Raw genomic sequence first — 566,476 nt, forward strand, 5'->3', positions numbered from 1 at the left:
TGGCTCAATAAACAAAGATGCATTAAGGTTCATTGTGCAAAAGTTAAACAAAAACAACCACTCAGTAGAGGCTGTCTGCATAAACAGACCCGGGTATATTGACAAGTGTGAGAAATACAACCAAGCGTAGAACAGGCCGGGTCGCATGCTTTCCTCTTCTACAGGCAATGAGGAAAATAAGAACACTGTCTTGTTTGTCTTTGCCTGTTTTTGCTCACAAACCCAGGGTGACCGTTTGTCCTGTCTCAGTTGGTGCCTGCCTTTCTGGCACAACTTGATCACACCTTTCACTCTTAGCAAGGTCCTGGTTTGAAGGATGAATTACATGGGCCACCCTACTCAAAACCCACTTCACCTCCATCCCTAGCACACAGCTAGCCTGCATTTTCCCATCTGCCCTGCAGGGGTCTGGCCATGGGCACCAGCTCTAGGCAACGGCGTCTCAGTGGAAGTTACACCATGGCTCTCGGACCTGGACCGGAGAGCTCTGCCCTGTGAGATCCTTCCTCCTCCAGCTGTCTGGGCGCCAAGGCCCAGGGCAGCCTCGGAAGCCCTGAGCTGAAGCTGGCAGAGCCCCTGGCAGCCGGGTCCCGGAATGACTGTGGGAGCCCGGCCTCCCGTCCTCCCTGCCTGCCTCTGCTGACCTGCACTGGCTAGGATTTTTGGGGTGGGTAGAAATCAACTTCAATTGTTTTTGAGCCATCAGGCATTGGGGGGTCTATTTGTTACAGCAGTCACCCTAACTAATACAACTAATTTTATTTTATTTTATATTTATTTTATTTATTTATTTTATATTCTTACTAAAACACAAAATAAAGGTACAAACTTTTCAATATACTAATTTGTAGGATTTATGTATTAATTTGTAGGGTATATTTTACAGGAGCTGGCCAGGACCAGGCTCAAGGCCACAGTGGGAGCACCGTCCAGGCTCCTCAGGGACCAGGATAGCTGCCTTTCATCAGGCTTAGGGTCCCTGGGTTTTCCCTCTTCACCCAGGAGACCATGGGGCTGGAACGCTCTGCAGAGGGGGATTGGGAGACTAAGAGGGAGATGCCCACGTCTCACAAGAAGAAACTGAGTTTTGCTAGCCAACGGACAGAAAAGCTGCAGGGAGCTGTGGTCTCATATATACACGTATGTGCACATACACACACATGCCCCTGGTGCACATGTGGACCTGATGCATCTGCATGTGAGCTTTCACCTACACACGCACCTGTGCGCTCATACACAAACCCCTGCACCCACACACACCTGTATACCCCCACAGGCACCTATATACCCACACACACACCTATACACCCCCACACACCGTGCACACATACTCCTGCGCACCCACACACACCCTTGAAGTCACACACTCTTTTGCACCCACACATGCCTCTGCACACACACATTTGTGCACCCCCACACACCCCTGCACCCACATGCACTCCTGTTCCCACATGCACACCTGTGCACCCACACACACACACCCTGTGCACCTACACACACTCCTCTACACACACATACCTGTGCTACCACACATGTGTCCATGCACCCACACACACACACCTGTGCACCCAAACACAACCATGCACACACACACCCCTGCACGCACACATTCCCAGGAACTCACACACACACAGCTGTGCACTCACACATACCTGTGCACCTGCACACACACTTGCACCCACACGCGCACCCACACGTCCCCCTGCCCCGTGACTACGGAGGTGACTTGGGCCATCCCTAGAGCCCCAGGTGGGAAGCGCCGATTGGATCAGCCTGACGAGTCCGGGTTTAGCAGTTGTTTCCCCGCTAATTTGAGCTGCTTGCAAACAGGAGCTAGTTATCTCTTCTGGGGTTGGTGAGGAGTGCAGATGGGGGGTGTGCAGAAGGAGCCCAGCCCATCTTCACAGGCCCTTCTGGGAGCTGCAAGGACCCAGGTGCCGGGTTTCCTTGGCACAGACCCATCAGGGTTGGGCTGGGTGGGAGAGAACCTGCCAGGTCTTCCTCCGGCAGGAAGTGCCCTTCCCCTTCGCCCCCCAGCATCTCCGCCCACCTAGAGGAGACCTGGGCCTTGGGAGGAAGAAGGATGAACTCTGACAACTAACTGCCCCACTCCCGCCCTTCTCATTTTCTTTAAAACTCTCAACAGGCCCCACTCCCCCACTCCCCCACTAGGAAAGTAATAGATGTTTTTTGAAGGGAATTGGGAAACATTAAGGTTCGAGGAAGAGCATGAAGATATCCACATCCCATCCCCAGAAGCAACCAGGGCACTTCCCAGGGAGGCCAAGCACTGAGGGGCAGGCCATCGCAATGCCAGAGTTCTTTTTTTTTTTTGAAAGAGTCTCGCTTTGTCGCCCAGGCTGGAGTGCAGTGGTGTGATCTCGTCTCACTGCAGCCTCTGCCTCCTGGGCTCAAAGGATTCTCTTGCCTCAGCCTCCTGAGTAGCTGGGATTACAGGCTCGCACCACCACGCCTGGCTAATTTTTGTATTTTTAGTAGAAAGGGGGTTTCACCGTGTTGGCCAGTCTGGTCTCAAACTCCTGACCTCAAGTGATCCTCGGGCCTCGGCCTGCCGAAGTGCTCGGATTACAGGTGTGAGCCATTGCGCCCGGCCTGTTGCTGAGGTTCTTTATGGGGGTTTGTGTTTTGTTTTTGTTTCTGTGATGAGAGATACAGAGCACAGAATGTATCACCGTAACTACTTCTTCAGCTGTGCGGAGCCGTGGCCTTGAAGTCCACGCAGGCTGTTGTGCTACCGTCACCAGCAGCATTCCGGACAGAGCCCTTTCATCTCACCCAGCTGAAACCCCGGGCCCGTCAAACACCAAAGCCCCACGCCTCCCCCAGCCCCGGGCAGCCTCCACTCTACATCTGTCTCTGGGACTCCGACTACTCCAGTGGAGTCACACACTATTTGTCCTTCACGCCTGGCTTTTCTCCCTCAGCACAACGTCCTCCAGGTCCGTTCACGTGGTAGCGCGCGTCAGAATCTCCTTCCCGTGTAAGGCTGAATACTATTGCGTTATATGTATCACTGCATTTTGCTTGTTCTTCCATCAAAGCTGGGTTTTTTGGCTGGGCGCGGTGGCTCACGCCTGCAATCCCAGCACTTTGGGAGGCCAAGGTGGGTGGATCATGAGGTCAGGAGTTCAAGACCAGGCCTGGCCAACATGGCGAAACCCTGTCTCGACTAAAAATACAAAAATTAGTCTGGCATGGTGGCACATGCCCGTAATCCCAGCTACTTGGGAAGCTGAGGCAGGAGAATCTTTTGAACCCGGGAGGCGGAGGTTGCAGTGAACACAGATCACGCCACTGCACTCCAGCCTGGGCGACAGAGCGAGACCTTGTCTAAAACCAACAACAACAACAACAAAGCTGGGCTTTTTAAATGTGTTTCTGTGGACTTTCCTCCCCTCTGACACGTCCCAGTGCCTGACCACTGTTTTCCTCTTACCTCACAATAAAGTCTTGAAGAAGGTGCAAGACCAAGAAATAGAATAATGTGAATATGTGTTTGCGGGGCCAGGTGAGACAAAGGGGAGAAGGGAGGGTGGAAATCAGCAGGGGGGAGGAGGTGGGAGCCGGAGTCAGTCATCAGGTGAGCAGCATGGAGGTGGGTGGGGGACCTGGCAGGGCCACGGGTGGATTCTCCAGTGACCTGGGCCTGCAGACTACCCACTGCCCGACAGTCTTGGACACCTGGAGGGGGCTGGGGTAAAGGCAAGACCTTGCCCCTAATTGAGGGTACCAGAACCAACAAACCGGGGAATTTCTTGGGAGTCTCCCTAAGAAGAAAGGACATGTGGCCACTATTAGACGCTCACATATCTGTGGTCAAAACCTCTGGCCAACAGCAGGTGGGTTCACTGGAAAAGACAGTTAAAGTGGGCATCGTAAAATAAAACCTCTGATAGTGTAAAGCTTTTAACTGGAAACACACTTAGTGCCTACACGTGGAGGTAGGTTTGAGGCCCAGGAATGCTGGGAAGGAGCCACTCCGCGGGACTCCACATCAGCATTTTTGCATAAATCATTTCCGTAATGTCTATTCACGACTTCCAGCTTGCTTCTCTTTAAGGCGGAACCAGAATTTAAAGACTCGTGTGACGCGAGCAACCTGAGGCTCCCCTGGGACTGGGCTTCCCCGGACTTGCACAGCTGTCTTGCCGCCATCTGATCTGACAATGATTTTTGTAAAATGACTCAGCTTGAGAAAGGTTTCCAAGGCATTCACTTATATGTCTTAGAAACACCAATTCATTCTTATTACCCTCATATCTCATTGGTTTACACTAAATTTAATTAGATGACATCACTATTATAGCAAGTGCAACGGGCAAGAGCAAGCTTAGGAGTAAACCCACGGACCGTCGGGGGTGGCTCGGCGTGCTCTGCAGGTGAGCTGGTGAAGAAGTGTTTGTCACGGCCTGTGCACAGCTGTACAGGTTACCAAACGAGGATTGCTCTCAATAACAACTTTCGATAAATTTAAATCTTACCATTGTTCTTTGTTTGTTTGTTTTTCTTTTTTGAGACGGAGTCTCACTCTGTCTCCCAGGCTGGAGTGCAGTGGCGTGATCTCAGCTCACTGCAACCTCCGCCTCTTGGGTTCAAACGATTCTCCTGCCTCAGCCTCCCGAGTAGCTGGGACTACAGGTGCCCGCCACCACGCCCGGCTAAGTTTTTGTATTTTTAATAGATACAGGGTTTCACCATGTTAGCCAGGATAGTCTCGATCTCCTGACCTCGTGATCCATCCGCCTCAGCTTCCCAAAGTGCTGGGATTACAGGCGTGAGCCACCGCGCCCAGCCTGGTTTTTGTTTTGTTTTTGTTTGTTTGTTTGTCTTTTAAAGCAAACCACATAAAAGGATTTACACCAAAAAGTCAGTCTCTCCCATCCATGGCCCAGTTCCTTTCCCAAAGGCACTCAACCGCAGCCACGGGTTCCATGCAGACCGTGTAGAGAATCATAGATGTCAACACCACCTTAGCATGGTGTCGTAAGTATTTTTTCTGAAGCCATTCCTTGCTTGGAGGAGAAGGGAGCATTTTATTTTCTGCTTCTCCACGGGGTTCCCCCAGCATCCTGAGATCACCTCCAATGCTGTGCTGGCATCTGATACAGTTCTGGGTTTCCCATGAGACCAGGAGTCCTGGGGGCAGCAGCTTGGTCTTATCCATCTTTGTTCCCCAGCTCCAAGCACAAGGAAGGTGCTCAGGAGGGGGCAGCACTGGAGGGAGCCAGGCATGTGGGTAACCGGGGTGAAATGAGGGGTGCTAGCCCCCCAGGTCCCCAGAGGCGTGGGGACTCCTTAGCATCAGCACCAAGTATGGCCCAGAGCCTGGTGCAGCAAGGGCTCAGGCACGGGGACTCCCCAGCGCCAAGTGTGGCCCAGTGCCTGGCGCTGCGAGGGCTCAGGCTGAGGCCCCCAGGCCTTATGACCCTGCTCTCCACCAGCCAGGGAGAGAGGAAGGCCCTGAGGTGACCCAGACTGGAAAATGCAGCATTGATCCAGCCCCGAGTGCGAGGCTCTCTCCCCAACGATCCCATTCATTTTTCCCAACTATAAAGCATAGCTCTTTCCATTTCACAGCTGGGGAAACTGAGGCTCAGAGAAAAGCGCTTGTTCAAGACTCCCCACATACGACCAGGTCTGCCGAGAGTGCACGCTCCTCCCCACCCCGCAAAATGCCACTGGACGTGAAATGAACAAAGTCAAGTTCACAGTTGGCAGGCATCCGCACCCGCCTGGGACCAGGCCTCTGGGACCGGGCCGTTCTGCTGCTTGGAACTATTCCTCCCATTGTTCAGCCTCGTCCCCACTGCTGGAACCCACTGAGCCTCACTCAGTCCTCTGACCCTCACCCAGAAAATGGGGACGCAGTTGTTGAGATGAGATGAAGCAATACTGTGAAAGCGCTTAGAGTAGTGCCTGATTCCGACCAAGCCCTCTCTAAGGTGAGCTGTTGATTCGGCATCAGCTTCACACCTTCTGAGCATCTCTCCCAGGCTGAGCTCCAGAGTCTGTGGCAGTTCGAAGCTGCGGAAGTGGCCCTGAGAGCACAGCTGGGGAACCGGGACATGCATGTACCCAAAACTAACATGGCAACGACTGAGTAACGCGGGGCACGCAACTTCCTGTGTGATACCTGGGTGTGCGAAACACTTGTTTTTCAAATAAACATTTCTAAACTTTAAAAAATCTGTCTTGGACTGAGCAAATAGTACCAGAACGCATTTCCTCAGTGTAAGCCCAGCGCCACACAAGTATAGGGAGTGGGTCTCCCCGCACTGCCCCTTCTCCGCCCTCCTAGAAGCGGTGCTGTTCACAGCTGTCTGCTTTTCCATCCACACACCCCTCCCCAGCTGTGAGCCAGTTCAGCCTCAGTCATGTCCATGGTCACACGGGAACTGGGGGCTGATTTTTTCTGTGCAGTTTGGGAAGGGTCTGCGTCTTTGTCCACTGCAGCTGCCACTCCAGGGCTGTGCCACAGGCGAAGGGATCCAGCATTTGGGTACATCGTGCACGCCCCCTCTTGGCCCGCAAACTGAGGCACCACGCTTGCACACTGAACAACACCCCTGAGCAATGCCCAGCCCCTTCCCCTGTCTCAAGTGTCTCAATTCCAGGGCCAGCCATTCCCCTACACCCCCCACAAAGCATGCATCCTGTTCTCTGTTCCAGTGATCCAACCCCCCACTCACCACCCCACCAAGAGACTGAACCACCAGGGCCAGTGGCTCCCCATGGACACCCGGAGGCGGCTTCCCCTTCCTGGGCTGGGGGTGGAAAACCCTCTAGAGAGATCACAGCTGCAAAAGAATAAAGCCACACACTCAAAACCAACAACAAGGAAACACCAAGTCATTTTTTCCATCGCCACTCACCTTTTCACACTCTGTCTCTGGAAGCCCCTGTGGATCCCTGTGCTCCTTAGCCGGGGCTGGGCCTGTGCCCAAGGCTGCCCCGGAGGTGTGGGTGGAGGGTGTTGTCTTGGGCTGCCCCAGGGACCTCGGTCAGGGGCTGGGCAGGGAAGGGGATGCTGGATGTCTTCCTGGGCAGTTCATATCAGCTGCCACAGGATAAGCTTTCTCAGAGTGTTAAAAGAACACTCTAACACACAAGCTACACACAGAAGTGTATAGTACAGAGGTTCCCAAAGGGCACAGCGGGCAGGACGTTGGAGATCAGAGCACCTGGAAAGCCCCCTTCTCACCCCCTGACTACTGGGGCTCCCTAGAGGGAGCAGCTCTTCAGGCCAGATATAAAACAGAAAAGCGCAGATCTGAGCTTGACAGGACGAAAATTGGAAGGACAGACAGTTGGATGCATGGAGAGTTGGAACTGGGAAGAGGGATTTGCATTAGTCAGAATGTTTTCTGTTACCAGTGACAGAAACCCAATTCAGACCAGCTTAGGTGGAAAAAAAGAGGGTTGGGGTATGTTGTGGAATCTCTCGGCGTGTGCACCTGAAATATCCCGGGGTCGGCTGGTTTCAGGTATGGCTGGATCCAGGACTCAAGCAATGATCTCAGTCTCTCTCTCTCTCTCTCTCTCTCTCTCTCACTCACATTCTCTCTTCACTTTCCTTATCTTGACTTAGCTCTCATTTGTGCGTTGACCTTTCATGTCTTCCTGCAGATGGGTCATGCTATCAAGGAAGAGACCACCAGTAGCCCAGGCTTACATCATCCCAGCTCGGTAATCCAAGCAGAAAGAGACATTTTTCTAATAGCCACATAAAGACCTGATTGGCTTGGATCACAGGCCTACCCCTTGAGGCAACCCCTGACACTAGGGTGACGAGAGCACTAGCTCCGGGCAAGCCAGGCTCATGTGCCAGTGACGTGGCCAGGAGAGAATGGGACCATGACCCACAGTCCCACCAGAACTATTGCTGGAGATGGAGGAGGGTGGTTTTGTGCAGACGAGAAAAAGTCAGTCTGCTACAGCAATCCAAGCTGATGGTATGGAGTAAACAAAAGCCCAGAGATGGGAACAGCCAGCCAGGGCAAAGCATTCTTGCTGGGAGAAGCAGGAAATGAGAGGGAAGGTGGGTCAGGCCACCCACAGAGGGTCCCGGACACCCCACAGACAGCTCATCCTCTCCATCCACCACTCTCTCACTTTCTGTCAAAATCACCTCTGGATACAACTCAACAACAACAACAAAATAAACATCCCAACTCAAAAGTGAGCAAAGGACTTGAATAGACATTTCTCCAAAGAAGATATACAAATGGCCAATAAGCACATGAAAAGATGCTTAAATCACTAATCATTAGGGAAATGCAAATTAAAACCATCTGAGATACCACTTTTCACTCAGTAGGATGGCTATTACGAGAACAAAAAAGGAAATAACCAGTGCTGGTGAGGATGTAGAGAAATTAGAACGCCTGTGCACTGCTGGTGGAAATGTGAAACGGTGTAGCCACTGTGGAAAACAGTACGGCATTTCCTCAATAAAATCAAAATAAAATTACTATGTGATCCTGGTCAGGCGTGGCTTATGTCTGTAATCCCAGGACTTTGGGAGGCCGAGGCGGGTGGATCACTTGAGGTCAGGAGTTCGAGACCAGCCTGGCCAACATGGTGAAACCTTGTCTCTACCAAAATATACAAAAATTAGCTGGGCATGTGCGCCCCTGTAGTCCCAGCTACTCGGGAGGCTGAGGTGGGAGAATTGCTTGAACCCAGAAGGCGGAGGTCGCAGTGAGATGAGATCTCACCACTGCACTCCAGCCTGGGTAACGAAGTAAGACCTTTTCTAAAAAAAAAAAAAAAGAAAAAAGGAAAAATTACCATGTGATCAAGCAATTTTCCTTCTGGATATATGCCCAAAAGAAATGAAAGCAGGATCTCACAATAGGCAAAAGGTGGAAGCAATATGCATATAATATAATATTATTCAGCCTTAAGAAGAAAAAGATTCTGACATAAGCTATCACATGGATGAACCTTGAGGACATTACGCTAAGCAAAATAAGCCAGGCACAAAAGGACAAATCCTATATGATTCCACTTGTGTGAGGTACCTGGAATAGTCAAATTTGTAGGGACAAAGTAGAATGGCGTTGTCAGGAGCTGGGAGCAGGGAGAACGGGGAGTTATTATTTAGTGGGTGTGGAGTTTCAATTTTGCTAAATGAAACAGTTCTCGGTGGTGATGGTGGCACAACAACGTGAACGCAGTTGTCTGAGTCAGCTTGGGCTGCTGTGACAAATAACATAGACCCAATGGCTTAAACAAAAGACACTTATCTTCTCACAGTTCTGGAGCCTGGAAGTCCGAGATCACAGTACCAGCATGGCTAGGGGCTGATGGCGGTTCTCTTCCTGACTTGCAGACAGCAGCCTTCCTGCCTTGTGCTCATGTGGACTTCCCTCAGTGCAAGCACGTGGAGAAATCTGATTTCCTCTTCCTATAAGGATCTAATCCCATCATGAGGGCTCCACTCCCAAGACGTCAACCAAACCTAATCACCTCCCAAAGATCCCACCTCCAAAACCCATCATATTCAGAGTCAGGGCTTGAACACGAATTTGGCGGCGAGACCGTCTGTAACAGAACTTAATGTCACTGAAGTACACACTTAAAAATGGTTATGATGGTACATTTCATGTTATGTATATTTTACCACAATTTAAAGAAAAACTATACAGGTAAAAAAAAAAACAATCACCTGCGGAGTGAGTTAAAGATTCAGGTCCTTGGGTTCCGTCATAGGGATCTGATGACTGGCTCTGAGCTGCAACTTGGGAGGGGCTGATCTTTTAGAGCTACAGGCAAATCCAAGACACAATACAGCTTGAGAAGTACACTTTAGGCACCAGGGAGCCATGGAAGGTTTTCAGCAGGGCGGTGGCTGGATGCAAGTTGAGGGTGATACGATGGTGTGCAGAAGAGGTTCTAAAACTGTCCTGTCCACACGGATAAGAGAGGAAAGGTGGGGAAAAGAAGGGAGCAAGTTATGGCGGGGCTGGGGTGAACAATCCCCAGAGCAGCACTGAACAGAAACCCGCTGACCTCAAGGTCATGGCCAGCCAGGCCAGCAGCCCCCTCTTAATGAAAGGGGAGCGAGCACCTTCCAGCTGGCTCTCCCAGAGCCACCCTGACAGAGGTGTCTTGCAGCAGGACCATCTGCAGACACAAAAAGAGCAGCTTCTTCCGCTGGAGGAAACCAGCAGGCATCACTGGGGCCCGGCCAGGGACAGAATCCAAGTTTCGGAGCAACCAGCAGGGACAAAGCCATCTGCAGTGTCTCAGCCAACACCTGCCAGGAGGGAAACAAGAAACCCTCACTGGGAACTGCACGGCTCTGCTCCCAGCCCTCTGGCCACTGAGGACCACTTATCATTCAAGGGGACAGACCCTACGGGGAGGAGCAGAGCTGGGGCCCTCCGGAGGCCAGCCTCTCAAGAGCCATTTCTGGTGCTACCGGAGGAGCGAGGCCCTGTTCTGATCCGGAGACACTGCAGCGTCTATAGAAGGAAGAGGCCTTTGCCAGGTGAGATAAAGAGGTCAGTTTCTCCTGGGGCCTCTCTCTGCTGTCTAAACACTTGCCAAGGCACCAAACCGGCTCTATCTAGAATGATAAGGAAGTGTGTGAACTCCAAGCCCCAAGGACAGGCACCCTCTTCCCCTCCAAGGTGAGTCCAGCCAGGTGGCAGTTGGATGCAACCAGAGAATGGTAGCAGAGGCAGGGGGCAGGGCAGGGCATCTTCTCTGCCACATAGAGAACATCAGATGGTGGCAGGGGCAGATGGGAGTTTATGTTGGCTCTTGGGTCCCACTGCCAACAAAGTGATCACTTGGAAGAATGATTTCAGAAGGCCGATGTCTGTGCACTTAGTGGCAGTCTTCAGCCTCAGAGGTGCCCCTGAGGGTCCCTGCCTCCAGAAGGCCACTCCCAGAATGGCACCTGTCCAGGCCTCCACTGTTTATCTCCAGATAATCTTAGGTTTCCTTTTCTGTCCCCATTATCGTGCTGTTTGTAAAAACCTTAAACAGTACTGTTATGGATTAAATTGTGTCCAATCCCCTCCCCAATTCATAAGTTGGAGTCCTAACCCCCAGTACCTCAGAATGTGACCTTATTTAGAAATACAGTCATTGCAGATGTAGTTAGTTAGGCTAAGATGAGGTCATGCTGGAATAGAGTGGGCCCTAATACAACATGACAATTGTCCTTATGAAACCACCTTTGCAAAATTATGACCGAGACAGTGAAAGATCTAACTCAATCAACTCCACTTGCTTCTAACCTCCAAGCTGTCCTTGTTCATTCTTGGGCATAGGCTGAGCTAACTTTGGGAGAAACTTAGTTTATAGTTTATAGTTTGAAACAAAGATGATGGTAGCCTTTCCCCAAAGCAGACCTCCTTCTTGCCTGGGGACTAGATTGCCTTTGTAGGACTAACATTAGTCAAAAGATTAGAAATTATGGTTTAGGAGTCATGCAGCTGGAGGCTACAAGATTCCCATCCTCCCTAAACTGCCCCTAAGATCAGTGCTTGAGATATTTTGCTGACCCTGCACTGGATGGATCAGCTGGCACCACCCAGATCGATAAACTGGCTCATCGGATCTTGTGGCTCCCACCCAGGAACTGACTCAGCGCAAGAAGACAGCTCGGACTCCATTTGATTTCATCCCTGATCAGTCGGCACTCCCGGCTCACTGGCTTCCCTCCACCCACCAAGTTATTCTTAAAACCTCTGCTCCCTGAATGCTCGGGGAGACCGATTTAATAATAAAACTCCAGGCTCTTGCACAGCTGGCTCTGCATGAATTACTCTTTCTCTATTGCAATTCCCCTGTCTTGATGAATTGGCTCCATCTAGGCAGTGGACAAGGTGAACCCACTGGGAGATTACACTTACACAAAGCGGAAATTTGGACACAGAGACATGAGTCAAAGGAAGACAATGTGAAGACACAGAAGATGGCCCTTTGCAAGCCAAGGAGAAAGGCCTGGAACAGACCTTGAAGACCCTGGCTTGCAGACCTTCCCTCACAGCCTCAGAAGGAGCCCACCCTGCTGACACCTTGATTTTGGACTTCCAGCCCCAGAACTATGAGACAGTGTATTTCTGTTGTTTAAGCCATAGGTACCCAGCCTTTGTACTGTTTTCAGCAGCTCTAAATCCCCTCTATTAAATGCCTTAGTGCTGAAAATGCCTGAAGTGGTCTTTTTTTTTTTTTTTTTTTGAGACGGAGTCTCACTCTGTCACCCAGGCTGGAGTGCAGTGGCAGGATCTCGGCTCACTGCAAGCTCCACCTCCCAGGTTCACGCCATTCTCCTGCCTCAGCCTCCAGAGTAGCTGGGACTACAGGCACCCACCACCAAGCCCAGCTAATTTTTTTAGTGGAGACAGGGTTTCACTATGTTAGGATGGTCTCGATCTCCTGACCTCGTGATCCACCTGCCTCGGCCTCCCAAAGTGCTGGGATTATAGGCGTGAGCCACCGTGCCCGGCCATGAAGTGGTTTTCATTTCCCTCCCTAGATCCTGAGTGATAGAAATAATTTGGTAAGTCTTATTTCAGACCTTTCTGCAGAGAACTTAAACACCATTTGTTAGTTCCCTATTTAAGACTATAAAATTGACACCTATTCATTGTGAAACATTTGGAGTTACTTAAGAGTATACAAAAGAAAATAATCACTTAGCATTTTTGAGGTTTTTCCATTCAGTCTTTTCTCTGTGGATCTCTGTAAATATATATATTCTCTTCTAAGCTGGGATCATAATGTGAATACAGTTTTATAACTTGCTTTTTATTCTTTTTACTATGTGAGCATTTTCCCATATTGTAGAATTGTCTTCAGGAAGACAAGTTTGAATGAATACAGAATATTGTACTATAGTTCAGTTTATGTTTTAACTCATTTCTTTTGTGAGGTAGCTCATAAATATAAAAGAGGCCATTAACATATGTACAGTTTAAACAATAATTATAACATGAACACCAGGTAAAGAAACAGAACAGGCCAGGAACAGTGGCTCATGCCTGTAATCCCAGCATTTTGGGAGGTTAAGACAGGAGGATTGCTTGAAGCCAAGAGTTTGATACCAGCGTGGGCAGCATAGTGAGACCCCATCTCTACAAAACAGTTTTAAAGTCTGGCCAGGTGTGGTGGCTCATGCCTGTAATCCCATCATTTTGGGAGGCCAGGCAGGTGGAACACCTGAGGTCAGGAGTCCTAGACCAGCCTGGCCAACATGGTGAAGCCCTGTCCCTACTAAAAATACAAAAATTAGCCAGGCGTGGTGGCAGGTGCCTGTAACCCCAACTACTCAGGAGGCTGAGGCAGGAGAATCTCTTGAAACTGGAAAGCAGAGGTTGTCTTTGACTATTTTTATCAGAGCTGTTTTAAAGTTCTTATCTGCTAATTTGACCTCCTGGTTCATCTCAAGGTTTACTTCTATTGCCTGATTTTTCTCTTGACTATATGTTACAGTTCCCTGTTTCTTCACATGCCTGCTGATAAAAAGTTAATAGTCTTGCATGGCAGCCAGACAACCAGCAGATCTTGGCAAGAAGTGCTAGAATTTACAGGGTTTGATGCAGAGTCCAGAGTGAGGACGGGAAGCTATGACTAAAACTCTGCCCAAGGCACTAAGAAAGGCTTGACTAAGAAGGAATTCTGAACATCATAGATGATCTGTTGTATAAGCTCTGGATTATGTTATCTTCCTCTGAAGAGTACCGATTTTTGTTAAATTCCTAACTAATCATCTTGATTTTTGTGGAGGCTTGGTTTTCACACTTTATTAGGGAAGGTCTGTTTTGTTTTTGCCATTGGTCTTAGATAAATATAAGACCTAGTCTTTGTTCCTAATATATAACCCTCTTGGGGTTTCAGTGGAAATCCAAAGGTGTTTATGAAGCCCCATATAACTTAGTGGGACTCTAACTCCAAACTCTGACTTTCTTGCTATGGGAAATCTCTGATTGGCTTTTTCCAGCCCCCCAGCAATTACTTTCTTCTGGGTTCCTTGAAGTCTCCCCCAGGCAAACATGGTTAGGAGTTAATTGAGACTGAGAAGGGGGTTAATATGCAGACTTGGGAGTCCCACCCTTTAGTCTCCCTTCTTTTTGGGATTTCCCTCCTCCACTTCCAGCTACTCTGGCAGCTCTAAACCCCATCCTACAAGATCTCAAGCCAATAATAATGGAACTTTTTGAGTTCTAACTCCTAAGTGCTGTGGCCTAGAAAGTGCCCTTCAGGAAGGGGCCGTATAAGTAACATGCATCTCACCCAATGCAGTTCCTTTTTATCAAGCATGAAATTCTCTCCAGTTTCTACCTGATCTTTGTTATTCTCCAGGGCCTTCAAATAGTTGTTTCTTTTTGTCCTGGTGGTTGCTACTTTGTCCATAGTTTATCATTGCTATCTGTGGGAGGAGTAGTCTGATATGAGCTACTCCACAATTCCTGAAACTAGAATCTTCTGAATACTGTGTATTTTGAAGAAAAACGATTTTACTGCATCTATATTGAATAGTGTGTTTATGGAATCTTAAAAAAGCCAAACTTTTAAAAGGCAGAGAAAAATTAAACAGGTAAACTATTTACGAGCTTTACAGTAAAACATCCTATTCACAGAGCTGCCATTTCTTGGTACCCTACCAGCAGTCTAAATTGAGGATCTTAAATCTCTCTGGCACTGCATTTCCCCTCTCCCGCCAACATGGATTTTGGAATAAGGCTGATCTGGTATGAATTTTGGATCTGCCATTTATTGGCTCCATGACCTTGGGCACGTCACCTGAGCTCCCTGACCTTCCAGTCCTCATCTGTAAACTGAGGTCAAGAATTCTGATCTCACAGAGACGGGGGAGCAGTAAATGAAGTAACTTATATGAAGTCCCTGGCACTTAGTAATGGTTCGTAAATATTAACTTTATGATTCAAGAGTGAAAGCATTCCGTGTCTGTGAAGTCAGGTTCTTGTTCTTACATTGAAAGCTATTTGATTGTTTTCACCTAAAAACTGAATGTCCCAGGCTGTCTTTATAGAAATATCTAATTTTAGCTGTTATTTTCCTTTGGCAAACCCAGCTGAGAGGCTAGAACAGAAGTGAAGGGGAACTAATCTTGGCTGCACACCATAACCTACCAGACCCCAGGGGGGGCCACAAAGCTGGGTGTGCATGGGCTTGGCCAGCCTGGTGGGGCAGCAGGCACCCAGTAGATCAAGACACAGTCCCCAGCTGGGAGTGAGATCCAATCATGGCAGGTGGAAAGGGGCCCGGGCTGAGGGTTGGGGGAGGCACGGCTAAAACCCTGCCTAACATGCCCAGAGAGAAGGTCACATTGCCCCCGAATCAGGAAGTGCGCCCAGGGCAGTGAGGGCCGGGCATTCCAGGCACAGGAAGCCCCGGGGGAAAAGCGTGGCTTCCAAGAAGTGATTGCCTGGCTTCCTCTTCAGGAGGAGGAGGGAGTGACTGGGGGGCTGTGGTGATGGGGCGGGGGCTGTGGAGAACAGATGAAGTCAGAAATACAGGCGATGCCGATCAAGAAGAGCCTCAGCCCAGTTAAGCCGGGAAGCCTGGGCCTGAACCGGTTCAGTCTAAGCAGGAGAGCCCAGATAAGATTTGTTTTTCTTTTTTATTTAAGGAAGAGGCTGGACTGGAGGAGCAGGAAATGGGCAGGGCATGCCCTGTAAATGCAGCTTTGTCAAGAGATGAGGGGGTGGGAGGAGCATCCTAGGACCTTATCTAGGAGGGTTTGTGGGACCTGGTGACTCACGGGATGTGGGTCTGGAAGGAGTTCTGAGCAGCTGATGCTACCAGGTGGGGAGATAGTGGGGAGGTGACACCAAACTGAAATGAAGTGACAGGAGGAGGGCCAGCTTCTGTCAATTCTCTCATCAGTCTTGGGAGTTACTGGTAACTATGCCCATCTTGCAGAGGAGGAAGCTGAGCTCTGGCACATGGAACTTGTCCAAGGTCACACAGCTGCAGGCACACTGGCACAGGGCCTGGCCAACCGTCTGTGGAGTTGATCCAAACCAATGCTGTGCTGGTAAGTCCAATTTAAAAGAAAAAAAAGCCTGCTTTGAAGCATGTGCCATTTCTTGTGGTGTAAATACTCCCACCTCAGCCAATTTCAGTGGCCAGCATGATGTCACTGAATGTGGGGCTGGGGATCCATTTTCATGAGTCCCTAGCTGGCTTCAGACCACCACTGACTCCAACTCAGGCCAGCCTGGTTCTGAGGCCCCTTCTCCTTCCACAGTGCCAAGCACACAGCTCACAACTAATCTGGGTCTTGGTATTTGTATTCACTGCCCTTTACCCTAGTCTCTCATGGGTTTTACATATAGGTTGGTGTGTACAGTGGGATACAGGAAAATATCAGACAGTATAACAGAATCACTCTCTCTCACTCTGCCCCCAAGCCCAGGCCTGCCCTGTCACTTCAGGATGTACAATTCAGTTAATTCTTCTGGAGCCATATTCAAGCATCAAGACTCCTGCAGAGGGACATTCTGCCGGGGGCTCACACGAATCACTGCAGCACGGTTGGATTTGGTTTTAGTGCTCACTGAGGTGGCTGCAGCTTGGCGAAACCCTGACATTAGCCATAGCAGCTACCTGCTCACCATTCAGAAGCCAAACACAGTGAGGTCTTGTCCCAAATAGGAATTGTGTTTCTGATGTCAAAATCTGCAAATGGATTCAATTTGCACAGCAGCTGTCCTCAAAGTTGGCAATTCGACGTCCTCTCAGACAATTCATTTTAAGACAATGTGCAGTGTTTTAGTCCCAAACCTACAAAAGTCCATATGCATCCCATTTTCTCCCAAATCCTGTGGCCTGTGGATATTTTCCTTCTAACTTGAAACTGACTGCTGTGGAGGCAGAAGAAAGGCAGATCCATGAGGCCAGGAAAGGCGGGCGAGCGGAGCCGCGTGCGGACAGGGCCCTTGTGTGGGTGAAAAGGGACAGGGCACCGGGGCAAAACGGAGCCATTCTGTGACAAACTCACCTCCCAAAGCCACTCAGGGTGGTTGGCTGCAACAGCAGCGACTCAGAGGGAAAGGCCACTGCACCAGCCCTCAGCTCAGGGGGAAGGCGGTGAGATGACACCACAGGGCATTAAGCCAGGGCCCCAGATCAGGTGTGACGTGGAAACCAAGCATGCTTCAGGGAAGGCCTGGCAGCAGAGACCCGACTTCTGGGCAGGCAGAGCAGTCAAGGCTGCCCAGCAGCTGCTGGTGGACCCTGGGAAACCAGCTGGGGCTGCACAGGGCCATCCTCTCCCGCTGAGCTGATGGAACACGTATGTCACCTCCTCCTGAGGATGCGGCCCAGATGGTGAGTGCGCTGACACCCGCCTTCGAGAAGCCGGGCTGCTGAGTTCCTGCTGGAAGGCACATCCTCTTGGTAGAAAGGCCCATCCCCAAATCTAATTTTAAAGAAGGCCCATGAATCATTATCCTAACTGCTCATTACCCAGGGGCTGTGTGGGGAGCTGCCTCAGACCTTTGGGCTGCTCTAGCCCTGGGGAAGCCAGGAAGGCATGTATTGTTAACAACTGCTCTCCTCCAGCCCACGACCCTCTCTCAGAAACCCCCAGCTCACTGCTGCTGCCCTTTCTGCCACGAGATGTGCCGCGTCTTCCCTTCATCACCTGATGCTCCTACAAAAGTGCTCATTCACAGCGTCCCCAGGCCCCTGGACTCCAGGCCACCCCACAGCCAAACATTATCTTCAGATCTAATAACATGCCGTGCCTTCCAAGTAGCACAGAAACCATATAATGATAAATCATAACCAATATATATTTTCTATATGACATTATATAAAATATAATATCAATCTTCAAAACTTGCCTAGAACATAGGTAAAGGTGGTTAGTAATTCCATCTATGCATATCCAAATGTATTCCCATCTGTTTGCAAATGTATACTTTTCCCACTAGGAAATCACTCCTGGCTGCCCAAACGGAGGCCCGGTGCCTCTGGTCATGTCCACATCTCGTCCAGCGCTTCTGCTGCCTCACCAAGTCTGGAAAGAGCTGCTCTTATCTCAGGCTACCCACTTCCACTCCGCGCCCCTGCCTGTCCCATCTCTTGGAATGAGCGCCAGCTTCCTGGGAGTGGAGTGTACCTCTTTCCCAAACAGGCCCTCTGTCTGGAACGCGCCTCTTCTCACTCCCTGAGTCATCAATAAATCTGTCTCACTTTGTCCTGACTCAAGCTTTGCAGTCATAGAGTTGGGTCTGCGGAGTTGCCATTTTCACAGGATGAGGGATCCAAGACACTGTGCAATATTCTCACAGGATGAGGGATCCAAGACACTGTGCAATATTCTCACAGTATTTCTTAAAGGTCATTTCACTTTTCGGGCTTATTTTTAAAAAGGTTTTATTGGAACTAGCTAGTAGGTTCAAAATGTCAACGTTGACCAAATAAAACAAAATGCCAGACGACTTAGTGTTATGTCAGAAATGGCCAAGTCCCAAAGTCCCTCAGCCCTGGAAGAGGATGATCCAAAGTACGAAAAGGGTGAAGTGGAAAGATGCTCCCTGCATCCTGTGACTCAGGATGGAACCACGGGACGCTGGAGATGGCCAGCAGGAGGGAGACGCCCAATTGTAGGAGAGAAGGCAGCCTTCCCGGGCAGTCTCACAGGACCAATGTGTTTTAAATGGATGGAAAAAAAGCAAGATGTCAAATTGTATGGTACGTGCACCCTACATCAAACGGTACCTACCACAGCCCCTGACGGGAACTCGGCAGAGTGGGAACAGGGTGGTACAGAGGAAGGGCCTGGTCTTTCCTTTCCCTTCTCTGCTTCCCTGTATGGGTATCCTCTGCTGCAGTTACATTGTTATTTACCACGGAAGAAATAGAATCCGTTCAAAAATCCAAACTGCAGGCCGGGTGCAGTGGCTCATGCCTGTAATCCCAGCACTTTCGGAGGTTGAGGCAGATCCATCACTTGAGGCCAGGAGTTCAAGACCAGCCCGGCCAACATAGTGAAACCCCATCTCTATCCCGTAGAGGGTTTCAACATAGTGAAACCTCATCTCATTTTCATAAAAATATGAAAAATTAACCTGGAGTGGTGGCACATGCCTGTGGTCCCAGCTACTTGGGAGGCTGAGGCACGAGAATCGCCTGATCCTGGGAGGTGGAGGTTGCAGTGAGCCGAGATTGCACCACTGCACTCCAGCCTGGGCAACAGAGGGAGACTCTCTCTAGAAAAAAACAAAAACAAAAACAAAACAAAAAACCCCCAACAATATCCAAAATGCTTCCTTCACAACACTAATGGGATCATTTGAAAGTGCACTTTTAGAAATGATTCGTTTCTAGCTTCAGACCTCGGGGTGTGCCCAGGGCTTCTGAGGCTATAAATGAGATTCCCCTTTCTGAGCTTTTGCCTAAAACTCAACCCAAACTTAATTCAGAATGAATGAATCTGAAGGTAGCCCTAAGGCTTGGCTAGAAGCATTTCTTTTCTCCAGTAGGGTCACACGTGGAGCAGCGAGCGAGGCATGCGGAGGGCTGTGGCGTGAACCAAGGGGATGAGTCGTGGCAAGCTGGCGAGGGGAAGGGGGCAGCGGCAGCCTGGGAGCATCGCCGACTTAATTGTGATGGAGAGAAATTCATTACAGATAAGCCAGCTTCATTTAAGCATTTTCCAGAGCTTGCCCAACCACTTTGCTATTAAGTGATTTGATCAATTTCTTATTATATTTTCTCATTAAAAAGCGGTCAGGCATAACCGACTACTCTTACAGTTTTAAAGGAAATGTAGCTAGAATGTTCTTTAAAGGACATTTCATTTTTGCCTGTATTAGTAAGAAATGAAGACCCTCATCACTGAAACATCATGAATGGTAAATTAAACATATGAAGAAATATCTGACAAAAGACATTAAGTGGTTTAACTGCACTGATGACAAGCCAGCCCCTAATCTGTTTGACGCGATCGTTTCCGGTGAAAATCTACACCCCCTCCCTCACCCCTACACCCCTGCAGAAAACCAAACCGAACTCTGAAGCATCTGCTTTCTACTGGAAGCCATTCGAAATGAGTTACTGTAATTTGATCCATTGCATTGTAACCTTTACATTATCGTTGCATTTATAACAAGTTAGACTAAGAAGATTTGGTGCAAGCATTTTCATTTCAAGCAGGACAGAAGGGGCCATCTTTCAAGGGTTTAGCAAGCACAGCGGGGCCCACCGCGGCAGGTAGCAGCCCTGTGCAGCCGCTTGAGCTGACAGACCACCCCGCCTCCAGCTGAAGCACATAAGCTCCTTTGCAGCAGAGATTACAGCAAGTTATACGGCAGTAATGCAGCCTAATTCCCCAGGGCGGGCGTCTGTGCAGGCACAGGGAGGGCTGGCCCTTGGCTTCCTCCGTGATGAGGGCACAAGAGGAAACCTTGCCACCTGGGGCCTGGCAGAGCAGGCGCCCCTCAGTGCAGTAGGCAGGTGTGTCACCTTCCTGGAGGATGGGTCTTGAGAAACGAGACCCTAACAGCAGGGAGAATGCCTCTGAAAGCCGCTGGTTCCCATAACCTAAGTGTTGTCCTTACGAGATGGAGTGTGGTGCTGGCAACTCACTAGTGTGTACATTTGACTCGGTGAACACACTGAGTAGTGAATGGAGGTGGCTGCAGGAACACCCAGACCTCTAGGTGATCCTTCAAGTGCATGGCAAGGAGGCAAATATGACAATCATTTTGCTCAGGTCAACTGCTATGTAGATGGCCAGTGAGCGCTCTGAGCCTGCTGGGCTGGGGGGAAAGAAACCCGTGTCCACTTCTGGGCTCAGTCAGGGCCTAGGCTTTGATGCCTTTGTGAAATAGCAGGGAGGGGCTCAGACACTTTGCCTATAGGAATCAATAACTCATCAGCAGGGCCATGAAGGCGTGTTGGGGCTGGGGCGGGAATAAGATGAGACATCCGAGGGTCAGAGTTCCTTCCATTATCTGAACTGTCAAAGGGCCCAAGCTGTGAGTTTACAAGCGCCCTCCTCCCTGGCCCTCACATCCCGGAGTGGAGGGAATGTTCCACCTTGGCTCCTGAGGCCTGCCTGCTTTTGCAGCAAAGAGGGACCGTCTCATGACCTTGTGACACGTGGCGTCTCCACAGAAGGCCTTGGGATGCTAGGTCCACATCCACGCTCCGGTCTCATCCCAGCCCAGAACAGCAGTGCAGGGAAGTTGACCCACCTTCTGGAAGCAAGCTGCAGGTTCCCCTAGTCTGCCAGTGCTGTCTGCCCCATAAGGCTCTCCTGGTTCCATTCCATGCAGGGTCCCTGGCATCCAACCACAAAGCCGGGATCCCACTGGCAACCTCTCCCCACACACTTCACTGGGTCATGAAGCCACATCCATCTTCTGCCCTGAGGCTCCCCGCCAGGGTCCTCATGCCCAAGAGAGAAGGAATTCCCTCATTTGTGTGCAAAGTTCAAAAATGTTGTCTATGCATCTATGCCTACAGCTCTGCCTTCCTGGCCAGGACAAACTTGGTGGCCGTTTGTGGGAAGTCCTGAGCTGGTGCTGGGAGGAAGGAGGGAGGTTCCCCTTCATGCTTTTGTGATTGTACCCTTCTCCTCTTCTTCAGCCATATTACACGGCACGATTTTAACATACTGTCCACAGGAGTCACAAAGCAGGAAGCCACAGTGGAAGGGTTAAGCAGGAAGCCTCCAGAGATTCAGGGGGAAGGGATCAGTTCCAGGCCCAGCAGGGGCTGCAGGTCTCAGCCTGTGCACTGGCAGGAGTACTCAGTGCGGAGGATGGGAGGGCACGCCTTTGGCAGGAGGCACATGTGGAGAGGGCGCTCGAGGGAGTAGGGCAGTGTGGTTCCCAACACGCCAGGGGACGGGCGGGAACAAGAGCCCCAGGCCTCCTTGAGGGGCTCTAGTGAGACAGATACTGCCACATGGTCACAGAAGGAGGCCCAGCTGTGTCACATCCCACAGAAGGGTCCAGGGTGGCAGCGGAGCGGACAGTGGGGTGTTTTAGCTGCGTCCTGGGAAACAGTCAGGTTGTCCAGAGGGAGGGAAAGTGTGTGGCAGGGCCGCAGACACGGATGCCCCCACGACTTGGGGCGCAGCGGCTGGAGGAGGTGCCCTGTGGAACGGGGGATGATAGACGCAGGGACAGCAGCCAGGCTGAGGAGGGCCCGGGTGCCTGTGGAACTGCCGAGTCCACCCTCTGGGCAAAAGAACAGCACCAGGTGACGGAGGAGAGTGGAACCTGGAGGCCAGCACGCGGAGTGCAGACACGCCACTGCCAGGGCGGGGAGCTAGAGGGGTCCGGCCGCGTTTCTGGAAACGGAGCCTGGAAGGGAGGCAGTACTTCCATGAACACCAACACTGCTATCAGGAAGAGGGACAGACCTGATCAGGAGTGGGAGCAGGGAAGGAAATGGCAGGTTTCACCAAGGGTCATTGAAATTCTGGACGCACACTCAAACGTGTCACTCACACCACGTCCCAAATCCCCCCAGTTTGTCACTATGGTAAATAGGAAAGCGTTTATAATACTTTGTCATGAAGATGCATATTATGCTCTTCCTTATCGAAGAATAAAAATGTCTCTGCTTTTTCTCCAAGAAAAAACTAAACACTCCCACAGAGTAAATGGCAATTAGGCTGAATTACGGCAATTCTTGCTGTGAGCGCAATGTCATTATGCTGGGACTTAACTGTCATTACACTGTAAATATACCTATCCCGGGGGCAATGCTTGCCCACACGAGCTTGCTACCTTGGCATCAAAGATCTCACTTCTTTTGACTCTTGGGTTATATTGCAACTGTGCTGATTTATCCTCTAACTAGATTGATCCTGGAACCCCAAGTTGTGCCACAGCCCCACGCCAGGCAGTTGTTAAAATGCAGGTTCTATGGGGCCTGGGAGGGGACATTTCTATCCAGGAGCCAGACGCGGCCCAGGCCCGGTTTGAAGACCTTTGTTTTGAAGAACGTGGGGTCAGCGAGTTGATGAGGAACAAGGACGAGCTCATCTGAGGAAAAAACGGAAGGAAGCACTTGAAACCGGGTTTCGTTTCACTCCCAAGCTGCGGTCCACAGAAGCATTTCCCTCAAATAACTTGAAAAACTTTATGAATCGTGTTTAAGTTTTTTACTCTCCAAATGTAATACAATTCTTCAGCTAAAACAGGAATAATGAGACAAAATGGTTCGAAAAGTACAATAGAAAAATATTGTTCACTGGTTTATTTTTCCAAATGAGCATCAGGCTATTTACAAATACGCAGCCCTCCAATGACGTGTATTAAAATGGCAAGTCTATCACTGTTTGAAATCTAAATGAAAACAAATTTATTAAGGCACATTTGATCTGAGAATTTAACTTTCTGGTATAATGACAGATTCATTTCACTTTTGTCCCCAAAACACATGAGCACCAAAATTGTCAAAGAACACTTAATATTTAGTAAAACAGTAAGGAATATAAAAATTAAGGAGGGGAAAAAGCGTTTCCAAAAGGAAATCTTTGGAGATCGGTTTACTGCAAATAAAACAGACTAAACACACTCCCGATACACATAAATAATACTAACTAACAGGTACTCAAGAAATGGCAGAGCTCTGAACAACAGATATTAAATAAATTAAAGGTATTTCAGATACAAAGGATAAAACAAAACAGTAATGAAAGAATGAAAACCATCTCCACCCACATAACACAGACAGGATGAAAGGAACAAAACCAAATACATTTTTCCCCAACGTTTTGATTAGGGTGTATGTGTGTATGTTTCAGTCTGTGTACATCAGATTTATTGTAATAATTCATCTTTGTCATTCTAAACATTAATATTTTACCCTTTAAAGAGAAGGGTCAAGAAGAGAAAATGCCAAATCCTTCTTGAAATTTAATGCCAGGTCTATTTAGGCCGAATGAACTACCACGAGAACAGCCACATACCTCACTGTGCCTTCTTCACGCCCCTTGCTTTAAAACCTACGTGGCCAGCTGGGCTTGCATGGTGAAACCCCGTCTCTACTAAAAATACAAAAAAACTAGCTGGGCGTGGTGGTGTGTGCCTGTAATCCCAGCTACTCGGGAGGCAAAGGCAGGGGAATTGCTTGAACCAGGGAAGTGGAGGTTAAAGTGAGCCAAGATTGCGCCACTGCATTCCAGCCTGGGTAACAGAGTGAGACTCCGTCTCAAAAAAAGAACAAAACAAAACAAACAAAAAACCTACGTGGCCATGCTGAGCAGAGTACCATGAGAGGAAATGATCAACTCTGGAAAGCTCTCCTGAAGACAATGATGAAACAGCTATTATCACATTTCCTTATCTTACAACTGGAACATGAAATGGCTTTAAAACAATTGTAAAAAAAAAAAACAAAACACAAAAGGTAGAATCTGTGGAATGTTAACAATCACAACAGAACATTTACCAGAGTTACAGTGTTTTGTTACAATAATACTTTGCAGGAATGTTCACGTTTTCTGCCATAGGACTGGAGCAAAGGGTCTCAAAAGAAAACATTTTTTTAAAAAAGTTTTGTTCATCAGGTACATTTCAAGTCAAAGTTAAGCAGGTCTGCTACATAATGTTCAGCAAGAAGATGTGTTCAAAGGCAAACACTGATCACCTTCTTGTTCAGAAAGCTCAATCTTAAAGGAGTCCTATGTAAGAAAACCACTTGTAAAATATATCCTTGTATACGGACTTCAAAAACTGATCATACAAAAAATTTTTGAAAAATAAATTAGATAATTAAAAACGTCTTTTCCAGCAAAGCTGGACATTAGGCTGTCCTCACTGAGCCATTATTATTGCTGCTTTTACTGTAACTTGGATCATTTTTTTCCAGCCACATCTCAGCCAGCTGCTGGGTGGACCCATAGGTCGATGCTTTGGACCCCAAGCACATTTTGTACTGTTTGGGGTCAAGATTGGGATCACAAAAGACAGGATGGTGGACGTGGACTACTCCTACTTCCTGGCTCCTAAACGTCTTCAAACCTGCCTGGACAACCTTGTTGAAAAGGTCCACATCCTCCAGCCCCCAGCCTTGGATGGAAACATCAAAGCCACCCACTCGGACAAGATCTCCCTTATAAATACACGTGATGCCAAACCCATAGTTTCTCCAGAAGCCAGTTTTCTGAGTAAAGGCAAAATGGTTGTCACTGGGAACTTTCCCACTATAAACAATCTTTGGGTCATACTGGCTGAAGATGATTGGAAAATATATTTGTTGGCCCAGAACTGTATTTGCTCGACATCGCTGAAGGAATTCTGTAGTAAACACGAGGTCGACGTCGCAGAAGAAGAGCAAAGATTCATTGTTAAACTGGGAGGATCCTACTTCCAGGGCCAGGGCTCTTGAAAACTCTCCAGACACAGGCAAAATCTGCATGTCGGCTTTAGGGTACTTAATGCGGTAATCTCTCATCAGTTCAACTTGTTTGGCCTTGTCAGGGTTGGAGTCAGAATTGAAAAGCAGAACCACGAGCTTGACGTTCTGATTGGGGATAAGACACGTCTTCTCAAAGTTTCCCATAAATCTCACAAACATGTCGAAACGCCCAGACAAAGGAATCAGTATGTTTATCTTTTTATCTTTGGGTTCTTTGTGCTCACTCTTCGACCCAGGGAGCTGAAAGGGGACGAGCTTCTTCAGGGAGTTTGAGAGAAAGGACAAGGATCCAGATTCCTGATTGATTCTCTTGGCCAACTCTTGTGCATCCAGCTCCTCATGCTCCACAAACTGGATTTTGCTGAAAGTCTGCTGTAAATACGCGTGCCTCCTCACAGGGACCGTCATTTTCTTCCCTTTGTGCTTTTTGTACAGAAGCAGCAGGTCCAGGATGTACTCAGCCCCATACATGGGGTTCACCCGGCGGTAGCCGTACTGGATCTCTTTGAAGTCAATGATGCGCCCTCTGGTCTTGGCGTTGGCATTGATCATCTCCATGACCTGCATGACAATGTCGTCCAAGGCTTCCCTCTGGGCGGAGTCCATTCCTCTTCGAGGGGGCTGGCCGTCAACTGCCGAATACAAGTATTTTCCAGTCAGAAACTCCCATTCCAGAATCTCCTCTCGCTGGCGGGGCTGAAACCTCATGAAGGAGGGAGGGATTCCCAGCTGGAGGTCCTCTTTATGAATTTCTGTGTTGCTGTATTTGCTCATCAGGACAATTTCGCGGTGCAGCTGTATTGTGCGATGGCGGAGCTCGGATATCTTGCGGCTCAGCATGTAGCTGTGGAGCCTGTACTGGTAGGGTGGGTTTTTGTTGGGGTGTAATGTGATAGCTTGGTGAATTTTACTGTTATGGAGATCTCTAATGTACCCCTTTTTGTTCTGCTCGTAATTCTCATAAAAAAGCTGCTGCATCTGTTACAGGAAAAAAAAGAGATCACAAATTTAGTATTGTATGATTGAGTGCCAGCACATGCTAAAGAAAATGCAAATATTAGAAATGTTTCTGAATGGACCACAGCACACAAAAGGCCCTAGATAAGGCCCGATCAACAGCAGTCCAATGTGGTTAGAAGAATTCACAGATAGAAACTGCTTAAGGAAGTAAGGGTTAATAACCAAAGTTGGCCAATATACTTTCACAGGCAAACAGAATTATGAAAAAGTTGTCCCATAATGAAAACATATAAAATTGAGATCACAGTGCACCACAGGAGCATGCCTGAAAGATAAAGCCACCCCCGTCCCACTACGCCTGTGAAAGGGACCCACAGAGTCATGCGTCCCTGGCTGAAGACCTGAATAGCAGATCCTGCGGCTTCTATCTGTGGGAATAAACTTCCTCCTGAGAGCCAGAAGAACTCCAGGCAAACAACCTGAGCGAAGGAGTACCCTGCTTCCAGGGAGCTAAGGGAAGGGAAAGCCTATCAGAGGCAGGAGGCGGCCTGGCCCTGCGAGGATGCTGCAGGGATGAATCAAGGCTCTGCTGAGGTCTCTGGAAGCAAAAGCACACGCTGAAAACCCTCTTCACGCTGCTGGCCTCCTGCGTACGAGGAAGGTACCCCTCTCCCAGGTCTTCTGTGGAGGCAGGAGCGGGCCTGCTTGCTCAGCACGGGGTCTCCGGCACCAGCACGGAGCTTGGTGCCTGGGGGATCAGAAAATGCTGGCAGATGGGAAACATGCAGGACGCACAGGGCTCACCATTCCACCAACCCTGCCTCCGCCCCGTGGCGCAGGTTTTGGGACAGCATAAGCTTACGGGCCATCAGCCAAAATGGGTTCCCTCAAGTTAGGAAGGGAATGTGCCTAATGCCTCAGTACATCTGGGCAAGGAGATGAACGTTTTTACAAAGCATGTTGGAATGCAGAGTAATAGTTTGCAAAAAATGTTCAGTGAAAGCATTTGAGGTTGGTATCTGGTAAATTAGTCCTGTTTCTTTCAAGTTCATGGTTGTTTTTTGTTCATATTGTTAAAGACTAACTCTTGGTAAGGGATGACACGCATTCTGGCTGACTGGTTTATTTGCCTCTGGACAATCATATGCTGACTCTTTCCTGAGCCACTGCAACTACCGTTTAATAGTAGAGAAATATAAATGGGCACTTTTATACCTTACTTCTTTTTCTCATAAGGTAAAAAGTAAACAGGGAGCTGGCATGCCTGCCAGGCCCCGCACAGAGCTGGGGTCTGATGAGGGCTAACCTCTACCTCCTGGGCACCCGTGAGTCCGGTCTTAGAGCAAGAATTAGAGCAGAATTACAGGTCCTCCAAAGTGCCGCCGCTGTTTCCAACTTTCCTTCCCACACCGCTTATGCTCCCCACATGGCAGGTGCACGCATGGACTTACCACTGAAATCACTCCCACACTGTGGCACACTTTTCTAATTAATTAGAAAAGGTGGTGAGGTTTTCTGTGGGGGTAGGAAGCAGGGCCTCCCTAGGCTAGGAGGAGAAACTCCGACTCTGACCCCCATGCAGCACACAGGGCACACTTTATATGGAATTTTACATGCCCCTTCTGCTACCTACTATCAACTTTACTATCAACTACAGGAAAGCAAATCTCAAATTCTTGTTTTAAATAAACTGAAGCAAAGAAGTAACCTGGGGCTTGCTGAGAGAAGGCAGTAGGCGACTGGCACCGGGACTCCTTCAAGCCCTGATGGGCGGGCCAGATACAAACAACATGAAGATAAAGGCCCTGCCACAAGGCTTGGATGAACCACGTTAACTTATCTCTCTTTTTACTTTGCTCCTTCTGTGGGTCGCAACAAAAGAAGCCTGATGCACTTCCTGCCCAAAGCATCCTTACTGTTCACTTTCTAGCTGGGCTGATTCTTGGGTACAAACGGCAGGGCTACAAGGTGGCAAATGTCATGTGGGGACTCAAAGAGAAGAAAGGTTGAGAAAGGTTATTTGCAGGCCATAAAACCTTGAAGCAAATATAGTCATTTTACAATCCTGTTGGGGCACTCGGAGGCACAGCAGTTACAAGGACCTGCTACGGTGCCTCAGAAGACGCTCCCAGGGTCTGGGAAGCCATGCTTCCTGTTCCACCAAGGCCAGCCTTTGTAACGTGACTTAAGTAACTGCGCAGGCCACCAGACCCCACCGCTGACTGCACCTGAGGATCTCATGGTAAGGAAGGCTCTTCCACGGCAGAGACCCACAAGCCCACAATGTGCCTAACTGAGAGCTAGCAGAGTCATGACTGTCTGCTGTGAGATAAAAAGCTAGATGACAATTCCGGCAGAGATTCTACATGTATTTGTTTCAAGTATAAATTGTTTCCATTTCATCTGCTCATAATTTCCAAATTCTTAACAATGAACACGAAGAACCATAATATCGTTTGTGGAAGGTCTCTCCATTTCCAAGAGTGTAAACACACATTAATTTGGCCTTACAAGCTGTCTTCTACAGTGAGGTGAGAACAGTCTGAAGCATGTGCTGTTCCTTCTTTGCCCTGCAGGAAGCTCGTGCTGCCAATTCCATCTCCCCATGTATCTCCGACCCTTCTCTCTCCAGCCCCACTGGGTCATGCCACAGGTTCCCCATGGGTCTGCTTGCAGAATTCTGTTCCTCCCTCAACAGTGCTTCAAGACAGTAGCACAGAGGTATTCTTAGAACACACATTGGAGACTTATGGCTGAACAGGAGTGGTGGAACTGACATGATTTTCTCCTCTCTTCCCAAATACAGTGGATCCTTGAACGACGTGGGGGTTAGGAGTGCCGACTCCTCATGCAGTCAAAAACCCATGTATGAGTTTTGACTCCTAAAAAACTTAACTACTAATAGCCTACTGTTGACTGGAAGTCTTATCAATAACAATCAATAACACATCTTTTGCATGTTGTGTGAATTATATACTGCATTCTTACAATAAAGGAAGCTAGAGAAAAGAAAATGTTATTAAGAAAATGGCATGGAAGGAAGAGTAAATACACTTACAGCACTGTATGTATTAATACTGTGAGTTTACATTGTCTGTTTACAAAATCAACCGTCTGTATCTGAAATGGATGGGCCATTGCAGCTGCAGACCTCAATCTACAGTACCTAGCAAGCAATTCATCTTTTTCTTGTAATATTATGACTTTTCTGTTTCTTGGGAACCATTCAGCATGGTTAGTGGTACTTCATATGGGTCCCACGGTGTTATTCGAGGTTCACAGTATTGCACTAAATCTGACGAAAAATATAAGAACTGCAAGAGATCGCTTTTGACTGCAATATGCAATTTTCTGGAGTGATGAACTGTTCAGGTGGGGATGATTAGTGTCACCCAGCATTTCAAGCCTACATTTGCACCAGCTGAGCTCACCACAGTGGCAACAGGAGGCAGCTATGAAGTCACTACAGGAGTAGAGTATGTATCACAGTTGTTTTATACAGTTATGAATGAATGCTGCATCTTAGTCCTCTGGGTTTACTTCCTTGATAAATACATAACTCTGAAGTTTAGTTTTTCCAGAAATTACACCCAAGCACAAGGTGGTGAGGTGCAAGTCTGATAATGGGGAAATGGAAATTGGGGGACTTGAGCAGGACCCTGCCCTCATATCCCACTTGTGTCCCAGAAAACTTATTCCACTCCCCACCCCAAGCAGGAAACCGGAAGAGTCTTTTGGATCAATTGAACAGTACCATAGATACCTAGAGTCTGCCAACAAAAACATCACCCAAAAAGCTGGATCATTACAGCAAAGACACTAGTTTTAAAAGCCTCTGCTACACAGCTCCTGGTCAGCTTCTCAATGCTTCACTCTTAATGAGAATCAACAGTCAAGGATCATCAGGGCAGCTGAAAAAGGGTTCTGAATGGGAATGATGAAAATAAAACAAAACAAAAGCAAAACCCTTGGTGGAACAGAAACAACGCAGTGAACAGAAGAAAAACACAACAACAAAAACAAAAATCTACAATATAGTCAAAGGGAAGACAGTGCAACCAAAACAGAATGTGATAAACACGAAAATCAGAGGAAAAAACCCTTGAAACCAAACACAAGACAGCAAAACAAAGGAGTAGAGTTTGAAGATAAAACTGAAGAAATCCCTAGAAGATCATAACGATAAAAAAAAACCAGACAACAGGAGAGAAAAGTATTCATTCTAGGAACAAAAAGCACACAGGAGGGAAAACAACAATATAAAAAAATGGATCCAGAATTAAGGGAGTCAGGTGCCTGGGTTAAACTCTAAGTATCCAGTATAAAAAGTACAGTATAAAAGTATCCAGTATAAAAACTACAGGAAAAAGCAATCTAAAAATTTCCACAGAGGAGGAAAAAGGGCATATACAAATAATCAGAAATGGAAATGGCACCGGACACAGATAACACCACTGGGAGCTGAAGAACAATGCCTTCAGAAGTGGGAGGAGTGGAAAATTATTCTCAGTGTAGAATTCTCTTCCCAAACTATCCATCCAGTGAGAACAGCAAAAGATGTCAGATACTCAGGACTCAATTTTACCTTGCACTCATTCCTTCCCAGGAAGCTACTGAAGGATATGTTCCTCTAAAGCAAGGAAAGAAAGCTGTAAAGAAGATGACAGGATCCAGGAAACAAGACGCATGGGCCAGAATGACCATGCAAGGAGGCACCACACGGACAGCCCTGCAGCAGCTGCGGGAACACGTGCAAACGGGGGAGGGTGTGGGTGCCCACTGCCTCCATCTCCAGAGTCCAGCTCAGTGCTTGACACATCGAGTTCATAACAAGTGAGGTCTTTAAACAGAGCAAGTATGGAGAAATTGTTGAATGACATCCATACAGAAGGAAACAGCTGATGATGACAGACACGATATGTTACACATGGTAAACGGCATACAAGGATAAGGCTGGGCTCCTCTGGCCAGGATGTGTTTTAAAACGCAAAAATCAGCAGCATATTTAAAGAGAAAATATATACTACTCTGGAGAGATGATATAGTGGTCACCTTTTTTTTACTCCCTAGACCAAATGTGACTGCACACTTTATTCCTGGCCGTCCATACCCCACACAGGGAGGGCGGGCCCCCACGGGAGGCCTCTACATGACTGACTACTTCTCACACACCCACTAGGACAACACATCCCCACACATTTTCAGGAATCCATTTCACAAAGTGTTTTAGAAGCTGCCTACGGTTGTTACTTTCACAGAGTGTGTGTGCTAAGGGGGTGAACATGGAGAAAAGTATTGACTAAACAGGCTGGTAGAAGCTGTAAAACAGACTGAGGGTTTTAAACTACAGTGAAAGTTGCTGTAAGTACCTTCCGGCTAAACTCTACAAGTTTGAAATAAATGTGTTACATATATATATAATTTTTTTTTTTTTTTGAGACAGGGTCTCCTTCTGTCATCCAGGCTGGAGTGCAGTGGTGTGATCTCAGCTCACTGCAACCTCCACCTCCCAGGGAGCTGGAACTATAAGCATACACCACCACATACAGCTAATTTTTGTATTTTTTTGTAGAGATGGGGTTTCACCAGGTTGCCCAGGCTGGTCTTGAACTCCTGGGATCAAGCAATCTGCTTGCCTCGGCCTCCCAAAGCCCTGGGATTACAGACGTGAGCCACCCAGCCCGGCCATTTTCTTTTTTTAATGAAAAAGAAATCTGTTGTAAGATAAAAAGGTGTGTGTGAGTGGTGCACATGCACATGCTTGGGGGAGGGAGCACCTGAGAGAAAGTGAACTTAAAATAAAGCCAAGTCTACGCCCAGACTGGCTGGTGGCCCCTGCTCTGTCCCAGAGGAGTTACTTTTATTAATTTATTATTTATTAATGTTGCTACGGTATATAAACAATTCAGACAGAGAAGTTCCTACCTGACAGACTGGGTGGAACACATACCTGTAATGATCTTTAAAAAAATCTAAACTCACGTCAAGGAAATAGCTCTCCCTTTCTAAAAGAGGGTGATGCGGGTTTAAGCAACAGGTGAGCAGACACTCTGTCGCAGGTAAGGACGAGTACCTCCACCTTAACCAAGACCTGCCCAAATGGGCTTCGGGTGGTGCCCTTCAGCCAATTTCTGTACAAAGCCTTGTCATAAATGGCTTTGGTGTAGAGGTAGGGAAACATTTTCTTGTTACCCTCAGCGTGTGGAATGGGAGATGGAGAGGCAGAAATCAAATATGCTGTCTTTAGAGCTCTTTAAGAACAGGAAATGTGAAATATAATGCAAAGCAAAAATGTCAATGAGATATTAAAGCCAGGTTAGGAAAGAAATTCATACATCATCTGTGATTTCTGAATGGAGCAGGAAGGAAAACCTAGGGAAGCCCTGACGGGCCCCACCAGGCTCCAGGGCCATGGGACCTCCAGGCCAGCCCTTGCTCTGAGTGTGAACAACCTCCATGGAGCACCCTCCATCCTCCTTCCCTGTGAACACTCTCCATGGAGCACCCTCCATCCTCCTTCCCTGTGAACGCCCTCCATGGAGCACCCTCCATCCCCCTTCCCTGTGAACGCCCTCCATGGAGCACCCTCCATCCCCCTTCCCCGCCTTCCCAGGTAGCCCTCCCATGTGACCACATCAAGAGATCTCAGTGCTTCTGGATGGAATCTTTGCCTCTGTGGCAAGGCGGCCATTTGTACTGAACTTTTGAATCCCCTGCAATGTTCTCCTCGAAATATCTTTTTTTTTTTTTTTTTTTTTTAACCTCACCAAGTTTCCAGTTTCTCTGCTGTGATTTGGGTTTTCCCTACTTCCTACCTTTCATTTTTCTTTGAGGATGCGTATTTAAGAGGCATGCTGTGGGTGAGATGAAACTGAATCATTTTGCTCTAGGCACATCAAGGAGAAATGCTGGTCATTAAGCGTTTAACGCCTACATCTCCAACCATCTCCCTGCTTTCCCTCATATTATGGGCTACGTCACTGCTCACCACCAGAATGCCATTAAGTAGGAAACACGCAGGTAGCATTTAATTACTGAGCTCCAGGCAATTTCCTGCATTCAACAGGAAATTGTTGAAGTCCCTGACCCTTAAGTAGTATAGTCAGGCCAGGCATGGTGGCTCATGCCTGCAACCCCAGGAGTTCCAGACCAGTCTGGGCAACATGGTGAAACCTTGTCTCTACCAAAAAAAAAAAAAAAAAAAAAAAATAGCCAGGGGTGGTGGCACATGCCTGAGGTCCCAGCTACTTCAGAGGCTGAGGTGGGAGAATCAATTGAGTCTGGGAGGCGGAGGTTGCAGTGAGCCGAGATCGTGCCACTGCACTCCAGCCTGGGTGACAAAGTGAGACCCTGTCTCAAATAAATAAATAAATAAATAAATAAATAAATAAAACGTATAGTCACATGACTAAATTGCAATTTTCTTGTAACAGAAATAAGGCTACTATTTCTCTGGAAGAAAGTTTAGAATATAACAATTTCAAGAATAAAGCTGTAAGACCTTGGACAAGCTACTTGAATTGATCAAGTCTCAAGTTTTCTCATTTATAAAATGACTGGGCTGGGCAAGGTGGCTCACACCTGTAACCTCAGCACTTTGTGGGGCTGAGGCGGGAGGACTGCTTGAGCCCAGGGATTCAAGATGAGCTTGGGCAACATGGTGAAATCCTATCTCTACAAATAATTAAAAAATTAGCCAGAGGTGGTGGCACATGCCTGTGGTCCCAGTTACTCAGGAGGCTGAGGGGGGAGGATCACGAGCCTGGGAGGTCGAGGCTGCAGTGAGCCATGATCGCACTACTGCACTCCAGCCTAGGTGACAGTGCAAGACCCTGTCAAACAAAAACAAAAACAAAAACAAAAACAAAAACAAAAACAGACAAAAAACACAAAAAAGTGACTGCATTGTACTAGACAGAGGATCCGTCAAGGTAAAGAATTCAAAGATCTTATGTGACCATGTCAGAACGAGTCACAAATCCTCTGAAGCCCAGCTCTGACATTCTTCTGCCCACCTACTCCTGCTATGGCTGAAGCTGCAGCAATATCTTCATTGACTGAAACTATATTTGAAGCATTAAAGGGCAATAACACGTCCCTATTAACTGTTTCTATCCTGTGAAACTTAATCTCCAACTCCTCTATAAAATTAGTTATAAATACGAGATTCTTAACAGTTCATTTTAGTAACTCCAGGAATAAAGTAATGACATTTTTGTTATAAAGAATATTTTGGGCCGGGCCAGTGGCTCACGCCTGTAATCCCAGCACTTTGGGAGGCCGAGGCAGGCAGATCACTTGAGGTCAGGAGTTCGAGACAAGCCTGGCCAATGTGGTGAAACACTGTTTCTATTAAAATTACAAAAATTAGCCAGGCATGGTGGCGTGTGCCTGTAGTCCCAGCTACTCGGGAGGGTGAGGTGGGAGAATCGCTTGAACCTGGGAAGCGGAGGGTGCAGTGAGCCCAGATGGCACTACTGCACTCCAGCCTGGGCAACAGAGCAGGACTCCATCTCAAAAAAGAAAACAAACAAACAAACAAACAAACAAAACTCCAGAATATTTTGATAGTACCAAATTCAAAGTTTAAGAGGATTTTATTATAAGGTATTTCAATAATCTATAATTTGGCACATCACCTAGAAGAATATTATAAAACAGAAAGTTAGAAGTACTGCAGAAGAAAACACAACTCAATCTAGACAGGTTAACTTAATACTCACAAGAGTATTCCTTGCTTAAAAAAAACTCAGCAAAGAAACCTTCTTAAGATGCTTATAGTGGCACTGATGACTTCATTTAATTTCCACTGTCCATGAAACAACCCTTAATCTTTGTTATAAAAAGTGCCTCCATATCCTTCAACTCCAGCAAAGCCATCTCCCTTCCTGTGAGATGTTTCAGGGCTCTGCGTCATTCTCCAGTGAATCTGAGAGGGGCTAATACCAAGGTCACGCTATTCCCAGGAACTTCTAGCCCAGCTGGGAATAACCATCAACTACCCATATCTAATCTTTGGTTAACAAATACCTTCCACAGTCTTCATTAGCAAATGTCCTTCTTGTCCGCTGCAAGGAGAGCCAACATTCTCATTAAGTCCTCGTTCTTCCTGTTAACTGTTTACATGACTGTCCTTCAGCACGTACACGGTTCAGCCTCAGCTACAGACCATCACTGCTACAGAGCGACAACTTCCCATTCGGACTTAGGCAGCGTTTCAGTTCATTACAGAGAAGTGGTTTTCTCACCCTTTTGTCCTGAAAAGTGGTTCAAAGAAAGTAAGCGTTGTCTAAATGTCAAGAGACCGTAACTGCTGGTAGCCAGTCACGAGTTTTAAACATTTAAATTACATTCTCATATGCTTCCAGGTAGGCTCCACGGGTAACTTACTGTCCCAAGCAGGACCTTGTGAGATGAAAGAGTGGGTCTGTTAATAATCAGGCCGAGACCACCAGCATAAACGGTGGCGGTCCAGACTCTCAGGACGCATGGTTATCCCACTGTCCCTGCTAGGTCTTTCCTAATTAGTTTTGTGTAGGCTTTGCCAATTTTCATCTAATTAAGTTCAAGGATTACGTTTTGTGTTTTAAAAACTGAAATTGTCATGGAAATTAAGCTGGGACTTTAGTGGTTAAAAAAAAAAAGAGAATTATTATGAATGAGTCCTGAATGGTTACTAATTCTGAAACCTAAACACCTTTTAGAGAAGCCTGACTCATTTCAAAATAATTTTGAGAATTAAGCTTAGCAAAGTAAAACAAAAGCTGTTGCTAGTAATTCAAGGCTTCTGCATAAGACTATAAGTAAAGCGATAAAACTGAAACAATATATTTTGCAACTGAACATTCCATGTCTACATCATCAGCAGAGACTGTGGTAGGAGACCCTTATCTGCAGTCCGAAAACTATCTAAACTCCCATGTCTTCCCTTCACAAACATCTGATCTGGGGCAATCAGTTGAATGCACCAGGCATCGCCTTAACAAAAAAAAAATGAAGTGGCAGACGTGGCAGCATGATGCAGGATGAATACATGCAGAACCATCTTTAAACAGATGAGGTCCTGTGCACACACGGCACTCAATATTTACTGAACGCTCCCGTGAAAGGCGCCGTACCAGGCAGTGAAAGCCCAAATGTCACGTACAGAGAAGAAACAAGCGCGAACACAAGATCGAGCCGGCGAGCGTGGCGGGCGAAAGAGTCCCAGCCCGGGCCTGCCACGAAGCGGCCACCAGGCTTCTCTCCCAAGGTGTTTCTAAACCCGGCCCACCCAGCACCAGGTATGGCCCTCTGGCCTCCACGCCCGTGCTCTCTCAGCACCCTCTCCACTCCAGTCAACACGGACCACACACCAGCGTCACACGTGACCCAACATGTCTCTACGAGAACGTGATATAAGCTCTAGTCTAGGGGACTGCCAAAGCACAAACTAAATCAAAAATAAAATTAAAAACAAACTTACAGGGACAAGGTGGATGTAAGCCAGAAGGGATGGAGCTCGGGGGGACCAGGACGTGCCACACAGGCCCAGTGCAGCCGGGTTTAAAGGGAAGCTAGAAATCCAGCTGTTCTGTGTCAAGTCTAACTGAAGTGCTGGCAACCAGTTCAAGTGAGAGAGAAAGGGAAAGGGACAGAGAAAAGGAAAAGAGAGAAAAAAGAAATACAAGCCAAAGTATATCTGTGGGTCAAATATGACCTACAGATTCACCTCCTTCTAGGATATTTTTCATCTACACCTGACTTTTTGTAGAATCTTATTCGACATAAAGACATTCAACGCCGTGTTAACGTATAGCATTTAATGAAGAAATGTCTTACTTAAAAAACCCAACCACCCCCACCACCGCCTAAAGACTCCAGCGGCGCTGGGACAGTGGAGGCCTGGTGAGTGGGGACAGCACAGTGGCGCTGTGGGCGGGGAGCAAGGGTTCCCGCAGCCCAGCTCCACCACTTGAGTCCTCGGAGGAAGAGCAACTGCTCTAGAAGCCCTGGGGTCCCAACCCAGCTTTGGGTCATGCGTTACACTCAGAACTGTCAGTGTTTCTGTCATTACACAGTGTTGAGTGCGGTGGGGTTAAATGCCACAGGTTTGGACCCTAGGTTTTGAGCACGACCCCTGTGAGGCTGAAGACTCCACGTCTGCCATCTCCAGTTCATATGAAGTCTGAGGGGGGACTCTCACTTCACAGCTACCTCACAAAGGCACCATTCTGAAAGTTTTCTTTCAAAAAAGAGGGTAAGAAAAACACTGGAGAGGGGACTGAGGGAAGAAGAGGGAGTGGGTTTGTTTTTCTGGGGAAGGGTGGGTGGGGAAGGGAAGCTAGTAAAGCTTTAAATTCCATAGTGTCAAATTCCCAGGGAAGCAATATGAACAGTTTTCAGAGCATAGGCAACCAACAAAAGCAATCCCACGGAGAAGTGACAGGCTTTTCAACCCTTGGGGCTGGAACAACTGGACATCCAAATGCAGGAAGATGAAACGAGACACAGACCTTACCCTTCACAGGATCACAGGCCTAAATGCAAAAGGCAAAACTGCAAAACTCCTAAAGAAAACAGAGGAGAAAATCTAGACAACCTTGGGTTTGGTGATGACTTTCTAGACACAACACCAAAGACACACTCCATGTAAGAATTGATAAACTGGACTTAATTAAAGTTAAAAACTTCTGCTCTGCAAAAGACACTGCCAAGAGAATAAGACAAGTCACAGACTGAAAGAAAATATTCACAGACTTATAAGACTTATCTAAAATATACAAAGAATTTCTAAACTCAAAAATAGGAAAACAACCCAATTAAAAAGTAGCCAAAGGCTTTAACAAGCACCTTGCCGAAGTTACACAGATGGTAGAAAAAAGCATGTGAAAGTCATCATATGTCATCAGGGAGATGCAAATTCAAACAACGAGATGCCACGACACACCTAGTAGAAGGGCCGAGAGGAGCGACGCGAAATGCTGGTGAGGACATGGAACAAGAGGGACTCTCGCTCACTGCCGGGGAGAATGCAAAATGCTACAGGCACTTAGGAAGACAGTTTGGCAGTTTCCTACAAAACTAAACATACTCTTATAGGATCCAACAAGTGAGCTCCTTGGTATTTACCCAAAAGAGCTGAAAAGTTAGTGTCCACACAAAAATCTGCATATGGGCGTTTCCAGCACTTTTGTTCATAATTGCCAAAACTCAGAAGCAACCAAGATATCCTTCAGTTGGTGAATGAATAAACTGTGGCACATTCAGATAATGGAATACTATTCAGCATTTTTAAAAAATGAACTATCAAATCATGAAAAGACACGGAAGAAAGTTAAATGCATGTTACTAAGTAAAAGAAGCCAAACTGAAAAGGCTACATACTGTACGATTCCAACTATATAACACTGTAAAACAAAACAAGGCAAAACTATGAAGACAGTAAAAAGATGAGTGGTTGCCAGGGGTTACAGGGGAAGGAAGGATGACCAGGCAGATCACAGAGGATTTTTAGGACAGTGAACTGTTCTGTATGATACATATATGAGGGTATCTGTCATAAACTTGTTTAAACCCACAGAATGTTCAACACCAAGAGTGACTCCTATTGTAAACTGTGGACTTCGGGTGATAATGATATGTCACTGTAGGTTCACCAATTGTAACAAAGGTACCACCACTCTGGTACAAGGTGTCCATATTGGGGGAGACTGTGCACGTGTAGGGGCAGGCGCCACTTGGGAAATCTCTGCACATTCCACTCAATTTCGCTGTGAACCTAAAGCTCCTCCAAAAAACTTAATTTTTTTTTAAAGCAACCTATTAGGGAAAAAACATCCTCAAATTATCTATGTTAAGTAGATTGTAGGGGAAACTGGTAGTACTTTTTCTCTGGCTTCTCATTTATAATAAATTCATTCATTTTCCTTCCTTCATCCATCTATCTACTCACTGCTCTAAGCAAAAAAAAAAAATTTACAGAAATATATAAAATACACTAAACTTCAGATCCTTTGTGGAAAGAGGTAGGTGGAAATAAAATGCAAGTAATTAATAATTAACAATGAGTAGGATTGTTTGTTCTTTAACACAGTATTCTAAACTAAAAAGCCCTATACAAAAAGAAGAGAGAAATATTTTTAAGCATCTGCTATGAGATACCATACTTCTCTCTCTCTCAACACACTCATTTAATCCTCACAATTTTAAACTCCTTGAGAGCAAAACTCATTTTGTTCTAGGTGCCAAGCACTGAGTAATTGCCCTCTAAGTACTTGCTGAATAAATGAATGAGTAGATACTGTATCTCGTTTACAGGTAAGGACAAAAAGATTAATCACAGACAACAATGTAAGTGGCTCCTGTCAATACGTAAACATTACAACAGAAGAGACGTGTCATGCCCAATAAACAAGAGCTAAGAGAACACACACTCTGCACAGGGCCTTTGCCTGCTCAGAAAAGACATCCCCATCCCTACCCCCACCTCCTACCCCTCAGATTCCCAGACAGCCAGGCAGGGGTCTGGGGCAGACCAGCCAAGGCAAGACAGCCAACCTTAACCCCAACTCCCCCCACTCCCAAACAATATGGCAACAAGAGCTAAGACAAGGGGACTTTCAAATACAGAAGATCAATATCTTCAGAAATACGAGAGGAAAAGCATCCTTCAAAGAGGATCAACTAGAATTCTCAGAATTCAGAGTTCTAAACGCCTCCCTCGTGGCTCCACAGAGGTGCCTTGAAGGCAGGTCTCACAGCACACAGCAGAGCCTGGCATTGATGTATTCCCTTAATAAACATTTATCCAAAGGTTAAGATGTCATAGCTGAAAGTAATCATCCTACATGTATTTCCAAAATAACCTACCTCCCTGCACAATCATTCAACTATCCTTTTAGCTAAACTCTAGGCAACATGTTTAAACTGTCAGCCAGCCCTTTCACCCTTCAGAGGCACCCAATTTTAAAAAATGCTTATTACCACTCCTCTCCCATTGAAGTGAAATAATTTATGTGATTTTATATAATAACATTAACAACTAACATCTCTCGGAAGCTATACCAAGGACCTACCCTGTATGCACTGGTGTAATCCGACGAGGTAGCTCTGTTACTGTGCACGTTTTACTTTCAGGGATACTCTAGTTTGTGCGTTCAGCAACTTGCTCACACCCCGCAGCCACTGCACACAGCAAAGCCGAGGTTGGCTCTCAGCTCTCTCTCGGGCTGGTTCTTGACAAGACAACTAGAAATGCCTGTCCGGCAAGCAGGCAACAAACAAGGAGTGTGTCAGACGGGGATGAGAGCTTTGGAGAACCACGAAGCTGGGGAGACAGCAGCGAGGGCAGGGCTGCAGCATCATATCCTTGGGTCAGGGAAGGCCTCTCCAGCAGGGAAAACCTGAGGGAGACCAGACAGCAGTGAGGGGGCCAGGGAAGCTTTCCAGAGGGAATCAACCTTGGAGCAGACTGAAGAATACGCTGTGCTCTTTCAGAACATTCATTTCTTCCCCTGGGCAAGGGGCCACACCCTGGAGCACGGAGCAAGCATAAACGGCTGGGCCACCAGCCTGACCAGCTGCCCGGGAGCAGGCGAACGCTCCTTCCTCTCCAGCCGCAGTCACGCTGTGTGCATGCACATGTGCGTATTTTAATGGCGTCATCAGCAAGAAAGGTTTAAATGCTGGAAATGACTATTCACAGTTTCTGACCAAGTATGTTTACTCCATGGACCCAAATTTGGGTCAGATAATGCATAAGAGTAAAGAGAAGAGTGGGAAAGTCCTCTATTTAATGTGCACACAATACCAACACTCCTGGCACCGAGGAAGACACGCTGGGGATAGCACCATGCTCCACACCAGGAGAGTGTGCATCTTCACGCTCCTTCCTTGCCTGACAAAACCTGCTCTCTTGGCCATGGAGACCACTCTGACATCACTTCTGCTTGGTGAGCAGGTGGGGCACTGAGTCCCAGCAACAGAGGGCACCAGCAAGGGTAGGGCCATCAGCGTGGATTTCCACACCTCCCTCTACCACCTTCTTCCTCCATGTGCTCAGGGGCGGTCAGATGCCCTGGCCTTGGCCAAGCACCAGGGCAAAGTGGGATCCAAAGGCCACCAGCATCTTTTAAAAGTGAAAGTGACTCGAAAGCTTCAAGTAATTTTCTCTGTGCCCTCTTCATGTAGCTACGGAGCGCCTTCGGCAGGAAAGCCATCACTAGTGACAGTAGAGTTAAGTAATCTAAGAATGGGTAACTTCTGTTTTATTATTAACATTAACACATAGACCACCCACGTGCTACAAACTGAAAGAAAAGAAAAATTTCATTGGAGGTAAACCTGTCTCAACTAATTAAATGTCTCTACTCCTCTGCTTCTTTCTTAGCCTGTTTGTGTGTCCATGTGTACGCACACATTTTACATGGGTACCTCAACTGAGAAACATTTCAGTAGGCTAGGCAGCATTTTAAAGTATTTCAAAATGATATTTCACAATTGCATTTTCAATTGTAATTTCTAAACTAATTTTAGATCAGAATTACGTAGCCACAACAGCTATCCAGCCATTAATTTTGCCCTTATGTTCCTTGTTCTCTACTTGGTATTTTGCACCATTAAATAAAGCTACATAATAATCAGGTGCTGAACGGAAGAGGATGCGACAGCTGCTTCTGAACAGTGCAGTGGTCTTCAATCACTCACAACCAGAGCTTCCTACTCCTCCTAGAACAGATCTGCTGCATGCTACATGATCTCCAAGTCTCCACACAATTCCATTTTCTAATCTTGCCTCTATTTCTAAATTAAATCACAAACCCTGACTTTTTGTATGCATGGGTTGGGTTGGGAGAAGGGAGACAGGGAGAGCTGTGAAGGGTGGGAGGATAAACAGTGGCATCTCAAAAAGTCAAAATTCTACTTTCAAGAGTACACTTCTGATGCCAAGAAGATAAGATCTCATGCACTTCCTCCCCAGGTTTTGAACAGATTCCACAACATATGTCTTATAACAGACTGACTACAATGAAATAGAGGGATTCATGAATGAAAAGTAGTCTTACAAACCGCATTTCATAAGCTCGCCCATAACCCACGCGACTCTTAAAATGCCGTCAAGTAGAAACATTTACATCACTTACGATGAACTATTTTTAAACCTTCTTTATTATTATAAAACAATATATACTTATTATAAAATTCTGGAAACGGGAGGAATCACTCATAATCCTACTCTGACATTTGAAAAATATTCCTTCTAATGCAACATATTCACATATAAGATTACAAAACTAATTATACTTTGCAAACTATACAGTACTTACATACTCATATATCACACCTGAGCAATAATCATATTTTGGATCATCTTATTTTCCTGAAATAGTTAACAACATTAACTGCTAAATAAAACCAAGCTATCCTACTATTTGTGTCAGGATTTCAACCAAAGAAAAAGAGACATGAAAATTATAAGCTATAAGAACAACAAAAATTTCACAGATGTGAGAAAGTTTAAAGGCTAATGGTAAAGGTATAAGTCATGTGTCAACCGAAAGCTACAAACTTTTTATTACATTTTTTATTTAAAAGCTGGCCGGGTGTGGTGGCCCATGCCTCTAATCCCAGCACCTTGGGAGGCTGAGACGGGCAGATCATGAGGTCAGGAGATCGAAACCATACTAGCTAACACGGTGAAACCCTGTTTCTACTAAAAATACAAAAACAAAATTAACCGGGCGTGGTGGCGGGTGCCTGTAGTCCTAGCTACTCAGGAGGCTGAGGCGAGAGAATGGTGTGAACCTGGGAGGCGGAGCTTGCAGTGAGCCGAGATAGTGCCACTGCACTCCAGCTTGGGTGACAGCAAGACTCCGTCTCAAAAAAAAAAAAAAAAAACCCTGTCTCCAGGGAGGAGGTAATTGCAGGAGAGACTATCAAATAGATTCAAATTCCAGATACATAGTGTCGACACCCCAGTTAGTTAATATAAATTATATATAAATATTAAAAATGGACATACAAGACCAGGAGCAGTGGCTCATGCCTGTAATCCCAACACTTTGGGAGGCTGAGGCAGGTGAATCACTTGAGGTCAGGAGTTCGAGATCAGCTTGGCTAACGTGGTGAAACCCTGTCTCTACTAAAAATACAAAAATTAGCCAGGTGTAGTGGAGGGCGCCTGTAATTCCAGCTGAGGCGGAAGAATGACTTGAACCTGGGAGACAGAGTGAGCCAAGATCACAGCACTGTACTCCAGCGTGGGTGACAGAGCGAGAAGCAGTCTCAAAAAAAAAAAAAAAAACATATATGTAAAATAAGCATACCCTAACTAAACAATGTAATTCTCATGAGATCCATAAGTATAAATTACACTAGAAGAAATGAAAACATTTTTCTTTGCTGGCTCTTATTCAGGCACTTTCTGGTGTCCCATGCTGATGTGAAGGCCAGGTGTCAGAAGTGGGAAGGTTTACGGCATAACCCATGTTTACTGGCAGAAACCAGGAAAACTCAGAGAGGTAAAAAGAAACATTAAACCTATTCTGTCTACCTAGTGATAACCACTGTTATTATCTTAGGGTATAACTCATGTCAAACTAACTTGAGAGAAGCCACAGCACTGTAATGCCACCAAGCGGGATTACACCCCGAGATCCATGACTAGACTATAAACTATATACACTAGGAACCATATACACTATGCGAACTATAGGACGATTAGCCAACACCAGCAATAAAGCCACAATTTAAATGTAAATGCCCTGGCTTCAAATGTATTTGTCAAACATTCGATATAGGCTGGGCATGGTGGCTCATGCCTATAATCCCAGCACTTTGGGAGGTCAAGGCAAGGGAACCGCTAGAGCTCAGGAGCTCGAGGACAGCCTAAGAAATATAGCAAGACCTCATTTGTATTTGAAAGAAAAAATAATTTTAAAAAAACCCTTCAATATACCACATTGGCTGTATGTGACCCCAGCAATTCAGTGAACTACTGGTACATTCCTAGAACAAAAAGGGGCAAAGCATGTTTAGTCTTAATTCTTTTATTCTTTGTTTACCTACTTCACAAGTATACATCTATACAGATACTCAAGAATCACAAATTTTGCTTGATTTCTTCCCAAAGAAAGTGGCATTATGCAATTTGAGATTTTCCGGCCAGGTGCGGTGGTACATGCCTGTAGTCCAAGCTACTCAGGAGGCTGAGGCAGGAGGATCACTTGAGCCCAGGAGTTCAAGGCCAGCCCCAACGGGTGGAAGGAGTGGGGAGAGGCAATGCCTGGCAATTTAAGATTCTTCCCTCAAATTATTGATATATTTGACTGGAAGCCCATTAATTATGTTCCTTATTTAAAGGTCACGTTAAGCTTTGGTAACTAATCACAAGACACTTCCATACCTGCCCAAATGTAAGTTTAATCACAAATGTATTCCCAAGCTCACCTGTTATGGCAGAGGAAGAACTAAAAGCCATATAACACAAATTTAAAGGAAGGAACCCTAAGGGAAACGTTTCCATCTGGACTGATCTGCTGGTTTATACTCTGAGAAGATTCCCAAGTCCTTGTATCTACGATTACAGCCAGAATGATTTTCTAGGAGAGACAAATTCAGGGCAAATATCTAAGGACACCCCAAATTACGGCATTTATATAATGTTAAATTATAAACAATTTATAATGTTAAATGATAAATTCCTTATATAATGTAAAGCTATAAATGTATATAATGTTAAATTACTATACAGCAAAACCAAAACTACAAATACAGGTGACCGATTCCTAAGAAGCCAGGATTCTTACGAATGGAAATACTTGTTAGAAGCCTATTTGAATCTCAAATTAGGAGCTTTTAAACCTAAAAGTCAATTAAACTACATTGTGCAATAGCATTTCTTAAACATCTGACCTTGGTATACGCTAAGAATTCCGCGAGTGGTATTTGGACGCCTTATATCTGAAACCTGAGAAACAAAAACCCAGTCCACCAAAGAGAGGAAAGCCTGCTGGGGACTCACTTTGGGATGTAAGGATTTGTTTCCGTCACGTCGCACAGACTGCGACCTCATCGCCAATGTATCTGTCCCCCTTCCCCTGTGGTGACAGACTGTGGTCTGACTCCGGCTATCGGGCCTTCTGTCCAGTTAGGTGTGAACCAAGACCCCCCCAAGCAGAGTGTGAGTGAGAGACCCGCTCCCCTTTTGGCTTGTGCTTAAGACCTGGCTCTGAGCTCTGTGTCTCCAGGCTCTTTCCTCTCCTGCAGCTGTCTGTCACCTAAGCACAGCAGCCACGCTACTGACCGGTGAAGGACAATGCCACAGGAGACGGCAGTAAAGCAAAATGGAAGACCCTGGACCCCTCAATGACAAGGAACACAGTCCCCCGAAATCCTGGAAAAGCCATCCCGTTACTGGACAGAGAAATTAACATCTGTCTCTGCTGCGTCCTCTCGGGTGTCTGTGACGGTGGTTTGGCCCTCTCGTAAGTCTTAAGTTGGCTACTACATTAAACACGGGAACCCATGAACGAACTATGATTTAAAAGCCAGTTTTCAGAGTCACCGCTCACAAAAAACACATCAGTAACTTCTACTTTCCGAGTGGCATTTTACAGATTATCTCATGTCATCGCATGCCAGGCACAGGTTTTACAGGTACTGCTCCCATCTCACTGCGGAGAAAGCGTACTTTCAAAAACTGGATAACTTGAGAGGAAACAGCAGTCGTAGTACCAGGCCCAAAACAGAAACACTTACATCTGTAACTCAGGGCAGGGGTCGGCACACTACGGCCCACTGGCCAAAATCCCCCATTAAAACTTCTACTGGGACACAGTTACACTCACTTTTGTTACTGTCTACAGCTGTTTTTGCATTACAGTGGCTAAGCTGAGCAGCTGGGAGCGAGATCCCACGGCCTGCAAAAACCCTAAAACATTTACCCGCCAACCCTTTACACAGCACAAAGAGTCTGCTGGCTGTGATCCAGAGCCTTCACCTTTATGCTGGAGCCCCACTTACTGGAGGTAAACCAGGCACGTGCAGACTTCGCCTAAAGAAACTCATTCCTAAGTGTGGCATCCTCCTAAGCAGTTTGCCTTCCCATCTACCACTGAGCTGCTCCCTGCTCCCACTGCTGCTGCCCAAACCACATGCCTGACCTGTGCCCTGCTGTGTTTTCCTGACACCAAGACACTCTGTTACATTTGTGGACACTGCGCCTCCAGCTTCCTACCTTTTCAATTCTAACAGAACTCCTTCAAAAAACATCACTGCGGCCGGGCGCAGTGGCTCATGCCTGTAATCCCTGCACTTTGGGAGGCCGAGGTGGGTGGATCATGAGGTCAGGAGATGGAGACCATCCTGGCTAACATGGTGAAACTCCGTCTCTACTAAAAATACAAAAAATTAGCCGGGCGTGGTAGCACGCGCCTGTAGTTCCAGCTACTCAGGAGACTGAGGCAGGAGAATCGCTTGAACCCAGGAGGCGGAAGTTGCAGTGAGCCGAGATTGTGCTACTGCACTCCAGCCTGGGCGGCAGGGTGAGACTCCGTCTCAAAAACAAACAAACGAACAAACAAAAAACACATCATTTCAGATGAAACAGTTCTGGAGACTGGTTGCGCAACTTACATACTTAAATGACTGAACTGTGTATTTAGATGTGACATGTATTTTACCAGTTAAAAACAGATTTTCTGAAAAGCAACTTCAAAAATAAAATTTTGTGGAAATTCTGTAAAAAATAAACATGTTTTATTCAAGTTAGATGAAAAACCTGGAAGTGGCAATGCTGGACAGGAAACACGACGCACCAGATTCTGTGTGGCTCTGCAGTTATAGATTCAGTCTACTTCGGTTTTGTGCATAAAAGGCAGTTTCAAGAAACTAAAAACAGACATAGCACTCCCCAAAATAGAACCCCCAAAACCACGAACAGCAGCGTATGTTCATTTGATCCCTGTGTCTAACAGCATTACAGCTGCATCAGCAACTGGAGACAAGTGAGTCACAAAAGCCCTCTGAAGCATCGTTCTGAATAAGATACAAGAAAAAGTGACTCACACAATTCGTTTCACGCAACCAATGTTTTGTGAATACTCACTATATGCCCGGTACTGTGGCAGTTATCCAATATTCTACAACATAAAATAAATACCTCATTCCAAATATCCCTTATCATCCGGGAACTAAGATGACATTCTAGGTTGAATAAGACGAAATGCTGTCACCATATGTTGTCATTTCATGAGCCAGTTTACTTCCAGAATAACTTTTTTGATTTTCATTTTAAAGAGTATCCACGTAAAAAATAAGAGACGCCTTTACGCAAAAATGCCATCTATCGACAAAATTATTCAGGTTTGCAGTCCTACTGCATTTCACATGACGGGTAAACACAACGCGAAGAAGACACGGGCTGGAGCCTGGCCTGCTTCTCACAGGCTGTGTCCTCGAGCAAGTCTCCTGACTAATTTGGTCCCAGTTTGTCTCCTGCCTGGTTTGGACCAGAAAAGTCACAAAAGTCTTTTCTGGGGTTACAATTCAGGGCAAACTAACAGTACAAACAAGGTTAGGAGAATTGTTCAAGAACTGTTCTTAAGTACCATGAAAGATGCACTGACTAAGAACACCTGCCAGCCCCTGCACCCCCAGATGGGTCAGGGACCAGACTCTTCCAGATGCAGCTCCCGAGTCTCTCCGATGTACCCACTCTTCTGCAGCCCGCAAGCAAGCCTCTCAGCTATGATTCTCTTCATTTCTTACCTGGCTGTTGCAGAAATCTCTTAGGTCTCCTCTGCCCCAGCCTCACCTTGCTCTGAACCTGTCGGGGTGGTCTTTCAATATGGAACCCTGGTCATGTTGCTTGCTGGGAATAATTCGACCCACCCCAACTGCTCTGCATACCCCTTAGGTCTCCTCACATTCCAGCCACCCCTCCTCCCTCTGCCAGGTCTCATGTTGCCAGGCCACAGTTCTGTGGATGAGGCAGGAGGTTCTCCCTCGCCATGTGTGCGAAGTCAGCCACCCTGGGTAAATCCTGTCCCCCTTCCCTGCCTGAGCCAGGGTCTGTGGGAGCCTGTACACCTTCTGAAACACAATATCCAATATCCCACTGCCCACTGCCCTCCCAGGGCAACCCAGAGTGTGTCTATAGGTGGGGGCGGTGCGGGGGGAGGTGGTCGGGGGTGGCGGGGCAAGCCAGAGAGAGAATGTGAAATCTCCTTTAATTCCTCTTAGAGAACAGTGATTCCCCACAAATGGGTATAGAGTAGAATCATCTGAGATTGTAATGCATGTCTGGCAAAAATCCACTACATAAAGAAAATAATGAATAATGAGGCTGGTGGTTAAAGAAGGAGTTGCCTATTACTCCCCCGACCCTCAGCCTTCCGTGAATATCAACGTTAAGGCATCCTGGCAGGAGGAACCACCAAACGTCCTATAGAACAAGGTGGGGACGAGTGAGCAGAAGAGAAAGGCTCACATGAGAAAGATGCCTAAGAACAAGGAGGAAGCCAATGAGCCCGCCCAGCCTAACTCCTTCCCATCCTTCTGGGGCTGGTCTGACCCATCTGATTGGTGGAGCGGCAGGGCTGCCTTTCCAGCAGGCGGTTGGGCAGTGGGGTGGGAGGAGAGGAGGCAGGAAGACTCCAAGAGGAGTTAAATCTTAGCTAGGGCTGCAGCTGTGAGTCACTGGATGGCAGGATGACAGAGGTTGCAAGTACCAGCAGCAGGGAAGAAACACAGACAGGCGTTCCCTGGCAGCTCTGGTGGCCCTGGGCTGGTAGGGGCTGCCCTTCTTTCATTCCAGCCAGTGTTTCTTAGAGAGATCAGCCTAACCAGATGGAAAGGAAGGCTGTTACCTTCCACCTTTCCTGAACTGTGTTCAAAGAGAACTGGAGGCTGCCTTCATGTTCTCCCAGTAGGTGTCCAGGAGGGGGTTAGAAGGAATCTCAGGCCAGCAGCAAGCCAGCCAGGGAAGGGCCCACTACAGCAGCTAAGGAGGACAACCCTCAGCCCTCAACACACTTCAGCTTTCAATCGGGGCTAAATTATGGGACAGACTGCATTCCATGAGCTTTAGCAATTTCAGAAGCTGCTGATGACAAGCTCTGGTCCTATCAAGCTTGCCAGGGTGGAAGCAGCAGGAGGGGCAGTGGGATGTCAGACACAGCAGAGGCTGCAGGGAAGGATGGAGGGCATTTCTGCAGGGGGGGCAGTGGGATCTCAGACACAGCAGAGGCTGCAGGGGAGGATGGAGGGCATTTCTGCAGGAGGGGCAGTGGGATCTCAGACACAGCAGAGGCTGCAGGGGAGGATGGAGGGCATTTCTGCAGGGGGGGCAGTGGGATCTCAGACACAGCAGAGGCTGCAGGGGAGGATGGAGGGCATTTCTGCAGGAGGGGCAGTGGGATCTCAGACACAGCAGAGGCTGCAGGGGAGGATGGAGGGCATTTCTGCAGGAGGGGCAGTGGGATCTCAGACACAGCAGAGGCTGCAGGGAAGGATGGAGCGCATTTCTGCAGGAGGGGCAGTGGGATCTCAGACACAGCAGAGGCTGCAGGGAAGGATGGAGGGCATTTCTGCAGGGGGGGCAGTGGGATCTCAGACACAGCAGAGGCTGCAGGGGAGGATGGAGGGCATTTCTGCAGGAGGGGCAGTGGGATCTCAGACACAGCAGAGGCTGCAGGGGAGGATGGAGGGCATTTCTGACCCCTTGCAGCACTCACTGGTAAACATGGAATAAGGTGACTCTCATTTAGGATTTTTTTTAACTTTAAAAGGCTAACATATAAATAGTAGTTTGCAAATTTAGGGATTTTGGGAGAGGTGGTTAAGACTAAAAGATTATAAAATGAGGACTAATAACTTAAAAGCCATTATGTAATGGTAATCAAACAAGAAAAAAAATATTTTACCATCATGAACCAGCTATAATTTGGGGAGTATAACATGGTCTTTGGGTTTTATGCTGGATGTAGACCTAAATTCCACATTTCTTAAAATCCAATCTGCACTGCTATAGAGAGGTTACTTGTTTCCAGAGAAAAACATTACTAGTGCTGGTTAGCATATAAAAATAAAAATGTGACAATGGGATTCAGTAACGGCTATTTTCAAGTAAACAAACAAGAAAACAACCACAAATCAATTTTATTAACAACTGATTGCACCTAAAGCCAAGCTTTAAAGTAGAAATGCACTGGGTTGCAGAAACCACAAACCCCTGAAATAGGGGGGGTGAGGGAGTATAAAGGCAGCGTGGGCGCCCACAGCACAGCCAGTAGACCCTGTCCACAGTCCTGACAGGCATGGACCTTCTCCCTTTAGGCAGCCCACTCCACAGGTCAAGGCCACACATCCAAGTGTGCAGGAGGATAGAGGAAAAGAGACACACTAATTTCAATACAAAGGCTTCCCACAACTACAGTCATTCAAACTACTTCTAAGAATGGAGAAACAGAATTCTTCTAAGAATTACCAAAAGCCCCCATATACGGCTGCTCAACAATATCATCATTTGACAAACATCATTAATTCAAGTAAAAATCATGTGGATGATTAACTCATCATTAACTCAAGTAAAAATTAGTGGATGATGCTTACAGGAGGAATAGGATATCTCATGGCCTCAAAATATTTCCCTATAAGGTATTTATTAAATAACAAAGGCAAAAGTAGTGATTTTTACAGAGGAGAATCGTGGCAAGAGATCAAAGTTAACACTGCCTGTATGGATCATACACCGAAATCATGTGCTCCTGATGTGAGGCACTGAGGACACATCACGTAGCCTGGGGAAACATCAGATAAACCCAGACTGAAGGACAAATAACTACAAAATAACTCATCTGTACTTTTCAACAACGTCAAGGTCATGAACAGCAAAGACAAGGTCAAGGTTAAAGGGCACTTAAAGAGACATACCATATAAATGCTGCATGTGACCCTAGACTACACTCTGGAACACCTCAAGTTCTTTATTTTGCTATGAAGGACATTACTGGGACAACTGACAGAATATGACTAAACTCTGTAGATTACATAACTGTGCTGTATCAACGTTAATTTCCCTGATTTTGATTACTGCGTTGTGTTTATGTCAATGAATGACCTTGTTCTTAGGAAATACATACTGATTTAAGGGCAAAAAGAGCATTATATCTGCAACTTCCAAATGGTTCAGAAAAAACTAATGTAGGCCGGGCACAGTGGCTCACACCTGTAAATCCCAGCATTTTAGGAGGCCGAGGTGGGTGGATCAGCTGAGGTCAGGAGTTCGAGACTAGCCTGGCCAATATGGCGAAACCCCATCTCTACTAAAAATACAAAAATTAGCTGGGCGTGGTGGCGTGCACCTGTAATCCCAGCTACTCGGGAGGGTGAGGCAGGAGAATCACTTGAACCCGGGAGATGGAGGGTGCAGTGAGTCGAGATCGTGCCATTGCACTCTAGACTGGGCAGTAAGAGCGAAACTCCATCTCAAATAATAATAATAATAATAATAATAATAATAATAATGTACACTTATAGAGAAAATGATAAAGCTGATGTGGTAAATATTAATAATCAGGGAATTTGGGTGAAAGACTTATAGGAGTTTTCTATTAAGTTAAATTTTTTCAAAATAAAAATTGCCCCCCAAAAAACAGTGGTTAAAAATGACCATCCAGCTGGGCATGGTGGCTCACACCTGTAATCCCAGCACTTTGGGAGGCCAAGGTAGGCAGATCACTTGAGGACAGGGGTTCAAGACCAGCCTGACTGACATAATGAAACCCCATTTCTACTAAAACTACAAAAAATTAGCTGGGGATGGTGGCACACACCTATAATCCCAGCTGTTCAGGAGGCTGAGGCACAAGAATTGCTTGAACCCAGGAGCCGAAAGTTGCAGTGAGCCAAGGTCACACCACAGCATTCCAGCCTGGGCACTAGAACGAGACTCCATCCCCCCGCCACACACACAAAAAAGACCATCTGGCAGAGTTAAGAATACTGTCACTTGGCGAAGATCATAGTAACTAATTTTTCGCAATACTACATACTCTATCCACCAGCAAATCATGAAAGTATGGCTAACAGATTTCTAAACAGCTCTTTAACTACTCAGAGAGATTTTCAGAAGCATAAAGCAAGAAGTTTTTCCTCTGTAATCTATTTTTATTAAGCTTAAAGTTCTAATATTTTATCTTTTTTTTTCTTTTTTTAAAGTAATCAACATGGCAATACCTCATATGCTTGAGGTTTCCTGGACAAAACCCTATTACTATTTCTGTCTCTAATTCATCCTTTTTGCCTGCTGTGCTGTGGGCATGACATCAATTTATTATAACCAATAATTTCCAGTGCCTCCCAGTCACTAAATTGCCACCACACACACATGATTCAGAGGAAAGAAACTAGAACCAGCATACTCTTCAGTTGTTTAAGAAAAAGCCTGGTCTTTATATTTCCCCATTTATATAAACAAGCTAGTAATCAATTGACATAGACTCCACAATGTTTCCTGATAACTAGAGAAAACACACAGGTCTACCAGATGTTTATAGCTACTTGTGAAAAGACACATACCCAAACCTGAAGAGTACTGTGATCACAAAACTGAGCTTGATTTTTCTACTAACGACTATTAGTATTAGCAGCCTGACATTTAAACACACAAACCCATACATGCTTATTCTGCTCTAAGTGAAGAATTTTAATTTTGAAGATTGTTGGCCGGGCGTGGTGGCTCACACCTGTAATCCCAGTACTTTGGGAGGCTGAGGTGGGTGGATCACGAGATCAGGAGATCGAGACCATCCTGGATAAAACGGTGAAACCCCGTCTCTACTAAAAATACAAAAAATTAGCTGGGCGTGGTGGTGGGCGCCCGTAGTCCCAGCTACTCAGGGGGGCTGAGGCAGGAGAATGGCGTGAACCCAGGAGGCGGAGCTTGCAGTGAGCCGAGATAGCGCCACTACACTCCAGCCTGGGCGAAAGAGAGAGACTCCGTCTCAAAAAAAAAAAAAGAAGATTGTTTATTAATTTGCTCTACCCCATGATCCTGGTATGGTAGTGTTTTCTATTTCAAGTTCCTATAGACAGTAATACGCTCCATCACTAAGGCAGCAGGATTCCAGGACATTTGATTTTTGATATATGCTTCATAACGTTTGCAATACTAAATGAGAAGTTTAATTTCAAACTCCAATCTCTGTCTGCTCTCCTTTCTCTCCCCGGGTGAGCCTCTGAGGCGAGAGGTTTGATTCAGGAGATAAGACTAGGGCTGCACAGGCATGGTGTGCCTCGTGCGCCACGGAGTGAAACTAGACAGACAAGGGAAAACCCACCAGGTCTCGAGTCGGCAGGAGAACCAACGACCAGGTATTTGTTTCTAAAGACTCATATGATCCACTGAAGAGAACCACTGAGTCAGAGGCAGGGGTGGAGGTCGCAGTGAGGGAGGACATGGCACACTACCCACAGGCAGGGGTAGCAGCTCCCACTGTGGGGTTAGTCATCAGCTGGGGCTCTGAAGGCGGTGACGTGCTAAGTGACAGATCACCACCAAGATCCGTTTCCCATGAAAACACTTTGGAAAGAAGCTTTTATGTGGGCTCACTTTATACAAATAACACTTCAGAAAATAAACGAACACTCATTAAATTATGCACCAAAAGAAAGTAAACTGTGGAAGCTAGAAGAGACAGCAGTGTTAGATATTAATTAATAGGCTACAGAGAAGAAGAAATACATTTATCATCTGTGAGAAAACATGTAGGTTTGTCATTTTATTTTCCCTACACAGAAGCAGCCATAATGGCAGAGAGAGTGAACAAATATTCCCAGGGTTTTGGGGCACAGCCTAAAATAGTCCTCCAAAAAATACCAAATTTCTTTTCTCATTTTTAATCATAAAAATTCACACTAATTTGCAATGATACTCTAGGACACCCATGTTTATCTCATAAAAAAAGTCTCTCTCCCAGACCTCAGGTAAAATTAATGTTCTAGGAACGTATGCCACGCATTTCCACTGGCTATCCAGTACCACTCTCGCGTGTCAGCACATTCCAAAATTAGTTTAATTTAAAAGAAACAAGACCAAACAAAACAAAGCCAAAAGGAAACAAACAAAACCTAAAAGGGGAAAAATCCTACTAAGATAACTGAAACAAATATTGTCTAATATATTTCTCAGAAAGGGTCTACTCTTGACAAATGTTTTTTATATTAACACAGCATTTGCAGTCAAAAGAAAAATAAGCCACTCACTATCCAAAATGGGAATAAAAGTCTTTTCTTCTATACCTCATTTTTGGAAATAAAAAGTCTTTGGCTGAAAGCAAAGGAAAGAGTTACGTCCACATAACCCTTCAGAATGGGAAGAATCAGCGTCACCAAGTCTTCACTTCGCCAACTAACAACAGTATTTTAAAAATTGTTCATTCTGATTTTTAGAACCAACTCATGATGCTGGCTATCTGTGAACAACAATACCTTCTAGTATGTTATATAATATTTCATTTCAATGTTAACAGGATATTTTTCTTAAATTTCCAGGTGCCTCTCTCATATGCTCTGTATCTGTTAATTCATCAAACACTCAAGTGCCTCATATGTTAACCTCTAAATGGAATACAGAAATAATTAAGACAAGACCCAATCTACTAGAAAAAAAAAGTTGAATATTTGGCACAAATAAACACTCAAAGAAAATAGATCTTCCAGAATATACTATCCAAGCAAATATTCAGTCTTGCTAAATTTACCAACAGGTTTTTAAAATCCTCTGAGAATGAGGGCTGCGTTGCCATGTGACACAGGTAGTACCTGGAATCTAGTAACTAAAATTGAAAAGCTTATTTCAAGATGGAGTTAGGCTTCTTGCCCCTGCCCCACCCGTTGTCCTGAAGTAAAAAGCCACTAGTGGGGTCAAGCAAGATAGGGTCCCCAGATGGGGTGAGGGTGGGCTGGTGCAGTGGCCCAGCCTTGGGGCGTCAGGTAGGCCGCCAACCCTTGAGTTGAGTCACATAGGGAAGGCACCGGGAAGGAGGCATTGCAACAGAGGATTGCTCACTTACAGCGGAAACTGATGCAGTAAGTAAATGTGGCTGAGGCCAATGAGCAGCTAGATTTCTCAACTGTCAAATAAAGCAATTACAAATACAGAAAGGGAGAGAAGAGGAAGAACCCTTTGGGGTTGAAATGGGATTTGGAGTATCAGGGGGAACCCAAGGACACACACACACATGCACATTTTCCCCTGGTCAGCCCACTGCTCAGGAGTGGGCCAGCCAACACCCACAGCAACGAGCACACCCACAGTCTAGATCTTGGCTTCTAAATGTTTTCCACTAAAAAGAACCAGAGACTCTTCGAGAGATGGCAGACTGCAAGGCTAGGGCAGGGAAAAAATAACAGCCTGAAACATCTTAGTATGCCAGAAAGAAATTGCTCAAACAGTTATAGGGGCATATCAAAAAGATACAGAAGGCCAGTCATGGTGCCTCATGCCTGGAATCCCAGCACTTTGGGAACCCAAGGCGGGTGGATCATTTGAGGTCAGGAGTTCGAGACCAGCCTGACCAACATGGTGAAACCCCGTCTCTACTAAAAATACAAAAATTAGCCAGGTATGGTGGCGGACGCCTGTAATACCAACTACTCGGGAGGTAGAGGCATGAGAATTGCTTGAACCCAGGAGGCGGAGGTTGCAGTGAACCGAGATCGTGCCACTGCACTCCAGCCTGGGTGACAGAGCAAGGCTCCATCTCAAAAAAAAAAAAAAAAGAGATACAGAAGCCTGCAACAAACAGCAGCCACTGGACACGTCTAAGGTGATGTAAACATGGAAATGTATAATAATGGTAAGAGATTATAACTCATTAAATAAAATAGGAATACAAGAGTGTATACTCATACAAGCACACACATAAGTAAATGGGAAAAGGAACAAGCTTTTCCTTACTTTCAACTAATAAAAGTAGAAAGAATAACTGGATTAGAAAATCACCATTTAGCAACCATCACACTATTCATTTATTCTGCCAAGAAACATCAATTAATGCTAAAACTATTGGGGGTGGGAGTTTGATGAGGAACAGGATATTTACAGTCTCTCCACAATGACACTCACTAAATATAAAAAGACAGAGAGTAACTTTACAGTGGAGAAACCTGGCCAGGTTTTCCTAATCACTCTACCTTAGTTAAATGACCAAAGTTAATACTACCAATAACAGAGCAAACCAAAATCACAAACTGTTAGGATACAAAGAGAACACAGCAACGCTTCTGTAGTATCTGCACACTTGAACCTAATCATGAGAAAATAAATGCAAACTGATAAACATTCCACTGGTCTGTAAGCTCCAGAAGTGTCAAGGTCATAAAAATCAAGAAAAGGATGGAGACCTGTTTCAGACTGAAAGTGACTAAGGACATAATGCCAGTGTTCGTAAAATGCCATCCGTTTTAATAAAACTTCAACTTATACATAGACTTACGTAAGAAGAATAAAGCGATATATACCTGTATGCCGTGAAGCTTTTTGTTTTAAGGAAAAAGGGTTAAGTAAAAACCTTTATCACTGAGCTTCAGAGACTGGAAATTGTGATATGAATTCAATATTCCATGGGAAAAAAAAACCTGCTAAACAAAAATAACAAATAGCAGGATCAGTTGCTATGCAACAATAAGAAATGTTTGCATGAAGTCAGCAGAGGAGGAGAAAGGGCAGTAAAAATGAATCTTTCTATATTTTCTATGTTTAATTCTCAGGGCAGGTTATAAATAGTGAATCAGAAACTGTTCCAACAGACAGGTATTTTCTTAGAAGATACATAGTGGCATTCTTCAGTTTCTTAGTGTGGAAGATGTGAGGACAACACTATAAGCTAAAAAGAAATCTACTGGCATGTGACTGATCTGTACTGAATGACAACTGAAATGGCAAGTTCAACACAGAAAGTATACAAAAAGTATACAAGTGCCTTAAATTTTGTAATGAAGACTCTTTGAGGTTACTACAAGTTAGTGTCGTTAAAATACTGAGTAAGTTTCTTAAAGCACTTGTCTTCAACTCTTAGTCCGTTATTTCTCTTCCTGCCTACTGATTAACCTTGGTAAAACTTTCTGAATGTTTCTAGGAAAAAGCATGGAAAAGAAAAAAACAAAGTTCAAAAACAAGATCTGTAACCTTGGAATATGATTTGATTATAATCACTCACTAAACAGATTAGCCAGTACCTTTTATTGTCAGATTTTAAAAATACTTGGCCACAGGGAGTTAGTAAGGCCTATTATAGCCACAATTCTGCATAATGTGCAAAGCAAAAGTGCTTAGCAGAAAAAGAGGCTGAAGGCACCATCACACCTTAAACATAAACCTCTTAAGACTTTATCTTCCTGTCATTGCAAAAACCCTACATTTAATAGAAAAACTAATCCCCATTTAAACAACGTCTAGAAGAGATACAGAGACACTAGATGGATACTGGAAAAGTAATGCTTTGAATCTCAAATCCTATTTTCTTGAGTTTTAAAATTACAAATAGTTTTTTTTAGTCAAAGAAAACTAGAATCTAAGTTGTGATTTTAAAGAAATCATAATCAAGAAGACTGCGAAATGGAGGAAAGTGGAGGGAGAAAAGGAGAACTGCATCTTAAGAGCAGGGGTGGGCCAGAAATAGACCAAGTCTTAGAAAAATGAAGCAGCTGATTCAAAACTCAGCTCAATATCTGATTGGATTAAGGTTACGTGGTCCAACCTTAACTGTCTGCCAGAAGCAAAATTATATCCTCACTGGAGGACAGTAATCATATCCAAAGACATTCCAGTTTTTTTTAAATACAATGTTTGTGATTCAGTCAAAAGCTACTAAACATGCCAGCTGTTTAAGACCAAGTGACTGAAAACCAAGAAAAACAGACAAGAGAAACCTATACTTGTCAGATATGGGCTTTGAAATAATGTGATTAATATGTCCAGGAAACAGATGATAAGATGTAGAAGTTTAGCAGACAATATTAAACTATTAAAAATATCAAATGAAATAACTAAAATTAAAATACACAGCTAAAAGTTAAAATGCAATAGGTTTAGGCTGGGCACAGTGGCTCAGGCCTGTAATCCCAGCACTTGGGGAGGCTGAGGAGGGTGGATCACCTGAGGTCAGGAGTTCATGACCAGCCTGGCCAACATGATAAAGCCCTGTCTCTACTAAAAATACAAAAATTAGCCGGGCGTGGTGGCAGGCACCTCTAATCCCAGCTACCTGGGAGGCTGAGGCAGAAAAATCACTTGAACCTGGGAGATGGAGGTTGCAGTGAGCTGAGATTGCACCACTGCACTCCAGCCTGTGCGAAAGAGCGAGACTTAGTCTCAAAAAACAAACAAAGCACAATAGGTGTGATGGCAGATTAGATACAACTGAAGAGATATTAGTATAATGAAAGGTGTGTCAGACGGAAAAAATCCAGAGATCTTAGAGTGAAAAAGAATACTGAAAATAACATAAAACACGTATAGGACTCAGTGAAAATGTGTAATATATATGTAACTAGAGACCCAGAAACAGATGCAAAAATGGGACAGAAGCAATATTTATAAAAATAATGGCTGAGAAATTTCTAATACTGACGAAAGATGTAAACCCACAGATTTAAGAAGTTCAGTGAATCACAGCTGAATAAATACAAAGACAGTATAACTGGGCACATCATAATAGGACTACTCAAAATCAAAGAGAAAAAAAATTTCTATTATTTGACTATCAAGGGAGAAATAATCCTAAATACAGAGAAAAGATAAAATACCTTCAAAGAAAAAACAATACGACTTGAGAGGTGATTTCATCAGAAAATAACTGAAATCAGAAGGCAATGGAATGATATCTTCCAAGCGCTCAAGAATAGTAAGACGAACAAACAAACAAAAAACCCCTGCCAATCTGGAATTCTATACCTAGAAAATATATCATCCAAAAAAAAAAAAAAAGTAGGTGGCTTAAAGACAGGAGAACAACTTCAAGACTTGGGGTAGGCAAAAGTCATGGACAAAAGGTGTGAACAGACACTGCACAAAAGACAGGCACATGATCAATAAGCACATGGAAAGGCACTCAGTATCACTAGTCATAGGGAAAACGCAAACTGAAATCACAATGAAGTAAATGCACTACACACCCATCAGAATGTCTAAAACCATAAAAGACTGAGAATGCCAAACAATGATGAGGACATGAAATAACCAGAACTCTCATACGGTGCTGTTGGGAGTTAATAAGATACGGCTACTTTGGGGAAAAAACACATGGCAGTTTCTTATGAAATTAAGTATATACCTATCCTCTGACCGAGCAATTCCACTTCTAGGTATTTATTCAAAAAAATATTAAAAAATGTCCACAAACAAAATCTTGTTCAAGAGTAGTCAAAGCAACTTTGTTCATAATAGTAAAAAAACTAGAAATACTCCAGGTGAAGTTTACTAAGCAATAAAAAGGAATGAGCAACTGATACACACGACTGTATGGATGAGCCTCAGAAACATGCTCAAGTGAGAGAAGCCTTATACAAGAGTCCACACGTATGATTCCATTTATATTAAGTTAGAGGACAGAATCAATCTTTGGCAGAAGAAAATCACAACAGTGGTTGCCTTGAGCTGGGAGATTCATTGGGAAGGACAGGAGGAACTTTCTGAGGTAAATGTAATATACATCTTACAAGGAGTCTGGGTTACTACATGTGTATGCACTTATCAAAACTAGGTGAATGCAAGCTTAAGATTTGTGCATTTTGTTGAATATAAACATGATCTAAAAGAATAGCAAACTGTAAGTCAATATGCAACTCTAGGTAATAATAAACATGTAGAAAACACTTGAAGGAAAGTGTACCAATTAACTCTGAAATGCATCAAAATATAAGATGGTTGGACAGATATGTAATAAAGCAAGTATAATAAAGTATTACTGGTAGAATCCAGGTGGTAAGTATATAAATACTGACTGAAAACACTTTCAATTTAAAATTTTTTCATAAATATTGAATAAAAAATAGGAAGGTGAAATTAATACTTGACAAAAATGAAGAAATTATCAATAGAAAATCTATATTAAAGGAAATCTGAAAGAGTTAATTCTTCCGAAAAGAGGAAGAAATCCAGATGGAAGAACGGAGGTGTAGTAAGGAAAACAGAGTAAGAGGAAGGGCAACCATGAATATAAATCTAAATAAAAATCAACTGTATGGAACAGTGACAATGATGTCTTGTAGGAAACACACACACTTGACAACTATATCCTAAAAGGAGGGAGGACTTCATTGTGCTACAGTGTTGTAAAATCCTTGCATTTTTTCTGGGAAGTGATACTAGTTTATAGTCTTTAAAAAGTCAAAACTGCGTGAGGTAATCTCTAGAGCTTACCATTAGACAAATGGTAGAGGAAGGAAAAAAACAAAAAGCATCGAAACTGGAAAAAAAAATTAGAAGAGGCTGACCAATGGAAAACAAATAATAAGTACGGTACAATTAAACCCAAGTGCCAGTTATTATACTAAAAGTAAACAGACTGAATATTCTAAGATTATTCTCAAATTTAAAATAAGGAAATGTGCTACCTGACAAAATACTGCTGAAATCAGATAAATCCTGTTTATCAAATGTATTCCACACAATAGCTGACATAGAGACCCAAATGAACAAGCAAGTAGGATGGCATAAATTACGCTGAAGTCACTCAAACTATTCCAAAACACTACAGCAGCACAGCAGCACAAAATATGTCTTTGTGATTAATCACACCTTGAAGCAAGATGAAACAGAAGATACAGGTACGAAGAAAAGCAAACTCCCACATTACATATTTACATAGTTCCTACTGTGTGTAATTTCCTAGACTCGGTGTTTAAGTCTTACTCAATCATACCTGAAAAATCACGAGGCTTTTACTTTTCCTAATGCGGTTAAAACAAAAATACAAGAATGTGGCAAACTAGCCACTGTCTCATTTTCCCTCCAATGAAAACTGGCTCCTTCAACCTTAAACAGATAGCCCAGGCATGGAAAATTGGTTAAACGTGGGCCAGTCCCAAGTGACCTGGATCCATCACCTGTGGGGCTGGTGGGGCAAAAGCCTGTGAAATGGCATCTGGCCTTGTGCAGAGTCCCCATTGCACAAACTGTTTCTGTGCTGTGTACAGACATCAGGGTGTGTATGTGTGTCTGCTGTCTGTGTGTGCAGAACTTACGGCCCCTATTTGACAAACCCAGCCGCATCTTGCATTTGGTAGACACAGCAGCTTCACATTACTGGGTGCAGCACATCTCGCCACCCACTGACCCTGTCCCTCACATACCCTGAACACCTACTTACCAGGGCCTGTGTAAGATGCAAGGATACCCATTTCACTACAGTTTATATCATAAAAGCACCTTACGTCCTTTTTTTAGGAAGACATGGACTAAAGTAAGATCTGCATCAACGTCACTGCACAAGTTGTGTCTGCATCTGCCATCTTAAAATAATAACTGAATTTTCACTTGTGTATATCCTCAATAACTGCAACAGATGCTTACATACTTTGGTATATGAATGCTGAGTGATACAGCTTGGATCTGTGTTTCCATAAAATCTCATGTCGGATTGCAGTCCCTATGTTGGAGGGGGACCTGGTGGGAGGTGGCTGGATCATGGAGGTGGATTTCTCATGCATAGGTGGGAGGTGGCTGGATCATGGAGGTGGATTTCTCATGCATAGGTGGGAGGTGGCTGGATCATGGAGGTGGATTTCTCATGCATAGGTGGGAGGTGGCTGGATCATGGAGGTGGATTTCTCATGCATAGGTGGGAGGTGGCTGGATCATGGAGGTGGATTTCTCATGCATAGGTGGGAGGTGGCTGGATCATGGAGGTGGATTTCTCATGCATAGGTGGGAGGTGGCTGGATCATGGAGGTGGATTTCTCATGCATAAGGTTTAGCACCTCCCCTTGGTGCTGTTCTCTTGACAGTGAGTTCTCGCAAGATCTCGTTTTTTAAAAGTGTGCGGCACCTCCTCCCTTCGCTTTCTCTTGCTTCTGCTCCCACTATGTGAGACACCTCGCCCCCACTTTGCCTTCCACCATGATTGTAAGTTTCCTGAGTCTTCACCAGAAGCCAAGCAGATGCCAGGATCACACTTCCTGTACTGCCTGCAGAACCATGAGCCAATTAAACCTTTTCTTTATAAACTGCCCTGTCTCGGGCATTTCTTTATAGCAATGTGAGAACCAACACAATGTGTAAAGATCTGAGAATAGTAGATAAAGACTGTAAGTTACAGAGCTTAAAATCTTAAAAGGTTTTCCAGGGTATACTATCAGTATGAGCCTACATCATCAGATACAGCAAACTTAAGTTTTCAAGGCCATAAAAAGATGAAGGGGTAGGATACAAAGTTTAACAGCTACTGAGTAAGACCTTCACAGAGTTGCTATGGTATAGAATCTTCTATAATTTTTAAATATAGGCCACGCGTGGTGGCTCACGCCTGTAATCCCAGCATCTGAGGAGGCCAATGTGGGTGGATCACCTGAGGTCAGCAGTTCAAGACCAGCCTGGCCAACATGGCAAAACCCCGTCTCTACTGAAAATACAAAAATTAGCCAGGCGTGGTAGTGCATGCCTGTAGTCCCGGCTACCCAGGAGGCCGAGGCAGGAGAATCGCTTGAACCTGGGAGGTGGAGGCTGCAGTGAGCTGAGACTGCACCGCTGCACTCCAGCCTGGGCAACAAATCGAGACTCTGTCTCAAATCATCAGATACGAATTCATCAACAAATGAATGAACAATTCATGTACATCTCTTCAAGATCTTTTTCAGCTTGTTAATATTCATCTAGGTAGGAAACATGGAATGTGATAATCTTCTGTAAGTTGTTCAGACTTGTCTTAAAAACTTGTGCCATTACCATTAAGGTTAAGTAATCCATATTATTAATATTCTAGATGCCTGAGGCACATGAACAATCATAAAAAGAACATTAAAAAAATCAAACCCAACCTCAGAGAAGATCACTTCAACAATTTTCCATATGCTCATTAGTCAGGCGTAAACATGCCTAACTTTAATATTATTAAAATACAAAAATGGAAAGAGCAACTTGCCCAAATTATAAACAGCTAGAAACACAGTACCAAATAAAAGCACCTCAGCCTGGACTAAGCCATCAAGAAGGCATTAAAAACCTCTTCCTAAAACAAAAATGAGACACCGCTATATAACTATTAGAATGGTTAAAATCCAAAACACTGATAACACCCAGTCCTGGAAAGGATGCAAAGCAGAAGGAGCTCTTGTTCATTGCAGCTGGGAATGCAAAATGCTACAGACACTCTGGAAGAAAGTTTGGCAGTTTCTTACAAAGCTAAACATAGTCTTATATACAATCCAGCAGTCATACTCCTAGATATTTACCCAACTGATTTAAAAATGTATGTCCCCACAAAAACATGCACACAAATGTTTATAGCAGCTTTATTCCTAATCGCCGAAAACCAAATGTCTTTCAGTGGGTGAACAGATATGGTACATCCGTACGATGGAATAATATTCAGTGATTAAAAGAGAAGTGAGCCATCAAGCCACACAGAGGCATGGATGAATCCTAGATGCAGACTCCTAGGTGAAAGAATCCAGTATGAAAGAGCTATGTATGGTATGATTCCAATTATATGACATCCTGGAAAAAGCAAAACTACGGAGACAGTAAAAAGATCAGTGGTGCCAAGGACCTAGCAGTTGGGAAGGAGGGAGAAGCACTGAATAGGTGAAACACAAGGATTTGTAGGGTAGTGAAACCATTCTGCATGATACTGTAATGGTGGACACATAACACTGCATTTGTCAAAACCCATGAACTTTACAAAGCACAAAGAGCTAACCTGGATGTATATAAATTTTTACGAAATCATTTAGGAGGTCAGGAGCGGGGGTCCCAGGATGGAATGCAGAGTGTGACAAAACAATCTAACTGCATTACAAATGTATGAGACAATCTCACTGAAGTGGGCAGAGCAGAAGGTGCTGACCTAAGTAACTGTGAGAATGAGTGAAGACTGTAAGACTAAAGGCAAAAGAAAATGTACATAAGCACTGTACTCTATTTGCTGAAGTTGTTTCCCAAAGAGATATATGTTAATTCTGAAACCATTATGCTTGTACACTGAAATTACAGAATTAAGTAAATGGATGGCGGGTGGTAAAAGCCAGGTTTCTCACTGTTTGGGAGGTTACAGTTTAGCAAAGAAGGAGGCTAGAACGATCCACATGGTAATAATCAGAGCTGGAGACATCACTATCAATTCATGCTATCAATTCATGCTTAGCTTAATATACATACAGATCGTCACATACAGAAATATTTATAATTATGTGTATACACATGGGTTAGTATACACATAGGTATTTCCATGTTCTGTCATCTGAGGGGGCCAAGCAAGTGACACCCCAATAGCAACAAGCATACCTAGCACCCAAGTCTTGCTTTCTAATACCATTCTCCAAGAGAAGAGCCTCGATTCCTTGAAGAAATGGCTGATTCTAGGCCTTGGGCAGGAAATACACGAGATGAGCCTGGAGCAACTTCTAGTGCCAGAAAGCAAAGAGGTGCAGGAGTGCAGAAGGAAGGGATGGAGGGAGGGAGGACCGAGCAACTGAAAGAGCACCCAGTGGACAAAGGTGGAACAAGTTTAGCAACAAAATAAAAGCGTATATAATCCAAAATATAAATACGCATGGGGCCATATTGACATAACTGAACAAATAAATGAGGAAGAACAGACAAATTTCCCTCCTGAACAGAAGAAATCACATAGATATTCCAACCTCAAGGAAGGAGAGTGTAACTCCCCACCCGTAAGTGTGAGCTGCATATTAGTGACCTTCTCCTGAAGAGCACAGTATGTAAAGGAGGGGAAAGGGTAACTCTGCAGTGAAGAAACCTGACAGACACTCCCTTCAGTCAAGTGATCAAGGTCAACATCAACAACGATAAACCATGCTGACGGTACGTACCCTTGATATGATGTGATGGAAATGGCATTTTATCTCTACAGTCTTCCCCTCAGAAATCCATAACGCCAATCTAATTGTGAGAAAAACATCAGACAAATCCGAATAGAGGAAAATTTTACAAAATACCTGACTAGCACTCCTCAAAACCGTCAAGATCATCAAAAACAAGGAATGCCTAAGACACTGGCACAGACAGGCGACAGGAGAAGCCTGGAGATATGACAATAGAAAAAAGACAGCAGGTCAAAGCTAAGGACATTTAAATAAAGTATAGATTTTTATCTTTATAATTTTTCTGTAAATCTAAAACTCTCCAGCTGGGCACAGTGGCTCATGCCTGTTAATCCCAGCCCTTTGGGAGGCTGAGGCAGGTGGATCTCCTGAGGTCAGGAGTTTGAGAACAGCCTGGTCAACATGGTGAAACCCCGTCTCTACTAAAAATACAAAAAATTAGCCTGCTGTGGTGGTGTGTGCCTGTATCCCAGCTACTAGGGAGGCTGAGGTGGGGAATCACTTGAATGCAGGAGAATCGCTTGAACCTGGGAGGCGGAGGTTGCAGTGAGCTGAGATCGCGCCACTGCACTCCAGCAGTGCATAAATAAAACTCTCCTAAAGTTAAACTTACGTTAAAACAGGCTGGGCGTGGTGGCTCATGCCAACAGAAGGCTGAGGTGGGAGATTGTTTGAGCCCAAGAGTTTGAGGCTGCACTGAGCTACAGCCATGCCAGCCAGGGTGACAGAGCAAGACCCTGCCTCAAAAACAAACCCCTCTATGAGGCCCAACAGCTGTCACTTGAATAGACTGTTAAACACATGAGTATACGAAAAGTATCCCACCAAATGAAGAAATGTAAGAACCAGGAAAATTTCCCCTTTGTCAAAAATTCTCAACATTTCAACTTTATTGGTTCTTTTCAAACAAATACTGGCGGTATTTACAATAAAAAGGTATAGTGCAGTATCATACAGAAAAAGAAAATGTGATCATTAGAGTTCAAACTGCAGGCTCCAGTCGGCCTGCCTGGATTAAAACTCTGAATCTATCTCTCTACAAGCAGTACAACCTCGAACAAGGTTAAATAATCCTGTTTTAGGGAAGAACGGAAGCAGAGGCTTAGAAGAATGCAGTTTAAATGGGGTTTCTCTCTATACCAAAAGAATAAGATAACTTTAAACCTCATCCACCCCCAAAAAAATCTATTTATTACAAAGGCTTAACTGAATCAATGTTCAATTATAACTGCCTCCTGAAATTAATAGTGATTTCTGCCAAGTTAAGTGTCAGTTAGAAATCTTAAGTATTATGAAAGGCTTAGATCACCAAGTGATCAACAGCATTCAGTCTCTAAAAGTTGATGGACTGCAGACGACAAAACAAAGGCTGAGGCCCTGGTAGATTTCTATGCAGTTGGTAAAGGTATAAAGCAGCTTCACGAGGATGCATCCAGTTCCACGTAGGGAGGGGTGGATTATCTTTTTAAAAATAAACAAATCATACATTTTTAAATCAACACAAGCAAACGTCAAATTTCATGGTAAATAAAACCTCTGTAACACAGGGCCCACACTCCACAGCTTACTTCTCCAAACAAACACCACTCAGCTCTGCCCAGGTGCTGACCACCAACCATCTGTGGTCCACTGGTTCTCAGGCTGCCACTGAGGTTGATTTTTTTCAAGTACTGTCTCGTACACCAGTCATCAGCAGAGAAAAAAGTTTCCCATTGTTATACCAGCACATACCCCATCCTTGTCCACCCATACCAGAGGATTCTTGTTTTTCTTGAGATGGAGTTTCGCTCGTTTTGCCCAGGCTGGAGTGCAATGGCGTGATCTTGGCTCACAGCAACCTCCACCTCCCAAGTTCAAGCAATTATCCTGCCTCAGCCTCCCAAGTAGCTGGGATTACAGGCATGTGCCACCACGCCCGGCTAATTTTGTGAGGGGGTTTCTCCATGTTGGCCAGGCTGGTCTTCAACTCCTGACCTCAGGGGATCCGCCTGCCTCGGCCTCCCAAAGTGCTGGGATTATAAGCATGAGCCACTGTGCCCAGCCTAGGATTCTCTTTTTAAACATAATATTCACTTTTGATAAGAATCTCCCAAATACCTGCCATCCAAGTCAACTATTAATGTAATAAGTACCCAAACAGTGAGTGTTCAAGCATTCCAAGTGCAAACTAAGCAAACGTAAATCAAAGTTTCCTCCTATTTCATTGGCCTCCCTGCTCAGTCTCCTCAGCTGGTGCCCCCTCACCTCTGACCTCTAACCCACTGGAGCCTCAAGGCTCAGCCCTCAGACCCTGCCTCTATCTCCCTAACTGCCCGTGTACTTAAATACCATCAATATGCTGCAGATGGTATTTGTATATCAAGCCTGAACTTCCCCAGTCTTCCCCTTTACCAGGAACCCTATCCCTGTGAGTTCCCTGGGAATTCAACTGCTCAGGCAACCTGTCTCTCTCCCCACATCCTATCAACTCTACCTGCAAAATTTATCCATTTATCCACCACTTCTCACCAGTCACCTGGTCCCAGTCACTTCCCCTCACCTCTTCGCAGATGTATCAGCATGCCTGCCAACCAACCTCCCTGCTGCAACTCTGCAGCTGCCTCTCCATGAGCAGAGCAGAGGGACCCTCTGGAAATGGAGGCTCGTCTGCCCCAACTCTCAGGGCCCTCTCAGCTCACTGACTGTAACCCTCAATGTTCTTATCACAGAAGGGGACAGGCCTCACAGGACGCTGCCCCTCTCACTCACGTGCTCTAACTCAGCTTCCGTGTTTTCTCAGTCATGGACGTAATCACTGCCTCAGGGCCTCCGCATGCCCATTCCCTCTGTTTGAACTGCTCAAAACGTCCTTTCCCAGATATGACCATGGTTTGCCTCTCACTCTCTCAGCTGGACGAGCAGCCCCGTCCCTCCATCAGTCGACCGCCTTATCATGCTTGTATTGCTTCAGACTCAGTGCCACCTGCGAGCAGCCCTGTCCCTCCATCAGTCGGCCGCCTTATCATGCCTGTATTGCTTCAGACTCAGTGCCACCTGCCATTATTTATTTATTTGTCTCCTTATTTTCGGACATCCCCATAGAGAAACAAATGCATTGAGAGAATAGGAGCTTTGCTGTGTTCACTGTGGCAGCCCCTATGCCTATAGCAGGGCCTGTCACACGCAGGTACGCAGACAAATTTTTAAAAATATATATTAACAGGCCGGGTGCGGTGGCTCACGCCTGTAATCCCAGCACTCTGGAAGGCCGAGGTGGGCGGATCACTTGAGATCAGAAGTTCAAGAACAGCCTGGCCAACGTGGCAAAATCCTCTCTACTAACAACAACAACAATTAGCCAGGTGTGCTGGGGTGTACCTGTAATTCCAGCTACTCAGGACGCTGGGGCACAAGAATCTCTTGAACCCGGGAGGAGCCAAGCTTGCCCCACTGCACACTAGTTTGGGTGACAGGTTGAGAGTGTCTCTCTCTCTCCCTCTCTCTATATATATAAACAAAGTTTTAAAAATTAAGTTTGTATTATCTGGGATATTCAATATCCATGCTCACTTTACCCTAATAAAGTAACCAGAATTCTAAATTATTACAGAATCAATATATAAGCACCTAAAAAGTAAACAAGCATTCCTCAGGTGGTAAAAATAAATGAAACCGTACTCAACTTTCTGCCTTAAATAAACCACATCATTTTAAATAAAAGTTGTGTCTTTAAAACCAGTGTACCTGTTCCAGGAGACGGCACAGACATGTTAACTATGTGAAAGAAAAACTAGCACCTATAGTATTTTTCTGTCACAGGGAGTTTTTTTGTTTGTTTCTTAAGAAAAGGCTGTGGAAGTAATTGCTAGACATCCAAGAAAATAGCTTTGTACTTTTTTTTTTTAAAATCCCTGCCAGAGTTCAATGAGAGAAAACACAGAAGCCAAGCACTACAGGGTTAACCAAGATGATGTCAGCAAGCCCGAGCGTTAAATTGCTGAGTGAACGCTGAAAGATCTTTTTAGCCAGGGAAACATTTTGCTGTAATGGTACCATTACAAATTTTTTACAGTAATAACACAGCACATTATAAGCTTGCTCAACTGATAAGCTCTTTGTAAGGGTTAGAAGTCTACAGCCCTCACACACAAAGACCTTTCTGTCTCAGAGTTCTTAGAAGTCAATAAGCTAAAAATCACATCCTGCACAATATCCACTTAGAGTCACAGAGGATCTAGTCTTCTATTGCTTTGCCTAGTTTCCCCTTGGCATGGAGAAGCCATCAGGATACAGAGGCAGAGACAGCGACATCATTTTTGTGTCCAATTATCTCTTGGTTCTAGCCACTTTGTACTTCAAGACAATTTTGGATTTAAAGAAGAATTGTAAAGATGGCAGAGACAGTTCCCACAGCTTCACCCCGCTTCTTCTGATGTTAACATCCCACTTGACTATGCTACACAGAGCAAAACTAAGAAACTGATACATGTATACACTATTACCTAGAGTGCAGACTTTATTCAGATTTCACCAGTTTTCCCACTAATGTCCTTTTTCTCTTCCAATCTAGGGCCCCACAGTACATTTAGTAATCCCACCTCCTTGGTCACCTCTAGCCTGACAGTTTCCCGGTCTTTCCTTGCTTTTCCTGACCTGACACTTTTGAAGAACACGGGTCAAGTATCTTGCGGAAAATCCCACCCCTTGGTTTTGTCTGAAGTTTTCTCCGATTAAACTGGGGTTGTGGATTTGGGGAAGACTATGCAGAGCTGATGTGTCTTTCTCATGCCATCATGGTGGGGGGGGTACCTGACACAAATGTGACCCACTCCTGTGATGTCAAGGTGGTGTCCACCAGATTCCTATTCTCCACTCCATTCAGGAGCCTCGAGTCACCCTGTCCCTCCACAGTCAAGAGGAGGGAAATTAAGCTCCACTTCCAGGAGGAAGATTATCAAAGACTTTAAAATGAGCATAAAAACCACCACAGTGACTAACAAATACTTTGTTAACTACTTTATTTGAGACAGAGTTTTGCTCTTTGCCCAGGCTGTAGTGCAGTGGCGCTGTCTGGGCTCACTTCAACCTCTGCCCCCCAGGTTCAAGTGATTTTCCTGCCTCAGCCTCCCGAGCAGCTGGGATTACAGGCACCCACCACCACGCCCGGCTAATTTTTTGTATTTTTAGTAGAGACAGGGTTTTGCCATGTTGGCCAGGCTGGTCCCGAACTCCTGATCTCAGGTGATCCACCCACCTTGGCCTCCCAAAGTGCTAGGATGACATGAGCCACCATGCCCGGCCAACTACTTTGTTTAAACTATAATTTGTTTGATAAATAAATCCGGAGTTACAGTTCATGGCAACTAACAAAAGCTGAGGCTTAAGAAGGCTTATAACCAGACCACATGAACATGTGTGAAATCATCAATTACAGAAACAAAAGATGCTTTAAAATATCTTATAGTTTTAGCTTTAAGATGTTTGTCAGTTTAACCCCCTGCCAAAAGTCCTTTGTTTTCATCATCTCATCTACTACAGAGTACTTCCACACTGGGACTCAGGCCTCGTCTACTACAGAGGACTTCCACACTGGGACTCAGGCCTCGTCTACTACAGAGGACTTCCACACTGGGACTCAGGCCTCGTCTACTACAGAGGACTTCCACACTGGGACTCAGGCCTCGTCTACTACAGAGGACTTCCACACTGGGACTCAGGCCTCGTCTACTACAGAGGACTTCCACACTGGGACTCAGGCCTCGTCTACTACAAAGGACTTCCACACTGGGACTCAGGCCTCGTCTACTACAGAGGACTTCCACACTGGGACTCAGGCCTCGTCTACTACAGAGGACTTCCACACTGGGACTCAGGATTTAGTGCTGATCATCTGCCCACTTTTACAGTCCTGGCCCCTGTAACGATGTCTCAGTCAACAACTGACCCCTTAGACTGTGGTCCCGTAAGATTGTAATACCTTATTTTCACTGTACCTTTCATATGTTGTGATATGTTTAGAAATACAAACACTTACCATTGTCTTACAGTTGCCTACAGTATTCAGCACAGTAACATGCTGTACAGGTTTGTAGCCTAGGAGCCGCAGGCTACACCATACAGCCTAGGTGTGTTGGAGGCTGTACCATCTAGGCTTGTGTAAGTGCTCTCTATGATGTTTATACAACAAAATCACCTGAGGATATACTTTTCAGAATGCATCCCTGTCATTAAGTAACACATTACTGCATCTGGTTATACAACTCATTGCCAGTAACATGGCTCAGAGGAGAGAAGAAAGGAAAAGAATACATATATATAAAACATTAACCTATCAAACATATGACTGGGGGCATTTGTGTGCCAAGTCTGGCCTCCCACTAACCTGACTTTATAAAAGTTACTTACTAGAAAGACCCAGGGCTAAATGGGATGATGTCAATTAACAAAAACATAACTTCAGTTCCCACACATCCATAACATCACTAAATCATAAGAAATGTTTTAAGAGTATAAATGGCAATGACGGTTCTTAAACACTAGCAAGTGTAAGATTCACCAGAGAAGCCTGTCAACAGCGCAGATCACTGGACTCCACCTGCCAAGTCTGGGGCCTAGAAATGTGCCCATCAGCAAGCACCTCAAGGGATTCTCTTGCAGACGGTCTGCCTCTGAGAAACTCCCACCTGGTCTAAGACCCACAGGCAATGCTAATACTTCACGTCCACACACACGCTTACACTTCTAAACCTTACACTTCACCTCCGACTTTCCTATCCCAGACAACACCGCCTGAGGTGAACAACACTGCCACCACCAGATGCAGCTGCACCTCTGTTCCCTCACCTGTTCCTTTTCAAACACCAGACTCTTATTAGTTCAATAAAGATGATTAAATGTTAGAACTAAAGACTCAAAAGCTTCGATGATGCCATCTTAAGACCTCTTAAAAATGTGAAAGGATGCCTTCGTGATTGGTTGGAACAGTCCAGAAACCCAGTCACCTTTACAGAAGGGCGTGGCCCAGGCAACGAGAGTGCCTCCCACCGCTCCCCAACTCATCCTGCCTGCTCTAATTGATCCAGGCACCCACCCTGTGCTTTCCCATACAGCTTACAGTATTCTGCCTTGGTGTGCAGTGGCACAGTCACAGCTCCCTGCAGCCTCAACCTTCCAGGCTCAAGCCATCTTCCCACCTCACCTCCAAAGTAGCTAGGACCACAGGCGTGCAACAAAATACCCAGCTGATTTTTTTTTTTTTGGCAGATACAGGGTCTTACTATGTTGCCCAGGCTGGTCTTGAACTCCTGGGCTCAAGTGATTCTCCCACCTTGGTGCTGCGATTACAGGCGTGAGCCACTGCTGAGCCTTGTTTTATTCTTATTTCAAAATGCTTTGAATATTGATATACGTTTTAAAAGGCAGATTACCGTTGATATAGTTTGGATACTTGTCCCCACCCATATCTCATGTTGAAATGTAATCTCCAGTGTTGGAGGTGGGTCCTGGTGGGAGGAACTGGATCATGGGGGTGGATCCCTCATGAATGGTTTATCTGTGGTGCTGTCCTCCTAACAGTGAGTTAGTTCAAGATCTGGTTGTTTAAACATGTGTACCACCCCCCTCCCCTTGCTCCCACTTGTGCCATGTGAGATGTCGACTCCCGCTTTGCCTTCCACCATGAGTAAAAGCTCCCTGAAGCCTCCCAGAAGCCAAGCACATGCCTGTGCTTACTGAACCACCAGCCAATTAAACCTCTTTTCTTTATAAATTACCCAGTCTCAGGTATTTCCTTATAGCCGTGTGAGAACGGACTAACACGCCAGTTCTATTATGGGAATTGAGGTGATAACAGCTGTGATCTCAATCTCTTCAAATGTATACAGGAAATGCCACTGTGCTATGTCTTAAGATAAAGAAAACGATATGTCGATCCCACCTCCTGAGAGTGTGCTAACAGGCTCTCACAATCACAGGACTCTGATATACCCAATGGTGGAACCATTTCAGAGATGTTCATGTACCTGGAGAAGGTTTGTTTTGCCAACAAAATAATCACAGATCCAAAGCAACTAACACATCCATTTTAGGTAAACTATGATTGGTTCTGTCAAAATAGTCTTCCCTAAATTGTAAAAACAAAAACATGAGATTCCAAGACTACAATGTTACTACAAAGCATATTCAAGTATTTGTTTACATAGATCAAAATCTATGTGGTGGTCTCAGGGAATGAGTTCTGAAGGGCTTTGCTTTTCAGATACTTGAGGATAGTTTCCGGTAGCCCTCACATTTCACAAGCAAGCACTCACCTGTCCCAAACATGAGCTATGGTAATAGGTAACATGCATCAACTCAATTTATCCTTGGAACCACCCTATAACGTAGACAATTTTTACCCTCACCCCATCTTTAAGGAAATTAAGGTTCAGGGGAGTCAGGTAACTCGCTGCCCAAGACCACACAGCTAGTGAAGAACAAAGCTGAATGAAGCACCATGATTCAAGTCAGGCCTATTTGTGCCCAAACCAATGTCCTCAGCATTCCCTGCCTCCCCTCAACTCTGATGCCATCTGGCCTTACCCTTCGCCCCACTCTGCCTCGTCACTCCACTCATGCTGGCCACTGTGCTATGTCCTAAACTTACCACACATACTCCTCTGCACTGTCTCTCACTGCACCCCACCTCGCTCCACCAGCATATGAGACCATGGTCTTGGCTTTCTGCACTGTTGTGTCCCCAGCTAGCACAGTGTCTTGCTACAGATGTCCAAAATTTATTTTTGAAATGAATGTATGTGAATATTGTAACTAATTGGTTGGAAGTCTTTCTAATTTTTAGAGCACAATACCCTGACTTCTTAAACAGAGTATAAGGCGACACTCAGCGTAATTCATCTAATTATAAAAAGCAAAATTTAAGCTGTGGAGCTAAGTCCCCATAACAGATGCTTTTAGGTGACATCAGTGAAAATGGCAGAGTGAAGACCTCCAAAAATCCTGTCTGCCCTGAAAGTAAAGCGAACACTGACAAAAATGGGCAGAGGCAGCCTTTCCAGGACTCTGGATATTAAAGATTTGCAGTAATCCAGACAGTATTTATGCAAGAAAAAGACAAAAATTTTGGTAACAGTAAGCTTGGTGGCATTTTAATTTGCCCTATTTCCAGTCTGTTTTCTACCCTAGCCTTGAAAAACAACAGTCTACAATCACAGCAAAAACCAGCAGCTTGGAAGCCATTAGAGGGGTCAAAGAGGGGCTGGAGCTCCTTCAAAGCCCCATTCCCAAAGAACTGTCATTATCTGACCTATCTGGTGGTTCCCTGGAAGACCTTGCAATGTTGTCTTTATTTGACCTGACTCAGAATTTTCCTATTGCAAACACCTTCTTGGAAGGGGATAGGGGGCTGGTCAAAAACAATCACAGGCAATTGTTGAATGCAGCACTGCCCAAGGGGATGGCTAACCATACACGCAGTGTGTGGGGGGAACAAACAAACAAAAAAACAGGCTAAATAAAAAGCTTAAAAAGAAAAGCAGGGAATAAGATGCAATATGGGGTTTTGAAAAAGCTTCAATATATTACTCCTGGGAATCTACAAGGCCACACGCATGTGTGGGAGTGTGTGCATGTTCAGCAAAGACCCAAGAAGGCCCTAAGCTCTCTGTACAAGCAAGTTAAGTAGTTAAGTGAAGTTTAAGGCAGGGTTGTCAAATGCCTGCTGAGTGTTCAGGGCAAGCACCAACAGGTATACAAGAGACCCTCAGCAAAGAGCCAATAACTTTTTAGTTCCAGGCATCTAAGGAAATCTCTGTCCAGTCATTAGCTAAGCACTAAGCAAATCATGTAGAGACTTCCGTGGCCACATACAAAAAAAATACACTGTACGGAACTGGTTCTGAAAAGACACTAAACAAACAACAAAACCCAGCAATAACATCCCTGAAGGGGTAGATTTCAAGAGTTGTCACATTTAAATAATAGTAAGTAAATGTCTAGTTTCCAAAAAAAAAAAATTATGAGGTATCAAAGAAACAAGAAAGTATGGCCCATACAAAGGCGGAAAAAGCAGCCAATACGGCGACAGAAATTATTTGTATTTTTAATGAGCCAAACAGAAATTATGGAGTTGAAAAGTACAATATCTGAAATGAAAATATCACAACAGAGTTGAACAGGCAGAGGAAAGAATCCATGAAACTGAAAGTAGGCCATTGCAATTATCTAGTGTGAGAAAGAGAAAGAAAACAGGAGTAAAAATGAGTAGAACACAGCATGACGGGCATTCCAAAGGAAAACAGAAACAGAGAGAAAGGGGCAGAAATACTCAAGAAATAATAAGTGAAAAATCTCCAAATTTGATGAAAAACAAGCCACATAACCAAGAGACACAACAAACTCCAAGTATGATAAACTCAAAGGGATCACCTAGACACATCCTAATCAAACTGTTAAAAGCCAAAGAGAATCTTAAGAGTAGCAAGAAAAGCAACTCATGACATACAAAGGATCCTCAATAAGATTAACAACTGATTTCTTATCAGAAACCATGAAGGCCAGAAAGCATCCATTCAAAGTGATAAAAGAAAAAAAGATTGGCAACTAAGAATTCTATATCCAAGAAAGATGTCCTTTAAAAGTGGAGGAGAAATTAGGAAAAAAGTGAAGGAGAAATTAGGACATTCCAAGAGAAACAAAAGGAATTCATCTCTAGCAAACTTGCTCTATGAAAAATATTAAAGGAAGTCTTTCAAGCTGAAATGAAAGAACATTATACAGTAACTCAAATAGGCATGAATAAGAAGCCCCATAAGGGTAACTACATAGGTAAAAAAGGGTATAAATGTATTTTTTATTTGTAATTCCTTTTTTCTCTGATCTGATTTAAAAGATAAGTACATAAAGCAATTATTATAAATCTCTGTTGACTGGCATACAACGTATAAAGATATAATTTATTTGACAACAACAGCACAAAGGGAGGAGACAACACAGCTACACATGAGCAAATCTTGTGTTTACTACTGTTATTAAGTTGGTATTCATCAGAACTAAATTATCAGGTAAGATGTTCATCCCCAAGGCGACTACTAAAAAATACAGTAAAAGAAATGACAAGGGAATTACAATGGTACACTAGGTAATAAAAAAGGTAGTACTGGAGTAACAGAAAAACAAAGATATGACATACAGAAAACAGCAAAATGGCAGAGATAAGTCCTCCTCTATCAGTAATTATATTAAATGCAAATTAATTAAATACTCCAATTATGAGGCAATATTGGCAGAATGCATTTTTTAAATGATCCAACTATATGCTGTCTTCATGAGAGACACACTTTACATTCAAAGACACAAACAAGTTGAAAGTAAAAGGATGAAAAAAGATATACCATGCAAATGGTAACCAAGAGAGCTGGAGTCATCATACTAATATCAGACAAAACAGACTTCAGACAAAAATTGTTACTAGAAACAAAGAAGGAATTTTATAATGATAAAAGTGTCTATCCATCAAACAGGTATAACAAATATAAACATATATACATCCCAAAACACAGCCCTGAAATAAAAGGAGAAAAACCTGACAGAACTGAAGGAAGAAATAGAGAATTCAACAATAACATTAGAGACTTCTGACTAGGTACAGTGGCTCACACTTGTGATCCCAGCATTTTGGGAGGCTGAAGCAGGCAGATCACTTGAGGCCAGGAGTTCAAGACCAGCCTGGTTAACATGGTGAAACCCCATCCCTAATAAAAATACAAAATTTAGCTGGGCATGGTGGCATACTCCTGTAATCCCAGGTACTCAGGAGACTGAGGCCTGAGAATCGCTTGAACCGAGGAGGCAGAGGTTGCAGTGAGCTGAGGTCATGCCACTGCACTCCAGCCTGGGTGACAGAGCGAGACTCTGCCTCAAAAATAATAATGATGATATTAGAGACTTCAATATCCCACTTTTTTTTTTTTTTGAGACGGAGTTTTGCTCTTTGCCCAGGCTGGAGTGAAGTGGCGTGATCTCGGCTCACTTCAACCTCTGCTCCCCAGGTTCAAGTGATTCTCCTGCCTCAGCCTCCAGAGTAACTAGGACTACAGGCGCCCGCCACCATGCCCGGCTAATTTTTGTATTTTTAGTAGAGACGAGGTTTCACCATGTTGGCCAGGCTGGTCTTGAACTCCTGACCTCAGGTGATCCACCCACCCTGGCCTCCCAAAGTGCTGAGCCGCCACGCCCGGCCCTAATACCCTACTTTTGATAATGGATAGAACATGCAGCATTAGTGCTCACTCTTTGGGACATCTAGCCACTGAGGGTCTGCCTGGTTCTCAGGCCTGCGAGTTTAACGGGCAGCCTAAATGAGTGAGGAAGGAACTACTGGAACACAAATCATCTCTGTGACAACCCAAAGTCAAGAAAAATTATTTCTTTGTGGAGAGAACATTCAAAAACCTCTCATGAGGTGATGGACATGTCAACCTTCCTGATTTGATCCTTATACAACATATACATGAATACATTAAACCATACTCCATAAATATGTACAATTATAATGTGTGAATTTTTTTTAAAAAAAGAAACATTATTTCTTCTATTATTAAAGTGAAAAATACCCCAGGCTTCTGGTATATGGATGTTCAACATTCCTTTATGAGACAGACTAACAAGGAAGATTTTATCTTTTTACACATTTTGCTGCAAACTCCAATTTCCCTTGATGATATATGCCTCCTCATAAAAAGAACATTATCCATTTCAGCCTTCCCTGTACTGTTTTATATTTAAAATCAGTATCACAGGTTTCATATTTTTAATTTCTTTTCAACTGGTTCATGAACATATGGTCTTTGTCTCCTCAACTACTCTGAAGTCCTTGAGGGAGAAAAAGGTGGCCATTCATGTTTCAATCTTTTGCAATTTCCCTACCAATTCAGAGGGCAGTTCTGGGCTCATTAATGAACCCTTAACAAGTACTTACTGGCTAACTCAGAGCTTCATAACTGGTGTATTTTGGTGTGCGGGTGTAACATGAACAAGTTCCATGTGTGCCCAGATAACAATCCTTCCAGGCCTAGAGTGGTATGGGGCTGTAGGGGTGGTGGAGGGGACAGGAGCTAGGGATTGGGGTAACAGCAGCCCTTGGAGGCAGGCTCCTCAGCGTGAGTGAATTGAGTCAATGTCAAGATGTGAAAAAGATTGGGGAGCCTTGGGCTAAATGACCGCCTAGAAACACTGCCGAAAGAACTGGAAATAGCCCGAACGTCCATCAAAAAGACGAAGTTCTTTTATTTACCAAATGGGAAATCTTCCAAGACATAGATGGTAGGTATTACGCTACCATTCATGTAAACGGGGAGAGAAGTAGAAACTTAATTGTTTGTATATGATATGATACGCAGGAAACCTGAGGCACCATGATGGCTAATTCACAGCGGAAGCCCAGGGGCCGGAGGCAGAGGAAGGAAGACGTATTCCTATAAGCCCTTTGCACTTCTGAATTTTGAGCCACGTGACAGTATTGGCTATTAAAAACAATTAATATTTTAAAGCTGTCAAATCCACCTTTGCCTATCTCCAAATTTCATCAATAATCATTACTGTCTACAGCTTCACCCCTAGTCAAATATGAGAAAATAATAGAAGAAAGATCTACTGGTTGCCTGCGTGCAGTCTGTGAAAATCCACTGGGCTTGACCCTTGCGACCTATGCACTTTTCCATACGTACAGTACACGTCGAAGCAAAAGTCAAAGACAAAATGAATAGGTTACTTAAGTCAATTTTCTTTTTGTTCCCTCTTAAGAGTAGTATAGCTTTTCATGTATTTGCCTTGATAAAATGAATTCCTATTTCAAAATTTTCAATAATAATTCTCAAAAACACCTCACCTGAGTTGAGTCAATATTGCTGACACCATGTGGCAAGGGGAGCCAGGAGCTGAGCTCCTCCCAGCTCTTCCCCAGCCTCCAGGCCTACACTCTCACTATCCTCTGACTTCTCTGTGAGTTTAACATTATTTCCAAACAAAGTTCTCAAGGCTATTTTTTAATAACCACCAATAATTATCAAAACAAGTTTAGAAATGAATCTAGACTTTGATTTTGACAGTTGTTCCTCACAAGTCATTTTAATTACCTAAGTGTCATCCCAAGGTACTATTTCTACTCGCCAAAAAAAACACTATACCTTCTGGCTAGGCTTATAATAGGGCAAAATAAGTACCTTCCAAGTCCCAAAGCTTAACGTAATTGTCTTTAACATAAGACTCCACCTCAATAATTTCCCATAATGTGAACCTTAATGGGGAAACTAGATTTACAGGAAGTTTAATAAAAGTTCCTCATCCACACGAAGGATTAATCTTACCTGAGTGGTGAACACAATGATAAACCTAATAACAACTTAGGTTAGAAGCACTTAAAGCTTTATAAAAAGAAAAATAAAAAAATAGAAATCAAAGGTCTAATAAGATGGCAAGTGTTCCAATAGATGAATTCTTAACATTATAATGAAGAACTACACGTGAAAGGGAACACTTCAAACATGTAAGAAAACATACAGGAGAAAACATATTCGTGACCTAAGGAAGGGAAGAATTTCTTAAACACAAAAGCACAAACCGTAATGGAAAAGAATGATGCATTAGATTGCACTTAGATTCACAATTTGCGTACAATAAAAATCCCACAATTAAGGTGAAAAGTTAAGTCACAGTCTGAGAAAAGATACTCTATCCAGAATAAAGCACTTCAACAAAACTGTAAGACAACATTTCAGCAGAAATACGGGCCAAGACTACGAACAGGCAAGGCAGCTCACAGAAGAGAAAAAGAGAGCTCTGGGCACTGCAGGTGGGAGGGCCCTGTGGCACAAGCCCAGGAGAAGCCTGCAGCAGTCAGTCAAAGCTCTGACACCACAGGGCATTTAAAGAAACGCAGAGCAGCAGCAGGCCCAATAACCACACTCCCAAGGAGAGCCTTGCTGCTGCTGTCCCTGACCCACCTCCCAAGGCAGGGAGACGGGACCACACGGGGAGGAGGCCTCCTCACCAACCAGGTCCCTTCAGCTGATGAGGCCACTGACAGGATGCACCAAGCCTCAGAGGGGGCTCCAAGTGTCCAGACAGGATCATTCCATGCACCCCTTCGCAGGCCATCAGAAACCTTTTGTGATTACCTCCCGTCAGAGGAAAATCATCTCCAAAATGGCCTCCCACCCTGCAGCCCCAGGATGACACTTTCTAACTACCTCTTGGCACTAACGCTAAACCCAAGTTCTTGATCAAACTCAAGAGACTGGCTCTGTTGGTGTCTGTCCAGCAGTATATAACAGCACGACCTAACTAAGACATACTTTTAAAAATTCTCTCCCGAAAGAAGGTCTGTCCTCTATGATTCCGGCAAGAAGGTTGGCTTCTCGGAGATGATGGTCAGGGGAAAGTGTTCCAAAATATACAATGTGTTACCTATTTTAACCATAATGAAATGTGTCAAGGTTATAACTACTTTCTTAGGATGGGGAAAAATGCAGAAATATTGCCAGCTGTATTCTGCTTAAAACAGCGTGAAACCCTCAAACAGCTTTCCTCGCTGCAAAAATCCGTGACGACAGAGAGATCCCGTAGGCCCAGTGAGCTGTCCCCTATGTGCTGGGGTTGGGGGGATAGTATAAGGCACACAGGGATTGAAGAGTTCACTCAAGATCACATTTAGGATTTAAAATGTATCTTTGTGACTTTGTAATTAAAAATTACATGGCCACTCCCTGTATGCTTGAAAATGTCCACTTCCCTAAAGTTCAAACAACAAAAAAAGTAAGAGTGATTAGCAGACATTTAAAAGCAAGTCTAGGGGTGGACAAGTACAGGCAAGAATACTGCTCTTTCACTCAAGTACGTGCTTTAGAACATTAGTTCAGAAAAAAGCTAACAGTTCATATTAGAAAGTGTATTCTTTTTCTTGGGCAAAAGATCTAGCAATTACCTCTGCTCCTCACAACTGCCAGGAGTTTATCAACCTAAAGACAATACAACCTCAATAATTTTTTTCACCATTAACTGGTATCAGATTGTGCAATCTGCAGGCAAAGGGTGCAGCAACAACACAGGAAAGTCCAAAGCCAGTCCATCTTCTCTACAACTGCTACAGAGAAAACATCTACAAGCGGACTTCCTTCGGCAAATTTCATTTATGTGTCACGGTAACTCAGAAGTTGCACGACAACTATTCTGAAAGCAACAACTATATTATAAACTCACAGATTAAAGTAACTATCTGAACAGTCAAGGTACACAACAAATGCGAAGTCAAATGCTATTGGCTTTTTTATACCATGATTCCTTTTATAAATTCAAAACACGTTAAGTTTCTAATCTGTGTAGGTCATTATGACCAGAAGAGAAGAGCCAGGCCTTTGCAAAAACAAATAGGGAGATATCCTACATTCTTGCAATTACATCTGTGGAATCAGCAGAAGTCAGACAAGATGATTTTCTGGATAATCAAGAAAATATCACCATGACCATCAGCAACCCATTATCTTTTCTTTAGGCCCCAAATGCCATTATTTATTAACTAAGTATTAGGACAAAAGTATGGAAGAGCCGGGCGCCGTGGCTCACGCCTGTAATCCCAGCATTTTGGGAGGCTGAGGCAGGCAGATCACAAGGTCAAGAGTTCGAGACCAGCCTGGCCAGCATGGTGAAACCTCGTCTCTACTAAGAATACAGAAATTAGCCTAGCGTGGTGGCGCCTGCCTATAATCCTAGCTACTCGGGAGGCTGAGGCAGGAGAATTGCTTGAACCCAGGAGGCGGAGGTTAAAGTGAGCCGAGATGGCGCCACTGCACTCCAGCCTGGGAGACAGAGCAAGACTCTCTCTGGGGGGAGAAAAAGTACAGAAGATATGCGCTCAAAGCCAAGAAAAGGTAATAAAGGGGAACTGAATTTTTTTTTTAATCTAAGGCTAAAAATGTAGAATAATACCAACTTCAACCCTCAAAGAGGATATCATCTCTAGTTTCCTATGATACGCTCAGAACTAATGACAAAATTGACAAAATTAAGTTTTTCCCATGGTAAAGAATTCTGTTCTTACCTCATAAGACCAGACACACTGCACCCCTGCAAACCTCCGGACACACCTTCCCACCTCCACGTCCTCATGGGTGGTGTACATCTCCCGGAGACACTTGCCAATGTGCGGCACCATTCTCCGAAGCACCTCCCGGCTCATGATCACGCCAGGCCCCCCCATGCAGAAGTTCTCACCAGGCTCCAGGGCCAGTTTTCCCATTTCTTCCGTGGTGCCCAGGCCTGTCTGCCCAAGAAAGAGGGGCTCGCTGCTGTTCAAACTCCTCAGGAAGTTCTCCAGACGGTCTCCTTTGATGTACACGTCATCATCTGCTCTCATAAACCATTCATACTTGTCCAAGTAGTGGTCGTGCATGTACTTGAGCATCATGAAGGACTTCTTCTGGGGCGGGTAGGAGTCGTCCACACCCCGTAGTGGCACTACTGGAATTGGTACAGATGTGTCAGAACCCTCACTTGAGAAGAACTGAACTTTCCCAGGAATTGTCTTGGACCATGTTCTGGAATTAAAATAAATATCAGTTAGAGAACAGTTTATTCCAAGCTGATTTTCAGGAATTCACGTTATCTGCTCATCTTGTATCGCCGTGTTCAATGGAATGATAAAAAGCTACTTGGCCTGCTTGGTTCCTCTTAACGAAAGCCCAGGTTACCGCGTATTGCAAAGTCTAAATTAACTTTCAAAAGAACCCCAACAAAAAATGAAGAAGTGTTAAAACTGTTCTGGGATAACTAAGTTTTAGTTATGGCTGAAAACCAAACTGCCAGGGGACCAAGGTCTGGGTATACAGATTAATTTTGTGATACTATCAACTCCCTACCTAAGAACTTCTCAACTCTATAAAACAAAAAACAAAATCAAATGGTTCACTCAAAAAATTTTCTTTGAACCAAGTGCCAAGTATGTGCTAAGCTAAAGGGATGTGGTGGTGAACAAAAACGTGATCCCCAACTCACAGAGAGGACATCAGGAGAGACAGACACTTACCAGAATAATGAGACTAATGTATATATTATTATGAACTAAGAGAAGTACTCCCAAAGGGCAGAGCACAGGACATGAGCTGAACCAACAGAACAGGGAGCCTTCCCCTGAAACAGGGTAAACATCAAGGAATGCAGGGCACGAGAGCGCTGTCATGAGGCGAGGAAGAAGGCTGATACGGTTTGGCTGTGTCCCCACCCAAATCTCATCTTGAATGATAGCTCCCACAGTTCCCACATGTTGCGGGAGGGACCCAGGGGAAGGTAAGTGGATCACGGGGGCAGCTTCCCCCACACTGTTCTCATGGTCAGGAGTGAGTCTCATGAGATCTCATAGTTTTACAAGGGGTTTCCCTTTTTGCTTGGCTCTCATTCTCTCTTGTCTGCCACCAAGTAAGACGTGCCTTTCACTTTCCACCATGATTGTGAGGCCTCCCCAGCTATGTGGAACTGTGAGTCCATTAAACCTCTGTTTCTGGGCCGGGCATGGTGGCTCAAGCCTGTAATCCCTGTACTTTGGGAGGCCGAGGCGGGCGGATCATGAGGTCAGGAGATTGAGACCATCCTGTCTAACACGGTGAAACCCCGTCTCTACTAAAAATACAAAAACAAAATTAGCCGTGCGTGCTGGCGGGCGCCTGTAGTCCCAGCTACTAGCGAGGCTAAGGCGGGAGAATGGCATGAACCCGGAAGGCGAAGCTTGCAGCGAGCCGAGATCGTGCCACTGCACTCCAGCCTGGGAGACAGAGCAAGACTCTGTCTCAAAAAAATAAATAAATAAAATAATTTTAAAAACCCCTCTGTTTCTTTATAAATTACCTATTTTGGTATGTCTTTATCAGCAGTGTGAGAACAGACTAATATAGAGGCAAATGTGGCCGGGGGCAGTGGCTCATGCCTGTAATCCCAGCACTTTAGGAGGCCGAGGCAGGCAGATCACAAGGTCAGGAGTTCAAGACCAGCCTGGCCAACATGGTGAAACCCCATCTCTACTAAAAAAAAAAATACAAAATTTAGCCAGGCATGGTGGCGTGTGCCTGTAATCCCAGCTACTCAGGAGGCTGAGGCAGAAGAATTGCTTGAACCCGGGAGGCAGAGGTTGCAATGAGCCGAGATCGCACCACTGCACTCCAGCCTGGACAAAAGAGCAAGACTCCATCTAAAAAAAAAAAAAAAAAAAAAAAAAACAGAGGCAAATGTGCAAGGCCTGGCAGAGTACACTAGAGATGCAGGCCTCTATGTTGCAAGAGCCACAGGAAGCCTCTAGAGGGAATGCGGCAGAAGACAAGATTAAGGCCCACACATTTTGAACTCCCTAGGAATGGAGAAGAAGGCCGAAGGAAGCCAGAGTGGACACAGGAAGACCACTGAGTAAACTACTGCAGCAGCCCAGACCCGGGTTTAAGAGACAACGGTTGCCCATCAACAGAGGGAAGATGAGTGGTCAATTGCGAGGAAACCACATAAAGGGTTTAAGAGACAACGGTTGCCCGTCGACAGAGGGAAGATGAGTGGTCAACTGCGAGGAAACCACGTAAAGGGTGTAAGAGACAACGGTTGCCCATCGACAGAGGGAAGATGAGTGGTCAACTGCGAGGAAACCACGTAAAGGCTGCTTCTGCTGAGCAGCTAATTGAAGGCTATCATATCGCACTTTCCCTCCTACTTTCTTCACGTTCTGTATTCAGATCTAAAGTTGTTTGGCTATAATAATTCATTCATACAGACTACTTCCAAGAAAAATGTATCGTGGAGAATAAATAAAATAGTAAATTTAATCTTAAAATAAAAAAAGCAGTTATCAAATGATGTTCTTTCAAATATTTTTTATTTTACCTGTTACAAGTGTATTTATTATAGTGAAAAATTACTTGAAGGATCAATGAAACCCCCACACATCTTTAAGGGAAAGTCTTAGGAGAGAAATATCTGAAAAGATACACACCAAATCTCTGCGGAAGAGGTACACAAGGAGGAAAATTGGGAGGAGCTGGAATGTGTGTGGACAAAGGTGACTTTCACTTTTTATTCTATGCATCTCTATATTGAAGGACAACTGCATAAGTATCATATTGTTTTTTTTAAAAAAAATTGTGATAAAATATACATAACATAAAACTTACCATCTTAACCATTTCTAAATGTAAAGTTCAGCAGCATTCAGTGTTGTGAAACCATCGGCACCATCCATTTCCAGAACTTTTTTCATCTTGCAAAACTGAGATTCTAAATATTTACTTTTGTAATTTTAAAAAGAACTTACAATGAAGCACTTGGAAAACAAATGACTGGCTTTTATTTCTCTTCCAAACCCAAATATGAGGAATACAAAACAACTTCGAATGTATCTCTTTCAAGTAGAGGCAAAATTCAATGGAATTCGACTTTCTGCCAACACGCCTCTCAAAAAGTGCAAGGATTAAATATATACATTTTTTCATCACATTTAGGATGTTAACTGGAAGATGCACCATTGTTTTATCTATCAACAAATTTAAAAAATACTGCCAATCATAATCCCATGACGCCGGTAACTATAAAATGCATCCTAATTTCTGAGATGTCAAAATCACAGAATGGATATAAGATGGTGTTGTTAATGTTTTCCCTTAGTGCCTATGGATTTAAAATGGACCTGTATTCTTACGCCACTTAAATAACTCATTAACAAAGAACAAGAATAACAACAAAAAACAAATTCAGCCCAGACATTCATTCCACGGTTATTAACAGATACTGTTCTAGGTACTGCACTTCATTTTCACAAAGGATATGCTCCTGAAGAAAAAGGATGTAGAATAAACGTAGAGATGTGGAAATTAATTTAAAGAAAAACCAATCCCACCTACAAAGGGACAAGTCCTTTTGCAAATGCGACAATGTGTGAATGTGTGACAAGCTATACAGAGTCTTCTGATGCGGTGACATATGGAGGGGAGATAACTTCTCAGAACTCCTCCAGCCTTGGGAAGTTAGTAAGGACAAAATTATAGTGCAATGACCCCCCATTCAAGTCGAGGAGCCCCTGATAATGCTCTCTTTATAGAGAAATGTTTTTCATTTGGCAGTCGCAACAATTCTTTGAAAATGTAAATAATTTCAGTGCTTGGCACATAATAGAGGTCACTAAATGTGTGCACTGAATACTGCCCACTCATGTACAATAAGTAACTTAATGGTGCCACACGTGTTTGCAAAAGGTCAGAAATCATTTCTATCTTGTACTTTGAGAAATTTTCAACCTAGGAAGCCATGAAAATACTAAAACACTGTAATGTTATTTGGGAGATGGGGTGGGCGAGACAATTCCTGCCTTCAAAGAACAACCAACTAAGGAGGCGAATCTACAGCATCACCGCAAGAGCTGGCTCTGGAATCAGGCCATGGGGGCGAGAACTCCAGCTCCACTTGGGACAAGTTACTCTGTGCCTCAGTTTCCTTATCTGTAAACGGGGGTTGTTGTGAGGGTTAAATGAGCTCTCTGTAAACAGCTTAGAAGCCTGCCTGGCACTATGTAAGTATGACTTATTATTAAGGAAGACAAGAGTTTGCAAATCAAATAAGGTAGTGAAAGAACAGGAAAGTGTGGGCTCCACGTGGACTAGTCAGTCTCAGGAGCACACGGAGCAAAGGTAATGTGGAAAATGCTTCTTAAAACCTGAGCCTCAAGCTATGTACTGAAATCCTCTTTTACTATCAACTTCAGACAATGTTACAGGAAAGAGGCCTAACTGCAAATTTCACGAGCATTTCGCGGTAGAGCACGAGAAACTTCCCTACTAGACTGAGGATGAAGCTTCATTATAGTTTGGCCCTGCTTCCCGTGTACCCCACCAGGAAGAACACAGTGAAAGAGGCCCCAGCAGTACAACCAGCACAGACGCAATTAATGTCTCAACTATGACTGAAATGGTGTAATTTGCCCAAGAAGAGAAACCAATTAATTTTAAAAACAGTCTAACCTCAACCCTACAGTTTTATGGTAACTCCACCCAATTATTATCTGTTCCTTTTTAGGTAACTCAGGGAAAAACCTCATGTTGTCCTTTTCTGTTCTAAATGACTGGTGGTTGGTTTGAGGGAAATCTCTCAATGTCAAGTCTTTGTAAACCCTCCAATCTTAAGAAATTATAATCTTTTCAATTAGGGTCCTTTAACTTGAAGAGCTCCACAAAGTGAACGAGTTCAGGAACATAAATCGTGATTCACCACCATCCTGAGGAGGAGGAGGGGATGCATTAATAATTTCAAATAATTGAAGGGAATGCTCCCAAAGAAGCAAGCTGTCCCCTCTTCTGCAATATCAACAAGTCCAGTTCCTTCATTTTCATAAGCAAACGTCAGCTTTGCCATCAACACATTTGTTACCGGGAGCAAAGAACTCTCACTTAATTGAAATGACAAAACGTTTGCAGAGGCCTTGCCAGAAAAAGCTCATTTTCAATGAACTGATGTCCAACCCTTGCTCAAGCCCAGATAAGACAGCTGAAACTTGAGAGTGCCAAGTGAATCCTCCATCACTCTAGGTTTCTAAACGCTATTCCTACACTGAGTCAAATCACAGTTAAGTAATTCAGCTGGACCAGTATTAGCTTAGCTAAGGAATGCCTTTGCTGGTTAGGACTTAACCCATTTATGTCAGAGGTTGCGATTTTTTTGTGTGGAAAAAAAATCAGACTTTGGTGATAACCTTGAGCGGGATATAAATAACTCCCACAAGCTTAGCGTTCCAATAATGGAACTCTAGGCATAAATGGGTTAATATCATAGTCTCCATTTCCATTCAGTGTTGTTTTAAGAAAAACTACATAAAATACACTTCTGTACAAAACTGCATCTATAGCATGACTCTTGTCCTAGGTAAATATTCATAATATACGGGTAAGCTTAAAAAGCAGGCAACAGTATATACTTGTGATGTGGCTTACCAAGGGAACAAAAGTACATATACAAAAATAAAATAACGTACAACTCCACCCCCAAAGTATTCACCGTGGTTATTTTTGGATGGGAAAACCAGAAAGGATTTAATAGTCTTTTTTTTTGTTTTCTGAGACGGAGTCTGGCCCTGTCGCCCAGGCTGGAGTGCAACAGCGTGATTTCACTGCAACCTCCGTCTCCCAGGTTCAAACGATTCTCCTGCCTCAGCCTCCCGAGTAGCTGGGATTACAGGCACCTGCCACCACGCCCAGCTAATTTTTGTACTTATAGTTGAGACAGGGTTTCACCATGTTGGTCAGGCTGGTCTCGAACTCCTGACCTTGTGATCCGCCCACCTCGGCCTCCCAAAGGGCTGGGATTACCGGCGGAAGCCATTGCGCCCGGCCAATAGTCTTCCTTGTGTTTTCTAAATTTTCTAAGTTTTCTGCAACAGGTATATTTAGAGCTGGAAAAAAAGTTTTAACTGGGCAAAAGCTTTGAGGCTAACAAGCAACCAAAGAAATCAAAACATGTAACAACAGAGAATTTTTACTTTTGTAATAAAATTTTTTTATCCAACAAGAAAAACTGAAAGAAAAATGGAGTAAGATTGAGTCGTTTCAATTGTGATTTTTAAGCTTTAATAGTTATTCTACTAGTTACCATTAAAAAGGTGGGGAGATTTTCTGTGAGTTCCCCAAAATCACTATTACATGTGCTGTCTGATGGCTACACGGCAGTCAGTTTAAAAGGACTCATGATAAAATCATCTTGGAAGTTAAAGAAGGGAGGATATGGGTTTTTCTCTCTGTAGAACTGATGGATAATAGGAATTAAGGGTATATACAGCTGTTCCTTATCATCCAAGAGGGAATGATCCCAGGACCCCAAAATCCACAGACGCTTTAGTCCCTGATATAAAATGGTGCAGTATTTGCTTAAACCTTCACATACCCTCCTGTATACTTTAAATAGTCTCTAGATTACTCATAATACCTAATACAATGTAAATGCTATGTAAATAGTCGTTATACTATATTGTATTTACTTGTATTGTTTTTATTATTGTTATTTTCTATTGTTTTTCCCCCCAAATATTTTCAATCCATGGATGGTGGAATCCACAGATGTAGCAGATAGCAGGGCCAGCTGTATTTACATTCTCCCCTGTTACAGAAGGGATTTAAGACAACTTAACCAAAATCATACAGGATGAGAAAAATCAGCAAGAAAATGAGACCAAAGAAAAGTAAGAGTAGGAAACCCTTACGCAAGGAACGAAAGGCAAATCCTGGTGGAGGCTGCCCTGCCCAGGGCAAACCCTGACTCAGTGAGAGCACTCTCAGGAGCCACCACTTCAACTGCAAAGTGCTCTTGTGCTGAGACCTACCTGCCATCACGTGACCTACGGATGTGCTAGTGGTGGGCCCAAATTCAGCTACAAACTTTTCAGCAGGCAGCCATGAGAAGTCACGAGACTGTGTCCTACTGTTCAGGGTTAAGTGTAAAAACATACTAAGGCCTGAGGGAAACTTCTCCCAAGGTCAATGATGGAGGTATCCTTACAGGAAGTACAGTGTGATGGAGCAGCAGTCCAAGTTCATCCTCCAAGAGAGTACACGGAGGGCACCACTCTATGCTGCCAGCCAGAGCCACAGCCTTCAGAAAAGGGAGGGGTCTTTCAAGGCCACCAAGTGATGCCACGGGCCTCTCCTCGGCCGGAAGGAATCCCCTCTGGCAGGATGTTGCAAACACTGTTCAATCCCTCATCTCCATCTTCTGCCTTGGTCCCAAAAGCTCTGCAGCAAATGCATTCAGCTGCAGTTTCCCACTTCTGTGCATGTGGTTTCCGGGTATGTGGTTTCCTCTTTCAAAACCTTTAACTGTCTCATCGTGCACGTCCTTATGACCTGTCCAATCTCAAACCCTTTTTGAAAGGAGGTGGGAAAATGTAACAGAGGCTGTGAATGGTGGGAAAATTATTTTAAAAGAAAAACCAAATTATACTCCTTACTGTCCATCCTAAAAAATAGACTTGAGGGGAAAGCAAGCAGTAAAGAGCCCTTTTTTTTCTTAATTAAGCTGTTGGCAGGGGGGATTACAGCCTCCCACTTCAACAATGGCCTGGGCACAAGCCCAGACGGCATTCCAAGGTATTAAGAGCTACGAGGAGCCCGCCCTTTGAGCCCAGGTTCACGGCAAACAATGGGAACAGAGACCACAAATAGGCCACTTTTGAAACATCACAATTAAAATTTGGAGTGTAAATGACAGAAGACGAATTCTGATCTCATGAGACATTTCCAAAGCTTGAAAGTGTTGGAGAGCTCCTTTCATAATTTGCATATCGCTGCTGTATCCTTAAAAGTATAAATATGCGACTAATACTTAATGATCCACATGAACCAAAAATCAGTATCGTTTAATGCAAACAATTAAACCACCCTGAACTTGTTCTGGCCGACCACTTTGCAAATCACCGTCTCCCTGAACTGAGGCACCGTCCTCTATAAAGCCCACCTAAACACAGTCACCAGCCACCCTGGCCCCACAGCCTCCACACTGGCTTTCCATCCCACACACGCGCCTCCCAGGTGGTCACCCACATCACTTTTCCAGGCTCACGGACACTGCTAAGGCTGAACAAACAGTCATCGTGGATAAGGAGACCAGCCTTACACACACTTCAACCACTTTCAGACCCACTCCCAGCATGCATGGCTTGGCGACTTGAAAACCTGGACAAAACCTGCCGGTCAAGGACAACTTTGCAGTGCTTGGGCTGGATTTAACTGAAGGCCAGACAACTTGATTCCAGTGTTAGCTTCTGAGGCCACATTCTGTGTCTGGATCCGTGTGCGCCTCTAAATTGTGCCCAATTACCTGCAGACACTGCCATCAGTTACCAAACACGCCGAGCAAAGTGTAACAGTCTTTGCGCCTATGGTCCACCTAGAAAACCACAATTTCAATGGCCTCAACACCTACAGTCAATAATCCTCAGGCTTTTGGTTTACAGGCATCAACTTGACACCACATCAGAGCAGACTGGACCTTATTTGTAATCATCCAGAAAATGTATTTGTCTACAGAAAAAATGCTGCAGCTATAAATGCTTCAGAGATGACACTGAATTCAGGTGAGAAGATGGACAGCTTTTATGCTTGTAAACTGTAGCTAGGTTTTCTTGTTCACCCAATGCCATCCGGAACCAGAAGCCAAAAAGGCCTCAACAACAGGTGGAAGCACTGAGTATTTACATTAAGATACAAAAGCTGAGGCCCCTGCACTGAAAATGCTGCCACCAGATCCTCCCCAATGTCACCTGGAAGCGTGAAGTTACAGTAACTGAGGAAAACGGTTGTGACACTAACCAAGTAAATGTGTGCTAAGCTAATTCTGTCACTTCAGGACAGAATTAATGGTAACTGACTGAAACGAGAACGGGCTGCAGCTCTGTGCCTAGCGGACCTCCACACCAGCAGCCTAACGTGCTCAAAATGGAATGCAGTTTCTCTTAGAGCTGACATCTTTTTGTGGTTTTACTGTAGCTTTATTACAAAATAACTGCTTACTGTAGAAAAACCAGAATATATAGAAAAGAGCTAAGAAGAATATAAAAGATCACTTGGCATCACAGTGAGTACATCCTTTGATGTTTCCTTTTCTATGCTACACAAACATACACTTTTGTTTTACTTTAAACACAGAAGGGCTTTGTACTGGCCATACTGTTTTACAGTTTACTTTCACTTAAGTATATTCTGAACCTCTCCTCATGTCAATAAAAGTATTTCAGCCACACCATTTTTACTTGTTAGAGATGCAGACCACAGTATGGATGAATCAGTTAAGTCAATTTTGGTCCTTATCTCCTAAAGCAGGACACCTAAAATACCTGAAATTTCCACTTCATATGTACACATTTAAGCACACCTTTAAAATTCCTTTGGAAAAAATTCTAGAGCAATTGCCAGACCTCAAGAGAGCTGCATTTTAGACTTCTTGATAAATGCTACCCAAGCGTCCCTCAACAGGTACCGGTCCTGTCCAGCTCTAGCTAGGTACCGGTACTTGACCAACTCTAGCCACCCTCTGCAGCAGCAACACCGCTGGGCTGATCTTCCAAAACACACATCCCATCAGGCTACTGTCCTGCCGAAATGTCACCAATAGCTCTGGACAGCAACCACACAAAGCCTGGCACGCAGACCTTCCCTCCATGTCCCTGCCCACCACTCTACCACCCACAGCCTACACCTAGCCCCAAAGAGCTGGCCTTTCCCATCGCTCCTTCACTAACTCCTGCCATTTCATGTTGTAGGAAACCTGTAGTTGTCTCTGCCTCAAAAACACCTCTTCATCTTCCAAGACTCAGCTAGTGGGTAAAAAAAGGGTGGGAGTGTGGGTGAGACATTTCTTGATCCATCACCCACTGGGTGTAAGCCTCTTTCTTCTGCTCCCCCACAGTGATTAGTTCACGCACCCTGACAGCCCTCATCAACCAATACCATCGCTCGTTTCCTTCTGAGACAATGAACTCTGCAGAGACTAGGGCCCTGTATTTGGAATCTACTGTTAATAAAGAGCAGCTTAGTTAACAGACAGGGGAACGTGAAGCTGCCGGTGCAATGGAAACAGTCACGCACAATCCGCTATTGACAGCCACATCTATCCCTGGAATCAATCCGCTATTGACAGCCACAGCCATCCCTGGAAATCCCTGGAATATTGTTTGAGCGCTTCAAGATCTTGAACCTGACATAAAAAACTACACTCATTTTCAGAGCCACATGGTTCCCTAGTCTCCTACAGGAAATTCACGATCTGAAATGACTTGGTGCTCCAAAAGTTCACTTACAGGTTGATTATTTGGATTTTACATGGAAAAGCCTTCTGTATAAATGTTTGCCAAGTTGAATTCTATCTAAGAAAGTGAGGACTGCTCTGAACTGTTTCAAGATAAACATGGTTTACTTAGCTCAAGAAATAAGGAAATGAATTCAGATTTATAAGATAGGAGGATCTCATTAAGGTTGGTAGAGGAACAGTCCGTCTTCATTTAAGGCATTAGGAAGAGATCATTCACTGATAATAGTATCCTGAAATCAGATTCCTATATCTCTAGGTAATGCTTCTCAAACTTTCTTCCCACAGTCCCCTACAGACTGATGCTAATCTGTAATGGTGCCCTTGTTCAATCTTGGCGCAAAGAAGGGAAACCATCCACCTCTTTCTTCTGACAACATAAAAAAAGAACAAAACTATTCCCCATCTTCAGCCCAGAGAGGGTAAGAACCAAAACAAACAAAAGGTGTTGGATTAGCTCAAGGTTCTGGGCATAAAAATGGACGAATAAGCAAAATACGTGTGGCTTTTTTTTTTTTTTAATCAAAACGTTGATTAAAAAAATCTAAATAGCACAGAAACTCTCTCAGCAAGAAAAGGTAAGTGTAGCCAAGAAATGTTTGAAGCAGATGAATAACAAAGGGGAACTTGTCCACCGGATATTAAAATATTATTCAACCTCCAATAATTTCAATGGGTGGTACTGGCACAAGAACAGACAGAAAGTTCAACGGAACAAAACATGAAGTCCAGAAACATACCCAAGAATTCTGAGCATGACGAAGATGGCATTTCAAACTGGTAGGGAAATGAGAACTTAGTCAACGGTACATGGTGCTGCGACCACATACTATTTGGGGAAAAAATAAAGTTGAGATGATTTCTACCCTTTCTAGAATTAGGAAGGAAACGTTACCTTTAAAAATCTCTCCAGGGCAGTAACTGTGAACCTGGGGTAGAGAAAACTAAAATCAGAAAGGGAAAGACATAGACTGAACTACATGAACATTTCCCTTCCATATATCACAGAACATAACTAAAAAGAAAATGTTTAAATATGGGAAAAATACGAATTGCAGCTAGTAATGCAAGACACAAGAAACCCAGAGGTTCTGACAAGCTGTCCTTAATTTGCATAATAAATGACTTCAGAGGAATCACAGTACCATTTTAAAGCGAAATTACCTAGAACACACACTTGCAGATGAGTCAAAATAAATTATTTTATGTGTTAACTTACAGAACCCCAGCTACCCACCTCCTTTTCCTGCATAAACCCTCCAGTGGCTTTCTAATTCACTCAGAATGAAACTTTACAAGACTGGACACTAGCGAGCCCCTTCTTGGGGCTCTTCTTTTACTGGCCTTCTTGGCTTTCTTTCTTTTACTGGCCTTCTTGGTGTTCCTTTCCAAGCCGGTCCCTGCCTTGGGACTTCCCGGTGCTTCCTTGGCCCTCATGCTCATCAATGATATTCACACAACTGGCTCTTCATGATCAAATCTCAGCCCAAATGGCACTCTCTCCAAACTCTTCCCTAATCACCTAACACAGAGAGGACACACTTGCCCTGCCCCAACCCTGTTCTATTTTCTCTACAGCATCCATCACTAGCAGAAACCCTCTTTTTAGTGTCGTCCCTCTGACTAAAGAACATGACAGCAAGCCGTGTACTGCAGTGTCCCCCAGGACTCAGGGTCGGGGGCCAGAGGGGCCATGCATGCATGTGCTTTACAAAGAAATGGATCCTAAGTAACGAATCAGGATCACTCCTATTAACTCCACAGCTACTGTGTCACTCAGGGCCTCCAAAGCTCAGCCCTGGCTGGTCTCTCACCTGCTACATTTTGAGTTTTGTCTCGCCTGCTTTGAAAAATCTGTTTCTTGTCTGCTATCAGCTGTCACTGCCCTGCTATATCTTGGTGGCCCCCATCCATCCCTCAAGCAGATGGCAGGTCTAGAAAGTAAAAATGTGTAATGATGGAGATGTTCTATCATCAAAGTGCTGTGCCTTTAGTGTGGACGGGCATATCTCCTTGGATTTTCAAAAGCTTTTTTAGCCCCTTTCTGGATCTCAGAGTTGTTGGAATGAAGAGGTTGCTAGCTACTAGTCCCTTCACCTAAATTCTGACATTTTCAGTATTCTACACCAAAGTATCATCTTACTGAAAGTGCTGGCATCTCCTTCATCTATAAGCCAAACAACAGTTGTTTTTTTGTTTTTTTTAAAAAACAAAACTACAGTTTTCGATAAGATGAAGAATGAATTTACCTTTCAGGAGAAATGTAAAGCTCAGCACATCGATTTCCAAACTAGAGTTCTACCTTGTGCTAGAAGAGTCAAGCTTACTTTTATACTGAACTGTGCATGGAATTTCCAATTTAAGAGCTCAGTGTGGACTTTTGGTCTGGGCTGCAAAGCACAGTAAAACTGGAATCATATGTTATACCCTATAACCTCCATCCCAATTGAGGCCCTCCCCAAAAGTTCCTTAACTTTTAGCCTTAAGGCTAAAATCGTCTTGTGCCAACTCCTGCAGTCAGTCTAAACACAGGGTTGGCAGGCAAGAGGCAAAGGACCCTAACTGGCAGGGCAGGTCCACCTCCAGGCTCCATGCACTCTGACTTCTTAAGATCTGAGAGATAAAAGGAAACTTCTGTGAGAGAGCTGGAGTGACATTAGCTGGACACTATCTCCTGGTAGGCGTTTTCCTTTCTCAGAAAGGCAGAGGTGTCAAAAGAAAGGGAGAACCCCGCCTGGGGGCAAACTGTGTTTCTGCTTTCCCCTAACCACCTGAAAAAAAAATAATAAATAAACAATGAGATTAAGTCTTACATCCAGAAAAAGATGAGGGAAGAGATGTGGAAAGGAGGCCAAAAGTAAGAGCGTTAAGCTCGAGTTTGGAAAACCATCTCCAAGTGTGAAACAGTAGTTCTAGTTTGCATTACATTTTCTTTTACTTATTTTCTTTTTTTTGAGACGGAGTCTTGCTCTGCCCCCCAGGATGGAGCGCAGTGACGCAATCTCGGGTCACAGCAACCTCTGCCTCCTGGGTTTACGCCATTCTCCTGCCTCAGCCTCCCGAGTAGCTGGGACTACAGGCACCTGCCACCAAGCCTGGCTAATTTTTTTTTTTTTTTTTTTTTTTGCATTTTCAGTAGAGATGGGGTTTCACCGTGTTAGCCAGGATGGTCTTGATCTCCTGACCTCATGATCCGCCCGCCTCGGCCTCCCAAAGTGCTGGGATGACAGGCGTGAGCCACCGCGCCCGGCCTGCATTACATTTTCTGAGTATTGCTGGTGCATTAGGCCCCCCACTGATTTGAATATATTGATACCGTAACCATGAAAATGTATTTGGTTCAGGGGGCATGGGGGAGATAAGGGAGTTACCTAATTTACTGTTTGTACTAACTGGTTTGTTAACTGTCCCCAAAACTGTGATTTCACATGGTCTATCACCACACTAGAGTCATGCGGATTTACTTTCAAAACCATGCTGTAAATAATCTATATGGCTCATCCTCGATTTCCGATACGGCTGTTTCTCTGGTCAAAAAAAAAAAAAAAATCCCATAAAACCTCAGGTAATGCAAGGTAGATCTGGGAGAGATCCTGATAGGCTGGTTCCCAAATCACTGCACTAGTCTATGTATCTCTATCTATCGATCGATAGATAGAATTTTTTTTTTTTTTTTTTTTTGAGATGGAGTCTCACTCTGTAGCCCAGGCTGGAGTGCAGTGGCATGATCTTGGCTCATTGCAACCTCCGCCTCCTGGGTTCAAGCGATTCTCCTGCCTCAGCCTCCTGAGTGGCTGGGACTACAGGTGCACGCCACCACACCCGGCTAATTTTTGTACTCTTGAGTAGAGACGGGGTTTCACCATATTGGTCAGGCTGGTGTCGAACTCCTGACCTCAGGCGATCCGCCCGCCTCGGCCTCCCAAAGTGCTAGAATTACAGGCGTGAGCCACGGCGCCCCGCCTGCATTAGTCTGTATTTACAATACCTGCATTCTAAGCTTTTCAAGCCACTCAGGACCCTTCCTGGCGGAATGTGGGTTCTGGACTTAAGCAGGACCCTAATGGAAATGTGCAGGAATGGGGATCAAGCCATTCAAGGGGCAGTCACTGAAGACCACTTTCACCTTCTTTCTCAGTCCTTTACTTTCTCCCTTAAAGGCAAGGGAGACCATATATGCTTTTCCCCTCACAACATCTAGTGCCTGAAAAATCTGACCAAGACTGCATTTAAAAACTGAAGTGTAAAGGTATTGGTTATAAGAACAAACAGCAACCAGCTTAGCCTGGCTCAGCACTGGCTGCTCTGAAATTTCATTACCAGACAACTGATGCTCTAAAACCATTCCCCACATTGGTTTGCTCTGTGGCTGGATAAGACCCAAACTTTATCCATACAGTAAGTGTCTCTATACTTCACACATATAGGGTTTCCATCAAATCCCTTTATCGAGTCTACAACCCTCTCCAACTTCAAATTCACTCCAATACAAATCTGATTCTAACCATGCCAGCCATTCCAAAATCATCTCCCTTCTAGAGACTACATTGGCTAATCCCTTTGTTAAACCTGAACACAATTCCAGCTGCTTTTATGACTCATTTGGCCAACTAGAGCCCAGTTACTGGATAACATGCATACACCACCAAGCTGAACTAATTAACACCAGAATGCAGTTTTCCACTGAATCTACCAAGGGCCAAGAACTGCTTTTCCCCAAGGTTCTCTCTCTCTGTACTCAACAGACTGGTGTGGTCCAATATGCTGCGGGCATTCTCTTTCATTTATAGGAGTGCCTCCAACTGCGAAATGTGAGAGTATGATGTGGAAAGGTTCTAGAACTAGATTAACGTACACGGGCTCCAGCTTTGCAAGGACAAAGGTGCACATTTTAGGGAATCCAGTATCAGCCCCAACTGCCTCCACTATCAGGTACTGTGCTATGAGTTTTCCAACATTATGAGGGAGACCCGATCTGTCGGGCCCTTCTAACGAGAAGCTTCGATTTGCAAAGGCTAAAGTGCCTTCATCAGGGTGAGAGGTACACCCAGCGAGGCCACACTAGTCCATCTGACCCCAAAGGCCATGTTCCTGAGCGCCGCGCTCACCATCCCGCCTCTGATCTTTTCTCCCTCGGCCCGGCGTCTCCCGAGAGGCAACCCGATCCCGCCGGAAGCCCAAGAAGGGCCTAGGAAGCGGGCGGAGGCGAGAGCCAGGAGAGCACCCGGGATGCCGGCCGCCGGGATGCCGGACGCAGGAGGCGGTGCCCGGGGAGCAGGGGCTCACCTGTAGGCGGCCACGGCCCGAGTCTGCAGGTATTTCTGGGCGGTCATGACTCCCACGAAGAGAAAGTTCCTGTCGCGCGGGCCGCCATCTGGGTCCGAGCCGGGCGGCCAGAGCTGCGCCCCGCGCGCATCGCCGCGCGCCCCGCCGGCCTGGGAAGCCGCCGCCTGCCCGGACCGGCAGCCCTCGGGGCTGGCGCGGCGCCGTGGGCCCGCTCGCTTCAGCTCGGAAGCCCGGGGCAGGACGAGCCGCGAGGCCAGCACGAAGCCCAGGACGAGCCCGAGCAGCACGCTGAGCCAGGCGCGCCGGCCGCGCGCGGCCATGCCCGCGCCGCTCCGCCCGCCGGGCCGCCGCCGCAGGCTCCGCGCGCCCTCAGCCCGCTGCCCCCGCCCGCGGAGGCCAGCCCGCCCTAGCGCCGCGAGGCCCGGCCCGGGCAGCGCCGCCGCCGCCGCGGGCCCGCCGCGCCCATCGCGGCCCCCGAGCCGCCCGCAGGCCCCGCGCCGGCGCTTTGTTCCGCACGCCCGCCCCCGCCGCCGCGGCCTGCGCCTTTAAGAGGGGACCATGCCCGGCGCGCGCTAGCGGCGGCTCGGGCGCGAGGTGGCGGCGGCTCCTCCCGCTCGCGCGCGGGGACGCGGGGCCGGCACGACGGCGACGACGGCGGCGGCAGACGAGTCCGGGCTCCCGTCCCGCCCTGCCCGCGTCCTCCGGCTGGCTGGGCTCGGTTCGCACGGCGCCTGTCCCCGTCCTCTTCGTAGCCGGCGCCGCCGCCGCAGCTGCACATCCTCCGGCTTAGCTCGCCATTGCAACAGGAGCCCCTCACGTCACGCACGGCGCGTTATGAAGTGGCCCCGCCGGCGGCGAGCCGTGGCCCCTCTCGGGATCCGTCCGCGCCGCGCGATTGGCGCAAAAGTGAATGAGGGGCGGTTCACGTGGCCGAAGTTTGACCAAAAAAAAAAAAAGCCCTCTCGGGCGCCCCGCCCGCGCGGTCTGCGACTGGAGCTGGCGGGCGGAGGGGGCGTGGGCCCCCGCCCGGCGCCCGCGGGGCCGGAGCTGCCCGTGATCCGCACCTAGCACCCGGCGCAAGGGCGTCCCCGCGAGGACGGCCGCTTCCCGCACCGCGGCGCCCGGGCGCGAATCTCGGGAGCCAGCCTTGCAGTGGGGGCTTCTCGGCCCCCAGACTCCACGCTGCGCACGTTCCTCCCGCACGGGCCGTCCTCGCTGCACCCCACGGCCACGCCCTTCCTGCCGCCGGGCCGGCCCCGCGCTCCCGGCCCCGCGCTCCCGACCACACTGCAGCTTTGTCCGCAGTCCCGCGGCCGCACGCAGGGAACAGCCGTCCCGGAGCCCTGGGGACGTGCGCGCCTGCGAGTGGACCGTGAATTCAGTTACCTTGTTCCCTGTTGCTAGTTTCTACGCTAAATAAGAAGAAGAAGAAGAAAAAGCCATCTTTAATACTTAAGGTCCACGCTTCTCATACAGTACTAGCATTTAATGGATCTCGAAGACAAGGAAAATGAAGTTAATGCCCTGGATGGTAAACCCTACTTTCATTTACATACTGTGTGGGCAGATAGCCGGCTAGTACCCCCAGCCTGGGACTTTGTCCCTACTTTAATATAGTCCGTCTGTAAAAGTGCCGTGGATTTCTAAAGACGGATTTTGGGTCCCAGATCCTCTACTCTGGATTTTAAGTTTTATACATTTCCTCTGCAATACTTCAGCTAAGGCAGCAAAAGCGGAGGTCTCCATACAACGAAAGTTTGTGTAGAGTTTCAGTCTTGTTACTTAGTCACCAGTATATTGGGGTTTTCTAATGAAACTTTTGAAGGGCAAAGTGTTTCCCTGGGCCTGAGAAGTTACCTGCATTGAATCAAATAAACACATGCCTGGGGCAATCCTTGGATCTTTCTTCATTGTTGACCAAATGGTTGAAATACTATCACACAGTTTAAAATGCCTGTGGGAGCTTCAGATACCTTCTCGGCACCTGAATGGTGGTCACTCTTGTTTATTCTTTGGATATTACCACTTTCTTTGACACTTGTGATTTATATTAAAAATAGTTCATTACCTACCTTCCCACAGAGCCCCTCCCTAAGGGGTGATCCACATCTAAAAATAAAATACTCATTATGCAGTGAATACAGGATTCCAGCAGTGGTCTTGGGAAAAATACAGAACATACAACCATGAATTACAGGCTCGAAAACCATCGAAAAAGGTTTCCACTAAGACCATAAACCACAAATGCCGAGGAGTCACCAGATCCCCCAAATTCAGCAGCCCCATCATTCACAGTGATTTACATGAAGTACGAATCTGGCCAGATTCAGATGTTCAATTTTGTAGCATATTCAACGATTTCAGTATTTTCTAACCTGCTTTAGACTTACCTAGTTTTCTTCGAAACTAGTGTCCAGTGAAAAGCTGGCCGGGCGCGGTGGCTCACGCCTGTAAACCCAGCACTCTGGGAGGCTGAGGCGGGCGGATCGCCTGAGGTCAGGAGTTCGAGACCAACCTGACCAACATGGAGAAACCCCGACTCTACTAAAAATACAAAATTAGCCGGGGGTGGTGGTGCATGCCTGTAATCCCAGCTACTCGGGAGGCTGAGGCAGGAGAATCGCTTGAACCCGGGAGGTGGAGGTTGCTGTGAGCCGAGATCGTGCCATTGCATTGCACTGCAGCCTGGGCGACAACAGCGAAACTCCGTCTCAAGGAAAAAAAAAAAAAAAGTATATAAATATCTGATGGGAATAATATTCTGAGGATGCCAAATATTTTGTCCTCCTCAATATCCTGGTTCCTAGTTGTCCCTCAGTTCCTAGGTTAACAGTCTCACCTGTCTCACCTGCAGGCTTAATGGGGGTCTTTCGTAATGTAGAAAGGATACCCTTTTCTTTGTAAAGGCTGAGCCTGAGGGCTTACAATTCCCTGGAGAAGGAGAGTAAGACATACGGGAACTCCCTCTGGGAGAAGAGGGATATGCCAGGCCAAGAGAGGGTTGGAAGGAGAAGAGAGAAACTGAGGTCCTGTAGAAGTCTGCCAGGGGCAGGGACCAATTCCGGCATGCAGCCTAGGAGCAGGAGGGCAAGCTCTAGCACATCTGGAAGGAGCAGCTGGATTGTTGAGCTGAGGCAGTTCTCCTGGGGAAGAATCCAAAAGTGTCCCAGTAAGGGGCCTGGCTCAGGAGACAAGGCTATCCTAAGTGGGGATTTCACAGCCAGTAGCAAATACCTGGAATCAAGAACTTCAGTGACAGCCAGAGACCCAAACAGCTGGACAGGACTGGTACCCCCAGTATGAAGGCCTGTCCCATGCCCAGCCCCACTAGTCAATACCAGCAAGGAGCCAGGGAGGACAACGAGGGTCTGGAACATCTGCCCCCAATGCACACACATGCGTCCTTCCCCACAGCCCCCTGGAGGCCAAGGCTGTCCTCATCCTAAAGCCCCCTCACCCTAAGTAATTTTTAAAGGTAAGGAGTAGGCAGGGTGATTCGCATTTATAGGGATTTCACTGCAGGGAGCTGAGGAAAGACTTTTCATGTTCCGGGCTTCTTGATTTCACTGTGCTACTGGCCTTCTCTGTTGAGGGAATCATTGACCATTTTTCTCATCATAAAAGAAGGGGAGGTATTAACTGTTACCAGGAACACTTGTAAGGAAGCCCTTAACTGTAGTTATTCCATGAAAGTCCCAATGGCACAGGAGTGGCCCAAGAGGTGGGCTGTGATGGATCAGGGATCAGGAGTGTGGGACCGAGTCTGAGCTCTGCGTGGAGTGAGTTCCACCTGGAGGGGCTCCGGGAGTCCGGCTCTGTCTCCAAATGAGTCTTTCTGCTGGATCACGTTAAACGGTCCTCCATAGTGATTCCAGACCAGTATTCAGAAATGTGTTCAAAAATCCCAGATCACTTAACTTCCCTTCTGTGTTCATGAGTGTGACTCTTTATGACACATTATTAAAGTTCATCGCCACCTACCTTACTGAGCATTTTCTCACAGATGGCAACTTTGTTCCCACACACTTCACATTTCTTTTCTGTTGCTAATACATTGAACGTCTGTTACCAGTATAACATTTCATATAATTTGCAGCAATTTCTTGGAAACCCTTGGTAAATACCTCAATTGTTTGTTGGCAGCAAGCCTCAAACGACCGACAGAGTTCCCTGTTAGAGCTTCTTTAAAGATGAAGCCTCTCCACTCACGCCTCAAACAGGGGTCCTTGGAAAAAGTGGTAATTTTTATTAAAGAAAAAAAACTTTCAGAAAGGCCTGTTTTAAGAAACAGTGAATGCTGAGGAGTTATAATCATCCATCCTTTCAGAAGGTTCTGTTCACTGCCTGCAAAGAAGAAAATCTATAATGACCACTTTACTAATATTGCCACTTAACCTCTGTTAACCCAATAAAACACTGCTTCATTATGAATGCTGCTATTAAACTTACAAGCAAGATCCTCATGAGGTTGTTAATTTCGCTCACTATTTCCTTCTGTTTGTAGCATTTCCAGTCAGATGCAGGAAAGGGCAAGTGAGCAGGGCTCACGTTCTGGTTTCACACACTGGCCTATTCCAGCCCTGGGTGTTCTGCAAAGTCCTTCAGTGCTTATCAGCTGTGTACACCGTTTCCATCAGACGCTGAGTCAGTGTGAGTGCTTCTCACACTGTGTGTGTGTGTGTGTGTGTGTGTGTGTGTGTGAGCTTTCATGTGTACGATAGAGACACAAAAGAGATTTAAGTTCAGTATAACCATGTGGACCAGCCAGATGGGATGTGATCTTCCTAACTAGAAAACGCTGGGTGCCGCCAGCACAGGCACTACTGGGAACCAGCCTGAATGTTCTTTAGGAGACAACCTCACTGCAGAGGCTGAGGACAGTTGGCTTCTGGTGTTAAGACTTAATCCTTGTGGAGAGGAGTTTGCCTTTCCCATCCCTTGCCAAGAAATGCATTGATCTTTAAAGCGGTGCCAGAGTTTCCACAGCTGGGAAGTTTGCACAAAGACAAAGCTCCTATCCACAGGAGGGAACTCCCTGTAGGAACCCAGGCACTGGACAGCTGGGCAGCAGCATGGCCACCTGAGGGCTCAGTGCAGCTGGGGCCAGATGTGCAGCTCAGATTCGATTCCCACTGGAGGCCTAATGAAACGTAAAACTGGGAAAAACATTCACGCTGCAGAAGACGGTTTAAGCTACAAATTGAGGCAGCAGAAATAGGGATCTACAAACACCTGAAAGTACAATGCAAGAGAAAACACTGTCACCATAATACTCATGGCTAAATGGCCCCAGGTCATTGATCCTTCTCACACCCAGTTATGCTATCAAGCCCATGCTAGGGTCATAAACACTCTTAATGCACACCTCATGGGTGATAAATGTTGTTATCCAAAGTTGGCAATTAAGGCCTCTCTAGGAACTCAAAATAATCACCGTATGTATATTCACTCGGAGGAGTCTGTGGAAATAGAGGCTTTCCCAACATGCTTGCGGGAGAGCAAAGTCATACAAACCCACTGGGAGGGCGGTTTTGTTTGAATATAAGTGTGAATTTTTATTTCCATTTTTTTAAAGACAGGGTCTCACTTTGTCACCCAGGCTGGAGTGCGGTGGAGTGATCGTGGCTCACTGTCAACATTACACATTACAAGTGCATTTGCTTTCGACCCCACAGTCCTGCTTCTGAGATTTGTCCTCCAGCCATACCAGTACAAAATGACACTTGAACGAGGTTATTCTCTGCGACACTGTTTGTGATAGTAAAAGATCAGACCCCAGTGTTCATGTATAGGGGAATGGATAAATACACAAAGGCGCACCCATCAGAGAATGAACTATTGTGCAGCTGTAAACCACAGCAAGGAGGCGCTCTCTCTACTGAAATGGCACAAAACAGAAAGCAGAAAGAATAAGAAGTTTGCTAGTGTTTTTATAACAAAACACTAGAGGGATGCACAAGAAATAAAAGTGATGGCCTAATGGGGGGTGGAGAAAATGAGGGCAGTTGAAGTGTGTGGGCAAGATTTCCCAATTGGGCACTGATAAATATCATTGATATCACTGATGTGTATATATATATATAATTTATATATATATATAGTATATGTGATATATATATATATATTTATGTATATATCACATATTCTTTTTTCTTTGAGACAGAGTCTCGCTCTGTCTCCAGACTGGAGTGCAGTGGCGCGATCTCAGTTTACTGCAACCTCCGCTTCCCAGTTCAAGCGAGTCTCCTGCCTCAGCCTCCCCAGTAGCTGGGACCACAGATGTGCACCACCACGCCCAGCTAATTTTTGTATTTTTAGTAGAGACAGGGTTTCACCATATTGGCCAGAATGGCCTCAATCTCTTGACCTCATGATCTGCCCATGTTTGCCTCCCAAAGTGCTGGGATCACAGGCGGGAGCCACCGTGCCTGGCCCTTTTTGTGGTTTTTAGACTAAGTTTTGTTCTTGTTGCCCAGGCTGGAGTGCAAAGGCGTGATCTTGGCTCACTGTAACCTCCGCCTCTTGGGTTCAAGTGATTCTCCTGCTTCAGCCTCCCAAGTAGCTGGGATTATAGGTGCCTGCCACCATGCCCGCCTAATTTTGTATTTTTAGTAGAGACGGGTTTTCATCATGTTGGCCAGGCTGGTCTTGAACTCCTGACCTGAGGTGATCCACCTGCCTTGGCCTCCCAAAGTGCTGGGATTACAGGTGTGAGCCACTGCGCCCGGCCATGATTTTTTTTTAAAGACAGGGTCTCTGTCACCCAGGCTGGAGTGCAATGGAGTCATCCTGGCTCAGGGCAACCTTGACCTCCCAGGCTCAAGCCAACCTCTCACCTCAGCCTCCCAAGTAGCTAGGACTACAGGCCTAACTTTTTTTTTTTTTTTTTTTTGAGATGGGGTCTCGCTCTGTTTCCCAGGCTGGTCAAGTGATCTTCCTGCCTTGGCCTCCTGGAGTGTTGGGATTACAGGTTCGTGAGCCACGGCACCCAGCCTTATTTCCCTTGTTTTATATGTGTTCCTCCTTGTACTTTATTCTCGGACCTTCCATAATATTAGAGCCTTGTGTCATGTCTTTTTTTAGCCTTTTAACATAGAAAAATAATTTTCAAAATTTCCTTGGATAGCGTATTGAATATAACAAAGGGCTGGAAGGGCAGTGCCACAACTTTGCGACAATGGCACCCTCTTGTGGTACACAGCTAATTCCTGCGAAGTGAGGATTTCTGTTTAACCTTGGACTTAAAGAACAATGGTCAGACATTTTACTTTATGGTTAATAATAACCTACTTCTAATTATCGCCTATTCCAGCATTTTCCAAGGTGATACCCTGGTTCTGGATTTGTGGTTCTCCAGCTGGTGACACTGTAACATGAGAGAAGTTGAATTAAAAGCTGTCGGCTGGAAACTCCCCCTAAACTCTGAGGGAAGTAGGTAGGTTTAGCAAGCACCCAAGATGATTCTGATACCCAGAGTGGTTTGAGAGCCACAGTCTCTGCTTTCATGTGAGAAATGGGTCAGTTATCTCCCAACAGATGCAAACTGTCAGCCAGCGTAAGTTACTGCGCATGGCTGTAGATGCTAGCTGAGAAGCTTTTGTCTTCCTGCATCTGCATGGGTATCTCAAGCTGCAGAGGAGCTCACCCAGGACAGCTTGTCCGCAGGTCCTTGCTGCCGAAGTCTGAGCCAAATAAGCACTATGTGGCTGTACAAAATCCGGAGTTGTCTGGGGTGCTCTTGGGCACACTGCCTCCCACAGCATCAAACATGCTCACAATGCAAAAGGTCATCAGAGTGCCTTCCCTCAGCCCGGCAAATCTTGTCCCATGGGGGCTGGTGGGCATAGAATCTGGGGCAGTGGGAGGAGGGGCCAGGGTTAAAGGTCAGAGAGGTTGTTTACATCACTGGGCTTTCATTAGCCCCCCAACACCAATGCAAAGGGAATGAGCCCCTCTTCCTCCCCATGAGGGGCTGCTGACCTCTTTGAGACTTCTGTTTTCTTTGCAATTCTCCTAAAACTGCAAACTTTTTTTTCTGTATTTTGAAAATTTTTGTGGATATGTAATAGTCATATATATTTATGGGTACATGTGATAATTTGATACAAACCTACAATGTGTAATGATCAAATCAGGGTAACTGGTCACTTCAAACATGTATCATTTCTTTGTGTTAGGAACATTCCAATTCTACTCTTCTAGTTACTTTGAAATACACAATAAATTATTAACTAAATCACCCTATTGTGCTACTGAACACTAGATCATATTCCTTCTAATCTATCTCTACTTTTGTACCCATTAATCATTCCCTCTTTATAATCCCTGGTAATCACCGTTCTATTCTCTATCTCCATGAGAAAAATGGTCTCACATATGAGTGCAATATTTGTCTTTCTGTGCCTGGCTTATTTCACTTAACATGTCCTTAGTAGTTCCATTTATGTTATTGCAAATGACAAGATTTTATTCTTTTTATGGCTGTGTAATATTCCATTGTGAATATGTACCACATTTTAAAATCCATTCATCCATTGATGGGCACTTTTTCTTTTTCTTTTTCTTTTTTTTTGGGGGGGAGACAGAGTCTCACTCTGTCACCCAGGCTGGAGTGCAGTGGCACAATTTCGGCTCACTGCAACCTCTGCCTCCCAGGTTCAAGTGATTCTCGTGCCTCAGCCTCCTGAGTAGCTGGGATTACAGGCACCCACCACTACACCTGGCTAATTTTTGTGTTTTTAGTAGAGACTGGATTTCACCATGTTGGCCAGGCTGGTTTGAAACTCCTGACCTCAAGTGATCCGCCCACCTTGGCCTCCCAAACTGCTGGGATTACAGGCGTGAGCCACTGCTCCCAGCTTCATAGATGGACACTTTTGATTCCATATCTTAGCTGTTGTAAATAGTGCTTCAATAAGTGTGGGATATTGAAGACATATCTTTGATATATTGATTTCCTTTCTTTTGGGTATATACCCAGCAGTGGGACTGCTGGATCGTAGGGTAGTTCTACTTGTAGTTTTTAAAGGAACCACCATACTGTTCTCCATAATAGCTGTACTAATTTATACAACAGCGTACGAGTTCTCTTTTCTCTGCCTCCTTGCCAGCATCTGTTATTTTTTGTCTTTTTGATAAAAGCCATGTTAACTGGGGTGAAGTTGAAGTGATATCTCGTTGTGCTTTTGCTTTGCAATTCTCTGATGATGAGTGATGCTGAGTATTTTTTCAAATACCTGTTGGCCATTTGTATGTCCTCTTTTGAGAAGTGTCTATTCAGATCTTTTGTCCATTTTTTAATTGGATTACTTGGGGTTTTGTTTTTGTTTTGAGATGGAGTCTCGCTCTGTCACCCAGGCCTGAGTGCAGTGACGCCATCTCAGCTCACTGCAACCTCTGCCTTCTGGGTTCAAGCGATTCTTCTGCCTCAGCCGCCCGAGCAGCTGGGACTACGGGCACACGCCACCACGCCTAGCTAAGTTTTGTATTTTTAGTAGAGATGGGGTTTCACCATATTGGCCAGGCTGGTCTCGAACTCCTGACCTCGTGATCGACCCGCCTCAGCCTTCCAAAGTGCTGAGATTACAGGCGTAAGCCACCACACCCGGCAAAATGTTTTGTAGAGATGGGAAATTTTTGAGTCAATGTTTTACTTGGTTAAAAAAAACGTGTATGCCACTTAGCATTTGTTAACTCAGAAATGAACATTTATGCCACTGAAAAGTATACGTAATTTTAAAGTATTTAGTAGTAGTGAGGCCAACTGCTTCACCTATGAGACAGCAAACATCAGAAACAAGGGTGAGAAGCTGTGTCACTTCAGCTAGGGCACTGGAACTGCCCATGATGCTTGCCTGAAACATATGCCAGGCCAAACCACCTCTGCTTCACTTTTGGTCAACTTTTATGATGTCAAAGAAGCAAAGCTCACAGAGACTCCAAGATCCCACAGGGAGCTCTGACCCTGAACCAGAACTACCTGTGTCACGAGGGTACAGAAACTTTGCCACTTATTTGAACAGAGAGGATTTTTTTTTTGTTTTTTTTTTTTTTGAGACGGAGTCTCCCTCTGTCACCCAGGCTGGAGTGCAGTGGCGCGATCTTGGCTCACTGCAACCTCCTCCTCCAGGGTTCAAGGGATTCTCCTGTTTCAGCCTCCTGAGTAGCTGGGACTACAGGCGCCCGCCACCATGCCCAGCTAATTTTTGTACCTTTAGTAGAAATGGGGTTTCGCCATGTTGGCCAGGCTGGTCTCGAACTCCTGACCTCAGGTGATCCACCCACCTCGGCCTCCCAAAGTTTTGGGATTACAGGCGTGAGCCACTGTGCCTGGCCAAGGATTTTTAAAAAACAGTTTTATTGACGTATAATTGATATACGATAAACTGCACATGTGTAAAATGTACAATTTAAGTGTTGACATATACACCTGTGACACCATGTGTGAAAAAACCAACTCATCTGTGTTTTTCCTCTGCTTTCACACCATAACAATCAACACAGAAGGCTTCTGTGATCAAACGTGTTGGGGGTTGTGTTTTCCCCACCAGGAAGCAACCAATCAATTCTGCAGCCAACATCAGCTAGGTGTCCTCCAATTCAATTCTGACACTATCTACCTGGAGATAGCGTCGGATACAGGTTGAGGGCTCAGTGCCCAAGATGGCTCCTGTCCACACTCAGGCACGTATAAGTCTGGGCCTTTGGACCTGGTGACTATGAACTGGGGTTCCCACAACCCCTCTTTGGTTCAGTGAATTTGCTAGAGGGGCTCACAGTACTCAGGGAAACGTTTATGTTTACCAGTTCATTACAAAGGATATTTTGAAGGACACAGATAAACAGCCAGATAAAGAGAGACACAGGGAGAGGTCTGGAAGGGTCCTGAGGACAGGAGCCTCTGTCCTGGTGGAGTTGGGATGCACTACCCTCCTGGCACATGGATGAGGTGTTGTTCAGTTCCTTGTAAGCCTCCAAATGTTCAGCTGTCTGAAATCTCCCCACATCCAGTCCTCTTGGGTTTTTATGGGAGCTTCATTACATAGGTATGATTGACTACATCACTGGCCATTGGTGATCAACTCAACCTTCAGCCCCTCTCCCCTCCCTGAGGTTGGGGAATGGGGCTGAAAGTCCCAACCCTCTAATCCTGCCTTGGTCTTTCCGGTACCAGCCCCATCCCGAAGCTCCTAGGGAGCTACCAGCCACCAGTCAACTCATTAGTGTAGGAGAGGACATCACTTGAAGAGTCTGAGGATTTTAGGAGTTGTATCCCAGCAAACAGAGTTGAAAACCAAATATATGTTTCACAGTATCACAGACACCATCACCACCAAGACAGCAGACTTGTCTATTACCCTGAAAAGTTTTCTTGAACCACCTTTTCCTCCTTCCCTCCCTGTTCCCCACCTCCACCTCCAGCTCAGGCAACCACTGATCTGCTCCATCACTATAGATTAATGAGCGTTTTCTAGATTTTTGTAGAAATGGAATCATATGGTATGTAGTGGTTTTTTGTTGTTGTTTTGGCCTGGCTTCTTTCACATGGTGTAACTATTTTGAAATCCATCCACGTGGCATGCATCAATAGTTCATTCCATTTGGTTGCTGAATAGCGTTCCTTTCTATGAACATACCACGATTTAGCCATCCATTCATTGGGCTACTACATGTAAAGTAGCTGGGAACATTCCTGTGCAAGTCTTGGTATGGACAGATGCTTTTATTTCCCTTAGGTATTTATGGATGGAATGGCTGGATCATATGGTAGGTGTAATGTCACTTTTTATGGTACTGCCAAACTGTTTTCCATTTTCTGTTGCTACCAGGAGTGTGTGTGTTCCAGTTCATCCACATCCTCATTAACATTTGGAATAGTCTTTCTAATTTTAGCTCTTTTTTTTTTGGCAGAGTGTCACTCTGTCATTCAGGCTGGAGTCAGTGGCATGATCTCAGCTCACTGCAACCTCCACCTCTCCGGTTCAAGCAATTCTCATGCCTCAGCCTCCAAAGTGGATTACAGGTGGGCACCACCACACCCAGCTAATTTTTTTTTTCTTTTTAGTAGAGATGGGGTTTTGCCATGTTGGACAGGCTGGTCTCAAACTCCTGACCTCAAGTGATCCGCCAACCTCAGCATCCCAAAGTGCTGGGATTACAGGCGTGAGCCACCACTGCGCCCAGCCTAGCCTTTCCAATAAGTGTGTAGTGGTATCTCATTGTGGTTTTTAATTTGCATTTTCCTAATGACTAACAATGTGGTCTTGGGAGACATACTCTCAAAATGGGACTGAGGAGAGGATCGCTCAGCTATTTAAGGAATGAGCAACAGCACTCTGGTACTTACTCAATGGCAGGCAGGGGCATCATGGGCATTCAAAGTACCCATGGCCATGGCCGAGGAAAGTGGACGAGAGCAGAGCGAGGCAGTGGAGGCCAAATGGCTGTGAAGCAGGCACAATGGCAACGAGGATGACTATGAAGAAGGTGGGGTCACCTGGCTGCTTTGGATGGGCCTTGAGTGTGTACAGGGAAAAGGACAAGTTAAAGTTACTTAGGATCCAATGCAGAACACAGATGAAAATTGAGGTCGCGAGTTCAAGACCAGCCGAGCCAACATGGTGAGACCCTGTCTCTACTAAAAATACAAAAATCAGCTGGACGTGGTGGCATGTGCCTATAGTCCCAGCCTCCCAACTGGGAGGCTGAGGCAGGAGAATCGCTTGTACCCAGGAGACAGAGGTTGTAGTGAGCTGAGAACCCACCATTGCACTCTGGCCTGGGTGACAGAGCGAAACTCTGTCTCAAATAAGTAAATAAATAAATAGAAAATAAGAGAAGAGACACAGACACTGAAAGGTGATCACGTGAAGCCCATGGCAGAGATGAGTGATGCAGCCATAAGCCAAGGAAAGCCTGGGGCCACCAGAAGCTGAAAGAGGCAAGGAAGGATCCTCCCGTCGAGGCCAGGAGGGAGCATGGCCCTGCCGACACCTTAAGTTTGGCCTCAGAAACTGGGAGAAGCAATGCCTGTAGTTAGAAGCTGCCCAGTCTGTGGTCATTTGTTCCAGCAGCCACAGGAAGTGAATGCAGTGAGTTCTAGCCCTGCTGGAATTCCCCCATCCCCTGTAGTTGTAGGAGAGAAATGGCTGAAGCCCAGCCCAGGCCTGGCTTTAAGGTCTGCAGAGCAGCATTGCCAATGAAATGCTGACCCCTGTCAGGTCCCTAATGCTAAGGGCACTGATGGGAAAGAAGCGGGACCCTGAAATATGGGTCGACACAGAGGAGGCTGAGAATTGAGAATGCTGAGCCTCCCAATCCCTTCATCTCAGCCCCCTGCCTGCTTCCTCCTGCAGAAACAGCTTTCACTTAAGGTACTGGGACAGTTGTCTCTCCAGCTGCTGCTGATCCTGCAGGCTTCACTCTCATCACCCCTCACAACCTCCAGGCAATGGAGAGTCTGATTCCAGAAAATCCCAGATCGAAAAGTACAAGGCTCACTGTACACAGCCATCACTGAAAATGTAGTATGACTTCATCCATCCCTGTGGCAGGAGTCTGGGAAGAATCATGGCCACGGACTCCAAGGGTGTCAGGAGGAGGAGAATGGATCCTAAGGGTGTCAGGAGGAGGAGAATGGATCCTAAGGCTTGCTGGAGTCCAACTTCAGGAAAAGGAATTCAGGGTTTACTGTGCTGGCCGGAGCACTTGGGGTGGTGTTCGTATCCATTGAGAAAGTTACCTGTGCCTGCAGTCAAGGTGGCCTAGGGACAGCACCCCAGGAGAGGGCCTGAACGGACTGCATAGAAGGGCTCCCTGCATGCATACAGGTCAGCCTCCTGGGGCAGGAACCGGGTGGAGAGTAGATGTGGAGGGGCAAACAGACCTCATCCAGCACGGCGCAATCCCACTGCCCTCCAGCCGGCCTTCCTCTCATGCTGCTCAGGAGTCCTGGTTCTCCCACCAGCACTTGCTTTATGCTCTGATGAAGGAATGTCCTCTGGACCATCTCTGGGGAGCATTGTTGGGGAGGGGTGCTGAGCAAGCTACACGTGGTACATCCATGCAACTTGCGTGTGCCCTGAGCCTTGGGACCATATCTCGTCACATGCGAGGGAAATTCCGAGAGTTGAACTGTGCTTGCCAAAGGCCACTGTTTTCATTTCCTGTGGCTGTTAGAACAAATGACCACAAACTGGGTGGCTTATAATTACAGGCATTGCTTCTCTCACAGTTTCTGAGGCCAAACTTAAGGTGTCAGCAGGGCCATGCTCCCTCCTGGCCTTGACGGGAGAATCCTTCCTTGCTTCTTTCAGCTTCTGGGGGCCCCAGGCTTTCCTTGGCTTGCGGCTGTGGCTGCGTCACTCCAGTCTCTGCCGTGGGCTTCACGTGGTCACCTTCTTTCAGTGTCTGTGTCTCTTTGATTTATTTATTTAGAGTCTCGTTTTGTCACCCAGGCTGAACAGAGTGCAGTGGTGGGATCTCGGCTCACTGCAACCTCTGCCTCCTGGGTTCAAGCGATTCTCCTGCCTCAGCTTCCCAGTGGGGAGGCTGGGATTACAGGTGCACGCCACCATGTCCGACTAATTTTTGTATTTTTAGTAGAGATGGGGTCTCGCCATGTTGGCCAGGCTGGTCTTGAACTCCTGACTTCAAGTGATCTGCCCACGTCGGCCTCCCAAAGTGCTGGGATGACAGGCTTGAGCCACCACGCCCGGCCTCTTCTCTTCTAAGGACACCAATTGTTACGAGCTGAATTGTCCCCCCTAAAATTTATATGTTGGAGCCTTAACCCTCAGTACTCCAGAATGTGACTATATTTGGTGACAGTCTTTAAAGAAGTAATTAAGAAGAGGCCATCAGAGTGGGCCCTAGTCTGGTATGACCGATGTACTTGTAAGAAGAGATTAGGACACAGAGAGGCAGGAGGGGTAACTGTGACAAAGAAAAGAGCCTGTGACCAGGCAGCAGGAGGGTGGCCATCTGCAAGCCAAGAATTGAGGCCTTGGAGGAGAGTCCTGCAGCACCTCCTCCAACTTCCAGCCTCCAGAACTGTGAGGGAATAAACGTCTGTGGTTGAAGCCACCCAGTCTGTGGCATTTTGTTACGGCAGCCCTAGCCAATGATACAGTAATCACATTGGCTCAGGGCCCACCCTCTGCGCAGATCTCATCTTAACTGGGTTACATCTGCTGAGATTCTATTTCCAAATAAGGGCATATTCACAGATACTGGGGGCAGGACCTCAGCACATTTTGGGGGACACAACTCAACCCCTAACAGTCACCTTGAGTGCAGGCATCGGTTAATGAGCTTAGCAGATATTAAAGCCGGGCGCAGTGGCTCATGCCTGTAATCCCAGCACTTTGGGAGGCCGAGGCGGGAGGATCACTGAGGTCAGAAGTTTGAGACCGCCCTGGCCAAGAAGGTGAAACCCTGTCTCTACTAAAAATACAAAAATTAGCCGGGCGTGGTGGTGTGTGCCTGTAATCCCAGGTACTCAAGAGGCTGAGGCAGGAGAGTGGCTTGAACCCAGGAGGCGGAGGTTGCAGTGAGCCGAGACCGCGCCACTGCACTCAGCTTGGGTCACAGAGTGAGACTCCATCTCAAAAAAAAAAAAACCAAAAAAAGCAACAAAAAGAGATATTAATGCCATCCCCAGAGGCTCATGCCTTCAGCTGGGCTCAGCCAATGGGAGGCACAGGCAGAAAGACTGGTGGGTGGGAGGAGACTAAGGTCATTTATCGTGGTCCTTCTCACTGGGTCACTGAGAGCTGGCGTCTCTATTGAAGGCTGGTCTCTGTCGGGCGGCCCTCCCCCCAGGTCCTGGTAACTGCTCTCAGGTTTGGGGGCATTAAAGGTTCCCCGATGTTGCTAGCCACCCGGATTGTATCATGCCTAACCCTGTCTGCACCCTGGCAAACAGCTCGTTTACTGAACGCTCCTCAGCCAGCCAATTTGAGATGCCATTTCCGGCTGATACAGGCCATGTCCTAGGCTCTTTTGGGATTCAGGTGGAGTGTATTGGTCAGAACAGGAGTCTTCACATTTGCCGGGTAACTCTCTTGCTTATAAATTTTGGGGATGATCCTCAAAGATCAAGTTGGGGCAGTTTTGATCCAGATGGGGAGAAGTTTCACAGACGCAAAGATGTATACTAAGGCTGTGTGACCCGGAAGACTCCCTTCTACTGCAAATGGCCAGTTTCTTCCCCTCCCTGCATCTACGCCTTTGCAATGTGACTCGACAGCTCCTCCCACCGAGAGGCTGTGCCTTCCTCCAGCCTTTGCGTTGGGACTGGCCTTATGAATTGCTTTGACCCGTGGGAAGGTAGCAGTGTGGAGCAAGCAGCAGCTTGAAAAACTTGGGCACACAGTCCTTGGAAATGAACAAATCCGGGTTAGCCGCAGATGCAGAAACACATGGGCCAGTCGCCTGTCGCCCAGCTTAGCGCCAGCCAGCGGGCAGATGTGGGGGAGGCCACTGGGCCCTGCCAGCCGCCAGCTGACCACAAGCATGAGTGCAGAGCCAGCCCAGCAGAATCTTCGGGATAAATGGTTGTTTGAAGTCATTATGTTCAGGGCAGTCCAGATGCTGGAAACACTGAGCTGACCATCTTCCAAATCAGAGGTCACCCTGGCAAGCTCACTTCTCTTGCATTTTTTCATGATGAGCCCTTTTTATTACAGCGTTTGCCATTGTTTGGGTGATGATGAAGAGAAGCCTGAAGTGAGCTGAGTGGAGGCTTGGAATAGCTACTTCAAAGAGAAGCGGGCTTAACCTGTATCAACATCTGCAGACGTGCTCTCCTGAAGCTGGTCTGGTGGCACTGTATGACCCCCTCTCAGGATGCTGAAGGCAGCAAGGGGCCAGTGAAGGTCCCTCAGAACCTGCAAAGGACCACGTAGACCCCAAGACGGACATAGCTACTCAGGAGTGTTAGGAGCTGTACTAATACTGAACACTAGAGTCTCCTGGTTTGTGGTTGTTATGGATTGAATGTATGTGTCCCCCCACAAATTAGCATTTGAAATCCTCACCCCCAAGGTGATGGTATTGGGGGGGTGCCTTCGGAGGTTAACTAGGTCATGATGGAATTAGTACACCTATAATGGGGGCCCCAGAGCTCTCTCCACCACGTGAAGACACAACGAAAAGTTGGCCATCTGCAGCCTGGAAGAAGGCCTCACCAGAACCCGGCCATGCCTGCACCCTGATCCTGGACTTCCAGCCTCCAGAAACAAATGCCTGGTGTTTATAAACCACCCAATCTGTGGTACTATTACGGCAGCTAAGACAGAGGAAAAGGTTGTTTCATCTCTAAATTATTTCCTACAACTTCCAACCCCTACTTCCACAGAAGTGGAATCTGTAGCTACAGAATAAACCTAAGTTAGGTCTTCGTAAGTCACATCATTTCTTACTGGAATGTGTATTTCCCATCTATGGGCCTTCATCAGCTATCGTCATCTACTTCTGTGGCCATGCAGTGCTCGTCTTCCCCCACAGATGTCAAGGCCCTCAGGGCGGGGCCTGTGTTTACACTGTCCACAGCATCCTCGGCACCCCCAGGCCCATTCTGAGCCTTTAGTTCCCCAGAGCCCATAATTTTCTGTGAGTTCTTCGAAACAGAGCATTTGAATTGGGGTATGAGACACTGATATTTTATCATAAGCCACGATTACCCGTCTACAGAATCACTAGAAGATGCGTTTGCACATATGTGGTATCCACAATGCCACTTTCGCCACGTGACATTAGTGATGGTTTCCTTCTTGCCTTTTCTAACTCCATGAGGTGGGCGCTTATGTCAGGGCTTGTTCTAGTTGCCGGGGATGCACCCACACACCAAAGAGACCACTCCTTTTGTCTTGGAGTGAAGAAAAGACACAATTACAACGAAATGTGACAGTTGTGCCAGAGGAAGACTGGATGCTCCGAGCACACACAGCATTCACTGCAACCTGACTTCTTCCCCTTAGTCAGGGGAGAAAGGGGGAGACACACTGTGTCAAATGTGGCCAAGAGAACAGGTCTAAAGACAGCTCTGGGCACCCCAGGGGTTTCAGGAAGGTGAGAAAAAGCAGCAAAAGAGAACAAGGAGTGGCCAGAAACGTAGGAGAAAGCCAGGCAAACTCGGTGTTTTGGAAGCCAAGGGAGGTGTTTCTTCAGGAGTGCTCAAGGACCGCAAAGGATGCTAACTTCAGGCGAGGACCGAGGCGACCCATCACCCCCTGCCACACGTGACCTGAAGAGCAGCTTCAGCAGAATGGATTTAACAGCAAATGCAGGAAGAGAAATTAGGGAACACAGAACACTTTTTCAAGACTAGAGACCATGGCACAACTGGCAAAGGAGAGAGGTGTGGACTGTCACGGGGGCTAAGATCCAGTGTGTAGAGTGTTCCAGAAGGGAGGGCTGCGAGGAGGGGCATGTAGGAAATGTGCTGTCAAGTCAAATACAGCGAGACCAAAATTCCACTGGCACGAGAAATGGGATGAACTCAGTAAGGGCACCTTCCACATCGCTAAGGAGTAGGGTGAGAAACGCCCACCCAGAGGCACCCAGGGCTGCGCATTTGACGGGGCCTTGCTCTTTCCAAGAAGAGACAGACTTGGCATGTTACCTATCTGAAGGGGGCGCAGAGTGGAGTCCCTGAGGAGAGGATGGGATCCAGGCGGTGATGGGATCCAAACGTGGTCGTTCAAGTCTTTTCTCCTCAAACATTTAGCCAAGGGCACAACTCTATCTCCTAAGCATTCCAATTGAAGACTCTTGTGTGTTCTGCCCCACAATTTACTCATGTTGCTCCATGATTGGGATAGGGTGCGTCACACATTATCTAAAACTTCACAGCTCCCAGTGTCTGTCCCAAACTCCTGCCAACTGCCAGGACACACCGCGAGCCCCACAGCAGCCTCTGCTGGTGGACAAGGTGAGCACATGGCCTAGGTTTGAAGCATGGTTTTTATGGCTCTGGCCGTCCCTTCTTCCCCAGGGGCCTCAGCTTTTGGCATTTGCACCTCTGCCCCCAATTTCTCATTTTTTCAAGAAAGGTCCAAGACCTGCTTTCCCTGGCAAGCTCAGTCCACCTTTCTGAAATGCTTAATGCCCTAGATCTGTAATGTGATTTTCACTGTATTATTACTTCACATAACTTTTTTTTTTTTTTTTTTTTTGGAGATGGAGTTTTGCTCTTGTTGCCCAGGGTGGAGTGCAATGGCACGATCTTGGCTCATCACAACCTCCACCTCCACCTCCCACGTTCAAGCAATTCTCCTGCCTCAGCCTCCCAAGGAGCTGGGATTACAGGCATATGCCATCATGCCCAGCTAATTTTTTGTATTTTTAGTAGAGACAGGGTTTTACCATATTAGTCAGGCTGGTCTCGAACTCCTGACCTCAGGTGATCCACCCATCTTGGCTGGTGGGATTACAGGCGTGAGCCACTGTGCCTGGCCACATAACTGTTTCATTAGCTGCAAGAAGCTTCCCACACCTTGATGACTTAAGGCCTTTGGCTAATATGAACACAAGGATGAAGTAGACTACAGCGAGTAGCGTTGTGGACCAGTTACTAAGCCCATCTAAGCTTCAGTTTCTGAAAACCAAGGTTAGTAACATACCCGTTTCATAGGATTCTAGGGGGATCAAACAGAAATGGACACTCCTGCCACGTGGTAAGTGCTCTTCAAATGCTATTACACAACGCAAGTTTCCCCTCCCCTCCATTATCTCCTAATCATTCTCCCTGACACCCTCCTTCCACCCCTACCAAAAGGTGCTAGATGCAAGGGGGGCATGCAGAATTCAAGCACTGTTTCTCCCCATGGAAAAAAATCAGGTTTCAAGGTAGTCAGTCACATCTAATAGTGTACTTAAACATACCCCTCTACTTTTTGTCGTTTATTTCTATTTATAACAAACTCTTGTGTTGAGGGCTCTTGATGGACGGCAGCAAGGGAGCTGCTCTGCTGCATATGAAACCCCGACCCAGAGCCCCTCTACTCATGCGATGTGTAGTTGACAGCCACTTCACAAACATTTTCAGCTACAGAAAATATATTCAAGGAAGAATGTTAAAAAGTTTCCTTATAACCTACAAGGGGTTCTCTCTAGATGTAAACAAATCTGGATGAAATATTTTAATCCAAGTATACCATTTCCCACGTCGTAAATCTTCTGGGCTGGTGGGAGCCAATCCAGTTACACACTGGAAGGGGAGTGAGGGTCCCAGGGCTTCCCCACACCTCACAAGGCCCACCCTTGTTTCCACTGACCCTCTCTTTGACCTGAAACCCCCAATTGCCTCCACAGGCAAAACAAAACTCAAATCTCTCTAGACTCAAAGACTTAAGACTATGCCAACCTATTTGTTTGTAATTACACTGCTCAAGGCTCCTGTTTCCTCTCCTTCAGCCATTCTCCAGAGCGCTCCTCAAGAGATTTTAAGTCTCTCACAGCCAGACTGTATTTCCCTTGGTCAAGAAGCAACCACGGAATATTCTACCTGCAGGAGATAACAAATGTTGACTAATTTATGTATGAGACCATTCTATAGTACTTTTGCAGCGAATTACCCCCTATTCTGAAGGTTAATGTTTTTCCTTCTGATGATCTAGACGGGGTCCACACACTACAGCATTCAGCCCAAATCCAGCCCATGAGCAGAGAATCTTTTTTAAAAACAATCCTTTAAAAATATAAAAACCTAAGACTATGTGACAGAGATCATATGTGGCCTGTAAAGTCTAAAATATTTACTGTTTGGCTCTTTATCCAAAACTGCTGATAGTGCCTCTGGACAAGAGCGTAAAAGATGAGTCATGGCGTAAGGGAATAACTGAGAGGTCACGTAGAAACCTGGTCAGCCTATGAGGAACCTTGAGGCACGATGTTTCTTTATCCCAGTAATTCGGCAACTCGACTCCAAGCACCCAATTTTGTGGATGAACCCCAAGGAGTCTGTCAACTTTCAAAATCACGGCAGCTGTCTGCCACTTGCCAGACTTATTTTGGGTGAGTAATAATAAATAGAGAAATAAGTAATAGTTAGAGGTTGTAATAAAAAGCTATTTAATGTTTGATAGACAAATTGAAGTCCATAAATCTCCTTGAATAAAGATGCTAAAAATGTTATTCTTGTTTTTTAAATAGTTTCGTTTTTACAAAGTTCTGTACATAAAAATAAATATACAGAAACAAACCCCATCAACTGTCCACATCAGTAATCCTCACTGGTGGGCTCACCATTGATAAGGAAGACATCATTCAACGCAACCTGTCACAGAGACTGTCCTAGCAGCAAGGATTTCTAACCTCAAAAGAACATTACTAGGCCTCTTTTATCAAGATTGCTAATCATCTAGAGGCCTTTACCTACCAACTAGCAATTAACCATGAAATCAATGAATGCAATCACTGTCTCCAAGTAGAATGTGACCAATGACCTCATGCCTAGAGGCAACATCTATACCTTTTGCTGACTGGAGCCCTGACATATGCAGGTGTAGTTAGGAACAGAAATCAACCCCACCTCCCCTTGGCTAGTCACTGTGAAAAGCGTGCGTAAGGCAATTGAATCGAGGGTTAAGGGTTCATCTTGCTAATGTCAAAAGTGACACTAACAAGATTCTTAGCCTCATCCGCCAGATGACGGGCCTCTGCGTCCAGGTCTCCAGGAGCAAGCTCCGCCTCCTTCACCAGACAACGGGTTATAACCTGGGAGGACAGAAAAGCAGCACAACAGTATTGATAAAAATCTGAAAATCTGGGAACATTGTATATCCACAATAAAATTATGAGAGTGACACGCAAAGCACTGCAAAGATACAGATCCTAAGGGACATTTAAAAAAACCTTTTAGCTATGTGAAAAAAAAAAAAACCTTTATATTGTGATTGCCATTTGAACTGATTGTCTGGTGGGGAAAAAAGTCATTCAGCTTCTTTGTCCCAACCTCCGAAACACATGCAAAAGGGTCACCAAAAAACTCTCTCAAGAGGGCCTGATTTAAGTATATGAATCCTCCTATCACAGTGCTTACTAAAACTCATACATTCAAATAAGGGCTGTTCACGCTACAGAAAACAGATTAAAAAAAATCAAGAGTCAAACTTGTCACTTCTACCAGTCAGAACGGGGTCTTCTGTATCCTTCCCTACCCCCAACCACCCCACTCCCTCATGAGCTTCCCAAAGTCAGTGCACAACTGGTAACCTGGTTGAGTGCTAAGGTTCTAGGGCCACCCAGAACTTAAATGTTACTTTTACTCCTTACTTATAGTGGAATCTTTGGGCAATTAAACACTGTGCCTCAGTTTCCTTATTTGTAAAGCCAGGCTAGTCAAAAGTCCCAGCTCAGAAATGCTGGGGATGCTGAAAGAGGCCGTGCAGGCAAGCACACCCTGCATTCCATCTTCTACGATTTCCATTCCTCTCCTAAATATCACCTCTATGTGTCTAAAAATAAGCTTCCGGCAGGACCATTTAAAAATAGCATTTTCTTTCCAGATGCATCACCTTCTCTACAGCAAGCCAGGTTTAGTCTTCTGACACAAAGGGGATTACAGCTCAGCGTTTAAGGTCAGCCAAGTCTGTGGCCCTGCTGCCTTGGAGCCCATGCCCCAGTCTTTCCTCAGTCCTCAAAGACACCATCAGGGCCTCTGCGGTGCCCCTCTCCTCCTATGGAGGATACAAAATCTTCCGCCTTGGTTCCTACAGTGTTCTAGTGTGTTTGTTCTTTCCTTCCTCAGCAGTAACTTGCAACTCTTAGCCAGAATCACCAAGGATTGCTTATTTTCGTTTGTGAGTCCCATCTTCCCAGATTTGAAATTCTCAGGGATGGGATGAAGACAGACTGCTGTGGCATCATCCAGAGTCCCCGGGGCAGTGCTGCACACAGGAAGCAGCTTTGGATGAGCATCTGTCTGCTACTCCTTGTTATTTGCAAGAAACAAGGTGGTCCCAGCCAGAAAGACCAAAACCACTGTGTTCCAGCTCCTTGACACTCATCTGAAGATTGGCAGACAATTCCTCACCCTACTTAGCTCTCCCTCTACGGGGCTGCAGAAGGATCAAGTTAGAATACTATAAGTACAATCCTTCTAAGTACTTAGTGAGGACCTAGGAGGTGATTTGCATCTGTTTCCTTTATTGAATCTTCACAATCCTAAGGAATTAGTCTTAATTTATGGACAAAGAAACAAACAATCTTGTTCCTAAAAGGTAACTATATCCTGTAAGTGTTGAAAATCTGTTAACATTTGACATCAGTGGTGCTTACCTCCTCCCCGCAAAGGCTTTCTGTCCGATTTCCGTTTCAGGACAGATGAAGTGGAAGGCCCAGGACTGTCTTCCTCCTGTTTGAACACACACAGTAGTGTAAGAAGCAATTAAAACATTCTACTTGGCAATCTTCATCTACCGCATGCCAGCCGGCCGAGGTCTCCAGTCACCTGGGGCTTCTTTGCATTTCCTTTGTAACTTTTTCCTTCTTGCATGCTGTCCCACATTTCAATCTTCTGTCTCCTTTTTTCTTCTTCAAGCTGAGAAACAATCACATTTTACAGAAAGAATTCAGAAGCTGCCATTTCTCTCAAAGACAAAGCTAACTCTGATAATTCTTAATTTAAATGTCTTTCAGAACAAACTTCACCCTCGTTTTCTTTAGTTAATAAAACTGTTGTGATCTGGTAGTGTGAGTTTAACTCACATAGAGCAGCTTTGGTTTTTGTACACTATTAAAGAAAGCAAAATGTTTCATGAAAAAGATTACTGACTCCATTCTTCTGAAACTCACTCCTGTCAGGACATTTTTGGTAATGGGGAAGACACAGGCACATGCACACACACACTCACATGCTCCCTGCTCCAGCCTGTCCCTCCTTTTGTGCTCTGGACCTTTCATGGTAATATATTCACACATCTAGTGTTCCCTAACAATCGTGTATTCTTCTTGATATCACCAATACTTACATGGTAGGAACTGAAATGCTTATTGAATCTAATGGGATAGGACCTGGTCCTAGAAGCTTATAGACAACACAGACACAGGCATCGTTAGCCACTAAACCTCAGACAATTTCTATGCACACATTCAAACTGAAACCAGTTCATACTTGTTTCAGTTTTTCCTTATGCTTTTCAACTTGCGCATTTAGTTCTTCTTGCATTTTCAGTCGAGCAGCTGCTAAAGCTTCTTGTCGTTTAACAACAACATCAGGTTCTAAAATGTCAGAAAAAAATGGAGATAAAGCACTGTGTACAATATAAAATAGAAACTTTTGAGTGTCCATATTATTAAAAGTATAAAGAGGTATGGATATCAGACAATGAAACAACATATTTTTACATAAGTACTCCTAACCCCTCTGCATACATTTTACTGCTTCAGGGGGCAGGGGTCTGTTGCTGAGCCACGGATTTTAGCCCGAAATATCTACATCACCAGAAATCTGTTAGAAATGCCAATTTCTGAGTTCCCCTGAGCAATTCCGATTCATAAAGCCTGGGATAGTGGCCACACAGAGCACATCTTGGATACCTCAGTGACACCCACAGTCTCTAGGCTGACTAGAATCCTGGAAGACTACCAAGGAAATATAAAGTTTTCTAAATCATTATCCATCCCTTAATTAGCGCAGAAGATTCTTAAGTATTTGTTTCTACAGAAAAGAAAAATCCTTCCAAATAGCATTATGAATAGAAATGAACTCATTTCTATTCATAACGTCTACTCATAGAGTCTCGCTCTTTGCAACAAGGCTAGACTCCATCTCATAGAAAAAAAAAAAAAAAAGAAAGAAAAGACAGTCTCACTCTGTTGCCCAGGCTGGAGTGCAGTGGCACAATCTCAGCTCACTGCAATCTCCAGCTCCCAGGTTCAAGCGATTTCTCCTGCCTCAGCCACCCTAATAGCTGGGATTACAGGTGCCCGTCACCACGCCCCACTAATATTTGTATTTTTAGTAGAGACAGGGTTTCACCATGTTGGCCAGGCTGTTCTCGAACCCCTGACCTCAAGTCATCCTCCTGCCTCGGCTTCCCAAAGTGCTGGGATTACAGGTGTGAGCCACCGCGCCCCACCGAGAACCATATACTTCCTACTTTTTTTTTTTTTTTTTTTTTAAAGACAAGGTCTCAATCAATTGCCCAGGCTGGAGTGTAGTGTGGCCCGAGCATAGCCCACTGCAGCTTTGACTCCCTGGACTCAAGTGATTATCCCGCCTCAGCCTCCTGAGCAGCTGGGACTACAGGTGCGTGCCGCCACTCCCGGCTATTTTTTTTTTTTTTAAATAGAGACAGGGTCTTCCTGTGTGGCCCCTCTTACTTTTACTAAGAGACTAACTCTTAATATAAAGGAGGTGCAAAACCACCGCTTTCATTTCGGTTATCAGGCACTAACCCACAGCAGCCGCAGCTCGGTCCAGCTGCCTCTGCCTCAAGGCTCTTAGCCGGGCGGAAAGCTTCTGAAAGACCACGTAGAGAAGGATGCAGCTGAAGACGATGTACCAGCCATAGGTGGCCAGCAGGGAGCCCACTGAAAAGAAAAACAGTTTTCAAAAAACTAAAAATGACACTACTAGTTGACCTTTCCATAAGACTCAACAAACACAAAGTGTAACTCCTGCCCTCAAAGCCTTCATGGTCTAGGCTGAGGAAAAAGCCTCCTAAGTAGATCGTTAAAACACGAACTCAAGAAGTGCGACAATTCAGGGATCACTGAGAAGTGAGACTTCCCAACCATCTGGGGAGTCGGGGGCAGTTAGAGTGTGGAGGGCACAGCAACTGGGTTTTGAAGAATGAAGAGCAACTAATCTGAATCAGGAAGGCAAAGGCCTTTCAGAGCCACATAGAAAGGGGTGACAGCGCGGGGAGTCAGGAGTGTGTATGGGGCTGTGTGGGACGGGTCCCAGAGGCAAACGCCAACGGCCGAGTGACCCCAGTAACTACCACAGGAAGGGCTTGGTTCGCAAAAAAGACTTGCGCAAACAAGGGACAGCCGAGCCGCCCAGGGAAGTGCGGCTCCCGAGAAGCCTCCGCGCAAGGTCCGGGCCTGCTGCCCAAGGTCCGCGTAAGCGCCAACGCCCGACCGTTCCCAGGCCTCCCAGGCTCCGGCGCCCGGTGCAGCGGCGGACGACCCACCCATCATGGCTGCGCGTCGCAAAAGTGGCGGCGCGCGCCCGGCTGCCCCGCAACGACTCACCCGTGGTGTGCAGGAAGCGCAGCCCCTCGGTCTCCAGGGCCGGCCGCGCGGACAGAGACTCCTCTTGGCGTTCCATGACCGCCGCCGCCGCCGCCGCCCAGCCCTGCCGCCGCGCCTCCAGCCGGGCGCTTCCGGTGCGCTCCTACGCACACGTGGCGCGCCCGGACGCGGTCGTGGTCCCGGCCAATCGCAGGCCGACCCCGCCCCGTCGCTGGGCCAAACGCAGGGGGGCGTGGCCGAGGGGCGTGGCGGGGGAGAAATCCCGGCTACGCTCGCCGGGGCCGGGACAGCGCGTGTGGGAACGTTCTGTGCTATCTCTTGGCTTGAGTCGGGGGTGGAGGACGGACCTCGTTCACGGATTTCTTACCGAATTTCTACTTTCTTTTTTTTTTCTAATTGGACACTGAAGCCAAGGAAGTCAGTGGTCGCCCGGAAGCAGGATTTGCACCCACATCCTTGCCCGGGGCACATTGGACAACAGGGCTCAGTTGGTTGACGACTCCCAGCATTTGAGGGTTGCAGCCAACGTCCACCCCAAGTGAAGACACGAAATGTGAGCAGCCTCCTGCTCCTGCTGCTGGTGATACCTTTCAGGCCAAGAAAGTCCCCACCGATCCTCAAGGTTCTTTCTCCAAAATCAAAGCCTTTTAGGAAAGAACGATCATAGTAACTGCTCTAACCTGTGTTGAATTATACTGTATCACCACAAGACACGATCACAGAGTTACTTATAATAGTGTCCTGGCTGTGTTCCTCTGCCTGCAACGCCGTCCCGCACCCTCTTCCACCACTCAAACGTCACCACCTTTATGGTGACCATAACCATCCTATTTGAAATGTGACCTTGGGTTTTTCTGGAGCATTTGAAGTGCACATACCTAGCTGTGTTTCAAAAGAAGGGTTGGGAATTGGGAATAGAACTGAAAAAATAATGAATAGGTGACAACATCCGAGTGCTGCGTCACCACTGTCGCCAGGAGCAGTGTGGGGAAGGCAAACCATGACATGAAGCGTGAACGCAATCAGTGTTTCTTCAATGCAGGTTTGCCAAGAAGTTCCTCAAGGGGGACAGCTGCAGGGATTTGAGCACTGACCTCATCAAGCTTTCCCAGCAGTGTGTTCAGAAAGCAATAAAGGGGACCTGGCATTCATGAGCCATAGCAAAGAGAAGCCTGAAAGCTCTTCTTCCCTGTTGGCCACCTTGAAAATGGACTCCTCAGATGAACCGAGGACTCTGGATGTTATCCATAAAGGCTGTGAAGATAGCTTATCGATTTAATGAGGAATTTTAGGAGGGAGAATTTCCTTCTTCATGTTTGCCTTTCCGTTGTAAAAGGTGATGAACCATCACCACTCTTTGCTTTGCTACAGATGATTTCTCACTTGCTCTGGCATCTTGCAGGAACATTTATGTGCTAAATTGAATGACTTCTATGGAATTAGTTGCAATTCTCAGTCCCAGATTAGCTTTAAATCCGCCTTACATCTAAATACTGATAAACTAGACAGGATGAGCAGGGTTGCCTCAACTATTTTGTTAGGCTGTGAAGGACATTAGGTATACCGTACTGGGGTCATAGTTCATGGAAAAAAATGGTTAGGGCCTCACTTTTCTCTCAGGAAACTCATACCAAAACAGTTTCAATCAATGCTTGGGAGCAGTTTTATTTTTATACAGTAACTTAACAGGATGGTTTAACACAAGAGTTCCCCATCTTGACAAGGTGTCAGATGAAGACTTGAGAGCTTCAAGAATGTTGCAGTGGGCCAGGAGTGGTGGCTCTTGCCTGTAATCCTATTGCACTTTAGGAGGCTGAGGCAGGAGGATCACTTGAGGCCAGGAGTTCAAGACCAGCCTGGGCAACACAGCAAGATCCCATCTCTACAAAAAAATTTGGCCAGGCACGGTGGCTCACGCCTGTAATCCCAGCACTTTGGGAGGCCGAGGTGCATGGATCACCTGAGGTCAGGAGTTCAAGACCAGCCTGGCTAACATGGTGAAACCCTGTCTCTACTAAAAATACAAAAATTAGCCAGGTGTGATGGCGGGCGCCTGTAATCCCAGCTACTAGGGAGGCTGAGGCAGGAGAATCGCTTGAACCTGGGAGGCAGAGGTTGCAGTGAGCTAAGATTGTACCACTGCACTCCACAGCCTGGATGACAGAGCAAGACTGTCTAAAAAAGAAAGAAAAGAAAAGAAAAAAAACCCACAAAACTTAGTTATGGAAGAAGATCCTAAATTGCAAAGATTTGTTGTTGCCGGCTTTCAATCCATGTCAATGAATTAAAGTCAACGTGCACAGTATAAAAATGCCAAAATGTTGCATCTGATTAAATGAAGGGAACGTTTGCTTTATTTGCCTTGTTTAGCTACCTTATCCTGTAATGTCTGTAATCACAAAGATGGAATAAATTGTAACATTTTAGGTTCTATCATTAAAAAAAGGCAACAATCCTTTTCACTCAGGACTTTGCGATATAAAATGGAAACCAGTATTAACTCATGAAAATAATGCACATTCTAAGCATATAGAAAACCAAAGTATCCTTGTAAACTATTGTGAACTATTGTATACATATATACATATAATGCATATATTCCACTAAAATCTAATAGATATTATTTGAATGCATGGATGATGGCTTTTCAGTTCCTAGCACATTGATCTTATGGTCCTATTGATAGAAGTTACTCATCCTAGCCAGGAATTTGTTACCTTTGTCCCTTTAATCAGGTGTTATAACCTCACCTGGCTTGGCTTGTCTAGAACTGGAAAGGTATTTCAACAAACACTTTGCTCAATGTAATTGCTCAGGTATTATTTGCAAAAAGAGGACAAAGGTGGACAGTAACCAGGGCTGCCACCTATCACTGACTGTTGTAGGCTAAATGATTGGCCGAGGCTGAAAGAGTGGCCCTAATTTGTCACTCCTTCTCACAGCCATATCCTTGCTATGGCAAGGTCAAAGGAGTATATTTCCCCATCATCCTTTGACTTTGTACTTGGCGAGGTGGCTTGCTTTGGTTAATATCAAGTGGGCAGAAATAAGTGTGTCAGTTTTGAGTGTAGGTAGGCCTTAAGAAGCTCCTAGTGTTTATTTCTTGTGCCTTTGCCGGGTGAGCTGGCTTATCTGAGACCTGTAAAGAAACCAAGCCACCCCAGTTAATCCAGACCTACAGTGATAAGCAGAGCCAACTACATAATAGTGTTGTTGATTAAAACCCCTGAGTTTGGCCAGGCGTGGTGGCTCACGCCTGTAATCCCAGCACTTTGGGCGGCCGAGGCGGGAGGATCATGAGGTCAGGAGATTGACACCATCCTGGCTAACACAGTGAAACCCCATCTCTACTAAAAATACAAAAAATTAGCCGGGCGTGATGGCGGACGCCTGTAGTCCCAGCTACTTGGGAGGCTGAGGCAGGAGAATGCTGTGAACCCAGGAGGCGGAGCTTGCAGTGAGCCGAGATCGCGCCACTGCACTCCAGCCTGGGGGACAGAGCAAGACTCCGTCTCAAAAAAAAAACAACAAACAAAACCCTGAGTTTTCGGGTGGATTGTTATACAGCATTATTGCAGCAAGAGCTAACTGATAAAGTGCCAAGCTTTTCACAAAAGTATATGCAACAAGATGGGATTAAGACTGTCGTGGCTAAGGGGGATCAGAGAGATGGCAATGAAACAGTAGTGTTCTTCAAATATGAGTAACTTACGCCCCTTTCAACAAATGTTCTTGTAGACTCTCCATATGACCTTTATGTTAACTATGTACATATATAAAACTAAAGGCTGGGTATGGTGGCTCAGGCCTGTACTCCCTTGGGAGGCCAAGGCGGGAGGATCACTTGAAGCCAGAGTTGGAGACCAGCCTGGGGGCGGGGGAGAAAAAAACAAAAAACATAGCCAGGTTTGGTGGGACACACCAATCAATTTCAAAAATGGAATCATTTCAGTTGTCCTATCAGAAGCCGGAGCGACAGGTAAGTCTGCACTAACAGAAGGGCTATGTGGGAGTGGAAAAGGCGGCCTTCCTGGCATGTGTCATGACACTGCAGGAGCCAGACGCTAATCCAGCCCAGGAAGCCTACCGAGAAAACGCTGCCCTCCTGCATTTCCAATTTCAACGTGTCCTTAGACCTCACTGCAAATGCACCATGATGACACACAACTTGGTAGCATAGTGAGTGGAGTTTATTTTTATAATTTGTAGAAAATTGACATTTAGATTTCAAAACTTATATTACAAAATTATCAGCAGCAGTCTTAAGCATTTCAACAATGCTGATAGATTCCACTTTGCTAACACAAACAAGGCTATTATACCATGTTCGAAAAGCAAGACTTGTTCCAAGAGGGCCTATTATTATACATCTGCCTCACTGCTCAGGACCCGTTTGTGACTGTGTCTTCTTCCATCTCTTCTTCACCATCATCAGTGGGCCCTAAAGAAAACCACCAAAGCAAAAGTAGTATCAATTTTAGAGAATCCATTCCCTTAGCATGCAAGTGTTTGTTCTGTGGCCACTGTTTGTTACACACTGAAGTAGGTACAAAAAGATCAAAAGCAGCACCTGCCTTTGAGGAGCTTATCGTCCAGGGACGGTCTAGTCTGTCTTTGGCAGGTACTGGAAGGGATGCTCAATTTCAAAGGAAAAGGGTCACAAAGATTTCAAAATTGTTGCCTCCCATTGTAGTTGATAATAATTCATTTTTGGTGAAGGTAAAGCCTATACTCATGTGCTTTTCATGGCACTACCGTAGGCAAAGAAACCGGAAATACTCAAAAACATCTGGGCACCTACTACATGCCATATACTGGCAACAGTTCAATGACTTTATTGTCTCTAAATTAGGGAAATATGCCAACAACTACCAAAAAATGTTACATTTGTTCAACAATTTATGGCAGGTATTTTGCTCAATGTATTCCAGGGGGAAAAAAAAGTTGTAACTCCTTCAATTGTTTGGGAAACAATTGTTATTGTTGACTTAATGTCTGACTTAACATCAGTCAGCTGAATTATTGTATTGGTTTCATCATTCCATCCTGTGCAATACGGCATTTTGATTGACGGGCATGAAGAAAATCTGGCCACACAGGCACACAGTTAGAAAAGGGAGGAAGATTTTAACAGCCTGTGCAGATAATGGTGGATGCTCTTTTTAGATACTATGCTAAAACTTGACAAATGGTAGCTTCCTCAAGGTTAGATGGCAGTGTAAAAGTCTGAAACCTTATCAATGAACTTTTCATACTCTTACTTGGTTTATCTTGTACTTTGAACAAATCTTTTACCCGTACATGATTTCGTATCATTTGGAAAACTGTGGTTCACCGACTTTTGCAGATCTTCCAAACGTTGAGCCATGTAATTACACATCAAAAATGTCACACCCATTAATTCACATGCACATAACATTACTATTGAGTTCCCCAGAAAAGTCTTAAAGTACTGGGAAGCTGGCAGGTTACGGCAGTGGATACAAGTTTTCTAAATTTTAATTTTTGCTTTAAACCTTGAATTTTCAATTGTTTTCCCTGAAGTGACAGGCTCACTTCATCATGTTTGAGAAGACAGGTAGCTGCCTCTCAACTGAAACAACTGCACCAGTGCATGGAGATAACCACCTAACTCAAGAATGCAGACATGTGCACCCCCTTTCTGTCACCCAGAATATCAAAGAGACGTGTGCCCGAGGAGTGATATTTAATTATCTTTACTGCTGCATCCAGGACACTCTTAAGTGAAACTGGTATGCACGCTACTGGGAGTGCAGAGCAGGGAAGAATGTAACAGCTATTATTTAGGCTGCTGCCTTGACTCCTACTGAGGTGCCCGCAGTTCTACCCACTATTGCTCCATCAGTGCAAATGTTCATACTAAAGCAAGTAACACCTTGGTGTTATTAGATGAAAACAGTCTTCGGCCAGGCGCGGTGGCTCACGCCTGTAATCCCAGCACTTTGGGAGGCCAAGGCGGGTGGATCATGAGGTCAGGAGATCGAGACCATCCTGGCTAACATGTGTTTTTAGTAGAAACCCTGTCTCTACTAAAAAAAAAAAAAATACAAAAAGTTAGCCATGCTTGGTGGCGGGCGCCTGTAGTCCCAGCTACTCGGGAGGCTGGGGCAGAAGAATGGCATGAACCCAGGAGGCGGAGCTTGCAGTGAGGTGAGATTGCACCACTGCCCTATAGCCTGGGCGACAGAGCGAGACTCCGTCTCAAAACAACAACAACAACAAAATCAGTCTTCACCTTACAGACTCCCAGAGGCCCACAAACCATACAGTAGAGAATTACTGGTCTTAAAAAATTTCTTTTTGGCTGGGCACGGGGCTCACGCCTGTAATCCCAGCACTTTGGGAAGACGAGGCAGGTGGATCACGGGGTCAAGAGATTGAGACCATCCTGGCCAACATGGTGAAACGCTGTCTCTACTAAAAATTAATTAGCCGGGCACGGTAGCAGGTGCCTGTAATCCCAGCTACTTGGGAGGCTGAGGCAGGAGAATCGCTTGAACCCGGGAGGCGGAGGTTGGCGTGAGCCGAGATCGCGCCACTGCACTCCAGCCTGGGCAAAAAGAGCAAAACTCCGACTCAAAAAGGAAAAAAATGTCTTTTTAATTTTTAGCTCCCAGCTCAAACATTATTTCCCTAGGAAACTTCCCCAAGACGGCAGTCTGAGTGGCTGTCCCCAGTTACATTCATATCAAAACTTGTAAGACGTATTTCAGTACTTTTTATCTTATATCCCTAGTGCCCCACATGCAGCCTAGCATAAAGCAGGCATTCAGATGTCAGAACAGTTACCACTTATCAAAAACTCGCTAATGTTGAGCCTTGTGCTGTGTTCAGTCTCTCAGCCTCTCGGCAACCTTTTGAGGTTTGCTACTATTGTTATCTCAGATTTAAAGATGAGGAAAGACTTGAAGAAACTTGTCCAAAGGCAGAGCTGGTGAAGCTGAGATTTGGGCCTCGGACTGCTTGGCTCTAGAGCCTGTGTTCCTAACTACTGAGGTATCATGCACACACGCAAATATATATAGGTAAAAGTCCACATGGCTATCGCTAGTGTTCGGTGCACTCCATGGCTGAAGTAATTCTAGCTTCAACTTTTACATAAAACCCCCCACAGTGCTGTAACTTAACTTTCTTCATGAAATACCTTTTTTTTTTTTTTGAGCTGCAGTTTTGCTCGTTGCCCAGGCTGGAGTACAAAAGTGCGATCTCGGCTCACCACAACCTCCACCTCCCGGGTTCAAGCGATTCTCCTGCCTCAGCCTCCCGAGTAGCTGGGATTACAGGCGCGCACCACCACCCCCGGCTAATTTTGTATTTTTAGTAGAGATGGGGTTTCTCCATGTTGGTCAGGCTGGTCTCGAACTCCTGACCTCAGGTGATCCGCCCGCCTCAGGCTCCCAAAGTGCTGGGATTACAGGCGTGAGCCACTGCACCCAACCCATCAAATACTTTATCTTCAAAGAGCATTTAAAGAGATTTCATATATTAGATTTGATGTAAGGAGGCACTACTCTGGCATTCCAGAGTCATGGCATCTAAATGGTTGTGAGTTACACTCTGAGTGTAACATTAATTTGAACATACAAAGAACACCATTTGTTCACCTGATCTGCGTTCTCTGCCAGGGATCTGACCAGACTGCAGCAACCCCTTCAGCCTCTCCACTTCAGCCAGAGTTGAAGCATTTGCTATGGCATTCTGGAGGACAGAGGGCAATGGAGATGGATGATTAACTTCAACCAAGTATCAGCTACCCAGAAAACTAAGTGTCAATCACCTACAGAAATTCACAGCAACTTCTCCATCAGGAACATTAAATACTTTGGTGTAGGGGGAAGAATGTTATTGGCCCACAAAAATAAAACTAGAAGCCAAACCACAAATTTCTAAAATTGGTGAAGAGATGCAGGCCTTCTTATAAATAATCACTCCACATGTTCTAAAATCGTAGCTAAGTGAAGTAACTATTTGCAATTATGTTACTGAATAATTTAAGGAGGCAATATTATAAAACGAGGGTCCCTACTGATCAGTCAAAAGGATTTGCCAGACAGCAAATCTTCGAAAGTAAAAATTAAGGCAAACACTGAGACAGCATACCAAGGTAAGTAACTGTTCGAAGTGATAAATGCACCTTGGAAAATGAGAAAGACAAAGCTGCCTCCACATTAATTAGCTTGTGTAATTTCAAGTCTGATCAAATAATAACTTTATGCTAGTTTTTCCTTAAACAGAAATATTGCTGTATGCTAATAACTGTGGGAAAATGAAATCTGCAATGTTCGGAACATGTTTATTATCCAGCTTTGTGTTCTGAACCCATCTTAGCTCATTCCAGTCCAAGAATCCTAACACATGATTACCTTGATTGCTTCTACATCCCCTGGAGATGGCCCACCTTTCTTTTTGTCAGTTGGCAAACCAGCACCTGGATTAAAACTTAAGAGGGGGAAGAACATAACTGTTAGACCTAGACCAACAGAAGTTGCTTCTCTTTTACTTTCAAAAGCTTTTGAAAGTAATTCAACCAGTGTAGTATCTTATCTTTGTTAACAAACTGATACAAGAACTCTCTCCTTCAGAAACACCATCCAGTTCATCTTCCTATATAGAAAATAGGATGTACATGGTATCACATGAAGACTGACTACTGAAATATTTGCTCTGCTAAGCTGGTAGAAATTTCTTGTGATGTGTGGACCATTGATGTACATGGACTATAAGCACTCAAATTTAATACCACATTAATATGTCAGAGTTTTTGGTTAATTTTGTAGGAGACGAACTGCCAGACAGATCAGATCATGTTTCTGAAGGTGAAGTAGAGTTAAGTTGGATATCCGTGTCTTACGTTTTGCTTCTCCTGGCAATATCCTTTGCAAGCTGTGCACCCCGTTTGCCCTTGAACATTTTCTCTGCTTCCTGACGCTCCTACAGCGACACCACACACAGAGTTAATGGAAATAGGAATACCACATGCATTTAGATGCATTCCTCAGAAGACATGGAAGCGAACTCTCCTACAGTACTCCGGGCTGGTGAAAATACCAAAAAGCAATTTCAAATTAAGAGAAGACACAGTGGTCTTCTTTCTTTGGTAGAGCTCCCTGAAGAAAGTTCATTCTCCTAGCTCCAAGGAGGGGATCCCAGGGAACTAAGAAGGCAATTAAATGAATAATAAAATAATGAATTCCTAATAAAGGGAAAAATCATCCTAACACACGGAGCTGCACGAAAGTAGGTTACATTAAGTTCTCCGCTGGGAACGTATCTAGGCAGACAATCCACTGTTAAGACTGCTCACCGTGGCCTCAGCACTTTGCGAACTTCGGAATAGCCAGCATTACATAAGAGAGCTCCAACTTAAAAGTTCTATCATAAACTCTGCTATTAGAAAAAAATGTGATGTAACATTTTCCCTCCCACTTTTATTACAAACTAATGGTAAAATTTACTCATTTAGACAATTTTAATAATCAGTAACAAAAATATAAAGAAAAACACACAACTCTATAATGGCTCACAAGCAACAGATTACTACTTACTTTTAGTTTCACTTTCTGGAAATCCAGTACTCTGACTTGCGGAACTTTATAAATCACATACAATCTGTAATGCTTCTTATTGGTTACCGGATTTCTTAGGATACTACAAGAAAAGGAATGACACAATGGCAAACTTGTTCATGGCACAGCACTCAAGAGGTCTGTTTGAATAGTCTAAGGAACCTATAAATCAAGGGAACATTCACATTCTTCACATTGCAACATTGTAACAATTTAACATTAAGGAAATATATTCAATCTTTCTTTGTAAAAGGCACTTTTTTTTTAAATTATACTTTTAAGTTCTAGGGTACATGTGCACAACTTGCAGGTTTGTTACATATGTATACATGTGCCATGTTGGTGGGCTGCACCCATTAACTTGTCATTTACATTAGGTATATCTCCTAATGCTTTCCCTCCCCCCTTTCCCCACCCCACAACAGGCCCCGGTGTGTGATGTTCCCCTTCCTGTGTCCAAGTGTTCTCATTGTTCAATTCTCACCTACGAGTGAGAACATGGGGTGTTTGGTTTTTTGTCCTTGCGATAGTTTGCTGAGAATGATGGTTTCCAGCTTCATCCATGTCCCTACAGAGGACATGAACTCATCCTTTTTTATGGCTGCATAGTATTCCATGGTGCATATGTGCCACATTTTTTAATTATCTGATTACATTAAGGTCAAGGCTGGTAAAAGTAATGTTATTTTAAAGGGCTTCATTTTGTCACAATATGTAATTCCCATACCTTAGGTAAGTCAGCGATTTGAGAGATGCCAGAGGGTCCAGATCACCCTGTCAAGCAATAGCCACAGGTAAGAACGCGAATACCACACGCTATTTTGAGATTCTGAAATGGAGAGTGCTTTTGAAGCAAGTTGTCTTTTCATTATTTACTGAATTTTTACTCTCTAGCAACAAGCCCAATACTAGCACATCACAAATGTTTAAATAATTTCTACCGATGAATACATGGGAGCTTCTTAAAATCTTGGCATTAACAGCTTCTGTCTCAATAGCAGGAGATAAGAAATTGCTTTCCTACAGGAATCTCAAAGTGGCTGCTGAGCCATGATTTGGAAAAGAAAACAATGGCAAAGCTGATGGGACTCTGGAGCAACCTATTCACACTGGGAACTGCAAGCCAGAATCTTGGTGTAAGTGGGCTTTCCTGCTAGCGCCAGCTTCAGCGTCTAAGAACAACAAAGGTATACTGTCTTTTGAAAGAAGGTACATTTATCCTAGCTGCCCCTGAAAATCTCTTTAAATAAAATTTGCAGGGACAAGGAATAGTATAGCTTAAAAATGATCGAATTAATGGAAAGAAGGCAGGGTGATTTTTTTTTTTTTTTTTTTTGAGACGGAGTCTCGCTCTGTTGCCCAGGCTGGAGTACAGTGGCGTGATCTTGGCTCACTGCAAGCTCCGCCTCCCGAATTCATGCCATTCTCCTGCCTCAGCCTCCCAAGTAGCTGGGACTACAGGCGCCCACCACCATGCCCGGCTAATTTTTTTTGCATTTTTAGTAGAGACGGGGTTTCACTGTATTAGCCACGATGGTCTCGATCTCCTGACCTCGTGATCTGCCTGCCTCGGCCTCCCAAAGAGCTGGGATTACAGGCGTGAGCCACCACGCCCAGTGGGCAGGGTGAATTTTTAATCTTCTCCAATTGTTCCATAAAACATAGTGCAATAAGGATAGCAAAAAAACAAAAACCTATGGTTACCAGCTACAACCAAGCTAGATGGCAAGGCATTCTGCAGTAACTCTAAAATAGGAACAAGTAGAGACAACCCATGTTGAGAGCAACAAGGCTTGCAGGGTGACGGCCTTTGTACAGGAAGAAGCAGAGGGGAGGCGAGGAGCCGTCTTACAAACTGGAGAACTCCAGTGACTGAGAAAAGCAGGCCCAAGACCAGCATGTTCCAATAATGACTACAGGGGTCTGTGATAAGGGCTGCAGGGGCAAGAGCAATTTGGGCCCTCACTCTTAATAGAAATCATGTCCCAACACGGCCCTGCCCTGAAGAGAAACTGCTGGAACAGGCGCAAATTGGGTAGATGGTGGGGAAGGGGTGTGTGTGTGCAAGAGGCACAATGAGAAAAAAAAGTACAGATAAAAACAGGGAGAGCAGAGCCAGAAATTCTCAAAAAGCAAGCTGCCATCTTCAAATATGTCACAAAAACCACCAGAGGGAGCTCTAGAGCTTGATACTGTTTTACCCCCACTGAAGATGATCCAAAAAGGAATAAAGAACAAAGTGGTAACATTTGTTACATACACAGTGTAAAACGTAATGGCGATGTAGTGATGGGCTTCAAAAAAGAATAAATATGTAACAACCCGAAGGCTGCTGAAATGTTGAAGGTCACTGTACTGTATTGTTTAGCAGGGTAAAGGTGTCAAAGTTTAAAATTAAATGTTGAAGGTCATGGTACAGTGATCTTAACATTTAATTTTAAACTTTTATAAATATGTGTGTTTTAATTCCTACGATGCTAACTCAAGATTGAAAGAGAGTAATTTCTAAACCATCAGAAGAAAAAATGGAATGACAGAAGGAGAGCATCTACAATAAAGGAGAGAAAACGGATTGAAGAACGGGTGGGACAGACAGGAAGCCCCAGAACAGAGAGAAGACAAACTGGAACACACCAGTAATTACATTAAATGTAAACAGACTAAATATAAATAATTCACTTAAAAGAGCTTTCAGACTGGATTGTAAAAAATTCCAACCAGAGCTGGGCGCGGTGACTCACGCCTATAATCCCAGCACTTTGGGAGGCCAAGGCGGGTGGATCACAAGGTCAGGAGTTCGAGACCAGCCTGACCAACATGGTGAAACTTCGTCTCTACTAAAAAAAAAAAAAATACAAAAATTAGCCAGATGTGATGGCGCCCACCTGTAATCCCAGCTACTCGGGAGGCTGAGGCAGCAGGAGAATCACTTGAACCCAGGAGGCAGAGGTTGCAGTGAGCCGAGATCTCGCCACTGCACTCCAGCCACTCCATCTCAAAAAAAAAAAAAAAAAATTCAACCATACAGTTTTTAAGAGAGAAATCTAAACTACAAGAGGTACAGACAAGCTGAAAGTAAATTTTGGATGGAAAACGATTTATCATGCATATAACTAACCAAAACAAAGATTGTTTCGAGGTAAAAGAAACCTCAAGGTAAACAGCATTAATAGAGATCGAGGGTCACAACATAATAAAAAGTTTCCGTTCACCAGAAAGATATGAATAATTTAAAATTTGTATGTATCAAATAAGGCAACTTCAAAATATACAAAACTAAAATCGACAGAACTTCAGGGATAGTCAAATCCACTACCATGCTGTGAGATTCTAACATACCTCTCTCAATAACTGATAAGCCCAGTAGTCTTCATCTTTGCAAAGAGCTTTAAATACAACTCTAATTTCTCTAACAGCACCTATCATGAGACACATTGCCTATAAATATGTATTTCGGGTTGAATACTTCACACACTTCAGAAAGGACATGGCCATGGACCAGTGCTGTCTTATGTTTGTAGTCAAGCATCTCCTTGAGAATCTGAAGGATGCTATGGACCTTGTCCACAAGGAAAGGAACACAGTTCATTCTCAACAATCAGGAAAATACGGGAGGAAGGTTAAGTCACAAAATTAAGTTATACGATTTTTTTTTTTTTTTGAGATGAGGTCTTGCACTATTGCCCAGACTGGAGTACAGAGACATGATCATGTCTCACTGCAGCCTCGACTGATGGCTAGGGCTCAAGTGATCCTCCCACTTTAGCCACTGGAATACCTGGGACCACAGATGCACGCTACCACTTTTGGCATTTTTTTTTTTTTTTTTTTTGAGACGGAGTCTCTTTCTTTGCCCAGGCTGGAGTGCAGTGGCATGATCTCAGCTCATTGCAACCTCTGCCTCCTGGGTTCAAGCAATCCTCCTGTCTCAGCCTCCCAAGAAGCTGGGATTACAGGAACCCACCACCACGCCCGGCTAATTTTTGTATTTTTAGTAGAGACGGGGTTTCACCATATTGCCCAGGCTGGTCTTGAACTCCTGACCTCGTGATCCACCCGCCTCGGCCTCCCAAAGTGCTGGGATTACAGGCATGAGCCACTGCACCCGGCTTTTCTAAAAAAATTACTTATAGAGAGAGACAAGGTCTCACTATGTTGCCCAGGCTGGTCTAGAACTCCTGGGCTCAAGTGATCCTCCCACCTTGGCTTCCCAAAGTGCTTGGATTACAGGCATGAGCTATGGCACCTGGCCTACAATATAAATTTAAGCATCCAGTGTTTAAGTGAAGAATTTAGGTTACAAAACAATACACAGTATCTCAATTATGTTAAAAATTGGATACACAGAACAGAAATTTAAAAAGCATGAAAACAGTTCCAAGTGGATTGTTCATCTAACGTGAAGAGTAAAACAAGGTTTCTAGACTGGAACTGTTCAGCAAGATTTAATGCATATCAGATATGTAATCTAAAATTTTCTAGTAGCCATGTTAAAATAGGTGAAACTAATTTTAATAATATGCCATTTAACTTATTATCCAAAACGTTATCATTTCAACATCGATATAAAAAAATTACTGAGATAGTTTACTTTTTTTTTTTTTTGCACTTAAGTCTTTGAAATCCAGTGTGTATTTTATAGTTCTAGCACATCTCAATTATAAGTAGCCACCTGTAGTTACTGGTACTATATTGAACACTGCAATTGTAGAAAACAACATAGGAGTTTATAACCCTGGAATAGGGGAAATTTAAACATCAAAAGGGCTACAATAAAGAAGAAGATTGATTCATTGGACTGCACCTAAATTAGGAACTTCTCTAACAAGACATCCTAAGTCAAAAGTCAAGTAAAAGTAGGAAAATATTTGCAACATACGGCTGCAGAACCCAAAAGGCCCAGATCCTGAATTAAGAAAAAGACAAGAAAGAGGATACTGAGATCATTTTCTAGATTTTGTAAATTTTCTGTAGGAAGCACATAGTACCTTTAACCCCACCCACCAAATACATTTTCCTTCTGTGCAACTTACCAGTTCCACGAGACTATTATTGGTGAGAATGAGTTCTGTCAGACAGGGCAGAGCCTGATCAAGTCCCTCACCTATACGGCTAAAATAAAAATAGAGTCTTAGTAAAAGTGAAAATTAAATAAGCTAACAATTTTATCTACCTCCTTGCTCAGAGGATCACAGAGAGACACTTAGAGATCCTTCTTCCAACACCCTGATAAAGAGGAAACAAAGCAAAAAGAACCCTTTTCTGAGGCCACAGGGTCAGCAACAGAAGTGGGATTTTAGACACTGCCTGGGGCTAATTCCACTGTCATACCATCTAGTGGAACCTGAGAAAAGGTGCAACTCCTGGGTGGCACAAACTACTTAACTCACTTCATGATTTTTTGTGCAGGCAGCACAGAAATACAAATAATTCTGGATTCCCAGCTCAGGTACAAGACACAACAACTATACTATAGGGGAATGGTTAACCTATGAGAAATATTTCTATCTGAAGGAAATCCCACTCACCACCCAGTACCTTTAAAGACATTATCTATACACCAAGTGCTTTTTTTCCAATAAAGTTTACACAGAGCTGATGAAGGCAGGGTCAAAAAAGATCTCAATTTCAATAAGTAACAGTCTAGAAATTAGTTGCAGTTAAAAAAAAAAAAAAGCAGAGACGCTCAGTCAAAAGTATAATTGTTACCTTTATATATCCTTTTACTATGACCCCTTTGATAATTGTTTTAGAAGCCAAAATGTATACAAAGCAACATGTTTTTATTTAGAAACTTAACCATGAAAATAAAAATACATGATTTCTGAACAGATACAAGTAAGACTAGACTAATGCCAGGTTAATCTCTGGATCTCTATAGGAAAAGTGAAGTTCATTTCTCATTTTAAGAAAAAACATGTATTGAATGTGGCTTCCATTATGGAAAAAATATTTTTTCAAAATATAAATAAAAAAGAAAAAGAAAAAGAAAAAGAAACATGTAGGTTTAACCAGTAGCACGTGCTACAACTTCTTCAGGAAACACTGCAACATTTACTCTAGGGGAAAAAATTACTTTCCCCTACAGACACGTACCATATTCTGTTGTTGTTCACTAACAATGTTTTCAGTCTTCTCAACAAAGGAAAACCATCCAGTTTCCTGATCTCATTGTCAGAAAAATCAATAGCATCAAACTGGTCTAACGTAGCACCTAGATTTTCAATGACGGGAATTTTATACCCTATAAAATGGAGGAAAAAAACACAAGAGGTATTAATATAACTAAACAGTTGCCCCTTAAAGCATTAGCTGTATTTCATAGTATCTGACTCCAGGCTTTGATTTATTCAGGAAGTATTACCTAGCACCTATGTCGGGTCACGCATGACTTGCCGCTGTTTAAGATACTAGAGAGAAAACGCTGAACGAGTCTCAAGTCCCCAGTGCCATGAAGCTTAGAATCTGATGACAACAAGGACAAGGACAATAACAATGGCTGATATAGGCAGCTAACATTTATAAGAACATTTACAAGGTGCCTCACACTGTCCTAAGTCGTTTGGGCTAGTTAAGCGGAATCGGCACAACAGGAGTTTACACTTGGAGCTGCTTAGTCTCAGTGCCCAAACGGCGTTCAAACATTGTGGACGACAGTTCTCCACTCTTGCATCTCCACAGGCCAGATTCTTAGAACCCATCAGAACAGCCTCAACATATCACGACAGTTCTCCCTCCCCTCCCCCAGCTCCAATTCAGAATTGAAGATCAATGGTTTAAATACAGTAATAAATCTGTGAACACTCAAATGTTAATTTGTCTAATTTGGGCATAATTATTGTGTTAGGCACTATAAGAAAAGAAATATTCCGAAGAAGCAAGGTCTACTAAAAAAAGAACTTACCCAAAGTTAAAGGACACAATTCAGAGCTGTACTACACGTACTGCATCAAAATACGTATTCTCAACACTGCACATGCTCCATAAAGAGAAATGGCAGAGATCATCAAAAGTGGTGAGTTGGGCCGGGCGCAGTGGCTCAAGCCTGTAATCCCAGCACTTCGGGAGACCAAGGCGGGCGGATCACCTGAGGTCGGGAGTTCGAGACCAGCCTGACCAACATGGAGAAACCATGTCTTTACTAAAAATACAAAAAATTAGCCGGGCGTGGTGGCGCATGCCTGTATTCCCAGCTACTCGGGAGGCTTGAGACACAGGAATCACCTGAACCGGGGAGGCGGCGGTTGCAGTGAGCCGAGATCACGCCACTGCGCTCCAGCTGGGGCGGAAAGAGCGAGACTCCATCTCAACACAACACAACACAAAACAGTGGGATTTCCCAAAGGTCGGCAAGAAATCTAAGCAGATCCCGCAGCGATGCTGCTCCGAGGCCATAGGTCCCCATGGGAACAAATCTCAGGCTACGACAGCATGGTCTTATCCTCAGAGAAGTTGCTCTATCACGTCCCTTTTAAAGCCGTCTCCTGAAATGCCAACTAGCTAGCTGCCCTCCCAGTATCTTACCAAGTCTTGCTAAGGTTGAAATAGTACAGGAATCTGAATAATTGCGAGCGCTTCCACAACTTACACACAGCACCCGGCGGTGCAAGCCTGGGTGACACAGTTCAATTTTTAAAACGTCTTCATATAGGGGAAACGCCAGACAATTAAAGCTACTAAGTAGAAAATACTGGAGGAAACAATCGCGGTTGTTCGGGGACTTAGTTTCCTCCCTCACATTAGGAATAATGAACACATATCCTATCTACGCTCAAAATATCATCTGGCGGCAAGTATTAAGAACCAATCCCGCGCCCTGCACTTGCGTTACAACCATTAATGAGCCGCTCTTCCGGGCCCTCAAACAGCCAGCGGCGAAACAGCCAAGCAAGGCCTAACAGGGCCCCACGAGGACGCACCAGGAAGTAATGAAGTCACCCGTGCCTGTCAAGAGGCACGGCGCTAACAGAAGGCTCCCAGGAGCTTAACCGGATGCTCATCTGGCAACAACGGCAAGAATCAGGCCCGGCGTTCCCTGCGCAGCCCGGTCGGAGCCCAGACAACCGGCCCGCGGGCCAAGCTCCGGCCTTCGGTGCACGCGGCAAAGCGCGGAAAATAAGGCGGCTCGGTGCCGCCTGGGGACTGGCCGCCCACGCCCCCGGACTCACCCCGGAGGTCCAGCTCCCGGTCGCGCACCGCGTTGGTGTACTGCGCCGCCTGCTCGATCAGCTCCGCCGTCAGCTTGACCATCCTGCAGCCTCCCGTTCCCCCGCGCTGTGGAAAGCCCGTGGCCTCCCGCCAGCGAGACGTCCCAGCGTGCCCCGCGCCCCGCCGCCAGGCAGCACCAATCGCAGCCGCCGAGTGCGCGCGCAGCTCGACCGCCAGGCCGAAGCAATCGAAGAGCCACGCCTCCGGGGGCGTTCTTGCCGGAAGTCGTGGCGCGCGCACAGGGGATGTGTCTCGTTCTGGGTTGTTTCCTAGGGTGTGTTTCGGAGTCTGGAGGACCCCTGATTCCAGACGTTGGTGTTTAAAAGTTAAGGCGAATGTGGAAACACCCGAGGGGAACTTTCTCATGCATTAGCGCACCTCGAGGTGGGAGGGGAAGCGGTGACTGTCCTCCCTCCACCAGCCGTCGCGGGAACCCGTGGGGTTCAGTGAAGGGTCCAGCAGTTCAGGTGCCCGCCCCGGGCCTGGGCCTTGGCTCCGGGCTACAGTGTGAGATCCCGGGCTAGGTGGCCCGCCTGGGGCAGGTCGCCGGGACAACCCCACCGCCCCGCAAGTCCAGCCCGGCCTCGGGCACGGTAGGGTTTGCGGTTAAGCTTGTGACCTTTAGACTTCTGAATATTCATATGTATGAAATGTGATATACATAAAAGTGTGCATATCAGGAATTTACAGTGATTAATGACCAGAGTGAACACAGCTGCGTAGCCGACACCGGGATCCAAAACACCGCTATTCTGAAAGCCTCCCTCTTTCCCAAAAGGCAACCGCGAACTCAACACTACAAATTCGGTTTGCTTGCTTTTGCTATAAATAGAATCATGCAGTATGCTTTTTTTTTTGGCCTAGTTTCATGGAGTCTATATTATGTCTGGAGTCCATCCAGGTTGCATACAGAGATGGTTTGTTTGCTTTTGCTGCTGAAGAGAATTCCATTGTATATATTATACCATAAATTACTTATTCTGCTGTTGATAGACATCAAAGTTGTTTTCAGTTAGGGCTATTCTGAGTAATGCTACTATGAATTTTCTGGTACGTGGTTCTGATGCACGTTTGCATGAGTTTGTCCTGGAGTGGGACTGCTGGGACATAGGGTATATCTATCATCAATAAGTAATGCCCAACAGTTATGCTAAGAGGCTGAAATAATATACACACTCCAGCGGTGTGTAAGGGTTTTCATGGCTTCCAGCTTCAGCCTTCTTGGCATTTTAACTCTATAACTTCAGCTATTCTGATGGGTGTGTGGTGGTATTGCACTACTGCTTTGCTTTGCTTTTCTCTAATAACTAATGAAGCTGAGAACCTTCTCATGTGTATGGTGCCCATTCTGATAGCTTCCTTGGTTAAGTGTTCTTTCGAGTCCCTGGCTCATTTTTTTTTTTTCCTTATGGAGTTGTCTGCCTTTTTTCTTATTGATTTGTGGAATTTCTTTATATATTAGGGATATGAACACACTCTGTGGCTTGCCTTTTCACTCTTAATGGTGTTGATGATTAGATTTTTTTTTTTTTTTTTTTTTTTTTTTTTTAGACAGGGTCTCACTCTGTCACCTAGGCCGGAGTGCAGTGGTGCCATCAGGACTCACTGCAGCCTTGACCTCTCAGGCTCAAGAGATCCTCCCACCTCAGCCTCCCAAATAGCCGGGACTATAGGCACAGGTCAACAGGCCTGGCTAACTTTTGTATTTTTTGTAGAGACAAGGTTTTGATATGTGGCCCAGGCTGGTCTCCAACTCCTGAGCTCAAGTGATCCACCTGCCTCAGACTCCCACAGTGCTGGGATTACAGGCGTGAGCCGCCTCGCCTGGCTGAGAAGTTTCCAAGTTTTATGTAGTTCAATTATTTTCTTTAGGTTAGTGGATTGGGTGTGTGTGCATGTGCATGTGCCTTAGGAAATCTTCCCTTACCCCCATCATATTTTCCTATGTGGTCTACTAGACGATTGTTTTGCTTTTCACATTTAGTTCTGCAATCCACCCGGAGATGATTCTCCTTGAACTTTTATTGAAGTATGATATACATATAGAAGAATGCAAACTGAACACACCCAACCAACTAGCATCCTCGTAAGAACAGGACATTGCCACATTCCAGAAGCCCTCCTCCTGTCTTCATCTAGTCACCACCCTTGCCCCAAGGGTAACCATTATCCTGCCATCTTGTATAGATTTGCTTTATCTAGTTTTGTATTTATGCAAATGAAGTACCTTGCATATTTTTTGCTAAACATTATGTTTGTGTGTAGATGTAGTTAATCTATTCTCACTGTAATATGGTATTTCATTGTGGATGTTTTACAATTTACTTATCCATTCTGCTGTTGATGAACATTTGGGTAATTTTCACTCTTTTATATTATAAATAGTGTACCTACAAACTCAATAATATATATCTTTATGTGAACACATATACTGATATACTCCCAGGGATGGAATTACTGGGTCATAGGGCTTACTTATGTTCAGCTTAAGTAGGACATAGTTTTCCAAAGTGGTTGCCAACTTAAACTCCTTGCTAACGTTTAGTATTGTCTTTTTAATCTTAGCCATTCTGGTAGATAGGTAATGGTATGAAATTGTGGTTTTAACTGTATTTCCCTAATTACTAACACAATTGAGAACTTTAAAAAATATATTTATGTTTGTTTGGATAACCTCTTTAATGAAGTGTCTGCTTAGGTGTTTTGCCCATTTTTCTATTGGGCTTTATTTTTAAACTGATTTGTAGGAGCTCTTTATATTTTTTCAATAGGAACCTTGTGAGCTATGTCTGTAGTGAGTATCTTCCCCCTGTGGCTTGGGTTTTCACTCTCTTAATGGTATCTTTTGATGAATAGAGGTTCTTCATTTTAATACAGTCTGATTTATGAACCGTTCCCTATACAGCTAATAGTTTTCGAGTACGCTGTGAGAAACTTTTGCCTACTCCAAAATTATATTTTCTTCTAAAAGCTTTCTTCTTCCACCTTGTCCATTTAGATCTGCAGTCTCTCTGGCCTAGATTTTTGTGCATAGTCTAAGGTAGGGAAGAAGATATATTTTTCCCCATATGGATATTTGGTGGACCCAGCACCATTTATTGAAAAGACCATCTTCTCCCCCACTGCTCTGCAGAGCAGCTCTTTTCAAAAATCAAGTGTCCAAATATGTGAGGGCCTCTGCTTCTGAACTAGCTGTTCTTTTCCATGGGTTTAGTCAGCTATCCTTGCAGAATACAAGCTTTAGAAAAAGACTTGGTATTTGTCCCTCAAAAAAAGCTCCCATTTTTTTCTCAGATTATCTAGTAGTTATCTGATTATTCTAATCCTTTGCATGTGAACATAAATTATAGATATATGTGAAAAAGCACCCATGATTTGATTTGTAGTGTGTTGGATCTGTAGAAGAATTTGGAGAGAATTAATATCTTTACAATATGAAGTATTCCAATCAATGGGCATATTATAGCCCTACATTTATTGAGGCACTCTTTAATTTCAGCAGCATCCTGCAGATTTTGTGTCAAGGCCTTGTATATCCTTTACTAGATTGTCTAGATATTTGATAGATTTTGATGCTACTGTAAATAGTACCTTTTGTTTAAAAACTCCATTTTCTAATCATTAGTTTGATATATTTAAATACAGCAGATTTTTGTATATTGGCGTTACATCCAGCGATCTTGTGAAATTTACTTAAGTTTATCTGTAACCATTCTTGTGGATTTTCTACATACATAACCATGCTATTTGAGAATAATGATAGTTGGCTGGGCGTGGTGGCTCACGCCTGTAATCCCAGCACTATGGGAGGCTGAGGTGGGTGGGTCACCTGAGGTCAGGAGTTTGAGACCAGCCTGGCCAACATGGTGAAACCCCGCCTCTACTAAAAATACAAAAATTAGCCGGGTGTGGTGGCACGTACCTGTAATCCCAGCTACTTGGGAGGCTGAGGCACGAGAATCACTTGAATCAGGGAGGCGGAGGTTGCAGTGAGTGAAGATCATGCCATTGCACTCCAGCCTGGGCAACAGAGTGAGACTCGGTCTCAAAAAAAAAAAAAAAAAAAAAAAAAAAAGATAGTTTTATTTCCTCCTTTCCAATTATTATACTGGTTCTGTATTTTTTGCCCTGTTACACTGGCTGGGATCTTTAGCACAATGTTGAACAGCGGTGGTAGTGGATATGCTTTGGCAGGCATCACTTCATAGCCCGGAAGAAAACTCTAACCAATGATCGTTAACATCACCAATAATGGAACAGATCGTGTACTCCCTGCTAGAATGCAGACAGAACACAGAATCAGCCTGTGAGATTCGTGTCAAAGATGCATGACTTGACTCAAAACGTGAGGAACCCTCAGACAAGTGCACAGCGAAGGGCAGCCTACAAATAACTGGCCTATAGTCTTTAAAAGCTTCCACATCATGAGGCAAGGAGACTGAGGAACTGTTCCAGATGGAAGAACATTAAAGAGACATGATGACTAAGTGAAAAGTGTGTTTCTAAACCAGACCATTTTGCTAAGAACTTTATTGGGACAACTGGCAGAACTAGAATTCAGTCAGAGGGTTGATGGTAATAACATACCGATGTTAATTTCCTGAGTCTGATGGCTGTGCCGGAGAATGTCGTTGTTCATAGGAAATACCCACTGAAGTATTGGCGGGGGGGGGGCGGTCATAGGGTATATCGGCAACTTACTCTCAAATTGGGAGGGAATTTCTTTGTATTGTACTTGGAACTTCTTTGTTTTCTGAGATGGAGTCTCGCTCTGTTGCCCAGGCTGGAGTACAGTGGCGGAATCTCGGCTCACTGCAACCTCCGCCTCATGAGGAATAACATGAGGTTCAAGTGATTCTCGTGCCTCAGCCTCTCAAGTAGCTGGGATTACAGGCGCTCGCCACCATGCCTGGCTGATTTTTATATTTTTAGTAGAGACGGGGTTTTGTCATGTTTGCCAGGCTGGTCTTGAGCTCCTGACCTAAGAAGTGATTTCCCCTGCCCCCTGTCCCTGCCTCGGCCTCCCAAAGTGCTGGGATTACAGGCCTGAGCCATCACACCTGCCCCGGTCACTGCAACTTTTGTTTAACTAAAAAAACTAAAAAAGTTAAACAAAATAACTAAAGAATTAAAATAACTTTAAAAAGTTAAAATAACTAAAAAAATTAAAATAACAAGTTAAAATAACTAAGAAATAAAATAACTTAAAAGTTAAAATAACTAAAAATTTAAACAAAATAACTAAAAATGTTAAACAAAATAACTGAATAATGAAAAAATTAAACAAAATAAAACCTCAACTTCATTTAATTCCAGAGAGGACCACCAGGTGGAGTCCTTAGGCTGGAGAGCTGGTTTTAACTTGGGGCCCTTCTGTTGCTGTGTTTAAAAAAAAAAAAGAGTGGGGTGGTATCTCTTTACTTTAAAAAGGGAAAGTTGTACAAGTTTCCCTTCAGCATAGGAACAGGGACAGAAGTCAAACCATATGTGGTTTTATTCATTGAGGGTATCTCTATGAAGTTGCAAACAATTTTCTTTTTTGATTCCATTTCTTTTGGCCGGAATTTCTCAACCTCGGCACTATTGACATTTTGGTCTGGACAGTTCTTTGTCATGGGGGCTGCTGTGCATTGCAGGGTGCTTAGCAGCATTCCTGGCCTCCACCCACTGGATGTGAGTACATCCTTCCAGTTGTGACAACCCAAAATGTCTCCAGACGTTGCCAAATGTCCCCTGGAAGACAAAAGTCATCCCTGGTTGAGAACCACTATTTTGGCAACAGGATGTTCTCTGCCCTGGGCACTTTGGTTCCTGTTGTTTCAAAAGGGAGTCTAAGATATCTGGTCACCCTTAGTGTGGCTGGTCTGTAGTGGTGAGGGGCTTTGGATGGTGGGACTGAATCCTAGGATCTAAGGTGGGTGCTCAGTGCTGTACCATCTAAGGATGCTGTTCTGTGCTCAGATAAGCCACAAAGCCTGGGGTGTCAGGAAAGGACTTAAACAGCCAACCAGGAAGGATAGAGTCTGGGGTTCGTGCGAGGAAAGCAACAGTGAAGGCTGGGGTAGGGGAGCAGATTCTTCCTTTCCCCCCAGCAGCCAGTGCCCAGTGGCCTCCCAGCTGGCTGGGCAGAACCTTAAGATGCTAGAGAATGGCCTTGGTGTATACTTTCCATCACCCCTGCTTGTTCTTATTAAAATGTTTTTCTTTCCTGTTCTCCACCTCCTTTTTCCATCCTCTGATCTGAACCTCTGGCCCTCACCTGCTCTCGGGGGCCCCAACATACTCCAAGCTTTTAGGCAAAAGGCCCTCTCCAGCCATAGTATCAATAATGCAAATGCAGTGGAGGGTGGTCTCCCCAAGTTCAAGGACACTCCACTCCTAGACTCATTTAGACCATGTTGCTATCTATCTATCTATCTATCTATCTATCTATCTATCTATCATCTATCAATCTATCATCTATCTATCTATCTCTGTCGTTTTTGATTGATTGATTGAGACAGGGTCTCGCTCTATTTCTCAGGCTGGCTGCAAATGCCTGGGCTCAAGCCATCCTCTTGCTTCTAACCTCTCAGAATGTTAGGATTACAGGTGTGAGCCACTGTGGCTGGCCCTTTTATTTTTTTAAGTTCTGTCCACCCCCCCTCCCATTTCAGGTGTGTCTTCTGTACAAAGTGCCATTCTCACCAGTCCTTTGAAGAGTCGCAAGATACAAAGTCAGTAGTGGCCTGGGAGGGATGGGGATGTACACATGGGGTCCACTGTGAGGTGCCAAAGAATTTGGGGATAAGGTCAGGTAAACATCACCCCCTGAAAATAAAGCTAGTTTAAAACAAATGCATCATGGCTGCATTTGGGCAGCTGCAGAACGACGCCCCTCCTGCAGCCAGCCAGCTTCCTTCCCTGGGCCCGGTGGGGAGCAACTTTGCCAATGTGCAGCCCCAGGCAAGGCATTCACTTCTGTGGGTCTCAGTGTCCTTGTCTGGGAAATGACAGGTTTAGAGGAGGTGATCCATGATCCTGTCACTTAAAATCCATACACATATCCTGCCAGAGTCCAGACAATTTTAACCTCAAGGTCGGACCACTTGTGAGCAGACATTATATGTAGTTGGTCTCTTTCAACAAGGTGGAGTTTAGTCATTAGGACTTTGTGAACAACTTCTCAACTCCCCACCCGACTTGTCAGCCCCAAGCTGGGCTTGCCTGGCTTAGCCACTCGACGAGGCTGCCTGGTTGGCTTTCCTGTAGTTGTATCTCCCTTTGGGAGATAAAGGGAGTTTCTTCCCTTTTTTTTTTTTTTTTTTTTTTGAGACGCAGCTTCGTTCTTGTTGCCCAGGCTGGAGTACAGTGGTGCAATCTTGGCTCACTGCAGCTTCACCTCCTGGGTTCAAGCGATTCTCCTGCCTCAGCCTCCCGAGTAGCTGGGATTACAGGTGTCACCACCACGCATGGCTAATTTTTGTATTTTTAGTAGAGATGGGGTTTCACTGTGTTGGCCAGGCTGGTCTCGAACTCCTGACCTCAGGTGATCCGCCTGCCTCGGCCTCCCAAAATGCTGGGATTACAGGTGTGAGCCACCATGCCCGGCCAGGAGTTTATTTCTGATTCAGCTGCAAACATGGTAGACTGTAAGCTCTCAGTGGGCAGCTCGGATTTGCTGGTATCTGGGCTCTAGGGTCTAAAAGGCTGCCTGGCACCAGCAGCACTTAACAAGTTACTTTTAATTCAAGGTCGGTCTCATGGGCGGGGCAAGGGGTTGAATGTTCATCCCAAACACACTTATTCCTTCACTGCCTCACACGCACAACTCTGGTCAATTGGTGCTTGTGGTGGCCAGCTGTTGGGTTGTGTGACTTGCCCTGCCTTCTGAGAGCTGCACACTGCTCCCCTCCTCTGCTGCAGAGCTCCCTGCAGCCATATTCTGCTGCACAAGCCTGTCCTTGTAGCCACAGCTGATGACACAGGGAGAGTACCCATGTAAGGCAGGCTGACCAAGTCCTGTCCCTGGGAAAAGAAGAGCCAAGAAACAGACCCAGAAAGTTGGCCTGAGGGGTTGGATTTGTACCAGTTTTACCTGGAAGATGCTGGAGGTCTTGTCATTTGTCCCATCAACTGGAGAAGGCGGCCATGGAGAGAAGGGCAGTGCTGCCGTACAGAGAGGGTCCAGGTGACATTTAATGCCGGCTCCAGCTTTCCCAAGGCTCTGCTGCACCCCTCCCTGAAATTCTGAATCCACTCTGGATTCTCAAAACAACGCCCCTCACCCACTCTTGTTTTCACCTAAGTCATTTCTAGTTGGTGCGTTTCCTTTACTTGCAGCCAAAGGATTCCTAGCAAGTACAAGCTTCTGACTTCACAGAGAGGCCATGGTAAACATCCCAAGGAGTGCATCAGCCATGGGTTCAGGGATTTCAGCCACTGCATAGAAGACAAGCTGTAACCTAATTCAATCACACTTGGCAGCAACCGGTGAAGAGGCAGTCTGGGCTCTGGGGAGCTCCCCCGTGACAGATGGAAGGGGCCCCTACATCTGGAGAGGCTCTAGAACCTCCTCCCAGTGAGGCTAACGTGGTCTGAAGGGGTCTCTTTGCCCAGTGACATTCTGGGGTTGGGATCTGGGATTTCCTCCATTGCTTCCTTACATCAACATTTGCTAAAGCTCAAAAGAAGACCTTCCACGTAATGACATCAAACAGATCTGAAACCACAGTTAAAGTAACGTCCACTTAACACTTGGTCAGCACTCATGTTTCATTTTGTGTGCCGTGGAAAGAAATACAGGCTCCTGTGCCATGGGATGTTAACTCTTTTATTAATTTAGGGTTAACATTGTACTTGCTTCATTGATTTCTCTTTCAGAGTTGTAGATTCAATAAACAACATCTGGGTTCTCTCCAGCTCACAGGTGACAAGGCAAATGCACTGTCGTCAAACAGGGGAGCAGGACAATATGGAGAAAGACGAGGTCGAAAAAATTTAAGGCAAATGTTACTTCCCTATTCAAGGGAATTGATCAAGCAGATCTGTGCATTTCAATGAAAATATATGAAATATTTGTCAAAATAATTAACATCGGTAAAAATTAGAACATGTAGCTTATAAAATGCCTACACAGGTTTGGCAGAATAAATCCAACTGTGTCATGTAGGCTTGTAATATACACAGACACAGGAGTTTCCACCTTAAAAACGAGTCTTCTGAAGGGCAGAGGCCAAATGTATTTTAAAAGCAATTCCATAAAATGGGAAGTGATGGATGATTAACAATGCATGGCTGGCTTTACATTTTGTTCAGAGGAATTGCTTGGCCATCGGGGTACCTTTTGGCTGGCCACAGAATGCCTCCTGTTGCCTCTCCTCAGAAGGCTCTGCATCAGGTCGAGGTGGTCGTTCAGGCCATGAGACTCCTGAAGACACAGACAGAACACGGTAACAAGGAGAGCTCGGCTTGCTCAAAGGAGAGCGCTGCGGGGGATAGAATCTTCTGGTCTGGCTTTGGAATTGGACTTTCTAAGCCACTGCTGCAGTTTCAGAAGTAGCTGACTATGTAGAAATAGATACTCCGGCCCCAGTGGTCATACATTTTATGCCCTCAAACCTATCTTATTTATAGTCTGACCAAACCGTCCCCAGACTGCTCAGTGGCAGGCAACGAGCAGGTAGACTGCTGGCCCTTTGTCACATGTGAGGATGGCCCAGGGTTCGCCAGCTGGGCCGGGGAGATTTACTACACAGCCGCAGAAAAGCACGGGGAGAAGAGTGATGTGTGATGCCAAGCGCCTTTCTTTTCTGCTTTGGTCTTGAAGATTCAGTAAACTTATGGTCCCAGAAGCTGCTCCAAAGCCAGAGCTGTGGATTCCCAGAATTCATTTTGTTCCTGTTAGTTTGTCGGAAGACTGGAGCCAACAAGCAGCATTTGAGAGGATATCACCATTTTAGGAACACCTCCTTAAGAGCCACCACCCACCTGGCTTGGGTGCTCAGAGATGCTGCTCCTGGGGAGATAAAGCTGTCAGGTGCAGGGCGCCGCTCCTGAAACAGACTCTGGCCGACAGTCTGGAGGAAGGTGGACGGATGGATGGATGGGAGTGCCTGCCCTCTGTGGGCAGCTAGGCACCCTTACCCGGCCAGGAGGCACGTGCGGCAGCAGAACTGAATGAAGAGCTTCCGTTCGCACAGCCGGTTGGACTTCACCATCTCGCAGAATGTCTCGTCAGCTGGGGCCCCGCATCAGGAAAGGCAAAAGAGGGAAAGGTCAGTCTTCGGTGCCTGTGAAGATTGTTTCAAGGCCGGGCGCGGTGCCTCATGCCTGTAATCCCAGCACTTTGGGAGGCCGAGGTGGGTGGATCACCTGAGGTCAGGAGCTTGAGACCAGTCTAACCAACATGGTGAAACCCCGTCTCTACTAATAATATAAAAATTAGCTGGGCATGGTGGTGGGCACCTGTAATCCAAGCTACTCGGGAGGCTAAAGCAGGAGAACCACCTGAACCCAGGAGGCAGAGGTTGCAGTGAGCTGAGATCATGCCACTGCACTCCAGCCTGGGCAAGAAGAACAAAACTCCGTCTCAAAAATAAATAAATAAATACATAAATAAATATTGTTTCAATCATTCCACATATGCTGGGCATCAGTGGTGCCCTGGGCAAGAGGGACACAGACAGAGGTGGGCAGCAGGATGGCAGCCCTTGAAGCCCCTCTCCTGCAATGCACTTGACTCTGGGAGCCCTGTGTGGCGGGAGGGCACTGGTATATGGGGCTCTTGCTGAGTCTCAGTGACAAGGGGATTCATGAGCAGGATGTGGGGGTGGTGTGGGAGGGATCTCAGGAGAACACCCAGCCTGGGCCTGTGGGGCACATGTGCACCTGTCTTTCTGGACAACTGCTGGCAGTGGAGCTTAGGAGGAAGACTGTAGGGGAGGCCGGAGGACGGGCCTGGAGGCAGGAGGGAATGGAAGCTGCTTCCAGGGTGGAGGGGGCGGACAGGGAGGAGTGGGGATGGGGGGAAGGGAGCCGCCGTGGACAGGACTTGCTGAGGACACCGCTGCAGCAAGGGGAAGAGGCCTTTGAGGATGCATCATCCGTGGACCTGGGAGGCCCTCCAGTGGCAACCACACTTTTTTGGGCTAGATACATAACCTGGGCAGGTGACTTCCCAAAGAAGTAGTTTCTGGGCCTTTGAAGGGACATAATTAGACAACCCTCCCGCCACCCCCCAAAAATAATAACCAGTAACAAGGCAAGGAGGCATCCCAGGGCCCTCCACAAGCTCCATGCTCTGCCTGGACAGGGCCAGTGCCAGCTTCATACCCAAGGACCACCTGCCCTGACCCTGGACACTGGAGCAGAGAGCCTTCCTCTCCTGGCTGTCAGAATGTGGCTCCACCCTGCTGCTTGCTGGGCCAGAGCCCCCTTCCCTGCCCGTGTGTCTACAATGACTCCTGCACTGCACCTCCAGGCCCGAGTCCTGCCAACCCTCCTTGGTGCCTGGAATTCCCAAACTGGGCACTTAGCTTTGGTGCCCTTTTAAGTTTCTGTTTTTACAACTTGTCCTTGTCCCCCATCCTATGGCAGAGCCAGGGCTCTCCTGCAGCACAGATGCAGGTCCATGCTGGATCCCTGCAGAGCTGGGATTGCTGCTGCTGAGCGTGTGCTCTACTCTGGGCTCTGTCCCCCTCGTCCTGAGCAGAGACCCTCCAGGCTTCCTGGCTTTGACCCCCCAGGTCAGGCTTCTTTTATGGTATGTCGTCACATCCGGGCCACCGGCGGCCTATGGCATGGCAGTGGGACCAGTACAAGGACAAAATCATTTTTAGGAGTCACTCAATAAACAGATCAGCAGTGGCTGGGATGCCTCTCTGATCGATGTGAGAGGCCTAGAGGGAAGCTGGGAGACAGGGCAGCTGTCTTCCATATCAGCTAGAGGAATCCCAGACAGTCAATCGGATCAGGGGCACGAACGCCTGTCTGTGGAGCCGCCATGCCTATGTGGCTTTGCTTTTCTCTTTGGAGCACGAGCTGGCCAGCTGAGCTCCTCCACAGGCAGCCCCAGGGTAACCCAGCTGCTGCTCACCGTTGCTGCACGTGTGGTTGGTGATGCAGGAGGTCCCCAGCTGTGTGAAGCCCGTCTTACACCTGCTACAGTTCCTGCTGGAGCCTGCACAGCTCAAGCAGTTCTCGTCACACCTGTGGGAAGATACCGTTCCTGCTGAAGTCTGGGGAAGAGGCTCCACCACTCCGGGCTCCCTTCCCAGAACCCTCACCTCCCTGCACCTCCTTCCCACCCCCTCAGCCTCGGTCCTCTGTGGAGAGGCTGTGTCGCCCACCATTCCCTGACACAGGGGCTGAGTGTCTGCATGTCTTTTCTCCTGTCTGACCTCACTATTGCCCTGGGAGGGCAGAGACAGCCATGGCCAGTTGGCAGGAGCAAGCCCAGGATCAGGGGCCAGGCCTCCGAGGCTTCCCGCAGCTCACCTGGACACCCTCCTGGGCCCTGGCACCCAGCCCCCACCCCACCACACGGCTCCCAGAGCTGTGTCAGTCTTCTCTCTCCAGCGGCTGCCGGGCTGCGATGGCTGTAGGCTTGGGGTCCAGGCCAGACTCCACCCAGGGATGTGACACACCTGACTCGAGCTGACCAGAAGGCTGCTGTCACCTATATGTGGCCATGCCTGCTTACCCTCGGGGAGTGGGAGAGATGCCCCACAATTCCTGCCCCTCTCGGACGGTCCTGGCCCAGCCTGCGCAGAGATGGACACCAGCCAGGGCTATTTCTAATGCAGGGTAAACGTGACCTCAGGGGACGGTTGGTGCACTACAGCCCAAGGGCCACATCCAGCATTTATCCTGGACCACAGTCACACTCATTCATTGACAATCTTTTGTGTAGCAGTGGCTGAGCTGAGTAGCTGTGACAGAGGCAGTGTGGCCCCAAAAGCCTGAACGACTGACCATTGTGCCCTCTACAGAAAGCACTTGCCGATGCGGGCCGAGTGCTTGAAGGAGCACGTTTCCCATCCTGGGGCCGTGAGTGCACCCCGGCTATGCTGCTGCCTGTCCTGAGTCCAGAGCCCGGTGACTCGGTCTCCACAGTGCTTGCATCAGCTGCCCACCTCCCCATTGTTGCCAGTTAAGGGTGGAACAGGCCCCATAGGCAGGGCTTGGAGCTTTGTTGTGCTCATGCCTGGGCCTCCCTGGGGGGCAGTTCTTTGCTTTATACAGATGTCCCCTCCCTGCTGTGTGAAGCCTTCCCACGCTCAGACACCAGGCCTCCTCGTGGGGCTCTTTGCAGAGCAGCCCTCTGATGGGGTCTGGTCTCACCACGGACTCCGCTGCTCTGGAGCCCCAGGTGCAGCATCGCTTCAGCCTGGGTGGGAGGTGGGTTTTATTCCTAGTGTGTCTGAGGATGCTGAGCCTAGAGCTCAAGCCCTTGGTCTGTAATTGTAAATGTGTAAACCCCACAGGCAAACTCACACCCACGAGCCTTTCTAATATTCCCATCCAGGCCGCCCCAGAGGAAAGGATGGGGTTAGAGGACTTGCCAGAGGGGGTTGTGCACTTGTGGGAAGCCCCATGGGTCTGCCCCCATCATGCTGCCCCCTCCCCACACCTGCCCTTGCACATTCTGGTGGCCCAGCCACCAAACCCTGATGCCCCAGTACAGGTTATGACTTTCCCCACAGACCCTCTGGTTTCTCTTACAGACAATGCCACTGGTGAGACGAGAACCAGGGCCGAGCTGAGTCATTTAAAGAGATGTCAGTGGTCTGGAGGACCCAGGGGCCCAGTGCCCCCAGGCCACGGCTGAGGGCTGCTTCATCAGTGAAGAACTGTGGTGAGGAGCGCGCTGCGGTGGACAGCCAGGAGGTTACGGCTTGCTTGCTTCTTCAAATACAACCTCACCCAGCTCAGCAGGATGGCAGGGGCCTCGGTTTTCCATTGCTCTAACCAGGTTGCCACACACTCAGCAGCTGAAAATAACACCCACTCAGCGGCTCCCCGCTATGCAGGCAGAAGTCCAGGCAGGTGCAGCTGGGCTCTCCACCTAGGGTCTCACGAGGTTCAGGGCAAGGTGGTGGCCAGGCTGGGCTCTCCTCTGGAGGTCTGGGGAAATAATCCATCACCATGCTGCTCAGGGAGATGGGTGATGCTCCCGTCCCCGTTAGGCCAGTGCAGACGGCTCTCCCTGGGAGACCCTGTGTAGCTCCTGCTTTCCGTCAGGATTACCGTGCCCAGCAGCGGGTCCTCGTGGGCAGCACCAGCTTTGGGCAGGGTGGCTTTTAAGATGCTTCTGGTTCTGCAACCATCTATGGTACCTACTTTTCCCCCAAACACCATGGCCGCTTTGCCCTGCCACATTCTGGAAGGACAGGGATGCCGGATGCAGCCCTCTGTCCCTGCTCCCTTGCAGAGGCCACTCCCATCAGCCTCCTGCCTGTTCAGGAGTGGGATGCAGAAGACTGACGCTTTCATGCTCCAGCCTGGACGCAGCATGCGCATTGGCAGAAGGCGTGCCCCTTCAAGCTGTGCCCCTGGGAGTCTCTGCCCCCGCTGAGCCTGGGGGCAAGTGGAGGCAGGGCCAGGGCATGAGGAGTTTGCCTCCCCCGCTGGCAAGCACTCCACAGAGGCCTGTTTTTCTTCCAAGTTGTCCAGGCTGGCTCTTGCTGGGTCCTCTCACTAGGTCTTGAGGGTGTCCGGCCCCTCTCTTAGGGAACTTATCGTGCATTGTTCTCAGCGTCGGGCCTCGGCCCCTCTCTTAGGGAACTTATCAGGCATTGTTCTCAGCGTCGGGCCTCGGCTTCCACCTGCAGTTGCCAACCCAGCAGGCCTGCGTCCTGACCTGCATGTTCCAACGCAGCCCGTCTGGCCACATGCTCCCTCGGAGCTGCCTGGCACAGCAGCAGCGGACGGCCACGGCGTCCACCAGCATTCTGGGGCCTGGAGGATGCCTGTGGTTCTCAGCTCAGGCTGTCCAAGTGGGGAGAGACCCCGCAGAACCAATCGGACCAAGGCCTTGCTTCCTTTGGGAGGCGTCCACACTGACGCTCTTCCTGGGGGGTGCTTCTCCAAGACCCGGTGTGTCAGCCCCAGCACTGTCAGCCTCTGCAGGGCCGAAAGCTGCCCCTCACCTGGGAACAAGTACCCAGGAAACTCCTGTCCTCCACTGCCCAAAGAGAGGTTTGCGGTGGGGCTGCCCGCCTGCTGCCTCCTGAGGGGCAAAGAGAGGTTTGCGGTGGGGCTGCCTGCAGGGGTCCAGTTGCACAGCTGTGGGCATGATCAGCATGCCCTGAAATCCAGGGCATTTGACAAATGAAAGTGATTATCACTGTTTAATTCCAAGTTCTCCCTGGATTGCTATATTTAATTATCTGAGAACCAGCTGACTGGTTACCATGAAGGGTTTAACTTCAGACAACTGTGCCCAGGGCCCCGTGCAGGACTCAGCAAGGCTGCACCTTGCAAGCGGGTGGCAAGTTTCCTCCATTACAGCAACGCAGTAGAAGGGGCTGATGCTTGCCGAGATACGTAACCGCCACCAGGTCCCTCTGCTGTGGGTCAGACAAGTGCAAGGGCTTGGTGGTCCCTCATGGGCTCACTGTAGGGCTTTGTTTCTAGGGGAATAGGTTACAACCCACAGTGGTTCTTACACACAGCCTGGGAGGCAGACCCCACTGTGTGGTGAATCGGTACCCAGCTGGCAGCCAGCCATGGGCACCCCTCCCCTGCTCTGACACAAGCCTTTGAGGGCTCCCTCATTTTCAGTCTTTTTCAGACGGAAGCCCCCCGATATGGTTTGAACATTTGTCCCCTCCAAGTGTCATGATGAGATGTGATCCCCAGTGTTGGAGGTGGGGCCTGGTGGGAGGTGTTTGGATCATGGGGTGGATCCCTCATAAATGGCCTCACACCATCCCCTTGGTGATGAGTGAGTTCATGTGAGAGCTGCTTGTTTAAAGGTGTGTGGCAACTCCTGACTTTTTTTTTTCTTTTGAGATGGAGTCTTGCTCTGTCGCTCATGCTGGAGTGCATGGTGCGATCATAGCTCACTGCAACCTCCGCCTCCTTGGTTCAAGCGATTCTCCTGCCTCAGCCTCCTGTAAGACTGGGATTACAGGCACACACTACCACGTCCAACTAATTTTTGCATTTTTTTTTTTTTTTTTTTTTAGTAGAGAAGGGGTTTTGCCATGTTGGCCAGGCTGGTCTTGAACTCCTGGCCTCAGGTGATCCGCCCACCTTGGCCTCCCAAAGTGCTGGGATTACAGGCGTGAGCCACCGTGCCCGGCCTCCTTCCCTCTCTTGCTCCTGCTATTGCCATGTGATGTGCTGCCCTTGCTTCACCTGCCATCAGGAGTGAAGACGCTGGGCAGATGCTGGCGCCATGTTTCCTATGAAGCCTACAGAACTGTGAGCCAATTCAACCTCTTTTCTTTATAAATCACCCAACCTCAGGTATTTCTTTTTAGCACTGTGAAAGCAGGCTAACGCCTGGTACTTCCCTCACAGCTCACCCCATCGTCACCCCTCACAGCCCACCCCATCGTCACCCCTCACAGCCCACCCCATCGTCACCCCTCACAGCCCACCCCATCGTCACCCCTCACAGCCCACCCCATCGTCACCCCTCACAGCCCACCCCATCGTCACCCCTCACAGCCCACCCCATCGTCACCCCTCACAGCCCACCCCATGGTCACCCCTCACAGCCCACCCCATCGTCACCCCTCACAGCCCACCCCATCGTCACCCCTCACAGCCCACCCCATCGTCACCCCTCACAGCCCACCCCATCGTCACACCCTCACAGCCCACCCCATCGTCACACCCTCACAGCCCACCCCATCGTCACCCCTCACAGCCCACCCCATCGTCACCCCTCACAGCCCACCCCATCGTCACCCCTCACAGCCCACCCCATCGTCACCCCTCACAGCCCACCCCATCGTCACACCCTCACAGCCCACCCCATCGTCACCCCTCACAGCCCACCCCATCGTCACCCCTCACAGCCCACCCCATCGTCACCCCTCACAGCTCACCCCATCGTCACACCCTCACAGGTCCCTTCAAACTCCTCAATGTTGCTCCCACCCTGAATAAGACAGGTTGCCCTGCCCTGTTCTGGGTCCTGAGTTCATGATCTCCCAACATAGGGCAATATTCAGCCAGAAAAGAGGAGACCAGAGCAAACAGCTCCTCCTTTAACAGCTCATGTCCAACAACAGAAGGGTCCAGGGCCATCAAATAAGAATGGTGACTCTGTGGAGGGACACATGGGAGGAAGCACAAGAGGAGGATATGGAGGGTGAAAATAGATGTGCGTGGACTGTGCAGAGAACAGCTTTAGAATGAGGAAATTGTCAGGATCTTTTTAATTTCTCTAAGTATCTAACTAAAAAAAATATTTTAGGCCAGGTGTGGTGGCTCACACCCGTAATCCCAGCACTTTGGGAGGCTGAGGTGGGTGGATCACTTGAGGCCAGGAGTTCGAGACCAGCCTGGCCAACGTGGTGAAACCCGGTCTCTATTAAAAATACAAACAATTAGTGGGGAGTGGTGGCGGGTGCCTGTAGTCCCAGCTACTCGGCAGGTTGAGGCAGGAGAATGGTGTGAATCTGGGAGGCGGAGCTTGCAATGAGCCGAGATCGCCCACTGCGCTCCAGCCTGGGCGACAGGCGAGACTCCATCTCAAAAAAAACGAAAACAAAAACAAAAATTAGCTGGGCATTGTGGTGCACGCCTGTAGTCCCAGCTACTCGGGAGGCTGAGGCATGAGAGTTGCTTGAATCCCAGAGGCAGAGGTTGCAGTGAGCTGAGGTCACACCAGTGCACTCCAGCCTGGGCGACAGAGTGAGAGTGTGTCTCCAAAAAAATTTTTTTTTAACCCAAAACATGGTTTCTCTGATTATCGACAGTGCAAAGGATGCATGCTGAGCGCGACATGGGCAGGGACGTCCCGCGTAGTCCACCAATGGGGTGTGAGCACCTTGCTATTCTGCTTCCCATCTTATCCCGCTGCTGCACGGTGTCTGCCCACAGCAGGGACCCAACAAATATGCATCCAGTGAACAAAGGGACGAAGGCCCCTCAGCAGCTCTGTAAATGGGCTCCTGTCCACAGTGGGGTGATGCAACATGCCCTCCCCGGCCCCTGGGGAAGATGCTGCCAGACTCTGCCCTCCAGGCACTCCTTTGCTGGACACAGCTGCCTGCCGTTCCCCGCCAGGAGGACCGTACCTTCGACACACTTTGTGGGGCAAGCCCGGCATCTCTTCTGGGTAGAAGCCCTCACCACAGGCTGGCACACACTTCCAGTCGTGGAAGTGGAAGTTTTTCGCACAGTGAATGCACTCTTCTCTGCCTGGCCCTGAGAGACACAGGAAAAGAAGCAGGTATCAGGGATGGCTGGCAGAAGACCATGCCCCAGGCCTGCTTCAGGGCCTTGTGAGATCAGGGGTACCATTCAGGAGCCCCCAGGCCACCACCACAGCTGCCATTTCCCAGGTTCTGTGAGCTGGGCCGTCCTCACCCACTCCCAGGAGGTGGGCATCGCCATCACCATTTCACAGACGGGGACATCGAGGCATGAGATGATCTCAGAGGGAGCACACCTGCCCACTGGCCGTGCCACGATGATGGGCCCTGTTTCCAACAGGCCTAGGCCCACCTCTGCTCCCTGAACACTTGGAAATCCAGTGCCAAAGTCTTCATATAAAAAATATAAAACAGCTCATTTATTTTTTGTATGGATACATGTTGAAATGGCAATATTTTAGACACATTAGGTTGAATAGGATATGTTACTAAAATTATTTTTGCCTGTTTCATTTGACTGTTTAAGATATGGTTACTAGGCAACTTCAAATTGCACCCGTGGCTTGCGTTTGTGGCCCTTCCATTGCACAGAACGCTGTAGAAGATGACGGGGGAAGATGAAAGAAGAGATCTTTGGGAATGGTGTTGACAGGTGTTTGGTGTGTACAGCCAGGGCGTTTTCAACAACAGAGAAACAAATGCCTAAGACTAAGGGTTTATAGGGCAGGGAGGAGAGACTCGAAGACACAACAGTTCTGAGCAAAGGGCCACGAGTCATGGAGGAAAACCTTCAGGTTGGCTCAGGGTCCGAGGAGGACCTGTCGACCTGGGTCAGATGTTGGACTAGTTGACTAGATAGCACCTCCTCTGGGCCAGGTGTCTCCAGGGAGCAACTGATGGGACGTCAGAGAGGGGCAGTGAAGTAGTCACTGACTGACAGCGGAGAGGGTTACAGGCAGGGAGGAGATTATCTCAGGGGCTCTATGATAATCACAATGCCCAGGTAAACCTCCTCACAGCTGCTTCAGTTCGATTGTGGTCGCAGATCGAGGCCTTGCAGTCTGCTCTGGACTCAGATGGGGCCTCTCGCTGCATCAAGGGAAAATCCCTTTGCAGAGGTTCCGGAGCCTGGAGGGCTCAAGCACAAGGCCCTGGGCTCTGGGGCTGGCTTCACACCTCAGAACCACAGCCGTAAGCCTGGGAGGGAATTCTGAGCTCCTGCAGGAGAAGCTCCTCCTTGGAGAGTCAGGAAGAGTGAAGCCGAGAAGGCCACAGGGTTTTGAGCAGGAGGCAGATGTAGGGACCTCAAGGGGCCTCTTGAGGACCACCGTCTTCATGGCAGGTGTCTCCCTCTCTTCCTGAGGTGCGGTGGAAGAGCTGTGCCCCGGGGGCGGGACTCTGTCTGGTTTATGTTGTTCTGGAGCAGAGGCTGCTCGTATGCTTTGGCCAATGCCGCCCCTCCCCATCACTGGTCTCTGGGAGCATCTGGTGGGTGGGTCTCATACACCAGGCGGGGTGCCACTCTGAGTGGGGTTTGGGAGCTGTTCAGGGCCTGCCGTTGTACCTCTCACGCCTCACCTGCTGAACCCGTCTTCCCCACTATCCTTCCTCCAGCACCAGGGTCCTTAACACCTGTGGAGCCTCCCAAGTGGGAAAGAAAGCTCATTCTTGTTTGTACTTAAGTTTCATGCTCAATGTATTAAGCTTCAAAGTTGTTAAAACACATTTATTTGGAGGTGGTGGCGATGGTGGCACACAAATGTAAATTCACTTAATGCCACCGAACTGTATGCCTAAAAATAGTCAAGATGGTACATTTTATGTGATGTGTATTTTACCGCAATAAAAAAGCTGTTAAAGTGGGTTGATTTTCTAAGCGACCTATTTTCTCAACTACTAAAAAATATGAATTTCATAACTCAGTGAAAGTCTTTTAAGGATTCCATTAAGTCGCAAGTCTCTATAGACTTTGAACACTTTAAAAGCACCCACAATCATAGCAATAAGAGCAGAACGGGCTGTGCTTATACAGGACCTGCTATGTTGTTTGCGGGGCCCAGTATAAAGTGAAAACATGGAGCCTTTGTTCAGAAAGCTGGAAGAATGTGCCACGACAGGGACTAAAACAGAAAGCGTTTTCCTTTCTTTTGAATCTCTCTTGGTCTGTTGTGGTGTTTCTCATTTGCTGTTTCAAGTAGTGCCGTCTCAGGCACAGGACGCTCATGCTTGAGGGCTGACCGTCACAGGTGCTTGGGGCACTGCCCCGCAACTTGGTATGTGTGTGCCCTGCAGGCTGTCAGCTGCTAATCCACATGCCATGCCCCAGGTGGGTAAGTCGCGTCCCACGGGGCCACTGCATTAACCCAGCTGTGCCAGCAGCCCCGAAGGATTACAACCTCCATGCCAGGACACACGGGGCACCTGGACTCAGGAGGATGAGAGGCTCATCTCGATCGAGTTGCCTGCCAAGTGCACTGGGGCACTGTGAGCCAAGGGTGGGGACAGATTCCGCCATGCCCTACCCCAAGCACTCATGCCTGACTCCGACCCTCCCCACGACTGTGCCCAGGCCCCTGGGTGGGTGGTGGACAGCAGTGGTCACTGAATGGGAACAGGGAGGGGAATGCCAGGTGGGCCTGGGTCTCCAGGGCACAGGAAGTAGGCAGCTGAGAACAGCTGCCTCCAATGAGGTCCACACCTGACATGGAACAAGAAGCCTCCAGTGACTCAGAGGAGGAAAATGAGGTCTCTCTCCCAAGAGGCTGCCAGGGGATAGATGTACACGTTCCCAGGAGCTTAGAAAGAACCCCAGGCCAGAGGGCATGGGGCGCAGGGGAGACCCCCAGAGCTGTGGACCTGCTCACCAATGAATTTAATAGCTGAAGTGATGGAGAAGTCACTGGTTTGAGATGAGAATTCCAAGGGACTCTATAAAGCTTTTTGCCATCAGGCAATCTGGGGACTCAAAGAAAGAAAAGTGAATTATTGAAATCAAAGAGTTGCAAAACTGTATGCCTGAATGTTATGGATTCAAGTGACTACGAAATTTAAATAAGCAACATCAGTGATGCTGCCTAATCCATCTGGGCTAAATAAGTCAAAGAAATAATAAAAATAATAGACAAAAAGGCGACAGGCAAACTGCTGGGGAAATCTGCTGAGCTGCCAGCGGGTGGAACCCATCCAGATGCTGAGCACTGTGGCCTTGAGGGCTGCCCCAGGAGGGAACTGAGGAGGACATGTCTCCCCTGGGTGGTCTGAGGTCAGCCTGGCAATCATAGGAGGACACTGGCCTTGGCCACAGCCTTGTTCATCAGGCCTGTCTATTCCAGGACATACGGCAGGGAGCTGCATGGGGTGCTCATGGCCGGCCACGTGGGGAGGGGTGTGCCCATTCTGCAGGATTTCTGAGGCACAGTAGTATCATGGAAACTGGTTTAGCAGAGACTTAATTCTGTTTTTTTTTTTTTTTTTTTGACAGAGTCTTACTCTGTCGCCCAGGCTGAAGTATGTAGGGGTGTGATCTCAGCTCCTTGCAACCTCCACCTCCCGGTTTCAAGCAATTTTCATGTCTCAACCTCCCCAGTAGCTGGGATTACAGGCGCCTGCCACCAAACCTGGCTAATTTTTGTATTTTTAGTAGAGATGGGGTTTCACCATGTTGGCCAGGCTGGTCTTGAACTCCTGACCTCAGGTGATCCACCCGCCTTGGCCTCCCAAAGTGCCGGGATTACAGGCATGAACCACTGTGCCCGGCCAGTAGAGACTTAATTCTTAAAGTATTACTGCAGAAAAAGCTCATATGATGTGAGTTTCTTAGAAAGGACCAAAGTACCAAGGACAGGAAGGAGAGAGGAGAAAACTTAACCCAAAACATATCCGAGCCCACAGACTGATGGTGCACTTCAACTTACTGTGCAAATAGCTCTGCAAAACAAAATCCAATAAAATGAATGAATTCTCTGCTATTCTGCATAAAAACTGTGCCTGGGAGACATCTGTGCCATCATCTTTGTGGGCAATTATAATACATGTAAAATTGTTTATAGAATTCTTTTCCTCTTTGAAAAAATGTTCAAAATAAGTGAAGATAGGCACAAAGAACTAAGGCTATGTTTGAAAACATCCCCATCCCCACCTGGATCCATTCCCGCCTCTCCCAAAGCCCTCTCAATGTTTATGGTGTTGTGTTTCTGTCCGCGCCGTTCCACAGCAAGAGCTGAGCTCTGAGACAAGATGGCTTATGAGTGGTGAGCATCTCTTATCCCTTTCCCCATCTGAAATAAGCCACTGCCTGGCTGGGTTTCTAATGAGAACCTCAGGCTGCGTGTTCAAAGTGGGCCTTTGCATTGTTTTGGGATTTTGTTTCAAATTTAAAAACATGGTTTTAAAAAAAATTTCCAACAAAACGTTTTCCTTTTGTGGAGAACGGGGTCTCACAGCTTTGCTGCCCAGGCTGGTCCTGAGTTCCTGGGCTCGAGCTGTCCTCCCATCTCTGCCTCTCTAAGTGCTGGGGTTATAGGCATGAGCCACTGCAATGTACATAAAATCTACCATCTCAGCCATTTTTAAGTACACAGTTCAGCAGCATTAAGTACATTCACACTGTTATGTAACCATTGCCAGCATCTATCCTTAGAACAATTGTCATTTCTCAAGTTGAGACTCTGTAACCATTAAACATTAAATCCCCACTCTCCCGGCCCCCAGTCCCTGGTAGGGCCTTTGTACCTTGTTTTGCCCTTGCATTTTAATGCTGCAATAAATGCAGAAGCCCACGAAGTCCTAGGGCTTTCTCGGGTTCAAGGCAGCTAGCCTACGCTTGGGTGACGCTGGCCCGAGGCCTCCGCAGGCGGTGAACTCACCCACGCAGGTTCCGCAGGTGTGATGGCATTCCCCACATCTGATCAGCTCTGAGTCAAAGTAGGTGCCTGGCTCACAGTCAGGAATGCAGCTGCCCCGTGCAAGGCTGTTGAAAAGAAAGAGGCAGATTTCCACATCCATTCCAAAAGTCTAATTATGACTTGCCCTCTAGCACCTTTCCCAAGAGGAGATGTAAGTGGCTGAGGCACAGTTCTTTGTGTCACCGAAAGTTCTCAGCTAAGGAAAGTCGGGAAAGCCATCCCGCAGTCCGCTGGGGGCCCAGCAGGAAGGGGTACAAGGCCCTGGGAAGCAAAGCTCCCATCACCAGGCAGCAGGCGCCAGGCTCCGTCCTTGACCCAGTGATAGCTTTTTCTTACTGTCATTTCTCCAACTCGAATCCAAACCCCATGAAGAGAAGTGGAGCTGTGTGGGTCATCACTGGTGGCACGCTAGCTCAGTCTCAGTGTCAAGTCCCTCTTGAAGTGTTGGCATTTATGGCGTGTGACGGGGCTGTCGGCTACAAGGCTGGCCCTGAACCCCAACCCGCTCTTGCCTCTCTTGCTTGAAACCTTGGAACCTTCTGCAGCTTCGCAATGAACTTGAAATAAGACGCCCTCTGGAGCCCCAGCAGGCCTGTCAGATGCAGCCCCTACCTTCCTCTTTCGCCCCATTTGTGCCCTCACTTCACTCCAGCCAGCCGAGTGCTGGACAGAGACACAGATGCTGAGCTAGACCACCCACGTGGATGGCTTCTGCCACCTTCCCAGTGTTCGACCCCAAGCAAGCCAGCCAGCCCCTCTACATCTGTTTCCCTTCCTGTTAATTGGTTTCTACATCATAAAGTTGCTTGGAGGACTCAATGAGCTAATACCCATAAACATTTCAGTGTCTGGCACACAGCAGTGTGAATCAATATCACCTACTATTATCTCTTTAGTTCCTGAGATTATACTGTGTACAGTCTGTGACGTACATGTTCTAGATGGGTTTGCCATACTGAGCAAGGGCTCTGGGGTGCATCTGTCAGACCCGGAGACTCCTGCTATGACACTGGGATTTATAATAAGAAATATGTGAAGAGAAAAAGAAAAAAAAAAGGAAATATATGTTCGGTCTTTGTCCTGGCACACAGCTCCTAAAACCCTTGGAATTATCAAAGTGCTAAATGTCTTTAATAACTGATAGCTGGGGGTTCCTGGGCAGCCTCTAGACAGGGGCTGGCTGCCAGGGAACCAACCATTGATCAGAGCTTTGGAATTTTTAGCCCTACTACTCTGACTTCCCTCCTGGGAGGTGAGAGGGGCTGAAGGCTGAATTGATCACCAATGGCCAATGATGTAATCAATCATGGCTATGTAACAAAACCTCCATAAAAACCCAAAAGGTCAGGGTTTGGAGAGCTCTGGGGTGGTGAACAAGAACACAACCACATCCTGGGAGGGTAGCCCAGCCCAGCCCCATAGGGATGGAAGGTCCAGCGCTCAACCCTTCCAAACCTCACCCTCCGCATCTCTTCATCTGGCTGTGTGCCATATCCTTTGTAATAAATGGGCACATGTAAGTAAAGTCTTTCCCTGTGAGCTGCTTTAGCCAATTAATCGAACCCAAGGAGGGGTCATGGCAAGTCCGATTTATGGCTGGTCACTCAGAAGCACAGGCTACCATGTGGGACTCGTGATTGACATCAAAGTGGGGCAGTCTTGGGCTGAGCCCTCAATTTGTAGGATCTGACACATCTAGTAGCGTCAGAATTGAGCTATTTATTTATTTATTATTTATTTATTTTTGAGACAGGATCTCATTCTGTCACCCAGGTGGGAGTGCAGTGGCACGATCTCAGCTCACTGCAACCTCCGCCTCCCAGGTTCAAGCGATTCTCCTGCCTCAGCCTCCCGAGTAGCTGAGATTACAGGCGTGCACCACCATGTCTGGCTATTTTTTTTATTTTTAGTAGAGACAGGGTTTCGCCATGTTGGCCAGGCTGGTTTCGAACTCCTAGCCTCAAGTGATCTGCCTGCCTCGGCCTCCCAAAGTGCTGGGATTACAGGCGTGAGCCACTGCGTTCAGCCTGAGCTATATATTTATTACGTATATCTTACGGTTCACTGGAGAACTGCTTGGTGTGTGGGGAAAAACCCACACGTTTTGGCTACCAGAGGTGAAGTGTGTTGTATTTTGTGTGTGAGAGTAGGAGAAAACACTGGTTTTTCCTATCTCTTACACCTGCATTTAGCAGGAAGACGTCTGTATGTTGGCAAGCTCCTCTGCATAGATGGCGGACACCCACCCGGCGCCCTTCCTCTTCATGGTGCCATGCCCACTGCGAATGGCAGTTAAATCATGTCTTTATAACTGACACTCCCCTGCAAACCTTTCCTGTGTTGATCCCCCTGAAGAGATGGAGGGCCAGAGGCGGCGGCTCGGCTGCTCTCTTGCTGCTTTAACATGACTGCAGTGATTAGAAGTCACAGCTTAAGAGGATATTGGGCAATAAACGGAAGCTCTCTGTGGCTGACGGCTGGCGATGCGTCTGGAGTTTGCACGCCTCTCTGAAAGCTCGTCAGTGACGGAAGCACTGCCTCTATGTGGCGGGGCTACCGACAGGAGGCGTTTTCTCTTTAGCACACCATTCCTACATTGAGTATCCGATTTCCCTCTCCTACAGGATGGGACGGGATGCATAAATGCATTCCCGGGGACCCCTCAGCACTTCTCTGCTGGGAAACAGGCAGGTTCCAGGGAGCTGGGAACACAGAGCCTCCTCTTCCTGATGCCCCCAGCTACCAGCCTGGGTTGAGGATCCACTCCTGGGCTGCCTGACCTGCAGAGCCTGGGACATCAAAGCTGGCCTCTCCCAGGCCGCCAGCGGAATGCCTCCTTCCTCTTCCAACTCTTTTATCTTTGGGGGATCCCTTTCCTGGGCCAGTTCATCCTTTCACTCCTAATCCTGCCTTGTCCAGCCAACAGGTTTAAATGACAGCAGATGTGATGCATGACTTTGGGAGCCTTGCTTTGCCTTCCCTCTCCTGGACTCCTAGCTGCTTGGGGTCCTCTTCTCCCCAGTACTCTGATCTGGAAGAAAGAGGCAGGCTGAAGGAAATGAAGGCAGTAGCATAGTGCCTCCTGGGGAAACTTCATCTCCCCTGTTTGTAAAATGCGAGTAAGAATTATGTCTACTTCACAGGTTGCTGCAAAGATTAAATGAGGCAACACTGGTGCAAGCCCCTGGAATAAGAGAAGATATGCTCAGTAAGTTTTCTTCCTTTGTTCTTTACTCCAAAAAAGAAACTTCTTCTATGGAGAATTCCAGTCCTCACAGCATTTGAGAAGGGAGACGGGGCTGGGGGTGTGTTGCAGCCCTCCACCGCCTCACCCTGCAAAAGCAGCTCCCTGCCTGGACCGCAGCATCCTCACCACTGCCAGCCTGCGGAAATGCAGAGTCGTGGGCTCTGCCCAGACCTGCTGCATCAGAACCTGCATCTGGACATGAGGTGATCCTTCCAGTGCGGACCATGGTGCTAGTCTCCCTACTATGGGAGTGTCCCCCAAAAAATTTTGAACAGAATGTTCTAAGATTTTAGACAGCAATTCGGAGGAACAGGTAATGTATATTTGATTGCATTAAATGCAGTTTGGTTGCATTAAATGGGCTGAAGAAACATTTCAAAATATTCCAAGAACAATCATTAACCCAGTAGAATGATTTTAAAGAAAATGCATGCTGAGCTTTATGGGGCTGAGCCTGATGAACAGGGAGAACCAGGAACGTAAAGAGCACCCTCAGGAAGCCGTGAAGATGTCAGGAGCTGGGAGAAAAAGAGAAGACCGAGGGATGCAGAGGAGAGAGGGTGGGTGAGCCGCTACAGCCCATCCCCGGCCCAGACAGCGAGGGGAACTGGAGCAGGTGGAGGTGCTGGAGCGAAAGGAGGCGGATCTGGGCACAGCCCTGTGCTGTACGTGATGTGATCAAGTGCTGCTTTGCCCAATTCGCCCATGTTGTGTAAAATGTAGAGATTCCGCCCATCCTCTCCCTTTCCATCCTAAGTGGACACACGATTTCCAGGACTCGGAATCTTTACCCTCAATGGCTTTGGGCCTCTGACAGTTCAGCTTTTAGGAGAAATGCACCAACGTGGTAAATCCATAACACACTCCAAGCAGCGCCACCGCCCTGACATTCCTCAGGTTTCGAGGGGGTTTTACCTGAATCCTTCTTTACAGACAGTACATTTCTCAGGTTCATCCACGCACTTTTTACAGCTTGGGTGGCATTTAAGGCAATTTTTCTGACCTGGAGAAAAATAGCGAGATAAGAAAAGAGAAGGGACGACACTGACAGGAATGAAATCTGGGCAAGCAGGCCCCCGGCATTTCAAAGCGGGGGTGCGGGTGGGCTGTTCCCCGAGTCCACCTCCGGAATGGGTGGAAATAAAGCAGCCAGAGGCCGCTTGTACCTGGTGTGGGGTCACAGAATTCTCACCTCCCCTTTCTGAGGTAAAAACGGTCCTCAGACAACCACCAGGCCTCTGAGGTGGTTCTGCTTATTTCAACAGGGATGGAGGCCAATTCCTGGTGGGCTGAGTAGAGTTTAACGAGGTGGAAATCTTCATGAAAGTGGCCGGGTGTGGGCAGGTGGGGGGTGGAGAGCCTGAGGCTGCCGCTTGCCCACCACGGTGCTTTCTCAGGGAAACCTATGTATGAAGATCTGGCTGCTCTAGATGGTGAGACAGGAACCTACGGCGAGTCATCGTGCCTCTTGGGGAAGTTTTGGGTCACCCCAACTCCCACCTGCAATGTCATAACTTATTATCTGGGTTGGCGCCTCATGAAACACCACCATGCACCACTCCTAAGTGGCTGGGGTGCTCTGGGCCTGGGAGCTAACAGCTGCTTGCCACACCTGCACGTGTCCCCCTCAGGGCCCCCACAGGTGGCATCATACGCCATAAAGCAGGTGCTGAGTGAGGATGTCGGGGTGAAGAAGGGCGGCCAACTGTGCCCTTGGGAAGGGGGTGGGGATGAAGGCGCCTCCGTCCTTTGCAAAGGTCTGGCTGGCAGCCCAGGGCAAGCGTTTGCAAAGGCTGTGAAATGTGTCTTGCATGACTTTTTGTTTCCCCGCTAAAGGGAGTCTGGGACGGGTGAGGTGGCTCACACCTGTAATCCCAGCACTTTGGGAGGCCAAGGCAGATGGATCATTTGAGGTCAGGAGTTTCAGACCAGCCTGACCAACATGGTGAAACCCCATCTCTACTAAAAATACAAAAAAATTAGCCGGGCGTGATGGCGCATGCCTGTAAGCCCAGCTACTCGGGAGGCTGTGGTAGGAGAATTCCTTGAACCCAAGGGGCAGAGGGTGCAGTGAGCTGAGATCATGCCACTGCACTCCAGCCTGGGAGACAGTGAGACTCCATCTCGAAAAAAAAAAAAAAAGGGGGTGTCTTGTTATTTGATGGCTTTATACGTCTTTTAAGATTTGCTGGGTCTTGTCCACAGGGGTAACGGCAGTGCCATGACAGGCCGGATCAATGACCCATCCTGAGCAGTAAGGGCCCAGAGAGGAGGGCCGTGGGGAGGCCTGCTACCTGGAAGACCACGAGTGCCAAACGGTAGCTTCTTTAATGTGTTTGAGAACTATCCCCTGTCAATTTAACCCAAGCCCTGCTTTTGTGTCTCCCAGGGCGAGGCGAATTACGAAAACATGGCATGGGGTCTTGGGCCTACAACTCCTGTCCAGCCCCCACCCTCCTGGGACAGCAAGACACCTGGCCTTGCGGCTCTGAGTCCGAGTCCCACCTCCATCATGACTAGTTGTGGCCTTTGCCCCTGCTCAGCTTTGATTCCCCATCTGTAGGACGAGGAAAACACTGCCTGTCTAGTGTTCAGGGGTGCGGTTGCCACCTGTGAAATGCCCGGCAAAGACAAACCCATCCCTTCCGAGCCCAACTGACGTTGGTCAGCAGCTCCTTTTCATGTCTGGAGGTCTGCAAACCTTCCGCCCACATCTGACTCCCAATTTCATCTCCGCAGCTCTGCCGAGGAGGGCTCTCCCCCAGCTCTGACCACCAATCCCATGTACCCTGACCCACGCCCAGCGCACACATCCTGTGTTACAGAGAAGCCGATGGCATAGTCTTTCCTGGAGGAGAAATTACAGCACAGACAGCAGGACCTCCTCTTCTGATACCTGAAATCAGACTGAGTTCAAGAGTGGCTGGCCCTAGCCACCTCTCTGCCCTTGCTCAGTAGTGGACGTTGACTCTGTTGCAGGTGGGTGAAATTCCCTGGACAGCCAGGATGTCTCTCAGCATCACTTGGAACTTCTCCTGGCCAGGTCTGTGGGGAAGTGCTATTAACTAACAGGTCTGGGTGCTTTGATTTCATCATCTCTGCCTCCTTCCCTGTTCAAAGTCCTTACTCAGAACAACAAAATACACGGAAGCAGAAGGCTGGGAAATTCTCCCTGGAGAGAGGACACGGGCCCAGAAAGTTGGGGCTGGCTCATCAGTTCTTGTACCCACAAACAAGCCACTTACTTTCATCAGCATAAAATCCTGCAGGACAGAGGGTCACACAGGTGTTCATCTCCTGGTGGTGATAGAACCCGCGGCGGCAAGACAGGCACTGCGTCGCAGCTCTGCTGGAGCAGGTCTCACACCCCTTGTGGCACCGGCGACAGCGTCTTGCTGCTGTGTCCCCAAAGTAGCCCAAGGGGCACACACTCACGCACTTCCTGTAGGAGCAAAGGCAGGAGGGTGAGGGCCTTGCCAACCCAGCCCCAGCCCCAGGCCTGCCCCTTTGTTTCCTCTGAGGAAACGAAGGCTTCAGGAGTGAATGTCAAACATGATGCCCTTTGTCTTGGTGAGTGCAGTTCTGAGGTTCCTACGTACACAGGTGGAGAGGCTGGAGGCCTTGCATAGAACCTGGGAATCCTTTCTTTTCAAAGCTGGCCCTGCTGGAAGGTCCTGAGGGTGCGCATGGTTTCCCAAGGGCATCGTGAGGTTCGTATTTGACTTTTGGAACTGTCGGCTCTGGCAAAACCCTCTCTCGGGCGCCCTCAGGGAGTGAGTCTTGTGGGCAGTGAGTGAGGCCAGCAGGGTGACAGCCTTTGCACTTTGGCCAGTGAGTGCGCTGTGGCTGGGAGCTCGAGGACGCCACGAGAGCCACATGGGCACCCGGCTTGACCTTGCACGGCCGCACCCGTGCCTGAGCCCTCATGGGTGTGCACCAGTGGTTGGTGGGTGCATCTGTCACCCAGGCCTTTGGGGAGCCTAGCAGTGTCCTGTCATCGTGGCCTCTGAGGCCTGGCACATGCGGGGCATAATGGGTGCTCAGGGAAGTTTGTGAAATGAGAATGGACAACAGGGCAGCTGCAGGACTGGCAGGGAAGAGAATCTGAGAAAGTGGTGATGCCAGGAGCTGGAGCAGCTCCGTGGACAGAGCCCAGGGCCTGACTGCAGAGGCCACACAGGAGGGCACACTCATCACAGAAGGGTCAGCCTGAACCGGGCAACTGGCCATATACGTGGGGTCCCAGGTCAGAGCTCCTGATATCCTCCCTTGGGGTAAACTCAGCCTCATGGGCTCTCTGGGGAGGTGCCAGGAGAGCTTCTGTGAAAGCCCCACACCCAGCCAGAGTCCAGAGACACTGAAAGAAAGACCATCAACAGGCTTCAGCCTGTCCAAGAGCCATGTCCCCTGAGCTGGCCTGTGAGGACAGCACCAGGGCCTTGAATCGCATCCGTCTCCAGGCCCTCTGGGGCAGCCTTGGCACGCCCAACATGACCCACTTCTCTTTAACAACACAGATAGAAAAGGCTTTATAAGCACGGACGCCAACGTGCAACAGCTTCTAATTTCTCCGTAATGGACATGTATGACTTGCATGATAGGAATGCCAAGTTACTAAAAATTTAAAAACTCCAAAGCAGTTAACTTCAGTGTGATGATTGTTTGGGGGTGCTACGTTACTTCCTAACTGGGGCATCAGGACATGGAGGGGCTAAGGATACAACTGGAAAGTCACTGAGTGGTGAGCCACAGGGCTGCGGGACATGCATTACCTGCTGGTCTTGACACTCCCCAGGCTGAAGTGGACGCAGTTCAAGCACTGGTCTGCATTGGGGCCATCACAGCCTTTGTCACCACACTCCGGATGGCACACACCTTAAAGAAACAAGCATTGCCTTTCATCCAGAGAGACGCCTTCTCCATCTACTGCAGTCCCGCGGATCCCTGTGTCAGGATATCGCAGCTTGGCAGGGTTGGGAGACGCTCCCAGGCCCCGCTGGGGCTGGACGGCCAGACGACAAGGCGGGAGCAGCCGTCCCTGCGGGTAACAGGCACAGCTGAGCCTCGCTGGGCTCCAGTGTCAGTCTGAGCACTCTAGACAGGGATGGCATGAGAAGGAGTGAAACATCCAGGGTGGGTACGCCACCCGGAGCAGGGAGGAGATGGGACTTGTGAGAGCCTGGAGGGGTAGCGGGGAGGGAGAGGCTGGAACAGCTGTTTCATTCACTCACTTGCACCAGTCATCATGCTGGGACCAGCCAGCACCTTTGACTTCCACGTGGAGGACAGAGCAACACAAGAGGGGGTGCTGAGTGTCAGGGGAGCTGCTGGCAAGCTGATGAGCCAGGAGGAATTAGGTAGCCCCCCCGCAACTCGCTGTGGTGGGAATGGGGATGGATCTCCGCATGCTCAGGACCGCCTGGTGGGGCTGTTGCTGGCCAGGTCTAGGGTGGGGCAGGGACACAGCTAGACAGTGCTGTCCTAGGGTTGGGGGGCTGCTGTTTTCTGTGCTGAGGGCTGAGCCCCTTTCAGAACATCCCCTTTAGGCTTTCCTTGGAGCCCTTGGTGGGACGGCAGCTGTGTCTTCCCTCAAGTTCCCAGGGGTCCCCAGCTTCTCACTCCGGAGGCTGGTGTGTTGTTGGAAAAACAACTGAGAACTGCAGGCGAGCTGAGTAGACGCCAGCAAACCTCACCCTCTAGGTCCTTCCCAGGTATCCCAGAGATGAAGCCAGTGTTAAAGGTCTACCCGTCAGGCGGGGGCGGGGCACGCTGCAGGGGTCCTCCCCACGCTGGTCGGCAGGAGTGACGCCTGAAGCTACAGCTGGGGTGGACTCCTGCCTACTGCCCACCTGTCCCTCCTACGCTGGGAAACGGCCCAGGGGACCCCGACAGCTCTGACACACAGGGACTAAGTGGGGCATGTGAAGGCTTTTGAGTTACTGGAAGAAAAACCTCCTCCTCCGAGGTGTGAGTTATGAGAGGGGATGGGGAGTGAGCTCAAGAGTAAAGACTAGTGAGTTGCTGGCCACCTTCATTTGGTGGGGACTTGAGGAAAAGACAAAAGTCCTCATTCTCTGCTGCCCACAGTGGGGTTTTGCTGGGGCACGCAAAGCCCTCTTCACTCGTCTTGAAGTCTCCAGACCTTGCCAGTGTTAGACCCAGTGAGGCTGGCTTCCCTCCCCGAAGGCTCTCTGGTGTTATTTCCCTAGTTTTCACTGGGGGGGCTTTGCGTGTCCCGGTTCCCACTGTGAACCCCTTTCAGAGCTGTGTGTATCCACGAGGACACTCTAGATGCTGTTCCTGGGCGGTGCTGGTATCCTGGGTTCCAGATGCCACTCACCATTTCTAAAACTCATTACTAAACTCCTCCCCCCAGCTCCAGAGGGTTTACTATAATATTTTGGATCAATTCCCATCTGATTGGATTCTTTGCCCACCTCATCCTGGGTCATCTATGAGGACAGCCTCCAAAATCCTCATTTCTCGCACCATTGCTTTAAATTACCCATTGAGCCCAAAACTCCAGCTCAGCCACTGGGCTCTCGCCTTCCCACCCTCGCAGCTGGCCCAGCGAACGCGGGGCTGTCGTGGTGACTTGAGGACTTCTCTCCTGCCTTTTCCTGCAGCGTCTTCTCCCTGAGGAGGCAGCAGGTCTGTCTTGCTTGATAAAGTGAACAATTTCCTTCATCTTAAGAAGATGAGGGCAGGAGTGCGACAGGGAGGCGGCAGACCAATCTTTTCACTCTTTCTAGACACGGAATGGGAGACGGGCGGGCAGGGCTTGGTTCGGTGTGTTCACTGCTAGATTCCTGGCATTAGGCACAGAGCAGGTGCTCAATCACTATTTGCTGAGCGGATGAGAGGAGGGTGGCTAGGAACAGGGAAAGTGCAGATGTCCTCACCATCTCCAGACAGAATGTTCTAGGATGTCCTCGGAGGAGGACAGCCTTGGGGAGGGTCCTGAAGCAGTGCTCCCAGCTGCTGGTCCGGGTGTATGGACTTCACACCCCCCACCCCTGTTCCTGGGTCTCTCTGCAGTGGAAAGCTTATTCATAATTTTGCAAGGAGCCCAGTGCAAGGTTGGGGGCTATTCAACAGAGCTGCAGGGCCCCCACACTGCACTGAGGTCACCCACCGGTCAGGTTAAGACGATGCCCATCCAAGGGTGGAGATGCCTAGATGAATATCTGTAAACAAACCTCCCCAGTATGGCTGTCCACTTGAATTGTGTTTAAAAGCCAAATATCCAGGTTCCTCTCGCCCATGAAGCGTTCTTAAATTAAATCCACCTTGCTGTCCACGTGGTCCCAATCACTCCACCGCCTGAGCGTGTTCTGGTCCAGCTGCAGCTCATTCTCTGGGCAACCATGATGTTTGTGTTGCAATTTGTACTTAGGTCTGCTTTTCCCTTTGCCTCAATTAGCGTGACAGTTCCTCCAAGCCCCACTGCCTTCTTGTGTCACTTCCCGTAACTCCTAGCAGGGGTCTCTTCATACAAGGGGGGCTCCGTTCACGTGCTGAACAGCCTGGCTAGCGGCTGATGCCTCTCTAGATGGGCTTAAACTGACACGGGTTTATTTGAAAACTCCACCTTCAATCCTTTGTGGAGGAAATCCAGGATTTAAAAAAATACACAAACAAATAAATGTTAGAAGCAACTTGGGAGTTCTCCATGTGCTTTGCCGTTGCGCGCTCAGACCAACTGCCGATGGACAGGAGAGTTTGGTATCACCATCTTCTCCACCGTTCACGCCATCCAAGAACAGCACACCAGAACCTCACTGGAGCAGTATCGGACCCGAGAGGCATGCAAGACTTGGGCCGATTAATTGCAGACAAGAGGTGCCCACGAGAATAAGAGTACACTGAGAACAAGTCTGGTTTCCTTCCTGACTGCTGTGCCCTGAGCAAGCGACCTGAGGCTTCTGGGCCTCTGCTTGAGCCTGTCGAGTAAGCACGGATGTGCTGAGCCTGTGAGCACACATGGTCCTGCTCCAGACATCACCCTCATCCTGTGAACTGTCTCCTGTACCGGTGGAGCTGCCCTGGAACTCCGTCTTCCAGACGATGCCACGTGGGTTCTTGGCTTCCCTTGCAGTCCTGTGTGGATGACCACAGTGTCCTGAGCTGATCTCAGCCCACTCAGCTTCCTTTGCTCAACCATGGCTTCTTTCCTGAGGCCCAGGCTTCCCTGTGTTTCCATGCCAGTAATGTCCTGGCCTCCCAGCCACTCTCTTGCAGGAACCCAAGCTCTTCCCTGCCTCCTGCCCCCATCCTCGCTGGTTTCATTATCTGCCAGCTCCCTAAGCCCACGGTGCCTGCAGGCACCTAAGAGTGGTTGCTACAGGTGCAGACCCCCAGGCGTCCCACACCTGCTGAATCCCAGTCTCTGGGCGGGGGGACAGCCCAGGGTCTGCTCTCAACTCAGCACCCTGCGGAGTCCCTGGGGTGGCCTCCACCTGCACTTTGGCCACCAGACGGCTCTGGCCTAGCAGGTTGGCTGTCACCACAAAGTTGTCCACCTTCAGAACCACAGCACTGACATCTTCCTTGTGCCCCACGCTGCCCACTGCAGCTGCTGCCCTTTCTCCCAGCCAGATGCTCTGGTCCTCAACCTTCCTCTCCAGGGACCATCTTGCCTGCTGCTGTCCTGGGACCCTGGCCATTTGCAAGTACTCCCTAGGCTTCCCTCGTCCCCCTCGCTCACTTCCTCTATTTCTTGGCAACTGCTCTCTTGCCCAAAGAGTCCAGGTGCAGCCTCCACTGGCCTGGGCCCGTCACTCCTGATGCACCATGACCATGGCCGGCTCCGCACACCCCGTCTCATATCCACCTGACCTTGCATTGGACTCTAACGTGGCTCGTCCTCCTCCTTTGGCTTCCATACTCTGGCACCGTCTGGTTCTCACCTCCTCTGTCACTCTGTCCTGGTCTCTGAATAGGCTCTCCTGCTGTCTCTGGTCTGCCCATCCCACTCACCCCTGAGACTTGAGGGGGCTTCTCTGAGAGCCAGGAATGCATCTCCTTCCCATGGAGACCCCCTCTCTCCACCTAATCCCTGCTCAGTAGACTGCTGGACTGCAGAATGGTATCACAGTGAGGTTCCATTGTGCAAGGCTGAAGTCAGTAGCAGATTTTAAGAAAAAAATCAGTTCCTTATTAATAATTACTGAATCTTGCCACAGTTTATAAATCACAGGGGGAAACAGAGCAGATTAGTCCATACATAATTCAATGCTCTATTTTAAAGGAATAGTAGAAGAAATTTAAAATGGAATTGACCGTAATTTATACTTGATATGTGTTGGTGGAATTTTCCATTTGTTATTTGTTTTTCACAGAAGATATTAGATAACTTAAAGCATCAGTGTTCTTAGATATCACCCATCATTTATCATTTAGCCGTAGTATTTAGCTAAGGAAAATATGTCCAACCAGAAATACCTCTTCTCACACAAATTGCTACAGGAGGGCTCAGAGGGAGAAGAACAGCTTCTAGTCTAACAAACGAATAAAAGCCATGTCCAGCTCAGTGGCTGGAGCTTCTCTGGGCAGCTGTGGTTTTGGCCGCCTTGTGGAGTGAACTGGCGGCCCCAAACCAGGGCCCACCTTGGCAATGGGATGATTGGAGAAAAACGATTCATGCAGGGCCTTTTTAGATGCTGTAAGATTTTCAAGGCATCTGTGAAGCATCAGTATCTGCTGACATCATCTCTTGAGATCCTCTCTGGGTCTTTAACCCTAGGCCTCCAGGCTGGTCAGGATCTCTGCCACGAAGTCCTTTCCCAGCTGTGCTCCTTGAACCCAACCTTCCTGGATCCTTGGGAGTAACTGTGTCCTTCCCACATCCTGACCTCAAGGACTGAAAGTGGATGTACTTGAGGGAGTCAGGAGGCTGAGCTGTGAGATGGGGGCCTTTGGAAAGGGGGTGCTCCTAGAAGTGGCTAACTTACCAGGGGGCAAGACCCCATTCTGGTTGGGCATATAGACCCTGCTCTCCCAGCTGGGAAGGTTGGAAAATACTTACTGGTTTGAAGCATACTTACTGGTCTGTAAAATATTAGCAGAGCCTGGGGTGGATTGAGCTGTGTGAGTGCAAATTGCCATGATTATTATGACTCCCAGGCAAGAGAGACACACAACCATCAGCCCCACCTTTGCCAGGAGCAGCCCTACATTTTAAGAGCTACTCTGGACAATCAAAGCTCGTGGAAGCTGGCCGTCTCCTCTTACTTCAGGCTCATTACCTGTGTAATCTTCCTCATCTTCAGGAACTTCCACCTGGGAGGGTGACAGGGCAGCCTTGGGTGGCTCCAGCTCTGGGGCTGAGAGCTCCAGCATCCGCGAGCGGGACTGATGGGCACTGAAGGTGTGGTACGGGTGCTCTGCTGTGCCATACAGTATGAGGCTCCATTCTTTCAACTTCCCTGGAAGGCACCAAACCCACAGAGTTACCTGCCTGTGCCAAGACCTCTGTCACTCACAGAAATAAGCCAGATGCTGCCTGGCTCCTCCCCTGATAGCTGGGCTCTGGCCTGCTACCTTCACTTCCTGGTTACCTGCTGGCCAGCTGTGCACCTATTGCCCAGGCCACATGCTGCTTTCCCCCAGTGTCTCATTCCTGCAAGCCAGTGCCCTTTTATTCCTGTTCTATCGAGCTGCCCTCCGCTTCCTGTCCCTGCTGGGATGGAGGTCAGCCGGGCTGGACTCTCCACTGTCCTGGAGGCTGTCCTCTGCCCTGCTGATCTCACTGCAGCCTCCCTCGATGCTGCCTCCCCGATGCCTAGCAGCAGCCACCTTCCCGTCTTGGGATATCCGGTGGGTAAATCTGGTGCCAGGCCTGGCTGTGAGTCTTGCCCTACAGCATCCAAGTGTGATAACTGGGTTGCATGGAGGAGTCCTGCTGTTTGGATCCTTGATCCTAGATCATGGGAAGACTCAGTCTTGGGCTCTCTCCTCCACAGCTAGCCCAGGACAGTGAGGGATGTTCTGGGGGATAGCAGTGCTGGTAAAAACCCAAATGTCTGCAGAAGCTGGGTGGAGGAAGAACATCTTTGAAAGCAGGGGGATGAGTAGACAGACACCAGGCTCCATGGGGGACATCAGAGACAGACAGACACAGGAAAGACAGTGCTGATGGGAGAGCTCCCAGCCAACATGGGGGCAGCTGGGGTCCCGCCCCACCGACAGCTCCACAGGGAGCGATGGCCCATGCAGCTGTCTGTTCTCAGGTATCAAGCAAAGTGAAAATCCTGGTAGCAATTTCCAGGTGAATTCCTGATGTTATAAAACACATTATAAACAGTCCCCAATTTATGACAGTTTGACTTACAATTTTTTGACTTTACAATGGTGTGGAAGCCAGATGCATTCAGTACACTCCTAGACTTAATGATGGGGCTATGTTGGGATGAATCCACCATAAGTTGAAAATATCATCGAAATAAGTCAACTTGCAATTTGTAAGTCAAAGAGCATCTATGCAATTAATTAACGCCTATCTGCAGGCCGACTCTGCTGCTGGCCACTGGTTTAAGCTTCTTCTTCTTCTTTTTTTTAACCACGGCATCCCCAGAATTCAGAGCAGGGTTACTGTTTAGAAGGTCATCACCCCACATAGTTGAGGGGGCCAGGGGCCAGTGTGACCTGCCCAAGGACAGCTGCTCATGCTGACGGGGCTCCCGGACGCCCCAGCCTTTCAATGTTTGTTTCTAATTGGATTGGCTCAATAGGAAACACATGCACACACATGTTCAGCTGTGAACCCCCTCAGTGGGCCCTCATGACTGTCTCCTGCGACCCAAGCTGGGGACAGGGCCATTGCTGGCTCAATGTCTCTGTTGGCTGAAAAATCCCTGCTTCCTCTTCCTTTCCTGCCATGGGGTTTCTTGGCAATCAGAATGGTTTCGGGGAGGAAGAATACTGCTCTGATTCTTTGCTGTTGACTGTGTTTTCTCAACACTTACCTCTGCCCATGCTCGCTACTCCACCCGCTGGCTCTAAATGGCAGCCTGTCTGTCTTTACATACCTGCCTATGCACTGTTTCTGCAATGCAGGCCCCTCTGCCAGTACAACTTTACTTTTTGTTCCAATTCTGGAAATCTCTTAGCGTTTCTAAATTCCAGAACAGGAGCTCCTGCTCATCCTCATACCATAAGCCCATAGGCTGTAATCCACACCATCCTGGGTGGGTGGGCGGGCAGGTGAAAGACAGGCGGGACTGGCCCCACTGGTGCGATTCGAAATGGCATTCGACACTGACCCATTTACACAATGTGGCATGTGGCAGCCCTGTTTCATTTTAACCACAGCCTCAACTGGCTAAGTACTAGGTTGCAAAAGGCTGGAGCCTGCACACTGTCCCAAGTCAGATTCTGTACTGCCCAAGCCTCCCTTAGCCTGGACAGGGCCGGAAGAGGTAAGCAAGGCCCTCCTACATGAAACAGCATCCCCAGCATAGCATTTCTAGCACACGGTCTTCCACAGGGCTCGGTTCATTAAGCCCCACAGCAGCTCCCCCTCCCTGACACAGTTCCTAACCCAGCCTACGTGTGTGGTGACAGCGACACAGGAAGTTGTTCTCACCGCTGCAGCAGTGACACAGGAAGTTGTTCTCACCGCTGCAGCAGTGACACAGGAAGTTGTTCTCACCGCTGCAGCAGTGACACAGGAAGTTGTTCTCACCGCTGCAGCAGTGACACAGGAAGTTGTTCTCACCGCTGCAGCAGTGACACAGGAAGTTGTTCTCACCGCTGCAGCAGTGACACAGGAAGTTGTTCTCACCGCTGCAGCAGTGACACAGGAAGTTGTTCTCACCGCTGCAGCAGTGACACAGGAAGTTGTTCTCACCGCTGCAGCAGTGACACAGGAAGTTGTTCTCACCACTGCAGGTGCAGAAAACAAGCCTGGTGAGGAACCTCTGACTCTCCTCAGCTCCTTAGGGTCCAGTTACAGCCACATTCCGACCACAAAGGAATCCGAGCACTTTAACCACCAAGTGGTGCACTGAGATTGGCTGGGGTTGTGATGATGGTAGGACAGGGACCAAGGGCTCTAGAGGCTATCATTTGAGTTGAAGTTTATTTCAATTATAGAGGATGTCTCCAAAAACACCCACAAAAGGCCTGGTCACCAAAACTGGATTTTTATTTTCAGATATAGTTTTGGTGGGACAAACAAGAGGGGCTGCTCCACACTCAGGGTCAGTGGTGTGCACTGTGTGGAAAAAGAGAGCAGGAAGAATTCCCAGGGACCCAGCAGACAGGCAGCCTCATGGGAGGAGGCTGGACTGGAATGGAAGAGAGACTTCATTATTATTACACTCTCTGTTTGACTTTATGTGTGTGTGTGTGTATGTGTGTATGTGTGTATTTAGACAGGGTCTCACTCTGTTGCCTAGGCTGGAGTACAGTGGTACGATCATGGCTCACTGCAGCCCCAACTTCCCAGGCTCAAGCCATCCTCCCACCTCAGCATCCCAAGTGGCTAGGACTACAGGTGTGCACCACCACGCCCGGCTACTTTTTGTATTTTTGGTAGAGATAGAGTTTCACTATGTTTCTCAGGCTGGTCTCAAACTCCTGAGCTCAAGCGATCCTCCCACGTTGGCCTCCCAAAGTGTAGGATTTACTGGTGTGAGCCACGCGCCCAGCCTGTTTGACTTTTTGTTAAAACCACAACATATGTTACCTGTTCATATATAAACATTAAAACTTTTTAAAAGTTTAATGTTTAAAATCTATGAATAAAGTGGTTGTATGGTCAAAAAACCCCATTAAAAAGCAGTAGTACTCGGGGTTTTGATTTTTGTCTCTGAATAAGTAATATACAAGGATGGCTCAGAAATGCAAAAGTATAAAAGTGCATATGACGAAGTCTCCCTCCCCATGGGCAATGTTGGTTCCCCGTTTCTTGTGTATCATTTCTGAAGCATTTTATTCTTATTCAAGCAAATATGAACATATGTTTCCCCATCCTTTTTGGTAACACACCTGCTAGCACTTTCTGCACCTTGAGTTTTCCATTAACAGTGTATCCTTATGATCCTTCCATGGCTGCACAGGAGAGATGTAGTGTTGTTTACTTAAACAATCCCCTACTCATGGACGTTTAGGTTGTTTATAAACTTTGGCAATTATAGTCATGTGTAGCTTAACTATGGGGATACCTCCTGAGAAATGCAGGTGATTTTGTTGTTTTGTGAATACCATAGAGTGTGCTTACACAAACCTAGATGGTACCCCTACTCCACACCTAGGCTATAGGGTACAGCCTGCGGCTCCCAGGCCACAAACCTGTGCAGGATGGTGCTGTATGGAATACTGTAGGCAACTGTAACACAATGATAAGTGTTTGTGTACCTAAACACACCTAAACATAAAAAGGGTACAGTCAAAATACGACATTAGAATCTTATGCAATGACTATTGAATATGGGGTCTGCTACTGATGGAAATGTCATTTTGCAGCACACGACTACACAAATAGTGCTCTATCCTTGGTCACATAGGGAGCAACTACTTGAGGTGAGCAGAGCAAGGGCCCTGGAACAACAGGGTCTGGAACCTGGCTTTGCCCCTGCTAGCAAATTACTTCATCTCTGTTCCTTAGTTTCCTCATTTGTAACGTGGGGATAATAATAACGTCTCCGAATGTCTACCTCACAGGGTTGCTTTGGAGATTAAATGACTTCATGATGGTAAAGCACTTAGAATAGAGACTGGCACGCAGGAGCTGTCCATTAAGGGAAACCTACTGCACACGTCATTTCAGCTGTGTGCATGTGTACCTGTAGGCTACATTACTAGACGTAAAACTCGTCACACGTCACATGTCACACGTCAAAAGGAACGGGCTCCCTTGCAGCCTGCAGCTATGGCTTACATTGCCAATCCGATAACTCAGAAAGGTTAACGTCGCATTTCTCTCATTATATGAGAAACGGAGCATCCTTTTCATATAATTAAGAGCAAGACAAATTTCTGATTTGATAAAATTAAAAGCAATTTATAAACTTGTAAATTTACCAAAGATATTTGCTAGGAACAAGGGATGAGACGTCTAAGATGCATAGAAGCAGATCTTAGCTGCATTTGTAACAAGGGCCAGTGGAATGAAATGGTGTTTTGCTCACACATGGTTTGTATTTTTGTTCTTTCTCTCGATCTGCAAGATACTCATGACAGCCTATGAGGGGCCAGGCACTGACTGAGCTAACAACCTGCGGAGCTGAGAGCTGGGAGCTCCAAAAACGCCAGCAGGGAAGAAGCAGTGGGACCAAAGCAACCCCTTCCTGCATGTGCCTCCAAAAGAGACCTTTCCTTTTCTAATAGGTGCGATTTGTGACACTTGACCTAAGGTTAGGTTTAGACAATGGTAATCTGGGAGACATTTATCTCTCTCTCTCTTTTTTTTTTTTTAGATGGTGTCTCGCTCTGTTGCCCGGCTGGAGTGCAGTGGCACCATCTCAGCTCACTGCAAGCTCCGCCTCCTGGGTTCACGCCATTCTCCTGCCTCAGCCTCCTGAGTAGCTGGGACTACAGGCGCCCGCCACCATGCCCGGCTAATTTTTGTATTTTTAGTAGAGATGGGGTTTCAGAATGTTTGCCAGGATGGTCTTGGTCTCTTGACCTTGTGATCCGCGTGCCTCCCAAAGTGCTGGGATTACAGGCATGAGCCACTGCACCTGGCCTATCTCCCCTTTCTAGTACTTAAATGCTTTTTTCACTTTCTCAACCAAGGGAGTCACTTTGGTTTTCCTGCCTTTGGAAGACGTAAAAATGAGAATTCCATACCTATGGCATAAAGTGTATGGCATAAATTTGAAGAGTGATTCTTTTTTAAAATTACTTTTTCCCTAGTTAGAATAAAAATTATTAAATGTTGAGATATTTAAAGAAAAATAAAAATAAATCACCTATAACTCTTTTGGCATATTTCCTCCTGGGCTCTTTCCTATGCATGTGTATTTCTTGCATAGTTGAAAACACACAGCACCCTGTTTTCTCTTTCTTTTTCCACTTAGCATTATATCATGTTAATCGCATTCGACGTTATTTATTTTCTTGTTCACTGTTTTCTCTTCCTTCAGCCTAGAGGCATCACGGGGGCAGGGAACATGTCTCTCTTGTTTGGTGCATTAGCTTCAGTGTGTAGCAACTTTTGGGCACACAGTAGGTACTCAATAAATGTTTGCTGAATGAATGAATCTGTTAAAACATTTTTTTTTACAGCAAAATACTTCACCCTGTGAACGTGACCATTTGTTTAACAACCTCTTATGATAGGTTATGACAGAACGTTTAGTCCAGTTCCCTTTTTTGAAATACATAAATCTGACAGAAATATTACTTGATGCAGTCTGGATTACTTTTTCCCAATAGAGTCCCGAAAGTGGAACCACTGGGTCAGGTGATACAACACGTTAATGTCTTATCTTGAACTGTAAACTTATGTCTATCATGAACGGCAATGCCACATGATCCCGCCACAGTGTTTGGTGTCCCATGAGGCTTGACTGCAAAATACCCAGGCGAGGGACCACAGGCCACCTGGGCAAATCAGTTACTTGATAAGAATCACCCCCTCTACACAGTCCCTTCTCCAAACCACAGCCCAAGCTTAACTGAGGCAGGAGAGTCAGATGCTTATGGGTGACTTAGGATAACAGACTAAGGCAGAGACACACAGGAATGAGCTTCTTGGAGGCTTTAGTTTTCAGGAGGCATCCACCTCCTCTCATTGCGTCCACAGTGTCGGCCCCCCACAGCAGCAGCACTTGTGCCAGGACAGGCTCCCCAGGCCGGCCCCTCCACACTCAGTCACCCCCAAGAGGCCACATTCTCTTTGGGAAGGTAAGCCACATGGGTGCAGGAGAAGCAAGGAGGAAGAACAGGCAGATGTGTCCAGGGACAACCCAGGCCAGACCAGGGTCTACACTCAACAGAACTGCCACCCAGAGGCAGTCAGATTTTAGAATGTTGACCCTGCTTTCGGCAAACCACTTAGCAAGAATGTGTTATTTACTATTCAAGATACTCTACAAGCCTGTTCAAGTTTACTGTTGTACATACCCAACTAGCACCATGAGTTCCTTAGTTTCTAAAAGGAGGGGGTCTTAAAAGATGCCCAATCAAATTTTTTGCCATCAGATTCCTGAGCCTGTAGAAGAATCACAAATCCACCTGTTTAAACACTTGGGCCAGCACTGCCAGCAGGCTGCCTCCAGATGTCAACAATGAAGGCCAGGGAATGTCATTGTGAGAGGCAGAGGATAATCCACAGCTAGTGCCAACTGAGGCTGCCAGTAAATGGATTTATCATCATTCACTATCTTCAATGCAGTATTTCCCCTCAATGAATTAAATTCATAATGAACAAACAGGATTATTCCCATTATGCAAAGAAAGAACCAGAATTAAGGGGAGACTATGGTTGAATTTGCCAACAGGAAAGTACCAGCAATAATGAAGCTTTCCTATGCCTGGCATTTTGAGTTAAGCATTAAAATCCTTGTGAAGGAAATTTACAATTGGAGACAAAGCAAGTAGGGGTGGGGGAAAGTTCTATTAGATTAAGGACTCTGAGCTAATACTTTTGGATTCCTGGGTTTTCCTGGCTATAGGAGAAGTTATTAACAATATAGAGTTTAATTAATTCTCCCCCTATGTCCCCATACTTAAAATATGCAGGAAGAAATTCCTTAATTGAAACACAGTGAAGTAAGAGAGCCCTAGAAAAATCACGTAAATATGTTTCAGTTTAAAACACCAGTGGAAGTTTCTTCCTTCTGAGATTTGGTGAACCAGCCACCCATGGCTATGTTCAAGTTACAAAGGTTAATGCAGAGGTTTGGGCGGAAGGAATAAAAAAGCTTACTTCCATCCATTTATAAAAATATACAAAAACACCCCTATAATTCACATACTGAATACTCCTATAATTTACTCCTTAAAAGGGGTGAATTTCACAGTATGTGAATTATATCTCAATAAAGCTATTATTAAAAATACCGTGTAGGGGCCAGGCACAGTAGCTCACGCTTGTGATCGCAGAGCTTTGGGAGGCTGATGTGGGAGGATCTCTTGAGGCCAGGAGTTCGAGACCAGCCTGGCAACATAGTGAGACTCCGTTTCTACAAAAAATAAAATAGAAAAATTAGCCAGGCGTGGTGGTGTGTCCTTGTAGTCCTATCCATTCAGGAGGCTGAGTTGGGAGGATTGCTAGAGCCCAAGAGTTGGAGGCTGCAGTGAGCCGTGATTGCACACTACATTCCAGCCTGGGTGACAGAGCAAGACCCTTTCTCAATATATATATATATATATATATAAAATTACACATACACACAGTAATTTTTTGTGTATATTGTATGTATATGTATACACACACAAACAGAAATATCAACCTTTACTCAATAAACACATTATTAAAATACACTTTAAGTTCACATTATGGCAAGTAAGAGAAAGGTAAAAAGGAATTTAGGAATGGCTTGGAAAGGAGGATAAGAAAAAGAGTACATATATGTGTGCTCCCCATGTACACACACGTCCATGGATGCACATGGACATGTGTGCACAAGGCACCCATAACATGCACACCCACACTCACGTACTTACCTGAGCACACACACATACACACATGAACTCTCAGACCCAGGCTAAGAAAGGGGAGATACAAGGCTTCCCTGTGCTCCTATAGCCACAAAAACCCTGAAAGATGGTATTTTAAATGCCAGGAAAAGGATCGAAGAATCCTAAACAAATATCCTTTCGGGAAAGAATGATCACCTGTGTGTACAATGGACAACACAGCACTTTTCTTAATGGCATCTATAAGGTCATTCTATCTTTTAAGATGCTCCAGCTTTTCCAAAGTAATAAATTAAATGTCTGGAAAGTCAAAAACTCTTACAAGGTTTATAACAAAGAAAGCAGTCCTCCTTCACTCCATTCTACCTCTTGGAGTCCCCCTGACTCCCCACCTCTTTTTAACACTTTGAGTTATTTTTCTGGCATTTGCCCTTACATTGCTAGACAAAAATACTCATATGCTATGTCCTGGTTTCTTGATGTTAGACATTGTCCAGTGATGTCTCACCTAGGAAGCTGAGAATTCAGTTCTCTTACACTATCTTCCACATACTCACATGATCCCTCTCCCGCCCCCACCTCCCAATGTTCTAACAAAATTTCTTACTGGGTCCAATATTTATTGTCTTTCCCCCACCACCCTTTCATTTTCTGGGAGATTTCCTCAAGTTTATCTTCTAACATATCTATTGAATTTTGAATTTTTGACTTATATTTTTAATTTTAAGGCATTTATGTGCTTCTCCCAAATTTTTTTTTTTTTTTTTTGAGACAGAGTCACCCAGGCTGGAGTGTAGTGGTGCAATCTCAGCTCACTGCAACCTCCGCCTCCCAGGATCAAGCGATTCTCCTGCCTCAGCCTCCCGAGTAGCTGGGATTACAGATGCCACCACCACACCCAGCTAAATTTTGTATTTTTAGTAGAGACAGGGTTTCACCATGTTGGCCAGGCTGGTCTTGAACTCCGAACCTCAGGTGATCCACCTGTCTCAGCCTCCCAAAGTGCTAGGATTACAGGTGTGAGCCGCACCGCGCCTGGCCAAAAGTGTGGGGTTTTTTTTTTTTTTTTTCTTGACAAAGTCTTGCTCTGTTATCCAGGCTGGAGTGCAGTGGTGCAATCTCGGCTCACTGCAACCTCTGCCTCCTGGATTCAAGTGATCCTCCTGCCTCAGCCTCCCAAGTAGTTAGGATTAGTAGTTGGGATTACAGGCGCCTGCCACCACGCCTGGCTAATTTTTGTATTTTTAGTAGAGATGAGGTTTTACCATGTTGGCCACACTGGTCTTGAACTCCTCACCTCAGGTGATCTGGCCACCTTGGCCTCCCAAAGTGCTGGGATTACAGGCATGAGTCCCCATGCCCGGCCTAAAAATTTGGTATTTTTAAAGTGCTGGAATAAATACTCCCAACCCAGAATTCTATATCCAGTGAAAATACCATTCAAAAATGGGTTGAAGTAAAGACATTTTCAAAGAAAACAAAGCTGAGCAAAGTCCTTGCCAGAAGCCCAGTTTGATAAGAAATGGTAAAGGATGTGTTTCAGGCTAAGGGAAATGATAGCAGATGAAAATTCAGATCTACAGGAAAGAATAAAGAGCACTAGAAATGGTAAGCATGTCAGTAAACACACTGAAGAGTAGCTGTTTCCCTTAATTTATTTAAAAGACAACACCCTTATAATCCCAGCATTTTGGGAGGCCAAGGTGTATGGGTCACTTGAGGTCAGGAGTTCAAGACCAGTCCGGCCAACATGGCGAAAACCTGTCTCTACTGAAAATACAAAAATTAGCCGGGCGCGGTGGTGCATGCCTGTAATCCCAGCTACTTGGGAGGCTGAAGCAGGAGAATTGCTTGAACCTGGGAGGTGGAGGTTGCAGTGAGCTGACATTGTGCCACTGTACTCCAGCCTGGGAAACAGAGTAAGACCCTGTCTCAAAAAAAAAAAAAAAAAAAAAAAAGAAGATTGCTTAAAGCAAAAAGTAATATCACTGTTTTAAGAAGGAGTTTGTAACAAATACAGAAGTAAAATATACAACACCATTACAGCACAAATGAGGAAGTGGAGGGGGATGGAATTACACTGTTATTAGATCCTTTTATCTGAGAAGTGTAAAGCTGTTCAATATTAATTCTAAGTAAAGTGTAATAAATTAAGGATGCATATTGTAATCCCTAGAGCACCACTCAAAGTACAGCTAAAAAGCCAATAGAGGAGATAAAGTGGAATGCTGACAAATATTTGATTAATCTAAAACAAGGCAGGAAAAGAGGAACAGAGTATTTCATCTTTTTAATACTGTTGGATTTAGTTTTCTTGATATTGGGCTTAGAATTTTTGTATTTATGTTCTTGAGTGAGATTGGCTGAAAATTCTCCATTCTCATATGTGCTCTTGGGATTTGGTATCAAGAATACACTGGCTTCAGCTGGGCACGGTGGCTCACGCCTGTAATCCCAGCACTTTGGGAGGCTGAGGCGGGTGGATCATCTGAGGTTGGGAGTTGGAGACCAGCCTGGCCAACATGGCAAAACCCTGTCTCTGCTAAAAGTACACAAATTAGCTGGGTGTGGTGGCGCATGCCTGTAATCCCAGCTACTTGGGAGACTAAGGCAGGAGAATCGTTTGAATCTGGGAGGCAGAAGTTACAGTGGGCTGAGATTGCACCACTGCACTCCAGCCTGGGCAACAGAGTGAGACTCCGTCTCAAAAAAAAAAAAAACCAAACTCTGGCTTCATTCAACAAAGTGGGGACTGTTTCCCTATTTTTCTACTATCTAGAAGAATTTACAGAACACTGACATTATTTCTTCCATTTAAATGTTTGGCAGAATTTGCTGGTAAATTGCTCTGGCCTTGAGTTTTCTTTTAAATTATAGAATCAATTTCTTTAATAGGACAATTTTAATTTTATGTAAACGTGTCAATTTTGTTAAGTTGTATTTTTTCTTGGAATTTGTTCATTTCACTTAGAATTCCTTTGTCACATAATTTTAATGTATATAGGATCTATAATCATGCGTTTTTCTTTCCTGAAATCATATAGTTTCAGCTTTTTCCTTGGTCTACTTACAAGTTTATCAATTTTATTAGTTTCTTTCAAGAACCAGCTTATGGCATTTTAATTTTCTCTACATATGTTTGTTTTCTATTTTGTTAATTTCTGCTATTTTAAAAATTCCTTCTTTCTTCATTCTTTATGTTGTTGGTTTTTTTCTATCATCTTAAGTTGGATGCTTAGCACATTAATTTTCAGGATTTTCTCTTTTCTGATATATGCAATTACAGCCATAAAGTTGTCTAACTACAGCTTTAGCTGTATCTTCCTTATTTGAATATGTAGTATTTTTATTATCATCCAGTTTTAAGTATTTTCTAATATAAATTATGTTTTTTTCTTTTAACACATAAATTATTTAGAAGTATTTTTCAATTTTCAAATGTATGGAAACTTTCTAATTATCTTTTTGATTTTGATTTCTAACTTAAGTGTAATGTCAGAGAATAGGGTTTATATGCTACCAATCCTTGGAAATCCATCGAAGCTTGCCAAATGGCTCGACATGTGGCCAATTTTCATAAATCTTCCATTCGTGTTTGAAAAGTGGGTGTATTGGCCGGGCGCGGTGGCTCATGCCTGTAATCCCAGCACTTTGGGAGGCCAAGGCGGGCAGATCACGGATCAGGAGTTCGAGACCAGCCTGGCCAACACGGTGAAACCCTGTCTCTACTAAAAATACAAAATATAGGCACACACCTGTAGTCCCAGCTACTCAGGAGGCTGAGGCAGGAGAATCACTTGTATGTGGGAGGCGGAGGTTGCAGTGAGCCGAGATTGCGTCACTGCACTCCAGCCTGTGCGACAGAACAAGATTCTGTCTCAAAAAAAAAAATAAATAAATAAAAAATTTGGTGTATTATTCTGTTGTTTGGCACAGTGTTCCAATATGTCCATTTGACCTAAATTGTCAATTGAGATATTTGCATCTTCTATTATTATGAATTTTTGCTGTTTTATCTATCAAATATATCCGAGGTATGCTAAATCTCTCCCTCCTGTGTGAGTTTGTCATTTTCTCTTTGTAGTTTTAACAAGTTTTTGCTCTATATGTATTTTAAGGCTGTGTTATAAATTGCATAAAAGATTAGAGGTGGAACTTTTAGAACTGAACTAAACCTTTTACCAATATGTATAGACCCTCTACATATTGATACATACACAGAGCTACATATGAAGCTCCAATAACGCTTTTTGCCATAACATTTCTGTTTGGCTGATGAAGGACTGGAGAATCACTAACTCATAAATAAATATCTCCTCCCTCCCTCCTCTCCTGCTGGAGTTTCCCCTTGGCTGAACTCAACTATAAGCCACAGGCAAGGGAGTCTGTGGGGTGGAGGAGTGGAGAATGGATCTGGTGGGTAAATGAAATATACCTGGCACTACAGAAAATACTTTTTTTTAATTTGTATTTTTTGAGATGGAGTCTCACTGTCGCCCAGGCTGGAGGGCACTGGCATGAACTTGGCTCATTCCAACCTCTGCCTTCTAGGTTCCAGTGATCCTCCTGCCTCAGCCTCTTGAGTAGCTGGGACTACTATTAGGCACACACCACCACATGCGGCTAATTTTTGTATTTTTAGTAGAGACGAGGTTTCACCATGTAGGCCAGGCTGCTCTTGAATGCCTGACTTCAAGTGATCCGCCCACCTCAGCCTCCCAAATACATTTTTAAATACATTTTTTAAAAAAATCCAATATGACAATTTTTGTCTCTCAAGGGGAGCAACGAGTCTGTATGCCTTTAGTGAAACTACTGAAGTTATTGGACTTGTTTGTAAGCACTTGTTTTGTGGGTTCTAGTTACACAGCTTTGTCTGTGTCTCCTTTCCTTGGGTGCCCCTGAGGTCCCAGTGTTATGTGGTCTGCTAGGTGGGCTCCACAGATGAAGCAGATGCCTTCAAGCAAAAGCCGGACCATGATTCTGTTCACCTCTTTGGCTGTGAACATTTCAACCAACATTTAAAATTCTTTTCTGTGGGAGGGAGATTTCAAGACACTTGTCTTCTCTGTTGTTGGAAATAAAAGTCCACGACATCTTTTAACATTTTGATCTTGACTTTGTTTTGGAGTAATTTGTTAGCAACTTAGAAAAAGTTTTATATATCTTTTATTTATTTTTTAGAGACACTAATATTTAGACTGAAAAAAAGGCAAACAGATTATGAAGAAAATAAAATCAAACAAATTGGGACTTTTTTAAAAAAGGAAATAATTATCAAAACTCTGGAGGGGAAATTTAAAATTATTTTTAAAAAGTCAAAAGTGAAACAGCAGGCCAGAAAAAAAATTTATATGAATTACGACACACACAGGGTTATTACACCAATATTTTACCAATATTTTACACAGACTACATACTTATCAGCTTGATAGCAACACTGAGCGCTCTCGCGAAAGACAAAAGGGAATTTTCTTTTTTCTTTTTTTTGAGACGGAGTCTCGTTCTGTCATCCAGGCTGGAGTGAGGTGGCAAAATCTCGGCTCACTGCAACCTCCGCCTCCCGGGTTCAAGTGATTCTCCTGCCTCAGCCTCCTGAGTAGCTGGGATTATAGGCACCCACCACCATGACCGGCTAATTTTTGTATTTTTGGTAGAGGCGGGGTTTCACCCTGTTGGCCAGGCTGGTCTCAAACTCCTGACCTCAGGTGATCCGCCTGCCTCGGCCTCCCAAAGTGCTGGGATTACAAGCGTGAGCCACCACGCCAGAAAGGGCAATTTTCAAAAGAAAAAACACAGTGCACAAACATTTGAAAAAAGGTTCACCTTTGTTAGTAATGATCACAATGTAAGTTAAGGAAGGGTATCATCTACCTCCTCCAGAACTGCCCACTCCTGGTAAGACTACAAATCAGTTCAACTATTTCGAAAAGCAAATTGGCAATATGTATCAAAGGCAGGCATATTTGTGGTTTCCACCTCTTATTTATCCCAGTAATTTTACTTCTGGTGAATAATCCCAAAGAAATAATTTTAAATTCAGGAGAAGGCTTTTTGTACTAAGCTGTCCGCTCATAATAGGAAAAAATGGAAAGCAATCTACATGTCCAACAATAGAGAGATGCTTAAATAAATTATGGTGCTTCTGTTGGTGAAGTATTATAAAAATCTATAAAATGCTGCTTACAAAGGATATTTAATGACATAGAAACATGCTTGCTATGCAAGTAACAAAAAGAAAGAACAAGTTATACATGCAGCACAGTTAGGACTCTGTGAAATGTCAGGGGAGAAAAAGACCAAGTAGAAATGCCTGTAGAGACGTAGTTTGAACACGAAGTGTTTCTGGAAATAGGTAATAAAGTCAAATGTTCGAAAATCAAACACACTTATCTATTCTGGGGCGAACCTGGCTGCCAGAATGCCGAACCATGCAGGCAACAGGAATGCCCAAGCGTACCTCATTCCTAAAACTGAGGGCAAATCTGGGAAAGGGGTTTCAAGAGAGCTCTCCCTCTTCCTCAGATCTGTCATTTTCATTTTCATCAATGTTTAGTATTTTATTTGCAAAAATTAGCTATGAGGTGAGACAAAGGTCATCTTTTTGTTATGCTTTCTACTGGAGATACAGAACCGACTAAACAATACTGTGATTCATAAATGTGCACAGCAGCAGTTGGTTGCATTTCTCCCCGAGATAAGTGGGGATACATACTTCTTTTTTTCTCAAACGAGGAGAGTTTTGGGGAAAGGCGTCACTGTCACGGCCCCGTGAAAGAGAAAAGGAGGTAAAGAGATTGACTGCAATATTAATGCAAATGGGGTTAAAAATGGAACTTTTTGACAACAGTGTGTATGGTGACTGTTTGGAGAGTGTGCCAAGTTCTTCAGCTCTGTTTCCAAGGAAGTGGGAGTGATACTCTATAATTGCACTTTCCAGAAATGAGAGTTTAGTGACAAACTTGAAAGCCGGCACAGAAGGCATGTGCTTTAAATCTGTCTTCCTTTCTAGCATCAAGCACAGGATAGATTGAGCCATCGAACACAGATTGCAAAATCTCAACTCTTATCTTAGAAATGAAGATTAGCTCAAAAGAGATGTCAATAAAACACAGATCAAGATGGCTAGCAATAAAATGAGAACAGTTATGCTCTTGGGAAAAAAGACATTGTTGAAAGGGCCACTGAAAGGAAATCAAGAATTCATGGAACTTTTTAGGATGAATAAAGGGAAAACATGGTCACACAGAAGAGACTAATCTCTTCCCCTTCATTAAACATTTTACTGAGTATGTACAGCTGAAGACAGAACTGGTTAAAATTATGTAAGCTCTTGATTTAAACAAGGTTCATGCTTGCACGCACACGCATTCATGCAGTCAATCAACAACTGTTTGTGAGCCATGTCCAAAGTGCTGAGCCTCTGGGGGCGGGAGCTGAGAGATCCAGCTCTGGACTTCCAAAGGCAGCCAAAGTTCTAAATGTGGTGGCTTTGGTCATCTGTCCCTCTGCAGTATTTCACAGAGATTACCAAAGCTCTTGTTCAATCTGCCACCGGAACACGTGTTTTAGTCCAGGTTCCCTGGAAAACAAGGGACTGAAGTGAAGCCCATGGGCTGAAGCTTTATTGGGAGGTGCAATCCCAGGGCAACAGGAGTGGAGGGCAGCAGGAGGAAGCGCCCGGGGTTGACAAATGGAAGGAGCTGTGTTTCAAGCTGGCTGCAGCTCCACAAAGAAACGGGGTGGTTGCTTAGCTGGGGGAAGTCTTCCAAACAGGCCTTGTGAGACCAATGTGCCCTCAGACAGGAAGGGCATACACTTTATGTCCTGTCTTTCCTTGGGTAAACCTTCCTTCTGGGTTGTGTTACCTGCCCCCTCCAGGCAGCCAGATGCTGGGGAGGCCTGATACCAAGCCTCACCTGGAAGTGGAGGGAAAAGCCACAACCCCCGCCCCCCCGGGGTCCCGCTGGGTCGGACCGGCCCCTGCGCCTCCGCTGCTCCTCCCCGGTGGGAACGTCAGCAGCCATTCCAACGCCCAGGCTTCACCGTGGGGGAGGCTGGGGGAGCCGAGGCAAGGAAGTGAGGGCTAGATCTCTTTACTGGGCAACAGGCAAGGCCTGACGACAGCAGGGCTGGGCCAGTCTGGGGAGACACGCAGTGGGGCCAGTGTGACATTTGCGGAGTAAAACGTCATCAAAATACATGCTTCGAGGTATGAAGTGTGAACTATCATGTTTGAAAAGAACCTGCTTCCCTGGGCTTTCTGGAGTCTTCCAAAGGTATAGCAGCACCTTCGTGAGACACCGTCACAGCACAAGGCAGAACACAGAATTCGATATGTAACTGACATGTGTAATTGGCTTCAAGGAAGCTCAATATCAAGAAACACTTCTTGGTGTTTCTGATGTTATAGGCACTATGGACAAAGATTGTAATCCTGAAACCTTTGAAACTCCTCATAAAGGATTTGTTCATATGAAACCTTCCTCCATTTGAATCTCCCCAGGCCCGTTGAAGTAGACACTATTATTCCCATCACACACGTGCAGAAACAGAGACTGAGAGATTCCGTGACCAGGCCAGGAAGCGGCCAGCTGAACTCAGACCACGCCTGCCAGCTGCTCTGCTCTGGGCTCTCCCTAAACACCACCCTGAGGTCCAAATCCCGTTCAGGAGCTCCAGTGTCTGCGGCAGCCTGGTCTCCTCCCGCCACCCTCCTGCTCCTCTCACTCAAGTCGCCTGGATAACGGGTCAGATTTGGTTTTCGTAACTGATCTGTGCCCCGATAGCTTATTCTGCAAGTTTTGGCAAAAGCACCACAGTTCTGACTAGACCTTCCTTGATCCTGTCTTGGCTTCAACTTTCAGGTTTCTGGGAAGGACAGAACCAAAGCTGGGATTCCACAGAAGCACAGGGTAGAGTCAGGTGCACTGGGCTGAGCTCCAAAGAAAGCCAAGCCCTGTGGGAACTTCCTGAATGGCTCTGCCCCGGGGGCCTGCAAAAGTCCTGAGGAGCCAAGGCAATGCTTGGCTTATCATCTCCTCCTGGCAGTTTCAACACAAAGCTTTTGGTTAGCAAAGTTTTGTTTGTTTTTCTCGGGAAAAGTGTTGCTTAAGAAGAAGAAAGGAAGAATAGAAATGTACCTGCTGAGTTCAAAAGTCAGAAGAGTTTTCCCTTAGGGCCAGCCAACCCAATAGCAGCCCAGCTTTGCCTCCAGCGCAGCAACCCTGGATTCAGTGAATTCCAAATTCCTGGGTTCTGTAGAGGTCGCAGCCAATTTGATTTTCCTCAGAGGCATGGAGGCAGGTCTCTACCAGCTTCTCCAGGCTGGAATTTTCCCAGAGAGCAAATGGACCAATTCCTAAAGGCTGTGGTAAAACACACACTTGCAGTGGCAGGTAGGGAGAGGGGAGAGGAGCCTGGGCTTCTGTGACAACCTACACAGGCTGCGTGAGAAATTTCATGTCCACCAGGTGCTGGTAAGACGCTGATGAGGGAGTCATCAGTCCCAGGTCTCCCAGCCCGTCACCGGTGCAGCCAGCGTGGGACCCAGGCTCCTCTGCCCCTGCATTCCCGTTCTTTAAATCACATCACTCTGTGGCCCCGAGTGCAGAGTGCCATACAGATTCGTTTCACACATTTGTTCTACCATCTCTGCAACTGCTGCTTGTTGGCTTTCTATCATGATTTTGCCTTCTTGTGTTTTCGTTTATTTTTTTTATTTTTATTTTTTCTGAGACGGAGTCTCTGTTGCCCAGGCTGGAGTGCAGTGGCACAATCTCGGCTCACTGCAACCTCCACCTCCCTGGTTCAAGCAATTCTCCTGCCTCAGCCTCCCGAGTAGCTGAGACTACAGGTGCACGCCACCATGCCCGGCTAATTTTTGTATTTTTATAGAGATAGGGTTTCACCACGTTGGCCAGACTGGTCTCCAACTCCTGACCTCGTGATCCACCTGCCTTGGCCTCTCAAAGTGCTGGGATTATAGGCGTGAGACAACGCACCTGGCCTTTAGTTTATATTTTATTTGGATACTACAAATGTTGACTATCTTGTGTTTACTGGTTATTTGTATGTTTTCTTTACGAATTGCTTTTCAGGATTTTGGCCTATTTAGTGATATTATTTAAATATTTCTTAGTGATCTGTAAGCACTCTACATTTTAAGGCTATAACACAGTATAGCACTCTGTGATTATCTAACCTCTACAGTTGAGATATTAGACATAAAGGTGTCTGCCTGTGTATTAGAATTTTTTTATGCCAAATATTACTTTAATTTTACCCCTTGGAAAAATGACTTTTTAGCATATGGAGAATTCAGATGATCACTATTTACTGATTAGCAAGATTTAGTCAGAAAAATAGTTTGATTTATTAAACAGCAGTTAAACCAATGGCAATTAGACCGGGGGGCCTCTGAGCCGGCCCTGGGAAGAATGAGGCCAATGAAAAAAGAATGCCTGGTTGCGACGTATATTCCTGGGGAGGACTGGAGAGTGGCTGGCCCCCGCAAGCATAAAGAGGAGCTGGGACGGGTGGGGAGCAGTGCACGTTGAGCCTTGGTCCTGCAATGAATACGCTCCCCTTAAAGTGTGCTTGTCCCAAGAGAAAGACAACCCTCTACCCGTTCAATTCCCAATATGCAGTGGTGCGCTGCAGCCGACCAGCACTGGCTTAACGGAACTGATTGTGAACATTTTCAGAACCTTTGTGAGCTGGTTGTTAAACACAGTCTTTATTAAACATTAAATTATAGAAGCTTACAATTGAATAAATTATACTAAAAACAAAGGTAATGAATATTCACAAATTGCCCCTTCCTCATGATCTCACTATATTTTGTCATTATCTGTGCTTCAGGGTTACTCACATCTGTTCTATCTACACAGGGGAAGCACTATCTCATGGTGGCTACTGGACCCCTCTTTTACCAACCCGTCTTCAGTGACGTCACGTGAAAAGCTTGAAATTGGCCATGGCGGGATATTCCCATATGGAAATCGACAAATGCTACAAACAAGGGCTGGGTTTACTGTTGATTTTCTGGGCTTAAGAAAGTGATGGAGAAAGCATTAATACTGCAGGTATAACTTAAAAATGTTTCATGTCTGTAGGTATTACACTGTGAACAGCTTACAAAACTGAAGAGATATTCTTTCAGTATTTGAAAATTATTTTCCAATTTAGCAAGGAAGTTGTTCCCATCCCTGGTGAGTGAATGAAGTTCTGACATATGTCTTTGTTGTTTCTGTGGCAAAAATATTACCCAATATTTACGCTGGAAAGACAACTGTTCATGCATGGCAGCCATCGGCTGGTTATGGAACCAGAATTCGGCAAAAATCAATGAAAGCAGTCTCTGAGAATCAACTGGCTAAATGGAATTTATAATACAAGCAATGTATATTTTATTATTTGTAAATTGTTGGCTAACATCCTTTATATCAGTAAAATTTATAATGAACTTATGTGATATGTCAATATCTATAAATAATTTCCCCCAGAGCACTAGTTGTTAAATATTTACCAGCAAGCAGGACAATATAACTTCATGGGTGGTGGGAAAATGGGGACAGGATGGGATGCCTCATATAACAGCCAAATAAACAGCCCTCTTAACTACCATGAAACAGAAGACTCAATTCAACTGAACATGTAAACAGGGCAGAGTGGGGACAGCAAACTAAGGCCAGGACCTACCGCCTATTTTATAAAGTGAGGTCAGAACACAGCACGGCCTCTCATTTACATAATTTCCATGGCTGTTTTACACTATAATGGGAGAGTTGAGTAGTTGTCTCAGAGACCAGAAAACCTCAAACATTTACTATCTGACCCTTTACAGAAAAAGTTTTCCAACCCATGGGCTAGACAGAAGTGAAAAGGCCATCTGTGAATCACTTGAGTTTGTCCAAAATATTTTATAAATATTTTTCTAATTTTTTTTTTTTTTTTTTTTTTTTTTTACAGACGGGGTCTCACTCTGTCGCCCAGGCTGGAGTGCAGTGGTGCAATCTCAGCTCACTGCAAGCTCTGCCTCCCGGGTTCATGCCATTCTCCTGCCTCAGCCTCCTGAGTAGCTGGGACTACAGGTGGCCGCCACTGCGCCCGGCTAATTTTTTGTATTTTTAGTAGAGACGGGGTTTCACCGTGTTAGCCAGGATGGTCTTGGATCTCCTGACCTCGTGATCCACCTGCCTTGGCCTCCCAAAGTGCTGAGATTACAGGAATATTTTTCTAATTTTATGATGTTTTCTGCCAGACAGAAATTTCTAATTTTATGTGTATGCATCAAGATAATTATTTTCTTTCCAAATGGTTGGCCAATTATCAATAACTCTTATTCAACACTTCAGTCTTTTCCCACCAGTTTAAAACGCTATCCTTAGCATATCTCTGTGGCTTTATTAACGGACTATCCGTACTGTTCCCTTGATCGGTCTATTCCAGCACCAGTGCCAGATCATTTTATTATAGTTAAAAAACACAGTTAAACACCTGCATTCATTTTTTCAGAATTTCTCTAGCTATTATCTGTGCCCATTCTTTCAGAATAGGTTTTCCTTGCATTCCTTTAATTTTGTTGCGATGTTGATGAGGACTGTGTTAAAGTGACGGCTAACCCTTCTTTGTGAAGAAGAGATATCTCAGTGATACTGAATCCTCCCATTCAGGAACATAGTCTATAGGAAAAACCCTTAAAACCAAGCATCTATTCCAAGTACCTATTGCATTTCAAATGTTCTACTGCAGTGGTTCCCAACCTTTTTGGCACAAGGAATCAGTTTATTGGAAGACAATTCTTCCACAGCTGGGGATCCGGTGGGGAGCAGTGGGGATGGTTTCGGGGTGATTCAAGCACATGACAATCATTGTGTACTTTATTTCTATCATTATTACATTGTAAAACATAAGGAAATAACTATACAACTCATCATAATGTAGAATCAGTGGGAGCCCTGAGCTTCTTTCCCTGCGACTAGACGGTCCCGTCTGGGGGTGATGGGAGACAGTGACAGATCATCAGGCATTAGATTCTCATAAGGAGCGTGCAACCTAGATCCCTGGCACGTGCAGTTCACAATGGGGTTCGCACTCCTATGAGAATCTAGTGCCTTTGCCGATGTGACAGGAGGTAGAGTTCAGGCAGAAGTGGGAGTGACAGGGAGCAGCTGTAAACACACATGAAGTGTTTGCTGGCCGCTCACCTCCTGCTGTGTAGTCTAGTCCCTAACAGTCCATGGACCATGGACCGGTAGGTGGGATGGGGACCCCTGCTCTTGTGGACTGGTCAAAGCAAGTTCTCAGAAGGCCTGCTGCTCTCTTGGATTTCAGCCAAGTGAGGCAGCCTCTCAGCAGCAACATTCCTCAACACCCCGACCCTGGCTGGCACCCAGCAGAGGCTCCCAGCTTTTAATATTTCATTTAATTTTTATCTTCTAATTACAACACTTTAAACAAAAAAATCCAACCAGAAATATCCTGAAGCCAGACACATGAAAACCACTGGCCACAGGGCTAAAGAGATCAGATCAACTATGGGCTGCCTGTACTGCCTTGGAGAGGCGTGGAGACCTCACCAGGTTGGGTTGAGGTGAGGGTGGCCCTGAGCTTGGAAGACGGCCCTGACACCAGGCTCTGCCCCTTCCAGGCAGGTGAGCTCAGTCAGGCTCTGGGTGGAGGAGCTTGGACTCAGCTCCCTCTTCCACAAAAGGAGAATCTAAACACTCACAATAAGAGAATCATGTTCATGCTGGTAAGGCTCAGCACTTCTCGGGCACTGTTTCGTTTAATCCTCCCACCATCCCTGGGCAGAGGACAGGTTGGAGGCTCGGAGCATGGAAATGGCCTGCCGAGGTCCGCAATGACCAGTGGTGGAAGATGGATCTGAGAAGCAGGCCGCTCTAGAGCTCAGCCTTGTGTTACACTGGGTCTTGAAAAGGAAGCATAAGCCAATATGCACCACACACATACACACACCCACATATCCACATGCACACACACACAGATACATGTACAAGTATACACATATACCTAATGCCCACATATACACACATACATATCCACATAGACATGCACATGGACACACAGATACATACAAGCCCACATACACACATACATACTTATACACAATACTCTCCCTCACACATGCACACATATATACACCCAAGCACACACTCCCATACACACGTCCAGTAACTGTCTAGAGCACCTTCAGTCAAACGTAAAAGAAACTACGTGTCTTTTTACACTTTAAACAAAGTGTAAAATCCCTGTCTCTACGTGTCCCACGGCACATTGAGCATTTACTCCTCACAAGTGAAGAACTGAAGTGTATTTGCTGTAAAGCAATGAAATCTTTACATCGTTAAATTTACTTGTGCCATGTAAATCTCTCAGACAGTCTTGCATTCTGACCTCTTCGGAAGAAATGTTTCCCATACATGTGCTTTTAAAAACTCTTCACGTAATGGAAATTCTCAAATAAACATAAAATGGAGAAAACAGTACAATGAGTCCCCGTGCCCCATCACACAGTCCCAAGAATCCCCAACCTTTTCTCAATCTGGTTTCGCCCACCCTCTTCCTACTCTCCCACTCCTCACCCCCACCCTCTGGAATAGTTTAAAGCACAAATCATAGGCATCGTGGTCATGTCTTCATTTGTAAATACCATGATATGCATCACTAGCAAGAATAACTTTTCCTGAAACTTTAATTCCTTATTATCATCTACCCTGATTCTATACTGATTTGTAACAGCGAGATAAAATAGCACCCAGTGCCTGCTGGAGAACACGTAGGTGCTAATCATCATCCTATTCCTCTCTCGTTCTTTTGATAAATTGGACTTCTTTCCTAGATTGGTGGGAATCTGGAAATAATGCTGTTGAAATAATCTGGAAAAACACAGCACATGTGGGTTGCTGCTCTTTTGGAAACAGATGAAAGATCAGAGAAAAAAGAAATTTTAATCAGGGAGAAAGTGAATTCTCAGAGTTCAAGAGTGACACAGGATTTTTTAAAGTGCCATCAATTGTCTCAGACAGTCTATTTATTACTATGTGAATACCAAGTACGTAAAACCCTTTGGAACCATGAAATAAGATACATGGTGTCAATTATAGAGAGAAGATTGGAAAGCATGCCTGATTATTTTTTCTATTTAGACATTGATGTCTCACAATTCTCCCTGGCAGGGGAAGACTGTGGGAGGTGCCCCAGCACCTTAGGTAGGCTCCTGGTTACAAAGGGAGGGCTAGGCCAACTCAGTAAAGTTTGGGCCCTGTACATAGCCCTGGTCAAACTGCCTGCAGGGCACACTCAGCTGGGCTCTTGGGGTGGAAGAAGTGAAGAACAAGGAAACACCCCTCACACCCATGCCTACCCAGCAGACCCGGCATGGGGCAGGTGTGCAGACAAGGTAAGTGTGTGCTGCATGAACAGGAGAACACCATGCAGATGCCCCTTAGTGCTGACAAAGCCAAGCTCGATTCCTGCAGAGCACTTTGCATGCATCCGGCATGCCCATGGGGGCCCCAGGTCATGAGGAGGTGCAGGGACCTTCCTGCACCTGAGGGTGCCGAGCGGGATGTGGCCCTGGGTGGGGAGGCTGGCCTGACCTTGGCAGGTGCACAGGCTCTGCCTTGTCGTTCAGGTGCAACCACCAACGTAGGCTCCGAGGCAAGAAGGGCGGGCTGGGAAGGCTCCTCTCTTCAGTGACTTGGTCTGGGTCTCACTTCTGCACAGCCCTATCTTACAGGAGAGGAGACCCAGCGCAGAGGCCAGAGAGACAGGAAAAGCGGAGGCAGGAGGATCCAACCCCAGGCCTGTCTGATGTCTGACGTGGGAGAATGAAGCATACATGTTTCTCAGAGAATAGACACTTTCTGCATTCTGGGTCCAAACTTAAAATCTCGGGCATTTTGGATGGCAACTCTCTTAAATGCAGCCAAACTTCTCCGACAGATGTTCTGCAGGACGAGCCATCGCCCCAGCTCTGCCTGCACCGTTGCCAGCTCCGTTCGTAGCCTTGCAGGCTCTGTGCGTAACGGCTGGAGTAGCAAGCTCACCCACGGTGGAAGCTGCCCCCTCTTCCACACCCACACTGTGCACTGCAGGGGCAAGGTCCTAGTGTTCCCAAATCTGGAGCTAAGTAGAGTTCAATAAAGGTGTGCTGGGCTGGGTGCAGTGGCTCACCCTGTAATTGCAGCACTTTCGGAGGCCGAGGTGGGCAGATCACCTGAGGTCAGGAGTTCAAGACCAGCCCGGCCAACATGGCAAAACCCTGTCTCTACTAAAACTACAAAAAAAAAAAAAAAAAAAAAAAAATTAGCCAGATGTGGTGGCAGATGCCTGTAATCCCAGCTACTTGGGAGGCTGAGGCAGAAGAATCGCTTAAACCTGGGAGGCAGAGGTTGCAGTGAGCCGAGATTGCGCCGTTGCACTCCAGCCTGGGCAACAGAGCGAGACTGTCTCAAAATAAATAAATAAATAAATAAATAAATAAATAAATAAATAAATAATATAGGTGTGCAGGAATAAATGAAGAGCTGTTAGTATCTGCAAATGCTGCAAGACTGCAAAGCAGGATTCACACTCGATTCCATTCCTAAATTGCCTCCTGGAAGAGAGTGATCCTGGGAGGACCCAGATCCTTGGCCTGGGAACTGAAGAGGAAAATGGATGACTGATGTGCTACTCAACCTTTAAAAATGGCTTTAAAACTAATTACCTAAGCCACGTTCAATCTGACAGGAGGTATTATTGGAGCTAGCGCATCAGTCAGATCACTTAATTACTTCATAAATCCTGGGTCTTAGCATAGATTTTAAAGCACTTTTACACAGAACACCATTGGAGCAGTTTTTTTCTTTTCATTTTCTTTTAAAGCAATTAACTTGCAGAGATTTGCAGGAGATTGAAATGAACACCACAGAAACGAAGCACCCTGCCCCAAGCACAGGTTCTTGGAATGCCTGTAGAGAAGTGAGGACTGCCTGCTTTTCTGGTCTACGCGTGTGTGTGTGCTGCACTGTGCCTGGCACTGAGGCTGGTGGTGACTGTGCACTCACAGGCCACCCTCACCAGACAACCAGGGAGTGGAAGATCCTGCCCATTTGAGATCAGTTCATACCTCGGCATCGACGAGGCTGACAGGCAGCTGACTCGATGCTGACGATGCTGACCAGACCTGCATTTTCCTGGCTGACCAGCCCTGCATTTTCCCGGCCTCTAGAGCTCTGAATCCTGGAGCTAGAGGGCAACCTAGGTCTTCTCTGTCACCTTCCCAGGCTGAGGTCCCCAACAGGCACTATCAGCTTGACCTGAACATTCAGTGCTGGGGCTGGTCCTGCCTCCCTGTGTACACAATAGCGTCATAGCGTGCAGGCAGGCTGGGCTTCCCTCTCCACCCATGCACTGATGAGAAGCCTCGGCCAGCGGCCGTCCTGCCCACCTGGCGTGGCCTCACAGGCATGCTCTGGGGGTAGGTCTTATTGCGAACAATGCCTACGTTGGGTCCCGGGTCTTTGGGCACAGCATAACCAGTGCCTTGGTGAGCTCTGGGTAGACACGGATTTTCACCCTTCCTCCTAGGGGGTGCTTCCTGGCTCTCTGGTGGTTGATAGAGATCTTCTCAGACTCTCCTCCACACCTCAATGCCCGTCCACTGCAGGCCCCCATCCACACTGACGCCTTCTGTGGGCACCAGAGCATCCTCCCAGAGGCAGCAGGCCCTTTCCTTATGTCGGCCTGGCCAGGAAGCTCCCACCTCTGCTCTGCACTCATGGAAGGGCCCAGACCTGCCCCTGGAAGGAGGGGAGTTAGGGCAGGTCATCGCTGAGGACTGTCTCGGCCTGACATCCCCGTCGCTTGCCCAGTGGATCGGGTGGGGAAGCCTGGCTCGTCACTGCTGAGCCCCTCTGTGGTCCCTCCCAGGGCCTGGGGAGCAAGGCCAGCCCTGAGAAGTCTCACCCCTGGGGGTAGGCGGAGTAAGGCAGGTCATATGTGGGCAATGCCTGGCACTTCATTCTACAAAAGGACAGCCGTACCCTTGGGGCAGTCGCCATCTCCTAATGGCCTGTATTTTCTATGCTACTAAGATAAAAAAAAACAAAGTGACACTGGGGAACTCCTGAGAATCTGGCCTTAGGCAGACCCTTCCTCACAAGCCCTTCCTTGTTTCTTTCAGCCGGAAATCCCTGTTTGCTCCACTGAACTTGGGGCACTCCTCTGGGTCACTGGTGGCCCTTGGGCCCTTGTGCATGGTACTATTGGTTCCTGAAATCCGAAATGTTCCCAACTAGCCTGTGGGCTCCTCAGGGGCAGGAACTGTGTCTTGGAGCCTCTCTGTGCCCGAGCACTGGCATAGCATCTGGCACATGGCAGGACCTCTGCAAAATGCATCGGAGACATGTCTGTTAGGATACGCAGACCTCCCATTTTGACATTTCAGGAACAGCCGGAAGAGGTACCATTCATCTGGAGGCTGAAGAGGGCTTATCCTGGATCAACCTCAAAAGCACTGGGCCCATACGCCAACCTGGAAAGGGCCGCTTGGCCTTTGTTTGAGCCCCTCTGACCCCTTTTGGCTTCACTCCATCACTCCCTTCCCTCACCCTGGGAGGATCCAGCCGCCATGCTGAACAACAAGCTCAGAGGCTGGCCCTGGAATGAAGTGAGCAGGGCAGGTTGGGGAGACTCAGTTGCAACTGCAGTGTCCCATGTGAGGGCCACATGGATTTCCACTGTGGAGAGATGCTGGTGGGACCCAGGCTCCCAGGCTAGCTCTCACTGTGCTTGGGGAGGATGCACAGAGCCTGTGGGTGACAGGAAGGCGCCCGTCCTCCCCACACACAGCAGGGAGGGCTTGCCGTGCGTCAGCTGTGGCAGGACGCATGCCTGTACTTGCTGTTTCTGGACCACATTCAGGAGTGGCAGTTGTCTACAGGGTAAAGCTTGCATGGAATGAACTGACTCCAGACGCCCTTGCAGGAATGTGCATACTCTCTGTGATGACACTGGAGAATGTGTCCCCGCCCCCCAAATTCCAGTAGGCCCTAGAAGGTCAGAGCTGGAAGGTACCACAAGGTGTTTATTCTGCACCCGTCTCAACCTTCTGAAAGCAAAGATCCAGTTTCTACCCACGCTGAGGGGTGGAGATCGACCTGTGTCAAGACTTCATTTGGGGCTACCCTCAGGAAGTATTTCTTGTATCCACTAATCCTGTGTCCTCTGTAGCACACAGAGCATCTGGTCATGTGGTGGTTACAGAGGGTTCCAACTGGACTAATTAATCCGCCAACACCTATTGGGCACCTATCATACACCATGCAGCAGGAGGCTCTCAGGGCACAGCAGGACCGGAAGGAAGGAAGGCTGCAGATGGCAAGCCCATCAGTGCTAAGGCCAAGGCCAGAGCTGCTGAGTGCCATGCAGGCAGCAAGCAGGGAGCTGATATGGCAGCATCTGGCTGGGCAGGAAGCAGTGTGGCAGGTGCACAGGTGTGCAGGGCATGCGGTTCCGTGCTGTGCACCACTGCAAGCCTAAAGCTCGCTCAGCACCCACACGCAACAGGCTCCAAACGTGTGAATCACTGTTATATAAACAGATCTCCTTCCATTGCTCATACAGCTTGAAAGGCTGACGATACTTAATATACCTAATCCGAATTTGGATTTCTAGCTCAGTCTTCCCTCTCACCTCCAGGTACATATCTCTGCCTGGACTTGTGTAAGTATCTTTGATTTAACCCACCCAAATCCAAGCTCCTGATCTTCTCTCCAGCATCTTCCCCCCCTGCAATGTTCCAGATCTAGGAAACTAGGACTCCATTCTTCTACTGTGCAGGACAAAAACTCTGAAGTCATCCATGCCCCCTCTCTCCTCTCACAGCCCACATCTGATCCATCTACACATCTCTCGACCCTGCTTTCAGAATCTGACTGCTTCATACACTCCACTGATGCTGCCCCGTCGGAGTCACCTTCACCTGATATTGCAATGACCTTCTAACTGGCTTCCCCGCCTTTGTTCCTCTCCCACCCTCACTTCCGTCTATTCTGACCAGCTGTCAGCCTATTAACACAGAAGTTCAGATCACCTCTGTCCTCTGCCTAAAATCTCTCAGTGACTTCCAACCAAGTCCCTGTGAGGGCTGACAAAGCCCAGTGCGATCTGGTCCCTATGCTCTCAATGCCTGGTCCTGTCCTATTCTGCTCCTCTTCCCACTGCCCCCTGCAGCCTCGGGGGCCTCTCTGCTGTGCCTGGAACACACCAGACACACTCCTGCCCGGGGGCCTTAGCATCCCCTGGAACACACCAGACACACTCCTGCCCGGGGGCCTTAGCATCCCCTGGAACACACCAGGCACACTCCTGCCCGGGGGCCTTAGCATCCCCTGGAACACACCAGGCACACTCCTGCCCAGGGGCCTTAGCATCCCCTGGAACACACCAGGCACACTCCTGCCCGGGGGCCTTAGCATCCCCTGGAACACACCAGGCACACTCCTGCCCGGGGGCCTCAGCATCCCCTGAACGCTTTGCTTGGAATGCCCTTTTCCCAGATGTCTGCAGAGCTCACCCCCTCATCTTCTTTGAGCTTTACTCAAATGTCCCTTCCCTGAGGCCTTCCCGGTACACCCTGAAATGCCCTTGTCACCCTGCCCTGCTTCATTTTTCTCCTTAGAGCTTCTCATCATCTAATGGACAACAGCTTCCTGCCTGGTAATCTTGTTTCACGGCCTCCTCTGCCTTCCAGAATGTAAGCTTAGCATCTGTTTTGTTCACCAGTGCATCCCCAGTGCTTAGAACTTGGTAAATGCTCAATAAGTATCTGTTGAGTGAAGGCTGTGTTCTTGGAGGGGAGTATTCTTTGAATAAACTGATGAATTCCACTTCCTAATGTTTTATTTAAGACTTCCGTATCCCTATTCAAATTTGCCTATAGTTCTTTCTCTCTCTTTTTTTTTTTTTTTTGGCATATTGATCAATTTCTCTTCACTCTTATTTCCCTCTAGTGATCTGGAAGGTTGGCATCCTGTTTTAAATCTTGATTATCTCTCTATTATAGGAAGATATTTGAGTTTATATGTCTCTATCAGTGCTAAGAGTAAGACATAATCCATCACCCCTCCCACTAAATGTGGAATCAGAATCTCAGCAAATTTTTATTCCTCCCCATTCTCATCCCCTGCCTTTATGTTTCTGTAGGAGTGTAAGGTGGGAGAGTGGGTAGGACATCCACCACAGGCATTCAGATAAGACCCCTCCATGAGGCCAGGTCTGAGCTGCAGCCATGGGAAGCCCTAGGGACAGCTGTCCCCAAGGAGGGAGCAGCACGTGCCAAGGCCCCATGGAGGTAAGACCAGGCATGTTAGGGGAACAGAACGGAGGTCAATGATGAGGCGCAGGAAATGATTCACGGTGGAGAGGTGCTAGCAGGATGTGCAGGTCAGGCTAAGAGATTTGGGTTTTGCTCTAAGAGCTGTGGGAGGTCATTAAAGTTAGCAGGGGTGCATCATTTTCTGAATTATATTTTAAAAGGATCATTGGATGCTGGGTGGAGAGTGGCTCTAGCCAGTAGGGGTTGAGGCAGGGGGGCCAGTGGAATGAGGAGGTAAGACACTATAGGGGACTGAACTGAGGCAGTGGGCAGACTGAGATATATTCTGGAAGCAGATGGTGAAGGAGACAAAGAAGAATTAAAGGTTCACTCCTGGGATTTGGCCAAGCAATGGAGTGCAAGGTGAAGCTTTTTTTTTTTTTTTTTTGAGTTGGAGTCTTGCTCTATCATCCAGGCTGGAGTGCAGTGGCGCAATCTCAGCTCACTGCAAGCTCCACCTCCCAGGTTCACACCATTCTCTTCCCTCAGCCTCCCAAGTAGCTGGGACTACAGGTGCCCGCCACCATGCCTGGTTAACTTTTTGTATTGTTAGTAGAGATGGGGTTTCACCATGTTGGCCAGGATGGTCTCGATCTCCTGACCTTGTGATTCACCCGCCTCGGCCTCCCAAAGTGCTGGAATTACAGGCATGAGCCACCATGCCCAGCCCAAAGCTATTTACATTAATGTGGAAAGCAAGAAAGAGGCAGTTTGGGAGTTTGTCTAAGGTGCACAAGCTCAGAGCCAGTTAGACCCATGCCCAGAAGCAGGAGGCTGCTGCAGAGCAGGTCTGGGTGCAAGAGGGCAGGGAGAGGCAGCTTTGGGCACCACCAGCAGGTACAAGGTGCTCAGTGTCACGGGGCTGGATGAGATCCCTGGATGGGAACAAAGAGCAGAGGACCCAGGAGTGCGTGCAGGGGTATGTGCGAGAGGATCAGCCAACGAGATGCACAAGGGGCAGCCTGTGAGGTGGAGAGGGCCCCCAGGTGTGGCATCACTGCAGCTGTGCAAGAGGGCACTTCTAGAGGGGGTGAGCTGCCAACGTCGCTGTGTGCCGGGCCCTGCTCTCGGTATCCAGCCTGTCTTACCTGATTTCATCCCACCGCAACCCAGTAACTTGCGTACTATCCCCATTTTCTAGATAAGAAGACCAAGGCCTAGAAAAGCTAAGTGACTTGCCAAGGTCACAGGTATTTGTAAGAGTTAGAGCCAGCATCTACCCCCAGGTAGAAGGGCTCCTGAGCCCCCAGTCTTAACCACTGCACCCTGTGGTCCCCAGAGAGGGTGCTTAGTTTGTTAGAACCATAGACCCTGGCTTTAACAACCTGGGGAGGACAGAGATGGGACCATAGGCTTGGGCAATGTGGAAACGGTGGGGGACCCTGACGAGCCCCGGTATTTTGTGCAGTGGATGGGAGTGGGCTGGGAGTGAGCCAGTGATGGCCATGGCAGGCAGCTTGTTCTGCCGGCTTTGCCATAAAGGGGAGCAGAGAAGTGGGTGGTGGCTGGAGGGGATGTGGACTCAGGGGAGAGGCATCAGTGCACGCATGTTGGCCTAATAGGAAGGGGAAAGAGAAGAATGCGTGAGATGCATGAGAAAGGCTGCCTGCAGAGGCACAGTTCCATGGGGGATTGACTGTCCCCTCAAAGCTGCCCTGGGACATGGGTAGGGCTCGTTGTATTCGGCTCATGATACAGAGTAAAGATCACAGGTCTAGAGTGTTGAATGGTGTGCCCGGTTTCCAGGGCTATGCCATGAGGACACAAGAGCAGTAGCCCCAGCCTCCATGTGCTCTCCTGCATACAGCACCAGCCTCCCAGGCAAGCAGGCCATGCAGGCTGGCATGAGAACTCTGCCTTGTGCCCACGAAGCAGTGAATGCTTGAGGATGCAGCTGGCATGAGGAGTAAACCTTGACTTTTAATACTCGGCCAATACACTTTGGGGCTTTTAAAAGAAAGAATTTAGGAGCTTCCACTATTAAAATGTGTAAATTTCAGGTCATTTAAAATTTTACATTTTTGTACTTTTAGGATTTGTTATAACACTTTTTTTTTTTTTGAGACGGAGTCTCGCTCTGTCACCCAGGCTGGAGTGCAGTGGTGCGATCTCGGCTCACTGTAAGCTCCGCCTCCCGGGTTCAAGCCATTCTCCTGCCTCAGCCTCCCTAAGAGCTGGGACTACAGGTGCCTGCCACCTTGCCTGGCTAATTTTTTTTTTTTTTTGGATTTTTAGTAGAGATGGGGTTTCACCGTGTTAGCCAGGATGGTCTCGATCTCCTGACTTCGTGATCCACCCGCCTCGGCCTCCCAAAGTGCTGGGATTACAGGCATGAGCCACCGCGCCCAGCCAACGCTTTCTTAAAATAGTTATTTACTATTTTAAAACCAGAAAGAATACAACTGGGGGAGGTCCCAGATCCCTGTAGATGACTTGATGACTTAAAGTCAATTTTCCACGTAAGGCAAGTCAACACTCTTCTTTTCTCCTAAAACTGTGCTATTCCAAATGGAATGGTTTTTTTAATTTTGCTTTTGGATTGTTTATGGAGAACTGGAAAAGAACCAGGGCAGGGGAAGGTTCTCACGCACTCCCAGGGTGACCAAGAAGCAGACTGCATCTTCACAGAAAAGGGCACAGGGAACGACGGAACAGTGAAAGCAAACCTTGAGGAAACTCGCCCATAGAAAAGCAAGATCCCAGCACATTCTGTAAACGTTACTATGCATTCGACCCAGAGAACAAAGACAGGCGTTTATAGACCTTTGTGGGTAACTACAAAATAAGATGTGCTGATTATTCCAGTTTTCTTTCCTGGTTGTAACCCCATTACCTAGATCAGAGTTTGGTACTTAATAAAGACTAGTTAAATAAATGATTGATCATTAAGTAAAAGGGATTAAAAAGGTACAAGAATTACCAGAGAAATAAACAATCCAAAAGAAAAATTAAGAAAACCATTCCATTTGCAATAGCATAAAAATAATAAAATACTTAGGAACAACTTTCACCAAGGAGGCGAAAGACTTATATACTCAACACTACAAAAAACACTGCTAAACAAAATTAAAGAAGAGCTAAATAAACAGAAAACTATCCCAAGTTTATGGACTGGAAGACTTAATATTGTTAATGTGGAAATATTCCCCAAAATGATCTACATATCCAATCTCTACCAGAATTCCAACTACCTTTTAAAAAAGAAATGTACAAGCTTATCTTCAAATTCACATGGAATTACACGGGACCCAAAATAGCCAAAACAATCTTGAGAAAGAACCACCAAGTTGGAGGACTCGCACTTTCTTATTTCAAAACTTACTACAAAGCTACAGTGATCAAAACAATATGGTACTGACTCCAAGATAGATATACAGACCAATGGAACAGAATCGAGAGTGTGGAAACGAACCTCTCTTCTGTGGTCAGTTGATTTGCAACAGGAGTCTCAAGATCACCTAATGGGTAAAGAATGCATTTTTCAGCAAGTGGTGCTGGAACAAATGGGTACAAAAGAATGAGTTTGGACCCCTACCTCACACCATATACAAAAATAATTCAAAATGGATCAAAGTCCTACATGTAAGAGCTATAACACTCTTAAAAGGAAACACAGGAGTAAATCTCTGTGACTTTGGGTTAGGCAATGGTTTCTCAGGTATGACACCAAGAGCACAAGCAACAGAAGAAAAAATAAATTGAATTTCATCATAATTTAAAACTTTTGTGCATCAAGGTGCATCATCAGGCAATTGAAGAACCACAGATACCACTTCACACCTACTAGAACGCTTATAATTTTTTAAAAAGCAGAGAATATTAAGTGTTAACGAGAATGTGAAGGAGCTGGACCTCTCATATATTGCTGGCCGGAATGTAAAAGGGTGCAGCCAATGTGGAAGACAGTTTGGCTGTTCCTCAAAACGTTCAACATAGAGTTACCATATGACCTGACAATTCCAATCTTAGGTATACGCCCACGAGAAACAAAAACATAGGTCCACATAAAAACTTGTACATGAATCCTCATAGCTGTACTATTTGTAACAGCTAAAAGGTAGAAACAACCCAAATGTCCATCACAGGTGAATGAATAAACAAAATGTGATCAATCCGTACAATGGAATATCGTTTAGCCATACGAGTAATGACGTTTTGATGCATACGACAATATTGAAAAACTTTGAAAACATCATGCTAAGTGAAAGAAGCCAGACACAAAAGGCCAGGTGTTGTATTATTTCATCTATATGAAATGTCCAGGAGAGGCAAATCCAAAGAAATGGTAAGTGGATTAGAGGTTGCCAGGAGCTGGGAGGGGAGGAGGGAATGGGGAGTGGCTGCTTCATGGGTATGGGGTTTCTTTTTGTGGGGATGAAAACATTCTGGAATTAGATAGTGCTGACGTTTACATGACATCGTGGATGTACTAAAAGCCACTGAACTGTCCACTTAAAAATAATTAAAATGGTGAATTTTCTGTTATGGGAATTCTACCTCTAAAACACAAAACAAAGAATTATCAGAGACTCCGTAGTTAAATAAGGCCCAGAGGTAAAAAGAGGCTTGAGATACAAAAGCTGTCATGAGATTCCCAAGAGCCACTGACCTTGCTTCTCCGGGTTGCGGACCTGGGATGGCAGATCTTGGATTTCCAAGGTCCACTGCCCTTCAGCCTTTTCTCCCCAGCAGTGGACAGTCATGAATTCCCAGTTTGTAAACCCTTCATTGGAAAGATCCAGCAACCTGCAATTGGAGGTGTGGTGTCAGAAATGAAGGTGCTGGTACTGAGTGGCTGGGCGGAGGGGCTGGCACAAGCAGGGCTCTCGGGGGACTGTATGACCTGGCTGGACCGTACCCCCAGGGTAGCGGGGGTCTGGCCCCAGCCAACCCGAGGGCAAAGGGCACAGTGAAATGTGATCGTCTTTAAGCTCTTACACAGACTCTCTCCTCCATCACCTCCTTGAACCTCCTTAACATTCTGAGAGGAAGGCAGGCAGGCAGGCAGGTTTCATATAACCCAGTGAAAGATGTTTACAAGCTCTCACCAACAGAAGCCCCCAGTCCCGACAATTTCCTGCAGAAGGTGGCTGGCTCCTTCCCACCCAGCAACAATCTTACAGAGACCATAACTCCAGTGCCCGGATGCACGAAAGCAGACAGGGGCGGGGGTCCCCCTGGGGTACCTTCACCGAAGCCCAGAGAGTGCTCACTAAGGACGCCTTTTGAAAGTGCTTGTTTGTGCAAGAATGAAACTTCCATGTTTGATTTCAAGCCAGCTGTGTGCACTGTTCTCTGGGAGACACAAATAAGGAAAGAGGAGCAGCTACTCAAGCTTGTGGGGAAAGTTCTGTCCCTTCACCTGCAGGGCTGATCCAGTCTCAACAGGGGCATTTGAGGGAGATGACAATGGCAGGGTTGGTTGCTTTTCAGTGGGAATGGGAGGGGCCCGTGGAGAGCGGGGGGAGGAGACAGCTCCCCCACCCCCAGCAGTACCCTCCTTGCAAGTCCTGATGAGCCTCCCTTTACCCTTCCCAACTCGAAGGTCTTTCCCAACTGTACCCTTGAGCCCCTGGGCCTTCTGCCTCACACTTGGTTCAGGCAGAAACAGGAAGCAACTAATCAACATCCAATCTCTTCCTGCACCCAGTGCCATCCTCAGAAGTGACTCTTTCTGTACTGGAATCAATTCCAGGTTTTTTCCTCTTATTCTTTCTTCACAGTCTAATTTTCTATCTCGATTTTGGAATAAACATTTTTTTTAACATAGGCATCTTTATTGTTCATCAGAAATTGAAATACATAAGTTTTGAATGATGTAAGATTCAATTTCCAATCTGGGGGTTCTCTGAACACTCAATGTAGGAAAATGTTTATCTAGGGAACATTCTTTGCAATGGAGAAGAGTGAGGGGGAAGCATCCTGTGCTTTCTTCTAAGAAATGGCAAAGGTCAAGGCTGATTTTCACACTCGATGCCAAGCTGAACCCAACACACTGGGGACAGAACAAGGACAAACTGTCTTTTAAGGGCTGAGGTGCTGAGGCACATCAATGGCTTCTTAGTGAAGAACCTGGCAAACTGATAAAGCTGCTAAATTAAGTAAGATGTGCAGTAGGATAGGAGGTCATTGATCCTAAAACACAAATTCTTGATACAATCACAAAATCTGCCTTGGAAAAAAACCAAAGTCCCAAGACTCAGATGACAGCTGGAGTAGCCTCAGGGTAGTTTTTGTTTGTTTGTTTTTTGTTTTTGAGACAGACTCTCTTTCTGTCACCCAGGCTGGAGTGCAGAGGCGTGACCTCAGCTCACTGCAACCTCCGCCTCCTGGGTTCAAGTGATTCTCTTGCCTCAGCCTCCCAAGTAGCTGGGATCACAGGTGCGTGCCACCACGCCCAGCTAATTTTTGTATTTTTAGTAGAGACAAGAGTTGGCCAGGTTGGTCTCGAACTCCTGACCTCAGGTGATCCACCCACCTTGGCCCCTCAAAGTGCTGGGACTACAGGTGTGAGCCACCCTTCCTGGGCTAGGGTAGTTTTTAAAATGCCTGATGGCGCAAGGACAGCACTACCCAGCCAAGGGGTGGCTCCCAATAGGCCTGGCAGGACCTGCCCTCTATTATCCCAAGGGCACAACACTGGGCAGCAGCAGGAGGAGGAAAGTTTCCAGGGAAGGGAAACAGGGCCCCAGGGGAGCGGGAGAGGGGAGGCTGGGGCAGCGGAAGGTTCTTGTGGGTCAGGTAGCCGGACGTAAGCAGGACACGTAGGGCAACCAGGCCCCTGTGCCAGGGATACATATATTATCACACTCAAGTCTTATAACAGTCCTAATGTTTACAGATAAGTGAAGTGGCATTTTCAGAGATGAGGAATAAAGAGAGGCAAAGGGACTGGCTCCTGGGAGCCCAGCCAGGAGTGGAAGAGCAGGGTGTGGGCCAACTCTCCAGGGTCACTGCCACCCGCCTGCCTGCTACCTGCTGCCCCAGCCTCTCAGCCTCACCACAGGCTCTCCGTCAACCTGGGCCATCACCTGGGCCTGCACCCAGCTCTGGCTCTGAGTCAGGGGTCACAAACCTGGGTGCCACTAGGTGTGCGGCTGGAGTGAACGGAGAGCCCGTTGCTGGCCTCAGGGCTGCCAGCACGGAAAACATGGAGCACATGGACACACACTCGCCCACCTGCTCAGCTCCGGCCCAGTGCACGCAGGAACACGGGGCTGGTGTCAGACAGCTTCCAACTTTCCAAGAAATGCCAGAAATGAGGACTTTTAAAATCTTTAAGGTTAAAAAAATAAAATAAAAAACACCACGGGGAGCAACATAGCATCAAAAGCTGCAGCTCGTCCGCTGACACCGAACTGCTCGTGCCCGTGTGAGACCTCCCACAGGCAGAGGCACAGCACGGCCGGGCCTCCCGGCAGGAGGGAGAGGTGCCCCTGTGACACTCGTGCTATGAAAGGAGAATGTGGGATGGGCTGAGCTTGGTGCCAGGGTCTGCCTCAGGGTTGATTCCAGTGCACCGAGGACAAAGCTGGTGCCGGGCCCGCCACCTGCTGCCACCGCTCCAGCTTGCCTGCTGCAGAGAGACCAGGCTGCTGGGCAGTGCTGTGGGGGGCACAGCACAGGCCCCAATCCTCTGGACAATGGCCCTGTCTACCTTGCATTGCTGCTGAGTCAATTACCCTGTCTCATACAAAGTGGTGGGGAGGGGAAGGGTTAAGCAAAGGGCAACCCCCAACTTCTGCCTGGTTCCATCTGAGAGCCTTCGCTAGCCCCTGTTTCTGAATCTCTGCAGCTCCCTATAGCCTACACAAGGGCCACAGCCTCAGGCAGGTCACCAAAGGAGTCAAGTGGGCCCAGAGTGGGCAAGGGGACCACACCCCAGAAGACAGAGCAGGCCTGGTCCTGGGGGGCTTCCTGCAGATGATGTGGGCACAGTGCCAGTCCTGGTTTTTGAGAGAAGCTGGAAATGCTGATTTGTCCATGAAATTTCTTTACTCTCTCTACCTCTTAGCTAGAAAGAGACAGAAGGTACCAGAATACCCTGGCCCCTCTTAAGTTCCCATAAACACCTTCATTCTAATTACCTGTAAGTCATATATTTGCATCAATGTATTTCCCCTTGTTTCTAAGTTTGTTAAAGAAATGACTCCATAGCCTCCCAAAAAACCATGTGCGAAGCTTTGGAATTCCCAGCCCCTGAGCGCAAGAGAAGTTGGCAGAGAGCAGCCTGGGAGCACCTTCCCCACATACCACCCGAGCCTGTCTGTATTCCCGGGACAGGCCCCTGCTGGTGCAGGTTCTGCAGGGCAGCCCACGACTGGGTGGGAGAGCTGGTGGGGGGACAAACAGTGCTCCCTGTGGTACACATGCTCGATTCAAAAGCCAACTGAATAGGATTAAATGACCTTTAATGCACTTCTAAGCAAAGAAGGCATAGCCAGAATTCCACAAATCCCTCCGCTAAACAACAAAAAACGAAACAACAACTCTTTTGTCACTTCTCTCTGAAAAGGAAAGTTTTCCAGGACCTTTTGGAAGGCAAGGTTTCAGGGAGCAACTTTTAAGGTTTTTGGGGCCTACATGCAAGGGTCTCCAAGAGAAAGGAAGCTGCCAGCAGAACCAGTGGGAGTCCCCAACGCCAGAGGGCCTTGCAGAGACACTGTGGGCCCAAGACTGGACAGAAGCTCTTGTGCAGGGTCAATCTCAGTGAGCCCAGACCCCATCCCCACGCCTGCCTCGCCTTACCTCTTTGCCAGAAGTTGAGACTTGGTTCCCGAGGGAGAAACCAGGTAGATCTGGAGGTCTCCTCGGCGTGGGTGTGAGATGGAGGTGCGAACCACCACGTGCTCCAAGTAGACCACCCGCTGGTCCGAGTGCTCCGCGCAGGCGCTGGTCAGGGCCGTAGTCCGCAGCACCTGCACTAAGGGGATGCTCCTGGGGGAGAAGGGAGGGCTCAGCACTTGGCACCGGAAGCATGAAGTCTCACCCACACAGCCAGGAGCTCCAGCGCCCGTCCACTCTATCCCCACTGCAGCCTCAGGGCCCTGCGGGCCCCGGGGAGCCGCAGCAGCCTCTGACTGCCTCACGTGGATGCTCCACTGTGAACTTTATCACCTGTCCTGAAGACGTTTATGCCTCTGGAATTTGCTTACAGAGATTTGAAAGATGGTTCGGCTGGGCACTGTGGCTCACGCCTCTGATCCCAGCTCTTTGGGAGGCCGAGGCACCGCCTGCTGCCACCGCTCCAACTTGCCTACAGTGGAGAGACCAGGCTGCTGGGCAGTGCTGTGGGGTGCACAGCACAGGCCCCATTCCTCTGGACGATGGCCCTGTCTGCCTTGCATTGCTGCTGAGTCAATTATTTTGTCTTATACAAAGTGGGGGGAGGGGGAGGGCAGATCACAAGGTCAGGAGTTTGAGACCAGCCTGGCCAATACGGTGAAACCCTGTCTACTAAAAATACAAAAATTAGCTGGGCATGGTGGCGGGTGTCTGTAATCCCAGCTACTCGGGAGCCTGAGGCAGGAGAATCTCTTGAACCCAGGAGGTGGAGGTTGCAGCGAGCCGAGGTCGCACCACTGCACTCCAGCCTGGGAGACAGAGCAAGGCTCCAACTCAAAAATAAAATAAAATAAAAGATGGGTTCTTGGGCAGACTTGGGTGAATGTCCCCAGGGATGGGCTCCCTTTGGTGACCAGAAGGCGGCTTCTCCTCGGTGGCATTTGGCCAGCTCGTTTCTCAGTTGCCCTAGTATGACCTCCATGGTGACAGGTACACTAAAAGGCCAGACCTCACCACACTGCAATATGTGCATGTAAGAAACCTGTCCTTGGACCCCCTAAATATATAAAAATAATTAAATGTTTTAACAAACAAACAAATAAAAAATCCCACTACTTTGTTCCGAAGACTAGCATTGAAAATAGAAGTCACAATGCTAAATAACAGCAATCAGCAAACATTTCCCAAGCTGACTGTGCACTGAGCATAAGGCACTGGCCTGAGAATTTCCAAGGATTAACCCATTTAATCCAGAGGGAAATTAAGGACTGTACCCAAGGTGTAGCTAATGCGGGGAGGAGCTGGGATTTGGGGCCCCAGAGCCCACGCCTCTGCCTCCAGGCCTCACTGCCTCCGCCTCCAGGCCTCGCTGCCTCGAATGGAAGCTCGCGTGGACCCACAGTCAAGGACACAGCTCGGAGTTCGGAGGCTGCCCTCTCATGCTGATCGAGGGTGCCAAGCTTGTGTGCTCCCAAATCTCCTGCAGAAAGCAGGGTCCCCTCACTTTCCTGCCCTGTCATGGAAATGGACGATGGTTCCCTTTACAAACTCAGGGCAGCTTTACCATATGGGATGGAGTCTGAGGGTAAAAACAAAGCCTCAATCATTCAAGACTCCTTCCTGCTAGAATTTTCTGACACACTCCCCAGACCAAGCAGACTCCCCAGACCAAGCAGATCCAAAATCTGTACCCCAAGGCTGTTTCTGTGTCCAGGCTGGACCATCCTGCCAATTCCAGGCCATTAGGGTTCATGCCTCTTTGAACTCAGCCCCCGACCCACCCCAGTGATCTGCAGCTGAAGAAACATGGCATTCTTCAGTGCAGACCCACCGCCGCCCAGCAGCACATTAATAACTCCCCACCACACGACCGGTGCTTGGCTTATTACGGGGAGCGCTTTTCCCATTATGCCTGGACTCTCCTCCCGGGAGGCATGAGGCGTTCTGCTCAGAGCCTCTCAGGAGTTACACTGCTTGGCTCTACTGGGCCCTGAGTCATAAAAAACAATCAAAACAGTTATAAACAGTGATGTAATTCCCTCGGAGACTCTGTAAGTATTTGAAAACACGCTTTGCATGCACCATAAATTGATCTAGAGATGCTGACTTCCTTCATTGCCTTCTCCCAAGCTTTACTGCTAGTGTTTACTGGCCAGCAGCCCCCGCTGCGGTAGATGGCGAACACAAGAGAAGGCTCTGGGGAGTTCCAGGACCTGCAGGGCCCATGTGTCTCTCCAGGTGAGTGTCCCCCATCCCCCACCTTCACCCCACACTAAGAATGTAAGGTGGGTACGTTAGGGAGAAGCAAGGTGTGGAGACGGAGAAACGTCTATGCCGGCAGACTTACTCAGTGCTCCCCTGGGGCTTCAAAATGTAGCTCCCAGTCAACCCCAAAAACCAGGAATAACCCTACACTCTCACACTTCAACACCTTTCCAGTGCTGAATAGCAAGATCAAGGGGAAACAGACACAAAAGCCTTAACCAAGTTGAAGACACGGTCCCCACACTCCAACCAATTGCTCATCGGTAGGGGAAGTGATCAATCTGCTCTAGAAATAGACCTGGAATCCTTGTGAAGAAGCTTTAATCCCATTGATAAGGCACAGGGATGAGAGAACGGGAGCAGGGTAATTACAAGTGAAAGACAACCAAGCCCCACCTCTCACCTGCCCCGCCACTCTGAGCCCCACCCACAGAGCGAACACCTAGAAAAAAAAAATCATTTCAGAGTATGAAAGTCTCTTGCATCTGACTTTTTTATTCCTGCTAAGGGACTCCAGCCGCTGCATAAAGAAGGCTGGGTTGGGTGTGATCCTCCGCCAGCCCCGCTGCTGCTGCCTGCAGGGAGGCTGGCTGGGGGCGGGAGCACCCAGCTCCTGCAGGAGTTAATGGCCTCACTTCGTTTGGTTTTCAAAGCCATGCCCTTACCTTCACCTGGGGGCTAGGAGCCCAGCAGCCTCCTGGAACAAGGCTAACTGTAACAATTAGTTTTTATGTGAAAGCTCTTAACTGCTAAATCACTCAGTTACAGGCCACCAGGACTCCTCATTCCTGTAAGTTCTGGGGCAGCGCGGGAGCCCAGGACAGCTACTATAGGAGGGCACGCTGCCACCTTCCTGACATGCAGTTAGCTCCCCACACATTTTACTTCTGTGGTTGCTATTGAAACCATTAACCTAACATCCCCAATTAGAGTGCTTTTATTAAGAAGAGAAATAAAAGAGGAGGCTTCAAAATGTTTCATGATCATTGTGCTCAAATTTTTCTGTATTTCAGATAGAAACTCCAGGAAGAAAATAAGGAAGCCATCTATCAAAAGTCATCACTTTAAAAAATTAACTCCAAGACAGAAAGTAGAACAGTCAATGAAAAAAACAGAAGTGGTTCTCCACCCTACAGTTATTTCTAAGGTAACGCTGAAAATGCAAGTCGACTGCCAAGTAATTTATCTTTCAAGTTAAACAATGTGCAGAGATTATCACTGTCACGTGAATACACCTACATTGTACTTTAATGATGAAAACTGATTTAGAAAGATCTTAAAGTCCCCAAAGTAACTGAAAAGTGTCTTCTGCTATTAACTTCTGAAACTGTGGTCTATGTACATAAAGCCATCTTCCGAGGACGCTAAGGGAGTCCACGGAGTTAAATGATCCCGCAAAACCTGCCTGGAGACCGTGCGTTGTTGAAGCCAGGGAGACGGCCAGACTTGGAAAAGATCTCTAATGACAGCAAATGCCACGTGCCACGCAGCCACATTTCAACGTTAATTACTCTGGTACTTCAGATGTTCTCCATTCATCCCAAATGCTCTCCACCCGCTCCCTTCTCCTGAGGAGGCGAAGGCCCACCAACAGTAGCCACCCTGCTGACTCCCTAGGAACTCCAGACCACAGATATGTTGGCCTCCTCCTATTTTTTTTTCCAATGCATAATACTATCTAATAGCAAAAATAAATATTTTCAAGTAACCGAGTGCCAGGGGAAGCAGGAAGACGGGCCACAGGCTGAAACCCTCCGCCTCAAGCTCTCCACTTTTCCTGTTCTACCTGGGAAGCTACTCCATGTCAGTATTTCTCACTCCCTCCTTGAAGCCCTCTCCCCAGGTTGGCTTCCTGGACCAACCTGGATCCTTGCACAACGCACTTGCTTTGTTCCTCACTGGGCCCATGAATGTTCTAGGGCCATGTTGAGAGACCCTCCAGAATCAGGAGCCAGCAGCATCCTGCCAGCTGCTGTGCTGGCACCTGGCTTGGGGAGGAGAGGCTAAAGAACTGAGGCCCATTACAGCAGAAGGTCATCCAGGAAACCCTTTCACAGACCCGCTAACGGGAGTGAATGGAATGGCAAGAGTTAATTGGGACAGACTTGCTAAATTAAGCAATAGGAAAACAGCAGGTCGGAGGGCACACAGTGCCCGTGTGAAGGTGGCAAGAGGCTTCTAGGTCACTTCTCAGACCTGTGTTCCAGGATGCACGCTCTCAACAAGACTGTCGTTAGGCTCTGAGGTAAGCTGCTTCATTCATCTGTGGGCTTCCTTATTCATATGAGTTCAGACTGAGAATTTTCCTCACATGAAATTACTTTTTTTTTTTTTTTGAGATGGAGTCTCACTCTGTCCGCAGGCTGGAGTGCAGTGGTGCTATCTCAGCTTACGGTAACCTCTGCCTCCCGGGTTCAAGCAATTCTCCCGCCTCAGACTCCTGAGTAGCTGGGACTACAGGCATGCGCCACCATGCCCGGCCAATGTTTGTATTTTTAGTAGAGATGGGGTTTCCCCATGTTGGCCACGCTGGTCTCAAACTCCTGACCTCAGGCGATCCGCCCGCCTCGGCCTCCCAAACTGTTGAGATTACAGGCGTGAGCCACGGCGCCCGGCCAAAATTACTTTTGATGATCAAACCATAGCACATCACTTAGGTGAGAAATAAAATTTAACCTCAAAAAAAAAGCTAATCCAGTACATTAACTTACACAATGCCGTCCACAGTTAATTGGGTCAGAAGGTGCTTTAATATGTCATGCTTAAATTTATAGCACACTTTTTCCTGTACGTTAAATGAGGGGACTGAATTAGCTGGCTTTAAAGATGCCTTCCAATTCTAACAGTCTACAATTCAACCTGAAGGGGAGTAAAAGAGAAAATAAAATATACAGTCAATCCTCATTATTCACATATGCTGTATCTGCATATTCACCTGGTGGCTGACATTTATTTGTATCCCCCAAACTAACACCTGCGGCACTTTGGTGTCATGTGTAGATGTGTGCAGAGTGGTAACATAATGAGTCCCCCAACGAGCACACTCCCAGCTGAGGTCAAACAAGGCAACACCGCCTGTTGGTGCAGCTCTCATGCCATAAATAAGTGTCCATTTCTGGCCAGGTGTGGTGGCTCACGGCTGCAATCCCAGCACTTTGAGAGGCTGAGGTGGGTGAATCACTTGAGGTCAGGAGTTCGAGACCAGCCTGGCCAACATGGTGAAAGCCCGTCTCTACTAAAAATACAAAATTAGCCAGGTGTGATGGCATGTGCCTATCATCCCAACTACTCAGGAGGCTGAGGCAAGACCACTGCTTGAACCTGGGAGGTGGAGGTTGCAGTGAGCCGAGATCGCGCCACTGCACTCCAGCCTGGGTAACAGAGTGAGACTCCATCTCAAATAAAAACAAGTGTCTGTTTCACAGTGTATTTAGTGCCACATTTTTCACATTTTTGTGCTGTTTTTTGTTTTTTAGAGACAGGGTCTCACTCTGTCACCCAGGCTGGGGTGCAGTGGTGCAATCCTAGCTCACTGGAGCCTTGACCTCCTGGGCTCAAGCGATCCTCCCACCTCAGCCTCCCGAGTAGCTAGGACTGTAGGTGCAAACCACCATGCCTGGCTCTGTGCTTTTCTGTTGGTGAATTCACTGTTTGAAATGGCCCCAAGTGCAGTGCTGAAACACTGTCTAGTGTCAAACAGCATGAGAAAGCAGAGACCTGCCTTAAGGAGAAAACACACGGGTAAGACAAGCTTGGTTCCAGCAACGAGCACTAGTGCTGTCCGCTGTGAGTCTAAAGTGAATGAACCAATGATCTATGTTAAATAAGCTGTCTTTAAACCCATACACATAAAGCTCGGTCTATATGGACAGGCTGGCAAAAATGTGACCGGAGGCTCACAGGAACTTAACCCTGTATCTCTCCTAGGAATAACGCTTCAGTGTTCGTGGTGACTTTGTGGAACAGTACCACAAATAGGGAGAATCAACTGTATTCAAATTCCAAATCCTAATTTTAGAAATAAGTAGCCTTTACAATTTGGGGAAAAGAAGTTTGCTTCAAAACTAAGCCAGGAAGGGAAAGGGTTGCAAGAACATAACCAGCTGGTTAAGTTTGCTCGCAGCTACAAGGGGTAGCAGCAGGCAGGAAAAGTGTTGTGGGTCCACTGTGGTTACCCCCAGGGCGGGACTGCACAGCACCCCACAGATCTTCTGAGGACACCCAGGCATGCTCTGTATAACAACAGCCCAAGAGGAGAAACCAGAAGTAAGGGCCTCCTGTGGTACCCAGGTATACACAGAGGTCAGATGCCCTGGAGGGAGAGGCTGGGTAAGGTGAGGAGGGGATGGGAGGGTGGCAGACACCTGCATAGTTCTGAGACAGCCCAAAGAAAACGAGGGCTCTTGGCTTCCTAAAAAGACGTCACATCAGGCTGTGTGCTTGAGCACAGTAGAGCTGGGTTGACCTGTGTCTGATCCGCACGGCACTCCACCAGGCCGCTGGGCTCCTGGCCTCACCAGCTTGCCCAGCTGACCTGCCGCAGATGAGACGCCAGCAGCTGTGCTCTTAGGCACTGGCACCTGGCCAAGGCCGGAGGAAGCTCTGGGCAGCCAGGGTCAGGTACTTTATCATCCCTGGAGGTGGTGCGCCCAGCTAGCTCCTGGCACAGAGGTCACAGAGGTGAGGTCTTCTAACGGGTGGGCAGGTCGCTCTCATTGGCTCAGTACCGCCTGAGCTCCTACCTAGGGGGGCAAGGTGGACTCTGGAGACAAGCAGCCTGCGGGAGCAGCTCAGCCCCACAGCACCCCACCTCTGGGCCTAAGTTCCTAACTCCTTTCTGCCTCCATTTCTTCCTCCATAAAATGAGGATAAAGATAGAACTCCAACCTCACATGTTTATTGGGGATTTTTATATAAAGTGCTTAGAGCAATGCCTGGCACACAGTAAGTGCCTTTATAATCACAATCCATTATCTCTCATCCACAGCCATATGTCTTCATAAATAGAGTTGTTTTAAAATGACCGCCATACGCAGTCTAGTTTCACGAAATTCCAGAAAAGCAGGTGATATGCGGCTAATCCAGAGTTAATTCCTGAACATCTATAAAAAGATTATCTGCTCTACAGATAAGCCTTGATAGTCAAAGCAACACATTGGCTTTTGGGTCTGAAGTGTCTTGTGTGGGTTGTGGGTGTGTGAAGAGTTCATTAAAAGACAGGCCAAGCTAAACTGTAAGCTCTGTCTGGACAGTAACCTTCCAAACCAGCAGAAACTAAAGACGTGCAGGTAAGTTATCGCTTTGTGTTGGTTTAAAAGACCCTGTTGTTGTGAGTGTCCCCAGCACTGAGGTGGGAGTCATGCATATCATACACTGTTTCCCAGAAGCCTGGATTTTCAAAGCAGCGACAGAAGCACTGGCTAGAAAAATCAAGAGTCAAATAGAATATTTAATAGCTGGGCCTCTATTTCATTCGTTGGAATAATACTAAGCTTAATTTTCTTTTTCATTTGAAGAAAAGATATAAAAATATCAACTTTATCTTTCTATTTAATACACACAGATTTTAAAATCATTTTGCACAGGCAGATGCCCCTGGTCATGATCCTATGTACCTTCGTTTAATTGACAAAGGTTCTAAACAGATGGAAACCATTTGTGCCCAGGAGTAGGTCGACGTGCCTCTGGTCTACGGTCTGACGATCACAACAGAGGCCCAGGCACAGCTGGCACTTTCATCCAGTGCTATCCTGGAGGACTCTAGCAAGTCACTCTCTTTTGCTAACAGCAGCTGCCATTCAGTTTAAGTGATTTCCTCTCGCCTCTGCATTTAGCTTTAGCATTTCCTGAAAGCCTATGATGGGCCCTACCCCGTGTGGGCTCCTGGAGAGGTGGCTCAGACATCAATACCTCAGTTCTGGGGCTCAGACTGCTCTAGGGCAGGGTAAACACCAGGCAGTAAAGAGACTGCCCAGCACGATCCCGTGGTACCTTGGAGCAGGGGGCCTGGCTCCTTGATTCTCACCCAGGCCCAGCCCTACCTGAGGTCCCCTCTTCCCTGATGTTCTCTACCCTTCCAGGGACTTCTTCTTATCTTTCGGGTGGATCCATACACAGACAGGCTCAAACCCCCCAGTCCCCAGATGTGCAGTGTCCAGGTGAGAAATGCCAACGTATCACTTGGGGTCCCCTCTTGGCTAGTCCTTTTCACACCATGGATGGCCTTTTTTCAAATGACGGAGCTGCCTCCTGAAGGGGACTGTGTCTGGTGGGTCTGGCATCACCGCCCCAGCTCCTTCCTCTGCAGCCCGCATTGTGCTGTGCTGGTGGCCTTTCCGCGCCTTTGGGCCTGAGCATGACTCGGGCAGGCGGGGCTGTGATGCCAGCCACTGGGGCAGCGTTGGAGACAGCAGCTCCGCAGGGGGACACCATGGGTGACGGGGCACCAGCTCTGTGCAGTCATTCGGGGCCCTGGATGCAATGCTAGTTTGGGAGCACAGGCTGGGTGCACAGGAGGGACATGCAGAAGGGGTAGCCCATTTGACTCTTCCTGTCAGTCACCGCCATGAGGACAGTCTCCCTGAACCATGGCCATATTCCAGCCCACGGCTGGGGGTAGACAGAGGTTTCCTGCCCCTGCCCGTGACCAGAGGGGTGGACGTATGAACACCCCAGCCCCTCTCCCTCAGGACCATGTGTGACGTCACCATAGACCTGACAGGTGTGGACACATGCCCCAGCTAGAGGACTCCCGTGCTTAACATCCAGTGAACACAGCTGTCTGACCTTTGGTCACACCAGGGTAGCATCCTCTCCTGTTCAAGAGAAAAGACAGTCACCATATCCCACGCAGTGCACACGGATGCACACGAGAGGGGTGTATAAAGAGGCATACACACACTCTGTCTTCCCTCTTGCTCTGCTCTTCACCATGGGAAGCAGCTTAGGGCAGGTTCAGGACATTCAGGAAGTCCTAGGATTCCACCATGAGAGGAAGAAATCAGAATGAGGCCAAGAGAGTAGACAGCTGGACCCACAAACGTGCACGGAGAGGGGGCAGTTAGAAGAAGACGGGAAAATGGCTGTGTGGGAACGCTTCCTTTTCATTTTCGGCCACGTGATCCTAGCAGCTGGGAACCCCGATGGGGAAAACTCGCATAGCTGTGGGGATACTCGCGGCTCAGGTGCAGATGACCCCGACCTGCAGGCAGGCTCAGTGGCAGAGCTGGCTGGAGCTCCCTGCCAGGAGGGGAGACCCACAGGTGGACGTGAGGCATGGAACTCTGCTTGGTAACACCCCTCTCTCTGGAGGCCCGTATGTCCTCTGCAACAACCACGTTACAGAGTTAAGCAAGTGATCTGATAAGCAAGTGGTGTGAGACGGTAGGCTGGCTGAATATCCCAGAAAGAGTCTGAAACTGCTAAAGGTAAAGATGACTTTTCTTCAGAAACAGAAGTCTGATTCTTCTCCTCTTGGAGTTTGGAGGGTCCTTACTTTCCTCAAAGGACAGGAACAATGTTACACTGTATGTGACGGCGGGCTCCCTCAACCTGTGCTGTCTAGACTCCGTGTGCTTTCACTTAAAAAACAAAATAAAATAAAAATAAAAACAACCACTCGCCACCTAGGCACCACTCTGCCATCTTAAAACGATTTCTGGCAGGAGAAGAATGCTTCATTCAGGAGCCGCCCTGACGGGGACACGAGCGGAGGCGCCGGGGCAGAGGGCAGCCCCCAGGTCAGGAACCAGACCCAGGAGCCCACCTCCCTCACCTAGCCTCTGAGGGTCCAGGCTGCAGGCGTTTTCCAGCAAAGACAGAGAAGGCAAAACCTCCTTTATCTCAGAGACTCTCCCACGTTGTTTCAAATTTGACAGTCTAAGGCTCCTCAGAGAAACCGACGCCTTAAGAAGTCAAGACTGAGGCTTGTCAGGTGTCTGGCCGACCTGTCGGGGCCTGCAGTGACCACTCAGCGGTCAGTGTGCAATTAGCCACGGGAGAAAAAGGTGATTTTTCAAAAGATCCTTCTGTGGCTATTCATCCAGCTGCTCAGCCAACACACACTCTCTGCACTCCTACCATATGCGAGCCCTCCACCAGACACATTTTTCTCAACTATTTGTGGCAAGAGTGTATTACAAGAGTAGAGGCATATTCAAGGAAGAGCATCTAAAGAGAGTGACCTGTATTTGTTGATAAAGAAATATATCACTTTCAGTCATCACACTGTTTCTTTTTCAAACACGTTTTCCAAAGGGAACAAGTAGTTATGGGAAAAACACACTCCGTTCTGTATCAGATACAAGGCCCAGAGAAACACCGTTCTCCTTAAAAACAGCTGCGATGGCAGAATTGGAATAATCTGATTTCCTCTCCTAGTGGGCTAGGGTTCTTGCTTTCTGATTTACTTTATGGCTGCTTTTTTTTTTTTAAATAAAAATTTTGGCCAGGCACGGTAGCTCACATCTGTAATCCAAGCACTTTGGGAGGCCAAGGCGGGTGGATCACCTGAGGTCAAGAGTTTGAGACCAGCCTGGCCAAGATGGTGAAACCCCATCTCTACTAAAAATACAAAAAAACTAGCTGGGCATGGTGGTGGGTGCCTATAATCCCAGCTACTCGGGAGGCTGAGGCAGGAAGATGGCTTGAACTCAGGAGGCAGAGGTTGCAGTGAGCCGGGATCATGCCACTGCACTCCAGCCTGGGCAACAAGAGCAAAACTCGGTCTCAATCAATCAATCAATCAATCAATGAACAAATATAACAGATTTAGAAACACTTACTCCAAAGAGCAGTTCCGGGTGTGCCCTGCTCACGGGAGAGAGATGAAGCCAGGGCCCTTCTGCTCGAGCCTTGTTAAAAAAATCCCAGCGCTTAAGCCTTAAGAAGGTTGTACGGAGCCAGATAAAAGCCACACAAAGCTGCTATGCTCTGTGAATAATAAGCAGTACCCCACAACCTGCAACAGAGAAGAGGCTGACCCAGCTGCTCCTGCTCAGGCCTGGTGGATTCACACTGCAGACTCCCAGGGCCAGTTAGGCTGGGCTGGGGCTACAGCTCCAATCTCTAGCCGGTGGTGACAGAAAGGACACCTGCAGCTACTCCCCATTTCACTTTCTGGGAGGAGCAGATTCCTGACTTGGGCTGACATGCTAAACACGGGTAAGAATTTCCAATACTAGGCTGAGTGGTTCAGGCTGAGGAACTGATCCCCTATCGTGGAGCAATCTGCTACAAAAGGGGAAGAGGCCTCAAAACAGTGGTGGCTTAAGAAGTGATTCCTTTCCCAGCTGTACAATCCACAAGAGAAAACGCAGACGTGTGCAGGCATGCATCGTGCACACGCACATGTGCACAGAATGCATGTGTGAACACCTCCCCCAGCCACACCTTACAACAGAGTCAGCTCCAAACCCACGTGCCTGAGAAGTCACCGATGCCACAGCAGAGCCTTACCTGGGTCTCTTGTCCGAGGCGGCCACACACATGTGCTGCGATGGCACTGCTGTCCACTTCTTTGCCTCCACAACGAGAGCTTCTGCGTCCACCAAACCAAATCCATAGAAATGGCTAACTGAAAAGACAGGCCCTTCAGAGCCAGGCTCTCCTGCCTCTCCCAGGAAGGGAGCAAGGCTGGCTCTTGCATCTGCCGGGCCCCATGGAGGACAGAGGGACCGTAAGACTCGAGGTCTCCTGGGGGCCCCAGGCTGCAGGACGGGTCCCCCTGAGGGCTGCTCAAAGGTCCCAGCTGCCTCACTCTCTCTGAACCCAACTCCTTCTGCTAAATTTAGGAGTGTGGGTCAGGAAACACGTCCCGCTTTGGTACAGAGTAGAAGTGCTGAGAAGGTCTAGGAGTTTCTTTTTTTGAGACAAAGACAGGTTCCTTTACATTAAAAGGGCTTGTCAGCATCTATGCTCCCTGAATCTAAGACCAGACAAGAGAAACAAAATCTGAGACCTCTCAGTTCACACAATTACCACGTGCCCGAAATGCAATAACACAAGGCTGTACTCATCTTTTTTGCCATTTTCTTTCCCTGCTGAGTTCCCAGAGCATTCCGGGAAAACAGCACAGCACAGAGACAGGCTTGCGAACTGGCCCGGTCCAGTATTTAATTTGGCCAGGGCAGGAGACTTTCAAAGTTTAATTTAAGAGGCAAGGTCAAGAACTGCATACAATCTATTCTCCTATTTAATTAGGCCAGAATTAAAATGTGGGTCAGCTCTTGTTACAGTACACCACTACCACCGACATTCCTGCAAAACAAAGATGAACTAGCCCAATCGATGGCCTCCTTATTAAAAGGAATGTCCCTCGGCACTTAGGGTAACTATGCTTGACCTATATTTTACAGATAGTAGTATCAGACTTAGTGTCAAATTAGTTAGACCTGAGCTTCAGAAAAGGTTAAAAAAAAATTCCTCCCTAACATAAATACTACGGCCAAATGAAATATTTTTCAGTATACCTGATAAGAAGTCAGGCAAACAGGTCGGGCACAGTGGCTCACACCTGTAATCCCAGCACTTTGGGAGGCCAAGGCAGGTGGATCACAAGGTCAGGAGTTCGAGACCAGCCTGGGCAACACGGTGAAACCCCGTCTCCACTAAAAATACAAAAATTAGCTGGGCGTGGTAGCAGGCACCTGTAATCCCAGCTACTCGGGAGGGATTATTTGAAGGAAAATCGTTTGAACGCAGGAGGCAAAGGTTGCAGTGAGCCGAGATCGTGCCATTGCACTCCAGCTTGGGCAACAAGACGAGACTCTGTCTCAAAAAAAAAAAAAAAAAAAAAAAGAAGTCAGGCAAACAAAGCCAGTAGCACTGTCCTAAAATTACCTGCTTCAAAGGCCGCCAACAGCCAGCCTAACGAAGCCCTGACCCTGGGTTGATTTCATGGTACCTAGGTCTGTACCAGGCTGGGCTGAGGGTAGAGGCCCCACTGTCCTATGATTTACTTTTATAACACAGGGACTGGCCAAAAGAAGTTTTACAGTTAGAAAGTAACTTACAAAACTATCTCAATGTCCTCATTGTACAGATGAGGAAACTGAAGGCAAGTTTCAAAATCACAGAGCTACTCAGGGCTAAGGATGCAAGCTGCCCTCAGGTGGCACACAAACAACATTTATTTTAATAATTATGGATTTGTTTTAATGCACATTAGAAAAAATACGTAACTACATATCAAACCTATGATTAACTAGATGTAGTACAGTTTCCTTTTAAAATACATTTTTTTATGTCAAAAAAAAGTAGTGGGGGAAGTAATTTTTTTTTTAAGAGATGGAGTCCTGCTGTGTTGTCCAGGCTAGACTCAAATTCCTGGGCTCAAGCAATCCTCCTGCCTCAACTTCCCTAGTAGCTGCGACTATAGGCACACGTCATTGCTCCTGGCTTAAAGAGAACTATGAGTAAATATTGGTATAGGTGGTGTCTCGGTGTGGCCAAAGTTATAGAGTATAGGAGACCCCAGACTCTTGTGACCTGAGGGTTCTTCCGTAATGTCACTGTGAGCTTCCGGGATACTTTTCTTAAATAGCTGCACATGCGTTTTAAATTCTTGTGACACACAATTAATAATAACAACTAATGCTATTTGGAGAGTCCTTTTAAGGAATTCATGACACCCCTTCCTACACATTCCAGGGCCACCCAATGGTCCACCAGAACGCCACTGCCGCACCTTTATGACCCGCGCCGTTCACTTTCCAGTCGCTCGCTTTCAGGTGGGCCGGCCGGGATGTCTTCACTAGCAGGTGCTGGACGTCCCTCCAGGTTAACTGGCTGCTGCAATGACACAACACACCCTAGAGTCCACACAGCTCAACAACGGCAGCCACACAGGCCACTCAGAGGCAGGGGGTCGGCAGCCAACCCACGTCTGAACTTCAGCAAGCCCCTCAGGCTAAGGACTGCATTCCTTGGCAAGGGTTTATTTCACCACCTCTTTGTAAACAAGTTTCCGGCAACTAAATCCTGAGGGAAAAAAAGGTTCAATGGGTGACCCAAAATTCATAAGCATTAAAGCCTAGCCTTGCTGCCAAGCTCTGCCTGAGTTTGCCCAGAGCCATATGGGAAATTCTGAAAATACAAGACACTTAACATAATAGTAAATGTTTATTAAATACTTGGGGTTATTCTTCATCCTAAGCAAATACAACAGTGCATAAGAGTACATTCAAACCACGATTGGCCGAGATTCCATCCTGTGTGGACCCACTGGCTGTAGATTATAATTCAAGATTTTATATATGATTCTAAATTTGCAAAATATTCTTTTTGGGGAAGTAGAAACATTTCATCAAAAGAATACAACATGCCACTAATGTAACTAAATACACAGATGATTTTTTAAAATTTCTAAGACACATTTGCTCACCCCTGCTTTTTGTGTGTAAGACAGGGTCTCGCCCTGTTGCCCAGGCTGGAGTGCGGTGGTGTGATCTTGGCTCACTGCAACCCCGACCTCCTGGGCTCAAGCAGTCTTCCTACCTCAGCCTCCCAAGTGGCTAAGACTACAGGTGTGCACCACCACACCCGGCTAATTTTTTACATTTTTTGTAGAGACGAGGTCTTGCTATATTGCCCAGGCTGGTCTTGAATTCCTGGGTTCAAGCAATCCTCCTGCATTGGCTTCCCAAAGTGTTAGGATTACAGGTGTGAGCCACCACACCTGGCCCACCTTTTTCTTTTTTTTAACACCTCTGAAATCCAGATCCATCTTATGATCTGATACCTCTTATAAGCCCCTCTGCCCACAGCAACCAGGAACGGGTTACATTGCCTGGAGGTGCTGAACTTGGTCCTGTCTATTCACAGTGTCATTTCCAGGTCTAAATAACTCTCAGCCTAAAAGAACTCTTCAATAGTTACAAAAATTCTAAGAGATATGGATGCATTGTATAATGGCAGCACTTCTGGTTTCTGTGGTACATAAAAAGGTGCATCTTACAACTTTATGGCATCTTGGATTCGATGAAATATAGTATTTTTCATACTATCTGTACACAGAGAATAGTATAAAATAAGAGCATTGTTCCTTTCTTCTAATCAGTATTAAATGCTATGCAACCTGGATATTTGAACATACAAGCTTTCTGCAAGGCTGCTTTAAAACATGGTAAAGATAACACCTACATGTGAATCAGTAATGAAAGGAATATATTTTTGCCCTATCAAACAGCTGAGTGAAAAGAAAGATGTATGGGCTCATGGTTCCGGCCGCCATTTGACAGATAAATATTTATAGATCTTTTATTCCTTTTTTAGTCGGTTAAATTGATGCCTACCTAGGACTTTCTATTCAATCAGAAAATTAACCAAGAATAAACGAACATCTCTCGAGTCCAAGACTCTCACTCCCTAATATCACAAACACATACTCTTTCCTTCCAGACCATCTTCCCAGGGCTCGTTGGGATGCAGGTGACCAGAAGCACAAGCCCCAGCCTTGTCTCGGTGCACGTTTACTAGGAACGCACACCGTGCTCTCGGTGCGTGTTTACTAGGAACGCACGCCGCGCCACAGGTGCTGCCTCAGGGAATGTGACCCTAGGAACACGGACTAAGTAAAATCGGGGGAGCTGCTGCAGCTGAGGGGGCCTGGAGACGCAGAAGAGAGAGAGCTGAAGTACCCAGCTGCCCCGGCCTCCCCAGTGGCACCTGCTGGGATGTCACAGGCGTCTCTCCAGTGGCCCACTCTGTGTGTGGGTGTGCGAAGACGTACAGAACACAAACTTTCCCATTTCAACCATTTGTAAAGGTACAGCTCAGTAGCATTAAGGACGTTCACATTGCTCTGGTACCGCCACACCCACCTCCAGAACTTTTCACCACCTCCAGACTGAAACTCTGTCCCACGGGACACTCAGTCCCCATCGCTCCTTCTGCAGCCCCTGGCAGGCACCACGCTACTTTCTGTCTCTATGAGTTTGATGGCTCCAGGTCTTCGTGTAAGTGGAACCACACAGGATTTGTCTTATTTCCCTTAGCACAACGTCCTTGAGGGACCTCATCATAATCTGTATCCGAATCTCCTTCCTTTCAAGGCTGAATGTTCCACGTGTGTACAGAGCACACTTCGCTGATCTCTTCGTCCATCATGGACACTCGGGTTGCTCCCGCCGTTCAGCTGTTGTGAACCATGCTGCCATGAACATGGCTGGGCCGGTATCTACCCGAGTCCCTGCTTTCAATCCTGGATATCACCCACAAGTGGGATTGCTGATCGTCTGGGGAGTCTGTTTAATTTTTTCAAGGACGCGCTACACTGTTTTGTATGGCGGCTGCTCTGCACACTCCCACCCTCGGCCCCCTCTTTGCCTGTTTTCCTACGAGAAGCTCACCCATGGCGTTAAGTCTTGGGTATACTCCTTCCCTGGGCTCACACTCTCCAGGCTCCAGCCCTGGCCTCCCCTGACTTCTCCAATGTGTTCTTGCTGCTCCTGGCTGGTCACTGGCTTCCTCACCGTCTCTCCCCGTCCGTGTCCAGTGGCTCAGTCTCCAGGACTTTCCCTGCCAGGCACACCTGTTCTCCTCCTGCATCCACTGGCCTTCCTGCGGCCCACACGCCAACCTCACTGTTAGGGGAGATTCTGAGGCCTCGAGTAGCCCATGGCCGTGCACCCTGGTAGAGAGGTCACAGGTGCAGGCTTTGGAGTTTAGACAAGTGCTGACATGGCCACACCCCATGCTGCCCGTGCAACCTGGCAAGTTACTGCTGTGTGTCAGCAGGGCGTACTCGAAGACGGCTACAGCCAGTCCTCCTGGAAATCTTGAATTTAGGTGCCGGGATGACCTTTGGAGTGGAGGACAGAATGGGTCCAGGGAGTGAGAAAGTTAGGAACCATTTTCTTATGAAAAAATCTATTTTATTTTTGACTCTAGCAATAAAATCACAAATATAACCGCATGGAAAATATGTCTAAGAGAGGATGTTGAAAATGTTTTTTGATGAAGAACGGATGTTTGAAAAGTACCAAGACTGTCCCAAAACCATGGGACTCCCTTTAGAGAATTCCAACACGTATGGGTTTTCCTTCATTCTGGCCCCACGCTGTCTGGGGGCCCTCCCCAGACTCTCAGGGAGCATCTCCACCCAGAACCATCTGGCTTTGCCCCAGTTCCTTCCACAGCAGTAGTGAACAGAGAGAGAAGGCGGCCTGGGGCCAACCTGCACAGGCGAGAGCTATCCCAGGCTACAGGTCTGCTCAACACAGGTTTTCAAATTCCCAGACATCAACCGTTCCTTCCTTGACCAATCCTGTAAGTGTCGAGCGCTCTAGACTGACATTGTTCCAAATGATGTTTGCCTGATCCGTCCCCTGTATGTGTCTGAGGAGGAGCTAACATGATGAGGAAGATGACCGTCTGAGCTTTCACATGCCCACTGACCAAGTTTAAGGGGACAATGCGCCCCGGAGCAGGGTTTGTTTTCCATTTAGCTCTTTGCATGTTTCCAATAAGGAATGGAGGAAAATACAGCGCAAGGAAGGGTAAAGTATGCGAATGTGAGTTTCCACACAAGCAACTCATTATGAAGAATTTTTAAAAAGAGCCTCAGGACACAGAAGCTAACATTTTGGCCTGGAAATCAAAAATATCAAACTGTTCCTTTGTTACATTGGTAGCATTTGAGTGTTACGCTCAGTTTGTCTTGTGCAAATCCACATGCAAACACACGTAATTACAAGCATTGAGGCATCCCAACCATTCTTTTTGAGTTATTTGAAAACTCATCTACAACAGATGACTACTGCAGAGGGCTGGTTTGTTCTCTGCCAGTTTTGGTGACTAAAGTACAATTTGGTTTTGACTCTATGACTCCATGTGCGGTTAACTTGCTTTTCTTTCTGAACCAACAACACATACGCAACTCAAGAGATTTCTTGACTGTTAATTTATAAATGAAAGTTCCTAAAAGGAAGCCAGCGCAACCTAAAGTGTGGATTTGCTGTGAGGTGCAGAATCAGAGGCAGGCCTTGGACTCTGGCCCAGCCAGCCCCTGTGTCCTACAAAGGGCAGGAGACTTGGGCTTTAAGAAAGGAAGAAACCACTTCACGCCCATCAGGATGGCCTAAAAAAAGGAAGGAAATTTTGATACGTTCTACAAACGGGTGAACCTTAAAGACGTTATGTGAAGTGAAATAAGCCAGGCACAAAAGGACAAATCCTGTGTGATTCCACTTACATGAGGCACCTAAAGCAATGAAATTCATAGAGACAGAAAGTAGAATGGTGGTTGCCAGAGGCTAGGGCGGGGGGTCAATGGGGAGTGTTATAGGCTGAACTATGTCCCCTCCAAAATGTATTCATCGAAGTCTTAGGCCCCAGTACCTCAGAATATGATTATATTTGGAGATAAGGCCTTTAAAAAGGTAATTAACATAAAATGAGATTATTAGGGTGGGCCCTAATCCAATATGACCAGTGTCCTTATAAAAAGAGGACACAGCAGAAGGGGAGAAGTCAGCTTTCTGCAAGCCAAGAAGACACCAACCCTGCTGACACCTTGATCCAGGAATTCCAGGCTCCAGAACTTTGAGAAACTAAATTTCTGTTGTTTGAGCTGCCCAGTCCGTGGGACTCTGTTACGGCAGCCTGAGCTGACTAACCTGGGCAGCTGCTGTTTAACGGGCAGAGGGTTCCAGCCTGGGAAGAAGACGAAGCTCTGGGAGAGGGATGGTGGTGCAGGTGCACGACTCACTGAATGTGCTTAATGCCGCTGAGCTGTCCACTTCAATAGGGTGAAAATGGCCAATGTCATGTGTATTTTACCACAATCTAAACATTTTTTTTTTTTAGAAAAAGGTAAGTGGGAACTTACTTTGCTTCTAGAGCCAAGGCGATGATGCCCGCCACCATGGGGGCAGAGACTGAGGTCCCAGTGTGGCCATCGGTACAGCGCTGACGCAGATCCGTGGTGACCTGGGGGAGAGAGAAGCACAGTGAGGCAGTGATGGCAGACAGGCTAACTCACTCTGTGGAGAAGGCTGGGCTACTTCAGGTGCCACTAACTGGCAAGCGTGACCCTGGGTCTCGGGAACAAATAAGGTGTTAGGCAAATGCATCTCGGCAACCACAGGTTTCCACAACATCTGGTGCTCCCTGCTAAATCACTTTGTAGGAAGACAGGCAGGGGCAAGAAGGCCAGCTGGGAGCACAGACCGTACGCTTTGATAATAATAGATCAGCTGGTTCCCTCTCTACTGCAGAAGCGCATGTGGAAAAAATGGTAAAACAACATGAAACCAAGACGCACCCCACAAGCCCTCATCCCTGGGTCTGCCGGACTTTGTGGCCTGTCACCAACAGCCGAGAGTACCCACGGCAAAACCATCAGAGTCCACACTAGCTACCCCTAAGTCACCCCCTGACTTCAGAGCAGCTAGAGATACCCAGGTGGCTCAGAGAGAGTTTCTGCCTTTAGCCAGTAGGTCATAAGCTGGGTTCTCCACCAGGACGTCCTCCTGAAGAAGCAGATCAACCTGGCATGTTCTTGACCGCCCAAGGCCTACTGCACAGGGCAACAAGGCAGGTACCGCTAGCTGGGGGCTCTGCCTGCCCTCCTCGGAGGCACTGGCCCAGGCTGGGTGTGGGATGGATTCTGGACCTCACTACCACTCAGGCTGACGTGTATCTCCCGTTGGACTCAAACGGGAAGTGGGTGCTGGGGGTTCAGCCTGTGTGGGTTCAGGTGTGCTAGGTGGGATTGTCGCCCCATCATCTTTGTCCCCTGGTGTTATTCCAATGAGCTTTGCAGATAGAGTTAAGGTTGGTAGCCAGCCGACCTTAAACCAGGAAGATTATCCTGGATTATCTGAGTAGACCTGCTGCCACCACAGGGCCCTCCACCTTGGAAGAGGAAGGCAGCAAGGCTGTTTGAGAGAGGAAGCATTAGAAGGACTGGACCCACCGCTGCTGGCATTGAAGAGGGAGCTGAGGAGTAAGCCAATGAATGTGGGTGGCCTCCAAAGGCTGAGAACGGGCCCCAGCTGACAGCCCACAAGGAAATGGGAAACTCAGTCCCAGAACCACAGGGACCTGAGTTTTGCCAACAGCCCGAGTGGGCAAGGAAACAGATTCTCCCGGGAGCCTCCGGAAGGAACCACGGCCCTGCCAGCACCTTGGTCTTGGCCTCGTGAGACTCAAAGCAGAGACTCGGCTGAGGCTCCTGGACTTCTGGCCTACAGGACCATGAGATATCAATTTGTGCTGTTTTAAGCTGCTAAGTTTGTGATAATTTGTTATGGCAGGAATAGGAAAGTCACACCCACCCACCCACCACAGGACTCCAGTAGCCGATTTGCCTAACCTTTGAGAATCAATTTCACAGTGAGAGCAATCCAGATCCTCTTCCGAACTCAGCACCTTCCTTGCACACGTTTGAGCTGGGCCAACTGTCTAGGGAAGGTGGGGGTCTGGTCTGTGTCACACACAGGAAGATGTGACGGGAAGGCCAACAGAGACCAGTTTCCTCCTTGTTCGTTTCAGTGGGGCTGGGGTACCTCAACATGGGGAGGGCAGCTGAGGGCATGGGAAAAGGGACAAAAATGCTCCCTCTCTGACTCCAGCATCTTCATATGCAAATGGACACCATGATATAGATTTCAGGGGTTCTCGGCAGATCACAGCCAGGCACCTGAATGTACTTGGGCTTGGTAAATGGTGGCCAGGAGGAGAAACTAGGGGTGGCTGGGCAGGAGGCCACGCTCCCAAGAGCATGTGAGGCTCACAGCTGGTTCTCCAGCTTCAGAGAAGGGGGTCCTGGGGAGCGAGCAGAGGGGCCTACCCTGGGAGGGATGGCTGAATCAAGGTGGACAGCCCCTCCTGAGTCCTAGTGCCACGCCTGGGACACAGCTCGTGTTCAGTGAACGAACATACCCTCTTGTTCTGGTGAGAGATGCTTTCTTTAGGTTTTACTCCTCTATAAAGAGTCATGTGTCACCACAGGACATCCCTCGCTCCAGGTGGACACACCTGCTCACATTCCTCAGACTCAGAGGGACAGAGAATGCAGGCGGACAGGGTTGTGATCGCCATCACAGGCCTGCCTGAATGCTGGGACTGTGATATGTCGACTATCCTGAGCAGCACTCGTCTCCCTGGAGGACGTCTAAGAGGACTCAGAACAAAAGCTGGACTCTAGTAGAGCTGAAAATAACACCCCTCCTGTCAGAGCAGACTTCCCGGGCAGTGACCAAGACAAAGTATATTTTCTCTTTTACCGTTCTCCAAACTATACCCTTCTTACCCACATATTATTGCTCAGGGAAGAGAATTTTAAAATAAGAAAGAAAAAGCATTTTATAGCCAAGGCACGCACACATGCATGGCATACAGATCACACGCTGACGTGATTCGTAATGCAAATAAAGCTGCAAGTCCTACTTCCAGGGTTGAGAGACACCATCCTGCCTGCACGCAGTCCATGTTATAAACTGTCCCATAACTTAGCAAATTCGAACCTGCATCCATTCGGCCAGCAAGACTATGTTGGGTTTTGGCCAACTGTCTGTCTAATAAGACCCTAGCAGGTCCGTGCTCAAATGAGCTGGATTTCTACATAAACAGGACACCATTCAGCATCTCAGCTGCCCGTCCCAGGGGTGCGTACTCCAGCAGAAAAGGAAAATAACAAATTAATACCTTAGTTAACCAGGCCGAGCTGCTACCAGGCTGGCGACAGAACGATGGCAGCTGACCTTTCACTGGTGCGGAGCAAAGCCGAGAACAGGAAGCCTGTATGCTCCCACAGAAAAGTGTAAAAATAAATTTGCAAATAACTTCGAAAGATGTGGCTGAGCAGCCGCAGAAATGAAAAGATGCTAGTGAGCTTTAAAATTTAACCATGTCTGGCCAGCTCCACAGTCTCATTTTTAAAATGTCTACAAGTCAACGTAATGACTTTGCACTTCAATTCTGCATTAATTTGAACTGGAAACCCTCCCTTCCTCTTTTTTTTTTTTTTTTTAAGTAGGAAAGTATGTAGGGAAGGAAAAAGCACAAATTCTACCTGAGTACTAAAACAGTTACCTTTTAAAAGACAAATCATGCTTATGTTCACTTAAGTAAGCGGAACAGACAGAAACCACTGCTCGACTTAAAGTGTCCAGAAAAAGTGCTTCTGTAGCAACAGAATGCCTAGAAGAACTCCTGGATTTCTAGAATGTCTCAGTATAAAACCAAGTCTTTCTCTTACTCTGTTGTACACGCTGGAACTGGATGGGTTCATTGGATTCCAAGACATGTGACCACAGAATTTCAGAGTTAAAACAAGACATCATGAGAAGGAACCTCGTTCTTAAATAATATTTTTAGATCTCTAAAGCCAGAGAGGGGTTTAACTGCTATTTCTGTGCAAAGATTAGAAAGCCAGTGTCCGAGGAAGGCTGCCAAGGGACTGGGGTTTACCTCCAGGCTCAAATTGTTCGCCGATGGGTGAGGCTGGGACCCTGGGATCCGGAACAATCTGGCCTCAATCTAAGCCATCTTTCTGAGAAAGGGAGAAGAAACTCATTCCCAGAGGGCTGAGGCACTCACTGTAAGCACTCCAACTTGCCAAGAGAACTTACGATTTTTCGCTCATAAAAGGCCCCACTGCTGTAGGTGGTGGCCAGGGTGGAGGCACACTCTTCCAGGTACCAGGGCTTGTAGCCATTCTCGGTGGCGCTGCTGACGGAGATGGTGTAGATGCTGTTGGTGTAGCCATCGCACGAGCAGTAGTCCCCCTCTCTCCCGCCATTCCCAGATGCCCAGACGAAAATGGAGCCCAGGCCCTGCCGGCCCTGGAGGGACAAGAGGAACAAGGCTTAGCCCCGCAGCAGAACCTCGTAGGGTGGGTCTCCCCCCGAACCTAGAGTCCCATCTCCCAAATGTTCCTTCAAAGGGATAAGAAGGTTGCATTCAGACCATCTGGATGCTGCTGAGAGCATGGTTTTGGGGGCTCTGTTTGGATTTTAATGGTGTGCCTTTGCCTGTAGCAGCAGCCTTAAAATTGCAGAATCACAGGATCATACGAGGGGAAGGGGCCAGAAAGACTCCTCTGTTCTTCACAGGAAAATCAAGGGTCCCAACACAAGCTGCTCTATTCCAGAGCCATGCCTGTCATTTCCATCGCAATGGCCTAGGATCAAAGAGAGCTAGCAGTGCTGCAAATGACACTGAGATTACAGATGATGGAAGAATTTACAACTTTAATTTTTCTGGGTTGAAAGAGCTGGTCTGGTGGGGAAAAGAATGATTTTTCTGGAAAACATACTTGAAGAGGTACCCTTCTTGCAGAGAGAGCTAAATTTGCAAAGAGGGATAGGACCATGAACTCTGCGTGAAGACAGAATAGGTGGAAAGGGTTACGTCCAGGAAGCTGGTAGCAGCTTGTGGGTGTCCTGTCAGAGCTCCCTGTGGTCTCTGCAGTGGGTAAGTATCAGGGTGGTCTGATTTATATCACTAGCCAAGGCCAGGGCCTCATTTGTGTGTAGGTTTTCTTTCCGTTTTTTTGTTTTTTGTTTTTTTTTTTTTGAGACAGGGGTCTTGCTACGTTACCCAGGCTGGTCTGGAACTCCCGGGCTCAGGTGATCCTCCTGCCTTAGCCTTCAGAGTAGCTGTGCCTATAGAAGTGTGCCGCCATGCCCAGCTGTGCACCGGTGTTCATTGTTAAGAACGTACACATGAAAGCAAGTCTTTGAAAGACAGCAGCCAGTCAGGGCAGATTCCTGCAGCTCCGCTCTATCCCATACCCACAGGATGGATGATTTCTGACCACACTGAGAATCATTCCAGCCACAAGTACCAGCTAAAGATTAGCGAGTGGAAGACTGAACTGACGGATATAGTCCAGATGGCTGGATGGGCTGGTGGTGCACAGCTGGCCCGAGAGAAGGGCCAGCATCCACCTCCACGGGAAACTGGAGCCACTGGCTGGCCATCACATCCTTACTAAGGACCGTCCTTCCCAAACAAACAGAGGAAATTTATACTTATGCTCAACAATCGGCCAATTTAAAGATAACTTACACACCAATTCTGCAATCCCCGTAGAGCCAAATTGAAGCCTGCTGCTGACCAAACATGTCACACTCACTTTTGGAGCACAATGAGTGGACCCGCCTGCTCTGTACGCTCACACCACGGGGGTTTGTAAACCAAGGAGACTCCAGCTCCAACTTGAGGCTCCCAAGAAAGCCCACAGGAAAGTTCTTGGAGCTCACGCAGCCCCGCTGCTTAAGGCTGCCGCGTCCACTCTGCTTTCTGCATCTGCAAGGTGAACCTGTCGGGGTGGCCAAGAGCTCAACAGAAAGGTCCCTCCCAGAAAAGCTAACCTTCTGAGAGAAAGGCACAAAGAGCTCAGGAAGGTGGTGTGTGTGTGCACGTGATTACCTGCAGGAAGAGATTCAGCTGAAGCCGGTTTAAAGCAACTACAATGCAAATCAAAAGGTATTTAACCCATCAGAGCCTGTCCTTATTCCAGGTGAGAATTAGTCCTAGACACTGCCACTCCTAACTCCCCACCCCACTTGAAATGACTTATAAAATGTTGTCCTTTTGCAAGGTGGAGCATGCAACCTTACTGCTCCAGGAGCAGAGAATGGCCAAAAACAGTGCTCCCCAAACTTGAATGTGCACACCCTGGAGTCACCTGGGAACCTGTTACAATGCAGACTTGTGCCCCAAAGTCCAGGGTGGGCCTGAGAGTGTGCATCCCTAATGAGCTCCCAGGGGACGCCAGTGCTGCTGGCTCTGGACCCCACTTTGAATACCAAGAGCCTGAAATGCTCAAGGTTTGCATTTACAGCATGTAGCATGCATTTACTATGAGACCAACCCATCCTCATAGGCATCAAGGTACCAACAACCTTTCCCCTCCTTAAAACGGTTTCTGGGAAGGAGACATGGAAATGAGGCGAGGAAACAGCCAGGTCTGAGGAGTGTAGAGATGTTTTAACTGTCTCTGACGACTTTATTTTCACTTCCCAGATCTTCCAGTGGCTTCATGGAAGCCATGGGACAGAAGCTGTAGGGGACATTTCAACCCTAGCCATGAACTTGCACTTCTTTTCAGTAAACTCACAACTTCAACCCAATCAAATCGTATTTCGATGTCTTCCCTGGGGAGGGAGAGTTCATTTCATGAGCTCAGAAGCACCGCGACTGAGGGCCAGCAAACACCGGCCACCTGGACGCGGCCAGTGTCTTTAGCCACAGCAATGTCTAATGGTCCCTTCTGAATAACTAGGTGTGAGAGGAGCCAGGCTTCCTAAGGACCAACGTTAAACAGATCTTTGTGCCAAGTTACAGCTTCTACAGTCTCTCACCGCCGGGCCACATCATCTACCAAAGATAAAGTCAGATTTTACAGAAGACTGTAGGCGACAAATAGGGCCACAAGGAGGAAAAGCAGATGGGGGAATGTGGTTTGGTTTGAGATCATCAAATTTCTAGGAGGATTTTCAGTGACAGATCGAGACAGTTGCGATTTAAGGTTCTCTGTATGACATATTTTACTTCCAAATGACGAAAAAAAATCAAATGACCTCAGTATTTCACAAAACTGTGACAAGAATGAGGGGAAACCACGTGGTCCCCTCTGCAACTTCCCCACTCCCCTGACAGCTGGATGAAACCAACACTGCTCAGAATTCCGAATGCAAAGATCCCTCTCTGCAGCTCCAACCTCCCCAAGCCTCCCATAGGCTCAGTGAACCAGAGAGCCCGAACGATCACTGCCAAACAACCAGGACCCCTCCTGGACGGAGGGTGCCTCATCCTAGGAGCTCCATCTTTGGAAATCATCCCGTAGAAATGACAGACGCTCAGCAGGAACACCATCCAAAGCAATATGTTCTATGCAGGAAACCCGCCCTCCAGCTTACCCACCCTCTCCGAAGCTTAAATTCAGCTTAATTTTTAGGATGTCTCGCTTGTCATCAAGACTGAGATCCAAGCGATCTAGTGGGTTGGAGCTGGGAGCTAAGTAATGGAAGGGTGATTTATGTATTCGGCAGTTCTTGGTGGGCAGCAGCTGACTTGGTCATACCCGAGTGTGCCAGCACTCACTCAGCCCAGCCTTGGGCCTGGCTTAGGTGCTCAGCAGCCTCATTGAAGCTGCCTCGGTGTTTTCTTGGGGGAATGGAGATAAAGGAAGCTGTCCAGTGTCCCAAGGATGCCCGCAAGACCCCATGCTGTGTGCGTGCGTGTGTGTGTCTACACCGCCCCTCTTCCTTAATTTTCCTTCTCACATTTAGTGTCTGGGTGAGTACTAAACTCGGAGGGACAGGTGGGTAGATACCCTGTATTTGGTCATTGGTTTCTCAGGCATTCAAGACCTGAGTGGTTGGGGGGTGGGGGCAGTAGAGGAGGAAGCTTCCGCCTCACACTTGCAGAGTGACACCAAGTCCTTCGGAGGAGGTGCAGGCAGGTGCAGCTGGCAGGAGGCAGAGGATGCAGTGTAGGCCTGACGCCCGGGAAAGGTAAGAAGTGGAGGAAACTCCAGGGTTTCGGCAGGGCAGCAGGGCTAGGGGTCTCCTGAGAGAAAAACGCTCATTCTGATAAGAGGAAATTAACAGATGGTGACCAAACTCAACGCACCCAGGAAAGCCATCAAATGATATTACTTAGAGAAAGGAAATCATGAACATGGTTTGAAAACAGATTCCTCCTCCGTGGGGCAGGACTCGGGGGTGGGCAGACAGAGACAGAGAGAGGCTGTTTGCAGTATAATCTCTTCCTACTATCCGACTGACTTACTAGCTGTTTATGAGCCACACTGCAATCACTATGCATGGGTTATAATACGATGAGAACTGTAAAAATATTTTAAACGATATAAATTTAATGGGCTTGACTCCTGCCACCCCCTCCCATTCTCCCATCCCCCACAGGAGGAGTCAGAGAAGCCTGGACTTCCTGCTGGAACTCCCCTGGTCCCCACTCCCTACAGCAGTCACTGACCACACATTGTACGTTGGGCTGGGACCTGTTCGGCCACCCAGGGCCTCCTGGACGCTGACCACAGCTCTGTCTGCCTGCTCCAAGAAGCTGTCCTCACCCAGAAATCTGCCTTGCCACCCTGTTTGTAAGAACTGGCTCATCTGCAGCCACCTCCTCCCCCTTCCTCAGCCTTCCTGACACACAAGGATCCGGAACCAAAGACCACAGAGTGGCTGGCGGGTGGCCTCGCAGGAGCCTGCCAGCCTCCCCTTGGCCCATCGGCAGAGAAGCATCTTTGCCCTGCTTAGCCCCTTGTGAGGTTCCCCTGGAGAAGTTCAAAGTGGGCTGGGCTGTGCGCTGGTGGGGGACACCCCGACCACTGCTTCCTGCTGCAGCGGGGCCTGGGTGAGCACATACCCCGCGATGAATGCACAGAGTTCCACAGCTGGGTGTTTCTAAGGGCAGGTGGGCCGAGGCCCCTGCAGAGTCCAAGTAACAGGCCAGGTGAGCTGCCTTAGACCCCCGTCACCCACCTGTGTACCCCCTTCAGCCAGGGATGGGCAAACTCCAAGGCAGAGAGGGTCGTGCTAGCAGTGGCCACCTGGCTGTCACTGGAACAGCTGTTCTGGAACGAGGCAAAAACACTTCTGCTCTCGCCGGTCAAGAGCCACTTCTCAGACTCCCCGAGTGACTCCTCCACACTGGCCCTGGCACCTGTCACAGCAGAGTCTTCCCTGTCTTGTTTCAGGGCTGTGGCCAGTGTCACTCTGATACTTGTTAAAATGTTTACTGTCACCCTTGTCCCAGAGCGCTCCCCTGTAGCCCTGGTTACTCACACCTTTTTAATGCCATACTCGAAAGCCTGCTTAGCCAGTCGGCCGGGCCCGTCCACCGTCTTGCCGTCGTCGTCCGGCCCCCAGCTGGCACTGTAAATGTCGATGTAGTTGGGTCTGATGCCCAGCGACTTTGCCTCGACCACATCTGTGACATCGCCGTCCAGCATGCGGATGCCTGAAAGCACAGAGGAGGCTCGGTGTCGGCGCCCAGGCTCCGGGCACACAGCGACGGGAACCCGGGCCCAGGAGGCTCGGATGAGGACACCGCATCACAGAGTCCCTCCCCAGCAGGGGCTGTTCCCAGTCATTCTGCAAAACTGGCTCCTCTTCTCCATGCTGGCTGATGTGAAAGAACTCAGGCCAGGGCAACAAAAGAAAGCAAGCTACGTCCCAAAGAGAGGGTTCAGCTTCCCTCAGTGCTATGATGTCCTGCTGGTATCTAAAAATGCATATTTCTGTTTTTTATTTTAAAAAACAAGACCTATTATTATTATTATTATTATTTATTATTATTATTTTGAGACAGAGTCTCACTCTGTCACCCAGGCTGGAGGGCAGTGGTGCAATCTCGGCTCACTGCAAGCTCCACCTCCCGGGTTCAAGTGATTCTCCTGCCTCAGCCTCCCGAGTAGCTGGGACTACAGGCACATACCACCATGCCTGGCTAACTTTTATTTTTAATAGAGACAGGGTTTGGCCATGTTGGCCAGGCTGGTCTCGAACTCCTGACCTCAAGTGATCCACCTGCCTCAGCCTCCCAAAGTGCTGGGCTTACAGGCGTGAGCCACCACTCCTGGCCAAAAGGCACATTTCTATAATGGAACTCCAGAGGCTTTCCACCTCTCCCAGCTGTTGAGAGTTCACATCTGTTTCTCTCTCCTTTATAATTCCACTCCGACGTATAACTTATGATGAACCAAATGATGAGCTTTCAACCTGGAAGACAGAAGCCCGCACCCCAGGTTGCAATGGAGGGGACTGGGGTCTTGGACTTCGCTGGCCAGCTCATCTCCATTTGGGTTTGGGTTCTATGTTCCCTGGAGGGGTCTTTAGAGGTGGAGAGTCCAGCTTCCTCGAGAGCACCCCAAAAAGAGAGGGGTGAGGGGCTCCCATAAGCCTCTCCCAATGCCTGCCATCCCAGCCAGGGGCGTCCCTTCTTGCCTCATACTTGGCATTTGCCTTTATTACTGGGTGCCCTCTGCAGCCAGAAAGTTGCCCCAGCAACAGTGCCTCCCCCAGAGAAGGCATCTGAGAAAAACCTGGCATGAAACGGGGAAGCAGGGGGTAATGACGGCCATGGACACACTCTTCCTGGATTCTAGTAGATACAGAAAGTCGACTTCTCTGGGGCTCAGAGAATCTTGCCACCCGACCCTGGGTCAACTCTCTTCATGGCCACTTGACACCCACAGCTCCCCACTCAGAGGCCCCCGGGAGCCCCTCACCCACGGGGCCCAGCTCTGTGTGTGCGATGACCATGCCTTCATCAAGACGAATTCTAAATCTTAGAGCTATTTAAGACGTAATGGAAAAGAGGACTTCTTCTGATTGTAAGAATAGTATATGCTCTTGCCCAAACTTTGGGAAAAAGAGAAATAACCAATAATATTTTGGCTATTTTCTTTTCTTTTTTTGCTTTACAGATGGGGTCTCACTCTGTCACCCAGGCTGGAATGCAGTGACACAGATCATAGCTCACTGCAGCCTCAAACACCTGGGCTCAAGCAATCATCCCACCTCAGCCTCCCGAGTAGCTAGGATCACAGGTGCACACCACTGCACCTGGCTGGTTATTTTCTTCTAGTCTTTTTCTTTGCCTCTGGCATATACTTTCTTTCTAAATCCTTTTTTTCCCCCACTGAGCTTTATACAGGGCATTTCCCTGTGCCATTAAAGACTCTTCCAAGGCTTAGTGGCTGCAGCTCCCTGCCATCATGCACACACCCCTGGCCCAGGCAGCTTCCTTCTGGGGTTCACCTTCTGAAGTAGGGGTTCCCCACCTTACCCATACTAGTCTGCGCCTGTTTGTTCTACATTCCAGAATCTACATCAACACGTAGTGCATACTCAAAAGCAGCAACTTTAAATATGACTGACTTTAAAAAACAAAATAGTGAAGTTTTCCCTGAGGTTAAAAGAGGTGGTGCAGGACTCATGCAGAAGAGCAACAGGAAGGAGACCCTGGAGGTGACACCCTCCCTAGGTGCTCAGGGACAAACATTTTACGTGAGTAGAATCCTGCTGTCCCATCCATTTGTACGATAATCATGGGTGTGCTCTTTTGATGGAAACTGCTGGGCAGAGATCCCTAACACATACATTTCAAATGTTCTTGTCCTATCATCTTTCACCCAGTAGCACATGGATTATAAACATATAACCAAATGTACTTCTTCACTTGCCAGGGTAAGAAGCTTCCAACCTAAAAGGAATTTGAAGATGATTTCGCTGCAGTAAATTCTTCCATTCCATCCATTCATTCTACCCAGTTTTGAAGGTTCAGGTTTCCCTAAGGTTTTCCCCTTAATATATGCCCTGAAATTTCCCAGGCATGAAGCAAGACAGAGAATACAAGAGTCACCAAAGGCAGTTCTTGGGAGGCCAGGTAGGATAGTTGGTGGTGGGAGAGGGAGGACCACTCTAGGGCTCGGCATGTTGACCTTAACACTTAGGTGGGACACCAAGCTTAACTGGAAACTTCTGCTCCAAAAGCCTGGAATTGTATTCAAAATCAATGTCAGAGAAATTTACACCAAGGCAATAGCAAGGTTGAGGCATAGGAGACATCAGAAGTTCAACAACAGTGCTAGAGACATTCGGCAGTGTCAGCCACGTGGGCGTGGGCAGCGATGGAGGATGGGGCTGAAGTCACGGGAAGAGCCATCTCTTCATAGCTTGAAAGCCTACTATGAGCAGTAGGAATAAATGTAACTTCAGTGTTATCTATCTTCTCTTCTCACTCCACCTGTTTCCCTTCCTCTCTTTCCTACCTCAGCGAGCTGGCTGCAGGACGGCCCAGGGTAGCCACCAGTGTCCAGGCACTGAGATGGCACAAGGCAAGTGGACTTAGATGCCTCGACGCCTGCTCCCAAGGGGAGGTCCACAGAGTGGAGCTGTCACTCACAGTGAGCCTCGGAGCCAGCAGGAGGGACGTGGGGCATGCCACAGGTGAAGACCTTGCCTTCACCATCAACTGTGACCAGGTAGTGACTCTGAAGTTCTCCCGTCTCGCTGAGCCTCAGTCTTCTGCACACTGCAATGATGACACTTATCATATGTAGAGGGATGTCAAACAAATGAAATCGGATGATCCGTGTAAAGGGTCTGGCACACAGTAAGCATTCAACGTGTGTGTTTGCTGCTAGTTTGACCCCACTGAGCCTCAGTTTTCCCATCTGTAAAAATGGAGGTAGTATCAATATTGTGAAAATGGCCATACTGCCCAAGGTAATTTATAGATTCAATGCCATCCCCATCAAGCTACCAATGACTTTCTTCACAGAATTGGAAAAAACTACTTTAAAGTTCATATGGAACCAAAAAAGAGCCCACATTGCCAAGTCAATCCTAAGCCAAAAGAACAAAGCTGGAGGCATCACGCTACCTGACTTCAAACTATACGACAAGGCTACAGTAACCAAAACAGCATGGTACTGGTACCAAAACAGAGATATAGATCAATGGAACAGAACAGAGCCCTCAGAAATAATGCCACATATCTACAACTATCTGATCTTTGACAAACCTGAGAAAAACAAGCAATGGGGAAAGGATTCCCTATTTAATAAATGGTGCTGGGAAAACTGGCTAGCCATATGTAGAAAGCTGAAACTGGATCCCTTCCTTAGACCTTATACAAAAGTTAATTCAAGATGGATTAAAGACTTAAACGTTAGACCTAAAACCAGAAAAACCCTAGAAGAAAACCTAGGCATTACCATTCAGGACATAGGCATGGGCAAGGACTTCATGTCTAAAACACCAAAAGCAATGGCACCAAAAGACAAAATTGACAAATGGGATCTAATTAAACTAAAGAGCTTCTGCACAGCAAAAGAAACTACCATCAGAGTGAACAGGCAACCTACAAAACGGGAGAAAATTTTCGCAACCTACTCATCTGACAAAGGGCTAGTATCCAGAATCTACAATGAACTCAAACAAATTTACAAGAAAGAAACAAACAACCCCATCAAAAAGTGGGCAAAGGATATGAACAGACACTTCTCAAAAGAAGACATTTATGCAGCCAAAAGACACATGAAAAAATGCTCATCATCACTGGTCATCAGAGAAATCCAAAACAAAACCACAATGAGATATCATCTCACACCAGTTAGAATGGCAATCATTAAAAAGTCAGGAAACAACAGGTGCTGGAGAGGATGTGGAGAAATAGGAACACTTTTACACTGTTGGTGGGACTGTAAACTAGTTCAACCATTGTGGAAGACAGTGTGGCGATTCCTCAGGGATCTAGAACTAGAAATACCATTTGACCCAGCCATCCCATTACTGGGTATATACCCAAAGGACTATAAATCATGCTGCTATAAAGACACACGCACACATATGTTTATTGTGGCACTATTCACAATAGCAAAGACTTGGAACCAACCCAAATGTCCAACAATGATAGACTGGATTAAGAAAGTGTGGCACATATACGCCATGGAATACTATGCAGCCATAAAAAATGATGAGTTCATGTCCTTTGTAGGGACATGGATGAAACTGGAAATCATCATTCTCAGTAAACTATCGCAAGGACAAAAAACCAAACACCGCATGTTCTCACTCATAGGTGGGAATTGAACAATGAGAACACATGGACACAGGAAGGGGAACATCACACTCTGGGGACTGTTGTGGGGTGGGGGGAGGGGGGAGGGATAGCATTAGGAGATATACCTAATGCTAAATGACCAGTTAATGGGTGCAGCACACCAGCATGGCACATGTACACATATGTAACTAACCTGCACATTGTGCACATGTACCCTAAAACTTAAAGTATAATAATAATTAAAAAAAAAGAGAGAGAAAAAAAAATGGAGGTAGTAACAATAACTGATTGGTTTTTCTTTTTGTTTTCTAAAAACACATGACTTGATAAGCACAAAAGATTGTATGTCACATACACGTTAGTTATAAAGCCTAATAAAAAAACGGATACCCATGAACCCTGCAGCCCAATGCAAGAACAAGAACGTGACCCACTGGGGGCCTCTACTTCTGTGTCCTCCCTGTCACCCCCAGCTTCTCAGAGGAAAATGATCAGAATTTTTGGATTATTCATGCCATTGCCTTTATTTATTTATTTATTTATTTATTTTGAGATGGCGTCTCGCTCTGTTGCCCAGGTTGGAGGACAGTGGCGCCATTTCGGCTCACTGCAACCTCCGCCTCCCGGGTTCAAGTGATTCTCCTGCCTCAGCCAACCAAGTAGCTGGGATTACAGGCGCCCGCCACCACACACGGCTAATTTTTGTGCTTTTTAGTAGAAACGGGGTTTCACCACGTTGGCCAGGCTGGTCTTGAACTCCTGACTTCAGGTGATCCGCCCACCTCGCAGGCCATTGCTTTTTAAATACTACTAGTTTAATACAATTGTATATATGCTTAAGTGATACATTGTTTAATTTTGCTTGTACTGAGAATTAATCCTTTGTTGGTAATGCAGGTTATAAAAATCTTCTCCCAGTGTATGCCTGGTCTTCTCACTGTGTTTATGGTAGCTCTAGACAAACAGAGGTTCTTAATTTTAATAGAGCAAGAGCTCACCTCCCTGTGAAGATCAAAGGAGTCGTAACAGGGGCCAACCTTCTCTGGGTTTCTGGGTTTGCTGGCATCTATTGTAAGTTCCTTTCCCCCTTTTATAGGCAGGGCAGAGCCACCTCTAGGCCCAGCTCACATGGGCTGTGGCATCAGCTCACTGTATTTTGTCCTTTCTGGGTGGAGAGGAGGGGTCGGGTGGACATGAAGTGGGGTCTTTCCCAAATCTGTGGTCCATGTGCCTGCCATCCCATCTCCATGGCTGTGTCAGGGACACTGGGCCCAAGTGTCCAGCTCTCTCAGCCAGGAACCTCCAAGAGAAGGGTCAGGGCCAGGCCCAGTGCAAGAGGCTGGCAAGATCGTGGCCGCCGGCAAGATACAGAGCAGCTCACGGTAGGGGAAGAGAGTGGGGTCAGAGAGTCCTGGGGTGTAATCTCGCTTCCACATGACCTTGGGCCATGGTCTCAACCTCTCTAAATCATGTTTCTTACAATTTTTATCTACCGGGGCAGTTAAGAAGATTAACGAAAAGCTAAGTTGAGGCCCTGGCCCCGGAACTGCTGGATAAATGGCAGCAGGGTTCTCTTTGCCCTTACTTTCAGCCATGGATCTCCAGGGCAGGAGACCTCACTGGCCACCCGGGGGTCAAGACCAATTCTGATGCTCTAAGTGGTGAAGCTGATCCTGTTCTAGGATTCTCTCTACAAGTTATAGGTGTTGAAATGCCTATTTTTGAACAAGAAGAACGGGATGCCAGAAGACATCCAAAAATACATAAAAACATATGACCAGAATGATTTCCCAACACCTCTCACCATGCTTTTCATCTTGGAAAAAGACTGACTGATGTGTGGGAAAGCAAGCATCACGCGCTTAGATCTTAATGAAGCATCTATTTTCCCCAACACTGACAAGTTGCCAACAAAGAAAAGGTAAATATTTTCAGTAGAAGCCTGCTGTTCCAACATGAGCTTTAAATGTGAATGGCTCTCTGGAAATGCCAAGGAGAAGAAAAACAGTAATGATTTCTCTAATGAGAAAAGAAAGGCCCATTTACTATAAAATGTCAGGTATAAATTTGATTTGGGCAAATTGTTTTGATGGCATTGATGGCAATGAACTCCCCATGGTCAGCTTGCTAACGGACTGCTTTTGGGCATGCTGGGTTCAGAGCACAGCGTGGCACAATGAACCCGCCTGCCCAGTCCACTCTAAGGACGAGTCTGTGGGTGTGAGGCGGGAGGAGTGTTGAGTGGAAGGAAGATGGTTGCTTTGGAGAACCTGGTGCCTTTGTGTTTGAGGGAAGAACTCGGGGTGCTATGGGAACCAATCCCCCCACTGACAATTGCAGCTGCCCACAGAAGCTCCATCCAGGAAGGAATCACACCAGTTTGCCTTGCTTTAAATAATACGTGCATTCCTATAAAATCTCCTAAACCCAATAATATTTTAAATGCCCTGGGAGAACTTGATGAAATGAATGATTTTACAACTCACTTAGTGAAGCTAAAAAAAAAAACAAAGCCACTTTTTTTCCGTAGTGACCTGTCTTTCCTCCATTTCCCCTGCTTCTAATTTTTTTTTTCAGACAGAGTCTCCCTCTGTCGCCCAGGCTGGAGTGCAGTGGCGTGATCTCAGCTCACTGCAACCTCGCCTCCCAGGTTCGAGCGATTCTCCTGCCTCAGCCACTGGAGTAGCTGGGATTACAGGCACACACCACCACGCCTGGCTAATTTTTATATTTTTAGTAGAGATGGGGCTTCGCCATGCTGGCCAGGCTGGTCTCAAACCCCTGACCTCAAGTGATCTGCCCACCTCGGCCTCCCAAAGTGCTGGGATTACAGGTATGAACCACCGTACCCGGCCGCCTGCTTCTAATTTATATCTCGACTTTCCAAATAGCAGGTTTGTATAAGGCAAGGTGAACCTATCAACATGCAGCCGGCCCCAGTCAGCACGAGACACAGCATTTCCCCTGAAAACTTTCTAGGAAGCTCAACATTAAGAGCAATGGGAAGAACACACCCACAAGCCCACACACCCACACACACACACGCACACATGCACATCAATACAAGTCAGCCCTCCTGCCCGGGGGGATAACGGCTGGAGGAAGGCAGGGAGCGGGACACGCTGGGCCCACTTTTGTTTATTGAGAAGTAATGTATTTTGCCTTCAGCGAATGAATGGCAATGCAGAAGCAATGAACAGGAGCAAATAAAATTAGACTGTCGCTTCCTGAGTGTGACAAATAGGCCTCCCCAACACATTTTGCTCATTAGCCCTGGGTTTATTTTAGTAAGTCCACAGAGAATTATGTTTTGTTTTTGTTTTGTTTTTTTCAGTAAAACTATAGCACATTCTGTTCTATGAGCAGCCATTCCGGGCCAAGTAAGGTTTCAACAGTTACTTAGAAATGCTACAATCCTAAAAGGTTTCTGTCAACCCTCATTATCACCTAAGACAATAGACACGGCTTTCAAATTGCTAACTATGCCCCCACAGGACAGCCTTGTTCTAGGAGCTCCAGGGAGCTGTGGTCTGCCGAGTTGTCAAGGCAGACCTACGTTCGCCATCGTGACATGAAGTGTGTGGGGACGCGCGGGGGATCACCAAGCCAAATCTCTTCCTGCTTCCTGTTCTGTTCCTGATGCCCTGATGGAGCCACTCCACCTCCTTCTACAGTGGAAACACAGCTGTAGCCAGCGACGCTCCTTATGGGCATGTCCTGCATGCAGCCCTGGATCCAGGAGATGAGGTCTGTCCCAGGTCAGGTCCCGTGATAACTGAGACTGGTTCCCCAGTCTGTGGTCCATGTGTCTGGCGTCCCATCTCCACAGCTGTGTCACGGACACAGGTGCGCAGCTCTCTCAGCCAGCGACCTCCAAGAGAAGGGCCGTGACCAGCGTGGGAGGCTGGCAGTGTGGTGTGGCAAGGGTATGGCCCCTGGCAAGATACAGAGCAGCTCATGGTAGGGGGAAGACAGCTGGGGTCAGAGAGTCCTGGAGCGGAATGTCGGCTCTGCATGACCTTGGGCCATAGTCTCAGCCTCTCTAAATCATGTTTTCTACAATATTTATCTGCCAAGGCAGTTGAGAAGATTAATGAAAAGCTAAGTTGAGGCCCTGGCCCTGGTACTGCGTCTGGGATAACTTTGGTATCATCCATCTTCTCCCCTTCCTCTTGTATTTTCAGTATCTGATGCTTTGACATCTGGGGCTTGCTGACCCTGGGGAGACTGTTCCTTCAGGCGCTACCCAGGGTCTCGGGATAGTAAACTACCCATCAGGAGTGTGCTTTTCACATGCAAGCCAACCAATCCAGAGTCTACACCCCAGCCACCTCCATCATGGGCTCTCACACACCAGGTCACTACTCCCTTAACCTAACCACCCAAGGCCAGGTGTCAGGCAGCTAGGGACAGCCCCTATTCCCCTGAGTCTGCTGAAATTATTCAGCCTAGCTGATTCTGAACTTGCCTTCTCTGCCTCACCCACTCCTTCCCACAGAAACCACCACAAGGCCTCTGGCCCGTGTCTTCCCCTCTCTCCTGCCTCCTGACAGAACCCGCTGCTTCTCTGTGTGGCCCCACATACGGTACTGGGACGCATCCTCTTGGGAACTGGAACAAACCACCTTTTCAATGCATGGCAGTGGTCTCCTCATCTGCTGGCCTTGCCAAACCTAAATAATACCGAAAATGATTGTACATATTTAAACAGGTCTCTCTTTGATAATCGGGTCCTGTTGATTCTTCAAAGAACAATACAAAACCTGGAAAAGCCTTAGCCATGGTCTAGAGGTTTGACATCGAGGCTGACCCTTTCACGGTCTCCCCGCTAGGGAATGAGGGCTGGAGAACAGAAGTGCATGGCCCAGGCACACACAGGAAGCCAGTGAGAGCCGGCAGCTTGGGATGCAGGACAGGACAGCAGGCTTCTGAGCCAGATGGAGCACCCGTACATCTGCACCACACGCAAGTACGGCAAGGAACCCTAGAGGAGGCGCACGTGCCAAGAAAGCAAACCCATATCCTGAACGGACCTCTGAAGGGGACACGGACGGCGAAAAGGAGACGTTCATGCCGCCATGAACAAAGGCCACCCAGGAGCTTGTTTCTAAGACTCAGCGTGCTCTCTTCCTGTCTCTCTGCTTCTTTCTTATGTACACCCAGGAAGAAAGCCCCTCAGCAGCCCTCTCAGGAACCCAGGGCTATGCAGCCCACAGCATTCGAGAGCTAGCCTCACCCATTCTCTGCGGGTGTCTGCAGCAGGGCGGCCTGAGGAGGGCATGGCCACCAGGGAGACACAGGGCAGAAGGGGCTATGCCAGTTCTTGCCCATCTCCTCCTTCCTATGGCTCCTGCTTAGCCTGGCGATGCTCAGATCTAGCAGGCAGGGGCCTTGGATGTGTTGGGGGAGGTGAGGGACGAGGAAGTGGGGAACACCCGCTCCCTGACAGCAGCAGCTCCTAACATTCACCAAATCCCCCCAAGCCCCCCAGTGCATTTAAAATCCTCTTGCAGTTGAAAATGCGCTGGGAACCTTTGAAGATTAATCTACAGCTTAAACTGTTCTCTTAAAATGCTCACAGGCCTAAACTGCTTAATGGAAACACTAACGAGACTGAATTCTGTGACTCAGAATTAACATAATTAACCAATTTATGGGCATGGATTAATTTAGCTGTTATGTACTTAACATTTTCGTGTTTATGAAAGGAAAAACATGATTCAGTTCCCCAATCAAAATATGGAGCAAAAACACCAACAGGAATCTGGTCGCTGCCGTTTACTTTTCCTTCCCAGAAACAGGGCAAACATGGTCTGAAAAGATGCACCTATATCCGGGGGCCGGAGCAGGGGAGCTTTTCTGTTTGTCAGGTGGGAGGGCTCCCTGCGGTCTCCAGCTGCCCTTGCTGCAGGCCCCAAATGCAGCCTACTCCAGACCAGCCTCAGGGATCCTGCCCTGTGGACTGGCGATGCTTCTGAAAAGCAGGGAGGCTGAGCGCGGGGGCTCATGCCTGTAATCCCAGCACTTTGGGCGGCCGAGGCGGGCGGATCACGAGGTCAGGAGATCGAGACCATCCTGGCCAACATGGTGAAACCCTGTCTCTATTAAAAATACAAGGCCAGGCGCAGTGGCTCACGCCTGTAATCCCAGCACTTTGGGCGGCCGAGGCGGGCGGATCACGAGGTCAGGAGATCGAGACCATCCTGGCTAACACAGTGAAACCCCGTCTCTACTAAAAAGGCAGAAAATTAGCCGGGCGCGGTGGCGGGCGCCTGTAGTCCCAGCTACTCGGGAGGCTGAGGCAGGAGAATGGCGTGAACCCGGGAGGCGGAGCTTGCAGTGAGCCGAGATCGTGCCACTGCACTCCAGCCTGGGCGACAGAGTAAGACTCCGTCTCAAAAAAAAAAAAAAAATGCAGGGAAAGTGTACCATAATGCAGTGTCCCTCATGACACCCCTCCTGCCTTAGGAAAGTGTCTGAATCTGGTTAAGTATCAGCACACGTGAGGAACTTGCTAAAGGGTAGAAGCCTGGTAAAGTTAAAGGGGTGAGGGCTCCACTCACCTCCCCTGCATATTGCAAGCCTCCCTGAGAGAGCAGGTTCCACTCCGGCCAAGCCAGCACACCTGGCTCCCCAGCAAGCTTTTCTCAAAGGATGCCGCATGGGGCACGAAGCCAGGAGGACCTGGTGCAGTGGATGGGATCACATCCTCAGCCTGCATTCTGGGAGGGGCCTTCACACTTTTTTGTTTGTTTGTTTTTTTGAGTTTGAGTCTTGCTCTGTTGCCCAGGCTGGAGTGCAGTGCCACAATCATTGCTCACTGCAGCTTCAAACATCTAGGCTTAAGAGATCTTCCTGCCTCAGCCTCCTGAGTGGCTGGGATTACAGGCATAAGCCACCATGCCTGGCTAATTTTTAAATTGTTTGTAGACACAGGGTCTCACTATGTTGTTGAGGCTGGTTTCAAACTCCTGGCCTCAAGTGATCCTCCTGCCTTGGCCTCCCAAACTGCAGGGATTTTGTGTGAGCCACTGTGCTTGGCCAGGGCCTTTAGAATTCTGCAGGCCCCAGCAGGAAGGGCTTGCCATGAAGCTCAGCCTGCACTCACCTTGGAGGTGAGCTGATGGCAGTGGAGGCAGCCAAGTCTGGAGCCCCCCACCACCAATGCCACCCTGAAGCAGAAGGGCTGGGAGGGAAGGAGCATTAGAGAGAGAGAGAAGGAGAACTATGTGCCAGGTCAAAATTAAAAAGACAAAAAGGTGAACAGAGCAAGAGAGCAAAGAAAGGATGAATAAGAAGAGGGGCTAGGAAATGCCTGCTGCCCTCTCTCGCTCCCTCCTGTGCTGTTCCCATTATCATACCTTTTTAGGCCAGGAGGAAGAGGCGAGGCCAAAATATGCTTGGAAGGAATCAGAATTCAGTCAAGAAGTATACAGTTATACACTGCGAAGGCTTCCCCTTCTGCTTCTGTTTCTGGCCACTGGGCTTGGTGGCAGCTGTTCTCATCTGGTCACCGCGATGTCCTAGCATCAGAAGGCTATGATTGCAAAGGTGGAATCCAGGCTTCAGGGCAACAGGCCTGAGCTCAAGCCTCTGCGCTGCCTCTTGGCAGCTGTGTGAACCCAGATGTGGCAATTCATCTCTCTGTTAGTCTCCCCTGGTGGGAAACGGCCATGATCATGTCCAGCGCACAGAGGCACACTAAGAACTGGATGCAAAGATGACTACAAGTGCTTGGCAACCAACAGCAATCGGCAAGAGGTGTCACCATCTGCACCACAGTGAAAAGACTCAAGAGACCCAACCCAGGAGGAAGACTGAGCACGCAGCCTACCTCTCCCCAGGGCCTGGATCCCTAGGAATAAAACTTAGAACGAACAAATCTGAACCAGCCTTGGGAAACAAGATCAGCACAGACGAGCTGTCTTGAGGCACTGAGGAAAGACGGGAAGCAGAGGGCATCAGGTAGCAGCAGGAGGCGGGGTCCTGGCGCGAGGACTTCTGAGTGGGGAACAATTCCAGAGCTGAGGAAGGTGCCAGGCTGGGCGTGCAAGGACAGGAGGAGCCCCAAACAGGCCTCGGAGTAAGGAGCTAGGGTGGCAGGTCTCAGCCTCCAGGCTGAGTGGGGACAGCAGCAGAGTCATCTTGAGGCTGGTGCAGTGAGACAGGGTCCTAAGGCCAGAGCACCAGGACGATGCCCTGGGAGCGGGGAGTCCGCCTCGCACCCTTCTCAGAAGAAATGCTATCAAGCAACAGCTCCCTCCACTCCACATCACAGAAAGACCCCTGCCGTCAGACCAGACAACCACCCACAGCCACATGGGGATCTGTGAGCACATGCAGGGGTGGACGACCAAGAAGCAGCCCATGTTTGAGGAAAACCCATCCCAAGAAAGAGGGGCACCCAATTAAAAAGCAACATGAACAAGAACAGAGGGACCCGACGAGACAGGGCCAATAGAACAAATGGAAAAAACCATACACAATAAGTAGGCCAAATACCACAGCAAGGAACCGTGGTACCACCCCGACCTATGGCAGCACAGCCTGAGTGGCGAGCCTAGACCTCCACCCATGCGAGGACGAAATGAGGTGCCCGACCTCACTGCTGGGGCATGTCAGGAAACAGCAGGTAGGAAGCAGCGCTTTTACCTCCAGCAACCTCAAAAGGGGCCCACTTGCATGGTGCCAGCAGATACCATGCCATGAGCCTGGTCTTCCAACCACACCCAGCAGTAACAACGTGTCCCCTCCATCCCCTGGAGTTGTGTCAGGATGCCTGGTGGAGAGTCAGGAGGCTCACTGCTGCTCACAGTAATGAGGGGACCTGCACTGTGGGGTCATGGGAGGCACACAGGGAGTGGGAACCACTGCCCCTTCTCAGCACTGATAAGGAGACTTCCCACGCTTGGGTATCAGCGGAGGCTGAATGGGGGCCCTGGACAACCTACCCCTGACAATAATGAAATGGTACCCCTTGTCCTCTGCAGCAACAGGGCCAGAGAAGCCAGCTGAAACAGAAGGCTGAAGTCAGGTATAGCCTCATAACATAATGCAAAAATGTACAGGTTTCAAAGGAATATCACATGTCATTCCAAGAACGAATAGGAAGATCTCAAATGCATAAAGACAGACAATCACCGATGCCAACATGGAGGAAACGGATGCTGGAACCATCTGACAGACATTTTATTCATTTTCTTCCTCTTTTTAGGTTTACCTTTTAAAATTATTTTTAATTTTTAAGGATATACTAGTTGTATATTAATAAAGATTTTAAAGAGGCCATGAAAAAAACACCTAGGTGAGCAATTACAAATATGCCTAAAACAAATGAAAAAATAGAAAGTCTCAATAAAGAAACTGAAAGTCTCAGCAAAGAAATACACGATATAAAGAGGAACCAAGTAGAATTATTAGAACTGGAAATACAATAATCAAAAAGCTCAGTGATGGGCTCAGTAATAGAACCCACAGGACAGAAGAAAGAGTGAACTGGAAAATTATATATATATATATATATATAAAATTACCCAATCTGAACAACATAAAGAAAAAAATTTAAAAATATGAACAGAGCATTAGGGACTTGTGAGACTATAACAAAGACCTAAACTTCATGTCACTAGAGTGGACAGGAGGAGAGGAAAAAGGGCCAGGAGTGGTGGCTCACACCTGTAATCCCAGCCCTTTGGGAGGCCAAGGCCGGAGGATTGCTTGTGCCCAGGAGTTCGAGGTTACAGTGAGCTATGACTGCCCCACTGCACTCCAGCCTGAGCAACACAGCGAGACCCTGTCTCTAATAATGGAGGAGGAGTGAGGAGGAGGAGGAGGAGGAGGAGGAGGAGGAGGAGGAAAAAAAGTAGTGGGGGCTGGAAAAGTTCTCGAAGAAATAATGGCTAAACGCTCTCCAAATTTGGCAAGAGATATAAACCTACAGATTCACCAAGTTTACTTTCAAGTTTTCTAAATTACATTTGATGGTTGAAGCAAAAATTACAACACTGTCTGATGTGGTTCTAAATGAATGTATGTTTAATATGTATGTATATTACAAATATAAATGGGAGAGAATAATGGGATATAAAGGAAGGTAAGGTTTCTGTACCTCACGCTGGTAAAGTGACAACACCCATAAAATTGATTGTGAGAAGTTACATGTGCATAATGTAATACCAAGGGTAGCCACTAAAAAAGCTATACAAGAAGACATACTCAAAAACATTATAAACCAAGTGAGATTTTAAAAAGTGTTCAAGTAACCCACAGGAAGGCAGGAAAAAAAAAACAGAGAAACTAAATACAGAGGAAAATAATAGAGAAGTTAAAATGGCAGACTTAACCCCTAATGTATCAATAATTACATTAAATATTAACCATCTAAATATAGTAACTAAAAGAGATTGGCAAGTGAATCTAAAAACATGGCCCACGTTTGACAGCAGACCGGGGGGCTACAGTTAGCAACAATATGTTAAATATTTCAGTGTAGAAGAGAGGACTTGAAATGTTACCAACACATAGACATGATAAACACCCAAGATGACGGATACCCCAAATGCCTTGACTTGATCATTCTGCATTCCATGCATGTAGAAAACATTCACAGGTACCTCTTAAATATGTGAAATGTCATTTATCAATAAAAGAAAAAAGAGGCAATTTCTACTGTATTGTACTCTTCAAATTAATAAAAATTTTTATAAAAGAAAAATAAATTTTAAAAAATGGCCCAAATATATGTTATCTACAGGAGACTCAATTCAAATATAACAATATAGGCAAGTTGAAAGTAAAAGGATGGAAAAACGTATACTGTACAACCATTAATCAAAGGAAAGTAGAAGTAGCTATATTAATATCAGATAAAGTAGACTTCAGAGCAAAAAAATTCACCTGAGACAAAGAGACGCCCCTTGTCAGCAACACTGAATACCAAAGACCATGGGGTAATACCTTTTAAATTATGAGTGAAAATTATCTTGAACTTAAAGTCAAAACCTAGCCAAATTTGTAGGGAGAAAATAATGACATTTTTAGACTTCAAGGACTCAGAAAATTTACTATCTATATAACCATTCATACCTATAGCAAGCACTCAAAATATCTTTTAAGAGAATGAATAATTTAATAGATGAGAAAATCTAGTAAAATAAAAAAATCACATACAAAGATGTAAGAAAAAAGAAACAATGGTGACCAAAGAAATTAATTAGACTTTATACTTAAGCTCACACAATTGTTGATGCATGATGTAAACTTGTTAAAAATAATATGGAGTTAAATTTTTGAATTATCCCAATTCAAGGAGGTGACGACAGACAGAAGATGGCAGAGGAGTGGAGCTATGGTAAGTTTCTTATGTTGCTCAGGTGAAAGAGTTAAGTACTGATTAGCGCTAAACACTGTAGAGAAACATAAGTCCCAATAACTGTGTTTAAAGAGTAACAGAAAAACAGATTTAGAATGTAAAAATTTCAACCCATTAGAATGAAAGAAAAGAGAAGAAACTACATCTAACCAGCAAAAGGCAGGTAAAGACAGATTGGTAGACAGATGGACGGACAGATGGATGGATGGATGGATGGATGAATAGATAAAAACAAATACAATAGAAATAAATCCAAAGATATCTGAAATCAGCACATGTATGAATATAACAAAGTCCTTCTTTAAAGAGACTCTTCAATTGTGTTAAAATATAAATCCAGATACATGCTGCTTATAAAACCAACATTAGAAATAAAGAATATATGAGAAGAAGGATGATAAAATAAATTCGCAAGTGTGCTACTTTTATCAATCAAAGTACAGGTGTTATATCAGCCAAAGTACAATTAAAGGGCAAAAATGAGATAGAGAGGATTTTATATTGATGAAGATTCATTATACCTTGTAATGTACCTTGTAAATAGCTATAAAATGTGTACAGCGAAAACGGAAAGAAACTGACACATCCATAATCATCATGGAAACCAGCATTCCTTCTCAGAAACAGATCAGGTAGACAAAAAGTAAGAAAGACTCCAGAACTTCTGAATGAACTTGATAGAACACACAGGTGATAGAGGCTGATGCCTAAAGGTATCAGGCAGGCAGGGTAAATGGCTGAAGCAGCCAGGTCTGTGAAGGCCACCCGGGGACGGGTAGACTGCCCTTTGAGTTAGGAGCAATCGTAGCCGACTGTTGCCATTAAGGAATGAGGGCCCAGCACAGCCAGAGCTTCTAAGCTTTCATAGAAAGCCCCAAATCCATATTTTTACATAAAATACTGTGATTTGTAAATGTTTACTCAAGTTTTCAAAAATACACTTGTGTGAGTCAAACAAAACATGTCTGCAGGCCAAAGGCAGCTTATGGGCTACCAGTTGCAATCCCTAATCTGATACAGATTTTTTTTACTCAATGAGCATAGAATAAAAATACTCTTCAAACACTGATATGGTTTGGCTGTGTCCCCACCCAAATCTCAACTAGAATTGAATCTCCCAGAATTCCCACATGTTGTGGGAGGGACTCAGGGGGAGGTAATTGAATCATGGGTGCCAGTCTTTCCTGTGCTATTTTTGTGATAGAGAGTAAGTCTCATGAGATCTGACAGGTTTATCACGGGTTTCTGCTTTTGCTTCCTCCTCATTTTTCTCTTGCCACCACCATATAAGAAGTGGCTTTCGCCTCCCACCATGATTCTGAGGCCTTCCCAGCCACGTGGAACTGTAAGTCCAATTAAATCTCTTTTTCTTCCCAGTCTCGGGAATGTCTTCATCAGCAGCATGAAAATGGACTAATACAGTAAATTGGTGCCCATAGAGTGGGCATTGCTGAAAAGATACCCCAAAATGTGGAAGCAACTTTGGAACTGGGTAACAGGCAGAGGCTGGAACAGTTTGGAGGGCTCAGAAGAAGACAGGAAAATGTGGGAAAGTTTGGAACCTCCTAGAGATTTGTTGAATGGCTTTGACAAAAATGCTGATAGTGATATGAACAGTAAGGTCCATGGTCAGGTGGTCTCAGATGGAGATGAGGAACTCATTGGGAACTGGAGCAAAGGTGACTCTTGTTATGTTTTAGCAAAGAGACTGGCAGAATTTTGCCCCTGCCCCAGAGATCTGTGGAACTTTGAACTTGAGAAAGATGATTTAGAGTATCTGGCAGAAGAAATTTCTAAGTAGCAAAGCATTTAAAAGGTGACTTGGGTGCTGTTAAAGCCATTCTGTTTTAAAAGGGAAGCAGAGCATAAAAGTTCAGAAAATCTGCAGCCTGATGATGCAGTAGAAAAGAAAATCCCATTTTCTGAGGAGAAATTCAAGCCGGCTGCAGAAATCTGCATAAGTAACAAGGAATCTAACATTAATCCCCAAGACCATGGGAAAATGTCTCCAGGCCATGTCAGAGACCTTCACAGCAGCCCCTCCCATCAGAGGCCCAGAGGCCCAGGAGGAAAAAGTGGTTTCATGGGCCACGCCCAGGGTCCTCGTACTGTATGCAGCCTAAGGACTTGGTGCACTGTGTCCTAGCCACGTCAGTCGTGGCTGAAAGGAGCCAACGTACAGCTTGGGCTGTGGCTTCAGAGGGTGGGAGCCCCAAGCTTTGGCAACTTCCACTTGTGTGTTGAGCCTGCAGGTGCACAGAAGTCAAGAACTGAGGTTTGGGAACCTCCACCTAGATTTCAGAAGCTGTAGGGAAACACCTGGATGCCCAGGCAGAACTTTGCTGCAGGGGTGGGGCCCTCATGAAGAACCTCTGCTAGGGCAGTGCAGAAGGGAATTGTGGGGTCAGAACCCCCACAAAGAGTCCCTACTGGGGTACTGCCTAGTGGACCTGTGAGAAGAGGGCCACCATCCTCCAGACCCCAGAATAGTAGATCCACTGGCAGCTTGTACCATGTGCCTGGAAAAGCTACTATATTATATTATATCCTGTGCTATTCTCGTGATAGTGAATAAGTCTTATGAGATCTGATGGGTTTATCAGGGGTTTCTGCTTTTGCTTCCTCCTCATTTTTCTCTTGCCACCGCCATGTTAAGAAGTGCCTTTCACCTCCCACCATGATTCTGACGCCTCCCCAGCCATGTGGAACTATAAGTTCAATTAAATTTCTTTTTGTTCCCAGTCTTGGGTATGTCTTTATCAGCAGTGTGAAAACGGACTAATGCAAACACCCATTGGCATATTCACAAAAACTGAACGTGTATTAGGACACAAAGATATTCTCCAGAAATTCCAAAAGGCAGAAAATATACAGAACATTCTGTGAACCCAATATAAGAAACTTAAAAATTAACAACAAAAGGAGCATCAGAAAATCTACGCAGTTGAAAAATTTTATAAATCTCTTCTAAATAACTCCTGGGTTAAAGAGAAAAATCTAAGCTGAAACGTACAATTATTCAGAAATATATAGCAAGAAAAGCACCATATAATTAAACTAGTAAGAGGTGATGAAAGGAGAATGTATGATTATTTATTTATTTATTAGAACACATAAAATCCTGAAAATAAAGAACTAAATACACATTCCATTCAAGGAATTAGAACACAGCAACAACAAATTTAAAAGCTGAAGGAATTAATAAATAAGTAAAAGCAGAAATTTATGATGCAGAAAATAAAGGAACTCAATTAAAAAAAACCTAGTTCTCTGCAAAAGCCTGTTTTTTTTTATTTTTACGTACACTATTTTTTATAATTTTAACTTTTACTTTAGATTCAGGGGTTATATGTGCAAATTTATTACATGGGTATATTGTATGACACTGAGGTGAAAAAACCTATTTTATTAAAAATAGAAATTTTTCATCAATCAAGGAAAAAAGAGGAGATGTCACAAATAAGATTAGAAACAATTATAACTATAAACATGGAGGATGTACTTTTAAATTACGAGCATATGATATTGAATTTATGTCATATATTTGAAAATCTTGAAAAATTGATGATTTTCTAGGAAGATTTAATTACAAAAATCTCCTCAAGAAGAAACAGAAAACCTGAATAGGTCTAGTCCTTTTGAAAGTCACCATATCCAATCAGACTAGTTAATCAGCTCTACCAACACTTCAGAAATCAGGCACTATCCACAATATATTAACTATTTCAGAGCACAGGAAAAGAAAGTTTCCTAACTCTTTCTACGAGACTGGCCTGACTCTGATAAACAAGTTAGAGAGAAACATCACAAAACACAGAAACTGTGATTCTATCCATTTTATAAATGAAGTTGTAAAACCATAAGAAGACATCAGCAGTTGAATGCAGATGTATCAAAACAACAATACTCATGAGCAAATGGAACTTATTTCAAAAATGAAAGAAAAAGTTTCCAATTTAGGATTTTTTTTTTTTTTTTTTTGAGGCAAAGTCTTACAGGGCTGCAGTGCAGTGGTGTCATCTCGACTCACTGCAGCCTTTGTCTCCCAGGTTCAAGCGATTCTCCTGCCTCAGCCTCCCGAGTAGCTGGGATTACAGGTGCCTGCCACCATGCCCAGCTAATTTTTGTATTTTTAGTACAAACAGGGTTTCAACATTTTGGCCAGGCCGGTCTCGAGCTCCCGACATCAGGTGATCCACCCACTTTGACCTCCCAAAGTGCTGGGATTACAGGCGTGAGCCACTGTGCCTAGCCCAGTTTAGGAAATCTATTAATGTAACTTATTACACTACACAGATTAAACAATAAAGTTGAAAAACAATATAATAATCTCAATAGATACTTTTAAATATTCAACATCCATTCCTGATTAAATCTCTTAGAAATCTAGGAATATAATAAAATTTTCTCAACTTGATAAAGGGTAACTACAGGGAAGACATTTACAAATGGCATAAAATTAGAAGTATTCCTGTATAAGTCAGAAATCAAACAGAACCTATAAACCACCACTATTCAATATTCATCAGGAACTGCTACATATTCAAATAAGGCAAGAAAAAGAGAGTTATTAATATTAAAGAGATAAAACCACCATTATATTTACAGATAGCTATTATTTAACATCTCTCCAGAAAAGCCAAGAGAATCCAACGGAAAAACAACAGCACCCACAGAGATCAATAAGGTGACCAGAAACAAAACCCAACATACAAAAATCAATAGCTTTCCTATATCCGTTTCAATAATGACCAATTAGAAATACAAATTTTTAAAAAATCTAGATATATATCTAATAAGAAATGTATAAAATCGATATGGAGAAAGTGATAAAACTTTAAAAAACAATGTAAAAGAAGACCTGAATAAATAAAAACATACCATGCTCCTGGGTGGGAAGACTCAATATTGTAAAGATGTCATTCTCCCCCAATTAATCTATAATTTCCAAGCAATCCCAATCAAAATCCCAACAGGGCTTTTTTTTTTTTAATGGAACTTGACAAGCAGATTCTCAAGTTCATCTGAAAGAGAAAATGTGCAAGAATAGCCAAGTAATTTTTGAAAAGGAACCATAAGAGAAAATTTGCCCTATCAGTTACCAAAAAAACAAAAACAAAACCCCAAAACTCTCCTAAACTGACTGTAATAATTCAAAGCGTGGTATTGTTAGGGCTTATGAAGGAACTGACTAAGGAAACGTAAGGGCAGACCCAGTGTCCATATGGGGATCTAGGATGTGATGAGGGCCACGTGTGGCAATCACCAAATATTGATTTGGGGGGATCTCTCTTTCACACTACTCACAGAAATAAATTCCATATGGATCAAAAAGCTGAACAGAAAGGCTGGTTGTAGTGGCTCACACCTGTAATCCCAGTACTTTGGGCAGCTGAGGCAGGTGGATCACCTGAGGTCAGGAGTCCGAGATCAGCCTGGCCAACATAGTGAAACACCGTCTTTACATAAAAAATACAAAAAAATTAGCCAGGCATGGTGGTGGGCACCTGTAATCCCAGGTACTCGGGAGGCTGAGGCAGGAGAATTGCTTGAACCCAGGAGGTGGAGGTTGCAGTGAGCTGAGATCATGCTACTGCACTCCAGCCTGGGTGACAGAGTGAGATTCTGTCTCAAAAAAAAAAAAAAAAAGCTAAACAGGAAAGAGAAAACCATAAAAATTTTAAGACCAATTATTGTCCTAAAACTAAGTTTTTAGAGGAAATACAAAACAGGTTTACTATCTTGGGCAAGATCCCAAACTCAAGAGTCATGAAGGAAGATGAACAAATGTGACATCATAAGAACTTTACTTTGTTTTTTTGAGACAGGGTCTCACTCTGTCACCCAGCTGGAGTATAATGACGCAATCATGGCTCACTGCGGCCTCGACCTCCTAGGCTTATGTGGTCCTCTCACCTCAGCCTCCCAAGTAGCTGGGACTACAAGCACATGCCACCATGCCCGGCTAAATTTTTCAAAATTTTTTGTAGAGACAGGGTATCACTATGTTGACCAGGTTGGTCTCAAATTTCTGGGCTCAAAAGGTCTTCCTGCCTCAACCCCCAAAGTGCTGGGATTACAAGTGTGAACCACTATGCCCAGCCCATAAAAACTTTAAACAGATTTTTATTAAAAAATTATATATGAAAAGGGGGCACAAATCATCAATGTACAGCTTGACAACTTAATATAAAATTAAAGTCTCTCTAAAATGAAAGACATCAGGGACCAGTGACCGCACAGGGGTACCCCACTCTCCTCTCTGGAAACAATGAAGATGGCACATGCCTCTGTGGATTCCTGACAGTGTAAAATTTCTCCCCAGGGTAGGTGCTAATGCACCTGAAGGCAACACACCTAGGGAAACTGGGGGTTGAAGGAGTTTTGTTTCTTTTTTATTATTTTTGAGATGGAGTCTCGCTCTGTTGCCCAGGCTGGAGTGCAGTGGCACGATCTTGGCTCACTGAAACCTCCACCTTACAGGTTCAAGCAATTCTCCTGCCTCAGCCTCCCAAGTAGCTGGGACTACAGGCCCCTACCACCACATCCAGCTGATTTTTATATTTTTAGTAGAGACAGGGTTTCACCATGTTGGCAGGCTGTTCGGGAACTCCTGACCTCAGGTGATCTGCTCACCTCCGCCTCTCAAAGTGCTGGGATTACAGGCATGAGCCACCACGCCTGGCTATTTCTTAAGATATAATTTGGACAGTTCCTGTTTCTTTCAGTTGATTTAATTATTTTTATGTGACAACATTTATAAGGAATGTGCAGTTTTACAAAGAAAATTGGTTAAACTATGTCCACAGGTTTTTTGACACCTTTCTACTCAAAAGGTGCGACCAAATTTCTTTCCCCTTGAGTGTATTGTTAAACTTAGTGATCCATTTCTAATGCACAGAGTATGGCTGAAGAGATGGTACATGACTTCTGAGATGAGGTCATAAAAGACATTGCTGGTTTGGTTTTGCTTTTTCTCTTGAATCACTTGTTATAAAGAAAGCCAGCTACCATGTTATGGGGACACTCAAGCAACCCTCTGGAAAGGTACACACAGTGAGGAATCAGGGACTCCAGCCAACAGCCCCATAAGTAACCCATCTTGGAAGTGAATCCTCCAGACTCAGTCAAGTCTTCAGACTACAATCACAGCCAACAGCTTGACTGGAACTTCACCAGTGACCCTGAATCAGAAACATTCAGCAAAGCCACTATCTGTGCTGGAAAACAAGTGTTTGTTGTTTTAAGCAGCTGCATTTTTAGAATGACTGCCACTCAGCAATAGATAACTAATACACAATCTAATTGATAACTATAAACCACAAGTTTTAAGTTCAACAATGACAGAGTTGCTTATATCAGACTAACTCTTCTTATTAAAGATAATAATTATAAACTCTGAAAAAATATTTACTTAGAAAAAATTAACTTTTTAAGACCACTGAAGAACAACCAGAAAAGGGCAGAGGTAGGCAGGGGGTTCAATTCTTGACAAACCATACTGGGTATGCTCCAAGTTGACATGACTTTTCCTCTTGAGGGAACTTTCCATTTCTTTTGGTGCAGAGAGGCTAGAACTCAAATACTGAAGTACAGTAAAATGTCATCTTATTCTCCAGAGGAGTCAGGGGATAGAGTTGGGACTGTCAGAGCTGCTGGAAATTGAGAGGAGAAATTTCAGAAAGGAGAGATCTACAGAAGAGAACATATAAACTCCTCACAACCACTTGGCTGAACCCTGAAGTATACATGGGCAACCCACTAAGAAGTCCAGTAGGAAAACAGCAGCTGAGAGGCTGGAGGAGCTGAGCAGGTATTTCAGCTGCTGCCCACTACAGGGCAGTCCATCTGGAGTTTCAGACTTGCTAAGTTAGAGGTCTGGGTTTAAACATTTCAGGCTTTCCACTGAAATACCAAAAGGGTCATGGTCTAGGAGTAAAGACCATATGCTAGGGCTAATGGATTTTCCCTAAGGCTATGCGAAAATCAGAAAGATAGCAAACATTAAAAAAAAGAATAATCAGGTCTCCACAAGCTCACATTTAACCAACTGCTAGAACGAAACTTTTTTTTTTTTTTTGAGACGGAGTCTCGCTCTGTCGCCCAGGCTGGAGTGCAGTTGGCGCGATCTCAGCTCACTGCAAGCTCTGCCTCCCGGGTTCACGCCATTCTCCTGCCTCAGCCTCCCAAGTAGCTGGGACTGCAGGCGCCCGCCACCGCGCCCGGCTAATTTTTTGCATTTTTAGTAGAGATGGGGTTTCACTGTGTTAGCCAGGATGGTCTCAATCTCCTGATCTCGGGATCCACCCGCCTCAGCCTCCCACAGTGCTGGGATTACAGGCGTGAGCCACCGCGCCTGGCCAAGAAAGAAACTTAATGATATTCAAAGACAACAGAATCCAGAGTCTCTACAATGTAACAATATCTACCATACAATAAAAAATTACTAGACATATGCAAAGAAAGAGAAATACATGACCCACTGTAAAGAGAAAAATCAGTCATTATAAACATACTCCTAAAATGGCCTAGATGTTGGAATTAAGTGCAAAAGACTTTAAAGTATTTCTTACAAACATGTTAAAGAGTCTAGAATAAAAGATAGATATCATGACTGAAGAGATGGAGACACATGAGGGATTCGGAAACAGTAAAAAAAGAGTCAAATGGAAATCATAAGACAGAAAAGTAAATATCTGAATTTTTTTTTTTTTTTTTTGAGATGGAGTCTTGCTCTGTCACCCAGGCTGGAATGCAGTGGTATGATCTCAGCTCACTGCAACCTCCGCCTCCCAGGTCTAAGCCAATTCTCTTGCCTCAGCCTCCTGAGTAGCTGGGATTACAGGCATGTGCCACCACACCTGGCTGATTTTTTGTATTTTTAGTAGAGACGGGGTTTTAGCATGTTGGCCAGTCTGGTCTTGAACTCCTGATCTCAGGTGATCCACTCACCTCAGCCACCCAAACTGCTGAGATTACAGGTGTGAGCCACCATGCCCAGCCCTGAAATTTTTTTTAAAGACCAGACTGAACACAACAAAAGGAAGGATTAGTTAACTTGAAGTTCAATAAAAATCATTCCATTCGAAGCAGAGAAAAAAGGGTTAAAAAAATGAACAGTGCCTCAGTAACCTGTGAGGCGTATTAAGCAATCTAACAACTATAACTGTGCCCACAGAGAGTAGAAAGAAAATGGAACTTAAAAAAATTTGAAGAAATATTGACAATTTTTTTTCCAAATTTTCTTTAAAAAGAATAACCCACTAAGAAGCACAGAAAACCCAAGATGGAATTAATACGAAGAAAACTACATAAAAGAATGTTAGAGCCACAGGCAAAGCACAGATATTTTTAAAAATAACATTATGAAAGCAGCTACAGGGAAGGGCCATGGTGGCTCATGCCTGTAATCCCAGCACTTTGGGAGGCTGAGGTGGGAGGATCGCTTGAGGCCAGGAGTTTGAGTCCAGCCTGGGCAACACAGCAGTATCTCATCCTACAAGGAAAAAGGTGTGTGTTTTTTTTAATTAGCTGGGAAAGGTTGTGTTCACCTGCAGTCCCAGATACTTGGGAGGCTCGGGTGGGAGGATCACTTGAGGCCAGGAGTTTAAGGCTGCAGTGAGCTATGATTATGCCACTGCACTCCAACCTGGGTGACAGAGCAAGACCCCATCTCTTCAAAAAAAAAAAAAGGAGCCATAGGAACAAATCACGTTTCTTAAAAGGGAACAACAATAAGGATGGCAATTAACAATCGACTCATCGTCGGAAACAATGGATACCAGAAGACAACAGAATAACACCTTTAAAGTGTTGAAAGACAAAAAAAAAGTTAGAAGGTCGTGTTCAGCATAATTTCTTTTAAGAAAAATGAAGAGAAGCCACTTTCAGATAAAATTGGAGAGAATTTTTCACTAGCATACCTGAACCTCAACAAATACCAAAAGAGGTGAGAGATAACCTCAATAAATACCAAAGAGCCTGGCGACAGGCTGAAGATAAATGGAAAGATGGAAATCTGAAGCTAGAAAAAGTAAGGAAGACCAGTCAGTGGAATGGTACACAGGCAGGTAAATGTATTTCTTGTCATAAGTAGTTTGCGGTCAACTACATGTTTAAAACAAGAAATGCACTGTGGGTTTATAACATGTGAAGTAGAATCTATAAAAACAACAGCACAAACAATGACAGTGATGGTGAATGGAAACAATCTTAGATTTACACATTATATAGAAAGTACACTATTAATTCCAGATAGACTGGGATAAGTTGGGATATGCATGATAACAGGGATATTTTTTAATTAACGCATTGAATATGGTTGAGCACATGCTGCATGTATAATACTGGATATGCCGCTGACAGAGAGACGAAAGAGATGAGGGTCACAGTTCTGGGCCTCTAGGAGCTCAGCATGTCTTTGGAGGGAACCAACAAGGAAGATGGCACAGAACCACCTATTGAAGTTAAAGGGGCAGGTAGGAGCCCCAGGGGTGGCAGAGCAGGCACCCCATGAGAGCAGGGCATGAGGGTGTGGCTGAGCTTGACACGGCAGGACTTGACTACCCGTGAGAGTGCTGAGGAGACAATTACGTCTGCGGCGTGGGGCTGGGGTGAGCAGGCCACATAAAGATCGAGGACATGAGGTGGAGCTCACACCTCTCTGGAAGGTAGGTGTGGGGTTGAGGCTGGCCTTGACCCAAGGATCCAGTGATAGCCACTGGCTCCAAAGCTGCTGCAAACAGCTTTAGCCTCTCCACACAGGCAGCCAACCCGCTTCCTCCTGGTTCTCCCTCCAAGCCCACCTCTGGGTGAGGTGCTCTAACACAGCTCCCTCTCTGTGTGTGCTGGCACACAACAGGGAATTTCCCTGGGATGTCCCTGGAGCTGACCATAGAGCTCTTCCTTTTCATGTCTTTATTGTTAGTTGTCACTCAAGAGACTATAATGCATATCCTAACTTATCCCAGTCTATCTGGAATTAATAGTATACTATTTTCTGTATAATGTATAAATCTAAGATAGAGCGTTTCCATTCACCATGACTGTTACCATTCCTGCTGTTGTTTATATACATATATATATATATTGCTTCATACGTTATAAACCCACAGTGCATTGCTATTATTCTTGTTTTAAACACATGCCAAATTCTATCCCTACATTTTCCAGATCTGGAGGGAGCACCTTCACTTGCAGGACTCGGGAAACGTAGGGAAAGAGTTTGGCGATGAGTGTAGAGCTATCTAACGGTAATGCTGTATTTACTGTGCACCTCATCTGGGAGGATCTTTATGCATGTTACTTCCACTGACTCCTCCCCGCAATCCATGATGCAGGTGTTACCTACCTGTGAGACCCCAGGGAGTCCTCTAAACCAGCGCTTCTCACATTGTGACGTGGAGACAAATCCCCTGCGATCTTGTTATAATGCAAACCCTGACTCCGTAGGCCTGGGGTGGGGATTCTGCATTTCTAACGGCTCCCAGAGGATGCCATGCTCAAAGTCTAGGGACTTGGGGGAGCAAGGCTCAAGCAACTCCAAAGGTGGGGTCCACCCCTCACTCAAAGCAACACAAATGGTTTTTATTCTCCCACTGAGAGTCTCAGCAAGAGGGAAGGAGGAGCTCAGCTATCCCCTGCAGACTTAGCCCAAGCCGATGGTTTCACACATGGTATCTGACTTCATCCTCATAACAAAACTGGGGAGGCAGCTGCCTGGTGGTCATTTCACCCCACAGGTAAAGAAACCTTGGCTCAGAGAGGTTATGTAAGTTGTTCAAGGACACACAGACAGTGAGTGGTGGGAATGGAACTGGCACCCAGGTTGGCCCGATTCTACAGATCCTGGAGAGACGTCTCAGGGCTCTGCACCCATCATCAAAGGCTCCAGGGAGAACTTATATATCTCAGTTTGCAAGAACTATCCACAAAGGAGCCAGGCCAGTTGACAGAGTCTCCTGATTTGTTCTGCAGAACGCGCCCTTGGGGGTTAATTCTGCTATAAAATGAAAATCCAAGCCACCTTCAAGATTTCCACGGGAAAAGGCAGGCAGAGTCCTAATTAAGTAAAAGCTAAGGACCCTCTTTTCGAAACACAAGAAATTCCCCCAAGGACTGGTGATCCAGGGAACCGTGGCCCAACCTCCCTGCCTGGTACTGCTCATAAGTGGAGCCAAAGCGGCTGCAGCCACCCTCACCAAGGCTCGGTGGCAGAACGGCAGAAAGTGGCTGCAGCCACCCTCACCAAGGCTCGGTGGCAGAACGGCAGAAAGCGGCTGCAGGCACCCTCACCAAGGCTCAGTGGCAGGATGGCAGTGCCCCCCCGGGAAGGTGGTTTCCCACTGCAGCCACCTGAGTGAGCAGGAGCACCTTCGGACTGAGAAGCAGACAGGCCTCCTGGGTGAGGCCGCAGTCCCTGGAGGCCCTCTGGCACTCCTCTCTGCTGCCCCCACTTGCTCAGTTCCCGGGTCAGTGACATGCACCTAGAGGGGCCTTCAGAGCACTTGGGTGACTGAGCTGTCACACTGCCGGGCTCCCGTGGGGAATAGGAAGACATTCAATACTTTACTCCAAAGCCTCATCCTAGCAAGGGCAGCTTGACTGAGCAGTGTGAGAAGCTAAATGGCAAGACCAGACGCACGCGGGGCAGGGGCGGCTGCTGCTCCGTAAAGGGACCAAGAAGAGCTGATTCCCTGGTGAATGAGACGGGGGACAGCTGGATCCAGGGAGCACTTCACAGAACAGAGCAGGCATGAGGCTGCCATAAGGCACAGGTGGACAGAGCCAAGTGGAAAGACGGGGGAGGCGGGGATGGGAATGGTTCAAGCCCAGGCATCAATCGGGAAGACCAGATGTGTCTAAGGGGCACTATGAAAAATGTCCTCTAAGGTCAGAGCAGGGGCAGGAGAAGTGGGCCAGCAGGCTTGAGTGGGAGTCAGAACCCAGGGAAAGCTCTGGTCCCGGGTAAAAGCTGTCACTCTGTCTGGGAAGTGACGGAGCCACTGAGGGCTATGGGCAGCGGGGAATCAACGCAGACTTCTAGGAGTCAGCAGCCAGGCCAGCAGGACCAGAGGAGAGAGGGTACCTTTCTGATGGGAACTGCAATGGCTTTTCAGGCAAAACAGTAAGCAGTTCCTCTGTCTTGAGGCCCCAATCCCTGTGGGTCAGCTGCCTGGGCCATGATACAGACGGCACTGCTGCGTCTGGCCCAGGGGTCTGCTGACATGGCCAAAGCCAAAAAACAGGAGGCTGCTGAGACCAGCGGACAGGGAGCTCCCAGCTGCCCCTGCCCCAGGCCCCTCGGCTCGCAGGCTGCCACGCCCGGCCTTACCTCCTATTTTGGCATTGTACGCTATGCCCACGATGCAGTAGGAATTGTTTGCTGAAGCAGCAACTTCTCCCGCACAACGAGTGCCGTGTCTGAAACAAAGGAAAAAACCAAGTGAGGACGCAGCCCAGCAAGTTTCAGTGAATTCAGTGCCTGGCTCAGTTCAATGCAACAAGAGAGTCAGTTGTCCGAAGCCCAGAGATGTCATTAAAGCCCATTTCCTGCATCCCCTCTCATCACCAACCCCACTCTGGGAGAAGGCACCAAGTCAGCCTGGGTACAGCCCTTCCTGGCATCCTGAATGTGGCAAGTGCTCACGCATGGTCACCTCTTCCAGCATGCCTCCCCTGACCCCCATGTGGGAGGAAGGTGCCTGCCCCAGTGCCCGTGGTCCTATACCTTCCTCCTCCCAGCACGTGTAATTGGCACATGGCCACTGCTGTGTAGGGTGGGTGCTGCGCCACCTCGGCCTCGTGTCTCCTGTGGCTGGCAGCAGGGACACCTGCTGCCTGGCAGGATGAAAGAAGGAACAGTCTGGTGCTGATGTCACCTGCCTCATCCCCTATGCACCTACAACACCATGCTTACCCTGAGGCAGCCCTTCCTGTGCTTCTAAGGCCATTTAAGCTGGAGCTGAGGAAGAACGCTCTAAATTAAACACTCAGCAGCTGGGAGACTATGAAGAAATGACCAGAAAAACAAATGCGTTTTCCTCAGTAATGACCCCATTCTCTGATGTGCCACGTCGGGTCAGTTCCTCCAGCGGGGGCCAAAATAGGAGCAACTTGAAATAGCACATCTTTGAGAAGAGTCCACAGAGGATGGGAATCATTGATTCAAATTTAAAGCTGCCTTTAAAAATCGCCCCAGGCAGCAGCCCTCTGGAAGAGAGTCATCTGTCCTTCCCTGGAAGCCACACAGCTTCAAGGCCAGGGCTGTTCCCGGGGTCACAGAGCTCAATGGATGGCTCGGGATGGGATTGAATCCTGCCCTTCAAGGGTCACTGCGTGGTATGTGGGTCATTCCTCCTTTGCCCCAGGCATCCTCACTGGCAGCAGGAAGGGCACCTTGGGACGTGCATGAGGCTGGGCTGCTGCAGGCTCGCGGGAGCTCTGCAGCCTGCTGTGTGGAACTCCAGTGGCCGAGGCTTCCTGCACAGCATTGCCTGCGCACCCGTTTGTGAATCTCAGAATCAAAGCGACCACAAACTAAAAGACTATAATCGGGAGACGCCCCTCAGCAAGAGTCTTGTCAACAGTGGGGAGGAAGAAAAAGCTTTTATTATTTCCCTCTAAATATTTTTAGAGGAATGATAAGAGCTCAGGGTATGGGGCATGCTGATGGAGAAGGAAAGAGACAGCAAATGAATTCCCAGGACTGACCCCAGGGCTGCCGTTTACACTGCAAAGTCACCTGGGCTCTCCGGACCCCACTGCCTCCACTTGCAAAATGACAGTGACACAAAAACGCCCACCATTTCGGAAGAATCTGCTGGGTGCATTCCTCATGCATCATCTCACTGACCCCTCCTGTGACCCTGTGAGGTAGGGGACATCACTGGCCTGGACGAGCCTCTAAGACACTAAGACATGAAGTTTCAACCAGCTCACCCGGCATGCACGCAGCCAGTAAGTGGGAGAGCTGCGATCTGAACCTGGGTCTATCCAGCATTACTCATGCCCCTTCCACCTCATTCCTAAGGTCACAGAGTCACAAAAGCTCAGGCACGTGACCTGTGTGCTCAAACAGACCAAACTGCTGTCTTCACACAGCAGGTCATGGAGACGGTTAGACTTAAGGGTTTCTCTTTTAAAATATTTCAAGAAAGTTGGAAACAGGAACGATGTCTGTCAAACACCCATTTCTAGCTGCCCGGCAGCGGTGACACCCCAGAGGAACAGGCTGACTCCACAGAAGCTGGCCGTGCCTGAAGGGCTGTGCCTGGCATGGCCTGTGACTCCTGGAGAAGCCTGCCTCGCGCCCAGGCAGGGAAGATACGCCGGCAGCCACCGCCTCTCCAGCTCCCTCGCACACACATTCAATAGTGACGCTGCAGGGAGGGGAAGAGAAGCCGGGGAGATGAGGCGAGGTGACGTACTTATTTTCATTGCTGGCATCATATCGTGGAGATGGGTCATAATCATTGCCGTTCACGTCGTAGCTGGCGTAGGAATCCTAAGAAATGGAATCGTGGTGAGTGAGGAGAAATGGCATGTGACAGCTCTGTTTGAAATGGATTTTATGTTCCGTTGGCAAATAGAGAAACCACACGCGGGGCTCCTCTCTTACTATAGCTATAATCTCATATACGTTTTTATCGTGGTAAAATATATGTGACGGGAAATACACGACCTTAACCATTCTCGAGTGTGCGGCTCAGTGGCATTAATTCACAGTGCTTGAGGCCATCGCTGCTACCCATCTCCAGAACCCTTTCAACCTGCAAAACCCCACACCCACTCAACACTAACTCCCCACTCCCCTCTCCCAGGCCCTGGCAACCCCCACTCCACCTTTTTGTCTAAGAGTTTGGCTACTCCGAGTCACTCGTGTAAGTGGAATCAGGCAGTATTTGTCCTTTTGTGACTGGCTTATTTCACTTCGCATAACGTCCAAGGTTTATCCACGTTTCCACGTGGGTCAGGATTTCCTTCATTTTATATTTTCAATAGGTATGCTTTTGTTTATATGACTGTAACAGCAGTATTCACATAATTTTACATTCTCCTTTTAAAATATATGATAAAAGGTTTCCAGTGTTGTTGACACGTAGTCTGCAAAATTCATTTCTAAGGGCTGCATAACGATCTGTCAGATGGATACAATATGGTTTACTTAATCACCGGTAGGTGCCCAAGTCCCTTAGAGTATTTCTTGCATCTATGATATTTACGATATGCCAAGCTTGTGTCCTTACATTTAACTAATTTAGTCCTTACAATAACTCCGTGAGAGAGTCGTTCTCTTATGAACCATTTTACAGACGGTAAAATGTTTACAGATGAGGCACAGAGAAGTTAAGTAACTTACTCAAGATCTCAGAGCTAATCATTTGCAGACCCAGGATAGGAACCCAGGCACTCTGGGCCTAGAGCCCGTGTTTTCACACTGTCACCCTGTCACTGTTCGTGTTGCTACTATCTGTACGCTGATGATCCCCCTCCATGCATTTCTTAGTTCTTTAGGCTCCATTCCTAAAAGTGTATGTGACTGTGCAAGCATGTGGATGAATCCCTCTGCAAAACCCTTGCCCCTGACAGTAGCAAGTAGCAGAATATTCATCTTCCTAATTCTTTCCAGCATAGTTTTCTTTACTGCCTAACTTAATGGGGGCTGGGGGAGATCGGGACCTTACTGTTTTTAAACTTGCATTTACTTAATGACCAGCACAGTTGAATATATTTGCATGTCAGTTCCGAGGATTGACTTACATAATTTGGGGCCAGGTCAGGGTGATTTCTCTCTATGCCATCATCAAGGATGGTGACCACCACGTTTTTTCCTGTGTAGCCCCTCTTCCACGCTGCCTGGACATTCATTTCCGACCGGCAGCGACTGTTCTTGTCGCCACAATGCTGTAAGCACGAAAGACACAAAGTCCCCCCGACATGGACATTCCAGATGCAGAACTGACACTCGGTGCACACCCCACAGGGAGGCGCTTAGGCTTGCAAGTAAAAAAGGAGGGAACACCTATCCCTGCCTTACATAGCAGAGCTCCTCTTTCCCACTCGGATCGAGAATCATGCAGACGGCTCCCTTGCTTTTTCTGCACCTGCAATCTATATTTTCCCAGGGCATCGCCTCCCAGCAGGAGCTCTGTCCATGGGCTGGGCTTTGCCATTTAGTCATACAGCCTGCATCAAATCACTTCCCTTCTCAAAGAGCCCCCATCCCAGAGTGTGCTGCACAAAGTTTCAGAAAAAATCCACAGGAAAGCCGGTACTGCACAGCCTTGCGGTAGTGGTTTTACACCCTCAAGGTGAAGTGTGTCTGTCTGGAGATGTTGTTTGAATTTAGCTTTGTTGAGGGAAATTAACCCATTTCAGAGACCTGGCAGTGCAAGTGTCCTGGGGCAGACAGAGGTCCTGTCCTACTCACCAGGTACCACATGTTGGACCAAATGGGGTCGTTGAAGTAAAGGGCCTGCGGGTCACTTCGCACCTGTCTCTTCACCCTTCGTTTCACTTCCTGTTGCTGGAGCCATTTCACCTACCAGAAGAAATGCAATTACTGTTTATATTAGAAATGATTTCTTGATTTTATGTAGCCTCTTTGCAGGTGCTACAGCCTTCCTTGTGCGTGAATATCTGTGTCATAGCAGATATTTTAGATGGTAAGTTCCTGGGGACATTTTCACTTCAAAGTGACTACATTTGAAAGATGAGAAGTTGTTTGTGTATACAGAGGAAGAAATAACACCACTCTGATAGATTTTGAAGTCGTTGTACTAAAAGAAAGAAAGTGCTCACGCCTGTCATCCCAGCACGTTGGGAGGCCGAGGCAGGAAGATCGCCTGAGCCCAGGAGTTTGAGACCAGCCTGGGCAACATGGTGAAACCCCACCTCTCCAAAAAAAAAAAAAAAAAAATCTAGCTGGGCATGATGGCGCATGCCTGTAGTCCCAGCTCCTCAGGAGACTGAGGTGAAAGGATTGCTTGAGCCTGGGAAGTCAAGGCTGCAGTGAGCCATGATTGGTGCCACTGCACTCCAGTCTGGGCAACACAGCAAGACCCTGTCAAAAAAAAAAAAAGACAGAGAGAGAGAGAGACAGAAAGACAAGAAGGAAGGGAGGGAGAGAGGGAGAGAAGGAAGGAAGCCAGCCTTGTGAAATTGCCGATAAATTATCTGGTGATCCTTGTCCTGAAGAAAAAGGAAATACACACATGGGAAAGCAGTGAATGAAGAAAGTGTTTGGTTAACTGGTATTGGAATTTGCTTTACAGTAAGGACATAAGTAAATATGGTAAGCCATATATTGGAATATTTGGCAGCCACCAGCAATATGGTACCAAAACATGCACAGAGAAAAATCTAGAAAGGAATACAGCAAAATAGTAGTAGCATCAGTTCCTGGGTGGTGACATTATTGCTAATTTAAAATTTTACAATTACTTTCAGGATGTCATAAATGTCTTTCAATCAGCATGATTTGTTTTCACGATCAAGGAAAAAAGTTCACAAGGCTGTATCACTGATATTTAAGACCAAGGATCAAGGCACCAGGCCACCTGCAATAAAACCCAGCCCCGTGCTCACCAGCTGTGTGACTTGGAGCTGACAGTGGACATCCATGGCCTCAGGGTGGTGTCCACCCACACAGTGGGGACAGTCATGGGTTGCCACAGGGTTAATATAAGAAACAACACATATAAAGCCCTCAGACCAGTGCCTGGAGCACTCCTGCTCTTATCATCCCGTGTACACATTCTTTTCAAGCTGGAAAAACTTTTTCATTTTAAAAGGATCTTGGGGTAAAGACTTCTTGGACCCTGAGTGGGAATGTTTTCTTTGGTCTTACCACGGCAGCTCCACCTGATTGAATAATGCTCAAAGCTGGGGTTCAGCCTGGCTCTGGGGCCTGACATGGGTGGGATAAGGATGGGCGCCAGGGCCGTGCTCTCGAGGAGTCTGCACTACATTCAGGGGATCCCACCAATCAGAGGATGATGTGAGTTCCAAACAGGGCAGGCTGCCTGGAGGAGGCAGCTAGAGGCAGGGGAGGAACAAGAGAAGGGGGCGGGGCCCCAAGGTGACCCAAGGCTGGCGACCCAGGGTCGTGCTGGAAGCTAGAACAGAGCTACCTGAGGCTGAGTGGGCAGGGAGTAACAGTCCCCAAGAGCAAAGGGACAAGATTTCTCTTCCTCCTCCCTGAGCCTTGGCCTCCCCACATCACCCTGAGCAAGGAGAGCGGAGCACCTGCATACACAGCTCAAATTTAGGGCTGGGGATGGCCTCCAAGACATCCTTGGTGTACAGGGCAAAATGCCGGAAGAGAGGCATCCCAGCCTGTCCCACCCCGATGTAATTCGTCTATAAAACACCAGCAGACCAGACGCCTTAGAAACACTGCAAAGGGCTCAAAACCAGTTTCACGTCACACACTTAAAAAATCCTCAGCACCAAGTCCTAGATAATTTATAATGGCCGCTGACAGATACTTCCACAGAAAATAAAACTATAAAATGAGATATTTTGTTCCTAACACCGGCTGATGGCATTTTGCAATGTCCCCATATATTACTGCCTGAACTAGAAGGCTTTTTACCTGGTCTAAGATGCCGCAAACAATATTTCATAATCTGTTCAGCACGCTATTACAAAATACAGTGGTATGTAGATCCCGCACAGCCCAAAGCTCCCAGGGATGTCCCGCCCTCCTGCCAGGCTGAGCCCTGTTTGTGCTAAGGGGCCCTGAACTCTCTGTTCTAACAACATCCAGCCCCTTCCAATTGCTGTGCCCACCAGACCACACTTCCAGTCAGAGGAGGAGGCACACTCTGCCCTTCCAAGCCCAAGTGGGTGACACCCCACTAATCAGCTGGGAGATGTGGGAAAGCGTAGAGCCAGAAGTCATAAGAGGGTTCCTCAGCAGGATGGAAGAGCCTGGGCATCCCGGCCCTTGGTCCTTGCTGGGCTCTGGGCAAAACCCCACAACACTGGCACACAGTTCTGAGGGGGACTGTGATAGCCTGCGGCCCGCAGCACAGTTTGGGGCTCTCTCTCTGTCGTGGTCGCAGGGGCAGCCCTCTCTCTGCTAACACACCTGCTCATTGTAAGTCTCTGACGGCAAGTGAGGTGCTCTCAGGCCAATGGAACCGAACACTGTACAACAGATGACTGACCAGGCGTGGGGGCTTCTCCGTGGAGACGGGATGCAGGCAGACAGCGCGGTGGCAGAGGCTGATTCTCCCGGCACTGTGTCCCTTCCTCTGGGTTCCAGTCACTCCCTTGCTTCTCACCCAGCTCCAGGACAGCACAAGGGGATCCCGGATCCCACCTCCTACCCACCACAAAGAGAAAGCCATTTTCCAGGTTCACCTTCCCCAGTGTCTCCAGAGAGCAGGCATCCTGGGGTCACTTATTCTGTGGCTCACTCAACAAAAATGCACTGAGTCTTCCTGTGTGTCTGGCGCTAGGTTCTGGGAAGATCAGCATGAACATACCTGGTTCCCGGCCAGGACCAAAGTGCCTCCCCCTCCCATCCCCAGCTGGGATGCAAAGCTCTGCCTTCAATGCCCCCTCGGGGTGAAACCAGGAGCCACCTGGACACTCTGTGGAGGTCAGAGGTGTGTCACCAGCCCCAAACCAAGCGACTAAAACTCCAGCCCTCCCATCGAATGGAAGCAACCCTCACAGGTTGCAGTGAGCAGAGATTGCACCATTGCACTCCAGCCTGGGTGACAGAGTGAGACTCTGTCTCAAAAAAAAAAAGAAAGAAAGAAAGAAAGAAAGAAAATGTGATTAGGTCTAAATGACTGCTAGATGACATCTGTTGACTTTTCTTGTGGAAAATCAACTATAAGTGATTTGGGGCAAAGGCAAGGTTTGCCAAATGCCACTTCTAGCCCAAACAGAAACCGTCTTTCTCTGCAAATCTGTAGAAAGTGCCAGGATTTCTTTAACGTCATACTTTGAAGATAGAACTTCACTCTGACCTTTTTATCCTTTTCTCTATTTTCCAAATGTATGTTTCCTGCTAAACATGCAGCACAGTTATAGATAAGCTACGCTCTGGGGCAGGGAGTTCTAATCATGAAGAAGGCTTCATCGTCTTCTCAAGACAGGTGCGCAGCAACACTTTCTTTTGTAGTGTGTGCTTCCTCCAGCTTCCTTCTCGAGAAGCCAAGTTAAAATGAGGCATCCGTTGACTGTCCCTCTGTTGATAAGACGAGGTAAAATCTAAGGATGTTCCTAAAGGGTAACATAAACAAGCAGAGACCCAGGAGGGGGCCCTGCCCGCGTTCCAGTAAATGGCTTGCCATGCTGCAGGCTGTCCATGCCACCGAGTTGTGATCCTTGTCCAAGCATCCTTTCAGCGAGCAGCCATGGGCAGCCTTGGCCCTGTCTTCTTCCCTGTGGGCCACAGGTGGGCCAGAAGCTTGCTGACATATCATTCCCAGGTGTGACAAGCGACAGGGGAGGGTGTTTTGAAACTTTCACTCATGAGCCAGTGTCACCAAAGAGAGCATGAAATCCCTCCCACTTGCACGTCCACCCAAAGCCACCATGTCCTTCTGCCCTAACTTCAAGCCTGTGCCTATTCAGAGGGGCCCTGCTGTGGCTCAGGAAGGCCCCTAGAAGTTCTTGGGAGCTGGAGAGTCCTAAAAGGAGAGGGGCTTCAGTCTTTGCTCTGAGATGGAGGGAAGGCCACGAAGGGCATACACAGGCACCCTCCCCCAGCGGTCCAGGGGTCCCACACAGCATCAAGGGAGTCAAGCTGCTGAGGTTCTTTGAAGTACGCACCGGCAGGGCTGCGGACACCAGGTTCACACAGGTTCTGCACAGTTGTAGCCAACGCAAGGGAGACAGCTCGGCCAGCTCTTTCTTTTCTCTTTTCTCCCTGGTTTCATCAAAGCGAAGGTTACTTTATTCTGTAACTGTGAAAGAACAAGGGGACTGCAAGCCAGACCTGACTGTCCACCAGGGCATATCAAGGGAGGGAGTCGGAGGCCATACCTCGGCACCCAGGAGCCACCAAGCTCCAAAGCCTCCTCCAGGAGAGAACAATCAGGGCACCGTAGAAAATAAGCCTGTTATTCTCTCTGTGTGGGAGGTGGGCACCCTGCCTGGGCCTCTCCCTCCACACTGTAAAGCAGGGGCTGGGACCGGTCCCTCTCTCAGAGCTTGTGCACTCAACAGTCTGTGGCGCTTAGATCTTGATTCCCATCAACCTTGACTGCTCTGAGCACCTCGCTGGGCCAACATCCAACCAGCTAAAGAGCTCAGTGAGAAAGCTGACTGGTGAATTTAAAGAAAGAAAAATCCCACTCCCCGACAAGTGCCCGTCACTGCATAATGTGCAACGTGGCCCTTCTCTCACTGACAGGCGACGATTCATGCAGCACACTGGAGCCATCTTGCCCTGGATCCCACAGTCCCTCAAGGAGTGGAAGGACAGGCTCGAGTCCCAGAAACCCCAGAACTGTATGCAAAATGGTGCCGGCATGAGCATGATGTCTTTTTTCCTCTGGAGAGCGAGAGGCCCCACAACTTCCAACAGCTTTTCAAAGGGGCCTGTGATTCCCCCAAATGGCTAAGAACCACTGAACCAAGCTAGACAGAGGCAGAAAGCAGATCCAAGTTCTCCGAGTGAGGGATTGGTCCTGTGGCTGTCATCTTCCAGCAGGGCAAGAGGGCCATCGTGACAAGTGAGAGACGATTACATGGTTTCGTGAGAGCCCATCATGGCGAGATGCCCAGGCCCACCTCCGGCGCAGCACTGGCTCACCTAGGGGTGGGGCCGGGAAACCCCAGGCTGCCATGGCAAACACACAGCGGGAACCCAGTGAGTAAGCCCGGGCAGTAGAGGAGGGGGAGGAGGAACCAGAAAATAAAGGACATTCTAACTCAGCCTAGAAAGCCACCCCCACCACCACCTCCCGTGTCATCCAGGCAGCTGCGAGCCCAGCTCCCTCCCCACTGCCTCCCCTGCAGCCATAACTGCAACAGCGTAGAGACCATTTCTTGAATTCTTTCCATTGAAGTTAAACTACAGGTGCCAGAAGACCCCTGCTTAACAGTCATGAGAGAGGGAAGTCCTCGCTCTGCCGATGACGGAAATGGGACAGTGCGTGTGAAAGCTCTTTGGGAAAGTAAAGCTACTCATTTGTAAGTTAGTTCTTATTTTGCTGAAAGGGGACAGAAGGTGCCCCTCTCCCCACCGCCCGCCACCCACCTCCACTCACTGACAACAGAAGAGGCAGCTGGAGCCCAGCTTCACCTATTGTTAGGGGCTGACCTGTGAACCCCTAAATTCTTATGTTGAAATCTTAACCCGGGGTAGCTCAGAACGTGACTGTAATGGGAGATAAGGGCCTTAAAGAGGTAGTTACGTTAATATGAGGTCATGATGCGGGGGACCCTAATCCAATCTGGCCAGTGTCCCATGAGAAGAGGAGATTAGGACAGAGCCACTCGCAGAGAGGGACAACCACGTGAGGATCAAGAGACCTCAGAAGAAACCAACCCTGCCAACGCCGTAATCTCAGTCTTCCAACCTTCCTAAGTGTGAGACAATACGGTTCTGCGGTTGAAGTCCCCGCATCCTGTGGGACTTTGTTACAACTGCCCCCGCAGACTAACAAACTATGAGGTCCAACACTGCTCAACGTGTCTGACATGCAGTCACTGTCTGTACCTCTGTTATTTTAGCTTCAGCAATACAGGATACAGCTTTGTCAACTGAAAACTATATTTAGGATTTTTCCATAATTTAGCCAAGGTGGGTCAGAATTTACTTCTAAAGTATTTACATAGAAAGAAGTTGCTTATGTTACACACAACTTGCTTATAGGAGTCACATCTCTGGAACTTGAGATATGCTTCAGGAAGCATTGTCTACTGTTCTCTGGGTTGCTGCTGGACTTGTAAGGGAGTAAAAGCAAATGATATGTGGCCTTGACCCTCGATAACCTCCTGTTGCATTGGCAAGAGATGGGCTTGCATGCTTTGAACTCCAAGTTCCTCTCTCCCGAGGCATCCGCACAGCAGCGTCAGTCCGCCTTCCCATCGCCTCTCCTCTGGTTCTGGAACACTGAACGCCCTCCCAAGCCTGACGATCCAGGTCCCCCAGGAACCACCTGCAGCTCCCCTGCCGACTCTGTCTGTCCCTGACAGATCCCAAACAAACTGAACTAGTCATCGTTCCCAACAAACACTGCTGTGTGCTCCTACTCTAGGGCCAGATCTAGAATACAAACATACGACTGCTAGAAGAGCAGGCCAAGTCCGCAGCCTCTGAGCAGGCTTCCTGGTGGCAGGGATATTGGAGCCCAGAGGGGAAGGTGGGGAAGAGAGCAACAGCAGGGGAAGGTGGGGAGCCGTCTGTGCAAAAGCTCTGCAGAGGGAAAAAGAGCGAAAGTCACCCGAGGAGGATCTTAAAGGCCAGTGGTGGCCGTATTTCAGAGGATCCCTCAGGAGCATGGGAGGTGACTGGCCGGGGCAAGGATGCCCACATGAGGCCAGCAAGGAGGGCAGTGCAGTGGTGCAGGCAAGAGATGACAGGAGCTGGGCCTAGGGCAGGAGACACAGGACATGGCAGGGCCAGGTTGTACGGGAGGTGGAACAAGTGTAGGGGGGAAGGAGAGGCCGCTGGCACTGCAGTGGAATGCGGATGAGCGCTTCCCTCTGAGACAGACTAGGGTCAGAGACAGTGAGCTGGGTTTGGGACATACTGACTTTGGATTGTCTTTGAGATATCTAAGCGGAAGGGCAGAGCATGTCGTGAAAGAATAAAATGCTGTCTTTTAAGGTAAATTTACACATTCAAACTTTTTACCAATTCCTAGCAGCCATGCCACTAGAACCAGCTGGGTGGTGCTGAAAATGTGAACAGCCAACTTGTCACTGTCATTCGATCACCCTCATGGGGGAGCAGTCCACCGTCCCCACGTGGGCAAATCCTCTGGGCCCTGGGCAGCTGCCTGGCCCTGCCCTCAGCCCATGACACAGTTCATCAACCCCTGAGACCAATGTGGTCACTTACTGTCTATGTGCTCTTGTCAGGAACTTTCTGTTTGTTTGCACTTTGAATTGCTCTAGCACACAAAACTGTTAGATAAAATTCCATCTGTGGTTAATGGAAAGATCTGCTTCAACATTGCATCACTGCTGGAAGGAAACCCGAGCTTTGATTAAACTCCGGGGGCAAAGTCCCATCCTACAAAACAGAATGCCTCCTCTGGTCCTTGCAATCATTTTGCAACTTCTAAGCTTTAAAGCACTGAAATGAAGCATTGAACCCAAGCCTCCTACGGCCCTAGAAGGAGCCACCAAGGCTCCCTCTGAACATCTTTATCCTTCCATTTCCATCACCAATCTGGCTGAGATCTGTAGGGAAGGAAAAGAGCTGAACCCAAGTCATCATGCTAAAATGTAAGGTCTGGAAGACACAGGCAGCAACGACTAACTATAAGCCAGCTTGGAACATAATCAGAACAAGTAATTTTAAAAAAATTTGTGAGCCCTTTCAGTGATTGGTCGACGCTTCTGTAATATCCACCCTTCTCCAGACTTTTGGCAAAAGAACAAGTTAAAAACAAATGCTTTCAGTTTGCTTAAATGACAAGCCTTGGAAAAACCCAGCGACCGATAACTGCACACTGCGAACACTTGGGCTGTTCCTCCAAGGACAGGGCTGAGTAACAAAGCAATCTGAGCAAAATGGCCCTTTTCAAAGACGGTAAGAAAAACATCAAGTAAAGGTAATTAAGAATGCAAGGAAAATGACTGTACCATTCCGGTACAGGATCAGTGCGAAGAAGATGCCTAATAAGTGTGCGTGCACACACGTGCTTAACAGAGTCCTGCTGCTGACACCCCCTTGAGTTTTGTTTTGCTTTCCCAAATGTACATTCTATCTGCTTTTATGTGACATGGGGTGGACTGTACATTCCATCACTTATCAAAGCACTCCTATACAATAGGGACTGGAACTAATTAAAATAAGATACCGTCTGCATTTGATGGAACTTTATCCTAAGCCCCATAACATTCATTTCCAGTTTGGTCATTTGAACACAATGGCAGCCTCGCATTCCGAAGTCTCTGAATAATATTAAATCATCTTTTCCTTTTGTTAATAATATTAATTACACAACTCTCCAGATGTGAAGGTATCATAAAAATGCTTTGCCAACGTAGGGAAACGTTCTGATGCACTGCAATAAAAGATAACACTAAATACTTCCATAAAACAGCTAATTTCACCAAGTGTTTAATTGTAATGACTGGGTGGAGTAAATATTAGTCAGACTGACAGCTAATTGATTTGGTTTGCATTAAAGCTAGACAAATTTAAACAGAGGTATTTCAGTTGCGATTCTGAATTCATAATCGGTTCAGATGTCTGTGTGCTTTCCCTGGGGCTAACAATTTAATTAGAACTATGAGAAACAATCAGCCAATCCTAGGAACGTTCCAGGAAGGCCTGGGATGCCCAGGCTGTTTACCTTTCTTCCTTTCTTCTTTACTGGCAGGATGCATTGATAGAAGCCTTGCCAGGAGCTTATTAAGAAGCTCTGTGAGAAGGAGATTTTTATTTGAAAAAATTTAACTGCTACGTTAGCCTTTGCCTAGGAAGTCTCTATCCTTCCTTCTGCTGACTTCGAGGAGACAACTAATGCCTGGGAATGCTTTGCCCTCAGACCCAAACTGAATATAGGACTTTTAACACACCTAAAATGGGTCAATCAAGCAGCTCAGGTGCTGCAGAGAGGAGGCAGGTCCAGGGTATGGTGGCCCTCAAGCCCCCCACAGAGTCTGTCTCTGCTGCCTCAGCCTGCCTTGCTCATGCACAGGTCTCCCATCCCCATCTTCACCGAGAACTCAGCAACACAGAGACCTGCTGGGCAGCTCTGCATTACTCAGGCACAGGGTCCTGCACTCAGCAGGTGCACCATTAATATTTTTGGAAGGAAGGGATGAGCAGTCGACCTGAGTACCTTTAAAAGTTTTAAAATATAGTCACCAACAACAGAGGATGTAGTCAAAACACAGATTAAGTCTCCTATTTCGACTCTGCCTTAGTTCTAACCATTAAGAATCTGCTTTATTAATTCTTGGAAGGCCTCATGGAAAGAAGACCAAGAAATCCACGGTCCCCGTCTCTTCTCAGAGCATGCTTATGAGATGGGCTTCCTGCATGCAAACAGCTTGCTTTCATTGTAACTATCCGCGTGGTGGCAATTCAACAACTCAAAAGACTTCAGTTGAAGAATGAGGATGTTTCTTCACACGGCAGATCAAGTGCTTGCTTAAAGTGAAAGTGTGGAGGGATGCTGCGTCGACCTCTTTCCTAGCTTAGAATTTCCTCCAAGATGACAGATGACGGTCTCTCAACCGCACAGAACTCACGCCTCCTCCGGGATCAGCCTATGCACCCTGTACAGAGGCTCCCTGCTGCTCAGTTTTCTACTGATCCACCCTTCCCCAAGTGCCCCACTCTTTGGGAAGGAGCAACTACAATCTGGCTTTTTTCCTAGAGGATTAAATATACTGGCCCCTTTGAAAAACATTCCTTCATGTTCCATGGTGTAAGCACAAGTAGACGTAATCTCACCCCCATGTGATGGGGTGAGACGGTGCATGTAAAGTGCCCAAGCACAGCCATCCCTTAGTAAACACTTAACTCCTTCCCTTGCTATGAAGGAATAATGGAATTAGCACAATGTTTCATATCTATCTCGTTCGACTTATCCGTATCTATCTATCCATCCATTCATCCATCCATCCACCCACCTATAAAACCAATCCAGAAATATATTCAAGACAAGTCTGTCTTTTCACAGCCCAGGTCCATGGGTGAGCTCCATGGGGACCACTTCCTCATATGCTTCAAATCAAAACCCTCACCATGCGATGCCCCAGAGAAGGATAATTCAGGTACAGAGCCCAGAGATAACGCGTCTCTCCAACAGATCCCTGCTCAGTCAATACAAAAAGAGCCCTGATTGTCATTGAAGCAGGTGGGTTGGGGCAACACCAAGAACCCATTTTTCCATAAAAACTTTACTCTAAGTATTTTCTGGAAATAGCTGAAATAATATTGTGCACCAGCCAGGGGGCCCAAACAAACATCTAGTATATACGTTAACTTTTAAGAGAAGATGATTTCTGTGACCTAAAACTATGATTTACCAATGACCTCCGTTCCTTGCTGGGGCTGCTACTGCTTCTCACGTGAACTTCATTTTCCTTCTCAGCACTCATCGCCCTGTGACATATCACATATTTTTCTATTTCCTGCTTCGTTTTCTGTCAGCCCTGCCGCCAGCTCCACGGGCCCTGCTATGGACAGAGCCAGCCACATGGAAGGTATTCCAAAAATACCTGCCAAATGAATGAACTCACTGGAGGCTCACTTGGCCATCTTAAATTTTTAATCTTGACACATAACTGTTGATTGATCTTTCTCAAATATTAATTTCAAATCTATGCAGAAAGGAAGTATAATTAACCACCCAATAAATACGGGTTATGTTAAAATTTAAAATGTTAGCCTCCTTTCAAATCGCATTTGTTTTAATCCTGAAGATCATGTGAATCTTTGAGGAAAAAAAGTCATAGTTACTGCCTCAGTTTTCAAATTCATAGTAACCATTAACATACATGTTATGACAACCACAAAAACATCCACCTGCCTGATCTCTAATTTCATTATTAAAATACTTGCTTGAATTGCTTAGAGTTTTTGTTTCATGGGTAAGATTCATATATGTATCTCCTGTGAGTATTGTGTTTTGTTGATTTTAAAATGCTGAGAGATCCTCACTCACATGATTTAGTTCAGATGGTCTGATTCGTAGCTACACCTGTCTTGCTGTATTTAAAGTGAATATGGAAAACTCATGTCTATCCAGAATCACATTAAAATCCAGACTCCGCCATTTTTAAGACCACAGACCCAAACCCTCCAGCCCTTAGGAAAGCATCCGGACACTCTGTACCTGGGGGTCCATTCTGAGGAAGGTGTGAGGGCCTCTGCTACTCAAGGTTGATCTTTTAAAGGTTTTGCTGTGATAAAAATGGTAGTAATCTTCCAGGTTTCCAATCTGCAAGACAAGAAGCAGAATGCCATCAATTAATAGTCTCACGAACAGCTTCCAAAATCTTCCACCCCACAAGAATCTCCCCCTTATCTGAGGGGCTCATTCTCCCAGAGGAAACACACCCTCCATCACCCTGCTCCTCATATCTCTGGCATGTGTGCAGTGTTTATAAACGTGAAGGTGGATTCAGACACTCATTTTTAGATAAATAACACTAAGTCATATTTCCCATGGACCACATACTCCATCACATCTCACGGTAAATTAACATCATTTAAAGTTTGGACTATCATGGCCAAGTTTTTTAGACAGAAATGAATGTTCGTTTAGGGCCAAGAATCCCTGAAGTAGCTAAGTTGGTGTCAAGTCAGGTCTACACCAAAACATTCATTTATAAACAAACCCCATCCTCTCCACCCCATGGGTAAACTGAAATATCGAAGAATGAACACTCACTCTCCAGTGCAACAGGACAGCCAAAGAAAACACATGGATCCATCTGCTTGGGGATTGTGAAAGGGTCAGATGAGAACATCTAAACCTCCGAGGTGTCCCAATTTTCTGCCAGGGGCAGTTTGTCAGGACAGATTTCAGCTTGAGGACCGGATGGAACCAACAGCAGCCCTGTGCCCCAGCCCCTGGCCTTCAAGAAGGGCTGGCCCTCGCTGTAGCACCAGCTTGTCCTCACGTCTGTCCGGGCTCGAGCATGGGGACATTGTTATCGGAGGCCTGCTTCTTGGCTGTAGAGAAGGGCTAGTTGATCACCATCCTCCAAAAAGGATTTTAAAATCAAGATGGACTGGATATCATACAGACCCTCAGGTTGATCTTCTCAGGCTAAACCATCCTGGTTTCTTTTCTAGCTTGATTAAAGGGTAAATTTAAGACTAATGGTCCTCTACAGCAGTTCTATATGATGATTACAAACATGGGTTTTGAGTCAGATCGATTTGGTCCAAACCCTTCCTACCCCTCCACCAAGATTAGCCATGTGACCTTGGACAAGGACATTTGACTCATGGGAATCTCAATTCCTTATGTGTAAAATGGGGATAAAGGTACTTACCTTTAAAAGTTAAGTAGGACTAAAGCCTACCCGACTCACAACTCCTTGGCTGCCTCCACCTCATTCATAGCCATTTAGTCTGCTATAGTCTGACCTCAATAGAGTTGACTGGCCCAGGTGGAGACCTGGAGGGACTTGGATGCTGTGGCCATTTTCATATCTTTACACAAGAAGATAAGGCAGGAGTGCAAGAGAGAGCCTCCCAGCCCCTTTGCTTCCCTTCAGTTCTCCTTTCCGGCAACCCTGGCAGCCTTGCTGTCTCCTGTTCGTGGGTTTAGGAGACACCACTTTGTCCTCGAAATAAAGAGTTCCCTTTTCTACTTCAGCTTGCTCCAGTGTGTTTCTGTTGCTTACAACCACAGAACATCAAATACGAAGACAGTCATGAGGAATCAATGGGAATCACCTATATAGAGCCTAGCTGAGTGTCTAGAACCTAGTGGGCATTCAGCAAATGCTGGTGGTCCTGGGAGCTGGGATTCTCTCTCGGGCTCCTCCACTCCCTTCTCTGGGTCTGGGATGCTTTAGCTTTTGGCCAAATCCAGGTCTGCATCTAATGTGACCCTTCCCTCTGGGTGACCTGGGCTTACCCTCTCTCAGTTTCCTTATGAGACTAATAACCACCACCCTGAAGGGTTGCTCCGAAATTTGAACGCGATATTTACGTGTGAAAGAGCTAGCAGAGACCCAGCAGGCAGGTAGTAAGTGCTCGATACACGGTTTTCCGCAATTCTGATTCTCACATTTTTCTGCCATCATAAACCTCATTATTTCTGCCCTATTTTGCTCACAAGCACTTTTATTTTTCTTCCTACAGATAAGTCACCTTGCTCACTTCTTCAACAAAGTTAACTGCCACACGTGTCAAAAGGCTCCTCCTCACCCGCACTAGAGCTGTTATTTAGCTACGGAGGCAATCACCGAGTCTCAACTTGCCGCAGTGTTTAATCAACATGTTTGCTCATAAGCTGCCATCATCCCTGGGAGACGTTACGTAACTTTTGGTCTTTTAACTCTGGGCATTCGAGTCAATTCCCAGTCAGGGACATGGAGGAACGAAGAGTTGAATAAAACTTGCTGGCAAAGAGACTAATTGCAGCAGTGCTGACCCTTAGCAGGCTCATGACAGGGGGGCCTGGAAGCCATTCAGGGCAGCACCTGGCCTTTGACCAGCTAAGCCAGGCTTGGGGAAGCCACCTTTCCCCTCAAAGGCCAGTCCCAAAGCCATCCAGCCCCCTGCCCCGGGGCCGCCATGACTGTCCTTTGCAAAGGCCCCTGGGTCTGGGCTGATGTCAACTGTTCTCCACGAACGATCCAGGAAAGGCACAGACAGTCCCCAGAATGCTGACCAGGCCAACCACCTCTGGAGGCAGCAGCGGCCAGAACTCCATCTGTTTGGACACTTATGTCCGGCCTAGCATGAGAGCTGGGGGGCCGGGGAGGGACGCTCCCACTGCAGGGGAGAAGGGGACACCAGCCAAGGCTGCCCTTGCAAAGCCAGCTGCAGAAGAAGCTGGAATCACACATTCGTCCTCTGTGACTGGCTTATGTCATTCAGCATAATGTGCTCATGTTTCATCAGTGTTGGACCATGTGTCAGAATTTCCTTCCTTTTTAAGGCTGACTAATCTTCCGTTATCTGCACATCTCACATTTTGTTTATTCATTCATCTATTTATGGACACGTGGATTACTCCCACTGCTTGGCTGCTGGGAATAATGCTGCTGTGTACAAATATCTGCTCGTGTCCCTGCTTTCAATTCTTTTGGGTATATATCCACCTACCGTTTTTTGATAAATTTTCTTGGAACATAGCCACACCCACCCTTTCCCTACTGTTCATGGCTGCCTTCCTACTACAATAGCAGAGCTGAGTGGTTGCAACAGAGACCCTAGAGCCCACGAGGATCAAAGAGTTCATATGTGAACTCTGAAACAGAAAAGGCTGCCAGCCTGTGATGTACAGCATTTGCTGCTGAGAGTATCAGGGGAGTTCACCAAAGTCTCTGATGTCAAGCAAGGGTTCTCTAGGGCTGGGAAGTGGCGGTCCATACACGGAGTGACTCAAACACAGGTGCGGCTGCAAGCCTAGACCTTCAGCATCTCATTGAGTCTCTGAGACGTGCTTTTTCCATAAACCTTGTCAGATGCTCCAAGAGGCCCCGTCCTTCTGTCTGACTCATGTGGTCCTGCCCTCTGCCCTCCCTTTGCAACATCAGGCACCAGGTCAGGAGTGTGAGGTTTTCATCACGGGCAAAACCAGTGAGAGAATCAAAGGTGACACAGCAGGAGGCAGGAGCAGCTGCCCAGGAACACAGGCCCATTGAAAGTCTCGTCGGCCCGGATGATGCTGCGTTTATGATACAGCCATTGCTGTCTCTCGTCCTCCCCACCCACCTAAGCCCTTCTAGGCTTCTCATCTGACCTACCACAGCAGGGTCCACCCCAGGTACGAGGAGGTTCTGCCCCTCCCCAGTGAGGGAGGCTGTTCCTTCACATCTCTGGGTGCCTTCATGGGGAAGGGGGACAGGATGCCAGGCTGTGAGGCCCCCAGGCTCACGCAGGGTCACCTGTGGGGATGTGGCCACTGGCCTGGTTGAACATGAAGGACACCTGGCTGCCCTCTGGCCCTGACTCACAGATTAGGGTGTGACAAGGACCCACAGAGATGTCCCCATTTCACAGATGAGTATACTGAGGCCCAGGGAGGTTAAGACTATGTCACACTGTGGGGCTCCCAGTTCCTAAACCAGCAGCCTCCCCATTCTGCTCACAGACAAGCAGGTGACAAAATTTGATACTAAATGACATACAGATACACGAGTAGGGTTTAAGATGACTGCCACACTTTTAGGACCTCTTCAGGGTCAAATGGACAGCGGTGGACTCAGGAAGGGGGCGGCCTAAAGACAAAATTCCAAATAATCTTCCAGGTAAAGTGAGGTTCTTTTTTTATGTGGCATTTGCCCTGATGGCAGGTGTTCCTCCCTGCTCAGCAGCCTGGACGTCCTGGGTGGCTGCTGCTTGGCTGTGGCCTCGGACGGTGTCCACACCAGGCGCTGGCTCTGCTCCCGTGCTCACAGCTCATCGACTACGCACCGCTTCTCCAGCCGGTGCCTGAGCAGCCCGCCTTTAGAATCAGGAGCGGTGGCTTCCACGGACTGCCGCTATCGGAGGGCCCTGGCAGCCTCCTCCTCCTTCCCTCGATTATAGAAGGGAGGCGCTGCCTCCACCATCCCAGGCTGCGTCCCAGTCCTGCTCAGCCCCGTGTCCTCCCCTGACCTCCATCTGCTCTTCATCAATGAATCTGACTGCTAGTCCACAAGGCATTGTCTTTGTAATGTCATAACATGAAATTTAAATACGTTCTTGTTCTCTTTGGTGCCCGTGGTATCTTCACAATGAATTAATTAGAGCCCGTCTCATGCACCATTCAAGAAAATAAACAATTTGCTGAATACAGGGTGCTCATGTTTCTTTACTCAACGTTGATAGGCGATTATATGCATTACTTGATCAAACTGATAACATCATTAGAACATCATTACAAACCTTGCTAAATGTTCTTGACCAGAACACTGGAAGGAATGAGATCAAAGAACTCACAGTGAAGAGAGTTTAATGTAGTGTAATCCTCTTTAACAAGATGCTCTGACATTTAAAAAAATATAGGTAATATGTGCACATGATACAAAACATGGAAGGTACAAAAGGGTACAGAGTTAGTGGGGAACAGCAATTCCCCCTCCTTCACCTGTCCCCCAGCCAGGGATCCTCACTATTACCGAGTGCCCCTGGCTCATTACAACAGCTGACGCTTGCTGGGCACATGCCCCATTCCAGGCAGCAAGCTTGGAGTTCAGATGAATTAATAAGCTTCATTTTCATAACAACTGTAGGGAGTAGATGTTATGACCATCCTCATCTGACTGATGGGGAAACTGAGGCACAGAGCAGTGAAACTGTTCAAGATTCATTTAGTCAATGAACAGTCAGGATTCTTCACCGTTGAACCTTCTGCCTCTCGGCATGGTTAAGATTGTTAGTTACCATGGGGAATTTCAGGCACCTTGGTCCTTGTCCTTTGCGGCAGGTTCTTTCCCAGAGAACCAGTACCCTCAGCATGTGTGCACTTTCCTTCATTTCAATAAGGAAATCATGGGAGGCCTATATTATGTTTCAGGTACATATTATTCCATTATGTCTGTATACGAGTGTGTGTGCATATGTGTGGATGTATAGAATGTGTGAGTGTTGTATACACGTGTATATACGTATGCCGGTGTGTGTGTGTGCATATGTATATGGATGTGCAAGTGTTTGTATACAGATGTATATATATGTATACAGTCATGCCTTGGCATCCGTGGGGGGCTGGTTCCAGGCCACCCTGCAGATGCCAAAATCCACAGATGCTCAAGTCCCTGATATAAAATGGCATCATATTTGCATACAACCTACACACATCCTCCAATACTTTAAATCATCTTTAGACTACTTATAATACCTAATACAATGTAAATGCTGTGGAAATAGTTGTTATACCATATTGTTTAAGGAAAAATGACAAGAAAATAGTTTCTACATCCACCATACATTTTTTTTTCATGTTTTTGACCTGAGGTTGGTTGAATGTGTAGATGTGGAACCCGTGGATAAAGACAGCCAACTGCATATGTATTCAGGCGTGTGTGTGTATCTGTGCATATACACGTGTATATACATATCCAGGTGTGTGTGTTTATGTAAGGTTCATAAACAAATGACTCTGAAACATACCAGGTAGGTCCTTGGTTTTCCCACAGTTCTCACATCCGAGTGAGCCTCCTGGGGCCACTGCTGGGTTGCCCTAACTCAGAACTCCAGATCTATGGCTCGCCACCTTCGTACATGTCAGCTTCACCTGAGTAGCTTGAGCAACCCCATGTGGGTGGGGGCTTGGCCCCAGATGGACGTTCTGGTTCCAGAGGTCTGAACAGCCACTGGGGAGGTGGGTTCTGAAATCCTCTGCGGGAGAAGCTGAGCTGTATCCAGGAACTGCATGAGATACCGAGAAGACAGGCCCAGAAGGCTGTTTCTTCATTTCCTGCCAACCAATCCTGGGTCCTTCCAGGCTCAGCTCAGCATCATCTCCTCTGGGGAGCCTCTCCCGCCTAAGGGGGTCCCAAGCACGTGGCCCCATAATGGCTGAGTCCTCCAGGGGCTGGGCCGGATCTGCACCATCTTTATCCACTGGCTCCTGGCAGGACCCCTAGGTCAGCACATAACTTCCACCACGCCAGAGCAGCATCAACAACACTGCACCCTCGCCATCCTGCACCCCAAACCTCTCCTCCTGAGGCGTTCCTTGTCTTGGTAAAAGCCACCACCAAACCTTCCCAAAGGGGGCTCTTAATGGCTCCCAAACCCGCTCCCCTCATCGCACCAGCCCTAGTGCAGGCAGCCCCACCCCTCTGCTTGGACCCTCGCTGGCCTCTTAGTCTCTCCCGTACCACCGCACTGACACTCCCACCCTGACTCCTCCTTGTCTCGGAGAATACACGACCAGCCAGGACCCCTCTCCAGCCACAGGCCTGGCCCTGCCCACACTGCCCTCTGTCATCCAGTGTAAGGGGCCCTGCCCTCACACACCGTTTCACACCCCTGTGCTCGCTCAAGTCCCCTCAACTCCTACTCTGCTTTTAACCATCCCCTCGGCTGTCACTGACTCCAGGAAGCCCTCTCAGGCCTCCCAGGCCCTGTATGCCCAGACATGGCTATGACACCCTTTGTCCTCCCTCCCTCCACCATAAGCCTTCAAGGGCAGGAGCTATGTTGTCTGTCAATTCTCAGGGCCTGGCTGTGTCTGGAACACAGAGGAGCTTGAAATCTGCCTGATGAAATGAACAGACTTCTGTCTCCAAATGACATTGGGAGGATACACAGGTCTCCCCCCATCCCATCTGTGTCCAGCTGTCCAGTGAGGCCCCGCATCCAGAGGTGGGGTGAGCATGCCCCCAGTGCCTTCTGGCCCGGGCTCTGCTGTCCTGTCTTTGAGCTCTCTCTCAGTCCCCGTCCCAGGACAGCTGTGAGGTCGGGAGGAGGCTATGGAGCCAGGCAGACCACCTCCCGGCTGTATGGTCTGGGCAAGACCCCCACTGGCCTCTCTGGTCTGAGGACTTGAGGCAGGCAAGGCCTGGCCGGGCACTCCCTTCCACTGGCCAGTGCCCTTCATTCATGGCACGCACCAGCCATGAGAAGAACTCTCGGGCGCAGGTGTGGACAAGCAGAAGCGGCTTGCAGGGCCACACAAGGGAGGGGTAGGAACCCTCACGAGGGGAAAGGCCTGGCTTGGGGTTTACAGAAAGGGCCTCCCCCATCATGTCGTTTCTTTAAATGTGAATGTAGCTGGCTTCAAACAAAATCTCAGTGGGCGCTGCCAGCTCGGGTTCACTCTGCCAGAAAAGACTAAATGTTTTTTGAAGATCCTGAGGAATGGAGGAGGAAAGCCCAATCTACTTTACATGTTTAATTTGCAGCAAAGTCACCGAGAAGCACGCCGAATCTACCCCAAATGACATCAAATAGTTCCAAAGGTCCACCCGCCCACTCAGCTCTCCAATGGACGTGACTGCAGACACAGGTGCAGTTCGTAGCCCTCGAGCAGGCTGCGTTGTTGGTGGGGGTGGGTCGGCTAAGCGCATACTTTGGTAAGTCTGCAAAATCCCCACCCCACCTCCCCAGGCCAGCCCAGCCAAACCCTTCCACACGGGAACAGCTGATAAGCAGCCACAGAATGTCTCAATTCAAGGCCTCAGTGATGAATGGACTGCAGATGAGGCTTCTGACTTTGCAAAAAAAAACTGTACTTTATCACTCCCAAAGCCTGCCCTTGGCTGGAAACAGATGTTCCAAACCCCGTCCGCTCCGCAGCTGCAGCGTGCCTGCTTCCGGAGCCGCTTGTCTGTCTTCAGGGCCGGCATCTGCCGAGGGCCTTGGCTTTCTGGGAAGAGTCTATGTCTAAAAGTCATGGTCGTCCGAGTTCAGTTATATAATGTTATTGATCCCGGTTGGTTTGCTTAAGAAAAACACAACTAATTAGACTCTATAAAAACCTACACACCAAATTAATTCTGTATTGCTCTAGTGACTTCCGCCTGAAAAAAACGTTATAAATATAGATGACCACTGGACCTATATTTAGCCAGCACTGGATTACCTGGTATTTATAATTAAGGAAGTCCAGAAAGAGAGAGAGAGAATGGACATTTTGTTGTTATTTCTTAAAGCATTTTTTAAAAACTGCTTCCCATTTCAGTCACATATACACATAGCAACATTCTGTTATTGCAATAATTACAATCCTGACCCAAGTTAAGATGATTGCACAATTTCCCAGTCTCCTAAAATTACTTTCTTCAACACATATCCACCCAAACTATGCAATTAAGCTGTTCAACATCCTAAAAATTCCTGAGAAATCATTAATTCTTACTTAGCAAACTTCATTTTTCTCTTCCCTTAAGTCGCCAAACCAAATGGTCCGGCTTCGGATGAGAACGTTTAATTTCTACATGTGGTCTCGGCCTATATTTTCAAGGTCTACAAAAAGCTACCTGAAAAAACTACAATCCTGACTTTGAAGATCTCCATTTTAAATCATTTCCTGGTTGCAGGTTTCTTTACGGCTGTCTGGAATTAGTTGTTTTACCGGATTCCTAAATCCAATGCCTCTTGAGTATTCATTTTTGTTTTGTTTTGTTTTAATTTTAAGATAAGCTGTAAAACTCTTCTTTTTCCTGAAAAATTCCAGTCTAAAGTCATCATATGGGGAAGAACATGGTGTGTGTGGGGTGGGAAGATCCGGGGTGGCCCAGAACAAGGCACTGCTGCAACTCAGAAGGTGAGGAGGGCGCTCACATGGGGGAACGTGGAATCGAGCCCGTGGGGCTACGGGTGGGAACAGGCTACTCCAGATGTCAGTCCAGGCAGATAACCAGGCTGCCCACTCAGGGAAAGTGAAGACACAGGACATGGCAGATTGGTTACCCACAGAGCACAGATGGAACATGTTACTACATTAGGGGCCCTTACAACTGATAAAGACCGGTGGAATTCCCCGGTGTCCATGGCTGTGCTGCACGGCTCTGCAGACACAGTCCTTGTTTATGCAAAGGACACACTGGAGCACTGGGGCTGGCGGGGCCGGGGTCACCAGGTTCTCTGCGCTGGGTCAGTTGAGCTTTGCCCTGTGCATTCAATTTTTCTGTAAGTTTGTGATTGTTTCAAAAAATTGTAAAAGAAATTTTTAATTGTAATAAAACAAGGTAACCAGACCTTTTAGCCCCTTTCCCAAATAAAGCTTAAAGAATGTATGGTCTAAACTGAAGACAAAACTCTTTCTCTAACCCCATGCTGAGAAGCGGCGACAGACTGCTTCTCAGAGCTGCCCCATTCCTTCCTCCCATCAAAGGAGGGCCCGTGGGATCCAGGAATTATTTTGTAAAAGAGACAGAAAATGAGGTGTATTTCAAGGGCAGGTGACCTCTGGGGTAGGGAGGCTGCTTGAGGCCTGGCCCTGCCCCATGTGCCCAGGGCCCATACCTCACCCCCAGGCAGAGCACACGCCCCTGCTCCCCGCAGGCTGCCCCTGTGCAGCTGATGTGTTAGTGGGAATGGATTTGAGCCACATCTCCCTGCTGCTCGCTAACTTCCCTGTGCCATGTTTGGCCTCTCTAGTTGGGTGAGGTACCCCCGATGCCCACAGGGCCCAGCCTGGGACCCCATGTCAGGGAGGAGGTGAGCCTGCGGAGGCTCCAGGAACCCAGAACTGCGAGATCTCCTGAACTCTTCCAGAGAAGCCAGCATTTGGATCCGACATGCGCTCTCCCGAGTTTTTAATAATGGCAACTCATTGTACATGTTACCACCACTGTGTAGCCTGCCTAACACATGCCTGCAGGCTACAGGCAGCCTGTCGCCTGGAAAGTGGGGATCGAGACATTTGGTTGAGACTTTCCCAACTTGAGGAGGCCCACTGTTTACTTTTTTCTTTCTGAGTATGCGAGAAGTAGGGGGTGCCTTATCCTCAAGAAAGTCTCATCTAGAGAATTTGCCAGGGGAGAGAGGCTCCGGTACGAGTCCAGGTCTACTCTCAGCATAGGGCAGCTCTGCTCGTGAAGAGTGGACTGTGTCTGTGACCTTGAGCACCAAAGGCTGTGCACAGCACACCTGGGCACGCTGCTTACATCATGGATCAGAGAACAAACTACACTGAGCACCCAAGGCAGTCAGGGGGAGCCCGTCTGGCTCCTGCCAGGCCCCCTCCTGGACTCCCCAGAAAGAAGGGTCAGTGCTGGGCTGCAGCTCATGGCTACTTGGCCAAGGGAGGTCATGTTGGAGGAGGCTACAAGGTTTTTAAAAATAAGATTTTGTCTTTATGAAAGACATGTTGGAAATTCACATTTTAATACCTAAAACACCATCACTTGAGAGCAAGTTATCCCAAGGGAAATCAAAAGGAATTCTAGAAAAATTAATCTTCAAATTTTCACTTAAAAATATATACCTCCTGTACCCGAAGATGTGAAAACGGGGTTCTGAACAAATATCTGCATACCCGTGTTCACAGCAGCATTTTCCACAAAAGCCAAGGGGTGGGAGCAACCCAGGTGTCTGTGGCTGGTTGAGTGGATCGACAAAACCTGGCAGGGACACACGATGGAATATGGCTCAGCCTGAAAAAGGGAGGAAACTCTGATGCATGCTACAACACAGATGAGCCTGGAGGACGCTGTGCTCAGTGAAATGAGCCAGGCACTAAGGACGAATACTGAACGATTCTCCCTGTATGCGGTACCTGGAATGGCCAAATTCATAGAGACAGAATGTGGTTGCCAGGGGCTGTGGGGGAGGGAGGAGTGGGGAGTTGGTGTGTAAAGGGTACAGAGTTTCAGGCCAGGCACAGTGGCTTCTGCCTGTAATTCCAGCACTTTGGGAGGCCGAGGCAGGTGGACAGATCACATGAGGTCAGGAGTTAGAGACCAGCCTGGCCAACAGCGTGAAACCCCGCCTCTACCAAAAATACAAAAATTAGCCGGGTATGGTGGCGTGCACCTGTAATCCCAGCTATTTGGGAGGCTGAGGCAGGAGAATCGCTTGAACCCAGGAGGCGGAGGTTGCAGTGAGCCAAGATCACACCACTGCAGTCCAGCCTGGGCAACAGAGTGAGACTCCATCTCAAAAAATGAATGAATGAATGAATGAATGAATGAATGAATAAATAAATAAATAAAAGGGTACAGAGTTTCAGTCTGAGAAAATAAAAAAGTTCTGGAGATGGACAGTGGTGATGGTTGCATAACAACGTGAAAATACTAAATGCCCCAAACTATACACTTACAAACAGGTAAGATGATATATTTTCTATTATGTGTATTTGACCACAGCAAACAAACAAACAAACAAAAAACTCTCCTCTGCATTCTGTCCCCACCTTTCCCACCTCTCTTGTGTCACTCAGGATGCTGGGACTATGGCTCCAGTGTACCAGCAGCATCTGGAGGCCTGAGAGGGAGAAGGCATAGCCGACCCCAAGGCACAGCCAAGCACGGCAGTGCTGCCCAGCTGTTATTATTAACAGCTCTTAGCTCCGGAAAGCGCTTCCCATCCTTGGCCCCTCTCTATTGTGTGGTTTCCCTTAAAGGGAACAAGGACACAGGAAGGAGGTGGCAATCATCTCAGGGACGGCCAGAGTCACCTGACCGGGACTGACAGTCATGGGTGGTGAGAGTGTCAGCCAAACACCATGCAAGCTCAGCTTCCTTTTATCCTGGAGCCTATCCCAAATGATGGCTTCAAAGGCCTGCTGACCAGGTGGCACAGTGACCAAGCTCCTATGCTGCTGGCCTTGTGACAGCTTGCCCTGCTGAGGTCGGCAGCTCCCAGTGCATGAAGATACAGAAAGCTTTCATCCAGCTGCATCAATGCCCCAACTCAATCACACCAATTAAAACCAGGCACAGAGAAACATGCACTGTCATTCTGCTTCTGTGACTCAACCCCACGCTGGTAATTAAAAATGAAGAAGCTACTGATGAGGCAGCTGTCATGACTTCACCAAAATACAACTGAGGGACATCCTTTCCCGGTTGCAAAGCATATCTTGGCTTGTAAACTAAAAATAGACTTTGTGCAATTTTCATATGGCTCTTTAAAAATGGCATTTGGGATTTCTCCGGCAAGCTGTATGCTAAGAAGTCAGGGGACCAGGTCCCAGCCCATCTCTGCACCCTTGCTGGCCACAGTTTCTACTCTATCGGGGAGGCACTACATTGCCTTTTCTCTCCATCCCATTTGCACTAACATCTGTGGCTTATGGAATATTTGCCAATAAATGATTTCAACAGAACTTGCATACTCAAAGTAAAACTTCAGCAGCACTAATTTACAGATGAGAAGTAATTGCTTGGAAGGAGGGTAAGAGAAGACAGATCATCCTACTCCAGGGATGGAAGGACGGATGGTCCCCTCCACGTGCTGATTCACGTAACAGCAGCTTATCAACAGGGACTTGGTGAAGACCCACCCACAGTGACGAGACTCTGTGCAGTCACCGTCTGTGCGTTTATCAATAGTGACGCCCACCCTGACTCCTGGGCTGCTCCAACCGTTCCTTCCTCTTCTGTCTGGAACCCTTGTCCTTGTTTTCTCAAGCCACTGCAGGTCTCCAGAGGCGTCTGTCCATTCCCTCATTCCTTCCCTCAACAAATATCTGGGCAGCTGCTCGAGCCAGGTATTTTAGACATGAGGGACCCAGAAGGGCCCACATGGGCCCAGGGCCTGGATCCAGGGGAGAGGCTGACAGGAGCGAGCATGACACAGCAAGATGAAGGAGGCACATAGGAAACCGCTTTGCCTACCGGGCTCTCAGAGGGCATAACAAGGAACGGCAATCTGCCAGATGCACCCCTGGATAAAAACAGGGACCCACATTCTTAGAAGCTGGAGTCCTAGCAGTGGAGGGAACATCTTCTCTACTCGTCTTTCGAGGCAAGATGGAGCCGGGGAGAGAAAGGGGGAATACACAAGGTGAGGGTCAAAGGGAGGCAAGGAGGTAGCAATGAAGGGACCCCAGGCCTTGCCTTGCATGACCAAGGACACTCCAGAGGGAGTATCAAGATCTCAGCTTGGGCTGGGCACAGTGGCTCATGCCTGTAATCCCAGCACTTTGGGAGGCCAAGCAGATCACCTGGGGTCGGGATTTCGAGACTAGCCTGGCCAACATGGTGAAACCCCGTCTCTACCAAAAATATAAAAAATTAGCTGGGTGTGGTGGTGCACACCTGTAATCCCAGCTACTTGGGAGGCTGAGGCAGGAGAATCACTTGAACCAGGAGGCGGAGGTTGCAGTGAGCCAAGATCGTGCCACCGCACTCCAGCCTGAGCAACAGAGTGAGATTCCATCTCAAAAATAAATAAATAAATAAAAATAAATAAATAAATAAAAATCTCAACTCAGCAGTTGAGGTCTTGGGCCTTGGAGCCAAGGACTACCCAGATCTGAATCCCAACTCCTCTGTTTAAGTGAAAAGGATCTCTGAGCAAGTTCCTAAATTTCTCTTCAGCTTCCCTTTCCATGCATTGGGATTAGCAGCATTTCCTTGCCCAAGGTTTCTAGGGGGATAAATGAGGCGTGATGCATATGGAATGCTCGGCTCACGGCCTGGCACACAGAGAGCAGCCCCAGCCTCCCAGGGCGCAGGCTGGTCAGCTGGGTTTTTTCATAGTATTTCTTAAAGAAAAGAACAAGGATGCAGCTCCCTTTGTGGGGGGAAGTGCATTGCAATAAAGCTAGTTGCAAAGTTAGAGAAATCCCATTTGCCCTTTGATTTCAATTCTTAAAAATATATAGAGTGCTTCTTTATCAGTGGCCCCTGTGGGGAAGATAATCCCACCTAGACGGAGCCATACAGGGCCAAGGTGAACAGTACAGGGTGCAGGGCAGAGGGGAGCCGAGGAGCTGTGCCGGGGACAGCCCACACACAGGCAGCCCTGGCCACCCCTCTGGGTGTGCAATACCATTCGTGTCTGGCAATCCATTTTCTTGAAACTAACTTATTTCTTATCCATAAAATGAGCCTGCGCTATCTGTCCAATTCCAGACTGAAACATTTTTTAAGTCCAAAACTTCTGATTTTGTAAAACACATTCTGGCCTTATGTCATCTCTTATGCTCACATTCCATCTGATGTTTGCTTACCCCCTACCAGCGCTGACATCTGGTGTCTGCAATACCCTCACAGATGGTTGCCCGTGGTACGTCCCTCCAGAGGTGGAGCTGGGTCCAGCCACGTTTTAGGTGGCTTGCAACAACATGGTCAGACACATTCGTCCTGCTCTCTCAGAGGTCTCCATGGCTGTTCTACTCATGCTGGGCTATCAGGCAAGACACAGTAAAGACCTATGTGACTGCCATGTGCACTATCTCAGCAAACAACCAGCAAGTTCACCCAACTATTTCTAGGTTGGTGGGCACAGGTCGTGGTGATAGGGACGTGAAACCCAACTCCAGTGCTGTGTGTTCGCTTTGCCCCAGTGGGTTTGAGTCTCTGCAGCAGACAGCGCACATGTTGAAAGGGGTTTCCGCAAGGCTTTGAGCTGAGGCATAAACCCAAATGCCGTAGAGACCCGAGCTGGGCAATGTGGCCCGGGCTATACACAGTCACTGGACCCCCGGGCTGTACACAGTCACTGGACCCCCACAGGACCCGGCTTCTTAGGAGGGCCCTTGGTACAGACTCCAGCAAGGCTCCTGACTGTTGTTTGCTCACCATTTACAGACCATCGTCTGTCTCCAGGGACTGTGCCTCACTCTCCCTTTCACCATGTGTATCTTCTCCAGCGCAAACAGACCCCAGCACCCGAAGCGCGACTGACGGTCCCAAAGGCTCCACATACCCAGCAGATTGGCTCCTCGCTCCTTCCGAAGACTCCCACTCTGCTCTGTTTCTCCCCAGCGGCAACCACAGACACAAACTCTGTCAATCATTCACGCTCTCTGCGACGCGTCTAATTACTCACAATGCCACCTCTCTAACCTCTTTCTTGAATCCAGGCTAAATTTAGCAGTTTTGGGTATACCTCTGTCAGCTTCTACCTAATTCCTTCACATCCATCTCACTTGGAAAAAACAAACTGCCTTCCATTTCATTTAACCACCCCGACATCCCGCAAGCATGCTGGATGGGCCTGGATTTTACTACTGACAGCTGTAGGACTGTGGTTCACGAGCCACGTGTTCAGAGAGAAGTGGCGTGTGTGTAGCTTCTCTCAGCCAAGGGAGAAAGGCTTCCGGACAGAAGAGAAACCCTCTCCAGGCCACCTCTCCTCTCCCAGCCTCACTGCTAGCTCCGCCCACTGAGCCCTTGGGAATCCCTATTATATACAAACATCTATTTTGAAGCCAAAACAAGGGAGAAACTCCTCTGCACCTTTGGTGCTTCCTCACACACCCTTGGCTTAGCTGAAAGCCCCTACGTGCCTGCACAGGGAATCATGTGTGTGCTGGCTTCCTCCATCCTGTTGCCCAGCTGTAAGTGTCCAGGCTCTCCCTTTTACTTCCTAGAAACATCCTGGTTGCACAATAAATTCTGTGGCCACAGTAATCCTACCAGGAAAGGACAAATCCAGGCCCACCCAGTTCTCCCGGCTTGCTCCGCGTCTCCTCTCCCTAAGTCCACATCACCTGCTGCCACCATTCCCGTCCCCCCACCCTAAGTCCACACCACCCGCTGCCACCGTTCCCGTCCCCCCACCCTAAGTCCACACCACCAGCTGCCACCATTCCCGTCCCCCCCACCATTCCTCACTGCACTATCATTGGGCTCCCCCTCCTCCATCACCATTGTGCCACGCCTCCCAGGTAACTGACTCTGCTGACACCCTGAATCCTGCCCTGTCCCCTCCATCCCAGCAACTATGAACACAGCTCCAGCTGGGCCCCTCACCAACACCCCTCCCTCACCCTGATGCCTCCCACCCATGGTGACCTTGGTGGTTCCTGGTCCTCCATCCATGCGCCTGCCACCGGGTCCTCCAACACCCTCAGTCCCTTTAGGCAGCTGTTTCAACCACGTTCTCCTTAGAACCCTAGACAGCCCACGCCCCCACCTTCTGAAACATTTTTAAGTCGCAAACTTCTGATGTTATAAAATGAGTTCAGGCGTTACATCATCTCTTAGATTCACAGGTCTGTAAAGAAAAATTCACCTCGAGGGAGAGAGATGTGCGTTAGGTTCTGTGAAATTCCATCTGATGTTTGCCACCCACTATCCCAGGCCCCACACTGAACTGAGGGCCTCCTCCCCACACAGCCACATGGCCACCACTATGCCCCTATGAACCGTCACACAGGTCCCTCTCCTGCCCAGGAAGACCCCCCACGATGGCCTGGGCCTACCCAACCCCACCCCTCCGTGTCCTCCTCTCTGTGGGCTCTCTCTCATCTCCCCTCAGAAGACTCTCTCCTGCCCCTCTTCTAAAGAGGGGTCTTTCCCAGGGCCTCTGGTCCCTGCCCCAGCCTTTTCCTGCCCTCTGGCCCTCTTTCGAGATGCCACACCATTCCCTGGCCTTCCTTCACCAGTATTATGCTGTCCCCTCTACCCAGGCCCCCTGCCTACCTCCATCAAGCCAAATCTTCCTCACCCTCCAGGGCCAGCCCAAACACCTGCTCCTCCTACATAAGCTCCCTGATTCCAGGGGCCATAAGGGACAGGGGTAGCAGAGGGTCACCTAGACAAAAAGCCAATGGCAGTGGAAAGGGTCTGAGCCACTCTGTCAAGAGGTGTAATCCAGCAGACTTAGAACTCCACGCCCAACAACAGAGAATAACATTTCTCTCTAGAGACACACAACGTTTTCAAAGACTGAGCCCAGTACCAGGACTTCAAGCACACCCCCCAAATGTCTAAGAACTGATTTCCAAGAAAGCATAGTCTTTGGCTGTAATGCAATTAAGCTGGAGGTCAACAGGGCAAAGAAAGACTAAACATGTCACACATTTGGAAATTCACAAACACATGTTTATATAACTCATGGTAAAAGAAAACATCATAATTGGGATAAAAAAATACTTAGAATGGAATGATAATGAAAATACTATTTAGGACAACTCATGGGAACTGTGGACATGACCCCGGGAAAGATGTGTGTAACCTGAGGTGTTCGTGGTAAGAGAAATGCTGAAAATTCATGGGATTAAGCATCAAACTAAAAAGTTAAAAGAAAAAAAAATGAGAAGAAGGTAATACAATTAGGACCAGAACTCTGTAAAAGTAGAAAACAAATTTACAATAGAATTTAAAAGGCCAAATGCAGTTCTTTAAAAATCTGGCAATATAGCCAAACCCATGGCACCACTGATAAAGAAAAAAATTAAGGCGCAAACGAATAAATAACATGATAAGTGGAAAAAGGATGTAACCGCAGATCAAGCAGAGGTTTAAAAACAATAAGGAAACACTACCAATGCCGTTACACTCATAATTCTGAAAACACAGACCACATTAAAAAATTCCTAGAAAATTGTAATTTATGAAACCACTAACTAAAAAACAAATACAGGACTTGTCAAACTTTCCACTAAAGAAACTGAAACAGTGCTTAAACACCCATCTCTCTCACACAGAACAGGCCTAGACAGTTTCACAGGTAAGCTGTACCAAAATTTCAAGGTATAGATCATCCCAGTCTTAAACAAGCTCTTCCAGAGAACAGAAAAAGTAAAAATTTATCAGGCCAGAATACTTTAATCCTAAAAACAGACAAGAACAGTATAAGAAAGGGAAACTCTAGGTCCACTTTACCCAGAATATAGAAGCAAAACTCCTAACTAAAATATTAGAAAGCCAAATTCAGCAACGAGGAAGAAAGATAGTCTGCCATGACCATGGTGAGTTTATTCCAAAAATGCAAGGGTATTTTAGCATTAGAAAGTCAATAACTGTAATTTTTACAGTAGCAGAATAAAGAAGATACAGGAAAAGCATTAGATAAAATTCAAAACCCATATGATTAAAAACTCTTAGCAAATTAAAACAAGAAGGAAGCTTTCTTAACCTGTTAAAAAGGCATTTACAAAAAACAAACAGCAAATATCAATCTTAATGTGGAAACCCTGAAAGCACTCCCTTTAAAATCAAGAACAAGATAAGACTGCCCAAAATCAATGCTTTTATTCATCATTATACTGAAAGTTCTAGTCAACAACAGCCATGATAAATAAATAATTAGCTTAAAGATTGATTAGGGAGAGACAAAACTACAATTATTCACAGATGATATGACTATCTACATAGATAACCATATCAAATCTATGGTTTCCTATGGTTTACATAAAAAATAGACAAATTATTGGAAGAAATAAGGGACTTTATTGAAAGGTGGCTAGATGTGAGACCAATCTAAAAAATCAACTGCACGTCTATATACTAGCAACAACTGTTAGACACTTAAGGTACCTATGCCTTTATCAGAGATGTGTAAGTTGTGTATATAAGAATTTACAAACTTTACTAATACTTAAAGGAGACCTAAATAAAGAGATACCATGCTCATGGATAGGAAGGTCCCATATCATAAAGATACATTAGATAGATAGATGTATATATTAAATAAAATTTCAGTCAAAATCCCAACAGCTTTTGTTTTGTGGAACTTGTCAAGTTGATTCAAAGTTAATATGAAACAACAAAGGGCCAAGAATAGCCTAAAACTCCTGAAAAAGAATAAGACTTGCCCCACCACATATCAAGCCTTATTATGAAGATACAGTACTGAAGTCTGTGAGGCACTGGGTCAGAGACAGACAAGTTTAACTCGTGGAACAGAAAAGGGAGACAATCTGTATGCAAATACAGAACTTGATTTACTGATAGAATATCAGTGTTGAAAGGAGGAACTAATCCACTGATGATGCTGGGAAAAGGTGGTTATTCATATGAGAAAAAAATAAAATAAAATCCCTACTTCACATCAAACACAAAACCAATTTGAGCTAGATTAAATACTTAAGTGTGAGAAGTAAAACTAAAACTTGTAGGAGGACGTCTGAGAGTGGGTTGGATATCTTCTGTTTGTCCCTCTAAATCCACTTTCCGGTTTCCTCTACCGTGCTTTCAGCCCCAGGCACATGGCTATGGGGGCCCAAGTCTGTGGAGAAAGGTCACCAGCTTGCAAGGCAGCAGCCCCAGGAGCAGCCTGGGAAGGCTTTGTGCAGAGGAGGGCCGTTTCCTCCTCCGTGTTGGGAGAGTTGTCTCTGCAGATGGTGGGTGAGAGTTCGCTGCCAAAACCACTGTCTTCCCTGCCCTGCGGACACTTCTTCCTCACCTTCCTAAAACTGTAAGAGACCTGGAGCCGTTGAGCATCAATGACTCTTTGACTCAGGAATCTTAAAAATCACACACAGGGGCCTTCTGGTTGGCTCCTTTGCCCTCTGACTGTGGGTCGGTTTTGGAAACAGAAAATGGGAGAGACGAGAGAGGCAGGTTGGGAGGAGGGTCGAATTGGCTTGTTTTCTCCTCTGCCCCCTTCTACAGGGTAACTTCTGGCTGGCCGTGTTTCTCCCCGAATATCACTGCTCTACCAAGGAGACTTGTCAATACAACCTCTCCTTCCAGGTGCCATCAACATTCCCTCCCCTCTTCCTTTGGGGCCAAGCGTTGCAACAATTCTGCTGCTACCAGTTCCTGGTGGTTTCTCTGAACTCCGCCCATGCCTTGGGAACCGGTCTAGTGACCTTCCTCAAAGTGCTCTACTATGTGCCGTATCTTTCCTGCTGAGACCTCCACTGATAAAGTAATTGTTACTGAAAGTGGTCTTCAAATAAATCCTCACGAAGGGAATCTGGGATTCGGTTGTTCATCTATTCTGGGAGCACTGGGATAGTTGCCTTTCTGGGTGTGAGGGTGTGAGTCTGTGTGTGTGAATAAGGATAATCCACAGCATTCATGATTATACATGATACTGGCAGTCCCACTGAACAACGTGCCGGGGAGTTGGGGTGTGGGGTGCCCACTGGGAGAAGAGGGTGTGGCAATAACAGTGCCTACCAAAGCTGTGAGGTCAGGTAGATTCTTCCTATGTCCTTAGAGAGCATATAGAAGGGGAAAAAGAAATTGAAAGCTATAAACATTCAACTAGTAATACACAAGGAGAACCAGAAGGCCCCCATGGTAGCCCCAGGGTGTGATTTTTTAAGATTCCTGAGTCAAAGAGTCATTGATGCTCAACGGCTCCAGGTCTCTTACAGTTTTAGGAAGGTGAGGAAGAAGTGTCCGCAGGGCAGGGAAGACAGTGGTTTTGGCAGCGAACTCTCACCCACCATCTGCAGAGACAACTCTCCCAACACGTAGGAGGAAACAGGCCTCCTCTGCACAAAGCCTTCCCAGGCTGCTCCTGGGGCTGCTGCCTTGCAAGCTGGTGCCCTTTCTCCACAGACTCACCCACATCCTGCGCCACCTGGGCCCATAAAACAAGGCAGACCCCAAGGCACAGGAACTGCGTCAGAAGGAGATGTCCACTGTGTGGGGGCAGGAGCCTGGGAGGTGGGCTCCAAGCGGGACGAAATGCAAGTAGGTCATATGTACCCACACGTGTGGACAAGGTGGTTCCCTCACAATTTGGTCATTTAATGTGAACCTTGAACATCGAGGGGTGTGTATAGTCTACAAGATTGGCTAATCCAAGTCTAGAATTAATAAAAACCAATCGCTGATGAGGTCAGTATGCTGGACCTCCGGGACATCCTGCAGAGCTGTGGTTCTCCAGCCCCAGACGGTTTATTAAAGCCAGATTGTTGGGCCCTCTCCCGGAGTCTGTGATCGAGCAGGCTGTGGTGGGGTCCAAGGATTTTCATTTCTAACAAGGTCCCAAATGTAGCTGCTGCTGGTCTGCTGGGAATGCAGGGAAATGGGAGGCTGGAGGGATCTACTGCGTGACACCCTGTTAAGCCACCTGGCCTATACTCCCTGGGGAGGCCTGGAGCTGGTCTCCTCACCAAGGGGTTAGGAAAATGCCTGGGGGAGGGTCAGCGTCCTCCTAAAGAAGTCCATGGAGGCTGTCCGCTCTATCCCGCCGGTGACAAGGGATGCTCCCACAGCACCAGGTTCCCACTCTCCACGGGAACTGCGGGATCCTGGGTAGTAGGGGCCAGCGGCGGGCATACCAGAGTGATCACCTAAGCAAGGGGACAGAGGCTACTCAGTGTACTTGACTCGCAGGACCTGGGGAGAGGCTCCAAGATGAAAAAGAGGGCAAGCCTGATCAGATGCCGCTTGACACACAGAAGCTGGGACCTACTGGGTCTGCTGAGCAGAACCATAGTGGGGATTTGCAACATCATCCAGTGTCCAGACCAATGACGGGGAGGCTGGGACCCTTTAAGAAAGGGCCCTGCGAGGGGCAATCAGCGTGTGTGGTGAGCCTGTCCTCAGCCTGTCCTCACACGTTCCCCAGACTCGCATGGCCACTTGTTGCCAGGCGGCTGTGTGCTGGGGACAGGGACACACGCTGACCTCCCACTGGCTACTAAACACAGGCCCTAAACCCGCACTGATTCTACAGCCCTGATGTGCTACTGAGACGCACAGGTCCTGAGCTGGGTGGAAACAGCACGTCTTGTTCTGCTCATGGAAACAGGACCATCTGATGGTACGTCCAGTGCAGCTCAGCCCCTCCTGAGGTCATTCCCCAGCTCCAGAGCAGAGTGTGCGGACACACCCAGGAACGGCTGAGGCTCCACTCTGGCTCTGAGCTGGCGGGATGAGGGCTATTAGAAGAGGACAGAGGGGCCACCTGTTGCCTTCTGAGACACTGACTAGCACTAGAGGAGATCTTTCTGACTGTGGGGTAGGAAGGATTTCTTAAACAAGAACAGAGGAAGCGCTAACTGAAGGAAGACAATGGTGTCCTAAGAGATGGGGCCGTGAGGGGGACATTGGTAATGATCTAAGGCACCTGAACTACACGTGATGCCGCACGGTATTACTTCAAGGTGGACTTAAATCAGTTAAGTATGAACTGTATTGTAATCTTTAAGGAAACCACTAAAAAAATTTTAAGAGAAGTATAATCGACACATTAAGCAAGGAGACAAAATGGAATTATCTAAAAGGCTCAATGAAAACCAGAGAAGGCAGAAAGGAGTGGGGTTGGGGAGGGGCAGGGGTGCGGAGAACAAATGTAACAAACAGAAAAGTTACAAACACGGTAGATACTGATCCAACAACGCCAGCAAGGACTTTAAATGTGAATGGTCTCAACACACCAATCAAAAGACAGAGAATGTCAGAGTGGATTAAAAAAACAATGTCCGTGCTCCAAAGGACACCATCAAGAAAGTGAAAAGACAACCCAGAGAAGGATGACAATGACTGCAAGTCACGTGTCTGATAAAGGACTCGTATCTAGAATATACAACAATAAAAGCCACATAAACCCACTAAACATGAACAAAAATCTGAGCAGACGGTTCTCTAAAAAAGAGACACAAATGACCAAAAAGCACAGGAACATACGTTCAACGTCATTAGCCGTAAGGGAAATGCAAACCACTCCATCTATGAGATGGGTGCAGAAAAAAAGACGCATCATCACAAGTGCTGATGAGGATGTGGTGACACTGGAACCCTCAGACATGGCTGGTGAGACCGTGAAGGGTGGGTCCACAGCCTGGCAGTTTCTCAGAAATGTAAACATAGAGCTGCCATATGACTCAGCCACTCCACAGCTAGATAAGCTCCCTAGAAAGGTAAAAACATACGTCCACATACAACTTGCACGTGAATATCCACAGCAGCGTTATTCACAACAGCAAAAAACCTGGGAACAACCTAAATGTCCATCGGTTGATAAATGAGCAAACACAATGTGGGCAATTCATTACAGTGGAATGTTATCTGGTGATAAAAATCATGACATATTAATACATGTTATAAAATGGATGAACCTTGAAAACATGCTAAGTCAAAGAAGCCAGATACAAAAAGACCCTATTATTACTGTATGATTCCATTATATGAAATGTCCAGAATAGGCAAATCTAGAGAGACGGAGAGTAGATGAGTGGCTGCTTAGGGTTAAGGGAGTGGGGTAGATGGGGACTGACTGCTAAGACGGGGATAGCATTTCTTTCTGGGGTGATGAAAATGTTATCAGATGGGGTGCGGGGACAGTTGTACAACTCTCTGAATGTACCAAAACCCACTGAGCTGCATGCTCTAGATAGGTGCATCCTATGTGAATTATAACTTAACAGAATTGTTATTAAAAGAGAATAAATTTTTATATACAATTATGTAAAAGTTAACTCTCCAGTTTAATCAGAAGACACCCCATACAGGTAAAAAAAATTCATAAACTGGGAAACACGGTTTCCCACTCCTGTTAACTGACAAAGGATTCATATGCCGTATATGTACACCCAGTAATCCCAATTCTAGGCACACACCCCAAAGAAACTCTGGCATTTGTGTACTAGCGGTCTTGTATAAGGCTGTTCTTAGCAACAATTCTTTTTTTTTTTTTTTCAAGACAGAGTCTCGCTCTGTCGCCCAGGCTGGAGTGCAATGGCACGATCACGGCTCACTGCCACCTCTGCCTCCCAGTTCAAGCAATTCTCCTGCCTCAGCCTCCCGAGTAGCTGGGACTACGAGTGCCCACCACCACACCCAGCTAATTTTTTGTATTTTTAGTAGAGACAGGGTTTCACCATGTTGGCCAGGCTGGTCTCGATCTCCTGACCTCAGGTGATCCACCTGCCTCAGCCTCCCAAAGTGCTGGAATTACAGGCATGAGCCACCACGACTGGCCAACAACAATTCTTAAAAAAGAATTACAAACATGCCAGGAGAATGGACAGATACATTGAGATGTGCTGGCCAAAAAACACGGTAGTGTTCACAGCAGTGAAAGTAAGAGAACCACAGCTAAGCTGGGGCCATAGCCACACTGTGGCTAAACCTTAGAAACACGATGTTAAACTGGGGGGAGAAAAGCAAGTCTCAGAATACCCCACACAGTACATCATTCCCACAGTGCTCAAAACCAAAGCTAAGCAACACGTTGTCTAAGCACATCTACGCCGGAGATACGCAAGCCACGCGGACAGTGGCTTCCTGCGGGAGCCGGAGGTGTCTGGCAGGTGGTAGGGTGCAAGGAACGCGTAGGTAATACTGGTAATAGCCTAGTCACTGGACGGGTGGTGGCTTCACAGGTTCTATTGTTATACTTTGTATAACCAACAAATATATTGTGGGAAATATTTTATATGTGTCAAATAATAGATTTTAAATGTTAAACATGTTTCAAAAATAACAAAGGAGAAAAAAGTGTGGTGTCAGCTCTGGCTCTGCCATTTCTAATTGGGTTAAGTCATCTGAATGCTCTGTGCCTCAGTTTCCTCATCTGTGATGTGGAGACAGGGAAAGTACCTAGTTTGTGGGTTAGCAGTAAGTAGTAAATGAGATCAAGCCCTCAGAGCAGTTTCTTGCCCAGTAAGAGTTTGTCATCCTTGTCATTGTCACCATCATCATCATCGTCACAGCACCAGCCCTGGATGGTCCATCTTCATATTCACTGTGTGAAAACAGTGAGCCCCACTTTGTTTAAGCCACTATCATCTACTTTTTGCATCTGAATACATTCCTAGCTACTGTTTGATGATGCTCTGGAATTGGGTGACATCCAGCATATTATTCCTTAGCAGGATGCAAACTCTCCATTTCCAGCAGGAGCTTTTAGATTACTGGTTAAATAAAATCACAGAAATCTGATGCTTCCAAATTTCAGCTCTCGTGTCAGAAGGTGGGCCATGACTCCAGGACTCCACAAACACCCAGAATTGTATGGCTCCTCCAAAATCCAATAAAGAACCATCCCAGGCAAAATGTCCATGAAGGAGACAGCAGTTGGTACTAATAACTGGGAGTGGCCATCCACGTCCTTGATGCTGGGCCAGTGGTCACAGTATGGACTGCTGTTAGGTATCCACACAGGAAGGCACAGCTCTCTCTAGGATCAGCATGGAGTGTGCCCGTCAGGCAAGGAGACAGACCTCACATCTGCACTAGTGATGACAGCTCGTCTCACGGAGGTTTAAGTTTATGCTGCAATCCTCACAACAGCTGGATATAGAATTCTATTTTGGCAATGATTGTTGCAATCATATTTTACAGGTGAATGATTTGACATTCAAGGATGTCAGAGGTCCCCAGCTGTTGATCAAGGTGTCGTCGAAAGTGCTGGGATTCGTACCCAGCTCTTCTGATCTCAAAGTTCTCATTTTGTCACTAGCTCTTTTTGCAAGAACTACTAGATCAAAATAGCGCTATGAGAAACACGTGTTTTTTTAGGCATTCTGGGGAAATTTGACTATTACAGGGAGAAAAAACACTCCCACCTTTGCCCTCCCATTCTAGAAGAGCCTTACAACTCCTGCTCATTTAATTAAGATGGTCAGTTTTCTGTACAATCCATCCCAAGTGATGCCCAGAGCAAGAAAAGCTGGGGGAGAGGATAATAATCCAGCCTCTCCAGGCACTTCAGTCTCTTGGGAATGAAGACAGTGAGCATTTGTAGTTTACAGGCAAATGCACGTGTGTAGAGAGCTGCTACATGCCCTGCGTGACTGTGTGCAGGCGAGAAACCATTCCTTCATAAGCTTCTACGCTGGCTCCAAGATGCCGACATGGGTGAAGTGCCGAGAGACCCTCCGTCTGTCATCTTAACCCCAAGTTTTATTTTCTTTCATCTTTAAGAGAGAATCCTTAGTTAATTAATTTCAGGCAAGAGGGTCCTCTTTTGCGTCAGTGGTGGTGGGCACGAGCCCCGAAGAACATGCCAGGCAGGCGAAGGACTGAGCAGGGGTGTCCACACGCTGCTGAATGGAGCGGCTAGAGCCGGGTGCCTCGCTGGGAGCCGGTGAGGACGGTGTGCAGGCTGGAAATGTCCCAGCTGCTGAATCATGGCTCAGCAGTTTGTCTCCTAGTTTGGCTTAACTTCTGCCTTTTCCATCCTAAGCTTTTCAAATCGGCCAACACAAAAGGTAAAAGAAACAGTGGATCTGAAATCTTCTCCGTGACACTTTTTACTAGCTTTAAATTCCTACTTTAAAAATAGTGCTTTCCTAGTCTGACTCCAAGGCCTGACGCTGGAAGGACGTGCTGTTTCTCTCTCATCCAGTGCTAATGATAATCGCCGTGATGATATCAATATGACTGGCAACAACACGCGCTGAGTGCTCACTTCGGGACTGGCATTATTGCAAACATTCAGTTGTTGGAGGTGCTTCTAACTGCCATTTTTTTTGAAGAAAGAGCTGAACCATTCCAACTCAGGGATCAAACGTCCCTTGTTTTGTACACAGGAGGTGAGGTACTGTGCTGGCTGCCAGAACAAGGCAGGCGAATTATGCCTGTTCACATATTTTACCATAGTTAATATATTTTATTTCACCAATGTCTCTTAAAGCACATTAAACATTTAATTAGTTTTATTTCCTTTTACAACAATGACATCTTATTTATCTGTCTTTATAATGTAATTAGTGTAATATCTGTATGTGTTTTCCCCTTGAGTCAGCTTAACACTTTCTCCTTTTCATTATGAAATATTTTGTTTCCTTCCAAGTTTTCTGCTAACCAAGTCCTTACTTTATTTAATTCACTTTCCCCATACACTGTGCTGTAAGATTATTTTATTTCAGAAAAATGTCACATCTTCCTCTTGGTACTAAGATTCTCTTCTCATTTTACCATTTTTCCCTATTTTAGTTTAATGTCCTTTCATTTCTATTATGTGTTATGTGTTCCAAGTTTTACATCCCTCCGGCATTCATTTTAATAGAATTAGGAGAATCTATAAATAAAAGTAGCTCCTTAGAATAATGCTTTCATTCTTCTCTTCTCTCCCCACCCCCACTTCTCCAACGTGCCCTAAATTTACCAGCAGCTTCTCCTAGGCCGGGGTTCTCCCACAAGGAGTCTGACCGCTGTGTCTTTGCTGCATTTGCCCTGGTACATCCCCGGGGTTACACAGGATCAGGATTCCGACATAGGACGCCTGTCCGTTAGGACTCTGTAGGGAATGGCTGTGGTGCTGCCCTTCAATTCAACAACTCGAGAGGCTGAAAATTCTACACAAAGTCAGCAATTCAAATTCTGAAACTAGAGAAACACTGCGGAGCAAGACCGAGAAGATAATTAGCAGGCAAGCAACCCAGCCTACCTTGCCGTGCCAGGGGTGTCTGCGGCTTATCTCTCCTCCTTCTCTCTCCTCCGCAGGAAGGTCCTTAAACCACGGACTCTGCTCATTTACATTTACTGGGAAGCTTCTCCCTGGGGCTGAAACTCTGCCTGGGGAAAGCCTAGCAAGTTAGTGGCTCAGAGAGCCACAGTAATCCTTTCAGATGCCAGTGTAGCCCCAGAACATCCTCTACAAAAGCAAATGCCCCTGAACCCAGATTCCAGGAGATTTCTTTGATGACATCATTTGCCCTACTAAATCCCTAGAAAGGCTTCTAATCCTCATCTCTAAACATAAATTTATGATTATGTCTTCAAAGACAACATGGGGTCTCTCCCACGTCCACAAAAATACCTTTCTCCCAACATCTTGCTATGAAATTTTTCAAACATGCACCAATGTTGAATGAATTGTATGGCAGACATCCATATGCCCATTACCTTGATTCTACCATTAACATATTCACTAAAATCACTTGATCAAACTTCTCTCCATCCATCCATCCTTCTATCCATTTGTCAACACATCTTATTTTTGGTGCATTCCAAAGTAAACTGCAGTATCAGTACACAACATACATCTCCCTAAAGACTTCAACATACACATCATTATTTGCTTATAGATTTATTTCTTTTGAGATAAAATTTAGATATGATGAAACAAGCAAAAGTAAATTACACATTTGTTGAGTTTGGATAAATGTACACACTTGTATAACTCAAACCCCTACTGAGATTCAGAAGACAGCCATCACTCCAGAAAGTCTCGCATGTGCCTTCCCGGTCAACCTCCAGCTTTCATGCCCCCACATTTGGTTTTGCCAGTTCTAGAACCTCCTCTGAATGGAGTCAGGCACCCTCATGTAAGGTTTCTTTCACTTGGCCTGTCTATGAGACACATGCACGTTGTTATGCATGCTGGTTGTCTGTTCCTTTCTATTGCTGAATAAAAGAGTGCTCACTGAATGAATGTATCACATTTGTTTTTCCATTCTCCTATGGATGGACCTAAGAAACACGAAATTGTGATAAAAAAAAGCTAAATGACCCAGAAAACTCCATAATCCTCTGAGGAAAAAAAAATCGAACGGAGGCATCGCCCCAGATTGCTGAGAACCCAGCAAGGGGACACAGGCAGACCAGAGACATGCTCTGACTGACGGCACTTGTTGGCTTGAGTCTCTCCTCAAAGCCCCACGGCCAGGTGGCCTGGCCACAGCAGTCAGCAGGTCGTCTTCTGCTATGAAGGGGCCGACGCAGAAATCAAACTGGGCTCAACGTTAACACAGCTCCCTGAAGAGGCCTCAGGACAAAGTCATGGCATTGAAAACGGGTTGGGCAGCATGGCTGCTCCCTTCCGGCTCTGTCCAGTGTTTCTAACGATGGGACAATCTGCCAGGCATCAGTTTCACACCCACGGTGCATGCAGAAACATGGCCCAAGCTCGAGACTTGCAATCTAATTCATGCAACCTGACAGCACGATTCAAACAAAACTGACGCTGTGGGGAGAATGACAGTGGCAAGTGCACAAACAGGTTCCCTCAACCTTGGAGAGACAAAAGGATCTCTCAATGGTGGCGCCTGGTCACTGAGACTCCACTGAGGAGGTCAGTTTTCAGGAGAGACCAGGGAGGAGGCTGAGCAGCTCCCTGGCATGATGAGATGCCCAGGCTGGCACAGCCATCAGCACACACCAAGCACAAAGCAACTACCTCCAGGAAAGGAACCAATTGCTGGAAAGTAGAACCAACTTGGAATAAGAAAATAAATTGGGTTAAGACAGGATTTTCTATAGTTCTCTGTAGCCATTGAACTTTTGACAGAAGAAAATAGAAAATACATCCAGGGCTCTTTATGAGTAACAATCAAAAGAGAAAGTGGAAAGATCCTCTGGTTAGGTTTGAGAGCTGCCCTTCCCTGGTTGGAAAAGGAAGGCTGTTAAGACCTGGCTTGTGATAGTGTGGGTCTGTTAGTTCTGGTCCCTCAATGTGAGCCTTGTATTGACAGTCTCCCAGAGCTAATGTGTCCATACCTACCTCTGAGGTTTCATTTGGATTGGTTTTTGTTTTGTTTTCTTTTCTTTTCTAGAGACAGAGTCTCGCTCTGTCACCCAGGCTGGAGTGCAGTGGCATGATCATAGCTCACTGCATAGCCCTGACCTCCCAGGCTCAAGCAATCCTCTGGCCTCAGCCTCCTGAGTAGCTGGGACTATAGGCACATGCCACCATGACTGGCTAATTTTTTTATTTTTTGTAGAGACAGTGTCTCACTCTGTCATCCAGGCTGGAGTACAGTGGCATGATCATAGCTCACTACAGCCTCGAACTTCTGGGCTCAGAGGATCCTCCCACCTCGGCCTCCCAAAGTGTTGGGATTACAAGCATAAGCCACCATGCCTAGCCTTCATTTGGATTTTAAGATTATTTAGTGTAAGAAAGAATCAATTTGGTTTTCTAACGTTTTCTGATTTGACCAAATATCAGAACAAGGTAGAATAGCAAATTCCTTGAAAAAGCAGGCAAGCAAACAAAAATCCTAGAAAGTACTAATGAGTTCACAGAACTCCATGGGGAAGAGAAAGCATCTATTCCCACAGACAGGCTTTTGCATCTTGTGCTAAAATGAATGGTTGTAGGCCGAGGTGGGTGGATCACCTGAGGTCAGGAGTTCAAGACCAGCCTGGCCAACATGGTGAAACCCCATCTCTATTAAAAATATAAAAATTAGCTGGAGGTGGTGGCGTGCGCCTGTAATCCTAGCTAATAGAGAGGCTGAGGCAGAATTCCTTGAACCTGGGAGGCAGAGGTTGCGGTAAGCTGAGATCGCACCATTGCACTCCACCCTGAGTGACAGAGTGAGACTCATGTCTCAAATAAATAAGTAAATAAATAAATAAATAATGAATGAATGAATGAATGAATGGTTGTGAGGGTCTTAGATTATCAAAGTCATGATACATAAAGTTGTCTAAGCCTCTGAAACAAATCTAACTTCTTGTTCTTGGCTAACGGCATCATATTCCTGCAAATGAGAAACAGAACCGTGTATAAGACTGTTAATGAGCTCAGTCATAAATGGTTACTTTGATAGGACAGCAATAAGGTTTCTTTTCTTTCTATAGAAATTGGGCTTTATCAAGAGGAACACAAATTGGGATTTCTGTTTGTTTGTTTAAGTTGGAAAAAAACAGCAGAAGATCAAGATGTATGTTAGACTGAATTCAATGGCGGCCAAAAATGGACTTATTTTTCCATGTTAAAATCTGTCCTCAGACAGACACACCTAAATAAACTCCAACTGGGACAAGGAGGCACAGATCCAGGTACATGGGGTCTAACAGACATAAAACCACAGGCCTCTGCTGTGACCCTCGGAGAGGACACGTGGAAAGCTAAAACTGGCGCCACGGCGGTGATCACTGGGGTGCGCAGCCTGCCTGACCCATCTTTATAACTTAGCACCTCGTCCGGGGCCAGGCTTTGAGCCAGCATCCAATAAATGTTTGCTAAGTAAAACCAGCAGCAAATGAACCCCCCTACCCTCTAATGGCATCGAGGATTGCTGAGGCCTTCACACATCTGGAACTTCTATCTCTGCTTTTATCCTTACTGAGCTGATTTTTCTCCCTCCACCTCCCCTGACACCTCTGACCCACTCTCCACCATTCTCTGCCCTGCTCAGTGCTGCAGAAGACTAAGCCCTCCAGGCAATACTGCCCAGGCCAATGGAGGCACCAGAAGGAGGCTGCACCCTACTCAGCTCCAGCTCCCACAGGATCTGCTAACACTGTTTTGCCTCCATCCCTGCAGCAGCTCCCCACCACTGCCTACCCAGTCCCCGGGTACCTCAACACCCTCTGTTGGTTCCCTTGTCCCCATGCACACCCTGTAAGTAGCCTCTTCATGAGACTCTTTTCCAGTGGGTCATTGAAGGTGAGTTGTTTTCGGATGGGATGCAGATTAAAGCACTCACGATCCATCTGCCCAAACACACCCCCACTTCCCATTCCTCTGTGAACATTCTATGGACCCCTCCAGGTCTGGCCCTAGCGCCACTGGTCACAAAGGCTTCCCTGAATCCCCAGTTGAGAGGCTGCCCCATTCTCCTCACTTATCCTAAAACATTTGGACTCCGCCCCTATATTCCGTTCACTACTCCTCTCGCAAGAGTTACGTGCTGTCTATTTTAGGTGGGGACTTTGTCTTACTCATCTCTGAATTACACTGAGTGACGAGCCCAAAGCCTGGCAAACAAATGGTGCTGCAGATTTTACTTCAAACAACAACAGGCAAAGCCAACAAACACTCTGAACAGTGTTCAATGAAAAGCAACGTACTTAAAAACAAGGGATGAATATCTACAACACAGAGAAAGCAATCATTAAAAGACAAACAGCCCCACTGAAAAAATGGGCAAAGAATATAAATAAGCAATTCAGAGAAGGATTAAAATGCCTAATAAATAAAGAGACACTTAACTTTATTTACTCATTTATTTTGAGACAGGGTCTCGCTCTGTCGTCCAGGCTGGAGTGCGGTGATGTGGTCTTGGCTCACTGACTCCTCAACCTCCTGGGCTCAAGGAATTCTCCCACCTCATCCTCCCCAGTAGCTGGGACCACAGGCGTACACCACCACACTTGGCTAATTTTTTTTTTTTTTTTTTTGTAGAGTCAGGAACTTGCCATCTTGCCCAGGCTGGTCTCGAACTCCTGGGCTGAAATGATCCTCCAGCCTCAGCCTCCCAAAGTGCTGGGACTACAAGTGTGAGCCACTGTGCTGGCCAAGCAACATTTAACTTGAATAACAATGAGGGAAAAGAAGCATATTAAAACAACCACCAGATCTCATTTGTCACCTATAAGAACTGGCAAATATGACAATTGGTCATCACTACACAAAATCGGTGGGGCCCACACACACTTCTGGGGGCAGTGTCAACTGGCACTATCTGTTGGGAGAGCCATGGCCAACATCTAACACAATGTAACTTGCACACATACATTGACTCAGCAGGTCCCCTCTCTGGAGTCAGACTATTCGGGTTCAAATCTTGGCTCTGGCACCTACAAGTTGTGTAACTGGGAAAAAGTTACTTAACCTCTCTGTGCTTTTGTTTCCACATCTGTAAAATGAGGGTAATAATAACACCTACCCCATAGAGTTTCTAAGATTAAATGAGTCAATACAAGGAAAGCACATGAAAAGTTACTTGGTACACAGTAAGGGCCAGCAATCACCATTTATTATTATAACTAGTATTTGTTTTGTTCTTATGGATCCTACAGAAATTCTCACAAGTGCAGAGTCATGAATAAGGATAACCACTGCAACACTGCTTATAACAGAAAAAAACTGGAGGCAAATCAAAGGAACATTCACAGGTGTGGTATAACAAAACATGTTGCATCTCTAAAATGCCATAAAACTATTTAAAAAGAATGAGGTAGGTCTCTATGTACGAGCATGGGAAGATTCCCAAGACGTCCCACTGTTAGTGAAGAAAACCTAGGTAGGTCCAAAAAAAAAAACATGTTTAGTGTGATTCCATTTATATTAAAAAAAAAAAAAACAACAAAAATTCTTTTTGTGTGTATATGCGCACGTATCTGTCTGTTAAGGCACAGAAACAGGACACATATACTAATGTGTGAACAGTGGTGACATCTCAGGGAAGGAGTAAATCAGGGATCGGATGAGGGGAGGAAGGAGATTTTGGATTTTGCTTTGTACACCTGCACTGTGTGAATTCTTTACAATGGGGGAGCATTTATATAATACTCTAAATTTATAAATTTATATGCAATGTATAATTTTTTAAATAAAAATGCTCGATAAAATCCTAATGAGTTGAACTGAACAGATGTTACCAAGTGTGGACCCTCTGCAAGGCTGGTGATGCCGGACGGGAGATGCAGGTAGGTGGGATGAGACGCCATAACCAGGGACCCAGGGCATGTGGGGCGGGGAAGCAGCGCAGTGGCAGAGCCTCTTCCACCTCCCTGCACGGTCCTGACCTTCCACAGCAGCTGCAGCACTATCCACCTCCCCACGCAGTGATAAAGAACTCACTGACCTAAACGTCAGGAAAGAATGACACAAATGATGGGCCAGCTACGCCAAGGTACACTGAGCAGCCATTACAAGTTACGCCATAGAAGACTTATTGACGTGGGAGGTACAAGTTGCAAAAGTAGACAATCCTATTTGTATAAGACATTGGTGAATATATGTGTGTGCGTGTGTGTGTGTGTCTGTGTGTCTGTGTGTGTGTGCATGCATACCTACACAGGTTGAATATCCCTAACCTGAAAATCTAAAATACTCCAAAATCCAACAGGACACTCAAAGCATTTCCAATTTCAGATTTTCAGGTTAGAGATGCTCAACAAGTGAACATAACACAAATATTTCAAAATCTAAAATAATTGGAACTCCAAAACATTTCTTTTCCCAAGCATCTCAGATACAGGATATTCAACCTGCATATGAGTGTGCACGCACACACTCAGACACAGAATCACAAAACAAAAAGTCATGGCCCAAAGTGTCAACAGTGATTATTTTGGGGTGGTGGGACTATGGGTGATTTTTATGGTTTTCTTGTTCTTTTCTGTATTGCAAAAATATTCTGTATCCACATATCCTTTCTGTATTATACTGAGAGGAATCAAGTAGTGTAAACAGTCTTATAACCAGGCCATGCTACCCTCTATGCAACTGTGGGTCCCCCTCCAGCCTCTTCTCTCCTCTTGGGATCTGGTTCTACTGTGTTCCACTTGCCTCCCAGCAGGCAGGAAACACAGGGTTCTGGTAGGCAGAAAGGAGGGTATCCAAGAAAGGTTCCCTGACCTTCAGACTCTTAGACTCTACATCAAGAATGTTGCCTTCATTCCTGCATAGATAAGCCTTTGAACTGAGCTCCAGGCCAGAGCCCTGATAAGGAGGGGAGGATCCCATAGTACAGGAGGACTTCTTCACAGGTCCCTTCTGCCCCAACCCTCCATCTGCCTGGACTGCACCCCTCTGCCCTAGCCACTTAGAAAGCCCCAAGCCAAGCTCCGTGGCGGCTCACATGCCACCTGCTCCTTGTAGCCTTTCCTAATAGACACAGACTCTGTCTATGAGGAAGGCCTGGAATGCAAGTTGCCCAGGTTGAAAGCCTTGCTCTGACCCTTACTACTATAGCAGGTTACTCAGCCTCTGTGGGTCTCAGTTTGCTCATCTGTGTAATGGGATTAATAGTACGGTTCTGGGGGCAATCATCAGCAGTGCCTGGCAGACAGCCAAGACTGACATAGGAGTGGCTGGCGGCAGTCATGGTGGGGTACTGGAATCCGAGGACCCAGTTGCTATTCTAAGGACAGTCACGTGTGGGGACAGAGAGGCTGAGTACAGGCACGAGCCAGACTGCTTCTTTACAGAAAATAAACCTTCCACAGGACAGGCTCCACCAAGGCCGCAGGACACACCCATGCCTCCTGTCCTCAGTCCTCCTTCCCACTTTCCCTCCCTCCCTCTTCTGTGGCTTCCCCGGTCCTCTTTTTCTGGCTTCCTTTCCTCTTGTTCTTCTGCCCACCAAGGAGCAAGATGCTCGTTCTGAGCTTCAGAGAACACCAGGCTAGGATGCTAGGTGTGTCCAGACTTGCCGGTTCTGCCTCGGAGTAGCCACGTGGCACAGATGACTGAACATCTGCCTTGGCCTTGAGAGCAGAGTCCCTGCAGGTGACACTGGAATCACTCAGCAAGACTCAGTCCCAGGAAACACAGAACCCAAAAGCAAGGTACCAAGAGATGTCAAAGGGTGGAAAGCATAAGCGATATTTGACTATACAGAAACATCACAAATATTTGCTGCTCACAAACCTGCTAGAGCTCAGCAGAAGTGAAGATAACAAGGTCAGCATTTTCTCCATACTCACGCTTAAGGATGATTTGCCTTTGGTGAATGGAATCAGGACATCACAGGTCCTGATATAAAAAATTCTAACAATTTCTCATTCACTAAACCTTCTCAGTGCCAGGAACTGCACTAGGGCCTCAGGAAGCAAAATGAGTCACGTAAAGACGCAGACTATGAGACGCTGTGGTCCAGAGGGTCTAGCGGGGAGAGAGACACCCCGCACGCCATGGCCGAGCCCCTCCGTGGAGCTCGGAGAGGACAGGGCTGCAGGCAGGTCAGGAAGCAGCACTTTGGCTAATGCCAAAGAAGGGCAGGGCCCGGGTAGACCACACAAGGAAGGGGCCCCCAGGTTAAAACGACAGCAACAGATAGGTGCAGAAGAAAGAAAAAGCATATGGAAAGTGTCCTGAATGTCAAAGGCCCGGACTTCATGAAGATGCGTGTGGTAAAAGTGAAGGGTTCTGGGTGAGCACAGAGCAGTGGGGCTCTGAAGAATCCTACGGATGGCCGTGTGGGAAATGGCCTGGAAGGGAGGCAGGGAAGCCAGTGAGGCAGTCACCAGGACACTCACCACCAGTGAGAGTATGAGTGAGCAGGCCCGGCCTCGGCTGTGGCCATGGGCTGGGTGGCAGGGGAGAAAGACCCAGAGGCTGGTCGGACAGGGCTGTGGTCGGTGCATGCAGAGGCTGGTGGGAGGAATCCAGAGAGACATCTGGTTTCCCATCTGGAGGACGGGGTACAAGATAGGTGAGCAGAACGGTGTGGGGCACAGGAGCACCTCCATGCAGCCTTCTACTAGACAGGGAACAGCAGGCCTGACCTCTGGTGGGAGGGCCCTTATCCAACACGAGGCAGCCCCTCCCTTCCCCTCCACCACCTTCCCAGATCTCCACCCAGGGAAGAGTCCGGCAATGATCAGGGAGGTGAACTTGGGCCTTTTGAAGGCAAGAAGGAAGCTCTTGTAAGTGACCACTGCTGGGGTCCTCCCAGGGGGACAGTCCAGGAAGGGGGACAGGACCTTCTTAGACTGTCCGCCTGTGGCAAGCCCAGCAGTGGTCATCTCAAGGTGATCTGCTTAAATGATCACAGGAGATATGTCTGAGAGTTGTCATCAGGGTGTTTGAAACCAAAGCGGGAAAGTCTGGAAGTCCAGGTTCCTTGCAGGAACGTGAGTGATGCCATTACCCACTGATGGATTCCCCCCAGGGCGGTCTGGCTGATCACTCAGAGCTTCGGTAGTCTGCTCCATTTGGGCTGTTTCTGCCCACTCTCACTGAGAAGATGGATTTTCCCAACAAGGACTCTAGAAGTGATGGATGCTGGCCGGTGGCAGAAATACAAGAGCCCCCGAGGAAGATTAGAGAACTAACAGTGACAGCCTCTTCCCAGCCCAATTCAGTAAATGGGTCCATGTGCGGCTGGGCAGAGCCACAGGTCGGGCGTGGCTGCGGGGCCCTGTGGAGCGCAGCTTGTTTATGCCCAAGCAGCCAAGGCAAGACAATGAGACTTTCTTCCTTTCCACGGTGCCCCTGTCTTGACACTGAGGGCATTGATGGGCTGGTTGCCATGGGAACCCTAGGCTGCTGATCCCATCCCATGGAGCGTGAGGCTCCTGACAGCTGATGGCTATTCATCCCCCTTCCTTGCAGGACTAGACAGGGGGCCTTGCGCCTGCTGCTGGGTCCTCCAGATGCTCAAAGGGCAGAGGCACAAGGACATCAGGAAAAACCACAGCTTGATGGGATGATGGGACCCGCAGGGTGTGAAGCATCCACAGTGAGCTCCAGGGCACCAGTGGGGCCTCCAGGGCACTAGTGGGGCCTTCAGGGGACACAGGGCTCTCAGATCAGTGTGGAGCTGACCTGGCCAAGAGGCAAACTACAGCATCACAAAGAGGGTGTCCTCATGTACAAGTACGTACGTGGCAGGGCCTATCGAGTGACTCCAAAAAGCAAACGATTGGGATGAGAAAGCGATGGTGGGGGTGGTTCAATAAATGACACTTAAACAAAGCGCAGGTGCCTGGCCTTGGTCCCTCACAAAGACTCATAACCAAGAGTCTCTTAAGACTCTTGCAAGGCAGGGGCCACATTTTCTTATCTCTAAGTGCCCAGGCCAGTGAGAGCACACAGCAATACTCGCTGAATAAATGAACGCACGTCTGCCGGCCACCACAGAGGTGGCAGAATCGGAACTAACCTTAGAGAGCAGCCAGAGGCCTAACTTTGGGCTGACTCACCCAGGAAGCCCAGAGCCCAGTGTCAGAAACAGGCAAGCCAGCAGGCAACGTCCAGGTGGCAGGGGGCCTGGGGGCCCAGACGAAGGGTACATCCGGCGGGCTGGGGAAATCGGGGTGAGTCGGCTGATGGAACTGACAGTGCAGCAGAACTTGGAAGGCTGAGGGGCGAATCTGGTGACGGGTGGGAAGGCTGAGGGGCGAACCTGGTGACGGGTGGGAAGGCTGAGGGGCGAACCTGGTGACGGGTGGGAAGGCTGAGGGGCGAACCTGGTGACAGGTAAAGCCGTTCTGGGCAGGAAGAACAACAGAAGCAAAGCCTGAAAGGAAGCAAAAGCATGAAGATGGGGGATGGGCAGAGCTGCAGCTACAGCCAGGGCTCGAGGCGGTGGGGTGGGGCAGGAGGAGGCCCTGAGGCAGGTAGAGGCCACAGAGGCCACAGCCTGTGCTGGGCGGTGGCAGGGGCAATGCAGGGAGCCTGAGAGCCATTCAGGAGACAGTGAGACAGGCTTGGGGGAGCACGGGAGCAGGAGGAGGCGATGGTGACCTCTAGGCCTCCAGCTCTGCCACTAAGGTAGACAGGGGTCTCTTCTTGTAGACAGGGACCCACACGAGGAGGAGGTTTCAGCAAAAGATGATTAGTCCAGCTGATAAATGTGCAGCTTGAGTGACTGAAATGTGAGTGACTCAAATGTGTAGTTTGAGTGGCTTCCTAGAAGGACTGGAGGGCTTTTCTTTTTCCCTCCAATAGAGAGAGGTGTGAGTGGTTCCAATGCTGATGAGCAGGAGCCAGTACAGATTCCCCGAGACAGAGCCATGCTGGTGTGCAGCCCTTTGAGTCTGTGCGCGTTCACGCACACGCATGTGCACGCACCCGGTGGACAGAGGGAGAAACGGCGGCTGGTGGGGTCTCCGGAGGTTGCTATGCCTCTTGTCTGTTCATTCTGGCAGAAGCCGAAAGGCTTTTCTGTCTGATGATTTACCTTTGTCTGGGAAGCAGGTACGAGGTGACAGCAGTAGAAGGTGAGTCAGAGGGTGTGGGGTCCGGCCCTGGCCTGTCAGTCACTGGTTTGTCAGAAGGTACCTGGGTCTAAGGCCTCATCACCATTAACCAGGCCTGGTGACACCTCCCTGCAGGGCTGGTGAGGGCCTTCGGAGCAATAGTCAGGAGAAACATCAGCTGGTGGGAGCAAGACCAGGGCTTCTGGTCGGTGGCAAGGCCAAGACCCAGTCCCAGGAGCCAGGAGGAGGCCAGCCACCCAGGGCAAGTACAACCCGGAAGCCCTCCCAGGGCAGGGTGAAAGGAGGAGGAGAGGTGTCGGCAGCCTGGCTGAGCTGCAGAAGATCAGAGGAACTACTTTCTAGATGCCACAATCTGTGTAGAGGCTCAGAGATCCAAAAAAGCTCAGGACGTTCCCAGCCGGCATGCAGTTGGCGGACACTGGAGAACAGGGTCTGGACAGCCCTGAGTGTCCCTGTCACCACCCAAAGCTCAAAGCCGGCAGGAGTATCAGGCGGTGTCCCAGCCTCCCCCAGCCCATCGACAGCTCCGTGTTTCTCATTTGCTTCCCTGGTTTCCGCCCAGAGAAACTCAAGCCTTTCTAATGGTCCAGTCAGCTGAGCCACCTGCTCAGTCCTGATTCTGAGTCTGCTCCTGATTCTGAGTCTGCCCCTGCACCTGCTCAGTCCTGATTCTGAGTCTGCCCTGGATGCTGCCTTCTGGAGCTTTTCTGGCTCCAGAGATGGCAGCTGGCTCGGCTTTGATCACCACTCCCCGCACCAGCTCCAATGACTCAGGAGGGCAGTCCGGTCAATTAAACTCCTGCCCACTTAAAGGCATCACCATCCGGGTGAAGACGTCAGATAGGAGGGTTAAGACAATGAGCTTCACAACCCTCATCTTGCCTCTGTCCCTCAGTTCACACCCAGAACCTCTCGCAGGCCAGCCGCGCACAGCCAGTCCAGCTTGGCTCAGAGCATAAAACCAAGACAGCCTTAGACCGAAAACCAATCCCAGAGAACTAGGTCACAGGTGACTGCTCTTCCGGGTCTCCCCTTGTCCCTACCAAACCCCTGACGCTGTGGCTGGAACAAGTTCTGGCCCATCATTTTAACACCTGGTTAAGGCTTCGGCTTGTTTTTCATTGCAAGAACAAGTTGTCTGCAGCATGACAATTTTCCTCTGCTGACAAATGAATCGTGCAGGCTCACCTGAAATTCTGGGCCAGGTATGTCCTGCTCAGTAGCTATTTTAAGTAAAACTATTTAAGGCAAGTTCAAGATCATTTAAGGCTCTTAGATCTTTTAGGGCCCTGGCAGCCAGCCTGCCTTTTTATGTTCAGACTCAGAAGCAACAAATTAGCTCAATACCCCAGGCAAAGCAAAAACCCAAGGGAAAGCATGGCATCCAAGAACCACCCTTAAGATAAACATCATTTCCAAGAGCAGCAGACGCTGAGCTGTTGTGATTTGGTATGTGGAGAATACCTTGCTGCCATCCTCTCCACACAAGCAACTTGTCTTTTCTGAGTCACAATGTCAAAGGTGACAATGCACACAGGTTAGAGCGAGGGTGACTGGAAGGAGAAAGAAGCAGGGGAGAAGGGAAGGGTTCCTGGGCTCCGTGTCCAGCTCTGTCCAAACGCCCATGCGACCTGCAGCCAGACATTCTGTTTCTCTGTCACCATTTCCTTGACAAGTGGATCGGCCCAGTCTGGACATCTAAAGTAGGGACTTCTTAACATGGGCCTGCAGGCACCTGCCTCCAGCGGTGGGCTTCAGATGGTCCAGAAGCACCATGCGGTAGGTGTACCATGTGCATCTCCCTTTTCTTTTTTCTCTCTTCAATGTTTTATGTGTATCTGTGTATATGTCTATGTATATAGGTATATGCGTCAATATACGTGTGTTTATATATTATACGTGTGTATATATACACACTTGTACACATCACCACATGTAATATACCCTGATACAAAGAAAAAAAGTACAAAATGTCTAGGCACAATTTTGTATATAATCCACGTATGTTTATACATACACACACCCACACACATAAGCGTGTGTTGTAAAGCAGTACACTGCAGATAAAGTTTGAAGTTCCTCTCCCCTCCCTCCCTTCTTGGAGGTCATTGCTAACTAGAATTTGATGCAGATCCTTACAGCCCACACTTTTATACTTTTACTACATCTATAAGCATCCATAATTAATACAGTATTGCTTTGTGCTTTGTTTTTGCTTGTTTTTGTTTTTGTTTTGAGACAGAGTTTCACTCTACTCGTCGGCCAGACTGGAGTGCAGTCCTGTTCATCTCAGCTCACTGCAACCTCCACCTCCCAGGTTCAAGCCATTCTCCTGCCTCAGCCTCCTGAGTAGCTGGCATTACAGGCGTGCACCACCACGCCCAGCTAATTTTCATATTTTTTTAGTAGAGACAGGGTTTCACCATGTTGGCCAGGCTGGTCTCGAACTCCTGACCTCAGATGATCCACCCGCCTCTGCCTCCCAAAGTGCTGGGATTACAGGCGTGAGCCACCACGCCCGGCCTGCTTTGTGTGTTTCTTAACGTTTACATGAATATGATCACATTGGACACCTACAATTTGCCTTTTTTCTCTCTCAACACTATTTGAGAGATGTATCTGTGTAGATATAGATCTGGTTTATTCATTTCTAACCACTGTAGAGTCTTGCATGGTGTGACTATTTTGATTTAGTTCTCTATTCTACTTCAGGGAAGGTGGGTTTTCCTTCATTTAAAAAAACGCCTGCATGGACATTCTTATACAAGTCTCTTTGTGCACACGTGGGAGAGTTCTTCCAGGATATGTCTGGCTGTGGACTAGCAAGTCCAGCCTCACCGTGTATCGCCAAATTGCTCTCCAAACGATACCAATCTCCACCAGCAGCATCTGAAAGTTCCCATTGCTCTATATCCTTGCCAGCACGTGATGCTAACACTCTTCCGTGTCGGGAAATCCAATAGGTGTGAAATGGTATCTCATCGTTGCCTAAATTGCAGTGCTCCAATAACCCCCAGCGAACTTGAGTGAAGCTGGGCATCATTTCTTATGTTTACTGGTCATTTGGATTTCTCTTCATTGACTTCTCCATTCATAAACTTCCCCATTTTTCTACCTGGCGTGTATCTTTTTTTCTTAGTGATTTATAGTTTTCAAAATAATCTGTGTACTAATGTATTTGTTATATATTGTAAATACTTTCCTGGTCTATTCTTGCTTTTTAACTCTGTTAGGATGCCTTTGTTTACATAGAATTTTTATCTTAATGTATCAGTCTCTTCATTTTGAAATTTATTTTCATAACTTGTGTAGGGACTCCTTTCCCGGTGTGACAAAGGTATTCCACTGCAGCTCTTTCTAAAGTTTTATATACAGTCTTTAATCCCATCTGGAATGTACTGTTGTGTAATGTGAGGATCTAATTGTTTTTCCATGGGGAGAGCCTGTTCTCCCAGCACCATTTAGTAAATAGCCCATCCTTCCCCATCTATTTGTAACTCTTCAGCTCACACATACAAGTTCCCACACATGCTTGGGTTTGAGTTGACTCTACTGCTGGACTGTCGTTACCACAACTCCCCTCCTCCTCTTCTTTCCCAGAGTTGTCTGAGGTATTCCTGGACCTTACTCTTCCATATGAATTTTATAATTCATTTGTGTGATTTCATATTCCACATTAAATCTTGTCACAGCTTAAACTAGATTACATTGAATTTGCAGATTAAATTGGGGCAACTATGAGAGCCAGCCCTCCCATGCATGAACACAACGCATCTCTCCATTTATTTAAATTTTTTTTTTTTTTTTTTTTTTTGAGACGGAGTTTCACTCTTGTCGCCCAGGCTGGAGTGCAATGGTGCGGTCTCGGTTCACTGCAACCTCCGCCTCCCAGGTTCAAGCTATTTTCCTGCCTCAACCTCCCAAGTAGCTGGGATTACCGGCATGTGTCACCAAGCCCAGCTAATTTTTGTATTTTTAGTAGAGACAGGGTTTCTCCATGTTGGTCTGGCTGGTCTCGAACTCCTGACCTCAGGTGATCCGCCTGCCTCAGCCTCCCAAAGTGCTGGGATGAGCCACCATGCCCAGCCTAAACTTTCTTTTCTCAGTCCTTCTTCTAAATATTTTATGTTTCTCTATAAAAGTCTCACCTTTTTAAAAGACCTATTTCAACGTATCTAACAGCTTTTATGCAAGAATGAAGAATGGTTTCTTTCGTCTTCTCAGATGTGCTGCCATGCAGGTGGCTGTTGCTGATCAACTCCCTTATTAGCTCCAGGGGTTAATCTCCAGGCTCTTTTGGATTATCCATGTAGTTATGTCATCTGCCGATAATGACATTGGACACTTCCACATTTTTATTCCCTTTGAAATCCTGTGGTGTTACCTGGACTGATGAGTAGAGGGACAAAGAGAGGCTGTCTTGTCTTGTCCCTGGTGATGCATATTTTACAATGGAGAGGATCCACAGCCTTTATCAGGTGCTGAAAGGGAGCCATGACACAAGAAAGGTGAATAACCACCAGTCTAAATTACCTCTGGGCCATGTGAAATAAACTGAATCCAGTTATTAGTTGTATGGAAGAAAGTAAAACAAGCAAGAACCTTGAGCACAGCGACTATCTGGGAGAAAACCAGGGCTGCGATTCAGGCAAGTACAGAACATAACACTAATTGCCCATTAAGGGCTTGGAGAAAGAGTTTCACAAAGGAGACCTCAGAACAGAGAATACGGCAGAAGCAAATGAGCAGGGATGGAACTGTCAGAGGTGACATATGCGTACCATGTGAACACAAACAGCTTCCTTCCCTTACTTCACCCCCATTTACTCATCTGTAAGTCAAAGCTAATAATATCTACATCTTATTTATGAGTCACAAATTCTCCTGGCTGAAAAAAAGGCAAATAAGGTTTTCAAAGAGTTCTTATTGAGTGGGTAGAGGCTCAAATGCTCCAGGCCTTTTCCACATTAGCAGTGCACTTAGAGGGGGGAAAGAAAAGCTCGTTTTGGAATAAAGAGTAATAGGCCCTCCGTGAGTAATCACACACAAGCCTCTGAGACAGCTCCTATCCCCAACCAGCTAATCTCTGTTAGTGAATGTCACCGCAGTGCCACTGCCAGCACCATGCCTGAGTGACCGGGCTGCGTGGCATTCATGCTGGCTGCACTAGACAGAGCTGGGGAGACCCCGATTAACTCCCCAGAATATCCTGGGTACGGAGTGTGCATCGGGGCGAATCTTCTCTCCCATCCGCAAAACCAGGAGAGCAGACTGCACTAAGAACTCAGTGAGCCTGACAGAGGTTGTCTCAAAGGGGCGGCATGGCCAAGGGTTAGGCATTTTTATTCCCACAGATAGAAATTTCCGGGGAGAGTTACCTGTGCCTCTCTGCCTCTCTCTTGCAGTGTGAGCTCACAGCTCAATTTCAGCTCCATTCTGCTCATTTAATTTTAGAATCCCAAAACCCAGGCACTTTGTAATTTATCGCGTAGTTTAAGAGTCACTTTTAGCTGAAGACAAATTGCTGGGCCACCTGGGCACAGCAGCGAAGTGTGGCAGGAGCCAGGGGCACTACGCAAACATGAGGAACACCTTCTTCAGCCTGGACAATCAGCCAGGGAGAGTCAAGAACTACAGAGACAAACGAAGTCAGTGCTACCCGACGGCAAAATCTGAAATCACAGGATGTTTGGAGGGCCTTGAGTGGTTAAAAAAACTAAATATCTATATGGATATACATGTGCGTATATGTATGTGTGTATATGTGTATATATGTAACATTTTATATATATATATGCATATATTTAAAAGGTCTCCAAAGATGTGCTAGCATTCTTTCAGTAAACTCGAACCTGCCTTGTGAAGATTCCTTCATTCGAATGGTGGAATCCACCCCTCCAGCCACACACCTAATAGTACATCAACGTGGGGCTTGGGATGCAGAACTAATGTCATTTCTATCAATCAGGGACGCCACCACACCTTGCTGGCTTCTGCCACGGATAACGATGAAACTACATTTAACACTGCCTGGCACTAAGGTTTAGAGTTATGAGTCGGTGCTTCCCTGTCACTTCACTTAACCCTCTGAGTGTGTAGTTTGTAGATTTGTTAACTGCACTGAGAGGTCCCCTGGTGTGACCTCAAAATAACGGCCTCTCCAGGAGCCATAAACATGGATCAACCCCAACTCACCGCCCCTCAGCCCGGTAGCTGGTTGAGAGAGGAAAAAGGGACCCGCCGGGAGGTCCTTTGAGGGTAATGCCGCCTTTGTGCCCAGGGCGTGGCCTGCTTGCTCACTGACAGAAGAGGGGACAGCCGAGGGCTGCGGGGCTGGGAGGGCCCCGTGGGGGCCGGTGAGGGTCAGGCCCCGGTCCAGGCTCTGTGGCAACGCAGCATTAGATCTTTCCGACAACCCAGCGGTGTAGACATTGCCACTGACTGCAAAGGAGCTTGTCAGGGGAGCGACTTGCCAAAGGTCACACCGCTCGGCCATCAGAACCGCGGCAGAAGCCCCCACACAAAGCGCCCTCCCTCCGCTCCTGGAGAGGTTTTAAACCCAGGACCCCCGGCCCTGCGCTGTCCCAAGGCCTCTCCGACGGCGGCCGGGCTCCAGGGTGCAGGCTCCCGGCCATCTACCCCCGGGAGCCGCGGACACCGAGGGAGCGCGAGTCCCCGAGACGCCGGGCCACGCTCATGTCACCCAAGCAGCGGCCGCGGCCGCCTTGGCGCGCGCACCGGGTCCGGAGCTCGCGCCGCCCGTCGAGGGCAGAGGGGCCGCTCCCCCGCGGGGGAGAGCCGGGTGGGCGCCCAGGACCCAGCGGCGGACGGCGCGCGACGCCTGAGGCAGCCCAGACTCCCCCGGAGCCCGGCAGGTGTCCGCGCCGCCCCGGCTTCTGAGGCCACACTTCCGAGCGCGGGGTTGGGCGGCACTGCCGGGGGACTTGCGGTCGGCGCGCCGGACCTGCGTGGGCGCCCACGCGGGACCCCAGTCCCCCCCACCCCGCCGAGTGTCCCGCGCGCGCCCCCCCGGGCGACACCCCCCCCCGCAGGGCGCCCCGGCCGCCCGCCGTCCCCAAGCGGTCCCGGAGCCTTCCCACGCGCGCGCGGGGCCGGGGCCGGGCGGACAGGACTGCGGAGGCGCCCCCCTCGCGCGCGCCGGAGGCCGCCGGGAAAGTTTTGGGCGCGCGGGGCCGGCCGCACTCACCTGGCCCAAGTTGAGGTACCCGTGCGCCGCCGCCACGCGGTCCGCCTCGGCCGGGCCGCCCAGCACTTGCACCGCCCAGTGGTTGGTGTAGACGGGGCGCGGCGGGGGCGCGGAGCAGGCGGCAGGCAGCGCCAGCAGCAGCAGCCAGCGCCAGGGACGCGGCGCGAGCGGCCGGAACCCGGGCCCGCCGGCGCCCCCCGCGCCCCCCGCGCCCCCCGCGCCCGCGGCGGTGTCGGTGGCGGCGGCGGCCCGGGGCGGCGGCCGGGGCCCGGGCGCAGGCGGCGCGCGCGGAGGCATAGCGGCGACAGGCTCGCGCGGCGCCCGAGCTGCGAGTGCGCCGGGGGGTGGAGTGCCGCCTTTTAAAGCCGCTCCGCGCCGGGGAAGCGCCGCCGCCGCCGCCACCGCCGCCGCCAACACCGCCGCGGGCGGGAGCCGGGGAGGAGGAGGCGGCCGCGGCGCGTTCCCGCCCCCGGGCCCGCGCTCCTGCGACCGGGCTCCGGGGCCGAGAGCCGTCCGGGAGGCCCGAAACGCCCCCCACCGGGGGAACTTCCCCGCCGACTTCTGGGGCTCTCGGGACGCGGTGCCGCCCCAGAGGCGTCCTCGGCCCGCGAGTTCTGCTGGGAGCGGGGAGGCCCCGGCGTCTCAGGTGAGTCCCCGGTTCCCTAGACCGGCCGGACACCCGAAGGCCGCACTCACCTGGCGGGGGCCTCAGACGCCTGGCGGCCTCGCCCGCCTCCCTAGACGGAGGGCTCGCCCGTGTGCGGGGTCCCAGGGAGAAGAAGCTGCGGGGAAGACAGTGGGTCGCCCGGGACCAAGCCTGGCTGAAGGGACACATTGAGCGGGGCAAAGGCATGTGGCGCATCAGCCGGGCTCACGAGCGTGTACCCGAGAAACCACCGCACGGAGCCCATGGCGGAGGCCGCGGCCCATGCTGGGAGGCAGGCCGTGCAGGTGAACCCCCAGGCCGCGCAGGTGAACCCCCAGGCCGCGCAGGTGAACCCCCAGGCCGTGCAGGTGAACCCCCAGGCCGCGCAGGTGAACCCCCAGGCCGTGCAGGTGAACCCCCAGGCCGTCCGCTTAGCCTCGCTGCGATCTTGGGCAAATGACTGTGGTGGCTGAGGGCAGGCGCCCCACCTGCAAAATGCGGGGAACAGTGGCATCTACCCCGTCGGGCTGATTTGAGGATGAGGTCAGCTTTTGCTGTACAATAAGCTGTCCGTAAACGTTCGTTTTTATGAGCCCAGGGCCTGCCGTGTGGTAGGTGTTCACTAGACGATGTACACTCTTAAAAGCACCCACTGAGCTGGGACCAGCAGTAGAAAGTCAGCTGAATCATCCTCACCCCTGCTTCCTGGAGCAGCCTGGTATCCAGTGGATAATGATTTGAAGCACCCTGGAGATGGATGGAAATGTTCACACCATAATCAAGGAATTATGAAGGGTAAGGATCGCTGCTGGATCTCTTCTGTCATCCCTCCCAGGACCCATTGGTCCTACTGGCCCACTTCCAGAAAGCAAGCCATCAACCTGCTTAATATAGGAAGTAAAACAAAAAGGTCGAGAAGGCCTTGAGGTGGGAAGGAAGCTGCTTCTCTGATGGTCAGTTCCAGGAGCGGTCTCTTGTTGAGCGTGCAGGATTCACTTGGAGTCTGTGGCTTGGCAGCTGGAGGTGAGAGGCTGGGGCGAGAGGGGATGGGCTGAGGACAGGATCTGCATAGATGGTTTCCGAGGTCCTTTCCAGCCTCGCTCTCAGGAGCCCTTTGGTTTTGTAACCCACGTGATTCATCATTTCTTCAGGTGTGAGTCACCCCTAATGGAGGTGGGAGAACAGGAGGCGTGGTGGGAGGCCCCATCCCAACAGGCCACATCCATGTTCACAAGGGCTCCTGCCAAGGGCCCATCTTGGAACCTGGAGATCAACGTCCCACATGGCCTTCGCTTTGCTACACTAGATGTAACTTCACCTCCCTGCGTTCCCCTGGCAAGTGGGGTCAGCTGCTTGGGCCGTCACTCCAGGCCTGCCCACACTGCAGAAGACAGCCACCGTGTGTCCCTCCTACAGATGGACTGGATGCTCACCAGCCCCTGCCAGTGGAGAGACATGAGGCCCTCATGCAAACTGGCAGCCCTAGAGGAGAACCGGCCATACTTGTTGGACAGAAACAGTACCCAGAACTCTCAGTCTGCCTCTGCCTGACATGGCCCTGGCTGCCTAGCCAACTGGCTTGCAGAAGAGGGACATTGGCCTGAGTCAAGGGGACGGGGTTGGAGGCATTGCATTGTCACCTAGCAGCAGTATGTCTGGGCAGCATGTGTTACCTCTCTTCCCCTTCCCCTGCTGGCCGGATGTCCCTCAGATTCATCCTGGATCTGGTGCCGTTCTTCAAATATGTGGCCTGCTTCAAGATAATGTAACTGCACATCAGCTAAATGATTATAAAGCAGCTGGTGCCTCCCAAGACGGAGCCCCCGCAACGGCAGTGATTTTGACAGGCAGAGATAAGGGTGTTTCCATAATAATGTGGTAGATTAAGGGATTCAGCCTGCTGTACTGAGGGGAGACTAAAATGCATCTGAATTTTTATTTGGAGAGATCTGAATGTATTTTACTAACAAGTCTGGTCCTTTTGGGCTGAACTTTCCATTTGTCATGGAAGTGCCCGGCAATATCTTGACTCCGATGTTGTAGGAAGACCAGCTTCCCAAAATGAACATCCTGAATCGAATCGCCTCCTGTGGGTTTCCTATTGATTCACACGGTGACGGGATTAGCTCAGTCACGGGAGTACCAGCCCTTTTCATTGTGATAGGATCTGTAATAAAACTTGGCTAGTCGTCCTGCAGGGAGGGGATTTATTACTCAGGCTCTGGCTCTCCACATGGCCCCCGAGGTCCACACAGCTCTGTGGGGAGGGAGGGGGTGCTGCTTTCCTAGATTGAGGTCTTCGAGCCTCAGGAGGGACAGGACATGGACCAGAAAGGTGATTGGAGCCTGGTCATATTTCGGAAGTTTTGTGATATTTATACTGACATCTTCTAAAATCAGAAAAGAGGAGAAGACATTGAATGATGTGTTCTCATGCCCACCACTGATCCCTTTACAGCAAGCATGGGATTATCCGGCCAGAGTCCGGGAATACCCACGCAGCCAAGACCACAGGACAGCAAGAGCCTTTGCACAGCCTTCTAGGATGTGATAAGACATACTTTGATGCAGAAATTGCCTCTGTGTAGGGAATAGACACTTTATTGAACAATTACATTTTTGGCAATATGCTAGGTTCAGCAGGCCAGACTAGCATCCCTTGAAAAATAGCTGATGGACACCACCTTCAGGATACCGGAGATGAGCGTGGACTCAAAGCCCAGCTTTGTCATTTACTCATGTGCAGCCTCAGTAAAGTTGCTTCAGTTTGCCCTACTGAAAATAATAGTAACGCTGCTGTCCCCATACAGAGGGGCTATGAGGATGACAGGAGCTGATGTGAGCAGAGCCTGGCACCCAGAGCCTGGCATGAAGTCAGCACTCCATAAATAGTGGCAACAGTGACCACTGCTGACCAGGCGCTCTCCAGTGGGATAGAGTAGTTAGGGCTGAATACTCTGACCTTCTCTGGATAAGGGCTCACTGTCCTCATCTATGCCTGGGTGCACATTTTCTCACATCTTAACATCCCCAAATCAAGAAACATCTCACAGTTGGTGTTTTGCAATCATCACTGGCCTGGACTGAAATTGAGTTCTTCCAGAGAGGGTTTGTTTTTGCTTCTGCCAGTGATCTGGGGACACAGCTCCTGAAACTCCTTGGGGATCTGCTGAATGGTGTGACCCCAGTGTGAGAACCAGCTTATGGTTCTAATGATCAGTGCAGGGCATCTCCCTATTTCTCCCTCCCCTCGCCAGGGCCAAGATAGAAACCTGATGATTCCTTGCTGTTCCTCTCCATGGTGGGTTTATTTCTCATTTTCCCCTGTACTGACAGTAGAGTCTTTATTTTCCCTCCCCTCCCCTCTCTCTCCTCTCCTCCTCCTCCTTCTCTCTCTTCCTTCCCTCCTTTCTTTCTCTTTCTTTCTTTCTCTTTCTCCTTTCCCTTCCCTTCCCTTCCCTTCTTTTCTCTTTCTTTTTCTTTTTCTTCTTCTTTCCTGAGATGGAGTTTCACTCTTGTCACCCAGGCTGGAGTGCAATGGTGCAATCTCGGCTCACTGCAACCTCTGGCGTCCGGGTTCAAGTGATTCTCTTGTCTCAACCTCCCGAGTAGCTGGGATTACAGGTGCAAGCCACCATGCCTGGCTAATTTTTGTATTTTTAGTAGAGATGGGGTTTCACCATGATAGCCAGGCTGGTCTCGAACTCCTGACCTCAGGTGATCCACCTGCCTCAGCCTCCCAAAGTGCTGAGATTACAGGCGTGAGCCACCAGGCCCAGCCAACAGTAGAGCCTTTCATTGTTCCATCTTTAGAGAGGCATCTCCTGTGAGCCTTTCATTGTTCCATCTTTAGAGAGGCATCTCCTGTGAGACTTTCCATCTTGGATGTTTTTTTTTTCTTAGTAATATGTTAAATAATGACACATCTTCCAATTGAGGGTGTATCTTAGATTTGATGACATATGATATTAATGCCTTCAAGACATATTGCAGTAAAGAAACTTGTTGAATTCTTCCAAATATATTTGCTGTGTCTGTGTATGTGTGAGTGTGGCATCTATTGATATCCTACAGAAAAGGTACAGAGAGTACAGCATTTTTCATGAAAATCTGTTGTGAATCCTCAGCAAGGTAAAGGCTTTTTCAAAGTAATTGCCTGGCTCAGTTGAATTTTCAAATACATTTCTATCGGGAGAATCCTCGGATACTTTGGGCCAGACAGCACTCAGAGGTGAGATACTGTTGGGACGTACAGTCATTCCTTAGACCTGACAGTGCTTCTTGAGCCCAGATAAACACCCAAGGTCCCCAGGAACAGGAGGTGTGATGCAGGTCGCACACAGCCAGTGGGCCTGAGACATGGAGAATCCGGGGCAGACTACACCTCTGCCTCCCACCAGCCCCTCCCACCGTCCCCAACAAACCTTTACCCAAGCCCAGGTTTCTACAAACCGGGGATTTCCCCAGCCAGGTCCTCTTCTCTCCCTTTCACGCTTTTCTTTTCTCTCCTTTTTACTCACTCCAAATCCCACTCACAGCTGCTGCCCATAGCAGTGGTGGGTCAGGGGCCTTTGCTCCCCTGCAGCTTCAGGCTCTGCGTCCTTCTGGGCTCTGCCTTCTGCTCGGTGTACACAGTTTTTCAGCGGTCTCTTCAGTATCTGCTCATTCATACTGAGCTCTACTCCCTGCTGGGGTGGGGGGACATGTGACTATCGGGGGTGGGGAGGGCATGGAGCAGCTCCCACTCTACTCTCCTCTCTGCTTAAACTCTCTTTATATCTAGATCCTAGTTTTCTTAAGAAAGAGCCCTTGAAAACTGCTTCTCCTGTGAAACGATTACCGTGGGTCTAGCAGTTATGTATCCCAGTGTTCCTTTCCTAAACTCCCATGTGGAAATTTAGTGTCAAACAGGGAATTTAGGGGCAAAAAAGCTGAAACTCCCTGAGAAGCTCTTCCTGACTAAGAATGAGAGCTTGGCAATTCATCTCGTTTCCCTTTTCACCTCAGCATCCAGGAGGCTCAGAGCCACATGTGATAGAAAAATTGTAGTTCTTTATTTCTTCTTTGTTGCAATAGGTAAGATGCCTTTGGTTACAAAATATGAGAGTGCCCAACTGAAATGAGTGCAGACAATAAGGACAATTCATTATTTTGCAAACAAGAAACTGGTATTAGTGGACCCAGGGTTGTTAATTCAGCAGCTCAGTGATGCTGGGACTCAAGGTAGCTTTTCTATACTTTACCTGCCTTTCTCCTATTCTTATATGACTGCCACAGATGGGAGGATCATATCCTCTCAAGACAGCCTCCAGGGAAGAAGCGCAGGAGCGACTTTCCATCTCTTGAATGTCTTCATCTCCCTGGGGAGGAAGCACCTAACCCTCCAGTCCACTTCCTCTCAGGCCCCACCTACCAGATCTGGGTCACAGGCCCACCCTCTGCTGCCAGGTAATCGTAGACAAGGTGAGCAGGGCGGCTCAGGTTGCTTTCGATCAGTCTTTGCTCTTCTCCTGGGGAACGCTCCCTGAGCACATTGCTGCCCCAGATTGAGCAAAACCAGGATGCTGTTAGCGAGGGGCGGCACTGTGGAGGCTGCTGGGCGAGTTCCTTGGGGGTCTACCTCTTGCTCTCTGTTTCTGTTGGATCACCTTCATATAGATTTTCTCAGGCACACAGCAGACTCCAAGCAAATATTTATCGAAAAGTGGAAAGGAAGGGAGGTAGGGAAGGAGGGAAAGGGGGGGAAGGGAAGGGAGGAGGGGAAGAACAAGAGGGAAGGGGAAGGAAGGCTCAAGTATTATTTAGAATTAATGTGTTCCACAAATTAAATACAACACAAATCAGCCTAAGCAGCGGTGACTCTGACTTTCCCCACCTTCCCTGTCCCCACGCCCGGCAGCGCAAGGATGGCGTTGCACTGTCCACAAGCCCAGCAGTGGGGTGTGCCTTTTTCCTGTGTGAAGACACCCCTTGGCTCCAGGGTGGGTTTCGGGTTTGTGGCCTAAGTGTTCTTCCCGAGTGAGAGTGAATTGGGAGCTGGGGCTCCCTCCCTAGTCCCGGCAAAGAGAGCAGAGCAGAAGACAGGATGGGAGTGGGGTCCTCGCGGCGACAAGCAGAGGAGAAGAGCTGGCAGGTTATCCCTCTCTACAAAAGTCTGGTTTTGAGAAGCTGAGCGCAGAAATACATCATGGGAAAATAGGCATTGCGGGGGACCTGCTGGGCTGTGGTGTACACGAAGTGGCCGGGCTGGGTGGGGCTGAGGAATTGCAGCTGAAGTCCTCGCCCTTTAGCTGCTCTCTTTCCTCAAGAGCACAGAAGGCACAAACACCATTGCTTCTGCACCCCCTGCCCTGTCCCTCTCCAAAGCTGCCCCTCCCTTGGTGCCCTGGTCCCCAGGGAATCCTGCCCTCTGCAGGGTCATGCTCTGGCAGTTCCCCAAACTCCTAACCCTCTAATCTTTTCCTGTCCCCAGATCCTTCCCCTTAGTTGCACGTGTGCCAGAGCTCCCCCACCCGGCTCTGAGAAGGCTTCTTACGCCTTCCTGCCCCTGCCGCCCCTTCACATCACCTCTGACCTCCTGCCTTCACTTCCCCGGGGTTCCAGGAAAGGTCACATGACGCCGCTCTTCACTCTCGGGCCTCTCCATGCCGTCCTCTCCCTCTCCCTCCACTCGGCTGGATGCAGGTGGAGAAGAAACACAGCCACCCCGGCTGCTGTCGCCTGGCAGCCATCATTACACACCTCTGGCAGTCTCTCGAAACGCCCACCCCTCCTGTCCAACTGGCGTCCTCCATACTCACCCTCAGCTGACAGCCTTGCTTCCTTCTTACCTCCTTTCTCGGAAGAGATCTTCCTCCTCCACCCACACCTGCGCCGGGCTCTGCCTCACAGCACTGCCGCAGGTGGTGGGGCCCACTGAGGACCTCCCCTCCCTCACCTGCTGGATCCCAAGCTACCCCAGCTCCCCAGAGCCGCCGCTTCACAGTATCACCCTTTCTCCTGCTGAGTTACCTCCATGCACGTACAAGCATGTGGTTATACCATCTATCTTTAAAAACCCACAGGACTCTCGCCAGCTACTCTCCCATTCTTCCCGTTTTAGCAACACAAAACTCCTCAAGCAAGTCTCCCCACCCACTATTTCAGTCTCTCCTGCACTCAAGCCCACCCACGCTGTCATCACCATCCCCCGCAGCCTGTCCGCTGCTAACTCCAGGGGGCCGTTCTCTGACCTCCTGTTGGAGGCCTTCCTGCACCTTTGACACGGCTGACACCCCTTGTCCTGGAAGCACATTCCGCTTGTGGCTGCCAAGCGGCCCCTGCTATCCTAGTTCTCCTCTCACCTGTGTGGCCGCCTCTCCTCAGTCTCCATCGCTGGTTCATTCTTAGCATCGGGGTGCCCCGAGCCCCGACTCTTGGGTGGCTTCTTTTTTGTACCCACCCTCACTCCCGCGACGCTCTCAGTCATTCTCTAACTTTAGGTGCACGTTACGTGTGGGTGACTCTCGGAGCCCGTCGCTGGCTTGGACTCCTAAACTCCAGGCGGCCGGCAGCTTCTCTCCTTGGATGTCTAAAGCACTTTACAAGCTGAGCTCCTGGTCCTCCCCGTCCCCACCACAAAACGCCCCCGCCGCCCTGCCCTGTCCCCAGCTTTCTCCATTACGGCAAATGCCAACTCCACATTTCCACTGCTCAGGCTAAAGCCTGAGGTCATGGTTAACCCCTCCCTTCACCCCAGCACACCCGTGTCTAGACTGTCATTGAGTCTGGTTGTTTCTACTTTGAAATCCGTTCAGAGTCCGGCCACTTCTCACCACGCCCCCTGCTACGTCCCTGGGCCGAGCCACCCCCACCTGTCACCTGGTGAAACTCAACAGCCTTCTAAATGCCTTCCCTGTTCTGGCCATGCCTCCTGCCATCAATCCTCAACACAGAGGATGTGTGAAAATAGAAGTCAGATCAGGCCGTTCCTCAGCTCTAAATTCCTCCATGGCTTCCAACCTCACGCAGAGAAAAATCCAAGATTTTTCTCTACCCTCCCCCAAGCACACAGTGGAGGCTGTCAGATACGAGAAGAGCATTGAACGAGATGGTTAGGGCTTCCTGGAAGAAGTGACTTTTAACCTGAATTTGAAGATATAAACAGGAGATAGCCAGACGGGTGGACCATCAGTCAGGACTAAGCAAGAAAACAGAGATCACACTGAGGATTTGCAATGCAGGGAGTTGGTGACTCAGGGATGAAGGAGCACAGTTTCTCCCACCCCTGGGTGCAGGCCTCCCTCCCCCAGCTCCAGGCAGAGGGCCCACTTGAGATCAGCACGTGCAAAGGCCCTGGTGCAGGAGGAAGCCTGGTGTGGTGGAGGAGCTAGAGGGCAGGCAGGGCAGCAGGGGCATTGGCAGTGACAGGAGGGTAGTGGGAGAGGGGATGAGAGGCACGGCCAGAGGCCAGGCTGTGACAGCTTCATCAGCCTTGGCAAGAATTTGGACTCCATCCCAAGAAGGGTGGAAAGCGGAGGAGGGGCACTCCCACAGCTCCAACCCACCTGGCCTCCAAGGCCTTCTGACCTGCACCCGCAGCCCCACGCTGTCTTCAAGAGGCCGGGAACCTTGGGTCCCACATCTTCACCTCCTTACTCAATATCTCCACTCTCTGTGGCCTCTGAAATCCAGAGCAGCCTGTTCTAACCTCCTCACCCCCACCCGGACCAGACCCTGGCCTCAAGGGCATGCTGTGGCCTTCATGCCCTGACCCAGTGTGGGCTCGGCCTGACTCCCACCTCTCACCAGTTCCCTCACCCGTCCCCAGGCTTCCCACCCTAGCCGAGGGCCCTGTCGCACTGTCTGTGGTGTTCACTTCCCAGGTGGTCTCTCTAGCTCCAGCCGCTGCCCCTCATCACCCTCCCTGCCGTCTCCAGAGTCTTGGTTCCCAGGCACTCCCATGAGACGACTTAGACCATCAGTGAGTCTTCTCAGCCAGCAGGGTGGAGATCAAACTCAGGGGCACGGCCTTTAGCAAGCTGGCACTGTTTTTCTTGCTCTTCCTGTCCCACCATAGGGCCAGTTGCTGCTCCCAGACGGACTGGCCCTTCAGGCCCGGGCACCTTAGCTTCCACTATTTCTTCCTGACTGGATTCTTCTCGGTCTCCAGGCAGAATGGCTCTCCCTGGCTGTAGGACCTTATGTTTGGGGGCCCAACTGTGATTTGTGGCCTCACTGCCAGCCCTGTGTGTGACTCACGGTGAGGCCTCAGCAGCTGTTCCCTGCACCCCCATCTAAAACAGCTCCCTGCACCCCCATTTCTCACTGGCAAGATGAAGCCTCAGACCTGGCAATCTCGCTCCACCCCTATTTAAACAAGGCAGAACCTCTGATCTGGAATGTTCCCACTGCAGCCTCTCCCAGAGCCTTGGGAAGGAGTTGGCTAATACAATGCTGGGTGGCAGGGCTGTGCCAGCAGTGCAGTGATTTTTAAAATATGTGTTAGAGCCCTGGGTTTTTCCTATAAATGAGATGGTCGGCCATCATCCTAAATGTCACTCCCTCACTATTAGGCCACAGTGATGTTCCTAAAAGAGTCAACAGTAAAGACCTGTTTGTAGGTATCTAGGAGCCGGCAGCAGACCCTGGGGACACAGGACCAAACGTAGGGAGGTTTCAACTCTGGATCTCCATCGATTCTGAGCACCTCGGTGACCGGGGTGGGCTTCAGGCTTCCTGAGCTGGGGCTACAGGAGTGCAAAGGGGTTTTATGATGAGTCCATGTATTAAATGAAATAAGGGCCCACAGAAAAGAGAAGGCTGGGACCGCAGGTGTCCAAGAAGCAAGGCACAGAGGCAAGCAGGTTCCTTCCCACACGCAGCTGAGGTCCACTCAAAAGGTGATCCTGAAGAAATTATGCTAGAATCAGCAGAGTGGGCCTCGGCTGAGTGTGGAATCCAGCCCACTACTTGCTGGCTGTGTGACCCTGGACCAGGCACCTACCCTCCTATGCTTCCGTTTTCTCTGCTGCAGAAGAGGCTGCCAATGATGCCTTCCCTTAGGGAGTGAGCCAGGCCGTAATTCAAGGCTAGGCAGCACCTGGCAGCTGGCATGCTGGCAGCAGACCTCCTGACACACGTGCCCTTGGTTTGGCAGATGCTGGCAAGGGTTGTGGTGACAGCGGACACGTGAACCACGACAGCTGGAAGGGAACAGTGGAGGGGAGGGCACTATGCTGAGTCACATTTAGACCTCACTAAAACCGAAGTGGTTCCTGTTAACTTGCTTTGGTCTATGTGGTGGATTTAGGGCTTCCAAAAATCCTCTTAAGGCTTTTTATATCCTCCTCACTATTTATAGTCTAAACTCCCCCAAATCCCCAACCCAGACAAAATCATTCCTGCTATGTTTTCTTTCGATGCCAAGCTCACCAGCAGCAGAGAACATAGCTGCATGACATGGGGCCCGATAGGCTGCTCATGCCTGTGCCCCTCCCTCCAGGAGTGAGACTTGGGAAATCCTTTACCCTCTGCAGGTTCTGTGTTTATCCTTTGCAGGGTCACCTGCCACAATGTCCAACTCCTGCCACCCACAGGAACTCCAGCAATGCTACTGATTCCCACCATCCAATATTGTGATTTTTCAAAGGTTGAAAATTTGATAAGCAAACAACACATATGTGGCCCAAATAATTTTGCATCTGGGTCTTTTCATCTGGACTGAGGCCAATGCCCTTATTCTTCTTCCTTCTCCTTCGGAGCCCTTTCTCCCTCCATCCTGTAAAAGTAATCTTTCATTAGAAATCAGCAAAGTGGAACAGTATACTCCCTCCTGAGCATGTACCAGTCACAGGTCACAGGTGATCACCACTGTCAAGAAGAAAGTCTAATTCAGTCCTCACCTTTGATAGACGGGAAGTCTGGAACCTTCTTAGTCACGGCCTCTCAGGCAGAAGATAACAGAAGACTTGCCACAGTGCATGGCAGGGCCACAAGACAGCAGGAGGGGAAGTGACACTCAAGTCCTGTCTCCTGGAATAGGCAGGGGATGGTCCAAGTGAAGTGGGATTGCTCAGGCAGGAGGAGAAGAGGCAGAGGGGCACTGTGGCTAGGGAAGAGGCTCCAGCCCTGACCACCTGGGTTCTCATCCCAGCTCGGCCACCTCCCAGCTGCCTGACCTCAGATGAGTCCATTGACCTCTCTGGGCCTCAGTTTTCCCAGCTGAGCATAAAATGGGCATATTTGTGTCCACCTTAAATGAATTAGTGTACAGTGCCTGGACCTGGGCCTGGCACTCAGACAGCATTATGTGAGAGCTGTTCTCATCAGGCCAGAGGTTTAGCAATACCTCATTGCTACTTGTAAACATGCCTGGTTCTGGAAGTGTCTGTGTGGGTGTGTCTGAGTTAACACAGACATGCCCCAGGCTGGCCAACCCCACAGGCCGGACTTGTATCTCCCCCAGCAGAGACCCCCAGGCCAGCCTCTCCTCTCCCTCCACAGCCCAGACCTAGAAGGACTGCACAGCCTGGGGACCTCAGCTCCTTCCCCTACGTGCCTGGTGAAAGGAGGGAAACAGGCAGTGAAGAAAGAAGGAGCAGAGGAGGAGACAAAAACTCACCTCTCCTGAACCCTCTGTAAGGCTTTTGCATGCATTCGTGTCTGAGCTCCTAAAGTCCGTGTCCTGTTTTACAAACAAGAAAGCCCCGATCCTCCGAGGGAGCCAGGGCTTTGCCTGAGGTCTTGTCAGGTGAACAGTTAGGGTTCTGGAATGGGTGGCTGTGAAGGCACAAGGCAAAGGCAGAGGGAGGAGCCTGGGCAGCCACCCGGCCCCATCTCTTCCTGCCACGCCGTGAGGGCATCCTCAGATAAGGACCCAGGCACAAGAACCTTGACGGGAGGGGAGAAGGACACCCCGGCTGGCCCATCCCCACGGGTCGGTAGAAACAGGAGACAGGCCCGAGGACTCCCTGGTGACCAGGGACCATCTGTGGCATCCCCCTCCAGGACTGTGCCCCGGGGAGAACCGCTCACTGGGGATCAGCAGGCTGCACTGTTGCCCCCTGGAGGATGCAGAAGGAGAGAGACACGGTGCCCGGACTCGGCAGCCCCATGATCCCAAGCTGGGAACCCCCCGGGCAGGCTTCAGACTCCTTTACTGTCTGCCTGTCACCCCCAGGCCCCTCCTGCCAGGGGGAGCTCAAGGGAGTGAGTCCCCCTGGTGGCGGGGAAGCCCGTCCTTTGGGATGGAAAAGCCCGAGGCCGCCCCAGCTCCCTGGCCACCATCGTGCAAAGGCAGCAAGGCGGACAGTCAAAGGACGTGCATCCTGCAGGGGCTTGATCCTTTTGATGCCTACTGATGAGGGGCAAGTCACTGTCTATGAAGGGTCTACAATGTCCCCAAATTCTGCCCCTAATGTCGCTTTAGAAGTCAAGCCTATCCCTGCTAGTGGCATTTAGGAGCTGAATTATATCTTCTTTTAAAAAAGAAAAAAAAAGGCTTCTCTCCAGAGAAGTATTCAGATGCCCATGAGCTCTGCCATCCAATATGAATATTCCCTTAAAAATGAAAATTATGGCGCACTTAAAAAGGAGCATGTTATGTCAGCACCGGGGATAAGACAATTTATTACTGTCTACAAAAGGAAGGCTCTAATGCCGTGGTAGAGGCTGGCTCAGCGGGCTGTAAATTATGAGCCATTCTCTGGCTGGTGGAAATAAATCCTCTTGTCACTCACTGTGCTCTCCCCTTGACAGGCCAGCAGGCCGCCGGGAGCAGGCAGAGTCAGGAATTCCATGTCCGTGACCTGAGAGCCGCACCACTCCACCTCCTGGGCCTCACTCCGCCCTATACACGCGCACACTTAATGACATCTCTGATCATGTCTTCAGGACGCATACCCTCTTTGACTTGAAAAAGTAACAACTGTTTGTGGCCTTCTCACAGGCCGAAAAGAACAAGCGGGGTCCAGTGGAGAAAGGTGAGGCATGGGAAGGCCTGGCCCGAGCACTGTGACTTCAGCGAGGCACCCTCCACCCCTCTCAGCTTTCCTGGTCTGAAAGTAGAATTTCGCCAGAGGGTGAGCCGACAGGTAGAGCTGTTTCCACCTGCGTGTGCTGCCTGTGAGCTGGGGAACTGCCCACACTGGGAGGGGTTGGGAAGCGTAGGAGGGCACCTGTCGCAGACGTTGAGGAGGGGCTGCCTTTCCCCTCCAGGGGCTGACCTCCCAGGTGATTCCCAGAGCCAGACCACAATTCCAGAATTCAGTGAAAACAGCGCCAAATCCTATTCCCTCCCGATCCCACCCTGATCCCTGCCTCTGGTAAACCGGTAAGTCTTGTTTTCCCCACCACCACCTCCCACTCACCACCTTCCTAAAGCGATCTGTGCCATCAGCCCCTACTGTGAGTACAGCCCTCTAAGCCACTCAGAGGGACTTCCTTTGGAAGCTCACTGTCGGAGACATCCTGCATGCATCCAGGTAGAGACATCATGAACAAAGAATACGGGCCGGGCACGGTGGCTCATGCCTGTAATCACAGCACTTTGGGAGGCTGAGACGGGCAGATCATGAGGTCAGGAGATCGAGACCATCCTGGCTAACACAGTGAAACCCCGTCTCTACTAAAAATACAAAAAAATTAGTCGGGCGTGGTGGCGGGCGCCTGTAGTCCCAGCTACTCGGGAGGCTGAGGCAGGAGAATGGCGTGAACCTGGGAGGCGGAGTTCCCAGTGAGACTCACCCAGTTCTCAGTGAGCTGAGATCGCGCCACTGCACTCCAGCCTGGGTGACAGAGCAAGACTCCGTCTCAAAAAAAAAAAAAAAAGTATGTATACTTGCTAGGCAGTAAGTATGATTAAATGTGTCTGCTGTGTAAGAACTTGGGATTAAATGTTTCCAAAGAATGGTTGAGGAATCAGCTGGTATGATTGCCAAATAAATACTAGATGCCCAGTTAAATTTGAATTTCAGATAAACAATGAAAACACTTTTGGTTTAAGCGTACCTCACACAAAAGTTGGGATACACTTGCACTCATAAAATTATTTTTTATTTATCTGAAATTCAAATTTACCTGAGTGTCTGTCCTGTATTATTATTTGCTAAATCTGGCAACTCTGGGTGGGCAGGAGGGTCAAATGCTCAAGCTGGGACTGGCTAGGGAAATGCATCCTTAATATTTTAAAAAGAAGTGGCAGGCACAGGTTTTGGTTGAAAAAATACAGAACATTTTCTCTTGGGGCCTGGAATCATGGCAACTTAAACCATTAAAAGTATCCTACTGATCTCAAATACAGCCCATTAGGCCTCCAGGAAGATTAAAACAACAAAATAAATAAAAGTGACAAAAGAGACAGAGGGGAGAGAGATCAAGAACTAAATGGAACATCTGATATTCATGGAAGCTGTGATAGTTCCGAAACTGCACATTCGAGAAGTTTTGCCAGCTGGTATTTCAGGAAGGGTTTGGGGGAATGGGGGAAGAGCCCTTCTGCTGGCCCATCTCTCTTCTCGTCCCAGCCTCAATCCGCTCCAAGACAGGAAGAGCAAAGGCGAGAAGGAGCCACGCCCCAGGACCGATGAGGGCTAGCAGGAATATCACATCACCCACACCATTAGTTAGGTATGCCTGGTCTTCCCCGCTCAGCTTTCTTCCCTCCTCCCGTGGTCAACCCCAGACACCTCAGCAAAATGGACAGCCATCCAAGCCAGAGGCACCCCCTCCAAGCAATTCTCATTCATTCTACTTCATCATTTTCTTTAGCATCTTATTTGTCCTTGAATTTTCTATTTTACCTTTCCTCCACTTTCTAGTTATTTTCCCCCTCCCCCAAAAATGTTTTCTGGTGGTCAGTAAGACACTTGCTCTCTCTGGAAGAACAGTGAAATCCCTGATGAGACCCAGTGTGAATTCACAGTGTCGTCATGTCTGTCCTGTGAGATTAGGCACCCATGAACCTTCCCAGCTTTGTGTGGATCGAGCAGGTAAGAACAGAACAACCATTTGCTGCTCCCAGTGCCCACGGTGAGATACACTTCAGAGGTGACAAATGGATCGTGCGGCAGCTCAGACCCCAGGCGGGAGGCCACGGGGACACCCACCACTCTTGGCACCGAGGGCTCCGCACGGTGGAGAAGATGTCGACAACCCTGTCTTCTAGGTTCAAACATCATGTCATGGAGGTAAAGGGAGAAGGCGTGAGGTTAAGGGCCTGCGAATCTGGCTTATCCAAGAACCTATTAACTGTAGTTCAATATTTACCAGCCCTTCTGAAGACATGTAGAAGAATGACAATGTTCAGACTATCAGTGTCAAGATTGTAAGGAGTCTGCCTGAGTCATGGGTTAAATGGTGCCCATGAATATTTTATTGAACTGTTTCCTAATTGTTTACAAGCTGGACATTTTTGTCAGCCATACACAGCAGTGTTGTGTGCTACCCAGAAGTTCTGACTCATCAACACTTTGTCGGGTTAGCAGAGAGCAGGCTGCACTTGCCATCTCGAACCCAGAGTTCTTTCTGTGCTGTATTATTTTGAGATTTGGTCCAGAGAAAAATGATGGATCAAGGCAGAAAAGCAGGTAACGGGCTGTCCCCAGATGCGCACATTAAAAGGCAAAGAGCTATCGAAATGTCACAAACTTTCGTTACAGCCCATCATTGGAGAGCTTTTCCAGCCGAGAGCATCCACCTTGACATCCTCCCCTCCCCAGCTCCATCAGGCACGAAGAGGCTCCTGCTGACAGACATTAGGGACACGAAGCAAACTGACACAGTGGATTAATCCTGGTGTCTGGGGAGCAGTTAGGACGTGTCATGTCAATAGGTGTCTGGGCACCTTTTAGACCAGGCCTTAATGGCCCAGCCTGGCCCTAATCGTCCCTCACATGCCACGGTTCTGCTCTTTCATCTTTGCTGTGTGTGTCCCATGAAGTCTCATTTTAAACAAGGCAGCAAGGCACAGTGACCACCGCAGAAATCCACTTCCCTCGAGGCCTTGCCACAGATGCCAGCAGCGCCACCAGCCCCCATCCCCAAAGGAAAACACAACCAAACAGTCATTAAAACGAAGAAAACCACGACCATGGTAAATTTGTCAGTGTTGGCGGAGAAGATAATGATACTGAAAATAGCCTGAAACTCTTTGTCAGATGGCTTGCATTTTTGGTCACAGGAGAACGTTTTCTATGTGACACGTGTAAGTGACCTGTGGGACCTTGTCATCAGTGAGGTCAGAGCACTCACTGATGCTGAAATTTGGGGGGTTCCCCAGGCTGCCCTCATCGTTCTTGCAACATGGCTGCCAGGGTAGTCGGTGTGAAGGATGGGGTAGGCTCACCCTGGATGTGAAGGATGGGGTAGGCTCACTCGGAGTGTGAAGGATGGGGTAGGCTCACCCTGGGTGTGAAGGCATGGGGTAGGCTCACCCTGGGTGTGAAGGATGGGGTAGGCTCACCCTGGATGTGAAGGATGGGGTAGGCTCACCCTGGGTGTGAAGGATGGGGTAGGCTCACCCTGGGTGTGAAGGCGTGGGGTAGGCTCACCCTGGGTGTGAAGGATGGGGTAGGCTCACCCTGGGTGTTTGCACCTGCGTCCTTGCTGCTTCCAGGTCCCTGGGACATGGCCTGTGGTCTGCACTGCTTGGGTGGTCCGTGGAACGTTTTGCTCACAATGTTCATAAGAAGTAATACAAAATAGTATCCTTCTCCCGCAAGGGTAGGGCCGGGAGAACTGGGAGAACAAGAGGCTATTGGCACCTGCCAGGTGGAAAGCAGGTGGACAACTCAACAGAGGGTCTGTCTGTTGGCACCCAGCGGTGTCGAACTGGTTATGTAAAAGAGAAAGAAAAAGGATACTAAGTCTCTTGAATGAAACTGGGCCCCATCACACGACTCTCTCATAAGCCCAGCACAGCTCACCAGGGCCTCTCTTGACCAGAGGCTTCTGCAGAATTCCATCAGAATGGAGGCTCACACCTGCCAGTTGGCTCTATGGCTAAAGGTCATAATAATAGAACATCTCTTATACCTGATATTTTTTAGATCTTCTGAATCACATTTTACAAAAACAACTTAGCAATTTTGATTCAAAATTCAGATGCTTTATTTTTCTTGTAATTTTCCTGCACACACACACACATACACAGCCATCAAACTAATACTTCACACACACACACGCACACTGCCATCACACTAATACAACACACACACACACACGCACACTGCCATCAAACTAATACTTCATATCCACTGTAAGCTTATCTTTAATTTTGGGGCTGAATTTTGGGGCTGGAAGTACTAATGAGGAAGGGACTGTTCCCACCCTCTGGCAAGGCCACCATTCTGGAACCTGATGACAAATGCATGACAGATGCTGAATATCCTCCTGTCTTGATTGCCTAAAGACTTGCTTTTCACTATCAGCATGTTTTCATATCTGGTTTTCAGAACATAAATGTATTCACAATTCAACATTTTAGTTTATTCATTTAAAGCATTAAAAATGTTTCTCAGAGTATGCATGGTCGAGAAGGGCATATTATTAAAGCAAAAATCATCCACTCCATTCCCTTGTCCTACCCATAGTCCCAGAGACCACCACCTTTCAGCGTTTCTGCATTTTGTGTTCCTAGTGGCTAGCATCCTCAGTCTACATGGCATCCTGACATCTCTATGTCTATATTCAACTCAGGCTCTGTTGACGCCTTGCCATGAAACACAAGGCTTTAGCTGACTTACACTACATCTTCCCCTAAATTTTCACAGTTACATTGTTATTTTTAGTTTTCTGTTGTTTGCCTTTCCAACTTGCAATCTCTTATCTATCACTTCTTGTTCTATTGTTTTCAGATAATAGATCAGTTTCTCTTAGCCATACCTTAACTTTTATACTGTCAGAGTTGATCATTTTATATACTGTCTTATAAACATAAGGTTTTCATGTTTTGTCCACCAGTTGATTCTAAAAATATATTAAAAAAATAAACACTGTGTACATAATTATGACTTTGTAAATATTGTTCCTTCAAAGTCAATCAGTATGTTAGGATTTTATTTATTTTTCTCTAGGTCCAGTATCATTAACCATAAGTGACATGAAAGGTTAATTATTAAATTCATGTCACATCTTTATTTCCTTTATATTTAGACACAGACATAAATCTCCTAAATAGCTTTTTGTTTTTCTTGGGATTTTAAGTTGCACTACTTGTGTTTTTGTCAGATCCTCAGAATTACCAAACCTCTTAATCATACTGTTTCTTGAAGCTTTTTGCTGGACTATATTTTGCAGTAATAGAAAGGAAAGGGTGCTTTGGAGGCAAATTCTCTGAGTACTTGTAAAACTAAAACTCCTGCTCACGTGCTTAACGATTTTCTACGTATGGAATTCTGGGTTTTAAATCATATTTCCCAGAATTTTTTTTCTTCTTAGTATTCAATGTTCCTGACAAGATGTCTGAGGTCAGTATTATTTTTGGTCTTTTGAGAATGACTTTTCTTGTTTCCTGGAAGCTTTTAGGAATTTCTCTTTATGTTCAACGTTCTAAAATATCTTGAGTCTGTGTCAGGGCATAAGTCTTTTGTTCTTTATTCTACTTGGAACTTGGAGCATCTTTTAGTCTAGAGATAATTATCTTTCTTCATTTCTGGAAAACTTTGTTCTATCATGTCTCTATTCTTTTAATTTTAATAAAGTGTACATTTATATAATTTAAAAAATTAAACAGTTCTATAAATCTGCAAGTGATATTAGCAGTTCTCCTCCCACTCTCTGGAAGCCATGACTTTCAATGCTTTTAGTTTTGTTGTATTTGCCTCCAAATTTCTAAATAGCAGGTTTAAATTCCTGTTTATTAATATTTTTAGTTTTAAATATAGTATGCTTACTTCAGGCAATGGACAATAAGGGTTTAGCTTTCTACTCTACTCCCACACCCTTAAATATATTTCTTTTCCATCCCATTCCTCTAATAGAGTGGCACAATTATAGGGCAAATCATATTTAGCATTTATTTTATTAGGCCCATGGAAATACGATTTGAGGCTGTAGCTATATGCATTCTAATTTCCTTTATTTTCTGATATGGTTTTCGTTTTCACTGGAGTCAACCTTTATCCCATTTGTTTGGTTTCACTATGTACCTATCACAAATCCATCTCCAAATTCCTCAACAGAAAAAAGTCTCCTTCCTGAGAAAAAAAAAAAAGCAGGAACAATTTTTAAAAGTTGAGACATTGCATTCTGAAAACGCCCAGTAGTCTTTATTCTAGCCCAAGAGCACGTTACTACTTTGGCTGAGGATATAGAATTCTAATTTGGAAATCATTTTCAATAAGAATGTTGAAGGCCTTGCTCTATTATTTAGTGTTCACCATTGCCGTAGAGATGCCTAACGCAGAACTAATTCTAGACCTTTGTATGCGACTTGTTCTTTCTTTCAAAGAGCATTAGTACCTTCTCTTTGTTCCCAATGTTTCGAAACTTCGTGTGAATGTGCTTTGTGTGGCTTTGTTTTCATTCATTGTGCTGAGCACTTGGTGAACCTCTCAGCCTAGAAATTGATGTCTTTGGGATCCAGGAACTTTTTCTTGAATTGTTTCTTTGGTGAATTGCTCCCTTCCATTTTTTTTCTCTGTGTTTGAAAGCCCTGTTATTTAAGATGTATTTCCTGTTTAGTCTAATTTTCTTGCTTTTTAGCTTATATTTTCCATTTCTTTGTTGTAATCATTTTTATTACTTGGAAATTTCCTCAAGTTTCTATGTTTCTACTAAATTTTTCTTTTCTGCTTTTGGATTTTAAAATTCCAAAATCATTTTTGTTTTCTAAATGTCCCTTTCTACAACAATACTCCCCTTTTCAGCCTCACTGATGTATACTAATATGTTACTCTCCACATTTAACTCCCCACAAAACTTTGCTAAGTTTTGACATATTATATATATGTATATTTATATATTCCCATAAAACCATCCCTATAATCAGTGTAAGCATATTCATCATCCCCCAAAGTTTTCTTATGTGTTTTCATAATCCCTCTCACATCTTCTTCCCCACCCCATCCCCCACCATCCTATCCTCAAATAACCACTGATTTGCTTTCTTTCATTGCAGATTAGTTTGCATTTTCTAGACTTTATATAAATGGAATCATATACTATGTACTCTTTATTATTTGACTTCTTTCACTGTGCCTAATAAGTTTGAAATTATCCATGCTCTACATATCAACATTTCATTCCTTTTTATTCCTACATGATATTTCACTGTATATTGTGTATACCACGATTTGTTTAATCCATTCACTTGTTGATTGGCATTTGAGTTGTTTCCAGTTTTAGACTATTACACATAAAGCTGCCATGAACATTTGTTCACAAGAGCTTGTGTGGACATATGTTTTCATTTCTCTTGGGTAAATACCAAGAGTACAACGGTTATAGCCTATGATAGGTGTGTGTTTGACTTTTTAAGAAATTGCCTATGTTAATTATCTAATGCTACATAAGCAATTATCCCCAAAACTCCCCAGCTTAAAATAACACACATGCATTATCTCAGAATTTCTGTGGTTCAGGAATCCAGGCATAGTTTAGCTTAGTACCGTTAAGGCATTAGGCAGCCCTGAGGTTTGATCTGAAGACTCAACTGAGCAGAGATCTACTTTCAAAGTCACTCATGTGGTTGTTGGCAGGATTGAGTTCCTTGAGGGTTGCTGGGCTGAGAGCCCTAGTTCTTTCTGTCTGTTGGCTGGAGACATCCCTCAGTTCCTTTCCATGTAGGCCTCTCCAATACGGTGACTTGCTTCGTGAAAGCTAGGAGGAGAGAGTCTGTTAACAAGACAGAAGTCACAGTCTTTTGTAACCTAGACATGGAAGTGCCATCCCTTCAATGTTGTTGTATTACATTGGTTAGGAGAAAGTTACTCACGGAGAGGGGTTACACAAAGCCATGAATACTAGGCACTGGGGTCATTGGGAGTCAAGTCAGAAGACACCTCCCACACTGCCAACAGTTCCCCAAAGTGGTTGCATCATTTACACTCCCGCCAGAAGCTTTCCAGATTTCCAGTTGCTCTTATCCTCACTGACATTTTGAGTCATCAGACTATTTAATTTTAATCATTCTAAAAAGTGCATAGTGGTATCTAATAGGGATTTTAGCTTGCATTTCCCTAATGACGAATGATATTGAACATATTTTTATGTGCTTATTTTTTTTTTCTGTAACCTCCGCCTCCTGGATTCAAGCAATTCTCATGCCTCAGTCCCCCTGAGTAGCTGAGACTACAGGCACGCACCACCACACCTGGCTAATTTTTATATTTTTAGTAGTAGAGATGGGGTTTTGCCATGTTGGCCAGGCTGGCTCAAACTCCTGGGCTCAAGTGATCTGCCCACCTCTGCTTCCCAAAGTGTTGGGATTACAGGCGTGAGCCATAGCGCCTGGCCTGAATATTTTCTTTGGTGGTCTGTTTAAAGCCTTTGCCCATTAAAAAAAAAAAAAAAAAATATATATATATATATATATATATATACACATATATATATTTATATATATATACACATATATATGTGTGTGTGTGTGTATATATATATATATATAGGTGGGCTGGGCACAGTGGCTCAGGCCTGTAATCCCAGCACTTTGGAAGGTCAAGATGGGAGGATCGTTTGGGCCCAGGAGTTGGAGACCCAGACTGAGCAACAGAGTGAGACCCCATCTCTACTAAAAATAAAAAATTAGCCAGGTGTCATGGTGCATGCCTGTGGTCCCAGCTACTCCAGGGGCTGAGGTGGGAGGATCCCTTGAGCCTGAGAGATTGAGGCTGCAATGAGCTGAGATTGCACTACTGCATCCCAGCCTGAGTGACAAAGCAAGACCCAGTCTCAAATAAATAAATAAATAAATAAATAAATAAATAAGTAAACAAATAAATAAAATGGGTGGGTTGATTATTATCACATTTTGAAACTGCTTTATATATTCTGGATCCAAGCCTTTATCAGATATGAATTTGCAAATACTTTCTCCAAGTCTGTGCCTTGTATATTCTTTCAACAACATCTTTTGAAGAAAAGTTAAGAACTTTTCTTCAAAAAAAAAAAAAAAACCAGAAAAGTTTAAAAGTTTAACATTAACGCAGTGCAAACTATCAGGTTTTTTCTTGTCTGAATTGTGCTTTCAATGCCACAGCTGAGAAATCTTTGCCTGACTCAAGCTCACAAAAATTTTCTCTGTTTTCTTCATCTAGAAGATTTGCGGTTTTATATTTAGATCTATGATCCAATATGAACCAACAATCAAGGTTCATTATTTTTTCACGTGTGTGTATCCACTGTTTCTATGAAGTTTGTTGAATTTTTCCCTTTGAATAACCTTGGCACCTTTGTCAAAAATCAGTTGCCCTTATAGGCATGAATTTATGTCTGGACTCTACTCTCTGCCATTAATCTGCTTGTTTGTCTTCACGCCAGGAACCAAATTGCTTAATTACTGGAGCTGTATAGTAAGTTTTAAAATTGGGTAGGGAAAGTCCTCACATTTGTTCTTTTCTTCCAAAATATGTTTGGCTATACTAGGTCCTTTGCACTTCCGTATAAATTTCAGAAATAGCTTATCAATTTCTACAAAACACTCTGCTGGGATTTTGATTATTTTGATGCTAAATGTATACATCAGCTTGGGGAGAAGTATCATCGTAATAATATTGAGTCTTCTGATTCATGAACATGGCATGTCTCTCCATTGATTTAGATCTTCTTTAATTTCTTTCTGCAATGTTTTGTTGTTTCTAGTGGAAAGGTCTTATGCACCTTTGGTTAGATTTTCCCCTAAGTATTTTGTATTTTTCATGCTATTGTAAATGGTATTATTTTTAAAAATTTCAATTTTTAATTATTAATTGCTAATGTATAGAAACGCATTTGAGTTTCTGCTGTGTGCTAATCTTATATCTTACAAACTTGTTGTACTTACTTCTTAGTTCTAGTAGTTTATTTTGTAGGTTCTCTCAGGATTTTCTACATAGACGATCATGTCTGCAAATGAAGACAGTTTTTCTTCTTTATTTCCATTTGGATACAACTTTTCTTCCTTTTTCCCATCTATCTTTTTCTTGCTTTATTTAATGGTCTAGAACTTTCAGGACAAGGCTGAATAAAAGAAGCACAGAAGCTTCTATTCACACAGAAGAAGACACCCTAGTGTGCTTCTAATCTTAGAAGAAAAGCATTCAAGTTTTTTTTTCATTCAAAAGATCATTTTTATTAGAGGTACAAAGTCGTAATCATAAAAGAAATCTTGTGAGGGAGTGGTGACTTTATTTGATACAACACAATGTACTGAAACATGGTTGCTGCTTTTCCTTTTTTAAAAAAATAGACTTATTTTTTAGGAAGTTTTTGGTTCACAGACAAAATTGAGCAGAAAATATAGAGACTACCCATATACCTGCCCCCACACCACACACAGTCTCCTCCATTATCAACAGCCCCCACCATGGTGGTACATTTGTCACAATCCATGAACCTGCATTGACACATCATTATCACCGAAAGTCCATAGTTTACATTAGGATTCACCCCTGTACATTCTGTGGGCTTAGACATGTGTATGATGACGTGTATCTATCATTATAAAATCATACAGAGTAGCTTCACCATCCTAAAAATCCTCTTTTCTCATATTCGTCCCTCTCTCCCCGAACTGCTGGCAACCACTGATCTTTTTGACGGTCTCCATAGTTTTGCTTTTTCCAGAATGTCATATATTTAGAATCATACAGTATGCAGCTTTTCCAGATCGTCTTCTTTCACTTGGTAACATGCATCCAAGTTTCCTTCGGTCAGGTGTGGTGGCTTGCATCTGTCATCCCAGCTACTCAGGAGGTTGAGGCAGGAGAGTCACATGAGACCAGGAGTTTGAGACCAGGCCAGGCAACATAGCAAGACCCCATTTCTAAATAAATAAATAAATAAATAAATAAATAAATAAGATTAGCTGGGCATGGCGGCCCGTGTCTGTAGTTGCAACTACTCAGGAGGCCGAGGTGGGAGGACTGCTTGAGCTTAGGAATTCAAGGCTGCAAAAAGCCATGATTGCACCACTGCACTCCAGTGGGGTGACAGAGTGAGACGCTGTCAAAAAAAAAAAAAAAAAAAAAAGAGGTTCTGATAGCTTGGTAACTCATTTCTTTTTAGTGCTGAATAATATTCCATTGTATAATGTACCACAGTTTATTTGTCCATTCACCTACCGAGGGACGTCTTGGTTGCTTCTAACTTGGGAATTATGAATAAAGCCGCTATGAACTTGTGCACAGGTTTTTATATCAGCATAAGTATTTTCAGCTCATTTGAGTACCTGCCCAGAAGTGAAATTGCTGAATTATGTGGTAAGAATGTGGTTAGTTTGTAAGAAACTGCCAAATTACCTTCCAAAATGGCTGTACCGTTTTGCATTTCCACCAGCAGTGAGCGAGGTCCTCTTGCTCTGCATCCTCGGCAGTGTTTGGTGGCGTCAGTGCCCTGGATCTGCGCCACTCTTCTAGGTGTGCAGTGCTATCTTCTTGTGGTTTCGAACAGTCTGTTTTCACCATGAAGTATGATGTTCTAGTTTGCTGAGAGTTTTTATCAGGAATTAAAGTCGGATTTTGTTAAATACTTTTCCTACATCTATGGAGATGGTCAAGTGATTTTTCTTTTGTAGTTTGCTAATATGATTAATTCTTTTTCTTTTTCTTTCTTTTTTTTTTTTTTTGAGACAGGGTCTCACTCTGTCTCCCAGACTGGAGTGCAGCGCTGTGATCATGGCTCACTGCAGCCTTGACCTCCCAGGTTCAAGCAATCATTTCACCTCAGCCTCCTGAGTAGCTGGGACTACAGGCACAAGCCTCCACACCCAGTCAATTTTTTTTTTTTTTAATTTTTGGTAGAGACGAGGTGTCGCTATGTTGCCAAGGCTGGTCTCAAACTCCTAGGCTCAAGTGATCCTACCACCTCAGCCTCCCAAAGTGCTGGAATTACAGGCTTGAGCCACTGTCCCTGGCCACATCAATTGATTTTCAAATGTTAAACCAATCTTGCATTTCTGGGTTAAACCCTACTTGGTAATGAAGTATTTTCACTCTATTTCTTGTTAGATTCAGCTTGTTAAGTTTCATTAAGAAATTTTGCATCTATGCTCATGACAGGTATTTGCTTGTCTTTTTCTGATTTTGGTAACAGGGTAATCCTGGCTCCATAGAATGAGTTGGTATTCTGTCCTCTTTGATTTCCTGAAAGAGTTTGTGTGGAGCTGGTATTATTTATTCCCTAAAATGTATGGTAGAATTCACTAGGAAAGTCATGTAGAGCTGGAGTTTTCTTTCAGGAAAGGTTTTTACTTGCAAATTTTATTTTTTAATAGATATAGGCCTATTCAGATTTTTTTATTGTGATAAGATATTCTTAACACAAAATTACCATTTAAGTGTATAATTCAGTGACATTAAGTACATTCACAATGTTCATTACCACTATTCCCAGAACTTAAAAAAATTATTCCAAACAGAAATTCTGTATTCATTAAACAATATCTCCCTCCTCCCAGCCCCTAGTGACCTCTGTTCCTCTGTATAAATTTGTCTATTCTAGGTACCTCATATAATTGGAACCATACCATATTTGTCCTTTTGTGTCTGGCTTACTTAGCATAAAGTTTTCAAGGTTTATCCACGTTGCGGCATGTATCCAAACTTTATTCCTTTTTATGGATCTTGATTTCTTTTTGGGTGAGCTTTGATAGCTTGTGTCATTCAAGAAATCTGTCTAAGTTGCTGAATTTATTGGCATAATGTTATCTATAATATTTTCTTATCTTCCTTTTCATATCTGTAGAGTCTGTAATGATGTCACATCTCATTCTTGTTGATAGTTTGTATCTTCTCTCTTTTTTCTGATTTTCCTGTCAAGAAGCTTATCAATTTTAATGATTTTATCAAATAGTAAAGTTGGTTTCCTTGATTTTTATATTGTATTTCTGTTTTCTATTTTATTTATTTATACTCTTACCTTGTTTCCTTTCTTCTGCTTTAAGTTTAATAGTTTAATTTGCTCCTATTTTTTCTTATGTTAGAAACTGAAGTTGCATATATAAAACCTTTCTTTTTTTCTAATATGAGCCTGTAGGACTATATATTTTCCTCTGCATACTGCTTTAGCTGCATCCCACGCATTTTGGTAGGCTGAATTTTCATTTTGATTTAGTTCTCTTTCGATTTAGTTCTCTTTTGATTTCTTTCTGATCCATGAATTATTTTTAAACGTATTACTTAAATTCCAAATATTTGGGGGGATATTCAGATACTTTTGCAATACTAACCTTTAATTTACTTCCACTGTGGTCAGAGAACACTTTTTTAATTTCAAGTTTTAATTGACAGATTATAGTTGTATATATTTATGGGAGAAAAAGTGGTGTTATTATCTTTTAATACAATGTGAAAAGATTAAATTAAGCTAGTTAACATATCCATCAACTCAAATATTTGATGTTTTTGTGATAAAAACATTAGAAATGTACTTTCTTAGTGATATTAAAATGTACAGGACTTAATTATGGGCTATGTTTCCTATGCTGTACAATTGTTTCTATACACACAAATCAAATGTATTTTTCCTGTCTAACTGAGGCTTTGTACCTTTTGACTATTATCTTCCTATTGCCCCCATACCCCAGGCTCTGATAACCACCATCCTACTACCTTCTATAGTTCAATTGTTTTAAATTCCACATATAAGTAAGCACATGTGACATTTGTCTTTCTGTGTTTGGCTTACTTAGCATAATGTTTTCTGATTCTATCCCTGTTATCTCAAATGACAGAATTTCTTCCTTTTTAAAGGTTGAATAGCATTCCATTGTGTGTTTCTACCACATTTTTAAAAATCCATTCACCTCCTGATGGACACTTAAGTTCATTCCATAACTTGGCTATTGTGAATAGTGCTGCAATGAGCATAGGAGGGCAAACATGTCTTCAACATACTGATTTCAAATCTTTCAGGTAAATACCCAGACATAGGATTGCTAAATCATATGTTAATTCTATTTTTAGTTTTTTGAGGCACCTCTGAACTGTTTTACCTAATTACTGTATAACTTACATTCCCACCAACATGTACAAGGGTTCCCTTTTCTCCATGTCCCTGCCAACACTTTTTTGTCTTTTTTTTTGAGATGGAGTCTTGCTCTGTCACCTAGGCTGGAGTGCAGTGGCGTGATCTTGGCTCACTGTAACCTCTGCCTCCTGGATTCAAGTGATTCTCCTGCCTCAGCCTCCCATGTAGCTGGGACTACAGGCATGTGCCACCATGTCCGGCTAATTTTTTGTATTTTTAGTGGAGGCGGGGTTTCACTGTGTTAGCCGGGATGGTCTCGATCTCCTGACCTTGTGATCCACCTGCCTTGACCTCCCAAAGTGCTGGGATTGCAGGTATGAGCCATCATGCCCAGCCTTTTTTGTCTTTTTGATAATAGCCATTCTAACAGGTATGAGGTAATAGCTCATAAAGGTGTATACCTAATTTATTAAGAGTTTTTATCATGAAATTACACTGTGTTTTTCTGAATGCTTTTTCTGCATCTAGTGAGATGATCATATGATTTTTGTCCTTTATTTTGTTAATATGGTGTATAACATTTATTGATTTGCATAAGTTGAACCATCCTTGCATTCCAGAAATAAATTCTACTTGATTGTGGTAAATGAACCTTTTAATGTGTTATTTAATTCTGTTTGCTGCAACTTTGTTGAGGATTTTTGCAACTATGTTCACTGAGGATATTGGCCTGTAATTTTCTTTTCTTGTGATGTCCTTCTCTGGTTTGGTATCAAAGTAATGGTGCCCCCATAAAAAGAATTTGTAAGTATTCTTTCTTCTTAATTTTTTGGACTAGAAATCAATACCAAAATAGATTTTGGAAATTTCACAGGTACATGAAAATTGGACAACATGGTCCTGAACAACTAATGGGTCAATGAAGAACTTAAAAGGGAAATTTAGAAATATCTTAAGCAAATGAAAATGGAAACACAATATACCAAAACTTATGCGATGCAGCATATGCAGTTCTAAGAGGAAAGTTTTTAGCAATAAATGCCTACACCAAAAAAGAAAAAATGTTTGCAAATTAAAAACTTCATGTTACACTTCAAGCAAATAGAAAAAGAGCAAACTAAGCCCAAGATTAGAAGAAAGAAATAATAGAGATTAGAGCAGAAGTACATAAAATAGAGACTAGAAAACCAAAACCAAAGATCAACGAAATAGTTGTTTTTTCTCAAAAAAAGATAAACAATTGACAAACCTTTAGCCAGACTAATCAAGAGAAAAAGAGAAAAACTCAAATGAATAAAATCAGAAATAAAAGAAGAGACATCATAACTGACACCACAGAAATACAAAAGATCATGAGACTATTATGAATAATTATATGCCAAAAAGTCACATACGCTAGAAGAAATTTATAAATGGATAAATTCCTAGACATGTACAACCTACCAAGACTGAATCACAAAGAAATAGAAAATCTGAACAGACTGATAGTGAGAGAGGAGATTAAAGCAGTAATAAAAAGTCTCTCAACAAAGAAAAGTCCAGGACCTAATAGCATCACTGCTGAATTCTACCAAACATTTAATAAAGTACTAACCAAGCCTGTAATCCCAGCACTTTGGGATGCCAAGGTGGGTGGATCACCTGAGGTCAGGAGTTCGAGACCAGCCTGGCCAACATGGGAAACCCTGTCTCTACTAAAAATACCAAAATTGGCTGGGCGTGGTGGTACACACCTGTAGTCCCAGTACTCAGGAGGCTGAGGCAGAAGAATCGCTTGAACCCAGAAGGCAGAGGTTGCAGTGAGCTGAGATTGTGCCATTGCACTCCAGGCTTGGTGACAGAGCAAAACTCTGTCTCAAAAAAAAAAAAAAAAAAAAAGAAAAGAAGAAAAGGACTAACACCAATTCTCCACAAACTATTCCAGATAACATACTTTATTTGATTTAAATCCTTATACATTTATAGACGGTTTTTTTTTTCTGCTGAGAATATAGTCTATCTTAGTAAATGCTCCATATGCACTGCAAAAGAACGTATTCTTATGTTGTTAGGTAGGATGTTCTATAAATATCAATTAGATCATGTTGGTTGAAAGTATTTTGTAAGTCTTCTGTATCTTCACTGATTTTTCTATTTATTTGTTCTACAGATTATTGAGAATAAAATGTTGAAATCTCTAACTACAATTTGGACTTGCTCATTTCTCCTTATAGTTCTATTCACTCTTGTTTCATGTATTTTGAAACTCTGCTATGATGTGCATAAATGTTTAGGTTTGTTTCATATGTTCTTGGTAAATTGCCTCTTTTATCTTTATGAAATTTCCCGATTTACCTCTGCTAATATCATTTGCTCTGAAATTTCATACCTGTTAGCACCTGCTGCTTTCTTTGAATGAGTGCTCAAATAGTATATATTTTTAAATCTATTTTATGCCTTTTCTCAACTCTTATTTTAAACCTGTTTGTATCTTTGTATTTTAATGGGTTTATTGTAGCAGATCCCGGGAGGTCTACCTATTTCTTCTTCAGATTTTCAGTCAATCTTCCTCTTTTGAGCCTCACTCAACCCCTTCGGTTTCAGTTAACTAACGCTTCCAACTTTTAGGGCTCTTCCGTTTTTGGATTTTCCTCAGAGCCAGTGAGAGCTCCAGCTTTCCTGGCCCTGTTAACAGTCACCACTCATCCGTCTGCCTCCCAGCTTCCAGGTGGATGGTTTCAGACTGTCCTCCCATTCTCATTGTCGTTACAAGTTTATCCTCTCATTGCCATTTTGCTGAAGTTTTTAAAGGGAGCAGTAAATTGGGCGTTGTCTTTGCCATGTTAAGCCAGAAGGTAGATTTCTTTATAAAAATCTCTGTTTTGTCTTTGATAATAGCTTTCTCTCCATTTTCTGCCTCTGAAACTGTTAGTTGGGTGTTGCCCCCTCTTGGAGTAATCCTTTGGGTCTCTTATGTTTTCTCTCCTATTTGTATCTCTTTGTATAAATGTTCCCTTGATTACCTTTCTTTCCTATGGGGTCAGCTATTCTGTTTAATATTCTTGGTCTTTTTCTATCGGATGGCTCACTTTTCCCGTGTGCCTGGTGGTCCTTTGTCCTTTGTTCATATGTGAGGATGAAGGATCACACTCACGGTAGCTGGCATGCTGTGTGTCTTCCATGGGCCTCACCGTTGAGGTAATAAAACATTTGAATGGGAGCTCATGTGTGGTGTTGGCGCTTGCACACCAGTAGACTTTGTAGGATTTTAATGGTCTTGGGAGCATCCTTTGATATTAGAATAGGAGTGCACCAACCCCTCCACTAGAACCTTGGATTTCCGTGGTGTGTGTCCTTAGAGAGAGCCTTCTAGCTTGTTGCTTTGTTTGCCTGGGGGTGAAGATCTGATTGTCAGTCTCTCTGTGAAGTAGGGAGGGGTTTAGGGAAGGGACTGCCTGGCACAAGTGTTTTGTTGACAACCTTTTATTAGAACCTTCTGTGTGATCCCTTCCCTTACTGCCAGCTCTAGCCTGCAGCCTCTCCGAGCTCTGTGGGGAGAATTGGCCACTGCTGTGCCCCCGCTGCTCGTGTCTCTGACCTGGCACCCTGTCCTTGGCTCTGCCACATCTGTAACCCACACCGTCTGCGTTCCACCTCCCTGTGCCCGTGCCTTGATTGCATGTAACCCCTTCTTCACCTCTCCTTCCTGTTTTGGGAGGTTATTTCATTCTGTACTTCTTTAGTGGGATTTGGAAGGAAAAAGAAAAATCCATGTGTAAAATCCACCATCTTAAACCAGAACTCTTTTTACCCCTAGTTTTACAAGCCCTTAAGCTCCTGCAGAATCAACCCGTAGTTGTTTTTTTCTTAACCTAGAGAGACATCTAAGTAGGAGTCAACAGGCTTTCCAAGTTCTTGAGTCAGCCAGTGCCATGGGTCTGTGATGCACAGACTCTATGTCCACTAGTTTATGGCAGTAATATAGTCACCTGGGATGGATCTAAGGCCAAATTTGCTGTAGCGAGATCTGTGACTCCAAAGGATTACAAATGCTGAATTATTGCAGTGTGGACCCAATAAGCAACCTGAAGCTGCATCATGGAATTAAACTGAGTTAGAGCCTGAGTATATTGCTCCTTGGGTGATTCTATCCTGCAAATAATACATTATCCAAGGTCTGGTGCTGGAGACAGATTGCTGCAATACGCATCCAAGGGACCTGTTGCTGCCTGAGAGCAGCTCCATCCCATCATCCCAGTGCTGCTGTTTTATTGATGCCAGAGAGTCCCCACAGGTGATGCATTACACACCGAGGAGGTGGCCCCCAGAGGAAATGAGGGATCTGCAAGAGAACTCTGTAATAATTATTGCAGAGAAGACAGCTACCATGCTACATAGAAAAGGTCTTTTTTTTTCCCCATGTCAACTAGGAGAGAATATAGATACTGACTTTTCTTCTCCCAAGTTATTTCTTCTGCTTTCGTAAAATAAGTTCAGATATAACCAAAGTAATTCTTCAGATCCACCCTGCAATTAAACAAAACAACTTCCTTATTTTCTGAGTATCTCTAAACCTCCACAGATTCAAGGACAGATAAGCATTAAAGTGTCACAACCTCCTGAACATGGTGCTTTCAAATTTCCTGTTTCACAACGACTGAGAGGTAATTTGAAGTGCAAAAATGTGAGTGAGAATATCAACTCCACACCTTCAGCCATTCCGTCTTCAGCTATTTACAGATACGTTTTAAAAGCATACCATTTAAATATGACCAGCAACTTCCTGTTAAACTTTGGATGTAGCAACCAACGAGAAATATGGCCCTCGGTGGTAAGAGAGGAAAAAATAGTTTCTGTATACAAAGCCCTAACATAATAAACAAGCAGAAGCACTTCCTGATAAATAGCGCCAAGCAAACATTCACATCCTTGCCTCTGCTATATTCAAAATGTTTTTACTAGACCAAGTGCAAAGTATTATTATCATTAATATTAAGTTTATCCTTCTTGCAACTGAGCCAGGCTCCAGTTCTACAGGAAGGTCTGGTAGGAACCAAGGGTATGGCCGTTTATCGTGGCAGATACTTTGGTTTTAATTCCCTTCATATAAATGTTGTAAAGGCATGGATGGATAGAAACATTACTGCATTTGGTGAAACCCACGCCCAACGGCCCCAGGCCTGCAGCAACCACCCCACAGAATGATCAACACGGAAACTCCAGAGCAGTAAACAGGCCAATTTCAGATCCAGCGACAATCCCAGCAGGCGGCCAGGGGAAGAAAAGCAAGGACGACAGCAAAGACAGACGGGTGCCCACAGGTTCCCTGTAGCTACCGCCACGGAGTGGGAACCCCAGCCAGGGCACAGACAGAGGCAGGGCCCCTGTGAAAAGGGGCAAGGACTCAACTTGCAGGGAAGCACTGCCTTGTGCTACCTTTGTTCACTAACGTGAAATGCTACTCTGAGTGTTCCTTATTTTTAAATCAAAAATTTAAAAACCACACACACACACAGAAACCTTTCCATCTATTGACATATTACATACAGCATCATATGAGTACAGTTCGACGAATTTTGACAAACCGAGCCCACCCCTGTAAATCGCACCCAGACCAAGACAGAAGACATCAGCAGCTCCCAGGAGGCGTCCCTGTGCCCCACTGCCATCAACACCTGCCCCCACGCCCACCCTCCAGGGCAACCACCATCTGAACATCCTTGTTTACACGTCTTCCCGGACTGGAATTGGAATCCCAGAAATCAAGTGGAGTAAATGAAGTGCAACTTTGTGCCAGTGTGTTTGAGTTGCGGCTGCTGGGCCTGCAGGTGACAAGGCGCTGCTTCCCCAGAGACCTCTTTCAGCATTCCCGTGGTATTAGGAGAAGGCACTGCAGCAGAGCAGAGAGAGGAGCAAGGCAGGGCTGGGGAAACTGCTCACATGGAGAGATGTGGGAGGCAGTGTCTCCACGAGATGTCAGGGCCCTGGAAGAAAGGAGACCCTGTTGGAGGGGCCAGGCAGGACGAGGGGACACTAAATACCAGTGGCAGCCATAGAATGATGTGTGTGAAGTGCCACCAGCCACAGGGCTCAGCCATGCAGCTGGGTGGGGTGGGGGTGTGTGAGAGGGTCCTGCTTAGATAGCAGCATCACCACCCCTAGGAGCTGGGCTTGGATCTGATGAGAGTCTGTTTCCTCCCCTAGATGATGAGCCGTTCCCAGGGCTGGCCACTGAGGATCTGGGTCACACAGGCCACTGTCCTCCCCACATGAAGTTTGCAGTCAAGTTAGAAAGATGACAGGTAATGAGGTCCACACCACACAGCTTTGGTGTGGCACGTGTCAACACATTCGCCGACAGAACCAGTGCATGAATGAAAGCTTGAGGGCACAGAGCACCTCTCCTGTCTTGCCTGAGGTGTCCCCAGGAGCAAGCCTGACAGCCAGCTGGGCCACCCTGTGAGACCGGGGCCCGCTGGAGCCTTTCCATGAGGAAGACTGAGCCGAGCGCCTGCACTAGGAGGAGCCACGGTACCGCCAGGCTCCTGGGCCCGCTGGGGGAGTGGGCTGCCAAGCACCCAGTGAGCTGCGGCTGAAACAATGATGACATTTTGTCATCTCTGTCAACACAACAAGAACTTGGGAGGCAGGCAGTCCCCCGCCATGCACAGTGCCCAGTACTGTCACCAGAGCCTCTCCTTTATCCTTCTCCTCTGTCCCATCAGCTGCTGGTGGCTCCTCCCTCCCTGGCAGTCACAACACAGCCACCTCGTTCTGTGCATCATGGCCTCAAACTGCTCCTCCCTGCTCATCAGGGAGGGAACAGCCAATGTTCCCTGTGTCTCATTGGCCATAAGGTCACCTGCCCTGCAGGGTGCTGAGACAGGGACTCTGGTCACAGGTGGCTGTTGGAACCCTCCCTCCTCAGAGCTTCGCAGGTCAAAGGGATGCGATTAGACTCTGTCAACACCTCTAAGAGCTCCACTGTGCGCAACAGAGAACGAGATTCCGTCTCAAAAGAAAAAAAAATCAATCTATCCACCATCATAACTTTAGTCAATATGCTTATTCCGTCACCTCTTCATTTGTCATCCTTCAACAGTATCTACTGATTCTGCACTATTAAAAAATGAGAATTTCCCTCATTTACCCTCCCCCACCTCCTCTCAGTCACGATTGTTAGTTTTCACATTCGTTAGATTCGCACCTGTCAATATAGACTTGGGCATTTACTGCTTTTCCATCCAGCTGAGACTGCTGAATCTTCAGCACACCGTGGAGGCCTCTGAAGCCCTGTCCTGTCCTCCGTCTCCCCTCCCCTCTTCCCCTTCTCTTCCTCCATCCCGTGGGTTTTTCTTTTGCAGCACCAAGGATGGCATCATATTCTGTTTGATGAGCATAATTAAGTTTTCTGTTCTTTGTTAAGTTTTATCTGTGTTGAAAACAAGTCAACGGCATTCGCGTTTTTACAACTTTGTAAGTACCATTCATAGCAGCCAAGTGGCTTCCTTCTCTGTGGTTGGTGGCTTTCCCGGGGCCACAGGAGAGAATGACTTCAGCGTCAAGGCTGAATGCATTCTGTCTCTCATAAACTTTCTTCTTGCTCAAAACCATAACGTGGCCGGGCGCGGTGGCTCACGCCTGTAATCCCAGCACTTTGGGAGGCCGAGGCGGGCGGATCATGAGGTCAGAAGATGGAGACCATCCTGGCTAACACGGTGAAACCCCGTCTCTACTAAAAACACAAAAAATTAGCCGGGCGTGGTGGCAGGTGCCTGTAGTTCCAGCTACTCAGGAGGCTGAGGCAGGAGAATTGCTTGAACCTGGGAGGTGGAGGTTGCAGTGAGCCAAGATCATGCCACTGCACTCCAGCCTGGGTGACAGAGCGAGACTCCGTCTCAAAACAGAAAACCATAACATATTTTTAGTTTTTTCATGATTAGACTGTGGCTTTCACAGACAACTTTTTGATATCCCCCCCATGTTTGATTTACCTTTCATTTTTCTCATGGACGAAGAATAACTGCCTCTTGATTGCGCTTCTCTGTCTTGCAATCTGTGCTGTTTATTTATCTGTGGACATAGCTTCTAACTTGTCACTCCATACTCCCATTTGTAACTGCCAGGGCTGGAAGCCTATGAACTATATTCCCAGCTTCTCCTGATGCAAGTTTCCGGCCAATGAGAGGCACTGGAGGCTGGAAGGCTGGATCATGGGAGAAAGCATGTCCCCTTCTCCAGCTCCGGGAGCAGCTGGCAGCTGAGAGTGACTGCAATCTGCAGATTGGTGGTGGGTGTCACAATAGTGGCGGAGCTGTTGATGTTTAGGCTCCGTAGCAGCGGCCAGAGGGTAACTCCTGGTTTCTGGATGAGGGGCAATCGTGCTCATGAGCTCTCGTAGCTTCACTTTCCATTTCATTCTCCAGTTCTATAGGGGGTCAGTGACCTCCTGTAGCTGCTGCTCTCTGAGTGCTATGGAATGAATGTTTGCGTCCTTCCAGATTTTTATGTCAAAGCCCTGCCCCCCAATGCAACTGTATTTGGAGACAAGGCCCTTAAAGGTAATTAAAGTTAAATGAGGCTGGATGTGGTGGCTCATGCCTGTAATCCTAGCACTTTATGAGGCCGAGGCAGAAGGATCACCTGAGGTCAGGGGTCTGAGACCAGCCTGGCCAACATGGCGAAACCCCGTTTCTACTAAAAATACTAAAATTAGCCAGTCATGCTGGCACATGCTTGTAATCCCAGCTACTCGGGAGGCTAAGGCAGGAGAATCGCTTGAATCCAGGAGGCCGAGGTTGCAGTGAGCCAAGATCACGCCACTGCACTGCAGCCTGGGTGACAGAGTGAGACTCCGTCTCAAAAAAAAAAAAAAAAAAAAAAATTAAATGAGGTTTAAGGATGGGGCCCAGTCTGGTAGTTTGTTCAATTTCTTTTCAAAAGAGCATTGTTTTTGTTTTTGTTTTTGTTTTTTGGCATGAGGTTGTAATCGCTGTGTGCCTGGGGTCGGGAGGCTGACTGACAAGGCAGCTTCCTCCACAGACTTCCAGCAACAGTCCTGCCCTGGCTGCGCTCCTCTCCCCCAGGCCTCCAGGCCACCAGCTTGCAGCCTGTGCTCCTCTGGGGAGGGATCCCCCGCTCCCCCACTCCCAGCCTCGCCCTGACAGTGATCCGAGTTGCGGATTTTGGCTTTCTCCTCCATCCTCACCCGTCCAATTGCCCTCCAGCTCACAGAATCATTTTCTCAAAATTTTCAACTGCTAATGACCCTGTCACCAGGCCACCTGGCAGGGAAGCCCACTTGTCCCCTACCAATAGGCCCATGGTGTCTTGGAGGCTTTCCTGGTCTCCTGGGACAAGACAGCTGCCCGGCTTGTAGCCAGGACTGTGCCTGTAGCCCACCTGCTGTAAGGTCACGCCTGCAGGCCCTGAGTTTTACCGGCAAGATCTAAGTCAGTTCTCTACCAACACCCTAAGGCAGGTACTACTACTTTCTCCGTTTAGAACTGGGGAGAGTGAGATGCAGAGAGCCCCTCCCCCGACCCTAGGCAGAGCCCGAGACTCGCCGCAGGCTCATGCACTGTGCCACCTGCCCTCCTGAGGCCACGCTCTTCTCACGGGAGGTGGCCCTGTGGCCTCACCTGGGCCGGATGGGAATTGCAAACTTGAAACCACTACGTCTTTTTCCCTGTTTTTATTTTAAAAAGGATATTAAACGAACATATCTTTTAAAAATTAAAGTGAATTGAAGTTCATTTTCATTTTATCCTGAGAGGTTCACAGTAGCTCTTGAAATAAATGAAAGTGACTTTAAACGGGCTTTGTTTTGAGGTGATCTCAGCAGCTCTGAGGATACGCACAGCAGTCTTGGAGTCTCACAAAACTCGGCTGGAAATCTCTGGCCCCAGAGGGAGGAAGATGCTTCTCTATTTCTACCTGAGGCCTTCCTTAGGCTCCTGGTCAGGAAGGGAGAAGAGACCCCGGGCAAGGGGTGAGAAGTGGGGGTGGGGGAGTCTTGCCCCTTCCTCTGGACGACAGAGCCCATTACTAGAGGGAATTTCAATGGTGTTTCCAACCCCAGGTCTCACCCAGGAAGGAGGAATCTAAACAAACTCAGCTGCCAGTGGCTCCCCCATAGCGACAGTTTGAGGCCGGATTCACTGAAGTTTTCACAGATGAGTCTAGGTAAAGTTGTGGGGGTTTTTGCTGTTGTTTTGTTTTGTTTTGTTTCTTTGAGACAGGGTCTCAGTCTGTCGCCCAGGCTGGAGTGCAGTTGAGTGATCTTGGCTCACTGCAGACTCCAACTCCTGGATTCAAGTGATTCTCCTGCCTCAGCCACCCAAGGTGTGAGCCACCATGCCCAGCTAATTTTTGTATTTTTAGTAGAGACAGGGTTTTGCCATGTTGCCCAGGCTGGCCTTGAACTCCTGAGCACAAGCGATCCGCCCACCTCAGCCTCACAAAGTGCTGGGATTACAGGCATGAGCCACCGTGCCCAGCCAAAGTTGTGGTTTTAAGCAGGATGTTCCAAAGTCCAGTGGTTATGACCAAACGCCACACAGAGACAGAAGCCTCCCGCACAGCCCCAACTCCCAGCAGCCATGGTGTTCCAGGTCCTCCAAAGTCAGCTTCTCCTCCAGGAGGCCACTGAGCTCCCCAGCTGCGGGGCTGAGGCCACACAGCCCTGTGCGGTTCATCTGCCATCCGGGCCCTTCTTCCTCTTCTGAGCTTCACAGTTAGCCCAGGGAAGAAAACAGGCGTGTCTTCCACAAACCCTGAAGGGAATGGGAAGTGCCAACAGTGAGAAGGACTTAGATGTAAAGGATTTACACACGGTCACGGCATTTCCACAACCCTCTGGGCACCTGAGTACACGTGTGCAGACACACCCCCAGATGGGGGCGAGGGGTGGGGTGCCCCAGCTATTCACACCTAACCATGAGCGTGTGAGGCAGCAACACTTAAAGGCCACTTGCTTTCCGCAGCATCTCGATGGAGCAGGAGCCTGCCTGGGGCATCTCCAGGCAGCTTGGCTGAGCACCCAGGACTGAGTGCAACCCTCAGCGTTTACATTTTTTAGTACTATTCACTAAGAGAGAGAGAGACAGAGAGACAGTGATAGAGACAGGGAAGGACAGAGACAAAGAGAGCAATGGGTGAAGAAAGAGCAAGCAAGCAGGGATGTCGGACATTTCACACAACGCAGTCACCAGGGAGGCAAGAACACTTACAGAACAGTTTGAGCCAAAGAGTCACTCAGGGACAGGAACAGCAATTTCTTAAATATTTAAAGCAGACACCCTGTGAGCGGCTGTGGAGGCGGCTCTTTGTTAATATTTAACACGAGCTGGGCAGTTGCCGGGAAAACAGCTGTTTACAGGAGAGATTAACCAATATTCATCATTGCTCAAAGCTGTGGGGAGGCTTCAGGGGACAGGCAGCTGCCGGTATTTCTAGAATACAGCAGCTCAAGGCCACAGGGCTGGGGAGGCTCACGGTGTCCCCAGGGTGCATGAAAACTGTAAACAGGCAGTTCGGGGTCACCTACCCTGCTCCAGAATCACGGTTTGCAGGAAACCCAGCCCTGCAGCTGGGCCTGGGTGGTGGCTGCTGGCCGGCCAGCCAGCACCTCGCTGGACAGCTGCGTCCCACAGTCCCAGGCTGGGCTGTCCTTCAGGCCCATCCACAGTCCCAGGCAGACTCCTCGTGCACTCCCTGCATGAAGTCGGGGGCAGGTGCTCGAAAGTAGAGGGGTTCCCACTGATGGAAAGTGTCACCAGCCTGCCTGCGAATCCCCCAGCTCACACTTGGGCTTGCAGGGACACCAGCCAGGCCGTCTTGCAGAGAAGACAAGCTGCCTATTTTCAGGGGCTATGAGTCTTGTTCATGACAGTTTTCTCCTCTATGTGCCAAACATTCAAGAGCCTGGCCATTTTCACACAGCCCCATAGCCTGGGTGAATCAGGCCTCACTCCCCTGTACTTCCTTCCAAACATTCTATCACTCCCAACACCCTCCACCCAGGCCTCATGGAACTACACACAGATCACGCTTGGGCCCAACTGGATGCGGAATCCCAGCTCAGGACCAAGGAATGCTGCTGCTGTCTCCACAATGCCCTAGACCTGCAACCCTGGGCGCTTCCTGGCATACCACTGCCCACTCTGCCCACACCACAGCTGACTGACTCCTAATGGCTCTTCAAACAGTTGTTTGCACACCTGACCATTTATTATAAAGGAAGAAGCGCCGAACAGCACGTGCTGCTCTGAGGAATCTGTACAAGAATTGGGGCTCTGCGTATTAATCTTTGCTAAAATGAATTTAGTTTGGGTATTTAGGTTTCACAGCATAAATATATTTTTCTCTACTCTGAGACCAATTGGCACAGGCTGTCTAAGGCATTAGAAGAACAGTCCTTAATCTTTCTGTGTTCACAGCATAGTTCTGAATACCAGAAATCTAGAGGAATGCTTGAAGAGGTTTTTAAAAAATTAAACAACATTAAAGGAGTCAGCAATGATTTCCATCTCAGCAAAACAGGGGCCCTCAGGGTCCAGAAACATCCATGGCCATTGAGCAGTCACTTGGTCATTCTTGTGGATGCTTTTTTTGAGATGGAGTCTTGCTCTGCCACCCAGGCTGGAGTGCAGTGGCGTGATCTCGGCTCACTGCAACCCCTGCCTCCCAGGTTCAAGTGAGTCTCCCGCTTCAGCCTCCCAAGTAGCTGGGATTACAGGCATTAGCCACCACGCCTGGTTAATTTTTGTATGTTTAGTGGAGATGGGGTTTCACTATGTTGGCGAGGCTGGTCACGAACTCCTGACCTCAAGTGATCCACCCGCCTCGGCCTCCCGAAGTGCTGGGATTACGGGCGTGAGCCACCACGCCTGGCCTTCTGGATGCTTTTTATTTTGTGGTTATGCAGCATCAGGACAGCCTTTTAACATTTGAGAAGTGAACCGTCTTAGTGGGAGGCAAAACCCTGCTTCCCTCTACAGAAGCCTAAAAGGCCAAGAACGTGCACTCCCTGACACCGGTGGGGGGTAGCAGGGCTGTGCAGCCACATGCCCAGGAGGCACGGAGACTTCAGGGTCCGTCCCCCCATTCCCAGGTGGCAGAGCAGTGCCCCAGTGTCCTGGGTGCGAAGAGCAGTGGCTAGTGCATGCTCAGCACCAGCAGTGTCCTAGCCACATGTCTTGGGGCTATAGCTGTGGCCACTTGGCACCTCCAGGTTCCTGACCCTTCCCCACAGTGACTCAGCAGGGAGTTGTCTGTGAGCCACTTGATACCCTTTTACAATATTCCCTTTCTGATGATTAACCAGAAGTGCTTTGCAGGCGGGAAGCCTGGTGCGCACAGTCAGGGTCTGCCCTGTGCTGCTGCTTGAGGACTGTCTCCTGCCCTGACGGTGCTCTTCAAAGCTGCCGCGGGCCTGCTTGATGTAATGCTCACTTCTGACCTCTTTGCCCATGCAAGGCACACCCTGCCCTGCCGTCCCTCCCACCCCCTTCCTCCTTGGCATTCTGATGGACTCAGTGGTCCCCAAAATTGCACACATCAATTAAACCAGCAGCACACTCATGGAGGGCGGGTGGCGCCCTGGGTGCTGCTGTGTGCCAGCTGTCAATCACCGTGGGCTGGAATGTGGATTACAAGCCTGGAAGGGGTATCGCGCACTCAGGGTTTAGCCACAGTATACAAACGGCTTTTCCACCTTTCCTGTCCTGAAGGCCACAGCAGGGCCTGCTCTGCTCCCTGCGGCAGTGGTCCTCATGCTTGGCCAGGTGACTAGGCATACTCGCAGTTACTGCAGGGCCACTGTGTCCCCGGCTGAGCCTCGTGCCACAGAGAATTGGTCAGAGAAGAAGGCGGCTTAGAGAGGGTCCGGTTGGCCTGCAAGCCTGAGCCCCTGCCCAGGTGGAGATTAAATCCTTGTTACCTGATGGTATTGACGCTTAAAATTAAAACTGAGTTCAGTTACTGAAAATAGAGAAAGGGCCACTTCTATGCTCCTGAGATCGGAAGTGAGGTTTATCCCCCCGGGGATCTGAAGGATCATCCACTGGGCTTCCCTAAAGCGGCATTGTGTCATTTCTCCCGGCTAGGAGAGGTCTCCCCATTCTCAATTCCCGTCACTTATTCTCACTCAACAGAACCTCTCAGAGCACCTACCGTGTGCATGAGCCCAGTGTCGATGGGCCACGGGCCAGCCAGCCTGGGACGCGTGTCCAGGGCAGCTGGGATTTGGACTCTACTCCACGAGGCCACACAGGGGAAGGGGAAGCCCAGACGGCTGTCAGGGCATTCTTGGGAGCCGGGGGTTTGGAAGGGCTGTTGGGCGTGCTGGGGCACCGGCTAGGCTGTGGGGTGGTGACTCTCCTGCAGCCTTGGGGGGCTACCCTGAGATCATCTGTCACCCCACTGCTTGCTGCTCACTCCTGATCCCGCATTCTGGCTGTGGGCAGAGAGCACTGCCTGCCACATGCTGCGACCCGTGGCCCCTTCGCCAGTTTAATTTTCTTTTGTGCCCGTTCCCCCCTCAGCGTTCTAGTATTTTAATGTGTGTCCTTTTATTTGCTTGTGTCCCAGTATAAGACACACTATTCTATTTTGGTTTCTAAAATTATTTCTTTACTAGATTGAACCTTTTTAATTTTATTTTTATTGTGGTAAAATATATGTAACATAAAATTTACCATTTTAAATATTTTCATATGTACAGTTCAGTGGCATTAAGTATATTCACACTGTTGTACAACCGTCACTGCTATCCACCTTCAGAGCTTTTTCATCTTCTCAGTCTGAAACTTTGTTGCCATTAAACACTAACTCCTCATCCCACCTCTGCTCAACCCCTGAAAGCCATCTTCCTTCCTTTCTTTTTCTTTCCTTCTTTCTTTCTCTTTCTCTTTCTTTCTTTCTTTTTCTTTCGCCCTCCCTCCCTTCCTCCCTTCCTTCCTTCCTTCCTTCCCTTCCCTTCCCTTCCCTTCCCTTCCTTCCTTCCTTTCTCTTTCTTTCTTTCCTTTTTTTTGAGACGGAGTTTCGCTCTTGTTGCCCAGGCTGGAGTGCAATGGTGCGGTCTCAGCTCACTGCAACCTCCACCTCCTAGCTTCAAGCAATTCTCCTGCCTCAGCCTCCCAAGTAGCTGGGATTACAGGCACCCACCCCCAGGCCCAGCTAATTTTTGTATTCTTTTTAGTAGAGACGGGGTTTCACCATGTTGGTCAGGCTGGTCTCGAACTCCTGACCTCAGGTGATCCCCCGGCCTTGGCCTCCCGAAGTGCTGGGATTACAGGGGTGAGCCACCGTGCCCGGCCCCCACCATTCTACTTTCTGTCCCAATAATTTTGACAACTCCAGGCACCTCACATACGTGGAATCACAGAGTATTTGTCCTTTTGTGCCTGGCTTATTTCACTCAGCATAAGGTCCTCAAGGTCTGTCCCTGTTGTAGCACCTGTCAGAATCTCCTTCCTTTTCGAGGCTGAGTCATCTTCCCTTGCCTGCGTAGACCACGTTTTGCTTATCCACTTATTCCTTGTCACTCAGTACTGTTTGGTACTCTTGACCTACATAAGGACTATTTCACTCTTGGCCTCGATGGGTTTCTATGTTCACTCAGCACCAGAACCTCATAGTAGTTTCCTGCCTCTGTGCACATCTGGGCCGTTGCTTCTAATGGGGACCTGGCGTCCCGGGGGTCCTCTGCACCTGACTTCCCCTCTTACCCGTGACACAGGCCCCCAGCCTGGGACGCTCCTGCCGCAAGCCTCAGTGTGCAGGTCTCGTTTATCATTATCTGTGTTTCCGCATTTTATGTTTCCCACCCTTCTTGCTTCCATTTGGCTCTGTTACGGTTCCTCTGTCTGCTTTCCATTATTAATACTGCCCCTTAGCTGAGAATACCTATGACACTTAGTATAGATTCCGATGGGTGACTGTGGCTCAGTGTGTTTTCTCCCTGGGAGAGAGAAGTGCCCCGGGGCCTGCATTTGCCTTGATCTTAGGTGCATGTCCTCCTGGGGACAGGTAATGGGGAAGGTGCTGAAGCTCAGGCCCGGGGTGTCTGTGGCCCCCATGAAGGGGGTTATGAGATGGGAGATGAGCCCTGAGACCATGAGGTTGCTTCTGTTGCCAGCACTTTCCCTAACTCACAGTTGTAGGTGGCCCTGAGAAGAGGTGGGTTTTTCAGGTTGCAGAGCCCACCAGCCCTGGGGAGCAGAGGGGGCAGCCAGGAGGGGTGCCCGAGGAAGGCTGATAGGAATGTACCCAGCCTCTACCCATGCACGCCTGGGACTGGACCCTCACCAACACAAGGCGGCTGGGCTGGGATTGCTGCTATCCCAGAGGAATGGAATAAAGTGGGGTGGACACAGGAGCAGGACTTCCAAGCTCTCCCCACCACTGCTCCCTGCCCTGGCCCTGGGGCTGCTCCCACCCACACCCCTCACGGGTCCCAGTGGCCTCAGGCTTCCCCGGGGCTCTGTGGTTTCATGCTCCCTCTCCCCAAGGTGTCTCCAGGGTCGAGCCGGGCAGGGGTGCAGCCCATGCTCTCACTGAAGCCCGTGGCTCTTCCGGTACCTCCACGGAGTCTGACCCGATTTCAAGCCCTTGGTGGATGCTGACGGGACCCCTGTGGACTACCTGTATTTTCTCTTCATCCAAATGTTGGTGGAAGGAAGGAAAGAAGGAAGGAAGCAAGGACTCCCCATTGAGCCCACCTTTAGCACTCCTGGGAGGGCCTTCCCTACACTGGGCCTCTTCATCTCCTCATTCCCGGCTCTGTCCTCTTCTGAAAACTAATTTCCTCCATCAGTTCCCACCTACCTGGCCAGGCAAAGGACAGCTGGACCTGGGTAAAGTCCCCTAACATGAGTCTGCTTAAATGGAGAGCAAATTTCACAGTCAATAGTGAAAAAAAAACACAAAACACAGGGTTTGACTGGAACCTACGTAAAAAATGAAGCACATTTGTGTAAATTATTTATATATTATATATCAATATATTGTGAAAAATTGTATTTAAATAAATTACTTGATATGCAACCCTGAGCCAATTTTTAGAATGAAAGAGGAAAGGAAGCTATTATTAATTAGTTTTTTTGGCATAATTGTATATGCGCTTACAAAATTAATAGCAAATAGTTAACACCACTTACTGTGTGCCAGGCACCATGGATGTGTATCTACACTCATCTAATGCTCACAGCACTCACCGAGACAGATCCCATTTCTATCTCCATTTCACAGGTGACAAAGCTGAAGCACAGAGAGCTTCTGTGCATTACCAGGTCACGCAGCCAGTGTTAGGAGGGCTGGGGTCTGAACGCGTACCCCCCTGGGCTCTGCTGTGTCCTTTAAGTTTCTGACTTCGGCATCCGATCATGAATAGGGTCATCTCACAAAACCCTGAAGGCCTCGTGGCTTTTCCCCAGGCCCTCTCTGACGCTGTCTTGGAAGCTGCTCCCTTCGAAAGTGCGCACTGGGCCAGGCGTCATCTTTCTCACTTCTCTCCTCTTTGGCTGTAACTGACCTGCCTCCTGGACTTGCTTTTCGTGTGTGACCCCAGCAGCTCTGCCCACCCTGCGCTTTGCTTTTCAATGGATTCACCCAGGTTACACTGTGTTCTTCCATGCATGAGATCCAGGAGTCATCTACTACAGATCAGCTCTGATGCTGAGTGACGGGCAGGGCGAGAGGCTGGAGATGCTGGAGCGGGACTGACTGTATAGGTCGTTTACTTCCTCACTGAGCCGGCTTTGTGTCCGCTCTGATCAGGGCCCCGGGGAGGTAGCAGTAGACAAGACAGCCACAGCCCCCCGTTTCCATGGAGAGGACATTCTGTTACCTTCGAACAGAGGGACACACACACACAGATAAGAAGGGAAACAAAGCAGGTAAAGAGTATAGGAAGTGCCCGGGGTGGGCTGAGGGGTTGCAATTTACATAGTTGGGCCAGAGAAGACATCTGCAAGATGGAGAAATCCGAGTAAACATTGAAGAAACCCAGGAAGGGGGACCCCGAGGGAACAGCCAGGCCCTGGAGTCGGGGTGAGGGGAGGAAGAGCCGAAGCTGGGAGCAGAGGAGCCGAAGGCGAGGGCACTGGGGTGACAGGGCCGGATCTCGCAGCCTTGCCGCAGCCTCAACACTGGCTTTGTCTCGTATGGGACAGGGAGCTGGCGGAGGGTAGGGCCTTCAAACAGCAAAGGGACATGTGGCTTGTACGTGAAAGAGCCACCCTTTCCGCGTGTTGAGGCAAGACTGCAGGGGCACATGTGCATGCAGGGAGGTGAGGCCAGGCGCTTGCGATGTTCCAGGCGGGAGGTGGTGACCACAGGGCCCAGGGTGGTGGCAATCATGGGGGCAATAGTGGCCCCATGGAGGGCGCACTTCCGTGTCCTAAAGTAATGGTGTGGAAGGAGGGGAGTCAAGAAGACGCAAATGCATGGTGCGTGCGACGGAACTGCCATTCTCCGGGGTGGGCGAGACAAGGTGGAGCAGGGGCCAGAGACCCGAGAGGCCCAGGTGTGCAGGACAGGCCAGTGGGAAACGCGTGTAGGGTTGTTTGCACAGATGGTCTTTCAGGCCAGGAGAATTCTCGGCTCATGGGTAGAGGGAGTGTTGATTATATGGGAAGTGGCTCCCATGGAGTCCCCGGTGGTCAATGGGGAGAGGAGGAGGGAGAGACCAGCAGCCAGTGGAGCCCAAGGCAGGCAGAGACAAGGATGAGGACCAGACCGGTGCTGGGTGGGGCAGCCTGGGGGCGAGTGCTGGCCTTGGCAGAGCCGCTGGGAGGTGTGGGGGTGAAAGCCAGGCTGCTTTTTACAGAGAAAGGAAGAAGAGGACTTGGAGACAGCAGGATAGACAGCCTATCATGGAATTTTCCGGAAAGGGAAAGAGAGAGATAGGGCAGTAACTGGGGGGATTGGTAGGGAGTGACTCAAGGGAGGATTTCTTGTTTGATGTTTGTCTTTTAAGACATGAAAAGAGAGAAATAACCATGTGTTTCTAGCCGATGGCCGTGGCCCAGGGGAAGGTCAGGAGTTGCTGGGCCTGTGGAGGGGTGTCCTCCAGAAGCAGGATCTGGGGCCAGGAGGAGCCGCTGGTCTTGTGGGGCGGGGGGCGGGGGTGGACGGCGCAACCCAGACACAGAAGGAAGGGCAGAGCCTCGGGGCCCACAGGCAGCACTGGGGGTGTGGGGACTTCTCCCATGGCCTCTGCTTTCCCAGGGCAGAGAGGGGAAGGCTCATCAGCAGAGAGAGAGGAGGAGGCAGGAGGGGACACGGCCCGAACCCCAAGCAGCTTGCTCACTCTGTGGGATGTGTTGCCACCGCCATGCTCTCTTTTCACAAGAAGGTGTCCCAGGTGGACCCTAGACCAGGCGTGGTTGGTGGAAGTCACCGGAGGGGCCTCACGGTGACCCTGGAGAAGGGATGGCCTGGAGTCCACAGCCTCCCCTGGCACTGGAAGGTCCCATGGAACAGCCTCCTGCTAGGTGGGCCCAAGGCCAGCCCAGAGCTGTGGGAGCAGCGTGGGGACAGACCCGGGGAAGGTGGCAGAGAAAGAACCCCAGTCGGGTGGTGGGTGGTCCCCAGCTCAGCGCTGTCCTGGGGCCAGTGATTCGGCCTCCGGGCCCCAGCTTCATTGTCTGGGTCTTCCTGGCAGGGCAGTGGCGAGGAGTTCTACGAGCTAACGGGAGTGGAATGCCTGCCCTTTCTCATCTCCCTGACGTGAATCAGTTTCTCCAAGTTCTTCACCTAACAGAGCAGAAATGGTGACTCGCGGCCACACCCGGGGCTCTTAGTCTTGGAGGCCTGTCCCCGCCCCATCTGCTGCTGCCCACAGGGAACCCTCCTAGAGCCGTCACGGGGCATAAGGCCCAGGGGGCCTCGCGAGCTGATCTTTCCTGTGCGGAGCCAAGGATGCAGCAGAGGGTGTGCTCACGGCGAGGTGTCCCTCTCCGGAGGCAGCTCTTCAGGGTTTGGCAGAGGAGAGGAGCGCAGTGACCACCCAGCACTGCCCTAAGGTTTGCAGGCACCCGGGAGGGACAATGGCTCCATGGCGGGCGGAGGCCGAGAAGCACTTGGCAAGCTAGCTGGTCCCATCTCTGGATCCTAAGACATTCCCTTCTGCTGTTATTCCCAGCTGAGGAAGGCCGCCGGGATCAGTCGATCACTTGTGTTCCTAAAATGTGCTGCCTGCAGATGCCGTTCTGACAAATCTGCAGGGGCCACAGTGAAGCTCTGCAGGCTTGCCTTCTGCCTCTGGGGATGGCACTCTCATCCCATCCTGGAGTTACTGCCCGGGCTCCCCTCTCATGCTGGCCCCACCTGTGCCCCAAACACAGCACTCCTTACACGGCCCTCTCCCTTGCCATCTGATGGCTGGATGATCAGGAGGGAGCTTCTGAGGGCTGCCTTTCCATGCCATTTAATGGGGAAGGAAGGGGCTTTCTCTCCACTTTTTCTTGCTTCCCATTTAGTGTGTTCTTTCCATTTACACAATGTGTTCTCCAATCTTGGATAGCTTCTGTTCTTATTTAAACTTTTTAAAAAGGGATTCATACTCAACATACAAATGAGGAATGCAGCTGAAACTGGGAGACGTGAGGAGAAGCTTTTTTTTTTCAAGTCAGTGCAAATATTTTTGGAATTTAATTTTCCTTAGAAAAAAATGCCTTGCAGACAGAGCGTCTGCATCCTGTGTTTGAGCACCAGTGGTCTCTGGTGTCTTTATTTGTAAACTCAACATGATGATATATGACCTCACAAACCCTGACTTCCCCCCTAGCAAAATTAGAACAGTGGCTCCTCTCTTCCTCCAGCCAGTACTTCCCCTCTCCTTCCCCCTCTCTTCCTCATGCCTCTACCCTTTCCTCCCTTTCATCTTCTTGTTTGGTTGTGGGCAAATATGATGACACCCTTATAGGAAAGACTTAGAACTAACAGACAAGGAAAGTCTATAAAGCAAGCCTGTGCCACTTAATTGCAAAGCACATTTCAGCCCAGGCATTCTGAAGGGACACAGACAGAGGAGAAATGCTATCCACTCAGAGAAAGCAGAGATACAGGAGAGCAGTATGAAAGGCAGGCCACCATGCCACCATGTATGTTCAGCCTCTGGGACATAGTCTTCTTACTGGACAGATGGTTAAAATGGTGGCAGATAAATAAATCTCCTTTCCAAGTCATTCAGGCCAACCCCAGGAGGATCAAGCCATATATATGCCTTGTGGAGGGACCATCTTCCCTTGTGACCAGTGCTGTCTGGCCAGCAGCTGTCCCCATTACTGTCCCCAGGAAACCCCAGGTTGGGGGTGAAGGCAGCCAACAGTTTTCACGAGGTGGGTTGTGGTGATAGGGCCCTTGGGCAGAGCCATGGTCTACCATCTTTTGATTTTCCCTCATGGATGTTGTAAAACCCTTAGAGTTCCAACCACAAGTTATTGGTTAAACGATGATATTTCCATACGTGTGTGAACCATACAGCTATTCAAAGTGAGTACTGGCATGGTTAACCATTAATAATGCGTTTGGGAAAAACACAGGCTAGAAAACACATCTTTAGTGATAAAAGTCAGAGAGTGTGCAAGCGTGGGGAAAAGGGTGGGTATTGACCAGCAAGGGGCATAGGGAACCCTCCAGATGCCAGAAATGTTCTCTGTCTTGATGGGTGGGGGGATACAAAGGATTATAGACTTATCAAATCATTGAGCTGTATACTCAAGATTTGAGCCCTGCATTGTGTGAATGTTATACCTCAATAAAAGGGAAGCTGTAAGTGTAGCATGAAAATATTATGAAATTTTAACATGGCAGATTGTGTTTTCCAAAAATGGCCATAGCAGTATTTCTGGTCCTGAATGCATTTCCAGAACTCTGCCACTCTCTGTCCGAAGGCGGAGTGTCTCTTCCCTCCCCTTGAGCCTGGCAGGTCTCTGCAACTTTCAGCTAAAATGAGGTGGTAAAGGAGACGCCCATTACTCCTGAAGTTAGGTCAGAAAAGCTGCTTTTGCCTGGCTCTCTCTATCTCTTGGGACACTTGCCCTCGGAACCCAGCCACCATGTTGTGAGGAAGCCCTGGCCGCTTGAAGAGGCCAACAGCACCAACTGGCCACCAACACCCAGCACTGGCCTGAACGAGGCTTCAGATGATACTGACCCTCCTAGTGTCTCTGCTGAGACCCCAGACGTTACTGGGCAGAGAAGAACCATCCCCATTGCACACAACCAAGTTCCTCTCATAGGATAATAGATGGTGGTTTTATGCCACTCTGTTTTGGGGATAGTTTGTTACACAGCTATTGTAACTGGAAGTGTGTGCACATGTACGTGCATGCTTATGCCCACACACAGGAAAATTTCTGAATATCTGGACAGAGGAATTGGAGTTGCTGTTCATTTGTTTTCGCCTATTCTCTAATGTTTCACCAATAAGCTGGTACTATTCATGTAATAAAAATAAAACTGAAACAACGTGAATAAACTTCTCAAATGGAAACAGGACCGCGGCGGGGATTCAAGCATACTGTGCCAGGTCAGCCTGTGCCCTGCTGCCCTCCGGGCGCTGGGACAAGTCCATGGAAGTGTTGAGAAGGACGGAGTGAGCTCTGGCCGAGAGGACGCTGCTGCAACCCTGCTTCCAGCTGGAGTGGCTTCTGCACCTGTGTTTGTTGAACAGCAAGCAGCCTTCGTGGAAGGGGTTCGGGTGCGTGTGTCTGTGTCTGCAGAGGTGGAAGGGGGCCCCTGGTAGGCCAATAATGCATTCCTGGCAAAACTTTTTCTCTCCAGATTCCAAAAATCAAATTAATTAAGGGGTAGCCTCGAACGCTACCTCTAAGAACAGTATTAAAATATTCATATAAACGCCCACATCTTGAGTTTTAGGAATGCAAATCACCGGGTGATGATTCAAAGAGACTTCAACACAAAATACAGTGTGTTCCACATGCCCCTGGCCATGAAATAATAACAGTCAGGTCCAGGGCCTGCCTTGCAGTATGTGGAGAAGCAACGGGCCCTGGCCACTGATTCCTGAAGCCAGGGTGGTGTCTTGTACGGACACTTCATTATCCCTGTCCCTGCCTCCCACTTCCTAAAGCTCCCTCTAGCATCCCACCCTCTGCAGTGTTCAAAGGTCGAATAGCCGCTGAAAGCTTTTGAACCGAGGAAGCCTCTGCTTAGGATCCACACTTTAGTAGGAACAGAGGAACCTGAAGCCTCCTTGTCTTTCCATCCTCCTTTGCCCTCCATCATTTACCCAGGTTGGAATTTCCAAACAACCTGAACCAATCAAGGTGGGTTTGCTTCTTGACCTAAGCACTTGGTGTGAGGCAGGGAACCTGGGAGAATCACCATACTTTGGTTTCCAAGTACCTGGGTTCTTTTGTTTTTGTTTTTGTTTTGTAGAGATGAGGGTCTCACTATGTTGCCCAGGCTGGTCTTGAACTGTCCTCAAGTGATCCTCCTGCCTTGGCCCCCCCAAATGCTGGGATTAGACATGAGCCACCATGCCTGGCCTATTTAAAAAGTGGGTGTCCACCCGGGGTTCCCCAGGTAGATTGCAGGCAATGATGTGGGGGTGCTGGGGACAGCCCATCAGCAAGTCCACCTCCAGCCAGATGCTAGGAGTGATGTTCACCAGGGGGCCCCAGAGGATAACAGTGCAGAGTGCCCAGGGTCATGGCTCTCCAACTAGGAGGACGAGCGACGCCACAGAGGAGGTCTGGAGCCAGCCCCGGGGATCTGGTCTGGAGACAGGTGGCATCACATTCCATTTGCTGGGACTGGTCTGGGAGTGGAGCACAGGTCTCTGAGGTCCGTCAGGGATCAGGGATCCCACGGAGAAGCAGGGGAGCTGGAGCTCTCTGGAGGCCCAGCGCCAGTGCAGGGGCTGAGAATGCAGGTATGGGCAGCCAAAGTCTGGGGAGGTGCCACTCCCTGGGCAGGAACTAGAATGAACCCAAACTGGCCTGGGCTGCTGGGGGTGTGGGAGGTACGTGGAGGGGAGGAGGGTTCCAGGAACAGCTACAGGAGTCAGCTGAGGACACTTTTCCCCACGCCCACCATGCACCCTGCATACCACAGAAATCTGGTGCCTACAACAAGCAGAGCTCCCAGGGCAGCCCAGGGTCTCTGTGGACAGACAGGAAGAGATCCAGGCTACTCTTTGGGGGTGAGGAGGGCATGGCCCTTGGCACAGAGAGACCACCAGGACCCTGGGAGCCTGGAGGCTGGGAGCAGGGTTGGGGGTCTCTGAGATAAGACCATCCAGATGCTCCTGGCCCCTCCTGGAGGGGAGACCAGGTGAGATTTTCCATGGCAGTGCAGTCACCTGTGGGATTTGGTGTCCTCTCTGGTGGGCGTGGCCCAAGACCCCAAGGCTCCTGGTGGGGCTGGCGTCTCATTCCTGGAGCCTCTCCTCCCTGTGAGGCACAGATCAGGGTCTCGGGGAAGTCAGGATGGGCCTCCTGTCCCCTCTTCCACCTGACTCAGCACTGGGACTCTGATGAGGGGTTGAGGCCTGAGGAACTTCCCACGGTTGGGGACTCCCTGGGCTCAGTGAGCTCTGAGATGGTTTCTCCAGGGCGCGAGCATCCTAGCCTCACGTAATCCCCTCCTGAAAGCACCTCAGTTTCCCCTTTGATTGGGTCTATCTGGGTGGCAGAGGAGAGAGCCTGGCAGGGCACCAGGAGGCAGGGCCTGGCGCGGAGACAGTGGTGGTCCCTGCAAGTGCACCGAGGCCCCGAGACCGCAATCCTCTCCCAGCACTGCCTGTTGTCGTCAGCTTCACCTGAATGGTTTATTGAAAGCTGTCTCTGCCATCTCTCCATGCCAGCCTTAGCTCAGGCACCACCTCCCCAGGGAGGCCCTATCTGGCCTCCCAGGTGCAGTCTCTTCCCCAGCACCCCAGTGTTCTGAAATCCCCTGGTCCACCTGTTTGCTCGTCCATCACCCATCTTCCCTCTTGGATGTCAGCTTGATGAAGATGAGGACTTGTGGGCCGGGGCCACCGCCTGCCTGTCCCAGCTCAGTGCCCACACAGCCTGGTAGGGCTCACACCATCTTTGTTGGAGGCAGTGAGCCAGTGGGTGACCCAGGCTCTGAGGTGGGTGCAGGTGATGTGGCAATGAATAAAACACAGCCACTGATGTCCTAAAGGGCTCAGGTGGGTGTGCCCATTACCCAGTTACCTTCAACAGATGGCAGATCTGTGGGCGAGGAGTTTCTGGCTGGAGTTCTCAGGTACTAGGCAGGGGTGTGACGGGGTCGCACATGGACTCTGGGTAAGGTTTGGATGGACAGAATAAAGGAAAGAGCCCTTACTTTGGGATGTAGGGTGGAAATGGCACAGAGGCAGGAGAGCACGGGCCTTACCTGGGCCAGCGCAGGGTAGGCTGGGGCCCGCCCACCCAGGTTCCTCTAAGCCTCCAGGCCTCCAGAGCTGTTTTCTCTGCACCCTCAAGCTCCCTTCCATCCTACTCCTCCTCCCAGGCCCCCTCGCTGTCCTCCTGCCCCTCCTCCTGCCGGACACTAGGTCTTCACGGGAATCCCCAGGACCCACTTTCCCCAGAACTGGGGGAACCCTCGAAAAGCCCCCACAGCCCACACTCCTAGGTTTGTGAGGGGAGCTCAGCTCTGCAGCTGTCAGCCCCTGGGTCCCGGCCACGGTGTCTGTCCTCACACACAGCTGAGGGACTTCATTTTGCCCTTTCCCCGGCCTGAGGCTGAGGGACTTCCCCTGACCCCCCACCCAACCCCAGCACTGCTCTCCCCGCTGACCCCCCACCCAACCCCAGCACTGCTCTCCCCATCGTCCCCTGCCATCTCCAGCACCTAAAACCACCGTCCTGGGGTGGGGAGATCCACTTGGGCAGACTCTTGTTTGGTGGTTGCTGTCTGCAGCCATGAGGGAGGAGGGGGCGCAGGAGCCTAGGTCGGGGGGTTTCTAGGGGCTGTAGTCCCCACTGGCCTTGGGCATGCGCTGCCTGTGGTCCCTCAGGGTGCAATTTTCCCTGTAATGAGGCCTGCCCCCGGGAATATCTACATCTGGCATGTGTCTGGGAGTGGGTGGTATTCAGAGGGAGTGGCGCTGGTGTCAGTGCGGACTCCTTGGGCACTGCCTTCCTCCCAAAGCCTCACACACAGCGGTGGGACCGGGGTCCTTGCCTGGCACAGGAGGCCTCACTTGAGTTTGCAGCCAGACCAAGGGGCAAGTGTCTGCCAGGCCCACTGAGCTGGTTCTGGAGGGACTCTGCCTACAGGAGTGAAGGGCATGGGGGGCAACCCCATCCTTCCTCCTTCCGCTTCCCTTGCTCTCCTGCCTTCGGTACCTTTACCAAACCAGGTGGTATGTTCCTTATGTTATCCTAGGAAGTCAAACACAAGCAATGGCTAGCATCTACCAGACACATACGGTGTGCCAGGCCCTTTTGCTAACACTGACGCTCTCCCCGCAGGTAGAACCTGCTACCCTCGTCCTTCTACAGCTGAGGGGGTGGAGGCACAGGTGGGGCGGGTGAACGGCTCAGCCAGCAGGTGGGACAGATGGGATCTGAGCCAGGCAGGCCGGCTGCGGAGCCCCCGCACCAAACCAAGACCCCAGACTGCCTAGGGCTTAGTGCGTGGTATTTCTTATTTTACTCTAAGGGAAATCACCTAGAGGTCATGGCAAACCACCTTTTATTGTATGGGGTCCTGAGCGGGCTCCTGTCCCCGAGGGCCTCAGCAGCTGAGCCAATGTAGTCCCTGTTCCACAGCAATGGAGGATTACAACAATGACCTGGAACCCGAAAGACCCAGGCTTCGGAAAAGCTCACGTTCATGCCGCTGGACTGATGAGAACAGGGAAGGCTTCACTTTAGAAAGCGTTGTTCACAGCACTGCTTGCAGCCAGCAGGACTTCCCAAGGACGTTCTCAGTCAGCACAGAACTGGCACTGCCCAGGAGCCCCCTGCCCCGCGCGCGCAGGGTCTCCCCAGTTCTGTGCCCACACCACCTGCTCCAGCTGCACTCGTGCTCCCAATAGGAACAGGTGGCCCAGAGCCCTCCGCTGCCTGGCAGGATGGTGGGGGAGCTTTATTTCCCACCCCAGTCTCCCGGGTCTGATGCCCTCCAGCCCACCCCGCCTCCCACCCATCCGTGTGACCTCAGCCTGTGGCTCCTGGCCTCTCTGCTTCTCACCACGCCGTGGCCACTGTGGTCAGAGGCCAGTCCCCCAGTGTCACGGGCCTCCCTGCCCACGAAGACCGTCTGGACGGCCAGTTCTGAGCGGCCATATGTGTGGGTGGAAAGGAGTCTGAAGGCCAAGCCAGTCTCCAAATAACAATATGGAAAAAATGTTAAAGAGGCGAGCGCTAACCTGGGATCGCTGCAAGTCTTGTTCGTTAAAATAAGGAGGAAGGAAAATTGGCATGGGAATAAGGAACATTACAGGGTATTTCCTGCAAGGAATATGGGACATACTTGGAAATTTCTTGAGGCATAATAAGTTTACTGTCCCTTTTCTTAAAAAAAAAACATTGCTGTGGCTCACCTGTCCCTCCTTCCCCACCAAAAACAGTTATTTATGGGTGTAAAATATTCCCTGTTTCAAGCAACTTAAGAGAACAAATACTGCTGTGAGAGACTCCCCCAGCAGTGAAAGATTTGGCACACAGTCAGGATCTGAGGTTTGGCTATTTGCTTTTAGCCATTAATTGCTGTAGAAAGCCTTTGAAAAAACCCTGTATCTGGGAGTCTCCTGCTATAAAAGACCATTTAGAACCAGTGGGAAGCTGGTCTTTAAGTTCTTGTCGACGGAGACTCCAGTCTCCAAGCAGGAACTCCCAATTACACATTTACTTGATAAAGATATAGGCGCTACCTGGGGGGGTAATTAAATGTGAAAATCCCTCTTTGAACCTATCATTGTGGGATGCCCAAATTTGGCCCTAGAGCTGCTGCCTTTGTGAGCCCAAAGAGAATCGCTGTGGGATTGAGGAGAACAGAACGGTTTCTTTCTCCCCCTCCTTCATTAAGAATGCTTTGACCTACTCTCTTATAGTAAAAATTATTAATTAAACGCCCAAACGCAGCCGCTTTGGCACAGGGAACTATTTAGAAGGCAAACACCGAAATTAAGCCCAGACACAAACGCATTCTACTGCAGAAGATGCTACTGATGCACCTTTTGTGTGAGACAGTGAGGAAGCCGGGGTTTCTGAGACTGTGTGTGCCAGGCATGTTGCTTGGCATAAGACGTAGTCAGGTTTAAGACAATCCTCTCGCAAAAGCAGCACTCCTTTTGCCCGCGGTGGTGATGGTCCTGGAGATGGAAGGAAGAGTGGAAATGGGGATGCCTGTCCACTCTGAGCCTGGTTCGTTTCTCTTCTCCACAGGATTTGGGGTGTTGATTCTGTTTCTTCTCTTATCACTGCATTTATTAGAGTCCTTGACCCTCCAGAACCTGTCACCCACCTCGTGTCAGGACCCAGCCTTTGTGGTCAGGATTGCAGCACCCTGAGCCCACCTCGAGACCCACAGGCTTAACTGTGAAGTGGCTCCCATCGGTAGGGGACCTGATGTTGGAGTCCTTAATAAGGAGTGAGCCCTGAAGTCTGGAGACATTTCAATTGCCCAGGTCACTGGGTGAACCTGTAACCAAGAGGCTGCTGGCCAAAAACTCATCAACAGCTTGTGTTTTCCAATTTCCATCTATCATATCCGTAGGGCAATGTTCAACGCATAAGGTCCAAGTGAAGGTTTGCACTAAAAACATTCTGTTGAGTAAACACAAATGGCCATTAAACACACGAAATAAAGCCCCACCTCACTAGGGACCAGGGAAAGGTAACAATTAAAGCTTCACCCATTCTGAAGCTAGCAAGTGGAAAAGATACAAAGATAAATTGTCGTTGGCATAGACGGTGACACCCAGTGTTGGTGAGATGTGGAGAAACGGGTTCTCTTGCCCACAACTAAGAGCAAGCATGGATGCCATCTTTCCAGAGGGCATTTTGGCACTGTTTTCAAAAGCATTAAAAACATGTGAGCCAATGTGTGCTTCCAACAATGTTGGACTAGCTTATTTCAGATCAACCCTCCTATCAAGAACAACTAGAAAAGCTGTAGACAAATGTATAAATCACCTGCTTGAAGTCGTGGGAGTAGCCCCAGGGCAGTGAGCACTTGAAAGGTCCAGGTCCTGGAGAGAAGAGGAACACAGGAGGATAAGCTGGAAGTTCGGTGCCTATTTCTCTCTCAAGGCAGTTGCCGGTTCTCTCTCAGCTGCAGCTGAGAGGTTGAGAAGCTAAGCAACAAGCAGTGATGGAGGGGCTGAAAAAGTGGGTGAACTGCTGACAATCTCATAAGGAAAAAGTGGGTGAACTGCTGACAATCTCACAAGACAAGGGAACAAACATTGGCATGGAGGGTATGCAAAAGAGGAGTCAAAGGTAGATACCCCAGGCCTTCATTTCAGGGGCCCAAAGAGCTACCTAGAGTGACCAACCACCCTGGTTTGTCTGTGACTGTCCTGGTTTTAGCACAGAAGGTCCTCTGTCCCAGGAATCCCCTCAGTCCAAGGCAATCCAGGGTTCTTGGTAACTGCTGTGGTTTGAGTGTCCCCTCCAAAACTCATGCTGGAGTTGAATTGCCACTGTGAGGGCATTAAGAGGCGGGGTCAGGTGGGACCTTTAAAAGGTGATTAGGTCATGGGTCTGTGCCCTTATGAATGGATTAATGGACTATGGCTTGTCATAGGAGTGGGTTAGTTATTTTGAGAGTGGGTCTGTTATAAAAGCCAGTTTGGCTCTCTCTTGTGCACCCCACTTGCCCTGTGTACCCCGCTTACCCTGTGATGCCTTCTGTCATGGTACAAGACAGAAAAAAAGGTCCTCAGCAGATGCAGCTCCTTGACCTTAGAATTTCCAGCCTCCAGAACTGTAAGAAATAGATTTATTTTTATTATAAATTACCCACTCTGTGTATTCTATTATAGGAACAGAGAACAGATGAAGATGGTCACCCTAAATAAACCCTGGAATTCATGCTGACACCCAGGTTCAAATCCTCTCAGGCCCTAATTAAGTTAGGTGATCTGCCATTGATGATGACCAGAAGCAAAAGTTAATATTCTCTGGGGAAAGATAACACCCAGGGTCTTGAGTCTTTTCTGCAGTTTTCAAACACAATAGCTAACATTCCATCAAAACTAACCAGGTATGAAAAATGATAAGGTTGGAGCAAGAGGAAAAAAATAAACAATACAAAAAATCCTCTGGAGATTCTGATATTGGTGTTACGAGGCTTTTAAAAACTAAAATAACTGAGATTAGTATATTCCAGAAATTAGATAGGTATTTTCAGCAGCATCCTGGAAGCAATAAATGGAAACTTTAGAACTTAAAAATATGATACTAAACTTATGGGAATAGTTAAGTTTAACTACAGATTAGACATAGCTGAAGAAAATAAGTAATTGTGAAGATAGTTAGAAAAATATATCTAGACTGAAGCACAAGGAGAAAAAAATGAAAAATACAGAAAAGAATTTAAGAGAAAATATGTAATTAGAGTCCAAGAAAGAGAGAGGAGAGAGATTAGAAGTAATATTTGAAGACAAAATGGCTGAGAGATGACAAAAATGATGGAAAACAGAAAACTACAGATTTCAGAAGAGCTATAAAGCACAAACAGTACAGATTAAAAAAACACACCTAGACGCATAGCAGTAAAACTCCTGGAAACCAAAAAGAAAACTCCAAAAGCAGCCATAGAAAAAAAACCATATTTCCTTCAAAGAAAACAATGAAAGCTAATGGACAACGGAACCATATGTTCAAAGCACTGAAAGTAAATTGCTGCCAACATATAATTATATACACAGCAAGAATATCCTTCAAAAGTGAGGGTGATGTGAAGACATTTTCAGACAAGTGAAAACTAGAATTATTCACCAGAGCACCTGCACTGGAGAAACTAGCAAAAGAGTTCCTTAGGCAGAAGGAAAATGATCCTAGATGAAAGCACAGAGATGCAGGGAAGAATGAAGAGAAATACAAAGATTTAATATGCAGGTAAATCTAAATCAAGACCGATCATACAAAACAACAATAATAATGTTTTGGGAATACTATATGGCATTTTGTAACGATGAAAGATCAATTCACCAGGAAGACAGTAATTCTAAATTAGCCTCAAAATTGTAAAGAAAAAAATTGACAAAACTAAAATGAAAAATAGACAAATCCACCATTATCCTGGGAGATTTTTAACACAACTCTCTTAGTAACTGAAAAAACAAGTAGACAAAAAAAAGTCAGCAAGCATACAGAAAATTCAAACAACACATTTAACAAACTTAATAGATATATGCAGAACTCTGCACCACAAACTGCAGAATGTGCCTTCTTTTTAATTTGCACACGGAGCATTGGCTAAATTTGACCATATTCGGGGAAATGATACAAACCTCAATACATTTCTAATGACTGAAATCATGCAGACTGCGTTCTTTCACCACATTAAAATTAAGCTGGCAATCAAAACTAGGAATCCCCAAATGTTTTTAACTTAAGTTATATGTTGCTAAATAACCCCGGGTCAAAAAGAAACTCAAATAAAAATTCAAAAATATTTTGAGACCGGGAGCGGTGGCTCACGCCTGTCATCCCAGCACTTTGGGAGGCCGAGGCAGGCGGATCACGAGGTCAGGAGATTGAGACCATCCTGGCTAACACGGTGAAACCCCGTCTCTACTAAAAATACAAAAAATTAGCTGGGCGTGGTGGTGGGCGCCCGCAGTCCCAGCTACTCGGGAGGCTGAGGCAGGAGAATGGCGTGAACCCAGGAGGTGGAGGTTGCAGTGAGCCGAGATCGTGTCACTGCACTCCAGCCCGGGTGACAAAGCAAGACTCCGTCTAAAAAAAAAAAAAATTTTTTTCTTTGAACTGAATGATAAATATGTGATATAAAACCTTGAGATGAAGCTAAGCTATACTGAAATGGATATGTGAGAGAAGTAAAGAGGATAAAATTTAATGAGCCAGGATAAATACAAGTGATTCCACTTATATGAGGTACGTAGAGTGGTCAAGTTAACAGAGACGGAAAGTAGAATGGTGATTTTCGGGGGCTTATGGGGGCAAAGGAGTTAGTATTTCGTGGGTACAGAGTTGCAGTTTTGCAAGATAAAAAGAGTTCTGGAGATGGATGGTAGTGATGGCTGCATAACACTATGAATCTACTTACTGTTACTGAACCTTACACTTCAAAATGGTTAAGATGATATATTTTATGTGTATCTGACAATTAACATTTTTTAAATTAATGAGCTGAGCATCCATCTCAAGGAATTGGGAAAATAACAAATTAAACCTAAAGAAAATAAAAGGAAAGGGGTAAAGAATATAATAGCAGAAATTAATGAAATAGAAAACAAATTTGCAAATAGAGGTGTTCAATAAAGTTAACGTTTCTTTTTGAAATGAGCAATACAGTCGGTAGTAAGTTGGGTTTCCTGGGCAGCAGATTCTGAGATGAAGAGCACAGTGCTGAAAGGTTACGAGGGACTGTTCTTGGAATCCAAGGAAAGCGAAGGGAAGGGAAGAGAAGAGAAAGGGAAGAAACCAGGATTGGGTAAAGGAAGAGGTTGAGCTGTAACTCAGCCTCACAGGATGCCTCAGCCAGCTACTCAGGGAGGACGGAAGCTGACACCACCCTTGAGAGTCATCCCAAGCCGGGGCCAGAGGCAGATCTTCATGTCCCATAGTGAGCAGTCATCCCGTAGGCTGCCCTGGAAAGGGCGCATGACACTGGGAGTCACCAGCACTCTCGGCAGCTGGGGCAATGAGCACTTCATTTCTGAAGGGGGATTCTGGTAGCTCTTCACCTTACGAGCAGGGTGAGAAGAAAGGAGCCGCAGATTGCCAATATCAGGAAAGCAGTGGGGGACAGTGAAAGGTCTTACAGACCACTGAAAAGAAAGCGAGAGGATTTTGTCGACATATTCAGTCCTATCTGCTTGAAAATTTAGATGAACAAATCCTCTCACCCAAGCAACTTTTTAAAATGAACACGAGAAAAGAAAATCTGAATAATTTTATATCTATTAAATGTATAATTAGAAAACCTTCCTGTAAGGAAAACTCCAGGCCCAGATGACTTCAGTGCATTCTTCTGAATATTTCAGGTAGAAATAATGCTAATCTGATGAAAGCTCTTCCAGAGAACAGAAAGCAAGGAAACGCCACCCGCTTGTCATGAGGCAAGCATAACTTTGATACCAAAATCTGATAAGGTCATTACGAAAAAGTAAAATGGCAGGTCAATCATTCTCACAAACATTCTCACAAACATAAATATCTGAAACAAAATATTAGTTAAGCAAACCCAAGATAGATAAAAAGGTATTCCAGGAATATGAAGTTGGTTTAATGTGCAGAAAGCAATGGAATTCACCACACTAACAGAATAAAGAAGGAAGTCCTGTAGTAATTATATCACTGGATGAAAAAAAGGGTTTGGTAAAATCCAACACCTGTTCATAGTGGAAACTACAGAAGCTGTGAATGGAAGGGGATTCCTTAATCACAGAGGCACGAAAGGAAAATAAATCTCCCCAAAATCACTAAGCCAAAGGCAAAAGTCGAGCCGGGAACTGCCTTTCATTCTAGTCCTAAATAAGACAGCTACAAAGATTAATAAAAAGCTACCTACCTCCCTCACCATTTGCCCGCAAGGAAATTCCTTGTGGACAACGGACAGGCAGAACTCAAGTCATCCCTCTGCTCACGTGAGACAAATGCATATCCTATTGCTTCCCCTTCCCTATGGTTTCACTGAGCCAGGCTAAGACATAAGTGACTATTCCTGTACAGTGTATGTTGAGTGAAAGGCTAATCAGAAACTCAAAAGAATGCAACCATTTGTCTCTTATCTACCTATGACCTGGAAGCCCTCTCCCTGCTTCGAGTTGTCCTGCCTTTCCAGAACGAACCAATGTACACCTTACATATAATGACTGATGTCTCATGTCTCCCTAAAATGTGTAAAACCAAGCTGTGCCCCGACCACCTTGAGCATGTGTTATCAGGACCTCCTGAGCTGGGTCACAGGTGTGTCCTTAACCTTGGCAAAATAAACTTTCTAAATTGATTGAGACCTTTCTCAGACACCTTTTCGGCTACAAAGGGTATCTACACAAAAACCCCTACAACAAGCATCATACTTAACCATGAAATAGTGAATGTTTCTCCCTTGAGATCAGAAAACACAATTCAGACTAGAAAGAGAAGAATCCACAGATGGCTCCTGGCTTCAAGGGAGAGAGATTCTTCTGGACTTTGGAAGGGCACCTGGGCACGTGAGTGGTGGAGGGAAGTCCTCTAGCCTCAGAAGAGGGTGCAGAGGATTTTTGAAAGGTGGTCAGGTGGTGTCATCACAGCAGAGACGAAGGGAATGAGCTCTGGGCAGATTTTGACCACTCTCTCCTTACCCAGCAAGGCTGGCCTTTTGGAGTAGGGAGCGCCTGAATCCCAGGATGTTGTTGGAGCTCGGGGCCTGGGACAGAAGAGGTTCTCAGCAGCGTGCCTTGTGTAAATGGTGACTCTGAAATAGCATAGCTGTCCAGGCTGAGTGGGGGCCATAAGGGCCTGAGCTCCAGGCAAGGCTCTGTGGTTGAACTCAGTGCCGGGCAGTATTGCCACTTAGGTGCGTCTGCAGGGCCAGGCAGGTGGTGGCAGACCAATACCCTACAGCAGCTCTGGGTGGCCTCACAGAGCAGCCCCACGCGGGGCCTGAGCAGCTCCTAGGGCACTCCCACAAGCCCCTGTGGCTTTTGCTGGAACCTGAGGTAGGCAGCAGGCACCCAGAGTGATCTGCATCGCATACCCATGTGGGTAGTACCAGTGGGGGCAAGGCAACTCAGAGGCAAGTCAAGCATTATGCATCTTTAATTAGAATCAAGAGAGATCGGATTTCGTGCTGCTAAATTCTGCCAGCGGGGGTAACTGTAAAACCCCATGGCTGCCCATGAGCCCTCTGAAACCAGGAGAGGACGGAGGCTAGCGCGGGAGCAATCTCTGCCATGGGACTTGGGGTCCCCTTTATCCCCTCAGAGGAACAGCCTGAGTGCAGCCGCTCCATCCTCAGGGTGTCGGGGACATTGGGGCCCTCCAGCTCCCAAACATTTGCGCCATGGTGAGGTGACGGTTTGCAGACAGGGCTGCTTCTGCAGGAGCTTAAACTCCAGGAGAACAGGGAGTGGTCTGAATGCCTGGGCACCCCAGCACCCAGCAGTGACTGAGCTGTGGCTGGAAGGAGAGGGGGTGGATGCCGAGAATCAAGGACGGGTGCAGTTCTTAGTCCTCTCCTCTAAGTTCTTCAGACTGTGGGCCCGTGAACTTGTGAGCCAAGGAGAGTCCTCGAGGGGACACTTTCCTTCTGCCTGGCACCCCACTGTGGCATTTTGGCCTCCAGAGGAGTAAGAGAGAACGGTCTTTCTCCCAGGGGTTCTCCTGCCCAGGGTTTAGAAAAATCAATACAATTGATTAAAGAAAGATGGTGGCACAGGGATGCTTCATCTTCCCTCCTTCCTGACCCGGGGACCCACAGCAGAAGCTGAGAAGAGGAAGCCTCCCGGCCCCTCCCTCAACACCAGCCTCCCCGGCGGGACCCTTGCTCTCCAGCACACGCCCAGGGGTTCTGGTTTCCACTGCAGCCTCTCTTACTATCCCATTTTGTAGCCCGTGGGGATGCGCCTTTTCATAAAGTTTCCCTTACATCTAAAGCATTACAAGATCATGGTAGAAGACATCTTAAACGTGGAGAAGCCGCAAGCAAGCTAAAGAATAAATTCTTCATAATGCTTTTTTTGCTATTTCTCCTTCCAGAGATTTTTCCTCTGTGTGTGTGTGTGTGTGAGTATACATAGAAAATCCCTATGCTTTGCTTTTTTTTTTTTTAGAAAAATGAACTTATTCCCTACATGCGGTTGTATATTTTGCGTCTTTCATTCAATAGCATGAAAATTCCACATTATTCAATATTCTCAACACTTTTGGCTGCACAGTATTTTATATTTGGAATTATTACAACCAGGCTAGTACCCTGTTGTTGGACATTTACACTGAAAACTATTCTGAGAATTCTTTTGCCCTTGACCCTCAATTATTCTGTTCTTTCCTATGATAGTTCTAAAAATTGTCTTCTTGTGAACACTCTGATTAGTTCACTGTTTTGATTGTACCGTGCACCCACCTCCACTTCCCAGGTTCAAGCGATTCTCGTGCCTCAGCCTCCCAAGTAGCTGGAATTACAGGTGTGTGCCACCACATCCAGCTAATTTTTGTATTTTTTGTAGATTTTTGCCATGTTGGCCAGGCTGGTCTTGAACCTCTGACTTCATGTGATCCTCCTGCCTCGGCCTCCCAAAGTGCTGGGATTACAGGTATAAGCCATTTGCTCAGCCAACAGCACAGATTTATGATTTTACAGTGCAACAGGCCGAAAGACATGGGTCTCGGTGGAATAAAGTCAAGGCCTTGGCAGGCTGTGCTGTCTCTGGCGGTCCCGGAGGAGAATCCACGCCCTTGTCTTTTCCATTTCTAGAGGCGGCCCTCATTCCTTGGCTCCTGGCCCCTTCATCCACCTTCCAAGTCTCCCTGTGCCTCTCGTCCACAGTCCCATCCTCTTCTGACCACAACTGGGAATGGATCTCCAATTTTAAGGATTGCGTGATTGGATTGTTTTTGCCTGAAAAAATCCAGGATCACCACCCCATCTCAAGCTCCTGAACTTCAACTGCGTCTGCAAAGCCCACTTTGCCCCATGGCATGACTTAGTTACTGTCTCTGGGAATAAGGTTGGGGGCAGCATCTTTAGGGGGCCATGATTCCACTTCCCACAATGCTAATAACTCCCATTTTTCGAGCAGCTGCTATTACTGTCAGTGTTGAACTGGGCACTTTACAGGGATTATCTCATTTTACCCCAGCCCCAAATCCACAAGGCAGATACTATGGTTATCCTCACGTGGCAGATGAAGAAAGTGAGGCAGAGAGCAGTAGTTTAGAAGCCAAGGCTAGTCCGCATGAGTAACACAACTCAGCAAAAACTATGAGCCTTCTTGGTTTGTTTATTTAACGACAACATTGAAACCTTAATATAGACCTGGAATTTTCTGAGGAATTGCTGTTTATAAATGCTGAGCCGGCCAAGTCTGTTTTTACTCCTCAGTGTTTGCTAAGTGTCACGAAATCCTCAGGTGGAGGCTGTGGGGCTGGGCCCACGTAGCTGCCTCCCACCGCTGAGGCAGGGGCTCGAGCCGCGATTTGCCAAGGATGACACATTTCTCATGGAACCGGACGTGGTTCTGCGTGACTTGCAGGTCCCAGTGGCACTTGTGGAAGCTGTTAGGTTGCGTACTTGGGCCCTCGTAAAAAACTTTTTCATAAAAAAATTTTCAAAAAAATATTTAAAGAAGTCCTGAGCGACTCCACTCCCACCTTGCTGGCGTGAGGCAGTCATATTCGGCCAGAGAGGAGGCTGCTTCTATGGAATGGCATGAAGCACATTGCCGTGGCCACAGCACAGCAGAGCCTGGAACCCCGCCCCGGGAAGGGACTGCTTTCTGTCCTCAGATGTCAAGTCGCCATCCAGCAGGGCAAGGCAGGAAACACAGTAGGGTCAGGTCCTTCAGGGGCCTCTGAGGCAGGTGGACTTTCTTTTCCCCAGAGGAGCCACAGCGAGGTCCCGTTGGCGTCTCTGAGAGGAGGGTTGTCACATTTAAGCGGAATGAAAACAGGACTCCCAGTTAAATTTTTTTTTTTTTTTTGAGACAGAGTTTTCGCTCCTGTTGCCCAGGCTGGAGTGCAGTGGCATGATCTTGGCTCACTGTAGCCTCCGCTTCCTGGGTTCCAGTGATTCTCCTGCCTCGGCCTCCCGAGTAGCCGGGATTACAGGCGCCTGCCACCACGCCTGGCTAATTTTTTTTGTATTTTTAGTAGAGACGGGGTTTCGTCATGTTGGCCAGGCTGGTTTTGAACTCCTGACCTCATGTGATTCACCCGCCTCGGCCTCCCAAAGTGCTGGGATTACAGGCATGAGCCACCGCGCCCAGCTAAATTTGATGTGGATTGTATTTCAGAGAAACAATGAATAATTTTTTAGTGTATGTTTCCAAAAATGCATGGCTTCATATTTACACAAAAAATTATTTGTTGTTTGTCTGAAATTTAAATTTAACCAGGCATCCTGTATTTTATCTGGCAGCCCTACACAGCGGGGAAGACACACACTTCTAATTCAGGCCCCCAGTTCAGTGAATCCAAGCCTTGTGGTTTAGCCTCCCTGACTCAGGGAAAACAGTTCCATGCCCTCTGTGTCTCACAACATTCTTTTGCCTCTTCCCTCTTTGCTGCCAATCTAAATTTGTTAAGGCCTAACTCACACCTCGCCTTGCCTCCTCCTCCAGGAAGTCTCTCCTGATTGCACTTCACCCTTTTAGTTGAAGGCTGAGGGAGGCCTCTGGTGTTTCCAGAACTGTGCACCGTCCCAGGCTTACTTACAGTCTGGTGAAAGAGGCAGATGTAAACAGAAATATTCAGAGAATGTGAAAATGCATTAAAAGATGTAGCAGGATATTTGGGTGGGAAATGAAATGATTTTATTTATTTATTTATTTATTGAGACACAGTTTCACTCTTGTCGCCCAGGCTGGTGCGCTATGGCGAGATCTCGGCTCACTGCAGCCTCTGCCTCCTGGGTTCAAATGATTCTCCTGCCTCAGCCTCCGCAGTAGCTGAGATTACAGGCTCCTGCCACTATGCCCAGCTAATTTTTTGTATTTTTAGTAGAGATGGGGTTTCGCCACGTTGGCCAGGCTGGTCTCGAACTCCTGGCCTCAGGCGATTTGCCTGCCTCGGCCTCCCAAAGTGCTAGGATTACAAGTCTGAGCCCCCAAGCCCAGCTGGAAATGATTATTTGAAAACACCTGTCCACTTCCACCTTTGATGTGGAGTGTCATCCTTCCTTTCTGTGAGTCAGATCTCTACCTGTTTTTCAGGGACAGTAGGAGGAAGAGAGAAGGAACAAGGGATTCCTCAGAGCTTCTGCTGTACCCCCCACTCCTCTAGATGCTGTCCCTACTTTGGCTGAGCATCCATTGGTGAGAATTTAGATACACGAGGGTAGGTGCAGTGAGTCCTGGGGGTGAAATTTCTCTGTTTAAACAAGCCAGGGACCTTGCAGGTGTGGGGAGGCTGCAGAGCGGTGAGGAAACTTGAGGAGGGCAAAGACGATCGGCAGAGTCACAGGCTTGGTGGCCAAGCAAGGTTCGAAGCGGCAGAGCCACCAGGGCCTTGGGGCGTAGAGGGGTCTGGGTTCCGGGTCCCAGGTACGTTCGTCCACAGCATCACCCCTCCTCTGCTCACAGCTTCAGCAAAGCCTGCTCCGGAGCGCCGGTCTCCTGTGCGTGAGGTACCTGCAATAAAGAAGGCTGGATCGCACTGCCAGGGCCACGTAGAGCAGGTCCTGCCACTGACAGCAGGAATCACTGAATCCAGACTAAGAACTGGAGCCCTTGTAAGAAATCAGGCACCGACAGGCGTCTTGAGGGAAGAGTGGAGACATCCTTGTCAGCAGTCCTGGAGGAAACGTGTTAGTTTTTATCCCTGGTCCTAACTTCCCCAGGTTTGGAAACTGAACAAGACTAAAATTCCTTGGGGTTTAAATATTTGACTTGACACGGCTTTTTTTTTTTTTTCCTGGCTAGGAAGTATTTACATTTGAAAGAGAGAATTCAGTCTGATAGCCCAACTACTAGTCATCTAAGAGGTTGCCAGAAACCAGTGTCCTAGCAAATATGTTGACTGGACAAGCCCAGGACTTACTTGAGAGGACAGAGCTGGAATTCTGAGGACAACCAATGACGACATTGTTCTCTATGTGCCCACAGGAAGGGCCCAAGTGCTAGCCTGGTGATGGGCCTGGCCGAGGAGGACGTGCGATCTGGGGTCATTAAGAGCTCCTCATTGATCCTGGAAATGCAGTGTGTTTTTAAGTGGATTGGTTTTACCAGTGAGCATTAGAAGTGTTTGAGGATGCTGCACATGCCTGATGAACGACCGTGCCCACGCCGTGAAGGAGCAGGGCAGAAACTTCCGCTCAACAGGATCTGGTGCTCAGACGCAGGCAGGACGGCCGTGCGTACCTGAAGCAGCCTCTTGGTGGGAATCCCACCGGCACCTTAGTGTGGGTGTCACTCACTTGGTGTGTGTGTCACTCACTTTGAGGCCTCTAGGATTCTCCAGAAAGGTAAGTACCCCTGCCTGTGTGTCCAGTTTCTGCTTCTTGATCAGTTCATGCCCCCTAACTCCGTCATCTGGGTTTGGAGTGGATGCCTCTTGGAGAGGTCACTCCTGTTCTTAGCCTTCTCCTGGATTCTGCCAGTCTTTGGGCTCGTGAATAGAAGCCAAGCCTCACAACTACATGAGAGAAAGCATTAGTCCTGGCTGGATAGGAGTGGGGCTCCTACCAGATTTTAAGTGACGAAGTCCCAGCTATTGGCAAATTCTCTTTGCCCGCTTATGCATTAAAAAGCTGTATCCACTTTCATGGAGGAACCGGTGGCCAGATGTCTTCAGCTTTAAAAATATTCCTCCTCCCACCTGTAATCACAGCACTTCGGGAGGCCGAGGCGAGTGGATCACCTGAGGCCAGGAGTTCGAGACCAGCCTGGCCAACATGGTGAAACGCCGTCTCTACTAAAATACAAAAATTAGCCAGGCGTGGTGGTGCGTGCCCGCAGTCCCAGCTACTCGAGAGGCTGAGGCAGGAGAATCGCTTGAACCCGGGAGGCGGAGGTTTCAGTGAACAGAGATCACATCACTGCGCTCCATCCTGGGTGACAAGAGCAAAACTCCATCTCAAAAAAAAAAAATTATATATATTCCTCCTGCTGAATGTTGCAATGTCACAAAAAGCCAACTTCAGGGACTGTCCTCTTGTGACCACCAAAGACCGATATTCTTAGGAGAGTATTTTCTGCCTGAACCTTGGTCCCTCTTTCGTGGGTGTATTAGGGACGCTGGAAAGACAAATTCTTGAATCCGCGCAGAGCCCTGCAAGCTGGGCAGGAAATGGTTCGGATTTACTTCAGGTTCACTGTGGTTGTTATTTATGCACTGCAAACCTCCAAAAAAAGTTGTCTGGCCTCGTTCAACCAACCAACCAGCTATTTTTGAAAACCGCAGAGCAATGGATGATTGTGTTGCACAAGCTTCTGTGGACGCAGCAACAGGTGGGAGCAAACCAGGGCACACTACCGTCAGCCATTGTGGAAGCATTTCCCGGAGCATTTGGATTTTGGCTACAGTCCAAAGTCAAGGACAACTGGAATGAAGTACCTCCCACACTTACGAAAGAGCACGGAGCCACCAGCCACCAGAAACCCACTCTCAGGCTTACTAAGAAGTCTAAACTGGTTTTGCAACTCTTAACCAGTGGTCCAGCCAATCAGCTGTAAAGAATGTATGAAGAATTAAGAGAAATGGGGCAAGAAGGGGTCTTGAGGGGAGCAGTAGGTTGTCATGCAGTGGGAGTGCCAAGAGGTGTCCCTCGAACCAGGTCACGTGATGCCAAGAGATACCCTTAGAAATCAGGGTGCCGCCAGAGGGGACATGACTGTGTGCCCACCCTGTGCAATTAGCTGAACGGTCCCTGGTGACAATGTTCCTGAGAGATATTTGGTGAATGTTTGGAAGTAGAAATGAGCAGAAAGAATGATGCCTGCTTCTCTCCTAGAAACCTCTGAGGATGGGAGACTGGTTGGAGCAGCCGCCAAGTGCCAAGGAGAGCTGCCAGGTGCAGAGGGAAAAGGAAGTTGTCAGTCAAGGTCCCAGCAGAAATTCACCCTAAATGGTTAAAATAAAGAGATTTATAAAAATTGAGTTTACTGAGACAAAATCTATACAAAATTACACTCATTCTGTTAAGGTGTCCCATTCAATGAGTTTTGCAGAATATTTCCAGTCATGTGGCCACTACCACAAACAAGATCCAGAACATTTACATCACCCCCAAAAAAGCTCTAGTAGACACACCAAAGATTTCTCCAGAATGTCCACGCCATACGCTGCCGCCGGCAGTGCAGGGGAGTTTTGGTTGCCCCGCGTCCTCACCAACACTCGGAATGGCCACCATGTTTATTTTAGCCATTCCAGTGAGTGTACGACCACCTTTCACAGGTCTTCACTTGTATTTTCCTGATGGCCAACAAAGTTTAACTCTTTTGCATATATTTATGAGACACATGCAGGAAGGTATTCTGATGTGTTCTTTCGGGAGGTGTCTATTCAAGTCTTCAGTTCCTTGTATGTTGGGTTGTCTTTTCCTTATTGATGTGTAGGAGTTACATAAATATTTTGAATCCAAGTCCTTTGTCAGATGTATATATTGCCAATAGATAGTGCTGATATCCCACTCTACCTGTTGCCTTTTGAAGAATATTCCTGAAGGCACTGCTTCAGGTGGGGTGTTGAGGGACCCAGGACTAGCATTAGCAGGGAACCACTCCCACTGATGGATGAAGGGGAAACAGGATGAATTGTTGTCATGTGAGCCCAGTGAGGACTGGCGGTGGGGAGGTCGGGCAGCCCAGCCAGGGCTGTGGATGTGGGGGCCACACTATGGCCAGATGCAGCCCTGTAGCAGAGACAGGGGGTGAGGAAGGCCTCAGACTCCTCTTTCCCTCCACCCTCCACTCCCCTGCTGGAACCTCCATTGGCCAAGCCCAGAAGTCATCCAGGAAGAAAGTTCAAAGATGCAGTCCCTGGGAGTCAGCCTCCTGGGACAGAGAAAGACAAAGATGGGAAGGCGTGGATCAGGAGAAGGGTACAACGGAGGATCCCCAGAAAAGAGGGGCTGCAAGAGATTATCCAAAGCATATGTCTCCGGGGTTAAGAAACTACACAGGGTGCATATCCCCGTGGGGCCTCTGAAGAAGCCACAAAACGCGGTCCTCATGAGAGCCAGCATTTGGGTGGCTGCCATGTGAGAACTACAGCTGCAGAACTAGTTAAGTTAAAAGGGAAAAGATTTCTTGCTTACTTCCTCTAATCCCCCATCCCCCTGTCCTGCCTATAAGGGTGAGAAGAGAGAGGGAAAGGGAGAACTAGGAAAAGAACACGTGTTGCCCCTTCCCTACCCCTGGCCCAGACACCAGCCCAGCCTGTGCTGGGGGCTGTGGGAGGGGGAGTTTGACATGGATGTCAAGTTCAAATTGACTCTTTAATACATAAAAGTGAGTCATTCTCACAAGAAGCAGCCTTTTTCTTGACTAAAAATGCCTGCAAACAGGTGAGCCGGCTATCTGAGATGTCATCAAGGGGCAGGGAAAGCTGATAGGAGTGGTCTTACCTGAAGCCAGGATGTAAGGAAGATCAAGCCATTTCCTGTCTGCTTCTCACTGAGTTCAGACCTTCCCACAGCCAGTTTTAAGTCATAACTCAAATCCCTCTTTCTTCTACAAGCACAAGGCTACGTAGCTTTCATGCATTGTCTTAGTAACCCTCATGACCACTCTACAGTTCAGTACTGTTACTATCCCTGCTTTACAGATGAGGAAATTAAGGCAGACAGAGGTTAAGTGACTTGTCCAAGTCCACACCAACCTGCTGTCAAGTCCAGCAAACCTGATTCTAGAGCCTAAGCTAAAGGCTCTGTGCACACTCCCCATGCCTCACACAGCAGCTGAGAGTGTAGAGTTGTGACGTTGTCTATCTGGTTAGGAACCTCAGAGGCAGGGCTGGTTCCCAGAGTCCATTCAGGCTGGTGGGCAGCTAAGAAGTGGGGGATTGCAGGGCATCAACCACCGCTGATTGAGGGTTGGAGGGGACCCCACATCCCCAGCTAAGAAGTGGGGGATTGCAGGGCATCAACCACAGCTGATTGAGGGTTGGAGGAGACCCCACATCCCCAGGGGGATTGGAGGAAGACCAGGGCCTCCTCATGCAACCCACATTATAGCAGCAAAACCCCTCCTGCAGTTCATGTTGCCACCTCTGGCTTCCAGGTGGAGCAGGGACTGGTCCAGGGAACCCTCGCAGATCCCCCCTGTGGGTTGCACAGTCACATCCACAGAAGCCCAGTCTGGAGAGTTCTGCATGTGGCTTACCAGGTATCAGGGACTTCCGGGGCCAAGACTGGGAAGAGTTGGGGTGCAGCTCCCAGTGGCCGGTGCTCAGGGAAGTCACGCAGGGAAGTCCTGGGAGGCCTAGGCTGCCTCATGGAGAAGCTGCATGGATGTGCAGGGCACAGGCGCACAAAGTTCTGGGGCCTGGGAGAAAAGAGGAAGGAATCATTACCACATGTTCAGGCTGCAGAGGCTCCGTAGCAGAGGAATAGGGAGAAGCAACCAGTAACGGAGGTGGGAGCCGGAAAGGTACCAGGTGTAAGCTGGGGGACAAGGGAGCAGGCGGACAACAAAGGCAATATCTTGGGGAGGCAAGAGGCAGAGGAGGTTTGAATTTTGCCCCCGCCTGTGATGGGCTGCCGGGTGGACTCCGCCGTCCTGGAGCTCCATGCAGGGGCCAGCGCTCATGTCCTGAGAGTGCGGGCGGCTCACAGCACAGAGGACTTGCACTGTGCGATCGCACCTCAGCGGTGGCCGTGCAAGAATGGCCTCATCTCTTAGGTTAGCTCCTGAGAGGGCCTCACTTCCTCCACCCACGGAAGCCAGAGCTCAGCTAAATCAGCGAGGTTCCTTACCCCTGTGCTGCCGTCCACCCAGAGGGCCCCGTTTTGGACATGTATCATCTGGGTTTGAATGCAGCCCAGAACCCAGTCCCAACTCAGCCTCACCTTCATAGGCAATCAGGTTGTCTCTGGGAAGCCCAGGCCTCCCAGAACTTCCCTGAGCACTGGCCGCTGGGTGCTGCACCCCAACTCTTCCCAGTCTTGGCCCCAGAAGTCCCTGATACCGGCAAGCCACACACAGAGCCCTCCAGACCAGGGCTTGTCTTGGGGTAAGATTGTGTACACCACAGGGAACCCGCCAATCCATAACACATAACAGGCCCCTGTCCTGTTCACAAAGATGTGTAACTTGGTAAAACACCATGCAGAAGTAAAAATGCACTATTGCGGTGATGTGGCCATGAGTCCAGTAGGGAAATCATTTTCCACGCTCTTCCTCTGTGGACACCATCTCCTCGAATGTGACTGGGGATTGGAAGCTACAGCTTCTAGAGTCCACAGGTCTTTCTTTTTTGCTGGCAAATTCGGACAACATCTACTCTGCTACAGGCTTCAGCCCATCTCCTATTTGCCAGAATTCACCTCAAGAAATCAAGAACAAAGCGTCATCTCTCACTTCAAAACGTTCTTGGAGGCACGTGGTTTCCGGGCCAATGGCCCACGGAGCAACAAGCCCGAGTCTGACTGTGACGGTATCACCGTGGTGCAGACCTCACCCATGAGTCTCCATCTGCGAGAAAGACACAGGGCGGCGGTGGGAAACACAAAGAGGACAGGAAAGACCTGCGCCGGAAAGGGATGGAAGAGCAGGCTCCGAGCCTGATGCACAGGACAACGGCTGCATTTCAACAAGGAAGGACACCTCCTGCTCCATTCTCCACTCCTCCTCCTGCAGGGGCAGGGATCCCACTTCCACCAGCGCCCAGGTCCTCCTCGCCACCCTGGTGTGATGCCAGCACCCTCTATGGGGGGTCCTCCTATGGTGCCAGTGACAGGCCCACCTCCTCCTGAGGGTGATGCCATGGGACCTGCTCCTGGAATGAGGCCACCCATGGGATGTCACATGCCAGTGTTACCCAGGCCCCCAGGATGAGCCCGCCCACCCATCGCATGGTGGAGCCCACGCAGCCCAGAATAACTAAGCCAGACAGATTAGAATAGTGGAGAGACCTCGTCATATCAGCTTTTTGCTATTTGTTCTTCTCCAGGAGACCATGGTGCTGTGACGCTGGGTGTTTCCTTAGCAGCATAAGGAAGACCTGCTCCCCCTTCCTACCAGAGAATAGTTTTGGAGGGGAGAAGTGAGACCAAAAAAGTACAGTTTTCATCTGTATTGTGAAATGTGAACATAAAATTGCCAACTCTTTCAGTTTTTTAAAAAAAAAAAGTCTTGGAAAAGCAAATAAAAACCACAATGAGATACCACTTCACATCCACCAGGATGGCTATAATTTTAAAAACGAAAAGTAAGTGTTGACAAGGTTGTGGAGAAATTGGAACCCTCGTACATCGCTGGCAGAAATGTGAAATGGCTCAGCCACTGTGGAAAATAGTATGGCGGTTCCTCAAAAAGTTAAATATAGAGTTCCCATATGTCACAGCAATTCCACTGCTAGGAATGTACTCCAAAGAATTGAAAACAGATACTCACACATGTACCCCATGCTCATAGCAGCACTAATTCCAACAGCCAACATGTGGAGTCAACCCAAATGTCTATCATGAATGGTTAAGCAAATGTGATTTATCCATACAGTGGAATATTACTCAGCCTTAAAAAGGAGTGAAGCACTTGTACATGCTCCAGTATGCAGGGACTGTGGAAACATGATGCCAAGTGAGAGAAGCCAGGCATAAATGGTTACATACTGCAGTATTCCACTTATAGGACATGCTCAAAATAGGTAAATCCATAGAGACAACAACTTAGTCTTTGCCCAGGATGGAGGGAAAGGGGAATGGGAAGCCACAGCTTACCAGGTACAGAGTTTCCTTTTGGGTGATGAAAATCTGGGCTTAGATAGAGGCGACGGCTGCACCATATCGTGCAGTTACCAAATGCTACTAATTGTTCACATTAAAATGGTTAATTTTACGTTCTGTGAATTTCAAGCTTTCAAGTACTGGGGTTGAATCTGGAGACGCAAGGTCACTTGGAATCTCTAAGTGTTATTTTCTTAGCCTTTCCTCTTTTTTTTTTTTTTTTTCTTGAGACGGAATTTCGCTCTTGTTGCCAAGGCTGGAGTGCAATGGCACGATCTCGGCTCACTGCAACCTCCGCCTCCCGGGCTCAAGAGATTCTCCTGCCTCAGCCTCCTGAGTAGCTGGGATTACAGGTGCACACCACCACGCCCAGCTAATTTTTGTATTTTTAGCAGAGATAGGGTTTCACCGCGTTGGCCAGGCTGATCTCAAACTCCTGACCTCAGGTGATCCACCCGCCTCGGCCTCCCAAAGTGCTGGGATTACAGACGTGAGCCACCGCGCCCAGCCAGCCTTTCCTTTTGAGATATAAACTGGTTGCGGGATTAGAGTCAATCATTGCTGTTTTTCCAATGGGTTGTTGTATATAGATAATCTGGGATATTTTATTAAAAACTCAGGGTTATAAAACTTGCATAGAAAGATTCTATAATTATTAGGCCTGGAACAAAAAAAGAGGCTTGGTGTCCCAGTGGAATGCTGAGTGGCCAAGGGGAGCACTACCAGTGGCTACAAAAAGGCCATCTGGAGGCCAGGATCAGTTCTGTCTGACCGTAGGTGCTGAGGGTATGGGACGGCTGGAAAGGAGGTTTCTCTAGAGGACACCAGTGTCCAGACAAGGTTCTGGAGGATCTGAAGGAGCACGCTGGTGCCTTTGCTCCTGTAGGATGCTGTGGAGAAGGATCCCTGTATCTTATGTATAGGTTCCATGATCTCTAGAAGCACCATTGCAAGCCCATTTTACAAATAGGGAAGACAGGAGTGAGGGGCTTGCCCAGGGCCACTTGGCTGGATACTCACCCAGGCCAAGCTTGCCCAGCCCTGACAATTCACTGTCACCACCCTTTACTCCTGATGACCACAGCCCAGAAGGACAGGGATTGTGTAACATTCTAAGAAAATCATGCTGCCATGCAGGAAGGAGACAGACCTAGACTCAGCCAATAGCAGCTGAGGGGTAAAGTTGCTTCAAAAGAATTCTTGGCTTCTTGGTATTATTTGGTTTGCCCAGAGACTCCACACCCCACTTTTTTTTTTTTTTTTTTTTTTTTTTTTGAGACAGAGTTTCACTCTGTCACCAGGCTGGAGTGCTGTGGTGTGATCTCAGTTCACTGCAACCTCCAACTCCCTGGTTCAAGCGATTCTCCTGCCTCGACCTCCCAAAGTGCTGGGATTACAGGCATGAGCCACCACGCCCGGTCTCCACACCTCACTTCTACCCTCTGCTACTCTCCTGTTTGGAACGTTGGTTTCTTCTGTTTCCAATGGTTATCATACGGATGGCTATTTGATAAGTCCCAGTTCCAACCCATCACTCTCCCAAGGAGGTTGGAACTGGGACTTAGACCCCTGTGGGACCTGGATTCTAACATGTAAAACTCTAGTGCTCCCGGAAGCTGTGTTACTCCAAGGCAGCAGCCAGGCAGAGAGAGGCAGAGGAAACAAGGAGGTAGAGATGACGTCCTCACCTCCCCACAGTGCCCAGTGCCCAGCTCTGCCCCTAAGGCCCAGCCCCACACTGCCCACAGATTCTGAGGGGTCCTCCAGGATGCTGCTATGTCATGCCCCACAGACTGGTACCCTCACAACCTACCCAGTGTCTTCCCGGGAATCTAGAGGATGGGAAGCCTCAGTCTGCATTTCCCAGACTCCCTTGCAGAGAAGGTTTCACATGTGACCTGGGTCCCACCAGGCAGAGACACCTGCAGACTTGGGAGTTGGAAATGAGCACCCCAGGGTGGTGGCAACACTCAGGGAGATCAGACTTTCAGCAAGTAGAATGGCCCAGGTGCTTGGCTGTTCTGAGTAGCTGGGGTAGAGGGTCTATCATCCCAAACCTAAGCTATGGGCAGCAGCAGTGGCAGTGGAGTTTTCAGAAGAGTCCTGTGATCTAGGCATGTATTTCTCCTGGCTCTAAGGTCTAAGCTTGGGTCTTTGACCTGCCCAGAAATTAACAAACCACATGACAGGCTGTAATAAATTCCTTTCTCTTAAATAAACTGGAGTGGATTCTGTAGTCTGCGCCTAAGAATCCTAATTTATACACCTGCCAATAATAAATTCATCTTGTTGATAATTCGACTTGGGTGTCTGTCACTTGCAAGCAATGTAGTTGTAATACAATAGCCAAGTAATCATCCAAACTGGATAAAAAAACTTTAAAATGGATAAAAAATGTCTTTATCCGAATAACAGACGTCTCCATTTGCAGGCAGCTATGACTGTACCCTCTACATTGAGACATCAAGACATAATAAATTTCATTTTATAGCTTGGAAATGCATGAATATAACAAGTTAACTGACTTGTGGGGAACACTGAATAGCTGGAATTTCATCTAATAAGAGATTTAAAATTAAAATATTTTAAATAAAAATGTTCACCCTTATTGGGTCACTGGTTCCAATATTCTCACTTCAGTCCTGAAGACACAGAGGCCTGGGGTGTTGCTCAAATGCACACAGAGTCCATAACAGGATTAGAACTATTAGAAGCCCTACGCTAAGCTTAATATCTAGGCAATGAAATACTCCGTACAACAAATTCCTGTGACACGAGTTTACCTGTGTAACAAACCTTCACCCGTACCGCCGAACCTAAAATGAAAGTTACAGAAAATAAAGTAAGAAATGAAAAAAAGTAAAGAACGAGAAGCCCTATCACTGAACCCTACACTGGTCTCTCCACCACAGCACAGTGCCTCCGGAGGCAAAGATTTCAGAGCTCTTGACTTGGCCAGAAAATGCAGAGGAGGAAAAAAAGTCAGGGCCCATCACATATTTTGTACTTGTGACCATGCTCATGGAATTAGAAGTCAGAACAGTGGAGCTGTGAATGATGCATCGGGCTGAGTTCTCACTTGTAATTCCTCTTCTGTGGGGAGCTGGCAATTCAGAGGGGGAGAGCGTGAGTTCACGGTCTGTTCCACCCCTCACCCGTTGCCAGCAATCCCCACACTGGAGGAGCTGGACCTGGGTTCCTCATGCAGTCCTCCACGTGGACTGGGGACTAATGCGTCTAACAGAAGTTTCCGCCAAAAGAGGTTTTGCTTCTTCCCCCAAAGCATGTGCTCCAATACAGGTTTTATTTTATTTAAACAAAGCATGCGAAGAGTCTGTAGCAATTGTGTTAGATAGAGATGCTCCTAATGGCTGGGAAGGGTGCTGCTGAGATGGACAGGCTGACTGGAATCATGGATTTGCCTTCCCGTGGTGCTCTGTGAAGTCGTGCAGACGCAGAGGAGAGAAGTGTGTTGCTGGGCACCCGCCAGGGTGTTGGAATGAAGCTCTTGAGTTTCTCCATCAACCTAGCTGGCAGTGACTGTTACCAACAGTCAAGAGAAGCCCAGACAACAGAGTGCCCGCGGGGACCCACATGCAGGGGTCTCCTTGGGCTGCCTCACCATCAGGGGTTGGATGTCAGGGCATGGCCATGATGTGAAAATTTAAGAGCTTTTAGTACTTACAAGCTCTGGGGGGTACATGACACACCTGGAGGCCACACACACCCACACACAGAAGGAGGTCAGCGAGTGCAGGCAGAGAGAGATCAGGGACCCATGGGCCAATGTCTTTATGGGGTTCAGGGCGCTACCCAAATAGGCTTCCCAAGGGAGCTTTAGTTGGTGGGTTAGCAGGCAGGCACAGTTCCAGAAGGTTACACCGTGACCCAGAAGTGATCACTTTAAGTCCAGGGGCAAGTGTCTGAATCCTTTAAAGGAAGAGGGGACCCCAGCCTGTCAAGAGGGAGAAATGCCTCTGTTTTATCTCTGGCCACACACTGGAGCCATTCCAATGAGGTATAGTATTGAAAACCGTATCAAGGTGACTGAGCCCTGCTTCTGGTATAGAAAAGTTAAATTTATATTTTTTTAAAATTTTAAATTAATTTTTTTTTAATTTTAGAGGCGCGATCTCACTCTGTTGCACAGGCTGGAGCTCAGTGGTGCAACCCTTGCTCACCGCAGCCCTGAACTCCTGGGCTCAAGTGAGTCTCCTGCCTCAGGCTCCCGAGTAACTGGGACTACAGGGTGCCCCACCGCACCCAGCTGTTTTTTTGTAGAGACGGGGCGGTGGGGGGGTGGGTGTCTCGCTTTGGGCTGGTCTTGAACTCCTGGTCTCAAGGGATCCTCCTGCCTTGGCCTCCCAAAGTGCTGGGATTACAGGTGTGAGCCACCATGCCTGGCTTAAACTTGTATTTTAAAAATAGATGCCAAGGCTAAAATTATAAGCAGTCACTACACAGGGCCTTACAGGACCCTGAGTATAAACAAAGTCAGCAACCAGCTTAGAAAGTGGGTCCATTCTTTGCACAAACGCTCCTGAAGGTCCTCTCGGAAGAGGGGCAAAGGGTTCGCTGGAGTAGAAGAGAGGGGAAACAATCACTTTTGTCCTGGGCAAATCACTGAAAAACAAGAAGAGCTGCTCCTTATCGGATGTGTCTTCTGGAGATAGATGGCATCGCATAGAGTCAACCAAACGGGAAATGAATCAGTGCTTGAAATAACAGTGACTGCAAAAGATTTTTCTTAATTCCCTTCAGACTCAAGAACAGTAACAATGTCAGTGTCCGGGAGATGCAAGTCCTCTGTCACATACTGAGGAATCACATCTCATTCAACAGCCTGTTACAGGGGTCTGGGAATTGGATGTGGGATCTCACGCCTTATTGTGATCCTTAACCACCTATTTATCTTTGCCAGAAAGACCTAGGGTTGCAGAAATGAAGAGCTTTGCTTTGAATGTCCTTTCTCAAATGGATGCTGGTAGCGCTGTAGGACCATTTTTCAAAAATGAAAATCTGGGAAGTCATACTGCCTCATTTGAGCTTCTTCCCCTCCTGGGAGGGGGTCCTTTCCCAGTTGGATTGGACCATCTGCAGCCAGCAGGCTGGGAACGTGCTTATGTGTCCAGACCAGGGCAGGAGGGCTGGGGCATGGAGGGGAGCCACCAAAGGGAAAAGCCACTACACAGGCCACCAGGAAAGTGTCCCGATGATCTCTGGCAATGATTAATGTAGTTTCTAAGGGCAGGGCGGGCCTGAGGTGCGATCCAGGAGGAGGAGCGTACAATCACAGATTTGTTGCAGGAAGAACAAAAGAAGAAAAGGCAGAACAAAAAGGGCAGAAAAGCAACTATGAGAGGCAGAGAAGATCTGCCGTGGGGGAAAGGAGCCTTGATGTCCATGAGCTCACTACCGGGAGGCCAGCACGGAGGCCTCAGGACAGAAAGGCTGGCAAAGTACGCTCCTTGAATCGGGTAGTTACTGAGCAAACTTAGAACCTACAGAGAGAAGCCTCGGCAAGATAGGGGAAGGCTGTCACCTGGGCTGGGAGCGGGCAGGGTGGAAGGGCCACTCCTGGCTCCCAGGTTGCTCAGCGTTCACACATCTACCCCGGCCGCATCAGCCTCCCTGCTGGCCGCATGGTTAGGAGGACCACAGTTGAAGTGAGGTAGAACAATTTCCACCTCATAAGTCTGTGCTCAAACTATCAACCAAACGTAAGGGTATAATAAAGATATTTGCAAATATTCATGTCCCCAACGTTCTCTGTCATGCATCCTTTCTCACAAGGCAACTGGAGGATATGGCTTATCAAAAGTAAAGAGCGATATAAGCCGAAGAGCATTGAAAACATATGTCCACATAAAAAGTTCCACAAATTTTGTAACAGCATCATGCGTAATAGCCCCAAAGAAGAAACAACCCAAATGTCTATCCACTGATAAATGGGTAAATAAAATGTAGTACATCGACACAATGGAACAAAGTAGTGGTACATGCTACAACATAAAGAACCCTGAAAACATTACGCTGAGTGAAAGAAGCCAGCCACAAACGGAAAGTGACTGCTAATGGGTGCAGGATTTCTTTCTGGGAGAAGTAAAATGTTTTGGTACTACATGGTGGCACAACTCTGTGAATATAATGAAACTACTGAATTATACACTTTGAAGAGGTGAATTTTATAATATGTAACTTATGCTTCAATTAAATGAGTTTTCTATTTCAATTTTAGTTAAAAATAAATATGTAAATTGAGAAAGTCAAATTTTGGAGGGTCTTCAACATAAGAGACAGGCAAAGGGAATGCCCAGGATAATAGGAACATCCCAGGACAGCTGTGCAGCAGTCTTGGAAAGTAACACTTCAAGATTAGAACAGAAGATCGAGGATTCTGAGAAAGATGTCTCCAATTCAAAAATGAGTTGGTGTTGATGAGTTTGAAAATATTCAAAATAATTTTATAATACAATCAGTTTGGTGACAAATTAGTGATTAGTACATAGAAAACTAAACAGAAGGAAAATGAGAAAAACTATTAAATCTAGAAAAGACAAAAAGCTAAACAAGAAAGAAATTATAACTAGAGTACACTATATGACTCAGCTGTGATTAATAGCTGCACAGTCATAATGTAAACACAAATACATACAGAACTAAAAACTGAGATACAATATTGGCAAGAGAGGAAGTCTATGGGTGTTTGTGCACAGGAGGTAAAATGCATTATCAGTAGATAATATCTAAAATCAAAAAGTCAAAAATATCAGTATAGTCAAATATAGTACATAGAAATATGGATATAAAAGCCAGAAAATAAAAAGCAGCTAAAGCAGTTAAAAGCATTCATCTCAGAGGGGTAAATATTAGAAGTTTCATGGATGAGGCAGGAAAAGACTGTTTTTATTATTCACCTAAGTAAACTACTTGATTTTTAAAAATACGTAGATGATATTATTAGAAATTTGAATTTTATTTCGTGTCATGTAAGAGAATGTGTACTGTCTACTGAAAGAATCGAAGGTTCTCTCATTCTCATATTTTCTCTCTACCTCTCTTTAACCAAGTTCATGCACAGTAAGTTCTCGATGTCGTGGATAGGTTCTTGGAAACTGTGACTTCAAGTGAAAGAAAAACAAGTTTCCCAAAGGCTGGTTGATATATACAAGAGTTAGGCCTCTATGTATATTTCTGGCCACAAAAACATTACAAACTTCTAAACAAAGACCAAAATTCTTCCACTATAAAACACTGAAATAACTGTGAGCTATACATCCATTTAAGATAGATTAATAAAAACAGGCAAGGTAATTATTTACCCAATTATTCCAGATCAGGGTGGTGGGTGACCGGAGCCTGTTCTGACAGCTCAAGGCCAAGGTGGAAACCAGTCCCGGACGGGACACCATCCCATCGCAGGGTGCACTCACACGCGCCCACGCTCACTCGCACTGGGACCATTTAGACAAGATGATCACCTCACATGCACGACTTTGGGGTGTGGGCGGGAGGAAACCAGAGCACCTGGGAAACCCATGCAGACCTGGGGAGAACGTGCAAACTCCACACAGACGGGGTCCCCACCCTGGCTGGGAAGCCACGTTTTTGCCCATCAATATTATAAGGAAACAACATTGAACAAAACGTTATTCGAGGACCTGCTGTATGATACTTTTCAAAAAATGATACAAGAAAATTTCCTAAAGTTAAAGAAGATAATTATTTAGGTTGAAATGGACTACTATATCCCTCAATTTTACATAGCTGGTTATTATCACACATATCTTTAAAGCCCAGTTCAGCAAAACTAAATTAAAAGGCCTAATGGCGTGTTTTTTTTTTTTTCTCTTGAAGGGTCTGCCAACATTTTCACACTAAAGCAGTTTAACTGTAAGCAACACAGAGAAAACGCACACCTCTGACCCTTAAGGTTGTGCGCACGACTGAGGTTTCTCCTTCTAGGGCACCAGATGGCACGGATGCATTGTGGGGGTTGATTTCAATGTGTGTGGTTCAATCTTCGGCACCATTTCTCCAAATTACCCAGTGGCCAAGCTTTTAGCATATGAACAGAAAAACACTAGCAAGCCAGGCGCAGTGGCTCACACCTGTAATCCCAGCACTTTGGGAGGCTGAGGCAGGCGGATCACCTGAGGTCAGGAGTTCAAGACCAGCCTGGCCAACATGGGGAACCCCCTTCTCAACAAAAACGCAAAAATTAGCCAGGCATGATGGCGGGTGCCAGTAATCCCAGCTACTCAGGAGGCTGAGGCAGGAGGATCGCTTGAACCCGGGAGGTGGAGGTTGCAGTGAACTGAGATCATGCCATTGCACTCCAGCCTGGGCGACAGGGTGAGACGCCGTCTCAAAATGAAAAAAAAAAAAAGAAAAACACTAGCAATGAGACTTGGTGTGCTAATCATGGATAGTTAAGACTTGTGGATGTCAAAGTTCTGCTCTGCAAAGTTTTTTTTTTATGTTCTGCATAGTTTGAAAATTTATGTTCTGCATAGTTTGAAAACAGTAAAGTTTATCCACTGGGCAAATGCCATACTCATTTCCTGTTAAGAGTACAGAGGGTAGATTGGAAGAATAGTGATACACTTTCTAATGCATTGGTTCTGGCTCTCCATTATCTATGTATGTATGTATCTATCTATGTATGTATCTGTCATCTATCTATCTGCCTACCTGTCTGTCTTTCTCTATATATATATCCTCACTCCCAAGGAAACCAAAGATATATCTGTTGATCACATCATTGTTTAAAGAAGCAAAACTAAAGGAAAATGCTTGTAAACATTTTGAATTGCTTTGCATAGTTTTGAGATAATTGGTGTCAGAATTTTGACTTTCTATATTTGAAAGAATGAAATAAAAATTTTAAAAAAATTAAAAAGCAGAAACGGCCTACTACCGAACAGCCATTCCTCCCTCCTCCTTTGGAACAGAACCTGATTGCTTTAGGTCTTCATGTTCCTGGTGCAGCCCCAGCCCCAGAGCCTGGACCTGTGTTGGTCTACATCCACCATGATCATTCTAATCAGAAGCCTAGGAAGAGGCATGTGGCCCAGTTCTGGCTGATTAGATATTAGAAAAGTCTCCCAGGAGAGGGTCTGTGATGGATTTCTTGGTTCTCGAAATAAGACACAAGGAAAAGATAGTTCCCTCTTCTGCTCTGGACACTGCATGGCCAGAATGTGTTTCCTGAACTCACCACAGCCCTCCGCAGCTAGCTGACATGCTGAAGTTGGCAGACAGAGACAATAGGGAAAAGATGAGACTTGATGGCAAGGCCCTGGGACTGCTTTACTTTGGGAATTCTTATTATATGAACCAATAAGCCTCCATATGATTTAAGTTGCCATGAATTGGCTGTTTGATTACTTGCAGCTGAAAGCATCCTGAATGACAGAGATCCACATCTAAACTCACAGGATGAATTTTCAGAATAGCCAGGATAAATCTGAAAAAAAAGAAGAAAATCCTAAAAAGTGTCCAGAGGGGAAAAAGACGGATGGTCCTCAAAGGAATGAGAATGAGATAAGCCGGAGGCTGAGAACATCACTAGATTCTTGAATACCATGGAGCAGAGCTTTCAGAGACTGAAGGAAAATGGCTTCAACATAATGGTCCAGCCCAAGTGACCTTCCAGTGTGAGGACTCACCACAGAAGTTTTTGGATATGAGGGAATTTAAAAAGTTAACTGCTCATGCATTTTTTTGGGAGGAAGTAACTAAAGAGCATACTCCAGCAAAGTAAGGAAATGAACCAAGAAAAGGGACAAGAAAGACTCTAGAAAACAATAGTTTTGAACCCCAAAGAGCCACCAGAAGACCCAGGACTGCATTTGAATAGCAAGCCTGGATATTAACCATTCCACTGGAGTGGGAGGTCAGAAGGCTCTGGAAGGAAGGACCTGTGAGAAATGGGCTCCTTAGAGAACAGCGTGCTTGAGACACTGCAGGAACCTGAAGTCACGACAAAGGCAAGCAACGTAAGAGGGAGAAATGAAAAGCAAAGGGATGCAGAGTCGTGTATGATGCACCTGGTCCAAATTAGTCCAGGATTTGGATAGGATTCAAGAATAAGAATGAAACAGACCCTGAGCAATTAGAATTTTAGGAAGCAGGAAGCTAGGAGGCATTTGTTGGGTAAGGTGAAAGTTTCTTCTATCCAAAAGAAAAACAAGCTGAACGTACAAGATATAATCCAGATTTGCAGCAAACCAAAATGTATCTTGATTTTGAGCAATTGACAGTGTGAAACAATCAATTGGAAATATTTTCCTTTCATGACTCAAGGACACTGTCAGTTGAACCACACAGAAGGGTATGTCATTCCAGAGCGTGGCTTGACTCAGCAGTGAATAGAATTTGCAGTGAAATCATGTCAACGTTATATTGCTTGTCTCTTGGCTTTTACCTTTGAGAATCAACCTACAAATAAATTCCATATCAATATTCATACATTGATAAATGTTATCCATCTTAACAACATAGAAATGTGTTGACAGAAACTGGGAAGCAGAACTGGGATGAGTAGAGGCAATAATGTCCTCATTCCACCGAGCAAGAAGCAAGAGACAGAGACCGCAGTTGCTACAGCAAGAATGAGCAGAGATAAGATGTTTATGTCATTTAAATATCTCCTGATTTCAGTGGTAATGCTTACAAAGTTCCACCAGTAAATATCATGTTTCCTGTGGCTTGTTTGTTTGTTTGTTTCTTTCAGGCAGAGTCTCACTCTGTCACCCAGGCTGGAGCACAGTGGTGCTCTCTGGGCTCACTGCAACCTCTACCTCCTGGTTCAAGCAATTCTCCTGCCTCTGCCTCCTGAGTAGCTCAAGCAATTCTCCTGCCTCAGCTTCCCGAGTAGCTGGGACTACAGGTGCCTGCCACCATGGCTGGCTAATTTTTGTATTTTTTGTAGAGATGGGGTTTCTCCATGTTGGCCAGGTTGGTCTCGAATTCCTAGCCTCAAGTGATCTGCCCGCCTCGGCCTCCCAAAGTGTTGGGATTACAGGTATGAGCCACTGCACCCAGCCCCTCTGGCTTGATTTTTAAAAATTTTTTTTATCTCTGGGACATTTTAGTTCTACAGAAAAAATTAAGCAAAAAGAGAGAGTTCTCACCCCTCGCTAATTTCCCCAATTTTTAACATCCTGCATTAATGAAGGTTTTTTTTTTTTTTTTTGTTTGTTTGTTTGTTTGTTTTTTACAAAGGGTGAGCCAATATTGACACTGTGGATTGTTTCTTTAGGTTGAGAAAGTTTCCATACATTATTAGGTTTTTGAGTATTTTGATCAGCCTGGGTGTTAGGTTTTTAAACTTAAGAAATGTATCAAGATGAATATATTTCCCCTTAATATGCTAGCGAAGTATGTTAATAGTTTTCAATGTTGAATAATAACAGTAAAAAATAGGATTAATCAGTAGTGTTCGGATGTTTTGGAGGAAAAAATAACTTAGATATATACCTCACACACCACACCCAAAAGCAAATTCCAGGTAGACTAAAGATCTACATGTAAAAATCCAAACCATGAATGAGTCAGAGGAAAATATAGAAGAATGTTTTTACAATCTTGGGATGGGAAGGCCTTACTAACCAAGATAAAAGGAAAAGACGAGGAGATTTTATTACATAAAAATGTAAAATATGTTTCCTGCACCCCATCCCACCCCCCAAGCTGCCACTAACAAAAAGGAAAAAGATAAAAAGATCAGTGGGGCCAGGCGCAGTGGCTCACGCCTGTAATGCCAGCACTTTGGGAGGCCAAATCGGGCAGATCACAAGGTCAGGAGATTGAGACTATCCTGGCTAACACAGTGAAACCCCATGTCTACTAAAAATATAAAAAATTAGCTGGGCGCGGTGGCAGGCGCCTGTAGTTACAGCTACTCAGGAGGCTGAGGCAGGAGAATGGCGTGAACCTGGAGGCGGAGCTGGCAGTGAGCCGAGATCGCACCACTGTACTCCAGCCTGGGGGACAGAGCGAGACTCCATCTCAAAAAAACCAAAACAAAACAAAACAAAAATCAGTGGTAGCCTGGGGTTGGGGGAGGAAGGGATGAACAGGTAGAGCACAGAGGATTTTGAGGACAGTGAGACTATTCTGTATGATACTATAATGATGGATACATGTCGACATTATGTGTTTGTCCAAACCCATAGAATGTACAATACTGGCCAGGCATAGTGGCTCATGCCTGTAATCCCAACACTTTGGGAGGCTGAGGTGGCTGGATCACTTGAGGTCAGGAGTTTGAGACCAGCCTGGTCAACATGGGAAAACCCCATCTCTACTAAAAATTCAAAAATTAGCGGGGCATTGTGGCGCACGCCTGTAATCCCACTACTCGGGAGGCTGAGGCAGGAGAACCACTTGAACCCAGGAGGTGGAGGTTGCAATGAGCTGAGATCGTGTCATTGCACTCCAGCCTAAGGGACAGAGCGAGTGACACTGTCTCAAAAAAAGAGAATGTACAACACCAAGGTGAACTCCAGGGTAAATGATGGACTCGGGCTGATAATGCTGCCTCAGTGCAGGTTCATCAATTGTTACAAACGGACCACTCTGCTGGTGGATGTTGGTAATAGGGGAGGCTGTGCCTGTAGTGGGAGAGGGTGTATGAGAAATCTCTGCACCTTCTGCTCAATTTTGCTGTAAACCTAAAACCGCTCTAAAAAATAGTTTATTTTTAAAAAGCTAAAGGACAGGCTGAGATAAAATATTCACCATACATAGTAGACTTAGGATTAGCATGCATAATATATAAAGAGGCTCTGCATATTGGCAAAACAAGAAACAACTTATTAGAAAATGGATGAAGGATAGAAACAGGCAATTCACCAAAGAATTCCAACTGCTTGTAAATACGTGAAAAGATGCTCAATATCAAAATGTAAGCAAAACACTGAGAGACCTATCAGAATGCTAAAAATTAAATGGGTGGTATGTCTAGAAGGCAACAGAAAAGGGTGAATAGTCAGGGAGAGTCCACCTCAGAAAACCAGGGATGCTGAGGGCTTGCCTTGCTGCTCCTTGAGGTCAGTGCTGGCTGTGAAGGGTGAGGAGCAGGTCTGTGTGGTTCTGAGTCTTCCCAGCAAGGAAGACAGGCGTTAAGCTCCAGGTGGTGGGATCACAGCTGAGCCCACCATGGCAGCTGAGGGTGACCTAGCATTGGTCACGGATGGATGACGTCCATCCATCAGGGTGGATGACAAAGGTTGGTTAGGACAATGGGCCCCAGCCCTTCCCAGCAGCCTCCTCTCACAGCCTGGTCCTTCTCCCTCTCTGCCCCCACCCCATGGCCCTTGCCATCCCTTCTGGAGGCAGGGAACCCCACACTCCAGCTGTGTCCCGGCTCTCTGCATCCCTGGCCCACCCCATCCCCAACCTCCACCAGAGCAGCATCAGATGGAGGAAAAGAAAAGGGGCAAGAGGAAAGAGGGATGGGAAAGGAACTCCAATATCATTTCTTTCCTCCGCATTTTGTCCTGCTAAAGACAGTTTTTTAAAAAAATAATTAAATCTGCCGATATAAGTTCATTGGGAAAAAAATTAAGGACAAATGGAAAATGATGGACCAGTTTAATAATCTGTGGTTAATCATATTAGCCCAGCAAGTAACACAACCTTGATTTCATTTTATTTGGAGGCTTTTGGGGTTGGAAATATGGGTGGTTAGGCTTATCCCTAGCCCCAAAGCTAACTTTTTTTTTTTTTTTTTTTTTTTGAGAGGGAGTCTAGCTCTGTCGCCCAGGCTGGAGTGCAGTGGCAGATCTTGACTCACTGCAAAACGCTCTGCCTCCTGAGTTCAAGAGATTCTCCTGCCTCAGCCTTTTGAGTAGCCAGCATTACAGGTGCCCGCCACCGTGCTTGGCTAGTTTTTGCATTTTCAGTAGTGACTGGGTTTCACCATATTAGCCAGGCTGGTCTCGAACTCCTGACCTCAGATGATCCACCTGCCTCTTCCTCCCAAAGTGCTGGGATTACAGGTGTGAGCCACCATGCCTGGCCCAGAGCTAATTTTTAATCCAGCAATGAGGAGGGACAGGTAAGGATCACCCCAGGGACAGAGGACGCCATTTGCCAGGGACATCACTTGCCTCCATTCTCTGGCTCCTACCTCTAGCTGCATCTTCGGGGGGCCCGGACCCACTCTCCTCACTCCCTGCCCCTCTTCAGGTCCTTCCATGAGCCCTTTCTCTTGCCCTGAACATGTCCTGTTTGGTGATAAATAATCTCCCTTCCATCCTTAATCTTTTCTCCTGTCTTCTTCTACCTGTTGGTCTAAACCAGCCTGATGTCTCCCCAGGGTCTCCGTGCTGGGCAGCCTTCTTAAATGGATATGTTGCCTCCCCGAGTCCCAGGGGCAGAAGCGGGGTCCACATGTCTTGGAGCTGTGTGCAGAACATTGTTTCACAGTCACCTCTCCAGGCTGTCCTCCATGGACGTCTACACTATCCATTGGTCCGCCCTCTCCCCGTCAGCATCACTGAGGCACCTCTAGACCCAGTCCAGTTCTTCCTCACACAGCACCCTTCAGAGTCCCAAGTCCCCTGGGATGTGTCTCCCCCTCAAGTCCGGTGACTTCTCCTGCACTATTCTCACGTGGCCCCGTGATGCTCAGAGCTCACTGCAGTCCCAGAAACCACCCTCAGAGGTGTATGTAGAAACAGGGTAACTGAAGGCTTGGGTGTGCACAAAGTCACCTGGGCTGGAGGCACAGGCCCTCAGTGTGGCTTTGGAACTGGTCCTCACACTGCAGAACTGGAGCTGCATCTCTGACATGACCCAGAAGTGGGGAGGGGGCGGAGGATCAGCGGCGGGCTCCCCATGCACAGCCTCTCTGCGGAGGAGGCTCAACTGCCTCTCATGCCCAGGACGCTGGTCCCTCAGTCGTGATCCACACCAGCCACACAGACGCCCTCTGCCTGCCTCCCACAGGCATGACACTGTTGCCTCCACCGCTGCAGAAAACCAAGTGCCTTCGCCACCATCTCTGTGGTCAGAGCAGAATGAAAGCAATCGGAGCAAGACCTCAGCCTCACCTCCCTGTCCAGGTGACATGCATCTGGCTGTCAGGCCCTTACTGACAGCCCAGAGGCAAGTGGTTCTGAGAAACGTGGGCTTGAACTTTCCAGCCCCCCAGAGGATATCCCCAAGGATGCTGGAGTGGAGGGGCGGTGGTCCAACATCTGCCACACTCACCGCAGTGCCCACCCCTGCCAGGACTCACTCCTTTGAACCCATAAATAACTTTGATCATATCTCCCAGGAACGTGTATATATGTATATGTGTGTGGGGTACATATGTGTGTGCATGTGTGTCCCCTTGTGTAGAGGGTCTGTGTGACTGTGCCAGGGGGGAGAGAGAGACACACACACGCAGTGATAGAGAGAGACAGAGAGAGAGAGAAAGACAAAGAGCCCACAAAGGGGCTGTGCGTGGGGAGCCAGCAGCTGACCCCCTGCCCCCCTCCCCACTTCTTGATCATGGTTTTAACCTCCTTGAAGGCAGGAGATAGGGATGGACTCACTTCCCTGCACAGAGCAGGAGGCTCAGTTCCGTTTGCTGAATGGCGCGGCTGGAAGTGCTCTGGGGGAAGGAAATCAAAGAATATAAGGAAACACAAAGTGGGGAAGGGAACTGACTTTCACAGACAGCTGCATGGCAGTTCATTTAGATGGGGTCAGGTTTTGGCCATCAAAAAAAGCTAGGAAAAACCTTCCTTTCAGAGCTCTTTGACCTTCGGAATCAGAGAAAAGGGATTGTCAGACGTTGCTGTTTTGAGTTATTTCTGGTTTCCCACTTAATTCTCACAGGTCTCAAGGTTGAGCAACTCATTTTATAGGAGAGAAAACGGAGGCTGGGCCAGAAGGACTGTCCTGGGATTGTCGTGGCAGGTGTGGGCTGAATGGAATGGCTAAGCCTCTTCCAACACTGTTCAAACACCCCTCTGTGGAGGAAGAACTGGGAGTCGGGGGCCAGTGCTGCTGTCCCGGGGAACTCCGAACATACACCCCAGATTTGTATTCAAGACTCATTTGTCACTCATGACTCATTTCCAAGTGATGGAATTCCAACTCACAATAGCTTATAAGTTTAGGGGCAGGTGGGGGACTTATTGCTTTGAGTCATGGGGACTTCCAGGAAAGCACAGCGCTTCAGGCATAGCTGGACCCAGGGGGTGGGCAGCCTGTTGCCCAGCAGCTCCAATGAAGGCAATGACTGGCCCAGCTTCGATGGTCTCTCCCCATCCCAAGGAGGGTCAAATTATCTGACTGGCTGGATCTGAGTCACGTCTCAAACTCTGTCACCAGAGGTGGGGTCAGTGCCAACTAAAAGGAAGGAGGGTTAGCCTCCTAAAGACAGCTGGCCAGACAAAAGACATACCGGCAAGGCCACACCACGCACTCACTAACTTGAGCCCCAACTTGGCCTGACCCCCGCAAAGGAGAGAGGGATTCTTTCTGAGACCAAAAACCCTTTCCCAGGTGGAGCACTCCTCTCTAGCAGCCATTTCTCTCCTTAACCGGAACATCACACTCGGCACGTCTGCAAGGGCATATTAAAGTATAAAAGCCACAGAAACAAAATTGAAAATAAAATTTATGACCCTTTTTCGAGCCAATATCCTAAAGCTGACCAAGATAGCCAACCAGATGTGGTCCCGTAAATTGCGGGAGAAGTGTAACGGGCACTTCTATGAAAGCACACACATAGAGGGGGACTCTGCTCATTTCCTAGGTCCCCGGGGAATGGATGAAGAATGTCTCAAAGATCTCGCTTCAGACAGAGAGAAGAGGTGCACTTGCCAACAATCAGCTCATCTCTTCCTTATTTCTGCTAAACTCGTCAAAGCTCGTCTGTTTCAGCTCCTCGGGCCACCTCAGCAGGACTGTTATTGCTACAGAAAAGTTCTGATACGGCCTGAGAACTTCTGTTTCTCTGGCTTAGAGATGTAGGTGGAGGGGCAAATATCTGAGTCCGATTCTGGTCAAGGATGTGCCATTCTTTTTCTTCCCTTTTAAGTCTTTTATTTGCATCTATTTTATGCTGAACTTCTTCCCACGCCGTAAATGTTTGTTTCTTCAGATTCTTCTGGGATACATTTTCTTCTGTGCAACCTCCTTTTCTGGCTTGGGAACAAATTTTCTTTTTTTCTTCAGCAAGGATCACCTCATGGGAGTTCATGTATGGGTTAATCCCACCGTGAGTTCTGTAAATATGGTGGTGCCAATATCTTGGGTACTTTGTTCACCTAGACATGTTCGTTGACCAGAGAATTTACATCTAAACCCTTAAGTTCAGCATTACTCTCTGCATTTTTAAGCAGGTGTGGCAAAAATTCCATACTCTTTTGGATCCTTGGTATCTAATATCTTGGGTACTTTGTTCACCTAGAGATGTTCATTGACCAGAGAATTTATATCTAAACCCTTAAGTTCAGCATTACTCTCTGCATTTTTAAGCAACTGTGGCAAAAATTCCACACTCTTTTGGAGCCACTGACCCTGCATCCAGCCCTACTGTTGGCCTGGGCACACCTCTCAACTCCACCATCATAAGACAGAATGACACACATTGCTTCGGTTAAGATACACCTTTCAGACACTTGGTGGCTTTCCAGATACACACACCTGTCATGGTCTAGGAGTGTTCTTAAAGTGAACACAAAGATTTAAAACTCTTGATGTGCATGATTTTGTGGGGGTTTTCTGCGTCAAGTGAACAGTAAACCACTTTCACAGGTCACCAGAGACCGCTTATAGGCAGAGCTCCCATTCTCTTTAGATGTAACCTTCTCCTCTGGTTGGATGGAACAGGGGCCATGGTAAAAGTTGCCCACAAGACCCAGAAATGCGTGCGTGAGTGCATGCGCGCGCGCGCGCGCACACACACACACACACACACACACACACACCCATGGAGAGCCTCTCCAACAGAGCAGAGGGAAGACAGGACAGACTCTTCACATGGAAGGCTCAGAACATTCCACAGGGCAGTGGCCAACTTTCCACTATAGCAGGCCTGTTTCATGTCCAGCTAACACCTCTTCTCTATCGTTTCTTGCTAAGAGAATAGTGTCTGACGACAATGTGCTCAGGAACGAGGAGTGAATTATGAGTCCCTCCACCAGTGAGTTGAGGGGTAAGGGTAGAGGTGAGCATGTGACCAGTTCTGGCCAATGAAACACAAGGATAAGTCTTCTAGGAAATTATGGATTCATTTTTTACCCTGATTAGAGAGGGGCAAGGGGGAAAATGTTCCATTTTTGCTGTCTCCTTTTCTCCAGCTTTGTGTGCATGGCGTCAGGCAGTGCTGCTTCAAGCTGCTGCAACTATCAGACCAGAGAATCCCAAAAAAGCCAACTTAGAACGAAGGATCCACTGTGAAACTGCCCACCTCTCTGCTTCCTGATAGGTTAGATAATAGTACTTGCATCATATGAGATAGTGTTATATTCTGTTACTTGCTGCTCAGAGGTACCAACAGCTATACTCATGGTTGCTTCTCTGACTTGAGACAGAACTGGGATAAGACGTCACACCAGTGCCCATCCTACTTACTTGGAATTCCACTTTAGAAGGCTTTCCACACCTGTTTGGAGCATTCACCATGTAACTGATACATGCCTTGGGCTCACATCTCCACTTCCATCCAGACATGTTAGGGATAATTCTTGTGGCAGTCACCATGGCCTTGTGTCTAACACTATTTAGCACAACTACATAATTTTGCATTTCTTTTGCTTTTTTTAAAAATTAAACTTTTTATTTTGAGCTAATCATAGGTTCTTCTGCAGCTGTAAGAAATAATATAGAAAGATACAATGAACGCTTTACCCAGTTTCCCCCAGTGGTAGCATCTTGCAAAACTATAGTACAATATCACAACCAGGAAATTGATATTGATAAAGTCAAGATACAGAACATTTCCATCTGCACAGGAGTCCTCCATGTTTTACTTTTACAGCCACATATACTTCCCTCCAGCCCCCACCCCCGCCACACTCAGTCCTTAAACCCTGGCAATTGCTAATTCATTATATGTTCTCCATTCCCATAATTTTATCATTTCAAGGCTGTTACATAGATAGACTCATACAGTAGGTAACCTTTTGGGTTTTTTTCAGTCAGCATAATATTCATCCTGGATATTCATCCTAGTTTTTACATGTATCAGCAGTTCACTCCTTTTTATTTCTGAGTAGTATTGCATAGTATGACTGTACCACAATTTGTCTAACCATTCACTCACTGAAGAACACCTGGGTAGTTTCCAGTTGAGGCTGTTATGAATAATGAAGGTATGAACATTCATGTACAAATTATTGTGTAAACATAAGTCTTGATTTCTCCAGGATAAATACCCAGAAACACAGTTGCTGGGTTGTACGGTAGTTGCACACTTATTTTCTTAAGAAACTGACAAACTGTTTTCCAGAGTGACTATACCAGTTTATACTTTCACCATCTATGTATAAGTAATCCAGTTTCCCTGCATCCCTAGCAACATTTGGCATTGTCTCTTTTATTTTAGCCATTCTGATAGGTGTGCAATGATACCTCATTTTGGTTTCAATTTGCATTTCCCTGATGGCTAATGATGTTGAACATCTTTTTATATGCTTATTTGCCACCTGTATATCTTCTTTGGTGAAATGTCTGTTCATGTCTTTTGCCCATTTTCTAATTAGGGCTTTTTTTCTTTTTTATTTCTCTTTCTTTTTTTTTTTTTTAACTGTTGAGCTTCAGAAGTTCTTTGTATATAATAAATACTAGTCCCTTGTCACTTATGTGGTTAGCAATATTTTCTCCTGGCCTGTAGCAGCTTTTCAACTCTTAACAGGGCCTTTTGTAAGGCAAAAGGTTTTATCTTTTTTTTTTTTCTTTAAGTTCTGGGATACATGTGCTGAACGTGCAGGTTTGTTACATAGGTATACATGTGTCATGGTGATTTGCTGCACCTATCAACCCGTCATCTAGGTTTTAAGCCCCATGTGCACTAGGTATTTGTCCTAGTGCTCTCCCTCCCCTTGTCCCCGACCCCCAACGGGCCCCAGTGTGTGATCTTGCCCTCCCTGTGTCCAGGTGTTCTAATTGTTCAACTCCCACTTATGAGTGAGAACATGTGGTGTTTGGTTTCCTGTTCATGTATTAGTTTGCTGAGGATGATGGTTTCCAGCATCATCCATGTCCCTGCAAAGGATATTAACTCTTTCTTTTTTATGGCTGCATAGTATTCCATGGTGTATATGTGCCACATTTAGGTTTTATCTTTTTATTAAGTTTAATTTATCAATTTTTCCTTTATGGTTCGTGTCTTTGATGTTAAGTTGAAGAACTCTTTGCCAGACTCTATATCCTGAGCCAGGCATGGTAGATAGAGCCTGCAGTCCTGACTGTTCAGAAGGTTGAGGCAGGAGGATTGCTTGATTGAGGCTGCAGCAAGCCATGATCATACCACCACACTCCAGCCTGGGTGACAGAGTGAGACTTTGCCTCAAAAAAAAAAAAAAAAGTTTTGCATCCCCAAGATGTTTTCCTATGATATTTTTTCTAAAAGTTTTAGTTCTACATTTATAACTATCATTCATTCCAACTTATTTTCTTGTATAAATGAGAGGTCTAACTCAAGATTCCATGTTTTTTTAATGGGTGCCTACTTTATCCAGCACCATTTATCAAAAAGGCTATCCTCCCTCCATTGAATTTTTTTTTAGAGACAGGTTCTCACTCTGTCATAGCTCACTGCAGCCTCAAACTCCTGGGCTCAAGCAGTCCTCCAGCCTCAGCCTCCCAAGTTGCTGAGATTATAGCCATGGGCCACTGAGCCCAGCCCTCTATTGAATTCTTTTGCATCTTTATCCAAAATCAGTTGGGCATATTTGTGTTGGTCTATTTCTGGATTTCTCTATTTGATTCCATCAAACTATGTGTGTATCTCTCCATCAATACCGTAGAGTTTTGTTACTGTATGTTTTAAAGTTGAGTAGACCAATTCCTCCAATTCATTCATCCTTAAAATTGTTTCAACTCTTCTAGTTCCTTCGCCTTTCCTTATAAATTTTAGAATATTTATATCTATGTATATATTTATTTTTTCAAAAACCTTGCTGAGATTTTGATAGAAATTACATTTAGCCAATAAATAATTTGGAGAGCATAGGCATCTTTACTACATTGAGTCTTCCAATCCATGAACTTAGTATGTCCCTTGATTTAATTAGAGCTTCTCTGAATTCTATCATGAGTATTTTGTAGTTTTTAGCATACAAGTCCTGTAAGCATTTTATGACATTTATGCCTATTTCTTTGTCTTTTTTTTAGTGATCATAAATAGCACTGTATTTTAAGTTTCAGCATCCACATGTATTAATAGTATAAAGAAATAAAATTGATTTTTGTATGTTGTTCATCTTTCTATGTCCTTGATAAATGCACTTATTAGTTCTATTTTTTTTGTATATTTCTTGGGATTTTCTGTATAGACAATCATATATGCAAATAGGAACATTTTTAGCTCCTTTTTGATTTGTATACATTTTATTTCCTTTTATTACCTTATTGTAATGGCTAGGACTTCCCTACTATGTTGAATAAAAGTAAGAGTGGATATTTTCACCTTATTCCCAAACTTAGAGGGGAACTATTCAGTGTTATTATTATTATTCAACTAAGCATTAAGTATAATTTTAGCTGTAAGGGGTTTTTTTTGGTACATGGTCTTTCTCCAATAGAGAAAGTTCCTTCTATTCTTAGTTTTCTGTAAGTTTTTTTTTTAATCATGAAAAGGTGTTGATTTTTGTCAAATGCTTTTTCTGTACCAGTTGATACGATTATGTGATTTTTTTTCTTCAGCCTGTTAATATGGTGGATTACATTAAATAACTTTTGAATATTGAACCAACCTAGCATCCTTGGAGTAAGTCCAACTTGCTCATGATTTAGATTTTTTTTCTATATTGATAAATTCTATTTGCTAAGAGTTTGTTAAGAATTTTTGTATCTATATTAAAGCGGGATGTTAATCTTTAGTTTTCCCTTTTTTTAATTGTCTGTCTGGCTTTGGTATTAGGGTAATAGCAGCTTTATGAATCAGTGGAGATGTGTTCCTTCCTTTTCTATATTTGGAAAGAGATCATATAGAATTGGTTTTAAATATTATTTAAATGTTTGGAAAACAATCTTCAGTGAAACCATGTGTGTCTGGAGATTTCTTTCTTGGGAATTTTTAATTTAAAAATTCAATTTCCTGACTTTTGGTTACCAGTGCAACATCTAAAGAGCTTGAAAGTTGTTATTCCCATCTCCACAGCAAACAAACCAATGAAAACACCAAACAACCTGAAAATCAACAATTCTTCTTAGATCCATCAGGGAATTGAAGCCACAGGACAAACTGCCACTTTGAAAATTACAGTGACAGATGGGTATTGAAATTTATAGCTGAAATCACCTTCCTTTCCCCGCCAGAACCTTCTAAGAACACTTAAAGGGTAGCTGACTAAGATTGACTGTAGACCAGCTTGAGAGCTAAACTCCTAGAACCTGGCTTAGTGGGCCCCACATTCTCATGAGTTTTACTTCTAGGAGACATACCAGATTCTCACCAGAAAGATTGGAGAAAATCCCAAAATATTTGGTGATTAAACAAATTATAAATAATACATGGGCCAAACAAGCCTGAAGAGAAATATTAAAATATTTTGGACTAAATGAAAATAAAAACACAACTTATCAAAATTCACAGGATGAAGCAAAAGTAGTTCTTGGGGGAAATTTATGGTATTAAATGCATTATCAGAAAAAAGAAAGATCTAAAATCAATAATCTAAACTTTTACCATGGGGAATTAGTAAAAGAAGAGCAAATTAAATTTAAAGTAAAAATAATAAAAGAAATAATAATTAGAGCAGAAATTAGTGAAATTGCAAACAGGAAAAAATAGAGAAAATCGACAAAATCAAAGCTGATTTTTTTCAAGATCAATAAAATTGATAAGACTCTAACCAGGGTAACCACAAAAAACACATCAGCAATGAATAATAGGAATGAATAATATCAGAAATGAAAGAGGGATCATCACTACAGAGCCCATGGACACTAAAAGGATAATAAAGGAATATTATGAACAACTCTATTTAACTTAGATAGAATGGACCAAGTACATGAAAGATATAATCTATCAAAACTCACGCAGCCAGGCACGGTGGTTCACTTCTGTAATCCCAGCAATTAGGGAGGGTGAGGTGGGCGGATCCACTGAGGTCAGGAGTTCAAGACCAGCCTGGCCAACATGGTGAAACTCCATCTTTACTAAAAATACAAAAATTAGCCAGGCGTGGTGGTGTGCACCTGTAATCCCAGCTACTCGGGAGGCTGAGGCACAAGAATCTCTTGAACCTGGGAGGTGGAGGTTGCAGTGAGCTGAGATCAAGATTGTGCCATTGCACTCCAGCCTTGGCAACAGAGTGAGACTCCATCTCAAAACAAACAAACAAACAAACAAACAAACAACAAAAACACGAAAAACCAACCAAACAAAAAAACTCTCACAAGGAGAAAAGTCTAAATAGGCCTATATCTGCTTAAAAAATGGAATTAGTAACTAATGACTTTTCAAAACTGAAAGTACCAGGTCCAGGTGGTTTAATAGATGAGTTCTGCCAAATATTTGAGGAAGAAAAGATTTCTATAATCTCTTCCCTAAAATAGAGGGAGAAGGAATACTTCCTACTCATTCTATGTGGACAACATTATCATCATAACCAAAACAACAAAAGACATCACAAGAAAGAAAAACTACAGATCAATATCTTACATGAACATAGATGCAAAATCCTCAAAAAATATTAGCAAATAGAATCCAACAATGTAGAAAAAAGTACATATATTACAACACAATTAAAAATGCTCAGCAGGCCTGGTGTGGTGGCTTACACCTGTAATCCTAGCACTTTGGGAGGCTGAGGCGGGTGGATCACCTGAAGTCAGGAGTTCAAGACCAGCCTGACCAATATGATAAAACCCCATCTCTACTAAAAATACAAAAATAAGCCAGGTGTGGTGGCATGTGACTGTAGTCCCAGCTACTTGGGAGGCTGAGAGAGGAGAACTGCTTGAACCTGGTAGGTGGAGGTTGCAGTGAGCTGAGATTGCACCACTGCACTCCAGCCTAGGTGACAGAGTGAGACTCTGTAAAACAACAAAAACAAAACAAAACAAAACTCACAAATGAGGAGGAATAGAGAGAGATGAACTTCCCCAACTTGATAAGGAACATATTCAAAAAGACTACAGCTAATATCATACTTAATGGTGAGAAACTAGATGCTTTTCTTCTATGATTAGAAAAAGACAAGGATGTCTTTTTTTTACAACTGCTATTTACCATTGCACTGGAAGTCCTAAGTAATGCATGCAATAAGACTTTAAAAACAGAATGAAGATAAACTGATTGGGAAAGGAAGAAATAAAACTCTCTTTGTTCACAGATGATATGATTGTTTATATAGAAGACTTCCAAGAATAATCACAACCACAATATTCCTGGAACTAATAAATGATTACAGCAAGATACAAAGTTAATATACAAAATTCAAAAAAGTATTGTCCTACATTTCATCAAAGAATAATTGGAATTTGAGATTAAAAACTCACCATTTATATTAGCACCAAAAATGAAATTCTTAGGTATAAATTTAACATAATATGAATAATATCTATATGAGAAAAACTACAAAGTTTTGATGAAAGAAATCAAAGAATAGTAAATAAATGGAGAGATATTCCATGTCCATGGATAGAAAGACTTGATATTGTTAAGATGCTAGTTCTTCCTAACTAAACTTTATCTATAGATTTAATGCAATCCCAATGAAAATCCCAGCAAGTTATTTTGCAGAAATAGACAAAACTGATCCTGAAGTTTATTTGGAGGCCAGGAGCGGTGGTTCATGCCTGTAATCCCAGCACTTTGGGAGGCTGAGGTGGGTGGATCACCTGAGGTCAGGAGTTTTAGACCAGCCTGGCCAACATAGTGAAACCCCGTCTCTACCAAAAATACAAAAAAATTAGCCAGGCATGGTGGTGAGTGCCTCTAATCCCAGCTACTCAGGAGGCTGAGGCAGGAGAATTGCTAGAACCCAGGAGGCGGAGGCTGCAGTGAGCCAAGATCACGCCATTGCACTCCAGCCTGGGCAAAAAGAGTTAACCTCCATCTCAAAAATAAATAAATAATAAAGGTTATAGGGAAAGGCAAAAGATGTGGAATAGGCAACACAATATTGAAGAAAAAAAAAAGTCAGAGAATTGACACTATCCAACTTCAAAATTTACTAAAAAAGTACAGCAGTCAAGATGGTATGATATGGATAAAATAATAGGCAAGCAGATGAATAAAACAAAATATATAACTCAGAAATAAATTCAACGGAAATAGTTGGAAATACATTCAACTGATCTTTGGCAAAGAGGATCAAAGGTAATTCAATGGAGAAAGGGCAATCTTTTCAACAAATTATGCTGGAAAAAACTGGGGACACACACAAAATGAATCTAGACAGAGATCTTACACTCTGTCTAACACGCTGTTTTAGCTTAAACAAAAGCTAACTCAAAATGGACGAGCAAAACTATATAATTTTTAGAATAAACATAGTAGAAAATCTAGGTGACTGGGTTTGGCAGTGACTTTTTAGATATAACACCAAAAGCACAATCCATGAAAGAAAAGATTTATAAAATTGATTTCTTTAAAATTTGAAACTTGTGTTCTGCAAATGGCACTGTGAAGAACATAAAAATACAAGCCACAGACAGTGAAAGCTGATAAATGACATGCATCCAAAATAAACACACAAACAAAAAAAATTAAAATTCAACAATAAGAGAACAAACAACTCATTCAAAAAGTGGGCAAAAACTCTGAACAGACACCTCACCAAAGATGGTATACAAACAACAAATACGCGTATGAAAACATGCTCAACATCATATGTCATTAGGGAATTGCAAATTCAAACAATAATGGGGTACCAGTAATCAGTAATTTGGCCAGAATCCAAAATACTGACAACAGCAAATACTGGCAAGGATATGGAGCAATGGGAACTCTCACTCATTGCTGGTGGAAATACAAAAAGGCACAAATTCGGAAGACAATATGGCAGTTTCTTACAAAGCTAAACATAGTCTTACTATACAATCCCACAATCATGCTCTCTAGTATTTACCCAAATGAATTAAACATTTTGTCTATACAAAAACCTGCCCACAGATGTTTATACCAGCTTTATTCATACTTGCCAAAATTTGGAAACAGATGTCCTTCGGTAGGTGAATGGATAAACTGTGGTACATCTACACAATGTAATATTAACGCAGCATTAAAAAGAAGTGAGCTATTAAGCCATGAAAAGACATGGAAGAGACAAAATGATGCATATTACCAACTGAAAGAAGCCAGTCTGAAAGGGCTACACACTGTATGATTTCAACTGCATAGCATTCTGGAAAAGGCAGAACAATGGAGAGAGTTGTTACCAGGGGGCCAAAAAATATATATATTGAATAGGTGGAGTACAAAATTTTTAGAGCAGTAAAACTGTTTTCTATGGTAACGGAACGGTGCATATATGTCATTACACATTTGTCAAGATCCATACATGTAGAATACCAACAGTGAATTTTAATATGAAATATGGACTTTTAGTAATAATGATGTCTCAGTGTAGGTTCATTGATTGTAACAAACCTACTATTTTGATGGGTAAGGGGAGGAGACGGTCACAGCAGAGGAGGCTGTGGATGTGTTATGAGACAGTAAATATACGAACTCTCTGTACTTGCTACTCAATTTTGCTATGAACATAAACCTGCTCTAAAAACTTGTCGATTAATTTTTTTTTAAAAGTCAGTTTCTTAATAGTTACAGAGCTATTCAAATTATCTAATTAATATTGGGTGAATCGCTATAGCTGGTACATTTCAAAGAATTGGTCTATTTCATCTTAGTTGTCAAGTTTGTGTGTGTAGGATTGTTTGTAATATTCTTTTATTTTTATTTTGATATCTGCAGTCTGTACTGATATCTACTCTTTGATTGGTATTGATTGATTTTCTATAGATTGGTATTGATTGATATTGGTAATTTGTCTCTTCCCTTGTTAGTCTTGTTAGAGATGTGCCAATTTTATTGATCTTTATTTCATCTTTTTGGATTAATTTTATTGATTATTCAGTTGTTTATTTGAAAAAAATCTATTTATTGTTTTTTTCAAAGAACCAACTTTTGGTTTATTCGATTTTTCTCTGTATTTTTCTGTCCTCACGTTTATTTATTTCTGCTCTTATCTTTATTATTTCCTTACTTTTACATGCTTTGGCTTTATTTTGCTTTTTTTTTCTAGCTTTTGAAGTGAGAGCTTAGATTATTTTAAGACATTTCCTCATTTCTAAAGGAAGCATTTTGTGTTTATATATTTGCCTGCTAGTTATTTAGCTGCATCCCACAAATTTTAATATGTCGTATTTTCATTTCATTCAGTTCATTGTTTTTGGGTTTTGTTTAAATTTTCCCTGGTAGCTTCCTCTTTGATCCAAGGATTATTTGAAAGTATGTTGTTCAATTTCTGAGTATTTAGACATTTTCACACTATCTTTCCGTTATTGATTTCTAGTTTGATTCCACTGTGCTTGAAAAAAACACCCTGTATTATTTCAATCTTTTATTTACTAAGTTTTTATTTTAATAGGCCAGAATATGATCTATGTGGCTATATGTTCTGTGGGCACTAGAACGATATGTATTATGCTGTTGCTGGGTAGAGCGTTCTGCAAATGTTAGAGATCCTGTCAGTTGATGGTGTTGTTGAGTTCTTCCATGTCTTTGCTAATTTTTTCTCTAGTTGTTCTATCAATTGTTGAGAAAGGGGTATTGAAATCTCCAAATATAATTGTGGGTGTGTGTGTTTCTCCCTTAGTTCTATCAGTTTTTATTTCACATATTTTTGCAGCTCTTTTGTTTGGTACATGCACATTTAGGATTGCCATGTCTTCTTGTTGGATTAACCCTTTTATAACTGTAATTTCCCTGTCTGTCTTTGGTAATTTTATTTTCTCTAAAGTCTACTTTCTTTGCTATCAACATAGCCACGCCTGGTGTCTTTTGTTGATATTGCATGCAATATCTTTTTCCACTCTTTTACTTTCAACCTACCTGTATCATTAATTTGAAGTGAATTTCTTTTTGAGAACATGTTATTGAGTCATGTTTTCTCATACATTCTGCCAATTTGTTTCCTAATCAATCATCACATCATCTACATTTGACCTAAGTATTGATATGTTGGGGTTTTTATTTTTCATTTCCTGTTACTTCTGTTTTACTTTCTCTGTTTTCTTTTATTTCAAAAGGCTTTGGGGGAACAGATAGTGTATGATTACATGAATAAGTTTTGTTTTTTTTTTTTTTTTTTGAGACAAAGTCTTGCTCTGTCCCCAGGCTGGAGTGCAGTGGCGTGATCTCGGCTCACTGCAAGCTCCGCCTCCCGGGTTCAAGCGATTCTCCTGCCTCAGCCTCCCGAGTAGCTGGGACTACAGGCGCCCGCCACCACGCCCGGCTAATGTTTTGTATTTTTAGTAGAGACGGGGTTTCACCGTGTTAGCCAGGATGGTCTCGACCTCCTGACCTCGTGATCTGCCCTCCTCGGCCTCCCAAAGTGCTGCGATTATAGGCGTGAACCACCACGCCAGGCCATGAATAAGTTCTTTAGGGGTGATCTGTGATTTCTGAGATTTTGGTGCACCCATCACCTGAGCAGTGTACACTGTACCCAATGTGTAGTCTTTTACCCCTCAGCCCCTCCCACTCTTTCCCCCAAATCCCCAAATTCCACTGTATCATTCTTATGTCTTTGTGTCCCCATAGCTTAGCTCCCACTTGTGAGTGAGAACATACAATATTTGGTTTTCCATTCCTGAGTTACTTCACTCAGAATAATGGCCTGCCCTTCCATCCAGGTTGCTGCAAATGCTGAGCATGTCTATGGCTGAGTGGTATTCTATGGCATATACATACCACATCTTCTTTATCCACCTGTTGACTGATGGACATTTGGGCTGATTCCAGATTTTTGCAATTACAAATTGTGCTGCTATAAACATACGTGTGCAAGTGTCTTTTTCGTATAATGACTTCTTTTCCTCTGGGTAGATACCCAGGAGTGGGATTGCTGGATCAAACAGTAGATCTACGTTGGTTCTTAAGGAATTGCCACGCTGTTTTCCACAGTGGTTGTACTAGTTTATGTTCTGACCAACAGTGTAAAAATGTCCCCTTTTCACCACATCCACACCAACATCTATCACTTTATGATTTTTGATTATGGCCATTCTTGCAGGAGTAAGGATGACATTGCGGTTTTGATTTGCATTTCCCTGATAATTAGTCATGTTGAGCATTTTTTCATATGTTTGTTGGCCATTCGTATATCTTCTTTTGAAAATTGTCTGTTCATGTCCTTAACCCACTTTTCGATGGGACTGTTGGTTTTTTTCTTGCTGATTTGTTTGAGTTCCTTATAGATTCTGGATATTAGTCCTTTGTCAAATGTATGGATTGTGAAGACTTTCTCCCACTCTGCGTGTTGTCTGTTTACTCTGCTGATTATTTCTTTCACTGTGCAGAAGCTTTTTAGTTTAATTAAGTCCCATCTATTTATCTTTGTTTTTGTTGTGTTTGCTTTTGGGTTCTTGGTCATGAACTCTTTGCCTAAGCCAATGTCTAGAAGGGTTTTTCTGGTGTGATCTTCTAGAATTTTTATGGTTTCAGGTCTTAGATCTAAGTCTTTGACCCATCTTGAGTTGATTTTTGTATAAGGTGAGAGATGTGGATCCAGTTGCATTCTTTTACATGTGGCTTGCCAATTATCCCAGCACCATTTGTTGAATGAGGTGTTCTTTCCCCACTTTATGTTTTTGTTTGCTTTCTCAAAAATTAGATAACTGTAAGTATTTGGCTTTATTTCTGTGTGCTCTATTCAGTTCCACTGATCTATATGCCTGTTTTTATACCAGTACCATGCCATTTTGGTGACTATGGCCTTATAGTATAGTTTGAAGTCAAGTAGTGTGATGCCTCCAGATTTATTCTTTTTGCTAAGTCTTGCTTTGGCTATGCAGGCTCTTTTTTTTTTTTGGTTCCATATGAATTTTAGGATTTTTTTTTTCTAGTTCTGTGAAGAATGATGGTGGTATTTTGATAGGAATTGCATTGAATTTATAGGTTGCTTTTTGCAGTATGGTTATTTTCACAATATTGATTCTACCCACCCATGAGCATAGAATGTGTTTTCATTTGTTTATGTCTTCCATGATTTCTTTCAGCAGTGTTTTGTAGTTTTCCCTGTAGAGGTCTTTCACTTCCTTGGTTAAGTATAGTCCCAAGTTTTGTTTTGTTTTGTTTTGTTTTGCAGCTACTGTAAAAGGGGTTGAGTTCTTAATTTGACTCTCAGCTTGGTTGCTGTTGGTGTATAGCAGGGCTACTGATTTGTGCACCTTAATTTTGTATCCTGAAACTTTGCTGAATTCATTTACCACTTCTAGGAGCTTTTTGGATGAGTCTTTAGGGTTTTCTAGGTATACAATTATGTCATCAGCAAATAGTGACAGTTTGACTTCCTCTTTACTGATTTGGATGCCCTTTATTTCTTTCTCTTGTCTGATTGCTCTGGCTAGGATTTCCAGTACTATGTTGAATAGAAGTGGTGAAAGTGGGCATCCTCGTCTTGTTCCACTTCTCATGGGGAATGCTTTCAAATTTCCCCCTTCAGTATAATGTTGGCTGTGGGTTTGTCATAGATGGCTTTTATTACCTTAGGGTATATCCCTTCTATGCCGATTTTGCTGAGGGTTTTAACCAAAAGGGATGCTGGATTTTGTCAAATGCTTTTTCTGTGTCTCTTGAGTGACTATGTGCTTATTATTTTTAATTCTGTTTATGTGGTGTATTACATTTACTGACTTGTGGATATTAAACCATCCCTGTATCCCTCCTGTAAAACCCACTTTGTCATGGTGGACTCTTTTTCATATGCTGTTGGATTCAGTTAACTAGAATTTTGTTGAGGATTTTTGCATCTATGTTCATCAGGGGTATTTGTCTGTAGTTATTTTTTTTTGTTATGTCTTTTCCTGATTTTGGTATTAGTGTGATATTGGCTTCATAGAATGTTTTTGGAGGATTCCCTCTTTCTCTATCTTTGGTATACTCTCAATAGAATTGGTACCAATTCTTTGAATATCTGATTGATAGAATTCAACCGTGAATCTGTCTGGTCCTGGACTTTTTTTTTTGGCAACTTTTTAATCACCATTTCAATCTCACTGCTTGTTATTTGTCTGTTCAGAGCTTCTGTTTCTTCCTGGTTTAATCTAGGAGGGTTGTATATTTCCAGGAATTTACTCATCTTCTCTAGGTTTTCTAGTTTACACACATAAAGATGTTTATAGTAGCCTTGAATGATCTTTTGCATTTCTGTGGGGTCAGTTGTAATATCTCCCCTTATATTTCTAATTGGGCTTATTTGGAATATAAGTCCTCTTCTCTCTTCTTTTCTTGGTTAATATCACTAATGGTCTATCAATTTTATTTATCTTTTCAAAGAACCAGATTTTTGTTTCATTTTTTTTATTGTGTTGTTTGTTTCAATTTCATTTAGTTCTGCTCTGATCTTGATTATTTATTTTCTTCTGCTGGGTTTGGGTTTGGTTTGTTCTTGTTTCTCTTGCTCCTCGAAGTGTGACCTTAGATTGTTTATTCGTGCTCTTTCATGCTTTTTGATGTAGGCATTTAATGCTATGAACTTTCGTCTTAGCACTGCCTTTGCTGTATCCCAAATGTTTTGATAGGTTGTGTCACTATTATCACTCAGTTCAAAGAGCTTTTAAATTTCCATCTTGATATCATTGTTGACCCAATGATCATTCAGGAGCAGGTTGTTTAATTTCCATGTATTTGCATGATTTTGAGGGTATTAAAATATAAGGTACTATTCTATTCATCATGCTATTTGTTGCCTGAATACCTTGTTTTTTTTTTTTTCATTGTGTCATTGTTTTATAGGTCCTGTGAGATTTATGCTTTAAGGAGATTCTATTTTGGTGTATTTTGAGGATTTGTTTCAAGATTTAGAGCTCCTTTTAGCAGTTCTTGTAGTGCAGGCTTGGTAGTGGTGAATTCTCTCAGCATTTGTTTGTCTGAAAAAGACTGTATCTTTTCTTCATTTACAAAGCTTAGTTACATCAGATACAAAATTCTTGGCTGATAATTTTTTTGTTTAAGGAGGCTAAAGATAGGACCCCAATCCCTTCTAGTTTGTAGGGTTTTTGCTGAGAAATCTGATAGATTTTCCTTTATAGATTACCTGATGCTTTTGCCTCACAGCTCTTAAGATTGTTTTCCTTTATCTTGACTTTAGAGAACCTGATGACTATGTGCCTAGGCCAGTATCACCCTAATACCAAAATCAGGACCAGACATAACAACAACAACAACAAAACTACAGACCAATATCCCTGATGAACATAGATGGAAAAATCCTCAACAAAATACTAGTTAACTGAATCCAACAGCATATCGAAAAGATAATCCACCATGATCAAGAGTTGCAGGATGGTTTAATCTGATGATCTTTTTGTGATGAATTTCCCAGGCATTTTTTGAGCTTCTTCTATTTGGATGTCTAGATCTCCAGCAAGGCTGGGGAAGTTTTCCTCTATTCCCTCAAATATGTTTTCCAAACTTGTAGATTTCCCTTCTTCCTCTGGAACACCAATTATTCTTAGGTTTGGTCATTTAACATAACGCCAAACTTCTTGGAGCCCTTGATTATTTTTTTAAATTCTTTTGTCTTTGTCTTTGCCAGATTGGGTTAATTTGAAAGCCTTGTGCTCTGGCTCTGAAGTTCTTTCTTCTACTTGTTCAGCTCCCTTGTTGAGACTTTCTAGTGCATTTTGCAGTTCTCTAAGTTTGTCCTTTATTTCCAGAGTTGTGATTGTTTTTTATTTGTGCTATTTCACTGGACATTTTTCCATTCATATTCAGTATCTTTTTTTGATTTCTTTAAGTTGGACTTCATCTTTCTCTGGTGCCACCTTGATTGGCTTAATGGTTGACCTTCTAAATTCTTTTTCTGGCAATTCAGAGATTTCATGTTGGTTTGGACCCATTGCTGGTAAGCTAGTGTGATCTTTTGGGGGTGTTGAAGAACCTTGTTTTGTCATAGTATAAGAATTGTTTTTCTGGTTCCTTCTCATTTGGGTGGACTATATTGGGAGAAGATCTGGGACTCAAGGGCCACTGTTCAGATTAGTTTGTCCCATGGGGTGCTCCCTTAATGTGCTGCTTTCCCCTTTTCCCTAGAAATGAGGCTTCCTGAGAGCCAAACTGCAGTGCTTGTTATTTCCTTCTGAATCTAGCCACCTGGAAGAGCTACTGGGCTCTGGTCTGGTACTGGGGAGTGTCTGCAGAGTCCTGTGATGTGATCCATCTTCAGGTCTCTCAGTCACGGATACCAGCACCTGCTCTGATGGAGGTAGCAGAGGAGTGAAGAAGACTCTGTGAGGGTCCTTGTTTGTATTTTTATTAAGTGCACTGGTTTTGTGATGGTTGGCCTCCTGCCAGGAGGCGGTGCTTTCAAGATCGCATCAGCTACAGCAGTACAGGGAGGATCAGGAGGTGGGTGGGGCCATAGAGCTCCCAAGATATATTATGTCCTCTGTCTTTGGAGTTCCTCTGCTGTCCCACAGAGCCTTCGGCTGCAATCCATCTCCTTCAAAGGGTCTGTGGATTATCTCAGCTCTCCTGGAATGTTCCTGCAGTAGTTCTTCGAGTCAAAGTTCACGATGTGGGTCTCCACACACTGCTGTGTCCATCCAAGTGGGAGCTGCAAGTTAGTCCTGCCTCCTATCTGCCATTTTCCCTCCCAGATCCCCAGTGTCTCTGCTTTCATTTTCCTGCTTTCTAGTGAGTTAAGCAAACATTTTTTAGACTTATATTTTTATTTACCTATAGTGTTTTTAAGTGAATCTTTTTTTTCCTCTATTTTAGTGAATATCTGTATGGTTTTTTAAGTGGTTGTTTTCGGTATTAAATTATATATACATAACTTATTATTCTACTGATGTCAACATTTTGCCAATTTGAATGAAGTATATTAATCTTACCTTCCCTTACATCTCTCTGTCCTATACCACTTATAGTATAAGTAACTATTTCTTCTATAGCACATTTAAGACTTCATCAATGATGTTATAATTTTTATTTCAACTCTCAAACATAATTTAGAAAACTCAAGATGTGAAGAAAAATGTAGTATATTTAACCTCGATCTCCACTCATTCCATTGTTCCTTCTTCTTTCCTGATGTTCTAAGATTTCGTCTTTTATCACTTTCTTTGTTTGAGATTTTCCTTTAGCCACTCTCTTATGGTAGGTCTCCTGGCAACAAATTTTCTCGGTTCTCATTTATTTGATAATGACTTGATTCCCCCCTAATTCCTTAAGGGTATTTTCTCTAGATATAGAATTTTGGGTTGGGGCCTAAGAGATCAAAATAGATGCCCCTTTATCAACTAAGATGGACCCCAAGGTTAAGGTGAGTTACCTTCAGGTCGAGGGTAAAAGGCTCAGCTGGCATGGGAACTTTCTCAATTCATGCAACCACAAGAAAATCACTCTTGCTAAACTCCCTAACAATAGGAGCTATGGGGCAAATTCTCAGGCCCTTCTTAACTCTGATTTACAATCCAGACCACTACAACTTTGAATGGACAGAAGACTGGCCTTACACACATTATTTCCTGATAAGCAACTGCAGACCTTAAGCCCATTTCAGCAGCTTATAGAGACTGCATACAAATGGTGTTTGCTCCCTATACTTCACCTTTGGATGTAAAGAGCCAAATTCCACCCTATTTTAATGCTAAAAGCCTGCCCCAAAGTGAACATGGGATATATATTACATATGTGTTTACCTATTGCACATGTGCCCAACTTCCCTCATTAATATGAACGGCTTTTCCCCTAAATCTGCTGAATATGTTTGACTCTATTGTGTGATACAGGCTCTGTAAGACATAAAACCTAACCTTCCCTTTTCCTCTTCAAAGAGAGAGCACCTTCAGTCCACACCAGAGACTGTCTCTTCCCAGTTTACAAATTGGTATCGCCAATAAAGCTGTCCTTTCTACCATGTATAGCCATCCTGGGTGGTCTTTGCATGACAGCGTTGGCAGTTCTTTTCTTTCGGCACTTGTTAAATGTTGTGCCACTTCCTTCTAGCTAGCCTCCATGGTTTCTAATGAGAAGTGTTCTTTTTTAGATTGTTTTTTTTCTCTATAGATAAGATGTTTTTCTCTTGCTGCTTTCAAGCTTTTTTTCTTTGTCTTTAGTGTTCACAAGTTTGATTATGATGCATCTTGGCATGGATTTCCTTTAATTTATTCGTTTTGGAGCTCCCTCAGCTTTTTGAATCTGTATTTTGCCAAGTTTCTGTCTTTTGCCAAGTTTGGGTTTTTTTTTTTTTTCAGCAGTTATTTCTTCAAGTGCTTATTAAGCTACACCCCTTTCCCTTTCTTTCTGGGATTCTGATAACACAAATGTTAGATCTTCTATTACACAGTCCTCCAGGTCACTGAAACGATGCTTACTTTTTTGCAGTCGACTTTGTCCCTGTGGTTTGGATTTGGGTAATTTCCATTGTTCTGTCTTCAGGTTCACCGGTTTTCTTCTTCTGGACCCTCCATTCTGCTGTTGACCCCATCCACTGAGCTTTTTATTCCCAATGCCCTATTTTTAAGTTCTTTTTTTTCTTCCATTTTTTTCTTCATGTCTTTTCTTTCTTGAGATTTTCCATTTCTTACTGAGACTTTTTCAGTTTTCACTCATTTCAAATGTGTTTGTAATTGCTCATTGAAGCATTTTTATCATGGCTGCTTGAAAAATCTTTGTCGGATAATTCTAACATCTCTGTCATCTCAGTGTTAGTGTCTATTGCTTTTTTTTTCATTTAAGTTGAGATTTTCCAGGTTCTTCATATAACAAGTGATTTTCACCTGGAACCCAGACACTTTGAGTATTATGTTATGAGGGCTTGAATCTTATTTAAACCTTCTGTTTTAGCTGGCTTTCTCTGACACTACTGCAAATGAAGAGAAGTCACTGCCTTGTTATTGTCAAGCGCAGATTCCCTTCTGGCCTCCATTGACACTGAGAAGGGAAAAGACTCCTTGTTACTGCTGGGCAGTGGTGGGAATTCCAGCTGCCTACTAGCCCTGGCTGGGAGGGGCAGGAGTGTTTCACCACTGTTCTCCACGTGGCCTCTGCTGACACTGCAGGTGGGAGGGGGTGCCTCATAACTGCTTAGCATAGATGAAAGCCCCAGCTTCCTGCACAGCCGTCTCTGACACCTCTGCCTCACGGGAGCTGGAGCACCTTGCTCTGCAGCCTGATGAGGGTGGAAGTCTAGGCTCACCCATTCAGCATGGGTGGAAGGTGCCAAGGTTTTTCTGTAGAGTTTGGCTGGAGCAGCAGTCATGGACTAAACGTTTTCTGTCCTTCTAGGCTTCCCCTTTCCTGGTCCTTTGATTAAAGAGAGAAGGCTTTTGTTGTTTTTGTTGTTGTTGTTGTCTGTAGCCATTGGTGTTTCCAGTTTGCCTGCTTCTTCAAGCTCCACGTCTGAGACATGTGATACAAAAGGAGAGCCCAGGGAACTCATCATAGTCATTCCCTGGGTCCTGAGGTCCCTGGTCCATTGCCTTCTTCCCTCAATCTTTTGGAGTCTTCTTATGCTGCTTTTATTAATAATAACCCATGTTTTTCATTGCACTTAGCAAAAGGAGTAGGGATAGTATGTCTATGCCATCTTCCTGGACCATTTGGATTTTCAGGTGTGAATTTTCCTGTATCTACCCAGGATTGGGTACCTAAGTTGATTTATCACACTACAAAGAGGCTGCTCTTTAAATATATTGCAGATCTCCACGACCACATTATATTGCTTTGCTTCTGAGGAGAAATTGCAGGGCAGAAACTATCCAAATTTTACTTTAGAGTTAGGATACAGCACCATGACATAAAACCCATGAAAACATAAGACAACTTACTGAGAATTTCAGGGTACTAAATCAACTCTTTGTGGTTTGATTCTTACACAAGTCTCAGAACAAATTGCTGTATTAAATATTATTATTATCATTATTATTTTGGAGATAGAGGTAGAATTACAGTGATGCTGATCATGTTTCAGAACCCCCCACTTTCATGGGCCTTTCCGAATCCCTAGTTCACATGGTTACACGTTATACAATCTACAAGAATAACGGATTTTATTTGTAGTTGGTTGTGACTACTTTTTGTTGCCATTCTGATATCCTCTCTGTCATATGTCCCCTCTTGTTGGGTAACTTTTGAAGTGACTATGTACAGTTGGGGCATTCATTAAGGGGAAGGGAGCAGGGGATACATTTAATTCGGGTTTAATGAGATGTGTTTATGTGATTCATACTCATTTCCATCTATAGTTAAATTATTGGAAGTTATCTGGTATAAAAATGTTTCAAAATTTCCTTACTGCCCACTGTGTTGACTTGCTGGGCAATGTAGCAAGAAAATATTGATGACTAATTGGATAACAAATATTATCAGTTCAAAGTTTATTTCAGGCTGGGCGCGGTGGCTCACACCTGTAATCCCAGCACTTTGGGAGGCTGAGGCAGGCCGACTGCCTGAGCTCAGGAGTTCGAGACCACCCTGGGCAACATGGTGAAACCCCATCTCTACTAAAATACAAAAAATTAGCTGGGCATGGTGGCGCGCATCTGTAATCACAGCTACGTGGGAGGCTGAGGCGGGAGAATCACTTGAGCCCGGGAGGCGGAGGTTGCAGTGAGCTGAGATCACGCCACTGCACTCCAGCCCGGGTGACAGAGTGAGACTGTCTCAAAACAAAAAACAAAAAACAAAAAACAAAAACAAACAAACAAACAAAAAACATATATTTCAGATTGGCCATTGCTCAAGTGTCCTGAAATCTCACAGCTCAGATATCTCAGAAACTGGATAAAGATTTCTCTAAATTTGAAATAATACAAAACTTTACATGACATTTTGTTAATGACAAGGTATGAAGCTGAAAAGTTTTCTAAACTATCAATAAAAAAAAATCAAATTTTAGGCCAGGCATGGTGCCTCACGCCTGGAATCCAAGCACTTTGGGAGGCTGAGGCAGGTGGATCACCTGAGGTCAGGAGTTCGAGACCAGCCTGGCTAACATGGTAAAACCCCATTTCTACTAAAAATATAAAAAATTAGCCAGGCATGGTGGCATACGCCCATAATCTCAGCTACTTGGGAGGCTGAGGCAGGAGAATCATTTGAACCCAGGAGGCGGAGGCTGCAGTGGGCCAAGATCATGCCATTGCACTCCAGCCTGGGCAACAAGAGTAAAACTCCATCTCAAAATCAATCAATCTATCAATCAATCAAATTTTAATGAATAGTGTTAAAGGAAAGCCTCATTTATCTTTTAATTCTCTCTATAGAAAATGCCATTGCAAAATATTGTCAAAAGCATAAGAAAGAAGTGTCCTAGAGGTATGTTAAAGTAGAAAATTAATTTTTAAAATTTTATAAGATATTTGAGGTTTAAAATTTATAATTTCTTGTGATTTATTTTCTCATTAAATATTCACCTTTGTATATAGTTTTGTTTGTAAAACTTTATATTCTTTTACTTTGTAGGATCTTTCAACGATAGAAGCATTGGGCCCCACACAGCTGGATCTGCTCATGTGGAGGCCTTTCTTTGGGTCCGTAGACATCCATGGCACTGGCCAGGGGCCTGGTTGGAACCAACAGAAGCCAATCAATTTGGTTTCAGCAGGAAGGGATTTATTGATTAGTTTGAGAAATCTCACAGTTCTGTCGGGGAGGATTGAAGGACTCAGCTCTGGGCTGTGCCTCGAACCACAGAATGGCAAAGCTGGCCTTACTGCCCTCAAGGCCACCCTGCCTCCACCATGCTGTTCCTGCATCCTCCACATGGATGCCCACCCTGTGTGGTGCGTCCCGGACCCCATTCTGAGCCACAGACTCACATGGTGTCTGATGGGCAGGTGCCAAATCAGGCTGGGAAAAGATGTCAGTGTGAAAGGCAGGGTTGACAAAGTGGGGGGTTGGGAAAACGTCTAGAACACTTGTAAAAAGATGATAGGCCTCCCTACTGACCAATGTCCACTACACCTACTACATAACAAGGATCCTCTGAGTTCCAAGCACAGACAGGTAAGGAAGGCAGAGTCCCGACTTCCAGAATGCCCAGGAGCATGGGTCAGACAGAGTGGTACCCAGACACCCCAAAGGAGAGCGTAAGGGTTCCAGCCACAGGCGCCATACTCAGACTGTGACTTATGGGAAGGGAGGACCATGGATTGGTGATTTTCCAGCTGATTGATCACGAGAGAGTAGAGTCAAGGGTTGGCCTCTCTGGCACCAGAGCAGACCATCTCCAGCTTAGAGTTACTGTTGCTGCTGTGGCTACTGCCTCGGGAATTCTCAGTTTCTGGTAAATGTTACATTCCATCACATTTGCAAAAAAGAAGAGAGATTTAAAAACCTAAAAATATAATATATACCAAACAGCCTCTTCTTCCCTCACCCACATAGGCACAGAATATAAATTAAGGTGTTCTTTCAGAGTTTCTAAATTTGTATGTATCTACAGGATCAAAAAATGAAAGGATAACTAAAATTTTATTTCAAAAATACAATCTCCTAGCAGTTGAAACATAAAACATTTGTTAGGAACGTTCCTTCTGTAATGCAGGATGGGGAGAGAATGCATAAAATAGTAATGATTATTTCAAATATAAAGACCACGAAGACAGAAATAGGTAGAAAGATGCTGCTGACCCAACTTGATATTGAAACCATTTTCCCTGGTGCTGGGATATCATCTGCTTTGGAAAAGGGCCAAAGAAAGTGGCATTACGTTCCATAATATACATGACAGGCCCTGGATGCTTATCATGTCTGTTGTTTGGAAATTAAAAGTCTAGGTGTTTCTGAGACATTCTGATTTTTCAATCAGTCACACCCATTGGCCCCTAAGGCACCTGCCAGATTCCAGGTTCAGATATTTGGTCTGGAAAATGTGATCACTATAACTTAGAGGTAAGCAAGAAGACAATGGATTTACTGAGTTATTACTCTACACCAGACCCCAAGCATTGCTTTTCATGAGGCATCTCACTCCCTCCTCTTTGCCCCACTGGGAGGTGGCTACAATGACAACCTGGCTTCCCATTTCAGTGAAGAGACAGACACCATCAGAAAGTGCTTCTGCAAGCCCCCTCTACCCCTTCTATGCCGGCTCATCTTCCCACCCATCCTTCCCACCTAAAGCCAGCCCTCTGCCTATGCACCAGACATTGGCTTCTGCCTACTCAAGGATGTGTCCAGCAGGGCTTGCTTCTCTCGCCTGCATTGTTCATTTCCCCTTTGCAGGATCATTCCCATCAGATGCATGGATGAAACCTAGATGCCCCTTCCCCCAGTCCTCTCCGGCTACTGCTTCTCGTTCCCCTTTACAGCATAACTGAGGAACATGAAGGAGCATTATTCTCCCAGTCCTCTCCTCCAGCATAAACTGAGCCCACACTAGTCAGCTTCCCTCACCCTCCTCATCCCATGGAAATAGCTCTAGTCAAAGTCACTACATGCCCCTCCACTGCCACTCCTAATGTCAACTCTCAGTCCTTATCTCACATGACTCATTGGCACCATGGGAACCAGTTGGTCTCTGCCTCCTACTTAAAGCACTTTCCCCAGGAGGCTCCCAGGACCATGTACTCTTCCAGCTCTCTTCCAGACCCACATCCATTCCTCAGGCTCCTTAGTCTTTTCTCCTCAGCTCCCAGGCCTCTTGATGTCATTGCACCCTGGCTCAAGTTGGCCATTTTCTCCCCTCAATTGCAGTACCCCTGAGGCTTTCCATCCACCATGGCAGTGAGCTTGGAAGTGTGTTCTCCCCAGGCAAGCCTTCAGATGAGACTGCAGCCCCCGCCGACACTTTGATTGCAGCCTTGACAGGTGAGAGACCTTGAGTCAGAAGCAGCAAGCAAAGCCATACCCAGATTCTCACCCAGAAAAACTGAGAGATAATAAATGTTTGTGTTTTTAAAGTTTTAGAGTAATTTGTTGCATAGCAATAGATAATACATTCTTCTATGACCTACGCTTTGCCCTGTTTAAGCTTCGAAGCTTTCCCAATTCTAGCCTTCTGGCATCTAGAGGATAAATCTGTGCCTTCCTCAGTAGGTTCCCAGAATATAAGAGAAGTTTGATTTTAGAAAGATGATAATTTCTTCTGGCTGAGTGTGGTGTTTTATGCCTGTAATCCCAGCACTTTGGGAGGCTGAGGCAGAATAACTGCTTGAGACCAGGAGTTCAAGACCAGCGTGGGCAACATAGCAAGATCCTATCTCAAAAAAAAAAAAAACTAAAAAATTAGGCATGGTAGTGTCCACCTGTAGTCCCAGCTATTCAGGAGACAGAGACATGGGGATCATATGAGCCTAACAGTTCAAAGCTGCAGTGAGCTATGATCAAGCCACTGCACTCCAGCATGGGCAATAGAGCAAGACCCAGTCTCTATAATTTTTTTTTTTTAAAAGAAAGGTGATCATTTTATATAAGCAATTTTCTCCATGTGTTATGTTATTAAAGATTTAAACTGGACTCAGAGTTCAGCAGAGGGGAAGAATCAGTGTCCACTAATGTCCTGTTTTCTCTTCCTGCATGATTTGCGGCAACTTTGAAAACTCCCTTTTTCTTTGTGTGCCAAAAAGTCTGGCTTCTCAGCCTCATTCCCAAGCGGCCTTCTCTGGGTTATGGAAGGAATCCACTTGCCTCTGGAGGAGGGCTACGCAAAGATGTCCACCTCCTCACATATCTTGTAGGACCATGGCATGAGGCAGAGCCCTGGCCAAGTACTCCACGAACCAGATCCAGCTGAAGTAATTATTGCATTCCAAGATCCAAAGTGTATCCAGCCATGGGAACAAAAGCTTCATCTTATGTTCCAGTGGGACTGGCTGCTTGCAGTGCTCTGCGGAGAAGGATGTAAAGGCCAAGTTCACACTCTGTGGGAAAGAATGCCATGGTCAGTGATCAGCTAGTGATGTCTGTCATGATCACAGGGATGGGAAGTGGAGGCAGGCTTTCCACTGATGATGCTCCCTCCATTCCTTACAAAATCTTTCCCCCTTGTCCTGAAGGCCTTTTGAATAAGCTCTGCATCCAGTTGTGTCTAGGTACTTTTAAAAACAGAAAGGGCACAATCGGAAATGGCAGCCCAAGGCCCACCCAACCCCAGGTTAGGTCCCATTGATCTTGTCAACTGTTCATTCAAGAAAAGAAAGGCGGCTGAGCGTGGTGGCTCATGCCTGTAATCCCAGCGCTTTGGGAGGCTGAGGTGGGCAGACCACCTGAGATCAGGAGTTTGAGACCAGCCTGGCCAACATAGGGAAACCCCGTCTTTACTAAAAAAAAATAAAATAAAAAAATCAGCTGGGTGTGGTGGTATAGACCTGTAATCCCAGCTACTCAGGAAGCTGAGGCATGAGAATTGCTTGAACCTGTGAGGCAGAGGTTGCAGTGAGCCGAGATGGTGCCACTGTGTTCTAGCCTGGGCAACAGAGTGAGACTCCATCTCAAAAAAAAAAAAAAAAAAAAAAAAAAGGAAAAGAAAGGAAAGGCAGGCCAGACGAGAGGTCCAGGAAGTCAGGCAGGAAGCTGCAGGTTTGTGTTGGGTGGGAACATGGGGGTGATAGTAACCCGGCATAGGGCAGCCACAGGCAGTGAAGACAGAGGGAACAACAACCCCCCATCGATGGATTGTACTGGGAAGAAATGCAGAAAACTCACAGCCTCATCTTCCGCTGAAACACAGGCATCCTCGGAGGTGGTTGATCCAGATCCATTTAACCATCTGTGGATGGAGGTAGCTGACCACGGTGGGTGACAGGCTCACCATAGAGCTCGGGACTGCAAGGTCCACCCTCAGGTGCAAAGAGCACTTTACCTTTTCGGGGGCCTTAGGCTCCCTCTACCTCCCTACTGGAAATAAGTATTAAGCAGTGGTGGGCTGATAAATGCTCAACAGCTGGCCCTCTGGAGGGAAAGATTGTGTGTGTGTGTGTGTGTGTGTGTGTGTGTGTGTGTGTGTGTGTGTGGGGTGTACATACACATATAAATGAAGAGATAATTTATTATAAATGTTACTGATATAAAGAATGTACAACAAAACATAATGATACAATATCCTTTATTATAAGCTGCATATAGTTGGTTGATCCTCACAGAATGCCTTTGTTGAGTTTTTCCAAACTCTTGTATCTACAGCCTATGTCTGTTTGCATATGATGACTAAGTGTGCTTTACACATGAGGGTTGGCTATTTTCATTTCGTTTCATTCTCATGAGGCTGATATTTTCATTTATGTTAACAAGTAAAAGTGAGACAATGAAGGCGAATATCAGAAGTTCACTTATTCATCAATGTCACAAGTGACTTCCTTGCTGAATCAATCAGGCCACAGTTTTTAAGCACTGGAAGAATAAATCCTCAATTTTTTTGCTTGTCACAATATAGGGGTGCATCAGTGTAGTAGGTTAAATAATGGCCCTCAAATAATATACGCAGATCTGAATCTATGAAGCCTGCAAATGTATCTTATGTGGCAAAAGGGACTTTGCAGATGTGATTGAGTTGAGGATCTTGAGAAGGAGACATTATCCTGGATTACATGGGTGGGTCCCAAATGCAATCACAAATGTCCTGATAAGAGAGGATAGAGGGAAATCTGACATAGAAGAGAAGGCCATGAGAAGACAGCGTGGAGAGAATTTTGAAGACGCTAAGCCACTGCCTTTGAAGGCGGAGGAAGGGGCCACGAGCCAAGGAATGCAGCTCTAGAAGCTGGAAAAGGCAAGGAAACAGACCCCCCTGGAGCCTCTGGAGGGAGCGGCCCTCATGGCACCCTGATTCCATCCTGCTGAAACTGATTTGGGACTTCTGACCTCCAAAACTGTAAGAGAACAAATGTGCCTTGTTGTAAGCACCAGGTTTTTGGTAATTTGTTACAGCAGCCACAGGAAACTCACACAGGCAGTTTTTAATCTATTGCATCTCAGCTCTGAATGCACCTTTCAATATGTGCTTTAGGACAAAGATTGGAACCTTTTAACCATTTTGAATTTAAAGTGAACAGGATGTGAAGCTTTCTCAGTAGACGGTGCTGGAAGGACTTTCCTGTAATTTCCAGGAAGGTCAGCCAAGCGGAGACTATCCCGTGGAGTCGGACGGAGCCTCAGAGCCAGAACACAATGACTCTGTGGCCATGCCTGGCGGTGACTGTCTACACAGCAGCTGGCCTCCGACCTCACTACGCAGCCTGCCACTTCCTCTGCAACCTCTCCACCCGCCAAGCAACCTCAGCACCCAGAAGGCCTTCTGCCCTGGGGGCACTCAGTTTCCCACTGCAGTTCACGCCTTTGGTTACTAATCACCTGTTCCCTGCCTGCCCTCCAGAGGGTGCCTATTGTGTGTCCACCAACTCCAAACCAGCTGTAGCTGTGTGCTCTGGGCTAAACTTCATTGCTATCCAGTGGCTGAACCACACCCTCTCCAGCTATGTCTGAACCCCAAACAACTTCATTTTTACTTTGGGAGCTCCCTCAGCCCTAGGATACTGCATAGAGCTTCTTTTTATCTTACTCTTTTTTTTTGAGACAGAGTCTTGCTCTGTTGCCCAGGCTGGAGTGCAGGGGTATGATCTCGGCTCACTGCAACCTCTGCCTCCTGGGTTCAAGCGATTCTCCTGCCTCACCCTCCCGAGTAGCTGGGATTACAGGCACCTGCCACCAGGCCTGGCTAATTTTTGTATTTTTAGTACAGATGGGGTTTCACTGTGTTGGTCAGCCTGGTCTCGAACTCCTGACCTCATGATTCGCCCACCTCGGCCTCCCAAAGTGCTAGGATTACAGGCATAAGCCACCGCGCCCGGCCTATCTTACTGTTTTACAACTGTTAATAATTTTAACTTAAATTTCCCCTGTTTAACCTGCTGTGTGATTTCTGTCTCCCGATTAGAGCCAGACTGCTACAAATGGCCCCAGACATGACCCACTTATAAGTTGAATCTGTACTATTAACAATTTTTTATTACTTTCTTAAGCCTAGAAAATCAACAAAACAATAACACAAGCTCTGATTTGCAGTGTTTGCCAACTTCCATGGTGTAAATACTCCTATCATGGCCAATCCCAAGCTTTCAATGTGACGTCACAGATTGTGGGCTTGGGAAGAGATGCCCAGTAGCTGTCACTATATACTCTTCCCACGGCATTGATATAATAGATGCAAGTAACCCTCAAAGCATAGAAAATAGCAAAAGTAGTAAAACTCATTGGGAAGGGGTGTTTGTTAACATATTTGATTATAAGTTCATATGATTAATTGTGAATAATGCCTATATTTACAACTGGCTCACAAAATCTGAGCACATTTAACGCTTGGTTCTATTGAATGTTACAAGCCAGCTCCAGCACAGCACTGGGATTAAGGGCCCCCAGCAACAAACCAGGGGGAGCTCCGCATTCTTTGGGCAATTGCTGGCCCCCTCTGGCATCAAGACAGGTCTCCGGTTCAGCCTGTGGCATTGAGATGGGGCGGTGGAGGGGGGACAGAGGAGAGGGTGCAGGCAAGAGTTTCTCTGTTGCAGGATTCACTCAGGACCTCCCATTGCTCCTGTTTTCTGCCCTGACGTTGATGCCCCTTCATGTCCTGGCCCGAGGATGGAGGCAGCAGCCTTCCCCTGGACCCTTTCCGGCACGGTCAGACCTGCCGTTTGCCATGCATCTGAGAGTCCTTGAGGTCATGGCAGCCGCTCTTTTGCCCCCACTTGAGGTCATTGAAGGAGAGTGAGGGAATGGCTGTAGGTATGGTGGTCAGCGAGTCAGGAGTCTAGTCCCGACCTTACTCCTGGCTGGTGGAAAGACTGGGGGCCAGTCGGTCACGCTCCCAGGCCTGAGGCCCCACCTGTGCGGTGAGGGTGGGCCTGATGCCACTCTGAGGACTGATGACCCTGAGGCTTCTTCCAGCTCCAGGATGAAGTCCTGCCTCACGTCCACCTTAATGGCAGGCACAGTGATGCCACCTCCCAGGATCTGGCAGCTGCAGGGGCATCAGCAGGTGCTGCGGTCCTGCTGGGATAGCCTATCCCTGGGAACTGGCCCCAGACGCTGATCTCAGGACCTGCCATCAGATAGCTCAGCCTTCGCCAAGAGAAAACAAAATGCAGGCAGGTCATCTGATCTTCCTTTTCCACTTTCCCAGGGACCAACTAGCCTTTATAATAAAACCCAGAGGAGACAGTCCCTTCCCAGAGATAAAACCCTTCCCAAGCCGTCCCTGCTACTAGGGCAACGCTGGGCGCTGCGCGGCTGGCAGGGAGCCCCAAGAGCTCTCTGCCAAGGGGGCTGGGCTGGTGGGGCCGAGGTCCCAGAGGCTGCCTGCCCAGAGCCTGTGCTAATGAGGGAAGAGGGCTACACTCCGCTTTGGAGCACCTCTCAACAGAGGGGACACCTTGGGGTCGGGGGTCAGCATGACGGATGTCTTCAAGGTTCAGTGTGCAGACAGGACCAACCTCTCCCACAAGCAAGATGCTAAGGGAAGACCCCAGAAACAGCAAGTGCAGGACATGTGAGTATGGGGGTGATGCAGAGAGCCTCACAGTACCCAAGGACAGGGTCGGAAAGACCTGAGGTGAGTGGACCGCCCTGGCCTGGGAGGCAGCCTGTAGACTGTGGGGCCAGTGACGGTCCCCTCCTCCCAGGCGCAGTCCTCCCCTTCCTGCGTCACCCTCTGCACACCCCTCTCCATTCCTGCTGTCATGCTCGGGCCAACGTCCCAGGTCTAACTAGTGAAGCCTTTGCAAGCTCCACGCTGCACTCTTAGAGAGATCCTACTCAAAAGCAGGGCTCAGAGTGGACTTTCTTAGAAGAGACTCTCTTTTCTCTGACTGCCCTTCACCAGTGCCCTACCCAAGGCTGCCCCCGCCCTGCCCCCACTTGCTCATTTTATCACCTGCCCCTCCTCCCCACTGTTCCTCCAGGCCTCAACCAAAGGCCCTCCTTCGGGTCATCCTTTCTTCCTTAAAACAGCGTCTGATGTCTGACCTAGTTCAAGAAAGCCGTGGCTCAGTGTCCGAGGAGCCCCGTCTGCAGTCTGCCCTGGCCACGCCTAGCTGCATCTCCCTGTGCTTAAACAAAGTGTCGCTAAGTCGGGAATTCATGGGCCTGTTAGCAGCGGCTTGGCTTCCACATGTCCCCTTTCATGGTCTCACTAGTGAAAGGTAGATGAAAGAGCTGGGCGTGGTGGCTCACGCCTGTAATCCCAGCGCTTTGGGAGGCCGAGGTGGGTGGATCACAAAGTCAGGAGATCGAGACCATCCTGGCCAACATGGTGAAACCCTGTCTCTACTAAAATACAAAAGATTAGCCGGGCATGGTGGTGAGCACCTGTACTCGGGAGGCTGAGGCAGGGGAATTGCTTGAACCCGGGAGGCGGAGGTTGCAGTGAGCAGAGATTGCACTACTGCACTCCAGCCTGGCCAAAGAGCAAGACTCCATCTCAAAAAAAAAAAAAAAGGTAGATGAGAGAAGAATAAAGCATAAAGCTAAGGTCTAACTTGCTAGGTTATTCAGGAGGGAGAGAGGACAGAAATTACAAATAAATATTGATATGTATACATACACCCGTACTGTAGATAGGTGTATGTGTATATATGTGCAAATGACTGTATATTATGCATACACATGTGTGTATGTGTGTGTGCACATGGTATAAATGTGTGTATATGTACATATGTATTTATACACACATGTATCAACTCCCATAAATGCACAAGGCTCAGCCTGACCTGTCATTTAACCAAACACCAGACAGTGCCTTCCCAGAACATTCTACCCTCAAGGCAGAGTGCCTCCGTGACACGCAAGGCAGGGGGCCAGCTGCAGGCGCCAGGCCAACAGGATGAATGTCTCAGGTTTTCACGCCCCTGGTGGCAGGGCAGGCCACTGTGGGCCTGCTCTCTTCTCATCTTGCTGTCACTTTAGTGTCCTTGAGGTGCTGAGGACTCTCAGTTTGTATGTCCAGCCCAACAGCTCCTGGGCTCTAGACCCAGAGACTCAGCACTGCTCGATACGGGTCCCGGGCCCACAAGTCCCCTCTACCATCCTCCTCCCACTGTGCATCCAGAAGCCTGGGTGCTCCCGGACACCCCTGCTCCCCACATGCCCATCTCCCACCGTCTGCTTGGTTTTCACTCCTAAACAGTCCTTGGGTGCAGCCACTTGTCGGCATCACCACCACCCTGGGTCATACCCACTCTCGCTCTCCAGTGAGTGCAGCCAGGCTGCTGTTTGCAGGACTTAACTCTCATCCCACCAGCTGTGGCTGCCCAGCTCCTAAAGCAACACTAGGGCCCTGGGTGGGGCCTGCAAAGGCTGCGAACCCAACGCAGCTCCCCCTCTCCTAGCCCGGAGCTGGTTCCTCCTCTGTCCTCCAATGCCCCAGCCTCCTCTCTGCGTGACTGCTATATTACCACCTGACCCCTGCTCCCCGGGGCAGGGACTTTCTTAGAAGAGACTCTCCAGACAGCCAAGCACAATTGGAAGCAGCACCTGCTCAGATCTTCCAAACTGAGGCTTGGTGAGGCCTCCATTGGGAGCACTTCATTGACAAACGTTTGAAATTCTGAAGATGACCTCCGTGGGTGCTGGGGAGGGGACCTGGGGCTTGGCTGAGGCCCTGGCCCTGGTGAGTGAGGCCCTCCGGCTGGGCACCTCTGGATATTGGCTGGGAGGGCACCCAGGGCCGGTTGAGGCCGCAGCTTGCTTTTCGGCCTCTCCTTGCTGCTCCCTCCCCACATGGCCTTGGGCAGGTGACTGCTAATGTCGGTGACCAGGCCAGGCTGCCGCCACCCCCACCCCATTTCCCAAGCCTGGCTGCTGGTGGCAGGGTCTGGTAGAAGTGCTGTGGCCTCCACGCAGGCATCCCTCTCCATGGGATCTCCATGGAAGAGCGTGTGCTGGTGCCTGGGTGTCGGGACCCCATAAAAACCACGGGTGACCCCTGTGCAGGGGCTGGGGCTGCTGGGACTGTGGATGGTCCCCCTAAGCCCCATGAGGCACATTTCCCAGGCATGGCAGCATGGCGGTACCTCTCTGGGGCTGTCCCTTGTGCATGCACTCTTACTCCAGCAGTCTCTGGTCCCTCTACCTTTCTCTAGTGGCCCTCGGGCTGAGAAACCATGAGAGTGTGTCCAAAGCAGGCAGCGGCCTTAAAGAAATGCCAGCCCACCTCCTCCCCACCTAGTGTCCAAAAGAGCTGCATGTTGGAAGCAGGGGTCTGTGCAGCCCTCCCCTCTCCCCTGGTACACCCTACTTGGGGAGCAGATTTGCCTGGGCAGGTCTGCACGGGGTCTGCTCCCTGGCCCAGCAGTCACTGGTGAGACACCCAGCCCTGGCATCCTCTGTTCCTAATTCCCATGAAGGTGCCTTTTGTGGCTGCACCTACTTGCATAAGGACTGAGGCATCGGCCAGGAAAAGACGTCAGGCTTGGCCAGCTCCATCTAGCAAGACACTCCAGGTCACCGGGGAAAGGGCTTTTCACTAAAGCCTCCAGGGAGACTTTGGAACATGAGCAGCACAGCTTGGAGACGAGCCAGCAGAGCACGTGACAGCGAGGAGGCAGCCGTGCACGTCGTCACCCAAGCCCCAGGCCACAGCATCCACGGGAGAGACTTTCCTGCAGCACTGCGTGTTGGGGGTAGGGAAGAGAACAAACTTAATCCTGGGCTGTTACGGGAAGCCCTGACGAGCCCCAGGAATATCAGGGACTGCAGGAAGGGTTCCAGTGTCACTGGGGAACCCGGATTCCCACAAATGCCTTGCTTCCCACAACCCGGCCTCCTGGTCCCACATGCCTCACCTGTTGTTCCAGCCTCTGCACCTGCTCACATCTCTGGGGAGTCACCCGATGGGGCTCCCCAGTCCCCGCAGCAGCATTTTCCTCTGACTCTCAGGGCCCTGCTCTGCCTTCTGTGCTCAGCAGTTGTTTCGGATTGGGAGTCAGGAGGCCATTCCCACACTTGAAACAAGGCTGCAAGAGGAGGCTGAGCAGAAACCGCACACCCCGAGGGCAAGGCGACATGCTCATTGCCCTTGCGCCCTTCCTCCTTCCCCAGGAGCAGGACTTCTGGCCGCTCTGAGTGCACGGGTGACGGCTGCCGTTTATCAGCCTTCAAATTTGTGCCCGAATCACCTGCTTCCAACTCCTCAAATACAGACTGGCTTAGCTCAGCCTGATTAAGACCAAATTAGGAAGGGCAGCTGTGTTCCACCAGAGCCCAGGGAGCCAGGCAGAGGGCAGGAGGATCAGGCCACCAAAGGTCACCTACACACAAGCCCGTACCGGTGATGTCATCGTGGATGGAGGAGATGGGCTGGCATTTTTTAAGGCTGGCCCCCTGCCTGGGACACACTCTACATGTTTCTAAGCCTATGGGCCACTGGGGAGAGCTGGAAGGAGCCAGGCACAGCCACAGGGAGGTGCCACCATGCTTGGGAAACACCTCGTGGGTCTGGGCTGCAAATGACCATCCACAGTCCCAGCCCTGGCAAAGGGGTAGCTCATGGTCCTTATGGGGTCCCGACACCCAGGCACCAGGACACGCTCTTCCACGGATGCAGGTTAGATAAGAAACCACCTTCAGGACTCTCCTACACATCTCTTCACACCTGTGCACAAAGGAATCAGCAAAAGATCCCCTCCCAGCCTGCTGTGACCGCAAAATTCCATACCCAAGACCAGGGCTGCTTAAATAATTTGAGCTCTGCAATGGAAACCTACAAAGCCACTAAAAGCAGCAGAGAACGCTGGTGAGCAGCTGTGAGTGGCAGCTGAGATTCATTACAGTTCCACAGTCGGACTCGGGAAAATGCTTCCGTGTGTGTAGCAGGCTGTGATGCGGTGTGTGGTCCCAGCTGAGGCCCCCACACTGACAGCAGTAAGAGCCGAGTATCTCACATCCTAAAGATGCCGGTCCGTGCCCGAGAGCAGATAGTCTATGAGACCTTAACCGGGGCTGTCCCAGATGCCACTCTGAGCCCTTCTGGAAGGGTGAGTTTGATCAGGGAGATGGCGAGGGAGGAGTCCTTGTCCAGGAGCTTTGGGGACAGTTTGACAGGAGCTTTTGGGATGTCAACCTTGCTCCTACCATGGGGAATGCAGAAGGGGGCTCCCCCCCCCACCTCTCCTCACATCTGCTCCACCTCAGCCCAGATCAGAGGCAGGGAGGAGAGCCTTGAGGAGCCCCGGAGTTGGGTGCACTGACTGGACCCCGCCCTGAGTAGAAGAGGGAGGCTGGCCTGGAGGGGCTGCAGGAGAACAGCAGAGTTGCTCAGCAGGACAAAGGAGACACTGCGGAAGGGGTCTGAGTTCAGGTCATCTTGACTGGTTTCCTCAGCACGGCCCATCATGAGGCAAAACCCTAAACGCTGACTCAAAGTCTGGGAACGGAATGGGCTGTTTTGTCCTTGGCTAGAGCCCTGCCAGCTGTCCCGTTCCCTCTAAGTGCTGCATGCACTGTGGACGTGGCATTCCCTCTAAGTACTGCATGCACTGTGGATGTGGCCTGCCCTCTAAGTGCCGCATGCACTGTGGACGTGGCATTCCCTCTAAGTGCTGCATGCACTGTGGACATAGTGTTCCCTCTGCCTGGTCCTCCTATGTGAAATCCCCTTCCCAGCCAGCCAGCGCCCCCACCTGCACTCCTGGCCCCACCCTTGAGGTCCTTTCTGGGGTGGCTGAGCTCTTCTGCAAGACCTGTGTCCGGGCTTCCCTCCACCACAGCTCAGACCCTCCCAGGGGCCCATGTCCATGTCGGTAGAATGCATGAGGGACGCCCAAGCCCATTCGGTCCCAGATGCCTCCTTCGAGGCAGGGCCGTGTGTGTGTCATCAGCATCACACACTCACACACACTCACCCGCAGGCAAAGCCCCTCCCTGAGCCCAGGAAGGCTCCAAAAGGGGCGTGGTCACAGCCTCCTGCGCCTTCAGGGGCGGGAACCCAGAGGAAGAGCAGCCCACGTGCGGACTCCGCAGGAATGAATGGACACAGTTGGGAGGAGAGGGGAGTTTCTTGGAAGTAAATTCCCCCTGACATTGAGATAACTGGTTCAGGGTCCCATCCACAGAGTACGTGCCTGTTAGCAGGGCAGGAGGCCAGAGGGCGGGGCCTCGGGAAAGCTGCCCAAGCTCAGCAGGGACTCCACTGCTCACAGAGCAAGCAGCCCGACTTGTTCAGCTTGGAATCTGGGCTGGGACCGCTGGGGTCAGCAAAGAAGATCTAGGAGACATCCCATAAAATATCAGACTATCAGGATCCAATATAATACGTGTGATATTGAGCTCATTGCACAGAAGCTACAAGTAAACATTGGGTTTAGGCCACTCAGGGAAAAATGACGGAGCCTCATTTCCATAAGGAGCTGGCCTCATTTGAAAGCTTTCCACCCCACCTCTCGCCTCACCTCCCCCGCGCTCCTTTCTTGCTTCATAAACTTTCACCACTGCCATCGACCAAAAAGCAAACAGAGACTTGGAAACCCCGTGTACAACACGTACACTGCGCTCTCGTTGATCACTATTGGGTAAACTAAAATGTAGCTTACCACCCAGGGGAGGCGTGATGTGTGGGTGTGTGTGTGCACGTGTGAGTGTGACTGCGGGTGAGTGTGTGAGTGTGTGATGCTGATCACACAGGATAAGGCATAGTCCTTTATCCTGGGTCTGAGAAGATGCATGGTTTGTAGAAACAGACAAATCTGTGAACTGCAGGATGAATGGCCCTGGCTGCTGTGAGCCCATCACCCTCTGATCACACATCATAAAGAGACCTTGAGGAAGGAGTGAGTTTACTGACTGACATCTCATTAATTCGGCCCCGGCAGGAAACAATGAAATCTAACTTTTCTAGACACCATGAGATACCCTTAGAATCACGCAAGCTTACAAATGAGCATTTTGTGGGAAACATTTTTATCCTTAACTAAAACATTCAAAGCACAGCTTAATTTTCCTTCAGACTCTGGGTCCTCGCTGTGGAAGATGGTCATTCCTTGGAGCTGCAATCAGGATGACTCCAGCAGGGTGCCCACTTGGCCCCAGAGAAAATGGCTCTAGATCACTGCATCTTGCAGCCTTGCATCTACTCGCAATGGTCAGTCGTAACCATGTGAATGAAGCGATTCACAGAGGCACACGGGGATCAATTATAGCAAAATGGCCGAGGTGAACATCACCCTAATCCATTAAACTGCTCCAGCTCAGCTGACACATAATCGATAGCGTCGTAATCCATCTAGTTAAAAGTTTGCAGAAGCAAGGAGAGAGGGCTGGAGCGAGATCCACGGAAGCAGGGGTTTGCTTCCGTCTCTTAACCCTGAGCCGCCACAGGTCTACGTCGTGGGGCCAATGTTATTATATCTGCAAACTCTGGCCGAACTTACACACTACAGCCCTCCTGGAGTTACTGGCTGGCTCGGACCCCATCATATTCCACGTGGGATTTGAGGTGGCAGCCACTTGTTGCTGTGTGCCTGGAGTCCTTACCCGCCAGGCAGCCCTCTGAGCTCCACTGGCTGCAGCGGGCAACCAGATTTTAAACAGACGGCTGCATGTCAGGGGTGTTTGCAGCTGGCGGGCCACGCTTATCTGCGGAAATGCTGGCATTTGCACTGTTCTGTTTCTGCGGTTGCCTCCAGGACCTGGAGAGCTGATTCAGTTCTCCCTGGCTGCTGATACTCCTTTAGGGATCCAGACTAAACCAAGAGCCAGGAGCTGCAAAGCTGAGGCCCAAGCCCTGGCTCTTGGTGACTGTCACCCTGGAGGGCCTGGTAAGCTGTGCAAATAAAGACAGGTCGTTGCTGTTAATAACAGTAAAAGTGCAAAAGGTGGCAAACTTTTTGTATTTGTAAATTAGAGTGGATTATAAATATCATATGAGGAGATCTCGAATTGTGTTTTTACACAGATTGTGTCATTTGCAATCCCATGAGGTAGCTACTGATAATCCCTCCATTTTACAGATGAAGAAACTGAGGCCTTGGTTGGCTACAGACCACACTGATGTATCTGAGAGCTCTGGGGCCTTGGCTCCCCACCGCTTTGCTGCCTGTCTCCTTGTGAGCCGCCTCTCCCCACCTCCTTCCACCCCCGACCCGTGTCTGTTACTCGCTTGCTCGCCTCCTGGTGCAGGAGAGAGAGGGCTGGAGTTACGCCGCCCCGCCAGCCAGCACCGTAACCTGCAACTTCTCTCCTCAGGGTTACTGATCAGAAAAGATTCTTCAGTGTCTGATTTCATTATCTACTTACAAAATGTTTTCATGATGATTACATCAAAAATTAGCTGACTTATTTTTCCTCCAAGAATTTCCTTTCTTACATAGGCCAACATTAGCCGTCCCCCTATCCACGACACACTGTGGCTGACCCCAAAAGGCTGGGCCAGTTGGGGGTGGCGTTTGGCTGCTAGTAGCCAACTGTGGCTTAAACAGGAAAGAATTGTTTTTTCTCTCCGGTGGGAAAGAAGGCACAGCTGGGGTGGAAGCTCCCTGTATCCTTGGGGACGGTGTATCTTTCTTGTCTGCCTTTCTGTCACAAACACATCCTTACTCCAGCCTGAAAGGAGGAGGAGAGAAGAAACAGGCAGAAAGGACACAAACTGCTTCCAAACGAGTGGTGTGTGTCTGGTCCCATCCAACAAAACAAAACAAAATAAAACCAGAAACCACAAGAGGCCTCTTTTGGTGATGGATGTTCCGGTGGTCTTGGGTTGGTGGGCTTCCACAAGTTCCAGCCCGATTCAGCCAAGATCTCCAGTCCCAGGCGTATCAAGCAAAAGGAAGTGAAGATGAGAGTTGGGGGACTGAGAGGAAAAGGAGCAAATGTGGCTGCTGTGGTGACCCTGATATTGGTGATTGCAGGAAGCAGCTGTGACCCCTGGAGCCGAGGGAGCTCAGAGGAGGGGCTGGCGCTGTACCTCTGAACCCAGCACGCTAGGCCGGCAGGCAGAGGCCTTGCTGTGGCCATGCCCATCTTCTGCTTCCAGAGCAGTGGGGCTCTCCAGGGCACCTGTTTGTGTACCCACAGCCAACAGCTCTGGGCAGTTAGTGGGAAATTACAGCAACCAGTAAAGTCAGAAGCACTGAGGCTTTAGACTCACACACGTGCAGTATCTCCCCAGCCGCTAGCTAAAGACATTGACCTTTTTTGGTGATGGATGTTCTGGTGGTCTGGGGTTGGTGGGCTTCAACAAGTGGGGGTTTTAGCATGATTCAGCCAAGATCTCCAATCCTGCAGCCTGGGACCCTGACTTGGTAAAACGAACACATCTGACACCGCTTGAGTCGCCATCTATAGGAGGTAAGTGTGAGTCTGGGTTCCAAATATTTTATCAAGCCTGTCAGGGAAGCAAGCGCTGTCTGTCTGCAGGAAGATGTCTGTGGGGAGAGGGCAGATCTGAGTCCAGTGAGTCTCTCCTGCAGCCAGCCTCCAGGTCCACCCTCCCCCAACAGATGTCCTCTCGCAAATGAAAAACACTCAAGACGTGGAAAGCAGACAGATGGCAGGAGGGTCCTTAGCCCGGACTGATGACAGCCGGCTCTGGGCCAGGTTCTGGACAGGATTGTGGGCACACGGTCCCGACCCACCACTGCAGTTCTTGTGGGATGGTCTTGGTCCACATGCGAGCCCCTCTCAGGCCAAACACCTGCTTACTCCATATTTTCATGTAATTCTAATTCATGTAAATGATGTTATTTCATCAAGGACAATTGAAGTTATGGTTGGCCACTTTGGGTAACTTATTTTTTATTTTTTTAAATTTTTTTTGAGATGGAGACTCACTCTGACCCCCAGACTGGAGCGCAGTGGTGTGATATCGGCTCGCTGCAACCTCCGCCTCCCGGGTTCAAGCAATTCTCCTGCCTCAGGCTCCCCAGTAGCTGTGATTATAGGTGCCCACCATCATGCCTGGCTAATTTTTGTATTTTTAGTAGAGACGGGGTTTCACCATGTTGGCCAGGCAGGTCTCGAACTCCTGACCTCAGGTGATCTGCCTGCCTTGGCCTCCCAAAATGTTGAGATTACAGGTGTGAGCCACCACGTCCAGCCACTTTGGGTAACTTTTAACATAGACAAAATAGTTATTTTGAGAGGCATCCTAAAACAAATAGAAAAAAAAAATCCTGACTATCCAATGGCCTGCATTCTTTAGTTGGCATAAGGAGACTTCTAAACTCAATTCAGATTCTAAAATTATCTACCTAAGTTATTCTACTCAGGTCAGAAAAAATGTCAGTGATAAACTGAGACTTGTGCCGCGCATTTATATTCTAGGCTTTTCTGACTTCCTCTGACCAATCATTTCCCAGGAGGTGCGAAGCCTTGCTGGATAAAAGGTAAGCGGCGTGACCCTGAAAAGGACACAGGGTTAACACATCCTCGAAAACACAAACACACAAACAACAAAATAGAAACTCTTTTGACAGGAACACTTGGCAATAGTGCGAACAAAAGAATAACTGGAAAGTAATATCCCACCTAATTACAGAAAAAAAGAACTAGTGAGTTCTGAGGGATTGTGAAGGAAGACTCCAGCCAGCCCCTCTCACCTTCTTTTCCCCTGCTCTTCCTCCAGCTCTTGAAAGACTCTGGAGGTTAATTATAGCAACTGGTATTTTCTAAAAATGGCCTCTGTGTGGTTTCTAGTTTCATTGCTTTTTCTGAATCTTCCTGCCCTCCTGCCCCCCCCAGTCAGAGCAGGAGTTCACGTGTGCTCCCCTTGGCTTCGGGTGGATCTTTGTAGCTCACTCAATTAATGGGCTGTGGTACGTGTACCGCAGCTTGGCTTCTGGAGCTGGGTTAGAACAGCCGACACAGCTTCCGCGTGGCCAGCCAGCATGCCGGAAGGGAGCCCAAACCAGACCCTGCGGGGAGACCACACGGAGAAGCCCCTGTGGAGAGGATCCCCAGGCAGATGACTAAGGAGCCTGTGGGTGATTCCAGCCCCCATCCTCGGAGTCTCCCAGCTGCGGCCCCAGGCATCACAGAACAGAGACAAACCATTCTGCTGTGCCTGTCCAAATGTCTGATGCACAATATCTGTGAAAATGTGTGACTGTTTTACACCACTGAGCTTTGAGGTAATTTGTTACACCGCCATAAAAAATCAGAACATCAAGTAATGACACAAATGTTCCATCATGATGTGCATACTCTAGAACTAACTAGCACAGATAAACAGATACCCCACAAAAGAAAAGTAATACATATTACAAGGTCTATTAAAATCCATGGGAGATGCTGTCCTAATTGGTTACAGAGAGCTTATATAAATTTAAAATAAAACAATGCAAGAGTTTCCAGAAGATAGAGAAAAATGTTAACCTTCTCGTTATGTGTTGATTCATTTTATTTTCAAAGGAAAAAAGTTTAACTGTGACTTTCATTAATAACTTTGGTTACTAGGTTACAAAAAAAAGACTATTCACAGCTTTTAAACATGGCTGGAAATGCTTTAAAAATCATTCTATAAATACAGAAGAATGTATTTAAAAGTTCATATAATGTTCTTGATAGATGGCTTTGTAGACAAACTAGAGTGAGATGGTGATTTTGAAACATCTCGTTTTAAAACATCTCATTGCTGCTTCCATGTGGGATGTAGAAAGCTGCAAAGAATAATAAAAAAACCTGGCTAGTGTACCAACATTATAATTTTTCTTGAGTCTATCAAAGATCTAAGATGGCAAGGCAACCAAATAAGCAGAATTCCAAAGAGGGAGCAGGCACTCCAGGGAGACACGAGACACATGGCGTTTCTCACCTTTGCCTGAGCACAGGAAAAACATGTGGCCCCCATTAGGTATGAAGCTATCAGATAAAATGTTAGTAAATCATTAAAGTCCAAGTGTGGCCTAGGATGTAAGTTTGGAATAACTGGGAAACTCAGGGAGTCACACTCACTCACAAAATCACTGAGGGCTCTCAAGAGACATATTAGGAGTGGGCAGGAAACGGGGGCTGCTCCTTCAGAGGCACAGGTATGTGGGTGTGCAGGACAAGATCAGCTGCTGTTGGAGGACAGGAACAAAGCCCCACCCACTTCCCCTGGATCCTTCCTTTCTATGCAGTAAACGCCTTAAGACATTGAGGGGAGGGGACCGCATCCTCCCACACACAGGGCACAGGCAAAATCCATTGCTCTTATAGAAAGACTAGAAGCAAAACTTATATGCCTCTGGAAGAGGGGTAGGAAAACTCTAGCCCCAAGGACACAGGAGAAAATCCTTTGGTACTGTGGGAAGGGTAGATGCAAAAATGTCCTAGTTCTGAGATAAAATAAAGAAGCTATTCCAGGCCCAGGATCCTATACCAGTACCAACCAGAAGTCTGCTACACTGAGGGAGGGGAGAGCAGGAATCTCCTGTCCAAGACCATCACAGATACAAGGCAGAATTTAATTGCCGTAGGAAGGAAGAGCAGAATTGCTGAGACAGCCCCACCCTAAGGTTTATATCTGTCTAAGATTGAGGTTGCAGCAAGACAACAAAGAAAACCCTATCTCACCATAAGCCTAGCACAGAGTAACAAGTAAAGAGAGTCTATCCCTGAAGAGGCGAGAGTATAGATAGAGTCCCTCTGTGGCAAAGACATGCAGGAATAGCTAAAAGGTAAAGGGAGCATTAGGAACACAGAAGAAAACCACCCAACACCCCAGTCCCCAATCTAGTACAAGATATTATAGAAACATCTCGTATTTACAGAAACTTGAAGCCTTAGCAGCACTGAAGATAGCAATAGCAACAAAGTAAACCCAAACCCAGCTCAGCTCCTAACTAGATCGACTTCACCTTGCACACTAGAAGTCAGACATAATAGGCATAATAATTTGGAGATGTGAATATTATTTACCTCAGTCTGTACTGTTAACACACAATGTCTGGCATTCGATCAAAAATTATAATTTTTTAAAAAGCAAAAGATAAAACAATCTAGAGACAAAGCAATCAACAGAAATAGACTTGATGACCCCAATAGTTGGAACCATTAGACAGAGATTTTAAAATAACTATAATAAATATGTTAATGCATCTAATGTAAAAGGGGCAACAAACGCAAACAGATAGGGAATTTCACCAGCGAGAGGAACACTACAAGACAAAGTAAAATAGAAGTGCTAGAAATTAAATATATGACATCACAGATAAAGAATTCTTTTGACAGGCACATGAGTAGAATGAATACAGCTTTGAAAAAAATCAACAAATTTGAAAATAGGTCAATAAAAATTATCCAAAGAGAAACACAAAGAAAAAATAATGGCAAAAGCAAAGCAGAGTATTCAAGAGCTGTAGGACATCATGAGACGGGCTAACGTATATGTTATCAGTCACAGGAGAGGAGGGAATGAAGAAGAAGAAATATTAGAAGAGACAATAGTCAAGGATTTTCCAAAAGTAATAACAGACATTAAACCACAGATCCAAGACTCTCAGAGAACCCTATGCAGAATTAATACCAAAAATAAAAGAAAGGAAAAAGAAAACACCAACACCACCATCAGCAAAAAATCCCACTTAACTATACACATCATAGTGAAACTGTCAAAAGTGGAAGATGAAGAGAAAAGCTTGAAGATAGCAGAGAAAAAAGGGAACATTACATGCAGAACAGTAAAGATAAGAATTACAGGACACTTCTGATCAGAAACTACACAAGCCAAAAGACAATGGAGTGACATTTTTAAAATGCTGAAAGAAAGGGAAAAAATCTCTCAACCCAGAATTCTATATTAAATAAAAATATTTTTAAAAATTAGGGTAAAATAAAAACATTTTCAAACAAACAAAGGCTGAGACAATTCATTCTCGATTCATTTAAAGAAATTTCTTCAGATAGTAAGAGTGTATTATGATCACCTTGAGGAGGATGGGATCGGCCCCCTCTCACTGGAATAGTTTAAATGTCAAGAATGATAAGGCCGTATGCACCGAGAAGATATGGAAATGCTTCTTGCTCATGCCATGGGACTTTCTGAAGAGAAAAGGTCAGGTGCAAGTCAGTATAAATGGTGGGAGTGAGGCAGAGTTAATGGATTTGGCTTGTATTGTGAGTAGGTGGTGGGACTGAGGAAAAGGTTCAAGCACAAAGGGTGGGGCTTGTGTGGTTCAGACTTCCTGCTGACACCAAGGGAAGAAATATGCAGGTCCTTGTAACTGGAGAAGGAATGAGGTTTGAAAGCTATCAAAGGTCAAACATAAAAAATGGAATCTTACTCTCTATTACATGGAATGTGAGAGCAGACAAAAATTCGGGTCTACACCAGGGGTGTCCAATCTTTTGGCTTCCCTGGGCCACATTGGAGATAGAATTGTCTTGGGCCACACATAAAATATGCTAACCCTAAGGATAGCTAATGAGCTTCAAAAAATCGCAAAAAATCCCATAATGTTTTAGGAAAGTTTATGAATTTGTGTTGGGCCACATTCAAAGCCATCCTGGCCCTCATGTGGCCCATGGGCCATGGTTGGACAAGCTTGGTTTACACAAAGAAATGAAGAGCATCAGAAATGGTAAAACATGGAAGTAAGTATAAAAGATTCCTCTCATTTCTATTGGAGTAACCACATTCCATCTTATATTTCCCACTATTTACAACCAAACTCTGGATGAAATCTCTAAAGCAACCATCAGAAGACTGAGAGGCAGAGAAAAGAAGGTGACTTGGCCAGGGATTCTGAGACATGAGGAACAACCAGGTGGTGAGTTCCTTGTTATGATTTCCCTCCCGTATATCTTCATTTGAGTACCGGAGAGGCCCACACTCAGAAATACCAACAGGCACAAAAAACAAAGGCTCCAAGGAAAGCTTACTTTCTCTAGGCAAAAGTATTGATAACGGGCAGCCCTGAGAGATAGAACACATTCTACACCAGATGAACAGATGGTATAAAAAAAAAAGTGATACAATCCTCCAACCCCATGCAACACCGCAGCTGCAGGGACTGAGGGCAGAGCCCTGTCAACCATCCCTGTCCTACCCTAATGATCAGGGACCCTTTCTTCTCCCGACTTGGAGTCTATGGTCAGGGAGACCGTGTTAGTTTGTCCTCCTGCTGCTAATAAAGACATCCCTGTGACTGGGTAGTTTATAAAGGAAAGAGGTTTAACTGACTCACAGCTTAGCATGGCTGAGGAGGCCTCAGGAAATTACAGTCATGGCAAAAGGGGAAGCACACATGTCCTTCTTCACATGGTGGCATCAAGGAGAAGTGCCAAGCAAAAAGGGGAAAAGCCCCTTACAAAACCATCAGATCTCATGAGAGCTCACTCACTGTCATGAGAACAGCAGCATAGGGTAACCGCCCTTATGATTCCATTACCTCCCACTGGGTCCCTCCCATGACATGTGGAGATTATGGGAGCTACAATTCAAGATGAGATTTGGGTGTGGACACAGACAAACCATATCAGAGACTGTAGTGGAGACCTGTTTGGCCATTTCTGTCTTGCATTAAGGAGAAAGAACCCTTCCTCCTCTACACCAGGACTCAGAGCAAACTTCAGGGTGAAGCCCTTTCAACTATTCTGATCCTACACTAACATGGGTAGAAGTGGCACCCCTCCCCCAATACCTATCACTGTGGAGACTGTAGAGTGAATCCTTTCTACCATCCCTCTGCTGCACTAAGCAAATGTCAGCAAAGAGGTGATGCTTCTCTCCCACTCCACTGGTGCATAGACTGTGACCATCCCCACCGTGCACGAAGCAAACAGCAGCAAAGAGGCAGCACCTCCTCCCCTCCCAATTAGAGCAGGGTAGGTAGGATTACGGAGGAGAGAACCTGTGTATTAATTCCTGGGCAGACCCCCAAGCAGCCTATGCCTAATAAGAATCAACACATTAGAAGATTGGAGAACTGAGCTGCAGTGTCAAACACTGCTATCATTTCACATTGGCCTCTGGGCAGCACATAAGCTGGGAAGACCAGGGTAGCAAACTAAATTGGCATTTGAATCTCAGCCTATGAAAGTGTACCGGAACATGCATCCTGAAGCTAAACAGGTTGACTGCCTGCTGAAAGAAGATTTAAATAGAAACCAGAACTTCATGACACAACACTCAGAATGTCCTAGTTACAATCCACAATTACTCATCACACTATGACCAAGGACATCTCAATTTGAATGCAAAAAGGCAAACAACAGACAGCAACACCAAGATAATACAGATACTATAATTGTCTGACAAGGGTTTTAAGGAACCAGCATAAAAATGCTCCAAAAAGTAAATAGTAACACTGTGGGAGAAAAAAAAAAAGAAAAAATAGAAACTCTAAACAAAGGAAAAGAAAACTTACCACGGGAGGAGCCAAGATGTCCGAATAGGAACAGCTCTGGTCTACAGCTCCCAGCGTGAGCGACGCAGAAGATGGGTGATTTCTGCATTTCCATCTGAGGTACCGGGTTCATCTCACTAGGGAGTGCCAGACAGTGGGCGCAGGTCAGTGGGTGCGTGCACCGTGCGCGAGCCGAAGCAGGGCGAGGCATTGCCTCACTTGGGAAGAGCAAGGGGTCAGGGAGTTCCCTTTCCGAGTCAAAGAAAGGGGTGACGGACGGCACCTGGAAAATCGGGTCACTCCCACCCGAATATTGCGCTTTTCAGACCCGCTTAAAAAACGGCGCACCACGAGATTATATCCCGCACCTGGCTCGGAGGGTCCTACCCCACGGAGTCACACTGATTGCTAGCACAGCAGTCTGAGATCAAACTGCAAGGCGGCAGCGAGGCTGGGGGAGGGGCGCCCGCCATTGCCCAGGCTTCCTTAGGTAAACAAAGCAGCCTAAAGCTCGAACTGGGTGGAGCCCACCACAGCTCCAGGAGGCCTGCCTGCCTCTGTAGGCTCCACCTATGGGGGCAGGGCACAGCCAAACAAAAAGACAGCAGTAACCTCTGCAGACTTAAATGTCCCTGTCTGACAGCTTTGAAGAGAGCAGTGGTTCTCCCAGTACACAGCTGGAGATATGGGAACCGGCAGACTGCCTCCTCAAGTGGGTCCCTGACCCCTGACCCCTGAGCAGCCTAACAGGGAGGCACCCCCCAGCAGGGGCAGACTGACACCTCACAGGGCCCAGTACTCCAACAGACCTGCAGCTGAGGGTCCTGTCTGTTAGAAGGAAAACTAACAAACAGAAAGGACATCCACACCGAAAACCCATCTGTACATCACCATCATCAAAGACCAAAAGTAGATAAAACCACAAAGATGGGGAAAAAACAGAACAGAAAAACTGGAAACTCTAGAAAGCAGAGCGCCTCTCCTCCTCCAAAGGAACGCAGTTCCTCACCAGCAACGGAACAAAGCTGGATGGAGAATGACTTTGACGAGCTGAGAGAAGAAGGCTTCAGACAATCAAATTACTCTGAGCTACGGGAGGACATTCAAACCAAAGGCAAAGAAGTTGAAAAACTTTGGAAAAAATTTAGAAGAATGTATAACTAGAATAACCAATACAGAGAAGTGCTTAAAGGAGCTGATGGAGCTGAAAACCAAGGCTCGAGAACTACGTGAAGAATGCAGAAGCCTCAGGAGCCGATGCGATCAACTGGAAGAAAGGGTATCAGCGATGGAAGATGAAATGAATGAAATGAAGTGAGAAGGGAAGTTTAGAGAAAAAAGAATAAAAACAAATGAGCAAAGCCTCCAAGAAATATGGGACTATGTGAAAAGACCAAATCTACGTCTGATTGGTGTACCTGAAAGTGATGGGGAGAATGGAACCAAGTTGGAAAACACTCTGCAGGATATTATCCAGGAGAACTTCCCCAATCTAGCAAGGCAGGCCAACGTTCAGATTCAGGAAATACAGAGAACGCCACAAAGATACTCCTCGAGAAGAGCAACTCCAAGACACATAACTGTCAGATTCACCAAAGTTGAAATGAAGGAAAAAATGTTAAGGGCAGCCAGAGAGAAAGGTCGGGTTACCCTCAAAGGGAAGCCCATCAGACTAACAGCGGATCTCTCAGCAGAAACCCTACAAGCTAGAAGAGAGTGGGGGCCAATATTCAACATTCTTAAAGACAAGAATTTTCAACCCAGAATTTCACATCCAGCCAAACTAAGCTTCATAAGCAAAGGAGAAATAAAATACTTTACAGACAAGCAAATGCTGAGAGATTTTGTCACCACCAGGCCTGCCCTAAAAGAGCTCCTGAAGGAAGCACTAAACATGGAAAGGAACAACTGGTACCAGCCGCTGCAAAATCATGCCAAAATGTAAAGACCATCAAGACTAGGAAGAAACTGCATCAACTAACGAGCAAAATCACCAGCTAACATCATAATGACAGGATCAAATTCACACATAACAATATTAACTTTAAATGTAAATGGACTAAATGCTCCAATTAAAAGACAAAGACTGGCAAGTTGGATAAAGAGTCAAGACCCATCAGTGTGCTGTATTCAGGAAACCCATCTCACATGCAGAGACACACATAGGCTCAAAATAAAAGGATGGAGGAAGATCTACCAAGCAAATGGAAAACAAAAAAAGGCAGGGGTTGCAATATTAGTCTCTGATAAAACAGACTTTAAACCAACAAAGATCAAAAGAGACAAAGAAGGCCATTACATAATGGTAAAGGGATCAATTCAACAAGAAGAGCTAACTATCCTAAATATATATGCACCCAATACAGGAGCACCAAGATTCATAAAGCAAGTCCTGAGTGACCTACAAAGAGACTTAGACTCCCACACATTAATAATGGGAGACTTTAACACCCCACTGTCAACATTAGACAGATCAACGCGACAGAAAGTCAACAAGGATACCCAGGAATTGAACTCAGCTCTGCACCAAGCGGACCTAATAGACATCTACAGAACTCTCCACCCCAAATCAACAGAATATACATTTTTTTCAGCACCACACCACACCTATTCCAAAATTGACCACATACTTGGAAGTAAAGCTCTCCTCAGCAAATGCAAAAGAACAGAAATTATAACAAACTCTCTCTCAGACCACAGTGCAATCAAACTAGAACTCAGGATTAAGAATCTCACTCCAAACCGCTCAACTACATGGAAACTGAACAACCTGCTCCTGAATGACTACTGGGTACATAACGAAATGAAGGCAGAAATAAAGATGTTCTTTGAAACCAATGAGAACAAAGACACAACATACCAGAATCTCTGGGACACATTCAAAGCAGTGTGTAGAGGGAAATTTATAGCACTAAATGCCCACAAGAGAAAGCAGGAAAGATCCAAAATTGACACCCTAACATCACAATTAAAAGAACTAGAAAAGCAAGAGCAAACACATTCAAAAGCTAGCAGAAGGCAAGAAATAACTAAAATCAGAGCAGACTGCAGGAAATAGAGACACAAAAAACCCTTCAAAAAATTAATGAATCCAGGAGCTGGTTTTTTGAAAGATCAACAAAATTGATAGACCGCTAGCAAGACTAATAAAGAAAAAAAGAGAGAAGAATCAAATAGACACAATAAAAAATGATAAAGGGGATATCACCACCGATCCCACAGAAATACAAACTATCATCAGAGAATACTACAAACACCTCTATGCAAATAAACTAGAAAATCTAGAAGAAATGGATAAATTCCTCGACACATACACCCTCCCAAGACTAAACCAGGAAGAAGTTGAATCTCTGAATAGACCAATAACAGGATCTGAAATTGTGGCAATAATCAATAGCTTACCAACCAAAAAGAGTCCAGGACCAGATGGATTCACAGCTGAATTCTACCAGAGGTACAAGGAGGAACTGGTACCATTCCTTCTGAAACTATTCCAATCAATAGAAAAAGAGGGAATCCTCCCTAACTCATTTTATGAGGCCAGCATCATTCTGATACCAAAGCCAGGCAGAGACACAACAAAAAAAGAGAATTTTAGACCAATATCCTTGATGAACATTGATGCAAAAATCCTCAGTAAAATACTGGCAAACCGAATCCAGCAGCACATCAAAAAGCTTATCCACCAAGATCAAGTGGGCTTCATCCCTGGGATGCAAGGCTGGTTCAATATACGCAAATCAATAAATGTAATCCAGCATATAAACAGAGCCAAAGACAAAAACCACATGATTATCTCAATAGATGCAGAAAAAGCCTTTGACAAAATTCAACAACGCTTCATGCTAAAAACTCTCAATAAATTAGGTATTGATGGGACGTATTTCAAAATAATAAGAGCTATCTATGACAAACCCACAGCCAATATCATACTGAATGGGCAAAAACTGGAAGCATTCCCTTTGAAAACTGGCACAAGACAGGGATGCCCTCTCTCACCACTCCTATTCAACATAGTGTTGGAAGTTCTGGCCAGGGCAATTAGGCAGGAGAAGGAAATAAAGGGTATTCAATTAGGAAAAGAGGAAGCCAAATTGTCCCTGTTTGCAGACGACATGATTGTATATCTAGAAAACCCCATTGTCTCAGCCCAAAATCTCCTTAAGCTGATAAGCAACTTCAGCAAAGTCTCAGGATACAAAATCAATGTACAAAAATCACAAGCATTCTTATACACCAGCAACAGACAAACAGAGAGCCAAATCATGAGTGAACTCCCATTCACAATTGCTTCAAAGAGAATCAAATACCTAGGAATCCAACTTACAAGGGATGTGAAGGACCTCTTCAAGGAGAACTACAAACCACTGCTCAAGGAAATAAAAGAGGATACAAGCAAATGGAAGAACATTCCATGCTCATGGGTAGGAAGAATCAATATCATGAAAATGGCCATACTGCCCAAGGTAATTTACAGATTCAATGCCATCCCCATCAAGCTACCAATGCCTTTCTTCACAGAATTGGAAAAAACTACTTTAAAGTTCATATGGAACCAAAAAAGAGCCCGCATCGCCAAGTCAATCCTAAGCCAAAAGAACAAAGCTGGAGGCATCACACTACCTGACTTCAAACTATACTATAAGGCTACAGTAACCAAAACAGCATGGTACTGGTACCAAAACAGAGATATAGATCAATGGAACAGAACAGAGCCCTCAGAAATAACGCCGCATATCTACAACTATCTGATTTTTGAGAAACCTGAGAAAAACAAGCAATGGGTAAAGGATTCCCTATTTAATAAATGGTGCTGGGAAAACTGGCTAGCCATATGTAGAAAGCTGAAACTGGATCCTTTCCTTACACCTTATACAAAAATCAATTCAAGATGGATTTAAGACTTAAATGTTAGACCTAAAACCATAAAAACCCTAGAAGAAAACCTAGGCAATACCATTCAGGACATAGGCATGGGCAAGGACTTCATGTCTAAACCACCAAAAGCAATGGCACCAAAAGCCAAAATTGACAAATGGGATCTAATTAAACTAAAGAGCTCCTGCACAGCAAAAGAAACTACCATCAGAGTGAACAGGCAACCTACAAAATGGGAGAAAATTTTCGCAACCTACTCATCTGACAAAGGGCTCATATCCAGAATCTACAATGAACTCAAACAAATTTACAAGAAAAAAACAAACAACCCCATCAAAAAGTGGGCGAAGGACATGAACAGACACTTCTCAAAAGAAAACATTTATGCAGCCAAAAGACACATGAAAAAATGCTCATCATCACTGGCCATCAGAGAAATGCAAATCAAAACCACAATGAGATACCATCTCACACCAGTTAGAATGGCAATCATTAAAAAGTCAGGAAACAACAGGTGCTGGAGAGGATGTGCAGAAATAGGAACAGTTTTACACTGTTGGTGGGACTGTAAACTAGTTCAACCATTGTGGAAGTCAGTGTGGCGATTCCTCAGGGATCTAGAACTGGAAATACCATTTGACCCAGCCATCCCATTACTGGGTATATACCCAAAGGACTATAAATCATGCTGCTATAAAGACACATGCACACGTATGTTTATTGCGGCATTATTCACAATAGCAAAGACTTGGAACCAACCCAAATGTCCAACAACGATAGACTGGATTAAGAAAATGTGGCACATATACACCATGGAATACTATGCAGCCATAAAAAATGATGAGTTCATGTCCTTTGTAGGGACATGGATGAAATTGGAAAACGTCATTCTCAGTAAACTATCGCAAGAACAAAAAACCAAACACCGCATATTCTCACTCATAGGTGGGAATTGAACAATGAGATCACATGGACACAGGAAGGGGAATATCACACTCTGGGGACTGTTGTTGGGTGGGGGGAGGGGGGAGGGATAGCATTGGGAGATATACCTAATGCTAGATGATGAGTTAGTGGGTGCAGTGCACCAGCATGGCACATGTATACATATGTAACTAACCTGCACAAGGTGCAAATGTACCCTAAAACTTAAAGTATAATAAAAAAAAAATTTTCTTAAAAAAAAAAAAGAAAACTTACCACAAAATTTAGAACTGAAAAATAAAATATGTGAATAAAAAGAAGCTGTCACTGAATGGGTTGAATAGCAGGTGGAGACAACATTAGAAACAATGAATCTGAGGCTAGATCAATATAAATTATCCTAAATAAGGAGAAAATAAGACTTTAAAATGAATAGAATCTCACAAACACGTGGGACGATAACAATCTAAAATTAATGTGATCAGAGACTCAATGGAAAAGAGAGTGTGGTGCCCAAAAATATCTGAAGAAAAAATGATTGAAAATTTCCCAAATTGGGCAAAAGACATAAGTTGACAAATTTAAGAGATTGAGCAAACTCCAAGCAGGATAAATCCAAATAAATCCATGCCCAAATACATAACAATAAAACATCTGAAAACTAAAGACAAATTTAAAACTTTTAGAAACAGCCAGAAAACAATTATTACCTACAGCATTAAAACTATTCAAATGACAGCATATTTTTCAGCAGAAATCATGAAGGCCAGAAGGACGTGTCATAAGACTTTTCAAGTGCTGAAAGAAAAAGAAAAACTGTCACCCAGAATTCTATGTTTGGCAAAACTAACTTTCAAGTATGAGGGTGAAATAAAGATATTCTCAGATGAAGAAAATCTAAGAAAATTTGTTACCAGCAGAACTGCCTTAAAAATTTTTTTGCTGGAGGAAGTAATTCCGACAGAAAATAAATGATAACAGAAGGAAATGTGGAACGTTTGGAATGAAGATGAGCCTCGGAAAGGATATATTACTTTTCTATTGCTTTATAACAAATTACTAGAAACTTGGAAGCTTAAAACAACACGTTGTGGATGAATATTTTGGGCATCGCTTAGCTGGATTCTCTGTTTCAGGGTGTCACCAGGTTACAACACAGGTGTTGGTGGGACTGTGTTCCTTTCTGGATCTTGGAGTCTTCTTCCAACCTCATCACACTGTTAGAAGAATTCAATTCCTTGCAGTTGTAGGAGTGAGGCCCTCAGATCCCGAAGGACACCCACAGATTTTGCAATGTGTTCCTGAATAAGCAGTTCCTATCAGACCATCTTTCTTCTTCAAGGACTGCTGTGGTTAGGGACGCTCATCTGCAACAACACAGTGTAATTCAGCACTTCTCATGCTCTTCTTCTCACGCTCCTCAAAAATCCACCTTTTTCAGGGTGATGTCAATGAAGTCCAACAGTGAGCTGAACATGAAGCCCCACCTGGGCCTGCAGACTATACCCAAAAAGAAGAAGAATTTAAAAGAAAAAACAATTAGTTCTTATGACATAATATCCAACATGTCCAGGAGACAATAAAAAATCCATATACCAAGAACCAGGACATTCACAACTTGATTGAGAAGAGATGATCAAAAGGTGCCAGCGTTGAGAAGACTCAGACATTGGGATTACCTGACAAGAATTTTAAAGCAACTATCATGAAAATGCCTCACTGAGCAATTACTAACACTCTTAATACAAATAGAAAGTAGAAAATAAATAGAAGATATAAAAAGGTACCAAGGGAAATTATGTAACAAAAAATATAATAATTGAAATTAAAAACTCACTGGGCTGCCTCAGTAGTGGACAAGAGATGATAGAGGAACGAAAAATCGATGAACTCAAAAGCATATCAATAGAAATGTCCAGTCTGGGCCAGGCATGGGGACTCATGCCTGTAATCCCAGCACTTTGGGAGGCCGAAGCAGGTGGATTACTTGAGGCCAGGAGTTCAAGACCAGCCTGGCTAACATGGCAAAACACCGTCTCTACTAAAAATACAAAAATTAGCCAGGTGTGGTGGTGCATGCCTGTAATCCCAGCTACTCAGGAGGCTGAGGCAGGAGAATTGCTTGAGCCTGGGAGGTGGAGGTTGCAGTGAGCCGAGATCGCAGCACTGCACTCCAGCCTGGGCGACAGAGCAAGACTCCATCTCAAACAAACAAACAAACAAACAAAAAACTGAAAAGAGAAATACAGAAAGCCACCATTAGAGTTGGAGACTGCAACATTTCTCTGTCAGTAATTGACAGAATAAGAACACGGAATATTGGCAAAGATAGAAAAATGCTGAAAAATACTATCAAGCAAATTGACCTAATCGTCACTGATAAAACACATGACCTGGACCAGTGGAATACACATTATTTTCAAGTGCACATGTAACATTCAGCATGATAGACCGTATGTGAGCCATAAAGCAAATCAACAAATTTAAAATAACTAAAATAATACAAATTTTATTCTCTTACCACAGTGAAAACCAGCTACAAACTAAGTACAAAAATATATCTTGAAAATGTCTTTGAGGACATTTTTAAGACCAATAACTCATTTAAACAATTATCTTTAAATGCTTTATTTAAAAATTATCTTTTGGGCCAGGTGCAGTGGCTTATGCCTGTAATCCCAGCAGTTTGGGAGGCCAAGGCAGGAGGCTCACTTGAGCCCAAGGGTTCAAGACAAGCCTGGGCAACATAGTGGGACCCTACCTCTAGAAAAAAATTTAAAAATTAGCCCACCATGGTGATGCAGACCTGTGGTCCCAGCTACCCGGGAGGCTAAGGTGGGAGAATCTCTTGAGCCTGGGAGGTGGAGATTGCAGTGAACTGAGATCGTGCCTCTGCACTCCAGCTTGGGTGACAGAGCAAGACCCTGTCTCAATAATAATAATATAAATCTTTTGACCAAAAGGAATTCAAAAGTGAAATTATAAAATATTTTAAATTATACATAATAGAATTTGTGAAATGTTCTCAAAGTTCAGACGGAAATTTATAGCATTACTTATAATACTTATATTAGAAAAGGAGAAATGTCTCAAATTAGTGACCCAAGCATCTACCTTAAGAAACTAGGGAGAAAAAAGGAATACTGTTTGCAATCTGTGAGCATTTTTTATATTTAGTGATTAAAATCACAGCCTGGCTACTATCAGGGCCATTTTCCACTTTCTCAGCATGAACTCACTTTTGGTGCCACATTTCTTTTACTGTGAAATAAATTCTTTGATCAGAAGCAATCTTGTGTGAAACAGTGAATAAAGCTAGAGAAGGCGAATCCGTGTTCAAAGTAAGCATCTATTCCAGTGTGGACAAATCAACGTTCCCTGCTTGATGGGGAGGGGCGGGGGTTCAGTGGAATCATCTCTTTGTGCTTATATTTTTGTGCACAAGAATATGACATGCTTCATGAAAGGAAGAACTTAGCTTAGTGCTAAATCCCCAGGGCTCAGGAGGGTGCATGCCACATAGGGGCTCAGTACTTTCGCTGAATGAAGAAATACGCTTAAGTGTTCTATAGTACAGAGTTTTCGCAGGGGCTTTTCCTGTGTTTCTTGGATTATATTTTCCTCAAGATGAACTCTTCATCTTTCTTTCGCAGACTGTGTTTCTTCCTGTCTTTCCTTTCATCTGGGTTCTCTCGTTCCCCTTCTATCATATGTATGTGTGGTTACTGAGCCGTTTCTTTTTTTTTAAGACCGCTTTATTAAGAAGTAATTTATATGCTGTAAAGGTTACCAGCTTAAAGTGTAACTGGCTTTCTTCCCTTAGCACCGTGTTTTTGAGGTTTATTCACCTTATGGTGTGTATCAGTACTTCATTCCTTTATGTGATGAAATAGTATTCCATTATATGAATGAACTACATTTTGTTTATGTATTATTCATCAGTGGGACATTTGGGTTGTTTCCACTTTTTTACTATGAATAATGGTGCTGTAAACGAGTTTTTTAGTGTATGTCCTAAAACCTAAAATAACAATAGACAGATAGGCTCTCCAAAGGAGTTTATCTGGGATTGGTGGGGGATTGCAATCCAAGATACCCATGCCACAATGAACCAAGAAACACCCAAAGATGCTGGGGTCAAGGCAAACTTTTATAAAGACAAAAAGGAGAAAGTCATGTAAGCTGGTTTGAAACAAAAACTCTTGACTGTTGAAGCTCATAGCTCCTCATTGGTCACGCTGGCTGTTGCTGGGGAGATGTCTTCACAGCAGCAGCTTAACATGGAGTGTTTATGGTTTCCAGGGAGTCCTTGTAATAGTTCTTATCATAGGTACATGTGCGTGAGTACTCCTCCTTCAGGGCCTCCCGGATTCATTTTGCTAGGGTTTGACCTAAGTGACCCCATTTTGGTGCTGACAACTTTCACAACATATCTCCACTTCTCTTGGGTGTATACCTAGAAGATTCCCCAAGTCACATGGTAACTCTATGTTTAACATTTTCACAAATTGCCAGACTGTTTTCCTGGGCAGCTACATCACTTTACATCCCCACCAGCAATATATGAAGGTTCCAATTTCTCCACATTCTCATCAATACTTGTTATTGTGTTTTCTTTTTCTTTTATTTTTTAGAGACAGTGTCTCGCTCTGTGGCTCAGGCTGGAGTGCAGTGGTGTGGTCACAGTGTCGATGAAGAGTCCAACTCTGTAAAATATTTGAAGAGATTTATTCCGAACCAAATATGAGTGAGGCACAGTATCAAGAGGTCCTAAGAACATGTGCCCGGTGTGGTCCGGCTACAGCTTGAATTTATACATTTTAGGGAGACATAAGACACCAGTCAATACATGTAAGATGCAGACTGGTTCCATCTGGAAAGGCAGGACAGCTCGAAGCAGGGGCTTCCAGATCATGGGTAGATTCAAGGATTTTCTAATTGGCAATTGGTTGAAAGTGTTATTGTCTAAAGACCTCTAATCAACAGAGGGGAGTGTCTGGGTTATGATAAGGGATTGTGGAGACCAAGGTTCTTATCATGCAGATGAAGCCTCCAGATTGCGAGCTTCAGAGAGAATAGATTGGAAATGTTTCTTAGACTGAAAAAGGTGCCAGATTTGTGACTGATTCTCTGCTGTGTCAGGGAAAAGACCTGAAAGGGAAGGGGATTCTTTGCAGAATGTAGATTTTTCCAAGAGACAGCTATGCGGGGCCATTTCAAGATATGGCAAAGAAACATATTTGGGGTTAAAATATTTTGATTTATCTGTCATGTGATGTTATGCCAGAGTCAGGTTGGAAAGTAAGCCACATCACATAGGGTTAAATAAAACTGCTTTGAGATTTTATAAGGTGCAACTCCCCAGCCCCTTAGATAGGAATTTGGGCAAGAGGGAAAAAAGGTCAGAGTTTAGTCCTCAGTAGCTAACTGTAACTCCACCTCCTGGGCTCAAAGATCGCTCCCACCTCAGCTTCCCAAGTAGCTGGGACCACAGGCGCACACCTGCTTATTTTTATTTATTTTTTTTAGAGACAGGCGTAACTACGTTGCGCAGGCAGGTTAAGAATGCCTTTTATTATAGTCATTCTAGTGGGTGGTGAGTCATTTCATTTTGTTCTCATGTAAAAGGACAACTTCATAATATGTGAACAAATTCCCTTGGTTTTCTCTTCGAGCATTTTGCAAGTTGTATTTTGTGTTCTATTCTACATTCCGTGCCCTGATAGCTAGGAGTGAGGCAGGGAAAAGCTCAGCTGAGACTATATCTTTGCTAGAATATCTGGTCTCTGGTTTCTTGACTAGGATTTTCTAAATGTCCTGAATCAAAGTTTCCTCCCCAGGGAATGATGCAATGACCCCTGGGGGTCACCCCAGGCTTTGGATCCTTTATCTGGTTCAGCAGGGAACCCCTGAACCCATCAGAGTCCCTCCTGTTTGTTCACGAGCCCTCTCTCACTGGTCTCTTCCCAGCAGCCCTTTTCACTTCCCCCAGCAGTAACAGGAGAAAGATATAGATACCTCTCTTTCTCCGAATTAACCTGTTTTTCCTCACCAGTGAGACCCCCCCACCTTTTTTTTTTTTGGAGACAGAGTTTCGCTCTTGTTGCCCAGGCTGGAGTGCAATGGTATGATCTCGGCTCACAGCAGCCTCTGCCTCCCAGGTTCAAGCAATTCTCCTGCCTCAGCCTCCTGAGTAGCTGGGATTACAGGCACCTGCCACCACGCCCACCTAATTGTTTTGTATTTTTAGTAGAGACGGGGGTTTCACCATGTTGGCCAGGCTGGTCTCGAACTCCTAGCCTCAGGTGATCTGCCCGCCTCGGACTCTCAAAGTGCTGGGATTGCAGGTGTGAGCCACCACGTCTGGCCTCCAGTGAGACTTTCTGAGTTTTGTTGCGCCAGCAGGGCCATTTGCGGGAGTAATCTTACACACCTGAGCAATAATTTTTTTTCCCTGTATTCACAATTTTTTGACGTTTTTGGCATTTGGCTGTATCCTTTTGCTTGTTCGCTGTGGAGTTTTCATTTGTTTGCTGGTTTTGGGCAGGAAGGAGGTGCTGGCTTTTCCTACAGTGTGTTTATCATTTAAGTATTTGAGAAGGGAGATGCTGCAATCCAGCTGCACTCTACCACTTTAAAAATTCTCAGCAATACTTTTAGGTGTTTAGCTTACTCCCAGCAATTCCTCCTTACTCATTCATCAAACTCCTAGTCACTGTGCACCTGCTGCATGGCCGGCAGGGCTCTCAGAGCTGAGCTACAGCAGAGAACCAGAGCCCTGCCTTCGTGGAGCCTTAGTAAATTATGTCCACGTGTCTCCATCAAAGCGTATTTTGCATAAAAGTGTTGTGTTTATGGAAGACAATTTCAATACATTTAAAAGAATTTAAATCAAATTTGCCTAGGTTACAAAATTAACCAATAGGTCTAGTGCATAGCATCACTACAGTTATCATATTATAAATTTGCTAAGAGTAGATTTTAAGTGCTCTTACCATGAAAGAAACGCATACGATGTATATACAATAAAAGTTTAAAAAATGTGTCTACCCCCTAACATTCATGTGACACTTCATACTCTACCAAAAGGGCAGAACAGAGGGGAAGCTTTAGAGCAGGAGCGGAGGAATCTGCCTCCATTTTTCCTGGGTGTTTTTTTTTTTCCTTTTTATGCATATTCTACTTATGTAGTGCCTTCATTTTCAGGCTTTTTCAATGTTGTATTTGAGAAGCTGCATCAGGTACAGCTCATTTTCCACTCATTGCTTACAGGATGAATTAAAATCATTTGCATATTCCGTAGCTGATGATATATGCCCAAAATAAATGCAAGTCTGGCATAAGGCATTAAAAAAAAAGTACAGAGAAATGAAGTTGTGTGGCATAGAGAAGGTATTTTTACATTTTAAAATCTTGAAGCATAAGATCTTTGAAAAAATCTTTTTATACGCACCATAAACCAGTTGTTCCTCAGCAATTTGCAGAAATCAGATCAACATGGTGTTACAGACAAATATTTACTTGAAGCCAATTTCTATATATTATCTCCTTGCAGCCACCTCAACTGCCAGTCCCTGGAATTGTACACAGTCCCTTCAAAACCTTGAGGACACCCGTGGCATTAACTCAGCAAATAAATGAGAGCCTCTGTGTGCACGGCATTGTTCTAGGGACAATGGAGGGGGTAGACATAAATAACCCAGCACCTTCCCGTGAGGCATTACTGGGGTAAATGGAAGAGAGCTGACAAAGCAAGGTAGAGATTCTTAAGGGGAAATCATGACAGATGGCCTGCTGCAGTGATAAATTCTGAGTGTCTAGAGAACTATCAATAGAGGATGGTTGACTGATATGGTTCCCAACCTGTGTGAACAGGATGGCTATCTAATCATATCCCTGGGTCAGAGCCCATAGCTCACACATGATGGACTGAGTATTTGTGTCTTTTCCACCCCAAATTCACATGTGGAAATCCTCACCACTGTAATGATGGTATCAGGAGGTGGGACCTTTGGGAGGTGATCAGGTCATGAGGGTGGAGCTCTCAGGATTGGGATTAGTGCCCTTATAGAAGAGGCCCCAGAGAGATCTTCCCTGCCTCTACCATGTGAGGATGTGAGAAGATGTTATGAGGAAGAAGGCCCTCACCAGATACCAAATTTACCAGCACCTTCATCTTGGACTTTCTAGCTTCCAGAACTCTTAAGAAATAAATTTCTGTTGTTAAGCCACGCCGTTTATGGTATTGTTATAGCAATCCTGAAAATCTAAGACAGCAGAGGAATAGAACCTGAAGGTCAGACTCCAACATGGCATTTTGCTGCCAGCAGAGGCCCATGGGATTTGCTACAAGAGATTGCACCCACACTCCCTAGTGCCCTTTGAAAGTATAGTTTTACTTTGCAGTTTCTTTTTGGGGCTGTGTATGAGTTCATCGTTCATAAATTTGTTTGTACTATTTGAAAATCTCTTCGTATTTCCTGCTAGTTCTGTCTCAGGCCATCAGCTCTATCAAAGTCCTTGATCTGAAGCATTCCTGACTGGCTTACATCCTTCAGGTTCCAAGGGCTATGCCCTTGTGCAAACTTTTTAGGATTTGGGAACAAGTTCATTTATGCCTCCTTTCATGGATTCTGAATCTTTGAGCTTTACTCTCAGACACTGCAGCTTCATTATCTAATTCAGGCCCCAGAGCCACAAAAATGGTTAATCAAGGATGCTGTTACCTATTTCCACCAAGGGCAATGCATACTTCCTACTAACTTCCCACCGACTCCCTGGTTCCACCTTGCATGGTTGCTCAACAGGGAAGTATTAGATTCTCTTCTACACAGAGCTACATAAGGAGACTCAGGAGACATTTTTATTATAGTTAGCAAAGGGGCTACTTCTTGAAGAAAAGATCGTCTTCTAAAGAAACACCTGCTCAATCAACAGTTTAACGGATACAAAAAGTGTGTCTTTGCTCTCAGAAAGAAAGGTCCACATAAACCGGGTTACTCCCATCCTGAAGAACTGCTCATGCTCTGTGACAAGTTCCTCGTAAACAAAACAAAACAAAACCAGTTTTTTTTTCTGTTTCTGGAACTAGAATGGGGAAGCAAATGTAATGGGGATGCGCCACCTAGCGACGAGAGATGGAACTGTCACTCAACTAAGAAAAGGACTGTGCTTTAAACAGCAGCAAGTGATCACTGAAACCTTTCAGGTAAACTGAAATCAATAAATCATCTGCTGAATGAAATATGCAGATATTTTATAGCTTCTAGATATGATATGGTGGTTAACAGTCTTCTGGATAATACACACAAGTGTTTAAAAAGCAGTAACTCAGATACCCACATTTGAAAGAAAAAATGCTAAGTTTTTAAATGTTTCAAAAGCAAGCTTGAGTAAAAATCTTTTTGAATAACTGAGTTTTTTTTCCCCGATAAAGGGTCTATAACAGATCTATACTCAAAAACATTTATATATTTCCACTGTGTCAATAAACCAGCCAATTATGACTCTGTTAGAATGGAGTAATGCCCTGAAAGATAAAAATGTTATTCTTAACAATAAAGGTAAGTTGTAATGATTATTCAAGATTATATTTAATATAGAAAACAGGCCCACAGTATTTCTTAACTTGCAATTTTATTAATTTTTCAGTACTCTTACCTTTTATATACTACTAAGAAAATTTAAACCATAACTAGACATAAACATTCTGCAGTTTAATTCAAATTTTCATATATACAGACCAGACTACATATGTATTACACTGCAAAACTTACACATGACTGAAGCTGAGCCTAATAACTTCAATTAGCCAACAACAGAAACACTCCCACTTCCTGCAGTCACAGCAATTAGCTAACAATAAAAACACTCCCACTTCCTGCAGTCACAGCTGAAAGACTTTTCAAGGCAGACTACATTTGGGCTGGAGATACAAGTGATGTAGTTTGACTTGGGCAATACAAAACAAAAGTCATAGGAATTAAATGGATTTTCAATCACTGTATAATTCATTCTCCTGGCTTAAGTACGTTTTAATTTTTTCACAGAAAAAAATATATTTCAGGCAAATAAAAACAAATTCCAGATTAGCATAGTTCAGCGTTTCATTTATCTTACCTTTATCAAGGCAAACAAAGTACAGATGCTGTACATTAAAAACATAGAAATATATCACTCACACCACATCAACTCCTACGGACAAAAGGGCTTTTTCTAAGCCCTGCTCCTTTCTGAAGCACACACCACAGCTAAATGTACAAAGAGCCATCTGCTGGTCCAACATAGCCAACTCCAATGAGCAGGACGTCTATCAGCGTCCATATTCCCAGGCCACCGAAGCTGAAGAGCTTGCCGAGGCCTTCCCGCCACTGGCCCAGGTAGAAACGGTCTGCTCCAAACCCACCGAGGGTGATGCTGCGATGGCAAACAGACAGGATTCCATGAGACCACCTCCACCCCAGCTGTGGCCAGTCACGGTTTAATCACCACATTATGTCAGATTTGAGAAAGGGCTTCCCCTGATCGTAGCCCTTAACTGGAACACAAGTGACTATTTCACAAACTGACACCACCAAATAATTACGGGCAGGAAGACAGTTTAAATGTCAAAAGTAAACATACAATTTTTAGCTGTACTAAAAAACCAATGTTTTCTTTTTTTAAAGTTATCAATCTCATTGCTTTTTAGTCAAAATAAAGCAAAGACCCAGTCTAACAGGAAGTGCACTAACACGGGGTCAGGGCTGGAGTCAGGAGGAGCTCACCACCACCTGGACGACCTGGATCAAGTCATCCATGTTTTCAGTCTATTTTTTCATTCATCTCTAAAATCTTAATGTTAGGAATAAATCCTTAAAAGATTTAAGGATCTTTTAAATTCTAAGATCTAATAATACTGAAACTATATTATGGAAAATTTCTAAACACCTAACAATAAAAAGTAAAGAGAACAGTACCCATGACTCAGCTCCAATAATCAACACTTGGCCAGCTGTGTTTCATCAAAACCCTCCTCTTTCCCCTCCAGAGTACCCTGAAGCAAACCTTGGGCATCATCTCATTACAGTGATGATTTTAAAAGAAACCATGTTGCCGGGCGCGGTGGCTCACGCCTGTCATCCCAGCACTCTGGGAGGCTGAGGCAGGCGGATCACAAGGTCAGGAGATCCAGACCATCCTGGCTAACACGGTGAAACCCTGTCTCTATTAAAAATACAAAAAATTAGCCAGGCGTGGTGGCGGGCGCCTGTAGTCCCAGCTGCTCGGGAGGCTGAGGCAGGAGAATGGCGTGAACCTGGGAGGTGGAGCTTGCAGTAAGCCGAGATTGAGCCACTGCACTCCAGCCTGGGTGACAGAGAGAGACTCCGTTAAAAAAAAAAAAAAAAAAAAAAAGCAAAAAAAAAAAAAAACCATGTTGAGTGCTGAGAAGTTTTAATTGTTGAAAGTATGTTACAGTATAGTACTGTAAGAGGTTAACAATGTAGGGAAACCAGGTTAGGGGTATATAAGAACTCTACTATCTTTGCAACTTTTCTGTAAATTAAAATTATTCCAAGTTTCAAACATTTATTTATTTTTTTAAAAAGCCAGTTGTTAATTTGAACCATTGTCAGCAATGGTTACTAATCTTTTTTTTTGAGACAGAATCTCACTCTGTCACTGAGGCTGGAGTGCAGTGGTGCAATGCCAGCTCACTGCAGCCTCCTCCTCCTGGGCTCAAGTGATCTTCCCATTGCAGCCTACCACGCAGCTGGAACCACAGACATGAACCACGATGGCAGGCTTTTGTATTTTTGGTAGAGATGGGGTTTCACCATGTTGGCCAGGCTGGTCTTGAACTCCTGACCTCAAGCAATCCGCCAGCCTCGGCCTCCCAAAGCGCTGGGATTACAGGTGTGAGCCATCGCGCCCGCCCTATCTTATTTTTGTTAGTCTCATTTTCTATCCTGGCACCCTCTTTTACTTTTCAGTTACACTTTTCCTGCCAGGCAAGATCCTTCTTTCCTCAGCTCAAATTCTAATGCAGTGGTTCTCAGCAAGGGGCAATTTTGTCCCCTAGGGGACACCTGGCAACATCTGGAGACACACTGTCACAGCTGCAAGGGATGGGGGGTTTGCTACTGACAAGTAGTAGGTAGAGGCCAGTGATGCTGCTCAACACCCTGCTATGCACAGCACAGCCCCAAGACAAAAACTCATTCAGCCCAGAACGTCAGCAGTGATGAGGCTGAGAAATCCTGCCCTATGGCTGCAATGCTGCAGGCCTCAGGGTCTCAGGCACGAACTCAAAACTTCAAGTGTAGGCAGCGTAACCTTTTCACTAATCAGTTAACCAGGGTCTTACCTGCCCTTCCCTTTGGTGGGAAGAACTGCTATAATTTCTTAAAGTACTGTTGAGAAGTTTAACAAACAGCACATTTCTATGTAAGAAATATAAGCCTATAATTATCTGCTGCTGATGAAATTATAGGTAATTTTTAATGTTTTTGTCATTTTCATTTTTCCAGTTTTCAGTGTTCATCATGTATTACTTTTTATAATAGTTACTTAAAATTAAAGATATACATCATAAAACTGCCTATTTTGGATAGTCCACAGCATTTTACTGATTCGTGGTACATTCAGAATGGTAAACGTAATGTGCAGGCATCTTGGGAGAAAAGCTAACATGCCTGCCAGTCAACTCCACGGAGGTACTGGTCTGATCATCTAAACTCTTCCAGCTGTTTGCTAGAGTCTAACACACGTGGTAGGATCTGAGTGAAGAATGAAGGGGACTGAGCTCAATGTCTGAAGATTCCACCAATCCCAAAGAAATGCAAACGGCCTTTTACACTTACGAGTAACAAGGCTTACCTTAGAGCCAGAGCCGTAGACCACTTATAGCCTCCAGTCCAATTGCAATATAGCATTTTGGGAAAAGTACGGTTACCTTAAAAAAAAAAAAGAAAGAAAAATACAGGGTATAAAAAATACTCTCAGAAAGACTTAATTGTAACAAATGGGCTCAAAATTTAAAATGTGAAAAGTCAACTCTCTTTACGGTAATACATGTTGAAGTGAAGAGTACAAAGCGCTTACCATCTATCTACATAGATGTAATATTTAAATCAGCTAAGTTAGGATTACAACGTGAGGAACATGAAATGCTCACCCACATATCAAGACCTACGGGGAAGTTACGAGTATATAAGACAGTGTAGTCTTGAGGCATAAAAATCACCCAATAGGAAAAGAAGAGAAAGTCAAGAACCAGAAATATACAAACACTTCATGTATGAGTGTTATGACAGAGGTCACACACGGATCAACAGGGAAGAGTTGAGACAACTGGCCATCCATGTGGGGGGACAATTAAAGTAGAATCTACCTCACACCATCTACCAGGACCAATTCCAGGTGGATTCTAAACCTAAATGTGAAATGTTATACTTACAACTTTCAAAAGAAAATGTAGCAAATTGTCTTTATTAACCTGGGGTAGAAAAAGATTTCTTAAAACCACCACAAAAAAGGACTAACTCTAATAACTTCCAGTAATTATATTTTTAAAGTTCTGTTCATGAAAATATACAATAATGCAAAAAAAAAAAAAATCAAAATCTGGGAGAGGGTTTCAGGGACAGCACAGGTAATATCCAAAATATAAAAGAAGTCTAGACAACTTTAAGACCAAATTTAAGAATAACCACTCTTGGAGAGAATATGGCTCATCAGGAACAGTTACATAGCGCGGGTGGGAATGCCAGTCAATACAGCCATTTAAAGAATGACACACGCTGGAAAGTACATGCTGAAGAAGCTCTTGCACCTGTGCCATTGGGAGACAGGCAAAGAAATTTGAACAGTCACAACAGCGGAAAACAGCACTTAACCAAATATATTGGAGAATAAACTGTGATACAATCTTACAATAGATTATTACACAGAAGTAAAAAAAAGAAGAGAAGTCACGTGGATGAATCCTAGAGCCACAATGTTTAGGAAATAAGCAAGTCCCAGAAGAGCACACAGCCTGAAATCATTTTACACGGTTCTAAAACATGCATTATTGAATATTATTTTATTACATATAGACAATAAAACTACAGAAAAAATTTAAAAGGAAGTGAAATAAAAAATTCAAAAGGGTGGTTACCTTGGAAGAGGAGGAAAGGCAACCAGGTGAAGGCAAGCACTCAGGCACTCAGGCGGCCGCAATGGTATTGGTGCTGCTTTCATTGTTATTTTGGGTAAAGGTCAATTACTGTGTATTATGCTTTATACTTCAAATGTTTTTCTTATTTTATCAAATATTACATTTAAAAAGAACTGCAATTTTCTGGATGCTTTACTTTAGTACGTTGAGTTTATTGATGATGCTTGGCACATCTAAAGAGCTGCTGATAAATGTTTCTAATTAAGTAACTTGACTCGCAAATTTCTGGTTAAAGTCCCTTCAATAAACTTGGAGAAAAACATTTTGTTGACAAATGTCCTTGAACTCTGACCTACCCAAGCAGTGGACGTGGTCCCGCACCGTGCAGTTGGCAGGGTAGCGCTGCCGAGGACAGGACACCGTCATGCAGCTGGTGGAGTTGGTACACTCGTAATCTGTTTCAGGAAGCTGCCAGCAAAATCTGCAAGTCATGTTAATGATGAAGTTCTTTTGGGATTTGAAGTCTTGATCCTATGTAGCAAATGACACAAAACTCATCAATCACAATGGTGTAGTCTGTTAAGATGTCAGTAAGACTACACAGTCACATGGCACAAAATTCCGTAAATGCTTGTATTTAGGACCTAGGAGTAAGTGCCAGAAAAACAGTTACCAAAACAATATGTATGTAAAACAAATGCCTATGATGTGACCTCATAATCATAAAACTACACACCCAAACATATGTACTTAAGGGAAAAAACTAGATAAATTCACATCAAAATAGCAAAGGTTATTTCAGGGTGATATAATTATTTCATAACTTTTGCTTAGCTAAATTTTTCATAGTAAACGTATACTTTTATAATGCAGAAAAGAGGAAAATTTATTTTAGAAAGTCACAATCACGGATGGCTGGAAGGAACTGATGAATGCATTTGTTGAAGGTCACTGAGCTTCAAGTGAGGAGTGGAATCCAGGTCCCTGAACTCCAGCCTGATGCTTCTGTAATGGTTAACACACCGCCTTGCTTCCGAGTTGCCAACCTTCCCTAACATCCCCTACCTTGCACAGCCTGGCAACTCAGGGTTGTTACAGCTGCTCCTACCACCAGGGCATGTGGCATGTTTAATCCAGAGGCAGCCCAACTCAGAAGCACCACATGGTGTGTGGAGGCTCAGTGAGTGTTCACTGGTGGCCAGAGAATTTTTCATTTCAATTTTAAAAGCCATTATTTTGTATTCTGCTTACAAAAGTAGAATGTTCTTTGTATGTTACATATTTGAAGATTATAGACAAAAACCTATAGGTGTTCAGAGCTAACCACTTTTAATCTTCTTTCCGTTTCTTCTACATGTATATTTATAAATTTACTAAAATGGAATTATACTGAAAGCACTTTGTAGTCTTTTTACTCTACCTGACATTACATTGCAGTGCATATTTTTCAAAATCATTTTTATGTGGTCACACATCTCTGGAAGCATCATGTATATATATGTATACATATATATACACATACACACATTATTTTTTTTTCTTTTTTTGAGATGGAGTCTCGCTCTGTCGCCCAGGCTGGAATGCGGTGGTGCAATCTCGGCTCACTTCAACCTCCGCCTCCCAGGTTCAAGCGATTCTCCTGCCTCAGCCTCCTGAGTAGCTGGGATTAGAGACGCACCCCACCACGCCCAGCTAATTTTTGTATTTTTAGTACAGATGGGGTTTCACCATGTTGGCCAGGCTGGTCTCAACCTCTGACCTCAGGTGATTCACCTGCCTCGGCCTGCCAAAGTGCTGGGATTACAGGTGTAGGCCACCACGCCCGGCCCATGTTTGTTATTTTTTTTAACATTTCACAAATTTGCATGTCATTTTTGCAGAAGAGCCATCCTAATTCTCTCTGTATGGTTCCAACTTTGGCATATGCGCTGATGAAGCAAGTACTATTCATTTTCTTATCAATGCAAAAACCACTTTTTATGGAAAACATTCAAATATGGGTAAGGCATCACTTGATTTAGGCAAACAGTTGGATCTGCAAAATAATACGTTTACATCTGCCTATTTTCAGTGATGTGCTTAAAACACACTTTTTTTAATGGTTTTTTAAAAAGTAGGTGACACATGTACATGGAACACATGTCAAGACACAACAGGAGAGTGAGAAGTGAGCCGGCCTCGTCTGGCCCAGCCGCCGGGAGCCCCTGCCCTCCCCAGGCCAAGTACGCTCTGTGCTTCCAGAGAGAGCTGATTCTACACATAGGCACATTTATGTCACCTACATTTAATGTTCCCCAATACTTTCACTTAATTTTGGACATCTATCAGTACATTACCTCTAGAGCTGCCTAGTTCTTTTTAATGGCTACAAGGTGTTTATTCTATTACACGTGTACCATAAATTAAGCAGTTCTTAGACATTTCACTTCTTTTGAATCTTTTGCTTTAATGAGCAATGCAGCTAAAAAATAAGCACACTTATCTGCATCCATGTATAATGATATCTATAACATAAATTCCTACATGTACAACTACGAGCTCAACGATTGTGTGCATGTGTAAGTTTAACAGATATGGCAAATCGCCTACAAGAGGTTGATCAATTTGATTACCTATTAATAAGATATGAGCATCTGACCCTTATACTCTCACAAACTCAGAGTTAATCAAATTAAAAAAAAATTGCCAATCTAAGGGTTAAAAATGTATTAATTAAATACTATGAGAAAACTTATATGTTTTTCATGTTATATATCTATTTGTATTTCCTTTCCTATGAACCATCTGCTCATGTCCTAACACTGTTTTTCTACAAGACTGTCATCTTTTCCGTGTGGGTTTTAGGAAGTGTTTATATATTACTGATATTACTGTATTATTTGTCACATATTCTAGAAACGCTTTTTCCTAGTTTGCCATGTCTTTTGCCTTTATGCTTTTTTTTTTAGGTCATGCAGAAATCTCCAATTTTTAGGAGTCAAATGTATCAATTCTTTATTTTATGGCTTCTAAACTTTATTTCATACTTAGAAAAATATTCTCCATTTTGGGATTATAACAGCAACTATCTGGTGTTTTCTGTGGTACTTCAGGGTTTCATTTTTCACATTACATCTTTGGACTATCTGGAATTTATTCTGGATAAGACAGGCGTTCCACTTAATTTTGTTCTAGAGAGCTACCAGGCATTCCGGCATTTACTGAATCCATCTTCTCACCACAGATAAGCACTGGCCCTTCAAAAGCTCATCTATGGCAGAAAGACACTGCCACCCCCTCTGTACACTAGCTGTCACTATTGAGAACACAGAATCCATCTGAACGAATTAGACTTGCTTCAGATATGCTAGTAGACTGAGATCTTCTCCAGTCCTACAAAGCAACATTTCTGTCAAGTGCATTTCCAGCAGACATCAACTGGCTTGACAGTTATCATTATAACTAAAACAGTAGTGAGCTGATATGGAAAGGTCTATTGGGTTTTTTAATTTATTTCTGCTTACATACTCAAAAGGGAAATCATAAAAGAATATAAAAATTCTTCAGAATTTCTTCCCAATAATCAAGTCTGAATTGTTCTTCTAACTTAAAGTTTACAATGAATTTATTTAGAATAAGTAAGCTGCAGTACTTACAACACAGGTAACAGATGGTTTCACTGCACAGTCAAAAGTGACAGGCTTCCCATAGGTACAGGAGAAATTTGTTGTGCAGTCTATACAGTCTGCAGGAAGCCTGCTACACAAACCATTGCTCGGACACTTCATCACATAAGGTGGGATTTCAGTACTTTCTGTGAGAGGCAAGAGAGAAGCTTATTCTCCTATAATACTGATTCGAATAACAGAGAACAATCTTCTAAGGTTAAGAGACGTGATCATTAGCAAGTAGACACTGCACTGGAAGGGAAGAAGCATGGGACTGGAGTCAGAGACACCTGCAATTAAAGCAGAATTCTGCCCACGGCCAGCTGTGGGACCTGGTGAGCACCACACTTGTAAAACATTACTTCATTCCTGCCTCCCACGTGGCCGTGAAAACTAAAGGTGCTCATATACAAATAATGTATAGAAAATTCTGGGTATACATTAAGGGCTTAAAAAAAAGACTATCATTTTGTAAGTTGAAAAAAAACTTACAGTAGGGTTTTGCAAAATCACAGAGGAAGTCTGTGGCAAAACTGGAACTAGAACCCAAATCTCTCCATTTCCAATCCCGTGTTCTTTTCATCTGAATTCACTAATTCAGAAATGAAGCCACTGACATCCTCAGGGCATCAACTTTAAAATGTCATTATTTCACACTGGTACTTCGATAAGCCACATTTGCTAATATAATATTTACAGTTTTACGCTACCAAAGTTCAAAACAGTTCTCTACTTTAATAACATCTTCAGTAAGCTGCAACTTATTTCCAACCAACCTAATGAGTGTGCAATGTATTTTTACCAACTGAAAGGATCAAAATTGCAAGTATTCCTGAAAAGAAGGGCTTTCAAAAGCCTGCAAGAGTTAAGAACTCTTGTGCTTTCTCTAAAAAGTAATCTGAGTTTAAAATTCAAGTGCACTGCTGTTTTTTACATCCAAATAAGAATCAGTAAAATATCTCTGCCAGTTTCAATTCACTGAAGTAATGTCACTTTAAAGTGATGAAATTATAGTCAGAGCCTCCACCTAGCAAAACACACTAATGCTTGTTTAAAACTGGTCCTACTTTACTCACTGTATTAAGGAACAATTCTACAAAATACTCTTTTTGATCCCGTGACTATGTGGCTGGAAGGTGGACACTTAGAATCACAAAGCAGAAATGACTTTAGGTCGTCAGACCAACCCCACCGCTTTAAAGATGAGGACCAAGGTCCAAAGAGGATAAATAATTTGTTCAAGATCCCAGTAGCAAAACCAGATCTAGATTTCAAGTCTCCATCAGTCCCGCTGTAATCCTTCCATTTCCACAGTCCTGAGGGAGCCTTTAATATTCCAACATCAGGAACAGGGTTTTAGCAGTAGAGGAAATTTGCTGAAGGGAAAGAAGCACGGACTGAAGGTTATTTTGATGGATGAAGTGGAAAAATAATAGAAATAAGGTGACAAATGAGCGTGGGATTGGAAAAAGAGAGGAGGCAGAAACGTCAAAAGGTATAAATACGAAGACTATCTACTGAAAATGGCTGTGTATCTACCCTTAATTCACATAATCTAAAATACAATAAATATTCAAAAATGGAAAGTGACTTCGTATACTAAAGGGAATTTTTATAAAAACAAAGAGAAACTACTAGAGATAACTACATGTATTTACTAGAATAGAAAACGTCTAGTACCTGCTGCCCTGGGAACTACTGTGAATGTGCGTGTTGGGCCCGGATCCTTTATTGACTGAGCCAGCGCCTGCGATTGCTCTAAATTTAAGGATCGTACAATTAGAGAAACACGTTATCCCGGGACAAGAAAACCTTATTTTGTGTGGTTAACACGGCGGGTCTACACCAGGCCAATAAGCTGCTCATGAAAACCTCACGGCTGGTCAGCCAGAAAACACAAAGCTTAGGGACGAAACGTCAACAGAGTAGACATCAGTTCAGGTCAGCCGGCAACGAGGGACCGAAGGATGACATCGCGCTCCAGTTCCGCCTCCCCGGCCCAGCCCCCAAGCGCTCCATCTCCGTGCCAGGGCTCCGCAGCCGCGATGGCGGGCTCGGTGTCGCCGGAGCGGAGGGGCGGCCTCGGGCCGGGCGGCCAGGGCGCCAGACTCCAGATGCAGCGACAAGCGGCCCGGAGCCCGGCACTCGGCCTCCTCCCCGCGTCAGCGTCCGCCCGTGGGCCCGGCCTCCTCGCAGCTCCCGGGGCCCTGCTGCCACTCAGCCCCACCCGGCGCTGAACCCAGCCTTTGACTCACCACCGCCCGACAGAATGCAGAACTGCGAGAGGAAGAGCAGCACGCGACACAAGGCGCGGAGGCCCCTCAGCGGGAGCACCCCTCCCGCCATCTTGCCAGCGCCTGCGCACTTCCGGGCCGGGGGGCGGGGCGCGCCTGGGAGCCGGAGCGTGAACTGGACGCAGGCGCGCTGCGACTCCTGGCGGCCGGCGTTTGCGCTTTCGCTGTCCTCGCGCGGGTCGCGGGTTTTCTTCCGGTTGAGCCTTCTGGGAGGTCCCCGAGGAGGATGCGAGCCTGGGAGGTTGTTCCATTTCCACGCGCCCCTCACGCCCTTGGACGAGGCCCTCACCCCTGGTTCCACTGCAGGAGACCTGTTAAAGGTCATCCGTGGACCGAAATGCGCGCCCGAAGCAACCAAGAGCAGAGGCGGGCGAACGCGGGAGGCTGGCCGCCCCAGTGTGTGGTCGGATGTTGTGTGCTGGATCTCGTGCGAAGGTTCCGAGGACACTATCGCGTGGCGTTTCATCCTAAAGACACTTATTTACAGTCGGGGAAGCGGCCCCGGGACGACGAGGGCCCGAGGGACCCCTCCCCTGGGGCCGGCGCTCAGGCCTGCCGCGGCTTTCACTTCTGGCCGGCCTCTTGAAGATACGCAGCACTTCCAGAAAGTTCCTCTCAGGCCTGGAGAAGCAGGATGGCCCGAGGCGCTGGGAAGTGAGGGGAGGGTCCAGAGCCCAGCCCTGCCTGGGGAAGGTCGCGGCCGTCTGGGGAGCCGCGCTCAGGCCCCAGCTTGCGGAGACCCTTGCCGGTTTCTGTCACAGCACACCTGGGAGAAAGCGCTGGTGACAGGTGCTCTCCTCCCACCCACGTGCTTCGGGATCGTTCATTCCGCGGTCTTCTGACTACCACCCCCTCACGTGCATGTTTGCTGAATGACTTTTTAAAAAATACATGGAAAAGTGCCGGCACATAAGCCCTGAATGTTAGCTTTAAAAATCGTATCACGGCCGGGGGCGGTGAATCACGTCTGTAATCCCAGCACTTTGGGAGGCCCAGGCGGGCGGATCACGAGGTTAGGAAATCGAAACCATCCTGGCTAACAACACGGTGAAACCCTGTCTCTACTAAAAATACAAAAAAATTAGCCAGGCGTGGAGGCACGCGCCTGTGGTCCCAGCTACTGGGGAAGCTGAGGCAGGAGAATCGCCTAAACCCGGGAAGCGGAGGTTGTAGTGAGCCGAGATCGCGCCACTGCACTCCAGCCTGGGTGACAGAGCGAGACTCCGTCTCAAAAAATAAATAATAAAAATCATATCACACAATCTGCACCTTATACTACTACACAAGCCTGATATATATTGTTTTGTTTGCCAACTGTTTCACTGTTCACATCCCTCAGGAAGTTAACTAAATGATCAGTATATTGAAAAGAGATTATTTCTTACATTTCTTTTGAATTTCACAGCATATCGCAAAATAAACAATACTTCTTGTTTGGTAGCTGAATTCTCTATTGACATAATGCCATTTTAATTCAGTTCTGAGCACGTAGAGCATTCCTCTCTTTAAAATCTGAAATCCATTTCAGTACATAAATCCATGGAATGTCATCCCATCAAAAAAGTAACAACTCTAGGTGAGCGGCTTAGTGGTGGTAGAAGCCCACAGCTGAAACGCTGGAAACACTGATGCAATTCATTTGGGAATTTATTTTTTTCTAAAGCGGAACAAAACCTAATTATGAATAAGAAACATTTAAATGGCAACTCTTAACCTATAGTGCAAACACCAGATTCCACAAAACTGAATTCCTTTGTCAGTAATCCAATATTTAGCAGTAGCTGCTGCTTTTGTGGTTGTTGGTTAGTTAAAATTAAGTAATGATTCCAGTTTAGAAGATAAAGTTTCAGTGTGAATTTTAGTAGAAGTCATAAAAATACCTGAGACATATTAGAAAATAAGATTTTCCCTCCTATTTAAAAAAAACTCTGCAGACTTTTATTTGAAGCCCATCTTTTGAAAATCACTAACATTTCATAATCATTTCCTAGTGTTTTGTTTCACTTTCTCGATGAATAATATTTCCCCATTTAAGTTTCTCAAGGCATTGATTGCTGGAAAATTTCCCACGTGCCCTCTAAACGTCCCCCGTGGACATGAGTAAATTAAACTTCGTGCATGTCAGCTACACGTTCATCGTCTCCTTTCTCAGCTGAGGCCATGAGTGGACCCATCAGTGGCTCCAAAGTCGTAGAAGTACTAACATGTTAAGAAAAATACATTTTTAAGGGTCAAAACAAAGTTACACAGAAGCAAATATCAGGGAAGGACTTCAAAAGGCCTCCTCAGCATTGAGTGTCCGTGTCTTCCTGAGATTCTTCAGTTTATCAATGGCAGAAGTTACTAAAATCTCTCCATGAATTTTGTTGTCTCTTGTTCGCACGTTTACAGCATTATCTATCTTTTCCTTTTCTCCAACCACTGCAGAAAAGAAAGGTAAAGAAATGTATTTTAAATCAGCAATTTACCAAACATTAAGTCAGCAGTCCCATGACATGTTTTTATCAAGTTTTTCTTCACTAATATTAAATATCATCTAATGAGCATTTGGTTCATCCTCTGATAGTTAAGTTTCTTGAGGGAAGCAATGACTTCTGATCCCATCTCTCTATTGTCCACCTGAGAGAACAGCTCTTGTGGTCCTGGGGTGCAGATGAGAGGGGGGAGCTCTTACAGACTCACACTGACTGCACCTGGCACTAGGGCGCAAATGAGAGCGGGGAGCTCTTACAGGCTCACAGTGACCCCACCTGGCACTAGGGCGCAAATGAGAGCGGGGAGCTCTTACAGGCTCACACTGACCCCACCTGGCACTAGGGTGCAAATGAGAGCGGGGAGCTCTTACAGGCTCACACTGACTCCACCTGGCACTAGGGCGCAAATGAGAGCGGGGAGCTCTTACAGGCTCACACTGACCCCACCTGGCACTAGGGTGCAAATGAGAGGGGGGAGCTCTTACAGGCTCACAGTGACTCCACCTGGCACTAGGGCGCAGATGAGAGGGGGGAGCTCTTACAGGCTCACACTGACCCCACCTGGCACTAGGGTGCAAATGAGAGGGGGGAGCTCTTACAGGCTCACAGTGACTCCACCTGGCACTAGGGCGCAAATGAGAGCGGGGAGCTCTTACAGGCTCACAGTGACTCCACCTGGCACTAGGGCGCAAATGAGAGCGGGGAGCTCTTACAGGCTCACACTGACCCCACCTGGCACTAGGGCGCAAATGAGAGCGGGGAGCTCTTACAGACTCACAGTGACTCCACCTGGCACTAGGGCGCAAATGAGAGCGGGGAGCTCTTACAGGCTCACAGTGACTCCACCTGGCACTAGGGCGCAAATGAGAGCGGGGAGCTCTTACAGACTCACAGTGACTCCACCTGGCACTAGGGTGCAAATGAGAGCGGGGAGCTCTTACAGGCTCACACTGACCCCACCTGGCACTAGGGTGCAGATGAGAGTGGGGAGCTCTTACAGGCTCACACTGACCCCACCTGGCACTAGGGTGCAGATGAGAGCGGGGAGCTCTTACAGGCTCACGCTGACTCCACCTGGCATACCTGATGAGCCAAGGAGTGGACACCAGACCCATGCGAGCCAGCCAGAACTTTCTGGAATGTGGGTAAAAAGTTTGTTCTCTCTAGTGACCCATATTGTGAGATGATGCAGGAATCTACAGCCATGCTTCTTGCCACACAGAAGGAAGAAACCGGTCTGCAGATAAGTGGAATAAGGTAGATATTCAAGAGAAGCATAAAGAACCAGAGCAAGACAGGAACGAGAAATGGGGAGAAATACTCCTGGTGAGGGTTGAGCTCCTGATTGCTCTTCTAGTGGTTTGGCTATTTAATTCTACCTTTCATGTCATGGGATACTCCAAGACCCTTCCAACAAATGCTGTCTTTGTCTAAACCAAGTTGAGATTTCTGCCACCATAAGAAGCCTGACTGAAACAGCACAATACCTACTCTGGTGTCAAACATTATCATTGAAACACTGTCAATAGAACAATGCTATGCATATTTATTTCGCCTTCTACAGACTCTCAACTTACAAGAAATAGCAATACTGTGCCTGCAGTTATATCAGTGTTAGTTTCTCTTAATTTTGGAATCATTTTTAAAGCCTAAATTTTAGATTCTGCATCTAATTAGTCATATGCTAAAAGGACATTTTACTTTTCATCTAAATCTTTTCCTTTAGATCATTTTAAATTTGGGATCTTTTCTTTCTGTTAGTTTAATCCCAAAGTTTCCTAATAAGCCAGAAAAGTGAGGGAAAATATTACAGGCCTGTGAGGCTGAAATATAAAGTATATAATTCTACTGATGGGATCATTTTCAGAGTTGTTTTCGTTGTTTGCTTGCAATATGAACTATTGCTAGTAAAACTATCCCAGGGGATTCAGGTGAAACTTTACAACTCTTCTTCCAGCAAACAACAAAGAGTACCTAGGAACAGCTAAGCTAGGAATGCTATGGACTCTTCCTTTTGTGTAAGTATTAAATAGACAAATCATGATAATCAAGTAGTTGAACCATATTTCTTATTTGGTCTTTTGGAATTGAAGTGGGAAAAAAAAGCATTTGGAAAAATATATACAAACTTAAATTACCCAAAATAAAATTATACTGAGCCAGCTGTGCATTTCGTATTTTCTTATTTAGTGTACAACTGTGATCCAAGTCAACGTCAGCCATAAATCCTTCTTCAAAAAATTCACTGGATACCTAGAAGAAAATGAAACACCTTTACTGTTACATTATGGTACCTAGCCTCCAAGAAGACCCCGTTGTTCCCCACTCTTGGTATTCACACCTTTGTATAGTTCCCTGCTCACTATACCAGAGCGGGTCTGCGTGACCATAAAGAAGTGCGGAAGTGTCGGCGCATCGTTTCTGAGACTAGTTTATAAAAGGCTGCAGCTCCCATCTCTCTCAGATCACTTGCTCTGGGGGAAACCAGCCACCATGCAGTGAGGACATTCAGGCAAGCAAGCACCCAGGTGATGAGGAGCTGCATCCACCAACTGTGAGCGAGCCCCGAGCTCCGCAGCCCTGGCTGACAGCCTGACTGCAGCCCCAGGAGACGCTCTGCGCCAGAATCCACCAGCTGAGCTGCTCCCAGACCCTGACTCGTAGGAACTGTGAGATCATCAATGTTTGTTGTTTAAAGCTGCTAAGTTTTGGGGTCACTTGTGACACAGCAACAGATAATATTCTTCCCTAATAGAGCTGTGTAGAAATGAATAATTATGATATGTTTTAAAATACTAATTTCTCAAAAAACATTAAGAATGAAATAGTTCTGAGACAGCTGCAGAGACATGATTCGTGTGTTACTCCCACCTGCTGAAAACACGGTTTAAGCTAATGTGTCAGTTCTGCAATATTTTAAAGCATGAAGGACACTCCAAATCGATGACCTACACAGAATACATGCAAGATTATTATGTACTTTAAACACCTCTGATTTTACCTGAAGTGCATATTTTTCACAAGTTGGCCCCACAGGGATGACCATCACCTGACGAGGAGATAGCCAGAAAGGCCTGAAAAATATATATAAAATATGTATTTTCAAAGTGTAATAATGGCTACTTATTACATGATTTTCAAATAACCAAAGATTCTTTTAAAGACTTCACAAGAGGGCAGTTTCAGTAGCGCAGCATGGAAGAAAACTAAATTATATTAAAGTTTGAAGGCAGCAAAGTAAATGAAAGGAGAATTTTGGAATTTTGATAGCACAAGTGCAGGTAGAATGAGCTGGCAGACAGCCCAAAGGGCTGAGCATGCACTTACTGTCTGCCCCAGCAATTGCACTCCTGGCATTTGTCCCAGAGAAATGAAAGCGCAGGTTCACACACAATACTGCTCACTAACGTCCATAGCAGCTTTATTTATAATAGCCCCAAACAGGAAACACACACCCCAAATGTCCTTTAGCGGGTGAATGGCCAAACTGTGGTGCATCCACACTGTGGAACGTGGAACACCATCAGCAAAAAAAAAAAAAAAAAAAAGGAACCAACTAATTTATCTCGAAACAAAACAACATGGATGGCTCTTAAGGGAATTCCACTGAGTGAAAAAAAAAAAGCCTACTTCAAAAGTTTGTGTACTCTGTAAATCCATTTATGTAATATTCTTTATATGACAAAATGATGGAGCTAGAGAACAAGTTCATGGCTGTCAGATAGGAGGACAGGGTGGGATGGTTTGAGTGTGGGGAAAAAAGGGCAGCAGGAGGGAGCCTTACAAGTGATGGACTGTCCTGTGCCTTGACTGGTGGCCTTACACCATCTGTCCGTGTGACACAGCTAAATACACGTTCACACAAATGAGTGCATGTGAGGCTGGTGAAATCGGAACAAGGTTGGTGGACAGTCTCAATGTCTAGTTCTTGGCTGTGATATTGTATCTAGTTTTGCAAGATGTTACCATTGAGGAAAACTGGGTAAAGAGTGTGCTGGACTTCTCTGTATAACTTCTTTTTTATTTTTTTTGAGATGGAATCTTGCTCACCCAGGCTAGAGTGCAGTGGCGTGATCTCGGCTCACTGCAACCTCTGCCTCCCGAGTTCAAGTGATTCTCCTAGCTCAGCCTCCTGAGTAGCTGGGATTACAGCCATTGCCACCACACCCAGCTAATTTTTGTATTTTCAGTAGAGACGGGGTTTCACCATGTTGGCCAGACTGGTCTTGAACTCCTGACCTCAGGTGATCCACCCACCTCGGCCTCCCAAAGGTTGGGATTACAGGCGTGAGCCACCACATCCGGCCTCTATATAACTTCTTAGAACAACATGCGAACCTACAATTATTTCAAAATATAATTTTTCTAGAATAAAAAAGATGGCAGGGTAGGTATAAACAGTGTCCGCTGTGGGACATGTTTGCCCTTTCCCTGTCATAGTGAGTATTTAGTCTGAAGGTGAAAGGACATGCAAGGAGGACTATTTCAGATAGCATTTTATAAATGTGCATATTTATATATTTATTCTCAAATTACAAACACAAAACAATACATGATAAATGGTAGAACACAGAAATACAGGGTATATAATGGCAACTACATATTTCCTTTTGAGCTCTGTCCTTATCCCATCCCCAGCCCTACTCCTCTCAAGGACCCACACTTTAGCCATCTTTACTTTTGGCTCCTGGGGAGATTTCCCCACAAGGCTGACTGCTGTCTGAAGTCTGGATGTATGAAGTGCAGGGAGTATACTTCCGTCTCTGCGACAAAGGAAGGCATGCTCAGTGCACTGGCCCCAACCACCTCCTGTCTCCCTCTCCATCTCCTATTTCACTAGTTCTCTCTCTTTTCTTTAAACCACTTTCACTGCAACCATTCTAATGCAAAACACCATCATCTCTTACCTATGGTAAACTATTTAAAACCAACTGGAAAGAAATATAAACATGTTAACTCATACTCAGGCGGCATACATATTCATACCCATACTTTTGGCTTAACTGTAACTTCAACAGCTTAGAAACTCCATGATACCTAAGTATATTTCTCTATGATCACAAAATATCAGGAATATACACAGACTCTCTAGCTACCCAGGTCTTTTGGAAGACACTTTGTTTGGGAAACTTTCCACCTTATGTTTCCTGCTCAAAAATTTGCTTCCCCAGTCTCGCTGGACATGAATGGTAGTATGCATGGGTGTGATCTAGGTTCTGCTAATGTATAAACATGGCACTCTGACTTAAGACAGAGTGGAGAAGGAGGCACCACATGGAATCCATTATGGCAAGGAAAGGTGATGCAGAGACATGGAGCTTTTGGAGGAACTGGTTGCAGTGACCCTAGCAGTATCATCCGGTGCCCAGTGTCCACAGTGGGAGCTGCAGGGACTGTGCCCGGCAATAGTAGCAGTGGGGGCAGTAGTTTCTGAAGAGAGAGCTAAACTGCATGAGCAGATGCTTAGCCAATTTCTAAAAATGGAATGGGAGGTAGAAATTTCACAGGTGGTTGCTGGTTTGCAGCATTTCCACATACTAGGATACATCATCACAAGATGTTGTCTGCCAGCTGGTGCTATAACTGCTAGTAAAGCCACTTGCTTCTGAATGCATGGTGATAGTAGTGAATCCCTTAATGTCAGTGCAATGCTTTACTTATTTGCTATAAAATCTCTTTCATAGTCAGAAGCACTGTTGTGTTCCTGGCAGCACCTAAGTACATATTTGGTGCCACTGGCAGAAGCATGGCAGCAAAGAAGAGCAAAGCAAAATCCACAGTGAGTCTCTCTTCAGTGAGAATGAGGCATTGCTCCTTACATGATGAAAGGGATCCAACGTAATCAACCTGCTACAAGACCACTGGCTATTACCCCAGGTTATGGTACCATCCCGGGGGATCACAATTAATCACTGACTGATGGCAACCTGAATTCTCAGAAGAGATGTAGCCAGATGGAACTTAGTGAGGCAAAGTCCATGTCTTTGAGCCCATGCCTATCCACCAGTGGCCACTTTGCCCATGAGCCATTGAGCAACAACTAGGGGAAAAAGCAGCTGATTTTAACAGAATGGGTCCTCTTGTATTGGAATACTGAAAAATTCCTCAACAGCGGGGGCCTTTTGGTGGCAATACCACCTCTGTTGGCCCATTCTGAGTGATCATCCACATTTCTGCTTCCCAAATCTATGTAATTTGTTTTTCAATCTAATTAGTTCTAAATCTTTGACTCTGTGGCCAAAGCAGTAACTAGAGCCTGTGCATCCATGTAACTCCTTATCTCCGGCCATTCTTCCTTCCGGGCAAAAAGGACCACAGGATGCACCACTCAAAAAGGACCACAAGATGCACCACTCAAAAAAGACCACAAGATGCACCACTCAAAATTCTGCACTTTAGGACACTTCCCTTCCCCACTGTCATCCTAAATGGGCTGTGCTGCTGAGCCATCCTCTTTGAGTTTGTGCCATTTATGAATCAGGTTTACATGTTTTCCTCCTCAGTGGCTGTAGGGAACCCCAAAGGCAAACAATATGGGTTGAAGGAAGGATGGCTGGAGGGCAAGAGGTGGTACCTAGGAGTGTGGGTCACATGTTTTCAGGACAGCAACTAGATCTCTGAAGGGCTTGAAACAGGTAAAAAGATAACTTTAATTCTACCGAGTCCCCCAAAAGGTAAATGGTACAGTTTTATGCCACTCTCCCTTAGTTTTTATTTTCTGATCTGGCAAATCGAATAAGAATTCTTTATTTGCTGTTTGGACAATTGCTAATTACAAGGCAGGAAAGGCCCTTTCTTTTGTTACTACTTTTTTCTTTTACACATGATTTTTTAAGAATAGAAATATTTTTAAAAAGGAAAAATGAGTAAATTAATAAAAATTAAAAAGAATAATAGACATATAGTTTTTCTTTTCCATATCACTTACCATTTTCCGCCATAGTTTTCTGAAAGAATGGCTATCATTCTTTCCACTGATCCCAAAATGGCTCGATGAATGATCACAGGTCTCTTCTTATCATCCCCATCCTTACTAAAAAATGAAAATTATACATTTAAGTCTTTTCCTAAGATTCAATAACTATCTTCTAGCCTTATATTTAATTTTGAGAATAGATTTAGATTAGTGATATCAGATCTCTCCATTAACCTTATTTGTTCTGTGACTGTCTTGTTTTCTCATTGCTTTCTTTGCTAATCTTTTTTCTTTTATTTTAAAAACTTTTTATTAGAGCGCACTGAAACATATACAAAAGTAGAGAGAAGAGTATAATGAACTTCCACATACCCTCTCTCAGCTTCACAAAATGTCAACTCACAGCCAATCTCATCTGATCCAAATGCACCCCCATTCTTGCCACTATCTCCCACATTATAATCTTCATTTTTAAAATGTTCCTGATATGTGTTCTTGAAGTCCACTGGTCAAATTCCCTGAAACCCTCATGAGGTGTATCTTACATTTAATTATTCCCTCTTCCCCTTAGGAAAAAAAAATGAAAAAAGCAAATGATGACTTAATTGTAATGAAGTAAGCCACTTCAAGATCTCTGCACAAGCACAAGCTTCTCAGAAAGATAAATTTCACATTATTGCAACAAATGTGACATGCGACACTTACAAAGTTCTTTTGATAAATTTTTATCTAAAAATTATACCAGCTAGCTACTACTACAATAAATGAAACAAATTTAACAAATAAATAATAAAATAAAACAAACAAAAACAGAGAAACCCATTCATTAAACCTACTTCAAATGAGTTGTAACTGGATATCATCACTGCCAACCATTTCTGCTAAGAGCCATTATAGAATAACTGCAGGCAAAACTCTCTGTCTGGACCCTACAGGAAGCTTTGGGGTAGGGGTGAGCGGCTTGAGTCCATTCCTATGCAGGTATATGAAGAAATTCATCCCAAAAATTGAAACCAGTATGAAATATTCCTGAATATCCCATCATGTTGATTTTGTGTAGGGAAGAAAGAGAAGCAAACTGATCCTTTCACAGAGCCTGGGTATCCAAAATTTCTGTCCCATCATTTCTTTGAATCATGTCTAGACTTAAGAAGAGCAAATAGTGACATAAACTATGATTACACATCTGTGCTATCAGATAAACATTGGAATGAATGCCAAATTCCCCCAAAATAACCCCAGTGGATTTGCTTACAATTATATTAGATTAATAGATAAATTTGAAGAGAATAACTTCACAATGTTGATTCTTCTCATTCCAAAGTGTGGTACGAATCTTCATTTAAATAACTCTTTTTTGTGGTCTTGGAGAAAAACTTATAGCGTATGCTTATAAATAACATCTATAGTCATGTGTTGCCTAATGACATTTTGGTCAACAATGGACTGCAGATATGATGGTGGTCCCACGAGATTATAAAGAAGCTGAAAAAAATTTTTTTTTAAATTATACTTTAAGTTCTAGGGTACATGTGCACAATGTGCAGGTTTGTTACATATGTATACATGAGCCACGCTGGTGTCCTGCACCCAAGGAAGCTGAAAAATTCCTATCATCTAGTGATCTGTGTTACAAGTACCTAGAGCATTCAGTACAGTAACATTCTGCACAGGTTTGGAGCTAGCAGCAATAGGCTATCCCATACAGCTTAAGTGTGTAGTGGCCTATGCCATCTAGGTTTGTGTAAGTACACTCCGTGATGTTCACACAACAATGATATTGCCTAACGACACATTTCTCCAAACATATCCCTGTCATGACTACATTTATGGGGATGCATGACTATATTTATATTTATTAAGTTTATTCATATTTTCTATTTTGTGGTTGCTGTTGCTTCTGAAATGTTTTTTCCATTGCATTTCCTAGCAGATTATTGCTAACATTATGAAGGCAAATTGATTTTTGCATTTTTACCTTCCATTATTATTAGTGCCCATTTCTCCATTTGATTCTGTTGGATTTCTCTATATTTTAACATCTACTAATAATAATTTTATCTCTTGCTTTCATGTATTTGTAATCCCAGAATAATTTTGAGTAACAATACAAATAGTAGTCATATTCGTCTTCTTCCCAACTGTGTTGAGATGCTATTGCTGTTTTCTGATAAAAGCTCTTTATCGTGATAAGGAAATTTCTGTTCATTTCACAGGAATGAATGTTAACTTTTATCTGATGCCTTTCTGCATGCTGAATGTAATGAATGACAACAGCACACTCTCATCCACCCCTGCTTTTTTAGGGAAAAACCCTTACTCAATCATGGTGATGACCTTGATGCTTCTCTCTCTCCTCTCATACATAAGCCTGAGCAAATCACATCAGTTCTTCCTCCAAAATACACTTCCAGTACCCCTACTTTGTTCATCTCTATGCCACCTGGCTCCAACTGTCATCATTTCTTACCTGGTCTGCAATCCACTGCTTCCACCTTTGCTTGCCTACTCGCCATTTGCCACACAACACCTATGATGGCTGGCTGGGCTGATTTGTTTCTCCTCCACGTCCTCCTTAAATGAGTAGTTTCACTTGCATTCTGATGGCCCTAAGCAATTTTGTTGTAGGACTGATCCTGAAGGTTTGACTTTCTCTCTAATAGTTCTGACCCTTGCTCCTCCAAAACGGAGAGATTAGACTTTTCGGAGTCCTACTAACTCCACTGTACCAATCAGGCAAAAAGTTAGAGGTCAACTCCCAGAAGCTTTTCCGTTTTGGCACACGGTATGACCTATGGGACTTGGCCACTGGGTGGCGAACACATGGAACAGATGTGAATATCACTATAAAGGCTTCGATAACTGAACTGACACCGAACCGCAGCCCACAAAAGTGGGCTGGAAATTTCCACCTGAACCTAACCAGGCAGATTCACTGCCAAAACAAGACAACCGCCTTAGGATTTAAACAAGACACAGCATCTCATAACATAATATTCAAGACATTCAGGATATAATCCTAAATTACTTAGCATATGAATCATTAGGAAAATTTTCAATTTGTGAGAAGAAAAGACAAACAACAGTCCAGCAGCAAGAAAACACAAATGATGGAATTACCAAAGGCTAGAAATAGCCATTATAACTGTACCCCAGGAAGCAGGGTAAACACACCTGGAGTGACTGGAAAGACCAAAGTCTCAGGAAGAAACACAAAACACGAACAACAGAGATTGTAGAACTGAAAACTACAATCACAGAAAGTTTTAAAAAGTCATTCGATGGATTCAGTAGCAACAGAGATGGTAAAGAGTTGGTGAATTTGAAGATAAGTAAATAGAATGTATCCAATCTGAGAGATATACAAAGAAAGACTGAAGGAAGCATAAACAGCCTCAGAAAACTGGAAAAATACCAAAAGGTCTAATATTCAGGTCACCTGCGTCCCAGAAGGAGCGGAGGTATAGTACCAAAGAAATATGGAAAAACAATACAACGTTTGCAAACCAATAACTTACAGATTCAGGAAGTTCAAACCGCCACAACATAGACTTGAATAAGTCCACAGACAGACACATCACAATCGTGTGACACATAAAGGAAAAGTGACTGCAATTACTGCATATTTCTCATCAGAAACCATAAAAGCCAGCAGCATGTGTAACAATATTTTTTGTTTTTACTTTGCAAGAAAATAAATTATATAACTTAAAAAATAAAACCCCCAAACTAAGCAGTTCATCAAAATATTTCAGCCTACAGCCTACAGAAACTGCTACCATTTAAAATTGTACAGCGTTATCATCTCAGCGTGTAGTGGCACACGTGCAAATAGCATAGACCACATGAGGACAGATTACAACTTAGGAACTCAAATTTGTTCAACACTCTAAACAACATACAGTGTAGATGACAGGAAAGCTCTCATGTAATGTTTATTTTACAAACATGACCTTGGAAGAATTAATAAGATGGCATCTCAGTTATTTACATAAAAATAGAAAAATCAGCTTGAGTTTAAGACGGCAAATCTTTCTATAAAACTAGCCAATCTTTCACCCAGATTGAAGTTTTAAAATTTGCTCTTTGAAAGGGCTAATGACATCTTACTGCAAATAATGTAAAATATTTTTTAACTACTCAGGTCATATTTTGTATTAAATTTAATACAAAGTAAAAGTAAGAAAGCTAAGTTTTTACTTTGGGAAGCGTTAACATTTATGCACAAGATGAGAACAAGACTTGAAAAAACAAGTTGATAGAACTCGGGAGCCCCTCCAATAAATGCAAACATTGGAAGACTTCAGAATTCATTTCGAGATCCTCACTGAATCATTGGAGCAGTAATGTTCTAATATTTACCTCACTGTAAGCATCAAAATTGTTCTGTATTTTCCCTTCATAAATTTTATTTCATGTCTACTTACTCTGGAAATGAGATGCAACAAAGGTTAACACAAAAATGGATGTCTCTGTTTTTAAATTAGAAGATGAGTGTTCTAGGTCAGGATCGGTGGCTCACGCCTGTAATCTCAGCACTTTGGGAGGCTGAGGTGGGCGGAGGTAAGGAGTTCGAGACCAGCCTGGCCAACATGGTGAAACCCTGTCTCCACTAAAAATACAAAGTTTAGCCAGGCATGGTGGTGCATGCCTATAGTCCCAGTTACTCAGGAGGCTGAGGCAGAAGAATTGCTTGAACCCAGGAGGCGGAGGTTTCAGTGAGCCAAGATTGTCCCACTGCACTCCAGCCTGGGCAACAGAGCAAGACTCATCTCAAAAAAAAAAAAAAAAAAAAAAAGATGAGTGTTCAAAGTTTGCATTAACCTCAGAAGCGTCCTCTTGCTATACTACTAAGTTAATATATATTTTTAAACAATATTTTTAAAATATTAAAACTAAATAACTATCAACCCAGAATTGTACAAGCAAAGAAGGTTATTTTCTTTGAAAGTACAACAAAATAAAGACATTCTCAGATGAAAGAAAATAAGGCAATTCATCTTCAACCGACCTGCTTTAAATAAACTGTTTATTCTCTTATATCTTCAGATATATGAGAAATGATACTAGAGGGAACCCTGGAACATCAGGAATGAAACAAGATCAACAGAAATGGTAAATATTTGGTAAATATAATATAATGTTCTCCTCCTAAGCTCTTTAAAACATGTACTATGATTGAAAACAAAAATAATATTGCTTATGAGGTTGTTAATGTATATGGCATGTAGTGTGTAGTATGCCTTCCAAAATGAATTTTTAAATAACAAGACTTGAAAGTCAAAATTGTGCCTTGATCCATGGGCTGCAGAATGGATGTTGTGTTAATAGGCATGAGAAAACATTAATCTCCTTGTACGTCTCCATCAGAGCTCTTGGATGACCAGGTGCATTGTCAATGAGCAGTAATCTTTTGAAATGAATCTTTTTTTTTTTCCTGAGCAGTAGGTCTCAACAGTGGGCTTAAAATATTCAGTAAATCATGCTGTAAACAGACGTGCTGTCATCTAGGCTTTGTTGTTGCATTTCTAGAACACAGGCAGAGTAAATTTAGCATTATTCGTAAGGGTTCTAAGATTTTCTGAATGGTAAATGAGCACTGGCTTCAACTTAAAGTCACCAGCTGCATTAGCTCCTAATAAGAGGGTGAGCCTCTCTTTTGAAGTTTTGAAGCCAGTCATTGACTTTTCCTTTCTAGCTATGAAAGTCCTAGAGGGCATCTTCTTCTAATAGAAGGCTGCTTCATATATATTGAAAATCTGTTGTTTAGTGTTGTCATCTTCATCATTGATCTTAGCTAGATCTTCTGGATAACTTGCTGAAGCTTGTACGTCAGCACTTGTTGCTTTACCTTGCACTTTTATATTATGGAGATGGCTTTTTTTTTTGAGATGGAGTTTCACTCTTGTTGTCCAGGCTGGAGTGCAGTGGCGTGGTCTTGGCTCCCTGCAACTTCTGCCTTCTGGATTCACATGATTCTCCTGCCTCAGCCTCCCAAGTAGCTGGGATTACAGGCACCCACCACCACGCCCAGCTAATTTTTTTATTTTTATTTTTGTATTTTTAGTAGAGACGGGGTTTCACCAACCATATGGAGTTGGCCAGGCTGGTCTTGAACTCCTGACCTCAGGTGATCCACCTGCCTCTGCCTCCCAAAGTGCTGGGATTACAGGCATGAGCCACTGCACCTGGCCCTGGAGATGGTTCTTTTAACTTCATGAACCAACCTCTTGCTAGTTTCAAACTTTGCTTCTGCAGCTTCTTCACCTCTCTCAGTCTTCACAGAATTGAAAAGTTAGGGCTTTGCTCTGGATTAGTCTTTGGCTTCAGGGAAACTTTCTCCACATCAGCAAGAAGGCTGTTTCACTTCCTTATCATTTGTGTTCACTGGAGTAGCACTTTTAATGTCCTTCAAGAGCTTTTCCTTTGCATTCACAACTTGGGTAACTGGTGCAAGAGGCCGAGCTTTTGGCCTATCTGGGCTTTCAACAGTCCTTCCTCACCAAGCTTAATCATTTCTAGCTTTTGATCTAAGGTGAGAGACTTATGACTCTTCTTTAAACATGAATATTTACAGGCTGTTGTAGGGTTATTAATTAGCCTAATTTCAATGTTATTGTGTCTCAGGGAATAGGGAAGGCTGAGGAGAGGGAGAGAGATTAGGGAGGGGCCGGTGGAGTGGTCACAACAGACGACATTTATCGGTAAAGTTCATCGTTTTAAATGGGTATAGTTCATGGTGCCCCCTAAAATTATAAGAGTAATATCAAATATCACTAATCACCATAACAGATAGAATAATAATGAAAAAGCTTGAAATACTGCAAGAATTACCTAAGTGTGACACAAAGACATGAAGTAAGCCCATGCTGTTGGAAAAATGGCACTGACAGACTTGCTTGACACAGGGCTGCCACAAACCTTCAGTTTATAAAAAATGCAACGTCTGCGAAGTGCTATACAGTGTGAAGCATGATAAAACAAGCTGTGCCTGTATATATATATACCGTCATGCACTGCGTAACAGTGTTCTGGCCAACAACAGAGCACATACATGACAGTGGTCCAGTAAGATTATAATGGAGCTAAAAATCTTCCCATTATTCAGGTGTTTGTGGTGAGGCTGGTGTAAATAAATCTACCATGCTGCCAGCTGTATAAAAGGACAGTGCATACAATTATGTACTGTACATCATACTTGATAATGATAATAAACAACTGTTACTGGTTTATGTATTTACTACACTATACTTTTAATTGTTATTTAAGGTGTATTCTTTCACTTACTTTAAAAAAAAAAGTTAGCTGTAAAACAGCCTGGGGCTGGTCTTTCAGGAGGTATTCCAGAAGAAGGCACTATTATCATGGGTGATGACAGCTCCATGCGTGTACTGCCCCTGGAACCTTCCACTGGGACAAGATATGGAGGTGGAAGACAGTGATATCGATAACCTTGGCCTTGTGTAGGCCTAGGCTACTAGGCTGATGAATGTGTTTGTGTCTTAGTTTTTAACAAAAAAACTTAAAAAGTAAAAATTTTTGAAGTTTTTAATAGAAAAATGTTTATAGAATAAAGAGATAAAGAAAATATTTTTGTACAACTATAATGTATTTGTGTTTTAAGGTAAGTGCTATAATAAAAGATTCAAAAGTTTTAAAATGTCAAAAATGTATAAAGTAAAAAAGTTACAGTAAGCTAAGCTTAATTAACTATTGAAGAAAAAAATTATTTAAATTTAGTGTAGCCTAAATGTACAGTGTTTATAATGTCTACAGTAGTATACACTAATGTCCTCGGCCTTCACATATACTTACAACTTACTGACTCGCCTGGAGCAGCTTCCGGTTATGCAAGCTCCATTCATGGTAACTGTCCTAAACAACTGTACCATTTTTTATCTTTTATACCTAATTTTACTGTACCTTTTCTATGTTGAGATATGTTTTGATACACAAATACCTTACCACTGTGTTACAGTTGCCTACAGTATTCAGTAGAGTAACATGCTTTACAGGTCTGTAGCCTAGAAGCAATAGTCTAGACCATATTAGCCTAGGTATGTAGTAGGCTCTACCACCCAGGTTTGCGTAAGCACACTCGGTGATGTTCACACAGTGAACAAAGGGATAATCAGTGGTCCCATAGAACAGAATTTATAATCTAGAAACAGACCCACATATATATGTCCAACTAATTTCTGACAAAGATCCAAAGGCAAGTCGATGGTGAAATAGTGGCCTGTTCTTACATCATCTGATGTGTGAATAATGAGACACTTAGATGCAAACAATGAATCTTGACCCAAATGTCACATCTTACACAAACAATGAACTCACATCAGATCTTAGAACTAGAAAACTTTTAATATAAAACATAGAAGAAAATCTTCATGGCCTGTACTTAGGCAGAGCTTATAGATATGATGCCAAAGCATGATCCATAAAAGAAAAAAATGGAGAAATTAAACTTTATTGTATTTAATAACTCAGGATGAATGGGAAAGTAAAGATATTACAAAAAATGAAAAAGCAAGCTACAGACCAGGGTAAAATATGTGCAAATCATATATTCCTCCAAGGGCTAGTATCTAGAATATATAAAGAATTCTCAAAACTCAACAGTAAGGAAACAAATCACTCAATTAAAAATGAGCAAAAAGACTTTGGCAGACTTTTAACCAAAGAGGATAAATGAATAGCAAGTAAGCACATGAAAAGATGTTAACATCATTAGCCACTAAAAAACATGTAAAATCAAAAGATAATGAAATACTACTACACACCTATTAGAACTACTTAACAAACAAAACCTGACAATATCAAGTACTGGCAAGGATGTGGAACATCTGGAACTCTTTACACATTGCAGGTGAGAATGCAAAATGGTGCAGCTGCTCTGGAAAACAGTTTGGCAGTTTCTACAAAGTTAAATATTTAATTATCATATGACCCATTCCCAGTTATTTAACCTAAAGAAAACTTCTATTCACACAAAAACCTATACACTAATATCTACAGCAGTTCTATTCATAATCACCAAGAACTGGAAGCAACCCAAACACCCTTCAATGAGAGATTGGATCCACAATGGCACACTAGTCAGTGACAGAAAGGAACAAACTATCAATACTTGCAGAATCATGGATGAATCTCCACAGCACTGTGCTACGTGAAAGAAGCCAGTCTCAGAAGGCTCGATACTGCATGGCTCCGTTTACATGACATTCTGGAAAGGGCAAGACTATGGTGATGGGGAGCTCATTAACGGCAGCCAGGGGTTAGGAGTAGGAGGAGTGTGTGACTACAAAGGAGCAGCACAAGAGAACAACAGAATCATAACCATCAAGCTGTACACACAACACACACACACACACACAGAGTTAATTTTACTGTATTATTTTTAAAGAAGTTGTTGGTTTACAGTGATAAAATTGCCTTTTTTCCCCTGCTTTTTCAAGAAAACATCTCATCCTTAAGACACAGACCCAATGCCAGCATTTTGTGAAGTCTTCCCCCTGTAACTCAGGGAGAGTCAGCAGCCTGGATCATATTTTCATGGAACTTTGTTCATATCTCTACTCTCATGTTTACTTATCTTCCTCCCGCTACTAGACCAGAAAATTCAAGTTGATTCGCAACTGGATTATGATCAGGTAAACAAATATATATTGCGTGTATAGCACATATACTAGACATTCACTAATGTTTATTTTTGCATTGCTAATACTCAAATGACAAAAAATTAGAATATTAGTACTATAATATTTATCACATTCAATCACTCACCTAACATATGTGAGATTAAATCTAATAGGCAGTTGGAAGTCCAGCTGAATTGTAGCACATTGATGGTATCTGCCAATAGCATCCTTGATTTTTATGTCAATCTACAAATTAAATAATGTTTGCTCAGAAAAGAGTATTTATTTTTCTTTTACATTTTGCTGTTTTGAAGCATGTGGTCGACTCACTTTAGGGCCATAAAATGCTCCATCTCCTGGGTTCATTTTCCACGGTTCTCCAAAGTCCATCAAGCTGTTCTGCAGTTGCTTTTTCAAAAGAAGAAAAAAGATACAATTATACACTGTATCTTTTTTTTTTACATACAGCTCACAAAAGTTACTATAACTCTTCATTACAGTCTATGTTAGTTCAACATATATTTATTGAGCATCTTTTACATTCAATAAACTATTGAGCAGGGACTACACAGAGATGATTAAGGTGGCACCTGCTCTCAAAGAAACATAAACATTTCAACTGGGGAGAAAAGATCATTTATAAATTGTTCCAGTGAATTCCAGGTAAGCATTAGGGAGGGGTCGCTTTTGACCCTCCTCCCAACACAGGCCCCCTGTGCCCTACACATCAACCAGCTTCTGCCTCCTGGTGACGGGCCTCCACACATGAAAAAGCAGAAAAGCCTTGATCACACTCCCTCTTCCACTCTGAGTCTGGGTGGGTAAGAAGGCCAAGAGGGCAGGCCTTACTACTTCCTTTTTGCCTTTCCTTCACCTCTGCACGTGTCTGGGAGGGTCACTTATAATTTATAGGGGTGTGGAGGCATGAGGCTCCACTTTTGTCTTCAGCCTAAGCCACCACATGCCTTCAACTTAGCTTGTAGTGAAGATGTTCCACATTGAAGGTGAGGATGCAAGTGTATTAATGAAAAATTTCCCAGAGTCTTCCAGTATTCCCGTGAATCCAGCTTCCCTGGGAAGCACGTGGGCATTCCTGAGTCCTTGGCCAAAAGTACTGCCAAAACACGAGCCAAACTCCCATCATCACCTCCAACATACGGGTGCCCATGAGGGGGCAGACTTGGGAGTGACGCGCCTCATGGGGAAATCAGAGCCGTGGCAGAGTCTTAGGGCCGAAGCTGCCATCATCAAGAAAGCTGACTCCTGGGAAAGCTGACTCCTGGAGTCCTGGCAGCCTTTCCCAGGACCTCAGTCAGGATCTGATCTTGAGAGAGACGGAGATTTTTTTCCTGGGATCCTGGGAGTGTCCCGCATAGGCCTGATCTTACAGAAGCAGCTTCTTTTCTACTTAGGACCAGAGAAAGCCACCCCACGGAGACACTTCCGGGGCCTGGAGGCTGCGCTCCCCTGTTCCACTCTGTTTCTCAAAGGAGAAGGAACACAGGTACATGTTTCCAGGACAAATGAGGCCCTCCTACAGCAGATACCAAGTGATGGAAAGAATTCTGGGGACTGCAAGAAGCTAAAAAGCCAAGGAAAGGCCAAGTTTTGGAGAAGAGGATAAAGCAGGGGTCACTGCTGCTCCTCGGGCCTTGGAGGACACAGGACAGGAGGGCACAGTAGGAGCTGCCAGAGCCGAGAGAGCATCGGATACATGAAGATGTGTCTCTTTCAAACCATTTCAGACACTTCTGAAGACAAAATATTTCAATGCTCACCTCAGTGATTTCCAGGCCAGGGTTAGTTATTGGAGAGAAATATCTCAAAAGTGGAAGCAGGTCCATCCAGTCACACCCCTGGGTGACCTCAGGCTTGGCTGCTAAACTATTTACCCCCATTAATTAAGAAAGGAGCAAAAATGCTGGGACTTCCAGCCTATTCTCCCCATGCCAGGTCTATACCTGGTCCATCCCCTTTTCAGCTCCCCACACCCCACCAAGTTTCAAATGAATGGAGTAATGACAACGATACCAACACCTGACATCTACTGGGCACTTACACGTGCCTGGCACTATGCCTAACACTCCATGTAAATTCCTTCATTTAAGTTCACCATACCCTCAGGAAGTGGGTGTCATTGCTACATCACCACCACCACCATCACCACCATCGTTATCATCATCACCATTTCATGCTGGATCCTGATGCTTATAGATCTTCTATAATTTACTCATGGAGATAAAGTACTTTCAGACTTTAAAGTCTGGAGCAAATGGCTCCAGAGCTGAGCTCTGTGTCCTCATTTCCTCTTCCTGCTTCCACATGGCTGTTAGGTAAACTGAGTCTGCATCCTTCCCAGGGTAGATAGGCTATCTCATTTGGCCCTCTTTGTCCATGCAGTGGATGTGGAAGAAGAGCTTAGGATGGGCACGGGTCAGTGGGGAGGAGAAGGCCCTCCTTAGAGCTCAAGGCTAAACTGCTTCTGTGCAGCCTCTGCTCGGCTTCTGCACCTATTAATCACGTAAAAATAATTGTTATACTATTAATCCAGGGCTTCTCTGATTCTTATTTCTCATATTGGTGTGTTAAGCTCCCAGGAGTACAGTAGTCCCCCTTCTCTGTGGTTTCATTTTTCTCAGTTTCAGTTACCCGCAGTCGACTGCAGTCTGAAAATATTAAATGGAAAATTCCAGAAATAAACAACTCATAAGTTTTAAATTGGGCACTGCTCTGAGCAGCAGGATAAAGCACTCTCCTACTCTGCCCTACCTGGGATGTGAACCGTCCTTTCGTCCAGAGTCTCCATGCTGGGTGCACTGCCCACCTGCTAGTCACTTGGGAGCTGCCATGTTTATCAAATCAACTATGCAGTATCACAGTGCTTATGTTCAGTCACCCTTATTTTCCTGAACCATGGCCTCAAAGCACAAGAGTTGTGTTACTAGCAATCTGGATATGCCAGAGTGAAGCCACAAAATGCTTCCTTTAAGTGAAAAGGTGAAAGTTATCCATTTAACAAGGAAAAAAGACTCCTATGCTGAAGTTGCTAAGAGCTATGGTTAAAAAAAAATCTTCTATCCATTGGGTAAGTTGTGAATTAGTGAAGAAGGAACAAGAAATTCATGCTAGTTTTTGCTGTTGCACCTCACACTGCGAAAGTTCCAGCCACAGTGCATGAACAGTGCTTAGTTAAGAAAAGAAAGGGCATTAAATCCCAGCACTTTGGGAGGCCGAGGCAGGAGGATCAGGAGGTCAGGAGATCGAGACCATCCTGGCTAACACGGTGAAGCCCTGTCTCTGCTAAAAATACAAAAAATTGGCCGGGTGTGGTGGCGGGGGCCTATAGTCCCAGCTACTCGGGACGCTGAGGAGGAGAATGGCGTGAACCCGGGAGGTGGAGCTTGCAGTGAGCTGAGATCGCGCCACTGCACTCCAACCTGAGCAACAGAGCAAGACTCCGTCTCAAAAAAAAAAAGAAAAAAAGAAAAAAAGAAAGGGCATTAAATTTGTGGGTTGAAGGCATGAACAGATACGTGTCCTTAACCTGATTGCCATCAATTTGGTACCATCCAGGGTTTTGGGCATCCACTTGGGGTCTTATTCCCATGGATAAGTGGGGACTATTATATTCCAAGAAGAGGAGAACTAACAGGCAGAGCAGGGTGTCTGGCCATGACACCATCCTCATTTTTAATAAAAGTGAACACAGGAAACACACTATATCCTTTGTGTTTATTAAGAAAAAAAAGCAATGTGATGATCTCCTTATCTTGGTTTTGCAAAGCTTAGATGTAACATCTTTGGGCTTGAGTGTCTTCAGACAGACACAGGGCAGGGCACGACAGGACGTGACTACGAAGGGGACTATGCACATCTACATCTAGACCATGCAGCCCTGGGACTCTACAGTCGGACTAAGATGACTCAACAGGCAATGCTTTAAAATAAACCACACAAACCGAGAGTTACAGCAATCAGAGGATTTCTTTAAAATCCTGGGCCAGCTATTAGTGACCAGCACTGCAGGACTATAAATAAAAGCCAGATATGAACTTTAAGTGTGAAGCAAATGTAAGGTATTATTATCACCGTCACAAAGATAATGGGATAACCACATTCTACAACCTATATATCTATCTCATAATTTCCAGGTTCAAAATTTCTATTACAAATTATTGCATCCTCCTGTGAAGACTGCAGCCTCTCAGGTGTCTTCCATACGACTAAAATGAAGAGGAAGCACAAGGTGTGTCTCTTACCTTCTCAGCCTCATTCCACATCTCAATCTCTCCTAGGAAGTTTTCCGGCCTTGTTGACAGGTTTAATTGAAAGGAGAAGCCAAATGTTGAGTAAACAGATTGCAAAAACTGCAAACACCCCTTTATTTCTTCTTCAATCTGAAATCAAAGCAAATGAAACATTCAAATAGAACATCAAATTCATTTATGTTTTAAAAAATACAATTCTTCATGTCAGACAGAAATAAAGCATGTTTTTAATGGAGTACAGTTGATGATCCTGTTTTGGTTGCTTATCCAATCCTGAGCTGAACCTTCGTTTGAGTGCTAGGCACGTGCAGGGAATGGAGAAGGAGTAGGCGAGGGAACCGTACTGTGAAAAGGCAGCGCCGCGCACAGGAGAGCGGCACGGAGGGGCTGCCCAGAGGAAGTGAGACTGAGCTGCAGCAGGGGACAAGCAAACGCTCTGCATGGAGCGGAAGCTCAGGAGCTCTGTGAGCAGAGGACACACTGAGTTGAAGGCTCCGTGGACAGAGGAGCAGACTAAGTCGGGGGGCTGCATACGATGGGCTGAAGGGCAGAGGGGCAGTGTGGTAGGTGGGCAGGGGCCAGAGAAAATTAAGTGCTTTCAAAGCCAGGCGAATGTATGGATTTTTTAGGCTGAGAACAACGGGGAGGCAATGAAGGGTTTTTGTTTTGTTTTGTTTTGTTTAAGCAGGGGACTAACATGAGTCAATGTGTTCTTTCACAGTATGTGGAATGAACTGGCAAGATTAGAAGAGAGCCCCATCAGGAAGCTGGCTGAGTCAATTAGGAGCAAGATGACAGTGGCTTAAACCAGAGAGAGGCAGCTGAAATGCAGGGAATTTGATGGATTTGAGACATCAAGTCTTTCATTCATTAACTGCAATGGCTAGTTTTTTGTTTTGTTTTGTTTTTTGAGACAGTCTTGCTCTGTCACCCAGGCTGGAATGCAGTGGTGTGGTCTTGGCTCACTGCAACCTCTGCCTCTCGGGTTCAAGCGGTTCTCATGCCTCAGGCTCCCGAGTAGCTGGAACTACAGGTGCTCGCCACCATGCTCGGCTAATTTTTGTATTTTTTTTTTTTTAGTAGAGAAGGGGTTTCGCCATGTTGGCCAGGCTGGTCTCGAACTCCTGGCCTCAAGTGACCCACCTGCCTCAGCCTCCCAAAGTGCTGGGATTATAGGCATGAGCCACTACACCCTTTTTTTTTTTTTTTTAAGTTCCTGGGTGCACGTGCAGGATGTGTAGTTTGTTACATAGGTATATGTGTGCCATGGTGGTTTGCTCCACCTATGAACCCGTCACCTAAGTATTTAAGCCCAGAATGCATTAGCTATTTATCCTGATGCTCTCCCTCCCTCCTCTTCCCTCCGACAGGCCCCAGTGTGTGTTGTTCCCCTCCCTGTGTCCATCTGTTCTCATTGTTCAGTTCCCACTTATAAGTGAGAACATATGGAGTTTGGTTTTCTATTCCTGTGTTAGTTTGCTGAGGATAATGGCTTGTGATGGCTACTTTTAAGTGTTAACTCGACTGAGCTAAAAGATGCCAGACAGCTGGCCACCCTTACAACATTTATTTCTGGGAATGCCTGTGAGTGCGTTTCTCGAAGAGATGAGCATCTGAATCAGTGGAATTGGTAAACAACTTCCACCCTCACCAATGTGGGTGGGCCTCATCCAATCTGTTGAGGGCAGGAATAGAACTCAAAGGCAGAGGAAAGGCAAATTCTCTCTCTTTTTGAGTTGGGACATTTATTTTCTCCTGTTCTCAGACACTGGAGCTCCTGGTTCTCAGGCCCACCAACTCTGGGACTTACACCAGCTCCCTCCTTTGCTCACCCCACTGAGGCTTTTGGCCTTAGACTGGGAGTTATACCATCAGCTTTCCTAGTTCTCCAGCTTTTTTTTTTTTTTGAGACGGAGTTTTGCTCTTGTTGCCCAGGCTGCAGTGCAATGGCACAGTCTCAGCTCACCACAACCTCCACCTCCCGGGTTCAAGCAATTCTCCTGTCTCAGCCTCCTGAGTAGCTGGGATTACAGGCACATGCCACCACGCCTGGCTAATTTTGTATTTTTAGTAGAGACAGGGTTTCTCCATGTTAGTCAGTCTAGTCTCGAACTCCCAACCTCAGGTGATCCACCCACCTCAGCCTCCCAAAGTGCTGGGATTACAGGCACGTGCCACCAAGCCTGGCTAATTTTGTATTTTTAGTAGAGACAGGGTTTCTCCATGTTAGTCAGTCTGGTCTCGAACTCCCAACCTCAGGTGATCCACCCACCTCAGCCTCCCAAAGTGCTGGGACTACAGGTGTGTGCTACCATGCCTGGCCTTTCTCCAGCTTTTAATTGGCATATCATGGGACTTCTTTTTTTTTGGGGGTCATTTTTTTTTTTTTTTTGAGATGGAGTATCACTGTCACCCAGGCTGGAGTGCAGTGGCATGATCTCGGCTCACTGCAACCTCTGCCTCCCAAGTTCAAGCGATTCTCTTGCCTCAGCATCCTGATAGCTGGGATTACAGGTGTGTGCCACCACACCCAGCTAATTTATGTATTTTTAGTAGAGATGGGGTTTCACCATGTTGGTCAGGCTGGTCTTGAACTCCTGACCTCATGATCTGCCTGCCTCAGCCTCCCAAAGTGCTGGAATTACAGGCATGAGCCACCTCACCCAGCCTGGGTCATATTTTTTAATCTACTATGTCAATCTCTTTTAATTGGTTTATTTAGACCATTTACACTTAATATGTTAGGGCTTTACACTGCCTTTTTGTTTCCTTCTTGTTCTCTCTTGTTATTCATTTCTGTTTTATTTTTCCTGTCTTCCTATGGATTACTTTAACATTTTTCTGGAATTCAATTCCAATTTATCTATAGGTTCTCTTAGTGTATCCCTGTCTATAGCTTTTTTTTTTATTGGTTTCTCTAGGTATTATATAACTTATCAGTCCAGATATTGTCACTTTACCAGCTCAGGTGAAGTACAAAAACTTTTATTCCCTATACCTTACCCCATTTATAGTATAATTTTCTTAAACATTTCTTCTACATACATTTAGAACATCAGAAAGAACATGTGATTTTTACTTCAATGATCAAACATAATTTAGAAAACGCAAAAGGAGAAGGAAAATATATTGTATTTACCTGTTTTTATTTTCACAATCTTTTTCTTCCTAAAGTTCCCTGATTCCTCTTTTCATCATTTCCTTTCTGTTTAGAAAACTTCCTACAGCCATTCTTTTGGTGGGTCCAATGTCTTGATTTCCCCTCAATTGCTGAAGGGTATTTTCTTTAGACATAGAATTCTGGGTTGAAAATTCCTTTTTCTTTTTTCAGCACTTTAAAAGTATTGTGCCACTTCCTTCTGGCCTCCAGGATTTTTGTTTTTTGTTTTTTAATGAGAAATTGCTATCATTCAAATTGTTTTTCTCTTTAAAGGTAATGCATAATTTCTCTCTCATTGCTTTCAAGCCTTTCCTTTGTCTTTAGTTTTCAGTTTACTATGATATATCTTGGTGTAGGTTTCTTGGAGTTTATCCTGAACAGCTTTCTTGAATCTGTAGATGTCTTTTGCCAAATTTGGCAAGTTGTCAGCTATTATTTCTTTGAGTACTTTTTCACTCCCACCTTCAGTCTCCTCTCCTTCCAAAATTATGATGATATGAATGTTAGATATCTTGTTATATCCCACTGTTCTCAGGCTCTGTTCTTTTCTCTTTCAGTCTGTTTTCTCTATGTTTTTCAGATTGTGTAATTTCTGTTCTTGTCATTATGTCTGTCTTCACCATTCTGCTCATGAATCTATTCACTGAATATTATATTTCTCAGTTCAAAATTTCCATTTGGTTCTTCTTTATATCTTCTATTTCTTTCCTGAGATTTTCTGTTTCTTCGCTGACTTTGTAATTTTTGTTTGTTTCAAGTGTGTTAGTAATTGCTCATTAGTTAGTAATTGCATTTTTATGGTGGTTGCTTTAAAATCTCTGGCAGATAATTGTAACATCTTTGTTATTTCAGTGTTACCGTTCATAGATTGTCTTTTTAAATTCAAGTTGAGATTTTTCTTGTTCTTAGCATGATGAGTGATTTTCAATTTCTTAAACCTGGACATTTTCGGTTTTATAGTAAGCCTCTGGATCTTAAATGTTGTTTTAGCTGACTTCCACTGACACTCTTCCAGCAGAGGGAGGACAGTACTGGACAGTTACTGGCAAGTGGGAAAAGCAGTCCAAGCTCCTTTTAGAAAGGAAGTAAGGGGAGAGGAGCTCCTCGTTACTTCTGGGTTGCACAGGTGTTCTAGCCCCCCTCCATGGCCTTTACTGCACACAGAAAGCATGGCCTCATGACCAATTGGCAGTGAGAAAGTCTTATCTTTCCACTAGACGTCTTCTGACACTACTCAAGCAGGACTGGAAGAGGCACCTCATTACTTCCAGGGGAGGGCAAAAGTCCAGGCTCCCCACATAGTCTTCACTGACACTGCTGGGTTGGGGGAGGGGGATGGGATCTTGTTAATGCAGGAGTAAAATTCCCAGCTTCCTAATAAGCCTTCTCTTACCCATTCCAACAGGTATTGAGGTACTTATTTAGAGCCTGCTGAGAGTTAAAATATAAGCTTCTCAATCAGCCTTAGCTGGCATATAAAGGGCCACAGTTTTTTCTGTGGTGTCTGGTTGAAATAGAGTAGATATTGTCTAAAACTTTTCTATCTTTCTAGGCTGCCCCTTTCCTAGTCCTTTGGCTACAGCAAGCAGACTTCTGTTGGCCTGTTTTATCGATGCCTGTTGGCATCTGTTGGTTGCCAAGTCTGGAATATATGTGGCAAAACAAAACAAAACAAAAACACCTAAGGAACTCACTACCATGTTGTTTCTTAGGTCCTGATGTCCATAGCCAGTGTGCCCTTTTTCTCAACACCTTTCAGAGTCTCGTGTTTGTTTTATATGTAATATCCAAGGTTTTTACTTGTTCTTAGAGGGAAGGAAAGGGAAAGCACCTGCTTCATCTTCCCCAAAGCAGGTCTTTTTTGCTCATTGTTTAACTGGGTTGTCTGTTTTCTTATTGAGGTTTGAATATTTGTTAAGTATTCTGGATTCAAGTCCTTTATTTGATATATGCCTCACAAATATTTTCTCCCAGTCTGTAACCTGTCTTTCCTGTCTATGATCAGTATTTTTTGAAGAGCAGAAGTTTTAAATTTTGAGGAATCCAATTTATCAACTTTTTTCTTTTATGGATTGCCCTTTGGTGTCATATCTGAGAAATCATCACCTATCACCTAATTACAAAGATTTTCCCCAATTTTTATTCTAGAAGTTTTGTATTTTTATGTTTGACATTTAGGCCTGTGATTCATCTTAATTTTTTCATATGGTATGAGGTATGAATCCTCATACCTCATGTTTTGCATATGGATACACAATCATTCCAGCATCATTTGTTGAACATATTACCTTTCCTCCATTTTATTGCCTTCGAATCTTAATTAAAAATCAGTTGTCCATATATTTGTGTCTATTTCTAGACTCTGTTTTGCTGATTTATCTATCTAGACCAGCATGATTACTGTAGTTTCTCATAATTCTTGAAACCAAGCATAGTGACTCTTCCAAATTTGTTTTTATCTTTCAAAGTTCTTTTGGCTATTCTAGGTTCTTGTGCTTTCTATACGAATTTTAGAATCAGCATGTCAACTCTTACAGGGAAAAAAGGTCTGCTTGGGTATTGACTGGGATTGTACTGACTTTATAGATCAACTTGGGGATAACTGATATTTTAATAATATTTAGTCTTCCAAACCACGAACAAGGTATATTTCATTTATTTAGGCCTTCTTTAAATTTATCTCAGCAATGTTTTAAAGTTTTCACTGTATAGGTTGTGTATGTATGTATTACTCAGCTTGGGCTGCCAGAACAAAAATCCATAGGCTGTGTGGCTTAAATAAGAATCATTTATTCTTCACAGTTCTGCAGGCTGGGAAATCCAAGATCAATGTGCCAGCTGATTCAGTTCCCTGGTGAGGGCTTTCTTCCTAGTTTGCCAACGGCTGACTTCTCACTGTGTCCTCACACGGCAGAGAGAATCAGAAAGCCTCTGGCATCTCCTTAAAAGGGCACTAATCGTATCATGAGGGTTCCATCTTCATAATCTCATCTACACCTAATTACTTCCCAAAAGCCCCATTTCCAAACACCATCACATTGGGGGTTAGGACTTCAACATATAAATTTTGGGAGTCACAATTCAGTCCATAGCAACATATTTGTCAGTCTTATCCCAAAGTACTATCATATGTTTTGAGATGCTATTACAAATTGTTTCTTATTTGCAATTTCCAAGGGTTTATTATTATGAAATGCATATACAATTCATTTTTGTATGTTGATATTCCATACTACAATTTTTCTAAATTCACCTTACTTCTAATAGCTTTCTGTAGATTCCATCTGATCTCTACATAGATGATCATGTCATTTACAAGAGTTTTAATTCTTTCCAATCTAGGTGTTTTTTATTTCTCTTTCTTAACTTACTGCATCAGAAAGAACCTGCAGTACAATGATCAGAGAAGTAATGAGATAATCCTTACCTAATATCTGATTTTAAGAGTAAAGCATTCAGACTCTCACTATTAAGTATGAGGTTAGCTGTAGGTTTTTCATAGAGGCCTTTTATCAGGTTAAGAAAGTTCCCTTCCATTCCTAGTTTTGAGAGTTTTTATGAGATATGGATGTAGAATTTTGCCAAATACTTTTCCCTGCATCTACTGAGAAGATAATATGCTTTTTGTCTTTTTGTTTGTTTTCTTTTTTTTAGTTTGTGAATGTGGGGAATTACAATGATTCATTTTCTAATGTTAAACTACCTTTTCATTCCTGGGATTCAGTCCATTTGATTAAGATGTCCTTTTTAAAAAATTACTAGATTTGACTTAGTAAAATGTTGTTTAAATTTTTTGATTTTATGTTCATGAGAGATGTTCAGTAGTTTTCTTTTAATTTCTTTGTCTTATTTTTCTATCACAGCAATATTAGCTTCATTAGCTTCATGAGGTGGTGAAGATTTCCTCCTCTTCAATTTTCTGGAAGAGTATCTCTAGATTGGTATTATTCCTTCTTTAATGTTTGGTAGAATTCACCAGTAAAACCATCTTGGCCTGGAGTTTTCTGTGTAGGAAGGTTTTTAACTATCAATTCAATTTCTGTAGTAGACACAGGGCTATTCAGATGATCTACTTCTTCTTGAGTAAAGTTTAATAGTTTTGTCTTTCAAAGATTTATCCATTTCATCTAAGCTGTCAAATGTATGAGCATAAAGTTATTCATAAAACTGCCTTATCTTTTTAACAGCTACAGAATCTGTAGTGATGACATCTGTCTCATTCCTGACATTTTTATTTGTCTTTTTTCCCTCATCAGTCTGACTAAAGGTTTATCAATTTTATTGATCTTCTCAGAGAACCAGCTTTTGTTTTATTTTTACTCTTTATTTTCTATTTCAGTGATTTCTGCTCTGCTCTTTCTTATTTTCTTTCTTTTGCTTCCATTACATTGGGTGTAATTTGTTCTTCTTTTTCTATCTTAAGTAAAAGCTAAGTCATTGATTTTTCTTTTCTAATGCAGGTATTCAGTGCTATAAACATCCCTCTACCACTTAAATCGCATCCTACAAATTTTGATGTGTTTTTATTTCATTTGTTATATAAAATTGTCTAATTTTCCTTTGGATTTTGTGTTATCTATTTTTAATTCTATTGTGGTCAGTTAGGATTAGGGTTAAACATTAGGGTTAATTAAACATTTTATTTTAATTGCATCCCTTTCAACTCACTGAGACTTGTTTTATGGTCCAGAATATGGTCTATTTTAGTAAATATTCTACGTGCAATTTCAAAGAACAAATACTCTGAGCTTTTTGTAGTTCATAAGCGTGATGACTGGGTGTACACACATGTGTAAGATGTACCTCCCTCACACCTCGGTACAACATTGGCATATTACCCACCCCACATGAAGCACATTGGATACAACACTGGCACATTACCCATCCAACATGAAACCAAAGAATGTATATTCTGCTGTTGTTATATAAACATCAATTAGGTCAAATTGTTTGACAGTGAAACTTTGCATGGCAATTTTAACTTGAATTAACACAAAAACTTGAAAAAGTAAATTTTAAGTTCTAGGCGATACTGAAAAACAAAACATCCAGAATTCCACCAAATCCCTTAAAATACTCCACTTAATGGAATTTAGGTTAATAAAATCACTGAAGGAATATATTTCATGTCAAGAGATGATTAATCTATTGACCTAATTTAGAGAATCACAGCAGGTTAGAGCTGAATGAATCTCAGAGACTAGACCAAACGTCTATGTTTCAGTAACTCTGAAAGAATACAAGATGTGTGCGGGGCATCACACTCAATTTGTGACCACACTGCTTCACTCTGTGTTATTGTTTACCTGCTCCACTGTGCAAAAAATGTGAGCATCGTCCTGCTGGAAGCGCCTCACTCTGGTCAAGCCGCTGAGAGTCCCCGACAGTTCATTTCTATGCAGAACTCCAAAATCAGCAAATCTAATAGGCATTTCCCTCCAAGATCGTGGACGATGGGCAAACATTAGACTAGAAAAGATGTGGTAACACACAGCTTTTACACAGCACAGAAATATTAAATAATTATCTAAATATAAAGAAATTACAATTAAGCCTCAAGATTCATAAACTCCTTATTCTAGTTCTTAGATCACCAGGTTAAAAAAAAAATTCTTCCACAAATTAGTGAACCTTGCATTTACATCACTGCAGCACTCTGAGAAAGATGCTTGTCTATTATCTCTTCCCAGAAATGCTGTTCCCTCCCCTTATCCACACAGTGAATCACCATTTACTGTTTATGATTCATTTCAAAGGCTACTTCTTAAATGAAGCCCTCCTAGACATTTCCCAGACAGGGCTAGGCAGTTTCTCCTCACGTTCCTGGAACACCTCAAACATGCCATCATTATGGCACTGGTCTTTTTATAACAGATTGTCTACATGCATGGCCCTGCCCACTCTGCTCATGAGTTCCATGAGGGAATGGTTTGTGTCTTAATCACCTCTGCACTTCTAGCTCCAAGCACAAAAAGCACTCAACTATGTTCTCTGTTGAATGAAAGACTTCTCTCCTGCAGAAAGCACTCCTAGCTTCCATATCCCATTGCCTCTAAGCCACCGTGGTCTTGCTTTCTTATTCTGAGGTGTAAAAAGACAAACTTAAATTCTCTACTTTCATTATAAAGTACGAGGCTATAATTTTAAAGGATGCCTTTGAGAAGATGAGTTAAGAAATTGTTAACACAAGTGTTTTACAATGCAAAACACTAGCATAGCTTCTACCTTCTGTTTAGAAAGAGAGGATACAGAATGTTTACATACCGGTGTTCCTAAAATTAAAGTTATATATATTTTTTACATGACATCATCATAAAGTTAAATTTCTTCTCATCTTCACTTAAAAGGGCAAAGAGCTTTCTTCAGTGTTCAGTTACCGGTTTTAATAATTATCTTCTAGGTAAATTTACTTGAAACTATGTATGTTGATAATACAAAAACTACAATTGTTGGGATTGTTTTTTGTGGACAATTATGCCTATTCAGTTTCAGTTGTACAATATGTTTGTCTTACAAGGTTGAATTTGCATACCAACTTTATGATAATTAGTCTTTCATAGAATCAAAGACAGCATTGATTGTAAAATGTATCTTCATTTTATGTGCTACAAAGAAAGAAAATAACCTATTAATTAAATTATGATATAATGCTAAGATGCCACCAACTATAAGATGCATTTCAACTTCAGAAATGTTGAAATGTGGAAGAAAAATGGTATCTTGGAATCAGTGAAATCCAGAAACCCATTGATTATGACCTCATTGATCTTGTTATAATCCACCCAAACAGTATGAAAGAACTAAATATTCTGCAAATATGAACATGTGAAGTGCATTACTATAAGAAAGACAAATATTATAAAACTTATAAAATTGACACATAACATTATCCTTTAATCAGCACAAAAAAATGCAATGGTTACCAGCTAACATCCCATACCTGCCAAAGATCAAATATATTTTCAAAAGTAAATCCATTCTCCGGAATGAAACAACTTAGTAAAAATTAGTAATCACCACTCTTCAGATTAAAGGGACTCTTTCATTCCACAAAGCATTAAAAGATAATTGTGACGAAGCGTGCTATGTGCTCTCATGAAAAGGTCTGCTTCGCTTTTAATACTCACCAGTGCCCTGGACAATTCATGGGTTTGAGGGCAAAAGTGTCCTTTTCAATCTCAAAGGTAAACATGTTCTCGCTGTAATGCTGCCAGTGGCCTGAGGCTTCCCAGAGTTTACTGTTGTACATATTGGGAGAGAGCACCTCCGTGAAGTCCCGTTTGTGATATTCCTCCTTCAAGATACATGCATTCAACATTAAAATCTGCTAGGGCAGATCACAATTCCATGCAAAGTAACACTATGAGCAAATATTTTCAAATTGGGCTCATGTCCTATATTAATTCATGATTAATGTACCCTCAGTTTTAGGTGTGGTGGTTTCTGGATCTTGGAAGAAAGATTTACATATGCTTAGTATAATTTCTATTGAGTATATTTATTTTATAGCATATAACAGTATATAGTATATAATGTTTTAGTTCTTTGAAAAGTAGTAATTGAAATACAATATATATAGAAACTCACTGTAACTACTCCAAAGTCCTTCTAAACAGGTTTTTTCCTATTAAGAGGCAGAAAAAATTTATAATTTAATAAGCCTGAATGCCATGTTGCATGTTATAATTTTGATTTATTTAGTTTTAAACAGAAATAAGAATTTTAGTGTATAACGATTTAAGTAGTTGAAATTATTAAGTCATGAGCTGGCCTCTCTCCCTCCCTACCTATTAACAGCTTCCCTAATTGAATTACTGGAGACAGGAGAAGAGAGTTTTTTTCCAAGCAAAGTTTTAACTTTATTTAAACTTTCTTTAAAAACAAAACAATTAGGTGATCTTTGTTGGGTAAATATTTTATGTGCACTTTCCAAAAATGCATATTCTGCTGTTGTTTTACAAATGTCAATTAGGTCAAATTGTTTTGACAGTAATTTGATAGGGACCCTTTGCATGACAGTTTTAATTTGGATGAACACAAAAAGCTGAATAAGTAAGAATTCTGAGAATCCTTAGATTCTCAACATTTGTAAACCACTTAATGGACATCTGGCCCAAATCTAGAATGCCATGTATACTTTGAGCACATTTGAAAAACTGTTTTCACAGCTAAAAAAACATAAAACATAACATTTTAAGATTACTAACAATGGTTTTATACAACTGAAAGGAATGTTGTCTGTTATTCTTCAGCAGGGCATCCTGGCAGTCCACGGTAGACAGCTTAGGTCTCGGCCATTCAGTGAGCTGCTTTACCTATCCTTTGTTTTTACTAAATTAGAAAACCTTAACAGGTAGGGTGTGGTGGCTCACGCCTGTAATCCCAGCACTTTGGGAGGCCAAGGTAAGTGCATCACCTGAGGTCAGGAGTTTGAGACCAGCCTGGCTAACATGATGAAACCCCATCTCCACTAAAAATACAAAAATTAGCCAGGCGTGGTGGCACACACCTGTAATCCCAGCTACTCAGGAGGCTGAAGCAGGAGAATCGCTTGAACCCAGGAGGCAGAGGTTGCAGTGAGCCAAGGTCACGCCATTGCACTCCAGCCTGGGCAACAAAGCTAGACTCCATCTCAAAAAAAGAAAGAAAATGTTTAACAAAATGATGTCATTAAGAATGGCAGTGATTATTGGCTATTTCAGATGGTTCCATATATTCAGATTAAACAAGGTCCCAGAAATTAAGGGTGAGTGTGTGGGTGTGTGTGTGGCAGGGTGTGCGTGTTCGCTTTTACTAAAAACTACTTTTAAAGTCTAGCTCAGGAGATACTGCTCAATGCATTTTTAATTCACTCTGAATGCAACCATGTTAGGAATGTATGTCTTCTTGAGATGTTTAGAAATGATTTTAAACTATCCCTGCAATGGACTGAATGTGTCTCCCCCAAAATTGTGATATTGATACCTTAACCCCAAGGTGATGGTATTAGGAAGTAGGGCCTCTGACAAGTGATTAGGTCATAAGGGTAGAGCCCTCATGAATGAGATTAGTGTCCTTATAAAAGGATTCGCAGAGAGCTCTCTGGTCCTCTTTCTGCCATCTGAGGTTACAAGAAGTCAGCAGTCTGCAACCTGGAAGAGGGCCCTCACCAGAACCCAACCATGCTGGGACCCTAATCTTAGACTTACTGCCTCTAGAACTGTGAGAAATACCCTTATGTTGTTTATAAGCTACCCAGTCTAGGGTACTTTGTTATAGCAGCACAAACTAATGAATATAATCCCTATGAGATGAAGTGTCAGCAACTATTATATTTTTACATAAATATATAGGAGATATCTATATATATTATGCTGCTGTATCTCTCCATATTGTAATATACATATTGTTTTGTCTCTCACACACACATATAAATAACAGAGAGATAAAGCAAACTGGCAAAATATTACCAACTAATGAATCCAAATGAAGGAAATATGGATGTTCATTGCATTGCATTTTAGTTTTTCTCTAGATTTGAACTTTTCAAGAGAAAAAGTTGGGGAGTAAAATATGTCTCATGCCATGCCATTAATTTCTTTCTCTAATGCTGGGAAAGAGTAAACTCTCAGTGACTGAGCAGTTCACAGCTCAGTCCAGTCTCCTGAAGAAATCCAGATAACTTATCTGGAACATTAAAAATCATATTTCATCCTGGAAATACCAGTTTAGGTTATTGAAGGAGCTGAGTCTCTACCCATACCTAGTGATCTGGCCACTTAAAAACATCTAAATAGCTTCTAAGAATCAGTGTCATAAATTTGTTTTCAAGTAATTTCTCATTGTAAAAAATAAGGCAATTCCACATAAACAGCTCCTTTCCAAAACCCCATTAAAATAAGAGTAAAGAAAGTTTTTATAAGAGCATAAATCTACCAGGACAAAGAAAATAGGAGAGAAGATGAATGCTATAATAAGTTAGAATCTGCAAAGTAGGTGATCAAGTGTTAATTGCCTCAGAAGACCTAGGAAAGCCAAAACTAAATTGGCAGTGGGAGAAACCCAGAAGCAAGCTACTTTAACTGGGTATAGATTTCTAGGCTTCGCATTACTAAGGCATTGTTCCTGTCTTCTGTTTTTCAGTGTTTCCACTGAAAATTTCAATGCCATTCAGATACCCAGTCCTATGTCTGTGGCTTTTTTCTCTCTGGAAACATTCAGGATATTTTCTTTATCCTTGGAGCTTTGGAATCTTTCGATAACATGTTTTGGTGCCCAAAGTATGTTTTCACCAAAAACTGAGACATGCTTGGGAGTTGAGATTGTCCATTGCCCATTATGGGCTCCCTTTACTATAGAACTGATAGACAGAAAAGGACTTACTACCCTTGATCCCAATTACTTGGGGAAAGACTTACTACCCTTGATCGCAATTACTGGGAGAAGTCGTATTGCTTACAATGGAGTAAGGAGGACTGTGTCTGGAATTCAGTGGGGAGCCTTTGATATCAACACATCTAGCAACAACCATCAGTGGGAGCCCTGAAACCCCACAAAGAGCATTACTAAAACCTTGGATCCTAAGGACAGACTGAGGCCATCCACTATTATTGGTTTAACTGTATTCTCCAAATAAGATATTTTGAAGTCCTAACTCCTAGTACTTCAGAATGTGTCCTTATTTGGAAGTAGGGTCTTTATAGAGGTAATCAAATTAAAATGAGATCATTAGGGTAGATCCTAATACTATATGGCTGGTCTCTTTATAAAAAGGAGAAATCTGGACACAGAGACAGATGCACACAAGGGGAAGACAATGTGAAGACACGCAGGGAGAACATCACGTGAAGACAGAGGATGGGAATGACGCTTCAACAAGCCAAGGAACACTAAAGATGACTGGCAACCAACAGTAGCTAGGAGAAGGCAAGGAAGGATTCCCCCATGGGTTTTAGAGGGAACACAGCCTCGTCAACACCTTGATTTCACACTTCTGGCCTCCAAAACTGGGAGATAATAAATTTCTGTTGTTTTAAGTCACCTAGTTTATGGTATTTTGTTATAATACCCTAGGAAACTAATGCACCCACCAAATAAAACAATGCCCATCTGGGGTGCCACCAGGATAAGGCGAATGTGGAATGAGTGATGGGAAAAGAAGGCTCTGATGTATCAGCTTGGCCCTAGCGTCCATCTACAGAGGCTGAAACAGTTACATTTAGTTATGACTTTTCCTTGCATTCTTACATGAAGGGCACTCATGGTGGCCAATGGCACGATTCAGATTTAGGTGAAACTGAAATGACATCACCACATGATGACACATCGGCTGATCGGAGTTTGTGGGAGGAAACCAATGTCCTCAGTGTCCTCCAAGCAAAAGGCAAGAATGTGCTGAGAGGCACAGGGGGTGAGCCAGGCTGGTTATTTTCCATTTGCCACTGCCTGTCTCGCCTCATCTTGGCCCATTTTCCTTCCTTCTCTGCCCTGCACTGTGTTCCCCAAAGCTGACTTCTGTGGGCTCCGCACAAGGCTTACTTGCTGTGATTATTATTTTTTTATTTTATAAAATATATACTTTTAAACACAATAGTATAATACAACATGCTTAAATTATGTTTCATGTGGAAAAAAATAAGGTGTATAAAGAAAACCTGAACATTTTCTCTCATTCCACCCTTTACTGCCCTGAGATAATGCTAATGGCCTGCTGTTCCTGTATTTCAACCCTCTCCTCCATGACTGTGCAAACACAAAACACACATACAGGATTTTGTTGTTTTTTGCTTTTACCTATAAAAAGAAAGGATACACTATACATTTACTCTGTCACTTCCAGTTTTCAATGGTGAGGTATACTGAACCCCCTTCAAGTTAGTATGCATAGATGTATTTTTGTACTAACTGCATAGTGCTTTATTGTGTGGACATGTCACAAAGTATTTAATCCTTCTACTATTGAGAAACATTAGACTTTTCATTTTTGAATACTACAAACTATTCTGCAGTAAAGTTTTTTTCTATGTGATTTTAATTGTATATTTTAGATTCCTTTCTAAGAATATTGCTAGGAGTGTGCATTTTTTTCACATTAATATTTGTTACCAGATTAGTAGCAATTTAAACTTTCTCTCTAAGTATATGATAACTGTTTCCTCACATTTCCTTCAGCAATGAAAATTATTTAATGGGTATCAATCTTTTTTTTTGAAATGGAGTCTCGCTCTGTCACACAGGCTGGAGTGAAGTGGCGTGATCTCAGCTCACTGCAAGCTTCGTCTCCTGGGTTCACACCATTCTCCTGCCTCAGCCTCCCGAGTAGCTGGGACTACAGGCGCCCACCACCACGCCTGGCTAATTTTTTTGCATTTTTAGTAGAGATGGGGTTTCACCGTATTAGCCAGGATGGTCTTGATCTCCTGACCTCATGATCCACCCGCCTCAGCCTCCCAAAGTGCTGGGATTACAGGCATGAGCCACTGCGCCCGGCCAATGGGTATCAGTCTTAGAACTATTACCTCAGTATTTATATATATATATATATATTTTTGAAACAGAGTGTTGCTCTCTTGCCCAGGCTGGAGTGCAGTGGCACAATCTTGGCTCACTGCAGCCTCTACCTCCTGGGTTCAAGCAATTCTCCTGCCTCAGCCTCCCAAGTAGCTGAGATCACAAATGTGCACCACTACGCCTGGCTAATTTTTGTATTTTTAGTAGACACAGGGTTTCACCATGTTGGCCAGGCTGGTCTCGAACTCCTGGCTTCAAGCGATCCACCCCTCTCAGCCTCCCAAAGTGCTGGGATTACAAGAGTGAGTCACTATGCCCAGCCTTTTAAATTTTCTTCAATAAATTTTATTTCACATATTTGAGATTCACAACATGATGTTATAGGACACAAATAGTAAAAGAGTTACCTTTTTTGTGTGTGTGACAAGAGCAGTTAAAATCTAATTACTTAACAAAACTCCCTGATAAATATAATTTTGTTAACTTTAGTCCTCATGTTCTGTATTAGATCTCTGGCCTTGTTGATCCTAGATATCTATTTTGTATCCTTTGATCTATATCCCCCCATTTCTTCCCCCCAACCCCTGACCATGGTAAGCACTGTTTAATTCTCTGTGTATGTACCTGAGCTCTCTCCTTTTTTTAGATTCATCAGCTCCCCTGGTTCTCAGGCCTCTGCACTCAGGCGAGAATTACATCTCCAACTTTCTTGGACCCTCAGATCATGGGATTTCTTGGCCTCCATAATCACACAAGCCAATTCCTCATAATAAATCTCTTCTTTTCTATGTATCTTGTTGGTTCTGTTTCTGTGGAGAATCCTGACATGCCAATATACTTTCCATATGGTTTCTGATTGGGTCTGACCAATGGGAAGTTCCAAAGGATTCACAGGGTAGTGGAAGAGAGAGGTCTGGATATTTCTTTCCCTGGTTCTCCCTGCTGTGGGTTTACTCAGGTTCTGGCTGTGTTCCACAGTTACAGCTTCTGTTGTGTGGCCTCTCCTCCACGGCTCCAAGCTCTCTGTGGGTTCTGGTATTACTACTCCATCTCCTCACTTCTCTCCTCCACGGCTCCAAGCTCTCTGTGGGTTCTGGTATTACTACTCCATCTCCTCACTTCTCTCCTCCACGGCTCCAAGCTCTCTGTGGGTTCTGGTATTACTACTCCATCTCCTCACTTCTCTCCTCCACGGCTCCAAGCTCTCTGTGGGTTCTGGTATTACTACTCCATCTCCTCACTTCTCTCCTCCACGGCTCCAAGCTCTCTGTGGGTTCTGGTATTACTACTCCATCTCCTCACTTCTCTCCTCCATGGCTCCAAGCTCTCTGTGGGTTCTGGTATTACTACTCCATCTCCTCACTTCTCTCCTCCATGGCTCCAAGCTCTCTGTGGGTTCTAGTATTACTACTCCATCTCCTCACTTCTGCAGGCCTAGTGATGGAGGGGAAGGGATTCTTGCTATTGGTAATCCCTGGGCGCTCTATCATCCCTTGTTAGTTACCTTAGCCAGGCCCATATCTCCATAAATACTTCCTTCACTAGACTCTCTTCAGTTAAACCCTTGGAGTGCATCTTTCAGGACTCTCCCTGCAGAAGAGCTGAATGTTTTGAGGCCTGCCATGTTCACAAAGACAAGCTTGGTCTAGAAATTCACTCCATCTAAGGTTGTGTGAAGAGGAAGCAAAAATTCCCCAAGTGGGTTATTAATATAACAACAAGAGAAGCCACTCCCCTCCCCACTCCAGGGTTTCAAGACATGCATCAACAAGTCAGGCAGATTCCAGGAAATGCAAAAGGTGTGACTGAGATGAGCTTTACAAAAGCAACCCTCATGCACAGCTGGTGGGAATGCAAAACAGTAGTCATTTTGGAAAATAGTTTGGCATTTTCTTATAAACTTAAATTTACCATATCTATTCTCACACTGCTAATAAAGACAAACCCAAGACTGGGTAATTTATGAAGGAAAGAGGTTTAATGGACTCACAGTTCAGCATGGCTGGTGGGGGGGCCTCACAATCACGGTGGAAGGCAAAGGAGAAGCAAAGGCACATCTTAAATGGCAGCAGGCAAGGGACTTTGTGCGGGGGAACTCCCTTTTATAAAATCATCAGATCTCAAGAGACTTATTCACCACCACAAGAACAGTATGGGGGAAACCACCCCCACGATTCAATTATCTCCGCCTGGCCCCACCCCTGACCCTTGGGGATTACTACAATTCAAGGTGAGATTTGGGTGTGGACACAGCCAAACCATATCACCATATGACCCTGAAATCACACTCCTAGGTATTTACTCTAGTAAAATGAAAACCTATGTTCATACAAAAAACTGTACATGAATGACAATAGCAGTTTTCATAACTGCCAAAAGCTGAAAACAACCCAAATGCCCCTCAACTGCAGGATGGATCTGAAGCAGTGGTATGTTCATATGATGGAATACTGCCCAGGGACAAAAGCAGAGGCCCGCTGGGGACACTCAACTCGGATGCATCTCCAGGGTGTTATGCTGGGTGAAAGCGGTCAGTCTCTAAAGGTTTTATAAAAGTATGATTCCATTTATATGCCAATATTTTAGGGGTAGAGAAAAAATCAGCCGTTCCCTGAGGTCAGGGCTGGGGAGGATTTGATTTTAAAAGGGTAGCATGAGGGAGTTTTGAGGGGTGACGGAACTGTTCTGTATCTTGATTGCTGAGGTGATAACACAGTTCTGCATGTTATCAAAAAGGCGTACATTTTACTGCATGACAATTAAAAAAGTTAATTTAAAAAAAGGTAAGAAAAGTACAGAATCAGCTGACAGATATTTTCCAGAATGCAGGGAAAAAAAAATTCAAGGAGACTAACAAAAAGATCTATTTATTCACTATCAGTTGTCCACACAGTCAGTAACTAATATACAAACAAAAGTTCACTTGCCTTTACTTAAACCTAAGTGGAAGTCATTTTACCTGAGTCAAAAACTCAGAAATCCTGAAATTTCCCTCAGTGGGAGCAGTGTGCACACCCAGCCCATCCTGGCCTCCTACATCCCTTCCACAGAAATGCAGCAGTTCCAGTTCTGAGGAAAAGGATGCTTCCTGGTAGAATGCGGCCATATATTCCATCGTGCTCAGCACCATGTATCCCCAGCACTCTGGCTACTACTGACTGGTCTAGGACTCAGCACCAAGGCAAAGGCTACTGATATTGGACCAGACCATGGCCCCTGAGGCAGCCCAGCTGTGACTGAGAGTCTGTCCCACAAGCACACCCTCTACTGGCTGGTGACTAACAGAACCAACTGGAACCTCAGGGAGGACCTTGAGGCACATGGAAGAGGGCAGAGAGGAAAAAAGACACAGGCAGATAGACTGAAAAATATCAAGACCCAACAGTATTCTTTTCTCCAGCAACGTACTTTAAATATAGAAACAGAGGCAGAAAATAAAAGGATAGGAAAAGATATATCATGCAAACACTAATGTAAGAAAGCTAGCTTGCCTATGTCAACACCAAAGGAGACTTTTAAAAAGATAGTTTTATTACAAAAGGTCAAATAGCCTATGAACCCATTTATATGTGACACCTAGAAATAGTCAATTTCATAGCGACAGAAACTAGAGTGGTGGTTACCAGAGGCTGGGGGAGGCAGGCATGGAAATTAGTGTTTAGTGGGTACAGAGATTAAGTGTAGGATGATGACAAAGTCCTGGCGAGTTTCGGATTTGCAACGTGGAAAGAGTTCTGGAGATGGACCATGACAGTTGCATAATAACATGAATGTACTTAGTGAGAATGAATTGCATACTTAAAAATAGTTAAAATGGTAAATTTTTATATTATGTGTATTTTACCACAAAATGGCTTGAGGTAAAATTTACACGCCATAAAATTCACCAATTTTAAGTGTACAATTCAGTGACTGTTGACAAATGTATACAGTCATGCGACTTCTGCCACAGTCAAGATATAGAACATTTCCACCCTCCAGGAAGTTCCCTCCTGACCCCCTGGAGTCAATCCCCTCTCCCCACCCACTGGACTCCTGATCATCTTTCTGTCACTATAGTTTTGGCATTTCTGAAATGTCATATAATGGAATGGTGCCTTATGCATTCTCTGACTTATCTGGCTTAGTACGATGCTTTCGAGGTTCCTCCTTCATGTGTATATCAGTATCTCACTGCTTGTAAATGCTGAGTTGTATTCCACAGCATGGACTTTCCACATTATGTTTATCTTTTCACAAGCTGAATCTGGGGTTGTTTCTGGTTCTGTGCTATTATAAGTAACGCTTCTATGAACATCCAAATACAAGTCTCAGTGTAGATGCGGGCATATGTTTTTATTTATCTTGGGATAATTAGAAGTGGGGGCTGGCGTGGTGGCTCACGTCTGTAATTCCAACACTTTGGGAGGCTGAGGCGGGCAAATCACCTGAGGTTGGGAGTTTGAGACCAGCCTGACCAACATGGAGAAACCCCATCTGTACTAAAAATACAAAAATATTAGCTGGGTGTGGTGGTGCATGCCTATAATCCCAGCTACTTGGGAGGCTGAGGCAGGAGAATCACTTGAACCTGGGAGGCAGAGGTTGTGGTGAGCTGAGATCATGCCATTGCACTCCAGCCTGGGCGACAAGGGCAAAACTCCATCTTAGGAAAAAAATAAAATAAAAAAATAAAAGGCCGGGCGCGGTGGTGGCTCATGCCTATAATCCCAGCACTTTGGGAGGCCGAGGTGGGTGGATCACGAGGTCAGGAGATTGAGACCATCCTGGCTAACACGGTCTCTGCTAAAAATACAAAAAAATTAGCCAGGCATGGTGGTGGCAGGCGCCTGTAGTCCCAGCTACTTGGGAGGCTGAGGCAGGAGAATGCATGAGTCCAGGAGGCGGAGCTTGCAGTGAGCTGAGATCGCGTCACGGCACTCCAGCCTGGGCAACAGAGCGAGACTTTGTCTCAAAAAAAAAAAAAAAAAAAAAAAAAAAAAAGAAGTGGGGCACGTTTATCTTTACAGGAAATGCCAAACTGCTACAAAGTAGTTCTACCATTTTACGTTCCTACCAGCAGTAAGTGTTATACTTGCTTCATATTCTTGCCAATGCCTGATGTTTTTAGTCTTTCTATGATGGGAAGGGGACATTCTTCAATCAATAACCCTGGCATGAGACTCTACCTGAATACAGTCATGTAAGGGACCCAATGCGAGAACCACCCACAGGAGCCTAAAATTTGGAACTATGAAAGACAGTAATGATGAAATGGCAGTTTTAAACTATTAAGTTCTGGGATACTTTGCTATGTTGCAATAGCCATCCAGAACAGAATTTTGCACTGGATGTAGGTACTGCTATAACTGAGAAATAAAAATAAAATCCTAAGCTCCCCAACTGACTGAACAGACACCCTCTTGGCCAAAGGACCCCAGAGAAACCTTAAAAACTGAGTTACTGGCAGTGACAAGAGGTTGGACATGCCTAATTATACCCACTCTGTCACTAACAACCATTAGGCTTTCTTTCCTAAGAGTTAATCAGAAACAAGCCCTTTTGAAAGACTTGTTCCACCACTGATTTACACAACTGAGCAGCATTTCTTCCTGTTAAAAGACCACTCACCATGCACTGGTTCTGGTTGGTTTATAAAGGCTGCACATGGGATGCCTCCGTGTCCTCCATTTGACCTTTTGGTTATACAGCCTAATTTAAATGCATTGTCTCCACCCCAAAGTGAACAAGGGATGCATGTAACATGCATGTTTGCTTACTATGTATATAAATGTCCCCCCTTTGTGAATATTCATAGCTCTTCTTATAACCTGTTAAATATTTATACTTGGCCAATCTCATCAGCATAAATTCCTGTCTTACTTTTCCCTCCCTTGAAATGCCTGCTTCTGGTTTCTGCCAGAAGCTATGAAGCTTCCTAGCCTGCAAGATTTCAGGCTGCAACCCCTCAGAAGAAATGAAGCTCTCCTTTACAATTTTATGAACCTCATGATTCTTCAGTTGACATAACAATAACCTAAAACATGTAGCTTTGGGGCCAGGTGGTGGGCAGAAGCTAGAAGGGATTCTTATTACGAGGTGCCAGAAACAGATGGTGGGTAACACTGTCACCAGAAGTAACATGGAAAACAGAAAGGGTACCCAAAGAACTCATGGACTTAGCTGGGGAGACGTCCAGGCAGAATGTAGAAAATGACAGCCGATTTTTGGCTCCCTATGGTAAAATACAAGAAAAGAGGTATAAACCAAACGTGAAACTAATTAACTTTTTGAGCCAAGTTTAGAGGAAATATAAAGCCACCAGGACCTGCTGGGTTCAAAAATGAAACCTTCTTATCCTTAGACTGTACCAAAAAAGACTCACGAGGCTTCAGGACACGGATCAAATTCAGATTATAATCATCAAAGCACAGCCTTACGGTAAAGATCTTAAGGGCGGGGCTGTAAGACACTGTGAAAACCTCAGAATGATCTACTGTAAGTGCACCTAGTAAGGCTTCTGAAAGTCTTAGGAGTGTGCTTTGTAGACCCTTTCCATTAAACACGAAGGCTCTGAAGACTCTGCAGTGTACTATTGTCTCACAGTAGCCTCCCAGGCAAAGAAGGATCGGTGTCAGAAAGATGTGGATGTGGCTTTTATCTAACCGTGTTGATGATAAATTTATAGAAAAGGACTCGCAAAGTTTTTAAAGGAATTGTACTAGCTTAGATTGAAAGGCAGCACAAAATGAAATAAGGGCTTTGGATTCCCCCAGCCTTCTACAGGAAGGAATCAGGTTGAGAACAAAGCTACCCCAGGCCGGGCGCGGTGACTCACGCCTGTAATCCCAGCACTTTGGGAGGCTGAGGCAGGCGGATCACGAAGTCAGGAGATCTAGACCATCCTGGCTAACACAGGGAGACCCTGTCTCTACTAAAAATACAAAAAGCCTGGCATGGTGGCAGGCGCCTGTGGTCCCAGCTGCTCGGGAGGCTGAGGCAGGAGAATGGCGTGAGCCTGGGAGGCAGGAGGTTGCAGTGAGCTGAGATCACGCCACTGCACTCCAACCTGGGCGACACAGCGAGACTCTGTCTCAAAGAAAAATAAAAAATAAAAAAATACATAAATAATTTTTTTTTTTTTAAAAAAGAAAGCTACCCTAAGGCACATATGGGCCATTTCTTATGGAAGAGAAAGGATGACTCAGAGGGCAGAATCACAGCCAGGCAGAGCAAAACTGGATCTTAATCAAAGTGTATCTTTTGACCCTGGGGCAGTGATGACCGGTAGATACCAGAATTTCTACAGATGGTGACTACCATGTGCCTCCTACTCTACCCCACTCCTTTTTGAGTAAGACTATCTATTGCATTATTCCTCAAGCACCATTTTACAATGTGAGGGAGATGAGAGGATGAGGTGGCTGATAGATAACTTGAGTTTTTAGTTCACAGGTCTTAAACTGTAGAGGAAATGTACTTGATAATCTGTTCCCAACAAACTGCACCCGAGGAGCCTCATCTGCAGCTAGGCCTGATTCAGAAGATGTCCTGGATTTTTGAGCCAATGTAGTAATTAGATGAGCCTTGGAATTATTTGTTAAGAATAGAACACTTTGGAAGAGTAGAATGGACTTCCCTACAGTCCTTTGGGGCTGAAAAGACATAAACCCACCAGCCTGTCAAGTGGAAACCCAAGGGGGTCATGACCTAGAAACAGGAATCAAAAGTTGAATCTTATTAAAGTGGAAGCCGGCCCTAACCCAGTGCAATCTCTGATCGAATTCAATGATCAGTCCTTAATAGTGGCAGAGGGTGAATGCTCCAGTGGGAGATATCATCTAGAGCCTCTACACCTAAATTACATGTAATACTTGGCATCTAACAAAATATTACTTGATATGGGAAGTGACACAACCATAATAACAAAAAACCAACAGAAAAAACAGCTGAGTTCTCCAAAAGGTTTTTTTCATGGTAAGGCCAATTCCTTCAGACAAAGGTATCCAGAAATGCAAAGTTCTCAGTGTCGCCTGTGTCTGTCAAATATTCCCATTCCAAGCCTCAGGGACCCTTCCCAACCAGTGCCCTTACCTTAGAATAAGAGATCACTGGGTTTGTGCATTTAAGTGCCTTTACAGTTTGGTGACCCTCACAATCAGGCCCTGCTCCTGTTCATCAGCCACATCTGTCTTGCATCTATAAAAAATAAGAGATCCCCTTAATGCCACTGTAAAGGCTTTCTGTTCATTCTCCATCTATTGTACTCCCAACTTGAGAGTACAAGGTGCCAGGGGCCATGCTGATTTTCCAGAGAAGACAGCACATCCAAATCAGCAGCTGTGATGGTCATCACCACCTGCCTAAATGTAAATCTCTGATAATCTTCAGTGATTCTTCAAGTCTCTTCCACTGCCCTCTGATCTCCTACCATTGCCTCGCATTGGCCAGTCCCTACTGGAAGATGTGTACCCCAGGTGATAGAATACAGACATGTCAGCCTCCAGGGGCACAGCACAAGAAGAAAAAGACGGAGAACAAGACTGGAGAAGCAAACAGAGAATAACCAGTGCAGGCCACATGCCATGGATTGTCTTCTCAGAAAGTTACTGAAGAAAGTGATCCCCAAATGAGAATTAAAGATAAGCAACGAAGAGATATACAGGGACCAGGAAAAGAGACTCAGCATAGGAAGAGACATGAGGGGAGTGGCCAAGATGATGATGAAAAGAAGTCCTAAGCCATCAGTTTGCAAGAATCTTAGTAGCAAGTTAATTCTGGAGTAGGACCAAATTTGAAAAAAAAAATTACTGAGCAATTACCTGAATCATTGCAGAATATGTTGCAAGGAGATTTGTAGTTTTTGAGAGAAATTGGAGCATGAATTAGTGGTAGGCACATAAAAAAACTAAGTAAATGAAAAATTTAGGTAATGATTATAGGAAAGACAAAACAGTGCAAGCATGGAAATGTAATCCCAGTAGTCCACCCGGATCACCTGTGAACACTATCTACACAGTCCTTATCATGTAAATACTAAAGACTTTCCCACCTATGAACTTGTAATACAAGTAGGTATTTTGCACTGTTGGTTTTTTCCTCTTTCCTCTGGAACTGCCAAATCACCTGGGAGTCATGCTATAGGCAAAGGGAAGCATCAGTGGCCCATGGAGCACATTTGGAGAAGCAATGCTTCATGGCTTAACACTCTGTACCAGAGACGACACTTTCTCCTTTCTTCTTTTTCACAGGGAGTGCCACACTTAGTCTAATGCTTACCTTTATATTCTACATGGTTTAGAAACTTATATGGACAAAAAGTGAATTTTATGAAATCCAGGAATGTATTCAGGGGAAACAGAAATTATCTCCATGTTATTATTAGAAGGTACAATCTAGTACCTCACTTTTTTTTTTTTTTTCTTTGAGATGGAGTCTTGCTCTGTCACCAGGCTGGAGCGCAGTGGCACAATCCTGGCTCACTGCAAACTCTGCCTCCCGGGTTCAAGCAATTCTCCTGCCAGCCTCCCAAGTAGCTGGGATTACAGGTGTGCACCACCACACTCGGCTAATTTTTGTATTTTTAGTAGAGACAGGGTTTCACCATGTTGGCCAGGCTGGTCTCGAACTCCTGACCTCAGGTGATCTGCCCACCTTGGCCTCCCAAAGTGCTGGGATTATAGGTGTGAGCCACCGTGTCTGGCCAGTATCTCACTTTTAACCTCAAAATTCTTATTAATGTTACCAAAGTAAAGTTAATGGAAACGCTTGACCACTTTATTATGAGAGAAAATAGTAAAAATGTAAACTGGAATTGAATAAGAATAAAACATTTTAAAGTTAACTTACTCGTATGAAATCTGTAAGCGTATTATAAATGAAGGCTCCTCTGGGAAGGAAAAAACAGCTTCCAGGACTCAAATCGTGGAAAAAGAAAAGTTCTTGTTCCTAGATTGAAACAAAAATTGCATTTCAAATGTCATCTGCTATTGCTTAATATTTACTGCACACACATATAATACTCAGTTATTTCCATCTTCTCTAGTAATAGACATTCCAAGGCCATTCAACACTTATACCTAAATGCATGCAACAGCATATGTAAAATTTCCAATCATATTTATGCCTAATTAGCTTTGAACTTAGCTTTTACTTCACCTTCTGCTATTCTCTGCGAATTTTCTTACTTGGCACACTTGGAGTACGGCACTCATGGGGAGACAACACGGTAGAAAGACCAAAAAAGTTCATTGCAGGAGGTGGGCTTTAGGTGATGATGATCATCATGGCTGCTGCCTACTGAGAGCCTATCCTGTACCAGGCACCGTCACCCAGTTTCTGTCTTCACAGCCACCCTGCAAGGCTACCCAGCAAGGAAGACAAGGACACGGAGCTTGCCCATCATCTAACACAACTAGTGAGTACAAGGACTGGGCATAAAGCTCAGGCCGAGCTGCTTTCCAGTCTGAGCTTTTCCTTCTACACGCTGCTCTGTCTCCCAGATACAAAGGATGCTATAAAGTGCACAGAATGTAAAAAACAACTCTTTTTTTTTTTGAGACTGAGTCTCACTCTGTCGCCCAGGCTGGAGTGCAGTGGAGCGATCTCAGCTCACTGCAACCTCCGCCTGCCGGGCCCAAGTGATTCTCCTGCCTCAGCTTCCAGAGTAGCTGGGACTACAAGCGCGTGCTGCCACGCCTGGCTAATTTTTTTGTATTTCTAGTAGAGGTGGGGTTTCACCAAAAACAACTTTATTTTTTATCATGACAAAAATAAGAGAAGGGTACAATTTTCAAAAATTAATAAAAGATACAGGAAGGAAAGAGGTTAGAAGACATCTGGGGTATTAAAATGAAAGCACTGAGCAGCGGACTGTGAGTGCCAGCAAAATAGGAGAGAAGAAGAAGAAATCTTATTTTTAAAGCAACTTAGTTTTGTGAGACAGAAACATTCCTATGTTGGCTTATGATTACATCTCCAGTGATTAAGATGTGGGGCATACCTTCCCGATCTTCCTGTGATCTCGGTTCTTTGCTTCCTCTTGGAACTTTTCCCAGTCTCTCATCATCTTGTTATCAGGAAAGGATATTCCATAGATCCTCTGCAATGTTTCCATTTCCGGATTGCCCTCCCAATATGTTGAGGAATTCTAAATATCAAAGAGGATTTTGGTAAATATATCATACATTCAGTTGTAAGTAAAACTGCTCTTAAATACAAATGCAATTTTCCACTATCATATCAACAAAGCAGCCCTGCATGGTGGCTCATGCCTATAATCCCAGCACTTTGGGAGGCCAAGGTGGTTAGATCATTTGAGCTCAGGAGTTTGAGACTCGCCTGGACAACGTGGCAAAACCCCATCTGTACAGAAAATACAAAAACTAGCCAGGCACGATGGCACATGCCTGTAATCCCAGCTACTTGGGAGACTGGGGCAGGAGGACTGTTTGAGCCCAGGAGGTCGAGGCTGCAGTGAGCAGTGTTTGTGCCACTGCACTCCAACCTGGGTGACAATGCAAGACCTTGTCTCAAAATCAAACAAACAAACAAACAAAATCAACAAAGCTTAAAGAAGACTATTTGTAGTGCTGGGAACAATCTTAAAATGGATTCTAACTAAACCTTCCCAGCCTAAATTATACCATTAACCAGCAAATTATGTAGAGTCTGCTATGGATTCTAGGAATGACAGTGAGAGCACACAGAAAGGAGGGAAGGCTAAGCAGCAATCATAATCACCAAGGATGGGGCAGAACAGACAGTAGGTATGGGGAAGTAAAGGTCGGTCTTGCTGACCTACAGTCAATGATTAAGAACAGTGCCATTAGCCAGCCCCATTTTACCTGTAAGAAAATCAAAGCCAAGAAAGGCTGGGACTGCCAAGTCAGTCCCATGCCTCCTAATCCCAGAGCGATGTTTTCTCCATTACAACATCATATCCCCTCCTGCTGTTTTCTTTATGCCGCAATACATTACTTTCACATGCAGACAAATATTCTTGCTTACATCAGGGCTATTCAAGAAAACCATAGTATATAGAACAATATTTTAAAATAGTGTATGAAAAAGGCCAGGCGCAGTGGCTCATGCCTATAATCCCAGCACTTCGGGAGGCTGAGGCAGGCGGATCACCTGAGGTTAGGAGTTCGAGACCAGCCTGACCAATGTGGTAAAACCCCATCTCGACTAAAAATAGAAAAATTAGCCGGGTGGGGTGGTGCAGGCCTGTAATCACAGCTCCTCAGGAGGCTGGGGCAGGAGAATCGCTTGAACCCAGGAGGCGGAGATTGCAGTGAGCCAAGATCACACCACTGCACTCCAGCCTGGACAACAGAGCAAGACTCTGTCTCAGAAAAATAAAAAATAAAATAAAATATCGTATGAAAAAGAAATGTTATAACACTTACAATAAGGTAAAATGATAAACAAAAGCCACCTATAGTGTTCTAATTATCAAAATTCTAAATGATTTTATTAGTTTTCATCAAATAAGAATGAAATATTTTAAAATATCATGATGTTCAGACTACAAAAGATATGATTGAATAAGATATGATTAAAATCCTTTAATAGCTAGTGCACCTTAAGTTTACTGTATTAAAAAAAAATCAATCCTTACCTTAAAAATTTTGATGGTTTTAATTTTTCCAGTGTGTCTTACATGTGGACCTTTGCAAAGGTCAATTAATGGACCGCACCTATAATGAAATATTTAGGACATGCTCAGGCACAGTTACAGTGTTCTGGACTATTCATTATAAGCCATAATATCCTATGTTTTAGGTAGAGCTTCACTTATTTATATGTAGCAATGCCATTTTTAATTTAGGGTGAAGGAGAGAGGTGATTCATCTAGCCTCAGAGTCCACTCTGCCCTCTAGATTCAAAAACCACAGAACATCTTCTGAAAGAAACTAGGCAATTCTCTGATTAAAAACTTAAAAATTACAATGAATACAAAAAGGGACTGGCTTACAGAGTGGCAAACACGAAAATGTCATCTCTCTCAATGGTCAGTCTTTGTGTATTGTTCTCTAGGGAGAGAGCTTGTAAACAACACTCAGATGAAGGGAAGGAATGCCAAATTAGCATGAAAGGCTTCAATACTCTAATCTTTACATAGAAAGTCACAGGGCCGGGTGTGGTGGCTCACACCTGTAATCCCAGCACTTTGGGAGGCCGAGGCGGGTGGATCACGAGGTCAGGCATTCGAGACCAGCCTCGCCAACATAGTGAAACCCTGTCTCTAATAAAAAATATAAAAAATTAGCTGGGCGTGGTGGTGGGCGCCTGTAATCCCAGCTACTTGGGAGGCTGAGGCAGGAGAATCACTTGAACCTGGGAGGCAGAGGTTGCGGTGAACCGAGGTCGCGCCATCGCACTCCAGCCCGGGCAACAGTGCAAGACTCCATCTCAAAAAATTAAAAAAAAAAAAAAAAAGAAAGCCATAAAAGAAAAGCTTTATTTTTTTTTCAAAAATTAAATACAAGCCATTCAAATTGAAAAACTACAAAAAGTGTCAATGTTGACGTAAGTAAGGTTCTCAAACCCAAGAGCTCAAGCATTAGAAGCCAGAAATTTAAAACTTGGCCTGTTTTCTACATTTTCATTTATTTTTAAGCTTTAAGAAATGCACCGTGCATAGCTTTGCACAAAGGGGATATGATTTTACTTACAGTACAATTAAACCAGAGAACCATAAGTCCTTGACTGTCGAAAGTAAGTACCATGAGGGAGAATATCTGTGGTTATAATTAAATAAATACCAGGTCTTCTAAGGCGGTACTGTGATAGTCCTAGCAGCACCCAGATGGCCGGAACACACGGAAAGGGGAACAGCAATGACATATAAGGCGTATACACACGAATAAAGAAAAAGGTGCTCAGGAACCTGAGGTTAAATGAACAGAGCTAAGTGATTCTGGTATTAACTTCACTTGTCTCCTCTTACATTTGATCCTGCCTTTGTTTCCCAGTATTTTCTTTTGGTCTCATCATGAGTATCCTGCTAATGCATGAAGACTGTACACTTGGACTCTGGACAATGGGGCAGACTCTTCTACACTTGCACTCTGGACAGTAAGTATGAGGCAGAGAATCACTGCCGAGGAGATGGCTTGTAATGGCCCCCACTGCCACATTAATAAGAACGTGGAAGGACAGAATAGAAACTCCTTTCCCAACAGTATCACTCACATGGAGAAAAATCCTGTTATAGCTAACACCCAGGAAACAAAATATGGGTCTCAGTACTGTCCTGATTACTAAAAAGGGGAAAATAATCATTTCTCTTTAGTGAAAACATTTTGAAGATTGTAACTACGGTAGATTATCAACTACACAACTTGAAAAATCGATCTCCAACCAGAAAACAAACTCGGCCTCTACTGCTAACACCTTCAAGTTTACCACTGAGCAGCGTTTACCATGTGTGGACACAAACCTGTACACGGTGGTAGTTGCAGTGTTAACTTTCTCATTCAGAATGCGGCATTTAAATTTATTGTACTACGAAGAAAAACATATTTACACATTATTACACACAATGTTGAAATGAAGAAAACAACTCTACTTTTCTTCAAGAAACATTGAAAGGTCATCTACTGATGTTCTAGGTGCTGAGACACGAGGGATACAAAGAGCTCACAGCCTTGAGCGACACCGTGCAGCATGGAGGCCACAAGCCACGTGGCTACTGGGCATTTCAAATGCCATTAATTTGTGGTTGTTGTTGTTGTTTTTGAGACAGAGTCTCACTCCCTCACCCAGGCTAGGGTGCAGTGCCACCATCTTGGCTCACTGCAACGTCCGTCTCCCTGGTTCAAGCGATTCTGCCTCAGCCTCCCGTGTAGCTGGAATTACAGGCATGTACCACCATGCCTGTATTGTATTTTTGTATTTTTACTATGTGCTAATTTTTGTATTTTTAGTAGAGACAGGGTTTCACTATGTTGGCCAGGCTGGTCTCAAACTCCTGACCTCTAGTGATCCGCCTGCCTTGGCCTCCCAAAGTACTGGGATTACAGGTGTGAGCCACCACACCTGGCCTCAAATGCCACTAATTTGAAAGAAGATGTGCAGTGAGTATAAAACACACTGGACTTTGGAAGTATAATGTTGCAAAAAGAAGAAGAAAATCATTCGTTAATCATTCTTTATACTGGCTACCATTGAAATTATACTTTTTATATATTGGGTTAAAAATTTGTTAAAATTAATTGCAACTTTTACTTTTAAAATGTAGCTGCCATAAAATTATAGGTTACACATGTAGCTCAGACTAGTGGATTCCATTATGTTTCTATTGGACAGTACTGTTCTAGAAGATCTAATTTTAACATTAATCAATAAAATTCTGACAAGGACACAGCTATATTATTAATTTGTATAAAAACAAAAGCAAAGTTTATCGTAATGATGATATATTTATAAAACTAAGGGTTTTTTTCCTTTTCCTTTCTTTTCTGCTTCCATCACTACTATCGGGGTATACAAGGCACTTTATATTAAATAACTACTTAAAGAAGCTAGTTGTTGGGAGAAAAACCCGTATCTGCATGATTTAACTGTTTCGTATCTATATATTCACAACAAATCATTTTCCTTAACAAAGATTAATTGTGTTTAGTTCTTAAAAGTAGCTGCAAAAAAGGCAACCCACAGAATTAAATATTTGCAAATCACATATCTGTTAAGAAATGGATATCCAGAATATATCAAGAACTCTTATAACTCAAATACAAAAAAACCTAATTAAAAAATGGGCAAAAGAGCTCAACAGACATTTCTCCAAAGACATTTCTTCAAGAAAATACACAAATGGCCAATAAGCACATTAAGATGCTCACCATTAGTACGTCATCAGAGAAATGCAAGTCAAAACAAAACCCCAATGAGATACCACTTCACAACCATTAGGATGTCCATGATTAAAAAAAAAACAAAACAAGTGTTGGCAAGGATGTGGAAAAACTGAACCCCCTGTGCATCACTGGTGGGACTGTAAAATGGTGTAGCCACTGCACCAAACGGTATGGCGAGTTCTCGAAAACTTAAAAACAGAATTGCCATAGGATCCAGAAATTCCCCTTCTAAGTATATTCCCAAAAGAAGTAAAGCAGAGACTCAAACAGAACTTTACACACCCATGTTCACAGCAGCGCTGTTCACAATAGTAGCCAAAAGGCAGAAGCAACCCAAGTGTTTACAGGTGGATGAATGGATCAACAAAATGTGGTCTATCCGTACAATGGAATATTATCCAACCTTATAAAGGAAGGACATTCTGACACACATTAAAATATTAAAATATGGATGAATCTTGAGGACTTTTTGCTGAGTGAAACAAGCCAGTCACAAAAGGATAAATATTGTCATGATTCCACTGATATGAAGTGCCTGGAGGAACCAAATTCAGAGACGGAGAGTAGAATGGTGGTGGCCAGGGGCTGGGGGCAGGGCGGGAATGGGGAGCTAATGTTTAATGGGTATAGAGTTTCTGACTGGCAAGATAAAAAGCTTTGGAGATTGGTGATGGTTTGACAACATTGTCAATGTACTTAATGCCACAGAACTGTATACTTAGGATTAAATGGTAAATTTTATATGTTATATATTTTACTGCACAAAAAAGAATACTGCAATTTTTTACCAAAACCAACTCTATTTTTTTATTCAAGCCCACAAAACTGATAATACTGTGTTTTCAAAGTACATGTTTTTGGTTGGGCGTGGTGGCTCACGCCTGTAATCCCAGCACTTTAGGAGGCTGAGGGGGGTAGATCACTTGAGGTCAGGAATTCAAGACCAGCCTGGCCAACATGGCAAAACTTTGTCTCTACTAAAAGGATAGAAAAATTAGTCAGGCACGGTGGCACATGCCTGTAGTCCCAGCTGAGGGACTGAGACACGAGAATTGCTTGAATCCAGGAGGCGGAGGTTGCAGTGAGCCAAGATAGTAGTGAGCCAAGATAGTGCCACTGCACTCTAGCCTGGGAGGCAAAGAGAGACTCTGTCTGAAAAAAAAAAAAAAAAAAAAAAAAAAAACCCAAAAAATAAAAAACAAAATGTATGTTTTCTCCAATATGTATGTTTTAAAACATAAAATCAGGAATATATTTAAGTACGTTGGTCAAAAAAATATAAAGAGAAAGTTACTGTTTTACACAGGTTACTCTAGGTTAAAATCTGAAACAAAAGTTAACAGAAAACTCCCACAGAAAAGAGAAAAAGGCAGCATTTTATATGGGATTATAAATATTGTTGAATTTAGGTGACAGATATTCACAATACTCAGAATTAATCAGATTTATAAACACACATGTGAAAATTATTCACCTGGCCCTTTACCTACCTATGTCTCCCCTCAAATGTTCAGGAAATAGATGGGGAGGGAAATGTCACAGCAAGTAACTGGTAACAACCTCACAGTAGCTTAACAGGATTGGAATAATTTGGTGAGCAACAGGTAATTATTTGGGGGAAGGTGGGGAAGCTAGTCTATATTGATTTTTAATATTCCTAGTAAGAGGTTTAGGAGTTTCCCCAAGTTACCTTAAACATTTCCAGGAGGATTTCCTTGCTGACTTCTAGTCTTTCAAAAGGTTGCTTTTCTTTTATGATGGCTTTACATATATTCTCCAGGGCTGACAATTCTGTGCTGGACACTGCTCTAAAAAGAAGAGCAGAGAACCGACATCCATCTTCCAGACATTATGCATTCCCTCTTTCCTTTGTCCTGGAGCCTCAGCAGCCATAAATTTGAATCTGCTGTCTTATTGTTCCAGGACTTCAGAAAGTCAAACGTTCATACAGTCACTACTCTTGTGTCTCAGTGAGGGAGACTGGGCATCAACAGTTGCCAAGACCTGCCTCATTTCTCCTCTGCTGCAAGGGGAGAAGGAAGCCCTGCTAGGAGACACCCAGGTGGACTGTGAGCTCCTCTGAGGCCTGTTCTTTTGTGTGGTCTTCCTTACCCTTCACATGCTTTAGTTTTGCTCAAGAGCCAGATGCAGTGCTCATCACGTCCCTGCCCTCACTGGCTATGGAACCAAGGCTGGGAGACATCTGTATGGACTGCAGAGTCGCGGTGCTCCCAGCAGCACTCAGCCTCCGCTATGCATGGACTAACTTCCTTTCAGTCACCCCCTGGTCAGTGCTCACTCCCTCCTGCCACACTAGCTTCCTTGCCACTCCTCAAACAAGCCACACATATCCCCACACCAGGACAGTCCCACAGAGGCCTGGAACCTTCTCCCTGCAGATGTCATAAGTATCCCCATCCTCAGGGCTTGCTCCCTCCCTCCACTCCGGTCGGCTTCAATGCCACCTGCTCCTTCCTGCCCACCTGCCTGTCATGGCACACACCTCCTACACCTGGCTGATGTTCCTATAGTCATCACCACCCGGCAGCAGATGGCTGCTTGTGCATTTGCTGTCTTCCCCCAAACACTGTTAGCTCCATGAGGACAGACTGGTTCCTTCACTGCTGAATCACCAGCACCCAGCACAGAGCACACAGCAGGCAGCAAAAACATCTTGTTGAACGAATACTGGAGCCATGTTAACAAGAGATGAACGGGATGTGATACTGTGATACAGTAAGAAACACAAATTTGGTCTTCATCCAGATTTCTGGCACAGGGTTTTTAAAATCCTGAAATCTCTGGAGTGATACGAGTGTCTTTTGTGTGCTGATGAGATGACTGGTGGCTAGGTCCCCTAGGTAGCTTCAGAGCAGGAACTGGTCACCACAAAGACCAAGGCATGATTAAAGGGTTGGGACTTTCAGCACCCCCACCTGCCTCCTTAGGGGAAAGGAGAGGGGCTAGAGATTGGGTTATCACCAAAGGTCAATGATTTAATCAATTGTGCCTCTATAATGAAACCTCCATTAAAATCCCTAAACAACAAGATTCACAGAGCTTCCAGGTTGTTGAACACATCCAGGTGCTTGGGGCATGGCGCCCAGAGACACATGGCATCTCTGTGGTCCCTCCCACATACCTCACCATAAGCATCTTTCATCAGGCTGTTCATCTCTATCCTTTGTAACATCCATTATAATACACTGGTAAGGTAAGTAAAGTGCCTTCTTGAGTTCTGTGAGCCAGTCTAGCAAATTATTGAACCCAAGGATGGGGTCATGGGAACTCCCGATTTGTAGCCTGTAGGTCAAAAGTATGGAAGGCCCAGACTTCCAGCTGGCATCTGAATTGGGGCCAGTCTTGTGGGACTGAGCCCTTGACCTGGGGAATCTGCATTAACTCAGGGTAGATAGTGTCAGAATTGAGTTCAATCATTAGACACCTCATTGGTGTCCAGAGAGTTGGAGCACTGGCCATTGATTTGGGAAAAAACCCACACCTTTGAGATAAGAATTGTTGTAGGTAAACACAGTTTCATGCTTGTGAGTAATAGTGGTTCAGATTGGACAAGTCTGTAAGTAGTAGCTACACAGCATTGGGTGCTCGGTTGGGGAGGTCATTAAGCAGCGTGCAGGAGAAGGTAAAGACAAAATGCACCATAGTCATCCAGGCCAGAGATGCCATGGGGCTAACTTAAGGCAGAAACAAGAGAAGGAGAGGGGGGTGGGAGAACTATTTAGGAGATAAAATTGGCAGAACTGGACTAAACAACTGGATGGTGGCGTGGTGGTGAAGAGGAGGGAGGAAGTAGAAGGATCAGAGGTTTTGGTTGTGGCAGTTGGAGGTACCCTAGGAGCTATGAGGAATTCAGGGCAGGAGGTGGACGGGGCTGGCTGTTTGCTAACGATTCAAGCATAGGCCTATGGAATGTGAAGCATCTGTGACACATCCCTGTCCGGCACTCAACTATGTGAGATGTTTGGCTGAGGTTAATGAGGTCCTTGATTATCACGGAGCGAATTAAACTAGCCTCTCTCTAGGAATTAAGCTTTCAATTCTGGTCTTAATTAATACCATGCTCTAGCAAGTCCAAGATTAGATAAATAGCATATCATATTCTTCTGGGGACAAAAAAGAAAACAATCTTAGAAGTATCTCTTGAATCTAAACTAGATTTGACTAAAAATAATTTTCAGTTAAATGCCTTAGACCATTTCTAAACTAAAAATAATTTTCAAAATTGGTCAACCAATCTATAATCATCTTATGCAATACAGTTGACCCTTGAACAACAAAGGTTAGAACTGCATGGGTCCACCTATATGTGGATTTTCTTCTGCCTCTGCCACCCGGAGACAGCAAGACCAACCCTTCCACTTCCTCATCAGCCTACTCAACGTGAAGATGAAGAGCTTTATAATGATCCACTTCCACTAAATGAATGGTAAATACATTTTCTCTTCCTTATGATTTTCTTAACATCTCTTTTCTCTAGCTTATTTCAAGAATACAGTATATGATACACCTAAGATACAAACTATGTGATACTCAACTGTTTATGTTTTCATTAAGGCGTCTAGCTAACAACAGGCTATTAGTTAAGTTTAGGAGGAATCACAAGTTGAACTCGGATTTTCAACTGCATGGGCGTCGGTGCCCCTAACCCCACATTATGTAAGGGCCAGCAGTATACAGTTACTAGGCTAGTATGTAACCATTACAGAACAATACAATTGAAACACATGCATTCACAAGCCAGTATTCAGTGTGTTACCTGTCTTCAATGAACATGTCATAATAAAATCCATTTTCAATGGGCGGACCGTAGCACAGGTGGCCTCCATAGTAAAGCTCCATGGCCTCCCCAAGAATGTGAGCACTGGAGTGCCAGTACACCTGCATGGCATGGACAAAGAGGCCATTAGCTACCAAAAGTATGTCATGGAAAATTAGTAGTAAAATGATGTAAACCAGTAGAAAATTTTAAGGAGATACATGGCAAGACCAAGGGCAGCAACATCAACTTGAAAGGAAAATCTTCGATGCCCACTTAGAAGAGAATGCTTTCTGAGCCCTCCCTGACATTCCACCGGAGTCACTTGCTCAGTGCCAGTGTGAAGCTGCTCTGCTGAGTGGCAGCTAGAGCTCGGCCACAACCCCATTTCCTCTGTGCATGTCAGCCACGAGAGATGAACACCTCTCAGAACAGCCAGCAGAGCAGCTGTGTGCAAACCTGATTGAAGCCCAGAGTAGGAGGAAGGCCGAGGAGTGCCAGATGCTAGCTGTCTTCTTTTTCTCCAGGGGCACCCTCTCTGAGCTGGACACAGAGCACTGAAGTGTTCCTGACACCACTACAGTTAACGAGATCCTGCATCTCCAGAGCAGTCTTCGTGTGTTGAATAGCATGTGACTGTGGAAGTTTGAAAGATGTCTCAGGAAGAAAAAAGTGTTGCCAGGGAACGTCTGCTGGCTGCCTGGGACGCCTGAGAAGTGTATATATGGGCTCATTAGCCACAGTCCAGAGCCCGGTTGTCAGTCCTCCAAGTTCAAAAAGTTGATACTGTTTTGAGTTCCCAAGGAATTCATTTTAGTTTATGGATAAACTGAAATTAACCAAAGTCACCAAATAAATATAGGTACCAAAGGAGTAAGATAATCAACTCATCTTTCAGCACTTTCTTTCTTTTTATTAAATAGAAAGCAAGTTACAATTAAAAAGCTGTTTGATAAAATGAATCAGGGCAGAAGGAGTCAGATGATGGAGCACTATGTGCAATCCCAGCCCACAGCAATAGGCTGGGATATGATTTGCAGACAGACCCAGAGGGTCAGTCCTTAGGGCACAGCACTGCTCCTTTGGATGCTGCTAGGATGGCAGGCTGACTGCTAGCATCAGCCCAAATCTCCCATGTGGTGCACTGTCCACACCTACACATTTGTTGAGCCAAACACTGTGCTGGGTATACAATAGTGAAAGAAACAGACATAGTCACAGCCCCCACACAGGTACAGCCTATTGGCGAAGACACAGGCAATAAACAAACCTGGACGTGCATAATTCTAAGATGAGAAGGGTGTTTAAAAGGAGATGAACAGGGCTCTGTAATATAGAAAAATGGTGAGTGTCCTGCATTCATGGGGACTCGGGAAGGCCTGTGTGACTAACACGTAGGGGATGTGACAAAGCATAGCTTGAGAAAGGTTAGAGAGGTAAGGAAGGGCCAGAGACCATGCAGGCCTTGGGGAGGAGCTTGCATTTTACTCCAAATGCAATGGGATGCATTAAAGGGTTTTAAGCAAAATGATTAAATTTACATTTACACACATCATTTGATAGCTCGATGGGAATGAATTTCAGGGGACAAAACAGCAAGTAGGCAGTTTCTTGGGTGGTTCTATAACAAGGTGAGTGCGGATTCTCAGGCAGTGGCAATGGACAGATTCTAGATATTTTTAGGAAGTAAAATCTACTGGGCTTACCCCTCACTGGAGATGGAGTTGAGGGACGGGGAGGAATCACACAAAACCTCCAAGGTTCTGGAATGAGCTATTGGGTATGTGGTGGAGTAATGCACTGACTTAGGCAAACAGGAAGAAATAAGTTTTGGGGTTAAAATCGAAAATTTCATGGTGAATGTACTGAAGATTCTTGTACAATATCTACATGCAGATATCACGTAGACAGTAGTGCATAAAAACTGAGGCATGGCTAGCTATGGCTGGAGAGTTGTGAATTCAGTCTACAGTACTGAACTTTCTGAAAATCACTTTTAAATATGGTTTTATTAATAGTGTACTGTTTACATATTTAATGGTTATACTTTGCATATTTTAAACAGAAATTATAATATGGTTCTTATAGTTTAAAGAAATTTAGCATAAGCCTTGCAATTATTGTAACCTAAGCTAATCATAACTTAGGTTTCATGAAGATAATGGACAGCTTGAAGGGCGACTGCAACGTTCAGGCGACAACGTATATCAGAAATCATATATCACATGCATATGTGAAAAATGTGGTATTTATTTTATAGAAAATTATATTAAGTATTTAAAGGATATCTGAGTCTTGTAATTTCTTCCAATTCTCCTATACATATTAAATTATAAAGTAGACCCATTTTTAATGGCCTACTAACAATTCATTTCAAACACACATTGATTTAATAACCAAAGCATTCTAACTTAAGGAAATGATTATTGTAAGAAATGATAAGGCTGGGCACAGTGGCTCACACCTGTAATCCTAGCACTATGGGAGGCTGAGGGAGGCATACTGCTCGAGCCCAGGAGTTTGAGAACAGCCTGGGCAACATAGCAAAACCCTGTCTCTACAAAAAATATGAAAAATTATCTGAGTGTGGTGGTGTGCACCTGTAGTCCCAGGTAGCTGGGAGGCTGAGGTGGGAGGATCACCTGAGCCAGGGGAGGTTGAGGCTGCAGTGAGCCGTGATTGCGCCACTGCACTCCAGTCTGGGTGACAGAGTAAGACTCCATCTCAAAAAAAAAAAAAAAAAAAAAAAAAAGAAATTATAAATATGGGCTACTTTAAAAACTGACATGTATTTGTATACATTCATGCCACAAATATTTATTAAACATCAATAATCAAATTTTAAATCTTAGAAACCCCCAAAAAACTCAACATTCGTGACTTCAATATGTGGCCTCTTATATAATGTAGTTTACAACATAACTACCCAAAGTTTGGCTGTCTGGTTTTTAAATACTCACAGCTTGAGCTTCCTCATTATCAAATGTAAGCAGCTCTAGAGAAGAGTCCCCTTCCAATGGGCGGTCCAGGTCCCACAGTTCACCATTGACTTTGGCTATTACCGTGCTTTCAGCCAGTTCCTGACTAAGAAGACAAAAGCCACTTGGGAGTTAACTTTATCACTGTTACAATGATTCCTTAAAATATTAAAAGAATTTCTAGGGTTTTTTTTTTTTGAAGTGTATAAAAAGTACAAACATAAACTAATAGGACAGATATTTCTTGTTTTGCAATATTTATTTTATGTAGAAAAGTAATATACATTCACTGTTTTTTTTTTTTTTTGAGACGGAGTCTCGCTCTGTCGCCCAGGCTGGAGTGCAGTGGCGGGATCTCGGCTCACTGCAAGCTCCGCCTCCCGGGTTCACGCCATTCTCCTGCCTCAGCCTCCCAAGTAGCTGGGACTACAGGCGCCCGCCACTACGCGCGGCTAATTTTTTGTATTTTTAGTAGAGACGGGGTTTCACCGTTTTAGCCGGGATGGTCTCGATCTCCTGACCTCGTGATCCGCCCGCCTCGGCCTCCCAAAGTGCTGGGATTACAGGCGTGAGCCACCGCGCCCAGCCACATTCACTGTTTAAAAAAAACTTGGAAAACTGAGAAAGCCCACAAGATAAAATAAAAATCACACATAAATATCATAAATCACTACTTATAACATTTTGGTACATTTCTATCCAGTGGTTTTTCTACCTCCATCCACCCCACGCACACATATGTGCTGTCTTTAAAAGCAGCTGCCGACATAATTGTATAGCTTGCATTTTCTGTCATGCCTCAGATTGCCTTCCAAAGCAGTCTGGAAGTATTGTATTTATTAATGAAGCCTCCACTGCTGCACACTGAGGTCGCCTAAGTCTTGCTATCATAGAGTATATCACACAGACATCTGTACACAGGCATCTTGCGACTTCTGTGACTGTTTTCTGGGAATACATCCACAGAATTGGAATTACTAGATCAAAGGGGATGTACCGTTGACAGATTTCTGATGTCAATTGAACGCATCACTTCCACGTACCCCGATTTTTAAAATCTTTATCAATGTGACATTGAAAATTGTTGTTTTGATTTAATTATTAGTTTTGGTTCATGCTTACAAGCTATTTTTACTTTTATGAACTATCCGCTTCCTTTGCCTATTTTCTTTTTTTTTTTGAGACAGTCTCACTTTGTTGCCAGGCTGGAGTGCAGTGGTGCAATCTTGGCTCACCGCAACCCCTGCCTTCTGGGTTCAAGCGATTCTCCTGCCTCGGCCTCCCGAGTAGCTGGGAATACAGGCGCAGGCCACCACACTCAGCTAACTTTTGTATTTTTAGTAGAGATGGGGTTTCACCATATTGGCCAGGATGGTCTTCTAGTGAGGTGTTGATCTCTTTCTTTCTGTTTTTTTGGGTATCTTTTAAATAACATTTATTGTTTGAAAATTGTTGACAAAATTACAAGTTAAGAAAGGAAACCTGGAAAGCACAGAAACACACACACAAAATCACCTATAATTCTACCACCAAGAAATTACCATTGATGTTTTGTTTATATCTTTCCATATTAATATATAGGAATAAAAAATATTTAATAGTATCATAATTATGTGATTTTATAACCTACTTCTTAAACTTCACAATAAATCACAGCATCTTCCCTAACAGGAGACAGATTTCCAAAACGTGATATTTAATAGTCACAGAGGAACCAATATTTGCTAGGCATTTTAATTATTTTTTATGGGTACTTTGGGGGACGAGTAGCAACAAAAAACAATGCTGCAATGAACATTCTTGAACATATATCTTACTCAATTATTTTCTCAGGAAAAATTCTGGAAGTACAACTGCTAGGTCAAGGGAAATGCATTTTCAGTGATTTCTGTCAGAATATATTGCAAAATTTTCCTACTAGCAGAGTTACAAGAGTATCTTGTCTCTGAGTTCTCATAATGTTAGGTACTATTAAATTGTATCAACTCTACAATGTAATTTTTTTTTTTTTTTTTTTGAGACAGGGTCTCACTCTGTCACCCAGGCTGGAGTGCAAAGGTGCAATGTCGGCTCACTGCAACCTCTACCTTCCGGGTTCAAGTGATTCTCCTGACTCAACCTCCCAAGTAGCTGGGATTACAGGCACATGCCACCATGTCCGGCTACTTTTTGTATTTGTAGTAGAGACAGGGTTTCACCCTGTTGGCCAGGCTGGTCTCAAACTCCTGACCCCAAGTGATCTGCCCACCTTCACCTCCCAAAGTGCTGGCATTACAGATGTGAGCCACCGTGCCCAGCCTACAATGTAATCTTTTAATTTACATTTCTGTGATTAACTTGAGCAGCAGTACTGCATTGAGGTTGGGGGCACACAGGTAAGAGGCCAACCTGAGTTTAAATACTGGACAATTTACTCAGCTTCTTTAGGCCTCAGTTTTCTTATCTACAAAATAGGGATTATAGGACCTTCCTCATTCATCTATACTCAGGATTACATAATGTGTACATATGATAACAAGAACTTAATAAATGTTAGATGTTATTAATCAAGTAGAACTTTCTTTTCATTTTTACTGGCTGTCATAGATGGCTAGTGTTTCGCAAACCGATTCTGCCCTTCTTCTCCAGAAGGAGTTTTCCAGCCTTCCTTGCAGCTACATGTGGCCATGTGGCCAGGTTTGGAGCCAATGGATAGAAGGAGAAGTCATGTGTAACACTTCTGTGTCTCATCATTAAAACAGTGGAGGGCACTTCTCCAACCTCTCTCCACCTTCTGTAGATGGGAACCCATGTGCTATTCTTTCTGGACCATGTAGACAACGGCAACATTGTACCAGACAAATCAGCAACAAGATGGGAGAAATCTGGGTCCCCAAAAGACCGTATGGAGACATGTCACCCAGTCAACCTGGCCACCCACGTCTAGACTGCTATATGAAAAACAGACTTTGACCATATTCAAGCGACTTGAGTTTTTTGTGATGTCTTTGTTGTAGCAGCTTAGTATATATCTTAAGTAATACAGAAATAAGGACCTGGAAGTAAAAATCCAAAACAAGTGGCACTGGCTTAACAGACTGGCAGTGAGTAACAAGGAAACAGATTCTAACATATGGAGAGCCAATAACCTTTGTGATAGTATATCAAAATATTTGATAAAACTTGCAGGCAAACCATGTGTCACAGTGCTTGTAGCACACAAGAAAGCAGGTATAAAAGGGGAGAGTAGGGCTGGGCGTGGTGGCTTACATCTGTAATCCCAACATTTTGGGAGGCTGCTGTGGGCAGACCACCTGAGGTTGGAAGTTCGAGACCAGCCTGACTAACATGGAGAAACGCCATCCTTACTAAAAATACAAAATTAGCTGGGTGTGGTGGCGCATGCCTGTAATCTCAACTACTCGGGAGGCTGAGGCAGGAGAATCGCTTGAAACCGGAGGGCGGAGGTTGTGGTGAGCCAAGATCGAGAAAAGGGGCGGGGTGGAGGTGGGGGGACAGTGTTGGTATACCCTGGGTAACTCTTGTTGCTTTCAGCAAGAAGCTACAAGAATGAGTTATCTCAGATGAAAACAATCTAGTTTGCCAGCAGAGGTGGAAGGGATAGGGAGGCTCCCTCTGCCCGTGTCCTGTAATTCAACTGACTAAAAGTTCAGAAACGTGGAGCTATGCAAGATGGGAAAGACAATCTTCTTTCCCAAACCGCAGGAGGGACAGGCATTGATAGCCCTTCTCAAAGGCCACACATAAATCCAGACAATAGAGGCCAGTGGAACTGCAAGGATTAGAGAGCAAGAGTGCCTCCCTCCCACAAGCCTCTGCTTCATATGATCTCAGTCCATTAAACAAGGAGACAGGAGTGAGCCGAATAAAAAAGCCATGCAACAACAGGGTGAGAAGTCTCTATCTAGAAGATTCTTTAAGTGAGATTACTTTCATGTGGAACGGATTAGCTGCAAACAGACCAGAGCCTACTATGGCTAACTGATCATGGTAATTGTATTGCCAAACAAATCATAAGCTCAGCTCACAAATATCTGTGACTATGTGATCCTTAAGGGAACCCTCAGGCCCCAAATGTGCACCACAGAACTGAGCTGTGGAAACTGCACAGATCCCAAGAGGACAAACTCGTGCACTTCAGATGTGACAAGTGAGGGTAATGGACAACTCCGAACTTCCCAAAGTGCAAAATCAGGGCCCATGGAGGATCATGGGATAAGACA

General features: G+C 46.0%; 7 protein-coding genes, 9 long non-coding RNA genes, 1 other non-coding gene and 2 pseudogenes across 42 annotated transcripts in view, besides 60 other annotated features; 7 read left to right on the top strand and 12 right to left on the bottom strand.

The window, feature by feature from the left end:
- Window positions 4,523-4,622: an enhancer, noted in NCBI's record as "active region_10188". NCBI's record gives its function as "activates an Ori minimal core promoter by ATAC-STARR-seq in GM12878 lymphoblastoid cells {active_cell/tissue: GM12878}" and the evidence as "EXISTENCE:reporter gene assay evidence [ECO:0000049][PMID:35858748]".
- LOC124903565 (uncharacterized) lies at window positions 10,349-12,186 on the top strand. Of its 2 annotated transcripts, none has more exons than XR_007064782.1 (2): window positions 10,349-10,658; window positions 11,615-12,186. It is a non-coding gene; the product is annotated as an uncharacterized LOC124903565 (long non-coding RNA). The 2 variants fall into 2 exon arrangements; XR_007064781.1 differs by having other exon boundaries at window positions 10,349-10,516.
- Window positions 14,777-15,302: an enhancer, noted in NCBI's record as "H3K4me1 hESC enhancer chr15:101707586-101708111 (GRCh37/hg19 assembly coordinates)". NCBI's record gives its function as "activates a minimal SCP1, AML or CMV promoter by ChIP-STARR-seq in naive H9 embryonic stem cells {active_cell/tissue: H9 hESC(naive)}" and the evidence as "EXISTENCE:reporter gene assay evidence [ECO:0000049][PMID:30033119]".
- LOC124903564 (uncharacterized) lies at window positions 15,760-18,217 on the top strand. Its single transcript, XR_007064780.1, has 2 exons — window positions 15,760-16,042; window positions 16,419-18,217. It is a non-coding gene; the product is annotated as an uncharacterized LOC124903564 (long non-coding RNA).
- Window positions 15,998-16,067: an enhancer, noted in NCBI's record as "active region_10189". NCBI's record gives its function as "activates an Ori minimal core promoter by ATAC-STARR-seq in GM12878 lymphoblastoid cells {active_cell/tissue: GM12878}" and the evidence as "EXISTENCE:reporter gene assay evidence [ECO:0000049][PMID:35858748]".
- Window positions 16,690-17,194: an enhancer, noted in NCBI's record as "H3K4me1 hESC enhancer chr15:101709499-101710003 (GRCh37/hg19 assembly coordinates)". NCBI's record gives its function as "activates a minimal SCP1, AML or CMV promoter by ChIP-STARR-seq in primed H9 embryonic stem cells {active_cell/tissue: H9 hESC(primed)}" and the evidence as "EXISTENCE:reporter gene assay evidence [ECO:0000049][PMID:30033119]".
- Window positions 19,932-20,818: an enhancer, noted in NCBI's record as "H3K27ac-H3K4me1 hESC enhancer chr15:101712741-101713627 (GRCh37/hg19 assembly coordinates)". NCBI's record gives its function as "activates a minimal SCP1, AML or CMV promoter by ChIP-STARR-seq in primed H9 embryonic stem cells {active_cell/tissue: H9 hESC(primed)}" and the evidence as "EXISTENCE:reporter gene assay evidence [ECO:0000049][PMID:30033119]".
- Window positions 21,707-22,593: an enhancer, noted in NCBI's record as "H3K4me1 hESC enhancer chr15:101714516-101715402 (GRCh37/hg19 assembly coordinates)". NCBI's record gives its function as "activates a minimal SCP1, AML or CMV promoter by ChIP-STARR-seq in naive H9 embryonic stem cells {active_cell/tissue: H9 hESC(naive)}" and the evidence as "EXISTENCE:reporter gene assay evidence [ECO:0000049][PMID:30033119]".
- Window positions 23,123-99,444, bottom strand: CHSY1 (chondroitin sulfate synthase 1). Of its 5 annotated transcripts, XM_011521364.3 has the most exons (4): window positions 98,533-99,444; window positions 82,478-82,973; window positions 65,521-65,604; window positions 23,123-26,376 (listed from the first exon to the last, which is right to left on the bottom strand). In XM_011521364.3, the coding sequence occupies exons 1-4, from the start codon at window positions 98,850-98,852 to the stop codon at window positions 24,784-24,786; spliced, it is 2,493 nt and encodes an 830-aa protein (XP_011519666.1). In that variant the 5' UTR covers window positions 98,853-99,444; the 3' UTR covers window positions 23,123-24,783. The 5 variants fall into 5 exon arrangements, with proteins under 5 accessions (XP_011519666.1, NP_055733.2, XP_047288196.1 ...); NM_014918.5 differs by lacking the exon at window positions 65,521-65,604; XM_047432240.1 differs by lacking the exons at window positions 65,521-65,604; window positions 82,478-82,973; window positions 98,533-99,444 and adding exons at window positions 35,389-35,615; window positions 40,416-48,819.
- Window positions 26,480-27,090: an enhancer, noted in NCBI's record as "H3K27ac-H3K4me1 hESC enhancer chr15:101719289-101719899 (GRCh37/hg19 assembly coordinates)". NCBI's record gives its function as "activates a minimal SCP1, AML or CMV promoter by ChIP-STARR-seq in naive H9 embryonic stem cells {active_cell/tissue: H9 hESC(naive)}" and the evidence as "EXISTENCE:reporter gene assay evidence [ECO:0000049][PMID:30033119]".
- Window positions 27,091-27,700: an enhancer, noted in NCBI's record as "H3K27ac-H3K4me1 hESC enhancer chr15:101719900-101720509 (GRCh37/hg19 assembly coordinates)". NCBI's record gives its function as "activates a minimal SCP1, AML or CMV promoter by ChIP-STARR-seq in naive H9 embryonic stem cells {active_cell/tissue: H9 hESC(naive)}" and the evidence as "EXISTENCE:reporter gene assay evidence [ECO:0000049][PMID:30033119]".
- Window positions 36,884-37,771: an enhancer, noted in NCBI's record as "H3K4me1 hESC enhancer chr15:101729693-101730580 (GRCh37/hg19 assembly coordinates)". NCBI's record gives its function as "activates a minimal SCP1, AML or CMV promoter by ChIP-STARR-seq in primed H9 embryonic stem cells {active_cell/tissue: H9 hESC(primed)}" and the evidence as "EXISTENCE:reporter gene assay evidence [ECO:0000049][PMID:30033119]".
- Window positions 40,899-41,442: an enhancer, noted in NCBI's record as "H3K27ac-H3K4me1 hESC enhancer chr15:101733708-101734251 (GRCh37/hg19 assembly coordinates)". NCBI's record gives its function as "activates a minimal SCP1, AML or CMV promoter by ChIP-STARR-seq in naive H9 embryonic stem cells {active_cell/tissue: H9 hESC(naive)}" and the evidence as "EXISTENCE:reporter gene assay evidence [ECO:0000049][PMID:30033119]".
- Window positions 45,600-45,894: a silencer, noted in NCBI's record as "tiled region #9624; K562 Repressive non-DNase unmatched - State 15:Elon". NCBI's record gives its function as "represses a minimal TATA promoter and a strong SV40 promoter by Sharpr-MPRA in K562 cells {active_cell/tissue: K562}" and the evidence as "EXISTENCE:reporter gene assay evidence [ECO:0000049][PMID:27701403]".
- Window positions 53,125-53,290: a silencer, noted in NCBI's record as "fragment chr15:101745934-101746099 (GRCh37/hg19 assembly coordinates)". NCBI's record gives its function as "represses an EF-1alpha promoter that drives an FKBP-Casp9 reporter gene in an ReSE screen in phorbol 12-myristate 13-acetate-treated (for megakaryocytic differentiation) K562 erythroleukemia cells {active_cell/tissue: K562(+PMA)}" and the evidence as "EXISTENCE:reporter gene assay evidence [ECO:0000049][PMID:32094911]".
- Window positions 87,240-87,289: an enhancer, noted in NCBI's record as "active region_10190". NCBI's record gives its function as "activates an Ori minimal core promoter by ATAC-STARR-seq in GM12878 lymphoblastoid cells {active_cell/tissue: GM12878}" and the evidence as "EXISTENCE:reporter gene assay evidence [ECO:0000049][PMID:35858748]".
- Window positions 98,429-98,858: a silencer, noted in NCBI's record as "silent region_6885". NCBI's record gives its function as "represses an Ori minimal core promoter by ATAC-STARR-seq in GM12878 lymphoblastoid cells {active_cell/tissue: GM12878}" and the evidence as "EXISTENCE:reporter gene assay evidence [ECO:0000049][PMID:35858748]".
- Window positions 99,049-99,358: a silencer, noted in NCBI's record as "silent region_6886". NCBI's record gives its function as "represses an Ori minimal core promoter by ATAC-STARR-seq in GM12878 lymphoblastoid cells {active_cell/tissue: GM12878}" and the evidence as "EXISTENCE:reporter gene assay evidence [ECO:0000049][PMID:35858748]".
- Window positions 99,529-99,908: a silencer, noted in NCBI's record as "silent region_6887". NCBI's record gives its function as "represses an Ori minimal core promoter by ATAC-STARR-seq in GM12878 lymphoblastoid cells {active_cell/tissue: GM12878}" and the evidence as "EXISTENCE:reporter gene assay evidence [ECO:0000049][PMID:35858748]".
- LOC107984727 (uncharacterized) lies at window positions 102,756-103,330 on the bottom strand. The gene is made up of 2 exons (XR_001751746.2): window positions 102,982-103,330; window positions 102,756-102,876 (listed from the first exon to the last, which is right to left on the bottom strand). It is a non-coding gene; the product is annotated as an uncharacterized LOC107984727 (long non-coding RNA).
- Window positions 111,525-111,584: an enhancer, noted in NCBI's record as "active region_10191". NCBI's record gives its function as "activates an Ori minimal core promoter by ATAC-STARR-seq in GM12878 lymphoblastoid cells {active_cell/tissue: GM12878}" and the evidence as "EXISTENCE:reporter gene assay evidence [ECO:0000049][PMID:35858748]".
- Window positions 112,160-112,454: a silencer, noted in NCBI's record as "tiled region #1457; K562 Repressive non-DNase unmatched - State 22:ReprW". NCBI's record gives its function as "represses a minimal TATA promoter and a strong SV40 promoter by Sharpr-MPRA in K562 cells {active_cell/tissue: K562}" and the evidence as "EXISTENCE:reporter gene assay evidence [ECO:0000049][PMID:27701403]".
- Window positions 114,467-115,001: an enhancer, noted in NCBI's record as "H3K4me1 hESC enhancer chr15:101807276-101807810 (GRCh37/hg19 assembly coordinates)". NCBI's record gives its function as "activates a minimal SCP1, AML or CMV promoter by ChIP-STARR-seq in primed H9 embryonic stem cells {active_cell/tissue: H9 hESC(primed)}" and the evidence as "EXISTENCE:reporter gene assay evidence [ECO:0000049][PMID:30033119]".
- On the bottom strand, window positions 118,205-124,881 carry SELENOS (selenoprotein S). 2 transcript variants are annotated; one of them, NM_203472.3, is made up of 7 exons: window positions 124,738-124,881; window positions 123,937-124,071; window positions 122,651-122,757; window positions 121,988-122,077; window positions 121,816-121,891; window positions 120,160-120,252; window positions 118,205-119,041 (listed from the first exon to the last, which is right to left on the bottom strand). In NM_203472.3, the coding sequence occupies exons 1-6, from the start codon at window positions 124,811-124,813 to the stop codon at window positions 120,173-120,175; spliced, it is 564 nt and encodes a 187-aa protein (NP_982298.2). In that variant the 5' UTR covers window positions 124,814-124,881; the 3' UTR covers window positions 118,205-119,041; window positions 120,160-120,172. The 2 variants fall into 2 exon arrangements, with proteins under 2 accessions (NP_982298.2, NP_060915.2); NM_018445.6 differs by lacking the exon at window positions 118,205-119,041 and having other exon boundaries at window positions 119,587-120,252.
- Window positions 124,757-125,086: a silencer, noted in NCBI's record as "silent region_6888". NCBI's record gives its function as "represses an Ori minimal core promoter by ATAC-STARR-seq in GM12878 lymphoblastoid cells {active_cell/tissue: GM12878}" and the evidence as "EXISTENCE:reporter gene assay evidence [ECO:0000049][PMID:35858748]".
- SNRPA1 (small nuclear ribonucleoprotein polypeptide A') lies at window positions 128,906-142,644 on the bottom strand. 4 transcript variants are annotated; one of them, NM_003090.4, is made up of 9 exons: window positions 142,493-142,644; window positions 140,421-140,568; window positions 139,358-139,436; window positions 135,052-135,098; window positions 134,304-134,406; window positions 133,610-133,689; window positions 133,122-133,197; window positions 132,363-132,456; window positions 128,906-129,178 (listed from the first exon to the last, which is right to left on the bottom strand). In NM_003090.4, the coding sequence occupies exons 1-9, from the start codon at window positions 142,572-142,574 to the stop codon at window positions 129,120-129,122; spliced, it is 768 nt and encodes a 255-aa protein (NP_003081.2). In that variant the 5' UTR covers window positions 142,575-142,644; the 3' UTR covers window positions 128,906-129,119. The 4 variants fall into 4 exon arrangements, 1 of the variants encoding a protein (NP_003081.2); NR_135508.2 differs by lacking the exon at window positions 133,610-133,689; NR_135506.2 differs by lacking the exons at window positions 133,610-133,689; window positions 139,358-139,436; window positions 140,421-140,568.
- Window positions 140,601-140,680: an enhancer, noted in NCBI's record as "active region_10192". NCBI's record gives its function as "activates an Ori minimal core promoter by ATAC-STARR-seq in GM12878 lymphoblastoid cells {active_cell/tissue: GM12878}" and the evidence as "EXISTENCE:reporter gene assay evidence [ECO:0000049][PMID:35858748]".
- Window positions 141,598-142,229: an enhancer, noted in NCBI's record as "NANOG-H3K27ac-H3K4me1 hESC enhancer chr15:101834407-101835038 (GRCh37/hg19 assembly coordinates)". NCBI's record gives its function as "activates a minimal SCP1, AML or CMV promoter by ChIP-STARR-seq in naive H9 embryonic stem cells {active_cell/tissue: H9 hESC(naive)}" and the evidence as "EXISTENCE:reporter gene assay evidence [ECO:0000049][PMID:30033119]".
- Window positions 142,373-142,562: a silencer, noted in NCBI's record as "silent region_6889". NCBI's record gives its function as "represses an Ori minimal core promoter by ATAC-STARR-seq in GM12878 lymphoblastoid cells {active_cell/tissue: GM12878}" and the evidence as "EXISTENCE:reporter gene assay evidence [ECO:0000049][PMID:35858748]".
- SNRPA1-DT (SNRPA1 divergent transcript) lies at window positions 142,744-153,133 on the top strand. Its single transcript, NR_186319.1, has 2 exons — window positions 142,744-143,125; window positions 150,855-153,133. It is a non-coding gene; the product is annotated as an SNRPA1 divergent transcript (long non-coding RNA).
- Window positions 142,793-142,842: an enhancer, noted in NCBI's record as "active region_10193". NCBI's record gives its function as "activates an Ori minimal core promoter by ATAC-STARR-seq in GM12878 lymphoblastoid cells {active_cell/tissue: GM12878}" and the evidence as "EXISTENCE:reporter gene assay evidence [ECO:0000049][PMID:35858748]".
- Window positions 142,903-142,992: an enhancer, noted in NCBI's record as "active region_10194". NCBI's record gives its function as "activates an Ori minimal core promoter by ATAC-STARR-seq in GM12878 lymphoblastoid cells {active_cell/tissue: GM12878}" and the evidence as "EXISTENCE:reporter gene assay evidence [ECO:0000049][PMID:35858748]".
- PCSK6 (proprotein convertase subtilisin/kexin type 6) lies at window positions 151,329-337,103 on the bottom strand. 7 transcript variants are annotated; one of them, NM_002570.5, is made up of 22 exons: window positions 336,770-337,103; window positions 290,952-291,056; window positions 279,386-279,496; window positions 278,716-278,859; window positions 277,383-277,459; window positions 275,288-275,376; window positions 245,800-245,972; window positions 240,608-240,820; window positions 236,860-236,960; window positions 231,718-231,821; window positions 229,488-229,605; window positions 217,731-217,919; window positions 213,592-213,728; window positions 179,248-179,427; window positions 179,047-179,085; window positions 173,773-173,875; window positions 172,246-172,442; window positions 169,916-170,003; window positions 165,715-165,818; window positions 160,772-160,901; window positions 154,609-154,721; window positions 151,329-152,751 (listed from the first exon to the last, which is right to left on the bottom strand). In NM_002570.5, exons 1-22 carry the CDS (start codon window positions 337,064-337,066, stop codon window positions 152,654-152,656), a joined length of 2,910 nt encoding a protein of 969 aa, NP_002561.1. In that variant the 5' UTR covers window positions 337,067-337,103; the 3' UTR covers window positions 151,329-152,653. The 7 variants fall into 7 exon arrangements, with proteins under 7 accessions (NP_002561.1, NP_612192.1, NP_001278238.1 ...); NM_138319.4 differs by lacking the exon at window positions 179,047-179,085; NM_001291309.2 differs by lacking the exons at window positions 229,488-229,605; window positions 231,718-231,821.
- LOC100507472 (uncharacterized) lies at window positions 154,647-156,700 on the bottom strand. Its single transcript, NR_045387.1, has one exon. It is a non-coding gene; the product is annotated as an uncharacterized LOC100507472 (long non-coding RNA).
- Window positions 174,029-174,529: an enhancer, noted in NCBI's record as "H3K4me1 hESC enhancer chr15:101866838-101867338 (GRCh37/hg19 assembly coordinates)". NCBI's record gives its function as "activates a minimal SCP1, AML or CMV promoter by ChIP-STARR-seq in primed H9 embryonic stem cells {active_cell/tissue: H9 hESC(primed)}" and the evidence as "EXISTENCE:reporter gene assay evidence [ECO:0000049][PMID:30033119]".
- Window positions 181,551-181,610: a silencer, noted in NCBI's record as "silent region_6890". NCBI's record gives its function as "represses an Ori minimal core promoter by ATAC-STARR-seq in GM12878 lymphoblastoid cells {active_cell/tissue: GM12878}" and the evidence as "EXISTENCE:reporter gene assay evidence [ECO:0000049][PMID:35858748]".
- On the top strand, window positions 181,833-184,827 carry PCSK6-AS1 (PCSK6 antisense RNA 1). The gene is made up of 3 exons (NR_132373.1): window positions 181,833-181,909; window positions 184,174-184,333; window positions 184,423-184,827. It is a non-coding gene; the product is annotated as a PCSK6 antisense RNA 1 (long non-coding RNA).
- Window positions 204,612-205,555: an enhancer, noted in NCBI's record as "H3K27ac-H3K4me1 hESC enhancer chr15:101897421-101898364 (GRCh37/hg19 assembly coordinates)". NCBI's record gives its function as "activates a minimal SCP1, AML or CMV promoter by ChIP-STARR-seq in naive H9 embryonic stem cells {active_cell/tissue: H9 hESC(naive)}" and the evidence as "EXISTENCE:reporter gene assay evidence [ECO:0000049][PMID:30033119]".
- Window positions 206,500-207,443: an enhancer, noted in NCBI's record as "H3K4me1 hESC enhancer chr15:101899309-101900252 (GRCh37/hg19 assembly coordinates)". NCBI's record gives its function as "activates a minimal SCP1, AML or CMV promoter by ChIP-STARR-seq in primed H9 embryonic stem cells {active_cell/tissue: H9 hESC(primed)}" and the evidence as "EXISTENCE:reporter gene assay evidence [ECO:0000049][PMID:30033119]".
- Window positions 207,444-208,387: an enhancer, noted in NCBI's record as "H3K4me1 hESC enhancer chr15:101900253-101901196 (GRCh37/hg19 assembly coordinates)". NCBI's record gives its function as "activates a minimal SCP1, AML or CMV promoter by ChIP-STARR-seq in primed H9 embryonic stem cells {active_cell/tissue: H9 hESC(primed)}" and the evidence as "EXISTENCE:reporter gene assay evidence [ECO:0000049][PMID:30033119]".
- Window positions 210,234-211,051: an enhancer, noted in NCBI's record as "H3K27ac-H3K4me1 hESC enhancer chr15:101903043-101903860 (GRCh37/hg19 assembly coordinates)". NCBI's record gives its function as "activates a minimal SCP1, AML or CMV promoter by ChIP-STARR-seq in primed H9 embryonic stem cells {active_cell/tissue: H9 hESC(primed)}" and the evidence as "EXISTENCE:reporter gene assay evidence [ECO:0000049][PMID:30033119]".
- Window positions 217,658-218,159: an enhancer, noted in NCBI's record as "H3K4me1 hESC enhancer chr15:101910467-101910968 (GRCh37/hg19 assembly coordinates)". NCBI's record gives its function as "activates a minimal SCP1, AML or CMV promoter by ChIP-STARR-seq in naive H9 embryonic stem cells {active_cell/tissue: H9 hESC(naive)}" and the evidence as "EXISTENCE:reporter gene assay evidence [ECO:0000049][PMID:30033119]".
- Window positions 218,160-218,659: an enhancer, noted in NCBI's record as "H3K4me1 hESC enhancer chr15:101910969-101911468 (GRCh37/hg19 assembly coordinates)". NCBI's record gives its function as "activates a minimal SCP1, AML or CMV promoter by ChIP-STARR-seq in naive H9 embryonic stem cells {active_cell/tissue: H9 hESC(naive)}" and the evidence as "EXISTENCE:reporter gene assay evidence [ECO:0000049][PMID:30033119]".
- Window positions 233,754-234,255: an enhancer, noted in NCBI's record as "H3K27ac hESC enhancer chr15:101926563-101927064 (GRCh37/hg19 assembly coordinates)". NCBI's record gives its function as "activates a minimal SCP1, AML or CMV promoter by ChIP-STARR-seq in primed H9 embryonic stem cells {active_cell/tissue: H9 hESC(primed)}" and the evidence as "EXISTENCE:reporter gene assay evidence [ECO:0000049][PMID:30033119]".
- Window positions 234,256-234,755: an enhancer, noted in NCBI's record as "H3K27ac hESC enhancer chr15:101927065-101927564 (GRCh37/hg19 assembly coordinates)". NCBI's record gives its function as "activates a minimal SCP1, AML or CMV promoter by ChIP-STARR-seq in primed H9 embryonic stem cells {active_cell/tissue: H9 hESC(primed)}" and the evidence as "EXISTENCE:reporter gene assay evidence [ECO:0000049][PMID:30033119]".
- Window positions 258,992-259,808: an enhancer, noted in NCBI's record as "H3K27ac-H3K4me1 hESC enhancer chr15:101951801-101952617 (GRCh37/hg19 assembly coordinates)". NCBI's record gives its function as "activates a minimal SCP1, AML or CMV promoter by ChIP-STARR-seq in primed H9 embryonic stem cells {active_cell/tissue: H9 hESC(primed)}" and the evidence as "EXISTENCE:reporter gene assay evidence [ECO:0000049][PMID:30033119]".
- Window positions 273,715-274,305: an enhancer, noted in NCBI's record as "H3K4me1 hESC enhancer chr15:101966524-101967114 (GRCh37/hg19 assembly coordinates)". NCBI's record gives its function as "activates a minimal SCP1, AML or CMV promoter by ChIP-STARR-seq in naive H9 embryonic stem cells {active_cell/tissue: H9 hESC(naive)}" and the evidence as "EXISTENCE:reporter gene assay evidence [ECO:0000049][PMID:30033119]".
- Window positions 298,410-299,143: an enhancer, noted in NCBI's record as "H3K27ac-H3K4me1 hESC enhancer chr15:101991219-101991952 (GRCh37/hg19 assembly coordinates)". NCBI's record gives its function as "activates a minimal SCP1, AML or CMV promoter by ChIP-STARR-seq in naive H9 embryonic stem cells {active_cell/tissue: H9 hESC(naive)}" and the evidence as "EXISTENCE:reporter gene assay evidence [ECO:0000049][PMID:30033119]".
- Window positions 300,160-300,454: an enhancer, noted in NCBI's record as "tiled region #2389; K562 Activating non-DNase unmatched - State 5:Enh". NCBI's record gives its function as "activates a minimal TATA promoter and a strong SV40 promoter by Sharpr-MPRA in K562 cells {active_cell/tissue: K562}" and the evidence as "EXISTENCE:reporter gene assay evidence [ECO:0000049][PMID:27701403]".
- Window positions 303,987-304,190: a silencer, noted in NCBI's record as "fragment chr15:101996796-101996999 (GRCh37/hg19 assembly coordinates)". NCBI's record gives its function as "represses an EF-1alpha promoter that drives an FKBP-Casp9 reporter gene in an ReSE screen in K562 erythroleukemia cells {active_cell/tissue: K562}" and the evidence as "EXISTENCE:reporter gene assay evidence [ECO:0000049][PMID:32094911]".
- On the bottom strand, window positions 309,318-336,549 carry LOC124903566 (uncharacterized). 2 transcript variants are annotated; one of them, XM_047433426.1, is made up of 2 exons: window positions 328,810-336,549; window positions 309,318-328,777 (listed from the first exon to the last, which is right to left on the bottom strand). In XM_047433426.1, exon 2 carries the CDS (start codon window positions 327,361-327,363, stop codon window positions 326,458-326,460), a length of 906 nt encoding a protein of 301 aa, XP_047289382.1. In that variant the 5' UTR covers window positions 327,364-328,777; window positions 328,810-336,549; the 3' UTR covers window positions 309,318-326,457. The 2 variants fall into 2 exon arrangements, with proteins under 2 accessions (XP_047289382.1, XP_047289383.1); XM_047433427.1 differs by having other exon boundaries at window positions 309,318-328,713; window positions 328,746-336,549.
- Window positions 316,678-317,877: an enhancer, noted in NCBI's record as "MED14-independent group 3 enhancer chr15:102009487-102010686 (GRCh37/hg19 assembly coordinates)". NCBI's record gives its function as "activates an origin of replication core promoter dependent on BRD2, BRD4, P300/CBP and CDK7 cofactors, and independent of MED14, by STARR-seq in HCT116 cells {active_cell/tissue: HCT116}" and the evidence as "EXISTENCE:reporter gene assay evidence [ECO:0000049][PMID:35650434]".
- Window positions 337,163-341,435, top strand: LOC107987228 (uncharacterized). 2 transcript variants are annotated; one of them, XR_001751729.2, is made up of 2 exons: window positions 337,163-337,741; window positions 337,784-341,435. It is a non-coding gene; the product is annotated as an uncharacterized LOC107987228 (long non-coding RNA). The 2 variants fall into 2 exon arrangements; XR_001751730.2 differs by having other exon boundaries at window positions 337,163-337,720.
- LOC124903567 (uncharacterized) lies at window positions 374,161-375,770 on the bottom strand. The gene is made up of 2 exons (XR_007064784.1): window positions 375,713-375,770; window positions 374,161-375,256 (listed from the first exon to the last, which is right to left on the bottom strand). It is a non-coding gene; the product is annotated as an uncharacterized LOC124903567 (long non-coding RNA).
- Window positions 377,715-378,373: an enhancer, noted in NCBI's record as "H3K4me1 hESC enhancer chr15:102070522-102071180 (GRCh37/hg19 assembly coordinates)". NCBI's record gives its function as "activates a minimal SCP1, AML or CMV promoter by ChIP-STARR-seq in primed H9 embryonic stem cells {active_cell/tissue: H9 hESC(primed)}" and the evidence as "EXISTENCE:reporter gene assay evidence [ECO:0000049][PMID:30033119]".
- Window positions 383,744-384,245: an enhancer, noted in NCBI's record as "H3K4me1 hESC enhancer chr15:102076551-102077052 (GRCh37/hg19 assembly coordinates)". NCBI's record gives its function as "activates a minimal SCP1, AML or CMV promoter by ChIP-STARR-seq in naive H9 embryonic stem cells {active_cell/tissue: H9 hESC(naive)}" and the evidence as "EXISTENCE:reporter gene assay evidence [ECO:0000049][PMID:30033119]".
- Window positions 390,464-390,965: an enhancer, noted in NCBI's record as "H3K4me1 hESC enhancer chr15:102083271-102083772 (GRCh37/hg19 assembly coordinates)". NCBI's record gives its function as "activates a minimal SCP1, AML or CMV promoter by ChIP-STARR-seq in primed H9 embryonic stem cells {active_cell/tissue: H9 hESC(primed)}" and the evidence as "EXISTENCE:reporter gene assay evidence [ECO:0000049][PMID:30033119]".
- Window positions 390,966-391,465: an enhancer, noted in NCBI's record as "H3K4me1 hESC enhancer chr15:102083773-102084272 (GRCh37/hg19 assembly coordinates)". NCBI's record gives its function as "activates a minimal SCP1, AML or CMV promoter by ChIP-STARR-seq in primed H9 embryonic stem cells {active_cell/tissue: H9 hESC(primed)}" and the evidence as "EXISTENCE:reporter gene assay evidence [ECO:0000049][PMID:30033119]".
- Window positions 402,053-402,253: a silencer, noted in NCBI's record as "peak2457 fragment used in MPRA reporter construct". NCBI's record gives its function as "represses an SCP1 promoter by STARR-seq MPRAs in K562 erythroleukemia cells {active_cell/tissue: K562}" and the evidence as "EXISTENCE:reporter gene assay evidence [ECO:0000049][PMID:32103011]".
- SNRPCP18 (small nuclear ribonucleoprotein polypeptide C pseudogene 18) lies at window positions 409,884-410,608 on the top strand (annotated as a pseudogene).
- Window positions 426,686-427,885: an enhancer, noted in NCBI's record as "BRD4-independent group 4 enhancer chr15:102119493-102120692 (GRCh37/hg19 assembly coordinates)". NCBI's record gives its function as "activates an origin of replication core promoter dependent on BRD2, P300/CBP, MED14 and CDK7 cofactors, and independent of BRD4, by STARR-seq in HCT116 cells {active_cell/tissue: HCT116}" and the evidence as "EXISTENCE:reporter gene assay evidence [ECO:0000049][PMID:35650434]".
- On the bottom strand, window positions 450,182-461,735 carry LINC02348 (long intergenic non-protein coding RNA 2348). The gene is made up of 3 exons (NR_147041.1): window positions 461,346-461,735; window positions 460,931-461,170; window positions 450,182-453,431 (listed from the first exon to the last, which is right to left on the bottom strand). It is a non-coding gene; the product is annotated as a long intergenic non-protein coding RNA 2348 (long non-coding RNA).
- Window positions 459,726-460,226: an enhancer, noted in NCBI's record as "H3K4me1 hESC enhancer chr15:102152533-102153033 (GRCh37/hg19 assembly coordinates)". NCBI's record gives its function as "activates a minimal SCP1, AML or CMV promoter by ChIP-STARR-seq in primed H9 embryonic stem cells {active_cell/tissue: H9 hESC(primed)}" and the evidence as "EXISTENCE:reporter gene assay evidence [ECO:0000049][PMID:30033119]".
- Window positions 461,045-461,563: an enhancer, noted in NCBI's record as "H3K4me1 hESC enhancer chr15:102153852-102154370 (GRCh37/hg19 assembly coordinates)". NCBI's record gives its function as "activates a minimal SCP1, AML or CMV promoter by ChIP-STARR-seq in naive and primed H9 embryonic stem cells {active_cell/tissue: H9 hESC(naive and primed)}" and the evidence as "EXISTENCE:reporter gene assay evidence [ECO:0000049][PMID:30033119]".
- Window positions 461,564-462,080: an enhancer, noted in NCBI's record as "H3K4me1 hESC enhancer chr15:102154371-102154887 (GRCh37/hg19 assembly coordinates)". NCBI's record gives its function as "activates a minimal SCP1, AML or CMV promoter by ChIP-STARR-seq in naive and primed H9 embryonic stem cells {active_cell/tissue: H9 hESC(naive and primed)}" and the evidence as "EXISTENCE:reporter gene assay evidence [ECO:0000049][PMID:30033119]".
- Window positions 464,521-465,133: an enhancer, noted in NCBI's record as "H3K4me1 hESC enhancer chr15:102157328-102157940 (GRCh37/hg19 assembly coordinates)". NCBI's record gives its function as "activates a minimal SCP1, AML or CMV promoter by ChIP-STARR-seq in naive H9 embryonic stem cells {active_cell/tissue: H9 hESC(naive)}" and the evidence as "EXISTENCE:reporter gene assay evidence [ECO:0000049][PMID:30033119]".
- On the bottom strand, window positions 480,373-499,777 carry TM2D3 (TM2 domain containing 3). Of its 4 annotated transcripts, none has more exons than NM_001308026.2 (6): window positions 499,667-499,777; window positions 499,092-499,169; window positions 497,400-497,557; window positions 494,121-494,295; window positions 492,483-492,558; window positions 480,373-481,124 (listed from the first exon to the last, which is right to left on the bottom strand). In NM_001308026.2, exons 1-6 carry the CDS (start codon window positions 499,755-499,757, stop codon window positions 481,073-481,075), a joined length of 630 nt encoding a protein of 209 aa, NP_001294955.1. In that variant the 5' UTR covers window positions 499,758-499,777; the 3' UTR covers window positions 480,373-481,072. The 4 variants fall into 4 exon arrangements, with proteins under 4 accessions (NP_001294955.1, NP_001294889.1, NP_510883.2 ...); NM_078474.3 differs by lacking the exon at window positions 480,373-481,124 and adding an exon at window positions 489,244-490,040; NM_001307960.2 differs by lacking the exon at window positions 499,092-499,169.
- Window positions 488,679-488,838: a silencer, noted in NCBI's record as "silent region_6891". NCBI's record gives its function as "represses an Ori minimal core promoter by ATAC-STARR-seq in GM12878 lymphoblastoid cells {active_cell/tissue: GM12878}" and the evidence as "EXISTENCE:reporter gene assay evidence [ECO:0000049][PMID:35858748]".
- Window positions 494,035-494,201: a silencer, noted in NCBI's record as "fragment chr15:102186842-102187008 (GRCh37/hg19 assembly coordinates)". NCBI's record gives its function as "represses an EF-1alpha promoter that drives an FKBP-Casp9 reporter gene in an ReSE screen in phorbol 12-myristate 13-acetate-treated (for megakaryocytic differentiation) K562 erythroleukemia cells {active_cell/tissue: K562(+PMA)}" and the evidence as "EXISTENCE:reporter gene assay evidence [ECO:0000049][PMID:32094911]".
- Window positions 495,602-495,708, bottom strand: RNU6-807P (RNA, U6 small nuclear 807, pseudogene; annotated as a pseudogene).
- Window positions 499,365-499,924: a silencer, noted in NCBI's record as "silent region_6892". NCBI's record gives its function as "represses an Ori minimal core promoter by ATAC-STARR-seq in GM12878 lymphoblastoid cells {active_cell/tissue: GM12878}" and the evidence as "EXISTENCE:reporter gene assay evidence [ECO:0000049][PMID:35858748]".
- Window positions 500,015-500,074: an enhancer, noted in NCBI's record as "active region_10195". NCBI's record gives its function as "activates an Ori minimal core promoter by ATAC-STARR-seq in GM12878 lymphoblastoid cells {active_cell/tissue: GM12878}" and the evidence as "EXISTENCE:reporter gene assay evidence [ECO:0000049][PMID:35858748]".
- Window positions 500,165-500,354: a silencer, noted in NCBI's record as "silent region_6893". NCBI's record gives its function as "represses an Ori minimal core promoter by ATAC-STARR-seq in GM12878 lymphoblastoid cells {active_cell/tissue: GM12878}" and the evidence as "EXISTENCE:reporter gene assay evidence [ECO:0000049][PMID:35858748]".
- Window positions 500,165-501,071: a biological region, named in NCBI's record as "H3K27ac-H3K4me1 hESC enhancer GRCh37_chr15:102192988-102193878".
- Window positions 500,181-501,071: an enhancer, noted in NCBI's record as "H3K27ac-H3K4me1 hESC enhancer chr15:102192988-102193878 (GRCh37/hg19 assembly coordinates)". NCBI's record gives its function as "activates a minimal SCP1, AML or CMV promoter by ChIP-STARR-seq in primed H9 embryonic stem cells {active_cell/tissue: H9 hESC(primed)}" and the evidence as "EXISTENCE:reporter gene assay evidence [ECO:0000049][PMID:30033119]".
- The window catches only part of TARS3 (threonyl-tRNA synthetase 3), a 70,878-nt gene continuing 5,393 nt past the window's right edge, over window positions 500,992-566,476 (bottom strand). Inside the window, exons 4-19 of one of the 6 annotated variants that reach the window (NM_152334.3) lie at window positions 562,236-562,359; window positions 559,276-559,397; window positions 556,189-556,306; window positions 553,079-553,143; window positions 551,255-551,333; window positions 549,635-549,781; window positions 548,482-548,580; window positions 533,292-533,458; window positions 531,471-531,633; window positions 522,996-523,133; window positions 519,067-519,144; window positions 518,882-518,982; window positions 509,108-509,212; window positions 505,181-505,253; window positions 504,318-504,432; window positions 500,992-502,126 (exon numbers count right to left, since the gene is read on the bottom strand). In NM_152334.3, the coding sequence (NP_689547.2) occupies window positions 501,978-502,126; window positions 504,318-504,432; window positions 505,181-505,253; window positions 509,108-509,212; window positions 518,882-518,982; window positions 519,067-519,144; window positions 522,996-523,133; window positions 531,471-531,633; window positions 533,292-533,458; window positions 548,482-548,580; window positions 549,635-549,781; window positions 551,255-551,333; window positions 553,079-553,143; window positions 556,189-556,306; window positions 559,276-559,397; window positions 562,236-562,359 (1,843 nt within the window). In that variant the 3' untranslated portion in view covers window positions 500,992-501,977. Of the gene's footprint in view, window positions 502,127-504,317; window positions 504,433-505,180; window positions 505,254-509,107; window positions 509,213-517,549; window positions 518,322-518,881; window positions 518,983-519,066; window positions 519,145-522,995; window positions 523,134-531,470; window positions 531,634-533,291; window positions 533,459-542,969; window positions 544,868-546,726; window positions 546,832-548,481; window positions 548,581-549,634; window positions 549,782-551,254; window positions 551,334-553,078; window positions 553,144-556,188; window positions 556,307-559,275; window positions 559,398-562,235; window positions 562,360-566,476 lie in introns of those variants that run through there. The other 5 variants (XM_047432142.1, XM_047432140.1, XM_017021912.3 and 2 more) reach the window with 5 other exon arrangements.
- Window positions 522,943-523,467: an enhancer, noted in NCBI's record as "H3K4me1 hESC enhancer chr15:102215750-102216274 (GRCh37/hg19 assembly coordinates)". NCBI's record gives its function as "activates a minimal SCP1, AML or CMV promoter by ChIP-STARR-seq in naive H9 embryonic stem cells {active_cell/tissue: H9 hESC(naive)}" and the evidence as "EXISTENCE:reporter gene assay evidence [ECO:0000049][PMID:30033119]".
- Window positions 523,468-523,990: an enhancer, noted in NCBI's record as "NANOG-H3K4me1 hESC enhancer chr15:102216275-102216797 (GRCh37/hg19 assembly coordinates)". NCBI's record gives its function as "activates a minimal SCP1, AML or CMV promoter by ChIP-STARR-seq in naive H9 embryonic stem cells {active_cell/tissue: H9 hESC(naive)}" and the evidence as "EXISTENCE:reporter gene assay evidence [ECO:0000049][PMID:30033119]".
- LOC124903609 (small nucleolar RNA U13) lies at window positions 530,911-531,012 on the top strand. The gene has a single exon (XR_007064834.1). It is a non-coding gene; the product is annotated as a small nucleolar RNA U13 (small nucleolar RNA).

The sequence above is a fragment of the Homo sapiens genome, chromosome 15 (genome assembly GCF_000001405.40).
Source record: "Homo sapiens chromosome 15, GRCh38.p14 Primary Assembly".
NCBI classification, from domain to species: Eukaryota; Metazoa; Chordata; class Mammalia; order Primates; family Hominidae; genus Homo; species Homo sapiens.

Excerpts from the sequence above, each read along its gene's own strand:
- SELENOS (NM_203472.3), bottom strand. The coding sequence starts at position 124,813 with ATGGAACGCCAAGAGGAGTCTCTGTCCGCGCGGCCGGCCCTGGAGACC. Across the intron at positions 122,758-123,936 it reads CCGAGCTGCGGCTGCTGTGG|AACCTGATGTTGTTGTTAAA; the intron begins GTTAGTGCCTGA and ends CTGACATTTTAG. Across the intron at positions 122,078-122,650 it reads ATAAGGAAAAACTGAAACAA|CTTGAAGAAGAAAAAAGGAG; the intron begins GTATGAACTGGT and ends ATTGTTTCTCAG.
- PCSK6 (NM_002570.5), bottom strand. The coding sequence starts at position 337,066 with ATGCCTCCGCGCGCGCCGCCTGCGCCCGGGCCCCGGCCGCCGCCCCGG. Across the intron at positions 245,973-275,287 it reads GTACAATGCCAAAATAGGAG|GCATCCGCATGCTGGACGGC; the intron begins GTAAGGCCGGGC and ends CTGTGCTTTCAG. Across the intron at positions 172,443-173,772 it reads GGGAGTGTCAAGACCAGCAG|GAAGTGCGTGAGTGTGTGCC; the intron begins GTAATGCATGTC and ends TTGCTCCTACAG.
- CHSY1 (XM_011521364.3), bottom strand. The coding sequence starts at position 98,852 with ATGGCCGCGCGCGGCCGGCGCGCCTGGCTCAGCGTGCTGCTCGGGCTC. Across the intron at positions 82,974-98,532 it reads CGGGCCGTGGCCGCCTACAG|AACATGGTCCAAGACAATTC; the intron begins GTGAGCCCCTGC and ends TTTTAATTCCAG. Across the intron at positions 26,377-65,520 it reads TTTTGAGGAGTGCTAGTCAG|ATGCAGCAGCTTTTTTATGA; the intron begins GTATTTTGTAAA and ends TTCCTGTAACAG.
- TM2D3 (NM_078474.3), bottom strand. The coding sequence starts at position 499,757 with ATGGCGGGAGGGGTGCTCCCGCTGAGGGGCCTCCGCGCCTTGTGTCGC. Across the intron at positions 492,559-494,120 it reads GGACCACGTCCACTGCTTGG|GTAACCGTACTTTTCCCAAA; the intron begins GTAGGTCAGAGT and ends TTTTTTTTTAAG. Across the intron at positions 490,041-492,482 it reads TCTACGGCTCTGGCTCTAAG|CATCACCCTCGGTGGGTTTG; the intron begins GTAAGCCTTGTT and ends TTGCCATCGCAG.
- SNRPA1 (NM_003090.4), bottom strand. The coding sequence starts at position 142,574 with ATGGTCAAGCTGACGGCGGAGCTGATCGAGCAGGCGGCGCAGTACACC. Across the intron at positions 140,569-142,492 it reads CCGGGAGCTGGACCTCCGGG|GGTATAAAATTCCCGTCATT; the intron begins GTGAGTCCGGGG and ends TCCATTTTATAG. Across the intron at positions 139,437-140,420 it reads GTGAACAACAACAGAATATG|CCGTATAGGTGAGGGACTTG; the intron begins GTACGTGTCTGT and ends TTTTTATTTTAG.
- LOC124903566 (XM_047433426.1), bottom strand. The coding sequence starts at position 327,363 with ATGACCACTGCTGGGCTTGCCACAGGCGGACAGTCTAAGAAGGTCCTG.